The 548,598-nt window shown below is 40.2% G+C and overlaps 16 protein-coding genes, 2 long non-coding RNA genes and 1 pseudogene across 32 annotated transcripts; 7 read left to right on the forward strand and 12 right to left on the reverse strand.

Annotated features, from left to right (window-relative positions):
* Nucleotides 1-37,029: 37,029 nt before the first annotated feature.
* On the reverse strand, nucleotides 37,030-50,368 carry etnk1 (ethanolamine kinase 1). The gene is made up of 8 exons (XM_038738447.1): nucleotides 50,102-50,368; nucleotides 48,417-48,676; nucleotides 47,578-47,718; nucleotides 45,320-45,462; nucleotides 41,158-41,241; nucleotides 40,910-41,070; nucleotides 40,050-40,123; nucleotides 37,030-39,760 (listed from the first exon to the last, which is right to left on the reverse strand). Exons 1-8 carry the CDS (start codon nucleotides 50,246-50,248, stop codon nucleotides 39,688-39,690), a joined length of 1,083 nt encoding a protein of 360 aa, XP_038594375.1. The 5' UTR covers nucleotides 50,249-50,368; the 3' UTR covers nucleotides 37,030-39,687.
* Nucleotides 50,369-52,018: 1,650 nt separating this feature from the next.
* On the reverse strand, nucleotides 52,019-59,167 carry pyroxd1 (pyridine nucleotide-disulphide oxidoreductase domain 1). Of its 2 annotated transcripts, none has more exons than XM_038738449.1 (13): nucleotides 58,844-59,167; nucleotides 58,615-58,695; nucleotides 58,324-58,443; nucleotides 57,724-57,852; nucleotides 57,234-57,307; nucleotides 56,027-56,223; nucleotides 55,799-55,896; nucleotides 55,530-55,632; nucleotides 55,308-55,420; nucleotides 54,619-54,741; nucleotides 53,820-53,957; nucleotides 53,532-53,621; nucleotides 52,019-53,049 (listed from the first exon to the last, which is right to left on the reverse strand). In XM_038738449.1, exons 1-13 carry the CDS (start codon nucleotides 58,919-58,921, stop codon nucleotides 52,891-52,893), a joined length of 1,503 nt encoding a protein of 500 aa, XP_038594377.1. In that variant the 5' UTR covers nucleotides 58,922-59,167; the 3' UTR covers nucleotides 52,019-52,890. The 2 variants fall into 2 exon arrangements, with proteins under 2 accessions (XP_038594377.1, XP_038594376.1); XM_038738448.1 differs by having other exon boundaries at nucleotides 55,308-55,423.
* Nucleotides 59,168-63,521: 4,354 nt separating this feature from the next.
* On the reverse strand, nucleotides 63,522-66,019 carry LOC119917976 (calcitonin gene-related peptide 2). Its single transcript, XM_038738450.1, has 4 exons — nucleotides 65,934-66,019; nucleotides 64,790-64,885; nucleotides 64,150-64,290; nucleotides 63,522-64,033 (listed from the first exon to the last, which is right to left on the reverse strand). Exons 2-4 carry the CDS (start codon nucleotides 64,867-64,869, stop codon nucleotides 63,859-63,861), a joined length of 396 nt encoding a protein of 131 aa, XP_038594378.1. The 5' UTR covers nucleotides 64,870-64,885; nucleotides 65,934-66,019; the 3' UTR covers nucleotides 63,522-63,858.
* Nucleotides 66,020-69,399: 3,380 nt separating this feature from the next.
* Nucleotides 69,400-85,645, reverse strand: LOC119917977 (solute carrier organic anion transporter family member 1C1-like). 5 transcript variants are annotated; one of them, XM_038738452.1, is made up of 16 exons: nucleotides 85,627-85,645; nucleotides 85,316-85,383; nucleotides 83,693-83,842; nucleotides 82,188-82,329; nucleotides 81,915-82,047; nucleotides 81,664-81,791; nucleotides 79,859-80,005; nucleotides 79,653-79,751; nucleotides 78,385-78,618; nucleotides 78,050-78,214; nucleotides 75,905-76,100; nucleotides 74,272-74,437; nucleotides 73,286-73,470; nucleotides 71,891-71,955; nucleotides 71,500-71,617; nucleotides 69,400-71,310 (listed from the first exon to the last, which is right to left on the reverse strand). In XM_038738452.1, the coding sequence occupies exons 3-16, from the start codon at nucleotides 83,792-83,794 to the stop codon at nucleotides 70,809-70,811; spliced, it is 2,382 nt and encodes a 793-aa protein (XP_038594380.1). In that variant the 5' UTR covers nucleotides 83,795-83,842; nucleotides 85,316-85,383; nucleotides 85,627-85,645; the 3' UTR covers nucleotides 69,400-70,808. The 5 variants fall into 5 exon arrangements, with proteins under 5 accessions (XP_038594380.1, XP_038594379.1, XP_038594382.1 ...); XM_038738451.1 differs by lacking the exon at nucleotides 85,627-85,645 and having other exon boundaries at nucleotides 85,316-85,471; XM_038738454.1 differs by lacking the exons at nucleotides 85,316-85,383; nucleotides 85,627-85,645 and having other exon boundaries at nucleotides 81,915-82,051; nucleotides 83,693-83,831.
* Nucleotides 85,646-95,762: 10,117 nt separating this feature from the next.
* On the reverse strand, nucleotides 95,763-106,571 carry LOC119917996 (solute carrier organic anion transporter family member 1C1-like). Its single transcript, XM_038738482.1, has 15 exons — nucleotides 106,409-106,571; nucleotides 106,004-106,076; nucleotides 104,304-104,445; nucleotides 103,505-103,637; nucleotides 102,267-102,388; nucleotides 101,949-102,095; nucleotides 101,574-101,672; nucleotides 100,847-101,101; nucleotides 99,832-99,996; nucleotides 98,286-98,481; nucleotides 97,809-97,974; nucleotides 96,799-96,983; nucleotides 96,531-96,595; nucleotides 96,274-96,391; nucleotides 95,763-96,010 (listed from the first exon to the last, which is right to left on the reverse strand). Exons 2-15 carry the CDS (start codon nucleotides 106,052-106,054, stop codon nucleotides 95,800-95,802), a joined length of 2,055 nt encoding a protein of 684 aa, XP_038594410.1. The 5' UTR covers nucleotides 106,055-106,076; nucleotides 106,409-106,571; the 3' UTR covers nucleotides 95,763-95,799.
* Nucleotides 106,572-107,596: 1,025 nt separating this feature from the next.
* Nucleotides 107,597-125,276, reverse strand: LOC119918528 (annotated as a pseudogene).
* Nucleotides 125,277-125,921: 645 nt separating this feature from the next.
* Nucleotides 125,922-127,770, reverse strand: LOC119918417. Its single transcript, XR_005447444.1, has 3 exons — nucleotides 127,289-127,770; nucleotides 126,299-126,488; nucleotides 125,922-126,112 (listed from the first exon to the last, which is right to left on the reverse strand). It is a non-coding gene; the product is annotated as an uncharacterized LOC119918417 (long non-coding RNA).
* Nucleotides 127,771-132,181: 4,411 nt separating this feature from the next.
* LOC119918416 (mucin-19-like) lies at nucleotides 132,182-158,409 on the reverse strand. The gene is given in 45 exon segments (XM_038739153.1): nucleotides 132,182-132,489; nucleotides 132,673-132,781; nucleotides 133,002-133,041; nucleotides 133,280-133,387; nucleotides 133,534-133,571; nucleotides 134,460-134,613; nucleotides 134,709-134,740; nucleotides 134,918-135,027; nucleotides 135,141-135,210; nucleotides 135,324-135,490; nucleotides 135,678-135,786; nucleotides 135,789-135,905; nucleotides 136,517-136,703; nucleotides 136,889-137,130; nucleotides 139,858-140,061; nucleotides 140,187-141,785; nucleotides 141,966-141,994; nucleotides 142,125-142,266; nucleotides 142,377-142,487; nucleotides 143,004-143,160; nucleotides 143,435-143,604; nucleotides 143,687-143,759; nucleotides 144,814-145,008; nucleotides 145,324-145,428; nucleotides 145,557-145,695; nucleotides 145,783-145,937; nucleotides 146,256-146,344; nucleotides 146,505-146,545; nucleotides 146,720-146,963; nucleotides 147,288-147,420; nucleotides 147,517-147,611; nucleotides 147,762-147,908; nucleotides 148,064-148,201; nucleotides 148,347-148,425; nucleotides 148,527-148,601; nucleotides 148,688-148,823; nucleotides 148,932-149,052; nucleotides 149,150-149,275; nucleotides 149,392-149,587; nucleotides 150,893-150,975; nucleotides 151,356-151,413; nucleotides 151,582-151,711; nucleotides 152,325-152,550; nucleotides 154,666-154,710; nucleotides 158,328-158,409. Coding segments are annotated over 45 exon segments (6,942 nt in total). The 5' UTR covers nucleotides 158,377-158,409; the 3' UTR covers nucleotides 132,182-132,320.
* A 6,806-nt stretch (nucleotides 158,410-165,215) lies between these two features.
* LOC119918008 (proton myo-inositol cotransporter-like) lies at nucleotides 165,216-239,518 on the forward strand. Its single transcript, XM_038738495.1, has 10 exons — nucleotides 165,216-166,046; nucleotides 179,154-179,313; nucleotides 180,515-180,717; nucleotides 211,888-211,996; nucleotides 230,532-230,695; nucleotides 231,106-231,226; nucleotides 234,292-234,417; nucleotides 234,612-234,730; nucleotides 235,563-235,715; nucleotides 236,597-239,518. The coding sequence occupies exons 1-10, from the start codon at nucleotides 165,479-165,481 to the stop codon at nucleotides 236,821-236,823; spliced, it is 1,950 nt and encodes a 649-aa protein (XP_038594423.1). The 5' UTR covers nucleotides 165,216-165,478; the 3' UTR covers nucleotides 236,824-239,518.
* A 2-nt stretch (nucleotides 239,519-239,520) lies between these two features.
* On the reverse strand, nucleotides 239,521-244,422 carry LOC119918009. Its single transcript, XM_038738496.1, has 15 exons — nucleotides 244,113-244,422; nucleotides 243,967-244,006; nucleotides 243,723-243,870; nucleotides 243,205-243,337; nucleotides 242,959-243,016; nucleotides 242,714-242,828; nucleotides 242,482-242,573; nucleotides 242,180-242,307; nucleotides 241,928-242,094; nucleotides 241,787-241,859; nucleotides 241,654-241,687; nucleotides 241,296-241,323; nucleotides 241,096-241,190; nucleotides 240,116-240,683; nucleotides 239,521-239,900 (listed from the first exon to the last, which is right to left on the reverse strand). The coding sequence occupies exons 1-15, from the start codon at nucleotides 244,133-244,135 to the stop codon at nucleotides 239,704-239,706; spliced, it is 1,899 nt and encodes a 632-aa protein (XP_038594424.1). The 5' UTR covers nucleotides 244,136-244,422; the 3' UTR covers nucleotides 239,521-239,703.
* Nucleotides 244,423-244,703: 281 nt separating this feature from the next.
* LOC119918007 (ATP-binding cassette sub-family D member 2-like) lies at nucleotides 244,704-263,398 on the forward strand. The gene is made up of 10 exons (XM_038738494.1): nucleotides 244,704-245,802; nucleotides 246,176-246,356; nucleotides 246,814-246,935; nucleotides 252,744-252,906; nucleotides 253,677-253,771; nucleotides 255,054-255,199; nucleotides 256,559-256,704; nucleotides 257,695-257,779; nucleotides 257,943-258,068; nucleotides 258,334-263,398. The coding sequence occupies exons 1-10, from the start codon at nucleotides 244,858-244,860 to the stop codon at nucleotides 258,536-258,538; spliced, it is 2,214 nt and encodes a 737-aa protein (XP_038594422.1). The 5' UTR covers nucleotides 244,704-244,857; the 3' UTR covers nucleotides 258,539-263,398.
* Nucleotides 263,399-264,555: 1,157 nt separating this feature from the next.
* On the forward strand, nucleotides 264,556-304,444 carry LOC119918015 (kinesin-like protein KIF21A). 3 transcript variants are annotated; one of them, XM_038738510.1, is made up of 36 exons: nucleotides 264,556-265,221; nucleotides 281,314-281,536; nucleotides 283,071-283,253; nucleotides 283,689-283,838; nucleotides 284,240-284,374; nucleotides 284,535-284,699; nucleotides 285,028-285,143; nucleotides 285,405-285,600; nucleotides 285,730-285,919; nucleotides 286,060-286,123; nucleotides 286,877-287,080; nucleotides 287,759-287,806; nucleotides 288,493-288,553; nucleotides 288,650-288,761; nucleotides 288,880-289,068; nucleotides 289,155-289,354; nucleotides 289,445-289,552; nucleotides 289,928-289,996; nucleotides 290,110-290,255; nucleotides 290,342-290,486; nucleotides 290,638-290,832; nucleotides 293,285-293,386; nucleotides 294,591-294,756; nucleotides 295,996-296,053; nucleotides 298,197-298,251; nucleotides 298,470-298,684; nucleotides 298,835-299,008; nucleotides 299,306-299,338; nucleotides 299,522-299,658; nucleotides 299,780-299,864; nucleotides 299,980-300,069; nucleotides 300,166-300,324; nucleotides 300,409-300,526; nucleotides 300,638-300,808; nucleotides 300,970-301,166; nucleotides 301,322-304,444. In XM_038738510.1, the coding sequence occupies exons 1-36, from the start codon at nucleotides 265,178-265,180 to the stop codon at nucleotides 301,377-301,379; spliced, it is 4,761 nt and encodes a 1,586-aa protein (XP_038594438.1). In that variant the 5' UTR covers nucleotides 264,556-265,177; the 3' UTR covers nucleotides 301,380-304,444. The 3 variants fall into 3 exon arrangements, with proteins under 3 accessions (XP_038594438.1, XP_038594437.1, XP_038594439.1); XM_038738509.1 differs by having other exon boundaries at nucleotides 264,558-265,221; nucleotides 300,967-301,166; XM_038738511.1 differs by lacking the exon at nucleotides 287,759-287,806 and having other exon boundaries at nucleotides 264,559-265,221; nucleotides 300,967-301,166.
* Nucleotides 293,562-294,672, reverse strand: LOC119918016. Its single transcript, XR_005447380.1, has 2 exons — nucleotides 294,570-294,672; nucleotides 293,562-293,964 (listed from the first exon to the last, which is right to left on the reverse strand). It is a non-coding gene; the product is annotated as an uncharacterized LOC119918016 (long non-coding RNA).
* Nucleotides 304,445-310,724: 6,280 nt separating the features above from the next.
* On the forward strand, nucleotides 310,725-406,735 carry LOC119918285 (copine-8-like). Its single transcript, XM_038738931.1, is given in 22 exon segments — nucleotides 310,725-310,980; nucleotides 310,983-311,027; nucleotides 311,030-311,207; nucleotides 336,439-336,479; nucleotides 338,478-338,524; nucleotides 340,536-340,639; nucleotides 345,510-345,549; nucleotides 354,700-354,776; nucleotides 366,642-366,705; nucleotides 369,445-369,548; nucleotides 370,229-370,333; nucleotides 375,270-375,311; nucleotides 376,762-376,837; nucleotides 380,075-380,128; nucleotides 380,333-380,394; nucleotides 390,175-390,221; nucleotides 391,377-391,558; nucleotides 392,389-392,516; nucleotides 397,680-397,782; nucleotides 398,959-399,016; nucleotides 399,199-399,272; nucleotides 404,189-406,735. Coding segments are annotated over 22 exon segments (1,923 nt in total). The 5' UTR covers nucleotides 310,725-310,877; the 3' UTR covers nucleotides 404,378-406,735.
* A 20,763-nt stretch (nucleotides 406,736-427,498) lies between these two features.
* Nucleotides 427,499-431,321, reverse strand: alg10 (ALG10 alpha-1,2-mannosyltransferase). The gene is made up of 3 exons (XM_038738631.1): nucleotides 430,950-431,321; nucleotides 430,008-430,205; nucleotides 427,499-429,930 (listed from the first exon to the last, which is right to left on the reverse strand). Exons 1-3 carry the CDS (start codon nucleotides 431,112-431,114, stop codon nucleotides 428,869-428,871), a joined length of 1,425 nt encoding a protein of 474 aa, XP_038594559.1. The 5' UTR covers nucleotides 431,115-431,321; the 3' UTR covers nucleotides 427,499-428,868.
* A 185-nt stretch (nucleotides 431,322-431,506) lies between these two features.
* Nucleotides 431,507-432,923, forward strand: tprkb (Tp53rk binding protein). The gene is made up of 4 exons (XM_038738635.1): nucleotides 431,507-431,726; nucleotides 431,893-432,015; nucleotides 432,247-432,423; nucleotides 432,602-432,923. Exons 1-4 carry the CDS (start codon nucleotides 431,577-431,579, stop codon nucleotides 432,686-432,688), a joined length of 537 nt encoding a protein of 178 aa, XP_038594563.1. The 5' UTR covers nucleotides 431,507-431,576; the 3' UTR covers nucleotides 432,689-432,923.
* An 88-nt stretch (nucleotides 432,924-433,011) lies between these two features.
* srr (serine racemase) lies at nucleotides 433,012-435,371 on the reverse strand. 2 transcript variants are annotated; one of them, XM_038738633.1, is made up of 7 exons: nucleotides 435,289-435,371; nucleotides 434,887-435,064; nucleotides 434,606-434,787; nucleotides 434,276-434,406; nucleotides 434,014-434,162; nucleotides 433,835-433,924; nucleotides 433,012-433,667 (listed from the first exon to the last, which is right to left on the reverse strand). In XM_038738633.1, the coding sequence occupies exons 2-7, from the start codon at nucleotides 435,062-435,064 to the stop codon at nucleotides 433,426-433,428; spliced, it is 972 nt and encodes a 323-aa protein (XP_038594561.1). In that variant the 5' UTR covers nucleotides 435,289-435,371; the 3' UTR covers nucleotides 433,012-433,425. The 2 variants fall into 2 exon arrangements, with proteins under 2 accessions (XP_038594561.1, XP_038594562.1); XM_038738634.1 differs by lacking the exon at nucleotides 435,289-435,371 and adding an exon at nucleotides 435,157-435,245.
* Nucleotides 435,372-435,430: 59 nt separating this feature from the next.
* trmu (tRNA 5-methylaminomethyl-2-thiouridylate methyltransferase) lies at nucleotides 435,431-440,198 on the forward strand. Its single transcript, XM_038738632.1, has 11 exons — nucleotides 435,431-435,630; nucleotides 435,849-436,014; nucleotides 436,106-436,212; nucleotides 436,826-436,948; nucleotides 437,095-437,267; nucleotides 437,384-437,437; nucleotides 437,556-437,622; nucleotides 437,790-437,890; nucleotides 438,032-438,176; nucleotides 438,255-438,337; nucleotides 438,509-440,198. Exons 1-11 carry the CDS (start codon nucleotides 435,549-435,551, stop codon nucleotides 438,656-438,658), a joined length of 1,251 nt encoding a protein of 416 aa, XP_038594560.1. The 5' UTR covers nucleotides 435,431-435,548; the 3' UTR covers nucleotides 438,659-440,198.
* Nucleotides 440,199-441,282: 1,084 nt separating this feature from the next.
* On the forward strand, nucleotides 441,283-541,755 carry celsr1a (cadherin EGF LAG seven-pass G-type receptor 1a). 7 transcript variants are annotated; one of them, XM_038738502.1, is made up of 37 exons: nucleotides 441,283-445,037; nucleotides 478,654-479,009; nucleotides 479,159-479,447; nucleotides 483,408-483,630; nucleotides 486,191-486,306; nucleotides 487,836-487,924; nucleotides 493,751-493,831; nucleotides 503,117-503,274; nucleotides 505,241-505,404; nucleotides 505,710-505,835; nucleotides 510,191-510,357; nucleotides 510,578-510,763; nucleotides 510,859-510,975; nucleotides 511,101-511,275; nucleotides 511,378-511,519; nucleotides 512,979-513,099; nucleotides 513,626-513,809; nucleotides 515,352-515,453; nucleotides 522,674-522,768; nucleotides 523,033-523,242; nucleotides 523,591-523,774; nucleotides 523,893-524,036; nucleotides 524,151-524,334; nucleotides 524,971-525,138; nucleotides 525,243-525,369; nucleotides 525,485-525,685; nucleotides 530,321-530,495; nucleotides 531,310-531,422; nucleotides 531,624-531,703; nucleotides 531,821-531,947; nucleotides 532,057-532,182; nucleotides 532,379-532,515; nucleotides 537,818-537,918; nucleotides 538,058-538,201; nucleotides 538,649-538,918; nucleotides 539,006-539,381; nucleotides 540,089-541,755. In XM_038738502.1, exons 1-37 carry the CDS (start codon nucleotides 441,503-441,505, stop codon nucleotides 540,111-540,113), a joined length of 9,318 nt encoding a protein of 3,105 aa, XP_038594430.1. In that variant the 5' UTR covers nucleotides 441,283-441,502; the 3' UTR covers nucleotides 540,114-541,755. The 7 variants fall into 7 exon arrangements, with proteins under 7 accessions (XP_038594430.1, XP_038594429.1, XP_038594434.1 ...); XM_038738501.1 differs by having other exon boundaries at nucleotides 540,122-541,755; XM_038738506.1 differs by having other exon boundaries at nucleotides 532,379-532,473; nucleotides 540,122-541,755.
* The last annotated feature ends 6,843 nt before the right edge of the window (nucleotides 541,756-548,598 follow it).

A 548,598-nucleotide genomic window follows, 5' to 3' on the forward strand; every position in this document is an offset into this window, starting at 1 on the left:
CCTTTTGATGCAATAAAGAGGCACAATGGGGGCAGATCCAACTCCTACGTTAAGTAAAGGACTTAGTTGTTCTCTGGGCGTTGTGAATTTTTCAGTACCAGCCCAGAGGTAAAAACTTGAGAAAAGGTTTATGTGTGAATAGTTGAGGAGCAAGAAAGGGGGTTTCAGATTTTTCTTTTTCCTTTATTGTCAGCAGCACACGAGATGCTGGAGGAAGCAAACTGTGGCTAGACTCACAGATTAAATCACACACACACATACCCTAAGGTGCACTACAGGAGTTAGCTCAGCTTAAACCACACTTATCCACTGGCAATTTCTCTCACAAATGTTGAGACAAAAGAGTGAAAACTATTACAGTGGGCACATATTTACATTTGAATGCCTGTTAATTTTTTGCTGAATATTCTCCGCATGATTTAATTAGCTCTAACTTTTTTTGCTTGTGCGAATCACATATAGCTCAGAGAAAAACGTGCACTTATATGTTTGTCTAAACGCTCCCCTCCTGTGCGCATGTGTCACTGTGTGACTTTGAGCACGGCCCTCTCTCTCTCTCGGCACCGGCTCAGTGAAGTATGCCTTTTTCAACCGTGGGTGTTTGGAAATTGAGTGAAAACGATGTCACATTAATGATTTAAAGTCGGTAATAGGATGTGCTGTGACGCTGAGCCGCCAGCTAAGCTGAGTTTAAGGCTCCAGCGTTAATGTATTCATGAGGAGGGGGGATTATACAGAGACAAGAGCAGTTAGAGAGCTGAGTGCAGCAGAGCAGCCAAGGCCAACAGGCCTGCTAGATATTATATATAACTGCATTTATACAGCGTGAGCACACATTTCACAATGCAGGAGGCAGGACTAAACACACAGAATATTGTAGAGTTGCAGAGTGGAGTTAAAAATATGAGCTATGATGTTATAATTAAATTAGACTGTATTGCAACATGTTATTTTTATATATAGTTTTTATTGATGAAGAGAATGTTTTGTGAATTAATTTAAAAATCACTTAAAGCTGCTTCTACTGACATAATACATGAGAAGATACAGTTTAGACAGGACAGGCAGCACACTGGTAAACTGCCATTAAGCAATACTCACATTGTGATGTGCAAAAATCCAAATAAAACTATGGTTTTATATTAAAACATAAAAGTCTGAGAATCTAGATCAGGTTTTTTGATTTTGAAAATACATTATTATTGTCTAGTTGATTCTAGTAGCAAATAGAATTGCAAAATATTACAATTACTTATTCAAGACCAAAGACCACATATTATTACAAATATGTGTTTGTCTGGTACTGTAGCGTTTGCCTCTGATTCTTTCATCTTCGATTCTGGCAGTCCAGTTAATCCCCTGTCTAACATCCTAATGTATACGCAAACTGCAGCATCATTAAAGAAAAGGGCGATCATAAAAGTCTCGTAAAAATGATTTCAGCAGAGTACTTAAGCAGCAAAATTTTTCAAATATTTCATCAGTCGCCCCTCATTCTCCATGATGCGGGGGGTATTGAGAAGGGGCTCTGTGTCTGGTCATTAATATTAGCTGGCCGATGCATTAAGAGTCCATAAAATAATCCCTTATCAGAAAGTGCCTGCACTCAAACCATAAAAATAAAGTAACACAATGCTGAGATGCAAAATAAAATAGAGATATGCAAGCATATGGTATATTAAATATATATATTTGTATGATTTTGGCAGATGGCCACCCAGTTACTTTATTTTACATGATTTAAGTGTGAGGAATTTACACATTGGATTAATGTGTGACACTTCACATGTAGCACATATCACATTATCATGTGATATGACCGCACTGCTCAGTCCTTGTGTCTTAAACACAAACATGACAAATCAGTTGTATCTGGCATCTGCTGTTTCTGGAGAGGAGATGGGCCTCGAGATGATTGGGTGGGTTTATGAAAACGTGACCAATGACCAAGCGGATATTAGCCCCATGTGACTTCCTCGCCACAACTTCCATCCACTTCCTTCAGTCAGGTTTCAGTGAGCAAAGTAATCAGCATGACACGAGACAAACAATCACAAAGCGCCGTCAGTGTTTGAGCGACGGCCCTAATGTGACAGATCTGAGAGCGGCGGTGTGTGAGGGACAGGCGTGGCACGCAGCAGAACAGCGGGGCCCGCGGGGCTGATCCCCAATCAAGACTGGGAAACAGGCTCGACGCCCCTGACACGTCGCCCCTCTGCTCAGCCGCCACTCTCACATGAAAAACTCACCAGCTCCATTGGCGGCGGCAGCAGCAGCAGCTGGCCTACTTTCACCCTCTCTCCCTGCCTGTGTACATCAAAATGTATTAATTTGTCCATTTCCCTTCATGTATCAGCGTCTTTGGACCATGGTTGTTTGTTTTCTGCCTCCTTGTGTGCCAACTTTCTTTCATTCATGAGCTTTCCTGTCTGTTGGTCGGATTCTTACTCTTCTCTCTTGTCCCTTTTCTTCACCTTTGACCTCAGTGATCTGACTTTACTTCACTGGTAACATCACACTTCCCCCTTAAAAAACACATTTACAAAACCTGATTTTGATAAATGATCCAAGCACTATTTTTCTATTGATATTTATATAATAGTTTGATCAAAATATAATTGTGATATAATAAATTAGAATAGTTAAACTGATAATCATCAGATGATAACGTGTAGGTGCGCCAATCACACGAGAGCCACATAACTTTTCACAGCAAACTTGAAAATATGATGTTGTTGACTGAGCAGCAGTATCAAAGCGAGATAAAGAAGCCCGTGGGTGCTTTAACGTCATTCCATAAAATATATTTTTTTGAGACAAGAAAAAAAAACTGTAAAACTGTTATTTTCTCTCCCCATCAACACCCTAATGCACACATGCAAATATTATGCTAATGGTATGTTAATTGGTGGAGTAGCTGCAAAGCAGCCCTGCTGTTCAAATGACTGGTGAGAAAATAGGTGGGGTCAGTCGCAAGCTGTAAAAGCAGCTCCAACACAAATAAACAAAACCCTCGGGGATTAACAGAACAAGGGCCAGTGATAAACGGATGAGAAGAGGGACAGGGAATACAACAGGCTGTAAGCAAGGGGACAAGGGAATCAGCTCAGGGATATGAAAATACGAAGAAGCAGAGGGACATTGGTAAAAGGAATAAGATGGTGAAGAGGGGTAAGAAGGGTTTATGAGGAAGACACGGGGATTAAAAGGGGACATGGTAAAGGGAATAAGACACAAGACAGAGGTAAAACAAATACGTAAGAGTAAAGAGGGCTGAACAGGGGACATTAAAAGGCACAGGGTAAAAGGAGGTTGTAAATAAAAGGATAAAGCAATAAGCAATGTGAAAGGAATTATGTATAAGAATGTAGAAAAGACTTAGAGGACAGAGGTGAAGACAGATTAAGCATGTGAGCATGGTAAGGGAAACAGGCTCAAGTAAAGTGGCTCAAGAGAGTAAAAGGACAATAACAAACCCAATGTCTAAATGAATGTGGGATACTGTAAGTAAGGGCACGCTCCAAAAATGAATAACAGAGCAGTCTAAAGCCAAGAGACCATGACAATGACAGGCATGTATGTAAAAGTCAGATGGAGAATGAAAAAAAGGGATGTTTGGCCAGACATCATCAGTATCATGTTGGGAAGAAATGACTCCATCGAAAGACACATTTCAATGCTACAGTGCAACAAGGAGACTCACGAAGTGATCAGACATCACAGTATTTTTGTCCTAACTTGTCCTAACCTTTGCCATGACTTGGCCGAGAGACATGGGAGGTTACACTTTGGACTACAACCACAGGTGATCAGGAAGGTGGTGCCAGGGACCACCTTCACTGATCCACCTGACCAAACCAACTGCAAATGTTTCTGTTTTTATGAATGAAAGTAAACCTGGAACTATTCTTCGTCACTCTGCAGTGAATGTGGGCTCTGCCTCTTGCCATCCCAGTAGGTAGAAAGAGTGTGTGTGTGGGTGCACAACATGAATCTAGGCCCCATTTACACCTGGTATGAACAGGTGATCTGTATATGGAAAATGACTACCGACCCACGCTCTTTTCATTCACACCTGGTATTAATAAGCATTCTCCTTATCTCAGTTCTGCCTGCAATGTCATCGAATCCCAACATGCAAAGAAGGCAGGCGGACCCAGGTCAAAGGAAGCAATTGACCACCTCCAGATGTGGTCTGGCCCCTCCAATCGCATCTTGGTCACGGTGTGTTCTGCATGTATTTACAACTGCATTAACATGCATTTTTCCTTAAGTAGACAGGATATCCAAATACAGATTTAATGTTAAATGGGGTCATAGCGTGCAGAAAGTGACGCCACAGGTGTGAAACATTTGGTATAATGCTCTTGGCCAATAGCTACACGTTTACTAAAATGAAATAAAACTCCTGCTTCTACCGTCACCGAACATGACGTAGAAGTAGTCAAACTTGGGGAAAGAAGGCAAAATAATTCTGACATGCTTGTCTTTTTGTTGGGACATCGTGAGGAATCCCAGATGCTGCTACAATTGTCTTCCACTACATAGGATAAAAAGGAGCATCTGTCAAGCCTGATGCTCATTTCCCCCCCTGGATTCCTTCTGGAGTCTTTTGGGTCGTCCCATTAGCATCATCAAACATCAAAGCAAAGGCAATAAAAGCCCTTTTGGCCCTATGCATCCTAATCAATGATCACAAGAGAAAGGATTTTAAATCACTGGACTGGACGCGCAGACAACATTCTGCTTTCCTCAGTGAACAAAATGTAATTATAAGTTGAAGAGGTTAAACACAAGCATGTGAAATGTTTCTAAGGTGCAGGAACACCTATAGTAGAGTTAACGTAATGTATACCACATAATGAATATTAGGGATTGCAAAAGTTATAGAGTACAAAGATATAAATGAGTTCTGGGAAATTATCAAGAGATTCATAGAGTCTGTTTCCAACCAGGAATTATACATCCCCATACCCCATGTTATAATTGTTTGGAGTATTGAGAGTTGTGAAACATTACAGTATGAACATCCTAAATAAATAAGGCACCCTATCGTTTTCTTATGAATCTGTCAGGGGCTTTATAGTGCCAGGCCTCGAGTGCCTCTGGTCTGTTCCTGTGTGTAGCGTAATGTGTAAGAGCTCAGCGGGGCCTGGCAGGAACAACGCTATTTGGAAACTGTCAGTGTTCACTCCATGCCAACCAGCCACAAGATACCCCCCCCCAACCCCGGCCCCCCGAAAAACATCCCCTCTGGAACCCCAACGGCTGCCAGATTCTCAGACAGCCCACCGCTGACCCCTTCAGGCCAGGAAACTGTTGTCCAGCCAAAGAGCCAGAGAGCCCAGGGGCCTCGATTTCACCCCCCAGACTCTGAGATGGCTTTGTTGGCTGCTTATTTGGGCCTGGGAAAGAAAAGCAGAGAGACATAGGAAAAGAGTGAGGAAGGGAGAAAGAGAGAGAGCGCTCAAGTTTGCATTTTTAATTCGATCGCCTTGTCACTTCATTTCACTCCAAGATTAAAAAGCCCACTTACTCCTGTTATTGCTTTGGACTTTTTTTTTATTATGACAAGGATTTCCCCAGCATGCGTGCTCTCCAGACGGCAATGCAGACGCCACAAGCCATGCAGCAGACAGCCATGTGTCCTGACAGTTGACTTTGAATCAGAGTTGAGATTAACTTGCTTTTGCCAGCTTTGTTTTGTTTCTATTTATTTATTTTTCCTTTTGAGAAGAGGTTGCAAAAGGTTGCGTGAAAGACACACTGCCCTCTCAGTTGTCGTCACGGATTTGCCGTCCCCTGCTATTGTGTCCCCTCTCATTGCGACCAAATGTGACCAGTTGGCTCCGTCTCCTTGCCTCTGGGCCCTGTGTGGAATTGTTAAGGCTTTTTCGATTGGGACAAATCCCGGACAATCCAGCCAGAGTATGGTAGCGAGAGGGAAGAAAAACACAGGGAATATAGACAGGAAGAGTGACAGCAGAGGGATTGTCGGTTTAAAGTATAAACTTCGGACAGCTGTTGTGTCATAAGTGTAAGAGGGATTTCCTGGATGGAGGTGTCCTAATGGCTTGGTGTTAATATGAATTCATAGACGACCCATTAGCGCCCTCCACTAACCGGCCTCCTCCTCTTCCTCAGTCCCACCATAATGGCCCTGGCTCTGTCCGCTGGTCTGCATGTAGCGGATATAGCCTGGATTTATTCTGATGTTCCCAGGGATTACACCCTCAGTGAGCTGTGTATTATGAGTAGATTTAGGCCCATAACTCCTGAAGATAAGGGGGGATTGGGGCGATTGTTTAAACGGCATGTGTTAGCCATCATCGCCGGGACACGGGCCGGCAGTATGTGTATGTGTGAGCATGTGAGTATGTGTGCGAGACAGAGAGAGATTCAGGGAAATAAAGATGTTTAGAGCATTGATGTTCATTGAAATTCCAATCCTCAATCACAATACGAAACACTGTTGTGAAATGCTTTAAATGAATTCAAATGAATGCTTTATGTAACTGAAATGCTTTTTGCATAATGAAAAGCTTTTGCTTGCATTAATAAAAAGGGAAATTCCACCGATTATGCACAATTGCTGGAATTTATTTTCATATCATCACTTTGGTAGAGTTACGTCCCAACCATTTTAAAAGCAAAAAGTGATTATAAAATAATAGATAGTACAATAAAAGCAAATGGTGGTCATTGAAGTAGTTCGGTTAATTATGCTTTTTCAGTTTTACTGAGTAACAGAATTTTAATAAAGGTACGTAAAAATTCAGTCTGATCCAATCTTACCAAGTCACTTTCACCTTCAAGAGGCTTAGCCTTAAACAAAAGCTTTTTTACGATGATAAATTGGAACACAAAACCAACTGTTGCCTGTGAATGTAGTAAAGCAAAAAGCGTGGCATCAGCGTCTTCCTGGTGTCCCGTTGGGTCCCGGACATAAATTTGGAGGACTGACAAGCTGCTGCTGGACAGATGTGTGAGTTCTGGTATTGCGGTCGGAGCACAGTGTGGCTGAGCAGCCCTGTGGTGAGACTCTTTACAAGGCCTCAGGGACAAGTGAGAGACCACTCTGACCACAAAACACAGCTTCATAAACAGCGTCGGAGACTTTGACTTCAGCAGAGGACGGCCAGTACACAGAGGCAAAGTCCGGAGGTCTGTGGGATAACTCCACTGACAATGATGATGTCCCAGACTGACATTGGCATTGATGTTCAAAATTGCATTAGAAAGATTTTATGGGAAAATCCACCGATACCCCACTGAAAAACTGCCAAATCCAATTAGGCTACTGTCATTGGTGGGAAATTCTCACCGAGAATCAATTCAAAACTGTTCTCCAAAAGAACAGCGATTGAGGTGTCTATTCTGAGAAAGCTACGAGAAAGAGTGCTGTGTTTAAGATACCTCAGAGCTTGTTCAAAACAAGCTGATGTCAGATTTATGCATTTCATTACAGAGCTAATGCAGTTAGCTCTAACTTAATACTGTGAACAGTATATGCTGGACAGTATGGGTATAATGTACAGAACGTCCCAGGTAATCTGTAAATCCACTTAATGCAGCTCCAATGTGTCTGCAAAAACTACATACTACTGCATACACTTTAAAGCTGCACTTTGGTGGCCCCAAAAGGAAACAGAGGATTTTGACAATGTGAGGGATTAATTACCCAGAAACAACCACATGCTGTGATGTCAATAAACTGCACGTTTAAAAAAAAAAAAAAAAAAACCTTTCTACTGTTGTCAAAACAACACGAAACTCAGGAATTCCAGTTGGGAATTTTCAAACTGCAACACAGTTTCATTCACTGTGTAAACCACAGAAAATAGCCCATGCCCGCAAGAAAGTGTGTATTGTTTTCCTCAGGGTGAATACCAAAATATTGATTTGTGATTGGTTGAAAAAGCTGTGGTGTACATGTTGATCTATGCTGGAAAAGCACAGGCTGTCCTCACACTGAAGTTTGAAAGCTCCCAAAAGATTTTACTGATGCAACATTTTGACCTGCAGCTTCTTCGTCAAGAGCAAAAACAACAAATAAAACATGTACTTTATGCAGACCAAAATGTCTATATCTTAATCCTACAGCTTTAAATGTTTAATCACTTATCAATATATATTTAGAATAAGTCATACTTTATAAAATGTGGTAATTAATGGCTCATTTATAGTTAATTTAAAATGTATTAATTAGTAATAAGTCATAAACAACAACAACTGTTGTGATGCCAATTTGCATTGGAAGGTTAGGGAATGCAGAGCAACTTTATTTCTATAGCACGCTCCGACACAGAGGCAATTCAGAATGCTTTACATTTAAAAACACACATAAAAAAGGGAAAATAAAGTAGATTAAAATGTCAAAAAATGAGATTCAATAAAATAAAAAGACCAGAAATACTATTATAGCACAGTTACATTGCAGTAATAAATTAAGATTCCCCAAACTCAACAAAGGAACAAACATGCAGGTTAGACAATAATCAATCAAAGGCAGCAGAGTTTTTCATTCAGATTTGAAAGTGGTTAAAGTTGGGGTTCATTGTATTCTTAAGTAGTTCTTTAATTGATATGTTATAACTTTGAGTGCTAACCCAATACAAGTTTCTAATGAGACATACTTTATAAATCAGTAATAACCCATAAATACAAATTAATATAATAATAACCCACTAATAACAACATGCTCTGGAGTTATAAATAAATAATAGTTTCTTTGGTAGGTGTGCACCCTGCAGCATAATCCACTTATTCTTTTTAGACAGCTTTCAAATTAAAAGTCTTCTCCAAGGGACCATTTGACCTCTTACCTTCTGGAAGAGCTGCAGAGCATCCACACCAAACTCCATTTAAACACTACACTATCACAACAGCAAAATACATGCTAACGACTTACTCATTTTATAGCTTTATAACATTTACATTACATTTATTCATTTAGCTGATGCTTTTATCCAAAGCGACTTACAATTGTTATACATGTCAGGGGTCGCACGCCTCTGGAGCAACTAGGGGTTAAGCGTCTTGCTCAGGGACACAATGGTGGATAGGTCACAGTGGGGAATTGGTCTCTCACACCAAAGGCATGTGTCTTATCCATTGCGCCATCACCACCGCATAACGTCAGATTTGATGGATTACTAGCGATTCAGTTTGTTGTAATAAATATACTTCTACTTGAGTGTAATGTCATCCATGTACAGTAACAGTCCTAATCACTGGGATATTTTTATTTCTCCATTCCTGCCAATCAATCAGTCTTGAAATGAAGCGGCGGTCCAGCGAGCTTTTGCCTTCAGTATTGAGCCAAGCTGTCAATTTACAGACAGAAGTATGCCGGCTCTAAAATGTTCCAATAAATAAACATTACTGTGCAAGAGGACAGCTCTTTCTACGTGTGTGTGTGTGTGTGTGCTCGTAAAGTGCGTTGCCAGATCTGCAGCCTACATTCAGACAGCGACAGACAGACATTATGTAGCTGCGTCACACACACACACACACACACACACAGAGGGAGAGAGGAGCGGGGACAGAACGAACATCTCTGCTTGTTATTCAGCTTATGGATTATGTTCTGTTTAAATGACATCTCTTTAGCTCCTGCAAAAACAACTTTAAAGCCCCTTTTTTGTCATGTAACATATTTCATCAAAGTTCTTCCAAAAATAAATGCGGTCGCACAATAAACGCGCTCAGAGGCCTTGCAGAAAATGAGCTGGACGTGGACCAACGAGCAGGATGTGGGCTAATCCTCTCCAGCCGGAGGTCAGAGGTTAAACTCCTGCTTTTGAAGGCGAGGAGAAGCTGACAGATCAAAAATATCATTGTCTCATCAGATTTTATTTCAGTGTTTTCAATTGTTTGCTTTCAACTTTGCTCCCCCACCCCGAGATAGGAACACTCAGAAATGCCCCAGACAGATGTAATTGGTGTGTAGGGACGGCTGCCGCAAATAACTGTAATTACCAGAAATGACTTGTTTCATGAAAACAGTCACGGGTGTCATTTTATGTTTGAGTGCGGGGGTCAGATGCCAGTGGAACTTTGGGTAACAGCACTTTGCAACTCATTTTTAACACATTAAAGCTCATTGTTTTCAGTCACGCCGCGGTTCCTGCTGAACTCTTCACACGCTGGTGTGAAATGAACTTCTGAGTGTTTTTACTGCCGCAAAGTCGGTAGAAAGAGGGGTCAGCTGCCCCCTTAGATAATGATAATGCATAACACACGCAAGCTACGGATACACATAACAAGCAGAGTACAACAAGCGTGCGTGCAGACGCGCTTGTCAATAGAAAGGCGTAAACACGCACACACAAAACTCGTCGTTTCAGTTGTGCCCTTTGAAGTCCTCAAATATCATGAAGCATTTACAATCTAATTATGTGCGTTTCTCGTTTTTTCCCCTTCTCTTTTACTCTCTCTCTCTGTTCTCCCCCATCCAAACCCAGCTGTGAATTAAGGGAAACCAGGAAAGAGCGAAAGCATGACGATGAGACCGCACAGAGAGAAACAAACACGGAGGATGGAGGAGGAGGAGGAGGAGGCGGATGTGTGTTGACAGTTGGTATGTCCGCCACTCTTTGGGTCATTAAGAAAGAGATACCCCTGCTACCCATACCCCCTCTCTGGGAAGTTGATCTAGAAGCTGCAGGGGAGTCTGAACCAGCACCAGGACTCATCACCCAGGCCCAACCTGTCCACCAAACCCCTGCCAGGGGTGAAGGAAAGCTGGAACAACGAGCCTCTGAACAGCCCTTGAAGCTCCGTGAGGATGCCTGGAGTCGTTTTGTCAGTGTTTAAATTCCACTGTGGTGATTTTATGTGCAAAATAAAAAAGCAGCTCCCGGCTACAGGGCCTCTCCGGCCACGTCTGACTTCTTGCTAAATAAATCTAAAACTGCCTTTTCACCAAGAGCCATAAAGAAACATTAAATCAAAGACAAACTCGCACTCGGAGGGAACAAATTAGTAAAAGGCAATCTGGGGAACAAGCTGTAAGTGTTGTGTGTGTGTGTGTGTGTGTGTGTGTGTGTGTGTGTGTGTATGTGTGTGTGTCAGGACAACTGCTCCTGTGTGTGAATGCGTGTCTGCTGTCGCTGCTCAAACAGTTCGAAGTGAGACAGTTTTATTTGCGACGGTATGTGTGTGTCAGTATAACAAGAACATAATCTATAGGAGGGTGCAAGGTGTGTGTCTGTGTATGTGGGCGGGCGATGGCTTGTGCCTCGAGTTTATGTGTGTGTTTTTTTTCTGTGAATGCTAAGAAGGGAAAGAAAATACATTTAAGGAGTGTGTGTGTGTGTGTGTGTGTGTGTGTGTGTGTGTGTGTGTATAGGGGAGGATCATGTGCGTCGGATGTGTCCCCATTTCTGCACGGTGCTCGTTTCTTCCCTGCTTCCACCCTCCTGCAAATCTCGGCGGTGGCAGCGGCGGCAGTGACATTTGGGAGCAATTTTTAAGTGCGCCTGCAAAGGTTGTCAAGGGATTAATCTCATCTCACGCTGGGGCGCAGAAAAAAACGGCTTCCTCCAAGAATTAAACACAATTTACCCATCAAGACAAGTCTTTCAGGATGGGAGACAAGCATAAATAATATCTCCTCGGTCCAGATTCGCTAATTTACAAGCTTAGCATCTCCAAATGTTATTAGCGGGAATGACGAGGTTACCAGAAGGCGCTGTAGGGAATGATTTGTTATCCGGGCAAGCAGCAGCTGCAGCAAAAAGCGCATGTTGGAGTGCTGGGATAGAAAGACAGACATACCTGACACCCACTGCCTCACCCCTCCTTCCCCTCTCCTCCCCCTCCACTGCCACTACAACTGCACACACCTCAGGCTGGCAGATAGTGAACTTGGCATCTCTCAAGCTAATGTTCTTTTCCACTCCTCTCATTCTCATTTGCTTTCAGTCTCCCCTTTCTCCCTCTCTCTTTTTGCCGTTTATTTTCTCTGTTTTCCCTCGGTTTCTCTCCCTCTGTATCACTCTTTCTCTCCCACTTGCTCTTGAGGCTCGAAACATCAAATAGAACATTTGGGCAACCGTTGTCATCTTGGCAAGTGTTGAAGTAGCTCTCGTTTGCAATGAAAAAAAACATTTTTTTAAAAGAGAGAAGTTTTTTTTTTTGTTTTTTTTTTAGATATTCAGTCGCTCTCAACATATCAGTCAAAGCGAATACAGATGTCTCTATGCCTCGTCCAAAAATATGTTCATCTCTTCTAAAGATCTATATCGCCATCTTCGCTCGGTCACCGTCAATCACCAGCCGCCTGAGTTCTCTGGCCAAGTTTAGCAGAATTTTCCGTGATTAACTTTGTAAATAACCAGGTGCCTCCTGGATTTGGGCGCTGCACCTTTTCTAAGCTGACAAGGAGCTAACACCCTCAATCTGACGTCGCCGTTGTTGTGAGATGGATCACTCGTTCTGTGTGAGCCTTTGTGCACGCATGTAGGTGTGCATGTGTGTTTGGGTGTGTGTTTAAGGGAGAGTATTTTGATCTGTGCTGGCTGTTTATCTTGCTGAAACAGGAGTCTCCCGTCACTCCAGCCCCTTTCTGATCCTGACAGATGAGTTCAACCCCAGCCTGCAGCCTCCGAGGGGAAGAGAGGAGAGAGAGAAAGAGAGGGAGAGAAAGGGAAAGGAGGGGAGGGGAGGTAGGAGAAAGAAACAGATGGATATAGGAAACAGAAATAGGAAGAAAGTGAGCGAAAGAAAGAAACACACAGAGAGATGGAGAAAGAGAAGAAGACAGACAAGAAAAGGGAGAGGACTGGAGGAGAAAAGAGAGGGCGCTTAGCTTCACCTGCCAGTCTGTGTTAGCAGGGATGAGCCAGAGTTTCCTTGCTTCTGGAAGCTTAGTGTCAAAGGTGGGACTGCAGGGCTCTGTCTGATGTTTGTGTGTGTGTGTGTGTGTGTGGGCACGTGTCTTCATACCCAGTAGGGGTTCCCCCGCACATCCCCACTTCTCGCCTCTCCATGTTGGGGGGGGGGCGAGGGATGTGTGTGCGTACAGTGGTGTGGATGGGTAACGTGGCAGGCGTCTCCTCAGACAACCCTAACCGAGGACCCTGATCTCTGTCAGACTAATTAGATGATACATCTTGTTGTTTTTGACAATATTTAATTTTTCCCTTCTGGAACATGTTGTTTGGAGAAAGACACATTTCTGGAGTTGAAATTATTCTTGAATAAAAATAGATTGACCACTGTTTAAAGAAAAACCCAGCAAGAGGGAGTTCAAATCAGCTGTACTTCCGCTGTACAGACCAGCTAAACCAACAGTCTCTATATTATGAAATATTATATTCACATGACTACTATTATTTCAGAGCACCAGGGACTACTAGTCACTTTTACGTGTGTGAGGATGAATGTAAAAATATTACTGGAATGTCTTTTAGATACTCATTTACCTCATTCACATTATCATTCACATACTGGGTCAACTTTGATGTTCTTACATCAAATCAACCAAGGGAATAACAAATAATGGTGGATAATGGAGGTCTGCAAAACACTCACTGCACCATTCCTCCTGCTTGTCCACTCATTGCTTTGAGCGCATGGTAATAATAACAGAAGGCTACTCAGATGAGCATATCAACATTTTTATCCACTCAGATCTTCTTTCATCTGGACTGTGGTGGCTGCACATCAAGAGGATATAGTAAGAAAATCAACCTGAATACATATTTATTTAAAAAATATGTAAAACTGTGTTGCCATTGTTAATATAGAAATAATGATAATAGCTGCTTTAAAGATTTGCTTGTGAAATAAAGCTGTATTCCTAGATCATTGTTTTAACCTGTTTGTGGGTTGTCAACAAGTATTTTTTTGTTCAAACATTACGGCAGGAAGATAAATGATAAAACATTGTCAATCCATTGTTACAGTGACGTCTGTGTCCTTCACTTTCCTCCTCCCTGCTTTCGACTGCTCTCAGTGTCCTCCTAAGTATGTGGCAAATGGCACTGCAGGTGGGTTGTAACCAGAAAGTGGATCACCTGGCACAATGACAATGACCCTGAAAAAATCCAGCTGTACTTTTATTTCAGTAAGCAGGCTCCCTATTTTCACTTTTCAAGATCCTGGAGCCTTATCGTTGTTTCCTTATTATTTTCCCTACTATGCACCACTCTCACCTCAAATGCATGCATTCAGTTAGCCCAGAAAAACCAAATGAATGAACATTCGTACTCTGGTGTGTCCATTCCTGCCTACAGTGCCTCCAATCCAAATTAAATAGCCCCTTCAACATTTACCTCCTTTTTTCCCCTCTTTTATCAGCTGCCATTTGTGCCTCTATCTGGTCATTGCTCCTGGCTGTAGTCAGATAACTGTTGTAAGTTTTAGTACCATGTGTGCTATTCATAGATGATCTTGATGTCACTCTTGGGCTAGCCGCTGTTCCTTTAGCTTCTGATTTTGCCAAAAGTTTAACAATGAATATTTTACAAGGTTTAAAAAAAGTCATCATCACTGTTTCTCCATCACCTGGCTAAAGGCTTTTATCCCCCTTCATCAACTCTTTGTGAAATTAAATGTTGTAGGCTACAATCCTAAGAGCAAAATACCAAGAGTAGAGTTCTTGTGACTACCTAGTGCTCCCATGGTCCTGGCTGGCTGGCAAGATAGCAGCTAGCTCACTGCTATAGCAGCCCTGCTAGTAATCACCATGTCACAAAGCTTCTAGAGGCACGTAGTTTGTGAAGACGCAAGGATGAATTTTATTGTGCCACTTTCTGGGATTGGTCAAAATTGTGATAACAGCCTTGAACTTGTGGACAATCGTGTTCATAAGGCTGCAAAACAGAGAAATATTAAATGTATAATATGTTACATTTTGGCATCAATTATATCATTATATATATTGTATTTTGTTGAGTTGCATACTTACATTATCCCAAATTTTTCCAAATTGTTGTTTTCTATTATTCAAGGTAATGGTGTGTTTCACATCGTCTGTCAATGGCATCGTGTCTCATTTACCCCTTCTAGTTAAACACGGGATACGTCAGTGTGAGGAAGGAAGTCTGAGAACTTGACTAACGTACTTATATTTGCCTTGTCTGTGAACATAATTTCTCCCTTATGTCAGAATTTCATAGGAAATGGACGTTGTTAAACAACTCCCATGATCCCACCCTACTTTACGACACCATCAAATGTCCATACTGTGTGTTTAAATTGACAACAAATGCAATCCCTGTCGAGACAAATGACATGAAGCACAAATCATATCTTCCAGTGCTGATTATTTAGTCATTTGAATTATAAAATTTCAATGTAATTTTGAATGAATGACGTATTCCCTTCCGTGACACAAATTGGAAGTTCCAATTTTGCTGTGGCTTTCTGTTATTTGCATACCGCATCATACCGACTGCTGATTCAAAAGTCACCCCAAACGCACACAAACTGTTGAAATTTAGCTTCTCATGTACACAAGAACTTCTCTTTCCTTTTTGGAAGAAAACAGTTCTTTGAAACAAATTGAAAAGAAAATGTTTGTACCCAGACTTAAAAGCCAGTATGTTACATTATGTATGTACAGGTGGGTGTTTACTTAAGTGCTACCTGTACTAATGCTGTCACCAACATTAATACCTGTACGCTTGAACTTTTTTGCTAAAAAAGTGGCTCTACTTTTGCATCTCACTTCATTACACTACACCCTTATCTATCTCATAACTCCCAGACCACCAATTGACCCCCATCACCCCACCACGACCTCCTCAACCCCCACCTGTCCCTCTGACGACACCCCACCGCCCCTCCAAATCGTTTCATACCTCTGCTGCTTCCCGCCCACGCAGGCCTCTTCCTCGCTCGCTTCCTTATGCCAAGTGACAGGGGGCCCCCACAAGATGCCCGAGGCTCCACAACGCTCTATCTCCCTGCACACACACAAACACACCCCAGCCGCCACCACCTCGGCAGCACCGGGCCATCTGTAGAGTCTCGGAATGCTTGTGTGGCGAGCCAAGTCACCTTGCTGTTACACAACTACTTTTACAACCTCTCACATGCACACCTTCAATTAGCTACACACTCAGCAACAATGTGTGCCTTTGTGTGTGTATTTGTGTGGAGGTGGGAGGCTTTTGCTACATGTGTGGAGGTGTGGAAGTGTGTTTGTGCTTCTGAAGGGGATACTGTAGAAGAAGAGCACAAACACAGGGAGCCAATGTGATTTCAGCCCGTCTATTGAACTGGTGTAATTGGGAGCATGACCGATAGCGTAGCGACTGGAAGGCTATATGTCAAACCAACTACTGTTAGTGCCATCTCTTCTTACCTGTCTCTCATTCACACACAGCACTCTTTCATCTCTTACCGTCGCTTTACATTGTCGGTTCTCACCTCCCACCCCTCCATCCATGTGTCTCTCCTGAATGGGATGGCAGCTCATTCTTTTCAAAGCCAAACACCCTCGCTGAGAGGCCTTAAAGAATGTACCGTATGTGCAAGGGTCGGACTTCTCACCGCGACCTGACCTGGCCCAAAACGAGGAAAAACAGCAGGTCTTTTTAATAGCTTGTAAGCGGGATCGAAAGTTTCTCCCACTCAGCGTCACAGAGAGACCTTGACATCGACCCCTTGTTGTATCTGGCATTGCAAAATGGGAGCCGTAAATGCAGAATAGTTTCATTGAAAAGAATGCCATGCTGAAAGCTGTCGATCGCCAAATAGGCCAAATTGTCTGAAAACTCCCCTCCTACAAGGTGTTTGTTTGCATTCTCACATTCTGTTATTTTATTAGAGAGCTTGCTTTTTGAAAAGTGGCAATAATGCTACAGGCCTGCAAGAATTAGACCTTTCAGAGAGGTAGCTCAGCGATTCTTACCACCTAATCCACTTAGATACCCTGCCCCCAAGTCTTTCTCCCTTTTTCTTTTCTTCTTCACTTAAATGCCTCTCTCCCTAACGCAAATCTGCTTTACTTTTTATGTTTTGTTCCCCCTGTCTCCTCTCTCTTTCTCTCAGATTTGTGACATAGAAAGAGGACTACAGGGCCACGGAGTGGAGGCTGTGAAAATCTCACCACACTTTTAATGACTTTTAATGAGATTCATAAAACATGCAGAAACTTGCAGAAAAAGGGAGACAGGGAGAGAGAAAGAAGGAGGGAATGAGAGCGAGAGACAGAGAGAAAGCACCACCGCCCGCCACCAAGCTGACAGCGAGCAGGCTTGACATTTGGCCTCTCGTAATTAGGGAAGTGCCAGATTCCGTCCCACTAAATCTCAGCTCAAAATCATTATTCTCGACGGTGTTGACTCCGCAATGTCCGACCCGCTTAAGCCCTCCTCTGTGCTTTTTTGTCCCCCCCTCCTGCTTTCTCCCCGTAAATATCGCAGCCAAAATTACATTACAGTTTTGCGCTTGCCTCCCCCTTAATTGCTTGCCCTCCAAACACAATCTGCTTTGGCAATACATAAGATGGTATGTGAGTTAACAGCGACAGTGAGTTGGCAGCAAGGCAGCTGAGCGGCGGTCTGTGAAAAAAGGGAGCACTAAGACGAGGAGATAAAGTGTGGAGGAGAGCTGGAGAGGAGCTGATCACACACAGACAAGCTGGGGAGCAGCAGACAGATGCCATGAGAGCACGGCTGTCATCCGCACAGCCAGGATGGAGGGAGGAGAGGCGGAGCAGTGGGAGGAAGGAGAGGCCGGGATGAAGAGAGAGATGGAGGAAAAGAGAGGCACGGGACGAAAGGAGGAGTGAGAGCAGGGAAGGAAAGGGGAAAGGGTTGAAAGCAGCAGAAGATGCTACTTTAATGGAGGGAAATGTAATGAAGAAAGTGAAAAGGTGTGAGTTGAAAGAATTGGGATAAAGGGAAGGAGAGAAGGGAATGAACAAAAAGTTTTAAAAAAACTTTAGAGGGAAAATACAAGGTAGCTGTTCAAATTTTGCTGAAGAGATGTGTGCATGAAATGTGTCATTTTCTCTTTCAAAGTTTCCTCTCGTTTTCTAAAAACAATTGCAGTCTTTAAAGAATGCTAATTAAATAACATTATACATCTAATGGCCAGGCAGAAAATACGTTGTGACATTGTGTAAACTTTGTGTGTTTACCAATACTATACTGACATTAAATGAAGAAATTACAATCCAACATAAAAAGAAGAGAATAAAATATGCTGGTGCCTAAATGTGCAAAAATGGGAGAAGAAGAATGGCATCTCTGCCTGTTAAGAGTGCTGATGGTGGGAGGAATCATGTTGTTCTGTTTGAGCACTGCCCCATTTCAACGTTTGTGCACATTTTACTGTGAGCCTTCTATGTACTGGTGCTGTATGTAGATCTGCACAGTGTAGACACACACAAGAAAAAAGATCATCCCAGTGTGGTGTAATTTATGTTGGCTTAAGTGAATATGTTTAATTCCACATACCTAATAACATGATGAACTGGTAAATGTAAACACCCTAACTCTAACGTTAGCATAAAACTCACTTTTGTTCACGTGGCACACATAGCAACCCATGGCAGAAAATGGTTAGTGTGATCAAGGATGTTTGATATTGTAGAAAGAGTACAGGGTTAGAGCAAGAGAGTATACCTATAACACAATCATATTTTGTTAATCTGAACTGTAATCTATAATATTTTCCAGCCAGTATGTAAGTACACGTAAGGTTCATTCACTACTCTTTATCCATCTTAGTTCATCATTCAGCATCTGTTAAATCCAGAGGATCCAGTCATCTTATCTTTAAGTGTCGTGATTTGTTTTAAGCCTTTGCAGTCAATCATTTTGTACCAAAATTAAAGAAAACCACTTTCCCAAATGTGCTATAACCACAAGCTAATATCCCCCAGCATGTACCATCATCTCATCGTACACACAAAAACAGCTCCTTTCCACCAGCTTTGTGAAAAGTTTAGACAAAGTTCCCTCCTTTTTCCTTGGAGGCTTGTGTCTTGCAGAGAGAGCCCATCACAAAGCGTCAGCTAATCTTAGAGATGGCAAAGAGGGGACATGGGTTTGACAGGGGCTCGCTTACTCCATAAGCCTGCCATTAATGCTAATCCTGATGGGTGACGAGCAGAGGAGGGGCAGTGGCGAGTGGGGAGGGACAAGACAGCCTGTAAATATCAATAATAAATAGGAGATGTGGTGGTATTAGCCCCCTCCCCTCAGTTCCACCACTGCCACCAAACCCTCATCCCAGCCCAGTTTGGCCCCCATGTCTTTATGCTGTATCTTGCAGGGATTGAGCTGAAGTTAATCTCTCCAGCCGTTATGACAGTCAATTAGCAGAGAAGAATGTAACTGGACTCAAGATACTTGAAAGTGAACGCATGAGGGTTCATAGGGTGCATTTGTGTGTGTGTGTGTGTGTGTGTGTGTGTGTGTGTGTGTGCGTGTTTGTGCGTGTCTGTGGAGAGATGTTCCACAATGACAACTATCTCTCTGTCCGCCCCCCTGGATAGCAGATGGGATATGAGCCTGCCAATGAGACAAGAAGAAAGAGTGTTGTGTGTGTGCAAGCGTGTGTCATTCATGCATATGCACGTACACATACATAAGGATGGTTGTGTGTGTGTGTGTGTGTGTGTGTGTGTGTGTGTGTGCGTGGTTTTGCTATGCATTCAATGCAACAGTGTCTTTCCATAGTTCCACAGTTCTACAGAGTACAGAGTTGATGAGAGTACATTCACTGAAATGGCCGAAACTTCAATAATTATTTTTCGCAATACTAAATAAAAAAGTGTTTTTTGTGTGTTCCCCCCTACCCCGCTAGATTTGCTTTTACAGAAATCCATAAAGGCTTTAAAAGTCTAGGTCATGTGTCATCTCAGAGGAAAGAAAATCACATTGTTAAATCATTGTTTTTAATAAATAATCCAATAAATGCATCATTTGTTTAAAATGCAGTTTCACTAATCAGAGAGTAATCAAGTTGCTTTTTGGTCAAACTTCATGCCAGGAATCATGTATTCATCCACTGGCAGCTAATTTAGCTGAATGTAGGTGTCCAAACCCTCATCAAGAAACAGTATTCTGAGAAACTGTCATATGACATTTTGAATAACTTTAAACAAACTACTTCTCAACCCTCCTAGACTTGGCTTTGAATTTAAGATAGGTTGCAGTTTAGCTTTAGGGCTGCTGCAATTTCCCACACTTTTGAGGTAATGTTATGATCAATAGCAGTACAGTGAATGATCTAACAGCAACACATGGGCGATTTTGGTGTCTGTGTTCTCATTATTTAGAAGAAAAGTTTGCCAACAGGGCAAACACTTTAAAACTGGGTGCAAACTGTACATTAAACCTTTTCTTTTTATACAGCTGTTTTTTTAATACAATTTGTATCATTCCTGTTTTGAAAATGTTCAGTAAAGTGGAGATGTTGGAGCAAAAGACAATTAGATTAGGGATATTTTTTAGTATCTATTGATCTACTGATTATTTTTATGATTCATTAATGAATCATTGTTCTATATGTCAGAAAACAGTGACATAATTTACCAGAACCCAAAGTGAGATTTTCAAATGTGTTGTTGACAAACTGTCCAAAAGTAAAAGATATTCAGTTCAATATCATAAATGAATCAAATTCTCACTTTTGAGAGGCAGAATTCAAGTATTGAAGAATTCCTTTATTAATCCCTTTGGCGGGAGATTTAATTTGAAACAGTTACATTTAGATTAAAACTGAAAAACAGCAATTTCATCCTGCTGCATGTTACCTTGCTAGTCTACATATGAATAACTTCTTTTGAAAATGTCAATGGCAAAATTTAAAAGATGGAAGAGAGTAACACTGACATCTATCAAATTAAATATCTCATCAGATAAATCTAATTCTTAGGAATAAAACTAGGAAAAGAGCTAAAAGCGTAGCTGTGAGCTTGTTTACCTTTCAGGATGCTGGAGAAACAGTTGGCGGTGGAGCCCCGCTCTGTCCTGGCCTCCAGGGAGAGGTTAGGGCAGCCACCCAGGTGCCCTGAACCAGAATCAGAGGCTAAACTGGGCCGCAGAATGCCCCCGGTTCCTTGAATGCCTCTCCCAGGGCAGAGAGGATCCGGAGGCCGGCCCAGCATGGTCCAAAACTGGGCCTGAGTCAGCCCAGGGGACCAGGACAATAGCCAAAAATGTCTTCATATGGTAATGCAATCAACATCAAATCTAACTAGAGCAGATTTGGGTTTGTTTTTTTAATTTTATTTATGGTGCTTTTTTTAAGTTATGAAGGCGCACATACTCTCATGCCCACAAACCCTTCTGAACTGTGTGTAAACATAACCATATACATACAGGCTCACACACACACAAGAAAACACACAGGAGCAGCAGAAGTAGCAGCTGCATAAGTCTTTGGGAGAGTGCACATCTGTTAGACTGGCTTAGTACAGTGAAACTGGCTGTTGACAGCAAATGTTTTCACTGAAGCCCACACTGTGAGTTATTGTATATGGAGGCTGCTGTGCAGAAAAAAAAGGACAAATTAATTTATGTTCCTTCTTTCTTTCTCAGTCATTCTTTGTCTCTCATGCAAAATCTTTCAGTCTCCCTCTGGTTTTCCTTTCATCTGCTTTCCGTTTTAGGCACACTGGTCAGCGACTTAAATCAATTATACTTCTAGTATTTTAAACGCTTTCGGCCATTTGAAATAAATGGTCCACCCAGGTATCTCCTTAAACCCCCCCCATTCCCAGAGGGCAGACAGCAGGTCGAGGCCACATAACTCTGTCAATCTGTCATCTCCCGCCCCGGCACCGGCTGTAATAGCCGCTCTTCCTTCTAATATCAGAGTGAATGGTTGCAATGATAAAAAAGGCATGTTTTTATGTGCCTAAACTGTGGATAGATGTGATTGTATGGTTGATTTGAAACCCAGTGTTCTTTCCTGTGAGTCAGAGTATTTGTGTGTAGGCAGCAAATGAAAAATACCAGCATGTAGTAATTGGAACAAAATGATCTGACCCTCAACCTTCCAATCTTTTCAAGCGTGTTTCCATTCAGAGGTAGCTTTCAATGCGTTGACATTCAATGGTGTGATTACTCATGATGGTGCGTATGTCTCTGTTTGTGTGTGTGTGTGTGTGGGCGAGGGGGGTTGAGGGATATGTGGGTGTGGTTGTCGATGAGTAGGTATGGAAGTTTTATGTGTGTTAATCACCTGTAGGCTGCTGGTTGGGGGGTGTTTGCGTTGAGGGCACCAAACAGGCCTTTAGAGTGAGGTTGAGTGAGCAGCAGAGTCACCCACACAAACACACACACACACACACACACACACACACACACACACACCCACGTAGCAGCCAAGACCAAGCCGGAGTGGAGCCAAGACTCTGTGTTTAGAACAAGAAAAACACTTTGTTTACGCTTTAGGGCCCTTCACTGCTCAACCAGCGAAAGAGGGAAATCAACTCATCCCTGGTTCCCTAGCCACCGCCGCGTCGTCAACAGATGAAGTCAGCATCTCACACCCAACAGATGGGGCGCAGGGAACAGCAGCCTACTTTACCAAATGGACGCTTCTTTTCCCTGTTTCCCAAACTACTAATCAATGTTCGTCGTCTGCGAGATGGCACTAGAAGCTGCAGACAGGAAGTTGCTGGTTGAAGCAAAAGCATGATTATTTGAGGTGTGTGCACATCTGAACTCATTGTGGAATCAAGCTGCGTTAAAGGGAAGAAATATAAATCAGTTATTGTTCAAAAGGAAAATGTCTTTTCTTGGAAATAATCCTGCAGGGCTTGGTGGAAGTGCATCTGTGGCAGGGGATGTTTAATATCAGATGCTGCTTATTGGAAATTGTCTTGCTTTAGTGAGATCAGAGCATCCAGATGATAAGGACACGCCCACCTAAACGCCCTCAATCAGATGAACAAACAACTCTGGCTCCAGAGGAAAAACACACACACAATCTATTTATTTATTTTTTATCATTTATCCTCCTAAGTCGTCTGGTTTTTTGTCCGTATAATTCCTTTATTCTTCACACCCAAATCAAGTGCCTCTGTGCGCAGTAGATAAATAGGAATTCCAAACTCCAATGGTTCATTTGTCATGGTGTGAATTCCAAGAGTGGAATCTAGAAATAGCTCGAGTGTTCAAGCGCGGTTGTTGCCTGGGGCTCGGTGGCATGTAGGAGGCTTTGGTGATATTTGCTTTTTGCATATTTTCTACTAGGGGGCTTTTTTGGAAGGGAGATATGCACTTTTCCCATTGCAAACATTGCAAAAAAAAAAAAAACACAGAGAAAAGATTTTTTGTGTGTGTTCTCAGCTGCACGTTGTAGGAGGCTTTGCCCATTATTTTGGTATGACATTACAGTTTTAATTGAATTGAATGCAATTTATTCTTAAGAAAACTTTTAATTAAGTGCCATATGGACAGATTGTGGAGTAGTGGCCTCCATGATATTCCCTTGGGGACGTTTGCTGCATAATTAAGAATATGAACTGTAATGACACAGTGAGATTTAATGGAAACTTGCAGTCTAAATAGGCGACGTTGGAAAGCCATTATTACACAGCCAGAGAGGGCTCAGTAGGGTTCTCAAGGGACTGCGGACTCCCCAGAGTGGAACCCTGGGAATAGAAAACCCTAGAGAACAAGAAAGGAATGAGGAAAGAAAGGAAGGAAAAACAGAGGGAAGGAAGTACAGTTCTTTCTCTACATGATCTTGAAATTGAAGGAATAGTTCAGATTTTTTGACTTTAGATATCACAGGCAGTGACCTCTATACATGGTCATTAGCTCAGGCTACAGTGAGGAATTAGGAGACTTCAACTCATACATCCTTAAAGGTGCATTGAGATTGTTTGCAAAGCAAATTTACTGACTCTACCGATGTTGATAGTAGCTAGCTAGCATTGTACACACCACTTGTTCTGTGCCTGATCCCAAAACTTGGTTGTTTTCTTGAAGACCCATTTTTTCCCTTTTGTCTGTATGTTTGCAAAGTCATACAATCCCACGTCTGTCCAAATGTTTAGCTCAAGTTTAAAAATGTACAACTCGCACAGACTCGTTTGTGCTCTCTCAAGCTAATTTGTGTCTGTTAGTGTCCCTTTGTGACTTATCTTCGACTTAGTATGCAATTGCGCTACATCTAAAATTAGCCTCCCGTTCAGTCGGAAGTGGTTGCTAAAAACAGTTGACATAATGTTTTTCACAATGATCAAAGAAATGTGTAGATTTAGAGTGGTTATATGCATGTATGTCGACTTTCAACGTGCCCTGATTTGTCAATCTCATTTGCACTTGTCTCAATTTTTTCTGTCACTTTTTTTCATGAATGTTCCTAGCTAGCGAGCATAGTCCTGCATATTTCTCAAACAGCTGCAACACAGACTGTTTGAATTGGGTTGAGATGATGATTCAGAGGTCTGGAGCCTAGCTAATACTTTTTGTCCATCCATCCATCCATCCATCATCAACCACTTATTCTGCGTACAGGGTCGCAGGGGGCTGGAGCCAATCCCAGCTGACATCGGGCAAAAGGCGGGGTACACCCTGGACAGGTCGCCAGTCCATCGCAAGGCCACACATAGACGAACAACCTCATGCTTTGGACGGTGGGAGGAAGACCCGGAGAGAACCCACGCAGACACCAGAACATACAAACTCCATACAGAAAGGCCGGGGCCCACGACCTTCTTGCTGTGAGGCGACAGTGCTACCACTGCACCACCGTGCCGCCCTAATACTTTTTGTATAGTACATAATTATACAGTTCAGGCAGCCATTTTATATTTTTAAGGGCTTATATTATTGCCCATATGTAGCTCCTTGGTCCCATGGGACAAATAACTGCAACAGCTATTTCAGCCTGAAGGAAACTTGAACATCTACAGGTGTTTTGTGGGAATGTTCGGTTGTTGTGAGCACTAATAACAGCTGTATGTAACAAGTGTATTCACACCAATCAGGTGTTGCAGCGATGTGAGATGTGTGCGCTGATTGTGTGGAAATACTAACCAGAAATCCCAACTTGAAGAGTTATACCAAAGTCCTTATAGGCAGGTCCTGCCACTCGGAAGCCATCTTCAGACTAACAAGACCAGGTCCCTATCTGAATGAATGGGAAAGGAGCCATAACTGCACTTTCACTGATCACAAGGACATTAAAAACTGCATGTATAGAATCAGCAATGAAAATCTGATAAAAATCGCTGAAAAATTTTCATGACTTTGCCCCAGCGGAATGCTATAATGTTACATGGTATATAAAGTTCTTCTTCTCGTGGCAGTCTTCCGATCTGAGCGCCAGCTTACATGATTGGCCACCGCAGCATGACGTCAGGTTGCGTTTTGTCCAGAAGTTGAACCAGCTTTAACTTTTCGTTGCAGGACCGTAGCATTTTTTTAGGCATGCCATGCTGTCCCCACCGCTGCAGTCTAAATGAACCACCCACATTCAAATGAATGGGAGGACTGCCGTTTCCGCCGCAACGCCTTACTTGGTGTGAATACAGCCTTAGAGGAGAATACAGCAGGATGAGGCTGCTGAAGTCAAGGTAAACTATTTGCTGTGAACAACACACAGCAAAATAGAGAATTCCTCTGTTGTTAGCGTTCAGTCACTCTCAGCACTAAGTCACAAAACAAAGAAAGGGAACATGAGTAAAGCAAAGATGTAAAAAGCCCACCGCACCAAAGAATGTGGAACTGAGAGAAAAGAGGGGGATAAAAGAAAGATTGAGAAGAGAGAAAGTGAAAGAGAGGGCGTTGAGAGAGCCAAGGAGAGGGTAAATATGGAGGCCAGATAACAAGAAAACAAAGGCAAAGAGAAGAAAATCAAAAAGTGTGTGTGTGTGTGTGTGAAAAGGAGAGAAATGAAAAGAAGGAAAGACACAGTTAGCCGCCCGCAGAACAGAACAAACTCATTTACAGAGCAGTGCCAGACTTGAAAACAATTATCTGCCATCTCCGTTGCCTCTGTAGAAGAGTAGCCTGTTTTGTGAGGCTCTTTGTTTTTCTCAAGGACATATTCATTATTTCAGATGAGACCCATTTGAGTCTAAATAAAGACTTTCTCTCCTCTCTGTCAGATTCACTGGTGCTGTGATGTTGCATCTGAGGGGATGTGAAAACACGTTTGAAAAGGAGTCTGATGAAAGCACTTCTATGCCACTAATGCATGTTCATTAAGTTCAAATTCGCTTTATTTCCACCTCCCTTTTTACATTTGAGTCCGGGTGCTAATATTTGTGTTTTTGTGTTTTACTGTGTTTGCACGTTGCACAAGTTCTCTTGAAAAACTGAACGTTCGAGTAATCGGTGACATCTTTTTTCTTTTTGCTTGCCGCCCACGACAATAGTCTTCTGTCCAAACGGGCTCTTTGAAAGCAGGTCGCATCTTCTCCTGTGCATGCATGGAAGAGGAAAAGGCTGGAACTAATCATATCCAGACAAAAGACACCTCTGACAAACAGCAAACAAGGAGCCAGAAGTCTTTTATGACTCACAGGGAACACACACACACATTTGCAGAAAGTGTTATTCCTCTCCGGATGAGAAGACTTTGATATTGCAAGAAATAATTTGCTGTTGTGTTTGTAGCCTCCTCGCTTCCTCTTAAGGTCACAACGGCAAACGCAGATGGAATCAAACTGACATGGGGGACAGCGTGGAAAAATAACCGAGCGGGTTTCAGGTCCCATCTTACCTGCTCGCGAGGTTGTCTCGTCTCCACTGAAAGACCTCTGTGTGGAAATGAAAGAGGAGGGTACGGAGACAAACAAACACTGACACACATGCAAGCACAACACACTTTAAATGGCCTTCGCGAGAGCTGCATTCCACATTTAATTGGAAGCGAAAAAATCCAGCATACAGCACCCTCCAAAGTAAACTTCTCACAGTGGCGAGCCAGCCAATCACGCACGGAGGCCAGGTCTCCGGGGCCCCGCCCTCCAGAAATAGGCACAGATAACCTATTGTTGGAGCTCAAACAGTGGTCACACACACGGATGACCTCACACACAAAAACACATATTCAGAGTAAGTATTACTTCTGAAACCAGCTGCAAACGTGTTTTGTGATTGAAAATTGGATCTGAGTGAGCAGCAGGTACTGCAACTGTTTTCACAGCTATTTAATCCCAAAGATTTAACACGCATTGAGAAATTAATGCATTAGCGTAACAGGAGAGCACAGAAAGACACTGAGAAAGGGCTGAAACGCTTTTGGGCTGTAAGAGGGTAAAAGATAAAGGTATCCTTCTTAACTAGTTTATCAAATATAATTTTACATTTACATTTTCAAAGATGTATTTTTCCCCCTCACACACACTTTTAGGATGCAAGGGCAACAATATTGAGGGATTAATTTGTAGTCTATAATTTACATGTATTAATGCAATGTGACATTTGCACTTTAACATCAAATGACAGCAGGCCTGCAAGCCCATGTGGCAAAGTTGACGACTTTGATCTGTGCTTGTGTGACTGCAGCCCGTGCCTAGATGAGGACAAAGGGCAGGAAAATAAGAACGGAAGAAACGTATTTTATTTTCAACTAGAATTGTATTAAATTGATGTACAGAATTATCTAAATGTTAGTCATCAGTCTGACATTTCTTCAGTGCCTAAAAGACTAAATCAACTAGATGTTGTTGTTCTGTTATTCCTCCATATTTCACATAATTTAGGGCTTCCTTTTTTTGATTCATGATTTAAACTCTCACGCTCTGAAATAAATAAATGTGTCTGAGTCCAATCTGGATTAAAACATTATAATTGTAAGCATTTATCCCTGAAAATCCACAGCTGAATTTTTAAGAGGATGTGAGCACTAGTTTTTATTTAACGCAAACACACACAGGGGGGACATCTGTGCTGAATGCTGACCAAATCCGCGGCGACTTTACTCACAATACAATTTTGTTGGAAGTGTTAGAATTTGTTTCAAGTTGATGGCACAGCCTCCATTTTGAGTTGACTTTGATATCATTCTGCGAACAGTGAAATGTCTGGATAAGTGTTGCGTTTAGGCCAGCCATCTGTACCATCTCCAACTCCAGAGCAGTTACATGCAGAGTACCCTCGATTAAGAGGGGGAGAGACGTGGCGGCGTTTTAAATGGTTCACTGCTGGCATCTACTGGACAAACAGGGAAATCCAGGTGCTGAGACAACTCAGCGGACCCTGACTCTTCAATCTCTTTCCCCTGCTCTTCTCTTCCAAGTAGATGATTAACTCCACAGATGAGGCATCACCTCCAATTCCAGCGTCATACGTACCATGAATAACAGGCATTATGTGGTTTGGCAAAAAGAAACACACATAAAAAATGAAAGCAAGATATAGTAGTTATTCATCAAACATTATTGCCAAAACTGACAGATTTCCTGACTAGGACCAGTTTCAGCTAGAAAGTGAAGTGTTAGATGAATCATGTCAATATACATCCCAACGACACATCTTGTCTCCTGGTAAGTGTGATGTACATAACATTAAGGACATCTCTCTCATATTGAGCTGCGGTCCATTTGCACAACCCATATTTTAACACTTAAAAAATGTCTTTATATTTGAATTCACACCTAATGTAAACATGTTAACTCATAGCTTGAATTTCAAGTTAGGATTCAATATCTGTATAGAAGGTTCCTACTATTTGGTCAAAAGTGCAACGATTTCTTGTCGTGGTCACTCGTATTCATTGTATACTTCAACATTTTTTAACATATATTAGTCATAAATTTACCATATTCACTCATTTCGTGCATCTCACTACCTCAATGTTCATTATCATGTGCCAGGATGCAGACTAGCTGGAATTCTGGGACGATGAATAAATAGATATTCAACAGAGTGAAAAGTGGAAATTGAAAAATAAAAGAAACTTCAAATTGCAAGCCAAAAAAAAAACAGCATCCGTGTAGCTCCTCAAGCATTTTAAACAGCATTTCAAACATGATTGTTTTCCGTGGTACAGAATAGTTTCTCAAAATCCAAATAAATGTATGTAATCATCCAAAAGATTTAAATACCTGCCCATACCATACATGTGTTTACTGTACTGTATTTGTTTGCATTCCGTATGGGCGACTTGTTTATTTATCACATCATCCGTGACAAATCCGGCTGCTATAAATGCTTCTCTCTTTCAAGTCCGAGGATTATAATGTGTGTATAGGCAGGCAGTTAACATGTATGGGACATGTTTTAAATAAAGATAAACTGTCATATCAGACAAATTATTATTTTCTGTCCCTCAGCTGACCAAGTGAAGTCATGCACTGTGCAGCTACTGAAAGTTTGCTGAGGAATTTGCTCATTTGAGTCAACCAGTTAGGTGAAAATGAAAGATGATTGGAGTATAATAAAAATGTCTACTGTTTCTCTTTCTTCATTTTTATGTATGTCTATTTGCTTATGTCCGTGCGTGACTTGGGAAATCACTCTTGACAGAGTAAAGGCAAAAATAATCAGAAAGCTTGTGGGGAGAGCAGCAACGGAAATGATCTCCTGTGTGAAGGAATGTGATTACTGTGATATTTTGCAGAGCACAATTCTCATCTAATTCTTGTAATTGTTGCCTCATAATATGACACATTCATATCAGCAAATGCATTCAGCTCCAGCCTGTTTAGGACACTGCGGATTGAGTTAGAGAGTTCGTCCATTACAATAAAGAACAAAGCGCTCCCCTATCTTTTTCAGACATTTCTCTCTTCACGATGCTGAGTATGGCTCTGAGGTTGTCAGAGAATTCAGGCAAACAATGTATCGCTTTGAGATGTATCAAGAGCTCCACAATAAGATCCTGTGTTGTTGATCACTTTGAAAGGGAGGGAGAGGGGGATAGACTGAGACAGAGACAAACTCCAGACAAAAGGGATTGTCTTGATTATTTGTCCGTCAGCGATGTCAGGAGCGTGTTATGAGCGACGATGGCTTCGAGGATAACAGTGATTGAGATTAGGCCCCGCTGTGAAAGAGAAAGGAAAGAGAGAAAGAGGGGGCGAAAAAGAGAGGGGAAAAAAGAGCGAGGGAAGAAGAGTGAAGAGTGGAGAATGGGGATGTGACTAGACTAGAAGAGAGCTCTATGATAACTGCCAGCCAACAGCCTGTTTGATCCTGAGGGATGGCAGAGGGATGTAAGGCGTTTGAAGCTGACAATCCCTTTGTGATGATAACACATGTTTTTCAGTGTGCGCGCTGATCCTCCCTCTCCTATTGTATTATGGGCAGCAGACGGCAGCTACCTTTAGGCCCAGCGTGGTTATGAGCAGCTGTCGGCATTGTGGGAAGTGCTGCTAATCTGCTTCAGTATCTTTAGCCCCTCGTTTAGCTCTTTGATCCTCTCCCATTATGCCTCTCTTCCCATCACAATGAGTTACTGAGCTTGGCGAAGCTGTGCTGGAATGTCGAATAGATAGCAGGAAAGACAGAGAAAAGGAGGAAGAAATGAAAATACAATGCTTTACAGATGTTTCTTACTGTTTTTCTCTCTCTCTGAGCTTTTGCAGCTGTGACAGCTAGTCAGACAGAGAGACAGGACCTCTCAAACAACACAGAAATCTGCCAAACCCTTCATTTCATTCTCTAGCATTCTATTCAGGCCATCAGTGTGGAGCCCGAGGTTGCGGTTAGGAGCAAGCTTTTGAGTTCCACAAGGCACAGTTAACATCACCTCAGCTCATGGTTTAAATCCCAGTCTCAGCCTTTTCTGCTTCTTCCCACAGTTCAAAGACATGTAAGGCCGGTGGGTGACACTGAGGAGCTTATTTTAGTGCAAAGCACAGTCAAAGTAGGATGCCACGACTGTACAAGGCAAGCAATATGGATTCTGGTAATTTTATAGTCAGAAGAGAACCACACACCTACTGCACTGTTAAGAAATGGGGGATGATTCACAGTAGAGAAATACATTTTCTGTAGCTGGTCTGTCTGTCATGACTTTACACATCACCTCTTTTCTTTTTCTTTGTAAGTGGTCTGCGTAATAACACTCCAATAATGGTTGGATCAGGAGTCATGGTCATGAGTCAGATGTGATCACAAAAGGAAACTGTCTGTGAATAAATACAGAATCCCCATAAACACATCAAAAAAGTGACAAGTAATCCTAAATTTTATGTTTATCTATTTTCCCAGGGTCCTTGCTCTTTCCGATAGTCCAGGGATTTTCAGGGTGGGGCTTACACTGCTGAAACATTGTTGATTGGTTGTGGTGCGTTCCAAGTACACTGTCGTGTTGTGCCAGCATTTTTACAACTATCTTTTTTAAAAACGTGCAACTTGCAGACAAGCTTTGTACCTAATTGTACTGAAAACGGAGCCCAGCTTTCCAGACTAAGTGTTTTCAGATCAGTGGAACTTTTTCTTATTTTTAACAACAGATGGAGGAGTAAATTGGCAAATTAGAGACAAAAGGGGGCGGTTTTGCCAATTTTTAATATACGTAACTAAGCTAAACAGTTACATACAGATGCAAATTGTTTGAGCCTGTTTGTAACTATTCGCTATTTGCCAAACTAGCACATCAGAGCTTATAAATCCTACGGTCTTCTAATAATTTAGTCCCGGGGCCTGTTTAATACCAGGTTTTGGTATTCCCTATGTACTTCAGTTTTACTGAAACTGGATCAGAGTTGATGGAGAAAATATTGTCCGGTTTTCACTCTGATGCCCTCCTGCTCCTCATGCCTCCACTTTAACCAATTTACAGAGATTATATGTTATGGTTACCTTAGCAGCTAATTACTCCTAACAGCAGCCTCTACTAAGTTAGCTACTGAGTTAGCTGTGCAGCTAGCCAGCCTATTGCTGATTCTGCCTGGATTGGAAGCTTGGAGCTCAGGGGTTGTGTTGGTGATAACACCTAACATTACTACAGAAGCATTGGAAGCTGGTTCAGAGCCAGCTGTTAGCAGGAGCTACTGTTAGCAACAGCTAGCAGTTAGCGATCCGTAGCTTTAGCAACAAGTGAAGATATCTGTCCATCAGTAAACTTCATAAATCACAGAGTTGAGGCAGAGCTTTCCTTCATAACTTTAAAAGCACTTTCTGTGAGATACACTTCACTGCACAACCTACAGCTCTATGAACTTGTATGACTGCTAGCCCTGCTGCTAGCTCGTGGTCCAAACGTGGGCTGGTCTATGTAACTTTAGGGGAGTAAACATCCCAGATGTTACATAACATGTAGGCTTGTTGGCATTGGCCTGTTTTCAAGGTTTTTTGGGTGCCAAGATTTACATATGAAGGAGGAAACAAGGAGGAACCTTTTAGTTTCTGGGATAGTTTCAGTTCCAGGGAATAAAAGGTCCTGGGACTTATCCACTGTTTTGTCAAATAAATTCATCAATGATCAAGGTAATTTATTTATCATTATACAACACAAGGCTGTACAACAAAATTATTTTTTTGTTGTTGTTTTTTTGTAAACTTCTTTGTTTAGATGGCAGGCAAATCAGATTCGTTTCTTAAATCAGATCTTTCAAAACAGACTATCCACACTGTCATTTCCAAGTGATTACCTACCTCTCTGCATGTGTTGCTGTGGTAACGACATTCGAGTCAGAAACTACGTATGCAGGTAAGGCTGCTTTCCAAAGCAGAAGCATGAGAAATAGAGAGCCATCATCAAATCCGAAACACCTCCAAATGTGGCTTGGATCACAATGCATATCATGTGTTTTTCTGCTGTCCAGACTTTCTAAAACCAATCTGGATATGGCAAAAAACAGATTTGGGCTGGCAGTCTGAGCAAGGCCAAAGACTCCTCTTTCTTGCCAGAACCATAAATATTCAGTCCAGTGCAGATTATGGTATCAACTTTCCCCATGCAACTTCATTTCTTCAAACAAATACGGCAACCAGAGACTCTTATCAGGCTAATTTATCTCCATTTCTCTTATTTTCTGTTGGTGAATAATAAGGGATTTATATTTTGGGCGACAAAAACAGTGATGAGTAGATACAGTAAGGCATACATTCTGATCAAAGGGGCAATGTCAGCACAAATACAGCAATACTTCTTAAACCACTCCTGCCCTGCTTCATTATATAAATATTCACATTCTACTGTGCCTCTCCTTCCACTTAAGTGCAGTTACGTTTTTGGAGAGTCATCAAAATATCCTAAACAAGAACAGAAAAATAAGCTTTCACCTCCTGCAGTGATGAAATGGTAGGCTAAGGGATCCAGGCTAATAGGCTAATTATGACTAAGAAACAAATCAGGTATAAGACAAATGGCAGTCTTTTAACAGCCTTGACTGTTTGAGCCAACAGTAAGTAGTAGCCTATAATGAGACGAGGTGGGTGTAGCAGAGGTGTGTCGGTGTGTGTATCATTGTGTGTGTCAGTTGGGGGTTGTAAGAAAGCCGCAGCGAGCGGATACAAGCTGCACACAATTAACAGAAACATAAATATCTTGCCGTGCTTAAGCAAGCCATTAATCTGATATAAATAGAGCGAAGGAGCCCTTTGTGATTAACGAGGTGAGACTCGCTGCTAATTACTGTTTCCCTCTCCTCTGGTAATTAGGTTGGCGGTTTGAATAGGGATGAACGAGACTGCCCTGACCCCATTCATCCCCCCAACACACACACACACACAAACACATACACACACACACACACACACACACCCCGCAATTGTTGTTTTGCTCTATGCTCTTCTGTCTGATTGTAGTAGGATATACCTGTGTGAGTGTCTGTTCCTGTCTTTCTTTTTTGGTGAGTGGCGTTATAGGCACTTTCTAATGGGAAGGCCAAGGTGAGACACAGACCTTGTTCTTCTTCTTCTGATCTGCATGTTAGGGGAAATACAGAAACATAGCAGCAGAGAAATTTCTACTAAGAATACTCATCAGGACCTTACTGGCCATGTGTACATTAGGGTTGACCGATATGTAAAAATCTTCCCTCCGGCGATTGCCAATATTTTTGCACAGGTGTATGTGGGTGCGTTCTGGGAGGCTGATCATTAAATTAGCAAAATTAAAGGACACAAATTGCACCAACAAAGCCAATAGAGGGTATGCGCATAATGTCGCAGAACGCAGTTACGCTCACTGAGTGGCAGAAAGACAAGCAGCAGTGTTAGCTTGAATCAGCTAAAACACAAACAACACATCTAAAATGGGAAAGAGCTGGACTGCTGGTTCTTTGGTAAGCAGTAAGGATCACTGTTGAGTCCAGCTGCCTTTAATTTGAACAAATAATCACTTGTTTTACTTCCGGCTTGCTAAACGCAACCATGGTAACAGATGTTTTGCCACTCAGTCCAGTGTGTTCCAGAAGGGGAAGTGACATCAACGCATACCCTCTATATTTGTCCAATCGCCCAACCCTAGTGTACAGATTTGGTTATACATGTGCAGCTAATTAACAACTGAACTGTATCTTGTCGGGGACTGCAGCATTGTATTTTGTTCTGGGGATTTACCTAAAATAAGCATAAGCTGTTGCTATTTTTGAATAAGAGCCCACCGGTATAGCTTACCACTTCAGATTTATTCAAATATTGTAGGAAACTTGCTTACCTACAACAAATGTATGGCTACATTGGCCTCACAGGTAAAAACAGGCTAGATTTTAAGCTATTAGGCATGTGGCTAGATACTGTAGCACTGTAAGGTACCAAGAGCATAGTTGCCTTCACAATGTCTTCCATGTCACTTAGTGCCTTGCCACTTTTTACTGGGCTTCATCATAATATTTACCACCCAACGAGAAGTTGGGGTAAAGAAATCAGGCTCTTTCCATTGAGGTTTAACTCAGCCAAAGAGATTGTTCTGCCAGCAGAGAAATGAGATTGTTGCCTGCCTGAAATGTTTGTTGCTAAAATTCCACTCCACGGGGACTTTGCCTTATGAGTTTGGTGAAATGACAACTCTGATAGATTTGTGTCACAGCCATGTTAGCACTTCTCCCCTTCTCCCAGGCCTCAGCCTCTGACGACCGACAGGCTTACTTCCCCGCTACCTGTCACACCCACTCTAAAGCTCCGGTGATATACAAGTGTAATCCATTACTACACACTTACACCAATTGTGTTCAGTTGGAAGTGGCTGCTTTGACCTTTTTATGGGAAATGAAAATAAGTGGAGGCGCAGAACAGACGATATTGGATTCTGTTGTTAATTAATGTGTGTATTATCCGGGTGGATGAAGCCGAGGGGAGGAAGATAATTGAATTACAGTCAGCGAGTTGGATAATGCACTGTTGTAATTGTTCGACTGTATAAGACAGTGCTCACATTAAGGAGACGAAAGGCAGGCATGATTTGCTTCTAGAGAATGGTAAGAAATTACTTGTTTGGTTTTGGGGTGTGAGGCATGAATGGCTTTCTAATTTAACCCATGGGATAGCAAACTGTAAACATGTGCACTGCTAAAGCCTGTCTATGCACTCATTATTTACTTATAGCAATTTTGCAGCACATAGACAAACTAACTAATCTTATAGTAGTTTTCATTGACTAATAGGCCTCACAAATAATGTTTTGTATGACATCAATCTTGGGCACCCTGGAGCTTACCTACACACTTTTCAAATTCTTTATTTAGACTTAAAAAATTTTTTTACATCCAGCCCCTATAACCAAATTTGGTCCTCCACATGGGCCCAGGGCTCAATATTGCAAAGCAATCTAAGCCCATTTCAATGTGATGTTTTCTTAAGTAAATTCAGTATTTTCTTATTTGCTTTGAATAGAGAGGTTCAATACAAGGCATATTAATGAGCTGTCTTTATTTTAAATATAGAAATCTATGTTAATAAGCATTAATATCACAAATAATAAATGTCGAATAGGATTATTTTAGTACCATGTGTCGTGAGCTTTCTGCCAGGTTTGGAGACTGGTCGACAATTTCTTTCTTTGGAAGGTGCTGCCATCTTGTGGTCATCGCTGGTAAAATACACAGGCCAGCTGATTCTGATGGAAGATTGTAGATCAGTAGGTCAGGATCTCTCAAGACACAAAGCAACTTCATAGAAACATTCTGGTGCCATTACATATTTGTCATTTTGTTGCTTGCACTGCACCCCAATAGTTGTTTGGTGTATTGCCATGCAGTGTCACTTTTAAACTATACAGCTCATTTTAGCAGTAGTGAGTGGTTCAGAATGAAGCCAATTTAGACAGGTCACATGAGAAATAAGGTGATGTAGGAATATGTGTCATTTTACCAACAAAGTTATAAATTTGAATTTTTAAACATTTTATTGTGGTGTCCTACAACAAACAACACAACATTCAATTGGTCAGTTTGTTTTAGGCAGTGTTCACATTACAAAGAAACAATGCACATAAACAAAAAAAAAAATTATCCAAAGCCCTGCATGGTCTTTCCCTGTGACTGTGGACAGAAGCAACTCAACAACTAACTAATAACTAAAGAAACCAGTAAACAAAGAGACAGACATGATTAGAGTGTATTTGACTCATGTGTTTTCTTTCACTTAAGCCCATTCTTCTTCCTTACAACAGAAAATATCCATGTCATGAAATATCCTACTGATGGTAATTTTGTTTGTTGCTAAAACTCAACAATCTCAACTCCTTTTTCAATTGATGCTAGCTAACTAGCCTAACATTGCTATTTGCAATTCTGGAAAACAACATAAGTCTACAGGTTGTTTCATTAATTCATCTTATGAACTTTCTATTGTTTGTTGTGAGACACAGGATTTGTGTTACAATTCAAAGTTTCTTTCCTTTTAAAGACAATAACGTCGTCAGTAAGTGTGCAATACCTTCTTTGACCATACCGATTATATGATGTTTACCAACCGTTAACACAGAGGGGCGCTGTTTCACTCAATTAAAACGTTGGGAAGACATGGCCACTGCACTAGGATGAGAAGTGTGACAAAAATAAAAGTAATGTATATTTTGCTCAGTAATCACACATTTGTTTGACCAATTATGTCTAGTGTTTGATAAAATTCTTACTCAGCAAAAAACTGCCACCCAGATTTTAACTAAATAGATTTGAACTAGTAAACGTAACAGGAGATAAAAAATCCCCTGTTTTAAAGACAAGATGAAAAGAAGACAGATATGGGTAAATAGACTGGGTAAATAGACTTTATTTTTCAAATCATGTTTACAGTATTGAAAAAGTCTTCTTTTTAATTTCACCCCTTACCTCAGGCAACTATTCACTTTAATGCAACTTTTAGAAAACAAAAAATAAAAGAACTCCTACTATGTACATTCATTTACCTTTGAGAAGAAAAGATGTCACATTAGTTCACTGTACATATAAACATATGCTAAAGTGGCCAGAGAGATTTATCAACAGACTTTTTACAGTGTTAAATACAAACACACACCTGTGAAATGTAGAGGTTCATGTTTCACATAAATTGGGTAATAAAGCCTATAGCAAATATTTCAGCAGTATAATTTTGAAAATTCAGATTATGTTGCAGTAGATCGACAAACTGCAGTCGGTCTGTGTAGTAAAAGGGAAAAACAGAAAACAATCTTTCACCCTTAACATGTTCCCCTAACACAACTCAAACCTTTGATTTAATCAAAACCATTTACTATGAAATACACTTATGGACAATTTTCACACTTGTGAATAGCCAACGTACATACATTTCAAACATTAGACCGGATTCTCCTAATTCTTCCATCTTAATTGACCGGCATGAAAGACATGCAACACTGAATTAAAGACAGAAGTGAAGTAACAGGCCTAACATTCAAACTACAGTACAAAATAAGCTCTCACAGGCAAAAGGGTAGACTTAACACTTCAATGTCTACGCCTTAGCTACTACTGTGCGGGAGTGTTAACATGGAGTGGACAATTCAGTGTTGTCAATAATGGTCTCTTCACAAAGCTTTGCAAACTTATTACAGTAGAGACCATCTTGGCAAACACACTGTTTTGGAGTAAACAAAAAAACTTGTTTCACCACATTTTACATGTGATGTTTATGGTGAAATTACTTAAGAGGGTGAAAATCAGGAGCACTTCAATCACCCCCCCCAATAGGCTCAAAAGTAATCTGTTGCTGCATCAGCAGACATCCACACACTGACTCAACTTCAACATTTCCACTTAGTATAAAAAGTCTGTAATTGTTATTCTAATTATCTTTGTGCTACATGAAAAAAAATGATACAGTGTGCATTATGTACAAGCAAAGAAATGTCAGCACTTTGGTGTAGGCTTGTTTAAGTAACCGAGATGAACTTGTTTTAGTTTTTAAACATTTACATTTAACATGAAGGTTAAAGAATGAATATCAAGAAGTTACTGACAGATGTGTACTCCACACAAATGATTCTTACTTAGACAAGTTGAGTCAACCAAATTCCATTTTTCTACAGACCTTCATTTTAACATTGGACGTGTAAAATGATAAATGCTAACAGTGGTTCACCAATCCGATAGTCAGCAAGGCCATATCACACTTATCTTAATAACACACGTGAATAAAAACTGGTCTATAAGTATATAAAATGGCCCGTTTTTAGTCCATTAGAAGTGAACAGCAGTGTTTTGTAATATTAAAGATGATTCCAAAACTTTCCCTGACATGGAGCAGACAACATATAATGGTTTGGTCTCGTTTTGTACAGCATTTCTTACAGTCAGTGTCACAGTGAATCGAGCCCCCCCCCGGACTGCTGACTTACCATGTAAACTCCAACCAAATTTCCTGTCTACCATTGTGAACACGGAATGTTCAAAATACAGTAAGATGCAAGCTTGTCCCCAGTTAAAATGTAGACAAAAACCAATTGTCATCAAACATGAACTGTACATTACAGTGAAAATCTCCCTCAAGCCAAAAGACTGATCAGTACAATTATTTAACTCAAGGGAGAGGTTAGATGTAAACACAACATGCGCTCCTACAACTCGATGTTTCTACCTTCAGTCTAGAAAGCTAAAAACACACAAGCTCTCACCAAACAACACAGCAACAATGACTTCATAGTTATTTCAGAGCACTACCCATGCTGGAGAAAATAAGGGGGAGTCACAAGGCGGGCCACAAGTTTGTTGGAGTTTTTTTTGCACTGTGTGGCTCATATCACATGTGATTAAGAGACAGCACTGGCCTTTCCTTGTTGGCATTTTTTTTTGTTTCACTTTTTTTCCCATGTTTGTTCCTCAGCAAACAAAGCAGGCTTTGTATTGCTTTAATGTTGTGTCATAAATTTGGTCATTAGCTGGGCTGGCTCTCAAGGTGTTTCCCCCATGACTGTGAATATGAGGAAAGTGTCTCCAGGCAATCACATTATTGTTTGGGCCTAAAGTCATGTAGGTGGTTACTATATATTGGTTGATAAGGAGGTGACATTCCACCTACGCTGTCTTTATAGTCATCTGAGCAAAAAGAAAAGCTGCTTACAAAGACAATATGCTGAAAATCTTAATATCCCAATTGATATTATAAACCACTGAAATGACCACAATAAATTTAGCTATGTGGGCTTCACATTATAGCAGGTCTTATGTCTCTACTTCACATACCCACAGTACAAATGCTTTGGGCTACCTCCTGTCACGAAGGTGTAACAGCAGATGATGGATAAGATTGTGCTCCATTCAATCTATAGAGGCGTTTAACAGGACATACTCTCTGTCTGGCTCTTCCCTACATAAACCCCAAGAGGGCGCTCTGTAGTCATTGTGTGAGGCGCAGCGCAGGTTGGAAGGGAGAAGAGCAGGAGGATGAGAAGATGAGGGGGTGGGGGCTTTTATTTGGGTAAGTTCAGCGAAGCCACCTCCAATTTCATTTTGAAGTACTGGTTGAAGCGCAGGACTGCGTATCTGAGAGTAGAGAGAGAGAGAGAGAGAGAGAGAGAGAGAGAGAGAGAGAGAGAGAGAGAGAGAGAGAGAGAGAGAGAGAGAGAGAGAGAGAGAGTCCGTGAGAAGATAAAAAATGTAGGGGACATATTAGCCAGACTTTAAAAACACTGTGCACTGAGATTACAAAAATAATATCTATGTGGATGCTTCACATTTTGTTCTTAAACATATGATTACATAACTGAAATCTGCTGGGTAGAACAAAATAAAATAGCTCATGATAAAATCAGTTATTTCAAGATGGACCTACCCCAAGAAGTCAAAGTCGATGGTGGAGAACTTAGCCTGAATGAGAGCCCAGAGACCCCAGAAGAAATGAGATGCCTAGACACAGAAGAGAAAGAACACAGAGACACAAAGGATCAGTATGTACTCAAACAATAAATATATAAAAAATAAATGTAATTTCTAATTATTGAACAAAACTGATACAAAGCCGGCAACAATAACAAATAGCCGACACAGAAACACAACAGCTTCACTTGCCCATCCTACACACGGCCCTCTTCCTCTTGACAGTAATAAACAAGGCAGAATGTGGCTCAGGGGACAGCACTGAACATCACAAGGGTCACAAGTTGTCATTAACAGGACCTCCCATATGGTGGCAAGCACATGACAAACACCTTTCTATCATATTCAGAGCAGGTAGTGCAGGTTTATAGCCCACATCACTCTGAATTCTGTATAACCCACATCATACTATAATCCATATTGCTGACCTAACACCTGGCAGCAGGCTAGGAAAATCTCCAGAACATGCCCCAGGCTGCTTACTGTGCTCCACAAGTGCTCAATTTCAGTTCTTTAGCTTTGAATGTTTTTGGGAAAGGGCATGGTTCAGCAGTAATACAGAAGAAATGACTAAGACAGGCATGCGCAATATGTCAACGTCGAGGCTAACCTTTAACTTAATTACTAAGAAACTGTTCCTTCCTCAAAATCATATGTGGCACCTACCAGCAAGATCATAAAATAACCTAGACAAACCTTTAACCTATTATCATGTAACCAAGTCACCAACTTGGTCTTTAAAACTTGAGACTTGACCATAAAAGACCACGTGCTTCACAGTTAATGTGCAATAAACATAATAACAAAAGTGCTTACCAGGGCAAATCGGTTGACTTGGACATAAAGAATCTCCACCTCGCTGTCAGTCACTTCACTGCTCTGGCCTTTGTGCTCCTTATAGACCTCCAGGTAGGAGCGGATCCACTGCAGCTGAAAGGCCCGATCTGGATAGTGACTATAATCCACCTCATTCAGGCCTGCAACACACAAAAACACGACAAGTTAAACCCTCATTTTGTACACACATCTTTTCATACATACCAAGCAGTACAAGTTATGCTTACCAGCAAACTCATTGAAATGGTTCCCAATGTCGTAGGCTTGGTAATTGTACCCAGCGTACTCGTAGTCAATGAACTTTACATTGCCTGGAAAGAGAAGCAGCATTGTTTAGACAGAGACATGGGCAGCAGACATACAATGATTATGTTGTGTTTTCCCTTGGATTACTCAGACTGTCAAGGCTTTTTATTTCATACTGTAACTTTCTTTCTTTCTTGCTGTCTACTTAGCCGATAGTGGGGCAGGGAGTAAGAGCTTGCATTTTGAGGAAAGTAGACTATAGAGGGAGACTTCAGCACACAAAATGACAAAGAGAATTAAGACACACATGTAGACTAAAGAAATATGCATCTGAAGATAACTGCTGACACACACTCCTTACACATGCACTTTAGGACAAATGCAATCATGCTGTTAGGATTTCAAAAGCTCTTGTTAAGTAGATGTGGGAAATTTTAGGGCTTTTATGGACAGAGATGAAAAATGTGCAAATCCTGATGCAACACATGGAACACACACACACACAAAAAAGTAAAGGGCGAGATTAAAGTGGCTTTTCGGGGTATGTTTGTTTTGGATACATGCACAGAATAACAGGTAAAATGGCCAAGTCAAAGTTATGTTTTGATAAGATGGGAGTCGGTGGGGTGGGAGAGAAGTAAAGGGAAAAGAAAGCAGAGGGACATAGGGAGGAAGACACTAAAGGTGGTCTGTAGAAAAATGCAGTGAGCTGACAAAGCAAATGTACAGCAACACACTGTTTAATACATGCTCTCTCAGACCTTTGTCGTTGTTGCTGAGAGCCAACGGGAGTTATAGCTTTTTATAGTTTTGTGATGTTTATGAGGATCTCATATCTTGAAGTCAACCTACAGTCAGTTCTCGATTCACTGCGTGAATGCTTAAGTTTGTAAAATACATTCTCTGCCTCTACATCTTCGCTTGAAGATGTGTCTCTTTTACTGTGAAAACGGCTGAAGGTTACAGCTGCTTGTCTGCTTAGAGGTTAAAATTTGACGTCAGAGCATGGAGAGGAAGGGCTAAAGAATGTGTTGCTGTCTGACTGCATTTGTAGGCCACAGAAAATTGTGGTGTTAAAATGAAAAAGGTGAGAGGTGGCGTTAAAATGAAAAAAAAAAAGAGGGAAGCATTCAGTCATGAAGAGGTTGATCTCAAAATACAAACCCTTACTTACAAGCCTGGTTGTTATATTGAGACATCAAAAAAATATTACATTTTGAAGTACAGAATACATTCAATTAAATGTCTCTACTCTTAAAACTTTTGTTGGTGTTGGCCTTGGCTAATTTCTTTGCCTTAACATGGAACATTAGTTTTTGAGGTGGTGCTGGACTACAGAGAAAGACACTTTGAGGTGGGTTACCAGCCGGCGTGTAGGTCCTAGCGGGACACAACTGAACACCTCCAGGCAGTGGCTATAGCCCCCCTGTGCAGCAGATGAAAAGGTTGGGGCAAACACATCTTTCACACATTCTCACTCTCACACTGACATATTTTGTCTCTTATCCATTCTTGCTCCCAAGCAGTGTCGAAACATCAGGCCCTTCTGCCAAACTCTCATTCCTTTTCTCCCCCCTCCCCTCACACATGCAACCTCACTTCCCCTTCTCACGACACTCCCCTCCAATGCTCCCTTCCCATTGGTACACTGTGAACCCAATAGCATGACACCTCTGCCGCGTCTGCAAAGGACAGAATCTATGAGAGGCTTCCTGTTGGCTGCTGAACTGCAGGTTTTGAGGCCTCTTGGGACCGAGAAAAATGTGTGCAGATAAGTTTCTTTTTCTTTGCAAATGAGTAGAGTGTGAGGGGCAGGGAAACAGCCTGTGTCGGAGGCTGAGAGACAAAGTAAAGAGAGACAAAAAGAAAGAAAAGTGATGCAGCACTTGTTGAGACTACATTTTAAAGTTTTTAACGATCTCTTTGGAAAAAAAAAAAAATGAGTGAGCTTCCACCACTTCTGTTTATGGTTTTATCAGTACAGGAAGTGGTGGTGTTGCTGTCGTGTTTGGCAGACAAGTGGTTTCAACTCAGCAACTACAGTGACAGGAAGCAGCAAGGTAGTCGTCAGTTCTCATGCCTACTCTGTTTTTCAATTCAACAAAAAGGGTGTAAGCAAAAGGATGAAATAGGGCCTCCATCGACAGCTTTAGTGGGTGTGGTCGAAAGTGTAATAATTATGGCTTGGAACTCAAGTCCCTGGACTCCATTGTGGATTTGTAGGTGTGGTCTGTAACTATTCTATTATTTGAATTGTTAATACATATGTGATTACACCAGGTGTACTGGGTTTAGAGAAAATTCCTTTCTATTCTGGCTTTTAATCAGTGATACTTCCAATCAGATGTTCCGATAACAGCCTTACTTTTTGAAGCCTGAAACATGATTCTTGCAAGTCTGCAAATAAGTGTGGATGTTGTGCAATACTTTTTAAGAAGAGTTAAAAAGCTACACATTAACCCAATACTAGCATGTGCACTCCAGCAAATGTTGCATTTGGCACAACTGAATGTACAAGAATTTAAGGGAGTTTCACGCTGGGTGTTGGCCTAATACCCGTGACACTGGATAACTTTCCTTGCTGAACTTGTTTGATATGCAGAATCACAAATTAAAGTGAGGTAAGCCTTCTCCTCTGCAAGTTACCCAGACCCTCTTTCCATGTGCTTTGGCCAGTAGGTAGTATTTCTCCGCATTATTGCAGAAGCATGTTTCAGCCTTCAACCACGGAGCTCTGTGAACTAAGCTATAATGGGTTTTAGCTAAACAGGCAATTCTTGTTAGATGGGGCAATTCTTTGGTGGTTTTGGTCTTTTCATGGGGTTTGCTGACAATAAGAAAAACTAAGCCTATCACCAGCCATATCCTTTCACATATAGGCTTTGACCAGGGATCTATACTGATGCTATGAAATGTAAATTGCAAGTTTATGGGGCAGACACAGAAAGTAGCTTTACATTTTAGGCATTGTGCAGGCGCTCAGAGTGACTAAGAGCAAGTGCAAACCATAAAAACATTTGTGGAATAACCAGTATAGTAAGTAGCCTAGCTGCTGTCAAAAGGACAACTGGTGGGCGGGTAGCATTGGAGGGTAATAGGTAGGTACGTGGCTCCTACTGCTGCCATGAACTCATCCCGATTAGCCTGAGCAGTGGGCAGACTATGCGAGGGCCCTCAGAGCAGACTGTGCGTGAGGTATGTCTCTCTCCATTGCCTCCCCAGGGCAGGGCGGCGCAGGGCAGCCACAGCCTCGGCTGTCATTCCTAGGGGAGAAAGGCTAGACACAAGGAGCTGTGAGAAGGGCCCCGGCCCCTCGTCGCAAACCGACGAGGGGGCTGACAGCTCTTAAACACCCCCACCCCACCTCCCACATACATAAAAAACCCTGTAACCCCCCCCCCCCCCCATCCTTATTCGTTCTCACCAGTTTACCCCGCCATTCCTCTGCTACAAAGACAATGACTAGAACAGTTTCACTGACTGGTACACTCTCATTGACCAAGTCGCTCAGTCCAAAAGTAAAGCTAATAACTTTGCCTGAGGTTGCAGGTTGCTTCACATTTATACCAAAACCCCAGCAACTAAAGCACCAAAGACATGTGCTGTCAACAAAACTGAGACTTGGTATGTGGTATGATGTAATGGCATTATTTGTTCAGGCTCATAACAGTAGTTTATGTTCTACCAGTTCAAGTTTTCATCACAGAATTAGAACGACAGATCAGAATAAATTTTGTAACATGGAATGAAATCCAAATTAGAAAACGGCTTCACTTTGCACTTCTGGGCCAATGGTCCAAATTACAGGGGGCCCACCAGGATTTAAAATTGAAATCTGGTAGACTGAATCTCCATTAATCAACACAACACTTTCAATTTGTGTTGTGTGTGCCCTATTTCAAATGAGGATTCCATGTAGAGTGAAACAAAGCAACCAAATAACAGGATTGTCTTTTCTGACCGTTCTAATTCTACGCCTACAGCCCAATGCAAACACTGACAATGAGTGAAGCATGTGACTAGCATCGAGGAAGTGCAGTTAATGCAATCCTACCTGAGAGCAGGGACCAATGCAGTTCACACTACAACACAATTCAGTCACACAGTAATGTCTATGACTACACTTGTGCAGTTTATACTCACCTGACTCCTGGTTATAAATGATGTTTTTGCAGAGCAGGTCGTTGTGGCAGAGAACTACGGGGGAGCCCAGCACCGACAAGCTCTGCTGGAGCCACACTAGCTCTTCCCGGAGGCACTGTGGGCTGGGCACCTCCATACTCAACCTGGAGGGGGCAAAGAGTTGAACAGGGTGAATAGTGAAGACTGAAAGGGGTAGGAGCATTAACAGGACAGAAATACAGGGAACCTGAAAGTAGACACAGAAATAGAGCTGAAATAGGAACAAAAAGTAATAATGACAAAGGGAAGAGAATGAAACAAATACTGTACTCTAATTTTACTGGCAGGCTTAGTGTAAAACAATTTGTGTAAAAGTGATTCATAATTATGCAATCTCAACGTAAATGAATCCACAACAAAAAACAACAACACTACATGATCTGGGTACAGAGCCTCTTCATTATGTAAAATCTAGTCAATACAGGCACCACACACTTCTCAACGATGCCCAACATGACACAAAACTCCTAATTTTAAAAAATGGGAACATAATGATGAATTCAATAAAAAGAATGTGAAAACGTCAACTGAAAGCTCCCAATTTTACTAATACAATAACAGATTGTGACTTTAAGTCCTCACTACAGCATAATTACCACCACATTTCCTGTCCGTTAGATTAGGTTCTAGTGTTACAGTGTTTTTTTATGTTGCGCTATACTAGGCTTGGGCGGTATCCATTTGTTCATACATTCCCAACATTTCATGGGGGTATGTCCGGTATGATGGTATTTGTGTAAAAAAAAAAAAAATTAAAAAAAACAAACAAACCCATAGCTGAGCTGCTGGTGACAGACATCATTGTTGCATGTATGCCATTGTCTAGCATAGAATGCTATATGTCTATTATGTAGTTGTCCTACTTAGACAAGTCATTCTGGGTTTAAATGCGTATGGCCAATAAAACAATAAATAGTTCAGGATCAGGGAATCTCCCGTGTGTGTTGTTTACCAACTGCTGGAAAAGTGCAGGGGGTTATCGTGTTGCCACGTTGGAAGATGAGGTCAGGCAGCTTCACGTCGCCACAATACATCAGCTCAATAGAGCTACTCCGTATCAGTTTAACAGATCAAGGAGCGTCTGTACTTTTGATTGTATTGTAAGTCATACCATAGAGATTTCAAAATACCCTGGTATACTGTAATACCTTGATGCCTCCCATGTAGGTCACAATCAAGAGACAATGAACAAACATTGTGCAACACAATGTTTAACAATTTAAACACTACCTGAACCCCTCCCTACTGCGGGTGTTGCAGTCTTTATCGGCGCTGCTCGTACAATGTTAATATTTGGGTGACCTCCCTGGAAATTAACAGCCTGCAAAAGTCAATGTTTGTTTTGGATTCGTTCTGGGTGCCAACATACATGAAGGTAGTTATTAATTTTCAAGCAATCAAAGATTAATGGTGCCAAAGTGCATCATAAACCCGAAGATTCTCAACTCAATTTGCCTTAGTGTAGCGCACCTGTAAACTTTCGTGTTGACACTGACACAAACTGAATGGACCTTATGTAACCTTCATATTTAGGTGACAATACGATAGTCAAGTAATACAATTTTCAAAATATAAGATTGTTACAAGGCTTTAAGAGTCACTGTACTAGTGTAATATTAACACAAAAAGCAGCAGTAAGTATAAACTATCAATCTGTGTCAGACCTTGTTAATGTAACCTTGTTTGAAGATAAAATTCAAAAATTTCGAGGGTGCTTCACTTTTATCTTTTATGGTGTTTAGAGAGAAACTGTCAATCACTCTTCTGTGTCATTTGTTGCGAATGCCAAAGCCATAAAATGAACGTAGTCACACTTGCTTGGATTATGAAAGGAATTCCACGTACTTCCTCAGACATATGGGAATAAACAACTGTGACTCACTGATAAGAGAGGAAAGTCATAAGTCCACGTGGAGATAACTAACAATGTAATTAGAGCCTGTTTTTTTATTTTCAATCAATATACTGGTTTTGAAAGGTTTGTAATTGCTTTTTTTTCCTTTAGCACTTTATGTAGGCTTTTAAATCAGTGGTGGCGAATTCAGTCTTAACTACTATTATGCAATCTTTATTGGTCTAAATATAGGTTATTTAAAATCTGTAAATAACCTGGAGGTCAGTCATCAACTTTTTCTCTCAGCCAGAACTGTGAAAAGGAATGTCAATTAGGCGTTCAGTCTGGCAGATTTCAATAACCATACTCTTCTGTATGGCCTTACCTAGCATTCTGCTCAGGGTCCTTTAAGTACTTGGGGATGAGAGCAAAGTATTTGCCCATCTTCAGCCATAGGTCAGACTGGGGCACCCAACCATTGTGGGCATGGATGGCATGGTACTTGGCCAGCTGCCTGGCAATAAGCCTGCAAGGCAGAAGAAACAGAAAGTGTGAGGATTTGAATTAGATCAGCAAGCAGTAACAAGGAAGAAAGGCATAAATAAAAAAATTGTTATTAGGATATACTGAGAAATAATAACAATGTTTAAATGTAATCTATTTTGCTTAATGCATTGTCTATTGTAAAATAAGAACACATTTCTACACTTTAAGATAATGCCCTCAGTCTATCAAATACATTTGAGCATTTAAAGTCTTTACTGACTTTTTACATGCCAAGCTCAACTTCAGCTTTTTCAAACCAGATATAAGAATTATTTGACCGATTAAATGACTATTTTGGTGAAACTATAAGAAAGTTGTATTAGTTAGTTTTATACTTCTGAATAAATTCATTGTGCGTCTACTATCATTTTCACTAACTTGCAGTTTATGAAAGAGTCTGCTTAATTTGGCCACATTTTGGTGAGGCAATGGGTATGACTGAAATTTACTAATTTTCAACCATTGACATAACCGTTTCATACTGTGTATACGGAGGTTGGATGGAGGGGAAAACAGAACTGGCCCAGAACTGTATGTAAATATAGGCAGTATAAAGCATTTGAATGGCTGATATGTTAAATTTGAATGTGTGTTTGCCTTTGGGAAGTAGGCACTGACAGGTGACAAACCCAACTCTTAAGTCAGCTGACTTTGTGAACACACGGCATTTCTCTTTACCTGTAAACAGGCTGGCTGCGAATGTGCTCAGGCTCCAGCGCCGTTCCTTGCAGAAATTCATAACACAGGCCATTGTTGAAGGTACAGTATAGGCGTGGAGCACAGCGGTGTGCATGTAGTACCCTGAAACTTTTCACCTCATTTTCACGGTCAACCAACAGCTCCGTTTTGTTGCCGTAAATACGGACCAGGACCACATCCTGCATGACTGCACCCACATAGCAGCCCAGCAGCTTATTGGTTATTCCGTCTGTGAAAAACTGCAGAGACAAATAAAAGGACAGAGTTGAGAACAGGTGAATCTGAGAAAAGTCATAACTTGTTGTTCGCCCCAACAATCTATCTTGATGCCTACAAGTTGGACGACAGTGGGGCATCCATACACTTACTATTTAATATATGATCCTGTAAAACTACATGATATAAAATATGTTCTGAGAGGAGTCAGGATCTGGTGAACGGAAAGTAAAAGAGAGAAGAGGAATGAATGTAGCCATGACAGATTAGGGCTTGTCTGAGTGGATTTAAACTGAACTGTGTCTGCTGTGAAGCTGGGAACATTTTTGGCTAGAGGCTGGGCAGGGACATACCAGCCATAATTGTTCACTCTATTGATTGACTGAGAAAAACAGAACAGGACTGTCAGGAATTTTATTTTGCATCGAGGAAGCAATGACAGGCATTTGCTGAGCTCCCACTTTACGCTCATTGATGAATATAGGCAAGGATGGCAGGGCACGTGATCAGCTCCCATCATCACTGTGTTTACCAAGTGGAGCCACACCCCCAGTATATTTCCGCAGAGGAAAATAATTCCCAGACTTTAATGTTGAGCGCATGTTTGATCGTGCTTCTCTGGGATAATGTAAAGTAATGTTAGAGGATAATGTTCCCTTTTAAAACTAGTTCAGTTTGTCGCAGATTAAATCACTTATGCAAAAAGTCTTTAAGCTTGTTCTATAAGTCGTCTAAAGTTTACAAGAATAGATTACAGATTCTTACTAATCTGCAGCCTATACGTTAGTAGTGTCTCATCCTTCCCACCAATCTGATAAATTCCAGACACTCCGTCAATGGGGGCGCAGCCTGACGGCATAAGCTGACAGAAACACCTCTCCTCGATCTGTGCAACCACTTCCGAGTAATAACGCCGCCTTTGTCTTTATTTACCTCTTAAACAGCTCATGCTCTAACGTTACATAACATTGACGTTATTATGTACCTCTAGTATAACGTCGACAAAGTAAAGCAGATTTTGCAGGCTGCGCCAAAACCGGTGAGAAACTCCCACCGTTGGATTATGACTTGGTCTGACGCAGATTCCATTTGCAAAGGGGCATCAAATGCCGCAGTATATCCGTAGCTGTAACGTTAATATAGCGAGGAAATTATCTTCTATGTGGGTGTCCGCAGCTCTTTTCTAGTGACATTGACATGGTGTCATCGTAATATCTGGTTTCGTGTGCCATCTGCCTCTTGAACAAATTAGCTAACGTTAGTATTAGCCAGAGTTTTTCATATGGGAACTCATTGCTAGCTAACATCAGTTGTCGCGATTTTTTTTAACAATTTACGTTCTAAAAAAGAAATGATTATACACGCTATGGGGGATGTGGGTACATGTCATACCAAGCGGACTAGCAGTAAAATATATAAAATTTAAAAAGAAACAAACAAAACGGCACCTTCACTTTGACCTCCGATGGCTTCCAGCTCGGTCTCAGCACCTTGATAAGGCTCAGTGCACCGGATCTGTAGTCGCTCTCGTCAACTGTCACATCTATTTTGGGCACAGCTGGAGCCTCGTCGGGTACGTGAATGTAGTTGGCCATGGCTAAATGTTGATTTCCTGGAATAGCTTCAATATAACTCTGGCGATTAGTATTCTGTACTCAGCGGCAAACTGCGCAATCTATGAAGATTCGTGACGAGCTGCGGGGATATTATACTGGAGTAGTCGGTGTTCGGCAACGCCTCTCCAAAAATCCCACCCACCCGAAAAAAAAATCTCCCGAAGCGGTTGTTCGAAGTATCCGCGTGCACCGTCGGCGGAGCTTAATCATTTAAACATTTTTATGCGTAAGAAATTTCTGAAATAATGTTGATGTAATACTTGACACCAACGACAAACAAAATGCGTGGCATTATAAGATACACTGGAGTCATCTCATAGTCAAATCATACAAACGGCCGAAATGTCTCAATGGTAATTTAAATCGGCGGTCCTTGGTGACTACATACAAGCGCCGCGCTCTGGTACGTCACATCCGTAATCTGCTTGAATGAAGTTTCTCCAATGAAATGAGCTTTGTGTCGAGCATGAGCGCCTTAAATATCAGAGCTGTGAAAGCAAGTAGCCCGACACCAACAGGGCAAAGTTACCTAGTTAATCTTTTTATATACATTCTATGTAGTAAACCCTGTTTTCCAATCTCATATAAACCTACACTCACCTGGGCTGTTAGCTATATGTATAAAATAATGCGTTTGTGAACACAGTCTGTTGTGTTTCTATGGAGGTGTTTGTTGGGCTAATAATCACCACCAGCTGAGTTAAGATCTAACATTACCCATTTTCGTCCTAAATGGCAGACAGTTTGTTTAGATTGCAGTCCAGATAGTGTAATTTGTAAGCCCCCCCCCCCCAAAGCAACAAGGCCTATTGCGCCTTGCAAAACCTACAAGCGCATCTAAAAAAATAGAATATCATATAAAAGTAAATTACCTTCATATATAACTACATTTATTCATTTAGCTGACACTTTTATCCAAAGCGACTTATAATTGCTAAATGCAACTAGGAGTTAAATGTCTTGCTCAGGGACACATTGGTGGGTGGGTCACAGTGGGGGATTGAACCTGGGTCTCTCTAAAAGCATATGTCTTATCCACTGCCCCATCACCACCCCAGAATGAGACATTAAAGGCTCAGGAAACCTTTGCAGTGGTTTTCTAATTAATCAATTAGTTGATTAGAGCTCTTCTCAAGTCAACATTTCTGTATTATAAATTCTTTACTCTAAAAGTCTAATAGATTTGAGATACTGGTGTTTTGATTTCCATTTGGCTTAATGGTAATCTGGATTTTTTAAAAAGTCTTTATGTGCAATGATTCTAGAATACGTGAAAGTTTCACTTTTTGAAATTATGGAGGAAAATTTACTCTTATTTATTGAGATGCACCTTCATTTGCAACAACCATTTTATGGTGGTTTAAAAAAGGCAGCCTAAGGAAACACTCCCCTAGACATCCCATAGCAGATGCTAAGTCCTTCTGAATACATAAATCTTAATATACTTTATAGCAATGGTGTATACACCCCTGGTGTATTTCCATCTTGACGATGTCTGTTCTACACTGGCAACCAATTCATGCCAGACTTGACTTGTTGCTTGGTAACATCCTGTAAAACATAACATGGGATCTCATTGCAACAATTGTCCTACCCTCCATTCTAGCAGCCAAAAGTGACTTGTATCTTGATACAGGTGCCACACTGCAGGCAGTAAACAATGCCTTGCTCTCCACCCACACAGGTACACACTTCATCCTGCCCCGGGAGACCTTATCAGCAGCTCTTTGGGAAAAGGAGAGCTTTTTATTCATGTTCATTGCCCTTTATTTCTTCAGTGTCTTTTGGAGACTCATGATTTATTTCCACAGTTGTAAATTTGGGGAAAGTACTGGAACAATTTGCTCCTCATTACTAGTAGGCATTTTGGCTTATTACACAATTATTGTTGCGTACACAAGTTAATCTTTACTGGTTTTACATAATGCAGTGAGTAAAAACACAAGGTTGCCATCTAAACCCTATACACAAATGGGAACAGATACATTGATGTGGGCAGGTTCCTGTTGGTGGAACACTGACCTAAAAACATGTACAATACATGACGCAAACCAACAAGTGGTACAGCAAGTATCTTTCCACTTTACTTCTAATGTTTCTTGTCCTTTCAAATGTGGATTTTCAAATAGCAACATCTCCAAGAGCCATATATCCAAGGAACAATAGACAGCATTGTGCAAGCTTGAAAATGTCTATTGTTACAGGAGTAGCACAGGAGGAGCTGTAGTTGCTGTTTAGGTAGAAATTTGAGAGAGTGTCTCTAAGACAACATAGAAACAGAGTTTCTTTTTTTTTTTTTTTTACCACCAAGTATTGCTGAACATACCTCATTCTTCTGAGTTAAAAATCTCATACCTGCAAGTGTTTCTCACTGAAGTTTATAAAGTGATGGATTTGCATTCAAAAGCATTTTCTAAACATATCACTCGCACTTACAAGTACTAATTTAGTGAACTTGGTTTCGAAAATAATTTATTTAAAACAAAAATATATCCTTATAATATATTCTTAAATGTGCAAGTGCATTAGAACCAAGATAGTGGCAAAAGACATGCCCATTAGCTTGGACACTACAGAATGCACGATTCCTTCTCATGCCTTTAGAAATTCTTCAGGCACGCTCAATCGAAGTAGTCCTCTATATCAATGTCTGGGTTGAGCAGGTCTTCTCCATACCGGGTCAGATCCATCTGGTTGAGGATCAGGTTCTCAAAGGTCTCCTCCAGGTCTGTTTCCCCAATCAGCACTGCTCCCACCATCCTACCTCCACTGAGGACGACCTGGAACAGGAATACAGGGATAATCTGAAAATGAAGCTAGTCTTGATGATTTCTCCAGTGATGGATGACACTAATATGTCATGTGAGTGAAGACATTTTCACATGCTCTCCCTTTATAGCTACAATTTTAACAAATAAACCAGCTGATCTGGTTTTGCTTCTGGCTCATGACAAGCCTACACACACACACACACACACACACACACACACACACACACACACACAAACAGTGGTTCCTTTCACACAGCTACAAAAATTCAAGTAACATATTTACTAGATGCCACTGGCACTACAAGAATGTCTACTAGCATCCAAACAACTTGAGAAAGGCACAATGCACAAAATTTGTGTGTAAAATAAGAAATCCTTTTTTTAAATAGGTGTACTGATGTTGTTATACAAGTAACATAAATAATACTGGTGAAAACACTGGACATTAACACACATGAGTATTAACACGTTATTATTCTCTTCACTATCACCTTGACATACTCCTGGCCTTTAGTACAGCGCAATAGCAGCTCATGATCGGGCCCCAGCCCCTGCCCGTTAAACTTCCCCAGTAGGACAACCTGTGGAATGACCAGAAGAGAGGAAGTTGTTTAAATGTACAGTGTGCCTAGAGGTAGAGAGAGTAGGACACGAAGTAGCACTGTGATGACCTTGAAGGGTCCTGAAAGTAATGGAAAATGGTTATAATTTGCATAGTAGATGATTAACATATTGGTTATTATTTAAAAATAACTCCCCTGCAGTAAAATGTCACGCACCTTGTAGCTGAAGAATTTGGTAATGTGTGAGAAGAGTTCAAAGCAGAAGTCCAGTTCTATCGGTTCTGACAGGTCGTGTGCCGCCATGCAGCGGCCGGCGTACCAGCCCATCTGACGGGCCTGCGTCCACAAACGCATCTGCACAAAGCGTACACACACACACACACACACACACAGGGGGAAATATCACACTGTTTTTCATCTTCTATATATATATATATATATATATATATGGAATCTTCTAACACACTGAACAATGTGTCACAACAGTCACAATAGCAGGGGAATATGTGAAATGTATGTTTTAGCGCTCCTGCTAGCACCAGCGGAACTGAAACAAGCTTGTTTTCTTGATGACCTAAATTGACTCATTTCAGGACAAACTGACATTGACTGGCACACAAAATACATCCGGCACATTTGGTTTACAGGACAAAATTAGTAGTATTATTATATAATTTTTACACGTTTCCATTCCATACATTTTCAATATTATCCTGCGGCAAATTCAGAAACGGATATCAAATTTGTCTTTAGTAAAAGGTGTACAATGCATGTGTTTAATGATTGATGACTGATCATTCTGGCTGATGAATGATTGATAATTCAGTAGAAGCAAGTAACTAATGCTTTTAATAATTTACATTTGTCGAGCTGTTTATAATAATTTAAACAAATCAAATTGGTTTTACACTGAACATAGGGCAGTATACAAGAAGTGACAACGCATTTAATCTTGGCTTTGTAGAAAGAAATTAATGAAAACCATTTTTAGATGGCAAATTTAATTTCCGTTTACCTGCTGCCACAGTGGGCTGTGTTCCCAGCATGCAGTGCACACATCCCCTGCAGCATAAACATCTGGCTCCGAAGTCATCATGTGGTCGTCTACCTGCAGGCCGCCGTCATCTGCCAGTGCAAACTTAAAAAACATAAAACTGAAGTGAACATCATCAGGAATCCATATATGATTAATAGTTTATGTTCACATAGGGGAGATAAAAATAATAACCTAAGTAATATGCAAACTCTTTGCTGTACAATTTACACTCATTTTAATGTGGTGGTTCTGTGTGCTAAAAACACAGAGTGATGAAAGCTCATATGTTCTTTAGCGACATCTGGAGGCCTTAATACCCAGCTGTTGAGAGCTTTGCATGATATCTGTTTTACTGTTCACCAATAAAGCACTGATTGACTTTAACCTTTAACAGCACAGTTGGGCAGGGGTTATCTTTGCAACACAAATCAATAAATGTATCTGTCTGGCACGAGGATATTTCAAAAGGTTACCAAAAGTTTTGCACGTTTGGTCCTAAATGGTTGTGGCACCTTACAAAAAGCTAAGATAGTAGCAAAACCTCATATTAACGGCATTACATAACATCCGACTTTGTGAACAGACACAAGAAGATGCAGACTCACAGTGTTGCCCCACTTAGACAAAGACTTAAGGGCACAAGAGAGCTTATTTTTTCCTTTATTTACCTTGTTGCCATGGAGAAATGGCTCAGTGTTTGGCACGACGCCGGTGGCACTGACAACGAGGTCACAGCCAAACGTCTTGCCATTGGTCAGCTGGACGTACACTGGCCAGGATCCTACTGAGGGGAGAGAAAGGCTTGTGGAATGAAAAGTGGGAGGGAAACAAAGGGAGCAAGGAAAGGATCAGTCAAGAGTTCAAATCCGGGCAGAAAATCTATTTCTCACCATTCTCAGGTCTGAGTGTTTGCTGTGGGGAATTGAGCAGATCCTCAGAGGTGGAGATCTTTTCCACCTCACACTGGTATTCCACTGAAACCCTGCGGGGAACCTGAGCGCACACCAGCAGGGAGAGGAGAACCAGGAGAAGAGGAGGAAGGTATAACATAACAGAAGATCAAGACAGACACAGACTTATTTGAGAAGGTGATGTCTACACAAACAGACTTTCCGAAAGCTGACCATTAGGATTGGCATTCAGTAACACACGACCTCACCTGCTCTGCTCCTTGTAAAACTATCCCTTCATGCCAGTCTGGACCAAGGGCGCTGCCAGACTCTGTGGCAGTAGAACCATGCCCTCGTGCGTTTCTGTCTGGAAATACACACACTCAAATCTAAGCAAAAAAACAAGAATATGACAATCTTGGGACAGATTGTACACCAGCATAAGAGAAAGATAGAAATGAACTTGTCAGGCATTTGAATACATGTAAGAGGAGGACCTGCTTTGAAGGTCTGGGATGCTCCAGGTGCTGGTTGCTCAGTGGTGTAGCGGGTTCTCTTACAGGGAGCAGCTCTTTCTGGTTTGTCAGCCTCCAGGAATGGGATAAGGAACTGTGCTGCCCCGGCGTCAAAGAAGGTGTTTCCTATAGCTTTGTCCTTCACAGCCCAGACCACCTCACAGCCCTCCACCTCATAGCTATACAAAGCATGTTCAGTGTGAATTATCTCTGAACATGGAGGCCCCTCAGAGCTGTGTGCTCAGTCCCTTCCTTTACATCCTCTACACCAACGACTGTACCAGCCCCTCACCCATCACCACATACTTTAATGCTCTGATGACATTGCCATTCTCGGGATCTACCCAATGACAATAACCGTTACAGCCTATCAAATCTCCATTCCTCACTTCACACAATGGTGCACTGATAACTACCTGCAGCTGAACATGGACAAAACAAAACAACTGATTGTTGACATCAAACACACCCCACACTGTACTGAGACCCACTCCATCCACGGCTGGACAGTAGAACAGCAACTCACTAGTCTATTGAAGAAACAGCTTGAGTGTGTGGCCAGTGAGTTTGGTCCTAACAGCTGAGGAGGTTTGCAGAACCTTTAAAAAAGATTAATCCAAGAAAAGCAGCTGGTCCTGACAGGATCAGAAGTAGGGTTCTGAAGGAGCGCCCATAGGGAAAAACTTAACCTGTGTTTAGACAACTTTCTCAAATGTCACCCATAACCCCAGGGCATGGAAAATGTCACTCATAGTGCAAGTACAAAAATGTTGAAACTGTCTGTCTGTTCATCAATTATAAGGAAGGGCTTCGAGAGGATCATTTTAAACCACATCCTTAGGGAAGTACAACAATTTGCATATAGGAATAATAGGAGTACGGAGGATGCTCTTTTGTATATGCTGCATTATATTTATTGTCACCTCAACTAGCCCAAACGGTATGCTAGTGTTGATGGAGTGATGGAGAGATTACTGCAGTTAAGAGTAAATAGTAACAAACTGCCTCACTGACTATGTTGTGTACACCATGTATTTTCTTTATCAGTATGTGGCTGTGTGTTTCTATGTTGAAAGTCTAAATCTAATCTCATTGTTCTTCAGTCAGAAAAACATACACATTCTAATTTCGATAAGATATAAGAACAGTATTTTGCGTTATTTGTGTTTCAGTATTTGTGTTTACTTACACTAATTCCAGGGCAATCCCTCCATTGCCAACAACAACAATTCTCTTTGCTTTGGATAGCTGCCTCTGAAACTCCTGGAACACAAGTACATGGAAAATTGTATTAACATTTTTCCCAGACTAAGGAGGTTATAGTTTCAGTCCAGTTGTTTTCACTCTAAATTACCAGACATGTCTAGACAATTTCTATTTTAAAGTTTGGATTTGGGAACTGTATGCAATATGTTATTGGCTTTATTTTTTTAAACAAATATGCAACAACAGCTGCAATTACTGGATGCACTTTTGCACACAAAGAATTTACTTTTACCTTAGCAGGAATGTGACATTGACAGGAATAACGGTAAGGAAGCACATAGCAAAAAACATACTCTTCTTTGGACAAACTGCATCTTGCCACTGTAAAAAGGTTTTATTAGTTCAGTTCCTTAAGGAATTTCAGACCTGCCTGTCAATAACAACACAAACATCCAGACTGATGGGGTTTGTACCTGGGCGCTGTCTGTGTCCCGTATCCCCACCACATAAGGGTTATCCTGGGTTAGGAGTTTAGGTCTGGCCCCACTGCAGATACACAGCTTCTCATAACCAAAAACCCGTCCATCTACAGTTTCCACCGACTGACAATAAAAAGAAGAATGGGAAATACTGATTCATTTTCACAACAAGGTTTGAGTTTTGTTTCTCTCTTCTCACTTTGGGAAAGTAATATTCCTCTTTACAAACTGGATTTGGTTTTTAGACACAAGATTGTTCACCGTTTGCCACGTATTTAGACCAGTCACAGTCCAGTATATTCTACTTAAACTACATGCTGTAACCACATGTCCACAAGGTGGCGATAGTAGACAGATAATAGTCACCAAAAAGCCTTTGTTGAGATAAGTTGCAGGAAATCACTGTCTGGAAGTTATTGTGATTTTGACATTATAATCAGTAAACAGTTAATGGGGAATTACAGCATGTGTGGCTGTTACTTACAGCTGTTAGTTACATGCACATTTTACCAGCAGTCTCTAGAATACCATTATCGCATTTATACCCACCGTTATAATCTATCCATTTCAGTTATAAGCTAAACAGCTACCTACATGTGATTGAATGTAAAGTGATTTGACAGCAGAGTGGATGACAGTCAGGTTGGGAAATTTATCTTCCAAAACGCTGGATGGTTTCTCCTCCACATCAAACTCTTCCAATGTTTTGGACACCTTGCAAAGGAGAACGGAAAAAGGATGCAGATTATTTAGTGCAAGGTGAGTGTGCTCATTAAGAACAACATTTTTATAATATTTGATCTGGCATCATTTGGTGGCTGAGTCAAAGTACATGCGCCCATTGTGTATAATGTTCCCCCTGTACACCACCATCATCATCCTCACCTGTTTATAGTTGGTCACTGCCTTGATATGGGGACCTGCTGTGATCAGAGCGACGTCAGCTGACGGAATCTGGGATGACAGCTGTCAATGAAGAAAAAGATCTATGTTGAATAGCCACATGACATGCATTAAAATGAGTTCGTAGAGCCTCTGTACTTGGTTTAATAGATTTAAACTACGTATCTTAGACCTAAATTTAATTATTTTATACTTATTAATTCATGTTTACCAGCTCAACACATGTCACACCCGCGATTCCACCTCCCACAATTACAAACCTAAATGTTTTCTCTTTTTTATCTGCCATTCCTTAAAGAAAATGCTAAGCTAACGGTCTCTAGCTAACACTAGCTTCCTTGCATTCGTGGTTTAACAGCCAAATTTGTTGTCATATTCTTTTTCTCTCTCGGCATGGATACAAATTTAAGACCCAACTGGTAATTGGTAATCGTGTTAAAACACTCTTGGGAAACTTTTGTTATAGCTAGCTGCCCAAAATTGTCGTCAGCACATGACAACAGAGCACTGAAGCAACGTAACTTCCGTGTTTACAACTAACTACGGCAAGCAGCAGCAGGAACAGTTATTCAAATGCTCCCGTTGAGGGACGCGCTTACTACAGGATACAGGATACCCTAAATATTCTGCCTTTTGTTTAACAACATACTTCACAGTCTATACAACAAAAGCAAGTATCCTCCCCAATTTTGAAGTACAAAACAATATTTAAAAAAATAGTCAACACAATACAATAGGCTCTTTTCAGAAGATATTTTTGTGTCACAGTAGGAAAAGCACAGGTGTAAATAATGAAATGCATTCCATTTAGCTGATTCAGTTTTGCGATCTTGCTTTTGTGCATGCTGGATCTCTGTCATAGCTATTGGATACTTAAATACAGCAGAGCCCTCAATGTAACTAGTAACCCCTGTGCTTTTTCTACTATGACATGTCAAAATGTCTTCTGTGAAAAGACCTATCAAATAAACATAAATCTATATGAAGACACATGAAAGACAATTGCCAAAGGGCCTGTATGTTGTTTAACATTCACCTATAGATCTAATTATTAGCAGACCCTGTGCAAGGCCATGGGGTCCCACTAATTATGCAGACCTATCAGAAGTTAAAATCCTAATTCTTATTTTTTTACTAATTATTTAGCTAAATTTATCATGTCATAATCATCATAGTAATATAAACAGCATTTTGTGTGTTTTAGTAATAACATGTAATGGCCAAGTATGAATAAATATAAAAGGAATTTAATGGTTCTCGTTGCCTCTCACATGCGCAGTGGCAACCATTGTGTTGTGGTCTGTTTGGTAGTGTGCTAGGTCTCCAAGTCAAACAACAGTGTACAGTTACAAAGAATGTTATAATATATAAAAAATACTGAATGCATAATTTAAGAAGTCTTTATGTTCATCTATTGTTGGGCAGTACGTACCGTACATTTACTCTGTTATAGTAACATTTGACTATAAGAGGATATTATATTTTTGCTAGCATCAGAAAATGTTAAGATCTTACATTGATTTATTTGTTGTCTAGTTCTAGGCTACCTGAATTAAAATACCTGTAAATCAATTTCGCAGTGAGAGCAAGTCCTTTGTTATAAATTTTGGTGGTAGGGCAACCCTCTGGTTTATATTTGGATCACAATTGTATCTTTAATGTCAGAGATTAATGTGGTCACCGGGTTGTTGAATCAGATCTACAATTCCATGAAAACATTCATCAGCCATCATTACTGCAGTGATAAACAACTCACCACCAGATAACAGCTGAAGTACAGTGCTATTTGTGATTTTACATGAAGTAATTGATCTTGACACGATCCCTGTTCTCTGTCAGGGTGTTTGGCGGATAATGGCTTCATTTTTTTTTGGATTCATCAGCAAAAGCCAGCACTTGTTCTATTTTTGAAAAACCTTTTACGCTGGTGGTTAACCATGCATGGGAGTATTGATGTCAGCGTCTGAGATGATCGGGTCACTGGTAATCAAACACAGGTTAATGCTGTGCGTCATACTTCCCCTCTTGATTTTCATTACATTACCCTGTATAAACCCTGCAGGAGGACAACACATGACAATATTGAATACAGTTCTGGGATCACGGTTCTGTCGTACAAGGAATTTGGACAAATGATGTTTGGTATTCAATGTATGCAACATAATGTAAATTTTACATTTATAAAAAAATGGTCTTAGATGTTTTTTGTGGATCCATTTTAAATAGGCTGTAGGGACCGTATTATTGAAACCATGCTGCTTCTCAAATGAAACAGGCTTTACTTTAAAGCCAACAAAATGCCACAAAATGCAAATTGTATTGTTAACATGATGTAGAGATTAGATACTCGCGGTACAATACATGTAACAAAAAGTTAACCTGAGATTTAAGTGGCAGACCCACTATCACTGATGTCTCCTGCTTACACTTCATCAATAGAGGTGTAATAACTCATAGCACGATGTGAACAACATCTGATCTCTTTTATCTCAATCACAGTATGACTAATAAATTAGTACTACATGATAAATATCAATGGAACAGTGATCAGAAGCCAATTGTATTACTGCATAACAGTCTGCAGTATGGTCTGGCAGTGTCCAAAAATTAACAAAAGCAGAAAAATAAATAAATAAATAAGCTTCTATTTAAGTAATTTAGGACATGTGTTGTTTTCACAAAGTTAACAATATAGACTAAAATTGTGCTTATTTGCCTTTTTCCCTCTGATTCAGTTAAATTCAATTAAATTCAAAGGGGCTTTAGTGAGGCATTACTACACCTGGTCGATCAGATGACTGACGTGGAGAAAAAACATCCAGACTCCCATCTCGTTGTTCTTGGGGACTTCAACAGAGCAAACCATTGTCACTGATCACTGTCTGGTTCATCTTATCCTGACTTACAGGCAGTAACTGAAATCTGCTAAACCTGTTTTAAAGAGGGTGAAAAGATGGACCAACGAGTCAAAGCTGGAGTTACAGGCCTGCTTTGACTGCACTGACTGGAGTGTTTTTGAAGCTGCAGCCTGGATGAACTAAGTGACACTGTGACATCCTACATCAGTTTTTGTAAGAACATGTGTGCTGACTAAAACTTTCTGCATATACAACAACCAAAAACACTGGTTCACAGCGAAACTCCAGGAATAACACTGACTAAAGAGGTCAAAACAGCAAAGAGGAGCTACGCTGAAAAGCTAGAAAACAGCTTCACTGCCAGCAACGCTGAATCAGTGTGGAAAGACCTGCAGACACGCTGAATTTTTTTTATGCTGTGTTCCATTTACCTCAGAAGTCGGAGGTCGGAGGTGGGAATGACGTCACACCCGTGTTGACGGCGTTCCAGTTAACAAGTCGGAAAACTTTGCTCGGCTAGCTTTTTGTTTACAACTAGCCAGGTTAGCTATTGATACGCCGGTTTATTAAAAAAACAATCTGGAGCTTAACACGCTTAAAACTGTGCAGATGATTGTGGACTTCAGGAGAATCTCTCCCCACCCCCCCTTCTGTGCAATAGCCCAGTTACTCTGTCTCTATTCAGCCACCTGTTTACTGGCTAACGCTTATTATTTATTCATCATTCTCTATTTCAGAGCTGTTCATACTGTTCATATTGTAGATACTGTATACTAAATCCACCTACCTCAAGTACATAACACCTGCACATAACACTTATTTATTCCAGCATTCTTTGCACTGTGCTCCATCACACTGTGTACATGAGTACATGTAGACATGTATGTTATGTGTACCTGTATATCTAATCCACCTCCAACATGTACATAATAATAATAATTTTACTCCTGCATCCTTTGCACTCTGCTCATTGCACTATTGTCTCAATCTGTCTCTATTGTTTTTGTTTATAGTGTGTATAAATGTGTTCTCTATACTGTAGCCTGTGTGTGATTTTATTATTGTATTATTATTGTTAGTGTTGTAGTATTCGAGACCAGTCTTGGTCTTAAGACCACTTTTTGATGGTCTTGGTCTTGTCTCAGACTCGACCGCATTTGCACTTGGTCTTGTCTTGGTCTCTGACATTGAGGACCAGTCAAGACCATAACTTTGGGAATATCAAGTTGCTTTTGCATTGTCTGATTTATTTGTTAACATCCTAACTTTGATTGGAAGTAAAACATATTGCTTCAAATTCAACCAATAACCCTAATTAACAACCCCTCCCTGCGATGCTTACGTTGATTTCAGCTCTTAGTGTTTGTATGTGAGTGTTTTAATGGGAATGTGGATCTTTCAGATCAATTTGTGAAGTACCTATGATCTCCTTCCACATTTTATTGCGTGCCATGCAGTGCAGGGAACTGGTCTTGGTCTTGACTCGGTCTCGCCCTCTCTCGGTCTTGGTCTTGACTGCTCCCAGCCTCTAAAAGTCTTGGACTTGTCTCGGTCTCGATAAACTCTGGTCTTGGTCTTGACTTGGTCTCGGTTTGGGCGGTCTTGACTACAACACGAGCAATGGACAATCTTGAGTCAAATTCCTTGTATGTGTACACATACCTGGCAAATAAAGCTGATTCTGATATCTGTGTGTCTTTTAGGCCTTCATGTTCCCAGGCAATGACTGAGACAAGCAGTGGTCTATAGGTCAACGCTAAACACAGGTCCCTTGTAGGGAGTTAGGTTACCTGTGGCAACATGATAAAACCCCTTTTGTTCGCAAATTCATTCTGGAGTTTGTGTGGCACATGGGGAAGCAAGTTGGGAGCTGGGTAGTTTAATATTTTTTTTTGTTTTAATAAACATCTCATGTAGGAGTATTAGCTGATGATTTGCTAAAAGCTCATAACTCCTGCATGTAGTTGTAAAGATATGCAATAATGTGGCTAAAAACACATGAATATTTAAAAATATGTATATTTCCACAATTTTTATTATCAAAACCGACAGATAACATTTATTTCACATGGCTTTACATCTGTTTTCTTTTATTTATTGTTTTATAATTTTATGTATTTTTATAGTCACATCATGCCATTGTGGAACAGCATTAACAGAGCCACAACACATACAAAGCGAAGGGGGGATAAAAACATATCTTAACTTTGATGGTTTAAATTAAAGGCACTGTTCCTTAAAGTTTATAAAATAAACAAGAAAACTCTGTTCATCGTTCTCTACACCCTTCTCACAATCATTGTTACGTAAGATGTCTGGTTATATCATCAGAGCACTAGGAGTGCTGGTGGAGCTTCCTCAATCAGTACTAGAGAGGCAGGTAGCTGGGAGGCTGCAGTATGTCCCTCTTGCCGTAGGTGGCAGATCCCACGTTGGTTGGTGCGTAGACGGTACCGATAGTGTTACTGGAGCGGACCAGGAAGTCTGCTAGCCTTTGGGTGACGCAGGTGGCTGTGTTGCACTTCCTCTTCTCTATGTGGTGACTGGGGGGATAACAGAAAGTGCAGAAACTGAGAAATGCACACTCAAAGATTGAATGTTTGTCATACGAACATAATGAGGATTTAATACAGCTGCTGGTTTCTGTAAATGCCGTCACCTGTTCATAGCTGTGAGCCCCCTCTGCGGCCGTGTACCCATGAGGCCGAGGAATGGGTTGGAGATTAGCCCAGGAGCTAACCAGCCGTCACTGTCTGGGAGAGCACTCTCCTGCTCGCTGGATGGGCTCGGACTGAAGTACCTGAATCACACAGGGAAAAGGGGCAAACCATGTCACACTAGTAGCCAATGATACCTTCTTCAACACATCCACTAGTCGTGAGAGCAAGAAGTAAAAGTGGCCACTTAGCTCCCCCAAGTTGCACAATGAAGCACTTTCCCACAGATGAGCACAATTGGCTTCCTCCTCCAAAGTAATCAGTGCCCTGCTGCTCCTCACACAGAACATTACAGCCCTCCTTATCAAACAATTTCCGTGATATTCAGCTGCTTGTCTGCTGACCTCAGGTTAAACTTGTATGTTGGTTTCCTGCGTGTTATAACAATAGTCATTTTTATCTGGTGTGTGATCTGATATGATGAAACCTGCTTAACTACATTGCTTGCTACTTTTTAAACTCAGCACCTAATCTTAGACCACTAAAAATATGCAGTATACATACAGATATATACCCCCCCACACACACAACTCACAGACACACCAAAGAGGTCATTGCTCTGCTTGCACTATGTACACTTACCTGTAACTTGGGACAGCTGTGACACAGCGCAGCAATACAAGCAGCATGAGGAGAAGCACAGGCACCCTCAGGTGATACATAGTGTAGTGTGATTACCTGGACCAACACAGTAGACAGAGCAAAGTGTGATTTATTGTTAAGGAGGGCTAAGGCTGTGAATGCATTTGTTGTAATTAACCTGACCAAAAGACAGCAACACAGAAACATACCAATTTATGTAGGCTAGATTTTCAGTACATAATGTCAGAATGAAACAAATACAACCAAGCATAAAATACTGTAGTTAAAAAGAAGTGACCAGATTAGAGAGAGTTTGCTTTCTAAAAAAATATTTTGAATTTAAAGGGTCATCATTATGAGAAATAAAAATCTGATTTAAAACTGTGCTCAGTGATTCGGTAACAATAATCTACCAGCACCTACCAAGCATTAACAAGTCTAATATTTTTTGTTCCTGTTGGGTAGCTTAAGAGAGACAAATAAGGTTGCAAGTTGCAACTAAAAAATATTTTCAATATAGATAATTTTATAATTATTTTCTTAATTAATCAATTAATATTTTCTATACAATGTCAGAAAATGTAAATAAAATTTAAATAAAGATAAGAGAAAAAAAAAGAAGCCAAAGTGACATCTTCAAAATGCTTGCCTAACCAAAACACAAACATATTCAATTCATCAATAGTAATAGAAAAATAGTAAATCCTCACAACTGAGAAGCTGGAAACAGAGAATATTTGGCATGTGAAAAATGACATAGATGATTAATTGATCAAAATAGTAGATTGACTGCGTCGCTCTAGAGATACATTTCACCCACTCCATTTGACACAATTTATACAGTATATAGATATAGTCGGATGCTTTATTACATTCCCAAATTTCTTCAACATCATTTTATGCAACAAGACATATTTGGTGTCTTTGCCAACCCTTTGGATCTTGAATCTGAAACATACAATACATCTGTTCTTGTGAACAAGACAAAATGTGAGTATTGAAGATTCAAAAGGAAATTGGAAAGAGGTAAAGATTTAGCAAGATATTCTTTTAAACCTACAAGGACACTATTGTTATACAAACTACAAACATTTCCTGTAGCACCCCAGACTAACTAAGCCCTTAAAAGAGACAGAGTACTTACTTTCTGTTGTGTTAGCTCGTTGCCAGCAGATCCCAGTCTGTCACTGGAGCAGTCCAGGGTTTGTCAGACTGTCACACAAACCGACGGCAACAGTTATAGGCTCATCGCGCAAACCACTTGTGACATCAGCTCTCTCCAAATATAGTCTTGCATTTTCATTTACACAGAATGGGGATGACGGGGGTGGGAGGGTGGGGAGGGGTGAATGGATGGGTTGGGGTCCAAGAGGGTCTCATATATATCATACGCTCACTCAGCTGTACCTTAATGTACATTCTGAAAACTGTGCACGCGCAGAAAAATTTAATTTTCACAGTACACACACACAAATAAATGCACACACATCTTTGCACGTCACCACCTCAGCATCACCTTCGTCATCATTGTCATCAGCGTCCGTGACGGGGCTGACCCGCCAAAAACCCACACCAGGGAGTGGAACCCTGTCAAAGTGGAAAGCTGTCTTCCTATTTACCTTGAGACACGGAATGAAGTTTTAGGTCACCAAACTCTGGCCCTGCTGCCTCCCTGTGAGCTTCATTGACAATGAATAATACATGTGACGATGAATTATCATTAATAATGGATGGTGTCTCATTATTTTGATGGGACACGTCACAAGCAAGAAAGTACTAATTAATGAAGTGATGGTAAAACATGAGTAACACTTTACAAGCACGTGACCTGAGACTCTGACTAGTTTAAGAGTGGGTTAGCACTCATTTTTCTCTCTGCAATAGTTTCCTGTAAACTTTAAAGATGCTATAATCAATATTTTTATATTAACAATGGATCAAATGACGAAGTGTAATGTGAAAGGTGTTGCTCGTAATGACAAACCAACAAAGAATTATCACCCAAAGCTGCAGTTTCCCTCAGCTCTTAAGGGCGTTTGAGGGTCTTTCTGCAAATTTTACTGTTTTGGTTCACTCTCACAGCCCTCATCGTTGTTTTAGGCCACAGCAAGCAACAGTTTTCAGTGAAAAAGCTATAACAAATGTCCAGCATAAGATTAGCAACTATCTGGTGAACTTTGTGGAGCATTTGGCAGCAAGACCCAGGTTTTTCTCTCAATATTTACTGCTTATCAGAGCTAAAAGGAAAGATTATATTTGACTTACAATTGTCGCCAGAAACTCAAGCATTTAGCAGTTAGCGGTTATCAGAGCTAAAAGTGAATATTGGCTTACAATCTTCCGGTGTGCTGGATGTTTAAATAGGCAAGTGTTTGCTCCCAAGTTCTCTATATCAACTTAAAAGGTGATGCCAGTGTTTGTGTTCAAAGCTTGTGGAAGCTTCACATGCCCACTTATATATAACTGCTAAAAAAAAAGAAAGGAAAGAAACACAAATGCAGAAATTTCTCATATGAAATAACCAAGTGTGTTCTCATTTTAGAACAAACTGGACCCCTCTGCTGAGAAAATTGGTTTATGCTTTACATGGCCTTTAGTGCTCACATTGTGGTACATATTTAGCTTTCAGAATCTTCTGCTGCACAGGATCCGATGTGTTTTCAGGTGAAACAGAGCTTTGTTTGGATTCAAATGAAATGTGTACTTGAGACACACTGTAGGAGCAGTGATAGCCACTGTGGCTTAAAGAGAGGCGTAATTATCGGAGAATGCAAGAAAAGAACACATACAGTTTAAAATGGTTACTATGACCATGTTTGTTTGTGTCCATAGAGATCATCCCACAGTCTCAGTGGGAAAATGCCACCACAGGCTTCAGGCTGCTGGTAAGTGCTGGTGGTTTTCACCGCAGCTTTGAGCTAACACAGAGATATAGTGCAATCCTAATGGACATGTAACACCCCCAAACCCACCAAGGTCCAACAAACACCTTCTTGTGTTTTTCCTGTAAGCTTCCCAACAAAACTTGAAGGAACTGCAGACAAAGAAAGAGTGACAGGATGTTTTTCAGATTTCTCTACTTTTATGTGGATTTTATAGTTTGCATGTACAGTATAGGCTATTTATGGAGTCAACATTATGATGCTCCAGCCATTCCCTAACACTCCTATTTGTTATTTCCAAGCTGATTTCTGCAGATGAAAACATATAAACAGTTAAATTATTTCAAGGTGATAGTAATAGACTAGTAGTGGACTAAAAACAATTGATTCCTTTGGCTATGTACAACAGATTAAAAAAAAATTATAATTATATCCAGTTTCACTGGCAAACTCTTTAATTTCTCTTTAATATATAATTAACTTATTAAATATCTAAGTACTCTAGTGGGTATGAGGGAGGTGTTTAGAAAGGTTAATATGCACAATACTGAAAGAAAGGACAGCGTGGAAGGAAAGACAGAGGAAAGAAAAAGGAGAGTGAGGGAGAGAAAAAGAAAGAAGAAAGTGGGTGGTGTGTGTAGGATTTTAAGTCTATTTTTATAAACTATTGTCTGGGGACGCATGTCTCCTGAATGCTTGTGCTGTCTTGTCCCTTAGACTACTTTGGTAAATGTGAGGGGCCAGATGTTCAACGGTAGCAACACAATTTCACTGCCCACGTCACAGAAACAAAGCCACTGATACCACAGCTAACCCTCAGTTTACAGAAAGCTGTGTGAACCTTCACAATCTTTAAGGTATCTGGAATTCTTCTTATTCCGTACTTACACTTCAAAGGTGCTACTCCATATAGAAACTTTGTTTCCATTTTCACATTCAGTGCAGAGATTTGGGCTTGACAGCTCCAGCACACAAGCTTAATAACGCTTTATTAGTATTCCTCTGTCAGTGTACATAAGAGGAAATAATAGTCGCTGGGGAATGATTAGTAGATAAGTAGCTAGTGCCAAAAGTAATGGTGTTTATTGTTAACTGGGGCTGTGTCCAGTATTGCACAATGTGCTACTTAAATGAGAGATACTCAGGTGCAATACAGTGGTGGAAGAAGTACTCGGATTTTTTACATAAGTAAAAATAGTATTGCTTAGCATAAAATGGAAATACACAAGTAAAGTACAACTACCTCAAAATTGTACTTAAGTACAGTACTTGAGTAAATGCACTTAGTTACATCCACACGCATGTAACCAGTGTGTATGGTCTCCTTCTAGCCCACGATGCATCAATAGTCATGAATAAACAGTTGACGTCACTAACACCTACCTGTACAGGGAAAACAAATGGCATTTGTTTGTTGATTAATTGCAAGGAAATGAAGGACTCCTTGATCAGTAATGATGGTGTTGTTTTTCTGTCTGACAAATAATGCTCAAATATGCAGTTGTTCTTTCAGCCTAGTTATATCACTGAAATCTCTTCTACATGTAAGTTTAACACTAGGCAGCTCATACATGCAATCAGGCCTCTGGTGAGTTTCCCATTCATGAAGCAATACTTGTTGCTTCATAGCTTGTTGAACCGTAGTATTGTAATTCCAGTAGTGTCAGTGTACACAACAGTAGTAATTTAAAAAAAAAAAATCATTCATCCAGACGGAAAGCAGAGATCTTCAATTTTGTTCAGTTTTACTGCTCTCTGCAACTAATGCAAGACATGAGATGTGCATGCGTCCACACAAACATATCTAACTTTTACTCAAATTTAAAGCTGCTATTATCAATATTTTAGTAGTATTTTGTAGTATTAATAGATTTTAAAAAGCATGTAATGTGATAGATGTTGCTTGTAGTGACAAACCCACAGAGAATTATCACCTGACTGCAGTTCTTTTCAGCTGTATAGCATCGTTTAACTGTTTTGGTTGACTCTGACAGCTCCCATCAGCGTAATTGCCATACAGAGCAGACAGGTGTTCTAATAATAGCAGACAGACAGTTAGCGACTAGCTGGTGAACATAATGGAGGATTTAGCAGCTAAAGAACCAGATCATTTCCATATATTTTGGGAGCAAACCAAAGCTTAAAGGAGAGTGAATATTGGGCTTATCTTCCGGTGTGCTGGATATTTAAATAGGCAAGTGTTTGTTACCAAGTTTCTATATAAACTTAAAAGGTGATGCCAGTATTTGTGTTTAAAACTTGTGGAAACTTTACATGCCCACTATGAATAAGTGCTAAAAAGGAAAGGATAAAAAAAACCTTCAAATGCAACACCATTGAACTGCTCAAGGTGCAAATAAGCCTATGATAAGCACAAGATGAGTCAGTATTGTATTTACAGCTTGTTGTGCTGACCCCAAGGGGCCAAAAAAATCAATTTCCTTCAGGTTTAATTAACAATTACATACATTTGAAAACTGTATTCTCAATTTGCCATTTTAGCACATAATTAGCCACTTGTGAGGATGGAACCGAACAGGAACATCATTTTTACATAACTTGTGTCTACAGCGTGAAATTGTGTAACAATGGTTCCATGTATGTTTGAGACTGTACATAGATCCATCCATCCATCCATCCATCCATCCATCGTCAACCGCTTATCCTGCGTACAGGGTCGCACGTGTACATAGATCAGATCTGCAAAATGTAACGTGACAGTTATATAACACATTCTATGATTCATTTATTGACATAAAAAGAAAAACATTTATGTTGACCAAGACGTTTAAGCTATAATGTTTTTTAGGCTGGGCCTTGCAAGGCTACTGTGTAATCATGTTGTCACTCTGCACATCAGTGCTTTTTCAAGTTTCATCGAATGCTTCTACAGCTGTGAAAATGAGACCACTGGAAGCCCTTTTCTTCTTCAGGACTGAGTGTAATATAACAGCTATTTCCTGTAACAAAATGGTGGAAAATACTGTTATGATAGAGCATGCTATAGCCCAGATGAAAAAGCAATCCCTCCTGACATTCCAAGTAAATGTGACTTTTGGTCAAACTCAGTAAAATTTCTACAATGGTCCCGCTTGGCCTTGTTTGACTGTGTTTTAGATAACACATTGGTGAGCACTTTAGTTTTGTGGTCCATTAGTTTCTCTGCTCTGTGTTGTTTCTTTCGCTAACTCATTCTTGTCATCCGCGTGATGGATCAACATTTCTTTTTCCACCTGTGCACTTGTCTCTTTGCAAAACTCATCTTTTCCCTCTTTTACTTCCTCCTCTGACTGCAGCAAGTTCGTCTCTATCTTTGCTTCCTCTCTTGGAAGAGGACTAAACTCAACAGTGGTCTCTGTCACGGATCTGAGCTGTTGCCTCTCCTGGGTGTTCTCCAGCTGTGTTGTGATCCTTCCACAAACTTTGGGAGCATGAGACAGTTTGGGAGTTTTAGGAACGTTAGGCTCCTCACTGGGACTTGATGTGGATTGAAGTTCAATTTCCTTTGAAGCTTTTGTATGCTGCATCTCTGTTTCTCGTTCCGGTTTACGAAACTGTCGTCTAAGGAGGATGATGACAGCAATGATGAAGAAATATGAGGAACCACTGAGACAAGTGATTAGACCCAGGAAGATGACCCTGGAAATAGAGAGAAAATGTTGGAGACTGCAATAAAGAACATCTTTATTGCTATGTTGTTTAAAAGGTGGAGAATAAAATAATTACATGTAATAAAAAGTCAGCTATATGTAGTTGTACCACTCAACACTTAAGCAAATTCATATTAGCAGTCACATTCTGTTTTCACATTTGTAGTCCATAGCATACCTGTACATAGCAGAGTCATAAATTCGACATGCCCCCCTGCCCCCACACATCTTGACTGACCACTTGAGGCAAGTTGAATCAATCAGGGCTCCGAAATACACAGGTGCAGGAATTCCACCTACAGTCAAAGTATCACACAAATATATACTGCTAGAACATTGCAATGGAGAGAAATATTGTGTCATATATCTCATGTTGTCTTATTTTGACTCCCACATACCAAACTAATACAAATATTTGCACTTAAACTGGACTAAAAATTTGATATTTTTACCAGAGGAGGGAGCTTTAGTTGTGGGACCTATGGGAAACTGCACTAACATTAAAAAGCAAAACAATTCCAAATCAAAAAGTTTACACTTCACATTCAACTAAAAGAAATGAAGCTTACCAAGAGTCCTAGTTAACATGGTCTGGATACCCAGCGCAAGGGATTTGAGCTCTGGTGAGATGCATCTGTAATTACAAAACAATAGAATCAGAAAGAGCTTTATTGCCAAATAGTATTTTACACGTACGAGGAATTTGTTTTGGTGATAAGGTGCTACACATAGACAAACATACAGCTGACATAAATAAATGTAGAAATATATAAATATGGAATAAACAAATGCAAGTTATATAAGAGAAAAATAATACTACTAATACTACTAATAGCAACAGAAGAGGATGTTGTGTACATATATATTTTTGAGAAAATATTAAAAAATATATAAAAATATAAAAATACTAAGTCACTTATATATAGTTTTGTAAAAATTTGCTGCACCAATCAGTTTCTTTGAAGGAATATCTTTACATTTTGGGCTATAAGATTTTTTACTTTGTTGCTGAGAGTTAAGATTGATATCTCTTGTGTCTGTACGCTTAATATGAAGCTTAGCACAAAGGTCAAAAAGAGGGTGAAACAGCTAACCTGGCTCTGTCCAAAGATAACAACATTCACCTATCAACACCTTTAAAGTTCACTACTTAACATATTATATCTTTGACCCCTCGTCTAACATGTACAATATAATGTATATAACATGTTATTTTGTGAACATTAGATGTACTGGTAGATATTATTACCTTTTCCCGAGTCCTTGTAGCGTCATATTTACCATACAGACATTAAAGAGGTCATATTATGCTTTCCCTCTCCTTTAATGAGTTATATATCTTTTTTTATGCATGCTCTAGGTTTGCAAAGTGAATCAAACCCCAAAAAGTCCACCCCAAAGGGAGTTCCCATCTCCCACAGAAAACAATGCTCTGAACTGCCTGAAAACAGCTCGTTTGTATTGTAGTCCAACCTTTTCTTCCGCTTTCTTGTGATGTCACAAGAAAACACGCTTCATAATGCTCACCTAGTGGCTAGTCACACACATCCTCAAAAACACCAGTGAAAAAAAAACTGAGCTGCAGCACACAGTGACAAGACGTCCACCTGCTGCCTCTCCTCTCCCTTCCAAACATTAACTACCTTCCAGGCAGTCAATAGACATAAAGTTGTTACTGTGATATAGAGATAGAGCTCAGTTAAAACTTTGTGGAAGGAAGACACATTTGTTACAAATGATTAACTCTGAAACTCTTGCTCCAGTCTATGTTGCTAAGCTGGTCGGCAACATGTACCGGCTTCTCAGGACAGTTGGTCCTTGAGTTGAGTGCAGTTGGTTAACCGCACTCAATGGATGATGTTTGTGTTGTCCCTCACGACTCACTTAGGCTCACATCTTAAGAATGAGATACAGTAACACTAATATTCCCAGTTATTATTTCCTTCTTGCCAGGATCCACAAACCGTATGATGACCATGTAGCCAGGTGTGGCTCCCAGAGAGTTGATAAAGGAGCTAAGAACAGACACAGCCATGTAGGAGGTGAAACTGCGGCTGCAGTCCTTAGCATGAGGACACTGGCCCAACCTTACTGACGTACTGCTGCCTGCTGGGTAGGAAGCAGACACACAGCTGCAGTTGTGAAAGACCTGGTAGAGAGAGAGAAGACTTACTGGAAATGAAGAGAAGCACAACCCAATTATAAATTGGAAAACAAGCCTCTACTTAGAGTCAGTCAATTCACTATGAATAAATTATTTTCCCACTGTGATTTCTTGACAGTAAAATAGCAGATTAATGATTTTGGATAAATGGTTTGCAGAAACAAATGGGAAAGAGTTAAGGAAAGTACAATGAACTTCATTCACTGAATGAAGACTGTCAGATGCAGCTGAAAGCTCCAAAGGCTAATAAGTGAACCTTCGTGCTCAGATGATTTGGTAACATACAATGTAGTGATCATAAAGGCGTTGCAAGAAATTTTACAAATGTTAATAAAATTGTAAATACATTAAGTAACAAATGTGATGACGTACACCATTCTGATATGTGGGACCTTAAAACTAATGAAATATTGACTAATTCAGGTAAACTGAAAGGACTTGAGATATGAGATATTGTTAGTAACTCCAAAGAAAAGAACATGAGTATTTGCTTGGACTTGAGAGTGTAGAGAACAGGGAAGGAAAGTGATTCATATTCTGGTTTATCAAAACACATTCTCTTTCTTTGGAATGCAGCCGCATGGTACCGTTAATAAAAATGTCTAGTCAGTTTATGGTGAAGCTGCTCAAATGCTTTCAATGGTGATAATTTGGACAACAGTGGCAGACACTGTTGATTTGTGAGTAGTCAAGCAACCATGTACTCATTATAGACCTGAATATCATCCTTTAACTGGCTATTAAGCTGCTTTACAATAAACACTGTATTCACGAATGCAGCCCTACTGTGTTCTTGCCGTATCCACTGGAGCTGAGGCAGCCAGCCATACATGGAGAGATGTAGGTGATGCCGCTGTCTGAACACACAGGGTCCCACTCCTCTGCTGAGCAGGAGCAGTCTCTGTTACACTCTGAGAAGAGCATATCTCTGTTGGATGACACAGTCTGCGTCCTGCAGGGCAAAGAGGGTTTATATTTTATATTAGATGCAGGTTGTGTATTTTGAGGCTATAATAAGAGTTCCTATGGTACATTATATTAGTTTGTTAAATCTGCGGTCATCTTCATAAACCTTTCATGTCTCTGTTATGTTTAGCCAAGGGCAGAAAGGAAATCAAGGGATTTGGACCCAAAAGCAGAACACCAGGCAGAGCAGGGTCAGATTATGGTGTAAAAAGATGAACATATGTATGGTTGGTGGAGGCAGGCAAGGCTCAGAAAACAGGTGAGCAGCCCAACACAAAAGGCAAACAAATCCAATCAAGGAGGCAGGCAAAAATCTAAATTCAAAATAAACAGAAGTCATGAAGAAAACCCAACACACAGAGAAACAATGGAGAAATGCAAGGCAAGGACACTTGACAAGAGGACAAAGACAAAAAGACCAGAGGCCTGTACTACGAAGCAGGATTTGAGCTTAGTTAGGTTACTTCAGGTTTAACCTTGGGTTATTTTTATGCTGTGGGTGATGAGGGAGAGGCTTTTGTTTAGCTGTATCATCCTACAGAGACTTATTGCAGCACAAAAGCTGTGTACTTGTTGTACTTATAAAGATATGACTTTAAGCCTACTCACCAATTTGAAATGTGTTTTATATTTTTTATTTGCTGAATGAGAGGCTGAATGTTATTCATATCGTTTGGTTGGTCTTTTCAAATTAAGTTTAATATGAATTTGTTTATTATAACTTTAGGTTGCATTTGTTTCTTTAGCTATAGAGACTGGTCATGTTTCGCCCCACCTTTTGCTTTTTGGGCACAAGTAATGTAGGTGAGTTTTCAGTAAATGTTGAGATTTAGCCTTTCAAACAGAATACTTTTATGACATGAATGGAATGACATGAATTTTTCATTTTGTTGCTTAGAACAATTTTAATTTAGAACAATGTTTGGAACATTTTTGAGTGTGGTAAATTAATGAATCAGATTTGAAGAAGTGATTTGAAAGTGAACTGAACGACCGCTTTTAGCTAAGCTGCAAGAATAAGGCTGAAATTTCATACACGCCATAAGAACACATCAAAGCATCATATTGATGTTATATGACTGTTTCTTTAGGCAATCGTGTTAATGTTAACGAGCTCATGGCTGGATTGGGAGACCCAAGGCTGACTTCCCGAGTTGATAACCAGCTTTGTTTCAACTCTTATCCTGATTGCGTTGTTTGGGTTAGTAAAACCAGATAATGAAAAGATATCCTGGGTATGCAGAACTTGGTTCGTTGTACAAGCCCCAGGTCAGCACACAGAGAGGGGTGGAATAATAACACACAAGTGGCACTCATTAGGGCAGGGCAGACAGTCATACAGGCGGGAAAACACACAAAGACAGTAAGCAAAGTTACACAAGACACAGGAAGGATCCTTTCAAAATAAAAGCGAAATAACAAATCCCTAGACCATGACAGTCTCAGCACTGACCCGTTGTATGAGACGGTGAGCCCAGCAACGGGAATGTTATCACACTTTGTGCCAAACTGCAGCAGCAGAAGGAGGTATGCCATGAAGGATGTGGCAAAGGAGAGCTGAGCTCCTGATACCAAACTCAGTTTATACCGCTTCATGAGGAGCCCTCCCAGGAAGATCCCAACTGCCACTGCTGGCAGGTTCAACACACCTACAAGAAAAACATGAGGGGGTATGGACGCTGGGAGGTTCGTAGAATGTCTTCATAAGATATCTTGTTCTCTCTTAATCTTGAGCTTTGAGCAGAAGTGCTGGAGAATTGTACCATGAATCACCAGGCACTGCCAAACTTTGATCTTTTGAACTTTACGGGAATAGTACTGCTTAATCATAATCATTCAGACCCTGATAATTCTTACTCAATCTGTGCACATTTCTTTATCTATTTTAAGATAAATCAAACATTTAGCCTTGAGTGAATTAATGAGTTTTGGCTCCAAGCGAGAGGCATTCGTATGATCGTATGATCTACTATACATATAACCAGAAGTATTCCTGGAAATCATTGTGATATCATACTGTTTTAGGGTTCCCAAGCTGCAGTTTGAATCAATTGTCAGACTGTATTTCTCTCATGAATGTTCTTAAAGGGGGAAATTTGTTAGCAAGCCAACTTTGGGACTTTAATGATGGAACATGGCCAAGGGCCGGATTGTGCAGTTTGGAGCAAAGGAGAAATCTCTTGGGGTTTCTTCCTTTGTCTCTCTGTCCTTACTGGTGTATTGTTCTTTTTTTGTCAACTACAGCTATGCCTTCATTGAGTTATAGCTCTACCATTAGTTATCTGAGTATAATTCTATCTTGAAGTATATCATAAAGTGAGGTAATGTAACTTTTGCCACAAAAAAGAACACATTTTTTCCTGGCTCAAAATGGAGGTAGCACAATCCTGATTAAGTGCACACGTTACAAGCAGCATATTATATAGTTCTAATAATTATATGATTGAAGAAAATTATTATTTTCACATAAAGGCATATTTTATTTAGAAAAAGGGTGCCCTTTATTAAATATAATAAAAGCTAATGTGTTAATTTAAACAGTTAACAAACAGCAAGATGTCAAATCAAATAAAACACCAGCTCTTGTTTTCATTTATAGTTCAGGTTCCCCTTGCACTGTAGCTGATTCCTGGAAAATTAAATGTTCATCTGCATTATCCTGTAGTGTCCCAGTAATATTTGTTCTTAGGGAACATTTTTGACATTTCTGTTTGTATCTCGGAGCTCTTTAAGCCAGTGTGTTCAAAATGTGATGCAGACTAGTTATATGTTTCTGCTATTAGGAAAAAATGCATGAATTAGTCTAAAACACAAGGAGTAAAATGTTACAATTCACTCCATAGTCTGGGTTAATTATAACATGCCCTGGGTTGTGATGCAACATATGAATATACTGTCAATCAGGCTAGAGTTACTCGTATCCACTGCACTGTGTAAAGTTAACCAGTGCCTTTGAACAAGCTTATTAGCAGTCGACTGTAAATTTTTTCCCTCAAGGACATTTTGTTTTAAGCAAGTTGTTCGCTAGCCAACATTAGTATCCTGGTTAAAATCACAGTTATCATGAATTAGAGATGCACCTAACCAAGATAGCCACCGTCTCATCCAAAGATGGTCACGGTGATATTACACTATATTTAACACTTTATTTTAAACATCAGCCAGCAGTGAAAAGCAGTTCCGTATATATATTATATTATTTTTGCTGTGTGGTGAAGACATTACTGGCAGAAACATTGCCACGCGGGGGTGCTGCAGTCCAGCCAAACAGATGGCTCTTTCCTTCCTCTCTGGAAGTTTTGGCAGCGTCTTTAAAACTAAAGGACTCTTGCTCAAATTAGTACTGCTGCTTTAGCCTAACTTGGTCTGTATGACCAGTAGCTTATGGTGGCTAATGTTAGCTGACTTAAGATAGATATTGCTGTGTACTGAGTCAGTTTGGTGACCTTATGACTTCTCTACTTTTGCTTCTGTTACACTACATTTTACCATTTACCATGATCCCAGAAATTTCACTTTTACTGTTATTCAGACATAACCTCGCTATGGGAAGAGGAGGATTTCTACATAGCAACAATATTAATGCATTTTTTTTTACCTATGAGGAAGTTGGCCCTAGATGCAGACTGTCCAAACTGCTGCTCCATGTATTTGGCTTTGAAGGTAAACAGGCCAATGAAAGAGTTGAATTTCAGGATGCTCCCACAAAGGAGCAGGAAGTAAGCAGGAGTTCCTAACAGGCGCTTCAATGAGGGAAGAAACCCTGTGGAAGGACATCCAGACAAAATACAAGTAATGATGCATAAATTTGCACACACACACACACACACTCACACGCAGCATAATTTAGTAAAATACTAAATCTGTATTAAATATGTACATTTGAAGTGTTGCAGTGTTCTGTTTTGGGAAGAAGAATATGGTTGTCTCAACCTTTAGCGATCTCAGTCAACTTGAGGTTGTGATTGGTGTTGAGGGTATCCTCTGTTTTATCAAGGATCTCAGGGGTGGGAGTTGGCTTGCCCTCATCTCCCTCCTGCTTTGGCAGCGAGCGGGGCAGGAACCAGAAGGGAATGCTGGAGATGAGCAGGAAGGCGGAGGACACCAGGAAGCCCATCCACCAGGCGCCCACCCAGCGGGCATCTTTAGGAGTGATGGTCACACTTTCTGTATGACAGAAAAGTTTTGAGTGGGTGCAGTTTCAATCTGCAGATTTCAGTCTGTCAGTTCCTTTGTGTGAAGTGACCATATTGGAAAAAACAGGGTAATTGCATCCCAATTATCAGTGATGGAACACTCAACTCTCTAGTAGCGACACTGCACACTTTAGGTGGACTGATTGAGTTTGTTTAACAAATAAATGATTGATTTTACCTTATCTATATGCAAGAGTTGAGACAATTCCTCACAGAGACACTCAGAAAAGTCTTCTGTTGTTAACCAGTTGTGACAGGTGTGCAGCCTATTTTTAGGGTAGAGTGTCAGACCTTTGCACCAATTGGCAGGTAGCTGAACCAAAATTAGTCTGAACTAATGCTCCAGCAAGAGTCACCATGTCTCTTCTGTCAAAACATGACATTCTAGCCAAAAAGCCTTCTTTGGTTTAACTCTATCAGCCTGTCAACACAGGATGAGTTATTTTTTTCATGCCAGATTTTCAACAACTCTCTAGTGGGTAAAACAATAACTTGAGTGGCTCCAGCCTTCGCCATCTTGGCAGTGCCTAAGTCGCTTAACTCCTGGTTAATCCAAAAATGGGCAAAAGTGGAGCTTCAGTGGGCCCGAATGAAGCTTGATTGCTGCAGCTAGCCACCTGTGACAGCGCCCATCTGTCACTCAAGGCGGCCATGCCCTTAATTATGCATAACTTTAAGGCTTAGTATAATTTAAACAGTTGAGTAATGTAAAAATTCACATTAAAAAGAACCACATTTATTTCTGTCTGAAATGGTTGGCTGAAAAGAGAAGGCTTCTATCTGCAATCTCACACACTAGACAACACGCTAATTTCCTGCACTATAACTTCTTGGATTAATGTACTTCTTTTAGCCCAAACCTAATAAAAAAAAAATGAGGACTGAAATGAGGACTATGACTGCAGAATTTATCAGTTGTAACAAGCTAAATGATTAAGCCAATGTAAGCTTTTAGAATGAAGACTATAATACATCCTTCTTGCAAAACAAATGTATTATACTTACCCATATCAACATAACCAATATCGACATATAGTTTGGCACAATAGGAGCCTAAGAGGAAACCAAACATGGGCCCCAGGAGAGTAATGGTCTGGAGACAAGCTGCAAATCCCAAATTAATAAAAAGATTAACATTTTTCATGAGGTACTTGGGAAGAGATGGGTTTCAAAATTCCACTAGAAACCCAAAATGAGCAATCACATCTTACCTATATAGAAAGGGGAGTTTTCTGCTTTAGCAAAGTCATCAATATAGGAGATGCCCAGAGGTGTTACCGGGGTTTCTCCAATCCCCCGCAGAGCATTCCCGAGGAACACATAGATCCACATGTTGGAACCAGACTCTCTCACACAGACTCCATAAAGACAGACACACACATAGGAATGCATGATATTGATTTTGTTACAAAGATTATTTTCATGGACACTGCTATATGCTTATGTTATCTCACTATGTATTTTTGTCGCACACATTTGCACACGGAGTTCAGACAGATTCTTATGATCATTTTGGATTTAAAAGGAGACTTTAGCGTATGTGTATAAAAGCTGAATTTTAAAATAACACGTCAAACTTTGTATGGAATCCCGTCCCATTCACATTATTGAGAAAGAGAAAATAAAGTCTACCTCAATTATGCTGACTACCTCAGACAAGATGCATGAATACAATGTCGTGTTCATTCAATTTCAATTTAATAGGATGTGGCTTTAAGCTTGCATACCACTGTATTGTATGTGACTTCCAAATTATGTTTCTTTCTAAATACAGCTCATCAGGATAGCTGACCAGGATCAGTACATTGCATTTTCTGCGTGTATGATACTTTTTTGTGAGAAGAAGAATTAATTATGGCTCAACAATAGAATGACTGATGTGATATTTCAACCGAAGCCCATCGCATGGAACTAGAACAGATTGGAACAAGAGCTGCTCCTCAAAACATTGAGGAATACATAAACAGATATGTGTTCAAGCTGAAGTCATTACTATAAATATTACAGATGTGTGCTTTCTCAGTGACGCTATAAGATCTGATGATCCCACATATTATTCTGTCTCTTTTCTCTTCCTTTTTCCGGCTTTCAGCTCTTGCTGGCTTGCAGTTCTATCTGCATTCAGACTGATCAATGGCGCTGTTGACGTGAGGTTGTGAAAACTGAGTCTCTTTTTAGTTCTGGTCACAGGGAAAGGGAAATTTGTTATTGACGTTTTTGACTTATCAGCCACCCAAGAGGTGTAGCTTCCAGCAGGGGAGGTGAGTGGTACTGAAGGTCAGACTGAGATTAGTGCATTCCAAGGATGGTTGAAAGACAGTGAGTTATTAAGGGTCATAACCAGGTTTCATGTTAATACACTTTGTATATGCTACTGTATGCTGCTCTTGTAATTTCTTGTTCACTGACCATAGCAAAAACATCTAATATAGTTTGTCCTAAATGCAGATTTTTGATTTCAACTCCTTAGGCAGAGGTTTGTTAACTGGCTGTTTTACCCACCCAACCAGTGTTGTTTTTTTGTTTAGTTTTAGGTTTGTAATTCTTGTGCTACTCGTCTTTGTAAGCTTCAAGACACAAGCATAGATATGTAACAAGACTAGGACTACACAGCCATGCTAGTGGCATTTCACTCAAAACAACAAATGTCAACCTTGTGGCACTATAGGGAAAGTCAGGGGAGGGCAGGATTCATTCTCTAGGCACCATCAATCTCTGTACAAAATGTCATGGCAATCTATCCAATTGTTTTTGAGATATTTCAGTCTACACCAAAGTGGTGGACCGACTGAGACAATGTTCCTTCACACCTAAAGGTACCTATATACTGATTGTTAGCTAAGGCTGCACAAGGTAACTTTGCACTAAAATTGTACAGAAAACCTTTAACTAATGTCTAGTTCTTGAATAAAATTTACTTTCTTGCTTATTGCAGATTTAGTTGAACATAAATCCAAATGACTTTTTGTCCTTTAAAGGCACCCATTTGATCCCAGCATTTAGCCCGCAGTCATACCTTTGTTGTCTTCCACAGAAGGCTGTAGCTGAATTTCAGGTACTTCTTCTGTTTTCAGAGGATCCACACAGGCAGCAATGTTCACACTGTCGTTCTGGAAAACCTGAATGACTGTGTCATACTTGTAGCTGTGAAAACCAGCAGTGTGACAATGACAAATTTAACAAGATTACTTGGAGATCTGTTTTCATCATTACGTTTTCTTTTTTTAGAATTGTCATTTCTAAAATACGTTTTTTGTTGTTGTTTACCGTCCCATGAAGAAATGTGTCAGGCCAGTGAGAAAGGCCCCTACAGCCATGATGAAACAGCCTGCAGCAATGATTCTGGGCCGGTGCAGCTTGGCCCCAAAATGACTGACCACAGCAAGAAACAACAAGTTGCCTACCTCCAAAAAAAAAGAAAACAAGAGAGCAGAAGAACAAATCAGCTACAGAGTCAGAATTTAGAAAGTAACCAGGAACAAAAGTAAGACCTGATCAGATGCACAAAAGATTAGTGTGAAATCAATAGATAGATGGTACCCATCTCAAAACTGCCATCTATGAGTCCAATGTGTGTGGTGGAAAGGTCAAAACGTCTCTCAATCTGAGTGATGGAGCTTTTCATGTAGGTTCCTGTCAGAGCCTTGGAGAAACAGGCAAAGGACTGCGCCACAATAAACAACTAGAAAACACAAAGGGAAATGTAAATCATTAAAACAGGCTAGCAACCCAGATGTTTTACAGCCAACGCTTTATTGTAATAAAAAGTTCTATCATTTTCTAATAAATGTCCTTCAAGTATATGCTATAACAGGAAATCAGTCATCTAAAATCTTTACACCTGGCCACTTGGGGCAGCAGAAACAACACAACAATGACATCCTTTTGCGGCAGTTGCTGCAGTTTCAGGTGATCATTCTCTGTAGGTTCATCACTAATAGCAACCCCTTTCTCAAATTCTTTTCACATTGTCATTTGATACATTATTAATAGTCATTATAAAATATACATTTTATCCACACGCACTTTGTATGCTGCTCATGTATGCTTTGAAATGGTTTCTGCCTCCTCCATTGCAGCCTCCACAGTCTTACGTTTTGCTCTGTGTGTGGGAACCCTGGAGTCTCTTTATTACTAGGTTAACTCCCATTGTGGATTACTGCAATTCCCCTGCATGTTTTGCTATGTACAGTATTACCTCTATCATGCATTATTGCTTTGATTTGCAGTTTAAATTTCATTGTACTGGCTTAAGTCTGATGGATATCGACAACTTTGGGCTCAAAATTCTCTTGTTCTTAATTAGAGCACATACAGCTGATGATGGCATACAGTGTAGTATGATTTAATGTACTTACTCGTCTGAATTGGAATGAGGGTTTGAAGAGTAACAGGCCAATATTTTTGAGATATTGTTTAACTCAAGAATGTGAAGCAGAAAACTGCACAGTGCCCAGATAAAGCTGCCTATACATTTTTGTATTTTTTATTTTATTGTCAAGCTATATTTGGTGATGATTTTGACCCAACATCTACAGACGGAGCTAAGGCCCATTAGGAAAATAAGTCTTGGATGAAACTGCTGTATAGATTAGTTTGGGGAGAAATGCTCCATTATCTTTGCACATGCTGATGTAGTGCTGCAATCAGGCGAGGCTGAGCTCAGGACAGAAATTGAAGTGTTTGACAAAAGTTGATGTGCTGATCTAGAGTAGGTTTTTGATTTTTGAACACAAGAAAAGATCTGCTCTTGGCTTGATTCTACCTACTTTGAGGGAAGGCATATCCCTAAAATGTGTTCAACTGACCAAAAACTAATCTAACATTTTAAGCTTTTAGCCATCCATCCATTATCTACATACTCTTGTCAAAGTTTGAACCCTTGTTGTCAGGGACCAGTGCTAACAACTGCACCACCGCACGACCTTTTAGGCATGTTTTTATCTACAGTCTACACTGAATGCATCAACAGAATGAACTTCAAGAAGGAAAAGAGAATTACAAGTAACCAGCCGTGACGTGTTGATTATGGATAGCTTTAGTACTTTGAGAGTGGAGATGCCAAGGCGTTTTCTGTTCTTCTGGTCAGGCTCAGACAGAGCCTGTTGGCTGGTCATCTTGTCTCTGTCCTCTGATGCTTCCTCCATCCTACACTAAATGTTTACGTGCCGGTCTATCTACCTGCTCTCAGTGCACTGCAAGAGAAGAAGACAGACAATATATACAATAAAAGAATGAAGGTCAAGCTAAAGATATGCAAATGCATTCTGACTGAATTCACTCTTCATCTATCAATTCAATTCAATTCAATTCAAATTAACTTTATTGGCATGAATGTGTAACAACAATATTGCCATAAGCATCATACAAACTACATAAGAACAATCAACCCCATACATTTCATTAAAGTGTAAAGTAATCAAAGCGTATGTGTGTTTGTGTTAAAAAATAAATATATATTAAAAATTAAAAAATAAATAAATAAATAAAACAGTAAGTTCGTATGTGTTTAAAAAAATTTAATTATATTAAAAATAAAATAAATAAATAAAACAGTAAGCGTGTGTGTCTGAGTGTGTGTGTGTGTGTGTGTGTGTGTGTGTGTGTGTGTGTGTGTAATTTTTTTTTAAATATATTAAAAATAAAATAAATAAATAAAACTATAAGCGTGTGTGTGTGTGTGTGTGTGTTAAAAAAATAAAAATATACATATTTATCTATCTCTGTCTGTCAATTCATAATTTATCCCCAAGGAACAACAACTTATTTCACCTAGTAGTGAAGTGAAGTGTAGACCTACACAATACAAACAGTTCAACATATTGGGAATTAAATGAATTCCCTTTCTTGCTGAGAGTTAGATGAGAATATCAACATCACTGTACTGTTTGTATGGTACATATGTAGTTGGAGGCTAACAGCTAGTTAGTCTATCTAGACAGCTCTCTCTCAGAGGATTACAAAATCTGCCTACCAGCACCTCTAAAGCTCACTTATCAACATCCCACTTTTTTCTCCTCTTTATTCTAAGCTAAGCTAACCAGTCGCTGATTGTAGCTACATATTTGTCTAGAGCTGTGATAGTGGTATCACTCCCGTAACTCACTGCAAGAGAAGTATATTTCTCATAATGTTGAACTATTCTTTCAAACTTGGTTTACCCATTACTCATATCATATAACTGATATATACATTTTGTATATTTAGATATATTTATAGTACACATCCTTTTAAATGGTATCAAACAAATGTTAACACTGATTTTAAGAACATAGAATAGTTTTTTTTTTTTTTCAAAATTGGCAGTTGTTTACATAATGATCATTTTCATACAGACATCATAGTTTACCAAGCTTTTCGTTCATCACAACATCAATAATCTAGTAATAAATCAAGGACAATTATAATTAAAGTTTCAAAGCTTACAATAATGGAAAGTTGCAAGGATTCTCAGTTATTAAATATGAGCATAAAAATGGTCTGATTTAAATTTAAATTACAGAAACATTGTAATGTTTGAAAAAGATACATTTTAACAATCAGTATCAAGTTATTTGGAGTTCTGTGATATTGAAACATATCCTCAAGTGCAAAATCCTAGTGTTAAGCCAGTTCTGTCAGTTCAGCATGACCTCTGAATTAGTAAAGTGAGTGAAAACAGCTGTTACCTGTGTAAACTCCACCAGCGTCTTCTACTCACAGTCCTCTCAGCTCAGTAAATGTCAGGAGCTGCAGGCTGAATCCATATCAGAAAGGAAAATGGTTTCCGATGAGTATGTTTTTCACCCCCCCACCCCCCACCCTCAGGTTTAGCCTGGTTAATACTCCCACCCAAAGCAGGGCTTGCCTTTATAGTCTGATCCATTCTTGGAAGCCCTGGTCTTATCAAATATAAATGTTTCAGATGTAATTATATTTAGAGCAATAGATAGCAACGTCACTACTGCAAAGCAACAACTGAGGAAGTTTAATAAAATACCTAGTGCATCTCCAGGCCAAGGGCACCTGGGTCTCCCCTCTCTTTTTATTCTGCTCCTCTTTAAGCAGCCATGTGTCTCTCCCCCTGAGAGGAGGAAAGCCTGCTCTCCCAAAGCTCCTATTTTCCTGTCTGAGGGCAGAGCAGTTACTTGGAACCAGGGGGGACAAAAGGCCTCGCACATTTTTATTCTACACACTTGCCAGTCAGTCCAGGAGGGGGACAGCAACAAGAGAACAGGGGGGAAGGCGGAGGGAAGACAGATTAGTAACTCCAAACCAGCTCCATATCAGATGCTTGTTGCTTCAAACAGGAATTTAAAAAGAGTCGTATGAAAGTTACGTTTTTGAAAGTTTCAAAAGAAGGTCCGAATTGCCTACATATATCTATATCTATCTAACACTTCATTCAGCCACACTCAATCATTATGTTTGCTGGATTGTTTTGATGAAAACATGCAACAGTGTGCTCAGTATTAACAGTGTGTATCAATGTAAACATGTTTCAGGGGACGCTTTATTACTCCAGTGACCGGTGGGAGGTCTGGGCAGCCAGGCAGCAGGTCATACAATCAGCTTTGGTCCCTCACAAATTCCAGGGATTAAGATTAAGATCCTTCACATTCCTGCACAGCAACAGTCAAGGTAGTGTTTACCACCCTTTCTAAAAAATTATACTCGGCTCCAGAATTTTGCATTGTCTTTTGTCACTGTATCTAGTTTCAGGTACATTCAGACAGGAATGCAGTTTATTTCTACATCAGAGCACCTCAGTCCATCAGTTACAGTACCTGCTGCAAATTGGTAAATATTTGAGTTTTCGAATTAGATTTTAACATTATTTTCTATATTATTACTTTACACTTTACACTCAGAGGCTCTTGGTTTGCACTAATAGAAAAAGTGAGTCACCCTCAGTAGCATTGCAGTTCCTTACACTGGATGTGTTGTTGTTGGTATAGAATGCAGCCTGCTGGTGAAACCTGACATTACACAGATTCATGAGCAACAAGGAAAAAATAAAAAAATAAAAATAAAAAAACATATATGAATAAAGGGCATAAATACAGAGGAGGATATATCATTTGCATTTAGAAATGATGAAAGCTGCGTTTCTACAACTTCAAAGTCAAGCGTTATCTGTGTATTAGTGTAGTAATAAAAGGGTTTAACCATCATACAATTTTGTAATCACTGGTTATGATGGTTACAAAATATTATATAACATGGTAAAAAGGTTAAAAAAAACAAGGTCATTTTTGTCCAAAACAAGAAAACATATAAACTGGTGAGGCACAAAGTAAATACAGAGGAGTCAAAGTTTGATAGACCAGGTTGTGTAATGTAACAACCTTCAACTTTAAGCAAGCCAGACTGATAAATATCATGTGCAAAGGGAAAGATTCGGTAGTGTTGTAGTTTATAGAATTACTCAGAAAAATAGAGAAGTAATAATAAGTTTATCTGATCTGGTCTTATGGGATGTTGAGGCAAGCAAGGGTCAAAACCAGTGATGTCAGGTACACAGCCCTGACTCTAGGACCTGCCATAGCTGTAATGAGATATGAGGTCACCGACGTCCGGTAATTATATTTTGGCTACATCCTATCAATTAAAAAAATCGAATAGAAACCACCGATAGCACGATCAGTTTGAATGAAGGCTTTGAGACCATGCAGACGCAGCCGATTTCACTGTCGCAACCCTCATTTCAGCTTCCCCGTTGTTGTGTAGAATAAAAACGTTGTGCAATAATTGAAAACGCCAGTGTTTGCAGGCAGAGTTTTGGGTGGCCTACTATTTACCTTGGAAAGGGGTAAGAGATAAATATTTTGTTTTTGAATTTTCGGGGAAATATGGAGCGCCTCTCCAGTTACAGAGACGCTGTGCGCATTTACGCACGAGGCACAAGCACAACTTCTTATTAAAATCTCCCAACGCCCTGACATGAACGTTGAGAATCTAATGTTAATTAATGTTATGTGTTGTTCTGCACATAACGGTCTTACACACACAGCCCAGGTTCATATAAACTGTTAGGAATAAAGCAGTCGTCCTTTTTGCTGCTGCTGTTTATTGCTGCTTAACTGCCCCTGATATTTGCTATGACATTACTGCACGAATGGAAACGTTTAAAATGACTGACATAATGAGTTTTGTGCTGTTCTTTTTTTGACGTTAAGGCTCCGCGGTCAAGTTAGCATTGCTTAGCAAAAACAAATATGCAACGTCCGGTTTAAATTTCAAAATAAAACGCTAGCTTTTTGAAACATCGCCATTTTGAAACGGCACTTATTAAAGTCATGAAACATTGCTATGTAGTTAGGTTTAGGCAACAAAACTACTTTGTTAAGGTTAGGAAAAGATCATGGTTTGGGTTAAAATAACTACGTACATCAGTTAACACCAGAGGTGGAACAGAAGTATTCTACAAAAATAAAAGTAAGCTTACTTTGATGAACCTTTACTCAAGTAAAATTACCGTAAAAGTTACTTTTTTAACCTCCTTAAATATCTTGTTGCTATTGATTTAATATCTTATTTATATGTATTATACTTGTTTAATTAAATTGCAGTCTTTTGCGATTTGATAAGGGAACAAATCTGCTTTCGATTTAGTTTGACAGATACAGTTGATGTTATAACCTAATGAGAAGTTTGAGAATGTTTTCGCTTCATTAGGAAACTGTCGCGGAACAGATTAAACTGTGGCGGAACAGATTAAACTCTGGCGGGCGCACTAGACTGGGAAAACAGGAAACACTGGACTGTATATGAAGTCACATCCCTATTTACAGTCAAACAGGTGGTAATTTTAACGGGAAATATCATAAGCATTAGTATAAGAAATAACAAGTTAACAGCAGGTTGCTAATTCCAACCAACATGCACCGATGTCTTTTTGGATATTTGGAGAAAAGCATCTTACCAAACTACTGACCTCTACATCAGGGGTCCTCAACTACATTTGTTCTAAACATACACTGTGGGGGCCGGACTTTCATTTGCCACATTACTGTTTAATAATTTAACTTTCGCAAAAGAATGAACCTTTTTATTAGGGGTGGTGATGGATATAAATATCCATATAATGGATAAGACACATGCCTTTGGTGTGAGAGACCAATTCCCCACTGTGACCTATCCACCATTGTGTCCCTGAGCAAGACGCTTAACCCCTAGTTGCTCCAGAGGCGTGCGACCCTGACATGTATAGCAATTGTAAGTCGCTTTGGATAAAAGCGTCAGCTAAATGAATAAATATATACAAATATATATCAATGTGAACAGAGTCCTTAAACACATGGTCTACAAAGGCTATAATACACAGGCCTACTTAAAATGCTCTCAGACCGCAGCCAAGGAGTTCACTGAGGAGTGATGGTTAAATTCTGTAATTGTAAATTCTGTAATGCTCTTTATCTAACAGCTCACTGTGTCTGCTCCTGACCGTCAGTCTGTCAGTCACGAGGTTTGATTTCCCCACATGGGTCCTGATGATGCAGGATGACAATCGTCAAAGCTGACCAATCAACAAGTTACCTGTGTAACGTCATGGTTATGCCTACTTGGTTTGTTTGTAAAACTGCAGTGTGAACATGAACCGGACCAGAATTTAAATGCAACAGTGTATAATTTTTTTCACTTGGTCCAGACCAAATGAACCAAACTACAGGTGTGAAGGCACCCTAAGAAACTGTTGAAAAACGACTACGCTAATCTCACTTACAAACAGATTGCATTTCCTGTGACTAGTGCTGTGTCTCAATTTGCGCACTTCTATACTTAAACTTACTATTTTGAGTGCGTAAGTGCGTTCACACTGAGAAGTAGGGCAAAATGCAGTGCACTGTGAGTACCCGGATGGTGCACTCATAACAGCCAAAAAGTTGAGCGTGGAACGGTGGACACTTCTCACCCTCAACAACCGCTATTTTTAGCTACGTAGCGGAAGGGGCAGGACCAACAACATGGGAGAAGTGGGAAGCAGCAGAGAGAGAGGCCAACAACAGAACGTCTTTTACAAGTTTCGTACTCTATTTTATCACTAAATTCACTTCTGAGAAGTAGGGTATGGCTGCAGCCACCAATCAATCTTGAGCGCAGCAGCAGCAGCAGAGCAAAACACAGCTCTAAGATAGTTTTAATGTTCATACTGCTGTTATTCTTAAATTCTTATTATTAAATAAAGAGACATCTGGCTCGTGATGTACGGAAAATTCTTTGCTTGTGAAACTTAAAAAATTAATTAATTAACAAGAGAAATAGTATGAAAAGGGGACTGTCGTTATTTTATTAATCATTATTATTATTATTCAGACATTACATTGTTAGTGTACAATTATGGTTACAATACTTGCTTTCTATTGCTTTTATTTTATATAATTCTTATTTATGCACCAATATACCAAAGAACATTACTTATAAGTTTGAACTTGGCAAAAAACCCTATTCTGAGCATTTTATTTTGGGTGAAAAAGCCTGGCTCTTATTTTGGAGCTCTGCAGGCGGCCTCTGTGCTGGGGGTTTTGCGCAATCCTACGATAGTCATTTCCAGTTATTGCAGAACAGCAATGTTTGATTTGAGACAACACTACCTGTCAAAATTAACGCACTAAGCAGCTTGAGTGTACACAGTTAGTATACTCAAGGAAGTACCCGAACTGAGACACAACATAGGCCTACTTCAAAATAAAAGTCAACTTGTGTTTCGCCAGTTTTGTTTCGCACAGGACACAGACCCCGGTCTCCTGGTTCAAAGTCAGGGTTCTGGCCCTCCATCCACCTCCTTACTCAGTCTTTTCTGTTAAATATCATATACCTACCTTTACCATCAAAAACCGACTACTACAAGGCTACAAGGCTTCCTCCAGTGCGTTGAACTATGACGCTGTAGGGATCCCCAGTCTGTTACAAACTGACGCCGATGGGTGTTGCCCATGTGTCCATATGTGACGAATCAGGGAGTGAGAACGGGTTGAAACTACAGAGGATCTCTGCCATAACCTAGTTAGCCAGAGTACCCTCGTTGGTCAATATGACCAGGTTCTACAGGAGGTTCTGCTCCAGCAGTTATCTGGGATCATGCAACTCCTTTTTGCAACAGTATTCTATGGTTTTTGAGCAGCAGCCAATGATAAATTGTTCAGATATGTCTAAGATAGCATTTGTTGTGGGGTTGCACTTGGAGGAGGCTAAAGCTAAGGGAGCTGTAGTTTAGAAGAGTTCATCCTTGGACAGTTCCTCTTACGCTAATTTTGTTGTATAAATGATAAGTGTTTGATTATTCTGTTAAAGGTAAAGACACTGGTGCTCGTCTTCTGTCCCTTCACCAGGGTTCCGTCGGTTTTGCAGAGTATACCATTGAGCAGCTGAATCGGGCTTAGCAATGTAGTGAAGTATGAGTTAGCAGCTAGAGATGCTTAACCATCAGGCTAAATAACTGGCTGAAGTGACAGCTTTGGGAAAGAGCCAGCTGTTCTCCTTTCTTGCTTTCCATCTCCCCAGTACTTCCAGTTTAAGGGCAAGTGGCCTGGAAGCTGAAGAATGGAGTTGGGGTCTCAGGTGGAAGGCCTGGGGACTGGACAGGAGCAGTGAAGGAGACCTCAGGTCGATGGCCTGGGGGCTGGCCAGGGTGATGAGGCAATAGGTCAGAAAAGGCACATATCACCAGACAATTCAATTCAATGACTATATTTCTTGAGGAAGCTTAAGAAGGCCAAATTCCTATTATTGTCAGTCCTTGTCAGCTTTTACAGAGGAGCAGTAGAAAGCATCCTGACTGGAAACATCACAAACTGGTATGGGATGTGCACGGCCCTGGACCATAGGGCTCTGCAGCGGGTGATAAAAACTGAGATTATTGATACCCATCTCCCAATCATCAGTGATATTGATGAGGTGAAGTGAGGTGCCTACGCAGAGCCCAAAGGATACTAAAGGGCAGTTCCAACCCAGCCACAGCCTATTCACTCTGCTGCCTTCTGTGCAGAGCAGCTTTTTCCTCCAAGCTGTCAGACTCTTAAACTCTTATTCTGTATTAATGTATATTGTCTGCTAAGTAGCAGAATGGAGTTACAAAACTCAATTTCACTCTATAACTTGTTATATTGTGACAATAAAACCTACCAAACTACCTGCCTACAATTCAGCTGCAGGTCATGGTTAGTCCTTATCCTCTGGATAAGCATCCAGCATCAGGTATTTAGAATTGGAGGCTGGCAGCTGGAGAGCAAGACCAGAGGCTGGAGTGCAGGACCAGAGGCCAGTGGCTGGGTGAGAGGCAGGTGAGCCAGCGGAGCCAGGGAAACAAGAGGCTACTGAAGCACAGTCACAGCAGATTGCTGCAGCACGGAACAAGACACAGCTGCATTTTATCAACAGCAAATGCTGCCGACTGGAGACCAGGAGCAGGTGTGGGCACCATGCCTCCTTTTGGAGACTCCACCATAGACAGTATATTACTGGACGAAGCCACCCTGCTAATTTGAATGGAGAGCAGTGAAGCCAGTTTTGGACCAATAAAATACTACTACAGGGTTACTTCCTGTTGGCACCAGTGTCTACTGCGCATGATGACGCAGCATTACCGTGGTTTAATGACGTAAAGCAACAGCTGAAACACCATAATTCTGGTAGCTGCATAGCTGCACCAACAAAAAGTTTCATGGCTCAGTGTGTTTGACTGACTCGGATCGTCCCATCCTGTGTCACTCCACAGTAATGTCGTGAAAAAGGTAGGCAGGGTTGGTGACTGTCTGCTCCATATTAGGCCAGATTGTGTTGTCATGACTGGTGCAAGCAGGATAACAAGAAACACAGGGAATAGGCCCCTTCATTAAGGAGCAGGCAGGGGGGTTATGGGAGCTGCAACCTAGTACAGTGAAAAAATAAATCAATTAAATTATTAAAGCCAAACTTCAGACACTTTAAAAGTGAATCCCTGATTCAAAAGACTTAGATAAAACATGTTGAGTGAAATCAAATTAAATAAACCACCGACTAAGGCAATAAGGGATCACAGTAAAGCTGTGCTGCGGCTGTCCATATCCTGTATAATAGTATACACAGTGAACTACATGTAAGTGTACTAATGAAAATATCTGAACTGATACTTAGTGTTATCAATTGCTAGGGCAAAAGTAGGTCCACTAAACATTTGGAAAAGGTATAACTAGTCATGTGTAAATTGAGGGACAAAAAATACATTATAAAGTTAAACAAGATGAACTTTTATTGAATCCATAACAGGCTTATTGCAGCCTTTGCAGAATATGTTAAAAAAATGAAATCAGTGAGGACACAGGTTGAAAACATTGTGAAAATGTGTCTTTAATGCTTACAGATATGCTTTGAGGACAATCAAAAAAACCTGAAATTAAAAAGAAATGATAAAACTAAATATATGGACAATACTAACATATCAAACTTGATATATATTCTCATTAACAGTAATTATACATAATGAATTGATGATACATTTTAATCAACAACTACAGTGTAAAGCAGTAAAACACAGTACAATCATATCCACTGTCCAAACTATGGTGAACTTTTGCACACCAACACTGGTAAGTCAGACGATTATATGAATGTTCATGGCCTTTGTAAAGGGTTTGCGTTGATGTGATGTAACAAAAAGTGTGTGCAATGTCAGACAGGCGAGCTATCCAGACCGTCATAATAAAGGTCATCAGGCTGACATGTTACCTGTTAAATGAAATGTTTGTGTGTGTGTGTGTGTGTGTGTGGGGGGGGGGTGCTACATGTATGCAATCCAAACATGCATCAGAAAAATAAAATAGTTTGCAAGGAAACATGACTGATTTCCTAGAACTGCAAAACACACTGACAGGCATGTAATTCTTACCATCCAATTTGAGTGACACTGATGTAGTGTGTCAAAGCACACAAATTGAAACTCATATATATAAAGTTATCCCTAATAGAGTTGAACTCAAACATTTTGAAAAGACACTGATCCCTTTCACTGTGTTTAATTTTGGAAAATTTCTTAAAAGGAAGAGTTCCACATTTTAGGAAATACATATATAGTTACACGAGGAGATTGGTGAAGCTCCTGCCAGCAGCTGTTAGCTTAGCACAAAGAGTAGGAACAGGAGGAAGCAGCTAGCCTGGCTCTGTCTAAAGCCTATCACCAGAATATCTCAAGTTTATTAACTACCATGTTAGATCTCATTTAATCCATAGTCTTTGCTGGTTGCCAGGCAACCTCACTGTGAAAGAAATACTCTAATCCTTGTAAAACCTCAATGTGTCATTTTTAAATTTTTTTGCCCATTAAATAAAAGCTATAATTAGTGATCTTTAGAGGTGCCAGTAGGATTCCATTACCTTATTGAGCTTATTGATCTTATTGAAGGAAGCATATAAGTGCATTTTGCCAATATGCCAAACTATACCTTTAAACTACTCATATTTGGCATCGGCCTCAGAGCAAGCAGGTTTGTTTGGAGCTGCCAGCTACTTGCACAAAAAATGGCATTGTGTGCCTGCCCTCCCCATCAAAAAAAAATTGCGCCGCTTTCACTGACTGAATCAGCTGTGCAGCAATCACAAACTCTACCAACACTAAATCTGTCAATTCACAGCAGGTTTAAACATTAAGAAACAAAACACTTCCTTGTTCTAGTCTGAAGCCTTCCCATTGATACCATCTTATAATTTGGTAAGGGGGCCTTCTCTTGCAACAAATTTAGTCATGTATTTAGGAAGTCAAATCTATGACAGTCCTAATTATGCCAGCTATAGTCAAAACAGGAATCCTAATCCAATTTCCTCGTGTATTTAAGTTGGTTCATATACTGAGCAAGTTTAAACTCATCACTTATGTTGTTAACTTTCATACTAAGCCAACATCCTAAACTTAAACCTTAGCCATCCTCACTCACTGTCCTCATTACAATACTGCTGAATGAAGACAATGAGGTAGGCTGTATAATCTCACAACTCTCAATGTCATTGAAAAATATGAAGGAAAACAATGTCAATAACTAAAACAAACATGAAATTCTTCATGTTCATTAGTGATGCTACCACATCTTAGGCCACAAACACTTAGGTTGTCTTGTACTAGCATTTAAAACTATACACTGTACTAGGGCTGTCCCCAACTAAGGATTTATATAGTCGAATCAGAATAGTTAAGATATTCAAATCATGTCTGTTTTTGTGCATGGCGATTACGAGCCGAAGCTAAACTGAGGCATTGTTGACCATTTTCTCTCTCTCACCTGCCATTCACCGGTCTTGTGCAGAGTTTTGGCCGTGCTGCCGACAAGTGCATGCACGTCGCGGTTCATCGCGGGTCTATTTCAAGTAGCTGGCTATTTAAAAACGATATAATATTCTTTGTGTGGTTCATCAATCGTGATAAATTACCCGAAAGTCATGCGAGGTGCAGACAACTCGGCACAACACTGAAGCGCCGTTTCTTCAGCAAGTTTTCCTCCTGCCACTACATACACGCTTCGCCTACACATGCACACTGATGACCCAGGGTTAGGGTTACAATTTTGGATTTAGGGTTACAATTTTGGATTTATTCACGCACTTTTAATTTATTCGAAGTTTTTTTTTTCTTTTTACATGTTTATTTACAGCATTAAACGTTGATATGTTTATTGTATTAAGCTGTATATTAACTTTTTGGGAGAAAACTGGTAATTCTACGTAAAATCAGACGTTGAGCACCCTCATATCGCCAAAATGGCATGATCCTTGTTTCTCTGCGAAGCTTCGACTGTGAGATTGACAGTCGAATCAGGCTCCGCCCACCGAAGCATCGAATCTTCGACTATTGGGGGTCAGCCCTACACTACATGCATTATATGGTATATTTGCCAAACTGTCACTGCACGAACATCACTTTAAATGTAAAGCTGTAGGATGAGACATTACTATCGTTACCTGACCTAATGTTATTCAAGTATAAACTGGTGATGGTTGTTCATATTATAACAAAGCTATAGTCAGGATCATTGACCTTTCACATGAACAAACAGCAGCTGAAGTTTTTGGAACAATATCTATGTAAAAAAGAAGTGTACTGCTCTAACGCAATTTGGTCCTGTACAGATGCAACACAGGACATAGACAATGGAAAATCTGTGTCATTCATTTGCACTATACAATGGTATTGCCTTCCTCAAACACTTTAAATAGTGCTCTCCTTGTCTGTGTCTTTGTTTTTGGCAATGTTGATGGAGGCGTGTCCATTGCCCACGCTGTTACCCTCCAGTCCATTTTCTTTGGCCTGATTCCTCAGTGCTAACTTCTTCTGTCTCTTTACAATTTTGTAGTAGAGGCCTACCCACAGCATGTTGGCTAGGAAGTAGAGTCCAGTAATCAATCCCATGAACGTCATTCTGTAAGTAAAGTACAGTGGAATAGGTTAAGTTTTGTGCATAAGTGCATTTATTTGAAATGCTTAATCTGAGGTCTGTGAAAACTGAAATGTGTAATAAATGTAACAATCCAGTAGAAACTTTAGAAATCCAATGGATATACTGTATGTATGTTTTAAAACACCTCTGAAGCTCATTAATTTTTTTATAATGTGTTACACAGTACAAAGTATTCCTCGTTCATATATTTGTTAGTTAATATTATGTGTCTGGTTTTACTGTACCTAAATGCGTTAGCATCATAGAGTCTACATGCTCCACGGCCTCCACATTGCTTGGTACCCCACTTCAAACAGGTTTGGTCAATCAGTGCTCCAAAATATATTGGAGGTGGTATGCCACCTGAAAACACAGTCACACGTGCTTACACATTAAAAGAGCCAAACAGTAATTGCATTAATCATTGCTGTCGGTATAAGAATCGCTCTGTGAGTTAAATACAATTTACAGTAAATAAAACCATAAAATATTTGGTACTCACCCAGAGTTCTTACTATCAGCGTTTGCATACCCAAAGCCAGTGACTTCAGGTCTGGCTGTATGGATCTGGAAGATTAAATATCATATCAGCTTTTTAGCTTTAAGAATACACAAGCTGCATTACTAACTATAATAGTGTTACAGGAGCAGCTCACACAAAGTCCCCATTTTGATGCTTGCTGCCATAAAATCACTTCATGTGTCAAAAATCAATAAGACACTGCAAGGCGTCCTTAACACCCAGCCGTAAAAGCTTGTGTGTGTCTGACCTGAGCAGTACGATGTATCCTGGCGTGCCCCCACAGGCAGAAATGAAGGACCCCACTACAGACAAAGCCATGAAGATTTTAAATATATGATCACAGTCACTCTTCCTGGGGCACTGGCCCAGCACCGTGGACATGTTCATGATTGGAGTCATCATCTCCCCAACACAGGTACAGTTATGAAACACCTAAAAAAACACAAACAAAAAAAAATGTACCTTTGACTGGGCTGTAGGTGGGTTGTGCGCATTTGTTCTCTTTTCTTTTCACATTTGCCTCTTTGAGAAGAGTTTGGTTTCCAAAATTCAAGTACTAATTATCAATTTATATTTGTCTGATATGGATTCCTGAGCACATTCCTGTTCCCAGAGCAACATCTCCTTTTGATATGAGTGACCCAATGGTGGTTTCTCTCATGCCACCCTTTGGAATAAGTACTCCTGAGGCTCCAAGAATAGCAAAATTCTCAGTATTTGGTATAGTATGTCTTCCATCCAGTGCTATGATGAGGTGTAATGAACATGGTAGTCTCTAGGAGCTATATCAACACTGATAGTATGAGATTTATTTTAGATCACTTTGTGATGTACAGTCTACAAGTAATTGTTTGATAATGTAATGCATCATTTTGGGGACATTTTTAGGAATCTTCAGACTTCCCACAGAGAATTTGCCCAAATCAAAGCTTGGATTATGGGCTTATACTTTAAATAAATAAAGTCTAAACATGTCCATCTGGTTAAAATTAATTCTGGTCTTTTAAGGCCACTTGTCAGAGCAGAAAATGGTATCATTGCTGTGTCCCTCCCTTTTTTCACCTCTTTTTCTGTACGATTACTCAGAGAAAAATAAACACAATATATGACTTTGCGAGACTTAAAACACAACCATTTAGCAAGAAGTTTCATGAAATGACATGTACAAAGAGCTGTTGTTTGCCTGTGTTATGCTGAGTGTGTCGCAATCTACCAGTTGTATCTGTTTTTATGAAGGAATGTAAGTTGCCGTCTTACAATTTCCTTGCCAGTGCCGGTGGATGTCCGACAGCCAGCCAGGCAGGGCGAGGCATATGTCATTCCGTTGTAGGAGCATACTGGATCCCAATGCTTGATTGAGCAGGAGCAGCCCATGTTGCACTGGGACAGCAAAGTCTGTTGGTTGTAGGACACTTGAGGAGCCCTGGTGCACACAGACATGAAGAGACACATGAGTAGGGGACATTGGTCCAGTGAGGCATTAACTTTCCAGGGAGATCATTCTAAACTAATGATGAAGTAAAAAAACGTGTCAGTTGCAAACTTTGCCAGTAATTAAGCCAATTTTCTTTCTTCATATTTTGAAGTAGTTTGAACCAATAATTTGGGAGAAAATAACGTCAGTCTGCAGAAATATTAAAAGCAAAAAACAACCAACATCAAAAAACCCCAAAACCTAATGTTAGGAAACTTTGCAATGCACCTTTAACTACTATTTTCATGCATGCCACTTACCCCTGATATGAGACTGTAAGACCTCCCACCTCTGCATTGTCACAGTGGATGAAGACCTTAACGCAAAACAGGCAAAAGGACCCGAGGGAGGCAGCGATTGACACCCTGGCTGCTCCGATGACACCCAGCTTGAAACGTTTCAGTATAAAACCTCCAGTGATGATGCCCAAAGCTACTGCTGGCAGGTTTAGTATACCTGGATGGATGAATAAATGGACTAATGAACGGACAGATGAAATGGAACCACACACTGGAGATTCTATAAAATGAAAATGGCACACCGATCACAAGGCCACACGTGCCATAAACATTTGGTAACACAAGCACGGGAGCTTTTGAAGGGTAAGAATATAAAGGCACTTAGTTATTGTCTGCTAAATGCCGTAAATGTAAATGAATTGGGGAATTGGGAGACAATGTCATAGATGCCTTTGAAGATATGTTAGACTGTTATATTAGTTTAGCCCTCAACTTTTTTCATCTAATGTACTCCACAGCCCCATCCTTGAAATCAAATACCTCTTTCATCCACACAACCTGTTATGTTCCAAATTCATTAGAAATAATTTGAACTATGTTTTTATTACATAAGTGGATTGCATTGCAATATTTTTAACAATATCCATCAACTGCTAAGTTTGCATCAATACCACTTGGAGTGGCAGAAACTGGACATTTCTGCCATTTATCTATAACCATCAACATGTTACTTTCAACAAACTGTGTCAAGTGGCCATTACTTTGAGTTAATTATTCTATCCAATTTTACTATTGACCCAATACCTTTAGCTATGTAGTCCAAAACCTATTGCTTTTAGCTAACTATTTTAATCATTAACCAATACCTTTAACTATTTTAACTATTTATCAATTACTTTTAGTTATGTTTCAACCATTTGTTCATTCATTTGCTAACTCAAGCACTCTCATTTGCAACATTCCTCAGGTGTTGCAGCTGCTCTAATGTGTGGATTTTTTAAATATCTCATTCTTTCAAAAAAAAACAACAAATATTTGAGCTCCTCCACAACCTTTCTTCATATCAAATGGATTACAAGTACCCCGGGCTGGATCAATTAATGACTACATTTATGGTGGCTTCATGTGCTGATAAGAGACTGTTCCTGACATAACCAACCAAACAGTGCATTCGAGAGCTATGTTGTGAGAAAGTAAAATCCATAAGACATAATAAACTTTGTCCATTAAAAATGGTTATTTTTAGAAGATAATTGTTGCTGTTCCAATGTTACATGTCACAATAGTAGGTGATTGTAGACAAATTACTTTAAAATATGAATATTCCAACTATACCACTGTCAGCTAGCCAAGCTAGTAAACAGTCATAAAAAGCTAAATATAGCTCAGGGTGCTATGTTACAGAAATACACAAAAGAGCCCACAGTGGGCTACTAACTGCATACATTTTAAGTCGACTTAATCTCTCGCAGTCACACTTCCCTTTAATAATATCATTGTTTCAGCTGCTTTGGGCTACAAAGTGCAGTGAATGCAGAATGAGTGGGGGTCAGTTAATGCTCTGTACCTATGAGGAAGATGGCCTTGGAAGCTGATTGGCCATAGACTTGCTCCAAGAACTTTGGCTTGAAAGTGATCATGCCTATGAAGCCGTTGACAGCCACCAGGTAGGTGAGGATCATCATCGAGTAGATGCTGTTCTTGAAGAGTCTCCTCAGAGATGGAATGAAATCTGGTGAAGAACAAAGCGCAAAGAGAGATCACAGCAAAGTACTTTTATTGAGTTAATGGTAATGTTGAAAATGTTCTATTTTATACATATAATTTATGTACATATACTACATCTATAAAAATTCACAATGCAAATTATCCACATATATTTAGTAATGCATAGTTATATATTTTTATATTTACCAATATTACCTTATCCAACACATTTTTTAATTTAACTGGCACACTAATTTTCTTGGCATTTTAAGCATGTTGTCTCCATGAGCTTCCGCATCATATATTCATGAAACAGCATATTACATAACCTCAATTTAATTCATATTTTTTGTTTTAGATTAAATTTTTATTGTCTTATTTGAACCATTTTGTTATTTTTATAGTTCTCTTTTGCAGCTTTTTGGAAATAATACCACTTTTATATTATAATTTACAAAAGTGATTATTTCGTTGGAAAGACTGCTAAATTGGTCTGATAATGTTTTGCAATGTATTATGGCTTGACTGGGTCTTAGCTTAAGTAACATTTTTCTGGGCCAGACATGGTTAATGATTAAACACAGAGTGACCCACTGGTTAGTGTATAACATTTTTAGATGTTTAGGGCGTTTTTTTGTTTTTTTCATTATTTATGCTGCTACCCATCTTGGCCAGGTCACCCTTGAAAAATAGATTCTTAATCTCAATGGGTTGAATAAAGGTTATAATAAAATAATTTTAAAAATTAGTGCTAGTTAAAAGCATTATTATTATTATTAAGTAATTTTTTGGTCAAGGATTATATGATGACAGGTCCTTAAATGCATCATATTGCTTGATGGCGTTTTTTGCTGATGCAAGCACTCGGCTGGTACCTTTAGCCAACTCCTGGAATGAAACAGGCTTCTCCTTCTCCTCATGATCCTGGTTATCCTCTTGCAGGAAATTCTCATGCTCTGCCACTGTAGCGAGCTCTGTGCTTTTACTCTGCTTCTGCCCCTGCTTGGGCAAAGACTTGGGCAGGAACCAGAATGGGATACTGGACAACAGGATCACAGCGCCAGTCACTATGAAGCCCAGCCACCAAGCTCCCACCCAACGAGAGTCCTTGTAGTTGATGGAGATGCTGTCTGGGAGAGGGAAGACGAGCAAAGACAGCACATTATGAAGGAGGTTGTGTTTATAGGACTGTCTTTGCTTACCCCTTATTCTTTTCGTCATAACATCTTAGACACAGCTTAGCAGGAGGATAGAAACTGTCTCTCTTGCTGAGGGACTGTCAATGGCTCTAATCCATACAATAGTGAACTAGTCCTACAGTGTCAACAGGATGAATGTTGGGAAATCCTCTCTGGAAGATTTGTAACAACAACCTTGTTATGTAGGTTCAAAGGGAGGAAAACCTGTTTTGCTGAAGAGAACTTTGATGCCACATTTCAACAGAGGGGTTATGCGTAATAGGACCGCACGCAGCCTATTACTCGATATTTGTCTATCAATCAAGGGTAATAGTGACTTAAGGGTAATAATACAGGAAACATTTTCTAAAAAACAGTACAGTCTGCACGTTGTGCCACATTATCACATCTATAAGTTCAATACCTAAATCCACAAATCCAACGTCCACGTAGATCTTGGCAAGGAATGACCCGAGCATAAACCCAAACATAGGTCCTAAAATTCCCACAGTGTGGATGCAGGCTGTCAAATGGAAAAACAGAGATGTATTCTTATTATGTGGCATTTATCAATAGGATAGGCACGCAATAAAGCAACAAAACACCAATACTGGGACAGTGAGTAAGTTAGCAGAGTAAAATATCAGTGACTGAAGATGGAAAATAATGTAGGCAAGCTCTGAAGCAGCATACAGTAACTAGCCCAAACAGGAAACTATGTAATATAGTATAAACTATCACAGGTGTAAAGTGTGTAAAATGAAATAAAACGGACGGTAGAAAGTAAAAACGAACAAACCCAAATAGAAAGGAGTGTTCTCTTCTCTGGAGAAGTCATCCAGGTAGGACACACCCAGAGGCATGATGGGAGTCTCTCCAATCCCACGCAGAATGTTTCCCAGGAATACATAGATCCACAGGGACGAGCCGGCTGCCTTTTCACAAGCTGAGGGAGGCAAACTTGACTGAAACTGGAACGCAATATTGCAAATTCTTTCGAGAGCATTGCTCATCTCCTGCTTCTTTGAAGTGATTTAAGTGTCATATCCAACATGTGACTGAAAACGTAAATCTGAAAGATCTAGTGTGAAATGCAGCGAACGTGTTAGTCACATACCTTTTCTGGCCTCTAAATCAGGCGTCTCGTCTGCAACAAGAGTGTGGTTGGACAGACAGGGCAGGGTGCTCTCAGTGCTGTTGACATCTGTACGATGAGACATACTGGTCTCATATTTATACCTGGGAAAAATTGAGAATTATTACACAATGGTACATTTTAAGATTTTTTTCTGAAATTTACAGATACAGCATATTAAAAGACCACAAAAAAGTTCAATAGTGAATGCATTAGTGTCTGTAACATGGCATGTGGAGTTTTAGACTATACGTTTGAATATTTTTTGGAGGCAGAGGTACATAGTAGATTGATCATTTTACAACAAGATTAAGATGTAGTTCCCTTTATGCTATTCATAAAAACATCACATACAAAAATATATATATCTATATATGCACACAATAGATGGGTGAATGAATAAGTCAAAGAAATAAAATAATTTTACATGGTGGAGTGCTGAGGATGAATTTAGGAGTCTCAGACTGGGGGAAGAAGCTGCTCTGGTGTCTGGTGGCACGACAGTGAATACTTCTGTATCTCTTGCTGGACTGCAGCAGCGTGAACAGGGTGTGGCCATGGTGGGTACTGTTTTTTTAGCATCCTATCTTTAGGCCTACAGCATGTCACTCAAGGAAAACATGCCACATGTTGAAACGTACTGTATGTGTCCTTAAATACAAATATCTCCTTAACAACAGCAGGGCTGAATTAACATATGGACAAAGCAGGTAAAAGCCTCAAGGCCCCAAACACCCAAGGGCCAAAAAAGGCCCAGAGTTTAGAGTTTTAACTTTTATTTGAACTCATATTAAACAACATCGTATGTGTTGCTAAAGTTAATAAAATTACTGTAAACGCATTTACACAGAGGAAACCTGTGTGTGCATGTAGTTTGTATAGGTGACTCAATAGCAGATTTTTTGCCCTTAGGCCCCAAACAGATTATTCCCACCATGTGCATACTGGATTAAGTGAAATTGCTGCAATTTCATCATATTATATACCTCATGTCTGACCTTCAGTCTAATATATTGTACCTAGAGTTACACTAGTCATTTGACTCTTCCCGCTGTAGTTCAATTAAATGTCAAGAGCTTCTGCCTCCAAGAACTGATTTTAATTAAGAATCTGTGTCATTACTGCTATATATACCATTACACACAGTATTATATAGTACATATTACAGTATTATATACAAAATCTGAATATCAAGAAGATAAAGGAAACGGTGTACTAACAGTCCCTGTAAGAAGTGAGGCAGGGCTATGAGGAAAGATCCAACAGCCATGATCAAACAGCCAATCGCGATCAGCCTTGGACGATGGAGTTTAGCACCAAAGTAGCTCACAAAGGTTATTACCAACACGTTGCCTGGGAAGGAGAAGAATTAACAAATAAGTTAATGAATCATTGGCTTAAAGGAATTGGTTGACATTTTGGAAAATGTACATATTTACTTTCTTGCAGAGGGTTGTGTGATTAGATAGATGCTACTCTAATGTCTTTATGCTAAATATGAGGCTAGAGTCAGTAGACTGTTAGCATGACTTAGCATAGCCTTGAAATGGGGAAACAGCCAGCCTGGCTCTGTCCAAAAGCAACAAAATCTGCAAACCAGCACCTCCAAAGCTCATGAGTTATCATTCATTCGATAAGTCATTTGATAAGTTTACATCTAATTTATTAAATCCACAGATTTTATTTAGTTGTCTATGGACAGCGCCAATCTAGTTAGACTGTTTCCAGTATTTGTGCAGTTCACTGGCACTATAGCTTCATATATAGTGTACAGACATGGGTGGGATCAATCTTCTCATCTTTCTCGGCAAGAAAGGGAAAAGGTGTATTTCCTAAAATATGAAACTTTTGGAAAACAAACAAGTGGGAGGATTAGTGCATTCATCCACTACATCAATCCAATATTAATTTGGCATTTTCAAAATAATTATTTAGAATACCGATATGTGATGTAGCAAAAAAAAAAAAAAAAAAGACAGACATGTAACTGTCCAGAATCTTTCCTAAAACTGCACGTACCAATTTCAAAGCTGCCATCTATAACCCCCATGAGGGAGCTGGGGATATCGAAGCGCCTCTCGATCTGGGTGATGGAGCTCTTCATATAGGCTCCACCGAAGGCTTTAGCAAAGTATACACATGCCATAGAGAACAGGAAGAGCTGGAGACACAAACAAGCTGTAGGGTTAAACTGTTCTCTAAAACAAGAACAGTAATTGTTTTTAATTTGATTTGATTATGATACTGATTTTCTCAATCTTTAAATTGTGAACATGAGTTGTAGCCTATTACCTTGGTAATAATCTCTTCTCAAAGGCTTCAGAGTGAGAGGATTAATCTACTTTTTTTTGCAGTTCAGTGGTGCAATGAAAGGTTTTGGAAGGAGTTTTTTTCCCCAATACAAAAAGGACAAAAGGCTATAATTGCATCTTACACAAGTGTTAAGGGAAATGGTGAAGGACTAGTGTCACAACTCTCATAATAGATTAGGCTCACACACAACACCACATTTAAAGACCTACAGTACTTCAGACCAGCTTTCAACATTGATTGGATTTACATTAATTTACATTAGAAGTAAACTAATGTAAATGAAGGTAAATCAAATCAACTAAAACAATCTAGTATAGTAAGTCTTACTCTTGTCATTTCCCATCATGTTTGTGATGGACAAAGAACATGGATTTTGGAATCACAGGAAACAAGATGTCAAATCTCTCAACCAAGCAAGTTAAACACTATATTCCTGCAAAGACATCTTCTGGAAATTAAAGGAAACAATACTTAGTGAAACCTTCTATTTCACTAATTGATTTGGAGTTATTTTGCTTTACATACTGTACAACTGTTTAATTTTACACAAGACAAGTTAATTTAATATTTTTAATATTAGTTCTTGCATGCAGCCACATCCTTGCCACAAAGTTAAAGATTAAAAAGGGATGTAAGCCTGGATGTAGATCATAGAACATTCTGTGAATTTGGTTAAACGACTAACTACTTGCCTAATAGTTAAAACTCCACAGGTAAACAAAAGGTTCCTCCAGAGTTCAATACTTTTTTTTAAACAAGCAAAGAGGTTTCGTGGTTCACTGAGGGAGACTAGTTACTTTTTACAAGAAATCAACCAAATACGAATTGCAACTGAGAGCTGATTGCTTTTTAAAATCAGAATTAAAATCGTTTCAAGATAAAGTCGACAAAGTGAACCAATAAAACACAACTGTCACATGGTATAAATATAGGTCACTGCAACCATACCACTGTTTTTCTTCCTGAAAAGCCCTTCAAGTGCCACTTTAAGGACTATCAACCTTCTATCTATACACGCGTCTGATTAACACTCATTAAAAGCTCTGTTCCTCTTCCACGAGCAAGAGAAAAAACACTTCATTCATATGGCATCAAAGTCTCAAAGTTTTAACTGGTCGAGAAAAATATGTTTGTTAATATTTTGCATTTTACTGTCTCATAAGGTGTAGCATTTGTCAGGCACAGATGATACTGACATTAGAATGTCATACCAATACACATATAGAGCTAAGGTTAAAGAAAAACAGTTTTACAGCTTTTACAACTTGGCACTATCCCAGGTTTTTAGATGTTTGAATCCATTAGTGTTCACAACCATGGATTTGTGTGATAAAGACCATACATGAAGCAGATGGCAATGTTCCCCAACACCTTGTAATGCAGGTAAAGTGTAACATTTCACTGACCTTGAGCTTGGAGCAACAAGCCTCACGTGTTTTTTTGGACTCTACACTCATGATGCTCCTGCAATAAACGGATCTGCAGAAAGAAAGACACCAATGTTACGAACACATCAAAATTTTGGGCAAATAATGTTCATTTCACCTGATTTTTCAAATAGTTTTACTCCAAAATATGCCAAATTAAAAAAATTACTTTCTTTCTTCTTACCAATTTCTTCTAGACAGATTAATATAAAGAGTTTGTCAATGTATGTAGCAGTGTAATTTTAAATTGACTGAAATAAGAAATTACCATCATGTCATACATATACCGGTTATATACACTAACACACCAGTAAAAGGTATACTTTTCCATCTTAGAGGGGAACTGTGCAAATTAATAGTGAAAAACAAGAAAAAGTAGTTTACCTGAAAAGCAGCAGTGGTCCTGTGATGGACTGGAAGGTTATGGTGATGTAGCTGTAGGCGTGTTGTACCTGGCAGGACTTTGTGCTTAAAGCAAGAGTCTTATCACAAATAAACTATAACATCACCTCTAATCAGTAACCCAGCCACTCATGTGAACTCGTTGATCATGTCAATAGAAAGCCCTCCAACCCCTCACTCATGCAGACACACACCCAAATGTGACTGCCCTGGTTGGGTAAGGTCCAATGGGATGGATGTCCTGACCAGCACCGGAAGGGTTCAGGTTCACTGAATGCAAACACACTCACAGTCTGCGCACACTCGCACATCCTCCTCTGTGATCATCATAAGCCTCCCGAGTATCCATCCTTTTGAACGCACAACAAAAAGCAGCAGCATGAAGCTGGCCAAAGCTTATTTTACAAGCCTGCTGTTTCTGTTAGTTTGCCGTTTTCAAAGTATGAAATTCTTTCCTCTCCTGGAAAAAGTCAGTTTTTGTAAGGCTGGGTGTTTCCTAGGCCTGATCAAAGTCTTCCTGTCCCATTGATAGCCACTAACAATGGCTTTTCACTGTCGCACATCACCTGATTACACTTGTTCTGAGATACTCCATACTCCCGATTAGTTCCTGACAGATTTCAAATTAAGCACACCATAGAGGTTTGAGAACATTTTGACATCAGAAATGTCAACTGCACCTCGGCTGCTCCTGATCAACATGGGACAACTTGTCAGCTGTGTTTCATATGTGTTGCAGTAATGACAGCTTATTTTAGTAAAGAAGAACAGTATTCATGTTACTGTAGGTAATACACAGAACACATTGTCAATAGTTTTCAGAGGGAATTTCTTTCGTAAAAAGTTGTTTCAACCAGTAAGTTGCAGAAAGATAGTGATTCTGGAAAGAGATCATTTTTCAATGTCATTTCTCAACGCTATAGTATATATTGCCTTTACTGTGGTACTAAGGCAGAAATCTCATACAGTACAGCATCCCAAAACCTGGGCAAATAAAACCCAAGACTACCTCCATGGCTTGACATCACTATTGAGAAGCATTTGTTATTTGCATGAAACAACCCTTTAACTTCTGGAAGACTTGGGAATAGGAGTGATCACAGCCGGAGCAGTGTGGCTACCAATATATACTTAAGGTGTGAACTGCACAGAAAGACACATACTACAAACTGGAGATTAGCAAATGATTAATTTTATTTTCTTATTAGAAATCTATAAAATCTGAATACATTAGAATTTGATTTGGAAATCTAATGGACACATTACAGCATTGTTTATTCTTGGCTCTGGCCTGTGCCGTCAGTACTTTTCAGCACTGGTCACCACAGCCTCTGCACTCACAGCTGGTGACATGCCTGTAAGAGAAGAATCTGGTCGTGAGGTCGAAGCATTGCAGGGTCACAGATCTCCTCTCGGAGCTCCGCTCCTCACAGCATCAGTGCTTCTGCTCCACCTGCAGGTCACCCTGTAACACGACCCTGTTGCAGTGACAGTACCGGAGGGGAGGAGAGTGGGAGCGGGTGGGGAAAGTAAAAATTTAGGAAAGTCTTGTCAAAGAGACAATGAAACACCTATTGTTGAGTTCTCACTGAACACTAATCTTCAAAATGTGTTAATGTTACTGCTGATCAGTGATCAGGTATAATTCTTCTCACCTGGGTTCAGACATGCATTGGCCCTGACACGCAGGCATCTGCATGATGGTGGTACAGTTGTCTACGGTGACGTTAATACTGGTCACCTTCGGAGCACAGCTTTGGTTACCTGCAGTTAGAAATTAATTAAAAATTAATACGTGAGGAAGAATCATTGTCTGTTGGACAGACTCTAGTCTCAGTCTTAATACCCTCTTTGCTGCAACTGAATGAAATGCAGGAATGTCAGCAGTTGTTGACTTCAGTATTTTGACCTAAACACAGTTCGTCATCGACAAGACACTTTACAGTACAGTGATTCATTTAAATCCAAAATGCACTTTTCCTCTAAAAGGAGGACACTTTGTTATGTAAAGATTATAATGAGATTGGACACAACATACCTTGTATGTTTTTTCATGATATCTGCATGTCTTCTCAACTGAAAAATAACACATGTAGTAATAAGTGTCTAGGTACATAGTATTTGTACATGAAAAGGCGAGTCCAGTTCTTACCACAAGTCTGATCACCACAGCAAGAGATGTTTACCAATACTGCATCAGGGCTACATATGGGAGCTGGCTCAGGAGGTTTTGGAAGACACTCCTCTGTCCGAGTCTGGTTGTTACATGTACACAGGTTACAGCCGGACTGCCACACCTCACCAGGCTGGAAGACATGCATGGAAATACTTTCTTAAAATCTAGAATCCAGTCTTACTATCTTCGCACTGATGAGAAAGATATTTACCAGTCTGGGCTCACCAAGTGGTCCTTTACAATCTGGTGGAAGAAAACAAACACTACATTAACCCCATTTATAACTAAATATTGAGATGTATAACTCCTGCACATGATCTGTAAATAAGAAGCTTTGCCAGTGCATCAAAAAGTATTGCACTGCATAAGATATCAAGCAAAGTGTGTCTAGGTGGGTCTACTGTAGGACATGTTACTCACACGGACAGTCAGACACACAGATGTTTGAGTACGGTCCTGCCCTGAACTGGCCGCTGGGACAGAAACAGCCTATGGCGTTCTTCTCAAGGACGGCTCCTGGATAAAGTGCTCTGTACAGCCAAACCAGAAGAGAAAGAAATGGGGAAAATCTTGACAGGACAGAAAATCTTGAAACAAATGTGCAATGATGGAAAAAGCAGACTTTACAAACCTTCCATCGCAGACGTCATCCAGCTTGTTTTGACATTCTCTGAAAACCAATCCTTCTGGACACGGCACATCTGAAACAGTGCATTTTAAGGAGGAATTTATTGTCTTGTTGTGCAAACACAAACTGACTGGCTTTGCTTTACAGAGTATAAAAAATACTTACCACACCTTCCATTAGTTAGATTTCTCCAGTCAACACAGAAACCAGCATTTTTGCACTCGTCAGCAGCTTGCTCTAGTGAAGAACAAGGGCCACTCCTGCATGAATCAAACTCACAGTTGCTCTTCTTAAGGATCAGATTCACATAAGTCCTGCATTCTGAAAAGACTCTGAGGAAACAGAAGAGATAAGACAGATACATTTTTTTATTCAGTAGTTCAGGAATAGACAACTCAAAACATACAGAGAGATTTGCTTTTATGACCTACAGTACAACTGTAGTACATATGTACAAAACACTTATTCCCAATTCTATCACCTATTCCCTCACAAGGTCTGTGTGTGTTCGTGCAGCTTACGGATGGTTTAGCAGCTCACATAGTCGGCTCCCAGGACAGGACGTGGTGGCAGTGGGGGTGTTAGTGGGTGGAGGAGTGGTTACTGGGTGACAAGGTACGTTCCTTGGTGCAGAAACACAGGCTGGCTTCAGCGGGTCAGGATAAACCCAGTCATAGGCCGTCTTATCACAGCAGCTGTCGTCCTCAATCTGGCCTCCTTTACGGACACATGATCCAACGCCACATACACCTGGAGGGTAGATTGAGAGGTAAGCTTCAGCAAAAGAAGATGTCTGATTTAAAGTCTATTATACACAGATTTTAATTGAAAAACACTCATTCCAAGCTATGCATTAGTTTTAACAGTGAGGATGGCAGCATCTCATATATCTTAACTATAGCTGGCACCCTCATGGTCCACAAAAGAATTGGCTCAGCACAAATTCCTAAATATACAGTAAGTAAGAAAAACATTCCCATAACATTATATATTTAAATCATCTGATGAAGAAGATCTATTTTAAAATCTAAGTTATTGCCACACAACCAGCTGGTCTTAGTTTTTTCAGAAATTTGATATCAAAAGGTGCAGATTTGAATTGCTGTTTCATTCTGCCCTGTATTGGTCAGAAATTTTTAATGCAGCTTCAAGATTAACACACTTTTTGCGTATGTTAGCCTACAAGCTAATTCAGCAAAGCAGCCGACAGAAGAGTGACAGATGAGATAAAGATAATAGGTTTACAAAAAATGTTTTGCATTACCTGGAAATCCACTCTACACAGACAACACATACTGTGAAATTGGATATACAGCATGCACTTAACACAGGTGGACCCTCCCTTTCAATCCATTACCCACCACATTGTCCTTGGGTGTTGTTGAGGAAGTGCTCCATGGCTAGACTGGCCACCAGGGTATAATACGGACTGAGGGAGACATAAGAGCGGATCTCTGGGAGGTAGATAGACACCATGTACCCCGTGGTCTCAAACCTCCACCCAGGTGTCTCATATGGCGGCTTTATGGCGGCATTGTTCAGAGTGGCCTAGGGCACAAGTATCAAAGCAACTGTCTTATCCTTTCTATAGTGTATGGCAGCCTTAAATAGCTTTATGTAAAGATATCCTACATCACAGAAAATGATTCTCAGCATCTATGTTGCAAAATATGTACACAGTGACATGACATACTATAAATAAATTGAAAGCTGCATTATATCCTACCTGTACTGCAAACAAATCTGAATTGATAGTGAGTGTAGCAGTACTGTTCTGATATTTCAGGATGATGCCTTTAGCACAGGAGCCTTCGATGCCTGGCACAGTCGAAGTTGTCAACAGCAATGGTCAGATTATGGAGTGGTGACCGCTCCATCAGGATGTAGGTGCAGTTGTCCATGAAATTGAAGTTTACTCCTTGGAAAGAGATGTAGTGGGGATCCCCATATAGCTCACAGCGACCTTGGGACAGAATGGGGAAGTAGGAGATGATTGTAGTAGATATGGACCAAAAACGATAACGGCAAATATTAAACACAAGAGGCATGATAAATGAGGTTCTAACAAGACCAGTGGCAGAGAGACATGAATGCACTTACAGTCACACTTCCATGCTTCACAGCATCCATCCTGCACTTTTGTTGTCAGTTGTCTGGGGCAGATGGGAATAGTAGGCTCAGGACAAACCACTGGAGTCGACTCAATTGTTCCATTTCTACAGGACTTATCGTAGCAGTCCTCTGTCCACTTCTCACCATCACACCAGGTTTTGTTCCGCTTCAAGTCTTTACACCCACTACACACTGCTTTGAGAAACACAGCAGAAGACAGTAAACAGAAAAGACAAAAACGTTTAAGTAGTTTATTGAACCGACAACTAGATTAAGTGATGGCGGCCACTGTTGATGTTTCAGCCGTAGTTAAACCAGTTGTAGTTGATGTAGGGGTTGGAGAAACCACAGTTTTAGTGGTAGTTGAGCAGGTGTTGTGGAAATATTTGATTTAGGAGTCAATGTTGGAGGTGGGGGAGCTGTTGAAAGAAAACTAGTTATGTGAAAAGCTCATTGTAATCTAAACTGTTTAAATTGCCACAGTCCATCATATTTTGTATAACTGGTAATAGTGACACAAAGCGGTTCATGAATATAATTCATACTTACACTTTATTGTTCCATTTTCACAGTGGATGACAAGGTTAATAGGAGAAAAAAAAATCCCAATTGTCAATGTAACGATCACAAGTGCAGAATTTTCCACATTATTGTTACCTTGAAAACTTGCATATAAAGACACCATATATTAGACAGCCCAACTTACCACTTAGTAAATTGATTCTGCCACACTACTCCAGCTTGGATAACGGTGTCATTAAAATAACAGGTGCAGTTTGTCAATGTGGTGCATTCACCAGTATTTTCATCATAGTATGGCGCCTCCTTCAAACATCTGGGGTAGCAGCCTTTTCCAAGAACAAACAATTTTATGGGCACAAGGCTTTAATAAAGCCAAGGCTAAAAAAAAAGTTCAGCTGTTAAATTTGAATAACACTGAGAAAATGTGGTTACCTTCCAGCTTGTGAGGGATGTATTTGCCTTCTCTGCAGGTTAGCATCTCACCACATGCTTCATAGTGCCAGCTACACTCACCCTGCTCGTTGTAGTCACAGTAGACAGCTAAGATTAAAATGATCACAGCTTAAATTACTTTACGTTTACGCTGTGCAGTAATAAAAACACTTCATCATTCCATTGTTGGCTATAGTGATGTCTCTTGCATAGTGTCCGTCATCTGCGTAGTGACAAAAACATACTTAAATATTTATACACTTTGCACACTTTGTAAATTGTATAAAGAATGTTAAATTCTAAACAGTGAAATGACACTGGCTATTTACTTTTAAATTGTGCGTAATGTTCTGTATGCGCCAAGAAAGCTAATACATCTTTAGCAATCTTAGCATAGCCCGCTGAAAAAGTATTGTTAAAATGCCATGACATAACGGTCCCCTTTCATGAAAACTGGTATCAAAAATCAACTGAGTAGAACTTATCTAATCAAGACATTCTCTTTATGGGTTTAAGTTAGAAGTTACCATCTGAAAAGAAACGGCTTTAAGAGTTAAGTTCAAACTAATGCTTGAAATGTTGGGGAGGCTGCAACTTACGACACAGATCAGTAGTTCTCCAGTTTACACACACATCCTGGTCACTGCAGGCTTCTGCGTAGGCTGCCACGGCTGTGCAGAAGCCCAGGAACTTCCCTTCAAACTCACAGGAGCAGGCTTCCTGCACACAGGCATGGTAGTAGGGCTCTGGATCCACCTGGGGGTTGTAGAACATCCAGAATACAGCTTAACACTTTAAAGGGTTCTCTGTAAACAGTTGTTGTATCATATGCTTGTAGATTTAGATAAAATGTTTAGTGGTGACTCTTAGCTCAAAGGTATTTGTTCATTTATGATCTTAGTCCCTTCAAGATGTCTGCTTACTTTCTATGCCAACCTGCTTCCAAGATGTAATGCAATAAAAGACCTACACGGGAATTGAAACGCTGGCCCTGGTGTTAGGGGCATGCTAAATAAGTCAAATGCATACTTTTAAATGGCAGTCTCTGAATTTGTCTCCTGTAAGGATCATACAGCGCCGCTGGGCCCAGGCTGAGCAGTAGGAGTTGCGTTCGCATGGAAATATCTCAGAGGTCACATCAGAACAAGGAGGTGTGGCGGCTTTCCAGCTGTTGCCAAACACCAGAGGACTGGACGCCACTAAAAACAGATTGTTGGTGTTATTTTGACCACCAAGACAGAAATTTGACTGCTTCATAGAATAAAGAGAAAACCACTATACCTGATGAGCCACTCATCGCTAGGTCATTCCTCTCATTGGAGTCAAAATTGCCACAAAGGCCACACACTTGGTTCTGCAGGAGAGATGTTTAAAAAGTCAATGAAAATGTATTGAAGAGTTCCGAAATTACATTTGAAATTAAAGGAATGGCCGACTATTGAGGAAGACTTTCAGTAATGATCGATGCTTAAATATAATAGTGTATTTTCTGATGCTGACTTTAGCTCAAACAAAGTACAAAGAGAATTTAAGTCTAGTTATATATTACTAGATTTAAAAAAAAAAAAAAATCCTCACTTACCCTCCATTTTGCTTGCAGCTCTATGGTGATGCGGGTGTGTTTGTCCCAGATCAGAGTTATACCTCTACTTGGCACTGAGATTATGTTGTAGAGTCCGACAGTGTGTGTGGAGAAAAATGACTCTTTCTGTGGCGTCCAGCCATCATGGTAGTGTCTGGTCACCCTCATGTCGCTCAGTGTCAGGGTGACCATTCCCTTTTAAGACAGAACAAATTATTGTATGGAAATATTTTTTTTTTGTTGATGAACAAGTTACCAGACTTTTTTTTTCCATTGACCTTTTACAGTATAGTCAGTACTACTCTGAATTATCAGAGTGTGTAAAAACTTACTGAGTGAAACATGTAGTTGAGGAAGTGTGTGAAGCAATGGGACGGAATTAAAGTGAATAAAGAAATGGATATTACAGAATAATGAAGACAGATAATAAACATGGGGATAATAGGGTCTTAGTGAAGAAAAATGGTTAAAAAAATCTACCTGCAGGTCGAGGATGATGGAGCGAGAACAGGTGAGCGCCTCATCACAGCAGGGTACACACTCAACTCTGACAGAAAAGGTACCGTTTCTAATTCCACAATAATCCTGAAGTAAAAAGATCAGTCTTTATAAAAATACTTTGTATTTAATATTTTGGTGGGGTCCTTTGAAAGAGATTTGCAAAGAGACATGTAAGCAGTGGATTTCATTCCAACTTTCATGTTTGCTCTCACCTCTACAAGTGTGTACTGACAGTGTCCATCAAAGCGGTACCATTTGGAGTCAAAAGTCTGGTAGTGTCCGTTTCCGTAAACTTGACACTTCCCAGGACAAGGCTCATCTTTGCAGTTCCACTGACCCCGACCACAGACGCTGTAAGATAGAATGATGTAAACCTCTGCATCATGGCTTCATTAGGATTTGAAGGAAGCAGCAAAGCAGCACAAATGCAGGCGTTACCATGTTTTGCACTTGGTTTTGACAGTCTGTCCTGCACGGTACACATTGCCACTGTACACACAGGTGCAGTTGTCCAGAAAAACGCAGTTGCCATGGTGATCCTCATACTGGTCATGTGGGCAGTAACAGCCACTCTCGCAGGTCCTGCTGGTGTCCTGGAAACCAAAAGAAAATCTTTTAGCTCAAGGATACATTTGACCCATCATAATAAAAGAAACCTGATTTGGAGAAATGGTAAATGTTAGGGATGCCTTTTACTGACAGAAAGTTAATGTAAAACTAAAATGACAGATTTCAATATCAGCTGCACCAGAAAAAGCTAATAAAATAACCTATATTATTAATCTTACCAGGCAGTTAATCAGCTGCTGCTACTCAAAAATATATATGAATGAATAATGCAAGTAATGTACATAAAAATATCTGTTGACCTACCACTGGTTTGCTGAGACTGTCACAGGTTTTCTGAGTCGTCTGAACTGGATCACTGGAGCAATGAACACAAACCTTCCCGTTTCTGCACCCTGATGCAAAAGATCATTAATATAAAACAGTGTGTTGATTAAAATTCAGAAAGTCTGACACAATGTCAAGCTTTCTCTTTTTTGTGGTGAATTTCCACTATTAACAAATGAACAAAGTTCAAACAATTGCGTAAAGACTATGATGAGTATGAGTATATATTTACCACAATCTTCAGAACAGCTCAGTTTTCCATTCTCACAGCAGCTGCAATAGACAAAGTTTGAGATACAAGACTGAACTACAACAGCATTGGGAAGACTTGGTTAGAGCACACAGTGGGTAACAGCTTACAGGGAAAAAACTACAGAAGTGAAAATGTCAAGTTAAATGATAATTAAGCATTTTAAATGGTTGTCAATACTCAGATAAACAGCTCACCACTTTCGTCCGTCGATAACCCCACACCCTGGAAGCATTGTACCCCCCTGGTGGTGACAAACACACTCCGTCTTTGGGGTACAGACGTTCTTTGTTCAGGTGAGTTCCCTCCGGACAGCCACAGCCCTCCACAGGCACTTCGTCCAGCCCACAGCGAGGGTCAGGGCCAGACAGGGAGCGGCATGTATGATTGCAAGCTTGCATGTTGTAGGAGAATTCTTGGTTCTTCTGACATGTCAGAGCTACGACACAACATGGTGATCAACATTAAATTATCCAGATTTTTAACCCCTTCATTTAATATTACTAATACTGTGATATATTCATTGACATATTTCCACTCTCGGTGGTTGATGTAACATGGTAGCTGTCGTTGTAGTCGTAATCTCTTCATAGAAGCCTTTACATTTACTGTTCTGGAGGGTCTGGAAAGTTTCTCATAATTCTTTTATCATTATTGCCAAAAACAACAATCTCATAAAGTTGTCTTTTACAATTGAGTGGGGGGATGCAGACAGTATAAATTGTGTATTTATCAAAGCTGAACTCACTGCAGTTGGTAGCTTTCCTCCAGTCACCAACTACAACACCCAGATTGGCGCAGGCTTTGGCGTAGCTGCCCAGAGCGACACACAAGCACTGCTGTAGACTGCTGTCACAGTTACATGTTCTTTGGATGCAAGCCTGGAAATAGAAATCAGTTTCATGTGAACAGGAGTTGTCACTGATGTGGTAATTGCTGAAACCGCCAAGAACTAATTAAGGATTTATACTTGTTACCATGTGGTAATGATCAATTGGGATATGACCATGGCACTCAGCAAATATCCCAGTTGGGTTGCTCAACATCGAGCACTTTTCACCAGCAAATATTTCTGTAAAGATACATATTACAAAAAAGATTTGCCTCCAAATCTCAATAACTTCTCATCAGTAATATACAGAATTTAAGAAGACAAATAAAATATTCAGTAAACATCTTTAACATTTTACAAGCACATTTACAGTGACGCATTCACTGGTACCATTGTCTGTGTTGACACAGGGGTTGATGTTCGGTGGACAATCACCCATACTCCAGGACAGAGCAAATAGCTGAGCAGAGTTCTCAATGATGTTGTTGCTGGTGGTGAAGTCATCTGTGGAGTCATTGTTGTTGTTGCCACAAAGACCTGAAAGACAGACGGACTAAAATTACCAATCAAACTGAATCATGCAACAGAGGATATAGAAGGCAGTTTTGTATTTAAAGAGATGAAGTCCTAATGAAAGTGAATCCCAAATGCCTCTGTCACACGTACTGTGGAGAGAAATCAGGATGAAATTGAAATCATTTTATTCATAGCAAATTGAAATTCGCATTTCATGGATATTCCATAAGTATCAACACTTACCATGTCTGACACTTGGTGCCACGTACATCTCCAGTTGAGTAGCTCTTTCCAGCAAACACACAGGGGCAGCTGGACACACTCACACAGTGGAAGCCAACTGCACGTCATGGAGGAGCAGGAGCTGGTGAGATCCTGGCTGGATAATCTGGGGTTCAGATTGGAGCAGCTGGGAACAAAGGCCGGACCCTGTTCTACATAAACCAGGTCTCCAGGACAAATCTGTTCCGCTGCAAACATCCACAGAAACAGACAGTCACATCAAGTGCTCTTCAAATTGTCAAAACAGATTTGAGCCAAACAACTTGAAGAGCTTTAAGATCATGATTCAAAGAGCACCTACCACATGCTGTCTCAGATCTCCATCTAGTCCAGACATAGCTGCTCTTTCCACGCTGTTGGACAACTTCTTTGAAGAAAGCACAGCTGATGTATTTGCTTTTTTCATAGCCGTAAGTGTTCTTGTCACAGAGTTGGACATATTCAAGCATACTTCCTTCCAGACAATCTATGATGTAGGACATGAACCGACTGCAGACCTATAAAACAAACCATCTGAACATCTGGGACTGGTACATACTGCTGCTTAAATTGGTGTGTTTAACTTCATTTTAAGTTTTAAAATGGCCTGACTTCCAAAAATGTGAATAAAAAAGTTGAAGTATCACATTTATGGCTCAATATTTAATGATATATAAGTAATTTCTTCATAGCTATAGTGACTGTAGCTTCAATTAATTAATACCCTGTGTTTCTTTTTCAATAAGATCAATAAATGGAAAAAAAAAAATTCATACAGAGCAGCAGCAGGCTGGAATCTAGTACCACTGCAACCGTTTCCTTACTTGATTTGTAACGGAGACAGGATCTCTGGTTTGACATGTGTCATCAGCAAGCTCACTCTCTTTGATCAACTGCTGCTTGTTGCCTAAATAAAAAATAAAAAAATTGGACATTCTTTAAGGAAACTGAACAAAAGTTGTGCATTCCTAAAATCAGCTACATTATACTGATAACTAGAAAAGATGCAATTCTTGCATAAACCTTTAGAAACATTTAGGCCCACTCTGCATTCATTTTATACTTTGTTTTATTTGACTTGAAGATTTCTCCATTTAAAATCACATACAGCTTACCAGTTACATATAAAACTCATTTGTTGCCTATAATAACACATTTTACTTCTTTACCACCAACACTATAACTGCTACTGCTTTCTTTATGTACTGCTGCTAATGTTACTTCTGCTATACCACAGCAATTCTGCTGTTAATTCAGTCATTTAACTATCCTACCTTGGTTGTTCCCACATAATCCGGTCATGTCAGCACTCAGCTCCACCTCCACCTTAACAAAAAGTTAGGTGGGTGTGATTAGTGATCTACAGCACCAAACTAGCTGTGAATGTTCAAATGAACTGCACTTGCATTATTTGTGTATGAATTTGTGTGCCTGTGTTTATGCTCCCTTTTGTAGGTTGTCAACATATACATAGCACCAGTGTCCTCTTACCCACGCTGTGTCTATTCCTCCAGGTACATTGTGCCAAGTGATAGACAGAGGAAGCAGCGAGCTCCTCAGTTTAGTGTAGATGCCGTACTGAAAGATGTGCTGGTAGGTGTGGTCGTACGGAAGGGAAACGCTGTCAACAAATAAGCATACAGAGTGGGTTTTAAAGTACAAAATCCTTAAATAAACTTTTGAACTTTTATCAGAACGATATTCAGGTCCCACTGTCACAATACAATATTCAAATTTTCCACAAATTCTCTTACTCAATGTGCATCCAAAGTTTTTTGTATACATTTCTTCAGACTATCACCTGACGTTCTTTTTTTATTTCTGACTGATCAGAAGTCTTCTCACTTCATCAACTTTGATTTTGAAAGAACATGCCTTAACTCTGTTTACATTTAACTTAACCAGAAAGACAAATTATCAGCAACTGTGTCCAAGAGTAGGAGCTAATAAACATTGAAGATCTTAAGAATGGATAACAATGTCAGCGCCTGAGAACGAACGCCATTTCAGTAAATGATTGAAAGGGCCTAAGAGCACAGCACTCACCTGCTGCTCTCATTCTTACTGTTGTTGGTGTAGCAGAGCAATGTGATTTATTTGAGAATATACGTTTGATCTGAACAAATACAGACTCCAGGATGTGTGATTAGATCAAACATTGCATGAGTCATTTGGTTTTCTGAGTAGTCCCTGTAAAGAAATCGGGGTGGGTTAGGGCCAAACCATTTCTTCTCCACCAGGATGCTTCCATTCATCAAAACAGTCCTGACTTTGTTGATAATGATCTCGACTTGGACCAGCAGCCCGCTGTCGTCCCGCCGTGTGGTGATGTCACACTCCACCCGGTTGTGGGTGAAGCGGGTGAGAGTGAACGGGCAGTTGGAGCGCACGTAGAAACTTGAACCATTGAAAGGTTGGACAACCCCGCTGCCAAATGTCCTGCAAGTGTCTGAAAGAACGATCAGTTGAAATGCAATCTGTTTCTTTTTCTTGCCAAATGTGTAAACAATGCTACCCTTTTAATGATCAATTCAGAACTCAATAATGAAATCCAATTACTTTGCATGAACTAGGCTCCGCATGGACACCCACCTGAACAAACTGATTTAGAGACCTGTACCCACATGGACACATTTCACTTCTACTGGTCCCTGTAGGCCATTTTGCCTTTTAAATTTTGTTATATTGATGAATAGCCCAAATAAATACAATGGTATGAACACAATGACACATGTGAAACTACTTCAGTCACACACTGGAGACAGACAACTACAAAGTAAGACAGGAAACCAGAAACCGAAGAAAACCAGAACCGTGACAGTTTTTTTTAAAATGAATTCCTGTGTTTCCCCCCATCTTCCAAATTGCCTCATCACCTGCAATAAATGAAAACCCCATCTCATTCTCAATTTCCAAAAATACATAAATCATTGGAGAATCATAAAGTTACTAACCTAACCTTTCATTTAAATAACTATTTGAACTGTTATTTTTAACATGTTTTTGCCATCATCTCTGCTTTCTCCTCATCTGTCGCTGCTCTTGTTTCTCCATCATTTAAGATTGGAACCCACACTTTTTTCTTCCACATTCACTCACTCCCTCCCCCCCATTACTAATTAGTGTATTAGTAATAACAATGTTAAATAAAACATTTAATGTTAATTTAATATATTTGTATGTTACCATTTATTTGGACAGTCTTCCTACAGATTTGTGACATTCCAACATCTTAGTTGTGATTCAACAATTCAGTTTCACAAAGAAAACCGTTGTTGAATGTGAAGGTACGTCACGCAGTGTTGCATTATGACATGCGCGCCATGTTTACAGGCATGATCTGTTTACTTTTTCGCCAGCCATTGCTATGGTAGTTCTTTATCAAGCAGCACTAACCAGACGTTTATTAAAAATAGACAAAATCCAAACACCGCCTCCAACACACAAATTCAAATAGTGCAGGGTAGAGCGGGATTGGGCGCAAACCTGTAAATATGGTGGACCCATAATGCAACACAGCGTGACCTTACCTTCACATTCCCTGTTATACCAGTGTGGTTAAGGTGTGATTACGGCTAATGCTAGTGTATTCATTACAATTTCAGATAACTATACCATATAGCTGACCACTATTTTTTTTGTGGGTCGTTTTCCTTCATTAAATCCTTGTGTAAGAAAAATGGTCTACAATGGTGTTAGTCTGATTTGTTAATGCTAAGTATTAACTCTCCAATAATCATTACCATTCGTGCATAACGAGTTCAACATTTGGAAAATTTGCTGTAGCACGTTTTTTTTATGCTCGGCCTGTCTAAGCTGTGATTGGGTGGTTCATGAAAAGTGACATTGATTACTTACATCAGTTGTGTTCAGTTGGAAGTGATAGATACTATGACCTTTTTATGGGAAATGAAAATAAAGTGGAGGTGCAGGACAGACGATATTGGATTCTGTTAATTAATGTGTGCATTATCCAGGTAGATGAAGTCCAGGGGAGGAAGATAATTGAATTACAGTCTGAGTTTGATAATGCACTGTTGTAATTGATTGTATAAGACAGTGCTCACATCGAGACGAAAGGCAGGCATGATTTGCTTCTAGAGAATGGTAAGAAATTACTTGTTTGGTTTTGGGGTGTGTAGCAGTGTGCAATCTTATGCACACTGCCACACAAAAAGGCACCCATCTTCTCCCTACTCCATCTCCGCGGACAGATTAACAGGCTTGCGAAAACACGAACAGGCGAGCAACACATTGGATAATGTGGATTTAGGGCCATATGAATCGCCAAGAGAACCTGATAAGGAGAGGGCAGTAAATGGGCTACTGGCAGCTTGTGAGAATTAAGTACCGGTTTATTAGAGATTCCTCCATCACAACCTTCCTGCCACAACTCCACTAACTTCATTTGAACTGTTCTCTTGTAAGTTTAGTTTACTTCTTTGACTCGCTAAACAACCTACTTCGTCTTGCCTGTTTTCTCCCTTACCACTTCCTCTCCTACCAGTACTGGAATCCAGTCGCCAAAATCTGTATCATCATCTTTATCTACTTCCTGAGTCCTCCTCAATTCTCAACCAGTTTATGCCCAAGCATTTCCAAGTCCCCAAAAAAAAGGCGGTTATGCTGCATTCCAGGCAACTCTGAACTAGGGAATTTCTGACCTCCAGCTAAAAAAAAAAAATAAAAAAGTACTATGGAACGCCACTTGAAGTTGGATTTCCTACTTCTGAAAAAAATATGTATGCTGCACTACGTCATAGCACATTGCAAATGGTAAGCCATAAACTAAGAGGCAAAGTAAACCATTACATTAGTACATAGCCTAGTATCATAGTAAAACTGTTTCTGCATGTAAGTTGATGTAGAAATATTTTGTCAATGTCATTAGGTAGCTGGTTACAGTATTCAGGAAAATGTTAAAATGCCCAGAAATGTGAACATTTGGAAATATAGCCTACATCTTTTGCTCACTTTACCAACTGATGTAGCTAGAAGGATACACAGTTAATGACCAACTTATATTTATCACTTGTTTTTAATAAAATGGCCAACCTTTTAATTACCACGTGCACTGCTGAGGGTTTAACTGCATAAACTTGCCAAAGAAACATACGTTTGTCACGGTCAGCCATGTTTATCGTTTACATTTAGCATCATGCACTACCATGCAACTGAAACGCTTTGAGGTCAGAAGTCTGTATCCTGGTCAAACAACCACATGAGTGATAAAATCACTGATCGAGATCCAACATTGATTGACTTATACTCATGTTTCTGAGTTTCTGTTGTGACCGATTCAGCTGTCCCTAAAACTAAAGAAACAGTATCAAGGTAGATGCGAACACTAATGCACAGATAATGCAAATCAGTGGTGGAAGAATTATTCATGTCTTTAGGTAAAAGTAGTAATATTGGAATATATAACACTTAAAGTAAAAGTCCTGCATTGAAAATGTAACTATGTAAAAGTATGCAACTATCAGCTAACACTACTCTAGAGTATGAAAAGTATTTAATTAAAAAAATTCCCTAACAATAAAATTAATATTGCTTGAATGTTTAAGTGGCATTTGTTTTATGCTGTAGGTGGTTGCAGTGTATGGAGGATGAGTCTGCCACAGTTGAAAATACAGAAATTAAAAAGTGCTGAAGAATAAATAAAAATATTAAATTCCAAAAATATCAATGAAATTATACAATGCAACATAAAATATCTCTTAATGTCCTTTATTCACCTTTGTATTACATTCCTTTATAAATTTCTGATGAATTACTAAGACTTGATAGACCGTCTTCAGGTAAAATGCAACATTGTTACAATCAGGAACATCCTGTCTCAAAACACTGAAGAAAAACTGGTCCATGCTTTCATTCCTTCCAGGCTTGACTATTGTAATTCTATACTAGTTGGCAGCACAATTAAGTCTCTAAAGCCACTCCAGCTGATCCATAACGCAGCAGCACGTGTTCTGTCTAGAGTCAAGATTAGAGAGCATATTTCCTCCAGTTCTAGCCTCTTTACTGGCTCCCTGTGAAATACAGAATAGATTTTAAAATTGTTCTACTTACCTACAAAACCTTAAATGGCAAGACACCATTGTACCTCAAAGAACTCCTGATACCTTACTGCCCCAATAGAGCACTGCGCTCTCGGCTGCTTGTGGTGCCTAATTTAACTAAGGTTAGAGTGGGACGAAGAACATTTATTTATGAAGCACCTCTACTATGGAACCAGGTTCCTATTTAGGTGCAGGAACTGGATAACATCACCACTTTTAAGGCTAGACTTAAAACTTTCCTGTTTAATAAAATTTAGTAGTAGAAGCTTTAGTTATTCTGATTGTACTTTATTACGTGTTTTATGGTTAATTTTATTTAATTTCAATGCATTTTGTAAAGTGTATTGGGACCATGTTTTTGGTGATTTTGCACTTTAAATTAAACTTGACTTTCATATGTCAACATTTGTCTTTGTAAAGTGAGAAAATTAAATAAAGTCGTTAACCCTGCCTGTCAACTTGCTGTGGTCCGTTTCGGTGTATTTACCATAAAGGCTCGAATACGTATGCACTCCAAATTTAGGTGCAGCTAGCTTGACTGCATTCTCACAGACAGCTCACCTGATTGCAGTTTTGTGTCCGTGTATTCCGCTAACTGAAACACTGTCAGTCAGAATGTCCATACAAAAAAGAAGGAAGACATGACTGGCAGTGTTGTTTTCAAACAGTTGCTAAACGCCTCGGTTCACTGATCACCTCACGGAAGGAAGCCATCTCTGCCGCGACTGTGGGGAGCAAGGCTTGTTGCAGTTTGATCAACAAATATGGAAGAAGTTGACCTCTTGAGACACAGCTCCTTCATTTGCATAATGAGGCAGAAATGCATACAGAAATGTAAAAGGAGACAGAAATAACTTTTGGGAAATAAATAGGGTAGAAAATGCAAAGGAAAAAATACAGAAAAATATTTTAACACGAATGTATTAATACATACATTTAAAAAATTAAGAAAATACATTCTTAATTTGTAAAGTAACTAGCAACTACAGCTGTCAAATTGTAGGGGAGTAGAAAGAATATTTTTATAAGAAAATTATTATTTCTAGTCTACTGAAATACTCAAAGTACCTCAACTTTGTACTTAAAGTACAGTAATTGAGTAAAGGTTCTTAGTTTCATTCCACCACTTTTCTTTCTCCAGTCTGCTGAATGTGATAACTTCTAATTCAACTTGTGTGGTTGAAGCCTTATTGATCAATAAATGGTTGAAGTAAAAACTAGGTGGAAAAAAACATGAACAACAACAAATAATTTTACAGATTTTACAGAGTATGTTACATTAGTGGCAATATTGAAATTGTCACCTTTTTTGTGTCATGTTGATTTTGCAGTATCCTTGTGCCTGAATGAATTAATGTTCAATTGATGAAATGAAAGATTACATGGTACCTGAGGCCAGTGAAAGGAAGACTGCCAGGATCCATCGCTGTGACGTCATGCTGCCTGATGCTCCCTCGCTATAGGAGAGCAAGAACTGGCCAAACGACCTGCCACATGGCTTAAAGAGGCACACACAAAAACACTGATCTGAACCCATTCATAGATGTGCACATTCACTTTCAATGAAAATACCAGGAAACTAAGAGATTAAAACAATTATACAATCAACTAACTGGCAATTAAGCTTAAGTAAATGATATTGCAATGCTAGAAAATTGTTTCCATCATCTTTTGTTTATTATTTAAGAAATTCCGGTATAACAATAATCCCTCCGGTACATACTATTGTGGGAATTTGAGTGCATGCGTGAAAGAGATCTTGAGAATGTGTTCAGGGGGCTTAAAGTTTAATATACTGTGAAGTCCCAAGCCACACAGGGTAACAGCCAGCAATAGTAATATAGTACATAAGTCTACAATGTTTTGTTAAGTACACAGGTTAGCAGTTAGCCACACACCAAACAATTCATGACTGCCAATTACAGATTACACAGTTTGAGTTGTAATATATATTTATTTGCTTTTAGCCATTCACTGCTTAAATGGAGTGCACACATTTTCACATTGTAGGATTAAGTAAATATTTTCCGTTACATTAATCATTCTTGTGTTACCATGCTGGAGAGATCTCTGTCCTGGTGGAAGAAAGGTGGGGCCAACAGTGGAGGTCTGTTATATACTGTGTGCTCCCAATCAAGCCGCACCATGTGCTGCCATGTTAGAGGGGGTTGTTGGGTTTTTTTTTTTTTTTTACTTTGTAGTAATTGTAGTTGTCGTCCATTTTGTTTTCCCCTTGTGCGTAAATTGGTTTGGCCAAGCCAATATATGTTCCCTTGTGTCTAGTTCAGTTCGTCTTCTGTTTGTTGTATGCAGTTTTTAGTGTACTTATATTTTGTTAACCTCTTTATAGGCCTTGATATTAAATGCGGGGACATGACTGAAAACATTTGAGAACCACTGGGCTAATTGGTCACACAACACTAGGTTTCCCAGTCCAGCCATAAACGCGTTCACTGCAATCGCAAACACTGACATATTTTACAAACAAAGAGCAAACTTTAATATAAGATAAATACGAAGAAATTAAACACACAATCCAGGTTTAAAGCAACACAGCTGCACTTCCACATGCAGATTGAACCCAATGGCTGGGGGGGGGGGGGGGGGGGGGGGGTGCTTCTGGACCTAGCCTCAGGCATTTAATAAACTAAACCTGCTTTGAGGTACAGACCCAGGATGGGTCAACCTCAAAACAGCTACTGTTCACTAACAAAGACCACACCAATGTGAGGTATGAAAAGGTAGTTTATTCGAATAATAAGGAGTATTTATGATGGCTGCATCGAGGATAGAGAGATGGAGGGATGAAGGAGGTTGTTAAGGGTTTGGTGGCCGAAGCAGATAGGAACCCGGGGATCGAGACTCAGGGTGGGGGCTTGTCTCAATAAGCGCCTTGTTTATCAACCCATCCTTGGTTCCTGTTGAAGAAAAAAGACAACAATAATTACTTAACATTGTGAAATGGTCACAGTTTGGCTAGGTTTACGCACCAAAACTACTTGGTTAGGCTATGCTTATAATACACTAGTGAGATACCTTAGTAGGCTACAAATCTGCTTGATTTCTGGTATAGCACTGCTGTCAGGTAACATTAAATTACTTACCCACAGACATTCAAGCTGTGAGTATTGCTGTCTGGAGCTGGTGTGCTGGCTCTGGTAAACCGCCTGCTCCTCAGAGGAGCTAGGAAGCAAATAGGCAGTGGTGACTAAGCAGTATCAAAGAGGAATTCGTATGGGTATCTTCCCTTCCCTTCCATCAAAGACCCAGGTATCGGGAGACACAGGTCCACCTCTGCATAAAAATGTCCATAGACAATTTTAGGCTTGCAGTCATTTACTCCATCATAGAAACATTTATCAGTCTTTGCACCCATTGGGTTATGGTTAGTTTTGCCTCTTTCCAGTTTTGCTGTTATCATTTTATTTGCTTTCAATAGAATAACCCCCAATATAGGCTATATCTTTGATCTGTATTACATAGATTTTTGGGTATGGCCCCCAGCAAAAACGATATCGGTTCTGGGGGGGCATCCACCCCTTAAATATTATCAATTTCTATTTTTAACATTCTCCTAAATACATTGGATTATCAGGGGTTTTCCTGGATCTGAATGGGCCTTTGGGGGGGTGACTTCGCGGGACAGTAAGCATGATCGGTATGCATAGACCTACAGTAAAGGCAGTGAGTTACCTCACACATAAATGTCAGAAAGTATCTAAGTCCCAAGAGAACAGCATATATGTCAGGGAGAAACAAAAAAAAGTAAGAAACAAAAACAAACAATGCAAGTAACACAGAACCAAACTTCCACTTCACCAATCTGATGCAGCAGCAGCTGAACTCTAACTGCGCCAAATTGGGGCAGAGAGGTGTGACCAATATTACACTAACATGCAAAAGAGGTCTGAACGAGTGTATTCCATAAATATAACTTAAGCAAAGCCTCCATCTGGAATATAGCCTATAGAACATAACCTTATTTTGTAAAGAGTTGTGACAGCATGGAACATTCAAATATTCGTCTCAATAATATAACAACGCTTAATGTTATTCCTGTACGTCCATTAGCAATATGGGGTTAATATCCTTACCACTGTTTTGATTGCAGCTAACTTTAGTCCACCTTTGTGGTGAAGTCACTTTAGTCTTCTCCTTGCCGAAAAGCCTTAAGATCGTTTCCCTCCCTCTCCTCTCTTGGTTCATCCATCCAGCTTTCAGGTCCTCCTCGATGCGCTCCCTCTCCCCGCATCTCACATCGATCCCAGCTCCTTGAGCTGTGTGCCGCTCTCGTTAGTGTTGGAAAAGTTTTCTCGCCAGTGTTCAGCTTAATCCTCAATTGTGCTGGGTACAGACATCTCGCCAGAATGTCCTTGCTTTATAACTTTGTGAACCCTCATCCGTTTCTGCTGCAAGCCGGGGGAGTAGTCCTGGTCAAAGTAGATCCGTTTGCCTTGGAAGAGAACTGGCCCCTGGCTCCGTGATTGCCGTATGATCGCGTCTTTAACCGCTGCGGTCTGTCTCTGAATAATCTGTAATTCGTTTGTATTTCAGCGTCGAAATATTGAAGCCTACGTGTCACTCTATTCTTCAGTTTCTTCCAGTGGAGCTCAGTTACTACACCGTTAGTCTGTCCATGACGTCACCGAAGCCCCACTAAAGTCTATTATAGGTAAATTTATTCCCCTACATGCTGCTCAAAGTAATCTCAGTCAGCGACTCCACCTCTCCTCTGGCACTGCAGGAAGGAGTGAGAGGGATGCTGTGGGTCTCTGTCGCTCTGAAACTTTACAAAAACACAGAAGGAGAACTTTGTAGTAATTTGAGATAATTTCATTCATCTGTCCTGAGAGATGTTTTTATTATCCCCACCAAGAGTGACATGAAAGATCTGCCCTCAAATTCAAAAAGACTTAATGATAACATCTGATTGATATGTGTCACCAACCTCAAACATAATGGGTGAAATATTAAGTTCTGTATTGTGAACAAACAGAGGTGTTTACTTTCAGGAAACACTGGTGAACCAGACAATGCATGGCATATTAAGGACAAGTGGACAAATGAGAGAAGAGGCCAGGGTGTATGAACCAGGATGTAATAATTTTTTAATTTGAATGTTTCACGTGCAGCTATCGTTGATATTTGTCATGGTATTGCATTTGATTGCATACCCCACCTTGAAACCTCATAATTCCTGCCAGAAATTATAACAAATGGTCAAATTAGTAAAAGATTAACACTGGTTAGCCACACAGTATATTGCCGCTTAAGGACATGTGGACAAATGAAGAAATGAGAAATAAGGCCAAGGTGAATGAACCAGGATGTAGTTATTTTTCAAACTGAATGCTAAGAAAAGTATCACATGATGTTTAAATATGTGTTCTGCAGCTACTCAGATTTCTTTTAATGCAAAGATTATACTTAGAGCTGCAAACTGAGAACGCTCATTAACTTAAATCAGAGAGGTGATAAAAGGATTAAGTGGCTTACATTAGCAGGCTACATTAAACCGGAGATATTTCAACCTAACCCACCGCTTTCACTTCAATTGGGATTCTTAGTGTGTGCAGATACTGAGGAGTACTCACTGCATATAATTAACCTGTAACTAGATACCTATAGCTGCAGTAACTTGGTATTGGTTGAAGATAAAACTAAATTCAAATTTAAATAGTATTGTAAGTAGTTAAATATGTTTATAAATCACTACAAAAACTGCATATAGTAAATGGTGGTTCTACCTGTTAATCCTTTTTCACAGAAACACAAAGATTTAACAGTTCGCACACAGCTTTGATTTTAAGGTAGAAAGTGAAGTTTGTGTAACAGTAAGAAAAAATTGTTATGGACATTGTGAAACCTTTTAGATTGTGATGATGTAAAGCTACATTTATAGATTTTTTGGTCACTAGGGACCAGAAGAACTCCAAAACAAACAAAGAGACCATGGCTAACACGTTAGCTACTTACCTACTGACACATTCAGCAGACACAGAACAACATTATCATGCCTTTGGAGTCAAGTTTCTGGCCACTGTTATTCACTGGCCTTAAACAGGTTTATCGTTTGGTTTATAGCCATTTGGCAGGACAGCCCACAAGACACAGTGAGAGACACGTCACAACAGAGGTACAAAAATGAATAACTCAATACATTTCATAATAGCCTACATTAACAAAATTGACCTGGGGGGAAAAAATATGAATGAGGCCTTAATCAACACTGTCATTACATAACAACCTGCATTCTCCCTACAAGGCATGTGTGTGGATAAAACATGTGATACTTAATATCTTCAGGTGGCCAGTCAAGTGTTTTTCCTCCATTTCCTTGGGTATTGAAGGCTGTGTTACAGCTAAATATAAAAAGAAATGATCAATGAGAAAGCCACGGCACATGTGTAAGTGAATTTAAATGCCTCACTTGCACACATTTTTGTTGGTGTGCAGCAGCCTGCACTGCAGAGAACATGGCACAGATGAAAACCAACCTGACCAATGTAATTGCATTTGACACAAGACATGCACCTAATTTAAATTGTTTAGAAGTCTTTAGATCAGACCAATGCCCTACGTGGTTAAAGGAGCAGAGGCGGCAAGTTCAACTTGATTCAGGAAACAGATGTTAAAGTTAAAGTGTTCCGGTAATTTAAGTCTAAAAGTGAAACTTTCAAATGTTTTATTCATTGCACATGAAGTGAAATATTTCAGGGCTGGAAATCAAAACCCATCCATCCATCATCAACCGCTTATCCTGTGTACAGAGCTGGAGCCAATCCCAGCTTACATCAGGCAAAAGGCAGGGTACACCATGGACAAGTTGCCAGTCCATCATAGGGCCACATATAGACAAACAACCACTCACAATTTAGGAGACACCAATTAACCTAGCCTGCATGTCATTGGATGGCAGGAGGAAGCCAGAGCACCCAGAGAACATGCAAAGAAAGGCTGGGGTACCGGGCTTTGAACCCATGACCTTCTTGCTGTGAGGTGCTAACCATTCTACCACCGCGCCGCCCAGAAATCAAAGCCCATATCTCAAAATATTAGAATATAAGAATGAAAAATGTACAATACAGAAATTCCAACCTACTGAAAGGTTGAAAAGTTCTGAAAAAAAGTTGAATTTATGCACTCAGTACTTGGTCTGGTCTCCTTTTGCATGAATTACTGCATCACGGTGGCGTGGCATGGAGGCAATACATCTGAGCACTGATGAGGTGTTACGGAAGCCCTTGTTGCTTTGATAGGGCCCTTCAGCTCATCTGTATTTTTGGGTCTGGTGTCTCTCACTGTCCTCTTGACAAACCCCACAGATTCTCTAGAGTTTCAGGTCAGGCGAGTTGGCTAGTCAGTAAAGCACAGTAACACCATGGTCAGCAAACCAGTTCCTAATGTTTTTGGCACTGTGGGCAGGTGCCAAGTCCTGCTGGAAAGCATCTCCACAAAGCTTGTCAGCAGATGGAAGCATGACGTGCTCTAAAATCTCCTGGTAGACAGTGCAGTGACTCTGGATTTGATAAAACACAGTGGCCCAACACCAGCAGACGACATGGTACCCCAAATCATCACTGACTGTGGAAACTTCACTCAAGCAACTTGGATTCTGTGCTTCTCCACTCATCCTCCAGACTCTGGGACCTTGATTTCCCAAATGAAATGCAAAATTTACTTTCATCTGAAAAGAGGACTTTGGACCACTGAGCAACAGTCCAGTTCTTTTTCTCCTTAGCACAGGTAAGACATTGTCTCTGGTTCAGGAGTGGCTTGACACCAGGAATACGACACTTGTAGCTCATTTCCTGGACACGTCTGTGAGTGGTGGCTCACGATGCACTGACTCCAGCCTCAGTCCACTCCTTTTAAAAATCCCTTGACTTCTTGAAAAGGCTTTGCTTGACAATTCTCTTAAGGCTCATCCCTGTTGCTTGTGCACCTTTTCCTACCACACTTTAACTTTCTAGTCACCTTTCCATGATTATGCTTTGATACAGCACTCTGCAAACAGCCAGCCCTTTCAGCAATGACCTTCTGCGGCCTCCAGGTGGAGGGTGTCAACGAGTGTCTTCTGGACAACTGTCAAGTCAGATGTCTTCCCCATGATTGTGGTTGAGTGTACTGAACCAGACTGAGAGATCGAAGGCTCTTCTCAGGTTGACATTTCTGTATTTATTCTAATATTCGGAGGTATAGAATTTTGATTTCCATGAACTATTTCAGTTTATATGTTATGAATCTAGAATATATAAAAAGGTTTCACTTTTTGACTTAAATTATAGGAAAAAACAAACTTTTCCACGATATTCAAATTTTCTGATGCACTTTTATATTAATCAGAGACAGCCAGTGGAGGGAGCCCTCTCATCTGTCTATAACAGACATGCTTCATTGGCATGTTTATGAGTCAATTGGAGAGCAGCACCCACGTGTGCTTTCCACTGTCCACCGTTTTAGATTTGTAATACAATATTTATTTTTTCCTTTTATAAATAAAAGCACAGCAAATAATAAATTTTTTGGGCAATTGTATGCCAAGGTCATGAGATCCATTCATCCATCCATCCATCAATCATTATACAGAGTACAGGGTCGCGGGGTCCCAGCTGGCAAGGTCATGAGATATGAAGTGAAAATATTTAGCTTCATTCTCTGAGAATGTGAGCAAACATTCTTCAGTATTCAAGTATGTGGAAACTATAGGCTGATGTTGGTGCTAGTGGAAAGGTTAGGGGTCATCAGCATTTTCAGCAGCGATCCTTATCCAAATTTTAGATCTTAGTCTGTCAAGTGTTAGAGAGCTCGACAGAACTACCTCCATGGCTAGACATCATCATTTTTTTGTTATTTCCATGAAACAACCCTTTAACTTCTGGAAGACTTGGGAATAGGAGTGATCACAGCCGGAGCAGTGTGGCTACCAATATATACTTAGGGTGAAAAGGTGTGAACTGCACAGAAAGAAGATACATACTACAAACTGGAGATTAGTAAATGATTAATTTTATTTTCTTATTAGAAATCTATAAAATCTGAATACATTAGAATTTGATTTGGAAATCTAATGGACACATTACAGCATTGTTTATTCTTGGCTCTGGCCTGTGCCGTCAGTACTTTTCAGCACTGGTCACCACAGCCTCTGCACTCACAGCTGGTGACATGCCTGTAAGAGAAGAATCTGGTCGTGAGGTCGAAGCATTGCAGGGTCACAGATCTCCTCTCGGAGCTCCGCTCCCGACAGCATCTGTGCTTCTGCTCCACCTGCAGGTCACCCTGTAACACGACCCTGTTGCAGTGACAGTACCGGAGGGGAGGAGAGTGGGAGCGGTGGGGAAAGTAAAAATTCAGGAAAGTTTCTTCTTGTCAAAGAGACAATGAAACACATCTATTGTTGAGTTCTCACTGAACACTAATCTTCAAAATGTGTTAATGTTACTGCTGATCAGTGATCAGGTATAATTCTTCTCACCTGGGTTCAGACATGCATTGGCCCTGACACGCAGGCATCTGCATGATGGTGGTACAGTTGTCTACGGTGACGTTAATACTGGTCACCTTCGGAGCACAGCTTTGGATACCTGGAGTTAGGGGAAATTAATATGTGAGCGTCATGCGAGTGTGAGCGACAAATTTGAAGATATTTTCCCCCTTTATAGAGTCAAATATTAAACATCCAACATTTGAATATTGAAAATTGTTAAAACTAAAATGTCAAAACTCTACAGACTGAAAGAAAGTCAATGTGACAAAGTCAGCAGTTATAAATGACTTCAGTATTTTGATTTTGACTTAACTTACATGTAAAGCAGCAGTGCTCGTCATCCCAAATTCTGTCCTCCTGTGAATAAATAAACAGCACAAGATCAAATGGTTATTGTTCTACTTTTTCTTTCTACACCCAATGAGAAATTTTTGTTCCAATTTGTAATTTCAATAAAAGCTATAGCCCCCTGGAGCAGCTCTACGTAATACTTCCAATCTATCTATTGTAAACCATTCTTTAGCTGGTGGGAAATGCAGTAACAAGTTATTTCTGCATAATGAGACTGGTAAGATGTTACTAGGGTGTGTAGTACCTCCTGACAGTTTTCTGTTGGACAGACTCTAGTCTCAGTCTTAATACCCTCTTTGCTGCAACTGAATGAAATGCAGGAATGGGCAGCATCCTTCCATCTGTCTCCCACCTACACACACAAAGATAGATATCACGACAAGACACTTTACAGTACAGTGATTCATTTAAATCCAAAATGCACTTTTTCTCTAAAGGAGAAGAAACACTTTTCTTCCTTTTGTAATGATTATAATAATGAGATTGGACACAACATACCTTGTATGTTTTTTCATGATATCTGCATGTCTTCTCAACTGAAAAATAACACATGTAGTAATAAGTGCCTAGGTACATAGGCCCAGATTTACTAAAGGTTTGCGTGAGTAACAATGTGTGCAAACTTGATCACCAGCAGATTAACACGTGGGGTTATTCTACTAACGTGTGCACGCACAATGACGTCTTTCAAAAGTGCAAGATAGCGCCTGTTGTTCTACTTTTGCCTTAATGAAAATGCAATTTGGGACGTTTAATTTTATTGTGCAAAGTAATGGGAGGGTAACATGCAATTGCCTTTATTTACCACACTCAATGTGATCTAACAAGCCTAAACATAAATTTCAAGTGAGTGCTATTTATTTAATACATTTGAAAGGGAGGTGCAAACCACCAAGTGTTGCGCAGAGAGGGCTGCTATTGCCACAATCCATTGTAGATATCAGAGAGGGAATGGGGCGTTGGGGCGTACTTGGCCAGGGACAAGAGGTAACGGAGCGACCGGGCATAGTGCGGACGGTCAGTGATTGTTTCATCTGGCTGGATGAAGCACAATCTGCTGGCATTTCCTCACATCTGGGTCATTCCAGCATACTGTAGCTGTTTCTGCTGGGGTTTCGCAAAGCAGTTTTTCAGGTGTGCTGTCCCAAGTACTCAGTGGTTTTTACGCAGTGGCTGCTTTCCCTCCTGACTCTCCACGACGGAAACCATTAAAACACGCAAAACCCTCATTTAAATACTCCCACCTCCATTGTGTTTGCTCCTGTTGTCATCTACGCAATAATTCTTAGCAAATCACCCATAACAGATACTACAATTGCATGTGCAATATTTTAGAATGCAACGCAATTCAGTACTCTTTATTCAGGATGTTAGTAAATCGGGCCCATAGTATTTGTACATGAAAAGGCGAGTCCAGTTCTTACCACAAGTCTGATCACCACAGCAAGAGGTGTTTACCAATACAGCATCAGGGCTACATATGGGAGCTGGCTCAGGAGGTTTTGGAAGACACTCCTCTGTCCGAGTCTGGTTGTTACATGTACACAGGTTACAGCCGGACTGCCACACCTCACCAGGCTGGAAGACATGCATGGAAATACTTTCTTAAAATCTAGAATCCAGTCTAGAGCCAGATTTATTACTATCTTCGCACTGATGAGAAAGATATTTACCAGTCTGGGCTCACCAAGTGGTCCTTTACAATCTGGTGGAAGAAAACAAACACTACATTAACCCCATTTATAACTAAATATTGAGATGTATAACTCCTGCACATGATCTGTAAATAAGAAGTTTTGCCAGTGCATCAAAAAGTATTGCACTGCATAAGATATCAAGCAAAGTGTGTCTAGGTGGGTCTACTGTAGGACATGTTACTCACACGGACAGTCAGACACACAGATATTTGAGTACGGTCCTGCCCTGAACTGGCCGCTGGGACAGAAACAGCCTATGGCGTTCTTCTCAAGGACGGCTCCTGGATAAAGTGCTCTGTACAGCCAAACCAGAAAAGAAAGAGAAATGGGGAAAATCTTGACAGGACAGAAAATCTTGAAACAAATGTGCTTGGATGATGTTCTTTGGTAAAAGGAAACTTTACAAACCTTCCATCGCAGACGTCATCCAGCTTGTTTTGACATTCTCTGAAAACCAATCCTTCTGGACACGGCACATCTGAAACAGTGCATTTTAAGGAGGAATTTATTGTCTTGTTGTGCAAACAAACAAGACAATAATCTGTCCACGGTCTGACTGGCTTTGCTTTACAGAGTATAAAAAATACTTACCACACCTTCCATTAGTTAGATTTCTCCAGTCAACACAGAAACCAGCATTTTTGCACTCGTCAGCAGCTTGCTCTAGTGAAGAACAAGGGCCACTCCTGCATGAATCAAACTCACAGTTGCTCTTCTTAAGGATCAGATTCACATACGTCCTGCATTCTGAAAAGACTCTGAGGAAACAGAAGAGATAAGATAGATACATTTTTTTATTCAGTAGTTCAGGAATAGACAACTCAAAACATAGAGAGATTTGCTTTTATGACCTACAGTACAACTGTAGTACATATGTACAAAACACTTATTCCCAATTCTATCACCTATTCCCTCACAAGGTCTGTGTGTGTTCGTGCAGCTTACGGATGGTTTAGCAGCTCACATAGTCGGCTCCCAGGACAGGAGGTGGTGACAGTGGGGGTGTTAGTGGGTGGTGGAGTGGTCACTGGGTGACAAGGTACGTTCCTTGGTGCAGAACACAGGCTGGCTTCAGCGGGTCAGGATAAACCCAGTCATAGGCCGTCTTATCACAGCAGCTGTCGTCCTCAATCTGGCCTCCTTTACGGACACATGATCCAACGCCACATACACCTGGAGGGTAGATTGAGAGGTAAGCTTCAGCAAAAGAAGATGTCTGATTTAAAGTCTATTATACACAGATTTTAATTGAAAAACACTCATTCCAAGCTATACATTAGTTTTAACAGTGAGGATGGCAGCATCTCATATATCTTAACTATAGCTGGCACCCTCATGGTCCACAAAAGAATTGGCTCAGCACAAATTCCTAAATATACAGTAAGTAAGAAAAACATTCCCATAACATTATATATTTAAATCATCTGATGAAGAAGATCTATTTTAAAATCTAAGTTATTGCCACACAACCAGCTGGTCTAAGTGTTTTCAGAAATTTGATATCAAAAGGTGCAGATTTGAATTGCTGTTTCATTCTGCCCTGTATTGGTCAGAATTTTTTATGCAGCTTCAAGATTAACACACTTTTTGCGTATGTTAGCCTACAAGCTAATTCAGCAAAGCAGCCGACAGAAGAGTGACAGATGAGATAAAGATAATAGGTTTACAAAAAAATGTTTTGCATTACCTGGAAATCCACTCTACACAGACAACACATACTGTGAAATTGGATATACAGCATGCACTTAACACAGGTGGACCCTCCCTTTCAATCCATTACCCACCACATTGTCCTTGGGTGTTGTTGAGGAAGTGCTCCATGGCTAGACTGGCCACCAGGGTATAATACGGACTGAGGGAGACATAAGAGCGGATCTCTGGGAGGTAGATAGACACCATGTACCCCGTGGTCTCAAACCTCCACCCAGGTGTCTCATATGGCGGCTTTATGGCGGCATTGTTCAGAGTGGCCTAGGGCAGATTAGATAAGTATCAAAGCAACTGTCTTATCCTTTCTATAGTGTATGGCAGCCTTAAATAGCTTTATTTAAAGATATCCTACATCACAGAAAATGATTCTCAGCATCTATGTTGCCAAATATGTACACAGTGACATGACATACTATAAATAAATTGAAAGCTGCATTATATCCTACCTGTACTGCAAACAAATCTGGATTGATAGTGAGTGTAGCAGTACTGTTCTGATATTTCAGGATGATGCCTTTAGCACAGGAGCCTTCAATGCCTGGCACACAGTCGAAGTTGTCAACAGCAATGGTCAGATTATGGAGTGGTGACCTTTCCTCCATCAGGATGTAGGTGCAGTCGTCTAAGAAATTAAAGTTTACTCCTTGGAAAGAGATGTAGTGGGGATCCCCATATAGCTCACAGCGACCTTGGGACAGAATGGGGAAGTAGGAGAGATTAAAAATAATATAAAAAATAATTAGCTAGCCACATGGCTCAGTCTGTCAATTCACCACTTTGGTCCAGACTGAAATATATCAACAGCTATTGGATGGATGGCTATTCAAGTTCAAGTTTATTTATCTAGCACATTTAAAAACAACACTAGTTGACCAAAGTGCTTTCCACAATACACAACAAATATACATGACAACAACAGTAGAAAAAAAGTCACTCTGTTTGAAGGCCAATGAAAATGTCAGGAGTCCGGGCAACTCTTATTTCAACAGGTAAAGAGTTCCAATTAAGGTGTTTTCAGACCAAAAGCGAAGCGAGCATTTGGGGCGGTGGGTTTACATAGAAAGTCAATGCAAAGACACGTAGAGCAGCGACTTCCTGTCGGGCGGCGCGAAGCGACGCAAAGGGGGCGGGGCCGGCTTCTGCTCTGAAAACTACACCGTTTACTCGCAGGAGGAGCTCAGAGTTAACTGCTTTTATTAAATTAGCTTTTTACTTTAGTTTTTGGGATTACAACGTTGATTTATCTTCACTGGAGCTTCTCAGCAGCTAGCTTCCGTGCACATCCGGTTCCACTGTTGTTGAGTGTCATTAGCTCTGTCGGACTACAACTTCATATTTATATAAAAACCGGAATAGAATAGCCCTGACCGATCCATACTCCATTCAGAAAACAAACATTTTAGAAGTTGTTGTCCTGCTGTCTTGCTGACAGACATGACAAAGCATGAATTCATATGTTTAACAAATCTGCTTGTTGTAGTTATTTTGGCATCATTTTGATCTATTTATTTCTATTTAATCACAGCAAAATGTTTACTTTGGGTTCATACAGCTGTAGTAATGGCAAGTTGTGTTTAAAATTGCCTTCTCGTCTTGTATGTGAACACTTGCAGCAAATGTACTCACGCGAGGAAAGCATCGCAAGGAGAAAATTCACATTTGGTCTGAATGCGGCATAACTAAACGATGGAGAGATGACTGGTCTACTCCAAGATACAAAGACTTTCAGTAGTCTAGTCGAAACGTTATAAATGTATGAATTACACTTTCAAAGTCTTTGCTAGGCAAGTAGGGCTTGATTTTGGCCAACATTCTCAACTTTAAAAGCACTGTCGAAGATCACACCTAGATTCTTGGTAAATGGACGACTATATGTTACTAAAGTACCAAGAACGTCTACACAAGCACTTAAATCCCCAGGTCGGCCGAACACAACAATCTCAGTCTTACTTTAATTCAGACGAGAAAGTTCTGATTCAACCATATTTTAAGATCTCTCAGGCAGTTAAGCAAGGACAAATAGATTTTTATATAATCTGAAAAGCAATGAAAGGAGATATTGTGTTTTTTGAAAATGGACGCCAATGGCAACATGTACAGTGAAAAAAGCATGGGGCCCAATATGGATCCTTCGGGGATCCCACAAGAAAGAGGGGCAGCAGATGAAGAAAATTCACCGAGGTGAATAGAGAAACTTTTATCCGCCAGATATGATTTGAACCATTTGAGGGCTATGCCCCTAATGCCGACACACTGTTCGAGTCGGGATAGGAGAATGGAGTGATTAACCATATCAAAGGCTGCAGTCAAATCTAAAAACACTAAAACAGCAGAGTTTCCAGAGTCAACAGCTAAAAGAAGATCATTAAAAAGTAAGTAAGAGTTGATAAAAACCACTCTCTCCAAGACTTTTGACAAAAAGGGAAGCTTAGTGTCTAAAATTAGAGAGAATTGAAGTATCCAGATTCTTCTTTTTAAATGCAGTTGCACAACAGTGTGTTTGAAAGCAGCTGGAACACACCCTGAGCTGAGAGATGTATTAACCAAAGTGACAATGCTTGATTCAACAGTGTTAAAAACATCTTTAAAAAAGCGTGCAGGAATACTGTCAAGGGGGCAGTTTGCAGGATGTAGTTTTTTAACTGTGTCAGAAAGAAGGTGGAAGACAGCTGGGCAGACAGGGGGACAGAGGGGTCACTGGTAAATGAAGTTCGGAGTTCTGAGAATGAATTGAACTCACCAGCACGAAGCCAGGTTTCTGTCGGAAACATAAAATCGAACTCCCGTGAAGTGAAGAAGTCATTCAGCAGAAACGTCTTGTTAGCTAGCGATCTTACATTAATCAGAGCCAAAAGAAGAGTACGATCCTCACTGGCCAAAGGCGCCGCACGATCCAGCGGGCAAAGGTTCAATGAATCCACACCACCTCTGCAGGACCGAATCCGCATAGGATAAGAGGTAACAGAGGTAACTGTCAAGATGGGCGGAACGGGATGGAGCCATCGGCCTCGCACCTCCAGCAATCACCATGCGGCAGGAGCGTAGCATTCATTGTAAGGACACGTCATATCTGTAGATGCAATGTAAGCCTTCTATCTGACCAGCACACCTCCACGCTTTCCCCGTCGCCTGATGGAAGGCGCAGATACACTGGTATACCCGCCAGAAAGGGAGGAGGACTCGTAATCCAATAATCTCTTAAATCATGCCTTCTAAGTATAAAACTTACAACAGACATTTATGTTCTCCACAGGATTGATTGTAATAACCTTGGTGACCCCTTAATGTTTCCTCTAGTACCATCATATGGTCAAACCTTCCAATCTGAGAGTTTCTTAAACACAAAAGTGAAAAAAGGAGGGATAAATGAGGTTCTAACAAGACCAGTGGCAGAGACAGACATGAATGCACTTACAGTCACACTTCCATGTTTCACAGCATCCATCCTGCACTTTTATGGTCAGTTGTCTGGGGCAGATGGGAATTGTAGACTCTGGACAAACCACTGGAGTCGACTCAATTGTTCCATTTCTACAGGACTTATCGTAGCAGTCCTCTGTCCACTTCTCACCGTCACACCAGGTTTTGTTCCGCTTCAGGTCTTTACACACACTACACACTGCTTTGAGAAACACAACAGCAGAAGATAGTAAACACAGAAAAGACAAAAACATTTAGGTAATTTATGGAACTGACATCTTGGATAATTGAACAAAAGAGTAATATGCAGAATAGAGGACGCACATTGAGGTGTGGTGCGGAATGTTGATGTGACTGCTGTTTCCGTTTCAACATTTATTGTAGTCTCCGTTGGGTTGGTGGCTACTGAAGTGTGGTTTGTTATTTCTAACGTTGTCATTGTTGTGCCTGGTTCATCATCAGTTCTTGTCGTCAGTTCAGTGGTAGTTGCATTGGTTGTAGCCACCTTGGTGGTAAATGTTGTTGGTGGCATCAGCGTAGATTTAGTTGTTGTTGTTGTTGCTTCGGAGGAGGTGGTAGGTTGAGTGGTTGAATGTGTAGAAGAGGTAAATGTTTCAGTGGAAACTTCTGTGCTCGTTAGTTCAGTCGGACCTGAGGTTTCAGTAGGTGTAGCATTAGTTGCAAAGGTGGTTGTTGATTGAAGTGTTGTTGCTGTTGTCTCTGTATGTTTTGTTGTTGGCTTAGTTGTGTCTGTTGTGTATGACGTGGTAAGCAGAGTGCTAGGAGATTCAGTCTGTAGCTCAGTTGCAGTAGATTCTGTGCCATTTGTTATCATTGTAAGCTGTGTTGAGGCAGCAGTTGTCACTGAAGTGGTACTCATTCTAGTTGTAGATGTGGTGGTAGAGTTATTTGTTGACAGTGTTTCAGTCGTAGTTAAACCAGTTGTAGTTGTTGGTGTAGTGGTGGAAGAAAGCACAGTTGACAGATTGGTAATATTCGTCACTGGTGTAGAGATGAGGGGGGCTGTTGTTGATGATGTTTCAGCCGTTGTTAAATCAGTTGTAGTGTTTGTTGTAGTGGTGCTGGAAAGAACAGTTGTTTCAGTGGTAGGTGAAGTACTTGTAGATGTTGGTGTAGAGGTGGAAGAAAGCACAGTTGACAGATTGGTAATATTCGTCACTGGTGTAGAGATGAGGGGGGCTGTTGTTGATGATGTTTCAGCCGTTGTTAAATCAGTTGTAGTGTTTGTTGTAGTGGTGCTGGAAAGAACAGTTGTTTCAGTGGTAGGTGAAGTACTTGTAGATGTTGGTGTAGAGGTGGAAGAAAGCACAGTTGACAGATTGGTAATATTCGTCACTGGTGTAGATATGAAGGGGGCTGTTGTTGATGATGTTTCAGCCGTTGTTAAATCAGTTGTAGTGTTTGTTGTAGTGGTGCTGGAAAGAACAGTTGTTTCAGTGGTAGGTGAAGTACTTGTAGTTGTTGGTGTAGAGGTGGAAGAAAGCACAGTTGACAGATTGGTAATATTCGTCACTGGTGTAGATATGAAGGGGCCTGTTGTTGATAATGTTTCAGTCGTAGTTAAACCAGTTGTAGTTGTTGGTATAGAGGTGGAAGAAAGCACAGTTGACAGATTGGTAATATTCGTCACTGGAGTAGAGGTGATTGTAGGTGATGTAGTGGTGGTTGAAGGCACAGTTGGTTTAGTGGTGGTAGATGGCACAGTTAGTTTAGTGGTGGTGGAAGGCACAGTTGGTTTAGTGGTGGTGGAAGGCACAGTTGGTTTAGTGGTGGTGGAAGGCACAGTTGGTTTAGTGGTGGTAGATGGCACAGTTGGTTTAGTGGTGGTAGATGGCACAGTTAGTTTAGTGGTAGTTGAGGCAGGTGTGGTGGAAGTTTTTGGTTCAGGAGTTGATGATTGAGCTGTTGAAGAATAGGTGGAATTATGGTCTGGTGTTTTTGAGAAACAGGTTCTGTGAAAAGCTCATATTATAATCTAAAATATTTAAATTGTCACAAAGTCGATATCATATTTTTGTATAACTGGTAATAGGAATGTAGTAATAGTAAATGTAGCAGTACATGAATATAAATCATACTTACAACACTTAATTGTTCCATTTTCACAGCGGCTGACGAGGTTAATATAAGAGAGAAAAAAATATCCAGTTGTCCAATAATGATGTAACGAATAATGAAATGTTCACCTTAAAAACACACACACACATATATATATACAATATTATATATAGCCCAACTTACCACTTAGTAAATTGATTCTGCCACACTACTCCAGCTTGGATAATGGTGTCATTAAAATAACAGGTGCAGTTTGTCAATGTGGTGCATTCACCAGTATTTTCATCATAGTATGGCGCCTCCTTCGAACATCTGGGGTAGCAGCCTTTTCCAAGAACAAACAATTTTATTTTATGGGCACAAGGCTTTAATAAAGCCAAGGCTAAAAAAAAGTTCAGCTGTTAAATTTGAATAACACTGAGAAAATGTGGTTACCTTCCAGCTTGTGAGGGATGTATTTGCCTTCTCTGCAGGTTAGCATCTCACCACATGCTTCATAGTGCCAGCTACACTCACCCTGCTCGTTGTAGTAGTCACAGTAGACAGCTAAGATTAAAATGATCACAGCTTAAATTACTTTACGTTTTGCAGTAATAAAAACACTTCATCATTCCATTGTTGGCTATAGAGATGTCTCTTGCATAGTGTCCGTCATCTGCGTAGTGACAAAAACATACTTAAATATTTATACACTTTGCACACTTTGTAAATTTTATAAAGAATGTTAAATTCAGTGAAATGACACTGGCTATTTACTTTTAAAATGTGCGTAATGTTCCGTATGTGCCAAGAAAGCTAATACATCTTTAGCAATCTTAGCATAGCCCGCTGAAAAAGTATTGTTAAAATGCCATGACATAACGGTCCCCTTTCATGAAAACCGGTATCAAAAATCAACTGAGTAGAACTTATCTAATCAAGACGTTCTCTTTATGGGTTTAAGTTAGAAGTTATTCTAAAATGTAACATTAATGTTACCTCCCTGCTCACCATCTGAAAAGAAACGGCTTTAAGAGTTAAGTTCAAACTAATGCTTGAAATGTTGGGGAGGCTGCAACTTACGACACAGATCAGGTGTTCTCCAGTTTACACACACATCCTGGTCACTGCAGGCTTCCGCGTAGGCTGCCACGGCTGTGCAGAAGCCCAGGAACTTCCCTTCAAACTCACAGGAGCAGGCTTCCTGCACACAGGCATGGTAGTAGGGCTCTGGATCCACCTGGGGGTTGTAGAACATCCAGAATACAGCTTAACACTTTAAAGGGTTCTCTGTAAACAGTTGTTGTATCATATGCTTGTAGATTTAGATAAAATTGTTGAGTGGTGACTCTTAGCTCAAAGGTATTTGTTCATTTATGATCTTAGTCCCTTCAAGATGTCTGCTTACTTTCTATGCCAACCTGCTTCCAAGATGTAATGCAATAAAAGACCTACACGGGAATTGAAACGCTGGCCCTGGTGTTAGGGGCATGCTAAATAAGTCAAATGCATACTTTTAAATGGCAGTCTCTGAATTTGTCTCCTGTAAGGATCATACAGCGCCGCTGGGCCCAGGCTGAGCAGTAGGAGTTGCGTTCGCATGGAAATATCTCAGAGGTCACATCAGAACAAGGAGGTGTGGCGGCTTTCCAGCTGTTGCCAAACACCAGAGGACTGGACGCCACTAAAAACAGATTGTTGGTGTTATTTTGACCACCAAGACAGAAATTTGACTGCTTCATAGAATAAAGAGAAAACCACTATACCTGATGAGCCACTCATCGCTAGGTCATTCCTCTCATTGGAGTCAAAATTGCCACAGAGGCCACACACTTGGTTCTGCAGGAGAGATGTTTAAAAAGTCAAAATGTCTTGAAAAGTTCTGAAATTACATTTACATTTACATTTACTCATTTGGCAGACACTTTTATCCAAAGCGACTTACATTTGAGGAACAACATACAAACATCTGAACCATTTGTAGGGGTTTCACTGCACAAGCTGGAAGACCTACTAGGAGGGCATCGCAATGGTCGAGGCGAGAGATAATCATGGCCTGAACCAGAAGCTGGGTGGCGTACTGAGTGAGGTAGGGCCTGATTTTCCTGATGTTGTATAGAGCAAAGCGGCACGACCGAGAGACAGCAGCAAAATGGTCTGAAAAGGACAGCTGGTCATCAATCACAACACCCAAGTTTCTCACCATCCTGGTTGGAGTGATGGTTGAGGAGTCAATTTGTAGTTTGATGTTTTGGTAGATAGATTGCTTGGCTGGAATGACCAAGATTTTAGAGAGGTTTAAGTTGAAGGTTGAAGGTAGCGAGCCTTCATCCATGCAGATATGTCCGAGAGACAGTCTGTGATCTGCGCCGAGACGGTGGGGTCGTCTGGCAGGAAGGATAGGTAGAGTTGCGTATCGTCTATGTAGCAGTGGTAAGAGAAGCCGTGCTAGCAAATGATGGCCCCAGTGAGGTGGTGTAAAGTGAGAAGAGAAGGGGCCCTAGCACTGAGCCTTGGGGCACCCCTGTGGAGAGGCAGTGGGAGGAGGATAATTGTCCTTGCCACAAAACATTGTAGGAACGCCCCGAGAGGATTCAAACCACAGGAATGCTTACACTGCATACATTACATTTGAAATTAAAAAAAGGAGGGAGGATGACTATCAGTAATGATCAATGCTTAAATATAGTGTATTTTCTGATGCTGACTTTAGCAGAAAGTACAAGGAAAATTAGAAGACATTAACCAATTGAACAAAATGTGGATTTTAAATTAATTTTTAACCTTGTTATTAGCAGTGTCTGATATTTTCTGATTTACACTTAAGATCAAAGCGTTTAATGTGACAAATTATATATAAATTACTAGATTTAAAAACAATCCAATCACTCACCCTCCATTTTGCTTGCAGCTCTATGGTGATGCGGGTGTGTTTGTCCCAGATCAGAGTTATACCTCTACTTGGCACTGAGATTATGTTGTAGAGTCCGACAGTGTGTGTGGAGAAAAATGACTCTTTCTGCGGAGTCCAGCCATCATGGTAGTGTCTGGTCACCCTCATGTCGCTCAGTGTCAGGGTGACCATTCCCTTTTAGGACAGAACAAATCATTGTATGGAAATATTTTTTATTGTTGATGAACAAGTTACTTGACATTTTTTTTTCATTGACCTTTTACAGTATTGGCCATCAATTCAGTCAGTACTAGTACTACTCTGAATTATCTGAGTGTGTGAAAACTTACTGAGTGAAACATGTAGTTGAGGAAGTGTGTGAAGCAATGGGATAGAAATAAAGTGAATAAAGAAATGGATATTACAGTATTATTTAAGATAATGAAGACTGAATAAACATGGGGATAATAGCTCGGGGTCTTAGTGAAGAAAAATGGTTAAAAAATCTACCTGCAGGTCGAGGATGATGGAGCGAGAGCAGGTGAGCGCCTCATCACAGCAGGGTACACTCTCAACTCTGACAGAAAAGGTACCGTTTCTAATTCCACAGTAATCCTGAAGTAAAAAGATCAGTCTTTATAAAAATACTTTGTATTTAATATTTTGGTGGGGTCCTTTGAAAGAGATTTGCAAAGAAACATGTAAGCAGTGGATTTCATTCCAACTTTCATGTTTGCTCTCACCTCTACAAGTGTGTACTGACAGTGTCCATCAAAGCGGTACCATTTGGAGTCAAAAGTCTGGTAGTGTCCGTTTCCGTAAACTTGACACTTCCCAGGACAAGGCTCATCTTTGCAGTTCCACTGACCCCGACCACAGACGCTGTAAGATAGAATGATGTAAACCTCTGCATCATGGCTTCATTAGGATTTGAAGGAAGCAGCAAAGCAGCACAAATGCAGGCGTTACCATGTTTTGCACTTGGTTTTGACAGTCTGTCCTGCACGGTACACATTGCCACTGTACACACAGGTGCAGTTGTCCAGAAAAACGCAGTTGCCATGGTGATCCTCATACTGGTCATGTGGGCAGTAACAGCCACTCTCGCAGGTCCTGCTGGTGTCCTGGAAACCAAAAGAAAATCTTTTAGCTCAAGGATACATTTGACCCATCACAATAAAAGAAACCTGATTTGGAGAAATGGTAAATGTTAGGGATGCCTTTTACTGACAGAAAGTTAATGTAAAACTAAAATGACAGATTTCAATATCAGCTGCTCTCAATCGTGTCATCAACACATCACCAGAAAAAGCTAATAAAGCTAATAAAATAATAAATAACCTATTATTAATCTTACCAGGCAGTTAATCAGCTGCTGCTACTAACAAATATATATGAATGAATAATGCAAGTAATGTACATAAAAATATCTGTTGACCTACCACTGGTTTGCTGAGACTGTCACAGGTTTTCTGAGTCGTCTTAACTGGATCACTGGAGCAATGAACACAAACCTTCCCGTTTCTGCACCCTGATGCAAACAATCATTAAAAATATAAAAACAGTGTGTTGATTAAAATTCAGAAGGTTTGACGCAATCAAGTTTTCTATTTTTTTGCGGTGAAGTTCCACTATTAACAAACTAATTAAGTTCAAACAATTGCGTAAAGACTATGATAGTATATATTTACCACAATCTTCAGAACAGCTCAGTTTTCCATTCTCACAGCAGCTGCAATAGACAAAGTTTGAGATACAAGACTGAACTACAACAGCATTGGGAAGACTTGGTTAGAGCACACAGTGGGTAACAGCTTACAGGGAAAAAACTACAGAAGTGAAAATGTCAAGTTAAATGATAATTAAGCATTTTAAATGGCTGTCAATACTCAGATAAACAGCTCACCACTTTCGTCCGTCGATAACCCCACACCCTGGAAGCATTGTACCCCCCTGGTGGTGACAAACACACTCCGTCTTTGGGGTACAGACGTTCTCTTTGTTCAGGTGAGTTCCCTCCGGACAGCCACAGCCCTCCACAGGCACTTCGTCCAGCCCACAGCGAGGGTCAGGGCCAGACAGGGAGCGGCATGTATGATTGCAAGCTTGCATGTTGTAGGAGAATTCTTGGTTCTTCTGACATGTCAGAGCTGCGACACAACGTGGTGATCAACATTAAATTATCCACAGATTTTTAACCCCTTCATTTAATTCTATAATTTAATACTACTAATACTGATTTGTGATATATTCATTGACATATATTTCCAGTGGTTGATGTAACATGGTAGCTGTCTCAAGTTGTAATCTCTTCATAGAAGCCTTTATTATTTACTGTTCTGGAGGGTCTGGAAAGTTTCTCATAATTCTTTTATCATTATTGCCAAAAACAACAATCTCATAAAGTTGTCTTTTACAATTGAGTGGGGGGATGCAGACAGAATAAATTGTGTATTTATCAAAGCTGAACTCACTGCAGTTGGTAGCTTTCCTCCAGTCACCAACTACAACACCCAGATTGGCGCAGGCTTTGGCGTAGCTGCCCAGAGCAACACACAAGCACTGCTGTAGACTGCTGTCACAGTTACATGTTCTTTGGATGCAAGCCTGGAAATAGAAATCAGTTTCATGTGAACAGGAGTTGTCACTGATGTGGTAATTGCTGAAACCGCCAAGAACTAATTAAATATTTATACTTGTTACCATGTGGTAATGATCAATTGGGATATGACCATGGCACTCAGCAAATATCCCAGTTGGGTTGCTCAACACCGAGCACTTTTCACCAGCAAATATTTCTGTAAAGATACATATTACAAAAAAGATTTGCCTCCAAATCTCAATAACTTCTCATCAGTAATATACAGAATTTAAGAAGACAAGTAAAATATTCAGTAAACATCTTTAACATTTTACAAGCACATTTACAGTGTCGCATTCACTGGTACCATTGTCTGTGTTGACACAGGGGTTGATGTTCGGTGGACAATCACCCATACTCCAGGACAGAGCAAATAATTGAGCAGAGTTCTCAATGATGTTGTTGCTGGTGGTGAAGTCATCTGTGGAGTCATTGTTGTTGTTGCCACAAAGACCTGAAAGACAGACGGACTAAAATTACCAATCAAACTGAATCATGCAACAGAGGATATAGAAGGCAGTTTTGTATTTAAAGAGATGAAGTCCTAATGAAAGTGAATCCCAAATGCATTAAATATAGTTTGGCTTGTATATGGACTGAGATTCTAACCTGAGATAATTCCAGTGTGGTTTCTGGGTGGAGTGATATACAGCTGGATTTCAGGAGACATCTGGACTTGGATCTTCAAACCAAAGGGTGTGTGGACATGGACGTACATGGACGACTGCCAGAAAACCAGAGCTTGATCTGGCGGGTGAATGAAGTTGGTGAGTGATTGGGTGAGTGAGTCACCAAGCCTTTATGGATGGATATTTACTAGGCTACCAGACACATTGCATATTCACATTAAGGGCTCCTAAATAGATGCAACAATTCTTCACATTTCTTTTACCAGACTGATGAAGTTCAGTAATCTCCTCCTCTCCAAATGTAACAATGTTGTTTGAGAATGTATACAACGCATGTGTTTTCTGCAAATCCAAAAAACAAAGTTCAGTGAATCTGCACCACTTTGGCTTGACTTTAGTTTGATAGATCATTTTGTTTTAAATTCAACCCGTACTGCTCGTACCTTAAGCTCAAGAATGACTGTTTTCAGAGAGGGTGCCTTTTCGGAAAATGCAATTTTTATTTGCCAGTCTTGACCCTACAGTGATTTTAAAAGAGCATTTAGTATCAAAAAACCACAACATATTTCAATGTTAAATGTCGGGTTTGCGGGAAAAAATTCACCTGTGAGGCCAAGTATGAACATTTACCAGGGATGGCATATTGTTTGCCATCATATGTTGTCACAAACGGCCCTTCAATAAGACATCTGTTGGGGCAGAAGTTTTTAGAGCATTGCCATGTGCCTCTGTCACACGTACTGTGGAGAGAAATCAGGATAAAATTTAAATTGAAAATCTTCAATCGTTTTATTCATAGCAAATTGAAATTCGCATTACATGGATATTTCATAAGTATCAACACTTACCATGTCTGACACTTGGTGCCACGTACATCTCCAGTTGAGTAGCTCTTTCCAGCAAACACACAGGGGCAGCTGGACACACTCACACAGTGGAAGCCAACTGCACGATCATTAAGCACCTTACCTGGGACACAAATTAGAAAACCTCTCATTATTAAACTCCTGTAGGCTAAAGAAGTGTGAAGTGTAAGTGGAGAGTTTTATACTTAGATAATGCTCACCGTTTGGGCAGACGCAGGAGCTGGTGAGATCCTGGCTGGATAATCTGGGGTTCGGATTGGAGCAGCTGGGAACAAAGGCCAGACCCTGTTCTACATAAACCAGGTCTCCAGGACAAATCTGTTCCGCTGCAAACATCCACAGAAACAGACAGTCACATCAAGTGCTCTTCAAATAAGTGTTGAAACAGATTTGAGCCAAACAACTTGAAGAGCTTTAAGATCATGATTCAAAGAGCACCTACCACATGCTGTCTCAGATCTCCATCTAGTCCAGACATAGCTGCTGTTTCCACACTGTTGGACAACTTCTTTGAAGAAAGCACAGCCGATGTATTTACTTTTTTCATAGCCGTAAGTGTTCTTGTCACAGAGTTGTCTATAATGAGGATTCTTATCTTTCAAACAATCCATGACGTAGGACATGAACCGACTGCAGACCTATAAATATTAACAGAGAAACCATCTGAACATCTGGAACTAGGACATACTGCTGCTCAAATTGAGATGCGTTTAGCTTCATTTTATGTTTAAAATAGTTAAATGGTCTGACTCCCAAATAGTGTTACTTTGGTCAGACGAAACTAAACGAAATATATTCCTCAGCGACCTTTTTTTCCCTGACGAAAAAGGGGACGAGGACGAGACGGCGATAATGTCCTTAAATGCTGACTGTGACTATATTAACATGCAATATTGTTGACGAAAAATATTATACAATATACAAAATATTACAGGCCATATTTTCTTTCATTCAGTGGTATGTTTTTCTTCCTGTGCTTTGAATCCTGGCTGACCGGGGCGATGCCTGGTGCGCGAGGAAAACGTTACTGTGGAGGATGTGAACTCTGGTGATGAACACAACATGCTAGGGAGAAAGAGGTGCTTAGACATCAGCTCCCCTAAAAGCGTGATTTGTGATATTTCGGGGGATCTCTGAAATATTGACAGCTTGCTTTATTGACATTAATCTCCATATTTCTCAATCATCATGGGGAGCGTCAGACTTCATCCAGCCAGAGGGAACCATCACCGACCGTACGCATCGGGCATGGATATTAGGCATGATCCATGTAGGCCTACTACTGCAGCTGGGCGCTCCCCACAGCGCCACGCAACTTTCTAAATTCTTCCCTGTCATGGAGAAAAGAAAAGTCAGGTCGCAAACACAGCCGCAGCTGTTGTGTGAAGCGTGACTGTATCAAAATGGCCACTTATGAAATTATCATTATTATTAGGCTATAAAAAGACAAACATGCCTGATATTTTCACAATCAACCCAGGCCTACATACTTACAGCTATAAATGCTAATCAAAATCATACTAATGAGTTAGACAAAAATGATGGTTAAGGACTAAAACTAGACTAAAATACTTTTCTTTTGACTAAAATCAGACTAAAATATCCAGACTTTTAGTCAACTAAAACTTAGTAAAAATAATAGGATAAAGACTAAATTTTAAAATGGCTGACAAAAGTAAGACTAGTCCCAAAAATGTTAATTAACAAGTACAGAAGTTGAAGTATCATCTACGGTTCAATATTTAATGATATATACAAATTATTATAAAGTCATTACTTTATAACTAAAGTTCCAGTAGCTTTAATTAATTAATACCCTGGGTTTTTTCAATAAGATTAATAAATGGAAAAAACTAAAGACCATACAGAGCAGCAGCAGTCTAGAATCTAGTACCATCACAACATCCACTCAGTTGTGTTTTCAGTAATCAAGTAATCCTTACTTGATTTGTAACGGAGACAGGATCTCGGGTTTGACATGTGTCATCAGCAAGCACACTCTCTGTGATCAACTGCTGCTTGTTGCCTAATTTCATAAAAAATTGGACATTCTTTGAGCATACTGTGTGAACAAAAGTTGTGCATTCCTAAAATCAGCTACATTATACTGATAACTAGAAAAGATGCAATTCTTGCATAAACCTTTAGAAACATTTAGGCCCACTATGCATTCATTTTATACTTTGTTTTATTTGACTTTTGAGTTTTTCTCTTTTTTTAAATTTAACATCACATACAGCTTACCAGTTACATATAAAAGTCATTTGTTGCCTATAATAACAACACATTTTACTTCTTTACCACCAACACTATAACTGCTACTGCTTTCTTTATGTACTGCTGCTAATGTTACTTCTGCTATACCACAGCAATTCTGCTGTTAATTCAGTCATTTAACCAACCTACCCTGGTTGTTCCCACATAGTCCGGTCATGTCAGCACTCAGCTCCTGCTCCACCTCCACCTTAACAAAAAGTTAGTAGGTGGGTGTGATTAGTGATCTACAGCACCAAACTAGCTGTGAATGTTCAAATGAACTACACTTGCATTATTTGTGTATGAATTTGTGTGCCTGTGTTTATGCTCCCTTTTGTAGGTTGTCAACATATACATAGCACCAGTGTCCTCTTACCCACGCTGTGTCTATTCCTCCAGGTACATTGTGCCAAGTGATAGACAGAGGAAGCAGCGAGCTCCTCAGTTTAGTGTAGATGCCGTACTGAAAGATGTGCTGGTAGGTGTGGTCGTATGGAAGGGAAACGCTGTCAACAAATAAGCATACAGAGTGGGTTTTAAAGTACAAAATCCTTAAATAAACTTTTGAACTTTTATCAGAACAATATTCAGGTTCCACTGTCACAAAACAATGCAAAATACATAACATAGATTTTCTTACTCAATGTGCATCCAAAGTTTTTTGCATATAAGTTTCTTCAGACTATCACCTGAAGTTCAGGTCTTTCTTTTTATTTCTGACTGATCAGAAGTCTTCTCACTTCATCAACTCTGATTTTGAAAGAACATGCCTTAACTCTCTGTTTACATTTTACTCAACCAGAAAGACAAATCATTATCAGTAACTGTGTCCAAGAGTAAAAGCTAATAATCAACTAACATTGAAGATCTTAAGAATGGATAACAATGTCAGCACCTGACTTTCAGTAAATGATTGAAAGGGCCTAAGAGCACAGCACTCACCTGCTGCTCTCATTCTTACTGTTGTTGGTGTAGCAGAGCAATGTGATTTATTTGAGAATATACGTTTGATCTGAACAAATACAGACTCCAGGATGTGTGATTAGATCAAACATTGCATGAGTCATTTGGTTTTCTGAGTGGTCCCTGTAAAGAAATCGGGGTGGGTTAGGGCCAAACCTTTTCTTCTCCACCAGGATGCTTCCATTCGTCAAAACAGTCCTGACTTTGTTGATAATGATCTCGACTTGGACCAGCAGCCCGCTGTCGTCCCGCCGTGTGGTGATGTCACACTCCACCCGGTTGTGGGTGAAGCGGGTGAGAGTGAACGGGCAGTTGGAGCGCACGTAGAAACTTGAACCATTGAAAGGCTGGACAACCCCGCTGCCAAATGTCCTGCAAGTGTCTGAAAGAACGATCAGTTGAAATGCAATCTGTTTTTCTTTTTCTTGCCAAATGTTTAAACAATGCTACTCTTTTAATGATCAATTCAGAACTCAATAATGAAGTCTAATAACTTTGCATTAATTTAGCATCAACTACAACAGATCTCCACCATTTGTGCTCCACATGTGATGGTGGATCAGCTCTGACATCATCCGAGTCTGCATGGACGCATACACCATCCACCCGCCACCCACCTGAACAAATTATTCTCTCAGATTTAGAGACCCGTACCCACAGGGACACATTTCACTTCACTTCTACCGGTCCCTGTGGCTATGTTGCGTTTTAAATTTTGTTGTATTGATGAATAGCCCAAATAATTACACAGGAACAAGGAAACCAGCAACATAGAATATAACCAAGCCAGAACCGTGACAGTTTCTTTAAAATGAATTCCAGTGTTTCCCCCTCTTTCAAATTGCCTCATCACCTGTAATAAATGAAAACCCCGTTCCATTTTCTGTTTCCAAAAATACATAATTAATCATGATGGAGAATAATAAAGTTACTATGCTTCCTTGAGGTGCTCCATTTTCTATATAATTATTTTATACAACATGCTAACCTTTCATTTATCATTTTCTCCGTTATTTTGCAGATGTTATTGGTCTATAATTATAAAGTTGGTGCAATCGTTTCCTGGTTTGCATATTGGAACTACGACAGCCTCCTTCCAGCTTTAGGGCAGTTTCTATTCCTCCCAAACTTTATTAGTTCCAGTGATATATCCTTGGATGGCAAACTGAGATGGTTTATCATTTTATAACAAATTTGATACTGGCCTGATGCTGATATCTTGGTTTTCTTTAGAGAGCGGTTCAGTTCTGCTTTTGTAAATTGCTTGTTTAGTAGGTCTTAGTGTCTTCTTGGTGTTGTAATCACTCTTCATTCTCCACTACCGTTTCCCTTCCTCTTTCCCCTCTTCACTACTGTATGAACTGTTATTTTTAACATTTGTTTTTGCCATCATCTCTTCTTTCTCCTCATCTCGCGCTGCTTTTGTTTAACCATCATCTAAGATTGGATACCCACACTCTCTTTTCTTCCACTTTCCACGTTGAACCAAACCCTAGAGTATTTACCCCCTAGGTGTGGTTTGTTTGGGTCGGTGTGAAGGCCGAATTCGAACTTTGGTGCTGACCAAACAACCACACTCTGGTCCGCCTCGAAATTATATAAGACAGTGGGTGCACGATCACATACTTGACCCTCTAAGGTCTGCTGAAATGCGGTCGAGACCAACACCAGAGCCTGACGGTGCTCCTTGATGTAGGGATATCTGGGTAGAAATTTGGAGGGGTTTGTTGTCTTTTTACCCGCCTCCTGTATGACCAACAATAGATTTCATGCCATTTCCACCACATGGCTTTTGTTTACAATTTCTGGACTGTCTCTCGAAATCTCATGTCCACCTCTCCTAGAATTTTTTTAAATTCCCCATACAATGCTACTGGACTTAAACTAACATATCTTCCTTTCTGAATTTAAGGATTATTAGAAATTCCTCTATCACAACCTTTTTGCCACAACTTCATTGAACTATTCTCTTCCAAGCTTCGTTCACTTCTTTGACTCGCAAACCAACCTACTTCATCTTAGGTTGTTTTGTCGTTTTCTCCCTTATCACTTCCTCTCCTACTAGAAACTGGAATCCAGTCGCCAAAATCCATATCATCTTTATCTACTTCCTGAGTCCTCCTCAATCCTCAACTAGTTTATGATAGCCGCCTGATGTTTAGTCAATGCTCCCGAGCAGTCAATGGCGGTATAAAACAGAGCAGCCCATAGAATATGGGTTTCAACATTTTTCAAAAGTTGTGAATCACTGTATCCACGAGAGGTCCTTGAACATACTTTCCTAAATGTGCCCAAAAAATATTAGGCCGATGATGATGTCCATGCGAGATTAGCTGCAGACAAATACATGCATTCACAGACGTGCATACACACACACAAACAAACAAATGCACAGTCCCCTCCAAACTTAGCCTATACGCCTGGGCAAACAACCATATGATAAATGATATGATAAAAATCACTGATCAAGATCCAACATTGATTGACTTATACTCACGTTTCTGAGTTTCTGTTGTTGTGACCGATTCAGCTGTCCCTAAAACTGAAGAAATACAGTATCAAGGTGGATGTAAACACACAATAATTAAAAATCAATACTAATACAAATACAGTGAAATACATGATATAGCAGAGATGTTATTGTTATACCAGATACAGAAGTGATTAAAACATGTGGATATGCGATGCACAGATAATCGATCAATCAATCATCAATCAGTCTCTTTATTTGTCCCTGTAGGGAAATTAGTTTGCAGAACAATCAAGTAGGCATTACATCATACGCCAACAGAGATAACCTTCAAACATACTGGTAAACACACAACTAATACACATAACACATTATTTCCCATACCTCCCATGCACATCAGTGTTGGAAGAATTATTCATTTCCTTTATTTAGGTAAAAGTAGCAATACTGGAATAGAGAATACTAAGCACAAGTCCTGCATTGAAAATATAACTTGTGAAAAGTATGCAAGTATTATAAGCTAAAACTACTTTGGAGTATAAAAAGTAAAAGTACTATGAGTAAAATGCTCCTGTCAGCAATTATTATTGTTTAAATGTTTAAGTAGCATTTGCATTGTGTTGTAGGTGGTTGCAGTTTATGAACAACAGAGTCTGCCACAATTGAAAATGAAAAAATGTTCAATAAATAAATAAACATTAAATTCATCAAAAATACATTAAAAAACTAAATGTAAGCATGAATTAAATTATACAATGCAACATGAATTAATATTTCTCTTTTAATATTCTTCTTTATTTATTCACCTTTGTATTAAGTAACCTTATTTATTTTCATTTATAATTTTCTGATGTATTTATTAATTATTAAGACTTGATAGCCTCTCTTCAGGTTAGACTTTCGTACTTCACCACTTGTCTTTAAAAGTAAAGTGAGAAAATGACAGAATAAAGCTGTTAACCCTGCCTGTCATCTTGCTCTGGGCCGGTATTTATCAAGCTTCTCAAACTGCCATTTTAGTCTTAAGTGCAGAGAATTCATGAAATTTACTCCTGCTTTTAAAATTAAGAATAAAAGCAAGTAATCAAATTTCTTAAAGGTAAGAATCACTCTTACTCTCCCAGTTATTTAAGAGAGCTCCAGAGGTCTCTCAAGTGGTTAGGAGCTGCCTGTAGGGCTTGTGATGGCACTGTGGAGACAGAGACATGCTTTGTCAGCAAGTTGGGGAGGGACGTCATCTCACCACTGACTTTAAGCAATAATGCGTTTTCAGCTAAGCTATAAACTATAAATACGGGCCCTGGTCTGTTTCAGTGCATTTATCATAAAGGCTCAAATACATATGCACTCCAAATTTAGGTGCGGCTAGCTTGACTGCTTTCTCACAAACGACATCTCACCTGACTGCAGCTCTGTGTCTGTGTATGCTGCTAACTGAAACACACTGTCAGTCAGAATGTCCACACAAAAAAGAAGGAAAACATTGACTGGTTGTGTTGTTTTCAAACAGAGTTGCTAAACGCCTTGGTTCACTGAAGGAAGCCATCTCTGCTGTGCCTGTGGGGAGCAAGGCTTTTTGCAGTTTGACTGATCAACCAATATGCAAGAAGTTGACCCCTTGACACAGCGCCCTCATTTTCATAATGAGGCAGAAATACATGCAGAAATGTAAAAGAGGAGATAGAAATAAATACCTTTGGAGAAATAAATAGGGAATGTAAATGAAAAATAATACATACAAAAACATTAAAACAAATGCATAAATAAATACATTTAAAAAATAACTAATAAATAAATAAATTTGAAATTTATAAAGAAAAATAAATAAATGAGGTAATATTACAAAGGTGAATAAATAAAGAAGCAAATTAAAGAAATATATCAATTTATGTCTCCTTGCATAATTTAATTAATGCCTACATTTATTTTTATATGTGTTTTTGGTGCTTTAAATGGAAAAAAAGGATGTTTATTTATTGAATTGAGCATTTTTCAATTTCTGTATTAATTTTTAATTGTGACAGACTCCATCCTCCATACACTGCCACAAATGCGACTTACACATTCAAGCATCAGCAACATTAATTCAATAATATAATTAGTTATTCACTGACAGGAGGTACTTTTTCTGAATTATGAGTAATTTTACTTTTCATACGCTATAGAAGTGGAACTGACTCAAGCTGTTCCTTACAGTGTTGACTGCATTTTATAAGCTCATCATATGTTTTGTGTGTAAATTCTTAATTTGTAAAGCAACTGGCAACTAAAGTTGTCAAATAATTGTAGGGGAATAAAAAGAACCATATATTTTTAAGAAAATTACAATTATTTTTAGTGGTAGAAATTAAAAGTAGGGGATACCGGGTGTGGTTGTAACATGGAGAGAGTTGTAACAACACCAATTCCACCAATTAGAGATAAAATAAGAGTTAAGTGATCATATTAGTATTTACCTGCTTCCTCCCCGATCAGGCGTGGTGGTTATCAAGTCTGGCAACAGGTACATTCAGAATATATAGAGAAAAAACTGATTTTGAGGTCAGAAGTAAATTTCTTGACCAAGACCATATTTTGATAAGTATCTATACTATTGCAGATAAAATTGTTTGACTTATATTAGATTAAAATGTAGTTTCTTAGGCAACATGTGATGCATTTTTTTCCATTTCTAATTTCAAAACACTATGCTAAAACAGCTAGCTAAACTTTGGCTGACAGTGGCCTTTGCAGTCTGGGCCCACCAAGCCTGCACTCTAATGTTACCAGCGCTCATTTGTCAGCTCTGTGACCAGTACTCCCCATTCACATGTTGTTCACATGTTGGCATGTGTATCGGCACACGATCTTTTCCATACTCCGTCTCCACCTGCGGAGACGGCAGAGAAGTGTACAGGCAGCTTGCAAGAAGTCCCGGTGCGCAAGAAAAAGTCCCAGTACCCCAAAGAGTAAAATATAGAAGTGCTGGTTCTGAAGTGGACCAGTAAGTTTATTCTATAGATAAATTTAAATACACATACTGTACACGCGTGCGACTCATCAGACATTGTCTGTTACAGTGAGAGAGAAACATTGTTCTTTCATATCACTAACTGTTTTTGAGGCAACCTACCCCGGTATTGGGGTAGGTTGTAACAAGGGAACAGAATGCATTTGACATCAACTCACGAGGTTTGTGATATTCGTGTAGAGGATTGAATTGGTGCCATTTGTAGTGAAAAAATGTGGGTACTTTGTTTAAAGGTTTGACAACTCTAGCTACCAAATTCAGTGAGTTATAGTTTCTGAAACAAAAAGACAATGGTACAACCATACCTGGTCTCCCCTACTATTAAACTGAAATACTCAAAGTACCTCAACTTTGTACTTAAAGTACAGTAATTGAGTAAAGGTTCTTAGTTTCATTCCACCACTTTTCTTACTCCAGTCTGCAGAATGTGATAACTTTTCTCTAATTCAACTTGTGTGGTTGAAGCCTTATTGATCAATAAGTAGTTAAAGTAAAAACTAGTCGGGAAAAAAACGTGAAAAACAACAAACAATTTTACAGAATATTTTACATTTTACAGAGCATATGTAAGAATACTGACAAGAATATTGAAATATAATATATTCAAATTTGATTTTGCAGTATCCTTGTCCCTGAATGAATTCATATTCATATAATGAAATTAAAGATTGCATGGTACCTGAGGCCAGTGAAAAGCAGACTGCCAGCATCCATCGCTGTGAAGTCATGCTGCCTGATGCTCCCTTGCTGCAGGAGAGCAAGAAGAACTGGCCAAACAACCTGCCACATGGCTTAAATAGGCACACACTAAAACACTGATCTGAACAACCCATTCATAGATGTGCACGCTCACATGTGCACACTTCTTTCAATGAAAATACCAGGAAACTAAAAAGAGAAAAAAGCAATTATACATTCAACAAACTGTAATAAAGCTTAAACAAGCTTAAACAAGGAAATGATTTTGCAATGCTAGAAAATGGTTAATTTCCAGTATATCCTGCCTATCATTTTGAAGAAGCCCGGCATAACAATAAGTCCTCTGTTATATATTATTGTGGGAACTTGTGAGTGCATTTGTGAAAGAGAGATCTTGAGAATGTGGTCAGGGGGACTAAAGTTAAACATAATCAGAATATCTTTGCGTTATCTGGCTTCATTAACCCCAACATTCGCCATCAGGCTAAGTCTGGTTCTCAAACTGTGGGGGCATAAAGCCATTTCAGCAGGGTAGTAGATGTTGAGTGGACCTTAAGTTACATGAATAATATTCATGTGGTGACATAAACAAAACTGTTCTAATACTAGCAAGGCTATTTTGCTAACTGAAAGCCTGTAGCCTCTATTGTGAATGATTGATAAAATTAAATTCAGTTTTACTGGCAGGGGCATGACCGAAAACATTTGAGAACTATTGGCCTAAGTGGTCTCACAACGCTAGGTTTCCCAGTCCAGCTATGAACACGTTCACGTAAAAGGGTTTGCAGCAGATGACCAATCGCAAACATTCACAGATAAATAAGAAAAAATTAAACACGCAATCCAGGCTCAAAGCAACACAGCTGCACTTCCACATACAGGAAGATTGAACCCATTTGAAAGCCTCAGTTTACAGGCATATAATATCACTGCCCATCATTAGGGCATGCAAGTAGATCTGAATATAATTACGTTTGTTTGTTCCGTTAAATTAATATGTTGCTTTTATGTATTCATCTGGCCATTTTAGCCTTATTCTTTCAACTGCAGTGGCTGTGTGTGGGCTTTTGGACAATAAAAGCCTAAGGCATTGAATAAGTGGTCTTTCCAACTCACTTTCAAGAACTTCACGTCACAAAAATCAGATTCATTTATTTAATGCACTGAAAAATGTTCAAAATATTGTTCTAAATGAACTGCAACAAAACAAAAAATCCATTGATGCCCTAAAATGTGCTCAAATTACGGGAAGACTGTATTGTCAACCATGCCTTCACTTCCCAACAGTTACTGAAAACCACATTACCTGCAACCAAATTGCAAAAGGTAGGGCACATGACCAGCATCCCAGTAATAAGTTAACCACTGTGGTAGGACTGAAAACCCAAAGTTAAACCTGAAGTTACCTTGCTAACCGCTTTGTGGTACAGACCCAGGATGGAGTCTCAATGAAACAACACTGGAAGACTCAACCTCAAAACAACTACTGAAGGAGAGTTTGAAACCTGTTCATGTTCTTTTTTTTTTCTTTAAAGGTAATGCAATACACGTCTTTTGTCAAATTCAGCAAATGTCTCCTCACGGTCTGCTAGCTGTCTGATCTATGTGTGAGTGCACTGAGAAAAAATCAGGTGTTTGTACACAGCCCTGGAAATGGGAAACAAAGTGGCTCAGACGGAGCTACACAACATTTCTGCAATGATTTGTGTGTTAGGCAGGGGCGGCTGTCCAATAGAGGGCGATAGAAGAAATTAATTTATTATTATCGTCATTAGTATTTTTTGTAATTTTTTGAATTATACAAATGTTCAAGATCTCCTGCCTCTGAATATCATAGTCCAATTAGTCAGCATCAAGTTGGATTCTGGAGAATCAACCCTTTTGGGCAAATTAAATCTGGTTGAAAATTGGCCAGATCGTTCTGACAGAGTTTCATGTCTGCAGTTTTTTTAAACCGCAGTCGAACCGCAGAGTGTAATCTCTATGGCTAACCTGGTGCATTCACATGTTCCATGGGATGGTCCCATTTCCCGAGTTGGGAAGTCATTCTTCCAACTTCGGTGTGTTCATGAGCTTGTAATGTAGAAACAACATGGAAGCTGCAAAGAAGATGTTGGATATTTTACTGCTCAGAGCGTTTAAAAAACACGCTGATAGCAGCAAAATATTGCTTTATGTTTAGATTATTCCGACACCACATGAGGCAGCGCCACTTGCACCAGTGGTCACATTCAAGATTAACATTGCTAACATTACCTCAAACACGAATTAAGACGTTGTAGCAATCAGAATAAATTCACTGGCAACTATAAAGCAAGGCCTACTTTAGGAAGTCAAGTGACATAGTATAAAGAGTTAATAAAGGGACCTACTTTGGTAGATGAACTGGCCAACCACAGGACATTCACCTGGGAGATCAGGTTTTGGTTCCTGTGTGACCCAGAAAGGTAATGTTGATTTATTGTTTTAACCCAAACCATGATCTTTTCCTAAATATAACCAAAGGCTTTCTAACATGTGCAGTCTAAATGGTCGCAGTTTGGCTAGGCTTATGCACCAAAACCACTTGGTTAGGCTATGCTTAAATATACTGGTGAAACACCTTAGCATGTTTGCTTGAATTCTGGTAAAGCACTGCTGTCAGATAAGATCAAAATACTTAAACACAGACATTCAGCTCACTTTCTAGTTTACTATCAAGATATGCTGTTTTGTGATGTTATCTATAGTAGCAGGAAAGCTGGTAGTATTACTTTCTGGAGTGAGAACTAAACTAAAGTCTATTACATTGTAGGCAAATTTATTCCCCTACATGCTGCTCAAAGCGACTCCACCTCTCCTCTGGCACTGCAGGCAGGAGTGAGAGGGATGCTGTGGGTCTCTGTCGCTCTGAAACTTCACAAAAACACAGAAGGAGAACTTCGTAGTGATGAAATAATTTATTCATCTGTCCTGAGAGATGTTTTTACTATCCCCACCAAGAGTTACATGAAAGATCTGCCCTCAAATTCACAAAGACTTCATAGTCCGCCTTTCAACCTCATATCTCCTCCCAGAAATGATATGAATGATGAAAACATTAAGTTCTTTATTGTGAACAAAGAGGTATTTACTTTCAGGAAACACTGGTGAACCAGACAATGCATGGCATATTAAGGACAAGTGGACAAATGAGAGAAGAGGCCAGGGTGTATGAACCAGGATGTAATAATTTTTTAATTTGAAAGCAGAGGGAAAGTTTCACATGCAGCTATCATTGATATTTGTCATGGTATTGCATTTGATTGCATACCCCACCTTGAAACCTCATAATTCCTGCCAGAAATTATAACAAATGGTCAAATTAGTAAAAGATTAACACTGGTTAGCCACACAGTATATTGCCGCTTAAGGACATGTGGACAAATGAAGAAATGAGAAATAAGGCCAAGGTGAATGAACCAGGATGTAGTTATTTTTCAAACTGAATGCTAAGAAAAGTATCACATGATGTTTAAATATGTGTTCTGCAGCTACTCAGATTTCTTTTAATGCAAAGATTATACTTAGAGCTGCAAACTGAGAACGCTCATTAACTTAAATCAGAGAGGTGATAAAAGGATTAAGTGGCTTACATTAGCAGGCTACATTAAACCGGAGATATTTCAACCTAACCCACCGCTTTCACTTCAGTTGGGATTCTTAGTGTGTGCAGATACTGAGGAGTACTCACTGCATATAATTAACCTGTAACTAGATACCTATAGCTGCAGTAACTTGGTATTGGTTGAAGATAAAACTAAATTCAAATGTAAATAGTATTGTATATAAGTAGTTAAATATGTTTATAAATCACTACAAAAACTGCATATAGTAAATGGTGGTTCTACCTGTTAATCTTTTTTCACAGAAACACAAAGATTTATCAGTTCGTACACAGCTTTGATTTTAAGGTAGAAAGTGAAGTTTGTGTAACAGTAAGAAATCTAAGTTTTGGACATTGCGAAACCTTTTAGATTGTGATGATGTAAAGCTACATTTATAGATTTTTTTTTGGTCACTAGGACCAGAAGAGCTCCAAAACAAACAAAGAGACCATGGCTAACACGTTAGCTACTTACCTACTGACACATTCAGCAGACACAGAACAACATTATCATGCCTTTGGAGTCAAGTTTCTGGCCACTGTTATTCACTGGCCTTAAACAGGTTTATCGTTTGGTTTATAGCCATTTGGCAGGACAGCCCACAAGACACAGTGAGAGACACGTCACAACAGAGGTACAAAAATGAATAACTCAATACATTTCATAATAGCCTACATTAACAAAATTGACCTGGGGGGAAAAAATATGAATGAGGCCTTAATCAACACTGTCATTACATAACAACCTGCATTCTCCCTACAAGGCTGTGTGTGAAATAATACCTGCAGGTGGTCAGTCAAGTGTTTTTTTTCCCCATATTAATATTTCCTATTCATTGCGTACGAAGTGAAATATTTCAGGCCTTTTTTTGTTTTGTTCTTTATGATTATGGCTTACAGCTCATGGAAATCTATATATAAAAAAGTTTAACTTTTTGACTTGAATTACGGGGAAAAAAAAACTTTTCAATGCTATTCTAATTTTCTGATGCACCCGTATATTAATCAGAGACAGCCAGTGGGGGGGAGCCCTCTCATATTTAAATGAGTCTTATAACAGACACTCTTCATGAGTATGTTTAGGAGGCAAATGGAGAGCAGCAACCACGTGTGCTTTCCTCTGTTCATTATTTAAGATAATTTATGGATTTATTTTTCTTATAAATAAAATACGCTCAGCAAATAATAAAAGAATATGGTAATGTAAGGCAAGGGCAAGAGATATGAAGTGAAAATAGTTAGCTTCATCTGAGAATGTGTTCAGCACATTAAGAGTAGTAAGAGTAAGAGTAATAAAAGAATGTGAGCAAACATTCTTCAATTCAGTATGTTGAAACTATTGTCTGATGCTGGTGCTAGTGGAAAGTTTAGGGGTCGCCAGCATTTTAGCAGCGATCCTTATCCAAATTTTAGACAGGCTATCTGGCCAGTAGTCTGTCAAGTGTTAGACAGATCGACAGACTCGCCACCCTTAAGCCCTGCTACTGAATCAGCCAGAGTCATAAAGTTAATTTCCCTAGAAGAGACATTATAGGTTTTCACCATGAAACCATGTACACCACTATGTGTACAGGAAACGTGTCCCATTATTGCCTTCCTCCTCTAATGGCCTCAATCATGAACCATTTTGTGTGACACCACGGTTCCACATATTGATCCCCTCCACACATGAATGCATTTCCAACCATGTCATTTCTCCAGGCTGCAGCCGTGCAGCAGGTTCAAAGAGATGACTTTTCTGTGTTAATTGATTCATCTTTTTGAGGATTTACTTTCCTTTGTCTCATGTGATAGTAAATGAAATATATTGAAGTTGTGGGACCATTTGTTTGACAATGCAAGCAATTTGAAGACATCACCTTAGGTTTGGATAAGCGTGGTGGACATTTTTCATAATTTTCTGACTTTTTATAGACCAAACAATTAAGCAGTTAGTAGTAAAAAATAATTTGCCTAATTTACTAATAGTCTGATAAAATACAATACAATTTTCGGGCCAAAAGATGAATAAAAAAAAAAAAAAACTAAATTGATTGATATTAAAAGTATAAGTAAAGTAATTGTATCACATGTCTTCCCTTGGCTATGTGCATTAATGACTAAACAACTGGCTCAGAAATAGAGGGGGTAGTTTACCTCAGCAATACCATTTCAGAAGATGTGAATTGTGACAATAATTGTCATCATCACTCTGAAAAACTATGATAGTTTGAAAGGTGTCAGCGCTCTCACCACACTTGTTTGTTTTACATTGTTTTTAGAAAAACAAAATGACTGTCAGTGTTAAAATGTAAAGTAGTTCAGCCACTGCTGGCAGTAAGGGTTGCTTCTAATGTTGTCAATATCAGTGGACAAATGAGGTGCACATTTTGGGGACACCTCCCTTTTTGCACAGTCCAAATCCTGTTGTCTCAAAGGTTAGAAATCCATGTACAGCTCATCTGTTTTTGTTGATGTATAAGTCCAAATGAATGATGCAAATATGTCTTTTATCTGGATAATAAATCAAGTAAACATTTATTATTCAAGAAGACAGTAGGCGTATATTTGGATAATCTGAAGACAAACCCAGGGGCAAGGCTGTGATTGCCTTGTTAAAATACTCTGAAATATGTCTATTTAGTTATTTTGAGATCATCAACGTGTACACTTAAGTTAATCAACTGCAGAAAGTTGTTGTGTGTGGGTGTGTTATCTTCTACAGAAACTTGTAATACTACAGTCAGACCTGCAGAGGGCAACCGTGTTCCTAGTATACCAGTGTTGTACAGTAGGTGAAACACTGTGATATAAAGCCTATTTTAAACATGTTTCATGATTAATCTGTAGGCTATTCATATGTATTTGTGGTGATTGTAGCCTATGGAAGCTAGAACATGTAGAAGATGCGATTCTTTATGTTTTAACAAGACTGTGTTAGAGCTTAGATTTAGCTTGTAAAATTAGACTACTGTGCTACTACTATGCTTTCATAAAGCATCATGATCAGCAGTAACAGTAATCAGCAGACATGCACATCCTCATATGTATGTAGTTAATGTAGTCTAATGTTTTTTTTTTAATATAGCTTATTATACAGTATAGCCTACATTGTCCATGGTTTAACTGAATTGTAGCAGTCTAAATCCTCACCATAGGCCTAAATGATCCACTCTCTCCACTCCAGCATCAGGCTTTCAAAACAATATTTCTTTGCGTCATGCCGACGCTGGTAGTGACGAACTGCTCCACTACACTCCTCCTATCTTACCTTTCCTCCCCTCACTTCTTCAACTCTCCCATCAGGACCACGGGGATGTGACACGCTGATACACACAAGGCTGGAGAACAACTTTATTTAGCAGCCAGCTTTATATATGGGAGTGGTTTTGGATAAACAAGGCGGCAGATAGTCCAAAGTGAGGGAGGGGGGGTTCAGTTAAGTGGGTGAGTGTGTGTTTTGTTTTGTTTTTTTAGTTTTTTGGTGCATCAAATACAACAGCCCTGTCCTGTGTTGTATTTCCCATATGTCGCGAAAGCAGGCCGACCATGACTACAATCTCCGTAGTATGAGCAACCTGATGGGCGAGCGGTGGAAGAAGGTGAACGACGGAGGAGAGCGGAGTCTGATCAAGGCTCCGTCCAGCGCCAGCATCAGCAGCCAGGGCGCCTCCGCCGCCGCTTCCACCGCCGGTGCCCCAGCAGCACCCGCCTCTTCCACCGGGGACCTGGAGAGGGCTGCCCGCAAGCAGTTCCAGCAGGATGTCACGCCCGGCTTCGTCTACGTCTTGGCCGCCTTCTCCGCCCTGGGGGGCTTCCTGTTCGGCTACGACACCGGGGTGATCTCCGGGGCGATGCTCCTGCTGAAGAGGGAGCTGGACCTGAGCGCCCTGTGGCAGGAGGTGCTCATATCAAGTACTGTGGCCGCGGCCGCCCTGTCTGCCCTGCTGGGCGGCTTCCTCAACGGGCTCTTCGGGCGCAGAGTGTGCATACTGCTGGCCAGCTTCTTCTTCACCGTCGGGGGGATCGTACTGAGCACCGCCCCTGGCAAAGAAGTTCTGCTGGCAGGGAGGCTCATCGTCGGAATGGGGCTTGGTAAGACGTCAACATGCTCTCTGACCCTTCAGTCTTTCATTCAACTAGATGCTTGTCTGAGCATTACTCCCAGATTCAGTTTTAGTTAAGTTGCGTTTTTAACCCTACAGATTAAGGTTACATCTCATTTTTGTGAGAGCGGATAAAACAAATCACTGTGCCATTAGTTTTACTGTATTATATTAAATACACTACTGTCACTTAAGTAAAGAGCTTGTAATTAGAAATCAGTGATCGCCCCACTGGCAGCACTATTGATAAAGTGTTACTTTATTGATTTCTGCCTTAACATTTCCTCTGGACTTGCCTTCTGTAACACAGGTCAGAGGTCAGAATCAATACATTAAGGGTTTGGTTTGTGGCAGTCTCTCCCCTCTCTGCCTCTCCTCGCCTCAAGCATGAGATTTGCAATTATTCACAGCTTCTAATTACACAGCACAGCTCTCTGCATGCCACTGGCTTTTACACAACTTGCTGTCTTTATTATCATCATTAAGATTATTATTAGATTTGGTTGGGCACCATGAAGTGATAACAGAAAAGTCATTCTGAGCAAGAGGCGGATGTCGTCACAACACACCCACAAGGGAGCGGAGATGAACCTGCAAAGCACACTGACTTTTAGTGTCATTATGGTCGCATTCATTAGACACTGATGTCAGAATTACATTGATCGTGATTGGCTGGCTCTATTCCCCCCTCACTAAACACACACACACTTGCACATCCCCTTTCTACTTCTTCCTTCCCTACATGAACATTTTTCACTCTCTGCTCTCTCCTCTCTGCATGCTTTCCCTTTTTATCAGAATTCAATGTACCCCAAATTATTTATAGTGGCTGCTGTTACTCATGAGTCACATCCTCTGTGTAAAGGGCTGTTAAAAGTGGCTTCCCAAGCTAAGCGCCACGTTGATGGCACTCGTCCACCGCCTCCTTTTAAAAGTAGTTAGCACTCTCCTCAGTGATACGTGGAGGAATTGTAGACCATTTTCTCTCCTCGGTCACTTAGTCACTGGGATAGGAAGGGAAGCTTTTCTTTAATAAACATCCCTGAGCAAAGTGAAGAGCTCTGTGTTTACTTCCCCTACAAACTAAATCCCTTTATTACTGATGTACGAATTGAGATTTTCCTTCCACAATAAGTAGCATTTTGAATGCATCTTGTGATAATCTGTTATACTTTGTATTCTTGTTGTGTGATATATAAATCAACCGTACTATAATTAGCATATTTATTTATCTGGCATCATTAATGTGCAGATTATTAATGTTGCTTGGTTAATTTTCCACCAGGGATGATGTAAGGGCATCACTAGCTGGATAAACAGCTGGGGAAATACCACACTCTAAAAAATAAAACATTGGGTCAACAAACAACAATATGTTAACGTTTTCCACTAGAATTTTTAAGTTAAGACTGCTGGCAGAATTACATTAATTCAAAGCAATGTGTTGAGTATGGCGAATTACCTTTTAGGCCACAATAAAATGCATTTCTAAGTAACATGAACTTAATAATTGTCAACATCAATGCAAGTATATAAATTGATCCAACATAATGTTTTAAGTTAGGTCAAGAAGCTTTTTTTGGCCACAATAAAACACATTTCTAAGTAACATGAACTTAATAATTAAGTTGATCTCTGCAAGAGTTAAGTTGTGTGTTAGCAAGTTATCTTTAGTATTTCATCTCATCTGAATCGTAGTCAAATCATGTCTAGCTACTTGTAGTTTATAAACGTAGCTAGCCTATATGCTAACCGCAGCGGTGGCTAATGGGTAATCCCATATTAAGTTAGCCTACCAAGACGTTTTCCCTGGCTGCCTGGCCACCTATTACTCCCGCATTTAAGCCTACTGAATCAGTGACAGGCTACTACTAGCTAACTTTACCTAGGCACACAGACTGTACTATCAACACCGCTCAAATTAGTAAGGACTTCCAGATTTGGGTATTTGGTTACAGTAGGCTATTACCAACAGAATCCTAAGCAAATGCAAATATGTGTAATTAAGCATAAAATGACCATTGGTGAATTACCAGGTGAATTACCATTCACCACATTATGCTTCAGTGAGTTTCAGCTGTGGCCCTGTGGTCAGTCGTCTGTCTTGAACATGCCCGCACATGCAAGAGAGGGAAACTGTGGGCCGTTTAAACGTCAACAAGTTGTATTTTACATTAACAGAACTTAAAATTCAATTATTTTTTGATTAACTGAAAATGTTAAACTCTGACAAGTCGTGATAGTATATTGAATCAATATGTATAATTTGTGTGTCATCCAAGCTCAATAAAATAACGATTACAAGTAAAAAGTCTAACAGTATCTCAGAACTTGATTTTTTATTTCACAACAATATATATATTTAAGTAATGACTAAAGGTCCCCTGAATTAGTTTTTAGAGTGCAGGAATGAATACTTTTGTCTGCATCTAATTCACATTTCCCATAATTATTTTTTAATGCATGTTGGATGCAGTGTGCTTTTTTTTCTAAAGTAAGAAAGCCTGGACGTGACAGTAATGCTTGTTTTGATGGGAAATTGGCAGGAAGTGCTGATTTATAAACACCCAACTCTGCGTGCAGTGACATAATAATTGAAACTTTGACGAAACCAAATTAAAGCTTCATGTTTGCTGTGATGGATTATATAGATTGGGCAACTTAAAAGTCTGTGGAAAAAGCTTTTCTTACCAGACATGAATGAAGCAAATCAGAAACTGACCAGGCTTGTGAAGGGTCTGGTGCAAACACCAGTGACTAAAACTCATAAAACTTATCAGCCTTTCTTACTAAAGCAGTTCTTAAGCAAAAGCTAGTTGTATAAAAACTGCTTCCCTTTTCTCTGATGTTTCTTATTTAACTGTAATTCTCCAAACATATTTACTCTGTGCAATCAATTAGAGCAAATTACAGGGAATTTACAAAAACATGCTCAACTCCTGGTAGAGAAATGGTTCAGTTAATGACAGCAAACTGCTGCCACTTTTTCTGATGAAAATAAAAAGAATGTGTAATTTTGAGAAATTACCATAGTCAATTTCACAGGAGGTTCTGTCTAATCATACCAATTTTCCAAAACTGGAATACAGAAATGCAAACATATTTCTGAAGTATCTGTCCCATATTTAAATCTGCCCTCCTCTTGAACGCCATTCATCATGTCCTCCTGCACTTTCCATCCACTTGTTTTTAAGCACATTTGGTATTGTGCACACAAGGCACCTGGATGAACTTCTATCAAGATCTGTCATGGGGAGTACTAGTCAGCCTGTGAAAACTGGTGAATGTCGCAATGGTGTCTGGAGGAGCTTTCTAAAGTCTTAAGCTGATGAAACACGGAGCAACTTTTAGAGCAATGGTGCTGGGCAATGTTGCCGTCAGTGGTAACAAGTAAACAATACTACCGTAATCCCCTTCCCCCACCACTCAGCCACCCGCCGCTATTCGTTCAAAACATAGTTTGACATGCCACCAGCAAGATTGCCCAGCAACATTGCTCAAAAAGTTGCTCCATGTATCATCAGCTTAAAGATTTACCTTGATGACATCGGTCCTGTTTCAGAAAGATGGCTTAAAAAAATCTGTGCTTATCTCTGAGCTGATTGTGCCTGAGATGGGAAACTCAAGAGCTTTCGGTTCCAGAACAGCTACCTTTGTTTCAGCTGCACCACCATAATCCTCACTCAGAGACATTCCATCATCTCCAACATAATAACTATGATAGGATTGTTCTATCAGTGCAATTAATCATAGCATGACAAATGTTTGCTCATTAATCAGTTACAGCTTTGAATCGATTAGTTTGATTGAAAAAGTGAATTGCAGTAATGTAGCACACGGTAAATGTTTCAGTGCAGCTGTTGACAACCTGACAACGACCTTAATGTCCACAGAGTCACAGTGTTAGAAAGAAGGACAGTGTAGTGTAGTGACAGCGTATAATACAATATCTAACTGGGATTTCTGTGTTTTCTAAGAACGTCTGCAAATGAATGCGTTCCTTATGTGTTTTGATATCGACTGCATGAGTGAGGAAATGAAACAGTGTGTGAGACAGCTGCTTCAGGCTCCGCAGGAGGGGACGTGTAAGAGACAATCTCTGAGTCCCTCCTCCCGAGGAAGTTAAGTTCTCAGCATAAGTTGCTGGAGTTACTGATCTAGGGTTTATCTGATCTCAGTCTCTGAAACAGAAAGTCCACGTTCCCTCATTTTAGGCTCAGAGTTTTCACTAATCCCGCTTTCTGAAACGGGGCCCTCATCATTGTTATCTTTTGGGCTCAGAGAGGAACAATTTATAACAGAAAGCCTTTGTTACAAACGGGTGTTAGGTCCCCGGTCTAGAGGCAACCTAGATATAACATGATGTGTGCATCCCCATTCTTCCTACTCCCAAGTAAGGCCAGTTCCACAAAAGGGAAATTACAAGGTAGCTGTGCCTAAAGCAACAAACAAAAGATTTCATAACAACCAAAAACATCCCTAACCAAATACACAAAAAATGTAAAGTAAATGACAGAACTCTAACCTAGGTCTTCAAAAACAAAAGGGATTCTCAGTCCTACCTAATCTGCTGCTGAGTGTATATGAAAATCAGTCTATTTACAACAAACAATTGCTAAGGTCACTGAATCAAGGTCTTCACGTTTCAGAGTTTGACAAAATCACTAAGATGCACTATCGCTACTTAGAAAGGTTCTCAGACAACAACATATGTCTCTGCAAGACTGGCACATGGTAAGGAACAGCAGAGTGAAGAGAAAGATTGCTGTCACCTGGTGGCTGGTATCATCCAGTGGACCAATCACGAGGTAGCATTCAACTCTGATGGTCCAATCACGGGTGCCCACCTGTTTTCCATTACATGCAAGCACACAGGAAGAAGAACAGAACTGTCATTGCATGGTAAAATGACAAGTATGACTCCGGGGTCGTAACACTGGGGAGTACGAGTTTGAAAGACATGGCCAATTTTTAAGGCAGAGAGTGTCTAATAAAGAGACACTATTAAGATGCATTATGGGAACTGATGGACTCATATATTGCATGACTAGATAAAATAAAAACAAAAATGGTGCGTCAACTTGGGCTCTGGGACCTTTTGATGAGCATTTTTACTACTTTCCAACATTTTATAGACTAAACAATTAATCAATTAATCGTAAAAACAGTTAGCTTAAGCTGAATTACAGTTCATGTGATTCATGTTGCTGCTTTAACCCACTTAAGAATGTCTGGTGCTCTTTTGATTATGTAGTCTTGTTGTGCTCTCTTTAAAATATTTGCATGTTCTGTGACTGATGGAAATAAATAATATTATTTTCTACTTCACTGACTTTTTTGGAATTTGGCATAGTCATTTTGAAGTGCATGTACTGGACAATCAACAACCCCTGTTTTCTTATGGACATGGGTGCCCATCAACAGCCAGTTTTAATTTGAAACACCCGCCCATAAATTTTACTGTGAAATCAACACGAACAACCATGGCAGTAATGCCAGTCTAGCATTTGTTTCGATTCACTAATAATGAAAGTTGAGGGGAAGAAATTAATATTTTCAGAGATTTATATATAAAAAGAAAAAGGCGAGGAATGATATTACCGTTTTCCAAATGAACATGTGAAATGAGGATTGAAAATGTAGCTTCACACTATCATTTACACTCACAAGCTCTGATTGCTAATATGGGGAAGAAACTAATCACCCGGGTCATTTTGGCTGTTTATTCTAAGTGGCTGTTGCATTATAAGTATCCTGTTCCCTTCTGCCATCACAATCTTTTCCCACACGGCCCTGATAGATAATGAAAAACACTCTGGCACCACAATTAGCCGCTGCAGAAACTAATGAGGCAACATCTTTCATTGCGTGCAACAATTCCGGCAATGCCTGTCACCTGCACATTAACCTGACCTCCGGTACTCAGGAAAGCCGGTCACTTTGCATTTCTGAACTGAACTCACCGAAAAGGTCATCAGAGCTGTTTGTCAAACCAGGAAAGGCCATACGCCGCCAAGCCCTGCCTCCCTGTGTTTCTACGCAGAAGACTCTGGTTTGTCTGCTCCCGGCTGGTTGTTGTTGATCTGACCTTTGCCTGAGCTCGCAGACTGTTGTTGTTATACGAGCTGTTGCTAGTCTGAGCAAACAGACAGTATCGAACCAGACTGTCAGGCTTGACAAGGATTTATTAAATAAATTGGCAATTTTGCATGTAAAATTAAGAGTTTTTTTTTGCTCCACATGATTTTTGTAGAAAGACGTTTCAATCTTGCAGAAACACACTCCTGTTAGCTATCAGTTTCAATAGGAATTAACTATTCAAAAGGATAATGAAAACGTTTTCTTTGAACATGCAGGAATTGATTTCTTTAGCTACTTTGGTTTAGCAAAAAACAAACTGTGAACACAAGACTGTTAGATCATCATCTTATGCAGAGCATGTGAGTATAGCCAGACCAATACAAGATTTTTTAGGCCCATACTGACAGTAGATAGAGAGTTAAATGAAATTATACATTGGCTGATATTCATTTTCTTTGCACAGCATAAAATAAATAAACATTAAATTTGTTTTGTGTTTTTAACAATTGCAACTAAGAAATGTACTGGGCAGGAAATTTTTAAGCTGAAAAATAAACTTCAACCCAATAGAGGTAAAAGAAAAAAGCTAATTGGTTGCTTAACAAACTTTATCTGTCATGTGAGCCTTGCCCTGTAGGTACTCAAGAGTAATTAATGGATTCTTTGTGTGCCGATGGTAAGACTTAAAGGGTTGCAAAGAGCCATAAAAATGTTTTTCTTCTGCTCTGATGCCTTCAGCTTTAGTTAGTCATAATCCATTCACCACACATAGACACACAAATGTGCAAACAAAAGCACACACAGTCACAGTGTGTGCATAATGATGTTTTCTGGCTAAATTATCTAGCTGTACTTGCTTCAGCTTTCTACTATGTTTATTGTTGTGCACCAAAGCAAATCACTTGTATGTGTAAACCTACTTGGCAATAGAACTGATTCTGATTCAGTTGTAAATGTTTATTATTTTCTCCTTGGAAATTAGTAGATGAAGGGTCTGCATGAAAATAGTGCCTAATTACATTGTGAAAACATTTAATTATTACCCGGAGGCTTCATAATTAATTGGTTGGTTTATATAATTAAGTCACAACTCTCATCCAAACTAGGTGGAAGCTACGTTCAGACTTAATGAAGAGTTTGTTTATGCGCATAATATTGTTGTAATGTGTACTGGAAATCACATCACCAAAATGTCAAGTGTTGAGGAAATTAGTTGTGTTTCGCTTGACAATTGGATAAAAATCTTCCCACAAATAGTTTTATGAGAACATGAAGTCATAGAATTTTGTGTGACTAATCTTCAAAGAGAAGTGAAATTAGGCACACTACTCTGAATTTAATTAAGAAAGGGCACAACTTTTACTGCTTTTATCAGTGAATTTAATCACCACTCGCACTACTTACTCATTTGAGAGTAAACAACAGCTTAATCCTTGGGAGTTTCCTCTTTTCCTCACTCCTCATTTTCAAGGATCCTCTATTAGCCTGTAATTAACTTCCTCCATCACAACCAACTACTTAATACCAGAAAATGCTGCCTGCTTCTTCGCTACATCACAGTGATGGAGGGTCTAGTGAAGTATCGCCCCCGTGCTCTGATCAAGTGAGTCAGTCGCGAGCTTTGTACTACGTGCCTGGAGGCTGCCTTCACAAGACCAGACAGATCCTTTGTTTAAGTGTGCTGTGCTGCTTTGAGGTTGAGCCTGACCAGACGGAGACTTTAGAGAGTGTTTATTTGTGTGTGTGAAGAAGAGAGTGCTGGGAGCTGTCCCTGGTGCTGAAAGGAGAGCTCATTAACGAGAGAGGGAACACACTGCGTCTGTGTATGTAAGGGATTCACATTCAAGCGAGTGAAGAAATCTGGCCTTTGGTTGAGGTAATTTTGCTTGTTTTCAGCGCAGTTTCAATTCTAGTGGAGGACTTCAGAGGACGCTGAATACTTCTCTTGGATCAAAACAATGTCACTTGACTCAAGATATGTCCTCTATGCAATATTACTGATATAAAAGCAATCTCAAATTAAAGTTTAGTCTAGTTTGGGTTTCTAAGTTCTCGCTATCAAGTATGTCTTTCTCATGAAAATTCACAGAAAGTGATAAATTTTACCTTTTAAATTTGTTGCAATCATCAACATTAGGCACCATGACACAAAACAAACACAAAGATGCCTCTGAAAGCTGTCCAAATAAACTTTGTGAGAATCAATTCTACATAAATCTTTTCAAACACTCACGAGTCTCACCGAAAGTAAACACAGAAAGTAGCATCGTAATTAGCTATAGTAGTTAATTGATCACGCTAACTTTCCACTCCAAATTAACAATGTATGTTGTGGCAAGGAGCGCAAGCTTTCCAATTTTACATAAATAATTTAAACGCTTGTCTCTGAGTACAACCAAACATTAACCCCAGGCTAAGCTATTTTTGCTAACTGCATATGGAAAACCTGCCCAGTTAACCAAACTAGCTGTTTGGTTTGCGAACTAGCAAACTACCTACCCATTTAATGTAATAAACTTTTTGTTACTCATTCTTTCATGATACTATTTCAACAGGAAGTGAGAAATAGTGGATTTGTCTTTATGTAAGATCCAAATTTAGTCAAACAACATATAAGTGAAATTAAACCACATTAAAATTTAATGAATTCTGAACTTTAAAAGTCAGTGAAGATAAAATGACTGTGAAACTGGACTCAAGAGACTCCCAGGCACTTCAGAGACTAGCCAAAAACTGAAGCAAAACCACACAGTATTTGATTGTTTTACCGGCCTGCAATCATATTAGCTTTAATGGGCTCTAACATATTTTCCCTCTCACCACCTGCAGCAGGATGTGAAATGGAAATGATCCATTACTCAGTAAATACATCAACATCAGCTGTAGTATCTCACTCGTAGGCATATGGCCTGTCTGTGGCACCAGGCGTGGCTTGGATGGACAAGCTGGTGATACATATGGCTAAGCTAGATAAAAGAGGGCAACATGGAGGGAAACTAGCAAGAAGAGAGAAGAGGGAGGAGGAAGATGGCTGGCTGTATGAGGTGAATACAGATAGAGGCATTACAGCAGATAAGGATCTTTAGGACTTGTGTTAAGTGTTAGAAAACATGCAACATGCATACAGTATGTCGGTCTGTGTGTGTGCGTGTGCACCTGCATAATTTCATGTATGTACATACAAACACAATGAAAACACACACAGAAAGGTAATGAGTGGATTTCATTTTTAGGTGTTTGCCATCTCCTCTGAAGAACTGCTCTGTAGATTGACATGAAATCAGACTACTGCATTGTCTACTTGTTGAATCATAACTTTGAAACTTAATTGAGGCCACTGAAGATGTGGCTGCAAGCATTACAAACATTTCAGTATGTGGACCTTGGGCAAATATTTGTTTTCCCTATACAAGGTCAATAATAAAACTTCAAGCTCAAACTATAGTATATTGTTTACTGCACATCATTTATTGGCACAAATATTTGCATTAAAGCACTTGTTTAGCACATTTTCTCTGTGTATTTAATTTGACTTACAAAAAAATGAATGCAGATTATAGAGATGGAAGAGAAATATATGTAATTAAACTGTTTTTAAACCCGAGCAGTAGTCTTCAACTGTATTTAAGTCTGGTGAGATTCTAGATTTTTCCATATTTCTATAATGAATTGATCTTACTGAAGGAGTATTGTGTATGTAGCCAGTCTGATCTTGTTCCTCTGTGGCATAGAGTGTCATAGTTTTCCAAAAACTATTAAAAACACATGTTCTTTCATGGGCACTGTGGTTTATTTAGAGTCAATACAACATACATTCTCCTGTGAACGTGTATTAATCGAAACCACTGAAAATAGTACCCAACAAATGCACTATTTAGTCTTGTTTGAGTTCTATTTGCTAGCAACTACAGTGATTTTAGCAAATGCCTTTCTTTTGTTTTTGTTTGTGAAAAAAAGAGGCTTGTGTTTGAGAGTCTGAGAAACTGGGGATGTGGATGGTAAGTTGTCTTCACTATCCCAGCCATCTGAAGGGTGGAAAAGAAAATACAAAGATGCAGGCCTTTGTTAAGCAGCAGCAGAGTTTGCTGCCAATGTTTCTGAAGTACAGAGCAGGGAGCAATGACTGCAGCTGGATGCTAAAGCCAATGTGAACTGTATCTCTTAAGAAGCAGCCCTTTTACACACCAGCCACAAGATGTTCAAAACAAAAGCAACTTATCAGTGCCGTCACAGACGCTGCATGTCATGAGGCCACTGCTCTGTGTATGTGACAAAAGTAGTACACTGCATTTACTATTTAAATTTGTTATTTTCCTAACTCCACTGTAACCTGTGTCATAGAGGTTTGATTCTCGTGTCTTTCAGCAGCATTTCTCAAAAGCGTATGAGTGGTTTTCCATTAAATTGGCCTGAGCAGACAGCCAAAGAGCAGTTGATTAGATTTTGTCGGTGATCTGGATCTCGGATTTCCGCCATCAGATGATAATCCTTTTTTAAGCCATAACTAAGATAAAGACTTGACTCCAAATCCTGGGGGTATGTTTGCACAGTCAAGAAATCAATTTGAATCAAAACCGAACAAGACTGATATCTTTGGGTGTAACAGCAGCCTGGAGAACTGTACAGTCATTGCAGAGTCTGTTAACTTTTCCCATAGTGCAGTGTGTGAAAAAAGTGTTGTTTTTTTTAACATTCTGATGTTGAGTACTCCTTCAAGATATGAAACTGTACTTTCAAATGCTTATCATGGTGATTTCCCAAAGCTCTCCACTCTCTTCTGTGGAGGCCTTGTGAAAAAAGCCAAAAGGGAAGAAATCCTCCTCGCTCTCTGTTATCGATTTGTCTTCCCAGAGCTGCCACAGTGTGGTGCCCGCTCGGAGACGGCAAGTGGTTGCCATAGCAACAGGTAGCCATGTAGTCATGGCGGCCGTCGAGGGCAGGGTGGTGGCAGTAGGGAAGAGAGAGGGAAAGAGGGGGGGTGTATAGAAAGCAGTGGCAGACTATTAATAGAGCTTCTCAGGAGCCAGCTGCAGAAAGCTGCGGTGTCATGGCACTGCGTCAGATACATCCTGGGCAAACACACACTGTTTGTTCTGTGTGTGTGTGTGTGTGTGTGTGTGTGTATTGTGTTGTGTGTGTGTGTGTGTGTGTGTGTATTGTGTTGTGTGTGTGTGTGTTGTGTGAGTACAGAAGTGTGCATGTGACTGTTGTTGTGTGTTGTTGTGAATGTGCATGCTTTGTTTGTGTGTGGATGGATGTTTTCCAGATCACAGTAGTGAGATAGTATTTGTATGACTTGGGTTCACCTTTCATCCACATGACGTAATTTTTGCTGTTGTTGATGTCAGGGTCAAAGGTCAAAGTCACCTTGTACCGTTTTGGTTGATATTTTGATAAGTTATGTTATTAACAAGCCAACATGCAGCGCACCTGATGCTGTGAAAACAGATTGCGGGTGAAAAAATCCAGAATGAAGGCGATTCTGTTTTCTTTCGGCAATAATTTTTCGTTCAGTCATGATGTCGGCCCCACATTATGGTGTCTGTCAGCTATTGCTGATGGATGATAGTGTCATCTATCAGCCCAACCCTAAATAGTAAAAATGATTCAAAACTCACTCACTGATTTTCAAATCATTGTCTGACAAAAACAATATAACTTTCACTAAGGTAATAATGTATTTTCACAGTGGTTTCTACGACATCAAAGAAAATCATCATAAAAAGTCTTTATTAAAACTTTATATAAATATATAAAACTTTATTTTTACATTAAAATTATTTCACGTCTATATATTTGTCAAACAACTATGAAATTGCATGCTGACTAGGGACAATTGTAACCATTTTTGGGACAAGTGGTGATGTAGCAAATATCTGTATTTTTTTTAGGGTTAAAGCAGCAAAAATAGGCCATGTGGGATAAACATGTGGAAAGTATGCTAACAAATTGTTCCTAGCAGACACAGAGCATTAGCATTCATTTGAAGTTGAAGTGTTTCGGGCCACCTGATTCAGTAAATGTAAGTCCAATATTTACTCTCCTTATAGCTCCGTTTTGGTTTCTACAAACTCCTGAGGGGAATATCTGGCTTTTTAGTAGCTAAATGTTCCACTATGTTCACCAGCTTGTTGCTAACTTTGTCTGCACGCCATTTGGTGCTGAGAAAGAAGCTTACAGTGAGTTTATCAGAGCTTTTTTTGCTGAAAATTGGTGCCTGCTATGGCTGGAAACAAGGTTAATGAGAGTGGTGAGACTGAACTAAAACAGTAAACTTGTTGGCAGTAAAATTAAACAATAAGCTAAAAAATGCTAAAATGCTCCATAGAGCTGAGGGGAACTGCAGAGTCGGGTGATAATCTTGTGACTACAAGTGACTCCTGCCACATTATCGTTGATCAAATGTAAATTGTGTAGCTTTAAGAATTTTTTTTATGTCAGTAAAAGGTTTTGTTTTTGTCTTGTGGGTCGGTCCAGACCGATATAAGTCAATAATTATTGGATGAATTGCCTTGCAAATTTTGATCAGACACTCGTGTTTGCCTTAGGATAAATTTTAATAACTTTGGGGATCTCCTGTCCTTTTCATCTAGCATCATCTTCAGGTAAAAATGTTCTGACTCCAGCTAAACTTATGACATTCCCACCATCCTCTGCTGTATTTTGTGTTTAGTTAGCAAATGTTAGTATGCTTACACACTAAACTAAGATGATTAACATGGTAAACATTATACTTGCTAAATCAACATGATAGCATGCTGATGTTAGCTTTAGCTCCAACACAATCTGACAGAGCTGCCAGTATATTTGTCGAGCATTCCCACTTAGTAAAATTTGTGACAATTTTGAGGATACAATTAGGTAATATAATTAATTATATTATATTTATTATATATCAGTTGATTGGTTAATGTTAACATAAGGTTTTGGTTTAGTTTCTTACCAGTCACCTTGCTTAGCAGAACCCCCGGTAACTGTTGCTCTCCCTCTCTCTCTCTCTCCCCCTGGTGTTTAGGTATTGCCTCTATGACAGTGCCAGTGTACATCGCCGAGGCCTCTCCGCCCCACCTCAGGGGTCAGCTGGTGACGGTGAACACCCTCTTCATCACCGGTGGACAGTTCACTGCCAGCCTCATTGACGGTGCCTTCAGCTACCTGCAGCACGATGGCTGGAGGTCAGACACAGAGACACGCACCTCACACAATCAGAAAATGTGTTAAGTTACATTTTAGATGAATAAAGCAATAAGTTACATAAATTACCTTAAAAAGGTATAAGTTTGCATAAATACACTTTTCAAAGGCTGCAAGGACTCTCATTTCTCTTTATGATCATTGGTTATATACTGTAGTCAGAGACGATGTTAGCATCTCTTCGTTTTTTATTCTTTCTTATCATATCAAATGCCAGAAAAAGTTGGGCTGGCTCAGACCCTCTTTCAAAATGTCAGCACATGCCCAGGTCAGCCCTTAACATTTGCTGTGAGTACTGTACGTTTGAAACATACAGTAGGCCTCTTTCTCTGTCCTTCTTTTCTCTTTTATCTATTATCATCATTCTGCTGTCACACTTACTGAAGGTTTACAGCCCCCAGAGTGTTTGGATGTTGAGCTTTGAGACAATGAGATAAGAATCATCCGTTTTGCAAGGATTAGCTTCAGAAAGCTGCAGTACAGTTCTGATGGAGATCATTTAGAAGCTTCTAGATCGGTGTGATTTATACATGATAATGGCATTTTGGAAACACTTGTTGAGTTTGGAGTAGGAATGTTGTCTGATTGATTTTTTTGCCTGCAAAGCTATTATCAGTCTTTTCCTCCTTCATTCCCCTGTCTTTACACTCTTTATCTTCTTCTTATTTGCCTTCCTACCACATCATCTGTTTTTTTGGAGTTGTAGAATGACCCTTTTACAGAATGTGTTGAACCCTGATTGTGTGCATGAGTGGATACAGAGAGCTAATTTTCCTCTCAACAGAAAAGTCCAGCATATCAGTGTTTCTGTTTGGGTTACGGTACTCTGTCATCAAATGAGCTTTATAGTTTTAGTTTTCTGTAACAGTATACATATATATGTGCACTGATTCATTTTTTTTTTAAAGATTAAGAGAATGATGATGATGATTGGAGTCATTTATGAGAATTTTCTTTCTTTTTGTGATGTGATCAAGTTCACCAGATGTACTCAAAAAGCTGATTTAATTTTGTTCTCTCAAAGAAATCCAAGTTAAATGCCGTATTATTATGTCAACCGTATACAGTATGATAAATGTTGCACTATATACTTCTAGTAAATGTAACTGTAGTTTCATAATCATAAGCAATCAGATCATAATTAGATTCCTAACACCATAAATACCCTCCCTAACTCTCCAGGTACATGTTGGGTCTGTCGGTGCTTCCCGCTGTGCTCCAGTTCATCGGATTCCTGTTCCTGCCAGAGAGCCCCCGCTGGTTAATCCAGCGCGGGCTAACCCAGAAGGCCCGCCGCGTGCTCAGTCAGATCCGAGGCAACCAAAACATCGACGAGGAGTACGACAGCATCAAGAACAGCATCGACGAGGAGGACAGCGGAGGAGGTAACGGGAGGAAAAGGAGGGAGGAGTGGGGCAAAAGAGCAACACAGGCTTGTTTTTGCTTTTTTAGTGTTTCTTTTTTTGGTGACAGTTTTATTTAATTGGATATCAGTTTAGCAAAGGTTACCTAGAGATGTTTGAGGAAAGCCTATTAGTTTACTAGCATAGCACACAGCGTGCATTAATTAATGCTGCTCTTGCTTGTGCATGGATCTGAAGGTACAGTAGATACATATAAGAGCAAGAAGTAAATATTAATCAATCTGGTACCCTGTGAAGTTTTTATAGAGGTTAAGTGCTACAGGTCAAAGGTCTTGCGCTTTGTTAGGGAGTGGTACAACAGATGACCACCACATGGAGGATTGGAACATGTTTGAAAAGGACTGGCTAATTGCTAGGTTCATATTTTTTTTCCGTGTATCATTTGTTCTTTTCATATTCAATGGAGAATCCAAAAACGGAAAATAAAACTCATTTGAATTTTTTAAATTTATTTATGAATCCAGCACAAAAAACAAATAACGGCTTGTTTTTCATACAAATTGAAGCATTCATTACATTAAATCACGTACCGCCATTGCCCAAGTGTATTTGGTGCACAAGTGCTCAAGTGCAAGACACAAAGAAATAAGCAGCTTCCTGGTTACACACAGCGGACACCTTAATTATCAAAATCAAAGTTGGTTTTTCATTTCCTATTTTGGACCATATAATTAGTCGTGTTGGCTTGAATTACAATTTAAAAATAGTTTTTTTATTTTCCCATTTTGGATTCCCTATTGAATATGAAAAGACTAAATGATTCACAGAGTCAGCAGCCTCCTTTTCAGTCACTTTAATGTCCTCCTCATTGAGGCTGATTATACAGTTCATGCTCCCCTCCTGCTGTGCAATGAAGTCCTTCCTATTGAAACAACAATAAGTCATTCCCTTAATCTGTTGCCTTTCACTTATGAGCAGTAATGTAGTATCTTTCCCCCTTGATTGTCTGTTGATGTGGTTTGAGTGTCTGTAGGTGGAGCTCTTTTGTCTGTCCGCTCATCAATGGTGGCTCTATGTGTTCCAGATGACTTTGTAGTTCTTCTGTTTATTCATGAAAACACCTACTGCTGCCAGGAATATAATTTTGTCTTGCAGCAACAGAGCAGCATATTGTTGAAGCATTCGTGAACTGGGCGTAGGTTGAATCCTTTTGGCGTAAGCCACCCCCTAAAAATGTCACAGATTACTCTTCTGAGTTGAAATGTTTTCAGTTTTGACACCCACTGCTTTACACACTGAAGTTGCTGAGATCCCCATTACTTAATTTCAGCCTACAACAAGGTGAATCTGCACTGTAAATAGAGATCTCCTGTAGAAAGGCAACCAAACAGAAAATTTGAGAAGGTTAATATGGCAGTAGATAGAAACAGAAAATATTTTCCTCTTCATGGTCAGTTATTGTATGAGGTGACCTTTGCTTGACCACACAGAGAGTGCTGTTTGATATGAGGCTTTGCCAGCGTGAGCAAACATCATTAAAAAAGGTTGTCAGAATGACGGCTGACTGAGCTATTAGCTAGTAGCCTGTTGCTGTTTCATAACACGATCATGAAATTTTCTTTTTTCCCCCAAAGGGTTTGTGTGTGGTACGCTGCGGTCTGATCCTGCAAATCTTTTCAATCCTTGCTCAAACCAGTCCAGGAAAGCACCATCAAAGACAAATTCTCACACACACACACACACACACACACATAGGCTACACACACTTGTATTTACCCACATTTCATCATTCGCTTTATCTGCCATCTGTTTATGCTCGTGTGTGCGAAAAAGAGCAAAAGTGAAGTACAATTAAATCCACAAAAGAGAGACATTATGCACATTCACATTCACGGAGCATATGGTGTCATAACTGCTGCAGTGGTTTGAATCTGAATCTCATCCCAAAAACTATCATTGTGTTACTTTGAATCCTTGCAACCTCCCTATTTCTTTCTGGAACTCTTCTATCATATATATGGCATACACAGTAAATTATAGAATATATATAATTCTAGTCAGATTAAATTTTATTTGTTTACAGGGACAATGCACATTGCTAAACTGTAAATGTAAAGACTAATTTTCAACTCTTTTACCATGGCCAGATGTTAAATGAACTATTAAAATAAAAATAAAGCAAATAGCTTATAAACTCATAACAGGAGAAGGCAGGCCAAAACACAAACAGAGGATAAAAAGCTAAAAGGAGTAAAGCAACTGACATGTTTGGCGGGTAATGTCTTATTGCTTAAGCCTTTCCAAACCCAAAAATGAAACAGCACCAGGGGAATGAATGGAAATACATTATTACAATTGATTGTGTATTCTATAAGCTTGAGCGCAAGCTGCAAAGGTTAACAATGTATGGATAACTAGCTCACTACCTTCATGAGCACCCTAAGCCTGTATTAAAAAGCCAGGGAACATTTTGTTAGCTACAAACTACTTTTGTGGGGTTACAGGTTATCTTAATGAAAGCCCTGTTCACGATAGCACAGGCACTGGGTAGCAACCAGATCCTGCAACTAATCAACCTTGACAATAGAGAACACCATGTCTCTGGAAGAAGTGGCATCCATAGATTCCCTGGGTCCATGCGGCCTGCAGTAAAGAGGAGACCATAGAGAGGAACACACACACACACACACACACACACACACACTGGAAGCAGAGCATCCCTCTTGTGGAAGTCAGTGTGTGTCCAGCAGTTTTCATTTCAATGTCTCTCCTCCTGTAACTGTAACTCATCCCTACAGTGATCGTCACTGACACAACTGGAAGGCTCCTCACACTGCCTGCTTGTTACCTCATAGCCGGTGCTTAACATTTGATTCAATGGGTAATGTGAGTAATGGACCCAACATACAGACTTTTAGGAATGTTGTTGTTTTGCTTGAGTTCCTTCAACAATTTAAATTAGCACAGCAGAAAATCATCAACATTGCGGTTATACTATATACATTATACTGTATATGTAGTGAATCATTCATTTGGTTTTGGTTTGGATCATGATGGAGCTGGAATATCAAATTAGAACCATGCTCGTGGCGCATTAATTGAAAACGTATGGCTCACTAACAAGCCTCCTAAATGTTCACTAAATATTGTGTGCACTCTGCAGCCATATTGCCACATGTTTACGTTGCTTGTTTACCTAGAGTAATATCAGAAGGATTTCTGGTTGTGATGTGGCTGTGAAATTCAGAATTCACTGCTCAGTGATCAAGGCAGGATCCAGTATTCATGTTGGCAGTTCTCTATACTAGCTTTTTGTTTTGATTAACTTTAAATATAAAACAATTTGATCATCCTGAGGCTAATTAAAATGAACATGTGCAACATGTGCAAGACGTTTGAACAGAGGATGAACCTCTTGAGATGCATCGTCTCATTTTATTCATTTTTGCATAGTACATTATTTGTTTGTATACAAGTAAAAAGAATGCTTCTGGCATTTAAAGACACTCCTATGCTGCATAGTATGATGGGTATGAAAGAAAATAGATCTACATAAACTATTTTGAACAACACTGAAAGGTAAAATATTTGACTTGGTAGTATTATGACACACCATATCAACATAATCCACGATAGGTAGCAACAATTGGGCAACTTTTTTTGAAAAACAATGTTTGGGCTTAATACGTATGGTCAGGCTTTGATTTACTTTTAATAACAGCATATGTGGAGGTTGGAAGAAAGCTTATAATCAATAGTAATAATGATACCAATGTATTTTGTAGACTCGACTTGGGATATTAAAGATTCATTAGTGCATGTAACTGAGAATCTTTTGATTCACTGTTTGGCCTCAAGAAGCATAGGCCACAACAAAGGTTTCTTTTTATTAATAAGCAGCTTATTGATATGAAACCAGATCTGTATGGCATAAAAATCATCCTGAAAAAAATACTGAATTTCATTCATATGAGACTTGAAGGCAGCAAATCAAAGCAGTTCATCTCTCTTCTTTTATTTTCAGGGCATTAACGAAATCAGAGAGTCTTGTACCATTGGTCAGAATCGTGTGACACATCCGTGCAAGTTGCTTGCAGTGTGAACACATAATAACATGATAGGTTTAACTATGTGAGTTAAACTTTAAATCCTAAATGACGACACACTACGTGATTTTCAGCCAGCTGTTTTTAGACATGCAACAAGACCAACTTATTGCCATCATGGCCAACAAGTTTCAGTGGCACCTAATGGTGAGGGTAGCCAAAGCAACAAAATTGCTCACTCACCCCTCCCTTTGCAAGCGCGTAGGAGAAACTGCTTGGTCTAAATAATACATGTGCTCCTCTATTTGTCCAAATTTCACGTCTTCTTACTTCTAATGAACCAGACGACTACTACAACTATTACTACTTCTTCTTCTTCCACTTCGTATGTATATTGGAGCCTTATTTTCTAAAGCTAGCCTCGGATTTTATTGCACCACCTTTGACATATCTTTTTAATCTCTCCCTGGACACGAATGAAATTCCACCTATATGGAAATCCATGCATTTGTTCTTCCCTTGTTAAAAGGGGTTGACCCAATAGAGTTAAACAATGACAGACCCATCTCAAAATTGTCCGTCTTGGCTAAGGTTATGGAAACTCTGATGAACGAACAACTGAAAGAGTTTGTAAGTACAGGTCAGGTTTTCGGAAAAAAACACAGCACAACTACAGCAGCCCTAAAACTAGCAAATTTTATTGATTCTTTAGACAAAAAACAACATTGTGCAGCTCTCTTCATTGATCTATCTAAGGCTTTTGATACCGTGGATCACGCAGTATTAAAACAAGACTTTTCAGTGTCAGATTGTCAGTCTGCTGGTTTGGAAACTATCTATCAGTGTGTGCAGGTAGACGGTCTCACCTCTAGCCCTCTTTGTGAATCCAAGGGTGTGCCCCAGGGGTTAGTGCTCAGACCACTCCCATTTATATTATATATCAACATTCATGATCAAAATGTCTCCAATGCAAATTTGCACTTCTATGCTGATGATACTGTGATATACTGCTCTGCATCTACACTAAACCAGGCTCTTTGTCAGCTACAACTTGCTTTTGATACTGTACAACATACCTTTTTTTGATTGTTTTGAATGACAAAACAAAACTTATGTTGTTTTCCAATGCAAAATCATTGTCACTAAACCTTCTACCCATCACTACTTCTCAAGATGGAGTCTGTATCTCAATACAAGTATCTTGGTTTCCTAATTGATTATTCTCTCTCTTTTAAACCTCACATTAAGCAATTGGCGAAAACGCAGAAGCTGAAAGTGGGTTTTTATTTTGGAAACAAGTTGTGTTTTTCCTTTGAGGCCAAAAGGAGACTTGTTGCTGACACTTTTATGTAAGTGCTGGACTATAGCGATGTTATATACATGCATGCATCCATTCAAAGCCTGAAACTGTTGGATCCTGTTTACCATGGAGCTCTGAGGTTCATCACAAACTTTAGAGCCCTTACTCATCATTGCTCCTTGTATGATCGGGTTGGTCGATCTGCATTGTCCACCAGTAGACTTAATCATTGGCAAATTCTTATTTACAAGGAGTTTCTTGGTCTGCTTACCCCATAACTACAAATCTACATCCAAAAGAAAGGCACAGGAAGATATTGTCTTTGTTCTGAGGACATTACTATTATCTGTCCCTGAAGTCCAGACTGAATTGGGAAAAGGGACGTTTAAGTATGCGGCCCCCTGCGCTTGGAATCAGCTGCAAAATGTCCTGAATCTTCATGAGCTGTTTGTGACTTGTGGTAAATATTTATAAAAGTTTGATTGTTTTATGACCTTGTAACTTACTATTTATTCCCATTTATAATTGTTATATGTTTATGTTATATGTTATATGTTTTAATGTCTGCAACCTTCTTAATTGGGCTGCTGCCTGACTTGGCCAGGACGATCTTAGAAAAGAGATTTTTAATCTCAATTAGTTTTTTCTGGTTAAATAGAGGTAAGATAAAAATACAATAAATTCAACGTAGTGACGAAACGCGTCGGTAGAGCAGTTTGTCCATTCATGGCGGCACAACATGGCAACTTCCATGTTAGGGGACCCCCAGTTTATTTAGATAGAAATGGTTCATTCTAATAAAAACATAACCGTTCATTATGTGAGGTCTTTATACACCACTGAAAACATTTTTGTCAGTAGATCCTAAAAATTACACACAGGAACTTTAACTGTAAGGGGACATAGAAGACATTTTCAAACCTTTATTTTGTCAACTCACTCAGCAGAAAGTTTCAGATTAATACAATCAGATTTTAAGAGGATATAACTCTCAGAGGAAAAGGGCAGACACTACTGACGCAACATTATTTGACCTTTATAATTTGCTTCCACCTTTCAGCAGAACAGCATTTGTTCATGTCTCCCCTCATTCTCACTTCCAGAATCAGTGAAGTTCTTTTCTTTTTGCTCTCGTAGCAAACACATCCTCAAACACTCCATCTCAAGATCCATTGTGGCAAAATTTAATGACAGAGTTTGGTGTTTGATGTTAAGCAATTTACATGCTCGTTTTAGGGCCGACATACGACCTGGAGACCAGCTGTTGCCTAGCAACCATGCAGCCAGATAGTCTGACGGAGAGGACAGAGAGACTAGTAGACAGACAGACAGATGGAAAGAGAATTAAGAGAGGGATTAAACACTCGTCGGTTCAAATGTATTGATTTATTTGGTTACTGAGTCTCCTGATTGGCCCAGTCATGGTCAGCTGACAACAAACACACACCTGATTGATCCAGGAGCAGGAAGGTTGTGTAGATAGCAGAGTTGAGGTCAGAGCAGATATCCTTTTTCTTTGATTTCCTTGCTGGAAAATGTAATTAGGTCAAAGAAAGATAGTAAAATGCAGAAATATTGAGAAGTTATGAAAAGACAATCACAATACATAAAGTGACGTTGATTGTAACTGACAGTCAAATTTCTTTTATGTGGTGAAATATACTTCAAATGTTCAGGATGAAAATGAAGTTTAATTTTCAGCCAACAGTCAGAACATTTTATGATTACTGTTATTAGGTGGAATAAGACAGTAAACTTGGCTCAGTGTAGCTGCTACTCGAGGCAGCCGTTACTCTTACCAAAATCACGCTGTGATAATTCTAATAAGCTTCTAGTTTACCTAAGGTCACTTTTATTTTTCTAATTTAGAATGATCAATCATCAGAGTCATGACTAAGTATAGACTTTTAAATTAACACAAACAATAAAAACCATGCATGAAATGGGAGTTTATGGTTCCTGCTGCTTCTTATGATGCTCTCAGCCTCCCATGGGTGAGAAGGAAGCACTCGTTAATCTACAATCACTTCTAAAGGCCAGCAGCATTAAAAACGGTAAAAATTTGCAGCAAAATCTGAATTTTCCTTCACCTGCAAATTTGCGCTGCTGAGCAGTAAGCAAGGCATCTTGACAATGCTGACCTTTGAGGGAACAGAGTGCCGCAGAGTCGAAAATGGAGGAAGCTATTGTAGTGCTCCACGAAACAGGCTTGGTTCAAGACATGTATCAGTGGTAAATGGTCTATACTTGTATAACGCCTTTCTAGTCTTCCCGACCACGCAAAGCTTTTTCACATTTACACACATTTATTCAGAAACAGAAACACACATTCATGCACATTCACACCATAGCCATCCGGAGGAATTTGGGTTTAAGTATCTTGCACAAGGATACTTTGACATGCAGAGTGGGGGAGCCGGGGATCGAACCACCAACCTTTCAGTAAGTGGACAATCCCTGAGCTACAGCCGCCCCTCACAAATACACCTTTTGAATAAACTGTGTCAAATTATTGTCCCTTTAGCAACAGAACGATGAAGCTGGCTAACAGCCCACCAGACTTCGTTAAGAAAAAACTGTAAATTTACCTTACAGATTGCAAAATACATTCCAACTGGACAGAACAGTCCTGTACCAAAACAGTCTTTCTACTGTTACAGCAATCACCAGCCTTGGTTTAGTCGAAATAAACCCTAAATTCACCAAAATTTTCTGTCTGTACTCCTCAGTTGGCAGCCACGAAACGGCCTGCACTTTCTGCAGCCTAATCCTTGGGGACAAATGTGCCCGTCAAAGTAGTATATATCCACTAAAAGTGCAATGTCACAACATTATGGAAATTATCCCTATAGATAGACCTGAAACAGCTGTGATGTCGCTCTTGCTCGCCACTGGAGTCCATTGAGAAAAAACAACAATTTTATCCCACAGTCTGCAATTACTACAGTCCAGTATTCACCTGAAACTCAATAGTTAACCTTTTTATCTGACAGTTCTCGTTCTTTGATTTGAAATACTTCACTGTGATTGGTCCTTAACCTTACTAAGTTGTGGTCAGTGGCTCTGTGCATGACTCCTGCAAAGATGTAGCTGTTTTCTTGTAGCCTTGTGGCATGTGTTCTCACCTGGAAAAACAAAGGCGCTCCGTGCCCCTTCGCTGACATGTCGGTTACCATGGAAACAACACTTCTCACTTCCCTTTTCTCCTCACCTCAGATGTAACAGTGATTATAGTGTGTATAACCTTCTTTGTATCCCTCTCTCTCACACACACACAAACACACTTAACACATCAGGAATTTTCTAAGGTGTAAAAGGCCCTGTGGTCAAAAAGCTGATAATCATCTCGTAGCTATCATCACCTCCTGTCATAGTCTAGTCAGGATCCTATTGAAGAAACATTTTATATGCAATACAATTTTCAAAAACACGTGTGCCAACATTTGCTCAGTAGAAACAAAAATCCACTCAACAGGACTATAACAGGTAAATCTAATTTTAAAATTCCTATAATGTTGCTAAATATTGAAGGAGCAAACTCGTCCTATTTTTCTAGAAGTTGTTTAATAATACCAGCTATTAAAGGAGCTATTTGTAGTTTTTTAATTCAATTAATCACTTTTTTACTGTCTATTTGTGAACAGGTTGTAACCTCACATAAAATTGAACCACATGCCTCCTTTCTCAGTAACTTGGAACAGCCGCTGTGTTGCTTCCTATGTGAAGAAGTAAACTAGTTGGATTTTCCAAGAAATCCACTGGTTATAGTAGGCTGTGACGAGCCTCTTGCCTATTGGCATTAATGCCTTCATCATCCAGGAACTGCCAACACACTTTGGCCACATGAGGCCAGGCTTTGTCCTGCACCAGGAGCAATCCACGCCCCAATGAACCAGCGTAAGGTCTGACAATGGCTCAGAGGATCTCATCACGGTACCTAACAGCATTCAGGATATCGTTAGCATGTGGAGGTCTGTGCGACCCTCCAAGGATATGGCTTCCCAGACCATCAGTGACCCACCGCCAAAACGGTCAAGCTGGAAAGTGCAGGCACCATAACATTCACTCCAGTCTCTCTCATGTCTGTTAAAGTTGCTTAATGTGAACTTGCTCTTGTCTGTGAACAGAACAGGGAGGGAATGGCAGACCTGCCAGTTCTGGTGTTTGGTTTTGGCGAATGCTGGAAGGTGTTAGGCTGCGAGCACAGACCCTACTAGAGGATGTCAGGCCCTCATGCCACCCTCATGGAGTCTGTTTCTGACAGTTTGGTCAGAAGCATGCAAACCAGTAGCTCGCTGCAGATACAGGTCCTGCTGCTGGGTTGATGCCCTTCTATGGCCCTGTCCAGCTCTCCACATGTAACGGCCCGTCTCCTGGTATCTCATACATGCACTTGAGACTGTGCTGGGAGACACAGCAAACTTTCTTGCAACGGCACGTATGGATGTGCCATCCTGGAGGAGCTGGACTACCTATGCAACCTGAATGGGCTGTAGGTACAGCCTTGTGTTACCAGTAGTGACAAGCACACTGGCAAAATGCAGAACTAGAAATCAATCAGTCAGGTAGCACAAGGAGAACACTAGTTTGTGGCCACCAGCTGCAAAACCATTCCCTTTTTGGGGGTTGTCTTGCTGTTGCCTCTCTGGTGCACATGTTGTCACTTTCATTTGCACCAAAACAAGTGACAGTGATTCACGATCTCTTATGGTTTGCAAAGCAAATGTGGAACGATTTGTTTCTAAAAAACAATAGTGATGACAGGCAGGGGCAGCCAACTAAATAAAGCATGCATCTGGGGTTGTTTGCTAACATTCAATTTAGATTTATTGTTGTTTTACTGATACTCAGGTACACGGCTTCTTCGCCAGTCTCAGTTGCTGTAACGTACAAGACCCACATAATATACAAAAAAGCAACGTAACAGTGGAGTACATCATCATAGTGGCCCATTCAGTACAGTAATGTTACTTACTGCGGCCTACCTGTTATACTAAAGTGTGGCAACTATTTATAATATTCAGTCTACCTCAGTTTTCGTTATAATCAAAACTTTTTTGCAATGCTGTCATTGCTGAGCCTCTCTGGTGAAAGATAAACAGTTATTGAATAGCTGTCGGCTAAATGAAGTCAATGTAACGTTATCATGCAATGAGCAAGGATTAGTTCAACATAAAGCTGATAAAAATGATACTGTAACGTTGCAGAGAGCTTACCTGAGTTTCCAGCATTTTGTGTGATCTTTGATGCTATCTACGGTGTGTCGGCCTCTGTTTTGGCTCGCTCATCAGTTCGAGCACGTGCGCATGTTTGGAAAGGTAGTGGTTGCAATCTGAAACCTCACCACTAGAGGCCACTGAAATCTACACATGACTCCTTTAAAGCCAAGACAACTCAGTCAGCGGGTACTGTAAATATAACTAACTACAGTATGTAAAGTATATAAAGGCTGCAAGTATTGCAGCCTTTATATACATTCATACAAGACAGTATTTTAATTCTTAGAGTTAAATTCAGTCACGAAAATGTATCTTCAGCGGTATTGCTAATTATATTTTTGGGTGTCATTTTAGTTCAAAGTATTTATCAAAGCTGGTTATTTCCAATAGAAGATATTCTATCAATGATTGACTTGATGTATTTTTGGTAATTAAACACCAGGCTAATGAAGGAAGGATATAGAAACTCTGAGCTACTTTGTCTTTTGAACATGCTCAAAGATGGGGTGACAACACACCATCATCAAAAAGTCAATGCACTCTGATTACCATCTTTTCAGCCTGAGAGGTGAATAGGCGTGAGAGGAGGAGGGGGAGGAGAGGTCAATGACAAAGAGAAAGTGAAGTGGAAAATGGAGGTGTTGGGGCAGCAAATTATGACAGAGAAGCAATACTGTGGCAATATTGCAGGTCATTTCTGTCAGATATTATATTGCCATTCTTCATGAGAAACTTCATAATGCAAAGTATTGAACACATTGATTTCTTTGGCTGGCTTGTTCATAATAATTCTTGTTCCAAGCAACACTGAGCACACTCAGATGTAACCTTGCAAAAACAAAGGTCGTGAACAGACACTGAGTGATGGAGGCAGTATCAAGCAGTAGATCACTTAATCTGCAGCTGCGTGACATTTCTGTTTTCTACGTCAAACAGATGGCTCCTTTTAAAGTGATAGCCCTCCCAACGTCTGTCTTCTGAGTACGAAACACTCACTGTCTTTAGACTCATTATAAAAATTTGGTTGCTAGCTTCCTCGTGGAGAATGGAGACTGTAGTCAGCTTGGATTCATTCATTCATTAGCTTGGATTTTGACTGGGGTCCAAGAGGGACACTGACTTATGCAGGGTTGGCATGAAGTACGAGCACATACACATCGGAATAGCACTAATTTACAATTTGTCTCCACTACCAACGTTAACTTTAATTACTAACATTAGTGTCTTACATTCCAGGGTTTAGAGATTAATTAAAAATCTAAATATACCTAATAATCACAAAGTGGTACCATACAAATGTAATGAGTCTTTATTTAAACAAATTGTACTTCCAATAGTAGGCTACTGTACATACAAAAGAAAACAATGCACATAAAAAAATAAATAAATACAGGAACAGTATAAAATGCTGAACTAAAAATTTAAATAGACGAACCTGTGTCGACAATATTTGACAGAATTGTGCAAAACTTCAAATGTGCTACAGTGTAGTTGTTTTTAGAAGAACAGAACTCAAACTAGCTTATTTGACAACAAAAAAGTCAGACCTCTCCTAACAAATCTTGTTTCAATACTAACATGACTTGTTAGATATGACTTGCTTGGCTATTTTGAATTTCTTTTGTTTGAAGAATTCCCAAATGTATGGGTTAATGTACGTGGCATGAGAGTAATGCTAGCAAGCATCACTACTACAACTAACCGATGGCACAGTATCTATATATCAAGTCTACTCATCTTTCAGGAGCGCAGAGTAGCGGCCAGGTGTAACAAATGTAGTCTGGAATCCCCAGAGACTTCATGACCGGTTGACTGAGCCCTCTTCTATTGATTTCTTGGCAGCGCTGCACTCAAAGTCAAAGTCATAACCTTTTTAACCTTGGCAGGCTATTCTGGCGCATTACTGATGCCCAGGTTTAAGACTGACTTGTACCTATTAACAAAATATTTGTTACTTGTCATACAGTACACTTGTCACAGAACATGGAAAGACAGCAAAATCAGGGCACGAACAGAGACGGGACCAAACAGGAGGCAAGGCTACATTAAAACATGGAGATATAAGACTAAGGACTAAGACACAGACCATAATGATAAAATACAGAAGTACGCAGATCAGAAAAACACTAACTTGAACAAAAGCACTGGACTAAGGAAATAATGGCAAAAACCAGAAACCCATAGGGAAAAAATACAACTAATAACAGCTCTTGGCAGTTTTGTCAGCCAAAATCTTCTTCAAGTACCACCATCACCCTTGTGATAAAGTGTGTGTAGTTAGTGGCTTGTTTTCCTCTCTTCTGTTGGTCAGAACCACCACTCTTTTCTAGCTGTTGTCATTATTCTGTCCACTAGCTAATGTCCAATATTTACTCTGCTTTTACCTCTGTTTTGGAACACCTTCCACTAAGAAATTTGACTCTTTAGCTGCTAAATGCTCCAATATGTTCACTAGCTAGTTGCTAACTTTGTCTGCTCTTTGGTGCTAGGCAGGGAGTATACAGTGCAGTAGCCATTCCCTATGGGGCAGTCACTGTGAGTGACCATTTTCACATTACATCAAGTTGTTAATATAATTCATTGTTAATATAAAAATGTGAATAAATTCAGCTTCAAAATATAGCTAGATTTGGGGTGCAGTCTAGTCTCCTTTTAAAGAAAGTTTGTTTCAATCTGCTTATCCAGTCTGAATCAATCAGTTTTGATGTGAATAGAAGAGGTGAAAGAAATTGCTCAATGTCAAGCATCTTATTAGAAACTACAGTTGCTGCATTACATTAGGCATCTTGGTAGGCAAACCGCCACAGCCAGTAATCAAGATGAATGGCAATATTGTTTAAAATGAATATGGCTTCGTTTGAAAACTATAAAAGCAGAGAATGCTCTGACTGATTTAAAGTAGAGTACCTCTGTATGTACAATTACATACACAATCACAACATCAGTTGAGGTGGAATTAAATTAGTGTTATATAGAGCCTGTTTATATTTATATCTTCATTTCAGGTTGTTTTTCCCTGCATTTATTTGCGGTCCAAAGCAATCTCCTCTTTAACCTGCTGTTCTGTTTGGCTCATGCTTGTTTTTAACCATCTGCTTCCAGGTAATTGAATGGTACGCTGTGTTAGCTATCAACAAAAGTGTGCTGCATTTATGTTTCAGCTGCGCCCTTCTAAATAATTAATTTTATGCAATCATAATCGCTATAATTCATATGGACACACATGCAAAGACACATTGCGCACACACCTGATAGATGTCTGAGGGAGTTTTAGCGTCTACCGCCATCACAGTGCTAATTCTCCCACTGATCATTAATAATTCAGGATATTGAACATTTTATGAAACTCCGCTGATGCTTTGGGTCTGTTTAAATCCACAAAGAAATCATAATGAGACCAGGGCTGCATACTGAGAAGTGATTGCAGTCACTGAACAAAAGCCTCTTCAGTATCTTAAATGTAGGCATGACCTGTCTTGTTTAAATTCAAGGTTGTAGATTTCATTATTGGTCATTGAACATGTCCCATATGGAATAAAAGACTTTTTATTTGGTCATTTCAACTACTTTCAAAGTTGGGAGCAGTCACCTCATATCCAAGCATCACTATTTAAGATGGGTTCACTGCCCTGCTCATTAATAAGACTTAATTGAATCTAAACATGCTAGCGGCATTGTCTTCTCTGCTAATCTAATTTTCAATAAATGTGCTTTCTGCTCTAGTGCTTTTCATTCCCACTTCTTGTTCCACCTCTCAAGCTTGTGCGATGACAAAACCAAACGGGCTGCCTGACAAACATGTTCACAAGGGTAATATGAACAAATATTTTGATATAAGACTATTGGAAATTACACATATCTGCCCTTGTTATCAGTTTGAACAATGAGCTGATGGTGGGGGCTGCGGGGTGGAGTGAGCAGGAAAATGAAACCAAATTCCCAACTGGGAAATTATTGAGTCTGCATTAGCAGAGGATCCAAAGCAAGACAAGCTGCCTCTGATGAAAGCAAATAGACATGGGACTTATATTTCTCTAATAGATTTCAAGCTAGGCCTACTTAGTCCAAGAGTCCAAAAACAAAATATGAATGCAACTCTTGATTCATGATCACCTTTTTTTGCTGTTACAAATTCGTAAGGGACTATTCATCAGCTGCTGGTTTTCATTGATCTACTACTAATTAGCAGGCATTTGTAGGTGTTCCCAGTGTACTCAACTCAACTGAACTCAACTTTATTTATACAGCACTTTCAACACCAGAGTGCTGTACAGAAGGTATTAAACTTTTTGAAAGATCAATACACATGCCACAGGGAGCATGGGGATTGTTTTTTTTTTCAGCAGAAGTAGAGAAATACAAATCAGCACACAAATTTGAAAGTCAATAGTCAGACATAAGTTGCTGATGATACATAGAGAATTAATATCTGTGGTTATAGCACTTTAACTAGTAAAAGAAAACCATTATAGAGAAAGAAAGAAACCACAATGTCAAGAGGAAATGGAGCTTGTTGGCTGATTCACTTTCTTGCAGAGTAAGATGAGAAGATCAATACCACCACTGGCACCATCAATGTGGGTGCTTTGCGTTTCTGACAACCAGTCTAAAAAGCTTAAGAACGCTTCATGTGACGTTCTTGTCAGATTGTCAAACAGTGTCAGAAACACCTTCTCGCCACACCTTTCAGTATCAGAATGGGGAGGGGCTGCATTTGTGTAACATTCACAGGATATTCACCCCACTTTCAAGTGTGGCCATTTGGAACAGCTATGAACACTTGAAGCATACTTCTCATAGGCCCCACAGCCCACACATAGGCTGCGCCACTGACCCAAATCAGCTATAGAAAAACACCTTTATAACCCAAATCCATGGGATTTAATAACATACAAACAACGAATACACTAAATCAAGACCATCAAAAAGTGAAAAACAAAAAACAAAGCCCAGCTTTCTCCACACCAGAAGCCTATCCTTTCTGGTGCTGGCACAGGAACTTTTAAGCACTTAATTCCATCTCATCTCATTGAGCATTCAGATGTAGCACACCTGGGCAGAGGTAGAGAGGGCAGTAGAGGAAGTGACCAACACCACAGGGAAACAGCCACAACAATACAGAAACCTTAAATGAGACAACTCAAACTGGAATTTGGTCATGAAAAGGAATTTGTTGGCTCCCTGTGCGAGACTAATGTAGAGTCTCCATATAAAGTCATAACATGGATTTGTCTACACATAGAACAAAAAAGTGAAGGAGGACTTTGAAGAGGTCTGTTTGCTGTAGTGTTTCAGCCTTGAATAATAGTTGCCCTTGTCAACTCACAATGGAGGATCAACAAACAGATTTGTAATGGCACCTCTGGAGCTTATCACATATTTGACTCACAGGGCACAATGTGAATGAAATGAAGGCCACTTTAACATTCAGCAGTGTTCTTCTAAAGATGCTATTCCAGGGTCCCAGATTCCACATATAATGACAATGAATCTGTGACTCATCCAGAGATGCTATATTCAATTAAATCTGCTTGTTGAATTTGTATCTTTTAGATACAGAAGCTCAAATGTGCCCTGAGTGAAATTAACAAGCACAGTAATGGTTATGAGTATGACTCAAATGTTCCATCCATAAGTGTGGGTTTATTAGGTCAGTAAATTATCTTTGACAAAAATATTATCCAAATAGACTTTAAACAGTGAAATGAGACATTCAGATGATATAGGTAACAGTGCCTATGTTTCCTTTTTGCCCCAAGCCTCTCTGACTCACTCTTACCGTGACATTTTTACAAATAAAGTTTATTATTATTATTACATTTTTGTATGCGTATCTGTATGTGTATATGTGTGTGTGCCCCCAAGGAAGACCCTTGTCTTCTACATGGCAGGTGTGCATCTGGGAGGTCATGAATCTCAATAACTCAGTGGATTGATTACCAACAGACTTTAGAATGGGTGAGATTTTATTACTGGCCGAGGGGAATGGATCGATGGATGATGATGTGTGTGGGCGTGTGTTGTATGTGAATGCAGCTGAGAAAGCTGGAGCCACCCGTGAGAGCACATTTACAGCAAAAATGTTTGACAAGGTTTCTTCATTTCAGCTGCTCGGAGTTGTAGTTAAGCATCAGTAATCAAACCAAGGCATCAGAGAAGATTTCCTCAATATTTTAACTAAGTTGAACATTGAAGCCTAACAAGTGTTTTCCTTTACTTCAAGCATGAATGCACCATGGAAAAACCATATGGACTGATGCAGCTATTGAACTGTTTCTTTCATAGAGTTAGCTGGTAGCCGCAAAAAGCATAACTAGACAATGTAACAGCAGCTTGGATTTTATTTACCCTGATTCAAAAATCTCTTACCTGGCATGATGTAGAAATATGTAAGGAACTTGTAATATACCAAAGCTACTCAATCAGAAAGAGATGGACTGGATTTCAAGACCCAACACAGCAACACCTGCTGGACTGAATGATGATTCCAGTTTCAAATGCTTCCTCCGAACAAGTTTAATAATATGGAAACAAAATTTGTATTACAGAACCTGTAACCTCGGTTAGAACTGTTGAATAGTATGGGATTTACCATTTCACCTGTTTTTAGACATTGTTTTATTGGAACGTTAATTACAATGTGACAATTTAAGCCAATCACTTGCCAACTCGTAAATGGCCATTTTCTTCCATGCTCTGATGAAGGCCACTAGGCCGAAACATTAGCACGTCTGTGAAATTGCGATTTCTCAATTGTGTCCTGAAAATTCGTGTGTGTGCGCTACCTTTTTACCTTCTGTGTGGTTAATGAGTAACTGCACCGAGTCTGATAATGCTGCTTGTGCTACCAACTAGTGATGCATCATCAAGCGTCATCAAGCTGTGCGCCAGAACCAAGGAGGCAGAGTAATAGCAACAATGATGAACACTGCTTATACATTACCTGGAATGTACAGAGCGTCTGTGCTAATAGTTGTTTCTGTTTTCATCACAGCAAAAACGCTTGCTGGTTGCCTTCAAGAGACAAATCTCTTCAACACATTTCTTTCTTTCTTCTGCATTTAAATACCTCTGGCTCTCATTAATCACTGAGCCAGCGCTTTAGAGGTATGGTGATAGATCCAAACTCTCTGCTCCATCTCACTGTTACTAGCTTGTATCTTTCTTCTAAAACTAACTTGTCTGGTGTTTCTTCTTGAATCTTAACACAATTCCCCCCCCTAGATCTGTATCTATTTGTCACCTGGTCTTTTCTACAGACTGTTACATGGATCCATTAGACATCGATCTGTTCTTTTAGAGGCTTTGTTTTGTGCGTGTCAGCACATCGTGAACCACTGCCTCTCTGCTGTGTAGTACCATTGTTTGGTACAAGTGTTACCTAAACCCACTCAGTTTATCTCAAGGCTGCTGAGAGAACAGCTGCGAGTGACTCATGCAGGGGGAAGACAGTGTTTGAAAAGCTTTTGACAAGATCAAATGTGAGAAGTTCTTAAACTTCTCACATTTAACTAAACTAAACTCCTGTTGCCTCCCGGTGACCATTTTGAAGCAGCCCTGAGGTGCTGCTAAATTTGTGATAGCAGCCGTTTCGTTGAGGCAGCATCTTGAATGGGAAAGTTTTTCTCAGTTTTTTACTTGTATATAAGAAGAAAGAGCAACTTTTTCCAAAAGTGAGATTATTTTACCTGTAGTTATCATTGTGCCAGTTCCCTAATGCGGTGCTATTTATGCATCAGTGCAGTAACAAACTGACTAGAAGCGTAGATGCTGTCTGAATTAAAGCAGCATATTAAGATACCACGGCGGTTCAAACACCAGCAGGTTAAATATGGACGACAGCCAGCCGACTGCTGTTTCCAATGACAACAGATCCTTTTCCCCATGCGGCTCTACGCTCACCTCATCTTAACTCCTAGCTCCACGACAGCAGCTTAATTCCTTTCCGTTCCTCATGTTAACTTCCCATTACCTGTCTTTCCTTTAACTTTCTTTTCTTTCTTTTTTTCTCCTCTCTTCTTCTCCTGTTTCTCTTTTCCTTTCCTCCTCTTATTTCCTTTGTTTTCATTTCCTGCCCTTTGTATTCTTTCATTAACTTCATTTCCTCTCCTCTCTACAGCCCTTTATTCTCCTTACCTTTCCTCCTCTCTCCTTTCCTTCATTGCCCTTTCCTTTCTTACCTGTTCCCTTCTTCTCCTTCCCTTTTTCCTCTCATTTCATTTCCATTCCTTCCCTTTCATTTTCTCTTCTCTCATTTCCTTTCCTCCCCTCTCACAGAGAAACATATTAAACTGACCCTGTGGGACAACCAGATCAAATTCAGATCACACGTCAAGCCATCCAGCAGTCATTTCTGCACCTTTTTTGAAATGCAGATCACACTTTGCTCCCCTACTGCTTAACAGACTACTTTACTAATGATTCTCAGAAACGCTGATGTCGCCAATCACTCTGCTTTTGTGAGTGTTTGGAATTCTTCGTCTTCTACACAGATTGGTGTGCAGATTGGGCCCCACTGTCTGCATTCAAAATATGAGCCATCTGTTTAGTGATTGGCTCTTGACTTGAGTGGATTGAGAGTGAGCAATCATACCCCCCCTGTAGAACTGACTGTAAGAAAGCACTGTTAGTGTTATCTTCCACCTATCATTTTAGTGATTTTGAATTCAATTTTATTCAGTCGTATTCTGCTGTTTTTACATTGAAGTTCGGTGCTACAGTCGGTAAATAACTCTAAAATAAATAAATAATAATAAGGTGCTGTACAGGATAGCATGAAATTAGAACAAGCATAAGAATTAGATATCCAGAAAGATGCCAGAGATACAAGGTTGGAATAAGAAAAGCAATAATGTAGGGGAGAGCGGGGTGATTTGAGCCTGTGGGGAAGTTGAGCCACCTCTTGTTTCTCGGCAGCCATAGACAAAATTGGTCATGTACCACACATTTTTTGAAGAGTCATCCATTTTACTCACCCTGTGATGGAGAAAGGCCCATGGAATAAGTCACGAGCACATTTAAGATCAGTTTGTTCAAAGTGATTTTTTTATGTTCAAGGAGTCCTGATTCTGAACAATTACAGACAGGTTTGAGAAAATCTTACGCATGTGTTAGTGCTTTAGGAAGTTACAATATGAGGCTATGCTGTTAGCGTGACTTTACCCTTGAGCTGCTGGATGACACAATTTTGATAAAATGGGATGGGGTATTTGAGCCAAAAGACCTGGGGGAAGTCGTGCAAGCTATTTATCTGTAATTTTACATACTGCCGTTAGTGCCGAGTTAGCACGGTGAAATGCCATTGATGCCCCCGACCTCCATGTGGCTCAACCCCCATGGGGCAACTGGAGCCAAGAGTCAACTTTTTTTTGCAAAGCCATATTTTGAAAACAGTTTATTTTAGATTCAAATTGATTATTCCCTGGGACACACCACATCCTAAAATATAAGTACACATTTTAGTTGGAGACCTTACTGTCATGTCTTCACTTTAAAGACACCTCAAGTAAAAACTAGCTCAACTCACCCTACTTTCTCAAATACATTAATAATACAGCCTAGAGTAGCTGGGGATCGAGCTGCCAACCTTCCAGTTAATGGGGAACCCGCTCTACCTCCTGAGCCACAGCCAGCCCCAGTATCCTTGAGATACTGCAAGATACTGCTCCTCTGATGAGCAATTGGCACCTTAGCCTTTGCCATCACTGTATGAATGTGTGAATGGGTTAAAAAGCATATTGAGTGGGTGGAAGACTAGAAAAGCACATTTACCATTGCCAGCTGCAAGTCATGCAACACGTCCTCACACCTAAACGTCAGAATAGGTTGTTTGCCAATGAAGCCCAAAACTACATAGGCATTTATGACCATTGGAGAGTAGCTACTATCCACGGGCATACTGGACCTTTGTCGGAATAATAATAAACATGTGATTAATGTTTTGAAACACTCGCAGTTTGATTAGATTTAGGCACCAAAACTACTTGGTAAGGTTAAGATAAGAATGTTAGTTATGTAAGTTAAGTTACATCACATGATGACTTACGTAACATAACTTGCATACATAACTTAAAAGAATTCACAGTTGACTTTCGGTTTCACAGGGGGCAACAGTCGCCTGGGTGAAAGCCCTGTGTTTCCATCCACCCCGGCCACCACCCTATACTAGGGCGGTCCCCAACTAAGGATTTACATAATCGAATCAGAATCGTCAAGTCCTGCCTATAGCCGACTGATAGTCGAATCATGTGTGTTTTTTTGCATGGCGATTGCAAACTGAAGATAAACTGAGGCTTATTGTTGACCATTTTCTCTCTGTCTTTCTCAGTTCAATTCAATTCAAATTAGCTTTATTGGCATGAATGTGTAACAACAATATTGCCAAAGCATCATACATACAACATAAGAACAATCAACCCCATACATTTCATTAAACAAGTAATCAAAGCGTGTGTTTGTGTTAAAAAAAAGAAGAAATATTAAAAATTTAAATAAAATAAATAAATGAAACAGTAAGCATGTGTGTGTGTGTGTGTGTGTGTGTGTGTGTGTGAAAAATTTATAAAAAAATTTAAAAATAAATAAATAAATGAAACAGTAACGTGTGTGTGTGTGTTTCTCTCTCTTTCTCTCTCTCTCTCTCTCACCTGCCATTCACCGGAGTTGTGCAGAGTTTTTGCCGTGCTGCTGACAACTGCACGCATGTCGTGGTTCCTCGTGGGTCTATTTCAAGTAGCGGCTGTTTAAAAACGCTACAATATTCTTTGTGTGGTTCATCAACAGTGATAAATTATCCGAAAGTCCCGCGAGGTGCGGACAACTCAGCACAACACTGGTGAAGCTGTGGCTCCGTCTCTTCAGCAAGTTTTCCTCCTGCCACTACACACATACACGCTACGCTTACACATGTGCACTGACGACCTAGGGTTAGGGTTACAATTTTGGATTTATTCACACACTTTAAAAACATTTATTAGAAGTTTTTTTTTAACATTAAACATTGAAATGGGTATTGTATTAGGCTGTATATTAACTTTTTGGGAGGAAACTGGTAGTTCTATGTAAAATCAGATGTTGAGCACCCCCATATCGCCAAAATGGCATGATCCTTGTTTCACTGCGAAGCTACGACTGTGAGATTGACAGTCGAATCAGGCTCCGCCCATCGAAGCATCGAATCTTCGACTATTTGGGGTCAGCCCTACCCTATACACAGACTTTGTTGCTCTTTAAACTACCTCACCTGAATTCCTCCTTTGCTCCCATCATAATAACCATGGTCATTAGAAATCTACAGGTAGAGATAGTGGTGCTAACGAGGATACTGACCACATCGGGCATCGTCCTGAAGGAAGACTCATTGTAAAATGTCACTACATGTGCAGTTTTATTCAAGTCGTATCTGGTTTTATAAAAAAAGCTTTGTTGTAACACACATTTAAATAAAGCACAAAGCAATACATTTATGAATATTTAAGTAGCTTTTATTTTCAGACAGTTCAGATTTGGTTTGTATTTTTCTCTGGGCCCGTCCAGACAGACTTTAAACTGAATTACATGTACACTATTTACTATTACACTACATGGTAGTCATTGAAAACATATGATGGTAAATTATATAATGATCTTCATGCTTAAATCAAAGTAATAATGTGCATTAAAGTAACAAGAGCATAGATATTATTGCTTGATGTTCTTATCCACCATTTCTGGTGATAAGATTGTGTCTAGCAGAGTCCTGGCAGCCGGAGTTCACTCAGTTGCAAGCATACTAAATACTAGGATACTAGAGTGCATGTAAATCAAGTCAATGTAGCTGTAGGCAGACACATTGTAGTGTGTTATCATATTTGGAGTAATAGTGGGGTGATAACTATCAGCAACCCCTGTATGCATACAGAGGCTCCAGAAGATATCCTTGTTCCTGTCCATTTAAAATGCGCAGTTTGATATTTTGAGAATTTCTTTCCCTTCTTAGCGTGAATTGAAAATGTACTGATAAGATTAATGTAGCTCAGTGGCTTCAAACAGCATACTTAGACATAAAAAGACCTCCATGAGCTGTACCTTTGTAAAGAAATTGTGCAGTAGAAAAGATGAAGATGAATGAATAATAGCTTTTCAGCTTGAGTTGCTGCCTCCCCAAACATGTGTCAGCAGTCTTAAAACTCCCTCGGATGAGTTTAAGTTGGTCACTATGTCGCCGAATAAGCAGCGAGGAAAAACAACAGTGACAAATAGAGAACAAAAGAGCGCCTTTCTCCGAGGTCTCCGCTGCTCTGTTCCCCCGTAGGTTTTAAGCAGCTTATTAATAATTGAGTGAGGAGAGTTATGCGATGGCAGATCTATCATGATTCCCTCTCTGCGCCTGTCACAAACCCTGCTTGGATATATGGATAGTGAACCAGCCTTTTTCACGCTCATTAACACAGTATTTTTTGAAGGGGGCACAGGCGCAGTCCCGCTGCATCATTTCACCATTTCTAAATGTGATAATGAACTTCTACAGTCTATGCTTTCAACGCACAAGTTGGCTCAGACTGTAGAAGAATATCCCCGCATGCCAGATAAGACAGAATGTGTGAAAAAAAGTGAAACAGTGTTTGAATGTGTAATTTGTGTGTATATTTAGTTCAAAGGCAGTTTTCTTTTCCCTAATGGTGTTATTAGCTATTATAAAACGCATATCACTGTGTGCCTAGCAAAATAGTCAAACTCTACTGCGAAATAAAAAGATGTACAGTTGGAAAGTGTGTGTCAGGGCCATCAAGAAGATTTTCTCTCTCTTACACACACACACACACACACACACACACACACACACACACACACACACTCTGTGCCCCTGGGGAATCTCATTTACAAAATGCATTCCCTAGCCCCAAACCTAAACCATCACAACTACATGCCTAACCTTAACTCAATTGGAACATGAACACTAAAACCAAGTTTTAACCCTCAAAAGGCAGTCTCTATCCGTAGGGATGTCAATTTTTGCCCCCACGTTGGCACGAGTCCCCATTGGTTAGTGTGCATCTTGGGTAAAGTCCCCAAGGGGATATAAAAGCATGAAACACACACACACTTCTTTCCTATCTACTCATGCCCCTCAGGAATTCTTAGCCACCAGTTTTGGGTCAAACTGGCAAAACAGAAAGGGATTCTTGCATAACAGGTGTTTAAGCATGCAAGGAGTACTGGGCTAGGTGAAGTTTACCCACTGAACTGGCATCTAGAAGGAAATAGCTTCTGTTCGCTACATGAAAAGTAGTTCTCCTTGAACTTTTTGCTGTGTTCCTTTACATTTAATGACAGAGAGAGTTTGTCTGCACAGGAAAACTGTCTAACCACTGAATAATGGAAATCTCAGTTGGATAATGAGTTTAAAAATGAATGCGCCTCTGTGTCATGTCCTCCCCTCAACTCCAGGTAGCACTCTGTGTCTGCTGGTATGATCTGATTCTGGGTTATATAACCATGCGTGATTTTTCAACACAAACCAAGATGGAAAAACTTGCACTGCCCCTCTCTTTCTCTGCCTTTCCTTATATCTTCCTGTAGCCTTTGTCTTCAACCACCAGGCTACAGAAATGGCCAGAGACAACATGACAGACTTTCAGGAAAACGTGAAAGGCATCCACATGCACTCTATTGATTGATGCCTTTTATGTGATTAGTTTCAAACTGGAGAGGTGGTGGTTTTGTTGACACTCGCACTGAGGCTCCGAAGCACTCTTCCTTCTCTCTTTAGTTTTGTGCACGAGATGCTTATTTTAGCCAAAGGCCTTTGAGGTCAAACTGAATCAGCAACTTAAAGGGAATTTCACAAATCAATCAATATCAAAGTTTGTTTACAGGTGTCGGGGAGCACTACTGCTTATGAGAAAAAGTTGAGGGGAGCTGTGTGAATTCTGATAAAGTTATTGGTTGGGTCTGATGACTACAAGTTTGAAAATGATAATTTTTTTTTTTTGGTAGCACTGACTACCAAAAATATAAATACCATATATAAAATAATACATAAAAACATGATATCCCTTCACATTAGTGCCTTAAAGACTTCCCACAAGTGGAAGTAGAATCATTCCTGTTAGTTACTAAAGTTACTAAAACAGGCGGAGATCAGCGATGTTAATAGGGGGATTTACCAGAATCCAGAATGACTGGGTCTGGATCAGGGATAACTTTAGCTGTACGTATCTGACATTGTGGAGGAAAATATTAAATAGCAGGTGCTCTGTATTTGAAATGTTGGTGAATACCTGCCTGGATCTAAGAAACAATTCTATTATACTACCATAATAGTGATAATATAAATGAATGCTTAATTTGTGCCATTGTTGTCTATTTATCCTTGTCAGTCACTGCATTTGTGTGTAAGACTCTGTTCATCCTTTCCTCCATCCATCCATCCATCCGTCAGGTGCTCAGCTCCTGGCAACCGCGCTGGCCCCTCTGTGCCCTTAGATAAACACAGCTGCTCCCCAGCATCTGCAGACAAGACTCGTGGCCACTGACAAGATTTGATCAACTCCACTTAAAATGCTGTTCCTCCCCTGTAGCCACAGGCCCAGAGTGACTCTCAGTTACCCAGGAAAGAACCAGTCTAGATCTTTACTGTCCTAAAAAAACAAGCAGCTTTACTTTGAGATTTTGAATCTCTAGGATATGTTTCCACAGTAGCGTCTGTAATGTAATTGCTATCACACATAGCTTCTTCATAATATGATCAAAACAACAGGCCACACATGTCCATAAGCTTCACATGTAGGCTCCAGGCAACGTTCTTACCTCAAGCTGACGCAAGAATTGCCTTCCTTAAGAATACCTGACATCATCTTCTTTTTCTGAATTGATTCTTCCTTTCAACATACCTGTTGCCTCCAATTGATGTCAGGGTGGTCCATGGATTCTATGGGCTGCCAAAGAATCAAAGAGTACAGAAATGAAGGTTTCCTTAAGTGCTTGAGTACACTCAAAAAAACCACGGATAAAACACCAAGGCTCCTTATCTCTGACAATCTCAGACTACTGATGAGAAGCTCGAGGACAGTAGTATATGGTGCTTTAACCACACTTTTAAAATTATTTAAGTGGCCAGTTTGAGCATGGATATGTTCTGCTAAAAGTTTAATTACCACAGTGTGCCTCTAATGATATTCCTTATGAACTGTCCAAACAGGGCTATAAAGAAGCACATGTTCATTATTTTTATGTAAACAACCTTATAAGCACAAAAACAAAAACGGAGAAGAGGGAATCAGCATGGTTAATACATTTTATAGTGCAGGGAAATACACAACACGTTGGTGTTGAGCTTGCTTTAATCGGCTGTTGCTGGTTTCTGAGTTTTCCCGATTTCAAATGATATTTACATTTACATGATCGTAAATGTTATGATTGAAAGTCCTCTCTGATTAGAGGTTCCTGGATTTAGAAATCAGGGAACCTCCGATCCAGTCGGTGACCTTAAGATTATGTATGTAAACCCCTCACACTGCAGGATCTTTGGGCCAATAATCTGCCCTGACCAGCATTGGATCGGGAACACCCCCATGATAGTCAGAAGGGGCGAATCAGTCTGTCCCCTAGCTGTAGTTTCATATTTAGCATACAGAATTATTTTCTAACTCTCAGCAGGAAAGAGTATAAGTTAAGTATTTCCCAAAATGTCAAACTGTACCTTAAACACAACTTTATTTTGGCATAAAAGCTTTGCGTAGTGTAGCTTTAAGGAGATTGAGCTTGATTACATAGTGGCTATTGAATTGTAACATTAACATTTTGGATACAGACATTTTTAGGGGAATTTAGTGAAACACCAAATAGGCTGCACTGCACAGTGGTTCCATAAACTGCCATTACTGTGATAGACCTCATTTCTAAAGAAGAGTAGACTACGAGGTGTTATGATCCTACTCTGATGAGGGAGCAGAGGGGAGGTGAGAAAGGACAGGGGAAGTATGAGGAAGAAATAATTAGAGGGGAGATGGGATTTGAGGTAGGATGCCTGCAGATTGCTTGTTCAGGCTTTAGTCCATGATTGCAGCCCTCTCGGATATGTAAGTGAAGCCTGCTTTGAGCCACTTACTTCCCAAGGAAACAGTGATTGGATGGATAGAAAGAGCTATTCTTTTATAGACTACCTTCTGTCTTTCTAATTCCTCCTGTGCTTCCATCAACCACCTCATTGTTTCCTTGATTGACTATTGTTCAACACCAGCTTTTCCCCCCTTGATACTGTTGACCGTGTATTGACCCATGGATAGGAATACATTTCACTGATTTGCGGGACTGTGAGGATTTACAAGTCAATATGGGAATCAGAAATCCTAAGTCCTGTGGATGGATGCCTGCCAATGTTCCTGGAAAGCGAGCTTCCATCTGATTCTTTGTCCTTGCTTTCCTCCTTTCTCTCCCTGCTGTATACTTCATTAAGCCGACAGCAGAACGTGTTTGAAGCGCTTAACAGGTACTGTGATTGGCCATTGAGGTTGTTGTGCGGGTTGTGTTTCCTGAAAAACAGGCAGCTGAGGAAAAGCAAAAGGGTCCATCTGCAGCACCCCAGACCTCCCTCCTCAGGCCCCTCTGACTAGCTATAGCATAACTAAATGACCATGGACACACTAACTTGCAAGATATCTAACAAAAATGAGAAAGCTGACTGTATGAGGTTTTAGTTATATAGTTAGTTGCTCACACACAGTTGATCACATGTCGTAAGTTTATTAGAACAGCATTTGTTGGAGAGCTACACGCTGGTGGCTAATGAGCTAACACAGGCGGTAAGCAGTAAACTGCAAGCTAAGGTTAGCTAACTAACATCTATGGACAATTACTGAAGGAAGCTAAAAGGCTAGAAAGGCAGTACTGCACCTGCCTGAAAAGTTGGAACAAATGTACATAACAGAACAAGGGGCCTCTGGAGGGAGTACTGCAGTTGGACCCTTCTGGAGATTCCTTAAGTTAAAAAATCAAAGAGGAGAAGAATAAGAAGAGGGACCTCATTCTCATTAAAAACACATCCCAGGCTTTCCCTGCCCATTGTACAAACAAAGAGTGAGGCTATTACTATTTGCTGGATTGAATGCTGATAAGATGTGAAATCAAAGGGGATCTGTGCAGGTAGTATTGGCGGAAGAATGATCACAGAGCTCATGTGGGTAGAAAAGAGAGTCATGCCTTTGTAGTGAGCTGTGTGTGTGTGTGTGTGTGTGTGTGTGTGTGTGTGTGTGTGTGTGTGTGTGTGTGTGTGTGTGTGTGTTGTCCTGTCTACATCTGGAATGTATGTGTTATAATCCCATTCAGTACTCATCTCATATAAGAATGGACATTTTATGATATTTCTGACTTGAACTTTTTATGCATCCGGCCGTGTTCTACACCTGAACGCATCATGCTTTGCATTCACATGGTCAAAGGACAAAATTGTGGTGATGGTGGTATTGTAGCATAGACTGAATGACTGACAGAAAGTTCAATGTGGAATACTCGCACGAAAGTACTGCAGTGGTGGGAGACTTAATCACTGTGTTTGTGGCTTACTAGTAGCTCGCTGACTTGTTTTGTAGCCTTTTTTTTTCAATATCTCATCCGATTAAATTACAGCTGGGTGGTGTCCATCCAAGGAAATGAAGCTGTGTGTTTTGTGGGCTTGTGTGTGTGTGTGTGTGTGTGTGTTTATGCATGTACATTAGACTATCATTAGAACACACATGAGTGAGTATGAATGGGTCTATTTGCATATTAAATTGTATTTTTGTAGAATAGATGTATTGTTGACCCAGAAGCGAGCAGAGAGGGAAAAAGCTTGTTTGCCCGTATGCCTGTGTGCGATTGGTCAATTAAATTTAGCTCTTCTTCAGGCGGCCATCAGGTCTCCACTCTGTTGATAGTTGGCTTCAGCCCATGAATCCTGATTTCCCTGTTGTCTAATCAGATAACAGTCCTCTGGTCTGGTCACACTCCACCAGGTTAGCGCCATGGAAATGGCTCAACCCATAAACACATCACTTCCTCTTCACTGTCTGAGGTTAAGGCTCAGGCTTCACATTAAATTGAAAACTGAAACATACAGTGGCTTATTTAGGACCCACTTCTGACAAAAAACAAACAATAGAAAAGTATGTTTAATTTTTAAAATATTAACTGTATTTTATATTTTTCAAAAACATTTCAAAGCCAAAGCAGGCTAATGGATACATTCTCCTTAACTGAATGCAAACTTATCAGTATGCAATAGAAAGATTAAAAAAGAATGGTCAAAATCTGTGTAGAAAATATTCAGATGTTTAATCCCCAGTATAGGTCAATCTCCAAAAATTCATGATGCTAAATTTCCCAGAATGCACTTGGATTGTGTCTTTCATATGACTCCCCCTGCCTGATAAATGTCCATACCTTTCAAACTCTTGTTCCAAGTCCTTAACCCAGAATTTTGTTAAAAATTACAATCTGATATTTAAAACAAAAAATCTCCCTTTAGAGCCACAGAAGACATTATGTAAAGGCTATATCCTATCCTATGGACAGTGTTGAACTTTGACAGGCTACTGACAAACAATACTCTTTCCTGTTATTTGGAGAACCTCAGGACAGTAAAACAGTTGGCAAAATAAACTGCAACAGAAGCCAGGAGCTCAATGAGACTTTTAGTTATCTACAGATAAGGAACAATGATCATATAATATGTATAATTAAGTTTTGATAAAGGGTTAAAATGTTAAATCTTATATATGTGTTTGTTTCTAACGAAGCATCAAATCTTCGACTATTTCGGGTCACCCCAACCTATAAACAGAGCCATAATTATTTAATTATTGCTACAACTGCACAAATGTTTGGAGTGGGTGGGTTTGTCAGTAATTTAGACACAATGCTGGATGAGGAAACAGAATATATGGCAATGAAGCTGCGTCCATGTTGCTGGTAAAGCTAAATCTCTATTACAAAAACCCTGATGGCCCTAGATAATGACTTTCTACAACATAAGTTGAGGCTAATTGCAAGATTTTATGAAAATTATATTTCATATCATATATTTCAAGTTGCGTATTCCACTGCTTCAGTCTGTGGTGAACATTGCCTTTCATCATTTTTAAGAGGCCTCTGCAGTGAAAATGTGGACAAATAGGTTAAAAAGTTAAAAAAGCCTCTTTCAGCATTGCAGAACTGAAAGGAATCAAAGATGATCATGTTCCCCTAAGAGGTCTGACAGGCGGCCATCGAAAGGAAGGCTTAACTGTGTTTGTGTGTCAGCGGGGGCCTACTTTACACAGTCTGGTCTGCTTGTCAAACAGCGAAAGGAGATGTTCACTGGTCCAGAGTCCTCCCACACACAGCTGCTCCCAAATAATTTGCCTGTGTGTCATTTTTTATGTGCATCCTTGTTTATGATGTGTTTGTATGTGCTTGTGTTTGCACAGTCACTTGTGTATCCTGGCACACGGTCGAAAGCGTTACCTTACCTTACCGCTACCGTGTGTGTGTGTGTGTGTGTGTTTGTGTGTGAGTGAGTGTGTTCAGGCTTGTTTGTCTAGTCTCTCTTCACCGTGTGTGTCCAGCCACTCTCTCGTCTTATTAGGACTTCTCCTTCCAAAGGGACCACTTGCCTATGTGTGTTGCTGAGCCGAGTGGGACCAGTGAGGCCACAAGCTGGCGTCAAATATTTGTTTCATCCCAAACTGAGATTTCCACCACCTGAAAGGGGAAAAGGTAGCTGCTCTGCTGTGTTGATCCTCAGGGGAGAAATTTCTTTTTACACTTTTGTGGCACTGTAGGGAGGTCAAAGGTCAAAGGTCAACGTAATAGAGTAGCATCACTGGAGCTAACAAAGCCTCTAAATCTTTCAGCAGGGCAGATGGTTACTGTCACAGAGGCTTGGTGATGCATCAATGATTAAATTAAACGGGCCCTGTGGACCAAGGACGGGTTCAACATTTTGGGAAATATGCTTATTTACTTACTCGTCGAGTTATATGAGAAGATTAAAACCACTCTCATGCCTGTACGCTAAATATTAAAGGTTGGATCTGGATACCGGCAAGATGCTGGGCTGCCAATAATTCTGGCCATATCTTACACATTGCCCCTTTAAGGTACCACCAGCATCTGGTTTGCTTAGCTTAGCTTAGCACAAACATTGGAAACAGAAGGGATACAGCTAGCCTGGCTCTCTCCGAAGGTAACAAAATCCAGCTTCCCGCATTTCTTTTTTTTTTTTTTTTAACTACACAAAAACCAACAAGCTGTGATTTTCTAACACATATTTCCTCACACATCTTTCACTCTCTGACTTTTATGAAAATTCCAAAATCTGAAACTAAACCAAAACTAAACCACCAACTGTGACCAGCCAAAGCAATTTAAATCATAAAAGAAATTTTATAGTCATAAATGGCAAATCAAGAGTACCCTTTGGCCTACAGTTGGGCTTCATTTTGGAAACTTTGTTGCAACACCAATTCTTGTTGTCAGCCTTACGTTTGTAGCATCAGGGATCTTGTTCCTCTCATGGTGGGTAGTTTATTTTGGAATGAAACTCTTTTTAACGCCCCGTGTAATTTTTGCTGTGAAGTCATGCTGAGTTTGAAATTAATTTCTGCTGTGCCTTTGCTTGTGTCTCCAGATGGCCCGGTGATCTGGCGGATGCTGACCTACCCCCCAACTCGGCGAGCCCTCCTGGTGGGCTGCGGTCTTCAGATGTTCCAGCAGCTTTCAGGAATCAACACGGTCATGTGAGTGAATCCATCCGCCATAATTTTACCTCAGGAGACCAGGAGCGTTCAGTCTGAAGACCCAGTAATGGGTATACATACTAAAACAGTATTGTAAGGCTGTCACTCAGTTACACACTTTCATCTTGACATGAATACTGGATGGTTTAAGAAACAACAAATTATTTTTCCCACAGATTTTCCATATTTGCACAATGAAATACATCAATAATTGGCATAGTTTAAAAAATGTTGTTTCTGAAGAAAACAAGGAGCTATAACATAAAAAGGGCTTTGTCCATTCTCAGAGCTTTTTATCTTGAAACTTAACTACCAATGTTCACCATCCTTTCTTTGAGAGAAAACCTTTGGGTTTGGTTTCTTTGTTTTTCACTTTATTGCTGTAATTGTTTTAGACCTGCCTCTTGCGTCCGCTGGGGGTACACGAATGATCTGCCATACTCGATGCCCTAGTCACATGAAGTCAATATCTTTGTCCCTCTGGTGTCTGACGTGAGCTCACAAATGAACGACTGAGATTCTGAACACATTTTAGTATAATGTAACTTGTTTAAATGTATATTAATGCATTTGCCTAATAACTTAACATGTGGAATTACAAAATATGTAGTTGTGCCACATTATTGTTCCCTTGGATCAAACTGTAGAGTCTGTCCTGCTACAACATCGCAGCTGAAAAGATCTAGTGTGTTTTTTTATCTCTTTGGCCCTAAGGGTTAATCAGAACAACTACATGACTACTACTACATGACACCGAATCTGTGTGTCACCAGCCATCCCTTTCAACACAAGAGAGATCCAGACAGCTGTATTTGGTTTAGTAGCACAGTATTAAATTTTAAAATAATGTGTTTCATAACACATCATACACCGGGGACCAGTAGCCTCATTGCATAACTGCCCACTTTCCTGTGAAGGGACGGACCACCTTTTCCTCTTTTATTGTTTTTATGTCATAATCTGAGGAGATTGTGTCATCTGTCTCTGTCTCACCTCCCCTTTGAGATGAACTATATCACAGGCTCTGTAAACAATCTGTGGATATGTGCTGTTGCTTAGCAACCGTTGGAGGTGGGAGCAATAGGATAAATGCACACTAGTATGGATTTGTATATGTGTGTGCGTGTGTCTGCGTCCATACGTGATGTTATAAGCAAAATGTGACACTATGGGCTTTGGTATGTCCGCTCTATGTATATCTGCGGGATATGAATGTGTGTGACTGAAGGTATGGCCATTTGCATATTGGTGCCTGTATGTTGAAATTTAAATGGACAGAAAGATGAGGAGAGCGGGCGACAATGAAGAGAAATTCAACTGTGGTTAACAGAGGTGACACACTTGATCTGTCACACATCTCTTTAAATACCTGTTTCTGTCTGTCTCACTGAATGTCTATTGTATTGACTGCCTGCCTCTCTTAGTGTATATTCATCTTCATCTCCTGTTGCTAACAGTCTGAACAGCAGACAGAGGGAACAAACTAAATCTGTCACAGCTCTGTCCCTATCCGCCTTTCTGTCTCTCCAACGAGATCTGCCTGCTAGTTTTTCTGTGCCAGCAGTGACCCATTTACACCGAGCATTAATACATATCTGATAAAGATGGTGTGTAGATTGTGTTATGTTTACACCTGGCATTAAAATGTGTCTCCTGTCTACAAATTGAAATCTGATTGCCCTTTCATTTGCAAAAACACTGCGATGCAAAAATGTCATTTCCACAAACACCTTTTAAACAAAATATCATCACGATCATTGTTGTAATGTGGAATGCAAGAATCTGGATCAGAATGCCGGCAGCCAAGACTGGGCAGGCTTTACTTCTAGCTAAGCTGATAGTCCGTACAGGCTCTAAGTAGACTGGCCATAAAACCCAAGACAAGGAACAGTAAGAGCACCAGCCCAACAGGTCATTCCTATCTTTCCTGGGTGCTATGTTCCCAAGTTGTAGGGTTAGTGTTAAGACCCTGGAAACATAGGTAGGCTCCCAGGACAACGAGGTCCAGCTGTGGAGGCAGGCAGCGGTCAGAGCTGATGAAAGGAGTTTTATACTATCAATACTAATTATAAGCAGGTTTTGAGTCACTGGAAAAATACGAAAAGTATTAACACTAAAAAAAAAAGAAGCTGAAACTACAAAATAATTAAAATACATTTGCAGGTGGTGGTGAAAGAGCATGGAGAATATACTGCACGACAAGTACAATGTCTCTGCATGGCTACTAAGTGCCGCTCTTTCGTCCATGACGTTGTAGTTAGCATTGCTAAAGGCTAATGTGGCTAGCTTACTCGTCGTCGTGTAATTAACTTCATTACTACATAACGTGTGAACATCCTGTGTTAAAAACACTCTCCTCTGCACATATGAACAAACAATAACACATATTTTAAGAGACTCCTGACCTGTAAAGGGGAGTAGTAGAATGAAAGATCCACTGACACAAACTTTCCTCAGATCATGTGTGTAATGAAGAAGAAGAAGAAGAAGATGATATACTTTAACAATCCCACAAGGTCTGAAAAACATACGCATGCACAAACAGGACTTATACCAACAACACATAGAGAGATGTCAGAACGAGGGGGCTGCCTCTTGGTGCGGCACCCCGAGCGGTTGGGGGTTCAGGACCACCTTTGGCGGTGCTCCATATCTGTGGTCCAAGCTGGACTTGAACCGGCAACCCTCCAGTTTCCAATCCTTAAAGACTGAGCTACTGCTGCCCCCAAAATGGAGGGAGAAGTGGAAATTTGTTCTCTGCATTTAACCCATCCTAATTAGGAGCAGTGGGCTGCCTTCGTAAAGCGCCCAGGGAGCAGTTGGGATTCAGGGCCTTGCTCAGCAGCACCTTTGGCAATGGTTCGTGCTGGATTCAGTCTGTCGACCCACAGGTGCCCAAGCCGAGTCCCAACAGACTGAGCTAATGCTGCCCCACTGAATGTCTGAAGGGAGGAAGCGATGTGCACCGTAACATAGCTCAACAGTTTCACATTCCCCCCTGCTGGAGCCCTCTAAAAACTGCAACACTCTGGTTCACACCTACTGCTGCTGGTGTTGGAATGACATTTTGCCCGTAAAAAATACGAAATAAGAAAACACAAAAGTACTGTACTGTAACTGCTGCAACTAACAATAACAACATTAACCAAAAACTGTGATTTACCATTAAAATATGAGAATGAATACTAAATATGAACCCATTCAATGTCACTCAACTGCTGTTACTCAACTGCTTTCTCTGACTTAGTGGTAGGTTAATACACATTACTTTTTGCTGTGACTTTGTTCTCTTCTCAAACTGAGATGCAAAGGGATTGCTTGCTGTCTTCTCCTCCTTTCCTGTTGGCGATGTTGTAGGCTAATGTTCGCAAAATGAGAACGTTTAATTGCGAATTTGAACTAGCCTTCAGTATAGTTGGTGCTGCATGTAGTAATGCCATAATAATAACAATAGAGTGGCAAATGTGCATTAATTTTTTATTCATTCATTCTTGTCAAAGTTATCCCCTGAACTGTTTAATAAACCAATCAATGTCAAGTATAGGGAGACGCAGCCCACATAGATGATGATGACAGGACGCAAGCATGTCACGTAAAGTTCTTTAGTGCAGTCGCAGAATTGCAGTGTGAAACCAAACCGAATGTATCAAAACTTGAACTTTAGTTTGGACCTTGGTGTGGATTTTCAGGTGTGAAAGCCCCCTTAGACACAGCCGTTGAGAGTGCCTGGTCAACAGGTGAGAGATACTTTCTACATTGTGATTTCTTTCACCGATCCCGGGGTGTCTGTACCTGCCTGTTTTTCCCAATCTTTTTTGTCACTCATCATGTGTGCTTCTTACCTCTGTATATTTACCACCTGCGTTTTTGTTCCCATGTGAAGCTGCCAGGCAAGCCCTGTTAGTTGGTGAGATATAAAGGAGGTCAGGGGAGCCAGTAAATCAGCTGGGCTTAGAGACAAGCTCCACTCTCCCTGTCCCCAGCTGCTTTTGCTGATTAAACCACTGGGCTGGCACAGAGAAAGAAGGAAAAGGGCAGTGAGAGATGCTGGTAGACTGGCTAAAAATGCAACTAAACTACAAAAGCATTTATTTATTTCCTCTCACTCTGCTCTAACAGTCCGCTCTCTCAAGTTGGGAGCTCGACAGCAGTGGATTGATGGAGTTCACAGTTTTTTTTTTCTCTCTTCATGAAATATGTTCACAGAAAGGGTACATTTGAGTTCATATTAGCACATTGTCCCACTTGGAGTCCTTCATTCAGTAAGCCTAGAAGTAAAATCTCCTACAAGGAAGTTTATAAGGAGGGAAAATAAGGACAACGGATCAACTGAAGTTTAATCAAACAGACAGCTCAACCAATAAAACAACCCATTTGATAAAGTTAGCTAATGAATTTCCCACATACCTGCTCTTTCAGATCTGCCTCTGAGAAATGCTTGTATATCTAAATCTGTCAAATAGACTCACCGGTAATTGAGAGGACTCCTGATATGTCGCTGTGATCTCACAGGAATTTGTTCAGTCCAACATTATTTAATCAAAACAGCAGTGAACACAGCCAGATTCAGCTCAGTGTGCCTCTTTGTACAGTACTGAGCCATAGATGTATTATGAGAACTGGAGACGGTGTTCCAAGATGATCTAGTCTATTGTTATTGAAGCATAATATAAAATTTAATACAAGTATAGCCTAATTGATTGAAAAGGTTTTTTGCAACAAAATCATCAAAAGAATTTGGCCTGGTTCAAACGTTTCAAATGCACCTGTTTTTTCTTGATTCTTCCCTGTTCGTAGGTCTGACATGTTTTTAATTGGGTGGCTCAGGTGCACAGACAGAGAGAGGGGGTGCAGAGAGGCTGGCGGACAGAAAGAGAAAATTGTGACAGAGAGGCTGTAAAGCAGAGCAGGGGTGCGATGGAGCCAGGCCACTTTCATGGGAGTGATGTCCAGTGGTCACTCATCAAACAGAATCCTACTGAGATCCTTTCATTTGTTTTACTCACACTCAACATGACTAACATCTAGCTCATGAGAACCACAGTGTTCTGCCAAATAACAAATGTCAACAGCTGAAGCTGATCAACTACTAATACCAAGTATTAACAGCAAACTCACTCACTCAAAGATGCAGGTTGGATGATCAGTGCTTGTACAGCTGCATACTTGCTTGCTAATTACACTTGGTGCAGGTCCACATCGCATACTTGGATGCAAATGAGTTTCCTCATCGGTGGCGGAGTGCTGTCAAATCACATGCATTTATGCAGACAAGTTCAGATGAACTTCATCCAAACTCTTGGTTCAGCAGTGATATTCCAGTACCACACACATCACTGAACCCATCAACATTCAGCACTCATGTGGGACTGGGTGGGTATTATTTTACCCTAACTAATATTATGTTTATTTATGACAAATAATTAGCAGACATGTGGGTAAAATTACTTACTTTATATTAGTTACATGTATACTAAGGACATGCAGCCACAGACAAACCCAAATGCATATAAGAAGGTTTTCCATCCAGTCAATAGTGTTATGCACAAGCAACTCCTGCAGCCAATCAAAACATTCTTGATGAAATTGTGTGTCGCTTTTATCAGACTGTAATATTTAAAGGTATTGTTTATACAGAGCAGTAGAATACAAATGACAATACCCAACAATTATTTTTGTAAATTACATTAAGATTACACTACATTAGAGCGGATGTAACGATTGGTACATTTTTATGTAAAGTGGCAGAAAAAAGCAGTGTATATTTAGTAGTACTAGTAAATACTGAGATGGTGCAGTTTGCATGACCAGAGCATCATTATGGTCTCTTGACCAACTCTGTAGCATTCTTTGGTAGAGGACTGATGATTTTCTTCTTGTCAACCAGCAGCGGTTGACCAGTTTGATCTATTTTTTTGACCATCAAGAATGACCAGCAAAGACTAGATAACACTACTGGATTTTGTAGGGAACCAAAGGAAAGAATAGGCTAATTTAACCAGCCATGCACTAGGCTAAACATTTTCCAAGACCACAAACCATGCTCTTTGAAGCGGTGCTTAGGTACTGTGATGGTTGAAAATACTGAAATGCTCACAATGACAATGTTAAACATGGTGATTAACAGGTATAATTTCTACCATGTTCACCATCTTAATTTAACATATTAGCATGCTAACATTTGCTAATTAGTGGTGAACATTTGGATGTGTGGACCAAATTTCATGGCATTCAGTTGAGAATATCTATTGAGGCCATAGCAAGGCTAAAAAAGGTTGCTAGCTGACCACCTACCTAGCCTGTTATGTTAACAGTCAGATTGGCTAAGGGGCTTTTTGTCTGCAGCACATCAAATGATTTTTTGCGACCAAAGGAATGGTCTGTACTGAAAACTGTGGAATAATATGCTGCATGACAGGTATGTGAGGACATGCCCATGGTCACACTTCTAACTCTATTTTTTGCAGCATGTTGATTTGAACTCATATGTCAGAGACACTCTCTCTGGACCATAGCTCTGGACTCCCTGGTTGTTATATCATGCAAACACACACACACACACACACACACACACACACACACACTCACATGCTCACAAACTCATACACACTTGTCAGAGAAGCCTGTGTGATGAGATATGTGTTTGTCAATAACACATCTCTCAAGAACCAAAGAAGTGTCAGGTGATGTATGGTCTACTTGTCTTTCTGCTCCCATGATTTTGTGTCCCTGAATGGCTCCTTGCCGGACTGTCTGCCAACAGATGAAGGAATGGACAAGTATATAGATTAAAAATGTGATAAAGCAGTGGGTAAAATTAGATATTATTACTCACCATTAGTCACTTATTATTGGATTATTTTGATTCAATTAGCCACATAATCTAGCATGAAAAGGTCACCGTGGGCTGGTGGGGACTTCTGTGTGTATGTGTTTGGTGTGGGTCAGTGCACTGCATTGACAAAGCGGTGGGGGAAAGTAGATGGAGATACATTGAGCATGAGACAGAAAAGGAAGGAAGAGAGGGCGGATAGAAAGATGACATTGATGGTGATAAGGTGGCAGAAGGTGTGGAGGGTTATCAAGGTGAATGACAAGTAGAGGGAGGGGAAAATAGATCTTGAAAAAGGGACAAGAAATATTGAGTACAGGAGCGGTGGAAGAAAACCCCTCTTCTTTCTTTTTCTTTTTTTTTTTTTACTGTTCCTTTGGAACATGTTGTAACAAGCAGTTTAAAAAAGATTCGTGCAGAATTAATATATAGACAATACATGTATATATTATGCATACACTCACACTACAAACTATCCAGTAGTACTTCCAAGAAACCAGGAATTAGGTGAAAAGTCCAGGTGTGACAAAAACATCTGTAGATTGTTGACACATTCGCCATGTTTCCCTCGCCAGGCGCTAGAGGAAGTCAGGGTGTGTGCTGGTCAAGATGGAGCAGTTATTGATCCAAAACAAAATGACCAAAAAACATGACATTGCAAAAGAAATCAACAATGAATGACAGAAGACCAAAATTGAAGAAAATTACAATTCCTGCATCGACATTGCATACAAAACCCTAAAAAGTAAAGTAGTCATTTTTTAATGTAGGCTAATTATAGACCAGGGCCAGTCACTGGTGGGTAAATTCTTTGAGTAGTTAGCTTTATACCAAGCTACCGTTGTTTGCAAACGTTATTTTAGGATACTGACTTGCGTCTTGCTTTCCAACCCAGGTACAGTAGCTAATCGTTTTCTTTCCCTGTGTTTAGTTTACTTAGCCCTCTGCATTGTCCTGGGCAAGTTATTCAAATTGTCAATCTGGTCGAAGTAGCTTTTCTGCAAGCCTGTCGTACGCTAATGCCTGGACGCTAGTTGGCTAACCTTGTATGCTACCCTGGAACAGGCTTAATGCCTGGGACCACAGACTCTTTATGCCTGGAACATATGCTATATTATTAATTTGGTTCTATTATTTCACAAAGGACCAACAAGAGAATGAAAAAGAATCTTCAGATGCCCTGAGAAAAGAAACACTGTGATGATTACATTTTTATATGGTATACTATGATATGACTGTGTGTTGTTGTCAGTGGGCAGTTAGATGTTTTGTTCTACTTGGGACCAGTTGGCCCTCACAGATGGTCCCACAGACAAATGTCATGTTGGAAATGTCACTAGACGCCAGTTTTACATGGTCACTGCTGGCAAGCCTTCAAGGAGCCAGCAGGGCTGACTCTGGTGTGTGTGTGTTTTGTGCACATGTTAAATGAAATTCCCAAATCTACAGAGTTGTTTTTTTTCCCTGTGTGTATTTGTATGTTTTCAGATGTTCATAAGCAGCTTAATCACACCAAAGTCCTTCACTCGTCTCCAATGGAGTCGCAGCAAGATCCTCTCTAATGAGAAATATTCTTATTTCCCCTCTAATAAAATGCACACAGAAACACATTCCGCACATAGACCCCTCACTTCAGCACAAAAATCTAATTTGCTTAATGCACAGCAAGACGTCATTTGTGAAACATGTTTCTGCTATAGATGGAATGGCATTTACAATGTTGTTTATAATACACATGTTTAAGGCTGACAACAAATAGTTGAAGATTCGATGCTTCGATGGGCGGAGCCTGATTCGACTGTCAATCTCACAGTCAAAGCTTCGCAGAAACAAGGATCATGCCATTTTGGCGATACAGGGGTGCTCAACATCTGATTTTACATAGAACTAGTTTTCTCCCAATAAGTTAATATACAGTCTATTACAATACACATTTCAACATTTAATGCTGTAAATAAACATGTAAAAAGAACAAAAATTTCAATCAGTGCTTTTTAAGTGTGTGAATAAATCCAAAATTGTAACCCTAACCCTGGGTCATCAGTGCGCATGTGTAGGCGTAGCGTGTATGTGTGAAGTGCCAGAAGAGGAACACTTGCTGAAGAGACGGAGACCCAGCTTTTCTGGTGTTGTGCCTAGTTGCCCGAGCCTCGCGGGACTTTCATATAATTTATAACCGTTGATTGAATATTTTATCGTTTTTAAATAGCTGCTACTTGAAATAGACCTGCGGGAAACTGCGACATGCATGCAGTTGTCGGCAGCACGGAATGCACGCAAAACTCTGCCCAAGACTGGTGAATGATAGGCGAGAGAGAGAGAGAGAGAGAGCGAGCGAGAGGAAAGGGTCTTCAAAAAGCCTCAGTTTAGCTGGAAATTTACAGTGTAAGTTGAATGAATAGAGACTGCCGCTCCGCAGCTTCTCAAGATTAAAGCGGAGCTACCGTGTGTTACCCCCAATGCAATCAGCGTGCACAAAAACACACATGATTCGACTATCAGTTGACTACAGGCAGGACTTGACAATTGTGATTCGAAATCCTTAGTCGTGGACAGCCCCACACATGTTTAATAAATTCAGATATTACATAAAGTCTTGTATAATGCAGAAAATAAGTGAAAGCAAAATTTAGACCAGACTGAAAGACTGATGCTCATTTTGAGTTTGTTTATATTCACCCACACAGGTGTGGACCTCATCTCAGGACAGTGGGTGGGTATCAATTTGCACTTAAATACGTAGATCAGTTATGATTTGGACCACAAAAACAACAACAAATGGTCTCTTGTGATCACCACCATGCTTTAAAGATCAGGTTGTATGTATGTACTTGTATTACAATTAGTCAAAGAATTTCAGGAGACACTAAGTATCCGCAGTAATTAATAAACCAGAATATCTCCAACACCTTTTGCTAATGCACAGCCGCACAGGAGTTTTCAATTGTTTCGGTTGATCTCTGCTCAGGCTGAAGTTATGTAGCGCTATGCTGATCTGAACTCAGGTCATTAAACTGCATGTACTTGATGATATATATATATACATATATATATTAAGGCAGATTATATATATTAAATATACATCAATTAAGTAATATGTACTGTATTTATATACTGTATTGTATACACACATACCAAGCCAGCCAAGAACATGCTAGAGATAGTCAATAGCTACCTGCACTTCTTTGTTTTTGTTTTTGCATTGTGCCATTTATTCCCCACTGATATTTTTTCTCACGATTCTTTGAATTCTGTAAAGAATAACTGAGGTGGGGAAAAAGGTATCAGAGCAGCTTGCTAACTGTCAGTTAGCATTAACGGGATCAGAAGTTCAAATGGCTAATTGAAAAGACATACTGTATTTGACTTAGACTCCTGTCTAAAAACTGTCTGCAAACCACTCCACTTTTTGTGCAGCAGGTTATACTCCAACAGAGGATGGTTAAATTAAAATGGATTGAGCAACACAGCTAAGCTAAGCTCTCCATTTCCCCAGGTCTAGATTTAGTAAGTTTGTTGGTGTTGCTGCTACATCATCGTTGCCTTGTGTTTGTTGGTTATATACATGTGTTCATTTTGGCGTTTCTTGGGGGTCAGCCAGGCAGACTAAAGTGTGTTATCATTCTGTGATGATGTGATTGACATCTGCAGATGTTGCACGATGTGCTGTGTGTGTGTAGTTCTGAATCAGAACATCCAATCTGCAGTTTACCTATTTGGGCTAATCGTTTTTGTTCCAGAGCATAAATGTGACGCAGCTCTGTGTTCGTATGCATTCATTTGAAAAATAGGCCAGTTCCCATGAGAATCCCCCTCTCTCCATCTCTGTGTCTCTGTCTTTCTGTCTCTACAGCTACATCTTTTCCTGTCGGTCCATTTTTTCATGATTTCACACCAACAACTCTCCTTTTCTATTTTCTCCAACCATTCATTCTTCTTCTCGCCTTTTGATACTCTTCTCACTTACTTCCTGCTTTCTCTCTCTCTCTCTGTGTCACTTAGTCTCTTACTCAGTGAGTCGGTCACTCACACACACAAGTGCTCGCTCGTTCATTTGCACCTACTCACTCACTACCTGTCCACTCGTACACACACATTTACACTTGCTGGCTCCCATAATCTCCATCATTCTCACTGTTGCCGTACAGTGGATCCTTCTCTCTGTCTCTGACTCCTTCTTAATCCATACTATTAAGTTACATAATTTGATCAGTGCTCTGTCAGTAAGTTGCACTTAGAGCCATTCTGTCTTACAGACGAAGGAAACCTTCCCTGTAGTACTCTTTCACACACATATACAAGTTTGTCATCACTCCTCACTAACTGCTGCTGCAGCATCGTGACCTTATCTATAGTCAAACAGCTTCCCCTGTTTTCTCTGGAAGAAAAGCAGAGGTAACATACCAGCAATTTTACATTTTAGCCCATGAATTACAAATAATGTAGTATAACTATTTTCTAATAACCTAAACCTAAAAGGACCTTTATGACCATGCCAAAAACAACTCAGATGAGTCACATCAACATTTTTGACAACAATGTTTACATTAATTTAACTTTAGTGAAAGTTTTGACAGAATTTCCTGAAAATCTGCAAAAGAAAATGAACATGCGTTTTCATCCAGTATCGCTGTGAATACGGGGAGGTGGGGGTATCGAGATAAACAGCTGGTGGCGTTAATCCTTCAGTCGGTGCCATTGAACCATTGCAGAAGAAGAAGAAAGAGCAAGATGACGTATTGAAAAGAGCGCCAGTCTCATCTCTCCACAGATCTGTTTTTGTCATTGTTTTTAGTTTCTTCAGTGGAGCGGAGGCTGGAGTGACAAAAAACTCACATGCTTCAAGTGCGTCATGATTTTTTCGCTAACTCTGTTTCCATTGTGCCTTGTTGCATTTTGATTTTCCACTTCAGCCAAGGTGTAAAAACTTTTTTGCAATTGTGTTACGCAAATTGTAAATGTGTAGGGAAACAGCTGGATGGAAGTGCACTTGTAGTAGATCATGAAAGTTCTACATAATGTAAGTGTATCATGGGCAGAACTGTGAGTAAATGGCTATGTGTACAATTTTATATAACAATATTGCAAAATAGGAAGCAACGCAAAGAGAGCTTTCCTCTTTGTTTCCGTTTTGCCACGAACGAAACCACTGCACAACAAGCATCCACCATTTCACCAAGCAACTTATTTCACAAAGACAAGCAAATCAGTTTCTTTGAGCATTTTCTCTGATATGACTTAAAGACTTTGTGGATGTATAACAACCTCACTACCATAACCTTTGCTACTTAAAGAGGATGGTCGTTGTCCACCCAGTCACAAGATACTGAAGTAGTAATCTGAGTAAGTGATTTGTAGCTACTAGGCTAAATAAAACACAAAGCCAAGTGTCATGAATAACTGAGTGCAGTAGCAGGAAGCAGAGGTTTGGAACCAAATGCAGACAATAGGCCAGGTGGATGCAGTTAAAACCAAAGATTTATTTAACCTAACTAAACCAGCTTACGCTGGGAGCGTAGTGGCAAAAGTCAAAACAAAAGAAACTCCAACCGAAACACAATCCACAAGGAAACAAAGTATAATGGGTAGCATCCAAAAACACAGAGCAGAGCACGGCAGAGTAATGCAAAGAACACAGCAGGACAGAACACTCAACATTTTCGAGGACAACAGTAACAGAGACTGAACAGAACAAGCAAACATTTAAACACCAGGTAACGAGCAGGGCTGGAGGACATGAGGTGCTTACAGAACACAGACACAGACAAGCAGGTGACACCAACTGAGGGGAACAGACAGGACCAGACCAAAATGCAGAAACTCAAACTGAACACTCAATAGATGAAAATTAAACAGGACATGAAACAAGCAGACTGAACACTAAAAGACAAACTAAACTTAACAGGAAACAAACACGCAAGACAAAACACTGTCAAATAAACAATCACCAGACAGAGAACACAAACCAACTTTTAGCAGACAAAAAACTAAATTACACAGATAAACTACAACCTAACAAGGAACAGACCAAGGATAAAACAGAATACAAAGCAGACAAGACCAAAATAATAAAAACACAGAAGTACACAGACCAGGAGTAAACACTAAAACATAAGGCACAGGACTAAGAACTAAAGCACAGAACTGAAATGCAGGACTAAGAACTAAGATAAGAGACAAGACAGTAACTAAGTAAACTAAAAATACGAATGAACAAAAGAATAATCTAGGCTACAAAACACAAAACCCCAAACCATGACAAGATGAAATAAAACTTACAGAACCCAAAACTTAACACATGAAAACAGACTAAAACAGGATAAACCATGAACACAAAACCACAGTCCTAACATACAATGTGCAGCCCCTTTTCCATGTTTTCATTGCTGTCTTGTTCCAGCACCTTCCTTAAATGATATCTGGATGTGCACGACTACTATGCATGGTTCTAAAACAATACAAACCCACCAGTGTGGTCTTAACACCACATGTTGTGAGAGTCCTCTCACCACCACCCATGTGAAATGGGCTAAGAACAGCGGGGCAGGATCGAATGCTAGAGGAAGATTAAGTGGAGTGAAAACATATAAATTCTTAAAATAGTATCTAATTAAATCAGCTAAATGACAAACAGCAATCAGGTCTGCATTCATTGTGTTTTACTCATGTGCTGTATCTACAGTGCAAATCACTTTATTTCTGTTTTGAATGGAAATGTAAAGTAGACACTGACAGGAAGAAATTGACACACTTAACAATCACCTCTACAAAAAAAACACCAATATTTGACTGGAATCTGGTTTCAGAGATTTGATTCATTCCACTTTTAGCTGGTGAAAGGTGTAAATGACTACCTGACAAGTTGGTGACATAAAAGTACCTGTGAAACGTGTTAGCGCATGTGCATATTTTCTCTTCACCCATTTGCTCCCTAAAGCTATCACTGTCTCAGTCCCTCCTTTTGCTCCCCTCTTCTTCCCCTGTGTCTCGCTCTTTTCCCCCTTTTGTGCTCCATCTGCCTTTCTCCCTGGGTGATGTTTGTGTTGTTACTCTCCTTTAATGTGCTGAGTGAGAGGTCTGGAATCGAAGCGTGACAGGAGCGTGGATCCATGTTTCCATTTTTAGCCTGAGGTCAGGGCCAGATCACGTCTTCTCATGTCTGCTTTGCACCGCAGGGTCTCTTATGTGAAAAGACATTGGGTGTGTTTGTGCATATGGATGTGTCTGTGTGTGTTTTGGGGACAGAGAAAGACGAGATCTCTGTTGCTCATTGTGTGTGTGTGTTGTGTGTGTGTGTGTGTGTGTGTGTGTGTGTGTGTGTGTGTGTGTGCTTTTTATTTTTAAGATGATCACTGTGGAGGTCTTACTAATGAAACTAAAATTTCTTATTGACTCATTACCGAGACACTGCATTCTGACCTTTGAACGTGCTATTATTGTGTGATAATGGCGAACTTGCATTGAAAGCTTATTCTCATTGTAAATGCCTCATGATAATAGTAATCTTGGGGGCTATTTCACATATAGAGTATAAAATGAAAAATGTTGTTCACTTGCTGTACACAGGATAAGCGGTTGACGATGGATGGATACACTTAACAATAGGCCTTTTGTGAAAGAAAGTCTTACATCTTTGAGTTCAGCTCATGATGAATGGGGGCAAAAACAAAAATGTTGCGTTTATAATTTTGTTCAGTATGTATCTGTATTTTACTAGGCTTGTAGTCAACAGTTTTATAGTCACAACTTTTCTGTGCTTTTGACTTCCAACCAAACACAGCATCAACTAAAGTCATTAATCCACATGCTCCAACTACAGTAAAGAAATTAATCAGTGAATTCATCATTTGTTTAGAATATAAACAACCTGGATCTTGATTGGTGTAGTATGAGAGCACTTCCTTAAAAAAGAGTTGAGTGCCAACAACACTTCAGTCAATCATCAGAACTGAAAGGCACAGAATGGCTGCATGATTGCAGCATTTTTCCATTTTCATCTTCTCAGCGCAGTTTATGAAATCACTGCAGGACAGCAACATTTCACTGCGGCTCCCAGAGGTCCAGGTAATTGGACCAAATCCAGTCCTGACTCGCCTCTGACCCCCCTCAGACACCCTCTTATTAAAGCCGGTTCCCATTGCGAACAGAATTGTTACTGTTAATGAAAGATCTTACCCTTTTCTCCCACTCACTGCTGTTAGGTACTGCTCTTAGTCTTAGAAGATCAAAATGAAAAGCTAATGAAGGTGAGTGACAACAGGTGCACTGGAGAGGCAACAGCAAGGCAACCTCCAAAAATGTATGCTGCCTGCAACATTATCCTGCGTACCAGCTTGGCGGTGGGTCAGTGATGGTCTGGGAAGGCATGTCCTTGTGGGGTCACGCAGACCTCCACGTGCTAGCCAACAGTACCCTGACTGCTGTTTGGTACCGGGATGACATCCTCAGAGCCATTGGTGCAGTGACAATGCCTGGTCTTGTGTGGCTAGAGTGAGTAGGCAGTTCTTGGATGACGAAAGCATTAATGCCATTAACTGGCTCTCATGTTCCCCAGACCTGAATCTAAATGAGAACGTCTGGGACGGTATGTATCAGTACATCCACCGCCGCCAGACTGTCCAGGAGGTGGTCATTGAATACATTTTGTGTGAAAGCAATGAAAAATGATTCACAGTTTGGTCCACATACATTTCTGTTTTGCTGACTGTGTGAAGAGTTTTGACAATGTGACTTAAGTTTTGACCAATGAATGTTAACAATTGAAAAAAACTGTAAGTGCTCTGTTAATTCTTTGAGCAGTGTATATATTTAAGGACATCAACTACCTCGGAGGTCTGTTTCATTCAGGTCCTGCTTGAGTTGCCTTGGAGTGTTTCATGTCACTTTGCAATGTGTGTTAATGGTTGACAAGTAGTGGGTGTTTTGGACTGAGAGGTGTCACTTTCTGTTATGGGTGACAGCTTAAACCTGTGTCATTCAGGCTTGCAGCACTGCAACATGACGTTAAAGATCACAAATATTATCAATATCATGTCGACAAAATAACAAAAAACTAAATATACAAACAGAATGGACTCCCAGAATAAATAGCACACACCCTCTGTACCACAATGTTCCATGTGTACTAATTACAATGAAGCATTCTCATCTAGGGAAAGATTTCCTATGAGACTACTGAGCAGCACTTCTTCATGCATTGATCTGTTGTGCCAAAATTTCAGTTCATCGCCAACTATTTTTCCCTCAACACTGTGAGATGACTATTGACGCTCAAAAGCAAAGCTGAAATTAAATTCTTTCCCCCACGGTGTTGCCCTCTTTTCTGCTAACGGCAACTCAGTCACCTGTTACTAGAATGATACAGCAGTAGTCACAGTCAAGTTCACCCCTAGGTGTCTGATGGAGGCTTTTGAAGTCTGAGATTCCATTTCTGAGATGCTTTTAACATTTAACACAATATGTACTTATTTTTTTACAATGGTCATAAAAAGGATCACTTTGCTTATGAAGGCTGTTTTCACAGTAGTTTTGAAGTCAGAACATTGTGTGCGTGCGTGTGTGCCATAGGTGTGTGCGTGCGTGCGTGTGTGTGTGTGTGTGTGCACACGCTGCAATGAGTAAAATGCAGGGCTGGAGATGGAACACAGCAGGCTGCACTGCTGAGAACAGAAATAGTGCTTTTACTCCCGCTGCTGCTCCAAAACCAACTCATTTCTTTTGCGACTGTGTGTTTATGAGTGCACTCACGTGCATGTATTTGTATTTCTGCGTGTGTCCGTTCAGCATGCACATTTGCTGTTATATATCTAAGTTTGCCAATGACTAATAAGGCCGTCTGTAACTGTAATCGCCTGCCAGAACTTGTGCAAGGGTAGGTCAAGCTCTTAAAACCAGAATTTCACGCCAGCTCATTTCTTTTCCTGTTCTCGTTCTGTCTGACTGGATACCATGACAGAAAAGTAAAGGGTTATTATGCAAATCCCTCAATTCAATGTCTTTGTTTTGGGAAAGAGAGGGAGCAAGAGAGAGATTGAATTCTTTTGAAGAGATGAAAAGCAGAATGCTAATTCAGAGTTGCCTGTAGAGACAGAGAGAGGCAGACTTTTTATGATTAGTATTATTAATATTACCTTCTTTGTATTTGTTACATTCTCTAAGGGTTTTTGAATCTGCTGTATCTCTCTATATACAGCTTGTGTATATGCCTCTGTGGGTGTGGGCATACAATTTTTTTTCTCTCATTCAAGCACATCATTTCCAAATGACACCTTAAATAGTGTCGTTGCAGGTGTCTGTGTTTGTGCCGCCATCATATGTGTACTTGTCCATGTTTTTCATGTTCATCCCAGTTACGTCTAAAACATGAGTGAAGTGGGAAATGGACCCCATGCAGGTGTCAGTATTGTTGACCGCAGCCTGATTAGAGCCTTGTTGATGATGATTGGAGATAATCTGCCTACGTGGAGCAACATGGTGCCAGAGTTGCAAGTATAATTATACTGGATGGGCCATTGGAAGTGACTGCTGAGAAACTATATTTATAGCCGATCGCTGGTACTCAAGTAGAGAGGCTGTGATTGGTGGATGAGTGATTGGCTCTCAAGAAGAGAGTGTTGTGGTTGGTTTGTTGACATTTTAGAGCCCAAAAGGAGTTTGAATGAATAATTTTTCAGAACATTGTTTTGAGACTTGTATTATTACTGCAAACATATTTTTGTAATAAGGATAATTGTAGTTTATTACAACTTGGGTCTTATTGTTGTAGTTTTGGCTATAGTTTTTATCATTATACCACTACTTGCCAAGGTTGTGTGCGCAGACAGTTCCTGTGTAATGAAGGAATATTGCTGACTTTTCTGGTTTCAAGACACTTTAAAAATTCATTACCTCTAAATAAAGAGGTTTAAAACAATAGTTCAGTGTTTTGGGAAATACGCTTATTTGCTTTTGTTGCAGCAAGTTAGATGGGAAAATTGATAACACTCTCATGTCTGTATGCTTAGCTTAGCACAAAGACTGAAACAGGGAAACAACAACAATACACTGCTTTAAGGGGGATAATTTCCTGTCTTGATTGCCTAGCATCTGCATCTGTTCTTTTATATTTCTTTGTGCTGCTATGTCGACCAAAATTTCCCCTACGGTGGATTAATTAAGTTATATCTTGTCTTAGCTTAGCTTAGCTTAGCTTAGCTTAGCTTTCCGCTCCTGGGTAAGAAATAATTGCTACATAACCCCCTGTAAAATAGCGTATTTTGACACATTTAGACAAACAAGATTTAAGGTGTTAAAAATGCTCTTTAGAGGTGCCTGTGGGGAGATTTTGTGACCTTTGGGACGGGGCCCAGGCTAGCTGTTTCAAGTCTTTGTGCTAAGCTAAGCTTACCGGTTGCTAGTTCCATTATTACTATGTACAGACTGGTATCGCTCTTCTCATCTAACTCTTGGCAAGAAAGTGAATAAGCACAGTTCCCAAAATGTCGAACAACTCCTTTAAATAATCAGTTAAATAACAACTTTGGGGAGTACAGTGTTATTATACCTGACAGAAACACTCACCAAAACTACAAAAATAATGTCCAAGTTGTAATAAACCATAATAATCCTTTAATTTTCTTACAAGGCTGACCACGACTGAACTGGACAAATTGTTGTTTTAATGACAGTTACTCATTCATTTCCTTCTGTCTTTGCATCCCACAGGTATTACAGCGCCACCATCCTGCAGATGTCAGGAGTGCGGGACGACAGGCTGGCGATCTGGCTGGCTGGACTTGCTACCCTCACCAACTTCCTGTTTACCGTGCTAGGAGTGTGGTTAGTGGAGAGAGTGGGGCGCAGGAAGCTCACCTTGGGCAGTATAGCAGGTAAGTTAGTCACAAAAGTACACGTCAGGTAGTGCTGTCTACTAGGGATGTGATGATAAATAATATTGGGTTCACCAGAATGAGGCGAGATGATATGCAAAACATGGCAGGTGCATTTTGAAATGTCACTTACTTACATATTGTTTGTGTCTTGTCTGTCACTGCTGTTTATTGTTTCCACTGGGTACCTAAAATGCTGCCAAACAAATTATTTAAAAGTGGCAGGTGCATGTTCTATGCTAATTTCTCCCTCACACTCCGCAATGCGAAGATCGTGAGAAAACTTTTTCATATTCATCATATTTATCATATTAATATCATGAGATCTCATGGCACAAGAACATGTTACACCCCTAATGTCCATAGATCCTGTCATTTTTGCATGTTATGTGTATACATTTTTTTAACAGGTACATGTCTGAGTTTGAGCCTGTTGGCCATCGGTTTTCTAATGTCTGCCCAGCACAGTCCTCCTGTCACCTTCCACCCACCAGACCCATCTATGGCCAACTCTACCTGCTCCAAATACCAGTGAGTACATGCTTCAGTTTGGTTCCAAGTAGCATTCATTAAGCTAATGGACCCACTGCTGCTGGAAAACTGGCTCATATTTTATGAAACAATGATCACTTATCACCTCCCTTTATTACCAAAAGTAAGCAAAAATAAAACTGTTACAGCACAATTATCCCACATATCCTGATGTTACAAAATGAGCTGTTAAAATCTGTTAAGTGTATATTTAATACGCATCTAAAGGCGTATATTCAAGATACAACATTTATTATGTTTGACTGATTTATTAATAACTGGATAAAACAATGGGTTGTCATGGAAACAATACTGTAAAGATGCTGTATAAATATTTTTCATGTCTATGACTTCTCCCAAACTGTAGGTCTAAATCAGCTGCAATTCACAATTCACACTCTACATTGGCAACAAAGGGGATGCGCACACACACACACACACACACACACACACACACAGAACCTGAGTGTGTTTTCATGTAAGCCAGAGATCAGATGCCTATATGTCCCAATTTACTCTCAGTTACATAGACACAAGATGAAACTCATGGGTAACAACGGTCTTTCATCACAATAACAAACAGTGCAGCCTAATGGACTCGCTGTCCAGCACTCACATGTTATAACACGCGCCACTGGTACACACACAAACACAAACACCGTAATTTGAAGGGATGAGTGCTTTTAACACACTGTAGTGGCTTCACTGAGGTCTCTTTACTTCATATAAGCCCACGCATGCCTTCGCTGACCATTATACAGCATTATAGCGCCACTACAGGCCTCTCACACTTTGTGGATGGGACGTCCCATTTAAGGTTGTGTTCAACAGTCATTACCAAATTGTTCCAGTTTTACACCACAATTAAAATAATAAATCTAATATTATACTTGTTTTCAGCACTCACATCTACATTTGTCATCTTCTGTCCCGCTCATTATTACACTACTACTAAAATAAAAACATAAATGCACCACGCATCTGAATTCGACACTGATTTGTCTGTATGTGTGTCAATCAATCAATGTGATGTTGTCAAGGTTGTTGCTAACCCCTGAGTCATAGGCTATGATGGTTACAACATGGATGCATAAAGAGAACTAGACACAGTGTCGGAGGCGGGGCCCTATGTCATATTGGCTTTAAATCTTGGCGCATTTTAAGGGGGCTTGGCATGAACTCGTGGTACAAGGGTCCCAGTTTGGGGGTTTGAAAATATGGTCACAGCAGTAGGGTTTGACAATAGGTTAAATGCCTGGGAAATGATGTAATCTCTTGGATATTTAAATTAACAATTTACCATTCCCTAAGTCCCAGCCCCCTCACTTCATTTCCTTTCATACTGGTGCATATGCAGTTTATTGATATTGTTAGCGGATTGACTCAAATTGTTAAAATAATGGGTCCTTGATGTCAGACAGAGGTTGGCAAAAGTAGGGTCCTAATTTCTAGCCGGTGACTATCAATTTTGCTAGTTAAAATATCAGCTGCCACTAGCAGATTTTATTTGTTGCAGCCTCTATGGTTGTAGCTAACTAGTTAATTAAGCTCATCATCAACATTAGCTCCATGAGTTGGTTGAAAATTCGTCCTTGGCTGTTTCCAACTGACTCGTGTGCTAAAAGGCCAAGGCTAAAGCCAGGCAAACGTCATCACCAGTTGAAGATCTATGTAGAAGACATGAAAGTGATGAAATATTGTTTTTGTATTGGAGTAGAGCTAGTCCAAGTATTAGTAAAGTATGATGTGGTGTAAACTTTGCCAAATTCCTAGAGCTGCTAATGTTACTCTAAACTCTGATCCAGTAGTATTCCTTCTGCCGACAACTACATGCACGTCGTGGTCCCTCGCGGGTCTATTTCAAGTAGCTGCTATTTTGGTGGTTCCTCTTCCGACACACACGCACAAGCTACGCTAACAAATGCGCACTGACGATCCAGGGTTAGGGTTAAAATTTTGAATATATTTATGCACTTTAATAACATTTATTGAAAGTTTTATTCTTTTTACATGTTTATTTACAGCATTAAACGTTGAAATGTATATTGTATTAGGCTGTATGTTAACGTATTAGGAGAAAATTGGTAGTTCTATGTAAAATCAGACGTTGAGCACCCCCATATCGCCAAAATGGCACGATCCTTGTTTCTCTGCGAAGCTTCGACTGTGAGATTGACAGTCGAATCAGGCTCCGCCCATCGAAGCATCGAATCTTCGACTATTGGGGGTCAGCCCTACAGCTTACATATGTAGCCGGGATCAAGGACAATACTCCATAATTTTGCTAATAATTACATAATTTATGAAAATACCAATTTTATACATGTTTTAAAATTGCATCATTTGAATCTTAGCTGATCATAAGCTATTGCATGTCTGTCCCCACCTTCCCACAATATGTACTTTAGCATCCCTCAGGTACTAGCAATTGGTTTTATTTTGGTCTAGCTGACCTTAGTGTGTAATTAGAGCAAGGTGCCCTGTACAGAAGGAGTCTGCAGACTGCAAAAATAGACCTCTGAAACAAAACACACATTTTATGCACTGGGCACTACACAACAACCCTGATGACACTGCATGGAAAACATAGTGTGCCCTTGTGAAAAGTTTGCCAGTAAGTCAGCTTCTCAAACCCTCTTACTGCTAAACACATAACTGACTATGGTACATGACAAGATGTACTTTTGGACGTGGATGGACATAACAGAGGGATAAGACAGGATAAGATTTAATGATGATGAATCCCTCACCATTTGTGTTTGCTCTTAATTTTGATTAATCACTTCCCTTATGTGGGGAACAGTCCATACATTAATTGAATTTGGCTAATGAGGCAAGTCTCAATTAGAGTCTTAATTAGAGGGGGTGTAGTGTTGCTTTCTGTCATGGTCCCATCTTGTGTCAGGGGTGTGCTCAACTTAATACTATTCCTTTACTGTATTTCTGTCAGTATTCTACAATGAAAAGTAAATGAATGTGACGTCAATACTGTGCAATGTGATTGATTGTGTTCAGTCAAATTATAGCAAATGTTGTTGCTAATGTGTCTGCTGCTTGATTTGCAGGCTGTGTGAGCCATGTATGCTGGACCCTGGATGTGGTTTTTGTTACCGCGAGAATGGCTCGGCGCTCCTCACCTCCTCCTGTGTGCCAGTCAATAAGGCCTCCACCGAGCAAGCAGCATGGGGCAGGTGAGTCACAGGATGCTGCACGAGTATGTGCGTGTGTTTAGGATGCAGTAGAGTTAGGTGTGGTGCAAGAATTATATTTAGAGTTTTGGTTCAGTGCAACCGCTTAATGTGAAATGACACATGTCACCATGGAATTGAGATCCAGTGTCAAGAGTTATTAACAGAAGCCAATGAGTTGTGCCTCCCTCTTCCAGATGCTCCAACTCCAGCCTGATGAGAGATCAAACCTACTGGGCATACAACTACTGTCCTACCACCTACTCCTGGATGGTTTTACTGGGCCTGGTGCTTTACCTGGCTGCTTTCGCTCCAGGTAAGAGATCAAATCTTAGTTTTTCATTTGTCATTTCAGTGTCACTTGTAAACGTAACCATGCCAAGATGCTTTTAATAATGTTTAGTAATCTAAATTCCAGTTTTGGCCGCAAATGCTATCTTAAATTTAACACCAAGTACTGTGTAGTGTTAGTGTAATTGACCTTAAAGATTTGAGTGAAATATCTCAACAAATACTGGATTGCTTGCCATGAAATTAGATTAATTCTTGAGATTAACTGAATAACTGTAGTGATCCCTTGACTACTACGAACAGATACTTGCAAAACTAATGACATTCCCATCAGCTTCAGATGTACTTTGTGTTTTGTGCTAATTAGCAAATGTTAGCATACTAACCATAGACTGTATATAAAAAGATACTAACACAATAAACTAAGATAGCCATTATACTTGCTAAACATCAGCATATTTGCACTGTCATTGTGAGCATGTTAGCATGCTGACGTTAGCATTAGCTGCTAAGTACAGCCTCACAGAGCTGCTAGCATAGGTGTAGGCTCTAACTACATACTACATGTACTGTATACCACATACTGTATGCAGTATGAAGTATACAGTTTTTGTTTGCATACTACATACTACATTTAGGCCAAATCAGTACGTACTACTAGCATTGTAGGCGGCTTCGATTAGTCTTCTTTAAAGTAATTTTAATATTGAGAGCTTTGAATGTCCACTCACACAGAGGACAAACAGAAATGTGTTCTAACTGTGTAAGAGTGACCCAAGACTGAGCCTCCTGTTTAAACTGGTCTCCATGTCCTCTTAATGTAATCCCACAAGGCTCATCTCTCATCTCTCTCTCAGGGATGGGTCCAATGCCATGGACCATCAACTCAGAGATCTACCCTTTGTGGGCAAGGAGCACAGGCAATGCCTGCGCAGCCGGAGTCAACTGGACCTTCAACATCCTGGTGTCTCTCACCTTCCTCCACCTGGCTCAGTACTTCACCTACTATGGTCAGTATCTGAGGCTGCAGAAATTAGAGCACACCAATTACCATTATCTTAATTTTTGAGGAAGAAAGGGAAGGACTCGGCCATGCCTTTCTTTATTATAAACCCAGTCAACCTGAACTCATGTAATTTTAATCAGACTAAACACTCAGGAAACCATTACTACCAGCCATCGATGCTATCACTCCTCATGTCAATCCTTATGCAACCCCCTGAGCAGATCTTGCGTAACTTGCATTCATACTTACCTTACGTCAAGACCAGCAAGGAGGGAACAGCTAACTGATACCCCGAGGTGTTGCCAACCTTTTTAACCTGCCCAACCCTCTTCCCTCTTTAGTCAATGTATCTCAACAGCAGGTTTCGCCTCAGACAGGAAGGAACTGACCTTTTGTGGAGGTGGCATTGATCCATCACGGTTGATTGTGGAGGCATCCTGAGATGGTTAAACGTAATGATGTTGTCGTAGGAATGGTCACGGCATTTAGCATAATGTACACTTTGTTGCAGCTCAAAATGTCATTTTGCTTTGAAAAGTAGAACATAGAGAACACAGTGGCCAGGAAATCTCATTAATCCTCTGTCACTGTGGTTCTGTATGAATGCTTGTTTCTAGGTGACTTCTCCTGTAGTGCCATTTTGACATGGGCGTGTTACCTGAAAGCAATATTTCAATTTGGTATAACATTTTAGGACACACACACATCTACATAGAAGTCCGTGGGGCACCAGTGTTGTCTTCTTTTTTTTTGAAGGATGAAAACAAGCAGACTTATTTACAAAAAGTGACATAGCTATTGAAAGCCACAACACAGCGACAGAGTGTTCCTTGTGTTTGTGGAGGGCTGTGAGTGACAGTGTGTTCTTTTGTTTCATCTTCCCAGGAGCTTTCTTCCTCTACTCCAGCATGGCTTTGCTGGGTTTCTTCTTTATCTACGGCTGCCTGCCGGAGACCAAAGCCCGCCGTCTGGAGGAGATTGAAGCGCTGTTCGAAAACCAGCTTTGCTCCTGCGGCGCCTCTGATTCAGACGAGGGACGGCAGGTCGAATATATCCGAGTCAAAGGTTCAAACTACCATCTATCGGACAACGACGCATCTGATGTGGACTAGGGAGAGTTTGAGTGTTGGTAACCTCCCTCTGGGTGTTTAATTCGCTTTTGTGATAACTGAAACATGCAGAGAGTAACATTTTTCGTTTTTTGTGTGGGAGCCACTGGTTATCCTCACTGTGAGATTGAAGAATCACAGTTTATAAGGCAGTTTTGCTAACGCGAGTGAGTTCACTTTCAATTCAGTCGATTCAGGAATCTGTAGTCAATGATAATGCTTCAGCTGGTAGCAGGAGTGTGAATGTTTTGTTTTCAGCCTGTTCTCTGAATTGAGGGTGAATTGACTCCAGATTTGGTGTCAGTGGTCAACCATGCACCATATCTCAATTATGAAAGGTTAAAACATTGCCTTTTCCACAGATAACAGACAGTGGTTCAGTGTCTTTTTCGTGGACACAGAAAACATGACTGTTGATGTACAAAATAAAAGGGACGCTTCCCCTATCATGAAGTCCACTGATGATGATGATGTAAGATGTCCCTAATATTTGGTACATTCTCTGACTCTAAATATAATTTTTATATGTTGTACATACAGTACAAAAGGTAAAACATGACACAGCCATCCTTCAGCATTATGTCAGAATACATTTCCATTGAGAACATTTGAAAAGGTACAGTAAACTTGGTCTTGAAAAACAGGAAAAACATCAACAAACATTTGTTGACATGATGCAGTTGTAACGTATTGTTGATCTATAGTACCATTATGCCTTTCTATATGAAACACATCTCAGTTAAATGTTGTTTAACCTTGTGTCATAGCACAAAAATGTCAGTTCCACATCTTAGTTTGTCTTGTTCTGATATTTTTATGAAAAGCAAAGACCAGAGATGTACAGCGTGTTGTGCAAGTTTAGAAAACTTGTATTGTCAGTTGGTGCCTAAAGAAACCTACTCACCAATCTAGTAGCACTCAAAGAAATTTCTGTTGCTATGGTTTATTTGTTATAATTAATTAATTAAAATAATATTTTGTCAATCAGCTTTGCAACAAATTACTAAGTGTTTTAGCAGTCTGTTTTCTTCAATTCTGTTGCTTTCCTGCCTCTAAAAATTGTAGTTTTTAACATACTTCTATGGAGTAGTCTCATCTCAAGTTGCCAAAACCTACACAATGATGCCACGTTATTAACCTACATAGCTACATTAGTCATTAACTTTTTGTCATTAACTGATTGCTGGTTGTTATATTAAATGTGTAAGTCCAGCAACTAAAGTGGTAGACTAAAACTATGATTTTTGATTGAGACCTGTATTTCAAGTATTTCATCCTATCTTTAACATGATAATACTAGTGCCTGTGTATTGTGAAGGTGCCTCTTAGCTGTTTTTTTTTTTCTCAGTTCAAAACACTCAAGTGGATGTATTATATCATGTTATGATAATTTGGTCTACATAACTTTTATTTTATGTGTACATATTTTAACTGTGATGGAATATTATTATTTTTTACTATAATTTCATGTATTTTGGTTTTTGTCTTCCTCCATAGCCTTATGTACAAATAGCAGAGCATATCATTTATGTGGTTCTTGTGTCAAACTTTGAGGACTGGGCTTTAGCGTAATTTGCCAATGTTGTTTTGTAAAATTGTAAAACTGTGTGAGGTTACACCTTGTTAGTCAAATACACATAGGTTTCTGTGTAGCAAAAACAGTTTACGGAGTAACTTTGTATAAGAAAACAAAATAGGTAAAAAGGCGTTAACAAGTTGCGCTGTTACCATGTCCAATGAACATGTCTCTCTCATGGCAGACCATGTCAAGTGAAGGACAGTCATTTTGGCACATGGGTCCTAATCCATCATAAATTAATAAGATATAATACCTCTTTTTAATAAACTTTTCAAATGAGAAGCTGTTTATTAAATGCTGCGGCACAACGTAGTGAGTATTCGCATCAAGTATTGTGATATTTTTGGTATTGTCACAGTGTCACGTGTACATATGTATGCCTATGGAAATGGTTAATCATCACAACAGGAATTAGTACAATATTACTCACATAAATGGCAAGACAATAATAAAATGGCATAAAAACACCATTATGTGGAAACCTTATTACTGTCCTTTGAACCTTTAGGTTAAAATGTACTAAATTGGGCTCGTTAACCTTTTCATCCAAGAGACTAGATTAAAGGTGGAGAAACATAGCTTGACTTTGATTTAAAATGTGGTATTGAATGTGGTAAAATAAAGGTATTGTTTTATCAGTTGGATTGTCATTTGGATGACTTGTCTTAAAACCACAGACTACTTTTGTACTGACAGTGTTATTACAGATAAAATACACACAGATGAAGCTCCATAACACAGACTGTGTATCTGAACTTGTGCTGACCAAATATTTAACGTGATTGTTTCAGGCTGCGCCTTGTCAAAGATCAAGTGGTGTTCTGCCGTTAACATCCAGTTGTGTTGACGCTGTCCTCTGTCACAATGGGGACATTTAATGTGTACTTGTGGTGAAATGGTTGCAATTTTTTTCAATGTGAACCAACTACGTGTGTTTCTACAGTTTACGAGGAATTACAAAAACACACACAAAAAAAGAGTGCAGTATAGTATATTTGATTAATGTTCAAGCTGTAAATGTTTTGCTAGAGTTTATATTCTATAAGAAATAAATATGTTCATGAAATCTTAACACTTGATTATGTTTATGGGGAAAGAAATAAACTTGAATGAAATGAATCAGAGTAACGCTTTCTGGCTTTATTTCAGTGTGTCTCGATTATAACACTTTGATCAAACACTATGAATATTTTATTTGCTTTATCTGCTTAGAACAATTAAATAATGCTTTGAATTAAAAAAACATGCACAGAACAGGCATGTTTTCTTATTTCCTGCTGCTTTCATTCATCTGCCTTCCTTCCTTACCATCCCTCCCCCTTCCTCTGCTTGAGCAAGAGCAAAATGTCGGCTATTTCCTGAAGTGTTTCAGCCTCATCTGAGAGCCTGTCAACTCTGGCGGCAGATGTGACCTCCTCCCTCACTTCACTTGAGAGGACTTTCATCAGACGGCCATTTTCCTGTTGCCCCCTCTCATCTCTGCCCTCTTGATTCTCTTTACCTAAATTAGACACAAGAGCGGAAAACATGGGAATTCAACAAAATAACTTTGTTCCTGTCTGGATCTGTCAGTAGAATCTGCAGGATTTAAATATGAATCTTCCCATCCCATCGTTAACCGCTTATCCTGCGTACAGTGTTGTGGGGAATATGAATCTTAGATTTCTCAATTTACACACGAAGTTACACATTCAATCTTTCACTTTCATGTTATACCTCTGCCATCCGTCATGCTCTGAGCCTCTAGACAGGGGTGTATGGGTATCTTTAGGATCACTTTGCTATCACTGCCTGATAGGGGAGCAGCCCAAAATTTCTTCTTGCTCCAGGGCATATGCTTCCCTCCGATACTGGCCTTTCCCGGTAAAGGTGTGTGTGTATTTGGCTCTGCAGCAGTATCAGTCTGCCTCTTTGTGGCTGGATTCGGTACTGACACTTCAACAGGTGGTAGGCACAAGTTGAACCCAGTGGCTTTGGTTGTGCTTTCTACAACAAGGCTGCACTGAGTCGCGGCATCACATGTCTCAGCTGTGGGGCTGTCAGCAGTTTGAGTTCCCACATCTTGAGTTTCATGGGATGTTTTCTTGCATTTGCACAGCTCTGAGACCTGAGTTTGAGCTAGAGCTTGAGGAGACTCAAACTGAGCTGTGTTGCTTCCCGTCTGTGTGCTATTGCTTCCTAAGGCTTTATCTGGCACCAGGTTTGGATTGAGGCTATCTGCACAACAGGCTTGGTCCATATATGAAGAGGCAGCCTGGAGACATGGCAAACAGCATTCTTCATCCTAAAACACAGTTAGAAATGGGAAACATAATGTTTAGGTTAGATATAACTAAAGAGAAAAGTCTACTGATGTGTGGTGTTGTAAAATTCAGAAAAGAACAAAGTGATGTTGTTGGATAATTAACAATTTGTTTAAGGCAATCCAGTGTATGATGGGAAAAGCAATTTATCAGTCAGCACTGGGCACATAATATTTTCCAGTATTGTGTTCATTTTCAGTGATAACTATTGCTGACAGGTGTTGATTAGAGGATTGTTTGTCTGCTAGTATCATACATCATCCGGTAATGATCAATAATAATGATTTGTTCAAAAACTATGGCACAGAGGTGATGTTTTTTTATTCTAAAGTGATTTTGCAGTCACAGTACGGCAGCAAGAAGGACAAAACTCCTCGGTGTAACTTTACTTACATCATTTGAGTCTGAACTGACGTAACCTGTTCCACAAGAGTAGCTTGACGAATAGTCACTGCCATTCATGAGGCCATTGTTGTGTTCAAGACATGCTGTGGGATTGGAAAAAACAAACATCTATTCAATTTGTTGTCTTTTCTCCAGCATATACACAATAAATGGGTAGCTTATTAATTGGAGCTGCTTAAGAAACTTACAAAAGTCCATGTCAGTGCAGTTGGAGAGCTGGGAATCAAACAGAATTAACAAGTAAAACTGCAAAAGCCCACACCAAAAGTGCCTAGTACCCTCATATGAAGCAACATGGGCTGTATGTTTGTATGAAAAGTGCTATATAAATACAGCTGAGTTAATAATAAATTAACAAACAGTGCTAGAAACTCTGTACAACAGCTTGTGAGGATTGAAAAACCAAGTAAAATGTTCTTAATCAACTAATTAGTGCATATTCTTAATGTTTTCTTTCAAACCGCAATTTCAAACTCTACCACTTGGTGGCAATAAAAAGCTAACTTAAACACACTCACATGCACTGGACAGTATGTGGCAGCTTACCTCCACTCCCATGCTCTGTGAGTCAGGGACGGTTCTGACAGCAAAGAAAGAAACCCAAACATAAATACAAATTCAAAGCATATTACACATCAATAATAAAGCGTTTGATTTGATTTTATGTATAAACACATACTGTGGTGTTGAAGATTTGGCCGGTGTTTCATCTTTGAGATATATTTTTGATGATACTCTCCCAAAATGAGAAGCTGTAATCAAATTTAATTGTTAGTGTAAAAAAAAAAGTCATTATGCAAACGTTTCAAGCAGTATTCACCTTCTCTTTCACATTCATCAGTACTGAAGCCCCTGAAGACATCTTCCTCAAACTGCTGCTTTGTTTCTGATTGATTGAGGGTGAAATCCAATATCCCCTCCCTGTCCTCCGGGGGACTTAGAGAGAAGGTGACCTCGTGTCTTGCGTGGCCGCTAGACTCTGTGTTACTGTGATAATGGACATTTGCTATGAATGGTTACAAAATGATCAAGGAGGGAAAACATTCCATCAAATTCTAGAAATGGTCCTCACCCCGGCTCTGGACTTCTGAACAGGACTTGGGCTGCTGACGGTGTCTCCGGTTGGTAGAGGGGTGGGTTTGATCCATAGGACCAGGGGATACAGTCTGTCATAACTCTGGGATGGGAGAAAGGCTGAAACTAGCAAAATAAATTCAGATTGGATATTAGAGTGGCATCATATTTCATATCATATAAGATACTGTCAAAAGGCCTCTGAAGCTACCCTGGAGTCAAACGTTCCGATGCCTGTGTAATAACTGCAACCAATGTGGTTAAATTAATGTGTTCTTTTGAAAAATCTCTTTTTACTACCTTGGTCTGCACCAGCCCTGAGGTGTCCCAGTGAGGAGGGGAGCAGGGCGCCTGGCTTCTCTGTTGGACATTCAGCTGTCGGGGGAATATTCCTGAGGAGACCAGTGTAATTTGGCCTAAATTGACTTACTGTATAAAAAATACTTATGCAGAGTACAAATGCACAGTTACCATTGTGTAGTTTAATTAATATGAGTTTTTTTCCTCCATAAAATACTCCATACAACACCACCTTGGGCTGAGGAAGCTGATGAGGTGTAGGACAAGGGGCTGACGGTGTCAGTTATGGGTGGCAGGTAGTCAGATGCACTGATGTCTGAGAAAGCAGACTCCAGCACTGGCGACAGCTAGGGGACAGAAAGATAACTGACTTTTTATACAGACGGTCCCAACATTTGTTCATATTCAGCAAATTTTCCTAATGTAAGACATGTAAGACAAAAAAAGTACTATATGAATGTTTGGAAAGTGACTAACCTGCCGACACTTGAACCCTTGTGGAATTACATGCGTTCTCTTTCCTGCTCCTTGAACACTAGACACATAATAAACACAATTAATGTGCGACTCTATGAGAAGGGTATTCAGTATTAATTAATAAGGTGATGGATGACGTTTGAGTTGCATGATACTGGCATTGTTAAGGAGTCAGTGGTAAGTAACTACCACGCTTGATAGAAACTGTTAGAAAATGCCTTTTGACAAACCACACTCCAGCTCTACCTGCACTCAGGCTGGCTCTCAACAAGACTGAGCTGTGATGGAGAGCAGGGGCTCATAGGGAGTACAAGGGGCTCATTTCTCCTATGCTTCGATCCTCCTTTATAGCTGCCAAGAACTGCCATTTTAGGAGGATCTAAAAAACACAAACACTGTTTACTCAGATCATTTGCCATGCTGAGGAATTGATTAACATAGGCACTGGTGGATAGACAAGTCTGTGATCATCATATTTGCAAAATAGTGTTATTTGATGTTTTACTATTTGGATCATTATGTACTTTAACTGTCTGATACCTCACACTATAAAACAATGACTATACATTACAATATATAATATATTTTAACTAGCTTTCTGATATCTCATTTATTTGAGTGTAAAGATAGCATAAAGGCTGAGGTTACCCTCCATTATACTCCTTAATGTACTGTTTTCCCTTTCAGCTTCTTTTGTAGATTTTTGGTAAATATAACTGTTGACTGCTGGAATAAATCTGCCTGTACAAGCTGTTATTTCTCACCTTTATTTTCTTTCTTAGCAGCAATCTGGTTGACGATGAACAGAGTCACCAGGTCCATACTACCAGAACTAGTGCCTCGAGGGGAGGCTGGCAAAGCAATTCCCAGGTTTTTCAATTTCTGTTGCATTTTTATCTTTTCAAAAAACTCCTGGGGGGGAAGAACAACAACCGGCACATTTAGCTAGACGTATGCAAAAAAGACTAACTAACGTTATAGCAATTTTATTTTATTTGGCTGTCTCACCCTCTGCCTTTTCGCATCATTCTTCATCACTAACCGGCTCCTGCAGTGACAGTTGTTAAATCGTTATCTAAGCTAACGTTTACTTTTGTAACGATGACATTAGTAACATTAACGTTACGTAACTAAAATATTTTCCCCTCTCTTACCTTGAACCCCCAACCCAATTCATTTTCAACGGCTATAACTGTCAGAGAACCAATGAAAACTTGGCCTATAACGTTAGATAACGCGAGTGTGAAACTTCACAGTAACGTTACACGGGTAAGTGTTTGCTAAGTAGCTGACTTATGTACCTAACGTTTATCTATCCTAACTAACTGACGTTAAAGCTGAGGTGCGCGAGGAACAACCACTATCCTGTAGCGCGGAAATGTTCATAAACGTATATAAATGTTTTTTAACAACTTGTGTAAAAGCTGTCAGTGGCTATTGTACTTTCCTGGATATAAGATTGTTGCGTGACAACCAATCGTCTTTTTTCGGGGGCGCGACCAATGAAAGCCTCTGCAAAGAGCGTATGGCGGAAATAAGTAGCGTCAAGTTAGCGGAAATCACAAGCGGAAACATTCGCAAGAAGTCAGGAAGTAAAGAGAATTGACTTTAAAAAATAAAACCACAAACTTAACGGGACGAGTTGTATATCCTGGTGAGGTACGGGGTGTTGACCATGAGATTTTACTTTGACAATGATAACCGGAAGTACAGTTAATGTAGTTTGTCCTGCTTGACACCGGGGGGGAAAGAGCAGGATGTAGCGGTACATGTATCGGGCTCGCTTTACATCAATCCAACCATCAGAAGTCCTTCTCTCTTTTTATGTCGACGCGGTGAGTCGGGTTTGGGGGATGGGTGTTGTAAGGATTGTCAACAGAGACGACTAACGCTTGCAAAATGTCCAACATCCTCGATGCGGCGTCCAGAGTGAAATGGGACCGCACGGCTGCGGCGAAGCGAGCCGTGTTTCTTGCGGCTGCTGCTTACGGCGTCAAAACACTGTACCCCATCATCTGCAAGCAGCTCGGCAAAAACAAAGACCCCGGGAATAATCGCCGGGTTTCAAAGGCAGAAAACGGCTCCACTTGTTTGGTAAAAACACAGATAGATGCTGCGGATCATATGAAGGCATCCCCCGGGGTAAATGCTGAATTTTTCAAGCAGATCCTCGAACTTGGTAAAATCCTTTTCCCCAAGCTTGTGTCTAAAGAGCTCGGTTTGCTCTCCTTGCACTCAGTGGCGCTGATATCGAGGACGTTTCTGTCTATTTACGTGGCCAGCTTGGACGGCAAGATTGTCAAGACGATCGTGGAGAAGAAACCCAAGAGCTTCATCATCCAGCTTATCAAATGGCTCCTCATTGCCATCCCGGCCACGTTCGTCAACAGCGCCATCCGGTACTTGGAGTGCAAACTGGCTCTGGCCTTCCGCACCCGGCTCGTGAACCATGCCTACCGGACCTACTTCACCGATCAGACCTACTACAAAGTCAGCAACATGGACGGGAGGCTCGCCAACCCGGACCAGTCTCTCACTGAGGACGTAATGATGTTTTCCCAGTCGGTGGCTCACCTCTATTCTAACCTCACCAAGCCTATACTGGACGTGATGCTGACCTCTTACACGCTGATACAGACCGCCAGGTCCAGGGGGGCCAACGCCAGCGGACCGACCCTGCTGGCCGGGCTGGTGGTCTTTGTCACTGCCAAGGTCCTGCGTGCCTGCTCGCCCAAGTTTGGCAAGCTGGTGGCCGAGGAGGCGCACAGGAAAGGCTACCTGCGCTATGTGCACTCCAGGATCATTGCAAATGCGGAGGAAATAGCTTTCTACAGGGGGCACAAGGTATGCAGGGCTGGGTGATGGCATGTGTACAACATAGAGGTTGCATTATTTGTGGCTGACATGCAGGGATATTACAGGAAATACTTTAAATTGGTGGGTTACTATAATCTCCAGTTATGATCAGTGTAGAATACAACCACAAAAGTAAGTAATCCATTAATAGATCATTAATAGACCAGATAGTATGTTTCTCAGTAGGACATATAATCTGAATGCCCATCGTTATATACCACCTCCAATATCAACGTTATACAGTCATATAACAAATCAGTGTTATCAGGCTGATAATTCAAGTTAAAGTTTAGGTGAATTGTCTGTTCCGCCACAAAAATACAGGAAGTGACAATGTGTTGTATTTTTGTGTCCATTGCAGGTGGAGATGTGTCAGTTGCAGAAGTGCTACCGGGCTCTGGCGCACCAGATGAACCTGATCCTGTCCAAGCGTCTCTGGTACATCATGATCGAGCAGTTCCTCATGAAGTATGTGTGGAGCAGCTGCGGGCTCGTCATGGTGGCCGTGCCAATCATCACAGCCACCGGCTTTGCTGACAATGGTAAGGAGGCCTTAAGGTATCTGCATGTTTCATTCTGTGGGGGGAAGCCCATTTCACAGTGCACACACAGGGATCATTCGCATCTCCAAACCAATTGCTTCCACCTCAAGCAGGGCCTCGTTACCATTTGTGAAAACGGTAGCTGCTTCCCACACCTCCCTGACAACTTATCAGTTGCATCAAAAAGCTGTAACAGAGTCCCATTGTTTGCTGGTCAGCACTACTACTAATGCTAATGTTCCAGTGTCGCTGCTGCTGATATTTAAATAGCTTATTTCTGTGGTATTCTAATATTCACAGGTACAAGTGTGAAAATATGCAGTCAACAGGCTCACAGGCGAGAGACACAGAATTTCAATCAGATAACAGAAGCCAAATGGAAAGTTTGCTGCTTAGATAAACATGTCTGTGGTGTTTCTTAAATGAGCCGTCTCTTGTCTCTCTTTCCGCCATCTAGAAACCGCAGACGGGCAAACGCATGTGATGGTGAGCGAGAGGACGGAGGCTTTCACCACCGCCCGTAACCTCTTGGCCTCAGGAGCAGATGCAATCGAGAGGATCATGTCCTCCTACAAAGAGGTGAGGGCGCCTCACGCTGCAGTTAATGCAGCCTTGCTGGAGTGTAGTATGTCTCAGAGGCTATCCCTGCCATCATCATGTCCTCAGTTTTTATTTCAAAGTTCACACTGTGTACATAAGCATTCAACGTAGTGATGAAATGCGCTCTGTAGTGCCGTTTGTCTCTTTGGGCTACTTTAGAAACATGGTGGCGCAACATGGCGACTTCCATGTAATAGGACCTGCAGTGTATGTAGATAGAAATGGCTCATTGTAAGGTAATAAAAACATAACGGTTTATTGTTTAAGGTCTTTATACACTACTGAAATCATAGTTATGTATATTAAATTGCATTTCTGTCAATAGATCCTCATAAATATTACATACTTAACCTTTAAAATTTAAAGTACACTCACTTCAAAGGCCTTTTACTCTTTACACATACAAGCTATTAAACAAAATATGTATTGCCCATAGTAGTATTGAGTGTAATTCACAAAAACCATGAACAGTCTTTTGAATGAACTTGACCCCACAAGAAACAAAGAAACGCTGTGTCACCACCACCCAATGATCTTTCTCGTCATCTTGTCACTTTGACCATTAAGAACCATGGGATCATCTTTGACCAGGAAATGACTTCTGACCGTCATGTTCCTAAGCTCGCTCAGACCTGTTTTCTTCAGACCTCAAACTATTGATTGACACTTTCAGTTTCTCCCATCTAGATTATTGTGATTCACTCTAGACACGCCTCAGTCAAGCTGCTCTAAATGGTTTTAGTTGGCTCAAAACGCAGATGCCAGGCTGCTAACTAGAACTAGCCGCCAGTCCCACACTACCCCAGTTCTTGCATCCCAACTGCAAAATAAAAGGTGTTCTGTGTTTTAGTCCCAACCAGTAAGTCAGATATGCTCAGTCTAATTGATTTTTACTTATTTATCGTTTTAGATTTATAAACCTACCTTTTATTAGACTGTTCAGCTTTTCGACCCTTTAAATGTAGCTGTAAAAAAACACCTAGAAAAGTTGTCAGCACATGGCCTTGAAAACTGCATTGCTCACTTGTTTGATGCTGAAAACAACCAGTCAATGCATCGATTTGTTGACCAACAGGACATAATTGAATATTTTGATAATCAATTAATCATTTATTCAAGTAATATTTCAGGCAGAAATGTCAAACATTCCCTGCTTCCAGCTTCTTAAATGTCAACATCTATTTTATATCATTGTGTATTGAAAATCTTTGATTTGTGGACTGTTGATCAGACAAAAATAGGCATTTGCAGACCTCACCTTGAGCTATGGGGGAACTGCGTAGGGGAATCTTTCTGTATTTTGACGATTAACCAGTCAATCAAAAAAAGATATTTCAGGTTAAACGACGACAAAACTTATCATTAGTTGTCGCTCTTTTATCCAGTCGTTGCACAGCAAACTAACAGATAAGTCTCACCACTGGCAGGTGCAGTTGTTAGGAATTCTGGGTTTCAGGAGCAGTTTCCGCTCAAATGGAGTTTCACAGAAGAAGAGATCTTTTGTTCTTATTTAAACATGTAAATAGCTCGTCTCTTGGTCAGGACTTGTGTTTTGAGCCCCACATAAAGAAAGTTGTTCAGTTATGTTTTTATTATTTAAGAAAAATAGCCAAGGTTAAATCTTTCATTTTAGCCACAGATCTGGAGAAACTCATCCATCCCTTCATCTCCTCCCACCTAGACTATTGCAACTGCCTTTATACTTGTCTCAGTCAGAAATCAACTCATCGCCTATGATTAGTCCAAAATGCTGCAGCTCGATTTCTAACTCACTAAGATGTGACCATGTGACCCCAGTTTTAGCACTTTAGCACCAGCTTGCACTATTTCTGTAAGGATTACTACCTTGGAGGGGCTAGCACCTTCCTATATCTCTGAGCCAGGACACAGACTGAGATCCTCTGGTGGGGCGATGCTAACTATTCCAAGGTCTAAGCTAAAAACCAAAGGATACAGGGCGTTTGTTGTCAAGGCCCCTACACTCTGGAGCAGTCTACCAGATGAGATCAGGCTTGCAGAGTCGGTTCCTAGCTTCACTACTTAAGACTCATTTATTTCTCCATTATTTATATATTGACTTGTTTCCTGTTTTATTTGTGAAAGTGCCTGTGCCTATGTGCTATCACAATATTCATGGTAATATAAAGCAGGATGTTTTTGTTCTTCCAAATATGTGTATTTGAATTTTCATACTATGATTTGGACATGATGGACAGATGTATGGGTGGTTGGGTCATTTCGTTGGCCTAGGTTTGAACCGGTTTGAACAGATGGGTGGATGAATGCACAGATTGGCTGAGTGATTGACGGATGCATTCGCCACAGTATGTCCATCGCTCTCTACTCTCCCCACGTGAGGCTCGCCATGCTTGCACAGTGAGTCCTGAGTGGAAAAGGCGCAGAGAGAAATCACTAAATGAAAGGCCTTGTTCATTGATCTCTAAGTCCCTGCTCTCTCATTGAATTTTAATCAAAAAAAAGAAGCAGGACCCATTCATGCATTTTCTCTCTCTGCTGCTGCATTTGAGGTTCTTAAGAGGATTTGGCTTTGTCACATGTGTGGCGTGAAGCTGTTTTGCAGTACAGCTGGTTTGTCTACTTTTGGCCACATAGCATGGCCTGTGTGAGTGTGACTTGTCTGTGAACAGGATAGCTTTTGCAGCCCGTGCTTGTGGTGAAGAAGAGGAACTGCAACTCTTTTAAAAGTGCGAGAGCGGGCTGTTGTCTGCTTCCTTAAGTGTGAATCACCTCTTCTCGAAAACCTCCCATTGTACCACTCTACTCACACCGCACATACGCACAAGCCCAATGGCACTAATACACAGACAGCTCAATCTGCTGTGAAAGTTTCTGAAACGTAAGCCAGCTGCTAGTGAACTTTTTTATCTCAGTAAAACGCAGTTCTGTGGCAGGGCATTTTGTCCTGAATGTCATTTCATTGCAAATCTCTGGCTCAGAAATACTTCCCTGGAGGGTACGAGTTTTAGCCTGAGCTTGGCTCTGGTCTGTTGTTAGATGTGCAGCAGCAAGCCGCTGCATGCAAGGCCAGGAGGTGTGCGAGTGTGTGTGTGCAATTTAACAGGCACATTCCTCAGGCAGTATGCCCTGCGTACGCCTCCAAACACTCTGCCTGCTTGATATGACAGTGTACAGTGTTTTTAGGTGTTTGGTGTGTGTGTGTGTGTGTGTGTGTGTGTGTGTGTGTGTGTGTGTGTGGTCAGATGGTCCTATGACATGTCCCAGCTCATGTTAGTTTGTTACTCATCTCGTAGACTCAGCTTTGTTTTTTCCTTTTGTTCCATGAAGGCCTTTCCTATGCCCGTCTGAAATTGATTATTATTACTATTAGCTTTCTGATCTTATTGTTTCTTTTTTACAGCTTTAAAAGTTGTCTATGACATTTCTGAAAACCATTTAAGCTGTGTAATCCACATGTTTTCTGCCCAAACAATTGCAAAGTTGGTCTCAAAATGCAATATGTATCTAGGAATTGTGCACATTTTCCTCATCTGTGTTATTGTTTGGCAACAAAAAGCTTCGCACACGCTGCAAAGGCTGCTTGAAGGAAATTTTGAGAACTACTTATGTTTGTCTGAAGTTCTGAAAAGATCCATTTTTACTTGTACCTTTTGTACAAGCGTCACACACAAAACACTGTTTGCAAACTAAAATTTCAAAATGGCACAACGTTTTAGAGCAGCTTCCAGTTATTAAATGTCAGGCTTTCTGATCTAGTATCACAACTGGGTGAAGTTGGTCACCCTCTGATATGTGTTAGATCTAATCAAGGGGGGGAAATTGAACACAGAAACCTTTTTATAGGCATTAATTCCCCAAGATTTAATCTATTGCCTCTCTGTATGTCACTGTAGGTCAACCAGCAGTGAATCCTGGTTTTGTGTGTGCGGGTGTGGGTGTGAGTGTTGACTGCCCAAACCTCCTTCCCGCAGGGCTTAGCCTAGCTGTGAATAATCCTCCATCTGTTGATCTTCCAGCCTGCACTTCCGCATCTCTTTCTCACTTTCACTCTCTCTCTCTCTGTTTCTCTGTTTCTTTCGCAGCACGTGCTCAAACATTTGTCACATGGCTCTACTTATATATGCTCATGAATCACAGCAGAACCCAACTTTAACACCTTTTTGTTTTTTTGGAGCCCGAAGGCCTTGTGAGGCGGTAAATTAAAAGAAAATCTGTCTTGTCTCTTTATGACAAAATTGGCAATGGTTTCAACTGTTATGCTATTAAGTGTTTATTTTAAATTCTCTATCCCCCACTGTGCAGGGATCATGCTTCATAATGATCCTTCTCCTATAGAACGCTGCAATAAGCTGTTGATGCTCGTTTAATAGTAAATATTTACTTCACCAATTTCACACCAGGAACACAATCAGTCCTCTGATCTTCAGATCGGTCCCTCCCTCTTTAGACACTTTTCAATTCATATTTGTTTTGGTTTCTTTCTTCTTTGAGCCAGTCTCATTTCTAAAGCCCCACATGGTGTCCATGAATTCCCAGAATTGGTGTTTGTTGTTTAATATAATCAAGCTGTGTCAACAGCCTGTATTGTCTCGCTGCAGGGTGCAACACTAAAGCCGAAGCAAGAGGGTGATTTTTCTCTTGGTTTTATCCTCATTTGTTCCCGAATTACAAAGTCTATTTCAATGCAACCTCCGGTTGTTTTAAAGTTTTAAAGTTGTCTTTTCCTTTTAAACCTTAATGCATTTTGCATTTGTGCTGTTAAAATCATTACAATTTATTTTGTTCATGTTCTAAATTTAATTACAATGATGGTTTTTGTGAATTACACTCAATACTACATTGTGATATATTCTGTTTTTTTGTTTATTTTAGGATATATCATTTTTACTATACTTTTTCATTCACCCATCTCTCACAGACCATCACACGTTATGTTCTGCAGGATCTGTGTGTTTGTGGGCGGGTGAATGTGTGTGCTCACTTTATACACTGTAAACAAACATATAGGAACATAAAATTCTTAGAGATCATAACTAATCCAAGAGCATACTGTACTGGTTGCGAAAAGCAAAGAAAGACATACAGTCCTAACAACATATTAACATTAGTAGCCACCTTGGTGTTAACTACATATTTTCACTGTCACACAGAGTTGCACACACAGTTACACACTCTAATGCAGTGGTTCAACCTTTTGTATTTATCTGATCAATTGCGTTTAGCTCTTTTAACAATTTATCCACATTTTTTAAAACTTTGTATTAATTCTTATTTATTTATTACTTTAAGCTATTTAAATTCTTTTAGCTATTTCAACAGTTTATCCATTATATTTAGCTGTTTAAATAGTTTACTTTTATCTAATTCTTATTTATTTAATTTTATATATATATATATATATATATACTGTTTAAACTGAACTGTTTACTGTGAGATAATTATTTCAACCATTCATCCATTACTTTAAGCTAACAGTTTAGACTTTTCTGCTTGCTTGCTAACTACAGTAGCTTCATTCGCAACAGGTAAAGTTCAGATGTCAAAGGTGACTCAATATGTGGATAAATTTTTTTGTAACTACAGTTTTTTCAAATGAGTTGTTCTACTCTGTGATTTCTCCATAAACCTCAAGGTAACAGAAATACCCCTGGTTGAGAGTCACTGCTTCAACACACATGCACTCACAGTGTTATCAGCACATGGCCATGACAGTGACCTATCAGACTCTGATCCTCTCTTGGGTCATGCTAACACTCCTCTGACTTTACCCAGTATTGACCTTTGACCTTTATGTGGTTGATGGGACAGGTCACAGAGCTGGCAGGCTACACTGCACGGGTACACAACATGTTTGTGGTGTTTGAGGACGTCCAGAAGGGTGTTTACAAGCGCTCCTCTGTATCAGCCACAGCAGGAGCAGAGAAGAAGAGCAAGCCTGGGATGCACATCGATGGACCATTGGAGATAAAGGGTAAGCCTGTTCTGATGAACACCCACCTACTTCTGTATTAAAACAAACTCAAAGAGAGAAACAGGTAGTCACCAGCCTAATTGGCCAGTCACAATCACACACTTGGTTACTGTTGCTGTGTTGCACAAACGTTTAGCACTTCTCCTGTCTGGCAGTTGGAGCAAGCTTGTGGCTTTGGTTGAACTGTCCCAATCCCTTGTGTGCAAGTCAAACAGTAGTCTTATGCAGTATTACGTTCATTGTTTATTTTCAACCCCTCTGTCCACAATTAACAACTTATAGTCAAATTAGCCGTAACACAAAATAAATATTAAACATCAGACCTAAATTAAGGGATAAAGCAAGTGTAAGTTACTTTAAAATACAGTTACATCTTCAGAGTCATTTCATTGGTCACACAATTGCCTCTCTGTTATCTCTAACCAGAGAGTTTTTATGCCCTTATCTGGGGCAACTTGCACAAGAAGAATAAATTCCTAGATCACCAACATGATATTACAAGCAATCAATGGTGTCGAGGTCAAAGGTTGGAATCATTGCATAAATATCCTTGTGTAAGCATCCATTTGACCCCAGAATGAATCTCCAGCAAGAGAGCACTATTAAGCTAGGAGATAGGCAGCATAGTAAAGAGGGATTTTTTTTATTTTTAACGCCATAATTCCTCATATGCAAGTATTATCTCATCCATATCCATACTTCAAAAGACTGTAATCCTTAATTTCTGCTCTTATACACTCATTCTGTCTTTCTCTGTTTTGTCTCTTCAGGTGAGGTGATAGATGTGGACAACGGCATTGTGTGTGAGAATGTCCCAATTATTACACCAAATGGGGACGTAGTAGTGTCTTGCCTGAACTTTAAGGTGAGACAGCTCTACTCTATTCTCTTCAGATCTTCCGTATTCTGCCATTTTGCTACTATTGCATCTATAGCTCTTCTTTGCTGTACTCTTTTTTTGTAGTTAGGATGGGCTAAAAAAGGTCACCAGATAATTTAATTTGTCTTCCAGCACCAAACTCCACTTAATATTAACCAATATATTTGCAGGCACTTCGTTTCTGGTGTTCTCCGAACCATACTTCACCGTCAGATTCCCTGAGGGTTTTCTTTTGGTCTACGTGGCGTTAATTAGCATTTATGAAGAATGCTCTGTGGTCTCATTAGGAAACAGATGCATCCTTTGGGTGTCAACGTGTTGCACCCCTCAGGCTGTTCGCTACTATAATGAGCTGGAGAGGATATTATGGTGTTTAAAATTTACAGATCAATGCTGACAAAAAAGTAAAATGGCACTTTTCAGATATCATTACGACACTAATGCCACTTCCCATAAACATGTAACGCATGGTGACCCTTCTCTCCTGAGGGGCTGCCCCACGGATAGATATGTATTGTATAAGTTTTTTGCATTTTAATCCAACTTTTATTTCCCTCTTTTAAACTTCAGAGGGGCTCTGTTCTTTGTAAACGAGCTTTAAAGATTATCTAGAACCGTTATCAGAGCTTTGAGCTCAAACTTAAACTCAAATTATCACAAGTTTGCTGATAGAGAAGGATAATTAAGCTCCGGTTGAGACCGCTGATTTGAGGTCAGTGACCCTGCTAACATTGAGCTGGCAGATAGCAAGATAATCTGCTGACATTGGCCTTACAACCACACGTCCAAATTGTTCATAATTGTTATTCAGTTTTTCAAAGCTACACTCAGAACTTAGCTTTTATTTAATTTTTTCTTACAATGTTACTTCTTTTTAATTTCGATTGCTTTGGTACTTTAAGAAACAGAAAGTAGTGTATGCTCTGCTGCTCCTCTGTTATCCTGTTAGGTGCAGGCAAACCAGAGGAATTTAGCGATACCGCCAAACAGTTTGAACTGGTTTCCAGCTGTAGCTCTGAGACAGAACAGACAACTACAATACAGTGTACTGTTAAAAAAGCAATGCTCTATGACCACAATTCCTGTGTTCTTGTGCATTTCAGATCTCCTGTGTGTAATGTTAAATGGTCATATGCTGTCTATCAAAAGCTACACGCCCACTGATGCTTCCTATCTCCCCAGGGCTTTAAATCTTAATGATGTTACGTAATTATACTGAGGACCGGCTCGGCTTAAGGGAGATTAATAAATTCTCTTTCCATTTCAGGTAGAAGAGAGCATGCACCTATTGATCACGGGGCCCAACGGCTGTGGAAAAAGCTCTCTGTTCAGAATCCTCAGCGGCTTGTGGCCTGTCTATGGCGGCCGGCTACACAAACCCTCTCCTCAGCATATGTTCTACATCCCTCAGAGGTATCCACACAAACACACTTTTTCACACAGTACTTATGTTCCACAGCAGTGAGTTGTACTGAAGCAACTGTAGGGTTTGACCATTGTACCCGTGAACCCTACCAGTAATCTAATCCATTATAACAGTGTGTGTGTGTCTGTTTGTGTGTCTGTTTGTGTGTCTGTTTGTGTGTCTGTTTGTGTGTCTGTTTGTGTGTCTGTGTGTGTGTCTGTGTGTGTGTGTGGCTGACAAAGAGAAACCAGAGCTCTGGCCACAGTAAAATAATTACCGCCCAGACAAGGCTTGACAATAATTTCTCCATTACACTTCTCTCTGGATAACTGTCATTTGATAGTAAGATGAGTGTGTGTTAACCACAATCAGCCATGTGTCCTGACAATCCGTATTTTTGCTCAAGTGACCCATGTTAACACTGAATGATTAAAGATAACTAGCGTAATCCAAAGTGTCACTATTAACCTTTTAGGAATAAAAAGCACCTGATGTTTGAGGGCCCCGTAGGCTGTTTCAGTGTTTCCATCTGTCCTACAGTGATTTTTGTTTCAAATATTTAGCCACACCCTACACTTTTTATGGAAATGAGGAAAGTAGCAAATGTTTCATATGAGCTTAAATTTGGTGGAAATTTGTCAGCTGCAAAAGGCTGTCAGGCAATGCCCTATGAGATAGCTCTAGTACAGCTGCAACGATTAGTCGATTAACCAGTCAGTCGACAGAAAATTAAAAGGCACATCTTTTGAGGCTTTTCTCAAGAAAAATCTTTTGCTACTTTTTTGCTTTCCATGTGTGGAGATTTTCTGCTTTTTATTTGTCTAATAAGTATATATATACTCCACATCCCCAGATTGATCAAGGGTGAAAAGAATTGTTAGTTGCAGCTGTAAATGCCAGACACTGGTAAAGAGTTAGAATGTAGCATCTGAGTCAGACATCTCTTGATATATGGGTGATTGTGGTGTCAGTGCCCTTAACAGGTAAAGATGACCAATTGATCTTCCATAAAAGTGGCCAAAGGACCCTTAAACTCAAGTGAACCAGTCTAAGACAAACCATCAAATGTAATCTTAGAGGCTTGGACTCAGCTGACTGCCTCCTGCAGAGCAGTGAATATTTTATACATAGGATGAGATTGCCACCAGAATCCAATACACTATGTACATTAGATACAACCAAAGAGTAATGGGTCTCTTTCAGCATTTGTTCTTCAAGTGTTTAAGAGCTGATTATGTGCTCCTTTGAACACACACACCCTCTTTGTTAGCTTGTTCTTTTCTTTAGCGTCCACTTAATGAAATTAGAAGTTAACAAAGAAACCCTCAGTGGATCCGGTGTAACTGTGTGTGTGTGTGTTTCTCCAGGCCATACATGTCCATGGGTTCACTGCGGGACCAGGTGATCTACCCAGACTCTGTGGAGGACATGGCTGCCAGAGGCATCAGTGACAAGGACCTGGACACCATCTTGGACATAGTCAACCTCAACCACATTGTCACCAGAGAGGGAGGTTGGTGCAGTAATGAAGCCGACTTAGAAAAATTTGTGTGTTGAGTGAAAATAGGAGATTGAAGATTTTAACCATCATCTACACAAAATTGACAAAACAAAATATCAAATAAAATAACCACTAGCCACTACAACAAATCTGAGTCTACTTGACAGTTAAGTCACCACGCGGTCTATAAAGTAATTTAAACATTTGCAAAATCTGCACCGCAACAGTAACTGTAACTGCAGTGCTGGTCTGCCGGTGTGCTGAGAACAAACAAACCAGGTTACGTGTCTGTGTACCAACCAGAAGCTTGATCTTATGCACTCGGGTAATTACTTGTATTGCCTAAACTTGCGTCTGTGGCTAATTGGCTGCCACTTTCCTCTCATCGCCAAACAAACAGGCCCATTGTTGTGAACCAACTACTGTACAATGCTTAGAGCTACAAGAGGGTTAAACAGATGAATGGCTGCACTGTGGAAATGTTGGGAAAGGTCTCCATCAAATGAACTCACACATCAGTCGTGGATGTGGGCACACATGCAGTGTAACTGCAAAGGATTTTCTCTTAAGTCTTTGAAAATGTAACACATAGAAGGCTGTCTCACTGTTACACAGTGCAGCTAGACTGGTTAAACCCTTTAGCGAATATGTCTGTCAGTGCTGTGCCCTTCCGTTGGAATGGCTGTTGGTAGATAAACAGTCTACATAAACGCTCTGTAAAACCTGTCTGTTGACATTTCAATTATTCATAACATTGCTCAAAATGTATTTTTAATTAGCTCTTTATGTAAAGGCCTAATGTAGTACAGAGTTTTCACTACCATAAAATAGGTCTATGCACTTTCTCAGACTGGATTTCAATGAAGCGTTCTTGTGTCCCCCACCCTGATATGGATTAAAGATATTTGCTCTCAGCATCTTTAATCCTTAAATATCTATCTTTAAATAACATCTTGGTAGTATGTGTTTTTAAGGTTGTGCCATGTCTTCTTTTGCATCCAGGCTGGGACGCTGAGCTGGACTGGAAGGACGTGCTGTCAGGAGGCGAGAAGCAGAGGATGGGCATGGCTCGCATGTTCTACCACAAGTAAGGGGTCTAAAAGGTCACGAGCATTTAAGCAGTGTTGTGTATGTAGGGTAACCATTGGTACTTTTTCAGCTTTGCATGTGCAGAGGTTCTCACTACATCACAAATCTCATTAGTTACTCGCTGAACGATTATTAAAACAATTCCCCCTTGTGTACGTCAGGCCTAAATATGCGCTGCTGGACGAGTGCACCAGCGCCGTGAGCATTGATGTGGAGGGAAAGATTTTCCAGGCCGCTAAGGACGCCGGCATCTCTCTGCTCTCCATCACACACAGACCCTCCCTGTGGTAAGACTCATCCCACAGATAATGTCCTAGTCAAGGGGTTTTCAAAGTCTGAGCCTATGGGCCTCCCATCAGCCAAAGCAAGAATAAGAAAGGAGGCCCCACACCCCCTCTTTACTTGTTTAGTCTCACTCAATTCCTATATGCATATGGGATTAAATAGCATAATCATGATCCCTCTAATATGTTGTTTGACATAACTTCATAGCTGAAAATAGTTTTGTTTTTTTCCACTCTCCTGCTTTAAATCCATCTTCTCCACCTCCAGGAAGTACCACACTCACCTGCTGCAGTTCGACGGGGAGGGAGGCTGGCGCTTCGAGCAGCTGGACACGGCAACGCGCCTCTCCCTCACCGAGGAGAAACAGCGGCTGGAGGCCCAGCTGGCCGGCATTCCCGAGATGCAGCATCGCCTCAACGAGCTCTGCAAGATCCTGGGAGACGACTCCGTCCTCAGAACAGTCGAGGAGTGAGAGGGCGAGGGAGGGAGCGGGAAAGGGGCCCAGAGGGGAAAAGAGAGAGGTGCTGCTGGTGGTGGTGAGGGTGGGGGGGGGTGAAGAAGCAATGAAAGAAAAAGATTTGTCAGCGTTTCTTTCAGATTTTTTCCCCCCTCTCCTGTGAAAGCAGGAGAGCTCTTAATGCCAGCTAGTCTTTCAGCTGTCCTTTCTCCTCTCCCTCTTCTTTTAAATCTTTCCTTTGCCCCGCTCCAACCCGAGAAGTGGGAGAGTGAAGTGGAAATCACACATACTCCCCCTCTATACTCGCATGGACTGCATACTTTTAGATTTTAAATGTGGACTTTTACCATGCATCATTTTCAAGATCATTATATGCCACAGTTTAAAGTGGCAAAGCAGATAAATCCAAAATTGAACCAAGATAATTCATTTGTTTGTTGGTTTGTTTTTATAGCACTTTACATTGCTTTTAGAAGGCTGTCCCCATTTTGTTGTGGTAGCTCACAGTGAAATAAGGTGATAGCTGCGTTTTAGCTGGAAAACGTTTTAATATAGAACCACTAAATATTGTCCACAGCAGTATTCCACGCCCAGTATACTGGGTTGTGCAGCATCCACTTTTGTCATAATTTAGCAGTAGATTTACCTGTTACCTCTTGGTTCTGAAAGGTCAAGAGAGACTATATTTCAAAATGTCACAATATGCCTTTGTTTGATTTTGTGTATCTAGCCGCAGTACAATCCCTTTCCTTATACCTCATCTTAGCCCTTTGTAGGTTATTACAGACCCTTGGACCACTGATATAGGCTCAGTGACAGACTTGCACATGGCTAGCAAAGAAAGAGCCAACCTGGGGTCTGTTATTAGAGCGATTAGTGATGCAGGTCTGACTCTACATCTATAGGTTTCTGGTTTATTGAACAAATACAATGAGCTAAAGAGGCCCTCTTCAAAGGAAGCGGAACAAGAGCGAGCCGACCCTGGTAGTCTGGTCTGTCTTTGAACAGTGACACATACATTTATACTATACACAGATGAACAGGTAGTCATTCAGACTATGGTACTGTCAGGTGCATGTGCACACGCTGGCCACCTGTTGAAGCCCCCCCCCCTCCACTGTTGACACAAAAAACACTCGTGTGTCTTCTATGTGTCAAATGCACCGTCGATCATGCTCTGTGGTTCTAATGAGCTAATACGTTATGCTAATTTAGTAAAAGGAACCTTCATGTAAATTGTATGACGACGTAAGAAATACTTTGCAAAAAGTCCCACCTTTCTAAAGAGGAAGCTGATTATCTTTTAATATCATGAAGTGTGTTTACATGCACTTAAATATTTTAGATAAGACTCCACATATTATTATGTTATAATATATGGGGCCTTATTGGGTTGCACCTAATTTGTGTATTACATAATAGGGCTAATATACAGTAGTAGGACGCTTAGAGGTCAGGCTTTTTAAAGATCGCAGACATTGGAGCTGGTACAGATTTCATTTTTGGCTCAAGGACACTTCAGCACGTTGGTTGCCTCTTGACTAATGGCTGGCATGCATCTTGACTATCTACAGGAATTAAATTAGTTTAATGTTTTTCCTCATTTAGCCTCCATGTTTCAACTTCTCTGAAGTTGTGATACTGTGAAATCAGTGTTTTTTTCTGTTAACATCATTTTTCTTATGGACGAGTCATGAATGCTGTGTTCTCATGTGGCGGCTCTAAGCTTTGGTTGTGGCTGCTTTTACAGTATGTTCCCTTTGTGGTTCAGAACTGTGCATGTGTGTGTGTTTACTGTGTCCAGCATAAAGAGTACGGGGAAAAGTAAATAAGGCAGACCTTTGCCTCCCAGATTGTACTTGGTGAAACAGGAGAGAGGATCATGTGTAGAGAAGTTATGGATTCACTTATAGTCTATTTCCCCATAGGCACATATATTATTTTTGCAGTTTTATACATTCAATTGGGCCTAAAGCCTTCCAAGCAATACAAATCGTCAATGCATCTGAAAAGCAAAAAAGCACCCAGAAACATTTACATTTCATTTTTGTGTTCCTTAGTTTAATTCAGTGTTTCCTCTGTAAAATTCATTTCTAGCCCCTTAGTAAATTATAGAACCAATTAAAAGTGTGGAAGCACTTTAGAGTTAAATCGGTTTGTGTTAGTTAATATGTATGATCCAGATACCACCACAAACAAGGTGATCTCTGGGCTTCTGTTTGTTATTCTCACACTGTACTGAGTCACTGGTACAGTGTAATATCAAGTCATCTCACTGGTTAGAATACCACCATTTTGTTCTCATTCCCTCTGTTTGGTTAATACTCCACCATGTCTGTGTTGCAGAGTATGGACAATCAGTCACATCAGCAGCAGAAAACAAACAAGTGCCCTGCTATATTTCATACTACACGTTGGCTTGTTTGTGTCTGCAGAGAAATGAGTCCTGATTTTAGGTATATAGCTGCGCCTGCATCACCTAATTTGTTACGGAACTTATCATGTAAATTGTATGCTTGTCAAAGTTTAGCAATTCCCTCAGGCCTTTTGTTAGACTGAGCTGGGCCTGCGTCCAGGGTGTCTTAAAGTGTAACATCTTTGCTCCATTGAGGCTTTAAACCTTTGCAACCTCCCCCTTTTGGCTTTTAGTGGACAGTTCAAGAAAAGAACAAAGCCCCACTCTGCTCAGGATGATGGCTGCTAGGTTACAGAAGGACAAACTTAGATTTTTTTTTCTCTCCCCCTAAAAAATGTGACTGGAGAACAAAAATAACTAATTAAACATTTAAAATATCAATGCATTCCTTTTAATATCAAAAGGAATAATAACTGGAATGCTCTGTGATGGTCTGCACAAAACTAATTACGCCTTCATTGGGTACGCAACAGAGCATCGTAGGCATTACTATAGGGCTTGAAAATGGCATGGCTAGCCTTTTTCAACAGTAATCTGTACTGGAGTTTCAGACCTGAAATAAGTTATCTGTGCCATCAGTCAGGCTCTGTTGACAGGAGGCCATAAGAGCCGCTGAATGACACAGAGTCTGCCAAGTGACACTGCTACAGGAGGTCTGGGATCCATAGGCATGCCCGTAGCTTGAATAGTTAAAAAGTAAGAAATACTGTTATTTCATCTTGAAAGGATGGGATAAAAAATGATGAGGTGCTATTATCCTGGGATGTCTCATGTTTCAGTGGGTTTTCTTCAGAATTATGGGTTTTTACAAAGTTTCTTCTGGTTTGTGTTGCGTAAAATGGTGCTTTTCGTGCTGTGTATTCTCTCCCAAGAATTACATCCTCTAGCCAGTGATTATAAGGCTAAGAGTGGCCTCTAATCATGCTACAAAACTGTGCCTAATTGAGGCTAAGCTATCATTGGTAACACTTGCTCTCCAGTGAGTCTTGGGCCAGAGCCCTGTGCACAGCATATGAAACATATGAAAAGACCTCTAGTCTGCCTTCATTCTTATTTATTTATATCTTTAAAGTGGCTATAACCAAACCAGACTTCTTACATTAACAATGGATCACATACATGTGACCATGCAGTTCCCCTCAGCGCTTTGTAGTAACATTCAATTCATTGTTTTGGTTTTCCCGCCCGCAAAATTTAGTTGATTCACCAACCAGCTAGTGAACAGGCGCCAAGTGGAACATTTAGCTAGCAGCTAAATAGCCCGATATTTCCCTCAGGAGCTGGTGAGCATCAAAACAGCTCTAAAAATTTAAAGAGTGAAAATTGGACTTCCACAACTGAAAATGAATGGTTACTAGGCCACTGTTTGCTAACATGTTAGCAACATCAACTTACAAGGATTATGTTTAGCTTGTTTCTGCTGGGCCCAAGTGGTCAAACATAGTTATTGCAAGTTTAATATTCCCAGATTTATTTGGCTTCTAAAATTTGCTGCTGTGACTCTGCATTAAACCCAGCATCTTTTTTTTTCTTTTTCATAACTGAACTTGGTCTTAGGGTAAAAACATTGTCCGTCTTTATCTTTGAACATGGCACCTCATCATTTCTTACCCCTTTAGTAAACCAGTTAAGTGTTAGGCCTTTAGTGGCCTACTACACTCTATGACCCTGCTTGATACTGTAATGACATCCTTACTACAAAACTTTGATACTGAAAGTTTTGCATTCTATCACCCCTTTTGTAAGAAAGAGATTGAATGTATCCATAATGTATGATATAGCATCTCTTAAGGTTTACGAAGACAGCGAATACATGTGGTCAATGTCATACAAGTTTCCTTCTTGTTTGAAAATGTATCATTTTATAATGGTGTTAATAGTGCATGCAACATTATTTTATCAGAGCCACATTGTGGTGTTTAAATCAAGATTTACTGTGTTTGGAAACGTAATGGGAAAGGAAAATGTTTTGATGTTACTCAAGTGGTGCAGGCCAGTCAAGTTAATATTAATGATAGTGTCATGACAGAATGACATGGGAAGATAGGTGGATGCCAAGGAGTACAGTAGTTCTCTGGTTTCTAACTTACTGAGATTTTTATTCAAGCTTTTGATGTATTAATTTGACTGTCCTGGACCTCAGAGGCAACATGCGGTGGTTCTCCCTTAAAGCCAGGGATAACTACACTGCTACATAACAACTTTAAAGAGAGCTTTGTTTGCAATCACAACTCCCATTAATATAACCATTTTATATTTTGAAGTCCTGGAACAGTAGTCCAGACTTCCTGTACGAGGATGTCATTGTGCATGTGTAGGAATCTGTATTCTTTAACCTTAGAAGCAAGAGAGGTGCGTTGGCATAAAGGTCATCTGTGCAAAAACCATGTGGTCACTTTAACTTGAAAGATGAAGATGTATTTTCTTGTAAATAAAAACAATACATTGCAACCTCGAAATATGGGCCATCTTGCATTTGTTCTTTACCATTTCAAGTTTAAACTATTTGAAATTTAGCGAGTAGCAAAGATTTGTCACAAGTTCCCTAACAGTGAGAAATTAATGTTATTTATAGCCCAAGTAGGAGGACCGTGTACTCTTACCAACTCCTTTAATGGAGATTGTTGATTACTAACAGAAGCATCCCAGAGTTTATGCAGACATAAAAATAAACCTGTCTCAAGGGCATGCCACCTCTTCACTCTGTGGGATATTTGGGCTCTCAGTGTCAGGCCCTTTGATATTTACAGGGGTCCTAGCTTTTTGCCTGCAGAGAAATTACATTTTCTAACCGGTACTGTTTTTATTGTACAAGCCTGAACAGAAACTATGTTGTAGTCCCATACTACACACACATTTTAAGGATTTATAAAATTTAAAGATTTAAAAAACTGTTAAGTAGTATAGTACACACTGGACACAAGTCTTGTAGTGTGGAATTGGGACACAGCAAGTGAGTTTGTGAAGCCATCTGCAGGCGAAAACAAGAGAGCACGTTGGGTTAATCACTCCAACAGTGCAGTAATATGAGCTGACCACAAGATGGCAGCATGAACAAGTAGCCATGTTCATTTATTGCAATTCCTGATATGTGCATACACGTTCAGTAGCCTATTTCTTTCACTACTGTAGTACTGCAAATATCAGAAGTACATTCAAATAGCACTCAAACTGAATGCAGTCACGTTCAGTGTAATGGATTCATTATTTTTGACATTTTTATTGCTCCAAATTATTGTTTTGTCAACAACTTGCCACATATAGGTACAGACAAATAGAGAAAGTAAAAAATAAATAATAAGAGGTATACAAAACTTGAAACTACACAAAAGCAATTAAACACAAAATTGCAAGACAAAAGTGACAGTAGTGTGATTAGTATAGCAGCAAAGTTAGCAAGTCTAGCATGTGTAAACAGTGTACACCAGATTAATATATATGATCAAGTAATGATATTCTTGTCTGTGTTAATATAGAAATGTAATTTATAAAGTAATGTACATAACATAATAATATAGTATGTGATGAAAAGGTGACACGTATCGTATACGAAAATATATAGTATAGCACAGCAATAGCATGGAATGTCAAATATAATATAGTATAGTATAGTATAGTAGCCCTATCAAATAAAACATTTATCAAATGTTCTGCTAGTTAGTATGAGTACATAAAAATATGTATCCAGAAAGAAATGTATCACTTTGCGTCGAAAATGGTTTAAAGACTTTAAAGTATTATTATATTTATTATAATTATAACACTACAATTATTATTAGACATGTTGTCCTACATGTTTTGTCTTGCGTTGTTGGTTGCCCCCTGCCTGGATTGGTACAGCTCAGGAGGAGGAGTTTGGTTACGTCCTCAGTCTTGGAGAGACTCTCCAGGCCAGTGGATCCCAGCTCGTCGGTCCGCACCGCACACACACACACACACACACACACACTGCACTCTGCCCGAGAAGGAGGCTGAGACGATGCCTCTGGAGAAATAACCGCAATGGAAAACAAACGAATCCTTTCATAATGACCTGCTCCATCTCACCAAACATGGCTCCTTATGCTGTTTCGAGGAGGAGGTGAGAGCGGCAACGGTGGAAGCTCAAGATTGAAGCGCTTTTCTTGGAGGTGGAGGAAGGGGGGTGCCCGCGACGCTGTCTTGTCTTGTAAGAGGATAAAGAGGGGGGAAAGGGAAATCAAGCTATTTTTAAGCTGGACTATCCTCCCGGTGACACCATGACCAGCGGGCCGGATGAGAGCTCGGTACGCGTCGCTCTGAGGTAAGGACGCAGCGGCAGGAACCTCCTCTCCAGAGATGCTCTTGTGTCCCACCTGCTACAACCATGCACGTGCTATTCCCTTTTATTCTTGCTTCACTTCATTCTTACGTCACTGGCCATATATTCAGCTGCATGCATCCACTCATCTCGTTGTATCCCTAAAATCCGTCTAAAACAATACCCCTCCTTCTCTAAATGTGCTTTTATTTTGAAGCCCCCCCCCCCCCCCCCCCGCAAAATCCATGCTTTCTTGTCCACACCCGTGCCAGGAGCTGCAAAGATAGACCAGTGGCCCATGATTACATGAGCTTCTTTTGTTAATACCTGCACTGCATATACATGTTGTGTTGTGGATTTATCAATGAAGCTCACAGCTCTGGATTAGGACAAGGAAAAGCCTGTAACTCTCCCCCTCTCCTGTAGTTAACACACATTGTCTGAAACCTATTATACAGGAGAAAAGGATTTTTGTAGCCATATATAAATATAGCAGAAATGTTAACTGAATTTTGCATGTGTACTCTGTTGTGTGTTGAGTGTGAGTTCTGTTTGCATTTGCTATATCATACTGATCTGACCCTTGTCCTCTTGGCCAATCCATGCTGCCACTTACACGGCAGAAAAACTGAGATAGTCCCAGTCTGGTCCCGGTTTATCAGTGTTTCTATGTGTGTGAGGAACAGTGAGACTGTACAAAACATTCCCTGATGCAGCCCACACAAGAAAACACAGAACAAATCAATAGAAAGATATGACAGGGCAGTAGCTAAAGTCTGGGGCAGGTGTTTTTCTCTCTTTGTGTGTGTGTGTGTTGGAAAGACAACCTGAAACGTCATGTGAACCGGATCAGTGGAAGACAGAGGACAAAAGCTTGTCGCTCTCATGTTTCTCTCTCTGCCTCGCTTGTAAATGCATATTCAGACTTTGACCCAGAACTCTGTTTACTGAGCCAACTCAGGCCCGTTTCTCATCATGTAATCAGTATATTGGCTCTTGGTTCCTCAGTCTGATCAATAACATTTCATTCATAATGCAAGACGACATTTGTCCGGCTTCCTCAATAATGTCAGTATGGGCATATAGAGCTGCCATCTGAGTTCCCTGTAGAGAACACACAAAAGAACACATAACCACACACACTTACCCGCAAGCTGTTGATAATGATGCAAATGAGGTTACAGAAAGGTGTGTGTGTTTTTCTCTCTCTACCCACTGTTGTATCTTCTTAGAAAGCTCAGGCTTCATTAATTATTTGGAGAGCTCTGTCATCTTGTTTGCTAGTCAGGTTTCCACCTTTAGTCCTATTGATGGCCATTCATCTGTTTGTCTTTCTTTCTTTTCTATTAATCTACTCACTCATTCATTTAATGGGAGCCTTTGAAGTCATCCGCAATTATGTACGAACCAACTGACAATGATGTAAAGATTATATTTCTCAATCATGAAAGGATTGCGCTAACAATTAAATAAGGTCCAAAATGACTTTGGTTAAGGAAGGAGACATAGATTTGGTAAATGTGATGCTACAAAACTACAATACTTAAAGAAAACATCTTGAATCTTGAGTCAGCGCCTGATTACAGTAAAGAGTTCAGAGACTCTTCTGAGGTCAGCTGTGGCGCCTGGAAATGCTTCGTCACTAACCCCTTTCTAATAAGATAATAACATTAACAATGGCGCTGTCATTTTCATGTCCGAGTCCTAGGAAGCAACTGCAGTGAGTCAGCATGTACAATACCAGAACCCTGGAACTGGCAAAACTATGTCACGTCAATATATCTGCTCTTAAAAAGGCCTATTAGAGAGAAAAAACATACATAAACAGTTAAACTAATAATACAAAAATCAAAAACAGTAAAATGCCTAATGGAATATTTAACTGCTGCACTAATCAATATTTTTATATAAACAAAGAATCAAACAACTATGTGCAAAATGGAAGGGATCACCCATAGTGACAAACCCACAGAGTTATCACCCGACTCTGCAGATACCCTCAATTTACTGTCTTTAAGCTCATTGTTTTGGTTTTTTGTCACCACAGCTCTACTGCTCAGTCATTTCCAGCAGCAGGCAGCTGAGAAAAGACCCACGCAAAGCAAACAGCCCAGCACCAGACAACAGACAGACAAAATCAGCAACTAGCTGGTGAGCATAGTGCAGCATTTAGCAGCTAAAGAGACAAAGATTTCCCTCAGGAGTTGGTTGATTGCTAGGTCAGTGTGCACGTACTGTACTTCTGTACAGCATGTGCACATTACTGGACTGTTAAATGAGACTCAGCATCAGTAATGTTTCACACCAACTCAATCTGGTGCTTTCTTAACTAGTTATGTCACCCTTATCTGTCAAGGTGTCCTATTCCTTACATTTACAGTCAAAACAACATGAAGATGGGCTGGAAAAGTTACTGGAATAACATATAGTTACATGAAATTGTAACAACAATTGTCAACATAGTGTTCTGATGTTGTCACATGTTGATTTTATAACATGGATGGAGCCTTAATAAAAATCTTTTACTGTAAGTTTAATAGATTTTCATATAATAAGCGCTGGAGGTCACACCTTTTCATCTGCTATTAAATCACTGACTGACATCCCTTTGAACATCAAACCGCAGCTTCATGTTGGTGTTTTCAGCTCGATTAATCGCCGTGGCAACATTCTAGTTGTCTGGGAGCTTTAAAGTTGCAGTGAACCTGAACTTTACAACATCTGAAAGGCTCCGTCTGTCAGCATATCCCCAGCCTTTAATAGTTTAGTTAGCTGTGTGTGTTTGCAGTAATCAGCTAGCAGGTTGCCAACCAGCACCTGCCTCAGCCTGCGAGGCTAATGCTGTCTGTTAGCACGTTCCCTAATCCCCAATCCTAACAGGTCCAGCGTGATGAAATGCTTCTTTATCATCCTAATTCGGTCTCTTTTTTGTATTTTGAGGTAATAGGCAGAACAATAAAGAAAGGGGTCTGGATCCTGAACAGAGGGAAGGGGTTTAGGGACTTTTTTTTGTCATTTTGATTTATCACTGGAAAGATGATGTAACATAAAAGTCTATTTGCTCTTTAGTGTACTTACCTCTTGATGGATCTTCACTAAGAGTATTTAAACATTAGATACTTGTGCTGTGCTGCCACCTCTGGTTTTGAGGCTTCTTTTTTTCACACCTGACAGCATACAGATGGGGCTCTTTAGAAGCACACACACTTAGTGTTTACTGGGTTATCCCCATAGACTGTATATAAAAAGGTTACCCCCTGTGTGAATGTGTTTTGTATGTTTCAAGTCCAGTGTTCCATGACCTCTTTCCTTATGTAACATCCCATCTGTGTGTGTGTGTGTGTGTGTGTGTGTGTGTGTGTTCGTGTCCCATATTCCATGAAAAAAATAATAAAAAACAGTACAAGAAGTTAACGATTTATCCAAGGAGTAAGTCATGGACACAGACTTTGCCTGAAGTGGCCAGTCAAGTGACTTATTAGCATGTAATATCCTTGAGGTGTAGCTTTAATAATTCAGAGTGGGCAGCCAGAATTAGCAAGCAGTGAGGAATCAGGTTTCGAGCTGTTGTATGCAGTACAGGTAGCTCCTTCCTCTTTAATTGATGAGTTAGAGTGAGCGTTCCTGACAATGGAAACCTAGAAGGTCTTTTTTTGTAATGCTGCAGCAGGTTAGAATTAAGTTAGAAATTAGAGGTGGGCAATATGGATAAAATGCTCTCCTGTCATTTTTTATTTAATTTAATAATCAAGGTACTTTGTTGCAAAAAGTGTAAAAATCCAGCACTGATTTGCAACATTGCCCCAAATGGTGCGATGCATACATGATATTTATTTTATTTTATTTTATTTCACCAGTTAAGGTCCACCACCCTTGGTGGTATAAGCGAGAACTTTAAGGAATTATATAAGGTCTTATATTATATTATTACTATATTATTTATATATATATATATATATATATATAATATATATACACACATATTTGTAAGTAAATGTGTAAAAATGTTGAATGAGAAATGCAAACAAGACATTGTCAGACCCCCACCAACTTTACTCCCTCACTAATAGCCAGATTGTCTAACTCCTATTGGCTTCTCTCAGGTCTCTGTCAGACACAAGTCCAGCCCTCTTGACCTCTGTGGATTATGTTTAAGGGCAAGGGCTCAGCTTTGTGTTGTGCTCATATGTTTGTGTGTCTGTGTGCGTAAACCCGTGTCCGTCCAGGCATATTCGTGCTAAATATTCATGAACCAACTCAAGTGAACTGAGACACAAAGCAAAGCATGGTGCAAGCCATCTGCCAGCTGCTGTCATGTGATTTGCAGTTAACTGAGATATTCAATAACTTCTGTCTGACTAGCACAGGCAAAGCTTAATTCAATATAGATTTGTGTTAATACACAAATAGAATAGTAATTATTATTTTTCCCCCAGCAAAACAAAAAGAATGATCTAGCTTATTATAAACGACATTTTTACAGCTTTCACCTTGAATTTCCACCATGATTTGGCCTTACTGTCAAAAAGGAATGTTTCCATTGAGCTGGTATAAGTGCTAGAGGCCACTGGTGTGTGTGTGTGTGTGTGTGTGTGTGTGTGTGTGTGTTATCCTCATACACCCTGGCTCTGGCTGCCAGTCAGGTTGAAAGCCACCTTCCACCTCTCCCTCCTTCCTGCCCTGACGGCTTTGACCCAGGAAGCAGTCAGCGCTGTGACCATTGACCCAGTCAGAATTCCCCCATGGCAGCCTGTTTCAGCCTTTGCCACGGTAACTGTGGGTCCTTTCAAGGCTCTGGGTGTGCGGCGAAGGCCGTGCGAATGGGACACCGGTTGGTCAGCCATCTGAACAACAAGACAGAGAAAAAGAGAAGGGGGGGAAACTGAAACACTGAGTCAGCAGCACACTCTTTCCGGCTTTGTCTCTGCCCCCCTCTCTTGACCTTTGTCCATTTTTCCTGGCATTATTCCAAAATGCCCTTTGTGACATCACTGCCTAGCTGTTTCCATGCTGAACTGAGAGAAAATACAGATTCGAGGTCTTCATCATGCATCTTCATCTGTTCCTGTGAGCTAGTGGACGTTTTCTCACCAACCAGCAAATATCAAGGATGCATCCATTTTAGAAAATCAATGGAAATCCGCTGTAAGACCATCACTTCACATCCATATTGGTTGGGACAAATAATCACTGGATCTGTCTTACTGCAGTACTGATTAATTAATTTTAAACATGATCATAATTTGTAATTTTGCGATATGAAATTATATTAAATAGCAAGATAATCCTCACATGTAAGATGCCAAACGTTACTTAAATAATTAATTGAATACCACAATAGTCCTCGAGCAATTTTGGTTTCTACACAAAAAGTGTGTAATTGTTTTTAAGCAATCACTTTCCAAAAATCTGTCAGTCAGTTGAAGTGCTCCTCTGGATAATGTTGCATATTTATTATTAATCTTTTGGATGCAACCAATCATAGCTTCCTTCATCATGATTCTAAATGAAATGAAATTTCTGTGCCCTTGGCTGTATTCAGCCTCTCACAAGTTGAAGACTTGTTTGAGCATGCTGCTTTCAGATTTACACTGAAAAGAGTGATACAACGGATTGGCTCTTGATGTCAAGAGCAGCTGCCAGACAATAGAAACACAGTCCTGGTGAGCTGTAGTGAATTAAAACAGTAGCTGCTCATTGTGGCTGGGCCACAAGCAGTCAGGTCAACTTTCTCTCCTATTATTTGCATCCTTCATCCTTCCATCATTTCTGAGTCTCCTCATTCATCCTCTTGCTCTGGGCGGCCATTAGAGCATGGCCACACATTATACAAGCTGCTCCACACACAAATACACATATAAGTGCACCTGCTGGCTGATGTATTATAAAAGGGCTGTCTGTCTATTTGTGTGTGTGTTTGTGCATATTGTTATACAGTCCCCTCCAAAAGTATTGGAGCAGTGAGGCAAATTTCTTTTGTTTGTCATTTGGGTTTAAGATCAAAAGATGAGTCTGATACAAGAAATCAGAATTTCAGCTCTCATTTCCTGGTATTCACATCTAGATGTGTTAAACAACTCAGGACATATCATTCTTTGTTTGAACCCACCCATTTTTCAAGTGAGCAAAACTATTGGAACATGTGACTGACAGGTGTTTCTTGTTGCCCAGGTGTTGCCTTTTAGGTTGATTGTCCAAACATTAAATAGCTCTGCATGACTAGTCTTAGAAAATATAAGACATAATAAAGACTGCATTTCCTGTTAAAGAGGATAAACCAGCATGAAGACCAGAGAGCTGTCTATGGGAGAAAAGCAAGCCATTGTTAAGCTGAGAAAAGAAGGAAAATCGACCAGAGCCATTGGACAAACATTGGGCACAGCAAGCACAACAATTTGGAATGTCCTGAAAAAGAAAGAAACTACTGAGCAACAGACTTCGAACAGGCCGGCCAAGGAAAACAACAGTAGTTGATGAGTGAGAGCTGTGAAGAAAACCCCCAAAACATCAGTAAGTGACCTCACCAACGACCTCCGCAGTGCAGGGGTGAAGGTATCACAATCCACTGTTGGAAGAAGACTCAGAGAGCAGAAATATAGAGGCCACGCCACAAGATGCAAACCAACAAAGGAATTTGCCTTACCGTTCCAATACTTTTGGAGGGAACTGTATGAAGAAGTCATGATAGTGTACCTGTGGGTGTTCTTGAAGGACACACGTAAAAAGTAAAAAGGATGTAAATGAATGCAGTGGTTCGATCATGTTTCCTATAGCCCTGAAAAATAGAGTGAAGCTTTGTGTGTGTGTATGTGTGTGTGTGTGTCTGGGTCAGGGGGTGCAGTGGTCCCTCATAACCTCTCATCGCTGTCAGCAGTACACAGTATGGCACTCATAGACATTCTTCAGCTGCTTAGCCTTGGAGGTTATTGAAACTTTTTATTCGGCTTTTCCACTGCATGAACACTAAAGATGCTACCGCTGCTTGTTGTGCTCTCACTTTAGGTAAACAGGTAAACGCAAAGACAAAAAGGCATCTGAAGAAGATGTAGATGAAGGGATGCAGGTGTGTTGGAGATGACAAATAAAGATTGTGTAAATGTGTGTTCAGCCTCTAAGTTAATTTTTTAATTCATAGGTGTGCTGGCAGTGTAGCATCGATGTGTGTTGCCGTTTTTGCCATCAGAATCCAGAAGTCCAGTTTGTTTAATACTGATGCGATAGTGAATTCAAGACAACATTCCACGTCAGCAGCAGAGATGCAATTCAGCACATGAACGTGGGGGCAGTATGTCGATCTGACCGGTGTTCTGACGATCTATGCTGCCTTGTCTAAAAATGCTAACGTAGCGCAAATCGACATCAGAGTCTATCGAGTCGCTCTGCCCCATCGAAAAATGCTACCTTATGTGTTCCCTTTTCCAATCCCATAAAGTTATAACTCTCACAGTATTATATTCTGTTTTTTTAAATTATATTATAACATAATTTCAGGGGTAGCGTATTCAAATAGACTAATATCCCCTATCAAATAATGCTCCCATTACAGAATCATCTTATATTGCACCACTACTCACTCCTTGTGTACTGTACGGAGATGGGGAGCATGTTGAAATACTATATTATATATCTTTATTTAAGATATCAGGGGTAGCATATTCTGATAGACTAATAATTTTTTTTTTTTCATCATCAGCCTCTCTCTCGACGGCATTCCCAACAGCAAGGTTGCACAGATTTATGGGCGTGGAAACAAACCACGCTTGTGGGTCATACGCATGCGCAGAACCCCTAAGTAGCACATCTCGATAGGTAGCATAAATCGACAGAACACCGGCAGTTCAGCAGCAATCGACAATGCATCGCAATGTTCCACACACCATCCCAGGTGGTGGCGGTATGCAGATGGTTTGCCAACTGCCATTATATGCAAAAGACGAAGAAGGTCAGCAGCAGACTTAAAAAAAAGGAGATTAATGGCGGGATGTTTACAATAAAACTCCTGGAGCTAGTCCGCAATTACTGAGATCGTTATGATGCCTCATTAAAATCCTCAAGTGTCGCTATGTTTGGTTTGTTTACAATGTGCAAATTCCGAGGTTGTCAAGGAAGATGATCCGGTGTCAGCAAGGGATGATCCGGCGCTGATCTGCCTCCTAGTGGATTCACGTTTAATCTTCCAGGTACACACAAAGTACGCAGGCATGTATGTGAACAAAGCCGTTTGCGTTGCCGATGCCTGTCTACACCTATGCATTGTTAAAAAGCAAGTATGAACCATCAGCTGCCCTGCTGTCTAAATATCGGTATCGGCCATTGAAAAACCCATATCAGTCGACCACTACTCCAAATACAGAGAGATTTGCCTGGTGGTGATAGGCTTAACTAGCATTATGTGAACTTGTTTGGTAAGGACTTGAAAGTAGCGGATGTGCATTTATATGTTGCAGTGCCGCACTCTAGCTTCAGGAAAGTTAAAATCCAAAAATAAGTGACTATACAAGATGAGGTCAGGCGATGACTCAGTGTGCTGGTGCTGAGTTTGAGATGTGGAGAAAAAAAGTTGTGTTGTCTTGTGGGCTCAGATGTTCCTCTCTATTTCTGCTGAATCACTCAATGCCGCAAGTGCCAGCTGTGCATGCTGTTTGAAGTGAACCTCAACACTAAACCAAAAATTAGATTAGGAGGATTAGATTAGGTAGGTAGGAATGAAACTGGCTTTGTTGTTGTTGTTAGTGATGATGCAAAGTGATGAGCCGCATTTCTAGAGAGTGAGTTTGAGTGATTGTAAAGAGGAGTGATGTCAGCATGTGATTTGATTGGCTATCTTCCAGGAAGGATGAGATGAGCAGCATGGGATTGAAGAACTGACTCATCACCTTTTTTACCGCATCTCCTCATTTCTGGTTTCCCCTCATCCTCTTATCAGGTCAGCCGAGGGCTAATGCTGATGGTAATTATTTTATTTATTTATTTTTAGTTCATTGCCAGCATCAGGATCCAAAATGGTCTTTAAAATATAATTCCAAATGCCATGGAAGATGCAGCCATGTCAGCTTTAACTAACATATACGTTTTCGTGTGCATGGTTGTGTGTTTTAGTGTTTTAGAGCTTGTGCATGTAGCAAGCAGTGCCCCTCTTTTTAACTTTCATCAGTTTAACAGCCTGCTACAGTTTCACAGATTCTTCGTAATCTTCGTATTTTCCAAATTAGTATGAAAAATCAAGGTGAAGGTGTGTGATGTATGGGTTTCCTGCGTGTGTGTGCATGAGGAGTCCCCTGCTTCTCAGGCGGCCACTGTAATCGCAGTAATGAAACTGAAAGCAGGAGCCTAACAGGACTTGTCACATGGGGAGAGGCTGACAAAGGACCTCTGTGTGTGTCTGTAATGTGTGTTAAAGTGTGTGTATCTAAATAGGTATATGTGTATATGGACTATAGTCTGTTTGCGTGTGTGTGTGTGTGTGTGTGTGTACTTCCCCCTTTCATCTCTTAGAAGGCTTTAGTGAACCGTATCTCATCACTCTAAACTCCTCACATCAGTCAGTGCCAGCAAGAGGCTTCTCTTAGTGAACTGTGCATAAGAACTGCTCAGTTTATGTCTGTATCACTAATATTGCTGAATTGCTGGTGAATGTCACAGTTTTCATGCACCTGTTCTGTTAGTGTCTGTTAACTAAATACTGAACCCTAATACTCAGTCATGGTTTGTCTGTTTGGATAAAAATTTCAGCCAAAGCAACTAACTGTAACTAAAGGTACTGTTTCTGGAGAGGTTTACATATCCTGTAATTACAGTTCTACATTTTGAATATTAGTTACCTTCAGTCATTTGGCAGCCACTAAGGCGGACAAGTTTCCAGTACTTTAGCATAAACAGTAAGCTAGCACAGTTAGCATTTTCTATAAGAAACTAATATGCACCTCTGGCCATAAGCAGACAAGCTATTTGAGACCTAAAATGTTCAATTTGTGAATACGACTGTGCTTCCAATTTCTTTCTTCTTCTTACATTTAATAGAAATGTATGGCTGATTTCATCAATGCTTATTCAACATTTTAGAAAATATGCTCTTCCTTTGCGAGAGTTAGACAAGAAGATGTTTCTTCATTAAATATGAAGGCGGAGACAGTTAACTTAGCGTAGCATTGACACTAGAAACAAGGGAGAACAGCTAGCCTGCCTCTGTCCAAAGATAAAAATATCTCCCTAAGAGCAGACATGGGGACTGTGGTAACGGTTGTTACAGTTATTATTGATTGCCTAATAGTGTTAGCAATATTTTCTTGTTACAATGAGTTACGTTAGTCTATATCCATTTTTTTTCAAACATATATTCATGTTATAAGGCAAAATATATTTTTTTATTTTTTATATTGTATTGTAAGAGCCTGTTTAAAGTGATCATATACCGAAAAACTAATCAATGCTGATACTGTATGCTAATAGATGATTGAGTGAGGGTAATAAAGTTACTTACATTATTTGAATTCCTTAGATATACCTATGCAGTGTCAGGGTTTTTCTGGACTCAAAATGAGGTGGAGGTGGTATTATCCTGATCACATGCACACATGTACACATACCGTGCCCTCAAGTGGCTCAAGCAAACTTTTTTTTTTACGTATTAACAGAGTTCTAATATATGATTGAAGAAAATGACAATTATCATGTAGATGCATATGCAAAAGACAAATAAAGGTGCCCTGTTCAAACAAACATAAAGGTTCATGTGTTAATTTAAACAGCTAAAAAAACTGCAGGATTTTAAATCAAATAAAACATGAGCTCTTGTTTTCACTTATAGCTCACAGGGCTCCTCTTGCACAGTAGCTGATATGAATTCCTGAATATTAAATGTTTATCTGTAATTTTCTGTAGTGGTCCCAGTAACATTTGTTCTTACTGAAGCATGTGGCGTGGTTAAGCTGTTTGAGGACAAAAACATGACCACAAATAATGAATATCTTGTAAAACGATTTCATTCAAAATAAATAGTATTTTAAGTATTCCCCTCACAATTTTACAAGACACTTTTATAAGACAGCCTATCACTTTTTATTTATTATTTTGTTATTTTACTTAGTGATTTAAAGTATTCGCTTTTCTCATGTCATGTTCTTAGATGTAGGTAAAGTGATGAACTAATATCATGTTCTTCAGATGTCTGTAAAGTATAGTATATAAATACTGTTGGCCTATGGTCCAGCCAATCAGATGGCTCTTTTCTTACACTCACACATCAAGCTGCTTCACAATGTACATTTGGTAACAACTCCCCAAAACAGTGAAACTGTATGTACAAGAGTATGAAAGTGTTGAGGCATGTTTCTCTATGAGTGTGCGATTGTTCACATTTAGGAAGTGTGGAGTTAAATTTCCTGAAGAAACAGCCTGTGAGGAGCCTGCGTGTGTCACTCTAGAAGGTGGATTAGCGCTGTAAGTCTCCACAGGGCTGAAGGGCAGCCCTTATTCAACCAGGAGAAAAGAGTGTTTTGGGTTGAACCACAGAATGAAGCCTGCCAGATCATAATCACAGCTAAAGTCAGTCGTACTAATAATACACCAGCAGGACATGCTTCACACTAAGCTTATCCCTCACCTGTTTACAGTTAGTTGACATGTGTGATGCCAGAACTTGTATTAGTTGTGATACATACACATCCAAAAAATACTCAAATTATTTGAGATGTTACCCACCATCAGAAATCTAATGATGCACAACATTGATTAAACCAATTGTCTAGAGACAGTAATTTTGTAGATTTTAACCCATTAAATACAAATACCATAAGCCCATTTACCATTTCACAAAGCTATATTAAATGTACTATATGTTTTTAGAATTAATTTATTTTGACTTTCATTGAATTCAGTCAAGTGTTTTAGTTGTCTAAACTAAACAATATTTTTAAGGAACAGTTCAATAGTTCACTTTCCTGCCTAGAGTGAGATTAGAAGATCAATACCACTCTCATGTCTGTAAGTATTTGACAAATAGCCTGCTTAATTTAGCATAAACGCCGGAAACTGGCAGAAACTGCTAGCCTGGCCCCGTCCAAAGGTAAAAAAATCCACCTATCAGCTACCCTAAAACTCACTAAATAACACATTATATCTTGTTTGTTTGATCTGTACAAGTTTTTTGTTTAGTGCTTACTAATTTTAGCATGCTAACACAGTAGATGGTAAAAACATCACTATGTTAACCGTGTCATAATGAGCCATGGATGTATTAGTGTTTAAAGACAGCACCCCAGCCATAACTAATGAAGTTGCTCACTATCTCATACACCACAAAATCCTTGGCATCGAGTTATGCACAGAAATTGCAATACCCTGTGCCTAAATGCCAAAATCGCTTCACAGCCCAGCGCCATTCATGGGTGCTTGTTGTAACCATATTAGCATGCAGAGGTTAGCATTTAGGTGAAAACATCGCTCTGGCATAAGTAGAGCCTCAGTACCTTAACAATACAGTAAAGATATTGGAGGAATAATTACTGGAGAAAAAAATATATTGTCATAAAAAGTAATGTGGGATTTTCAGAATTGTTGCGATTGGGTTGACATGGGGTAGAAGATTTAAATCTTCCCCAAGGTCTAATTTTTTAGAGTGCATTAATGTACCTTGAAGAGCCAAGAAATCAGTGAGGTAAAAAGAGCAGAGTTTCTAAAGGCTGAATCAATTCAGTCTGATGGTCTCGTTATGGGAAAGACCATCATTACTCAGACAGATAATAGGTCTGACTGCATAGACTGTGGTGGCCTCCTATTAGGGAGGTTGTCGTCAGAATTTTGTCTGGGTTGCACCATTGTGTTTTTTTACCCTTTTTCTTTCTCTTCTATCTCTCTAACATTTTCTTCAATCCACCCTTGGTTTCTCTATGTATGGAGGACCCCGGGGATGTCGTAAAACTACACAAAGCAAACATTGCATCACACTGTGGAGATGAGCACAATCAGAAAGACTGGGCATTTATTCAAAATGGGGCTACAGTAATAAGACTACGTAGTTCCCTTATAAAATAAGCAACTACTGACTTATATCATGATACTATACTTAATTTGAAATGATCTACATTTGACTTATCAAGTTGAAGTCCATATGTCGTTACAATTCTTTTAAGTTTGCCGAAGTGAACAATAAGCCAGTGACTTAAAGCCCTTGGTGTAAGCAGCAGTGAGTACCTCTGTTGTTATAGTGAATTACAGTAAAGGCTCTCTGACAAGCCTTGGGAAGGTGGCCAAAAGGATTAATGCAGATTCACTCTTGTAATGCCCTTAACCAACCTACCATTAAATCACAGCCTCCTCAGATGACCTAAACACTCTGACTGTTATGTCAGTTTCACCTAATACAATTGCAATGCAACAGTTATGTACAGTTTAATCGTCACTGGTATAAACTTAAAGCTGCACTACTTCATATTTTCATTTTTACATTGAGTCAAATTACTAATGTGAAAGGGGACTCATAATGACAAACCTTAAGAGAATTATAACCCGACCCATTTTAGCATCGTTTAATCTTTGAACTCACTGTTTGGGTTTAACAGCCCACAACTTTACTGTTTTGGTTCACTCTCACTGCTTTCATCATCATTTCCAGATGCAGCAGTTAGGTGTTGTTAGCAAAAAAGTATCTGATAAGCCCACTGTGCAATGCCTGCCCAGCACCAAACAACAGAGAAAACAAAGTTAGCAACTAGCTAGTAAACATAGTGAACCATTTAGCAACCAATATTTAGCAGATATTTTACACAGGAGTTGGTGGAGACCTAAACAAGGATAAGAGAAGCACAGTGGTGACTCCAAATAAATGCTAACATTGCTCTGTGTTTGCTGGATGTGTAAATACGCAAGTGTTGGCTACCTCAAAATTGTAATTACTCAATTGAGTAGATAAAAAGGTTTTGAAAAGAAAGGTTTTGTTTATATCTTGGCATTTCATATGTTAAAATTCTGCTCAATTATAATATTATACAGCTATTCGTGTGATGTCAAATAATCCACTCATACATACTGAAACACATTGGCCCACAATGGACAGATTTTAAACTTAAGATAAATGCTATCTGTTTTTCCCCAGTAGAAATCTTTCCCACCTCATTCTTAGTTTATCAAACATTTAATACAATTGCAATTTCAGTAATTTACTTACCTACATTAATTTCCAGTTAATATAAGTTTTCAAAAAAAAAAAAATGTGAATCACAGTATATACAAATATATATTGTGACACATGGCGGTCAGATGAAAGATTAAACAGGTATATATTTCTGTTCTATTCTGCCTGTTTTCTCTAAATTATGTTTATCATTTTTCATAGACAGCAATGCAATGGATATGCAATTTAAAAATATGAAATAATGAGCAGCATCACACGCTGCTGCCCCTGGTTTTTTATGTGATTTGCTAGTCAACAGGAGCTTTTCCAGGTGAATGCCAAAATATTTTTTCTAGTATTGGAATAATAATAAATGGAGTGTACCGTAGCATGACAAAGAAGCAGAAAATCCTGATGTCAAAGCTTTAAACGCAATACATAATCACAAACCAAAATTACCTCGCTGAAAGACATTGCTGACATCACATATATCATTCACTGACAGTACGCTGACAGTAATAATGCTTTACTGGTGTAAAGTTACTGCAGCTAGGACACTGTGTCTCTCTTCAAGCCTGGGTCCCTTGGCCCCTCCCTGGCTCTGTCCTCTTTACTCATCAGGGTTCTGATGTCACACACACACACACACACACACACACACAACAATGCCACACCTGAGGATGTTTGCTACTGTCCTACTGTAGCTTAACTTTCCTTTTCATTCTTACCTGCTTTTCCTCTCTACCCCCTCCCCCCCCCCCTCCCCCTCTCTCCTCATACAAACACTGACTGTCCTTTCAGGCTATTCAGAAGTTCTATAGACTCTTGCTGTGATGAATGTGAGAGTCTTTTCTCAGTGTAAGCACACACAAAAACTGAACACTCGAGTGTTGCACACAGAACACAAACTGCATGCAAAGTGCCACATCCTTACACACACATACTGCCAGACACACTCAAGAGTTAATGCCTGCCAGCAACAATAGCAGCCATTTATGACTGTTCTGGGATTCTCAGGTGTCTCATTTATCTGGGTTCATTTGGACTGCAGCAGGAAATTCCTTTTTCTTTTCAAATACATGTCCAATATTATTCAGTCATATCCTTTGCTGTGAATAATCTTATATTTTTCTGTCAAAGCTTCAAGTATTTCTGATATTTTAATGCTCCCAATGTGTCCAAATATTTCCTTGGTATGCCTCCAATATTTCCACTTCCTCTTCAGATGGACAGTGAGTTCAGTGACGAGTGGCAGAGGTGCATCAAGGGAGGAAATGATGTAATAACAGTGTGTTTATTTGCACTAAGGCAAACAGAGCAATTCCTTAATGAAATCCAGGGCGGGACTGTTTACCCAGAGCTCTCTCTCTTCCTCGTGAACAGTGAGGGCACTGTACTATGCCTGCTGGAGAGTGTGCTGGCACTGCGCGTTCCGATGCACGCACACGCGCGCGCACACACGCACACACACACACAGCACTCATCTGCTTGTGAAAATATTACCTGTCTTCAGCTCAGCTACATTTTTACCATCAAACTTGTAATAATCAATTATGGTTTTTGAACATCAGACAAATTCTTGATCAGGCTTTAGATGCATGCACAGACAGCTCCGCTCTGCCTCTGTCTTCTTTACACACACATTAACAAACATCCACAGAGAAGAGTTGCCAAGGCCCTTGAAAATCTGGAAAGTTTGTGAATTTAAAAAGTTTAACTGAGGCTTAAAAAGTTTTTACAATTGGTCTTGGAAATGTTCCTGGCTGTTCATGGCTTGTCGATGAGGATGACAATGTCAGTATATGAAAATAAATTGTTAATACTGATCATGAGCATGTTAGCATGTACCTTTGAAGTTGGAAGTTAGATTTTTAGGTTTAATGTAAAGAAATGCTATCGCTAAGGAGCTGAAAGTAAGGAAGAAATCCAGCATTATGTTTGTCCAGTTAAAAATCTCACTGTGTTTGTCTGTTTCTGTCTACCAGGATCCGTCCTCAGCTGGCCAAAGAGAAGATCGAGGGCTGTCACATCTGCACCTATGTGATGCCCGGGGAGCCACAGGTGTTCTTGGGTAAGGACAAGGCCTTCACCTACGACCATGTCTTTGACATGGACAGCCAGCAAGAAGCCATCTACACCCACTGCACTGAGAAACTCATTGAAGGCTGCTTTGAGGGCTACAACGCCACTATCTTTGCATATGGACAGGTTGGTCAGCTTTTCTCTTGCATGCCACTGCATCAGCACAGCGGTGTGGTGCACATACACTCACACTTTCACATTGGCTGGCGTTTCCACTTTGCATGGCTCAAGGGGAGGGAGCTGCTTTCAGCATCCCAAGATTTATGGCGGCATGTGATATGAAGCTGATTTCATTTCATATCATCAGATGAGCAATAAGGGAGTGAACAGGCCCTCACAGCTGCGCCTGCTCTGTCAATACACTTTATCAGCTGACATGTTCCAACCCGCTATCACCACCACAGCTTCATATTGGCTCTGATAAATTAGCCTGGGAGGGAGTGATAGAAATGGAGTTTATTGCCCAATCAAAGCGGAGTGTGAACAGATGCCTTCTCCTCATACCAGAGCAGGGAACTATAAACTGCAAAGTCAAAACATCAAGGCACATTAAACAGATGAAACATTACTCACTGACAGCTTCAAAGTTTAAAGGAGTTGGACATTTTGGGAAATACCCTTATTTGCTTTCTTGCCATTCTCTTGTCTGTACAATGGCTAGCTGTTTCCCCCATTACCTTGCCATTGTCTTCACCCTTAGCTAAGCTAACCGGCTGCTGTTTTCAATGGCCTGGCATGAGAGTGATATCAATCATCTAATCATCTAACTCTCTGTAAGTAGACAGATAAGCGTATATCCCAAATTATTGAAGTATTTCTTTAATAATCTATTAGTACAGAAGTTGGCAAACAACACTTTTATTTGTCTTTCCCTCCCTCACGCTGTTACCTCACCAAGTGATCCTTTTTGAGAAATATTTCTCTCCTAACCATAAAAACTCTTTTGGCTCTTTAAAACTGTTGTGTTCCCACTGAGGGTTTTTTAGCTTCCCGTTTCTCCCTCACACAGCGTCTCTGGCTGCAGCTTGCGCTCGCTAGCTGAACAACAGCAGTTAAACTTTCCCTCCTCTTGATATTTCCCTCGACTCTTCTTCTGTCTGTTCATTATTCTCTCCTCACATTGTTCCTACAGCACTTATGTTCCTGTCGAAGAGTCTTTCACAGGGCACAGTGGAGGCCTAACACACACACACACACACACACACACACACACACACACACACATACACACACACACAAACACAGTGTATGTGTGTGCCCACATAGAAACCACACAGGTGTGATCTCATAGAATAAAACACACACTACTGTATCTTTCTCATACACGCACATTTGCTCACACGCACTCCCTCATCTTATCACTACGCATACACGCAGACACACACAGGGTCTCTTTTAGGCGTTTCGATGGGGAGGAAAGGGGTGACGTGTGAATTTGAGCGCAATGTTGCATTCCTCTTTTTATCACCGTGGTGACCCCCCCCCTTCATTTTAATGAAACTGGTCAGAGCTGCACCCCTAGAGACTTGACCAGCTCAATGGTTGAATGACACAGCTAAGACACTTATATTGATGAAATGCACAGAGAAACACACTAAACCACATGTGATGAGAGCAGAAATGCCATTTTTTTAAGTAACTCTTTTCCCCCAACCTCCAGACGGGTTCGGGGAAGACCTACACCATGGGAACCGGCTTTGACGTCAACATCGAAGAGGACGAGCTGGGTATCATTCCCCGGGCCGTCAACCACCTGTTCCGAGGGATCGAGAAGCGCAGACAGGCTGCCACCGAGCAGGGCCGGCCTGTTCCTGAGTTCAAGATCAACGCACAGTTCCTGGAGGTGCAGAAACACACAGACGCTGACCAAGAATTTGACAGTTTCACAGGATTTACACCCAGAAATAGTGTTTTTCTTTCTAGTGATCAGCGCTCAGTCTAAACTCTAAACTCAAAATATCCAGTCCACTTGAGGTCCATTAGTTATCACATGCAGACAGGAAGAGGTCAATGGTCAGCAGGGGGTGTAGCGATTTTAAGTTGTTAAAGCAGCCAGATGACCCTACACCCATTAAACTGTCATTTGTCTGCCTCTGTGGTCAGCTCCTGGCTTTATTTTTAACTGCCAACAAGTGGCTGCTAACAGCTGGTGAGGAAGCAGCTGAGGGGAGAAGATGAGGCTGCGAATAATTGATTATTATACACTATTCATGCAATAATCCAAGTGTATTATTTATCTCCTGTCTCCTGTTTGTTCTTTATTTAACGCACTCTCCAGTTGTACAACGAGGATGTGCTGGACTTGTTCGACTCAACGCGAGACATAGAGGCCAGGAAGCAGAGGTCCAATGTCAAAATCCACGAGGACGCCAACGGAGGCATCTACACCGTGGGGGTCACCACTCGCACAGTCACCTCTGCAGCGGAGGTCAGCGGTTAACACCTCAAAACGTCACTGCACCAGTACCATTTGTCCAGCATATCCATTGTATTTACTTAAAAGTGTGACATGACCACAGCAAATCCTGTTACTAGCATAATTACAACTTCTCTTACTGAAGCACCTGATTGGCCTGATCATAACTGTGACCCACACTGTTTCTACTGCAATGTTTTCAACCATCACTACGACAGTACTACTAAATTCCCCTTATTTTACAAGCAACAATTTTACATTTGCATGTTTCCAGACATCTGTCTAGGAGATTTATGCCTCCATATTGTGGAGCAGAATGGAATTTGACAAAACATTTTTTGAAAAAATGTTATCTGTGATGTATTTTTTTCCTTCTCTTCCGCCCTCCCTTCCCTTCACCTCTCCTCCAACAGATGATGCAGTGTCTGAAACTGGGCGCCCTGTGTCGTACCACCGCCAGCACTCAGATGAATGCTCAGAGTTCACGCTCTCACGCCATCTTCACCATCCACCTGTGCCAAGTGCGAGTCTGCTCTCCCGATAACGATGTACGTTAACACACAGCGCCGAGTCTCTGCTTGCCACTGAAAGTGTTTGGTGATGGTTTGCTATATTGAGATGAACATCAGCTGCACAATTAATACTTTAAATTGTACCCCAAAAGGGCACACCCCTCATATATCTTCTGTTCTGTCCTTTCACCTCAAGGATAATACAACAGACAACCGTCTAGCAAACGAGTCCGAGATTAATGAGTTTGAGACGCTGACAGCCAAGTTCCACTTTGTGGACCTGGCTGGTTCTGAGAGACTGAAGAGAACTGGTGCTACAGGGGACAGAGCTAAAGAGGGCATCTCCATCAACTGTGGACTGGTGAGGAAGCTAAGAGCATGGCTGATTCTGCATTGGACATTTTATATTACACAGTGCAATCACAGGTCATAGTCATGTATTGTATTTATAGATGTGATTCATTCTATTTCAGTGTTGTGTTGCCAGAAAATGTTTTTCTTTATTTGTCATTCTGCAATTGCTCATAACAACATTCACCTGTAATTTTGTGGAGCAAGAGAGCCCCCAGGTGGCCAGAACTTGAACCGCACACTTAATTTCTTTCACAAGCACAAGTACCATTATTCATATATTTATGTATATATCTAAAGTAATCGCAAGCTTGTCTTTCTGTCCTGTCTTACCTTAGCTAGCTCTGGGAAACGTCATCAGTGCTCTGGGAGACAGGAGTAAGCGATCCACTCACGTGCCTTACAGAGACTCCAAACTGACCCGGCTGTTACAAGACTCACTAGGCGGTAACAGGTATGTCTGGCTGAATCTTACAAGAATATGTTTATACATACTGTATATTTTTGACAATGGCTCACAAATATACATATTGATGCTGCAAAATCTGACATACCTGCTTTGAAATCAATGATTGAGCTGTGACCAGACCAGAAAGTTTGAACCAGTGGACAGTAGTGCTGCCTCGAAAATTTTATGTACTTCACTGTCTGAATTTTAAAAATGAGTGGGGATCAATGGGGATTTATTAGCGCTCTTCATTTGTCCCTTCTCCAGTCAGACAGTGATGATCGCGTGTATCAGCCCGTCGGACCGGGACTTCATGGAGACCTTGAACACTTTGAAGTACGCCAACAGGGCCCGAAACATTAAGAACAAGGTGGTGGTGAACCAGGACAGAGCCAGCCAGCAGATCAGCGCCCTGAGGACGGAGATAGCACGACTGCAGATGGAGTTGATGGAGTACAAGACGGTAAGAAGGCAGAAGCTAAGGAGAGAGGCTGGTAGATGGAATCAAAGATAAATAGAGAAAGTAAAATCAGTGAGGAAGATATGAGTTTTAAAAGATTTCATTATATTAATTGTCCTGCCTCATCCCCAGGGGAAGCGCATGGTGGGTGAAGATGGAATGGAGGGCATGAACGACTTGGTCCACGAGAACTCCATGCTGCAGACGGAGAACAACAACCTGAGGGTGAGAGTGAAGGCCATGCAGGAGACCGTTGACGCCCAGAGAGCCAGACTCACACAGATCCTCAGTGACCAGGCCAACCAGGCCCTGGCTAAAGCAGGTGGGCACTGGGGCAGGACTGTTGTACTAACATAGTGGGGAACTATATTAGCAGGGGGGAAAAAGCACAAAACATATTTATATGTATTTATTTGATTTTAGATATGGCAGTATCTAACAAAGCGATGCCTCTGCTTATAGGTGAAGGCAGTGAAGAAATCGGGAACATGATTCATAACTACATCAAAGAAATTGAAGAGCTCAGGTATAAAGTGACCAAATGTTTTATTTTAAATTTTTTAGTATTATTAGTTCATCAGCAGCCATTCCAAACCACAGGCACACATAGTGCAACCATTGACTGATAAGTAATTGTGCACAGAATTGTAAAAGTAAAAGTCTACAAGCATTAAGTTTTGTTTTTTTTAAATCAGGAAGTCTCATTGACATCAAGATCTGTTGAACGTTTAAAGGAGCTGTATGCGACATTCACTGCCACTAAATGACGCACTAGAGCAACAGTATCTCAGACCAAAACAAACGGGTGCTGCAGCCCATCAGACTGCAATAAGAAAAACAGTCATTTTAACTCACAGCTCATTGTGAAACAGACTTCATTCAAACTGGACCGAAACACAATGAAACTCACCAAAAGTGTCTTTTCATTATTCCGACAATCACAGACTCTGGTTTGGTTGAAATAAACCCTCAGTTCACTGCGTTAGATGAGAAAAGAAACAGCTGTCTCCTCAAAGCCAACAGCTTCACAGCGAGGGAATCACATGAATGCACAGCCAAACCGGCTTTCAAAACAAAAAACAGAGAAGCTCGTATGACAACCCACTCAGAAGTCATTCTCTGCTCAGGACGCCATTATTCAACTATACCTTTACAAAGCAAATATTTGTTAGCTGCTATATTAATGTTCAGAATATTATATACAGAACTTGTAATAGCATTTGTTATATGCTGAGTGATAGTAATAACACTTGACTGTAATCTTCCCCTCCCCATTTAGAGCTAAACTTCTTGAAAGTGAGGCTGTGAGCGAGAATCTCAGGAAGACTTTGTCTCGGGCCTCCACGCGCTCCTCGCTGTACGGCGGCCCCAGCTCCTTCTCCCCCGCCCTCCTCGCCCCCGATAAAGAGGCCAGTGACGTCATCGAGATGGCCAAGAAAGACCTGGAGAAGCTCAAGAAGAAGGAGAAGAAGAAGAAGAGGAGGTATAGTGTGGGATGTGTTGCTTTAAAATAGAAACATTGTGTGTATTTGTTGCTTTCGGTTTTTGCCTGCTCACTTTGTTTTTGAGAAATCAGGGTTGTATTTCCCTGGAGGCAACCTGACACAACCGTGGTAAAGAAAATAAAAAGGGAGAGTTTTGATGTTTGTCTGTTGCCATGGCAAGGTGCGTGGCCTGGTGTGTTGTGGGTAATTATCTCCCTGCATTAGAAGTTTATATCCTGATGTTTCTTTAATGGAATGAAGGCTGGATTTAGACAAGATGGTAGTGACAGCTATTAATGATGATGGTTGTTCTGGCACGCTGTAACACAGTTATCCTTTTGTTGTGAGGGTTTGTGTATGCGTCTGTGCACTTCCTATACTTGTGAGGGCCAGCTTGAGATCTGCACATTAGAAACGAGGGGTTTCATTTGTGATCTGGTAATTGTTGTTAGGTGAAATCTGTCATCTACATCTCCATTATCAGGATCATTTGAACATGCTGTGTTTGTGAGAGTCTCTGCACTCACCTGGTCTTTCTTGCTGCTCTCTCACGCTCTGTCTTTCCCCTCCCATGTAATATTCCTCACTTTCCCCAAATTCTGCTGCCTGTCTGCCCCCCTCTACCTTCTCGCCTCGACACCTCACCATCCTCAACCCCCCCGTCCTTCTCTCCGAAGACTAAGGCGATATGAAGAGAATCACCATCAGGAGGTTGAACATGCCAGGTTTGCTACATCCCATCCAGGATTGGGTCAAATCTGAAATCGGTTCAATTACATTGTCCAGTTATTTTGTGCTGTGACTGAAATGCACCAAGTAATTGAACAGGTTTCAGTTGATTGTTGACCCGGGTCCGGACCCTTTCTAAGATCCCAAAGTCACTAATCTCTAACATCTTCTAAACCTACAGGTGGTTTACACTCCTGGAGGGAACCAGCTCTTACCTCTTCCTCCTAACCCCTTGTTATTTCTCTTTTTTTCCTCTTCACTGCACACTGCAAGATGTTGATCAGATCTCATCATAAGTAATGTCTCAACTTTAAAAAGAAATGAAAATTGGAGTTGAGAAAATGTGCAAAGTGATAATGTGCAGAAAAACTCTTTAAAATAAATTTTCAAAGAATAGAATTTGGTCAACAAATCTCAGTAGTGTGCCATTCTTAAAATGAAGTCGGCTTGTAATGTGGATGGTAATAACTGTTACTAGTGATCAGTTAATCATTTTGTCTTTCCCAGTACTGTTGCCCCCTCCCATGTAATCACAGTGAAATCAACACTGATCTACTCCTGATCTGATCAAGTGTATAATCATTTGCATGTACCCATCCTTGTTGTTAATTCCAAATCCAACCTACAGTATAAGAACTGTGTCTTATTAGGTAGCTGGCTAACACTCGTTTTCCTCTTTCAGCGTTGTCAAAGAGGAAATGCCAGACAACGAGCAGGAGCGAGGCACAGAGGAGGCAGAGGTGGTAGGTAGAGAATCAATAACTCAAGCTGTCAGATTCCTGTTTGAAGATAGTGTGTTTTTATTATCTTCTTCGTGTGTGTACTTCATATGTTGCCAGGAGGGCAGCGACCACGAAGACGGCGAGGATGCAGATGGTGAGGAGGAGGACTTTGACGTGGCGGGAGATGAGACATCTGATGGGTCTGACTCTGAAGAACTGGAGGAGAAAGGTAAAATTAGCTGTAGTGAGACATGCTAACTTCTTTTCTGATGTCATAGTCAGTAAAAAAATAAAAAATAAAATAAAACAGAAAAGGCGTCAGGATCTAATAATACGTTTGTGCGCAGAAAACGTCCAGGCCGACCTGGCCAACATCACCTGTGAGATCGCCATCAAGCAGAAGCTGATAGACGAGCTGGAGAACAGCCAGCGGCGCTTGCACACTCTCAAACAGCAGTACGAGCAGAAGCTGATGATGCTGCAGAACAAGATCAAAGACACACAGCTGGAGAGGGACAAGGTGCTGCATAATATGGGTAAGAGACATTATGCAAACTTGACTTCCGTAACTTATTATTGATACAGATAAGATATTCTGTCACGTTTTTTTGTTCATCTCCAGGTTCAATGGAGTCGGGTACGGATGAGAAAGCCAAGAAGGTCAAGGCGGAGTATGAGAGGAAGCTGAGCTCCATGAACAAAGAGCTGCAGAAGCTCCAGTCCGCTCAGAAGGAGCACGCCCGCCTGCTGAAGAACCAGTCACAGTACGAGAAGCAGCTCAAGAAACTCCAGCAGGACGTGACCGAGATGAAGAAGACCAAGGTAAAGGAACAGGGTTTTTTTCACTTTCTCGTTCACACTTCTCTTGTTGCAGTGCTGATAAGCTCCTGCTGTGTTGTATTTTTCCACCAGGTGGCGCTGATGCGTCAGATGAAGGAGCAGCAGGAGAGAAACCGAGCCACAGAGTGCAGGAGGAACAGGGAGATCGCCTCTCTGAAGAAAGACCAGCGCAGAGCGGAGGTGAGAGGGATGGAAGCATTCACAGAGAGATATTCATTTCTTCTTTGTTTATTTTTACATATTATTTGTCATAGTACTTTTATTTGGTTTATTTTACAGATAAGAAAATATACGGGGTAATGCAACTAAACTCAGGGTTTTAGGCTGATTAAACACCTCTTTATTGTAGTAAGTGGTGGCCAACTGATATAAGTTCAACGGTGATTGTGTTTCAAAAGTAAATAATGTATGAATTTCTATTTTTCTAAAAGTAGAATATTTGTTTATATATTTGGTTTATTCATGACTACTTAACTCAAGGTCATAGTTTACCAACCTTTCACTTTACTACTCTAGTCTTAATGTTTCTTCCTGAATATTAATCTCTTCTTACAGCATCAACTGAAGCAGATGGAGGCCCAGAAAAGACAACAGGAACTGATTCTTCGCAGGAAGAATGAAGAGGTGAGACACACATAGTGACATAGAGAATGGACAATATCACTGAGTTTGCATCCACTTTTGTTTCACCCTTAATATGCTAAATGACTCTCTCTCTCGTTTGTGAACTGGATCAGGTGACAGCTCTTAGGCGGCAGGTGAGGCCGGTGTCTGGGAAGGCGAGCAGGAAAGTGAGCTTACCTGAGCCTCCCCAGGAGCCGTCACATAGAGCCACCCCAGGGAGGGTGCATGCCTCTGGAGCATCCCCATCCAATGGAGCCAGGTACAGCGTTACAAGTGTTAAAGTGTGTATAACATGTTTGAGTGTGTGTTTTAACAATTCTAAAAGAGCTACGCCTTTCTCCTCAGGAGTTCCCCGGTGCGGATGGGACGCACATACCTCAGCAGGACGGCCAGGGCCAAATGGCAGTCACTGGAGAGACGTGTCACTGACATCATCATGCAGAGGATGACCATCTCTAACATGGAGACAGATATGAACAGACTGCTGAAGGTAAGGCGTCACATCAGTAGATTAAAGATGGTTGCAGAAAAATAAAGCAAGAGGAAAAGAAATGTTGTTTTTTTCTGGTTTGAACAATAAATTATATTTGTTCCCCGTCTCTTCTCAATTTCCCCTCCCTTAATGTCCGCCACCACTTTAGCAACGGGAGGAGCTGACCAAGCGGAGGGAGCGAGTGTCCAGAAAGAGAGAAAAGACGGCGGTGGAGGGCGCAGATGCCGACCGCTCCCTGGCCTCCATGAACGAGGAGCTAGAGTCTTTGAGCGCCAACATCGACTATATCAACGACAGCATTGCCGACTGCCAGGCCAACATCATGCAGATGGAGGAGGCCAAGGTGAGGTGGTGGGGAATATGTCGTTGTAGTGCCTAATAAATGAAGGTGTGGTAAAGGAAACATTCTTACTATGGCAATTGTGCCATAGTTTGAGTTTTCAAAATACTTAGTAGATGTGCATTTATAAACAGAATGATGTGTATCACTACCTCATTAGCTAGTATATGTCTGTACTGGAGTGTAGCCTTCAGCCTCCCGAACATTTTGCACCCCACTCTGTCAAATAAGCATCAGCATCAGAGTAAGAGGCTCCAATAAATAAAAAAACAAAACAACCATTACTACAGCCAAAAACTTTGGGCCAGCAGCCTAATGATGCACACTGAACAGCAGTTTACACACTGGATGTGTTATTTGAAGAGTATTTGTTCTGCATGGCTTCACTGGTTCACGTGCCACGCTCACTCTGTCAAACCCTCATGGCGTGCCATAAATAGTTTTTAATGAGTTAACTTTGAGCTTAAAGATTAAGCAATCAGAAGTTATAACAGTGATAGGAAGAGTGAAACATGGCAGAAATGTACTAAAGCTAGCTGTGTGTATTCAGATGCCTGTTTGTCCAAGTGGCATCCAGAATCCGGTGGCCGATGTCACTGGTGCTAAACTGTGCAATTATTTATCAGCTGTAAGCCTGAGCTACAGTCACTAAAGAGTTAGCATTGGTAGCACTGTTACAATGTTGCATGAGTTGATATGTTGAATACCTGTGTAGGCAGTCCCTGATTCTCATGTTTGTTCACACGCACGAAAACTGTTAAGGTTGAGGAAACTAGGGAAAGCTTAAGAAATAGCTCTAATAACTTTAGTAATGTGTAAAATGGTTGCTAGGAAACACATGTAGCCGTGGCACTGTTGCCCAATCAAAATCAATCACCTATGTAAACAGGAAGTCACCATGCCGTCAATATCTGGAATATAATGTAGTTTTAGGAAGTGAAATGATATATTAAACTTAACTGACAGTCTTTTGTAGATGTAGTTATGTATAATTCTACATACATGGAGAAATATGCGTGTCAAAAAAACTTATATGTTGTGTTGTTTTTGTGAAACGCAATTTAAAAACTTGCGTGTTCTATATATTGTATGTTATTATTAAAGAGCATTTTAATCAAAGGTCATGTCCCATTTTACTCTTTACTCTAAATGGGAGAAATGAAAATGAAAATTAGCAAGCTAAGGTCAGCCTTGTCAGTTGGTTCAGGTAGCTACAGAAAACCTGGCAGTTGCTTGGCATAAATATTTGGTAAAAACTAATCTATATGTAAGAACTAGTTTGTGTAGAGCTTTAGAGGTGCTGGTAGGCAGATTTTATTATTATTTTATTATTATTAAGATTGTTTTATTATTCAACATTGTACTAAAATACAAATCCATTTACACTTTTTCAAAATTATGTTCTATTTTTAAATTATTTAACAGTCCACGTATATGGACACCATGCAACAAAGGAGTAAAATGTCACAACTGACAATATGGAATATTATGTCATATATATGTATCTTATGGTATGTATTTAAGCTCAATAGTTAGTAAATTAACAATAAAATACATATTTTAGGAACAAATAGAGGAAAATCACTCATGGTGGTATTTATGTAGTTACATGTATGCGGAAAGTAACCCAGTATTTATCCTTATCTAACTTCATGTTGAATCATCTCAGTTTTAACATATCAACATCCTATCCTACTCACTATGTGAGTACAATACATATTCTTATTTCTTGCAAAAGTAATAAAGCAGTCAAAAGTTACCATTTAATGCTGTAATATGCACTTTTGCATTGTTATTTATGTTCATATATTTGTTAAATGTCTCTGTTTTGTTATAATATAATAGATTTCATCACATCTTTGTAAAATTAGAATAGATAAACTAGCAGGTTACAGAAATCAAACTTAATGTAATCTCACTCCACTGTTGCATGACGTCCACATAAGAAGACAAGTTGGTTTCTGATGTATAAAAACTGCATTTTACTCTAAATTTGAATTTTTAAAACATAAACCTGTTAATAATATTTTACTGCACATACTACTATTTATTTTATCTTGACTGACCTCTTTGAATAAAAGTTTTTCACAGATATATGTGAGGGGGTGAGGGGTAATATTCTGAGAAAAAACTCCAAATTTCAAGATTAAAGTTGTAAATTTATATAAAAAAAACTTGGATATTCTCTGAGGTTAAAGCTGTACATATATGAGAAAAAAACATGGAAAACTTGTGTATTCCAAGTTTTTTTCCTTCAGTCATTAATAATACAAAACAAAGGTCAGTGCAGGTGCAAACATAAGAGAAGAGGTGGAGTTTTTTCTTGAAAAGCGAGGAATTGTATTTCCCAAAATCCCTTTAAATATTGCACAAGATACACTATGTAATGCATTTTCCTATGACTGAGTTTCTTAGAATGCCACTTTACTGAATGTGTTATTATTCTGGGCTACAGGAGGAAGGAGACACAGTAGATGTTAACGCGGTGATCAGCTCCTGTAATTTATCCGAAGCCCGCTTCCTTCTGGACCATTTCATGACTATGGCCATCAATAAGGTACCTACCGCCCTTGCTGACTTATTTGTTATTTAATTCTTAATGTAATTAGTGTATCTTTGTTTGTGTTCACATACTGACAAGTCAGATTTCTGTATTATTCTGAAAGCAATTTATTTAATCTGATAAACTGTCACAATTCAGATAAGACCCAGGAATAGACTGGACACTTGGACTTGTTCTCAGAGATTTATTAAACAAAGAGCTGGTTGCGGCTGCAGAGGCCGGGGCAGGCAGAGCAAACAGGCGAGGGAAGCTGATTGGGATCAGGGCGGAGAAACAGGCAGGAGAGTGAGGTCCAGGAGGTAGGGGAGGAGAGTTGGTTTCCGACGGGTCCGGTTGAGTTCCTGAACACAGGAGACACAGGTTAGTAACAAGTTTGGCAAATGGGCAGAGTTACAGGTACAAATCTAATTTAAGCGAGCTGGTAGCCAAGACGTACGAAAAAACGACATAACGATCCGGCGAGGACAGGATGTCAGGCCGCCACTTAAAGAGGACAGGAACCCGAGGGAGTGCAAATCATGTGCAGGTGTGTGTAATCAGCTCCCCAGGCAACAGACACGCCTCCCGGCAACCTGCAGATGAGGGAGAGAAAGGGAAAAGGGCCAAAACGAAAATGCTGCAACACCAAGGGGACAACAAAAACAAACTCACACACACACTCATCAGAAGTCACGGTTAGGTCGCAGCAGGGGGGGCGTGACATAAACCCTTTACTTTTATCTCTGTAAGATTTATTCTGAGTTACACAGCCCTAGCATGTTAATCCAACATAGATCAATTTCAAGAAAACATGAAGCACTTATTATTTATTTAATACCCTATCTTTCTAAATAAATGGACTGCATTAATGTGATTGCTGGTGTATACTGTTGGTTGTTTTGGCAACTGTCTGCTCATCTTGATCTTGCTTTCTTAGCCACTGGTGGATGCGATTAAATCCAATGAGACTTTAAATGGATAAAACAACTTGATTAAATTAAGTTTCAATTACATTAGATAAGATTAGATTTGATGAGGCTTAATTGGTCCAGTGATGAAAAAACCCAGCAGCAAAGAAGAAATAAAGAAGTGGAGATAATTACAACAACATAGGCTACTAAAGAAAATGATACTGAGCATCATTAGGTTTGCCTGTTTCTGAGACATACAAACAATTTAAAATATTTTCAGTGATAACCTGCTGTGTGGTCATTGTCAGGGTCTGCAGGCGTCTCAGAAGGATTCCCAGCTGAAGGTGATGGAGGGCAGGTTGAAGCAGACAGAGATCAACAGCGCCACCCAGAACCAGCTGCTGTTCCACATGCTGAAGGAGAAAGCGGAGATCAACCCAGAGCTGGATGCTCTGCTGGGCAGCGCCCTGCAAGGTGGGAAACCCCAACAAATTGATACCGGTCCGAGCATGCCGATCACAATCACCTTTTTTAATAATTTCTTACACCACATGGCTACGTTTTAATTTGCAGGTGTGCAGAGTTGAGACATTGTCATGGTAATATTTATTACGAGAATTATTAAGAGAAACCATGTCAGCGTTTCATTGAAACAGAAAGCAGGCCTGTAAAATAAAGAGTAGCCCTTTTCCTCCTCTTTGGGTTTGATTTTGATTTGTTTGTTTTCTTTGTTTGTCGTGTCGGCGTGAACTCAGAGTTAGGTTACCTGTCGCCAGGTGAGTGTGAGATGCATAGCAATGTGACTGTGTTTGAGAGAGCGTGGCACATGCGCACTACAAGACTTCCAAAAAAAATCAACACACAGACAACTACAGGAAAATATGGAACAAAATGAAAAGAATTTAAAACATAATGTTTTGCCAAACGTTGGTCCCATAAATTTAATCTTTATAAAGCAATGTAACAGTGCATCATACAGCTCTTCGGGCTGTTTTACCAAAAAAAGCTAATTATGCTGGGCACGTTTTGCCCTGTTGACTTTTTTTTCACCTGAAACATAACAAGACAAGTTGATTGTTGATAATTGATATACCCGAGGTGACTCTCTGACCTTTTTTATATTTGATGTATTAAATGTGATTATGACTATTGAATATATTTTTAAACGAGATTAAGAAATCCTGTAGTGTGCATCAAACCTCAGTCCTTTTTTTTAAAAACTAACCAGTCGAAGTAACTCTGCCATGATGTGCATGACGTGTTGTGTTAAGTTACCCCATCTGCTAGCAAGTCCCATTTAACACTGGTTGTTGTCACTAAAAATAAATAGCAGTAAAAATCCGTGCTGCAGCCGGACTCAGAGCTAAAGTCTTGTGTAAACAGCAGTTTGTATCTGTGTTTCTGTCTTTTTGCCTCTCGCATTCTTTCTCCGTTCTTCCTTTACAAACACTGTAGCTTCCAGTGGCATTACACTAATGAGACCCGAATGTCCCCCTTTATCTAAAACTAAACCCAGAGACCCCTGACATTTTTATGAACTGCTGAAACCACAGTCATTGTTGTGCTGTAATGTTTAGCTTTTCTGAATGGATGTCTGCGAGGTTTGTTGAAAATACAGTCTGTTAGCGGATGTACTGTGGTATTAAGGAAAAACACACATATTCTGAGGAGAGAAATCATATGTTTCATGTGTGTTAATGTGTATGCGTACAGAGAACGGAGACGACAGCAGTAGTGACGAGTCCACCCCCAGTCCCGCCACAGAGGGCAGGTAAATACAGACACACAGGCCTTTTTTTTCTTTCCAGTTTAAAACAAGTACAGTAAGTAGGTCTTTGTCATGTCATAGTGAGAAATGCACAGGTGTAATTAATAGCATTACAGCTGTACTCCATTTAGACATGTCTCTTCTTGTCTTGTTATTCTACATGCCGGCCCACTGGCTGTTTTTGGAACCTCCTACTAAATCATGTTGTATTTTGTGTAAATTTGGACAAATACTAGTTCCATTTGGTTTTTTATGTAAGGTTAATTGTTATTAATTATGATTACTATGAAATTGGCTTCTAAGTTGTTTTATTTACATTTTAAAAGCTTTGGTTTAAGAGGTACGATGGGATTTTGCCATGTCCCCAGTGTTGATTATTCAACTTAGATCTAAAAAACACTTACAAAAACATATGTATTTCTAAATATTTAATTATTATCAAATTTTCCTGATCAAAATCTATTTAATTAAATGTTGTTTTTATCAAAAAGAACTGTACTGTACAAAAAGAATAAGGTTTTATGTTTGTCCCCAGCGACTATGTCTACCCTGTTGAGTTGCACTAACCCTTTAAGTGGAAAACTTGATGAGTATGACTGATACTTTACTCTCATTAGGTGACCTGGTGACATCACACCAGTGCAGGGGAATTTAGCTGTGTGATTTTCTAGCTCTCTTACTATCTGCTTTTGACATTTTTATTAATGCAGTTTAATGTGTTTGATCATAACATGTCCACAATGTTAGGCCTATGTTTAGAGGAGATCAATCAAATTAAATAATTTCAAAAACGGTTTGTGAAAAATTATAGATTCCTCATCTAGTACTGAAGGTCATGCTAGCCATAATGCTCACACAGGCAGGTAAAAGGCTAACTTTAGCTCTAAAGTGTATACTGGTGTTTTGTCCACCCTGTTATGCTAATAGACCTCTGTCCACCCTGTTATGTTGGTATTTTTCCTTCATAGTTTATTGAAATTAGCAAATATTAAGTGTATATTTATGTTTACATAAAGATATGGAAGGGATTGACTACACAGGCAAGAGACATTGAGTAATTCTTGTCATAATTCACTTTTCTTGAGGAAAAAAAGTAGAAAAACACATCCCCTTTTCATTATTTGCGCTTGTTTTACTCATTATAGGCTTGCCTATGCTGTATTAAAATTATTTACTGTAAAACAAATATCTAATAAAAGTGAGGGACATATGATTTCTATAAAAATGTAATTTTAGTAGCAATCATACCCTGAAAACACTTTCAAACAGTTATGTCTAAGTCCTTAACAGGGTGGACATTTCCCGCATGTCACATGTTGTTAATATCTATATTTAATACAATAAAGGTGCCTGAGCTCAACCAACATGTTTTTCATAAAGTTAGATATATACTTTATATAATAGAATTTTAAAATATAGATAAATCAACTATTTATTTATCCCAAGTTATGAAGTCCAAATGGCACCCTATGAAAAAAATGATGTCAGATTGTGCGCCACTGCCTGCTTTGTTTACAATTTTATTGGCCAACGTGGCTTTACGGTTAGCGTTTATATGGGATGGGGATTTCTTAGCAGTGTCAGTGGATGTCGGCATAGCAAAACACGTTAGCTACAGACACAGAAGAGAGTATAAAAACATCCGTCTGTACTCTAAACTGCGTGTTCAGTTCAGCATTGTGGTTTAAACAGTTCAGTTTTTAGTATTACTGTATTTGGACAATTAACACATCATGATAAAAGAGACTCGATGATAGAACTAATACATGTACAGAAAGGAATCAAAGGGGTATATAAAAAGACAGACCTAATACAAAAAATGACCAAATAAAAAAAAATAATAATAAATTCCATTCACAGTGGAAAGTTGGAGGCAGCACTACTGTATTACAGCTGATTGCTTGCTAAAATGTTTTTATTTTGCTTTACATTTCACATTTCTTTCAGTTACATTTCACCCATGGAAATGTTTTTAGCCATGCTATGCAATGTCAGTATGTCACTAAGTCAGTCAGTCTTATCAATCAGTCTTAGTTGTGCTTACTTGTGAACTAAAATGATGAACATGGTAAACATTATACCTGCTTAACCTGAGCATGTTAGCGTAATGGGTGTAACTGATTGAACATCCCTGACTTTGTTTCAGCACATTGGCATCAGATCTACTGAAGTTATGCGGTGAATCCAGGCCGAGAGGCAAGGTACTGTAGTGTGCATCTGACATTCAGTGAAAACGTTTCTCAGTAGACCTGATATGCTGTAGTAACAGTAAAAGTCAAAAACAATAAACATTTTTACTTCCTATAAGTACGTTTTCCTTTCCACAGTAGTTATTTATAGGACTTGGCATAATTACGGTAACTGGTCCATTGACTTGTGAGTCAGCTGAATATTGAGCCAAACAATTCTGGTCCCTCAGGCTCGCAGGCGGACCACCACCCAGATGGAGCTGCTGTATGCCAGCAGTGGGGAGCTGTCCTGTGAATCCCCCACCGGAGACTTCTCAGCCCCTCTGCTGCCGCTCTCAGAGTGCCTGGAAGGGCCGGCAGACATGCAGGGTCACGCGCTTGGTCAAACCCCTGACCGCGAGCAAACTGTTTCCCCGTCTGCACTGTCTGCCAGGCCAGCTGGCATGTACGTCTTAAAGGCAGCATTTCAAATATATTTCTCTCTGAAATGTTATATATTTATTTAGGTGTGGGGAGGAGTTCATCATTCCGTACTAAGAAATTGAAGAGTGTTGGTCGCAAGGTACAAAATGACTCCTGTCACTACTGTCTGTAGTTCTGGATCCAGGTCGCCAACAGGGACTGAGAGGAGGCACCTGGAGCGCTCGCCCCTCAGCCGCAGGAAAACGCAAGAGAAAGGAGCCACGGCCACGCACATCCCAGCACCCACACACACACCTCCGCTCTGCACAGCAGAGGTGAAAAGTAAAGGCACTGACTACAAACCACTGTAAGTGAGAAGAACCATCTGTTCTGACTCTGTAAGTGCTATGACTCAAGACCACCATGGAAGGCAGTCAAAGAATATGAAAGGATTTTAAAATGTGCAGGCAGTGATTGTTAATCATCATTCAAAGCAACAGTTTGAAAACCACAAATAGCAAAAATAGTTTATATATATCTTCATGTGAACTGTTAAGGCATGCAACATGTACTGCATGCACAATATCTTTCAGTTTATACTCATGGTGCTATTTTCTTTACAATTCTTTACATTTTAATGGCTTTATTTTGTTTTCTTATCCAGATTGGAGGAGTCACCTGTATTTGAAGGCCATAGGTAATGATCACCTCTTCATTTGTCTCTAAAGTTGTTAAGTTTTGAAACAGGTGTCTACGGGGCCTCTTCTTTTCAAATCGAAACTTAAAAGGCATCTCTGTTTGAAACCCTGTTATTTGTATGTATCACATCAACTGCACTAGTCACAAGGTACAGCTTCTATCATGTCATGTGTTGTTGCAGAGGTGTGATCAACCCAGTGACGGCCCCTAAGAACAGCCGTGGGGCCAAACTCCAGTGTGTCTACGTAGCAGAGGGCCACACCAAACCTGTTCTCTGCGTAGACGCCACAGATGATCTGCTCTTCACAGGATCCAAAGGTTGAAAAAAAAAATTGTTTGCTTTCATAGGAAAAAAATAATACCTTAAGGTGCATCATCAACCCTCACCTTGAGCTTTTTGTCCATTCTCTTAACATGTGCTCTGTGTGCATGTTTTCAGACCGTACATGTAAAGTCTGGAACTTGGTGACGGGTCAGGAGATCATGTCTCTAGCAGATCATCCCAGCAGCGTCGTCTCAGTCAGGTACTAGTATACAGTAATTTTACAAGTCAAATAGCAGTAGTATTTAGCAGTTGTACATGTACTGCTTTTGATCCATTGTCTGTTTTTATGGGGGGTTTTTGTTGTTATATTTCAGGTACACTTCCAGTCTCGTCTTCACTGTTTCCACTGCTTACATCAAAGTCTGGGACATACGAGACTCTGCCAAATGCATCCGCACACTCACGTAAGTTCACAGTTCCTTGTTCCATAACTGAAGCTTAATATTGTCAAAGTGTTGTGCCCCTTATGAGGATGTATTTTTTATTTTTCCGGATGTCAGGTCATCAGGCCAGGTGGGTTCAGGGGACATCTGCTCCTCTGTCAGGAGTTTATCCATCCCACCAGGAGAGAGTCAGATCAACCAGATTGCTCTCAACCCTTCCGGCTCCTTCCTTTATGCTGCTGCTGGCAATGCTGTGCGCATGTGGGACCTCCGCAAGTAAGTTCAAACACAGATTAGAGTTGTACAAACCATTCAGACAGAGCAGAATTCATCTCCTTCTCCTTTCCGTTTTTTCTCCAGGTTTGTGTCCACAGGCAAGCTGACTGGACATTTGGGACCGGTCATGTGTCTGACTGTTGACAAATTAGGTAATGGACAGGATGTTGTCCTCACTGGCTCCAAAGACCACCATGTTAAGGTAAGAGACACATAGACACACACATAACTGTATCAAATTCCCATTTCTGTGTGTGCAATAAGCTACTCAAGAATCTGACATATCTTTGGGAATATGTGTTTGTTTTTGCAGATGTTTGAGGTGGCAGAAGGTGCTCAAGGTAGCATTAGCTCCTGCCATACGTTTGATCCCACTCATCAGGACAGTGTGGAGTCTCTGGCCGTGCAGGGAGATGTTTTCTACAGTGGCTCCAGAGACTACTACATCAAGAAGTGGGACTTGGCCAGTAAACAACTACTACAGGTATGCTGATATCAGAGCATAATAGTGACTGATCAGGAGCCTGAAGCTTTTTCCCCCAGATTCCAATTTATATGTGCTGAAAAAACATGTTCAAAACTACAGTATGATCTGAGACAGAATAAAGTCTGCACTAATTAACTCGCTGCTGTTTCATCTAGCAGTCTGTCAGCGCCCAGGCAGACTGGGTTAGCGCTCTGGGCGTGGTGCCAGGCTCCCCGGTGCTGCTCAGCGGATGCAGAGGAGGGCTGCTGCGCCTCTGGCACGCCGACTCACTTGCGCCTCTCGGCGAGGTCCGGGGACACGACAGTCCCATCAACGGCCTGGCCACCAACAGCAGCCAACTGTTCACTGCCTCAGAGTGAGTCACAAAACATGCTCATTTTCGTTTTTGTGCATTCTCTCATTAAATCTGTAGTGATACGTCAAACATACTGGAAGTGTGATTTTGAAGCCAGTACTGATTATTATAACCCTTTTCCTGTGGATGTGTTTTTGTTGGGGTTTTTAATGCAGTGACCGCACAGTGAAGATTTGGGAAGCCAAAGGATCTCTGGAGGATGGAGTCCACTGACACTTAATTCCTCATAGTCCCAGACTACTGTCTACTGGCTTCTGCCCAATCAAAATTAATCATTTGTGAAGCAACTACACCACCTATTACGTGATGAAGCATTGGATGGGAGCCCAAAGTGGGTCTGGGGCCTGAAAGTGTGTGGTCCCAGCCTGAAAATGATCTTTTAAACAACACTGATCCTTCACTGAAGCTCCACAGGGATCAGTTTCAGGGAAGTCTAATTAGATGCGACGGCTCTCACTCTTTCAAGCTGAGTGTATTTACAGATTTTTATTTTTTAGGTCAAGACTGATCACAACGGAGCCTCTAAAGTCTCCAAGAGTCTCTCAAGAGCTCCAAGGACTATACAACAGCTGCGATGGACGTTGCTTTCATAACTGTGACAGAATAAAGTAAAAATATGGAGTTACGGAGCTTTGTCAGTCAATCCAGGAGTCTCTCCTGTTCTTAACATTCCTCTCCTCAGTCCAGCACTAGACAACATGAATACCTTCTATGCATATTTTAGATTTTGCCAGAGTTGCTGAGAACAAAAAACAAAACAGGTTTTGGTTAAATGCTTTGCTTCTGTGCACCATATTGTTGTCCATCAAAACTAAGATTGCTGTGTACGGAAACATGACATGGAGATCTTCTGCTCACCAGCAGTAACTGTGAGTCTGTCCTGTGTGTTCACATGATGTGTTGTGTGTTCCTGTCATTGCTTTCCAGGTCATTTCGGATATGTGTTCTCTGTAACCAAGGACCAAATAACTACTGAAACTGTGTATGGTCTTATTCTTGAGTTGTTACTGCCAAACCCTCTAGTGGAACATCAGTGGCCTCTAAATAAAGCATACTGCTCTCCTTTGACAGGGTTCTTTAAAGTGTTCCACTTCAAATTTCTGTATTTTTTCAAGTGTTTCAGTCTGTGTCAAGTCAGTATTCATTAAATCAACTGTTAATCTGATATGATGTCTCTATAAAACTGTTATTAAGGCTGAACAACAAAATTCCAACATACAGCCTAACAAAAGCAGAGAGCAGTAACTACAGAAACAGTAAAGTTGGGGTAAATGAGCTTGAAGTTTCAAGGCTACTTAGTTAACCAGAGGAACAGATTGATTTTTAAAAAACAGCACATGAAGAAACATGTTTTCTTTAGCTTTCTTGTCTGATAGCACTGACTGAATTCAAATGAATTCATCTATGATTTAATACATTTAAATATATGATCTAAAGGTAGCTTGACCACATCAAATTATGTAAATTCCTTTAGTTTCTGAGGCTGAGACAGCAGTTACTGCTACTCTGCTAAGCTAGGCTAGTTTGCTTTTAGCAGGACTAGTTTAACTGGTGTTACGTTTATGATCAGATTTAGCTACTGCTACTGAGATGTTGGAAGGTAAAACAAAGGTGATTTTAAATGCTGGAACTGGGTAGGGGAAAATGAATAAATTAGCTTTCACCAGCTGGCCTTAGTCCGCAGTTTGGTGTTACCTGTTGTTGTACCAAATTTAATATATTTTGTACATTCTATGCTATAGTGACTTTATAGATGGTAACAGATCTCACAGATTGTGTTCTTAACTCAGTTATGACCAATATAGTTACTGCCTATTGGCTCTGCAGTGCAGCATAGAGTTAGCCCACCTTTAATCTTTACTTTTATCTGTAATTTATTGTTAAACCCAGGTCGAATACATTACATCCAGATTAAAATTGAAAACAATATAGTAAGTTTTTCTCAAACTTTCACAACAGCTTCCATAGTCCAGTCAGTAATGTGTTGTAAGTGGTCACAAATGGCAGCTGGGTTTCTGGTTTCAGTATTCTCAAGTTGATACCCAGTGGTTTTCTTTAAGGATTTGTAGCCTTAAGTGGTGTTTTCGTTTCCTGCTGAATGGTTTTACTTTCCTGTCAGCATGCTCCTCTCTGGCTTCTCTGACCTGCATCTCTTGTGGTCTCCAGAAAACATTTCCTCACTTCCAGGATTTCATCATTCAGCTGAAAAGTTACCCACTGAGTATTTAACCTTCCGAAGCTGTGCCACACTGAAGTATGGCTTTGGCAGCAAGTGCTTTTCAGAAACTTTTGCCAGTACCATATTGTATGTACTTCAACCATTTGAGGAGAAGATACTTTAATGAGTTATTGTTTCTAATTTGAATAATGCAAATGTTAATCATTCATGTTCATGGAATCGAGCACCTTGTAATTCCTAGGTCATACAATGGATGTGACGTGTATTTTGTGAGAACATCTATTTCCTAAAAGATGTGGGGGTTTATTCAATCCAAATGATGTGATATGTTTTCTTTCCGTTCTCCATTGTTTGCCCGTGCTGTCTTAGTCTCTCAGTCTTTTATATTTGAGTTTAGATGCTACTATTTATTTATTTTGTCATTGATTTTTGACTTTGTTGTTGTGTCTTCCTTATCAAGCAGAGATTTTGAACAAATTTCCATCTAATGCCTCTGACACCTTAGCATCATAGACAATGGACTGAACAGAATATATGGGATGGAATTTTCCATAATCAGATGTATTATCAGTGCCTGTAATTAACTATAAACTAAACTGTGGGTAGTAACTATAAATGCGCACTTTTCCTTATTAACAAGGTCAGATTACCAATTAATCATGATCAACTGTATCATGAGTATACATTTAAGTTACTGGAAAAAGACTTGCTCTGTTTTGGATATTGGAGGTAAACACTGTTGGCAATGCTGGAGTCGATAAAATAATTGCACTGAAATATCAACATTTTTGCAATTTGAACTCACTTTTCCCCTAGTGTCTTACAACATAGTTTAATGCACAGAACTGAATTAAATAAAATTTCTAAATAAATATTCCCAAAATGAGACAATGTCAGCTGTAAGTATTCCTAATAAATTAGATAGGCTGCTTAAAAATCGTAGTTCTATCTTGTTTTTGAAACTTGACTGTAAATCTGATCTTGTGTAAATACGAGTGTTGTTTTTCTTCCTGCTGATTCTCTTGTGCACAATTTCAAGTGATTAAAATATCAGATGCAGTGTGAAAATTAATTTTGAAATAAAAAGTGTTTTTGCAGATGTAATGTCTTTATTTTTTACTTTTTTAACCATGCATTAATGTGTTATAACCACATGGTGGTGATACTGTATAATGATGTGAGATACTGGTTATGCAATTGTATTCGATTTTTGATTTTGGTAACTTTTGTATTTGTGAGCTTTGTGTTAAGCAGTCTGCTCATTTGCAGTCTGCAGGCAGTCAGTTTTACATTTTCTTATTTTGTATTATTTGTGTTTGGGGCTCAGTGTTACTCTAAATGCTTAAAGAGGGGAATATGGGAGTACTGTAAACATTATATAGAACATATCCTCACTAAAGCATACTTACTGTGCAGCTGTCATTCCTCCCCAGGCAGTAATATTGTATCCTATGATTAACTCCAGCACAGTAGAATCAGAGAGTTGAAAAAGGCTAAGAAACTCCCCTGAAGACACAAATGAATGTGACCCGTGTGTCCGACAGTGATGGAAGGATCAATATTTAATGTTCAGCTGTACAGAGAGCAGCGGAGTGTTAATTGGACTTGCAGGAGCAGAGCATTGCTGCCTCACATTTCTTTATGTGTGCTGTGTTTAACTTTTATTATTTTCTATTATTCTTTATATTAAAGTACTTTGGGTAACACACCTCCACAGTGCACCTTTCAACCTGATTAACTCAACATGTTTCCTTTCTCTGCTTTTTTTGACAGAGAACTGTTTATTGAGATTTATTTGCATTGATGTCAAACCATTGTGAGCTTGGAAATCAGCTGTCCATCTTGGCCTTACTGTATACACAAACATGATTTACATAGAAGCCAATGCACATAATAGAAGATCACATTAGTTGCACCATGTTCTAGGTAGCTAACTAACATTGTTAGGTTATTGTATGATAACATTTTACAATAACAGAGATTATTGTGTGACAGATGGATGTTCAGCAATGCTTATTTGGTTTATTTGGATATTTGGTATATCTCCAAAGTTTAAAAGTACATGCGAACCTAACCATGATCTTTGTCTAACGTTAAACTTCAAAGAAATACAGTACTGTGCAAAGGTCTTGGCCTGTGTGGAAAAATGCTTTAAAGTAAGAATGCTTTCAAAAATAGACCTGTTAAAGATTCAATTTTTGAAAGCATTCTAAAGCAACATTTTTCCACATTGACCTAAAACTTTTGCTGAAGTTTGAAATTTTGGAAAATACAGTGATTTGCTTTCTCGTTGAGTATTAGATGAGAAGATAGATACCACTCTCATGCTCAATATGAATCTAGAGCCAGCAGCCAGTTAGCTGATCTTTGCACAATGACAAATAAAATCCACCTACTAGCACATCTAAAGCTTGCTAATTACCATGTTGTATCTCTATCTTTTAATCTGTACAAGCAGAAAAAAAAAACAAATTATGCCAGAATTATTTCTTTCCAGATGCAATAACTTCCACCGTGTCATTGCCAGGCAACCAGCAGAGTTACTGGCCCCGTAAAAAAATAGTTCCAGCATGTAACTACCAGTAAATCTACAAGTTGTCTATCTCTATGTCTTGTGATTTGTAAACTGAGGGTTAGCTTAACTATCATATTCCAGCATCCCTTTCCTCTAGTTTCATATTTAACAGACAAACTTGGCACAGTTATCGATCTTCTTCATCTTAATCTTAGCAAGGAAATGAACAATTGTATTTCGCAAAAATAATTTAACTATAGCTTTAACATGACTATTTCTAACATCAAGCCTAGGATTATTCGTACTCCAGATGCTATAGATTTCAAACGATTACGAAGTTTACCAGAAACTCTATGCACTTTTTGTGACATAGCATCAGGAAGTACAATCAACTTTGGACTCCAGTTTGACCTTGTATAGGTCTATGAGTCTGCCTTTTATCAAACTATCAACATCCACAGTGACTATGCAGACTTATGACAAGACAGGTTGCTGGATCACAGAACTCTTACTAGGGAGACCACTTGCATGTCCTCCTAAAATAGATTTTATATCAAGCACCAAGTCTCTGTCCTACCTGTTCCACAGGATGTTTACTGTATACAGGAACTGAATGATACTCACTTTCTTGGCACTCTAGTGTACAAGCCAGATGATCCAGTTCAGATCAGAATTTAATAATGACTTCCCAGACACAGAGCGTGGGTTGAGAGCTCCACTTTCAATTTAATTGTGGCTTAATCTATGATGAGTTCAGATAATATATCCCCTTCTAACCTGTTAGCGAACACATTTATGTGTGTGCAGTTAACTCCATCTGAATAATGTGATTTGTACAGCTGCAGGTGTTTTGTAATTAATGAGGGATTACAATCAATACTGGTTATTTTCCCATTACTGTTTGGCCATTAGTTGGTGCATTAGAGAATTTTAATGCATTCTACTGTTTTTACCTTTGGATGAAACCATGAAAGAAATATGGAGATTAGCAGCAACATTTATTTGGATTTTTTGACATTCAGTAAGCTATTTTCTTCAAAAAACAAACCTAAATTGCATTTAATGTCTTTGACAGCCATATGGAAACAAACCCAAAGACTGGAAGACTTGACTGAGATAGAAACAGAAACAAGGAAAGCAGGAACAGAAAAAGTGTGAGGAGAACAGGCAAGAGACAGCCATGTGGTAGTTGAAGACGTTTATCTGAGCAGCAATGAGGCTCACGAGGACAGGGTCAATATTCACCACCTCGGCTCCTATCTCTGCGCATCCACAGAGTGAATCCTCCAGCTAAAAATACCATCGCTGCTGCTTTATGACCAGAACTGATGAGGCGTGATACTGCTGCTTGCTCTCTTAATGCGGCTACAGAAATCAACCTTGTCCCCTCTCAGCCTATCCCACTTATCAAGCAAAACAGATTGGGAAGAACATTTTTAATATGCCGGTAAACGCGTTTTAGCATGAAATTAGAGGGCAGAGCTCTGGAAGAGATGACATCTGCGTTTCATTTACTGAATCTGTTTGAGTTTTTAAGCAAAGAGAGAGTGACAGGGATGATAAGAGAGAGAGAGATTTATCTGATAGTGACAGCCATAGTGAGCAGGTCTAGTGTGTGCTCTTGTATACATTTGACAGAAGGAAGCTCTCCATATAAGTGCAGGTCATATCAGTTGTGTGGCAAGTGTCTAAGTGTCAGTAACTATTAAAGCCTGAGAGCTCTCATGTTGAACCCTGTGTGGTGCAGAGTAAATGAGCACATTAGAGATCATAGCTACCTGGGAAATTTGGGCATGGCATGAAATTTTTGTGAAGTTATTAATTCATGCTCTTAATACACACATTCCAAATACCTGCTTCCCTAAACTAAGATCATGAACATGCTAAACATCTGCATGTTACCCATTTCTACATTAGCATACTGACATAAGCATTCACTAGCAAGGACCATGCCACAACAATATGTCATTTTAAAGGCTTAATGAATATTCTGAATGTGCGGATAGATAAATGGATGTAGAGGGGAAGGATGGTGGTGGAAGAAGGATGCCGTCTGATAGGCTGGTCTGGGAGGATGTGTGATGAGCGAGCAGAGGAGACTCAGACTGCGGGTTCCGTCTCAGTAGTGGTTTCACCTGAGTAATTTACTGGCCCCCCAGACCGTACCTAGATGAGACATGAGGAGGTGTGCACCAGGTTGAATAGGAAGGGATGAAGGGATGAAGGGATGAAGGGATGAGGGGACGAGGGATGAGGGGATGAGTAGGTAAAGGGATGAAGGGAAGGAAAAGGGAGGGTGGGTTGAGCAATCAGAGACAAACGAGGCAGGCTGAATAACATGGGTATAGATAGACTTGTCAGGTGATTAGGGGTGTGGTTTAGGTGTGGCCCTGTTCCAGAGCTTAAGTTAACCAATTAACTTCATTTTATATCAAAACACTGCTGTGCATATGTACAGCCACACCAAGCAATACATTCCACACAATGTTTGTCATGTGAACAAATCAAGCATATGCCCAGTATATACCACTTCAATGGTGCAGTTTCCAAATTTGTATAGAAATAAATGCAGTGCTAACCTATGTCTCAATCGAGATGAAATGCCTTCATAACTATTCATCATGCCGTAAATTTCAGATGAGGTCAAATGTATGCATAAAAATGTCCATGAAATGAAAAATATCACTTTTACACTTTTTCAAACACAATTTCTTTCATACATCAAATTAAATAACAGTTGTATGTCAAAGAGTCCATAATAAATTGCTCATAAAACATTTTGAAAACATAATGCATACATATTTAAAGACATCATTTTTTTAACACATAATCTCTTAAAGCTAACCTTGGAGCTAAACCTGCACTTGATTAAGCTTGTTCAGCTTTTCTTCTCCAGGCCGCGACAGCGGACACAGTACTTCAAGCCAAGTAAGACTGCAGCAAGTTATCTGCATGCTTTGTGATTGGCTTCTTTTACACAGCTGCTATTTTGGGGCGGTTTGGGATTTTATTGCTTAAAGATGTATTACTGAACGAGAAAAATAATCACAGAATCCTTTTCTGGAAACATTTGGCTTTCAAATGAGCACATATATTCTGTATTTTAAGGGGGTTTTGGTCAGCAGAAAAATCTCTTTTTTGACATTTTATTAGCATGTATTTAAAGTGAAAACAATGATAGTGTTTTTTAGCGGTGCAAATGTTCAAAGAGTTTTAAATGCCTTTGAATGGACTTATGTTCCACATGGCGCACTCTACAGTAATGCAAAAATACAAGGAAGATACTTTAATTAATTACAAAAAAACAGTAGCATTTATAAATGTCTAATTTCACATATTTGTAGCTTATAAGTTGCCGGTACTTTTAGATCCACATTTGTATGATATAGCCCTCAATTTTGGTTAGTAAGTTACCTGTTTTGCATGTAAACAAATTGTAGACACCAGCATCCACACACTGGGGGGCACTGCAGAGAGGGATAAAGCCAGTGTCGGTATAGTCAGGTAGCGATGATGTGATGTTTGCTCACAAAAATGGCTTCTGTCTTTCTGTCTGTACCACCTCTATCTCTGTGTGTGTATTTGTCTCAGTGTGTGTCCATTAATGGTTGCTCCTGTGTGTGTGTATGAACCCATCCATCCCCACCCAGGTCATGGGGCGGTGGCATTATGTTTGCCTATAGGTGCCAAAATGGTTTTTGCCACCATGCCACACATCCAGCCCAGGGCATGTCGGCACATGTGTGACTGTGTGTGTGCATGTGAACATGTGGAATGCAGGGCTATATTTAGAGACGTGGTTCACCAGTAAACACACTGAGTAATCCTGAGATGCGTCATTTTAAGATCCTATGATTGTATCATCTAAACATAATGTCTACACACACACACACACACACACACATATATGCAGCAAGTATTTCACCTGCAGGGCAGTTTGGGATACTTTGTGAGGAGGAGTGTGTTCTGGTGTACCCTTTCATACTTGCATGCACACACACACACACACACACACACACACACACACACACGAAGGAGTACAATATCAGCTATTTCTCTTGATGGCACATACATGATTCTTCTCTCAGAATCAGAATCAGAAATACACACACCTGGAGCTAAACCTTTATATATATATACTGTAGGTCTCTTTTGGAAACACACACACACACACACACACACACATAATATCCTCATAATGTGAATCCCTTCTTTATCTTTTCACATTCATCATGCTGTCATTTTATTCTCTGCCAGCGGAGGGTCTCCTTTCAGCTAATTAAATCAGATGCTTATCCTCATAGCATGGAGAGGGAGAGCGATAGAGAGAAGAGAGAGTGGAAATAGAGAGGGAGATGTATTACTGTTTCTACACAAACAGTAATGACAATAATAATAATAATAATAATAATAATACAATCTCCTCACAGACTGTTAAGGCCAGAAAAGTGTGGCAGAGGGACTGAAACACATACTCTATACTGCCCAAGCCTGCACGCACGCACTCACGCACACACACACACACTGTTGTTGTGCTGTTGTTTGTTCTGCAAATCAAAATATCCTCTGTTTTTTTGTTGGGTTTTTTTTACCCCTTTTCCCTTATTTATCCCAGTCAAGGGTCTTAAGCGAGAAGGTGCCATATGCTGTTTGAGCTTTATGATAGTAGGCTATATAAATAAAATTGACTTGACTTGATTGGGGAGTGTTTCATGCCAACAACCCACATTGAACTGAAATGAAGTAAACTGAAATGAACTGATGTGAATGTACTGAATGAGTTTTGAGGGCAGGGGAAATGTGTGCAAGCCTACACACACACACACACACACACACACACACACACAGGAAAGAGTTTTCATGACAAATTTATTCCATTTTCCTGATGATTGTATCATTGTCATTACTTCCATGCCAGTAAATCTGCAGCACTGAATTTGAAATGAACTGAGCAGAAATCAACTGAACTGAACTGAATTGAAAGAGCGAGGGGCAGACACAGAAAGAGGGGAAGGAGATGGCAGAAATGCACATGGGGGGAGGGAAGGGAGAAGGAAAAGAGAGAAACTCACTCGCAGAGGAGGAGAAAGAGAGAAGTGACATCACATCTTCCAGCCTCTCTCTGGCACCTTTGCTCCACTTCTCGCTGAGGAGGCGCACACAGTTTCGTCGCTGTCCTCCTTCGTCGCGCATACATTGGTGCCGGAGGACCACACGGAAAAAGGAAAATCAAAACAATTTTTGACAGGATGAACAACAGTTTCCCGAACATGGCGTCGATAGGCGACTTCGACCCGCTCAACCCGTCCATTCCTGCCACCAAAGTTGAAATCACAGTGTCCTGCAGGTAGGGGAATGTGTGTGTGTGTGTGTGTGTGTAACCTGGTTTTAGTCTAACAGGGTTACGGAAAAACACCGTAGCCACTTGTATTTCAACTCCGTACAAGTTTTCAGTATAGTTTAGTCAAGCGTAAGTTATATTATAACGACTACTGCCCATAGCATAGCGTGGAAATTGTTACATTTACACCAGTTTTGGCGAGTAAACGTAATTAATTGCCTCAGTACAACTGTAACGTTACTGGACAGACCATTAAAAGCGGGAACGTTAACGTTAGCTACATTAGAGAAGTGTGATGCCAGGTTGCCACTTTTACTCCACTTAAACGCTGTTAAAACGAACTATAATAACAATTCCATAATGATAACATACACATAACTATTAACAGCAAAGGTGTAGCTATGTAATGTCTGTTATTAATGTAACTGGGAACACCGCAGTAAGGTCAGGTCGAAGTCACTTTTAGTACCAGAGACATAGTTTAACGTTACTGAAAGGTGTTACACGGATTAGCATGCTGACAGTGGGATAGGACCATACAGATAAAACATAGTGATACCATAGGAAATTTATTTCCAGTATTTGATGACAGCTGACAGTCTTGTTGTTGTTAAAATAGCCTTAAAGGAGCTACAAGAATTGTCAAAATCATTCTCCAAACATATTGGGGAGGAGGCAGCATATCACCAGTAAGTTAGGGCATCCACCCCTACTGTAAGAAACAAGGAAATGCACACTCTGTCCATAAGTCTTTCTTTCTTTCAACAAATAGCTAACTTAGCGTACATATTAAAGCTGAGGAACATCCTGTATCTATCACTGTAACCTTATAATTAACAGCTGTTTACTCACCAGTGTAGAAGAAACATTACCAGTTCAGCATCAAACTTCATCCCTTTCCTCGCTAAGAGCTATCTCCAGCGGTGGAAAGCAGCGCCATTGTTAACACTCATTTTGTATTGTGGTGTCCGAACAATAATGCTGCGATGATGTGTTGAGAAGAAATCCGCTTGACACTGTTCTTGATCATAAAAGTTTATTACATCAAGGAATTCAGCATCAATTACAAGCTCTGCAGCAGCTTGGAGAGTGACCCAGCCCGATAACCACTCTGTCTCTCTGTACATCAAACACAGCTTATATAGGACATGTTTAGGTATCTGCTAAATACCATATAAGGGCACAGTGCTGTAGGATAAGTGTAAACATCTGTTAGACACCATAGAAGGGTTCAGTTCCTTCATACACACTACTCTCTACTCCCCCTAACACTGGGTCAGAGGTCAAATTCCATAGGAGGGTTCACTCTTTACACACCCATCAATCATTACTCCCCCTTAAGAGTTCACTGAGCCTCTCTCCAGCTGCTAGAGTATTATTTTAAACTGTAATGGTCAAATGCACATATGTTATACACCACAGTATTTCACTTATAAGTGATAAATTTAAAATAATAAATTTCTTTGCCACCAACATGGTTTCTTGCCCTCAGGGCAGCGGTACTTGTTCATCCTCTCGTGTTGGACTGGGGGCAGACTGTACGCTGCAGTGACTCACTGTTGCCTCTTGAGGTACATAGTGGTATTATGAGACAGGACAGGCCGGGGCTAGCTGGTTAGCATGCTAACTTCAGTTGATATCTCTACAACACAATACACAGACGTCTCTGACATAACGTCAAAACTGAAAGATTTCTCTACATTCTGTTGATAATTATTTTTAATGTTTTTAACAAAAATTAAAACATATAGCCCCTTTAAAATCATCACATTCAGTTCTGGTGTGTGGACATACGAGTGTGTGTGGGTGTGTGTTATCTGAAGTGATGGAAAGAGACAGAGAAAGCAGGGGACAAGGATGGTGTGTATTTAACCGCCTTTGAAAGAGGTCTTTCTCTTTCATTCGGGGAGGATTTTCCTCTCTGCGTATGAGCAGGGCAAAAAATTTAGAAAATGTTCTGCCAGACTGGTGACCCACAGTAGGCTACAGGCTGTGTGCTTCACAGGTCAGCCACATGTTCTCAGTTGCCCCCTGTAAGGGAATCCAATTAAATGTGTCCCGTCTGTCAAATTAAATAGGTCACATCTTACATGTGCTGACAATGATGGCTTTTACCATGAAGACGTTGCTTACATGTTTAGATGCTTAGGATAGAGAGAAGAATGGATACAAACAAAAGGCTGTTGCATTGAACAGTTGACAGCGTACACCCCTGAAGCCGTCATTGCCAAATAGATCTAGAAAAACGTGTTCCTTCTCAGGTCTTGGACAGATATTCAACTACTACAGACTACTGAAATGAATGAAATAGAAAGTGAACATTCCATAAAATGTTTTTGTTATTGCTGTGTTGATTTCTGCAGTGTTGGTATATTGTTGTTTTTTTTATCTCTTAAACTTGTCTCAAACGCTAGCCTACTGGTCAGATTGTGATCACATTTTTGCACCATGTGTAATTGCAGTTAATTTTGGCATTGTCATTAAACTTAACACAATCCTGACAAATCCCATTGAGACAGTATTTGAAGTGTTAAAAATTGTATCTTTGACACATTACACGGAATTGACTTAAAAAAAGACAACATAGATCCATCCTTCCTTTCGATTTCCAGTAGCCGATTTGAATAAGAGTGCTGTACAATTAAGCCCTAAATCAAATCTCAGTGTTTTAATTTAAATTTAACTTAGTTTCAGTGTGTAGGTTTTAGTGGCCTCTAGTAGTGAGGGTTGCGAATTGCAACCAATGGATTAGTCACCCCTCACCCTTACCTTTCCAAACGTGTAGGAGAAGCTATGGTGGTCGACAAGCTCTGTCAGCACTTGTGCTAAATAATATTTATTTTCACTTCTCTTCTTACTTCCAATAAACTAGATGACAACTAGTACTACTAGTACTACTACTTCTTCTTTTTTCTTCTTCGTACGTAATTTAACATAGTGACAGAACAAGCTCATTAGAGTAGTTTGTCCATTTGGGCTACTGTATAACCTTCCATTTTAGGGGACGCACGGTGTATGTAGATAGAAATGTCTCTTTCTAAGGTAATAAAAACATAACGGTTCATTATGTAAGCTCTTTATACACCACTGAAAACATAGTTATGTATAATATATTGCACTTCTGTCAATAGATCCTTCTTAATACTACACAGTGAACCTTTAAGAGTCATAATACAGTATATTTTGGCATTGTTTTTCACAGTAGAAATGGCATTCATTGCACTAATGCTGGTGCTATTCAAAAAACAAACTTTATTACTTTTACTTACTACAGTACTAGTCTAAGAGAAGTGGACAGAAACAGTTTCCTACCCAGCACAACTCTCTCAGATACTGTATTTAATGTATCTCCAGAGGGTTTTAGTACCATCTCTTTAGTAACAGAGAGATCATGTCATCTTCCAGCAGAATATATGAACATGCGTGGCAGAGTTTGCTAATGTCTGACTCACCCAGCTCCTCGGGCCCCGGGGGGGGTTTGGTGGCTGTCCTCCCACCTCCAACCTGAGGTAAAGCTGGAATGCCATGGTTACAGCCAAGTGTGTGTCAATTCAATTTTATTTATATAGCCGAATATCACCCCACCCCACCCCACCCTCAAAAAAACCCTAACCCTTTATGTGTGTGTGTGTGTGTTTGTGTGCGCGCGCTTACATGTTTGTGTGAGCACATATATGTTGTGTGTTTTTGCATATTTCATTGTTTTAGTAAGTGGACACAGTGGGCAGTGTACAGTATCACCATGGTTACAACTTTTTAAAAGTTTCCCTCTGTGCGTGTAGGGGGGTGTTAGAGTGAGAAATTTCACTGAGGAGACAATGACTACGAATGAGTGATTGTTCATCAGACAAGAGATACATGTTTCTTATCAGGTCATTTAATCTTCCAAGAGTCCAAAATCTTGTGTTTGAGTGTATCTTATATAAATTAGTGCAAAAATCTGCAATGGGGATAAGTTAATTTAGCTAATTTCCAATGCAGATCAGCATGCCTCAAACACTTTAAGTGTACGACTAGTTTAAAGATGTTGTTACCTCTTTCGGGAAAAACTGAAACAGGCAATTTGCCAACGAGTGACATTATCATTTTTCGTTTTCACTTTGAGTTTGACATTGCTCATTATTAAGCCTTTTAAAGACACTGAGTGGCTTGTTAAAATTGAGGGTTTTTTTCCAGTGAGGGAAAGAGAGAGGCAAGAAAGTGAGAAAAGAAAAAGACACTTGGAGCAGACGCACTCATTCGAAGCAGCTCTCCTCATGTAATTGTTGTATAGTCACAGTGACATAACCCTTGCAGAAATATCGACAGATCCTCTTAGCCTGCGTCTCCTGCTAATTCAGATAATGCTCTGATGCTATGGGGCAATGAAGTAAGAGCTTGGCTCAGACTCAGCAGTGAGCTGGAGACATTTTGCCGATCGACGGGAGAGCCCGCGGTATCAGCTGGAATCAATACGCTACCAACTCTGCCTACTGCGTCGTACAAAAGCACACATGGATAAAAGTATGTACACACATACTGTATAGGCCTACATATATGAATGACCGTACACACAAAACGTTCTTCACCCACGCTCGCACAGTCACAGAAGAATAAATTACTCACTGATGCACTTTAGGGACTCTGCTGTGAATGGCCTTAAGCCCAAATATTCCATAATAGGCATCGATCAGGCCAGCAGACAGGCTGTTACCTGTTTATTCACACTCAATCTCACACACAAAAGAAATGTCTCATATTTCAAATGAGTGAGATGCTTAGAGCATTTCTTGGCCTTTTAAAAGTTTGTGTTGGTAGAGCAAGAGTCAAGATAATATTGCAGGAAAATTATTTCCATGTGTAATGAGTAAGCACAGATGTGGGCTGATGTACAGGTGTTTGCTTGTATGTGTTTTCCTGTTGTGGCTGTGTTGGGTATGGCTGGGTATCAAACTTCAATACTGTTTTGGCGCTGACCAAAGAGAGTGTGGAGAGGTATCAAATGATCATTAATGGTCTTGTGCACTTATTACTTATTATTACTTAATACTTACTTATTATTGTATATTAATTTATAGATTTTTAAATCATATGCAAATGATAATTTTGACAATGTGTTGGTACAGCTGCTTATGTTTAGATAATATTAAAGGTTTGAAAACTTTAGCAAATTAAAAAAGGGTTGAAACTGAAAATGCTACTGTTACTGGTGTCAGCAGTATAGAAACATTTTAAACCAGGGGGTTAAACCACCTGGATGCCTATGGAATAATAATTGATAATTGAAAACTACTAACTAATGTCAAATTTTTTCAATTCCATCCACTGAGCCTCCCCTGAAACGGTTTGGAGACTGGGAAGGCCCACCTCCCACTTCGAAAACCTCTGTTTTTAACAATACCCAGTGATATGCACAACTTTTCTCAATCTGAAGTCAGTGTGAAAAAGAGCATCCAGGGAAACACTGAAGTGCTCCATGCTGGATCCTGTATTATGGCTTGCCACTGAAACACAGAACCAAGCATGCTATTGTGTCATCAAAAAGGTGTTCCTGTGTTTTGACTGCTTTCAGCCTGTTTTTTTAGTCTTCAGCACAAGTTGTTTTCCTACCAACATGACAGAGAAGTGAGAAATGACACACACAAACCCAGACCCAGAAAAAGGACCCAGACAGAGATTTAAAGGGACTGGCCTTGGAGCAGGATCGAAACTGTTTTATCCTTTCAGACTTTCAGACTGCATGACACATCTTTCTCTGACTCTCTCTGTCTCTCCCTTTTCTCCCTGTGACTTGCCATGCGTCCAAGCACTGTCAGCAAACATCGTAACTGTTGACAGTCATAACTCTCAGTATCTCTCTCTTCCTCTCCTGTCTCATTTCTCTCTGCTGTGGAGCGATGGGAGGGATAATAAACAAAAAGGCATCTCTGTCCTGTGTTTACTGTTGCCACAACATATTAGTTGTGGTGTAAATGAATAATTGAGAAACTTGTGCTTCGTTATGGTCGGGGCTGGCTTTGTCCTGCATGTGTGTGTTCTCACACCTCGCAGGTAAATGAACACATGGTCTTGGGGATGACCGTCGCGTCTGAGTGAATGTCAAGTCATACTATTCCCCCATATTAGGCCGTTTAGTTAAGTTACAAACAATAGATCTTAATAAGTCTGGATGATCATATATCCAAAAGACTTTATGCCAGCAAGTCCATATCTATGCAAATTGTTCCTGAGTGATTTCAGCAAAGGCTGGTTTGGAAATATGAAAAGAGGCCAAACATGAAAACGAGGTCATATTTCTGCAGGCCTGAAGGCTGGGTCACCCGACTGCTGTGATCCTAATGGATTCACTCAAAAAATGTGTCGGCGTATCAGCTTCAAGCCACAAGTCGTCTTGCAGCTTTAGGTATTTATTGTAATGCAAAATACATGAGTTAAAATGCCCATTACATAATATTAGTTTAGGCTATGCTCTTGAGACAACTTACAGTTTTTCCTCATGGATTGTGTACAGTAGTTTAATGTAGATTCACTGTGAGTACATGACAAGGCCCTGAGATCTTAAGAGAGGGTCCACACCGATTTTGAATCATGTATCTATTACTTAAGCACTGCCTCAGGAAACCACAGGTAAAAGTCACCAGTGGAACCAATTTAAGCTCACATGCTGAATGAAGCTGGTTCAGTTGGCAGACGAGGTAATCATATGCTCGTCACGGTGTTCAAGAGGTGCTTATGTCCTTTCGCCTAGTGGAAAACCTGGCCTTTGTCTCATTTTGAATGGGCTAATTTGGCAGCATCACTGCCAGTACGCGTTGGCAGGCACGTACTGCCGCTTTAAAACTGGAGAAAATATCCCATTGAGAAGATACGAGGATCATCTCTTCCCTCTCTTCCTTCATTTTTCTAGTAATAGCACTGTTGTTGCCCGTCAGCTGGTGTTAAATTAATGCTGAGCACAGCTCGACCACGAGCATATGAACAGCCCTTTTAGATTGGTTTAACATTTGCATATGATCTCCTACTACCAGCTGTGGTCGTTCTCCCAAATCCATATTAATATGTCTGATGGATAATTCATTGAGATGAAAAAAAAATGGCTTTGAAAACCCAGCTGGCTTTAACACTGGTCAGTTAATCTGGGAATATTTACACCTGTAATGTCAGGTGAATGCAAATAACTATGTCTAAGGACAGAAAACCAGCAGTACTCTGTGTCCAGAAAGGTAAAATTGAGACATACTGTGGGAAAATATTGCAAGGAAAGGAGGTAAACTGTGTTTTGGCTCCTGCTACCCTTGCAGCCTATTTACCAATCTGTCACTTCTCTGGCCTGACTTACTAATTTCCACCCAGAGAATAGTTGTCTCTCAGGCCGTCAGTCAGTCGGTCATGTTGCTTACACAACAAGCAGCACATTCTTTTTTATCTTTTAAGAACTTTGTATGGGAGCTAGGTGTGTATGTTTGCTCTGTGGCTGTGGGTACGTGTGAGTATTTGTTTGACTAGTGCAGGGCCCATTCACAGGGGCCGATGTGACGCCTTACTAAACTTTTTAGATAGTGCAGCGCAGTGCTTGTTCAAAATGTGCGTGTCACTTTGGTTTCACCTACAGCATTAATAACACACTATTAATAGCATTGAAAGAACATGGCAATGGCGGACATACTGCCAGCGCTTCCTTAGATATGTCTTCATAAAACTCAGTTTCAACACATTTGCTTCTAACTTATATCACACCTGTGTGATTACGATAACTCCTTTCCAATAATTCACTACCACATCATAGCGTAACCCACCCTCACTGTTATGAGTTGAACCATGTTCCACAGCGTGCTTATTGTGGTATTTCTACATGGTAGCCATTATCAACACAAACAAGTCTAAATGTAGGTTGCAAACAACATGGATACTGACCTGTTGTCCTTCCATTGAGGAAAAAGTTCTGAAGCATTATAGAAGTTGTAAGATATTAAAATCGGCCACAGAAAATTAAACGTGTGTGAGCTTTGTAAAGCCTCAATATGATTCACTCCAAAATAACTGAAAAATAAATTAAATTTTAACCGACAAATTATCTATTGTTCGTAATGACTAAACACCACAAAAAATCGTGTGCGACAGGAGCAGAGTGGTGAGTGTATATACAAGATGAAGGACAAAATTATCAGCATACATTGATATAGAAAGTAATACAATACCACCATGAGCACAAGATGTGGCTTCTGGATTCAAAAATATAATCTACAATCCACTCTGAGCTGTAGTATGAAGGAGTGGGCTGTTTAGTTTGGCCAATTTCAGATGCACCGCAAGGAAGCCCAGACCTTGACTGGACTGAACAGCCACAGCCTGTTCACCCTGCTGCCTTCTGGGAAGAGATTTTCAGCTGCTGCACCACCAGACTGCAGAACAGCTTTTTCCCCTAAGCTATCAGGCTCTTAAGCTCAAATTCATTCTCAGCACTGAAGGGAGTTGCAAACTCAATTTCACTGTATAACCTGTTATATTGTGACAAAATATATCTACTTACCTACCTACCTATGCATTTTAGTCTCCATGTTGGCTTTGAAGCAAAAGTTCGCTTATTCATTGTTTAAGATAGTTAGAGAGCACAAATAACCACATCCTAAATATAAGGTGGAAGACTTCCCAATATGATAAAATGTGATTTGGTTGAATCTCACCATGGGGAAGACACTTCAGGTTATTGGACCACACAGTTAGGAAAAGTAGGTTGGGTAAATGTAGGTTGTGTAATGCTGATACAGATTTTGGACAATTGAGCCAAAATTAAAGGGAAGGCTTCAAATTTCAGATATTACTAGGACTCCAAGCCATTGCTGTAATTATAAATGGATTTTAAGTTGAGTGTTTCCATGTAGTGGTGTTTCACCATTTATCATTAACTGTATGAGGCACTGCTAGGGACAAAGTATTTAGTGTCAAGGTATTTTTTGAAGAGATAAAGTAACATTGTTCTTCCCCTGAAGAGGCGACTCTTAGACTCCTCCTGAGGGTTACACGCTCTAGATTGTATCCAGTGCCCCTTCTCCCTGCTCCCGGTGGACCCCACACCATTCATCCTATTGATTACCATTTTAAAACTCGCTGTTGCTGTTTCCCTTGTAAAGCAACAACAGAAAATCTTTCACCCCACAGCCTTTTATTTTGCTCTGAGTGTTAGAGTTGAACCACTTGCGCTGAATCCCCGCCTTTTAACATCACGAGTCGGGCCCTATCTATTTTCAGGTCGCTCACTCCTACTCTGTCTATGGAAAGTGATTGCGTTGACCTTTTTGGCCCCATAGAGCTCACATAATGGTTCCCTTATTGAAGACACCACTGACAGCCGTCATTTTGAAGAGAAGACCGGGTCACCCGCTGCGCGCCGGTTCAATGCCAGCCAAAAGCATAAAAGGATGTGATGCGAGTGTGCGTGATGGTGACGGCCGCTAACTTTTTCTGTCTGTTTACATGTGGTTCTGAGCAGCAGGGAGCGCAAATGATTTTGGATGAGAACACAGTGGTGCTGGCAATCAGTGAGACAAAGGCTATATTGAAGAAGCCCTGTCTGTGCTGCCATAAAGTGTCACCATTGTCTTGTCTGTCTAGCACTAACTCTAACCGAGAGGCAGAGTGAGTTTTTGGCTGCTATCAGATTGTGTTTATGTGCGTCTGTGAGAGTTTTTGTGTGTGTGTGTGTGTGTGTGTTACAGTCCTCTTCTGTTATCAGGTTTGGGCCTTTTCTAGTGAGGTCAGTAAAGATTTATGCACTTGGAAGAAATGACTGCACTCGGAGGGAATTACTATCGACCTCCTTCCTTCTGTTGTTCTCCAACTGCGGGTGGTATTCCACATAAGTCACCAGACGGTATGTGCACAGTGTCACAACATGTGTGTGTCTGTGTGTGTGTGTGTGTTTAATTGCACTGTTCACCACACACATGCGCACACAAGCAAAGCACACACTGATACAATGCATCTGCTCCATACATAAAGCTGTATAGCTGCGGTGAGAAAATGGATTGATAAGGATCTGACGGAGAGGTAGCGGGAGTCATTGGCAAAGGTCAAGGGCTGCACACACACACACACACACCAGTTGTGTACCTCTTTAATACTACATGTAGAAGTAATAAGTGGGTGGGTAATAGGTGTACACATTGACCTTACACTCAAGGTTAGACAGCTGCTGTGTTATTTTAAAATGCAGGTGATAAAGCATGGGCTCAAGGACACCACACACGCACACACGAACACACACACACACATTTGAACCATTTATTTATGTCTACATGAAAAAAATGGCAAAGAGAGAATGCTATTAAAGATGCAGTAGAATACATACACAAAATCATGGACCAGTGGCTTACAGCAGGTCTTCAAAAGCAAAAGGTTCTCATGATTATAAGTAACAGCGTCTCCGCCGAATGTGACGCTCCCAGTACTAGCAGACAGTGCACAGTACTTTGCGAGCCATACTTACATGTTTTATCATTACAATTACTATTGCAATGATAAAACATGGATGGTTATTAGGGTTCAGTATTGTTTAAAAGTTTACGATACAAGTACATAAACCAGTACCCTTACCGATACCAATAGAGCACTTAATTCGATACCTTGCGTAAAACCTTTTAAAGCCATAGTAGCTGATTGGTATTTTTTTTATCGCTGCTGTGGACAGGTAAGGTGATTATTTTCCTTTCCTTTTTGTCAAATAACTGTTATATAAAAATATTGGGAAATTGTATCAGATCCCTCCTCATCCTAATCATGTCATCCACACACTTATCATCAGAGGAAGGACTTTTGTATTTGAATGAGAGAAGAAAAATATAATATAATAATAATAATAAATTGTTCAGTGATTACTGTGAGTTGTGGAAAACAAATTTAAGTTACCTTTTTGATACGTTTGTTGAAAGTAAACAACAGAGAATAATTTTCTTAACTTTCAATCAATAAATCTTGAAGAACTGAATTAAATGATCTTACAGAGTTCTTTTTTCTTTAGTGGTAAGTCACAAACCTCCAAAAAGAAGGCAGTAAGAAGTCAAAAAATGAGAAATGAGTCGGCTAAACAAGTCACTAAACTACACTAAAGACGCTGAAGAAATAAACAAAGGAAAAGAGAGGCTGCACATCCAGCTGGCCACACCGACTACATCTGAAGCAGCCGGAGGCTCCGTTGAATTTGTATGATGGAACGCAGTGATCGATTGGTGACAAGTGGTGTGAATTGCAAATAAAAATGTACAGAGTAGTGATGCTTGAATGAACATGCCTGGGTGTGAAGGCACATAAGAAAAAAGAGGCATGCACTTCTCTTTCTTTCGGTGTGTTGCTTGTGTGTTTGGCTGCAAGCAAAACCATACGAGTAGTAAATTTTCCCCCCAATCTGGTTAGAAAAAGTATTATATGCAGTACTTGTTTGACCGGAGACGTTTCGATACTACTACCTTAAAGGTATCGAGTAGCGATACCCATCCCTAATGGTTATACACAGGAATGTACACACACAGACACCTACACTCCTTTTACATCAACAACTCAAAGGCAAGCTAAGCTGAGCAAAACATGGTGGTTGCAAATAAGAGACTTAGCACAACATACTGTATTACTTTCACCATTACGTCACACTAATATTACTGAAAAGTTATATAAGTATATGTATTTAAGTATATATATACTTGTGCTGGGCAATGATTAAAATTTTTAATCACCATTAATCGCAGAAGATCATGTGATTAATCGCATAGTTATGCGCAAAATTGAAAAGTAGTGTATTGCGCACTTTTAATTTAAATGTACTGCTATATACACAAAAGTGCAATAACATGTGGTTTGCACACACAAATAAGGTGCTTTTTACCAGCAGTATTCCCTTTACACAGTAGCAATAAAATATTTCTTGTAAATCTCAACTTAAACATTAATGTGATCAAATCAAATATAAAACAAAAGCTATTTGTCATTGCCAGGGCATTACCATTTATCTAGCTTGTTAAAACAAGTTAGAATCCAGAGCCACGATCATAACAGGCACATTCTGAGCAACAGGTTAACATATAAATCTGTTTTCTTGGTTTTTTATCAGCAGAAACATTTTTCTTTTTTCAGGGAGTAGCTTAAATATTCAATGTTCAGTAGCAAGTGTCCCTGTTAGAGTGAGGGGAAGAGGTGAAACTGTCGCGGTTGTGCTTGCCTCACGCACACGCCCGCCCTTTGCCGAAGTTTGAATTGTCTTGAACTTTTTGTACGAGACTTGGAGCACAAATCACAGGGAGAGAGACTGATCCTCGCTTTTTGTGAGTTTCCAGAATCTATTACTGTTTACCGAATAGGACATCAACAGGAGGGAATTCGCATGGCAGAGCATCCCCGCAAAACTAGATGAAGGCCTATCAGGTAAAGTTATGTAGCCTATAATTTTAACTTAAGTTAAATAAGCAACGGACTTTCAAAATAATAATAAAAACTTAAAATTAATTAATGCATTAACGCGATAATAATGCAGAAACGTAACGTGGAAATTTTCTGCTGAATTTGCAGCGACATTCCTGGAGGGTAAATGAGCATCGAGACCTCTTGACCTCTGGGTCAAACAGGCGTTAAAAGCTCTGATCAATAGGCCATCAGAAAACCAGCCAAAGTCCTGATAGCAAATTAATTCATCGATAACTACCAAGATTTACAGCAGAAAACCTTAGAGAGCAATTGAAAGAATGCTTAAGGGCTGACAGATACACGCACATACATAAAACAGACAGTGTGTGCGCACATCCATTTAAACGCCCATGCATACCGACACAGTCAAGATATTTGTGCTGCTGTGCCTCACATCAGTCAGTCAGTCAGCCGATGACATTTTCAGCACAGGCGACACACACACCACACAGAAAATATGATCACATCCATCCATCCATCCATTGTCAACCGCTTATCCTACGTACAGGGTCACGGGGGGGCTGGAGCCAATCCCAGCTGACATTGGTCGCAAGGCGGGGTAAACCCTGGACAGGTCGCCAGTCCATCGCAGAATATGATCACATTTGATATTTTATTTTCATCCTGATGTAGATTGCCTCCCACGGGACATATAGCCATAATAAAACAAAACATAAATGAAATACTTATCAATTCTGCCAGTCCAATTAGATTACTTTTTGACATTTTGGGTGTTGCATCATAATAGAAATTGGCTGTATCTGATTAGGATTTGTCCTCTGCCGTTTCAAAAAAGAAAGGTGCACAGAGCTCATATTGTCAGTGCGACAGATTGCAACTATTTGACAAGTAAGATTACTTGACATACAGTAAATCACCCTCACAGCCCTATTTACAGCCACAGAGAGACAGAGACAGAGGGGAGAGAGAGAGGAACTGTCTGGCCTAATGAAGTCATCTCCATCCCGGTCACATAGCACAGAGGCTGTTTGAATTCCTCCAGGGATGCTGCCTCCCGCACTGTCTGTCTCCGTCTCTCTCATGTAGAAGCCCATGCCCTCGGCCTGCACATCCAAGCACGTCTCTCTGTTTCTCTCACATGCACAAACACACGCACTCGGCATCCTGTTGGCAGCGCCGTACGAAGGCCACAGCACACGTGGAATTGGAGATCGGAGGCAAACGCTGTATGGGGGGGGGGGGCTCCATCTTCTTCCTCTCTTCTAATTGCCTCAGTTGTCGACGATGGTGGCTCCACACCTCACCTAAGCACAAATCATTTTTTACACACATGAACGAACAATTTGGCTGCTTGACAAATACCATCTGAGCATGTCCCATTTAGTGCTCGTTGACACATAAGAATATATTGTATGACTGAGCGTACATTGTAATCAGAAAAACACATCATATCAAAGAAATAACATATTTTTGTCATTACCCCATCCCTCAGTTTGTCTCATTCTATATGTAAAGCAGCTGAGACATTTGGCCTTTGTCCTTATTGATCAGTTACAGTACAGGCATATGAAGGCCAGCGACATGTGTTGATGGAGGAAACTACAGGCGAGTTGGACTAAACTGCACTGAAAGCAATGACAAAGGCAATTAAGGTAAAATGCCACTAGCACAGATGTGTGTGGCTTTGTGTAGTCCGTGACTGATGTGTATTTTGTTGGATAGTGGCATGGCAAATTTCAGTGTGTGTGTGTGTGTGTTTGTGTGTGTGCTGAGATGTTCTCTTGGCTCTCCCAGCCCTTGTCAAGAAGAATTAGGGCAGCCCTCTTAGAGAGGCAGAGAGAGAATACAAGCTGCTGATGCTCCCCTTCAGTGTGTGTGTGTGTGTGTGTGTGTGTGTGTGTGTGTGTGTGAGAGAGAGAGAGAGAGAGAGATGGGGTGGGATGGGGGGTTGTGCAAGCATGTGCTTTTCTCCATGCTCTGTAACAAATGGCCATCACTAGCAAATTGGATGGATGAGTACAAAATTCAGAGGGAAGAAGTGGTGGAGAAAACATTTGGAGAGATACCTGTAGCGTTGTGCTCACCGACCTGTTGAGAACATCCGAGCGCGCCCAGTTGTCTCCTCTCGCTCCACGTGTTTCCAAGAATATTCACGGTCTGTTGCTAAGGACGGCCACACACACACACACACACACACACACACACACACACACACATACACACACACTCAATGAAGAGTCCTGCAGTGACGGATGTGATACGGAGAAGTGCATGCAAGGCCAGGAGAGAGAATGGGTGCTCTGTTTGAATGTAAATGCACAACAGTACAGTATGGGCTTTTGATGAAAACTGCATGTTTAACATTCCACCTGGAAAACACAATGTGTCTAGTGTGACATAAAAAGTACTTAAATATTTACTTTCCCGATATCACCAGTGTGTAAAAATTATATTTTAATAGACGTTAAAGTGAAACGAGGAAAACACTCCAGCATTTCTCTTTTTTAAACCACTAGTCCTGTACACGTCGATGATTTGGCCCTTTTAGTCTTTGCATAATGTATGAGGTATGTACGAACTCTGTAACAAGCGCTTAAAGCTCCATTTAACAGTATTTTTTGGCATTAACATTTAATGAGAGGACTCCCAGTGAGGTGAAAGGGTTTCTTGTACTGCCCCCTCAGCATCAACACTCCAGTCTGTAGCTTTCAGCTACTTTCAGCTCATTGTTGTATCGTGGATTGGCAGGTCTGTCCCTTAGACGGGGAAAAAAAGTTTGTCAGCGTTGCCTTTTCTTTGTCTCCTGGGGAAAGGAATCTTATTCTTACTTTTAAATTACTCAGTTCAGGATTTTTTCTTTTGATGTGTATGAGAAACCCCTGTAGGAAAATTAGGGTCACAAGCAAAGATCCTTTACACTAGCAACTGAACAATAAAGAGGAGAGGAGGAAGAGTAGCAGGAGACAAAACAGAAAGTATTTTGCTGCGTACACTATGTACTTACTTGCGTAGTGCGTGAAATTCAACAGGGTAGTTTTGTCTTAAATCAAACGTGGCTGTGGCTGTGCACTTACCCAAAATTACGTTTTGCAACATCTGTGTGGTGAATTGCAACCGGACAGAGCATTACCGCCGCCAAAGTAACCTAATAAACATACTGATGGCTTCTATTTGACAACTGCATAGTGGTACTTTGTGGGGGACACAACAACAGCAGGGTTCACTGTCCCCAAACCACTGCAGCTTCCCTCCTTTTCCACTACGTAGCCAAGATGGTGACTGTTGATAGGGTGAAGCGTCAGTGTCAGTGTTCTACACTCAACTCTTTGACCGTTATGAGTAAACCATGTGGGTACTCAGTGCATTGCATTTTTCCATAATTGTCAGTGTGAATGCACTAAAAACAGCAGGTATAAGTACGAAAGAATGAGAATTGAGACAGCCTTTGACAAATTGGAAGGTAGGGGAATCGAACAGAAGTCTGGTTTAGTAATGAGTGTTTGCTGTGTGTCCCACCTGTGCTGCTAGGCTCCAATATGACATAAGTCTGCATGTACTAAAGATGTGTTGTGAATCAGGACAAGGCCAAGGTCCAGTTCAGTGTGAAAAAAAAGTCGATATCGATAATTATCATGATCATGTCAAATCACTATTTCTGTCAAGTTTAAAGGCAAATGTTTGCTCCTGGGTGAAAGTTGAAGAAACTAGACTGTTAATTGTGGTTTTAAACTTCTTTATGGTCAGAACATGACAAACACTCCACCCAACAGTGGATCATTTTACGAATCAACAAATATGCAGGAGTAAAAGTAAGTAAAATCTTTTTTCAGTCCTTTTCCCATAACAATATAAATATCTTAGTAGAAAAATTAAGCGCTGATTTGTTCGTGATTCAAATTAATGAAATGGAGCATGTATTAAACAATTGTTATATTTCTATTGAGGAAAATTATATTGCAATAATTATTGTTATCGTTTTATTGCCCAGCCCTAAGTGACAGTTATGTTTGTAATGTGAAAAACACAGAGAACAAGTTAACTATGATGGCTTTGTTACACTATTCATTTTTATTAACAGGCCTTCATTAGCATATGACCAAAGCAGTGTAATATTGCATTAGGTGGACTTACATTAGATTACTTACCTGACTCTAGGTTAGGTAAGTAACATAATTTTGAGTAAAATCATATCTTAAAATGTTTTGTACTACTCCTGTGACTTCATCTTGATTACCTTTTATCTGTACTCTATGCATCTGATTTTGACTTAGCTGGCAAGTCCTGCTTCCTAATAGGACCAGGTATCCATACACTGAATAATTCCTGTAACACGTATAAGGAATTGCATCTCTCTCAGGGTGTCTTTCTTTCTTCTTTCCTTTGCTGGTGTTTACAGTCACACATGGACTCTAATTTCAGATTAGTCATCGCAGCAAAAAATAGCCTCTTTGTTTTCCACCCAGTGTTGTCTTTAGCCTTGCTGGTTTGTCTGTGCGTGTTCGTTATCTTGTTCATTGAGTAGACGTGTCCGAGGTTTATTAGATCTGGACCTACACATATATTGAAACAATATTGCTCGGACAGTTCGCATTCATTTGCTTGTGTGTGTATGTGTGACGTGGTGACTCAATTTTCATCAGACCATACACAAGTTGCTCCATGTGGCTCTCTGCATGTATATCTACATGTGTGGAGCTGTATCTAGTTCAGTGAGATGGTGTAGTCTCCACAGAGCCTATTCAGGTCACGGTCACACAGAGAGAGAGACAGAGGGATAGAAAGAGAGAGAGAGAGTGAGGTGAGAAAGAAGAAGTCAGACAGAAGACAGAACAGGAATTAACTCTCTGGGCTCACACTGAGAAAACCCCTTTTCCCCTGAGAAGAGGACAGAACAGGAGACCGGAGAGGAGACGAGAGGACTAGGAAATAAACTATACTGTAGTGATAAAGACGAGTAATGATGTTAGAGGGGTGTAGAATAATTTTAAGCTCAAGTAGGGACAGAAGAGGTTGGAGAATGCCGAGGTGAAGCAGAAGAAATGTAATGAAAAGACAGCACAGCACGTATCAAGCTTGAGTTTCAGGGATGTATGGTTGGGAAACGACCCAACGAGTGGTACATATCTGTGTCCGAAAAATATCTTTATCTATTTATCTTTCGCCAAGCATCCCTATCCCTGACCAAGCAGTTTGGTGTGCTGTCACATCACTTCACTTGTGCAGATTGCAAAATAATAGGGCTTATTCAAAACCAAACACAAATACTGCTGACATGAGTTGCGCTCTATGCAGTGGTGGCCCCTATTTTGGGGTCTAAATGACCAAAAAGGTTTGGTCAGCGAAATGGTCTGCTAAGGCAAACTACTGGACCAATTCCAAAACCATGTGTACCTATTAGTCATTTAGACCCCACAAAATGTAAATAGGGCCCAGGTTTTTTACCCTTTAAGTAAAAGTACAATGCAAAAGCATTCATTCAAAATCCTGAAAGTAAAAGTATTTAAAGCATAATGTATTCTCATTCTGTATACTCAAATATAAAAAAATAAAAGCACTTGTTCAGCAGAAAAATGGCCCCTGTGATGGATATATTGTTATGTGTGATATTAGATCGATAAGAAAAGACCCTTAAAATTGTACTAAAGGACAGTAATTGAGTAAATGTGCTTTTCAGCTAGTTAGAAGTAAGCGAGAATGAATGAAAACCCATTGAGAACAAAAAAAGCATACAGTATAACATTATTTCAAGAACACTTGCAAACCAACCATTACTACAGATAAGTCAAAGGGTTAATGACAAAGAAAATGCAGCACTTTCTGTATCTATGTATGCACAAGGTTATACAGAGAAAAGGTTATTTAAGTGACTGAATTAAGAAGCTCTGAAAAGCTAAATAGAAACGAAATGGATGTTGACAGTGAAGATGCGATGATGACGTCTTCATTCAGTAAATTAGATCTTGGCAGGCGTTCTTTTGCAATAATGATTAATTACATTAGCAGCAGCAGCAGCAGTGGTGGCTACCATAACAATCTTTCCAGTTTTCTTTCACCTAGAAAAGCACCAGCTCTACACTCTGCACATTCTCCATGATCTATCGCTTTTAAACCCCCTCCTCTTTCACACTCTCCCTCTTAACTTTTCTCTCTGCCCGTACTTAAGCCTGGACTCCAAATAGAGTCCATAACAGCAGAAATGGAGCAGCACACACACACACAAACATGCAAAAAAGCTACCTCTTTCTGTGCTCGCACAGTTTGGGTCGGATATGCCTGATTCTCTTCCCCAACAACTCCTTCACGCAACACCTGTACTGTTTCTTTCTCTCAAGTCTGTCCTTTTGCAGTGTGGTTCTCATTTTTCTCTTCTCCCCTTTTCTTTCTTTTCCTCCATCTTTCTCTGTTGCGCTTCAATTTTACTTTCATCACTCTCCTCTCCTCTTCACCTCTCTCCTCATCACTCTCCTCCAGTGGGCTAAAAACCCAATTCATTTCTGTAGCGTAGGAGAGCTATGTGAGGGTCCCGGGGGGTTGCTGTTGTGTTGTCAAGGCAACACGCTGTCAGGGACACGGCCTCTCGAGCCAGTCCAAAAGCCACAGTAGATGTATTCATTAATTTTAAAATAGGAGGAGAGGAACGGGGTGACAAGAGAAAGGAAGGAGGAAATGACGAGAGATGAAGGGAAAATAGGAGACACAAGAATAGACCACAAGAAGGGGAAAAGTGGGATTGGAGAGGAAAAGAAAGGAAGGTAGGGAGGAGAGGAGAGGAGAGGAGAGGAAAAAAGTGAAAGGAGAAAGGGAGAAAGTGGGGGTGACAGAGAAAGAAATGAGGAGATATGACGGGAAAAGAGGAAATAAGATCACGGGAAGGAGAAAAGTGGGATTGGAGAGGAAGGGTAGAGCTAGAGAGGAGAGAAGAGAAGAGGAGAGGAAAACTGGAGAAAGAGATGGAAAGGCGAACGCCACAAATACCACAGACGGCACTGATGGCATCCCTGCTTGTCGAGTTGGGTGGAGAAACAACAAACTGTCAGTCAAGTGCCCCCAATTGGCTGTCAGTAGTTGCCATGGATACTGTCCCCACACGGCTGCTCCCCGTTGAGCAAACGCTAAGAGGTGTGTCCCCAGTTTGTGTGTGCGTGGGAGAGGGGGCGAGATAATCCCCCTCTCTGACCCCACATTGAAGCTCCACCAAGCATTTACATAATTAGAGAGTTGTCATATCAGTTGACGACGCTGCCTCCCCATCTATCGGTCTCTCTTGTCTATGCACTCTTTTAGTCTATCTTCTGTCAAGTGTGTGTGTGTGTTTCCCGCCCATCTGGTGTCAGATTTCACTTCCTGTTGCTGTGATTGACAGCTGTCGGAGGTGATGCGTCAGAGGCATGGCCTGGATGGCGGTGAACTGTACTGGTACTAGGTGGCCCCCGGGGAGGAGAAGGCATGGTTTGACAGCAACGTTGATGCTTTGATCAGATCTGAGATCAGCACTGTCATATCTGGTGATGACTGGCGGTGTATTTTGCTCTGTAAAAACAACATAATGACCAAAACTGTCTCCTAAACTTTTCAAGCTGATTTAGTTGCCAATTGTCCCTGTCCTCGAGAAAAGATAGAGAAATTATAAAAACACATCTGTTTTCAGCCGTAACGCATTGACAATATGTATTTTTTTAGATGATCCAATGGGCTTTTAAATTGTTTATTCATCTTAAGAAGTAGGAGAATTTTCTCAACCCATAACTGAACACTTCAAAATCACCAAATTTGCAGTTTTCATAGGATAGCGATGCAATGCATTAACCCTGATGATCCGGTTTGATGGCTTTGGTGATACCAGAGGTGTCTCGTCGTTGTATATAAATGATAGAGATTACGTTTTTGATTAAATGTGCGGTGTGTACCGGCCCAAGGTACAGCATCTAGCCTGCCAGAAATGAATTAGAAGGAGATGAGAAGCTCATCTCTACAGTTGCAGACCCAAACGAATAAACATGGAAAAACAGGAGTGCAATTCAATGTGTTTTTAGAGGCCTCTACTGCATGGTCATATTTTGTGAGATGGAAAAAATATACTACACTTTGTTAGCTGGTAGCCCTCCATAATGGATATAATTTCTATGCATGTATGCATGCATAATGTCATGGACTGTAAGTGCAACATTTGTGCACACGTCATGGAGATGGACCCCACCAAGATCACCTGGAATGTAGAGGATTTCTTATAAAATCAGAAGACAATGAAATGCTACAGTCACAAAAATGTCAATGAGAAAATGTGAAAGTTTAAATAAAATTATCACTTTAGTTACCTAAAGCCACCTGTAATTGTTTTTTGTCTAAACGGAACTATTGGTTAATAATTTCCCATCACAAACATGTGACACGCCTTCACATGACAAACTCATTTGAAGACCTGCTTCTCGGTAAAAACAACGATCACATTAAGTGATTAAGGAGCAACTGAATTAGACAGAGACGATGCATTGAGGTTTTTTACGTGAAAGAATGTGCACACACAAGACGTGCAGCTGAAACAACAAGAGCTGGCAGAAATGACAAAGGTGAGGTTTTTGTGAGGACGGCTGAGAGAGAGAGAGAAAGACGCTGCGTCTAAACATACCAAAGTTGAAAGCCTCAGGGAAATCTATTAAAGAAATCAATATTTTAGATAGGAATGAGTCGTTAACTCAGCCTTTAAAAGTAGAATGCCATTGCTTGTCTTCACATTCATCTTTTTCTATTAAATGGTGCTTGGGCATACAATCAGAATGACACATTACTAGTTTGTGATTATAGTGTTTTTGGGAAACTCTGCTAAAAATATAATTAACACAATTGTTAGTCTGGTACCTTTGTTCCTGCAGACCTCTCTGTGACTCCGATGGCAGCTTTTAGCTTTCCGCTGCCTGCCTCTGGATGGAAAGAGGGAAGGAACGAGAGAAAAAGAGAGCTAGAGAGAGCCATGACTCATTCACATTATCCTCTGAAGTGGAAATCCTGAAAACGTGTTTTACTCACACACACACACACACACACACACACAGCACGCGCACAGGGGGAGCCCAGGAGCCCATTTGGAGTGCCACCATGTGTGATGTGCTTTGAGCAGCAGCCAGTCATAGAGTGTGAAGCCTCAAATTATCTCTCAAAGGGAGAAAGTATATTTTAACTTGTGTCCCTAACTGTACCCCCGACTCAGAGTGGACACTGCTCACAGCTACCAGCCAAATGGTGCCACATTGTTGCGTTTGTGTTTTAGTATACAGGTGTGCATTCATCTTTATAGGTGTGTGTTGATCTTTTGATGTCTACATTTTATTCCGGTGAAGATAGATTTTATTCATAGATGGTGAAACTGGTATGTTACTTTAATTTACCTCCACCCCCACCGAGGTCTGGACCTCTGTAATTACTAAAAATATTTTTTATATACATTAAAAAATGGGTATTCAAAAAATGTGCCACTATGTAACTGCATAATCAGGAGTTGACAATGGTGTGTCCTTTAAGTGTCTGCTTGTAAACAATGGCTGGCATCTGCTGGTGCAACCCGTTACATCATGTGACATACATGCAACGAGTTGCTTGCATACAGTACGGCCCTGTCATTCTATTCACTCGAGCGAGGGTGGCTGTAATCTACATACATGCAACACACACAACGCTTACTACAAGATCACATAACAATGTTTGAATACAGGTTGCATTTTCAAAGCACACATTACAAATACGGTTTTGGTAATATGGATGACACAAATCTTCTTAGATATAAGACACTTAGATATATAATATAGAATGGCATTCCACTTGACCTATAAACTCACAACAAGTACAGTAAGTAAGTTCTGCGCACAGAATCATTTCGGATTTCTGCTCTGACATTTTTAGTGGCAACAACATTCATAGTGGAAAATATGCTAATACATCATAATAAAGTTAGACTGAAGTTATGTATCTTTTCAAATATTGTATTCAACTTCCTTCAATCTGTGGAACATGTCGTTGTTTTTTGCAAAGACATATGTTTGAATCAAATAGTCATTTTCCAGCACTTCTTTCTTCCCTTTTATTAAAATCATAATCACAAGTCACAACAGTTATTTCTGTCCCTGCCTAGCTACACCACACCCAAGAGAAAAAACTAAAACTGGACAGTAGGCTAACATACATAAGTGTTACTGGCTCCAAAAAGCACTGGTACCTGATTAATTATTGTTTTTTCTTCCATTTTTATGTTGTGGCTGGGTTCAGGGCCCCTAAAAGTCATACATTTTTATTAAGCTAAAATATCCTCCTTTGTTCTACTATATTTTATACACTAGTCTGACATCTCAGTGTTTCTATTAACCTGGCTACAGCCCTTGATGAAGAAGTGTATGTAAAACACCAGAGATCACGGGGATTCTGGCAGTCTGTCCCCAAAGTGAGTAATTTAATATTGTTGGTACAGTGATAATTGACAGTGCTCTATTCTGATTGAGTATATGCCTTATTTTCTCTGATGCTGTCGCATTACTAAAGAAAGTTAATCAACTGCTTTTACAATAGTCAATTTCATTAATCTTTTCAGTTTTTTCCTGTCTACATTTTCTCTGGGTACAAAATTTTCTCTGTTTTAAAATAATTGTGATGTGTGTTTTTGAGATTTCAGGGTAATAAGCAGCCCTTCACTAGTTGGGTACTATTCAGCTGCAGATTTATAAATTTTTGTGAGTATTTATGACAGCAGTACATTGTACAGTATGTAGGACTGACCCATAATACAGTATGGTTTATCATACTATGGAACAGGACCAGTACAATGGTTTGGCTAATTTATTTGTTTGTGGAACTCCATGGCACAGTGCCCATATTCTGGAGCACAATAATCTATTCTGACCAGTGGCATTCTAAAAAATTACACACTCTTTAGATACACGTTTATTTTTGACATTTTTGGTTGTTCATGTCTAACTTAGAATATTGTTTCTAGTCCCTTTGTCCCCACAGATTTGTGTGAATGACTAAACTGGGCAAAAAACAGCTGGAATTCTGCTGATTGCGTTGCTATTTTTCACTCCCAACTGAGTCTATCAAAGTCTATCATACCTGCAAAAGTTTGTTTTTTTCCCCTTAAAAGCAGTTTGATCAGCGTCAATCATTCCAACTACTAATACTTACCAGACCAGACTCAGCTATAGGTGAGAGCAGTCCAAACACTAATCAGTTGAGTACCAAAGAGAAATTGGCATCGTGCTGAAGGGAGCATCTGCATTAGTCAGTCAGTCCTTAGTCACATAGTACATTTTATGAGTGTGAACAAGCAGGATGGACCGAGTGGATACCAGAGATGTTTTTCTTTTGTTTTTTGATGCCAAAGGTGTGTTTTTTTTAGCGCAAACACACGTGAGAGTGAGACAGAGAGAAAATGCCATAGGTGGTGTCGACGAGTTGACAAGATCACACAAGAAAAAGAGCGTGAAGTACAGACAGGAACAGAGACAGAGACGAAAGTGAGCTGAAAACAAAACAGCCACTGTCAGAGAGGCTGTTACTGAAAACCAGCTTGCAGCCTGGATACTCTCCAGCCCGTGATCGTTTCAGGGCTTTGTCTGGAAGCCCTTTTAAAGTCTCTCACAATCCCTAGGATTGAAAAGATGACGGGAAGCATTACCCACATTTTGATGCCACTTCTGCAAACAGAAAACGTCGCGGCGCATTAAACAGATGAAAGGAAGTGGACTGGAAGGTAGATCTTAATTCTTATCAAGGCCTTTGGATGGTAGAGTGATTTAATCTAATTGACAAGTTAGTGATCCCACTCTCTCCTCTCCTCTCATCTCCTCTCGAAATCATTAGGTGCCCTCATCATCACTGTCATTCATCTCATGATCCACAAATCAGAATTAATGATAAGGTCTTGTACCACTTTCAGATCAGGCCGTTTCATTTACCCCAGTCTACCTCCTTCCTCTTTTTGGGGAACATAAATTCTTCAGGATTTTATTAATGTCCATTTTGGCTTAAACTCAGTGGGTTGCTGAGACAAATGACAGCACAGTATATCACTAGTTTCAGAGAATATGATCTTAGACCTAGTGTTTCTCAAGCATGAAATGAGGAGCCATAAAATCTCTCACCCATAGCTAGAGTCGGAAACAACTCTTACACGCTTAGTTGCATGGCCTGAAGATAGTGTGTTCTGTGGTGGAAGCACTTGTGGTGGAGCTGTTTGCAGACGTGCTTGTTAGGGCTCCTACTGTTTATATGTGACAAGGGAGGACTTGTCTGATTTTTTGTGCTCCTTTGTAAACATTGAAATGGTTTTAGGTGTCACTGCTGGGGATGTGGTGCCTGTGTTGGTCTTTTCATGTTTAACTCCTTTCAGCTCATGGTTGGGAAAATAAGATGCTGTGAAATGCTCTGTTCATGTTCTGTCAACACTGGAGAGAAATGAAGTATATCAGGCTTTAGCCACACAGACGACACCTGCTAGTAGGATCAGGTCATCGTTGTTTTTGACCTTTAGATGGGATTTGCTGTTGAAGAAAAATATAGGACATTGCCAGGCATATCCTTTAATAAAGAGAGGTTGGTGGACTTACAACAGATGTTGGTTGTCCACTTATTTAAACATCACATCTAATTTAAGAACACAAGTAGTGCACATGCCTACTTATTGTAGCTAATGCTGTGGTTGATCCAGTATTTTACATATTATTTGTATTTTCACACCTCAGGTAAGAGTTTCACAGGGATAGTGTAAACAGAGCGTGACGGGAGTGTGTCGACTGATGGCCAACAAAGTACATAAATAGTCTGTGTGTGACGTCTGACTACTTTTCCCTTTGTGTCTCCACAGAAACCTGCTGGACCGGGACACCTTCTCCAAATCAGACCCAAGTAAGATCCAGCTCTCGGTTATGTATGTATGTATGTGTTTGTGTGTGTGTGTGTGTGTGTGTGTGTGTGTGTGTGTGTGTGTGTGTGTGTGTGTGTGTGTGTGTGTGTGTGAGTGTGTGTGTGTGTGTGTGTGTGTGTTTGTGTGTGTGTGTATATATATACACAGTATTGTCAGTTAGCAAGCTAGTAAGCTATGCGATAAAAGGAATTTACAGAGAAACAAAACAGAACTAAAGCATGAAAATAATAAAAGTGAAGGAAGCAAATTTGAAAAGAAGGGCATGAAGCATGAAGGAAGGAAATAAAGGTACAAAAAAGTAAAGAAATTAGATGAAAGTAGAAAATATGAGGAACAAATGGAGTGTAAGGGAGTGAGAAATCAATTAGAGACTGAAGGAAGGTCTTATCTTTTGCCATATTTAGTCGTGAGTCACTCCTTATGTGTAAGTGTGGTTTTTTTCGCTCAATGTGTGAGCTTGGCTCGAGGCGTTTGTGACTAATGCATGAGGCCAGCTAAGATGCTTTTTCCTTATAGATTCACCAAAAGGGTGGCAATTCTCCTCTCCTTTCCTCTCCTCTCCTCTCCTCTCCCAACAATTAAATCATTATAATAATGGTTAGTGCCAGGGGGGTAAATTAAAGGAATAGTTTGACATTTGATCCAAGTCTTGGCAAGAAAGTAAATAAGTATATTTCCCAAAATGTCTTAACCATTCGTTTAAGACAGGGTCTCAACCAATATTAACACACCATAGCACCCAGTGGAGACAACATACATGTTGTCTCCACTGGGTGTGTGGGTATGTCATTGTGTGATTGGGTGGGTGTGTGTTAGGGAGTGTCTGCAGGATGATATTTGTCATCTGGAAGTTCGTGTGAATTTGGGATTATTATACCAGGATGACTTTTGGTGCTCTATAATGAGTCACCAATACACACACACACACAGTACTCAGTATGTCAGCACATTTACAGTTGCATGACTGAAGGTAATGATGACGAGGATGACAGTGGTTAACATGATGATGATGATGACGACATTGAGGAGGAGGAAGAAGCTCAGGCTTTACCCATACATTTAGGCTTGCTCTTGTGCTGAGTAGCACTTGTGATTATGCTGAGCACGGCAGCTTTGGCCTCCTGATATGAAACAGCCTGACAGGGTAAAAGAGCAAGGAGGTAAAGGAAAGAGAAAAAAACCCGTTTATGTCTGAGGTACTGGAAATGTAGAGATATCTTAGATCTGTCACTTGCTGGTAAAAAAAAACTTTAAAATGTAAAGAGCAGTGATCCAAAAGAAAACCATGGCTCTCTGGTAGAAGTGGAAAAAAATAAAGCCCTTCAACATAAGCCACAAGACCGTGAAGAATCCAAGGTTTTCATTTCTATTATTGGTTTAAATCTATCTGGTCCTCGAAATATCAACTGTCTGTTTCCATCACAACACAAAGAAATACCTTTTGTGTCCGTATGGGTGTGTGTGCATGCACATTGGTGTATCCTTATCCTATCCACCTATCTGAAAAGAACATCAAAGGCCTCCAGAAATGAAGTCTGTGATGATGAGTGAGCTCAGTAATTTGCCTTTTAGTGAATTCTCTTGTTTCGTGAAATTGCGTAATGGCCTGAAATGATGTCTTTCACCATCTGAAGACTGGAATATAATAATAATATATGTGTTTGGGCTTCACGAATAAAACTAGCAGGCGCTTTGATGTAGTTTTTTGTAATTCATGCATCTATGGCTTGTTATTCATGGATGGCTCAAATAAATACCATGACATTTGAGGGCTTTTTCTTTTTTATTTGCTTGGTGTTTTATGGGAGTGTCCTCTATCCTCTCCTTAGTTAGCATATCCACCAGTTAGGAAATATGGTTATAAATAAGCTATCTTACAAGGGTCAGGTAGTTTCAGTATATGAATAATTGACACAGTTTTGAGGGAAATGGCTGGACAACTATAATGTTATAATGTTACATGTCTCTTTTTTTCACAGTTTGTGTTCTCTACCTACAAGGCATGGGCAACAAGGAGTGGAGAGAGGTGAGAACGAACAAGAGAGAGAGAGAGAGAGAGAGTGTATTTCACAGAATATGGAGTGGCCACTTTGTCGTGTCACCAGTCTTCATCCTACATGTATTCTTTCACTATTAAACAAGAGATACAAACAAACTCCAATGGTGACTGATATACAAAAGTGGAAACAAGTATCACATCTAGAGATCAAACAGCAGGAAAATTTCATATCATGATTAAAGTGACCAAAATTATCACGGTTATCAGTGATATAACGGTATTGTTAAATAGCGCTGAAAATGATTTCTCCAAGTTTTATATTGAAAACTACAAATAAAATTAGGCAATTTTCTTCGATGCAAGTTTCCCTCAACACTCTTACAACCAAAATACAACCAGACTTCAGATGGGCTGAAAAATCTCCACAGCGCTCTTCCACCATGTTGTCATTGAGCCCAACAAACCCATGCTGCATGCGCATCTGCTTCTGGAAGGCTGTTAATAACTTTGGTTGATGCTGGACAGAAGCCTATTTACTGTGAGCTTTTCAAAGCATGGTAATTGAACACAGTTATCATGATAATTAAAATTTGTTTGGTAATACTAACCATAATTAGATGTATTTAATACTAAACGGCCTGTACCCAGTATGTGATACATTTCCCTGCCTTTTGAAATAGATATTTTTATATTGTGGTGATTCTTATAAATAACCAACCAACATGGATGTCTTCATACACATGTTAAATATTTGTGATTAGCCTAAAAGAAACTTAAAAGCAGTAACAAGATCTTACAAATACAGACAAACCCATTGACTCTGGCTCATAGCTAGTTTGAATGGACTTCCCAGTAGAAATTCACCTTGCTGCTGAACAGGAAAAGGTAAACTAGCGCTGCTAAAAATATGTTTTTTAAAAGGAAAAATATATACATTTATCACTGGTGGCAGGGACCAGAAGGGGTGTGTAACGTGAGAAAAATGAAATAAAATAAAACTAAGCATGAAAATATTGTATACTTCAGGAACTGAACCCAACCCCTACTTCCCGCGGCTATGAGTCTACAGCTATGCTAGCAGCTCTGTGAGGCTGTACTTATGCACAGTGATGCGTGGAACTAAATGCTCATATCACGACGCTATTATGCTAACAAGGGAAATGCTAACATGCTGATATTTAGCAAGCATAATGTTAACAAAATAAGTCCACCATTTTAGTTTAGCGTGTTAGCTTGCTAACACTTGCCAGTTAGCATTGAAGTACTGCTGAAGCTGATTAGTTTTTCAGGTATATAGTCATAAACCAAAGTATTGTACAAAAAATTTTTGACCTGATGATAGCGCTACATGAAAACTCAGGGTGTCACCAAAGGTATTACAATTCACCCATGGGGTCACATGAATTAATAATTATTAAGGAATTATTTTTAACTAATTATGAATTAATAATGATAAGAAACCTCACTTTGTAAACTTGTCTATGAGCATGTGTACACTCACATATGACGTACTGCAATCATGAGTGTGTTTCACAATAATGAATATTCATGAATGTAAATGAGGGGGCAAATCGTGCAGCCCCAATCATTCGCAGTTATTCATAGTTCTGAGTAGCCCATCATCTGCATGCATTATTAATAGGCTAAGTTAAATGCCAAACCGGGACCTACTTGACCCCCATTGACTTGATACTTCAGCTGCTCCCCATTCATTACTCTAAAGCTGTACATAATCTTCTGTAACCAGCTTCTTCCCTGATGTGTCACCTGAGGAAATAAAGAACCTGCTTTTGATTAGTTATTCACATGAGTCACTGCAACTTCACAAAGTGCTTATAAAAACAAGTGTCAGATCAAAGTTTTAAGGTTTGGTGAGCTGCAGAAATTCTCACACGGACTTGAACATCATCATAGATTATGTAGATTTGGCTCTTTTTTCATTTACAAAAGCAGAAATGTATTGAAGAGAAAATTATTTGCTCTACAATTTATCCAAAAGGTATTCTTATCTGTCTTTTATCTACCTTTCTCTGTCTAGTTTGGGAGAACAGAGGTGATTGACAACACGCTAAATCCAGACTTTGTGCGGAAATTCATTTTGGACTACTTCTTTGAAGAGCGACAGAACCTCCGATTTGACTTGTAAGTAATGCTGACACCTGTGTGTATCCGTGTCATTACGGTATTAAGATTTGCTGAGATAGATAGTTCTGGATCCAGAAATTGTAAAGGTCAAATGGCATTTAAAGTTCAGGAGTTTATCTTTGGTTTACTCAAATTGGAAGCTTTTTCTAGAAAGCATCTCTTTCAAATTATTTGTTCCTAAAATACAAACTAGGCTTCCATTAGATCTTGAGGAGGGTTTAAATGTCACTGGCATGATTTCAAAATGATTTTATTCTAGAGCTACAAATATGGCTGTTTTTACTTTAGTGCCTGTATTTTACTATACAAATGGCATACAACACAGTTTCCTGCACTACTCTAATTAACTCTCAAACTACTTAAAAACATTGAGGGAAGGTTAAGTAGATTGCACAATGCAAGTGCCACTTGATTAATATTCATGCATGCCACCTAATATTGGCTTATTATAAAGTAATTACAGGAACATGATACAAAAAACCCTCAAAAAAATATGAGAAAAAAATGGTTCAAAAATGACATTATTTAGTATTTTAATGTAGATTTGAAAGTTTTCAGACACTCTACATATTTACACCAGGTTAAGCAATGACAAATCTTCCCTTTTTACTTTGACACTACCAAACACTGATTTATTGAACAGAAGTTATTTACAGTATTTAATTGGGACAGCTTCATTTGTCTAGACACAGTGATGTGCTCTCTGTATTGGCAACTTTAAACGTAGGATTGGTCCAGGATTGTATTACTACTGCTTATTACTATTACTGCTGGTGTTTGGCTGATTGAGGATTTGGCAAGTCTACACATAAAACATCCTCTAAATTAGCCACAAAATAAAAGTAATAAAACACTTGTTACTTACATAAAGTGTCAACAGTGAGCTGGAAGGAAATGTTGGTCTTTGTGGGCACTGTGTGACACTATATCAGAGAGGGTGTATCATTTTAAAAGGCTTAACCTGTTCTACTTAGGCTTTAAAATACACATCGGTATCGGTATGGGCATGTATGTGTTAAAGTTTTGCCTAGTGATATCAGCTTAAAAAAACCATACATCCCTGTTGCTTACCTACCGGTGAAAGGACTCGTGACTGATTCTCTTATTAGAGATACCATCAATACACCTCTCTGTATCGTTCATGATTCAAGGTAACTCACACTTAATAAAGTATAATCTCTGCATTAGTCTCTTGCACTGATGTACTAATTATATGGCACTGTATATGCATATGTTATAAGCTCAGTGACTGCATCTCACACTTGATTTGCATTCCTTTGCATAGAGATATAAAATGGTATCTTTAGGAGACAGTTGGTCATTAGATTTATTATGCCACCAGACTGCCAGTAGGTGAGGGGATTTTCTTTCTCAATTTGCTCTCAGTTCACATTTCTCATTGAATTACAGGGGGGATTTTTCGTGGCTTTATTTTATTAGATGGAGGCTAATTATATTATAATCTATGAACTAGGGAGCCACGGCGACAGCCCAACTGGGATCGGAAAGTTAGACTCTGTTAGTGTTTCCGCTTTTATTGTGTGTTTGCCTGTGAGAGGTGGAGAAGCAGAGAGAAAGTGAAAGAGAAAGGCAGAGACAACATAGGTTGAGCGTGTATGTGTGTTATAGGGCTACAACTAATGATTATTTTCTTTATAGATTAATCTCTTAGGTCCAGAAAATTACGATAAATGTCAATCAGTGTTTACCCATAGACTGTAGATAGTGTTTACCAAAGCCCGATGTGACTCAAATGTCTTCTTTTGTCCACAACCCAAATACATTTAGTTTACTGTCATAGAGGAGTGAATATAGAGAAGCCAAAATCAGAGAATTTCAGACTTTTTTTCTCTATAAAAAGACTTGGAATTAATCTAAAATAGGAGACAATTCATTTTATTGTTGATAACTATTGCAGTTGTAGTGTGTGGGTGGAGGTATGTCTATATGTGTGGATATGAGTTTCTGTATCCGTAATTTTCCATAGGTGTATTAGCATTGGTCCTGGTCTTATTGCAAGAACGTCTTCCGTTCTCACTATCATTTGGCTGGATTTCTTAGTTGAGGGCATGTATCAGTGAATCACTGCACGCTGTCTCTGTTGGTGCAGGTACTGTATTATCCCTGTTTATCCATACTAGTGATTCAGAATCTCTTCTTGTTGCACTGTCACTATATATACTCATATTGTCATCTCGCAAGAGAAGTGTCACAGGGCCACGCGGACAGACTCACTCCGAGACAAAAGCAGAACTTATGTGTGCATCTCCCGTGTGCATTCCCACAGACTGCGTGTGGCCATGGTGACAGCGTTGCGCGCTTGTGTGTGCATGTGTTTGTGGCTGTGTGCAGCTTAGCGAAGGTAACCATAACAACCAATGTGTTCCAGGGGTTGGTGGTTGTGATATAAGAGTGGACAGATTTGCTTCAGGAAAAGAGAAGCATTTAACCTCTCATATCTACTCCTGTCTGCTCCAATTGTGAACCACCCAATGTTACGACCCAGTTTACATTATCACACAGAAATGGACTGATATAAACCCGTTACTTTTTTTCCCCTGAAGTTTTGAGTTGTGCCTTTTGTTGTTGCCTTCTCATTTGTTCAGGTTGCTGTATAAATATATGAGTGCATGCCTGTGTGTCTCTTGAGTGGTTTTCTGAATGGAATTGAGGATCTGAGGAACAAAACCGCGCACTGGCTTTTTGTTGGTCTGTGTGTGCGTGCATGTGTGTTTGTGTGTGTATATACAGTATGTGTCTTGTTGCTAGCACCATTCAGAGTGTGCATCACTGTTAGAGAAACATGCATGTGCCTTTGTCTGTGGCATGTGTTTTGTACACGTGTGTGTGTGCGTAAACCTAGTGTGCTGCTCCTCTCATGTCTACCAGCTGTGTAGTGCTGGTGCTGCCGGCCTGCTGAGGCTAACACAGTCTGAGATGATAGCAAATGAAAGAATGTTTCCTCCCTCAGGCACATGAAAATGGGATCTGCGTGAAAGAAAACAGTAACAGAACAGAGGTTATGAAATACTACAGTATGGCCTCTGAATATGAAATATGAGACTGCACTGTGTGTTACCTCTCTGCGAGTCTCTATCTCCGTTAATAGTGTGTACTATTACTGCTAGTACTACTACCACTAATAATTCTGAAAAGGAGAAAAAAAGGTCAAAGTTAACACTAAGTATTTAGTGATATAGGTCAGTCAGTTGGTCGGTCTATCTGTCGGTCTGTGGTCCACCACCTTGGGCCACAACTGTTTGATGGATTGTAAAGAACTTCAAAGTCCCGAGAGAATTCATTCTACTTTAGTGATCCTAAAGGACCTCCAAGTGCCACCAAGATGTTAACATTTGTTGTTCATGGTGAAATATCTTTACAACTATTGGATAGATTGCCATGAAAGTTTGTACATACATTCATGTTCCCCAGAGGATGAGTTGTAGATAATGTGACAGATGACCTTTCATCAGGTCAAAATTTCACTTTGTCCAATACTTTTATGACGAAATACCTGCAAAACCAATGGCGTTCCCATCAGCCTCATATTTGTGTTTTGTGCTAATTAGCAAATTATTAGCATGCTAATACGCTAAAACAAGATGCTAAACATCAGCATGCTAACATTATCACTGTGAGTAAGTCATCATGCCAATCTGAACTTTCGACTCTCAAAGGTCAAAGGTCATAGTGAGAGGAAGAGCCTTATTTGATTTTAAAATGGGGTTAAAATGTCATCTATTTATTTTGTTTATTAGTTCAATTAATTTTCACGGACTCTTCTTTATACAATGAAAGTGATTATATAGAAAGGGGAAGCGGATTTATGTAATTTAGATGTCTGTCAACTGGCGACCTGTCCAGGTTGTACCCCGCCTTTCACTCGATGTAAGCTGGAATTGGCCCCTGCCCCTCGTGACCCTGTATGCAGGATAAGTGGTTGATGATGGATGGATGGATGTCAGTTTCACGCTTCATCAAGGGAAGAGAGAAAAATAAATGATTCAGATTAAAATTGTGAAAAATAGAGCAGGTCACTTTATGAACAACATGTACAGTATGTCTCTCTGAGTCAGTATGGACACATTTGTTGAGAGTGAAGAGTTTCCACTCTGGAGGATGGATGGTTTGTCTGGTGGAGACACTCTGGAGGTTGAGAAAGTCATAGACACTGATAATAAGATATCGTGATTTGTATTTAATCATTTTGAATGCTCACTCAAGTTTTGGATTCAGATTAATTTACACACACACACACACACACACGTAGACGGGCACACGCAGGATGCACATATTCCTGAACAGTCTAGTAACTAAATAGCTCCTCATTTCTCCCCCAAAATATTACCCGGCAAAGGGCAATCCATTTTTAGTGGTGGGTGAAATGACCTGAGCTGTGAAATGACCTCAAATTGCTCAGTGAATGGCTTGTCTGATTGCTTCCCATTCTTTTGAGTGGCCACTGGACTGGAGGGGCCATTTCTGGACACATTTTTCTCTCCGCAAGTATTAAATGTATGAGAGACCCACAGGTGGAATGGAAGGAATATAAAGTGTGAGTAATATTCAAACATATAACATAAAAATAAGTTGATAGGAGAGCTGACTTTCACTCTCAAGTGCACAAACATGTATATTCTCGCAATCATATGTGTGACCGCCAATTACTCACAGGATGCCTGTGAGCCTGTGATGCTACAAAGTGAAATACCTGGAGCCCTCTGGTGAGATTTTTGGTGATAAGCTGCTTGGGCCCATTACTGATTTACTCTGCCTGTAATCCCTGTCGTATTTCCAGCTGAGCTCCTGTCACCCTCCATCGCTTCCTATTGCACTGACTCTTGCTCTTTTTTCCTTTTTTCTATAGGTATGATGTTGACTCGAAGAGTGCCAACCTGTCAAAACATGTGAGTGAGAACTTGTCTTGATAAGGAGTGTTTTTTGTGCGCACATTAAGGTCTTGCATTCATTTTTTTTGTCTCTGCACACTTTTGCTGATTTCTTTTTGTGGGTGCAAGTGAGTGTTTGTGTGAGCATGAAGGCTGTCCTTGTTATTACCTCCCATTAGCCTCATTTCAGCCACAAAACAGTAATCTGGCCATTACAATGAGTGTGTTTATCATCTACTGTAATAGCACATTCCCTGCACAGAGTTTGTGGTTCATTTAGAAATTAAATAAACACTGATTTCCTGTCCACCCTGCTTTTTTCCCCATTGATAGCAGTGATTAGCATAACAGTAATTAGCAACAACAATGTGGAGGCAAACAATTATAACTGTGTCCTGCCTACTGCATCATGGGGATTATAGTTCAAACACTCCAGTGCAGCTCGTACCTTGTAATGTTTTTTCTTGATAATGTCTCTAGAGCCGTTGACGAGTCTTTAATTTTTTATCGCTGGAACAAGAGATCACAGAGTTAGTCAGTCATTTCCAACCATGCATCTCTTGTTGTTTGATGAATTGAGCAGAGTAGCAGCTAGTTACTAAACGTTACCACAGGTGATAATACCTCTGCATGTATTAAAAACCATCATCTAGTGTTTACAACCTATTTAACATAACCTTTTAGCAAATGTGGCATCAACATATGTTTCTGTAACGAACCCCAGCAAGGCTCATTACAAAGAGGTCTAACATAATCACAGAATCAAGGAGTTGCAACACAAAAACACAGTTCGGAAACAAACTGCTGCTGCTATGGCTGGAAGGTGGACAAGTTAGAGAACTTGGCTCTTCCCTCAATCAGACCAGACATAATACAGCTGAGGAAAGAACAGAAGACATCATGAGTCACTGTCATATGCACATTATAACCAGCAGGAGGGTGTAACAACTTCTTTATTGAGAGTTAGTTGAGAAGACTGATACCACTCTTTTATCTGCACATTAAAAATTAAGCTGCTGCCAGCAGCCGGTTAGCCTCGCTTATTAGCATCTTATCAAGACTGGAAACCAGGGGAACAGCGAGCCTGGCTCTGTCTAAACATCACAAAATCAGCCTACCAGCACCTTGAAAGCTCATTAATTAAAGTTGCAGTAAGTGATTCTGGAGAGCACAAGCTAAGTTGTGGGTTAGCATGCTGTTGTGACAGTTGCTGCTGTGAAGCTAACATGAAGCTAACATACAGAGAGGACGAGACAGCTCCAAACAGCGGTATTCACAGCTCTCCTACTACTATAGCAAACATCAGAACAACAGCATGTCTGTGCAAAGTAGAAAGTAAGCTGAATGTCAGTGGGCAAGTAATTTATTGTTACCTGACACACAAATCGAATAAACATATTTCCCAAAATGTCAAATTTTTCTTTTAAGGGGTGGCACTGTTATCGTGCAAGAATAGGGGAAAGGATTGTTTGGCAACTGTCAACCATTTACTGAGCTGCACAGTGTACGTGCATTCTGAAGGTCTCTGTCTGACTGTAATTTTGTGTGCACATGCCTGTTATCATGAAATCGGCTTTTCAGCATTATCTGAGGCTTGCTTTGGGCAGGTGTGTGCTGTGGTAACCATACTGACCCATACTGACCTGGACTGTAATCAGTCTCACATAAACTCTGGACATTATCAGTAAATTTACATTTAGAGCGCAATTGTGTGTAATAGCCAGTGTGCACTCATGTATTGCTTCCTCCTTTTATTCAGCAGTTTTTGAGGCACCACCATTTCAAGTTATACTCACGTGACGTTTGTGTCCCACTCTGAGCAGAGCTGCAGAGCACCTCTTTTGCTTTGCCCCAAGGCAACACACTCTAGCTCTTAGCTCTTATGAGTGTTTGCTCTTCAGTGTCCAGAAAACAAGTAAGGATTAAGAAACAGTAGAAGATCGGAAACTTGTGATGTGAGGCTTTAAGGAGGAGTGTGTTATAAATGAGCATGTTTCAGTCCAAATGTAAGAAACCTGCAGTGCTATTACAGACTTAAATGGAAGACTTTATTTTTTGCAAGTGCTTTCTTTGAAGTTTACAAAATTTAACATAATTCACAATGAGACAAATCAGTCAAACATGTTTTTTTTTGTCCCGGAACGATAATAATGCAAATATGGTAACATTTGTCTGCTGTCTAGGGGGGAATAACGACTGCTACTTTAGACTTACAAAGCAATATATATTACGGGTAAGTTAATGATATTGTGAAACATAAAACCTACTACATAAAGGCAAAAAATTTAAACAAAAATGAATGCTTACCCTACCAATCCGGTCAGGACAAGTAAAGGCCTGTTTCCCCTGTTTTTTTTAATTTGTGACTTGGGACTACATTTCTAACCACAATATGACAACGGTTACGCTGAAATTTGGGAAAAAGAGTTTTTTGGTATTTTTCAATAGAGTCATTTCATGAGCTGATGAATAGGTGTGATTAAGGGCTTCTGTAGAGGCACAGGACACAAGGCCTGCATTTTCAAAATTTACAACAAAGTCCCATGTGATATGAGACCTAGGCGCATGCGCACGCAGCGACTGGCAGTGTATGAGTGTTCGGCGTCCACGTGTATGTTTGACAACGTTCTTTCCTTTGTTTAAATGTCTTAAAGTTTTGTTTTGTTTTTTATTGAAGTAATGCTCTTAAAGTTTTAAACTTAGTCGAAAATGGATGCTTTTTATCTTTTTGCTCTATGGCTTGTGATGTACTGGATGGCCGCCGGTAAAATGTACGGGGCTTTATGCCAAATTAGGACAACATATACGAGAGAGGCATTGCTGCAGCTCAAGAACATGAACAGTAACCCAGCTCGGGAAAACTTTATGCTGGATGTCCCAAATATTATCCGAAGGGATTACCAGGAAGCATGGGGCACAGTTAAGAAAAGGAAAAGGGGTAAACGAGGCGGCGTAAAAACTCGCCTGAAGAAACAGCGCTTCAACCGGGCTCCTTTGCCTTCGATGATTATGGGAAATGTACAATCACTAAGGAACAAAGTGGATGAGCTTCAAGGAAATGTCCGCTACCAAAAGAATTTCATGAACTGCTGTATTATGGCATTTACTGAAACATGGTTCACAGAGCGTGACCGGGACGTTGATTTGTGTATGGATGGATTCGGAGCTCCCTTTCGTTTGGATCGACTATCAGAGGTGACGGGGAAAACCCAAGGAGGAGGGGTATGTTTGTACATCAATAAGCGGTATTGCTCATGTGTTACTGTCAGAGAGCGTATTTGTACACCTGATGTAGAACTTTTATCGGTGTCCTTGAGACCGTTCTATCTACCTCGAGAGTTCCCTCAGATTTTTATTACAGTTGTTTACATTCAACCGAAGGCGAACCCCGCATCGGCTACTTGTACAGTATTTGATGTTGTACAGAAGTTACAGTCAATCTCACCGGAGGCACCAAATTTCATTCTTGGGGATTTTAATCATGTATCCTTAAAACAGACTCTTAAAACTTTCCATCAGTATGTCTCCTGTTCGACCAGACGGGGCAAGACTTTAGATCTGTGTTATGGATCGGTGAGAGGTGCATACAAATCTGTACCCTTGGCACCTTTGGGCTCGTCAGATCACAATTGTGTACATTTGCTGCCTACATATAAGACTGTTTTAAAAAGGGAGAAAACTGTGATCAAGGAAATTAGAATGTGGTCAGAAGATGCTGTGTCCTGTCTAAAAGACTGTTATAGCTGCACAGACTGGAACATTTTTAAACAAGACTGTGGTGACGATTTGGACTCAATGGTTGATGTTACATGTTCATATATGGCTTTTTGCAGGGACATGATAATTCCATGTAAAAAGGTAAAAATCTATTCGAACAATAAGCCCATGGTTACTAAATCAGTTAAGTCCTGTTTACAAAGGAAAAAAATAGCATTTAAACACGGAACAATTATGGACTTACATGTGGCTACTAAGGATTTAAAGGTTGAAATTCTTAAAGCTAAACAAAGCTATAAGGAAAAACTAGAAAATAAGATGGCATCCAAAAATCCTGGCTCAGCATGGGCAAATATGAAAACCATTGTAGGCCTTCATAACTCAGATTGCAGTAATCAGATTATTTTAAATGGTTTTAGTTTCTGATCTTGAACTAGCAAATGCACTAAACGATTTTTATTGTCGTTTTGACAATTTGAATTTTAATAAAGAAATCCAGGAATTGAGCGTTAAGTTAATGGATGATCAGCATTTTAACATCGACCTTCAGGATGTGGAAAAAGCTTTCAGACAAGTTAAGGCAAATAAAAGCCCAGGTCCTGATAGCATTTGTGGCAGACTATTAAAGTCATGTGCAAAAGAATTGAGCCCTGTATTTCATGAAATTTATAATAAGTCTCTGGAGACACAACATGTACCGATCCTGTGGAAGGATGCGGTGGTCATTCCTGTCCCTAAATGTAGAGACCCTAAGATGATAAATGATTTTAGGCCGGTCGCTTTGACTTCCATTTTAATGAAAATCCTTGAGAAATTAGTACGGTCTGAGATTTTGAGGTGGACAGAACATCGATTGGATCCTATGCAGTTTGCATATAGACCTCATAGAGGAGTACAGGATGCTACACTCACAATGTTAAATCTGCTATTAGGACACTTGGATGAACAGAGGACACATGCTAGACTTTTATTTGTTGACTTTTCTTCGGCGTTCAATACAATTCAACCACACATTTTAATTGAGAGGCTTTTAGATCAGTTTGTGCTAAGTAATAATTTGATTGGTTGGATTTTGAATTTCTTAACTAATAGAACACAAAGAGTAAAAGTGAATGGTGTCTTATCTACACAGATGAGTTCCTCTACAGGGTCTCCTCAGGGATGTGTGCTGTCCCCGCTTTTATTTATTTTATATACTAACATGTGTCAAAGCATGTATGAGAATAGATTTATTATAAAATATGCGGATGACTCAGTAATTTTGAGTTTACTTAAAGAGAATGAGACCTCACATGGTCCAATTATTGAGCATTTTGTCAAGTGGTGTGATGAATCTTACTTACAGTTAAATATATTGAAGACCAAAGATATGCTCATTGATTTTAGGAAAAGTACTCATCCAAGTGATCCTACCTTAATTAAAGGCCAAAAAATAGAGTATGTACAATCATACAAATATCTTGGGACCATAATTGATGAGAAACTAAATTTTGAAGAGAATTGTGAGGCTCTGAAAAAAAAGGGGCACCAGCGTTTGTACTGCCTAAGGAGATTATCTGTATTCAATCTTGATAAAACAATAATGAAGTTGTTCTATCATGCTTTTATAGAATCTGTTTTGTCTTTTTCCATCTTAGTATGGTACGGTCATATATCCTTAAAGGGAAAAAATCATCTAGATCAGATAATAAAATGGTCTGGCCGTTTGATAGGCGAGTCAAAACCAGGAGTGGCATCACTATATGCCAAACAATTACAAAGGATGGCCCTTTCAATTTTAAATGATGACTCTCACCCTCTGCGAAATGAGTTTCAGTTATTACCGTCTGCGAGGAGGTATAAAGTCCCTAGGTGTAGAACGAAAAGACATAAAAGCAGCTTCGTAATAAATGCGATTGATATGCTTAACAAATTGTAGAGGTGTTTTCTCAGATATATACTAGGGGTCTCATGAATTTTTCATAATGAATTTTTTATTTTATTTATTTATTTTATCTGTCCTTATGTGTAGTGTGATGTTCTGTGTTGTGTGTTGTTTTTTGTACTGGATGCCATAGAATGTCATTGCACTGTAAAACAAATTTACCTACGGGTATAAATAAAGTAAACAAACAAAAACAAACAAACAAACATGTACCTGTCAAAAAGTAAATCATAATGCTTAATTATCATTATTAAGTGGCATCAGGAACGGATGGTGCATTGCAATGCAAAAAGGCAATCTTACAGTATGTACATTCACCACCCACATCCACATGATTTCAGTGCAGGTGTAAGTGATGGTGTTTCATTTTTAGACCATTAACTTCAAACCTCATACACTTTATTACTGTTAATAATACTGATTATTATTTTGCAAAGCATATAATAATGTAAAAAAAACCTCAAGGCATTTGCAAAGACCTGAATCTTGCCAGAGATGTTTTGAGTGAATGAGTTCTAAAATATTTTGTTGGAAGCTTTCAGAGTAATTTGACAAGTCCCCTTTGTCTGAAAATTAATCTGAAGGGCATTAAAGCCATTGCTGTTCAGAAATCAACTCTCAAGTCTTGGAGCTCCTAATTAGCAATACGGTGGAAATCATGGGTTATATAGATATAATTCCCCTAGGTATTTACCCCATCTTACTAACAACTGTTATATGTAGATCTCTTACTTTATTGATGCTTGTATGTTGTTCCTCAAATGTAAGTTGCTTTGGATAAAAGCGTCAGCCAAATGAGTAAATGTCAATGTAGTTAAATGCCGAAAAGTTAAGAAAGACAGCTTGCTTTGACTTTGCTTCACGTTTATGTGACAGGTGATGTCAGTAAATCGATGACTTCCCCTAATGTATCAGTGTCATTATCTGCTATTTACTTCCAACAAAAATTCATAGTGAGCTTTACTTTTATGGCAGTTTTTAGAGTTGTCTCTTTTAAGATAGCAGAATGAAAGCCATCAAATGCGCTGCTGGCATTTATTTGTCAGCAATTGTATGAAATTAAGTGTAGTTAAATTCAGTACCATGGGGAGAAACACTCAAAGGACAATTTATTCTGTCTCAGTTTCCCTTCAGGATTTTTCCTTTTGCTTTGTTGTCTCTCCGGATGTAATCCATTCCTCTTGTGCTTTTCTTATCTCTCGTTGTTGTCTTTCCCTCTCACTATGGCATGCTGTCACATTTTGTTTTTATTTCACTGCCATACCCTTGTTCTCTCACGGCCTCTCTGTCTTGATCTCTTGATTTGCCTCTCTCACTCTGTCTTTCCTCCCCCTTGCCTCACTTTCCTTGTAATCAATAATCTCATACTAAAGGGGACACAGGCATGTTGGCTCGGGTGCAGCATACCAGCCTCGATGCAGGTCTCAGGGGGTTGGCAAGCCAGAGAGCCAATCCATTAGACTTATCATGGGAGCTGTAGGCTACAGGCACACCTGGGAACCAGGTGAGAATGAGTGTGGAATTTAAAGGGATAGGCCGAGAGAGTGGTGGAGCGAACACACACACACTGTCCTCTATATGAGATCACACTCATTTCTATAGCTATATGCAGATAGGTTAGGAAGCCAGGATGATCTATTTTGAACACGTTTCAGAGATGCATTGCAAATTGAAGGCATTTATTTGAAATGGGCTGAAAAGCTCATTTGAAGGTATTTTTCTGAAACTCATTTAAATGACTTGAAGCTTTTCTGCCCTGAGCAATCCATCTGACGTTTAAAAACATCTGTAAAAACTCTGGGTACCACCTCCTAATAAGTCATCTTTTTTGAACAGTCTGTAAGTTGCAGCTAATGCCATTGTTAACAGTTGATCAATATTTTACTGATGCTTTATAAAATCAGTTATAAGCCAAAAATAAGAGTGACTTTCGTGTTTCCAAGTTGGGAAAAATTCCCCTGGCAGTGGACTGTTTCCTTTTTATCTCTTTATTTCATTAGCAAGGCCCATACTTTCTGGGAAAAGAAAAGAATCTGCAATAATTTGTCTTGTTAAAGAAAGAGTTGGGAAATGCACTTACTTGCTTTCTTGCCGAAGGTTATGTGAGAAATAAAATATTTATGAAAGATATTAATTAAATTTGTTTATGACACACATGACAAACTGTAGGAAATCACTTGACTGTGTATGTATGTTGTTAGAGATGTTGGTGGTTTGGTCGGGCTGGACACTGAAGCTCAAGCAATGATGTACATATTTCAAAGAGAGTGGTATCGGTCTTCTCATCTCACTCCAACCTGGTGCTCCTAAATGAATCACCACAAATAAAAAAAACCCTCTTAAATAGACACCTGGGTATCATTTCAGAAAGATTTTTCCAGTTGATCTGAAAACTAAAACTGGTGATATGCTACAGACTCACAGATGAGAAGCTCCTTAAATTCTCCTTAAAACTGCTTTCCATAATGTTTTTGAACCGATCTATATCCATCTGCTCACACTCCCCCTGAACTCCTCCTCCGCTATGGATCTCAGTCTTACCGATAAAACTGTTGATTTTTCTGGACCATTACTAAATGGAGCTACACCCACAGAAGTATCTTTTTTTCCTCATTAAATCTTATTTTAGCCCATGCTGTTATATATTTAGCCATTAGTTGCACAAAACCCATTCTCCGATAGAACTCATGCTGGCAACAGCCGCAGTTGCTAGGAGATTTGTGACTTTATAGCACAGCCTCTACATCACAGACAGTGGAAAATATCATAAAAATCATTTTAAAATGTTATTGTTGCTCAAACAAATTAGTTTATGGCAGATCAGAGTCATGTGACTCTGTGTGTCCAATGCTGACGTGAAATGAGTTAGAAAGGTTGACATAAAGCTGGGTGGAGAGCTAGAGCTAGAGAGATAGAGACAGAATAACAGATGAGGCTGATCAATGGAGCAAAGAGAATCCATTATGTTAGTGCCGCTTGGAGCTGCTCCAGTCAAATATTAGAGACAGTGTCTAAAAATGATGTCGGTCTCACCAGTGTTGACCCCCCCCCCCCCCCTACACTGAGTAAGCCGACTGCCTTGGTTTTATATTCACAGACAACATTTAGAAATTCATGTTGTTATAAACTGTTTCCAGCACTGATACACTCAGAAGTTTTGTGTATGTACTCTTCTCTCCATCACTCGCCCTTTCTGTCTGTATCAGCTGCTAAATAATAGTATGTGATGGCGATTTCATTTACCAGGAAACTGGCAAGGGAGCAGAGTGGGGCAGGTGTGAGGGCTGGTGGGAGTAAGGCTCAATCTACTTGGCAATATTATCTGTCATCGGGGAATAGGGAGATGTTTAAAATGGTTTGGCCTGTAGAGGTTTGTTCTGTAGAGATCCGGGATGAGGGTCGTTTTTGTTTCTAGCTGTAGCTTTAGTAATTTTATGTCAGTTTTGTTTTTATCAGTTGAATTGTATGTGTGTTATGCCTTGTCTGACTGAAAAAAAAAACTCTCTGTCTTTCTTTTTACTCTACAGGATTTTCTGGGCCAGGCTTACTGTACTCTCGGAGAGGTGGTTGGATCATTGGGCAGTCGCTCGGAAAAAGCTCTCACGTAAGTAGGTGTGCCCGTAGCTGGGAGTGTGCTGATATTTCAGTAATTATCTGACCAACATTGATTGATAATCAAATGACTGTCATAGCTTTCAGGGATGTTTCTCCCTACAGAGTATATGGAAGGACCCAGGCATTGTCTTTGGGAGTTGCTGTATTTAAGCACTGACTCTGCACAAGCATGTTTACACCTGCAGTTGTTTCACAAAAAATATTCTCACATCATATAAGCTTACAGCACACCTGACATGAGTTGCTGTAGTCTACAGCTGTACTTTTGTGATAATGGTGAAAAATGGGCTAAGTGACTAGCCATTTTTCTGCGCAGGCAGAGTATATATATACAGTAAATATTACATCAGTACAGTAATTTATTTCGGATTATAATGCATATGCATTTATTCTCCAAGATGTTTGCTGAATGAGTCTGTCTCTCGGCACCTGTGAGGCTGGTAGTGTAAATCCAGCTTGATATCTGTACAGTAAATCAATAAAAAGTTGACTTGAAAGCCAGTATACCCGCCAGCAAACCACTGAAATCCTGTAAGCCAAATAAGCTACAGTTCCAGGTCAGTGGATTGAAAATGTTCTTAAATGTAACAGGTGTCAGGTATATAGCTTTAAAGCTGTGAGATATGTGATGATTTAACTCTGTAGAGAAGAATACCGGCTGCTTAGTAATTGGAGAGACTCAAGGAGTGTGGGGAAATTAAGCTGAGGAACAGTGCACACCAGTTTTTTAATGAACATACACACACACACACTCCCAAACACTCAAGGGTATTCATGCACATACAAACACCTAGGCTTGTTAGTGGCCTGTTGTTTTTTAATATTTAGCATGTAATCATTGAAAAAGGCTAAAATGGGGCAATGCTTTAGGCCCAAAAGTGTATTATCCATCCATTCTTCATCCACAGGGAATAAATACATTTACAGAAACCAGATAACCATGAGTAAGGCTCTTCATCTTTCATTCGTCATTGCGGATGTGCATGAGAGCCTGCTCTTTGAGAATCATTGCTTAGATTAATTACAGATGCATTAGATCGTTTGTCACCACACTAACATCAACACGAAAATCACATTCTTGCTCATGTGCAAACAAGAGTGTAACATTCAGGATTTGAAATGTTCCATTTGGAAACAATACTAAGGATATAAGGTTTTAAACGCTAATGTATTTATAGCAGCATTTAAAACACTGTTTTAAAATGAGGTAGGCCTAAGCTGATTGACAAATTAGTGTCAGGGCTGCATTTATAATTGATTTGTATCTAAATCTGATCCAGTACCAATTTACAGTATTTTAACCACTGTGCTCCAGCTACCCCAACTGTCACAAAATGCCCCTCCGTGTTTCTTTAAAACACTGTTAGTGTTTAAGTGATCCACAGAGCAACAACAGCCAGACGTCTCGATAAATATATCCACTCTGACAGGGAGCTGTTTTCAGCTTAAAAAAACCCTTCGCCTCGCCTCTATTTTAGTGACATTTTGCAGGTGTACCACCTCTCTGAAGTTGGCCCAAATCTTCCTGCCACAGTTCCACTCTGACACTCTCCCCACAGATATTTTACAAAACACTGCATTAGAGGAAAGCTGTGTTGCAGAGCGCGTAGCTATTCTGTGTCAACTAATTTAGGCCTACTTTAGTAGTAGCTTGCACTGTGTAGCTTTATTAATACAGTATATCATTACCGCTAACAGATATTAAAACACTTGCCAAATCAGCGATCTTAGTAGCCCTAAATATGATATATCATTATCTACATTAATCCATGATGACCATTTTGGCCTCCTCTGTTTCAGATATTTTCTCTCTCTCATGGTTGAAGCCCACTTGGCTTCCTTTAAATGGTGTATTTTGAATCTACTTTGCGTGTTTGACGCCTTGATGAGCCTTGGGGAAAAAGGGAAGTGTTGACGGAAAAAAACAGCTAAGATGGCATCCCTTCACTGAACATTGTCAACAACCTGGCAACCTGGGTGTGTGTTTGTGTTTTTTTTCCTGTGTCCTCTTCGTTTGAAAGCAACCTTGTCATCTACTTGAGTAGCAATCGCCATGGTGATTGCAGTGGCAGGTTTCCCACTCAGAGAGAGAGAGAGAGAGCAAAGCGCCTGTCAGTCGACGTACAGTATGTGTGTGTGCACATATGGACCCCTCTAAAGTGCAAAACGATGTTTTCCACCCTGAAGCGCTGCTCAAGAATGCCCTTCCTCCACTCCACTCTTTATCACACACACACACACACACACACACACACACACACACACACACACACACACACACACACACACACACACACACACACACACACACACACACTAATGGGTGCCATTCTTGTAGTAATTTGGTAATGGTGTCACTAATGGTATAACCACCACTGCTCCTCCATGGCACTGTGATCCTATTCTGAGTAAGTTTTATTAAGAATGTACATCAAAGCATAAATACATTTATATTTATATTTTTACCAACAGCAGGGTGTCTGCAGATTGTTAAAATTTAAGGCTTTAAAATTGTCTAAAAAAGCCTTTTTAATCACGAAAAGGTCTTAAATTTGAGAAGAGAAATCACATCATCTCACAGGATTTAATACTAATTCAAATATAAAATACGTTGTTCAGTCTACACACATGCTCTCCATCAACTAAACATCCCGCCCTGTCTACTCACCTGCCTCTCATCACCCCATCAACCTGCAGTATATCTAGCCTACTATGGCTACTATGTTTCTATGGCTTTCTTTTTGGTTTCATCTACCTAAAAAAAAAAAACACATTTTGGGCTTTGGAGATGTTAGCTCCCTTGACTTCACTAGAGTTGGTCGCCAATGGCATAGAATTATGTAGGTTGTCCACCACTGAAATTTCCCTTACAATACTTTTTATTAAAACATTTAAATATAACCACTTTTGTCCATCAGTGTCTAGTCACTGTATTTGGCACACAAACTGTTAACAGGCAGCCAAAAATTAGTGAAAGAATAACATAAACCAAAACTATGACAGAGTAATAATAATCTGAGATTTCAAGAATGAAGTCATAATGCTATGAGAATAGTTGTAATATTTCAGGAATAAAGTCATTGTAGTAACAGGTTGCTTTGAGTCATACAGGTGCATCTCAAAAACTTTGAATATTGTGGAAAAGTTTATTGTTTTCTGTACTTTAATTACACAAAGTGAAATATTTTTTTGTTGTGTTTGTATCTTGATGATTACTGCTTACAGCTCATGGAAATCAAAAATGCAGTATCTCAGAATATTAGAATTTTAGAATAGATAATGTGCCTTCTTTTAATTTATATATAATACTTTTGCCCGAGTTACTGCATCAATGTGGCGTGGCATGGAGAAAATCAGCCTGTGGCCTTACTGAGATGTGGAAGCCCAGGTTGCTTGGATAGCAGCTCGTCTTTATTTTTGGGTCTGGTGTCTTTCACTTTTCTCTTGACGAACCCCACAGATTCTCTATGAGGTTTAGGTCATGCGAGTTGGCTGACCAGTAAAGCACAGTAATACCATGGTCAGCAAACCCATTACTAGTGTTTTTGGCACTGTGGGCAGGTGCCAAACCCTGCTGGAAAAGGAAATCAGCATCTCCATAAAGCTTCCAGTTATTTACTGTATACTACAGCTGCTTACTCCACCTCTCTTTTTTATTTTGTCTTGAAACTGTGTGTTGAAAAAAACTATTTAAATAAAGTTATTATTAATATTAAATGTAGAGGACAAACCTCCTGAAGATAATCAATAAAGTGTAACTTTTACTATAATTATCGGGATTAAATGTGTCAGTAGTTGCAGAAAATAGAGACACTGTACTTTCATTGTTAAGGAAAGTGCCGACAATCACTCTTCATACATTGTGCCATGTTAATAGAAATACATGCAGCTAAAAAATTATGACAATCATATGTTTTTCAAGTGTCATATTGACCATTTATAAACCCCGCTGTTCATGAGTGATTTGGTTCAGAAATAGAAACACTTGTCAACATTTATTAAAAACAAAGGTATAGAGGCCACAGCTGTTGCAGTCGTCTTGCTGAGGTCTGATGTGTCTTTATGTATGAGTGTGTGTGTGTGTGTGTGTGTGTGTGTGTGTTAGACTTCGTCATACACACACCTGCAGCCTGACACGACAGGGGGATCTTTAACAATTGTAATGAGTGCTAATTACAGCTAATTACATTGTTCAATCAAACTCCAGTGGGCATTCAGGGGTGTGTGTCTGTGTTTGTGTGTGTGTGTGTGTGAGAGAGAGAGAGAGAGCGAGAAAAAGAGACAGGAAGCAAAACAATGACAAGCTCTGTATCCTGCAATGCATGGCTCCTGGCCGACCAGCACTACATGTATCACATAGTAAGTATCTTTGTACATTCCTGCAGTAATTTCAGTGCAATCATTAATAATCCATAAAATAAAGTTTCAGTATTGGAAAAAGCCAGTACAGAATCTTTGTTTTATGTTATATCTGTAATTGGACTCTTTAGTTGGATAACTGCGTTCATCAAAAAGAGTGAATGCCATTAAATCACTAAACATAATGATATCCAAAGCTTTAACTAAGCTCTAAATAAATTGTTATATCACAACAGTCTAAATAAACACCCAGTAAGACACAGATGCTTGTTCATGATCATAATATTTTGTAATTGTAAAAAAGAGAAAAATGACACCTGAGATCTAAAAGTTACTTTACCTGGCTTAAAAATTGTCTGGCACATACTATAAACCCCCCTAAAACCACAACATGCCGTTTTTACATTTCTCTTTTTGTACAGGTTAAACTAACAAAATATAGAGAGAGCTATAGAGGTGCTGGTAGGCAGGCTTTGTTGTCATTGCACAGAGCCAGGACAGCGTTTTCCTTATTTCCAGTCTAAGCTAACCGAGTGCTGGCATCATATTTAGTGTACAGATATGAGAATTCTTTCAGTCTTCACATGTAATGTGAAATGTGTGTTTCCCAAAATCCACTTGCTTTTACAATATGGATCCTCTCCATTTTAAACGGTGATTGTTTTTTTTTTTCACAACTTGCAGTGAAGCTCATTTGGACTTGAAACCTTAATTCATTCAAACTCATCTTTAGTTTCTCTACAGGTTCGGCTCCTCTGAAGTAACTTTACCAAAAGTTAAATATGTGTTCAGCGTGCTGCATGTTGAAGCTAATAAATCCCTGTGTGGGAGTCTTTTGACTTTTCAACTCCACAAATGCGTGAATGTGGAGCCCCGACTTATTGTTTGGTTAGATTTGCATTAGAGCCCTCAGGTTTAGCGAACGCCACTGGAGACATTTTACAGCAAATTTGCATTTCATCACTGATAACATTTTCACTTTAAATGCTGATGCTGGTGCTCAGTTTGAGAGGCTCTTGATTATTCTTTTCCTTTCTCAGTTCTCTCTACCTTTTCTCTTTACCTTTCCAATGCTCCCATCTATAGGTCTGCTACACTTGCCACCCTCTTTTGTATCTATTTTTTTTTGTTCACGCAAACAAGATCTTTCAGCGTTTTATTTGAAGTGTGGGGTCAGAGAAGCCCTGGTGAACTATGGAAGAGCCAAGTGGACTACAATTTTAGAAATAAGTGAGCCAAGAAGGCAGACAAAGGCTGATAGCTGTGAATAAAAGTCTGATTGTAAGGATTTGTAAAGGGAGGACAAAGAAACTTTCTCTGTCTCTGGTGTTACATGGATTTGATGTCAGTGTTTCTTTTGTGAGAGAGAATTATGGTTATCAGTTTCCTTTTAGGGGAAAAAAATGCGTGTGTGGTTGTGTCTGCGTGCCTGTCAGGGCATGACCAAGAATAGATGGATTGTCATGGTTTTTTAATTATAATTGATATCTCATTCAGGTATTCTCCCTTCATCTGGAATTTAATGAAAATGATGTGTGTAAGGCGTGTTTGTGCATGCGTGTGTGTTACAGTGTAGCCCAGAAGTGGCCCAGACTTAATTACCCGTCTCTCGCCAGACACTGATTGCAAATCCATGTGTCTTGATTAGAGGATTCACAGTGTTTCCTCACAATCATGCAGGCAGAGAGCCAGAGAAATCGCTGAAGCACTTCTCAACTGTGAAGTGCTTTTCTGTGTCATGAATAAACTATAAAGGGGAAAGCAATTCACCTGAGAGTGAGGATGAACTCGTATAAAAATTTCAGATCTCAAGCACTTTCAAAAGCTCTGTTTTTAATCAAGACACACATGAAATTCAGTCACTGTAAATGCCAAACATAGAAATATAATATGACTAATTTACAGTGATGTTTTCTCTCTCTATTGTAGAGTAATAACTCATGTTACCATATACTGGTGCTTGAATTCAGAAAAAACTAAAACACTCAGTAATTGCAGCACAACAATATGTTACCATTACGTGCATTGTCATAATTTTTCTTTTCCGAGAAAGAAAAACATATTTTCCCAGAGGCAGTTTACACACACACACACACACACACACACACAATCACACACACACAGAAGAAGTGTGGCATGGATTATTTGTTAGTATGTGAGCTTTCAGCTGGCCCTTCTTGTCTTTATCACTTATTGTGTCTGTATGTTTATATGCAAGGCAAAACTGTGAGATACATTATTCATCCCGTAATTATGCAGCCCTGTCAGTTACAACCCACCTATCATTTTAAGGCCAATGTCTCAGCCAGAATAATGACCACGGCTCTCTGAAAAGTAGAGGCGCGAGAGCAAGTAGTTGTAGGAAATAATGAGCAGAGGAATCCCAATCGATATCCTACCATGGGGGACCCAGCATGGCAGAGTTGTCGTGGTGACACTGACTTTTGCCTTTTGACTTTTTCCTTGCATATAGTGAGATGACTGAGATGGTGAGGGTGAGAAACAATAGGAAGGAGACACTGAGGAGTTCAACGTTCAGTAGTAAATTCAGAGACTGTCTGGATATGACACAAAGCTTGGACAGCAGAAGTTTATTTGCTTAGTGTAGCCCATTTTATTTTAATGTAAGCAAAGTAGATAGGTTGTTTGTCTTAAAATAACACTGAGGTGCCAAGTAAGTAAGTATGTAAAGTTTATTTGTATAGCACCTAAGTGTTTCACAATAAAATGCGATACAATACAACAAAGTAAAATACAATGCATGAAAGACTTTAAATACATATGGAAAACGTAGAACAAACAACCATAAAAACCCCTCGTCTAACTAAAAGCCTGCTTCAATAGCAGAATCTTCAGCTGTTTTTTTTAAAGAATCAACAGAATTCACACAACGTAGAAAGGCATTCCACAGCCAAGGTGCCACACCTAGGAATGATCAATCCCCTCTGGTTTTAAAATGAGTGTGGGGAACCACTAACAGCCTCTGACCTGATGACCTCAGACTACGGGTGGGAGTATGAAGCTGTATCAACTCAGAGATGTAGGGAGGAGCTTGACTGTGCAGGGCTCTAAAAGTAAGGACCAGGAATTTTAATTGAATTCTATACCGGACTGGTAAAGTGCTGCTAAAACAGGTGTGATGTGCGCTCTTTTGTTAATGTGAGTTAAAAGCCTTGCAGCAGAGTTCTGAACAGCCTGGAGACAGTAAAGCTCCCTCTTGCTCAAACAAGTAAAAAGACTTACAGTAATCTAAATGACAGGAAATAAAAGCATGAATGATCATCTCCAACTCACCCTTTGACACCAGTGTTCTTAATTTGGAAATATTTTTTAGTTGGAAGAAACAGTTAAGTATATGTATCGCACATTGAAACAGTTTTTTTCAAACTGTTGTCATTCCTCCTATTCATACTGGCTATTAAAAGATCCCTTCTTGTGCTTTTAATGTAAGCAATCGAGGATGAAATCCACAGCCTTAGTGCTAAAAAATATTCTAAAGATAATTTGAGTGGATATCTTCCAAAGTTACTGTCTTCTCAGAACAAAACACCCTTGTTCTCTTTCTCTTTGTGTTACATTCCCTCCCCAGCAGCTAGTCACACAGGGACTCAAAGAGGGAATATGCTTTATTACTATTATATATTTTCAAGCATGTGTGCATTTTTCATTTTGAGGCTGTAGGGACCACCAAGTAACAACACCATCTTCCATTTAAAATATCACTTAAGCACATTAAGAGAGTTCAGAAGTATTGCTCTACAATGTGGGTGGAAGTAGTAGACTTGTAGTATGTAATTACTGTACATATTTATGTTGAGTACATCACTGATCACACGTTTTGTATGTAAAATCCTAAACTGTGAAGTAAATGATCTGAAATAACATTCTGTTTAGCTCTATCTTAAATGGCCGCCATGCTGACACCGTACGGAGCTCATTATTTTTAATTAGCTCTACTTCTTTGTATCGATTTTGTTTCTTTGACACACACCGCTTCGTGTTCCAACAACTATTTACGATGCTCATAATGTTAAATGCTGCCACCATAGACCAAAGAGTAAAAGCCAGGAGAGCTTGTGAAAGAGGTCCTTACTGAAAGGTGAACAGCAGGAATCTGTGAAGGAGAGCTGTTGAATGACATTGGGAAATCGTTGGAAATTAAATGAAGTGGGTTGCAGGGATGGAAAGAGCACTAGAATATTATACTCAAGTAAAAGTTATAACTGTTTACCCGGCAGTTGTTTTTTTTCTTCAGTCAAATTTTGGTTGGGTGTTTTCGTGGCATTACATTTGCTCAATTCAGAGTTTGTCCTGAAAATGTTCTCGGTAATGTTCTCCCTCTCTGGGTGTCATTAGTGTTCCAGTACTAGAAGAGGTCAGTTGTTTCATTTTGCTCATGCACTCCAGTACTTTCCAGTCAATCATCTGGATAGTAAAATCATTTACAAGAGGATGTTAATAATCCAAGGGCACGCCTGTGTAAATATTTCACATGACAGTATAGCAGAACAGGCAAAACTTTCCTTCAAGTGATGCGTTCATGCAATTTATCAGACTGGTTTCAGATACACCAAGAGCCTCCGTTGGCATACAAAAGCTGAAAGAGACAATTTTCTGCCTTCTGCCAGAATAAAGTGCTTACATCGGATCTCTGTATTAGGTTGCTGTTTTAGGCAGGTGAATATGCTCTTGTTTTCTATGATTCTTGTTTTCTTTTTCTGACCGTCTCAGACTTCCTCTGGAAATATTTGACTCATTTTACACAGCTAATGCATACAAATCCTCTGACTCCACCTCCCTGTGATGTCTGTAAATAAAAGGGAATGTAAAACAGAGAAAAGAGAAAAAGTCTCCTCTCTCTATAATGTGCTGTTTTTTTTTAAAAAAGCTCTCAGCCCTTCAATGCTAAGCATCAGTTCCAGGATCTATTTCATTTTCTGCCATTTCAAAAGCATGTCCTCCCCAGTTCGTTGTGCTGGAGTAAAGGGAGACTCGAATTACATTCACACAGAGGTCCTCGACCCCAATTCTGGACTGTCTAAATGACTGCCTGAGTCGATTTCTGCCGGGTGGGTCTCGCAGAGTGGAGCTCATCAGATGACAGGCCCCTTTGTCAGCAAGACCTCTCAGAAGTTATGTCAAATCATGTAGTCCTGCTCTTCCTCCCACGCATGGATAGCGTCCTTTATCTGCTTATTCTGGTCTGAGGATTGTAATGGGAGTTATATTATAGATATATTGCTATCACTGTATGCATGTGATGACTTATTGAAATATATAAACATTTTAACCATAGTATAACTGCATGGGAAAAACAGCATTTCAGTATACTTTATGATGCAGAACAATATCAACAAGTTGGAATTTCTACTGAACCTTTCGCATGTACAGAGCATGTTAGTGTCTTTCAGCTCATTGTTTTGGTTTTACGTCCCGCAGCTTTACTGTTGGTTCACTGTCACCGCTCTCATTAACCCCATCTCCAGCAGCAGTAGCTGTTTTCAGTGAAAAGGCTTTGATAAAGCCACTGTACCCAGCACCAAACACCAGATAGTGTGAGTTTGCGAAAAGCTGGCGAACATACTGGATTTTTTAGCAGCAAAAGAGCCAGATATTTCCCTGAGGAGCTGGTGGAGACCAAAACAGAGATATAATTAATGCTAATGTTGCTAATGTGTCTGCTAAGTGTGTATATTAAAGTGTTTTTGCGACAACATAACACATAACTGTCAAAATTAAATGAATGTAGGTTTAAAGAAAATGTCTCATATTTTGCAGGAACATTTTTCTTCCAAATATATAAACAACACAAATAATCACAATCAACAGGATAAATCTTATTCACCCCAAAAAAGGAACTAACTGAAATTTTTTATTCAGCAAAAATGTGTAAGTTGGACTGATTAAAGAGGAGAGAAGAGAGGATGAATATCAGAAGGTAAACAGTCCTTGTTGTCTTCCTAACGGACTAAAAGGAACATTTGTAGTTTTAGAAATGAGCAGGGTTTTTGTGTGTGTGTGTGTGTGTGTGTGTGTGTGTGTGTGTGTGTGTGTGTGTGTGTGTGTGTGTGTGTGTGTGTTTGTATGGGAGGAGGAGGTGTTGTGATGTCACTGGGTTCACCTTCAAACCATGGTGTTTACTCAGAGAAAGGTCTTACACATCACCAATCCCCACCCTAACCACAGCTGCAATGGTGCACTTGTATAGTGAAACACACCAGTTCGGTGCAACTCGTGCACACCTCACCTTACCAAGAACAGAAAGGTCCACTCATACACAATCCCACACACATACAAACATGAACACCTCATGCTCAACAGTGTTGCTTTTGTATCTTGGAAATATTTTGAGGCTGTGTGAAGTAATAAAACCTGAGTGTAAACAGTGTGCCTAAAAATAGGACATTTCCAGTCAGCCTGACGAGATAATGTGCTTTCACATTTAAGAGTGAGTTGGCTTTTCCCAAAATGATGCCAAGCTGAGGTCCTTAAAACTAATCAGACTTCCCTGTTTTAGCCCTAATTGTAAAAACAACTCATCAGCAGTTAGAACCATATATGGATAAGAAAGTTTGATGTCCATGTGACACGGCAGAGAAGTGCCATCTGAGGCCACAGAAAAGGAAATTAAATGAAAATGCCACATTGGAACGTGGGCAGCTACAATGTGCCTGGTTTTTTAATCTTTACTGATGAGCCGAATACGGTGGCAATAATGTTATCCAATCGCACCTTATCTCACCGCTCACAGCTCCATCTGTTTAACACCTTAAATTATTACACTTTTGTTAAAAGAAAATACATATGTGAATGACTAATAATCCTGATTTGGATCCATCCTTTAAGCAGTGCCATTTATTTAGTCTTTTTTTGTACTTTCACTCATACGGTAGTAATGATATTCAACACATTATCATAAAACAAAGGACATGTTTTGTGGCCACCTGTAGAAACCTTCTCCTGCGTCACCCCTCAGTGTGTAATCAACAGCAATTATTGAAAAATGTCACAAGACTGATTGTGTTGGTTTTTTGACTTTTTTCTTGCTAATTTCTGACTTCCTGTGGTCAACACACCACAGCACCAGCATGGATCATCAACTGAGTAAACAGACTAAGCAATGCCACGATACATAGACACATATGCACATGTACGGTGAGTGTGGGACTGGACTGGTTTCAGGTGAATTTTCAGAATCCAGCCTGCTGTGAGGAGGTCACCACCCATATCTGTGTAGTCCCACTGTTATCAAACACACATTCCTTGACTTTCTTCTAGTGTTCTGATGTGAACAAGATGGGAATTCCAGTTAGGAAAAATAAGATGTCTTCTGATTATTTCACTGTCAATGTCAACTTGACATTTGGCCTTCAGTGCAAAGAACAGAAGAGATAGGAGGATGGGTGGATGAAGAATAAACAACATGGTCATGCCAGAGACCCTATCCATGTGACCGTGATCTCTAACCCTTTGCTATGTTGTGTTGTGTGTACAGAGGCATTCCAGGGAAGAAATGCGGAACCATTATTGTGAAAGCCGAGGAGCTGAACAACTGCAGGGTGAGGATTGATGTACACTTCCTGAAAAGTCTGTTTTGTAGTTATGGGGATGACTATTCCAATGTGCACATTATGACATTAGTCTTAATTAAAATGGCCTCTATAATGGGGTAGTATAGAGCCCTAACACAGTAAAATAATACCAGATGAATCACAAATATAACTGAATGCATTAAGAAGAAGAAGAAGAAGAAGATTATTTATTTTACTAACAATAAATGATATTGTTAGTAAAATAATTAAAATAGAGTGTAAAAAGCAATATAAACCTTTTTTATAGCTTCTTAGCTTTTATAGATTATTCCTTTTACCCACAGTCAGTTGTTACAAAAGCTTTTACCTGCAATCAGTACAATCAACTACAATTAAAACTTAAATAGATTTTGTACTCTATTTGTGTTTTTCTAGCTCTATTTGTTTTTCATCCGTGTCCTTTTTTTTTTCAGCCTCAACACAAATTTAGTCATTTTTGGGGCTCCATAGAAGAAAAAACATTCTTTTAAGTCAGCAATAATAAAAGACAGCTTTTTAAATTCGGTCCATTATTATAAAAGAAAAAGCAAGTCACTCGCAGAGAAACCCATTGGAGAAGAGACAGAGAAACCAACTTTTCCACCACACATCAGCCCAGAAATCCTTATTGTCTACAATAAAAAATGTTGCGTTTAAAGGGAAATAATGTATGTAATGTAATATTAATGTCGCAATACCAGAAATTTAGTAGTTGATACCAATACCAGTGGATTTCCACGATTCTCGATACCGAATCTGAGACCATGTTAAAAAACAAAGACAAAAAAATAAATAAATCCCAGCTCAGTACCTGTATAAAAAACAACAGAGGCTACACACCCACCTCTACTCAGAGTGCTAGCAATAGTAGGTAGCCTTTAGCATTTAGTCATTGCAAATGTTGTATGTTACATATACCGTACTTCCATTTCCAGTACCAGCTCAACTCGACTCGGTTTTGGCCCGCCGTCCTCCATTTTCCATTGCAGATAGTACCCAGAGATAGTACTGCTCAATGTAGCTGGTCGTCATAGCAACACCACACACAACTGCCGCGACGTAATGTGCAATGCGACACAAACACCAGAGACCCACATACACCTGTCTCAGTTAAAAAAGGTTTCTACATTACTGAGAATGTAAAGACAGATAAGAAAACCTTATAGCTGTGTTTTCCTGTGCCGTTGCTGCTGCAGCAGTCTGTGACAGTGGGACCAGTGGGCTCTGTGAGCGGACGGCTGGACGTCCTAGCGAGCTCCTTTGAAAATATATAATTTTCTATTGCTGGCCCCTGTCTGGGGCGCGCAATGATGATGCAATGAATAGTGACGATTCTCTCTGACCAATCAGCAGTCTGCTGTGTTTTCAGGTGACATTTTAGTATCGCCTCATCTCACTTGGAACCTCGACGGAGGGGATACAAAAACAAGTACTTGGTAGCAGGTACAGGTACAACTTTTCCACAGTGGAAAACCAAAAAAAGGCGAGTAGAGTCAAGGCGAGTCAAGCTGGTACCATACAGTGGAAAAGGGGCTATAGTTGGCCAGCTGTCTCAAATAAAAATAATGGTAACGCAAAGTACTTCTATACACCACTCTTGATGCTTTTCTTTTCAACGAGTCAAGGCATGTTAACTCCCCGTTACCTGCAGTATTTTGGTGAATAAGGAGTACTGACAATTTTATTAGAATTTTGGTATTGACTATCTGAGTATCGGTTCTCGTCACATCCCTAATATGTATTATGTATGATGTCAATGTCCAGGGTTAGGGTTAGACTGCCACTAACTGGAAATGTGCAATGTGTAAGCCACACCTGCGTGAAGCAGATCCATTCCTTTGGTTTTACCCAAGCGGGATGCTTCCGGTCTGAGACACGAAGCCAATGCCGAAGTCCATTATACCTACATTCTATCAAACAGCCAGCAGGGGGCGACTCTTTTGGTTGCAAAAAGAAGTCTAGTTCTATTAGAAATAATGACAAAATGACCCTTCTTCTAAGCTGATTTATATGGTCTCAATCACTAGTTTCATGTCTTCTTCAATACAACATGATGTTCATTTAGTAAATTACCCCATTTAGAGGAAAATACACCATAAAGCAGAGTATGCTTCAGGGTGGGATTATCTATGATTGACAAGTTGTTACCATGGCGACCTGTCAATCAGGCAAGAGTGACTCGTACCCACAGCACTGTGTAAATTTAACCAGCGCGGTTGAAAAAGCTTATTAGCAGTTGGCTGTTCACTTTCTCTGGTGAGTACATTTAGTTTTAAGTCTTTTGTTTGCTAGACAAAATTGTCAGACCTGTTAAAATGACAGTTAACTTGAATTACAGATGCACCTAGCTAAGCAAGCTAGCCACGGCCGTAGACGGCCGTTAGCTCCACCGTCTCGTCCAAATATGGTCACGTCCGGTAACATTACAGCTGGTTGCAAAAACTCAACATGGCGGCGCCCTATCGGCCACACTCGAGGCTTCAAAACGGCAGTCTACAAACCAACCGGTGACGCCACGTGGACCACGTCCACTTCTTATATACAGTCTATGGTTTTACCAGAAGATAATCATTAGCAGAGGTAAACGTGCCAAAATAAAATTTGATTAAAAAAAAATAAAAAATCAAGTATGCAAAAGAGGATTTTCCTCCTGAATTGCCATTTGAAGTATTGAGAAGGTATCCATATGCATTTTTAATCAGTTTCTCTCTTTCTTTTTGTCATTAGGAATCAGTGATGATGCAGTTCTGTGGGAACAAGTTGGACAAAAAGGATTTCTTCGGCAAGTCCGACCCCTTCCTGGTCTTCTACAGGAGCAACGAGGACGGCACGTGAGTTCCCCTCCTCTTCCCTCTCCCTCCACGTTTCCTTCTACTCATTTGTTATTTGGTTTAATCCTCCCCTGCAGCCAAAGGAAATTGGTTTCATTGATTTGCCTCAGATCAGAAGCCATGCTGCCTGTTTAAGCAGTGTGTGAATTACATCTGGAAATGTTGGCGCATGACATGTGTGCACCAGTGCGTGAGTGTGCGTGTGTGGAAGCAGGAAGCATTGAACAAGTGCACTGTTGTGGTATATATCACATAGATTTTTTGTGTGTGTGTGTGTGTGTGTGTGTGCACGCACGCGAGAGAGAGAGAGTGTTCGATCCAACTCTGTGGGCTCTTTTTTCCATCCTACAGTGTGTGACAAGTCAGATAAGACCTTGTGCTCTGAGGGCAGAAGATACCAAGTCCACCTGCTAAGCAAGGGACTAATGAAATTAGCCCTTTGCAGTTTGTGTTTATGTGTGTATTTTTGTGCATGCGTGTGTCAGGCAGTATCTTAGCTTCCACAGCCCTAAACGTTTACTTTCAGAAACTCTCTCTATTGTATTTTCCTTCTTATCCCCTCTAATATATGTATTTATGTGCAACTTCGTACTCCTTAAATCTCACTATTTTTCTCTCCTCTTTAATTCCATTCCCTTTTTCTGTACTCGCTCTCTCTGTCTCCTCATTTCTCTCTGCAGGTTTACCATCTGCCACAAGACCGAGGTGGTGAAGAATACATTAAACCCAGTGTGGCAGGCCTTTAAGATCCCTGTGCGGGCTCTTTGCAATGGTGATTATGACAGGTGAGTCTGATTCCTTTTGTAGTTCCAGATATTATGGTAAACTAAATAGAATACAAGTGCAACAACCTAGACAACCCTCTGAATCGTCAGGGAGTTATTTTCTTTATCAAACATACTGAAAATGTCATGCAAGGTAATACGGGTAACTCTGATAGAGAGTCTCACTGTGTCTCATCAAAGGCTATTCTATTTGAAAAAACACACACACAACAATAATATATATAAGAGTTTATTAGGCACAGAAACCTGTGTTCCATAAAACTTCAATACTACTTTTCAAGTCATGAAAGACATATTTTTCTGAGTAAAGCTTGCAACAAATGACATTTTCAGAATGAGAAACCCAAATATCCATAATATTAAAGGAGGGATTCCTTTATACTCATTCATTTTTTTTTACCTTTGTCTGCATAGTGCCTGTTCAGGTTGACTGGAATATGAACAATAAGCTTAGACACTGTCCACATACACACTCACGTATGCAGTCTTTTGTTGGTTACCATGCACTGGGGAGATTAATTAAATAAAAAAGTAAATAAATGTGTGCTGCGTCACTGCGAGTGTCACTCAAATATTATTCTGTCATTTATCCTGGACAACGAAGTGTGGATGTATAATATTGCTATTTGGTTTTCTTTTGCAAAACTGTTCGACAGCCTTGTTTTCTTCAGGGATGCATTCAGGGGATTACTTGAAAGATAAGTAACATTATTTTCTGGTGGTATAGTTTATATTTAGTTCACTAGTTTACAGAGAGAGGGAGCAGACTGCTCCAATCCTCTTGTCATATGACACTAACATGAACAAAGAGCCAAAAAGCAATCTATTTTAAGGCAAGTCAACGCTCACACACATTTCTCTGCATTTATTTTGGCACCACAGCAACCAGTGTCATCAAGCCCCCAAACACATTTGCTTTAATAGGTCTATCAGTGTAATTGCTCTTTTGCCACCAGTATGAATGTGGTACATGATTGTGTGGCTGATTTGCAGGTCTGTAAAAAGCAGGGAAAAAATAATCAAGAGATGAAACTGTTAAGATGAACTAATTTGAGAAATTGGCAGCAGTGTGTATTTGACCGGAGGCAGGAATTCATAATTCTGCTCTATGAAACATCTGGTGTCTACAATAATACATTTTACTGCATTGAACATGAACATAACATAAAAATGTTCAGTAGATCAGCGTCCTCCTGCTTCCTTCTAGCTTAGGGTGGATCATCTGCATGAAAGAGAGCCACGACCGCTGTCCATTGTGCTGATCCTGGGACGGCCAGGGATGTAGGATTTGCCTGTAGAACTGGCTGTTATTGATTCAGTGATGGACAGGAGTCTCACTGCTAATTCTAAGGGATGCAAATTTTACAGCGTTTTGCCATTTGCCATTCTTAACACGTATCAGAAGGAACTCTGCTGTCTTTGTTTATTTAGTTTGTTTGTTGACACTACTTTGTGACTGTTCTTTTTTGTTAACGCTTCATTTTACAGGTCAGTCATTTCCCCACCAAAATCCCAGCATGTTTGAAATAGCTACATATTTTGGTACAAATTATTTATTTATTTTGTTTCTCCGTCCCCATTAATTATTACCAAATAATATGGTTCTTTCCTTGAAAATCTTGGACATTATTAGATGATTCTGCAAAAAATATGGACCTTAAAAATAAAGAGTTTTCACTTTTATATTGCCTCTTAAAATACATATACATGTGCTGGTCATATAATTAGAATATCATCAAAAAGTTTATTTATTTCAGTAATTCCATTCAAAAAGTGAAACTTGAACATAATATATACATTCAGTCCACACAGACTGATATTTGAAGTGTTCATTCCTTTTAATTTTGATGATTATAACTGACAAATGAAAATCCCAAAATCGGTATCTCAGAAAATTTGAATATTGTGAAAAGGTTCAATATTGAAGACACCTGGTGCCACACTCTAACCAGCTAATCAATTAAAAAAACCTGCAAAGGCCTTTAAATGGTCTCTCAGTCTAGTTCTGTAGGCTACACAATCATGGGGAAGACTGCTGACTTGACAGCTGTCCAAAAGACGACCATTGACACCTTGCACAAGGAGGGCAAGACACAAAAGGTCATTGCTAAAGAGGCTGGCTGTTCACAGAGCAAGCCAACTGTCCAAGCACATGAATAGAGAGGCGAAGGGAAGGAAAAGATGTGGTAGAAAAAAGTGTGCAAGCAATAGGGATAACCGCACTCTGGAGAGGATTGTGAAACAAAACCCATTCAAAAATGTGGGGGAGATTCACAAAGAGTGGACTTCAGCTGGAGTCAGTGCTTCAAGAACCACCACGCACAGACATATGCAAGACATGGGTTTCAACTGTCACATTCCTTGTGTCAAGCCACTCTTGAACAAGACACAGCGTCAGAAGCGTCTCGTCTGGGCTAAAGACAAAAAGGACTGGACTGCTGCTGAGTGGTCCAAAGTTATGTTCTCTGATGAAAGTAAATTTTGCATTTCCTTTGGAAACCAAGGTCCCAGAGTCTGGAGGAAGAGAGGAGAGGCACAGAATCCACATTGCTTGAAGTCCAGTGTAAAGTTTCCACAGTCAGTGATGGTTTGGGGTGCCATGTCATCTGCTGGTGTTGGTCCACTGTGTTTTCTGAGATCCAAGGTGAACGCAGCCGTCTACCAGGAAGTTTTAGAGCACTTCATGCTTCCTGCTGCTGACCAACTTTATGGAGATGCAGATTTCATTTTCCAACAAGACTTGGCCCCTGCACACAGTGCCAAAGCTACCAGTACCTGGTTTAAGGACCATGGTATCCCTGTTCTTAATTGGCCAGCAAACTGGCCTGACCTTAACCCTATAGAAAATCTATGGGGTATTGTGAAGAGGAAGATGTGATACGCCAGACCCAACAATGCAGAAGAGCTGAAGGCCACTATCAGAGCAACCTGGGCTCTCATAACACCTGAGCAGTGCCACAGACTGATCGACTCCATGCCACGCCACATTGCTGCAGTAATTCAGGCAAAAGGAGCCCCAACTAAGTATTGGGTGCTGTACATGCTCATACTTTTCATGCTCATACTTTTCAGATGGCCAACATTTCTAAAAATCGCTGAAAGCCCCCCCCCTTCTTGTGGTTGGAACAGGGTTTACAAAGTGAGAAAACAAATAAATGCGTAAAAGTGTGTCTCTCTCATGTCAGCCTTGTGTTTGTGTCCATCCCCTGCACAGTTAAAAAGGCACAAACTTAGCATAGTTAGTAGACGACAGCATTGATCTGAAGTTGGGTCCAATAAGCTTATTAGGGGAGTTGACTCACTCTATGCCTTATCAGTGGGGGACTTGAAAAACTCACAGTGGACTGCACATACAGTGCACACACGCACACTCACACATTGTGTGTGTGTGTGTGTGTGTGTGTGTGTGTGTGTGTGTGTGTGATACATACAAATACACACTCCCACATTGACTCTGTCTCTCTGCAACCTGGGAGAAGAGATAAGGGGGAGCTCAAGCTAGCAAACAATACAGAACTGTGTCTTTCTGCTCATAGGTGCTTTGATGGCCCTGTGTTCTCTCTCTCTCTCACTCACACACACACACACACACACACACACACACTCTCACATGCATTCACACATGTGCAGTGAGACCATAAGATTAACAAGTGAAATCATTGTCAATTTCCTGTCACATCATCGAAGCTCAGAGTGATGGGACGTCTCCCACTGAGATGTGGCATAACACTGACTTAATAAGACACATGCCAATAAACACATGCATACACACACACATACCTTTACGCAGACAGCTATGCACATGCTGGTTTCTCTTAAGGAGAAAGTGTGACGCCAACCATGGGACACGTTTATCCCCAGAGTGCACATCACTATCAGCCAGCCTGTTCCCACTCCTTGCCTTTATTGCCTCCTTTCCTCTAATGTGCATCTGGCTCTCTAAGCAGCCCTAAGGCATAAGCAGCTCATAATAATGGTTTGTGTTTCCACTCCTTCTCATATTGAAAGATGAGTAGGATGGGTAAGTGCAGTTTTGGCTCAGGTTGTGTTAGAATGTTGTCTAACCTCTGAAACAATTACAAAGTGTAGAAGACATACAAAATCATACAAAATTCATGAAATACTATTGTCTGGTCTCAAACTTTTACAATCATAGTATGTGAGTCTTCCTACTGTCACCTAAACTTAATCGACCAAGACATTTTTCACACCATCTTCTCTTCCCCTTGCTCGCTCCCTCCTCGGTTCTCTCCAGCAGAGTGTCTTTTGCTCTGTCTGTTTTAATTCGGTCTCTGTTCTATTATCCTTCTGCCTCACCCCTCTCCTTCTCTATGTATCACTCTCCTGCTTTTGTCAGAAAGAAATGACCCCTCTGTCGAAGACATTGGTAGATAGCGTGATAGCGCAGCATATCTACCTCTTGCAGACTATTCTGTTTTTTTCCCCATTTCCTTGTGAGCTATAATGGGATGCAGAAATAGATGTATTTGGAGATGAGGGGAGAGCACAATACCGGAGGCAAATGCAGACAGGCAGGCAGTGTGTTGGAATAAAGATAAGCTGCAGAATGGATGTGTATAGATGGCTCTATGACAACAATGACAAAAGAAGCGTTAGACACATCATCGATGTATATTTTATAATTTCACTATAGAAGATAGCCTTTTAGCACTTTGAATATGATTACTGTAAGTCAGTTTAGTTGTACTCTGGAGAAAAACTTCAAATGAGCTTTTTATTTTATTGTAAAGGTCTGGCAACATCATCTGGTACCTTTAAAATATGTTATATTTTGCAACTAAGCATTGCGATTCCTTTAAGAAAAATCAAAATCAAATGCGTTATCACGAGAAACATCAACAGACTCATAATTCAGGAAAAGAAAACCAATCTGTTTTTTTTCTATCTGATCCTTATTTTGTGGCTCTCCCAACAGAACAATCAAGGTGGAGGTGTACGACTGGGACAGAGATGGCAGGTAATTCCTCTCTTTTATTTGCCCGCTTATATTGTTACTTTTGTAATTTTACGATCACATAATACTTTTTAGATAGAATTAATTCAACTGATCGGGCAAAGTCTGGCTATCCAGTACCAACAACATTGATCTAGATGCATGTTTGGACTAATTCTGTTTTAATACGGTCAGTCATTTAAAAAACGCAGCCCCCTCGTTAATTTGAATGAGGCGGCTGCTTTTTAGGTGTCCTCGATGCCACACAATTTGGTTGTGATGTGGTAAGTTATATTACAGACATCTACACAGATTGCCATGGGATTTATTATTAAAAGCAGCTAAAGTGCTGGTTTGTAGGGAAGAGCCATTTGTCATGATTTATAATGGCTTCTTCTGAATATAATTTTTTGTTATTGTTATATGTTTATTACTTAATCACATGGATGTTAAAGCACAAGATCGTTTTTAATGATAAATATATTTATTGTGTGCACTCTCGGAAATTGCAAAACTCAAATAACAGCAGCAGAGAAACTCAGAAACTCTTCATTGTCTCTGTACATGAAGCAACTTACAGTTGAAAACAAAACAACACAAGTCAGATGAATAATTGATTTCTAGACAGACACTTTACACCTGTTCTGTTTGTCAAGGCAATGTAGTGTGCAATAGCGTTATTGAGTTAGGTTTTAAGATTGTGAGGATAGCAGCTTGTTGTACAGATATAAATTATATGAACCGCAATTCTTGTAAATGCTGATAAATGCACAGCAACACGTTTCCTTATTACGTCTTATCTTGATTACACTAACATTCAACACATGTTAGCTTCCCGTGTACGGCTAATCTAATCCAAGTCACATGTTATTAAAACTAGTTTATGTTTTCAGTAACAATGGAAGCTGGGAGCAGGATCGTCACAGACTGACTGCTTAATGATGAGTCTGGATTCTGGCTGCTGACAGTCAGACAGAAAGAAAGAGGAGTGACATTTGTCAAACTTTAGTTGAACAGGGATTTATTTTTCTATTCTTTATACTCATTCTATTCAGTGTCACTCTTAAACTGATAGAAGGAACATAGCAACGTTTTGATGTGATGTTTTTTTAATGGGACTGAGAAATGTTAACAATATTTTAACAAGCTGTTTGGCTGAACTGAGCTGTAGTGTTAGTCATCACCTTCGTCCGTGTACATGAAAGTGTTTGTTGTCTTCTGTTCTCATGTTTGACTTGCTTTCGTACTCACTAACTACTAACTTCATCGCCGTTGCCCTCACTTTAGGTTACATAAGTTGTCTTCTCTGCGACATGAAGGAAACACTCACACATGACAAAAGTGTTTTACAAGACAAAATGCCAATATTGTCTTGACAATATTTGACAATATTGTCACTACATTGTCGTCTGTATGTGCCATCTTAAATAATTAAGTGGAATGTAATGTTGCTGTTGCTCGCTTCTCTCTGTAGTCATGACTTTATCGGAGAGTTCAGCACCAGCTACAGAGAACTATCCAGAGGGCAGAGCCAGTTCAATGTCTATGAGGTGAGTTTACGTGGATGTGTATATCTGTGTGTGAGCCTGCATCTACATGTGTGTTACTGTGTTTTTTAATTTAACAGTGTTTTCTCCTCTCCAAACCAGTGCGCAGGTCAGCAGGTTGCTCACTCACTTGCAAATCTGCCTGTCACAGCTGGGGAAAGAAAACGCATATTGAAAATTCCAATACTCAGCTGAAGACAGCTTAAGAGGATGTCAACTCGGGGGGAGCTTAATTAATAGCAGAAATATGCTGCTTTAGCTTGAGGCAGTAGGCACCAAAAGCAGATAAAAACAGTATGAATCATGTTCTGTAATGCCACTTCACATAAAAACAGACACAAATCAGATGCTTGAACGTGAGACTTCAGAGCAGCAGTGGTAATGTTGTTGTTTGGGATGGAAATTTGTTGATTGCTACTGACATTTATAAACATGATTTTGTCAACCACATGACCAGTAGAAAATGAGAGAGTAAAAGAGCAGGAGACGAGACAGCCAATGCATGGGCAAGAAACTTGAGCACTCCCACTAATTTGGCATTACGCAAAAGTACAACATTGTTTGACTCATAATCCATGCAGCAGAACCAGAGATATCATCGTATTTATTCCGCACATTCTTCCACTGTGAAAACCTGATACCTACATATACCCACAATGCAACTTGACCAGTTGGGTCAGAGATTCGGGTGTTTTATGCTAGCAGCAGCTAATGTAGCCTCCAGGAAGCTCCCTTCTTTATAACTTTACACCCCAAGATTGTTTTAATTTTTAAACTTGATAGTCTTTAGCGCCAACCGACACAACTCAAGTGACATCACTTGAGGACATTAATCATCTCCCCCTGAAGCCACAAAAGGCTTTATACAACTTTTTTGCAGTAGTAAACAGACTTTTTATGTATAAAATCGGTCAAGTTCCCCTTCAACTTAACTTGAAGTATACTGGAAGGAATAAATTACATATTACATGTTTGGCTAAGTCTAGTAACACTCTTATTACCAGCCTCTGATATTTTCAGATATAGAATTTTATCCTGCTATTAGGATACTGTCCTGTCCAACTGACATGAGAGTAGATATACTGCATCCTGTGCCTGCAACATTGGTGTATGATGGTCTCATAAGACTTAGTTAATGCCAACCACATTTTTTAAATCCACTGAAGAAACCAATGTGGCACCAGGACTGTGTTTATCCTCTTGTATATCTTTTCTCTCTCTCTCTCTCACTTTCTCTTCCATGCGCACACTGACAGTTATGATGGATCACTGGCTTATCTTCTCACAGGACGAGTCAACACTTCTTGATTAACAGAGTCACACAGGGGACTGTCATTTTAAATAGCTGCTGTTTGCCTAATAGCGCTCAGGTGTGCACACAGAGGCACAGTGACGAGTATGAGTATGAGGAACAGCAAGCCTATAGAAACACAGTCACACACAAAGTAATGTGTGATTTCTGGCCTGTTTCTTGACCCTGATTTTTCCTCAAGTTAAAGCTAGCAGTGAGAGAGAGGATGGCTTCGCATTGCTAAAGACCCTCAGTGTGCGCGTGAAAGTGTGTGTATTTGTGTTACAACCACATTTCAATCACTGCACCTCCCCTCCAGAGGCAAATATGTCCTTGTGTGTACCTATTGCAATGTGGACCAAGGAGAAATGCATAAATCCACACATTTGTATGTTGTTTCCCTCTCTTTCTTTTTAACCTTGGAACAATTTAATTAGACCATAAAGCTCTGATTTAAAAGTTCTGATGCAGTGTTTGGGTTTCAAAATAAGTTTCAGGACTGTTTCTGGCTGGTCCCTACATCACAGGAGCAATTGTATGTTTTAATGAGCTTGGGTCGTAACACGAGGGATGAAATAAATGGACAGCCACGGCTGAAAGTGCATCCTTTCTGATCTGTTTACAAAAACAACAGGGTCTCAAAGCAATAAGTAAAGGTATTTTAAATGCATGGGAAGGTTGCTGTGCACTCACTTTGAGTACTGTTACATATTCATTAAGACACACCACCTAGGTTAGAGCCATAATCCACCTCTGGATCTAGCGTTCCTCTGGAAATGTTGGGCCTTAAGTGATTTTATTGAATCTAAGTCAGAATCCACTTTTGTTTAACAATTATGGTTCTCATCCAGTCGCAGTTCACTGTAAATGTTTGGTATGTAACTTGAGTGAGAAACTCTCATTTATGGCAGATTTAGGCCTACCCTTGAATTCTAGCATTTTGACCAGTGATGTTCGATACAACTTAATTCCTATACGATCCAGTACCAAGTAATACCCAGGCTGGTATTGCAGAATCAGTGACCTCCCCCTGTTTCTGTATTTATGAGGAAAATAAAGAGTAGGATGTAGGCTTAACAATTTCAAATGATAGCTGCATAGTGACAAAACATCAAACTATTGTCATATTCTTTAATTATAATAAAAATATCCCGCTCAGAACTGCCACTTCATAACATCATCATATTATTTTGACTTAATCTCAGATGGTTAGCGAAGATGTTGCCAAAGTATTTCACTGTCTTTGCCCACACATCACACACAGCGTGATTATTACCTTCACAGCTAAAATACAGCCAGACATGACTGCTTTTACAGTCAGCCATAGTCAGTATTCAATTGCAGGAAATGTTGGTAAGCTGGTGAACACAGCAGAGCATTTAGCAGCTAAAAGAGACATATTTCCCTCAAGAGATGGTGGAGACAAAAAAAATACTCAAAGGAGAACGTATATTGGACTTTCATTCATCAGACACCAGGAACAAGAGTCCAGATGAATTCTAATGTTGCTCCATATGTGCTGGAAGGTAAAAACGTAACTGTTTGCTAAGAAGTTCACTTCTTTAAAGGTGATAATATATCAATAAAACAAGCAATTCCCCATGCACAGCAACAACAGTCAGGTGCAGCACACCTGGGAGCACTTTCGCAGTTTCACCGAGTGAACCTGAAGAAGCCATAGGCGAAACACGTTCAAAATCAATATAGTAACGTCATTTCAGTGTGTAGTGGCTTGTTTTTGATTTTTCAGCGATAACATAATTTTTGTGTTTTCAACTTTCCACTGCTCCCAAGTGGCCAAAAAAACTGTTAATTGAAAAATAAAATTGGTGCCTATTCTGAGCCCGTTCTTTAAACCCAACCTTGTATAACACAAATATAAGACTAATTTGAAGAATGAATGAATGAATAGATTCTGAAATCACAAGAGAGAATCCTGTCTTCTTTAGGTGGTAAATCCAAAGAAGAAAGGAAAGAAGAAAAAATACCTCAACTCTGGAACGGTGAGGAAATATCTATCATATCTAATGCATTATTCTTTTCCAGATGGGTACCTGTTTCATACTGCTTATTGTTTAATTTTGTAATTGAACCGGTCATTATATTTATCATGTTAGGAAGAAAAAATAACTGTATTTATCCCATCAGAGGCAACACTTCAATCATTAACATTGACACAAAGTTGACTGTGGCCGTATCACTTACAGGTAACACTGCTGTCATTCCTGGTGGACATTGAAGTCACCTTCCTAGACTACATCAAAGGAGGGTAGGTCAATGACCACACAGTCATTGAACTCATACTAAAAGATGGGGCTTGTAGTCCTTTAATGAGAAGTGACATGCTGAGTGTGCCTGTCCCTGTCTTGATAATAACCCTGTCATGACTCAGTGTCTGCAGAATGCCAAAGATAATGATCCCTCAGTGTGACAGAATCAGATGGAAAAGTGTACATTTGCATGTGAGAGAAGGACAGTGAGAGGTGGAGAAGGAGAGAGACTGACAGATGGGCTGACCTGAAGTCAAGTACACAGGGCGCAGACTATGAAGTGTATGTGTGTGTCTGTGCCCTTGTGTGTAAACTATTGTGTTTCAGCACTTGCCCGTGCCATGTGCCGTGGTGTGGGCTCAGATTTGTGTCTATGTGCCTGTGTATGTATGTTGCTCAGGAGGGTTGGCTGCGTGCAACCAGGCATGGCGCGAATGCTCGCCTACACACTCTGCCTTCATTAGACTCACAGAGGGGTAGACTGTCAAGGGAGAGAGAGTGTGTGTGTGTGTGTGTGTGTGTGTGTGTGTGTGTGTGTGTGTGTGCGCGTGCATGCATGCAAGCAACTTTGGAGGTGGGGGTCTACATTTTAGGCCTTGTATTTATCCATTCCTGCTGCCCTTGGAACTGTGTTTTTTAGGTGTTTAAGTTTGAAAGTCCAAAGTCCACTGAAAGTATAAGTTTGTTCCCTCTGTGAGAAACTCATAAGAAAACAACACAATTTATTTTCCCCCGTTGCTGTTGCTCATTTCAGAAGGATTTCAAAAGAGTTAACTTTTGCCTTTGCTTACCTTAAAGCAGCTATACTGCTGTAACTTACACTAACAATAGATCATACAGTATGGCTACTGCTTTATCCGATGAACTCACAGAGGATTATCAGCAGGTTTTGCATTTCCCCTTAGCTCTGCAGAGCTTTATAGCGTTTTTCTGCTCATTGTTTTGATTTTCTAACCTGCAGCTTTACTGTTTTGGTTCACTCTCTCTACTTTCATAGCATCAGCCACTGCAGGCATCTTTTTTCAAAGAAAAAGCTCTAATATTCCACTGTCAGCTGCCTGCCCATTACCAAACAGCAGGCAAAGTGAGCGACTAGCTGGTGAACACAGTGGAGCATTTAACAGCTAAAAAGCCAGAGCCAAAAAGGCTTACTGTAACTGGACACCTTTCCTTTCATATTAAACAATGGTTTAATACGAAAGGAAAGGTGTGATATCTTCTGAATTATTTATCAGACTCAGTTATTACTAGAATAAGAGCTGGGCGATAGGGCCCAAAATGTTTTCGCAAGAAATATCGATATCAATATCTCGCTAATTATCACGATAGATGTCAAATCATTATTTCTTTCAAGTTTGATTTTTGCTCCTGAGTGAAAGTTGAAGAAACCAGACGTTAATTGGGGTTTTAAACTTTTAATTATGGTCAGAAAATGACAAACACATGCCAAATAGTGGATCCTTTCACAAAAAATTCAGAACAATTATAATGATGAAATCTTTTATCATAAAATTAAGTAAAATCTTTTTTCAGTCTTTTTCCCCCAACAAAATCAATATCTATAGAAAAACTAAGTGCTGATTCTTTTGTGATGCAAATTAATTAAATCAAACATTTATTGAACATTTGTTATATTTAGATCGAGGAAAATTATATCACAATAATTATTGTTAGCTTTTTATCGTCCATCCCTAACTAGAATGCAATGCAGTTATTGTCTGGAGTCACAGCCAGAGCTGTGACAGCAGATGTTTGCTGTACATGTCAGCATGTATTCCTTTATTTCTAAAGGCATGAAATCCATCAAAACACTAATTCGCTTACAGAAACACAGCTACAATTCAAGACCCTTTCGTACAAGACCTTTTAACACTGAACTCTTGAGATGATTATGTACTTTTCTAGTGAACACATTTGAAAAGAATGACAGTATGATGTAAGTAGGATATGTGGCTTTAAAGTATGGTTACATTAAAGCTATTATTATTTTGTTTAAAATTTGGTAAACTGTGTGAAAATGAAGTTACAAAACCACATCCTGATTGACAGAAAACTGTTTTAAGCCTGAACAAGCTGAGAAGCAGGAGACAAAAAGGTAATATACAGTTAATGTGCACATAGTTTGAAACCTCACTACAATAAAGCCTTTGCTAAACTCGTATCCACATGCAAAATTGCATTAAGACATTGTTTTGTAAAGACAATGTTTGTGCCTCGCAAGTTGTTGTTTTTGATTCACAGCTTTTGTCATACTCATTTATAAGCCAGTGAAAAAGAACACAGATCAATAAGCTATTGATTCGCAGGGCATTAGGAATGCACTTTGCGTATTCCAGATTCAAGTATTGGATGAAGTTACTGTATATGTTTAAGAAGACTGGAAAACAGAGGAAAAAGTATTAATCTACAGCATGACAGGGAAGCTTTCGTGTTTGTATACTGACGCATGTTATAATCGTGTGCTAAGCGTGAATTTGAATGACAGTCAAGCTTGTAAGAATGACGGCATGTGCAAGAGCTGGCTTTGAAATGTGTGTTTGTACTAACGCCACGCGTCCTGGCATATGTCTACTCGCTCTGTCGCTAGCTGCTAATAGAGAATTCCCGTCTTTGAGTCTCCCCACACAAGGACCACATTCTCAGCAGCGCTGTCAGTCAGAGCGCTTCTCAGGAAGAGGGTGTGGGGTTTTTTTTTTTTTGGCAGTGCTTTGGGTGTGTGAGCTTGGTGCTGTTACACGTTTGTGTGGCTAAATTAAGTGCCAAGTGCTGTCTCACTGTTTGAAACCTAAATGGACTGTAATGGACCAGTGGCACTTACCCCAGTTGCATAATGGGCAGACTGTGTATTTGTGCGCAGACACACAAATGCATGCACTCCCACATAACAACGTAAACACATTCTTGATACTTGCACATGCAAACACTCACCCTCTTAGTTACTTTCTCACTTGTGCACTTGGACTGCCTACACAGGTATTTTGTCACCTCATCTCGTTTCCTTATATCTCTTTTCAGCTGCCCTCCCTTCTTCTCTTTTCCCCACTGCTCTCTTATCTTCTGATTGACAGCTCTTTTTGCAGCTTCAACCCAATCAGCTAATTGTTAATTTGGACCTAATTAGGAACATGATCTGCTGGCAGCATTAACATAAATGACTGATTTGAGAAGACTCTGTCTCAATCCAAGGCATCGCTGCTCTTATTCTTTTCACTCCCTGTGATAAAGCATTAGTGCCACCCATGGATTTCAACAAAGAGGCCTCTATTCATGAGCACAAGGATAAAAATGAAGAATTGTTGGCTATATCTTCCATCCTGAGTTGTGCCTTTGAAGGCAGCCCTGTCAGTCATAGTGACAGATATTGTTTCCCGTTGTTTTGGTTTGTGAATTGAGTATTGAAAGCAGAATAGAAGCAGGAGGGAACTCTGCCGGTATTGAAATCATTCTGAGAGGTTATCATTAGATAGAGGAACACACATTCAGAGTCAAGACACAGATTTGTAAAAAAAATCAAATCTTTGAAAGGAACCCAGATGTTTTACTTTGTGGGTTATACTTAGCAAATGAACAAGCACAATATCAATGTTTGGCTAATTTGATTTAATGCAGGTGTGAGCTCTCCTCTTCTCCCCTCCTCTCCTCTTCCTCTCCTCTAGCCACATGGATGCTGTCCAACCAGCAACATCTGTTTGCATATCATCAGGAGAGGTCACTTCGCACAACCTCTGATGCTGTTTTTAGGCCACTCAGTGCACTCATGCATACGTTTCCCTCTGGCACTGGAGACTTCTTGTGAACATTTTGAAACGCTTTTTGTCTTAAATAGAACATTTTCACTTTAATGATGAACACTTCCTATAAAGGATATTCAGCCTGTTGAGACTATAATGTAGGTTTTCAGGATTTTTCCTTGACTTTCTAAAATGTGGCTTGGTGCCTTTTGGATTTGCCAAATTACTGAGAATTTTAACTGCCAATTATAAACTGTTACTATTAAAACCCCAATGGGAAATCTTTTTTTTCTTTGACGACTCCTACTGGTCACATCAAAAAATATTTTGCTGCAGTACTCAGATAAGAAATACGTTTGCTTGGTGTTACCTGGATCAGCTGTGTAACTCACATCACTGTACAACCCAAACTCAGAAAAAAGTCGGATAATAACAACTAACGCAAGTTAAGACATTTACAACTAAGAATTATGCCTTACCTTTGCTAGCTATCATCTCAAATAGCAATCATGATTTACGTTAAATGGTAATGTTACCGTTACCTTGTTTCGGGTCGGCTCCATGGACTGGATGACTAGACTAGAGACTGCCGTTGTGCAATTCAAAGTGCTTTAGGTAAAATTAGGCTAAATGGTATCATGTTTCCTCTCCCAGTTGTGAAACTTGCCTTGCTGCAGTAGCAAGCCACTAGAGATTATGTACGAGATCATCTTTTTACAGTTTGGAAATGAGATGCTTTGAACATTGAGGAGAGACATTAGCATCCAGTCTGTTCAGTCAGCAGGAAAGTTTATTTAAATGTAGTACGCAAACCTCTCATCAGTCCTCCCCCTGCAGTGCAGTATGTTGTCACATTGGTTCCTAGTTGATTCACGGTGGGCTTTAACAGCGGGGGAAGCTCAGTGACTGATAGAAAAGCAGCTGATAAACTGGCATTCCACCTTCACCCCAAACACATTTTAATATGCTGTACATACGACACACAGAGGCTTACACTCATCCTTGAAAATGGGAGGCCATGTACTTTTCGCACATTCCATACTGTATGTACAATATACTGTATGCAGTGTTTTGTCTCCAAGTCTCAGGGGCTCTTCTTTGTATAAAAGAAGCATTGTGGGAAATGTTGTTGTCATGGTCCCATACAGTACTGTATGGACACACACAGAAACACGTGTGTATGCTGTATAAGACACAGAAAGAAACACCAGGAAGTGGAATAGATCAGAAAGCCAGATTTAGGAAGTAAGAAGGTATATAAATCTGTTAAAAATGACTATCTTTTCTCTAATAAAGTCGACTGAAGTGTAGCTACGTACTAGGCAGCATTAACGTATGTTTTGACTGAATATCCACCAAATAAACCCTTTTTTCCGTGGTTTCATGTCATCACATATAAATTCCCCACTGAAGATAAACAGGTGAATCTTTATTTTGAGTATGTATATGTGTGTGTGTAAATAAACTTCTGCTGAAGGTTTAGGTAAACTTGCCCAGATTTAGGCATTTAAGACTGGCCAATAAAAAACTTTGTTACACGATGACTGCCCTTAAAAGCGCCCAAGAAGTACCTTCAGGACACAGAATGATAAGGTTTGGTTTTTAAGGCAGGCTAAGCTCACATCTCACCTCTCTCTTCTCAAGGCCTTCCATGTGAGGTTGTGGTTAAGACCACTGCCTCTGAAAAATTCCTTATCATACCCGCCAGAACATTTTGCTGCCTTTCTGGATTGAACCTGTTCTGCGGCGGTGCTTTGTTGCAGAGCACCTGTTGCTGCTTGGGTGATTTTGTGTTTATTTGTGTGTTCAGTACAGAAATGTACTGTACTTAGGCAAACTCAAGTATGATGTTATGTAATTATTTAGTCAGTGCATGTGGCCTACATTCCACTTCCTGGTGTTATCAGGGCTTGTTCTAAAATCTATTGATCGACTCCAGACTGTCCAGAACTCAGCTGCCAGGCTTTTAACCAGAACAAAGAAATATGACCACATTACTCCTATTTTAGCTTCATTACACTGGCTCCCAGTATGTTTTAGAATTGACTTAAAAATTCTATTGATCACTTTTAAAGCTCTTCATGGCCTCTCGCCTTGTTATATTTCTGACCTTTTAGTCCCATACGCACCAGCACGTACCTTGAGATCCTCGGGCAGAGGTCTGTTGTCTGTTCCAGAGTCTCGACTGAAAACTAAAGGGGACAGAGCGTTTGCTGTCAGGGCCCCGAGGCTCTGGAACAGCCTGCCCGAGGAAATCAGGTCGGCTGAGTCAGTGAACTCTTTTAAGTCCCTTCTTAAAACATACTTTTATAGGAGAGCTTTTCCCGATCTTATTTGACTTTATTTTATCCCTTTTATTTTATTGTATTTTACTAATTTTATATTAAATTTTCATGCTCTTATCTTTTTTTTTTTGTATTATTCTTTACACTTGTTAAAGCACTTTGTAACTTGTTTTTGAAAAGTGCTCTACAAATAAGGATTATTATTATTATTGTTGCCTTCTTTTTATTGTCTTGCTGTGTTTTTGCATTCCATCTGTGTGCCCTAAGTTGTTGGGCAAGAGAGTTTTATTCAAAGTCAGAGTGTCATCTCCCTCAATGTTAGTGTCTGTTATGAGCTCCTATAGTCATTGTTTTTATTCCTTTCCACGCCACTCTGGAGTTCCCCGTAGCAAAAATATGCTCCACCTTGTCGTTGAACTGTTTTTTATCCACTTTGATCTGGCTTTCCATGTCAGTCTGCATACAATTTAGTTTCTTTTTCTAAATAAATCATATTGCTTAATGAATAATACATACTATTTTTTATATTTAGGGTAATAGAAGGGACAGCAGTTGACTTCATGGTAGGTTTGACACTGTATTGCAACAATTAATACAAGCAATTCTATTATACACATTCTCTCTCTCTCTCTCACTCACTCACTCACTCACTCACTCACTCTCACACACACACACACACACACACACATCATCTAGGAAAATCCCAAGAGCTAATAAACTGATGTCTCACTCAAATTCTTGTGTGATTAATGCAGAGGATCGAGTTGACCTTTGGCAGTATGTCCTGTGTTCTGGATATTAATATTCTCTCCATTTGGAGTCAAAATGATGGTGTCAAACATTAGGGGTGATATTCACTTTGTAAAACAATAAACTGACATTGACTTCCAAGTCGTCCTCCTAATCATTTTACAGTCTCATCACAGAAAGTAATCACAGTCACACTGCAGAGGTTTGATGGTGATCAATACCGTTTTGCGACAGTGTTGCGACTCGCTTTTGAAAATTATTCAGCCAATATCCTCTGACGGGTTTAAGCACTGCTTTCCTCTTCTTTCCATCTTTTCTCTTGTTTTTTGGCTTTATTTTTATATCCGTCCCCCAATTCACCTTGTTTCTCTCTGGCAGTCCCTTCACACAATTGGAGTTCCTCTCTCAAACTTTGAGTGTGTGCGTGACAGAGTGAGGTTGGTTGGGATAGAAAGAGGGCATGCATAATTTAGGCTGCAAGGCTGCAAGCTTGTCTGTGCCAGCATGAGGAACTGGACGAGAATTCATTCTGATCTCCTCTCTCTACCCCCTTGTCCTTGCAGCTGTCCCATAGAAAAGCAAATGTGCTGGAATTTTCTTGATGTCTTTATTATGTTTGAGGAAATGAACCACCTTATTAAGAGATGTTATAATTCAGCTTTTGTCACTGTTGGGTGAGGACATTTTTATCAACTAAGAGCTGCCTCGTGTTTTTGCTAATGACAATGATTCTGGAAGTTGTCTGATGGTCTGATGATGAGTTTCCCTTAAGAGGTTACAGGGAAAATAACTTTTTTCAGTCATGGAAACTCCAGTGGGTTGAGAATAGGGCTGAACTTTGCTTTGGGCCGCTTCTATTGTGTTGCAGCTGAGTCAAACAAAGCCAAAGTAGCTACGTTAAACTCAACATTTCAAGTTACAGCAACTGAAAACAGTTTCATTTCAAACAGGAAGTCAAGCAGGGTTTTGCCTCAAAGAGGAACTCCACAAAAACACATTATCTCAAAATCACAGACATTCCTCATTTAAATCTTAGGGTAACAAACAAACTCAGGAAGCAAAGACTTGCCTATTCAGCACTGTTGAAGCTCAACTCTAACATTGACAGCATCTGAATTACCTTTTTTTGGGAGTATAAAATATGTGCCAGGGCTTTTCTCTCTTTCCTCCTTATTTTTCAAGCTGCAACATGTTGACGGATTATTAAATGTCTCTTGAACTTTTTCCTGCCTGTGTCCCTCCCTCTCTCCCTCTCATTCTGTCCCCTCTGGACAGCATGGCCTGCTGAGGTGACAAAGATGATGAGCAACTGGCTGTTTGACTCTCTCTGATTACAGGAGATGTGTGTAAGGTAGACAGGGAGGCTTAAACCCATGTCTGTGTTTATGTGTGTGGCAGCGGGTCAGGATTGGTGTGAAAAAGCTGACAGGGCGACCAAACTCTTAACCACATCCTGTTCCTGCAGGTTAACAAGTTAGGAAATGTTTTGATGAAGAGAGACGTGCCAGTCTCCCATGCTGGGGGCTGTGGTGTGTGTTGTTTGTCTCTGTCTTTTTTCATCAGAGACAATATATATATATATATATATATATAAAATATTGCTTATTTTGCATCATCTCTATCTCTTTTAGAGATATCGTCTTTTCTCTCAGTCCAAAGGCAGAGCATGAGCCAAATCACATCCAATGAGGAAGTTAGCTCATAGACTTTTTTTAGAGATTTATTAGGGGCATGGACAGTGTGTTTTTAGGGCTTATCATCATACAGAACAGCTGGATTTTTACTTACAGGCTGTTATCTAATCGTCAAATTGCGGAATATGTAAAACTACAAAATGCATCTAATCTGATATCCATATTCTTGGTTAGTGACTTCTGAGCTTTTAGCCAGGCTAGTGGCGTGGCTCTAGGGATGGCAAAGTCAGTCATTCCGCCACTTTGGTCCAGACGAAAATATCTAACAACTTTTGGAATTCTATTTTGTACAGACATTCATGAAACCCAGAGGATTAAGTAAAATGACTTCGGTGATCCCATGACTTTTCCTCTAGTGTCATCAGGTCAATATATTGTATTTCTCCAGTAATTTAGTTTATGACCAAATAGTGCTAAATAGCAAATGTTAGCATGCTAACATTATGAACTAAGATCGTGACAATAGTTAAACATTGAGAGAACACTGAGAACGTCAGCATGTTAGTTAACGCTGTCATTGTGAGCATGTTAGCAGGCTGTAGTAAACTCTTATTATTATACTGAACAAAATTATAAGAGCAACACTTCTTTTTTTGCCCCCATTCATCATGAGATGAAGAGTTTCTCTCTGTACACAGAAGGCCTATTTCTCTCAAATATTGTTCACAAATCTGTCAAAATCCATGTTAGTGAGCACTTCTCCTTTGCCGAGATAATCCATCCACCTCACAGGTGTAAGAATATTTGAGAGAAATAGGCCTTTTGTGTACATAGAGAAAGTCTTTGACTTCAGCTCATGATCAATGGGGGCAAAAACAAAAGTGTTGTGTTTATAATTTTTTTCAGTGTATATGCCTATTACAGTAATGTAAGTCCCATTATGATTGTGGTTTACAGTTATGTAACTCTGGGTCTCTACGAGAATGCCATAGGATACACCTGGTAAAGGTTCACGGTTGAGTGTACTTTTATTTTGGGAGCAAAGTCAGGGTGGCCTATGCTACTTTCACATGTGCAGCTGTTAAGGACAATGTAGTTTTAAAAACAACAAACAGAGCAATGCCATGCTTGCGTGTTTGGTGTGAAAGGCTAGTAACTCACTCTCTTGTCATCACTGTCACAGCTAAGAGGCAGGAGGAACATTGATCACTTTAACCTGATTATGTCTGTAATTCATTTCTTCTGATTGTTTCTTGCTGGATCACAGGTGTGTGTGTATGTGTGTGTGTGTGTGTGTGTGTGTGTATGTATATTAGAGAGAGAGAGAGAAAGGGGAAATGATTGTTGATTAAAGAATCCTCTCTGGTTTTTCTTCTCAGGACACAGATTAACTTCACCGTGGCCATTGATTTCACAGCTTCCAATGGTGAGCCTCCCAGTAAACACACACACACTTTAAATGTGCACACACATTCAGAGTTCCACATAAAGACACACAAAGTGCGCTGAATGCCTGTGGAGCGTTTATTCAAATATATGCAGATGGGGAATCAAGTGTTTCCTAATAGCCCTCTCCATCACACCTGGCAGCTAAAGCCAAGCGCAGTTACATGCTATGATGGCCCTGATTAAGCACTGTGTTATCCATCTACCCTCGAGCTCGGTCCTAGCAGGACAGGCGGCGCCAGCAATAGAGACAAACCCGATGTGTTGATGTCTGAGGTTGAGGTGTACTTGAATAAGGGCTAGTAGAGATCTGCAGTTTGTTAAAACGCAGCTTTAATAGCAATATTAAAAGCCCTGTACAGGAAGATTAAAAAACATTTCACTTAATTAGCAGCCAAGTTAGTTCCATCAGTGACGTAACGCATGGTTTTGTTGTCCGACAAAATCACTAGCAGAACCACTAGAGAACTGTTGTTGTTCAGTGGTTCAATATAGCAGCCAGCGATTCGACAAAACAAGTAGTATTAAACAAATATCATTTAGAGGTTCAAGTGTGAAAATGATGCCCATAAAGGACCATTAAGCCCACACAGCCTCTGACAATTCATGTTATTGACAACACAGATGGGTATTTAATTACATGGCTGGGTTTTTGTTTTGTGGGTTAAAAGGAAATCTACAAAAACCTCATTCTTAATTGAGCCTAATTGGACATGTCATGCAAATTTTGACTCAGCAGTTTCCTAAAGATAGCAATGTTTTACCAAAAAAACTCACTACCATTTCCAATACCATTAAAGAAAAGGCATACGTTTGTGTCACATTTTGATCCAAGGAGAAACAAAACTGTGAAATGAAATCAGAACCTGTGCGTGTGTCCTAGGGCTGTGCAATTAATTCCATTTTAACCTCAATTATGAATTTGAATTCCAACGATTATAAAAACAATGAAATTGAAATAAAACGATTATTGTGTTTCACAGTGGCTCGTTTTGTCTTGTGTTATAAATCCAGTGCACCTCTTTCCTTAAGACCAAACTCACTCTCAGCAGGCCATGGCAAGTTTTGTTCCACTCAAGATAATATACTAGATAGACAATAGACAATACTTTTCAATTCCCTTTGTCACAAACAGGTAACCCAGCCCAGCCCACCTCACTCCACTACATGAGTCCCTACCAGCTGAATGCCTACGCAATGGCCCTGAAGGCAGTAGGAGAAATCATCCAGGACTACGACAGCGATAAGATGTTTCCCGCATTGGGATTTGGGGCGAAGCTGCCACCTGACGGACGGGTCTCCCACGAATTTGCCTTGGTATGAGCAGGAGGGCGACCAAGATAGAAGCAGTGGTAGTAAAACGTGGAGTTGTTCCATGCATTGGGTTTATATAATCTCCCATCTGATCTTCAAGGGATGATGGGTGGCACAAGCTCAAACTGAAATCAAAACCAGCTGAATTGTTTTAATTAAACCTCATATAATTCATGAAAAGTCGTCGCAGATAGCTCTTTTATTTCACATATTCTTCACAGTTTTGTACCCAAATTCACTAGCAAGGACCACACCATCAACAGATGTTTTTAAGCGATTTATTGATGAAACAAGATTGTGTGCAAGGCTTGGACGGGCTGTACAGCTTTTGTTACTACGCTGTGGGTAAGCGCTGATGGGAAATCCACTGTCGCACCTGAGCACAACGGACCCCCTCAAAACCAATCCCACCCCTCTGGTGGTATATTTGTCTTATTCCACTCGCTAACTGACAAAATAAAAAATGTGACTTTACATCCATAAAGAGCCTCGATTACGTCAGATTAAAATCCCATAGCTGAATAAAACAAGTTAAGGTTCATTCTTTAGGGATTGGTAACCTAATACATGCACTGAGGAAGATGGCTAAGATTTTTTGCAAGGCTGAGCATACACATTAGATTTACAGTTTGGCTTTGACTTTTTGATACTGTTAATTAAAGTGTATGCCCAGCTGAATTTTCTATGCTTGGGGGACTAAATATGTGACATTTTAATTTGTATTTGTTTCTTTTATTTTAACTTTTGGCTCTGTTTTCAAGAGAAAACACTAGAGAAAGGCAAAGAGAAATGATGGTTCTCAATCCTCTTTTACTCTCTTTTCCTTAATGTAGAATGGGAACCCTCAGAACCCATACTGTACAGGTATTGATGGTGTGATGGAAGCCTACTACCAGAGTCTGAAGTCAGTTGAGCTCTACGGACCCACCAACTTCTCCCCTGTCATCAACCATGTGGCCAGGTAACACATATATGAAAATTGTTTCATTTTATCATTTTTTCCTACTTCCCTCATTTACAGTGGGTACGGAAAGTATTCAGACCCCTTTAAATTTTTCACTCTTTGTTTCATTGCAGCCATTTTCCAAAAATCAAAAAAGTTCATTTTATTTCTCAGTAATGTACACTCAGCACCCCATCTTGACAGAAAAAAAAACAGAAATGTAGAAATTTTTGCAAATTTATTAAAAAAGAAAAACTGAAATATCACATGGTCATAAGTATTCAGACCCTTTGCTCAGTATTTAGTAGAAGCACCCTTTTGATCTAATACAGCCATGAGTCGTTTTGGGAAAGATGCAACAAGTTTTTCACATCTGGATTTGGGTATCCTCTGCCATTCCTCCTTGCAGATCCTCTCCAGTTCTGTCAGGTTGGATGGTAAACGTTGGTGGACAGCCATTTTCAGGTCTCTCCAGAGATGCTCAGTTGGGTTTAAGTCATGGCTCTGGCTGGGCCATTCAAGAACAGCCACGGAGTTGTTGTGAAGCCACTCCTTCGTTATTTTAGCGGTGTGCTTAGGGTCATTGTCTTGTTGGAAGGTAAACCTTCGGCCCAGTCTGAGGTCCAGAGCACTCTGGAAAAGGTTTTCGTCCAGGATATCCCTGTACTTGGCCGCATTCATCTTTCCCTCGATTGCAACCAGTCGTCCTGTCCCTGCAGCTGAAAAACACCCCCACAGCATGATGCTGCCACCACCATGCTTCACTGTTGAGACTGTATTGGACAGGTGATGAGCAGTGCCTGGTTTTCTCCACACATACCGCTTAGAATTAAGGCCAAAAAGTTCTATCTTGGTCTCATCAGACCAGAGGATCTTATTTATCACCATCTTGGAGTCCTTCAGGTGTTTTTTAGCAAACTCCATGCGAGCTTTCATGTGTCTTGCACTGAGGAGAGGCTTCCGTCGGGCCACTCTGCCATAAAGCCCCGACTGGTGGATTGCTGCAGTGATGGTTGACTTACTACAACTTTCTCCCATCTCCCGACTGCATCTCTGGAGCTCAGCCACAGTGACCTTTGGGTTCTTCTTTACCTCTCTCACCAAGGCTCTTCTCCCCCGATAGCTCAGTTTGGCCGGACGGCCAGCTCTAGGAAGGGTTCTGGTCGTCCCAAACGTCTTCCATTTGAGGATTATGGAGGCCACTGCGCTCTTAGGAACCTTAAGTGCAGCAGAAATTTTTTTGTAACCTTGGCCAGATCTGTGCCTTGCCACAATTCTGTCTCTGAGCTCTTCAGGCAGTTCCTTTGACCTCATGATTCTCATTTGCTCTGACATGCACTGTGAGCTGTAAGGTCTTATATAGACAGGTGTGTGGCTTTCCTAATCAAGTCCAATCAGTATAATCAAACACAGCTGGACTCAAATGAAGGTGTAGAACCATCTCAAGGATGATCAGAAGAAATAGACAGCACCTGAGTTAAATATGAGTGTCACGGCAAAGGGTCTGAATACTTATGACCATGTGATATTTCAGTTTTTCTTTTTTAATAAATTTGCAAAACTTTCTACATTTCTGTTTTTTTCTGTCAAGATGGGGTGCTGAGTGTACATTACTGAGAAATAAAATGAACTTTTTTGATTTTTGGAAAATGGCTGCAATGAAACAAAGAGTGAAAAATTTAAAGGGGTCTGAATACTTTCCGTACCCACTGTACATCCTCTGGTTTCCTGTGTTTACTTTTCCACCGTCTTGTTTTTTTATTTCTCATTAATTATTATACCACACGCACAGTGTTTTACACTCGTATTTGCCATCACTGCTTGTATAATGAACTTCAAATCATTTGAGTACATGTGAAAGAACATAGAGTACATTTCTCTCCGCGATTGACACTCAGTATGGAGTTCTCAGCTTTTATGTAATAAGCTCTGTGCAGCAGGCATTGCCAGGTAGCTAACAAGAGTTCAAGGGAGAGAAAATAACTAGGGACACAAACTGAGAAAATATCCGACAGCTGATTGCATGTTTGTATGTGTGTCTGTGTAGACAAGAACATAATTTATGCTGCTGCAGGAAAGCCACACAGACACGTGATCTAGAGAAACATCTGAAATTAAAAAAGACATTAAGAAACCATTCATGCAAATATGTGATTAAAAAGATGTACTCAAATGAAGCCTCTCATCTGGTTACATCACATATTTAGAAGATAGTTTACTGAAATCTTAATTGTGTAGTTACACATAAAGAGGCAAAGGCAATCTGAAGGGAAATGGTGGTACAAGCAGTGAAACAGACTAGGGCTGAGCGATACGGCCAAAAATGTTATCACAATAAAAACATTTCATATCATTCGATATCGATAATTATCACGATATATGTCAAATCGTTATTTCTTTCAAGTTTAAAGGCTGATTTTTCTCCTGAGTGAAAAGTGAAGAAACCAGATGGTTAATTATTTGGTTAAACTTTTCTTTATGTTCAGAAGTTGACAACCACCTACGCCAAACAGTGGATCACTTAACAAATCTGGGGTAGAACATTCAAAACTATTATGATAAAATCTTTTTCAAAAAATATGATAAGTAAATTTTCCTCAACAAAATTAAAGGCTAATTTATCCAAGATTCAAATGAATTAAATCAAATATTTATTGACGATATATTGAACATTTATTATATTGATACTGAGGAACATTATATTGCGATAATTATCATTATTGTTTTATTGCCCAGCCCTAATACAGACGCAGCGGCTTGCTTTTTATTTTACCTGTAATGTCACCTGAATACCTTTTACTCCCTCTTCCCATCAGACTCCCTTTATGAACTTCCCTCTTTGCTTTTGTCCGCTCCTCTCTAACATGTTGTTTTTTATTACACAAACGTATCACTAATATATTTTACTGTAATTACATCGAAATCTTGATATTCTCTCTTTTTAAAGAGCAGTAAAACACTTCGGGAAATACTTGCTTTCTTGCAGAGAGTTAGATGATACCACTGTCACTGTCATGTCTTTACACGAGTACGGCGCTGAAGATGGGGAGGCAGTTAGCTTAGCTTTGTTTTGCAGAGGAGGCACTTGCCAAAGTTCGAAAATACACCTACTATCACACTGACTGCTAAGGGGTAGCAGGAAATCTAGGGTTTGGGCCAAAATGATGACAACACAGGCAGATCTGGTTCAGTGCAGTGTGTCAACTCCAGACAAAATAGACTGACAATCCCTATCCCTCATGTTAGTTTCCTCATGTTTCCTGGATTGTAGATTTCCTTGTGTTGTTGGACTGCTGGTTTTCGGACTTCGCTTCACTTTTAGGACTTTTTTCTTTCCTGGTTTTGATCTCTGCTTGCCATATCACCAGCCAGTAAGTTTTGCCCCTGTTGTGTTTGGTGTTCTCATTAAAACTACTGCACTGAACCTGCTCTGCCTCTGTTGTCTGCATTTGGGCCCAAACCCTAGATTTCCTGCTACCCCCTTAGCAGTCAGTGTACAGCAAGACTAAACATAATAGTGAGGACAAAATAATGAGACACAGGACACTCAATCAGGGAGGAGCTTCACGCAAGGGGGAAGTGAAGTGAACCTTAATGAGATGAGAGAAAAATACTGAAGTAAAACAGGAAACACACAAAAAGGGAAAGTAAAAGTTTGCAAAGACACAAGAGGAAGCATTTAACAAAATAAAACAGGAAATAATAAAGCCACAACCATGATGCCTACTAGCACCTCTAAAGCTCACTAATTTACATGTTGTATCTTGTTTGTTTAATCTAAACGCAAACAGAACTTTAGAGTTGCTAGTGGCATAAAGACTGGAAACGGGGATACAGCTGGCCTGATTCCAAATTAACAATGTCTGCCTTCCAGCACCTCCGAAACTAATTAACTAACATGTATCTTGTTTGTTTAAACCATACAAAAAACTGATGTGTAAAGTGTTTCACAGGGGGTAATTTGTTATGTGTTGCACTTGAGGGGTTGGAAGGATTAACCAAACAAGATAAAATAATTATTGATTTTGGGGTATTTTATTACTGGGTGGATCTTCTCATCTAACTCTTGGCAAGAACTACTATTCCTAGTCTTCCATTTTCTCCCACAGTTCTATTCCCACTGTTCTCTCTTCTTTTTTTGTTTTGTTTGTGTCACCCTTTCCTACTGAATTCTCTAAGTCTGCCCTGCAGTTTTGTTCGTGCCGCCCTGTACCATCTGTTACTGAAGCACTCTTCCTGGTCAAGGCAAATGACAGAACGCAAAACACAAACATTCTAATATAAAGTAGCAAACAAAATCTTTTAATCCAAACACGCAATCCCTACAAGTATAAAATATATGAGATATATTTACAGTAAACCCCTACCCTCTCTCAACCAGAATACATCTCATTAACTTTGTTTTTGCTGTTTGCTTTTAACTTCAAGAATTGGTTCAGCCCAGCAGCAGACTAGTCAGCACATATTCTACAAACTCATCCTCCTACACCTCGTTAAAAACTTTTAAAACTAGTTGGAGATAAATGTATCTTTCTGCCGCTGTATTGCCTATTTGCCAACTTCAAGCCTGTTTACAGGATTTTACCAAGTACGGGCTGTTGTCCTCACCCTGTTTTTTTCCCTCATCCCTCATTTGAAATCCCAGCATCTTCACCTCCTCTCCGCTGTTTGTCGACCGCCCTCGTACTTCCATAACAACCCCGCTTTTTCTCCAATATGTCTTGCTTCACTCCCACATACAGCTTAGTAGTTATTCACTTCTCCTCCCCTGCTCTTCAACGCTCCATCGTTCTCATTCTGCTATGTTGTGATCATCTACAGTGAGAGACATTTAAATATCAGTTATTTCCGGTGGGGCGGAGGCAGACGTACACATAGATCCAACCTCCTGGTGCAGTAAGGTGAAGCTTAGCAGAAGCCGAAGCGACTGAAATAATCTTAGTGTGTAAATAAAAGTGACAGTCGGTTCACGACTCACATGGGAGTGAAAAATCACACTGAACTTTGCAGGAGAAATTGAAAGCCATATTGAGCTAAGGATGTCATTTTCAAAGGATGTGTAATGCCTTATTTGCACTCAACTATTGTCTCGTGCTATATTTTTTATCTGGGAACAAGCTGGGTACTTTAATTAAAACGGTACCGTATGATGAAGATGATTTTGTGTGTTTTTGTGTGTAGGTATGCAGCTTCAGTGAAGGATGGCTCCCAGTACTTTGTGCTCCTCATCATCACAGATGGCGTCATCTCAGACATGGCCCAGACCAAGGAGTCTATTGTCAACGTAAGGATATCTACTGTAGCTGTTAGCCTGACCCCTAAAAAACGATGAAACTAGACAGCTCACGAAAACCTGAGTCATTCTGTTCATTCAAAGCCTCTACAGTACTTATGCGGTGGTGTGTGTAGTATTTCATAATGCATAGTGGCTTGAACTTAGAGCAAAAATCTGTCTTTGCATGATAACTGGAAAACAGCTGTGCCAATATTTCCTAATTAGGCCTTGTTAGGCTGGTCAATGCCTGTATTGACAATGGAATTACTGCATGGTAAGGCACATATTGATTGCCTTACAAACACGCAATGTAAACCTACCAAGTCCACGCAGTGTAAAAGTCTCAGAGTGTGCATAAACATAAGGGTTGTTTTTTTTTGTATTGACACATATTTTGCTCATCGCTGCATATCCATCCTTGCTTGCAATGCCAACAGAAATATAATGTGACTGGAGGGCATTTACTACTGTAATTCATCCTCCATCCTTCCTCTCCATCACTGTCAAGCCGTAGCATGCTCCAGAGGGAAGCCAGAGTGCGATGCAGAATGCAAACAAAATGAATGGCAGCCATTTTTGTGAAGGCAGTGATCCATCTCAGGCCTTTGAAAGCAGAGACAGAGAGGAGAGGATGGGTTAAGGAGAAAAGGTTGCTGAAACAGGAAAAGGCTGCAACAGGGTAGGGGGAGGTGGCAGAGATGAGAGAGTGGGGGAAAAAAAGAGAGCAAAGGGCGGCAGAGATGTAAAAAAAAAAAAAGACCTTTATCGAGGGGAGCAAAAATGAAAATTTTTTGTTTTGAAAATATCATCTATTGCTCTGTTGCCTGAGTTTTTTTTTTACATTAGACAAATACACTGAACACACACACGTCATTTGAAATCTGTCTCCGAGCTCGGGCCGCGTTGCTGATTCTCTCGTCTCTAATATTATTCACGCAGGGCTTCAGGAGGTGCTGTGGAAAACACACACATCAAACATTCACACACATACTTACACATAATGTATGCACTTATAAATGTTGGCAATCCACCATGACCATTGATGCTTTGTTTACCAATGATGAAGATCACGGCTGTGTATGTTCACCTGTAGCTTATCCTTATCCTGCTAACAACCAACATCGGTGGACACGTGGTTTCAAATGTATCCAGTATTCATTGTTCCTCTCGTCTCGTCTCCTACAGGCCTCCTGTCTGCCAATGTCAATCATCATCGTGGGGGTGGGGCCAGCAGAATTTGATGGTAAGTCAACAAGAACTTTTGTTAGTAATATTTATGTAGAAGAAACTTCTGCTTATGCATAGAATGTATAGTAGTTGTATGTCTTTTGCAGGCTTTTACTGGCCACTCTGTAGGTGTTTTGATAGAATTTAACAACAGTAAGAAAAAAAATGTGTGTTTTTTCTTTTTTAAATTCTCCTCAGCCATGGTTGAGTTGGACGGTGATGAAGTCAGAATCTCATCCAGAGGAAGATATGCTGAGAGGGACATTGTTCAGGTAGACACTCTTTCTTTCTCTCGCACCATTCCCCACTGCTATATTACATATGAGCTCTGCAACTTGACCACCTAGATCCTTTCATCCTAATGACGGAGGTGACTAGGTATTTTAAATGTGATATTGATTTTGAGAACCACCAGCAGTTGAAATCATGGCCAAATTAACCAACTAGAAGGCACCGGGGCAAATATTAGTTGAGGGGACCCTATTAACCCTGTGATCCTCCCTTTCTCTGTTTAATGTTCACAATTTTGGTAATTTAACTAAACACATTAATTTAGACATATGCAACTTAGAAGCACGAAACTGAGGTAACAAATGTCTTAAAAACTAGATCAATAAAAGGTCTCTTATAATGTCAAGTAGCACTTACTGGTGCATATTCCCAAACACAATAACAATCAAATCAGTTGACACACAATAAGCCTGGAGCTTTTGGGGCCCCTGGAGTTCTAGAGCCCCAGGGCAGTTGCCCCACTACACCAGGTCATAAGACTGCTGCCAGTCATCATTCGTTCACTTAATTATGCAAAAGTATCAAAACTCATTCAGTGACACAAAATCAAACCTTTGCAGAAGGATTTCAATGTTGATGTATTTTAAAAACGCATGTCCTATCCAGGTCGCACATGCACACAGCTCCCCAGAATCTGAGTCTCTCTCATAAAAGTGGATGAACAGAGACCCTCAGCTCTAACTTTGCCCTAATGTACGGCTTTAAAAGCCCACAGGGCAGCTCGGGGCCCGCAGTCAGTCAAACAGAAGGGAACTTGGAAACGCACTATGGACAGAAGTAAAAACATGTGAGTTTTTCACCAAGCTGCTACAACTTAGCCATATCAGAGGGCACCTTTTTACTTTGCCTCTTTGGCAGTTCTTCCTTTCCTTCCATTTTCCCATGTGGAGTTATGATATGAAGAAGTTCCCTACTGAGTGGAAAACAGCCACAGAGACAACAATTGTGTTGAAAATGCACAAAACAATGCTATTGAAAGTAGATTGGCAGCCCAAAATCCAAAAAGTTAATTGGCATTACTTCAGCCTGTATTCATATTTAATTGTAGTTTGTTTTGCTGTAATGATCAGCCCACAACGACAAGTTTTCATACTTATGTCACTGCCTGGCATCAAGACAAAAAACAGAAATGCAAACATTCAGAGTGAGACGTTTGTTTGTTTTTTTCCTCCTCCATGACCTTTTATACTCCCGCAGTCATGTCTTTTTCCCTCACACCCTGCCTCAGCCCACGTGGGCGAAGGAAGCACGCTCGTTAGTTGGCTTTTTAACAAGCTGAAGTACACACACACATACACACACGGAGGCATTCTAAAGGAGAAAAGACCTTGAGATGGTGTAAAACTAAGTTTCAGCACTGGAACATTACACCAGTTCTGCCTACAGGCTCTCATTATCAGCTAGCTAATAACCCTGACTGACATGGTGAGGTTTACTTTTCGCAGCGAGGGTTTCCAATACAGATTGGCCTCTTGTATGATCTTGTGATTGTAGGTGACAGCAGTTCGTTAAGCAAATGGTATGGGGACAGCATCATATCTGTCCTCATTTAGTTCAGCAGTATCATCCATGTAAGGGGCATTCAACCTGTGAAGATCCGTGACAAGTAACTGTCATCGACATACAGTGTGCCAGCATTTATCTCATCACAACGAGCAAATTCGGATTGTGAAGGCGGCAGCAGTCTTGAGATGTAGGTAATGAGTCACAGCAGGGGGGTCGGCGATGGTTAAAGAAGTCAACAACAAAAACAACAACAACATGTGTTTGTAAGTCTGGATTTGAATGTGACTTCTGTTTCGAGGTGAAGGGGCACAATGTGTGGTAGCTGCTTCTTTAATGAAACTTTGTTGAGACCCAAGACATTATAGTGCATTCATTCAAGTCCCAAAAAGGAAAGCTTATTGTAAATATACACAAACTTTACAAATAAAGTAGTGATTTAAAGAATAATTCCCTCTATTCAAGGTACATTGTTGTTTATTGGTCATTATACAGCACAAGGCTGCATAACGAAATGAAATTTGTAATTCCTTCGTGCTACAACATATAATTAGGTGGAGGCCTATGTTAAAATATGGTAACATATAAAATAAAATAATACAATACAGTTATTTATATAAATATACACACCCTGAACATTTCACTGTGCATTGTTTGAATTTGCATCTGAGGTGAATGTAAACAGCAGCAACCAGATGACAATATGATCATCTTCCCAATAAAGAGTCTGACATTTGGCAAACAGAGTCCATCTTGACTGCATTTGTGCACCAAGCATCATCGATGTGAAACACGGAGTCCACCTCCTCTTGTCGGGGTCTTGGAACATGGACCACCTCCCGAGTACTTGATCCAGGATGTTGATGGGTCTGGTCTCTGTAACGATGTGGGCAGAACAGACTCTGAATTCCGTTGCTTAGTCAACATGAGTCCCATTTTGTCAAGACCGGATCTTTAGGAGCTGAATTTAGTCCAAGCTGGGCCAGCATGGCTCCTCTCCTGGCTCTCTTTCCTCTCCTCTGGTCAATCACCGCACCCTGGTCCTTTTGTTTGGGATGGGTGGATCGTGGTCTGCTGCTCTTTAATCCAAAAACCCCGTCTTCATCTTCCAGTGACTGTATTTATGTCAGAGGTAACGCATGTTTTGGCTGGAAAAAAACAGATAAGAAACAAAAGTGTAGCGAAGTTTGAAGGAGATTCCAGCTGCTGCTTCTAAAAGTGCTGCCATAGCAAGCTTTTCATTTCTTAATTGAACCTTCGCTAAGCCACGCCCCGAATACGCAATTGGCAAATCACACCGCAGTATAGGACTCGCTAACTGAGGTCCATCAGTTTCATGGCCATGCTCAAACGCTGTTCCTGGGGGACTTATAATAATGACAATACCCAGAGAGGTTGAAAGGAGAAGTATGATTTATTCCCTTTCCAAAATGTAAAACAAATCCAGAAAAATGAAGGCTGTAGATTGTTATATAGTAGTAATGTTAGTTAGCTAACGCTAGCTAAATTACTACTGAATGTAACGTTATAAAACCCTACTGTTTTAATGATTGTAATAGTAACTATAGACCTACCCAGCCGTACAGGCACAGTTTTGATTCTTAATATTGATGTACTCTTTCTCAGTAGTGAGGTAATGTGGTAGTTCACTTATACTCTGTGATCGGTAAGGCTTTAGCTTCTGTCTTTATTTTTTTTCACATCAGTTTGACAGCCTGAATAAACCTTCAAATGCACAGTGTAATTGCAAAACTGTCTGCTTCTTTCTGAGATTGCGTGGCTTAGCGTAGGGTCAATTCTCTTCTTTTTCTTTCTTATTAAAACTTATTTTCATAGTTTTGATAACAGGAATAAATAATAATAGATAATCCTTTCAATTATGATAACATTTCAAACTCATCTAGTTAATTTCTGAGACCTGGGAACATGATGTCCAGTAGCTACTGACAGGGCAATAAACACAAGCCGGCAGGCAAACAGGTTGAAAAGAAGTAAACAGTTTAGCCAGATTATCTAAAACACTTAACTGGCGGTAAAAGCTAAAGTAAACATACCCAAAATTACCTCCCTATGCACAGGATCACTGTGTGTGCACACTTATAGGAAGTCATAGTTGAACTAGGAAGTCAGCCTGTAAACTGTGATGATTAACAAGTTTGGATAATCTTTTTTTTCTCAATTGGATATTGGCCAGAAGTGACCAAAACACGTTAAATAAATCCATTATGAATCAGTTATGTTAGAGCTAGAGCTAACGAGTTCTTGGTATGTAGCTGCTGGCCCTGTGTCTGTCTCCTCTCTCTGTCTTAAAAAACCTCAAGCTGCACAATTTCACACCGGCAGCTCCAACCGGCATCAGCAAACTTTAATTTCCTAATAGTCTCAGTAAAAACGTGACATTGCCAATTTACACTTTCTTTTTGTCCACATTTGCTGCTTATCTCATTGACTTTGGGGATCAGGTTCTTCACCAAGTGTTGTTTAAGAGAAAGTTTTGACATTCAATCCTTTCCTGTCCACCAGACAACCAGATGCCAGAGTTTCATTTCAGAAAATAGGGCGAATCTGCAGGGCTTTAATTAGAGTAGACCTTCTTCTCTGTAGCAGTGCCAATTTGTGATCTATGCTGGAAAGATGATTGGATTTTTATAAAGATTCATAAGAGCTCCCTCCTCTTAAAATAGTGAACAAAGCAATTGAAAAACAAAGAGGATGAAATGTGTTATATGATTTGAAATCATCATTACCCCTGATATTTTTTGCTTCCACACATTTCACCCTCTGCTCTTAACCTTCTTTCTCACCTCTGTTCTTCCACCTGCTTTTTTTTCTTCATCTCTGTGACTTTTTTCCTCATCTTTTAATTGCGAAGCCGTGCCCCCTTTAGTTACAGTTGGAGCTTTCCATTCTCGTACAGTATAAATGCAGTTTACAGTGACCATGGCATAACCATGGCAGGTTTATCCCTCAAAATCAAAATCAAAATCTTAGTATTTTTCAAACAATGGGTCCTGGTTGTCAGACAGAGGTAGACAAAAGGCTGGTTATCATTTCTGTCCAGCAACTGACAAATTTGCGGCTAAAATAACAACTGTCTCTAGTCGACTGTATCTGCTGTGTAGCTAGCTAGTTAATTAAGGACTATATACATGATGAGTTGATAATCTAATAACAATCGATTCTAGTTAGCCAGGCATGCTAATGTTTGCAGCGTATGTTAGAGCAGATAAACACACTGTTAATCCATTCCTTACACTTATATCACCTCTCTCACTACAGCCCTGTGCACAAGGCTTCAATATGTGAAAAAGCTTGAAAGGACAGCCATGCCTATTTACTTCTTCTTTTGAAAAAAGTGCCTTTAATCAATTTCTTCCCCTCTCTTTCCTCTCAGTTTGTCCCATTCAGGGACTATATAGACCGGACGGGGAACCACATCCTTAGCATGGCCCGGCTCGCCAAAGACGTCTTGGCCGAGATCCCCGACCAGTTCCTCTCCTACATGAGAACCCGCGGGATCAAGCCGTCGCCAGCCCCGCCTCCCTACACGCCGCCAGGGCAGCCCATCCAAACCCAGATATGAGGAGCCAGGAGGAGGAAGGTTTCTGAGTCAGGGGTTAGCTGAACTTCACGTGCAAAATACTTCCATTTCCCTAAAGCTGCTCTCCATGCCTTGTTCTTGTGTTCAGGGAGCTGCATGTCAGACCAGGAGAGTGTTACTTTTGCGGACAGGAAAAGCCAATGAGAGTCTGTTTACTTCCACTGTCAAGCATTCCTGTTACTGTCTGGAACCTGGACAGGCTTTAGAGAGAATTTGGAGAGTCTGAATTCAAGCTGGGAAATAAAGAAGAAAGGAAAGAAAGAGGAAATGAAGGACACCTCTTTGGAAATATTGTAAAGAGAATGTCTCCAGACAAACTTAAGGAATCACTTGATCTTAAATGAACTTTTTCTGTAAATAACTGGACATATGGAATTTCTTCTTTCTCTGTCTCTTTCTCTCTATCTCTTTCCAACTCACTCATTGTTTACAGTAAACGGTAACAAGGATTTTTACTGTTCATACTTTTTATATACACAAAGTTTCAATATGAAGCTTGTAATATTCTCTCTCTCTCTCTTTCTCTCTCTCTCTTTCTCTCTCTCCCTCACTCTCACGTGTGTGTCAGGTAGCAGCAGTGCAGGTCCTGGTAGCCCTTCTGTACCGTACCGTGCTGTACCGTACTGTATTCTAGTGTCCGTATTAACCTTTTGCATGAGTGTAGCCTCAGTCAAGTGCATGCATATAGTGGCCCTGCACTACCTCTTCTACCCATCCGTTTGTCTGCCTGTCTGTCGGGAGTGAGTGTCTGTCTGCCTGTATCTCCATTTGTCCCTTCACCCTGTCTGTCTGTCTGTCTGCCTGCACTGCTGTCAGGCCTGAGAAATCTGTCTCCCTGTTACAGCTTTTCTTTCAGTCTCTCTCTCTCACTTTCTTTTCTTTAATGCCTCTGTCACTTTACTAGCTGTGTTTCCATCCAACTTTTCTTTTGCAGGTTAAAATAGACGAGCTGAACAGAAAATGCATAATTTGGCTTTGTTCATCAGAAGACGAATGTGATGAATAGCGAAGGAATTTCCTTTGGTTCACTTGACACATTCGGCTTTAAATGGTTCATATTCACTGCATACCGCTTCCAAATTAATATTTGAAATTTTAAAGATCTGTTCCACCATTTTTCTACTTTTCATCTGCGCCATCATCAGGTCAAAATGTAAAACATTTCCAATACTTTGTTTTTTGACCAAATATCTTCATAACATTCCCATCAGCCTCAGCTGTACTTTGTGTTTAGTGCTAATTAGCAAATGTTAGCATGCTAATGCACTAAACTAAGAGGTTGAACATTATACCTGGCAAACATCATAATGTTAGCATTTTTATTATGCATGCTAGCATGTCAGCATGCTGACAATAGATGCAGCTGTTCAACCTGACAGAGCATCATGGCTGTAGACTCTCAAAGAAATATGGCCAACTTTAGCAAACATTTAAGAACAAATGTATTCCTTTTTGACATTTCAAATGCTTGTTTGCTTAACCCAAGAAGATGAAAACTCAAATTGTGCAATTTCTGTTCTCCAGCCTTTTATATTTTTACGTAGCATTTCATTGACTTCTGAATGAAAGCATAGCTACTCTCTCTCTCTCTCTCTCTCTCTCTCTCTCTCTCTCTCTCGCTTACTCTGTTCTCTTCCAAACTGCCTTGGCAATAGGAATGCCCACGTGCCCAGGGGTTTCGTCTCATTGTGTCGTCTAACACCACGTCCCTATCCCATGTTCAAAACGACAGCAGCTGCTCTCAAACTAAATACTGTTTGAGCATAAAGAGCCCAGTGGTCAAAAATGCAGAGAAAAACACACTTTCCCTATGTTGGCTTTTTGTTCCATTTTAATTTTTTGGTGTGTAATTTTTATTGCACCTTTAGCTTTGAAATAGCTTTTTATATGTTTGTTTAACGGTGTATATTTATCTGTGCCAATCATATGTAAAAGGATGATTTGTACAATTCCTGTCAGTCACTGACGACATCCAACAAGTCTCTGATTTATTACCGAATGATCGTCTCTAGGTGACGTCTAATGAAGAATGAGAGTTGTGTTTTTGTCATGAATGTGGAAGGATTGTTCAGTGTTGTAATGAAAGTTTGTTTCAATGATGAGTGAAAATGTGAATGAGATTATATTAAATTACATGTTTAAAAAGTCTTACAAAGAGTTAGAATGCAGGGACATTTTAACATTTATTGGATAGTGAGTGAGTCACATTGCAGAAATGTAAAAGGATATTTAAGCATTGCAGTGATCTTAAAACTTACAAATGTGATTATTTGTAACTGACTTTTTTTGTACACAATTTGTTTTGAATATTCGACATTGCTGCCTTTTCTAGTTGCTTGAGATTCCCAAGTTCATCTTTCTTTCTCATAATCCTCTCCTGTATTGCCACTGTAGCAGAGTGCAGATATGGTACAAGTGTGTGTGTGTGTGTGTGTGTGTGTGTGTGTGTGTGTGTGTGTGTGTGTGTGTGTGTGTGTGTGCGTGTGTGTGTGTGTGTGTGTGTGTGTGTGTGTAAGCCAGTGCAGTCACATTACCGCAGCCACCCAGTGCGTTTAAAGCATAGCTGGACACATCACCAGAACTGCAGGTCAAAATAACGAGCTCATTGCTGCCTCAGCAGAGCTACTATAAACTCACATCAGAGATGAGTTTATTAGTTTAGTTTTAGTTTTTGTTGATTGGAAAGGCAGGAAAGGGAGTTTTGGGGGATGTGAGAATACCTGCTACAAGTCAGCTAAGTGTCTGATGTTAGTCTTTAGTGACAATTTAGCACGAGTCCCTTCTAGTAGAGAGATATTTCTGTATTCAAAGATAAAAGCAAGCTTTTTTCAGCAGCCACTGTCAACACAGATGACAAATACGAGAAGACGTTTAAAGAGGTGGTATTATGCTTTTTGGCTTTTTCCCACTCCTTTATTGTTATATTTGTGCATGTACTAGGTTTGCAAAGTGAAAAAGCCCAAAGTCCACCCCAAAGGGAGTTCTTATCTCCCACAGAAAACAATGCTTGTCCCTTCTTCCCTTTCATAGTCCGACACGCCCTCAAAAACACCGGTGGAATAACATGCAGCACACGCCTCTCCTCTCCCTTCCAAACACTAGCTACCCTCCAGGCACTCAATAGAAAAGTTGTAACTGTGATGTAGAGACAGAGCTCGGTTAAAACTTTATGGATGAAAGATACTTTTGTTACAGATTAATAACTCACCACTCTGAAACTCTTGCTCCAGTCTATGTTGCCAAGCTGGTCGGCAACATGTACTGCTGAACCGAAGCTGTGTTTACCGGCTTCTCACTGAGCATAAATGAGCATAATACCACCTCTTAAAGGAAAACTATTGTTTATTATTTTTGTCGCCCTGGCTATTGGTTTTATCAGTTATGATAACACTGCACCCATCAAAGTAATTGTGAAATTACTATAAATTCTAGTTGAACACACGTACTAGACTAAACTAGAAAAGCGTCAAATAGACTCAGTATTAGTTAGACAGCAATATAAGTTTGTGAAGCTGTTGTCGCAGAACCTGGAGAGTATTAAATAGAGAAAGGATGCATTTTTATTGCTTATGAATTCACTTTTTTTATTTGTAAGAGGTGTCATTTCTTCTTTCAAAACTTACATCATCTCGCTTTAAATATTTAAACATGACCCAACAGAAATAATGTGACTTAGGGAGCGAGGTAAAAATAAATGTACTCACCTTTTTGACGACTTCCACATTGCTCCGAGCCATTTTTTAACTTGATAATTGGCTGGCCAGATTCAAACCCAGGACGCTGTGGTTATGTGGTGTATATACTATACAAACAGCCTACAGGATGCCCCTGTCATGCCGCTAACTACCTCCTGCTTCAAGTCATGTGTTCCTCAGAGAATCCTTTCAGGGAAGGAAAATGCATCTCTTACTTCACGCTCATTTCATCTAAATGACCAGGCTTGTCGACACAGGATGGAAGGAAAGAAAGGCCGTAACAACTGTTATTACGGCAACTTAAAACTGTGAAATCTAAGCAAAATGCTTAATGTAATGTAATTGTAATTACATCACCGCTGAATCTATAGCTTTTAAATATGTTATTGTGAAAACAATATATCTGAATTAATTTGGTTTGAAATACCTTCTTTGAAATATTTCCTAGGTAAGTTGTGCAATATTTCTTTTTTTTAGGGTTAGCAAATTCAGTCATTTGGTGTCCATATAACAATTCAATCAGGACAGACTTCATTCTGACTGATAAGATACTTTATTGCCTTGTGTACAATAACATATGTGAATGTCAATAGGCAATTAGACCCCAGTGTGACATCATCATATTTTAAAGAGGATGTTGAAGCAGTGAGTAGTATCGAATACCCCCCTGATGGAGTCTAGACACTGGATGGGATGAGGAGTGGACTTGACCTAGGCCTGGTTATGATAAACTTGAGGTGAATGGGTCAGAGGAGGGTTGTAGCGATTTTGCATTGAAATGACAGCTGACAGCAAGCAGAACAGATTTAAGGTTTGACAATGTGGTTGGCAACATGTGGTTGCTTTAACTGAAAGCTTAAATGCCGACAGTCGGAGAGAGCAGAGAGGATAAATGAGTGTGGTATAAAGATAGTCTTCCTGATTACATTTATGCTGAGCTTCCTTGTTCAAGTTACTCAAAACTAATTGGTCATTGCTGATCTAAATGTTGCTGAAATTGGATTAGTGAAATTTAGACACTGGATTTCAAGCCAAAATTTTTAACGCTTGGGTTACCAAGGATAAGCAGTCGAGCCTGAATTGAGTCAATCAAACCTCCATCCTATCAGTCACATGATCCAAAGAAGAGAGGTTCAGTTGAGTGACTTCAAACCTTGAAACTTGAATTTTTTTAATCTGGATTTGTGCACCTGGAAAAAAAGTTTTTGAAATTGCATAAAAAATCTTCTGGAAATTTCAAAGAGGTGAATTTAAACTACAATAATTCAGAGAGATGGGTTTCAGATTAATATATTTCAATGATACGAATTCAGTGGTATTAAATGTTCAACATTTCTGCAGTTTCATTTGCTAATAAAATGTTTTATTATCTTGGCCTTGCATTGCTTCCATAGTCACACCCATTATGGCATCAGTGCCAGTTATTTTGTGTTTGTCTGCTTTGGGTGCATAGATATTATTATAACTTTTCAACCTTTTAATATGTTCCACCCTTTTTCCATCATGCAACTTACAGCTCACTAACATTGCCAAGCCCTACAAAAGTATGTATAGTGTGTTTGTGTGTGTGTGTGTGTGTGTGTGTGTGTGTGTGCATGCATGTGTTTGATATAAATATACTTTGTGTGTGTGTGTGTGTGTGTGTGTGTGTGTGTGTGTGTGTGTGTGTGTGTGTGTGTGTGTGTGTGCATGTGCGTGCCCGTGTGGCACCTTTATAAGAGTGTTTTAATAGACCATGTGAGGTGTTAAGACACATAAGATCTTTGTTTACTAAAGCTATCCAAATAATATATTGTATGCTTGTCATATCTTCTTTACAACGTGCACTATGTTTGCATGTACAGTTTTACAAAGGATGCACCAGTTCCTTTTGTTAAAAACTGAGTGTTTTGAGATATAAAAATCTATATTAAAATTAACTGTACAAAATGGCCTTAAATCTTTCACAGATTTTCTTGGAATTGTGCGATGCCTTCTTCAGAAACATGAATTGTTTAAAGGAATTAATTGTTATCTATTTTGTGTCAGTGTTTATATTGCTTTCTGGTGAGTTTTCTTTGCACAAGTTCAATTATGAGAAAAAAATATCTTGTACTTTTTTGAAATTGTGATTAATCAGAGAAAGCATGGCTGAAGTACTGATTGTCTGATAATACATATAATAGATGACTATTTCTGTATCGAACTATGGATTTTTAAATAAATATTCATATTAAACATAAAAGTTGCTGGAGCTCAGTTGGAGTTTTTTCCCTTAAATTTTCTCTTCTCTACACATTTTTTCCCTTTCCTTAGTGTTTGTGTTTTCTCTTTCTGTCATTCCTCTCCTCTTCCTCTGAATCTATCATCTGCCTGCTGAGATGCCAACTACTTCCTAAAATCTCAAATTAAAAAATATTTATTCCTCAGTATTTATTTCTGAGAGTAATTGGCACGTTTAAAGAGCCAATTACTGACTTAAAGGCTGTCAATGCCCTGTCAGATGAAAATACCCAAATTTGTACTGCTTATCTGCCGGGGGTTGATAGGGTTCTTCATCAACACTCAATAGCTCAGCAAGTACTTTGACAGGTGCTGAGATCCATGATTTTCAAAAGTCACGATCCAGCTTGTTTTTGTCAGCATTTTAAGATAATCTCAGTCTCACTGCTGCCATTCAGAGTGAATGGAAGTGACAGGAGGGCTTCAGAGTTTTGCTGCAGTATAGTGAATGTCTTCCTACTGCTACTATGAGAGAGGTTAACAAAGTTCATTAAAACTTTGAAGGAATTGGTTAACATTTTGGGAAATACACATTTATTTTCTTCAAATGACAAATGAGAGGATCGATTTCACTCATGTCTGTGCATTAGAAGCTGGAGCTTGGCAGTGATTAGCTTAGCTTTGATTGCATTAAAAGCAGGGAGAAAGCTAGATTTGCTAAACAAAATATACATACACCTACCAGGACCTCTAAAGCTCACAAACTGTTAAATCAACCTTTTTGCAAGCTGTTCTCCCTGCTAATCACCTCCCACCGCTAGCTTAATGCTAAACGCGCAGACTTTAGAGTGGTATCGTTCTTCTCATATAACTCTCTGCAAGATAACTAAAGTAAGAGTAATTCCCACAATGTTAAACAAATTTCTTTAAATGCTGTGCATGCAAATCTGTAATACACCTTTATTCAGTGTTTTCAGCCAAGTACATTACAAACATAAGTAGGTTCATGAGACCGTGTTACAATCAACCAATTTTTTCAATGCAAAAAGCCTCCACATATTTCCTTGATTGTCCTCCAAAGAAAGCCAACTGCACCATTATATTCAAATAAAAGAATATGGGAAGGAATAATGACCCTTTGGTTGAATGGTCACAACCTGTGGGCATTGACATTGGGAACCAATAATCTTGTGGGTTGGTTGGTGCATGAGTAGAATTAATTAGGGACTTGTTCTTATGTTTATGTTGCTGCTTTGATGCATTTTGCTAAAAACGTTCGAACCATCAGCTCACATAAAATTACTTATAAATGCCCTGTCTATTGCTGTAACTTTATTGGCTTGTTGCTACTCACTGTCATAGCAAGACACCACAGGCAACCTGCATTCACCAACCTGTAACTCTCTGGTAACAACCCTTCCTGTGAAGCTTCTTGTCTGCTTCAGGCTCACTTTATAATGACTACAATCACTTTCACTCTCTAATCACCATTATATATGTCAACGTGAGCTGCTGTAACATCATTAGTATGCAAATCGCAATTAGCGATATTCCTTCAAACTCCATCTCACTGTGCATCTGTTTCTGGCTTGATGATCAGTCACACGCTCTGTTGACACGTAGTCACCACCAGGCCTGTCACTTTAGTCAACAGTATGTCCTATAGAGGAAGATGTGGAGTCGACGACATAAGGATTAATTGCCAATTGTCTCCATGATGAGCAACACGGAGGCTGCGTGTCATGGTTTTGGGTTCTGTTATTTACTGTTCTATTTTGAAGACATTCTCCTCATGTATCTTGTGTTACTTAACTTCCTGTCTTTGTGTGTATCCAATGGGACTTAAGTCTCTGCTTGTTTCCCTTGTTAAGTGCAATTTATACTTCTGCGTCAAATCGACGGCGTAGCCTCTGCATAGCCCCTACCCTATGCCGTCACCTACGGCATAGCCTGATGTGCACCTCCTCAAAAATGTAACTACACGTCGACATGGACTGTAAGCTCTGTGATTGGTCGGCTGGGTAGCCTCGCAATGCCTCCGAGCCGACAGGAAGTGCCCGTGCTTTGAAGTAACTTTTACTAGCGGCCAAAATACGGTGGATCGATATATTTGACCCTCACAACCGGAGCGAAATGACAATTCAATTTATTCAAGCCTGTTCCTAATGTTTCTTGGTGTTATTTGGATATTCTGCCTGTGTTATGCTTATGCTTACCTGTTTTTTTACCAATTCCTGCCTGTTTACCTCTTTTATTTTATTATTTAAAACTTGTCCACCAATGTGTGCCTGAGCAAGACACTTAACCCCTAGTTGCTCCAAAGGCATGCAGCCTCTGACATACACTCACCTAAAGGGTTATTAGGAACACCATACTAATACTGTGTTTGACCCCCTTTCGCCTTCAGAACTGCCTTAATTTTATGTGGCATTGATTCAACAAGGTGCTGAAAGCATTCTTTAGAAATGTTGGCCCATATTGATGGACAGCATCTTGCAGTTGATGGAGATTTGTGGGATGCACATCCAGGGCACGAAGCTCCCGTTCCACCACATCCCAAAGATGCTCTATTGGGTTGAGATCTGGTGACTGTGGGGGGCCATTTTAGTACAGTGAACTCATTGTCATGTTCAAGAAACCAATTTGAAATGATTGGAGCTTTGTGACATGGTGCATTATCCTGCTGGAAGTAGCCATCAGAGGATGGGTACATGGTGGCCATAAAGGGATGGACATGGTCAGAAACAATGCTCAGGTAGGCCGCGGCATTTAAACGATGCCCAACTGGCACTAAGGGGCCTAAAGTGTTCCAAGAAAACATCCCCCACACCATTACAACACCACCACCAGCCTGCACAGTGGTAACAAGGCATGATGGATCCATGTTCTCATTCTGTTTACGCCAAATTCTGACTCTACCATCTGAATGTCTCAACAGAAATCGAGACTCATCAGACCAGGCAACATTTTTACAGTCTTCAACTCCCCAATTTTGGTGAGCTCTTGCAAATTGTAGCCTCTTTTTCCTATTTGTAGTGGAGATGAGTGGTACCCAGTGGGGTCTTCTGCTGTTGTAGCCCATCCGCCTCAAGGTTGTGCGTGTTGTGGCTTCACAAATGCTTTGCTGCATACCTCGGTTGTAACGAGTGGTTATTTCAGTCAAAGTTGCTCTTCTATCAGCTTGAATCAGTCGGCCTCTCAAAATTGCTTAAATCACCTTTCTTTCCCATTCTGACATTCAGTTTGGAGTTCAGGAGATTGTCTTGACCAGGACCACACCCCTAAATGCATTGAAGCAACTGCCATGTGATTGGTTGATTAGATAATTGCATTAATGAGAAATTGAACAGGTGTTCCTAATAATCCTTTAGGTGAGTGTATGTAGCACTTGTAAGTTGCTTTGGATAAAAGCATCAGATAAATGAATAAAAATATAACAGTTCAATTTACCAACAGACAACACAAAGTTACTGTGAATTAACACATTAAAGTTTTAGTCTTTTAATTTCTTATTAAATATACTACACATTTGTGTTGGCCAAAAACAATGAAAAAAAGTGGAGTGGAATTTTCCAGATTGTCATAGTGCAGACTTTAACAAGACACTGACATTTCAGAATGGATGGCTTTTGTCTTGCATAGAAAAAAAAGTAAGAAACCCAGAGTAAATACATCAACATTTTGTTGATAATAAAGATGGCTGACAGTGACATGGAAGTATGCACACAGTGTCCTGCTGTCCACAGAGGGCCCAATCAATCACCATCAGCCCTCTTCTGTGTATTAGATTCATGTCAGGTGTTGGCCCATCCATTTCTCCCTTCATAAATGCACTCATACATTTGTAGAGCGGACAAAATTGGCTGATGAATTTGCCTTATTACAGATGAACATTTGCATATATTTGCAAAACAAATTCACTCAGTTGGTGTCACATTTGGCCTGCTAAAAATCAAGCCTGAAATTGTGGATTGGCAGCGTGAAGTGAAGTGAAATTGAAGTATAATGACATTTGTACACCTCCATATGAAATGAGGGACCATATCTGCAAAAATGAAATCACTGTTTTTTATTTATTTACTAACAGGGATCAATTATGTGAGGCTTCTCATGTCAGGCAGAGAGGGCCGTGTAGAGCCCTAGGTGGCAATACTGTGTGCTTTCTTTCTGTTTTGATGTAAATCTATGTAGCTATCAATGTTAAAAATATTTCAGAAAGACCAGGAAACACAATATTCATTAATTCCATCGTTGTCCATCGTTGACCAATTTCATTATTAACTCATTTTATTCTTATGTATTCATCCTTTTAGTTGTTATATTATTCAATTTGAATGTGTTTTCATGCTCATAAAATGTTCTAAATACAAGAAATTAACAACCAGGCACAATATTCAGCACTAAAAAGAAACAAAAACTAATTCCTTTGCTCCTTAATTGTTTAAATAGTGATTCACCAAATTATTATGTGGTAATTAGTTGATATAAAAGGTCATGTGAGGTTTTGTGTCCCTTCAAAAGACTTGATGTCTTAATGCTTGAGTAAGTCTAATGAACACTGTGGTTGGTGTCTGTCAACCAGGGTTGTAATTATGTTCGCTTGTCACTTCCTGACACAGTCTGTAGCGTAGCAACCTGCCACAGAGACAGAACTAAAGTTGGATCTCATTTGAATATTCTCCAGAAAGAAAGAAAGAAACTCAGGTGGTTGGTGCAATACTAAGGGCAGAGTTGCATTTTCATTGCATGAAGGTGGCATCAGGGCACTGTTCAAAAATCACAGAATTCTCTCATACGCATCCCCCACAACGCCATCAAACTTTTGCAGACAGCATGCTAGAAACAGCGATCTGAATGTTGGCAGGTTGCATAATTACTGTGTGCCGTTAATAAAACTAAACACATGTTTTGATCACTCCGCCCACTAAACTCCCACTATTCTTTTATAAATAGAACATTTTCTTCATGTGATGTAATTGTTGCTTTTTTTTAAAATGTGCTAAGATATGGTGTGTTCATGTATTCCTTTATGTAACTTTTAAAGAGGTGGTATTATGTTAATTTTCTGGTTCAAAATCCTATTTAGGGGTTGTACAAGAACAGGTTTACATGGTTTCCTTTTCAAAAAAACATATTTTTTTTGTCATACAGCACATTGCTGCAGCTCCTCTTTTCACCCTGTGTTGAAGGCTTCATTTTAGCTATAGAGTGATACATCTTGTCTCTAAATGATCTTTGTTGGGAGCTGCACATAAGAAGTCCCTAGTTAAGAACTACTGGCCAACGAGAAGCAGAGAAGGGCAGGTCAGGTCAGTGAGAAGCCGGTAAACACAGCTTTGGTTCAGCAGTACATGTTGCCGACCAGCTGGGCAACATAGACTGGAGCAAGAGTTTCAGAGTGGTAAGTTATTAATCTGTAACAAATGTATCTTTCATCCATAAAGTTGATGTAGGAGACTCGAGTCGTAAATCTGAAGACTTGAGACTTGCTTGACTAAGACAGACAAAAGACTTGACTTGATTTTGACTTGGTGTTCATGACTTGTGACTGGATTTAGACTTGAGACAGATGACTTGAAAATGCCTTGATTTTTTGAGCATTCGCTCATTCCAACATTTGCGCATAATCCTGCAACCATGTGTGCTTCATATAACGTTAGTGGTCCGGATCTCCGGAACCAGCGGCGTAGAAAAAGACTGTTATATGCAGTACAACACAGACATTCAAGGATTATGTTGTCGATGATGGTAGGAAGAAAAGAACAAGGTCTGCAGCTCAGAAATCAGTGACACAGTGAAAGAACAACACAGCAAGAACCAGCTCTCTTAAACTGAGGAATCCTTAGAGTCCAACCAGTTCTGGGAGAAATGGAACAACCTAAACAAAACCCAGCAGGATGAATTGGCAATCCAAGATGGAAATACTTGGATTAATCACTTTAGTGAATTATACAGTAATATTACAAAAAATGAAGATCAGTACAAGTTATTCACGAAATGGAAAACTCTGGAGGCGGTGATAAAAAACAACCAAAACCCTCTAGATTACCCTGTAACAGAACAAGAATTAACAGAAGTCATCCAGTCCGGAGATAAATATGACCCAAATAACTACAGAGGAATATGTGTATCCAGTAACCTGGGAAAAATATTCTGCAACATCTTTAATAAACGACTTGTCAACTTTGTTGATAACCACAATATTCTGCATTAATGCCAAATAGTTTTTTTGCCAAATTGTTGCTCAACAGACCATATATTTACCCTCCAGACTCTAATTGATCAAGAATTAAACATTAAGAAAAGAAAGGTATATGCCTGTTTTGTTGACTTCCAAAAAGCCTTTGATTCCATCTGGCACGAGAGCCTCTTCTATAGGCTACTTGAAAGTGGCATTGGAGGAAAAACATATGATTTGATTAAGAACATGTATACAAAAAGTGAATGTGCCATAAAGATTGGAAACAAACAAACAGCGTTCTTCTCCCAGGGCCGGGGAGTGAGGCAGGGATGCAATCTCAGTCCAATTCTCTTCAACCTATATATCAGTGAATTAGAGTTCCACGGCACCTGGCCTCCTCCTGAACGACACAGAGATCAGAGGTCTGCTGTATGCAGATGACTTAGTGTTGCTCTCACCTACTAAAGAAGGATTGCAGCAGCACCTTAATCTCCTGCAGAGATTCTATCAGACCTGGGCCCTGACAGTAAACACAGCAAAGACTAAGATAATGATCTTTCAGAAACAATACAGAAATCAGGTTACACACAATTTATATTTAGACATCACTAAATTACAACACACAAAAAACTACACTTACCTTGGCCTCAACATTACATAGACAGGGAACTTCAACATGGCTGTGAAAGATCTGAGGGAGCAAGGAGAGCTTTCTATGCAATAAAAAGAAACATTAAAATAGATATTCCAATTGAAATCTGGCTGAAAATGTTCCAATTTGTACTAGAACCAATAATTATATATATATATGGTAGCAAAATCTGGGGGCCAAAACTTAATAATGAATTTGACAAATGGGACAAAACAATCATCTTCCAATCTTTCCATACTGAGTTCTGTAAGAGCATCCTGCATGTGCAGGGAAAGACACCAAATAACCTGTGCAGAGCAGAGCTCGGCCAATACCCCCTCTTACTAAAAATACAGAAAAGATCACTTAAATTTTACAATCACTTAAAATCAGTTAACCCCCAGACATATCATCATAAAGCCCTAACATACCAGGAGCTGAACCAGAGAAGAGTCCCCTCAGCCAGCTGGTCCTGAGGCTCTCTGCAGTAACAAGTCCCCAACAGCCTCAGGACAGCAATTAGCAAACCAAATTATCAGCAAGCAGAAAGAAAAATATATTGAAAACTGGAAAGAAATGACCAAAACACAAAGTAAATGACAATGTTATCTGACCCTAAAAAGAGAATTCACACTGACAAATTACCTGAGTATAATAAAATGTCCTAAACTAAGAAAAATGTTGACAACATACGGATTGAGTGAGCCTGCCTGGCCATAGAAAAGGGTCGTCACAGACAGAGCTGGCTACCACAAGAGGAGAGACTCTGCTCCCAGTGGGACAGAGAACAGGTAGAGAGAGAGCTGCACTTTCTAACCTCATGCCCTAAATATAAAACACAAAGACAAAAACACTTTGCAAACATTTCCCAAATATACCCCGAATTCGAATTCATATCAGATACACAAAAACTCCCCTATTTACTGGGAGAAATGCCCAAATGCGAAATAATTGCTGCAAAATATGTCTCCTCATGCCATGAAGTGAGGACAACCAGTGGAACCTCAGACTAACAAATAATTGTACAGATTTTCAAATTATTATTATTTTGATCATTTGATATTTTAGTAATTGTTTTGTTTTTACATTTGATACACGTGACTGTTTCATTTATTTATTTATTTATTTTATATATTTTTTTAACACGCACACACACACTTACCATTTTATTTATTTATTTTATTTTTAATATATTTTTATTTTTTAACACACACACACAACAAACACATACACGCTTACTGTTTGTTTATTTTAATTTTTAATATTTCTTTTTTTTCTCGTTTTTTTTTTTTTAAACACAAACACACATACACTTTGATTACTTTATGCTTTAATTGTTTAATGAAATGTATGGGGCTGATTGTTCTTGTTGTGTATATATGATGCTTTGGCAATGTTGTTATTACATTCATGCCAATAAAGCTAATTTGAATTTGAATTTGAATTTGATTCGACCAATGCAACCATTTCAAGAATCAATCACAACAGCGGGTACAATCAGCGCCTCTGTCAGACCACCCAGTACTTCAAAATTGATGCGACTCACCTTTGAAGCCTCATAGTAACTTAATCCACCGATTGATTATTTTCCAACAAAAATTGTCAATGGTCCAGATGATCCAATCTAGTAAAAACATTTAGTCCAAAACACATTATTCCATCAATAAATCCCCAGGGACTGCTGCTGCATCATTTCATATTTGCCGGCAAACGTGGCTAATATGTCATAATAACTGTAATAACTCCGATTTGGATGTACAACTACGATATCTTGTATTCAAATTAGCCGCTGAACTCTGCCCTTACAAGTGACAGCTAATTCGACCCAATAGGAGTTCACATATCCCTTTCACAGCCTACAACAGCCAACGAGAGCCCGCGCTGTAAGGAAGGGACAGATTTTGGGCTTTTTCACTTTGCAAACCTATTACATGCACAAAAAAGTATATAATGCAATAAAGGAGAGGGAAAAAGCCAAAAAGCATAATACCACCTCTTCAAAGATGATTTGTGTTATAAAAAGATTTTTCTTACAGCATATGTAATATCCAAAATGATATTTTTATTTGTATTAAAAGCAGAGCTGTTTGCAATGTGGCACTTTGCTCAACTTTATTTGATTTTCCTCTTCATTGTGTGACTTTTTGAATTGACACATCAGGGTTATCTTTTTGGACTTTAGAAAGCTCCCTCCAAAGCCACAGCAAATATTATACAACAACAATAACATATGAGTAGCACTCCATATAGCAAGTAAACGTATCATCATGTGTAAAATTGGTGGACTGGCCATTTAAATGTCATTAATGCATTTCTGTGCCTTCTGTAAAGCACTATGAATTGTTTGAAAGCAGCTCAACAAATACATTTGCCTAACCTTCTTTATTGTAGTTACACACAAAGCTCGGCCTGAAGTTGAAAAATTACTACAGCACACTTTGTTCAGTCGTCTTTGAACCCCTTAGTACTCATAAAAGCACTGCAGGTTGACGAAGTATCAATGCTTCAGATACTAAATCCTATTGTCAATAATATAAAAACAAACTATAGTGTCCGTCTGATGTTATGACGTTGTGGATATGTATCATATCTGTGGGATTGGATCAGTGTTCAGTATTGGTTATTGCAGTATTGTATCCTCTGCCTGTGTGTCATCTTTCTCTACAAAATGCTAGCATAGTTAGCAAGGTGCTAAATTAAGATGATGAACATGGTAAATATTATACCTGCTAAACATCAACATGCTCAAGCCTATTTAAGCACGTTAGCATGCTGGTTGTTGATGATGTAGCATGCAAAAATTTATGACTCTGTAACTGTTATCCTAACAGACAAAAATATGTTGTAGTCTGAGTTTGGTTTAGTTTAGTTTGTCCTACCCCTTGATTGATTCATGTAGTTCACACAGACAACTTGCAAAATACATTTCATTCCAAAATATCCCACTACTGTTGCTACTGTGACACATAATGCAGTGCCTTCTGCTTCTCCATCTGCTTCTTTGCTTCCCCGCTCCGTGTCTGCTTTGTTGAAGGTGTGATCCAGGCCTAACAAGCAGCCTAATTAAGTCACGATCTCAAGAAAACAATTTGCATGTCAAAATAAATCAGTGATTTGCTTTTGAGTCATAATCACAGAATGCGATAATTAGTAGAAGTGGTGATCATGAGAAAACAAAGTTTGATATCTGAAGATTATGAGATAATTAAATTGTGATCTCAAGATAATGGGGGCGAAACAGAAATTAGGTAACGCAAGAGCTCTCTCTGAGAGAGTGAGTTCTGTAATGTAAAAAAAAAAATGCTTTAGCTCTCTTTCATTGTTGCTTATTTGAAAGGAATCAAATTAAACACACAGAGAAAAGAGCTACAACACCGGCCGTGCTTCTTCATTACAGTCCGCAAACACCAACAGGGCTAAGTGAGACAAAACGGCAACTTGGCCACTCAGTTGGCTAATGTTTTTTATTGCGCTTGCATGGTGTTTAATCAGTAATTTCCACACACACACTTGCACACACACAGAAACCCTGCCTTTGTCTCAATTAGCAGTACATATGAGGCCACTTGTTCTCCCTAACCTGAGTTGATATATTATGCATCACAGCTGAGCCTTTCCGTGTGGCTCTAACTGTGTGTAAGTGTGCATGTGCAACAGTGTGTTTCCACCTCGGCTGGCAATGCATTATGCAGTGAGACAGGAGGCAGATGCATGGGGTGCTAGGAGCCTCATTGCCTTGTAAGTTTTGTGTGTGTGTTTCAGTGTGTGTGTGTGTGTGTGTTTCAGTGTGTATGAGAGAGAGGAAAAGAGGAGGTAATAGGTCACTGGGGAATTTCTATTGCCTTGTGTTTCTCGTCTCTCCAGCCAAACGTTAAGAGGCCTGAGAGCGTGGGTTTCTCCCCATACATGTGAATGCGAATACACGTTTGTGTGTTGACATGTGGATGGGTGTGTGTGTAGGAAGCTGACTGATGTACAGCGACAGGGTCGAGAGTGTCAGAGGAGTCGGAGAATCATCTGACAGCGATGACCTCACTGCTGCTCTGCTGACTCCACACACTCACATACACTCGTTCTTTGCTGGGTATATGTTCACTCCCAGAGGGGGCAGGGAAGTAAATAATATTTAAGTAAATAAATTTGAGAGAATGTGCAGTCTACTCAAAGTTATAATTGGTATATATATAAAAATGTAACAAGTACTTATTGAGAGATTTTAGTTAGTCACCGCCACTGACGTCACCTGCCAAGGAACATGAAGATCAACAGAATGACTTGTTTGAAACTGCTGAAACTTTTTCCAGGAAAAGGGCCTAAAATAACATATCTAAAATGAATCAGAACTAACTCCTCAACCATTTGGCCTAGATGCATAATTCTCGTCTCCTTTGAAAGGTCAGGAATATAAGGGATATATACGTATATCCCTAGGCTCAGCTTGCCCCCACTGAGGGTAAGTTGAGACCACTTTTTTTTGGAAAGTCATATTTTGAAAACATCGCCTAATGTCAGGTGGGATTGGCTCAAAGAAACAAATCTGAAAAGTGGATTGCATGGCCAAAAAAAGCTAATGTTTTATATCTCTTAACTTAAAGATATGTTTCACCGCACAAGATATATCTGAGGATATGTTTTGGATATGAACTGTTGTTGAACTTTAGGCAGTGAACTGGATTCTTATTCTGTGTCTTGATTTTATTTTCTTTATTGTATTTGCCTCCTTGAAATGTATTTTAACTGTTTTAATCTGTAAGGTGTCAGTGCTATGAAAGGCGCCCACAAATAAAATGTATTATTATGATTATTATTATTATTATTAGAGACAGTAAGACTTAAAGCTGCACTTCTCAATAATTGTATTCTAATTAACAAAGGAAAAAATGTGTGTATCTAATCATTGTGACAAACCTACAGAGTGTAATCACTGAACTTTGCAGTTCCCCTCAGCTCTATTCAGCATTTTATTGTGTTTCAGCTTATTGTTTTTATTGTTATTATTATTATATTTGTTAGGAGCAAATTACTCTACATTACACAATATTTAGCGTGTTTGTACAGGATAATTTTTTGTAGTGGAACAATCAAATGACACTGAATTTAAAGAGCTTTCTTTTCTTAAATGACTATGCTCACCAGAGAAATAACACCGTAAAGAAACCCTGCGATGATCATGAATTCTTATAAAAAGAAAGACATTTATTCTGAGCTCTAGCTCACAGGACCCCCGTGCTCCCAGAACGGGAGGCAGAGTGGAAAATGAAAAGGTCTCTGTTGTATCCACCCACTGTAGGGGTGATAATAATTATAAGGAATGGCATGTGCTTTGCCTTTGAAGTAATGTCACTGACAGTCAGAGGCGGTGTATTGCTTCTCAAGCCAGCAACTCAGATAAACTGAGAGAAATTGAAGGAGATGTCAATAATAGACAGATTTGTTCTACAGAACAAACAAATCTGGGGTATCGGATGAGTTGCTAATGCTAATGCCCAGTCCTTTGGTGCAATCGTGTCACATATTTCCTAAAAGTCTCCGTCATCCAACATACACATCATTTGCATTTTAACAGGAGAGGAGACTTCAGTCACGTCACTCAAGATGAAAACACATCATCAGTAACATCATACATCAGCAAATTTGTTGATGATGTGGTGATCACAAAGACAGAGAGGTGGGGGCTCTACCCCAAAAAAAGCTGCATTTGGGTCAGGTAATGAGGACACATTTGGCACCAACAGAATGAGACTGAAAGCTGGCATCAAGGAGGCAAAGATGAGAAATCAGCAGAGACTGGAGAGAGATCTCAACACCAACAACACCTACAAAAGAAAAGCAGGAGCGACCCCATCATGTGTGAGGCCACATTACCAGGTGAGCTAAACAACTTTCATGCTTGCTTTGATCCCCCTTAATAAAGAGTCAGCTGTAAAGTCAATGCCACCTCCAGAGGACCAGCCACTGTCAGTATCCACAGCAGATGGGAGAAGAGTCCTGCTGAGAGTGAATATGAGTAAAGCTGCTGGGCCTGATAACATTCCTGCTTCAAGACAGCCACCATCATTCTTGTACCTAAAAAGTCTGCAGTGTCTAGTCTGAACGACTACTGTACTGTGGCACTCATCCCCATTCAAACTCCCACAAGTGCTTTGAGAAACTTTTTTTCTGCTCAACCTTGGGAAAAGCAGCACCTACATCAGAATGCTGTTTGTGGATTTCAGCTCAGCATTCAACACAATCTCCCACATGAAACTGATTGGCAACCATAGCACTCTGGGCTTTAATACCATACTCTGTAACTGGATATTGGAGTTCTTCACAAACAGACCCCAGATGGTTCGGATTGGACGCCACACCTCCTCCACTCTGGTTATCATCGCCTGAGCCCCGAAGGGCTGTGTGCTCATCCCCTTATTGTTCATGCTGTTGACCCACAACTGCATCGCATGACATGAAGAGAACATGTAAAGTTTGCAGACGACACCACCATCATCGGCCGGATTTCAAACAACAACGAGACTTCATATCGGGAGGAATTCAAAATCTTGTAGAGTGGTGGCCAGAGAACAACCTACTGCTCAACGTCAGCAAAACCAAGGAGCTGATCTTTGATTTCAGGAAAAAGGAGATAAAGACACACACTCCTGTCTACATCGGTGGAACTGAGGTGGAGCAGGTGAACAGTTTCAGGTTCCCGGGAATCAGCATCACAGAGAACCTGACATGGTCATGTCACATCTTCATGCTGGTGAGGAAAGTCCAGAAACACCTGTATCTCTGAAGGAAACTTAAGAAGGCTTAACGAAGAAAGTTACCAAATTAACATTTCAGATCAGAAGTGAACAAATCAGTGCTACTGTAATCACGAATCAGCACTAAAATCTGTTCACACCTTCACCCGATAAATTCTGTTTTAGACTTTCACAATATCTGCTCTGTGCATCAGGTATCAATTTTATTTTGGTGTTCAATGTTTCTGATCATATTTTGTACACTGTATCTGCTACACTTGCTAGTGGCTAAGACTAGAAGTAGGAAATTATTTAGAGACTAACGCATTATTATTTATTTTTATTACATATATAGACTAACACCTGCCCTGTTTAGCTGTTGCAGAGTAAACAGCTTGGGGTCTTTCAGCGTCAAGCTGTCTATATTCACATTTAACCAGTTATCATCTTTTGGTTGACAGGCCAACACCTGCCATTTGTGGGTAGTGTACATGTGGGCATACATTGTACATGAAAAAGCAGTAACAGTATGTTACACAACTAACATGGACACACAAGCAGTTCCACAGTGACATAGAGAAGTCATAAGACTAAAATATTGTTCATTCTCTCAGATGATTTTGAAGCTCAAGTCTGTTTTTTGTATTTAAACCTAATGTGCAACTACAGTAATGAGATTTTTACTGTGCAGTCATAAACCTGTAAATCTACATTTTTCTATCCCTTTTTAATCCTAGTAATGTTTTGCTCTTGCAACTTTTATGTAACCTCAGTGAATGATAAAGTAACAAATTCTAATTCTATTTTAAAATCAAATTTTCAAAAAAGTCTCATTGTTTTCCTGTGTTGTCTGTTGTCCTCCTTTGGCTCCAGAAAACAAATGGCCCCTTCTTGAAACTCTGCATCAAATTAATTGCTTGCCTCGGAGCCTTTGATACTTGCACAAGTTAAAGTCTGGGGGAAAAGACATTGAAAAATACACGGATGTTGACCGGTTTTTGGACTTTTCCACCCATTTAGGTTTCCTACAAATGTGTCTTTCTTATCTAACATAAATGACACGTGTTGTCCTGCACAATCTACCAAACACCCACTGGAGAAAAGTGCACCGCTAACATTATCTTGCATGCTAATTCGCCTGTCATGTTTGGTCCGTTTAATTGCTTGTGTCCTTTTTCTTCAGTACCACCGCTAACAAATAGCATGGCTTGTAAGCTACAACACAATTTTGTTTACTTTGTCTCTGTGTTTCCCTGATGGGGTTATTCTCCATTCACGCTATATGGGATGGATGGAAGAGGTAGGAAGGATTCCCACGTGCAAGTTTACATCAGTGGATAACTCAGTCGTATGATTACAGAGTTGATCATGTGAGAGATTAAATAATGGGCATAACACTATATTAATTAAATTGAAGTTTAATAACATTGAACAGACAGCAAAAGGAACATTTCTGATATTTGTTTCCTCATTTAATTGATAAAACATGATTAACAATACATTTAAAAAAAATACTTGCTTACTTTTTGACTGTAAAAGCTAATTGTGTTTCCAGTTTGACTTGAGTCTTGAGTATGAGAGGGTTATTTACTCCTCAAATATGTTTTCTGATTCCTCCACATTTTTGTCATTAAAGAACATTCTTACCCCAATCAGTGTAATTTTGCAACTTTGTTACCAGTGGGGGGACCCATCAATTTACCAGTTTTCCTCAAAATGCAATCAGTGATTAATCAGATATTCTGCATTATACCAGGACAAAGTACAACTGCATCATGAAATAAGTAGCGCCTCCCTCATGAGCTGTTATTTTCAAAATGCCATAAAAAATTTTAAAAATCAATGAGGGAAAGAGAGAGTCAGGGAGGTTTAGAAAAAGCCAGAATACTAAAAAATGACATACTGTATATTCCAAGCAGTTCTCACCCTGAGCACTCTCTTGCAAAGCTAACGGCACATACTGCATCGTCTTCACACCAGCTCAGAGTGTCTGAATAGCGTAATCAACATTTATATAATCATCCCAGTATGATTTTATTAAAGTCTCTCCTGTTAGCTGGCCCCACATTGTTTGATGTAATTAGAAACTAGTAGTGATATGGTTTAGATGGAGAGTAATCACTGTTACACTTGTTTTCTTGTTCCTCCCAATTGAGCTTCCACTCACAAAGTAACGGATACTACTCGAAACAGAGAAGCGATTTAATTTTCTCTGTTTTAATATCATCGTTATGCAATGTAGAATGTAGAATGTCAGATCATGCTAATCAAATGTGGCTGCCTGCGTTTCTTCTTAGTTTGTCTTTATCGAGCTGTAATTTCATTTCATTTAAAAGCACTGGCGTTTCTTAAGATTTTGAAGTGGCTGATGATTTGAACAGCGTGAAAACAGAACTGTCTTCAAGGCTGGCTCCACACTAACCATTAAGATTTTTATGTTTGGCATTATTTAGCTGTTAAAGCTTCAATTAACCCAGTGTTGAATTTATAACCAGTTTGATTGATTTACTTCATTTTAAAGTCCTTGCGCTGCTCATAGGAATCCAGCTTTGTCCTATAGAGCCTCCTAGTGACTGATTGGCATAACTGTTGAGTTATACTGAAGATTTACAGGTTAGACACCAGAACATATTGAGTCAAATCCATATTTCTGTGGAGATATAGTTTCTCTGTCGTTCAAACAGTGATGGAAAGTAATTAAATACATTTAAGTACTTTCAAGTACTTTACTACAATTTTATGCTACTTTATACTTCTACTTCCACCACCTGTAACATCAAAATGTTGCTTAGGTGTTAGTAATATCAGTAATATTACAATAATATGATATATATATATATATATATATATATATATATATATATATAGATAACTCTTTGAAAGGCTCCATACATTTTGCTATTATTACTTTTGTGCTTTTACTCAAGTGAAATCTTGAATGTAGTTTTACATGTACATACTTATTTTTACAGACTTGTATTTATCATTTTGCTTAAATAAAATATATTAGTACTCTCTAATTACAGTTTTCTTTTCTTTTTTATCGTTTTGGTACTATTATCGCAAGTATGTGGTAAAATTTCACAACTCTTAGTACAAAACTCCAAACTCATCACACTTGTAACACAGATGGATGGTAATCATGTATTGTATTTTACAGTTTTGAATCTGCCTATATCAGGCAAATGAAACAACAATACATGTACAGTAAGCAAATGTTTCAGCAATTAGGAACAATGAGCATAGTGATAGTAAAAAGGCTTTGACAGTAGAGAAGAAAATCTTAAACATTCTCCATCTACTTTGTATGAACATAATGTATTTCAATGCAAAACATCTTTCTAGTTGTTTTTGTTGTACAGAGTCAATGTCAGATGTACTTAGAGTTGTGAAAAAAGGTCCTTTTTGATGATCTGTTGTGTTTTCTGTACTAAGAGTGGTGAAATATTACCACGTATTTGTGTGAATAGTACCAGAACCACAGAAAAAAAATGTAAGACTCTGTTGTGATGTTGTCATTCAGTGGATATGGGATCTGTGTAAATAACGCCTGCATCAGTTAAATGTGCCAAGGCAAAGCTCATGCATGACTTTGTGATACACCAAAAAAAAAGTTGATTTGCTTCTTCTATCTATTTTGTTGATGAATAAACTTCACTTGAGACTTGATTGTTTGCATGTCGTTTTATTCAAAAGGTATACACATGATTGTATAAACAAGGGAGCAGCAAACACCTGGATTGACATTAAGTGTGGAACTTAAGCATTAGACATCCATCTTCTATGTATTTACATAGAAAAATAAATGTGAAATAAACACACACACACACACACACACACACACACACACACACACACACACACACACACACACACACACACACACACACACACACACACAGAAAATTGCCAACAGAAAGGAAGAAGGCAAGATGACCTCTATTACATTACATTACATTACATCATTTATTAAAATCACAAAGTGCAAAAAAAACAAAAACAAAAAGACTTGATGACAAACTAAGAACATCAAAGTTAACAACGATCGACACATTTCTGAATTACCTCCAGTGGATTTTTATGGCTTGGTCATATATAGATATAAAAAAAAAATATCAAGGTAACAATAGAAAACATATGTATCTTATTTTGAATTTAGTCCCACAATTATAAAGATGACTGTGGGTCAAAATGTGGCCATCAAAAAGCAAAAATCTCAGTCATTACAAAAACATCCCATATTATACAAATTCTGAAGTTTACAATATGGCTGTCATTTTTGGTCTTTTAAAATCATTTTTACAGCTCAAGTCAACAGTTATTTCACCGAGGATTGATTCGCAGGAAGTGCATACAGTACTTTTAGTACATAACAGTTTGCCATGAGAAACGCCTCGCCACTTCCCAGAAACCTGCAGGAAAGGTCAAACTTACATGACCGTTGTTTCCGCCCCAGAGAAAAATTGTTTATGTACAGTAGAAACAAGTTTTATATACAGTGAATATAATCTCATCAGAACAGACCATCATAATTCAGTACCAATGGTTTTACAACACTGACACCACCACTGTATTGTCTAAGCCAAGAACTGTAATGATTTTTACAAAATGAAATTCTCTTTGAATACTCTTGGTCATTTTCAATAAGTAATTGAGTAATTGAGAACGGATTTGCAGTAAATCTACAGGCCTACTGCAGGGCTTGTAGCCTTTGTCAGTGAAAGCAGAATAACTCGACCTTAAAAGCCTTCAACATTAAACAATAAGACTGAAAAGGTTTTTAAATTTTCTCTGCCACCTTCCATGTTCAAATTAGCAATATTGATTCTTAGTGTAAGCTATGGCAATCCCTATACACTATCCCAAACATCATGTGGTTACACTGTACAAAAATAGTGAAAATGAGTCATTTTTGTACAGTGCAACAGAGGACTTTTCTTTGATTTCTGACATGTCACATGAACTGTGGTTCTCTGAGACTGACATCCTGCTGGAGTTCAGGAACTCCCGTTACCGGATGCTTCCCTTCTCTTTTTTGTTCACCACATGAACCTCTGTGTGGCTGTGCTGTCCGGCCACTGGAAGGTCTTACTGATGAAGATGTAAAGTGTGGCAGCGTTGACCACCGCGTACAGAAGAAACTCCACAATGAGTCTGGGAAGAGAGGGGAGAGGCATGTGCAGGCGGTACATCAGGTAGGGCACGATGAAGTACCTGAACTCCAGCAGCTTCTGGGGTACTGTAGCAGCCAGGAGGCATGCCAGGAACGCCAGACTCCAGAACAGTGAGCGCGACTTGAAAGAGTCCAAAAAATTCCAGCCTGCAAACACGTATGCAGGGACGAGGAGGAAGCGCACCAACTCGTGCCTCTGGAAAAGCCTCTTCCACACGTAGAAGGGGAAATGGCGGTTATCTGCCAGGAGGTACTTGTGGACAAAGGTGAACTTCCAAACCAGGAGCAAGGACACGCCCGTGACGAAGAGGAAGAACAAAGGCTGTTTTTTCAGAGCCTGGAGGAAGCGAAGGACACGGTGGTAGCAAAGTGAGACGGGGAGGGAGAAGAAGAGGGCAAAGGAGAAGAAATAGAAGAGTTGGGGGATGTTAAGGCAGGCCTCGTGGCTCGTCCTGTCACCCACCACTATCCCATCATTGAGCACCACAAACACCAGGAAACCCACGGCGACCACTGCATAAGGCCAGGCCACCAGCAGCACCGCCTTCACATGACTGGGAGAGGTGAGAAACTCCAGCGTGAAATGCACCACTTTCTTAGCTCCACTGAATGACAGAGGGACCTGGGAGGGAGGAGACTTCTCATCCCTCTTTTTCGTATGCTCCACCCTCCAGGCCTCGTCCATTTTGGCGGCCACCAATGTGCCTGCGCAGAAGGCCACCCAGATGATGTTGGTCTGGCGGAAGAGCACGGAGCAGACGCCGAGGAACGCGGAGGCCTTGTGGCAGCCGTAGAGAGTCATGAGGTAGGTGAAGAGGACGAAGAAAGTAGATCCGGCGTCGGTGTAGTAGAGGAAGTTGAAGAAGTAGAGCACGGGGAAGGTGGACAGAGACAGCGCAGAGAGGACTCGGCGTGAGGTTGTTCGTGTCTGGAAGAGAGGAAACGCCACATCAGAATACAAGACGATGACAAACAAGCATGATTATCTTCGTCATGTAGAAATACCTTCTCCCTGAAGTGCAGTTTGCAGATGAGCAGATAGAGCAGGTAAAGGTTTCCGCAATTGAACAGCAGGTTGATGAAGCGCAGCATGGCTGTGGAACACACCACCGCGCCTGTCAGGCCAGCGAGCCACACCACGGGCTTGATGACTCCCACAGAGACAAGGTAAAGGCCTGGGAGAGTGGTGATCATTGGGTCCCACTGCACAAGGATCAAAACCATGTTAAACAGAGGCACTCCAGCAATTTTACATGAAGATAAGTTCAAAGAATATCTTGGACTCTGCTGCTTCAATTTTGATCTTTTTTAAAAATGTATCTCGTTAGCGGGCTAACTTAATGCAAAATACTTAGTCAAATACTAAAACGGATACCTTTTAGATTTTGTAATGAAAAACTAACACCTGTTAAAGGAACATATTTCTTAATGTTTTAACCTTTTACTGCAAATTTCATATGTTTTACATAACACATTTCCAAATAGTACCTTGCTTTTTGTAGATTTTAAACATTTACATTTATATGAAGGTTGTATATTTTGTACGTGTGTTTTTAAAAACCTTATGCAAAAGTGAGAATGTGCCTTTTATTTGGCCAGTCTAGCTAAATAAAGACTAGAAAAAAACTATTGCCTTGAAATAACGTGATCAGTAATAAAAGGTTTATATGGTTTGGGGTAAATTTATTAAAATTTTGAGGGAAAAAAGATAAAATCTGCACTTTCCTACAGTCTAAATTGTGCTTGATAAGGCTATCCTACATGCGACAGCAATACTTTTAGGCACATAAACCCCCATTCTATATGTCCCACATAGAGATTAAAAGCTCCACAAGCTGCCACATCATTTCTGATGACAACAGCTCCGCTGTTAGCTAACCTTAATCCGCTAAACAACAATGACAGACTCGCTTCATGGCGACCGCGACTTTCAGAAAGCCACTTTACCTCGTTGAATTTCCCATGGCAGTATTTCTGAGCTTGTGGGATATGAAAAATCTCGTCCATGTAGGGCTCCCTTTGCTCTCGAGTGACTCTGGAGAACAGCAGGCAGGATATCAAAAAGTTGGTGCTGCAGAGAGCAGTGAAGATGTAGCCTTCAAATTTCTCCATGTTTGATGACGAAATCCGATGTAAAAGTGAATGCAGTGCAAAGTTAGCTGTAGGAATGTTGTATAAACCACATACTGACTATATTACCGAATTAAAACCACTGTTTACAAACGCAATTCCGAGGAAACTGGTTGAACTCCACGCAGTTTTGATAAACGGAAGAGTTTTGATTGTTGACAGCTGGCGGTCCGCTACGGAAACATGCTCGGTACGAAAAATCTTGAATAACTATTGGTTCCTGGGTTGTGCTAAATAGTTCAGCACCATACGTCTATAAATAGTAATCACTACCATTATACATATGATGAATTTTAAACATTTCTGATTTAAGATGTCGCTTTCTTTCTTTTGTGGCGCCCTTTTCCTAAAGAGGAACGTTCCTTCCAAGCGGTGTCACCGTGTTATGGTTCCCCTGGTGTACAGACGTTCACGTGAACCGCTTCTTCGTAATTCGTTAAACTAATGTCCAGCATGCATTCAACACAGGAACTAGAGCTTTTCTCTGACCACAGAGTCACTCAGATGCTTTTCAAGGAGGTGAAAAATGCCGCAGAGTTGAGACAGTGCGCAGTGGAGGGTAAAATAAATGGTGCCTTGATCAACCCAACGATGGTGAGCCATTCTTTTTTTATATATAAGTTAGCAAAAGTATCAACTTCCACACACAACAAATGGCTCGTAGGCCTGTCTCTACAACTACTCGTGTATTTCATATCAAATGGGACGAAGGAAGTATGACAGAAACTGTGGAACTTCATTCAGCATTTGTCATTTACAGCTGGTGAACCCTTTCCAAGTACTGGTTGCTGCCAACAAGGCTGTTCACTTACAGAAAATTGGGAAAATGAAGACAAGAAGTTTAAACTCAGAAATAATCTTCAACCTGTCACCTACTAATAATGTAAGTAACCATAACGTTCTTGTCTTTATCATTTTAGGGGTGCAGGAATATTTGTTACTTTCAACCTTTGCTGTCTTAACTAATGGTGACTGCACAATTAGCTAGAAATGGAAATGTATTCTTTGGGTGCACTCATTCTAAGTATCTAACTTGCTTTAGATAGTAGCATCAGCCAAACAGCCATGCATGAACATACTAATAAATCATATCTGTATACCTTCCGTAATACAGATCTCAGAGGCATTTAAAAGGTTTGGGATCTGTGATGGCGACGACTCTGTCATGGTGGTCCTGGTTCATAGCAAAGATGAGTCCCAGATTCTGTCAGACGTCACAGCCAGGGTGAACGGGCGGCAGGTTCCAGTGGAAGATGTTTCCTCGCTGTCAGATCATGCAAAAATCAAAAAGGTTCTCCGTCTCTGCTTTAAATTTATGACTCATTCCATACAGGTTGAAAGTTGTGGGTTGTCAGCTTCATTCCAAAATGTGACTTGTGCTTGTTTAAAAGAACCCCTATAGCCATAGTTATTAAATGGATTTCAGTAGCTTTTCTTCTAATCTTACCCCTCTTCTACCTTCTTTTCAGCTTTACAAAGTCACTCCCCAGGAGGAGAAATGTGGAAGTCTGCTGGATGCAGTTGTATGCAGGATGGCCACCAAGGATGTCATGTAGCTACAACAGGAAAATGGACCAGAATAGGACTTTAAGAAAAAAGAAAATTGTTGCCTTTTTCATATGAGATGTGGATTTTCCGCTGTAGACATTATTCCACCTCATGAAAGGTTCCAAAACATTGTCTTTTGTGCACTCCATGCAAACTCAAATCAACGTTAGCTAAAGTGAAAGTCACATTTCATGTACGCCAAGCTCATGCTCCCAGCTGAAATATAAAATCTATCACATTTTCCACATGGTCCTTACCTGTCCTTTCTCCTGCTTACATTTTCTATATAATTGTTAGACTCTGACAGATGTGGAAAACGTTTGAGGGGCAGTTAGAGAAGTCATAACACTTTATTTAGCATCATCCCGAGTTCCTACAGTAACTTCTCATGCCTCTCAGTATTTCTTTGAACCTTTTTGATGACAATTATTTTTGTATGAAAGTTGAAGATTGGCTCTAGGCTTTTTGACAGCGGGTGGACAGTGATGTAAAGTAAGTTGGTGAATAATGAATCCAAAATGCTCTGGGCCAAGTATTAGCTTGATCTCAAGAGGATCTGTTTTTAAAATGCATCTGGTATCCACAACACTGACATGAAAGATTCAGAGTCGGGCCAAATTTAAGTCAAACCCTGTTAGAAGACAAGAATATTAAATGTACCGGTTATCTAAAACAGTTAGGCCTTGTCCTGAAAAGTTGTTCATCTTCTTGTAAGACCTAGTCACATTATAGTTGTGTGCATTTGTCAGTCTAGAAAGTTAGCGAGCTCGTCTTTCCCAATGTTCCCTCCGCTGAGGATGCACACCACATTCTTCCCCTCCAGCTCGGGTATCTTGTCGTTAATGATGGCAGCGAACGCAGCGGTTCCTGACGGCTCCACCACGAGTCCAGACTTGTAGAGGGTGGACACCGCTGCCTTGATCTCTGCATCATTTATAAGGACGATCCCCTCCACGTAACGCTGACACAACTCGAAGGGCAGTGTGCCTGGGATGCAAAAAAAAAAGAGAGAGAGATGCAAATTATAAGAGTAAAACATTTCAGTGACTTTCAGTAATTCTATAAAATCTATAACTTCCTTAGTACAGTAGGTTAAGAACAAACTAACAAGAATTTAATTTAAAGCAGTGGAAAGAAAGATTGACGTGTGGTACCTGCAAATGGTGGTGCAAGTCCTGAGGCGATGCTCTTGGTGTCCATGCTCACCGGCTTCTTCTCAATGAAACTTTTGTACATGGTGCAGGCTGAGTTTAAGCAAACACAATCACAAAGTTCTTCATGTTACACTAACACTGGATGTGACGCTTTTTACCCTTCTGTGTATTAGCTTTACCTCCTTCTGGTTCCACACCGTAGATTCTGGTTTTATCACAGCCTGACAGTTTGATGGCAGAAGCTACACCGGCCAGCAACCCCCCTCCACCACAGCACACCACCACCACATCAGGCTCGGGCACCAATGCTAGCACCTCCATACCTAGACTGGACACACGCAGGTTTAGACTGTCAGATTAAACAACTGGTTTAAGCATCACCCTTTTTCTAAAAGGTGGAATTTTAAATAATCCCAAATCCACCGTCAGCCCTGAGTGTACCTGCCGTGTCCTGCTATCAGATCCAGGTCATCATAGGGGTGCAGGAGGGTCATGTTGTCCTCCTGAACGCAGCGGTTCACCACATTCATCAGACTAGAGTTGGGAACTCGCTCTACCTCTACCCCCAAACTCTGAAGACCAGAAACACTTTTCATCACTGAATGCAACCACTACAGAGTTTGTCTTTTTGAGACTGATACAGAGAAACAAATTACAACAATAACAGGAATTCACAGCACAAGCTAACATAATGTCACATCCTTTTTTGGATGTGTTTTATGAGTTCACTGTATGGCCTGCTTTTCAGTCAATCAGCAGATCACCTCTAACCTGTATGAGGATGGATCTGGACACTGGGGCAGTGTCTGGCATCACCACCTTGCTCTTTAACCCATAGTGTTTTGAGGCATACGCCAAAGACTTCCCATAGTTCCCAGCAGACAGGGTCACAAAATGACCATCCTTCTTCCTCCTGGCAAACTGATTGGCCACTCCTCTGATCTTAAACGACCCTGTCAATAAAATGTGTAATTAGTAGTAAAATTATGAGCCATGGCTACAAAATTGCATGATGTGGTTGTGTGAGATGAATCAAGGTGGTTTCCTCTAACCAGTTCTCTGCATGTTCTCCAGCTTGATGTGGATGTTGCAGTGGATGTTGAGAGGCAGGGTTGTCTGGCACCAGGGGATCATGGGAGTGTTGATGACACCCAGCGGGCTGCTCCTCACTGTCTCGCTGGCTTCTCTCAGCAGATCCAGGGTGAGGGCTTCTGCAGACACCTCTCCCATCTGTGTCAGAGACACACAATTTAATTATCAGGAATACCATGCATTCCTTGATTAATAAAAAATAATAATTTAAAGGTTTTAGTTGACCATACCAGGCAGTCAACGCACCCTTACAGATGTATTAAAACCAGCCAATGTACCGGTACGTTAAATTGCAAAACCAAAAGCGTCATTAAGTTAACCAAAAAGCTATGTTTAGCGTATTCGGCTTATTTCCCACTGACCTTACTATTTGTTTGGATTTTTCAGTTACTTTAAACAGTGACAGCTCCGTGGTGTGGTCCGTGATTCAGTGTTACAATTTTGGCGCCTCCCCCCCCCCAGCTTACTAGTTCCAGTTTGAAACTAGTTTCTAGTCGGAAGTTATTATTAAATGGACCTCAAATATGGCTTCCCATGTAACTGGCAACGGAGAGCGGTTAGCTCTCTTTTCTTAATTACTCTACAAAAATAGTATTAATAGAAAGGACTGTCATTTTAAAACATGGGTGTCATTAGACAGGTGGTGTGCGCCATGTCTGGCGGCGTTGACAGCTCTGTCGCGGCGTTGTTACTGAAGAGAAGAGGTGAGAAAATCCTGTCCTGTGTCTGACAAACAGAAACACACCTGGACTGACTTGATAATATTAAATAGTTAGCAAAGTTGTTACTATCGGCTCTACCTGAATAAGAAAAAGATCAGAAACACAGCTATTGGTTTATTTGTTTCTGAATTTTTACATCCAACACGTGCTTCTGTTGCCAAATGTGCAAACATAATCACACATTCTTATTTCATTTAAAGGCTATAGTGTCACAGGGATTTTTATGAAGAACTGGGACTCACTGGATGAAAAAGGGGTGTGCACTACGGAGAAAGACTGTGAGGACGCCTACAGAGTGTGTCAGACCCTGGACATCCCCTTCCGGCAGGTGTCTTATGTCAAAGAGTACTGGCATGAAGTATTCAGGTATGTGTGGCTGCTGTGCATACAGTTAAAACACTTTTTAATTTTATAACTCTTTACTGTGAATGTCACGACTGTCTTTTGTCACTTTCAGTAACCTGTTGAAGGAATATGAGAAGGGCAGGACACCAAACCCAGATATACTATGCAACAAGCACATCAAATTCAACCATTTCCACAAGTATGCTGTCAACTCTCTGGGTATGCAACCATAATGTGGTCATAATCTGACATGTACACTCATTCTAAGCTGCTAAACATTTGTTTAACTTTTTTATTTTCTGAACTGGAAAGCAGTGGGGTTGTAGTTTGAGATATGAGGACTGAATTAAATAGATTTCTTAGTAGTGCTGGGTGATATATTGATATATTTTAAAGTGAGATATAGAACGAGACGATAACGTTTATACTGATAGAGTTTGATGTTGCTTTAAATAATCAGTTTCTTCTGTAAAGCTGGGCGAAATGTTGAATATATTTGATATAGGTACAAGTACAAGTTCTGCATTCTAAAACACACAATTTACTCAGTCATTGTGCAGTAAAATGGTCCTTTTTAATATAATATAGGATGTTTTTGGATTAATATTACTGCTGAATTAATGTGTATGTTGCATTTTACTGCTGTAGATGTTTAAGAATGTGCGGTATGTTATTTAAAATGTGTAAATCGCAACGTATATCGTGTATCGCGATATAGCCACAAAATATTGCAATATTATCTATCGCCCAGTCCTATTTCTCGGTGTTGAGCAAAATACAAAAGTCTAGTTAAATTAGACTTTTCATTAGTGTTGTGCTGTTGTTGGCTAAGGTGCTGATGCCGTGGCAACAGGCCACTATGCCAGGACGTCACAGGAAGATGAAGAGGTTTTCCAACAGACGCACATTGCCCCGCCTACCACTCTCTTCAGAGACCGATTTGAGATAAGAAATCGTAAGAGTTCTCTCTTCTCTGTTTGAGTCTGCTCTTTCTTTGTTTTAACTGGCAGGGAGACTGTACCACAGCACTGGCTCTAAGGTCACACACTCTAACTGTGTTAATAGTCGTAATTTTTTTTTCTCCATCTTCCACCTGCTCAGCTGTGAGGTTGTACAAAGGAGCAGATCTCCTCAAAGACCAAACCTTCTTCCTCAGTCAGATCTCCCAGGACGCCTTGCGACAAACCATGTTCCCGCTGGCCGGACTCACCAAAGAGTTTGTAAAAAAGATTGCTGCTGAGGCAGGGTTTCACCATGTGCTGAAGAGGAAAGAGGTAGCCACACATACATAAATACATTTAATTCATGTTTATATTACATCAGCAGAGCATAAATAGTTTGTTTTTTTGTTCACATTTGTATGCTAAGTAAACTGTTAATGTCTTTCCAGAGCATGGGCATCTGCTTTATTGGAGAGAGAAACTTTGAACACTTTATTTTGGAGGTAAGAATTAAAGCTTCAGGTATTTGTTCCACATAACAATTTGGCCACTTTGGCTTTATTTTTCCTTTTCCCTTTTTCAATCTAAACCTCTACTGTTTTTTTTTTTTTCTGCTTCCAGTATCTGGAACCCAAACCAGGGAACTTTGTCTCCATTGAGGACGGGACTGTCATGGGAACACACAGAGGTATGTTTGTGGTTGTGGTTGCTTCTCTGGTGTGTCACTATTACATTATCATACAGACAGACTGCAGTGCTTTACTATCCACTCTTAATTTGTGTTCCAAACTCACAACACATAAAACAGCTGAGTGTACATTCTGTCTCTTTTCTTGTTTGTCTCTGTTTATCCAGGCTGGTTCACACTGACGCTGGGCCAGAGGGCGAGGATAGGCGGGCAGAGAGACGCCTGGTTTGTAGTGGACAAAGACATCGCTACTGGAGATGTGTTTGTGGTGAGAAAGTCGGTCTCTGTTGTGAAAGTGGAATCATCTTTCTTGTCTTCTGTCTCCTCTTGTTTCTCACTTTTTAAGGTGGAGTCAAGATTGAAACTTGACCAATTTGTTCCTTTATTCCTTAAATTTCTCGTGACTTAGGCTCCAACTACCAATCACCCAGCTCTTTTCCGTGACATGATGCGGACCGACCGTTTCCACTGGGTAACAATGGACCCGCCCCCTGAGCTCGCCAGGACCCAGATGATGGAATGTCATTTCCGCTTCATCCATCAGATGCCGCTCAGTGAGTGTCGGATTATCAGTGTCTGTACATTAATGAATGAGAAGAAGTGATTACTGATTATTGTTTTGTGCTTTCCAGCTCCCTGTACAGTGACACTGAACATGGACGGCTCTGTGTGGATCTCACTTTCCCAGCCAGTCAGAGCTCTGACACCTGGACAGGTAACAGTCCTGTGTTACAGACTACAGTATAATTGCATAGGCAAATGCTGTAATACCAGTTACAATGCCAAAAGACGTATAGTCCCACACAGAGTTCCTCTTTGTTACTGAAGTGGATGTGCCTGTTTTTCCTAATTTTTTCTCCTTGCTTTCGTCCCTTCCTCCCCCCAGTTTGCTGTGCTCTACAAAGGAGACGAGTGTCTGGGTAGTGGGAAGATCATCCAACTGGGGCCCAGTGAATACACATTGCAGCAGGGCAGAGAACGGTTGGTAACAGCCGCCCAGCAGAAGGAGCAGCAGACCCCTAAACCAGCCAGCTGAGACGACCTCACAGCCCGGGCATGGTGGTACATTAGGTAGAGCACCCTGTTCTTGAATATAAACTGTCTCTTCTAGAGAGGGCTTTGTGACTTGGATGCATCAACAGTATTGATAACACAAGAAAAAATTTCTGATGGATTTCTGTACTGCTTTTAGTATTTCTTGTGTTTAAATACGACAAGGTTATCTGCTAGCTGCTCAGATTAACCATCTGCATCCAAGCCAAAGTGTGTTCTGGAGCGGAGACTAGATGATAATAAGATGGTTCACTCAGTAACAATTACATCATTTTTATAAGAAAAAGCTTTTGCCGACTATTCACTTTTACAGCTAACATTACTGACTAGAGCTACCTGGACGTAAATAATAGAATTATTAAATTATTAAATTATAGTCAGTACAGTATGTCTGTTTCTGCTTGTAACATACATGGGTTGCCATTTAATGTTCATGATGTCATTAGATCTGCTGTTATTGTTTGCGTTGCGTTGCTAGTTTGACATAAATTTATTTAAGGCAAAACAAAAGACTGTACTAGACCTGGTATATGTATTTAAGTAAACTTCCATATAAGAGGTGCTAGAGGATAATTGCCATAATTGTGGTTACCCTTGGGAGTTGGAGTTCAGAAAACAAAATTAAACCCACCTTTTAAAAATGTATTCAGCTCTAAATGTTTCTGTAGATAGAGAGTTTCTGTTTCCATACAGTACTCAATTTTGTGACCTGTTGCCTGAAAGAAAGGCTTCTTTTTTCAAAGGACACTGGTAGTCTGACCCTTTTAGTGTTGTTTTATTTATTTTTATAATAGGAACCCTGTGAGTGTCCCAGGGAAATGAAGGCATTGGAGGTTCTGGTGGGATTTGAGTTTAAGCTCACAGGGTCACATGTTGTGGACTTATCTGTGAATGAAATGACTTCTCTTGTTTATTTAGTATGATGCAATTCAAACTTTTCCTATCATCTCTAAGGCTGCTCATGAATTTCCTTCCTGTCCTTTACCTTGTTTTCACTTGTGTTCATGTTCACTCCTGCCTCTGTGCCAACTGCAAACAAGATGGTTTTTCTTTTTGTTTGTTCTTTGATAAATTAAATTAATACTTTGTTGCTACTGTAGTTCTACTAAAGTACAATGTGGTCACTGAACAGAACACAAACAAGAGTGCAGTTTTTTGTGATGTTCTCCTCTAAGAAGAAATTATTGTCTAAAAACATGCCAAGTTATGAACAAATGAAACACAATATGATACAAAAACCAGATATTTATTTGTTATTTAAGCTATTTTTGTGGGGATATTTTTATCTGTCACATTTTTTGACCGTTTCTAACCAAATGTGTCAATTTTTGTTTTATAGCGTAATGCATATTGATTTTTTTAATATACATATTTTAATAATTAGTTGTTTATAAATGCCAAACCTAAATTAGAAGTGCCTTTTCTCTTCAGATGGCATTGTTGTAGGTTGTGTTCCTCCTAAACTACAGACTGTAAATACTTGAACATTTACGAATAAGTGAATAAACCTAATAAGTGATGTGTGACTTATTTTTCATTTCCCTGTATACCTAAATATTCTGTCCAGTCATTTCATGCTTGAGGAAAAACAGTATGTAATTGTGTATTGGTTGTTCTACATTTATTGATCCACCGGGGGGCGCTATTATATTAGATTAACATCCAGGGTGAACCTGTTATTCTCAGTCAGCATTGTTTTACACTAGGATTTCTAGTTATGTGGTTTAAGAGTCCTAAGGACAGTCAGGGCATACGCTTATTATAAAAATTCTTCATCATCTTTTTGGTAATTTTGAAATGTTTCCCTGTGAGTCACCTGTGATAAGACTACAGAGAACAGGACGCCTCAAACAACACTAATAACAGCAAGAAGTAAAAGCAGTGTTTGTTGATATAGGCTACCACTATGCAATAACAGAAAAAAAGAAAAAAGAAAGTTCCAAAAACAAAATGACAAAAAAAGATTTTAGATGCATAATAAAGTGTTATCTAATGTTTGTATTTATTTAATTTTTAAGCTTATCTACAAGATGCCATGCTTATCTTTTGAGATAATGTTCTATGCTAAAAATATTACAATGCAATGACCATTAAACAATCTCACCGTGAACACAATCACACACTGATTAACAAAAGTAATAATTATCTGATAGTTTGTTTTAGACAGTTGTGCAATTCACATGGTTTTCTGGGAAAAGTTATTTGAATAATGATGTAACTAGTTTAACTTCATGAGCAGCTTATTGAAGTACGTGTGACCTGGCGACTGAAATAAACGTCATGTTTATAAAAAAAAAAAAAAAAAGACATTGTGGACTTGGGGTCTTAGTTCAACTACTTTTATGTTTTTCATCACTGCTTACAACTAGCTACTTTAACAAACAGCTGCTGAAGAGAAAGAGCAACACTCAAACAGACATTAGGAATTTTACCCAACTTACCTAATTTTAATAACAATGCACTTGTGCGCATTGGTCACCCGGTCAGGGCTACTTCCTAAATCTCCATGAGAAAAAAAAGGCCCCCCCTGTGAAAGCGTCCCAGAGGGGGACACAGCAGGTTTATGGTAATAAGCCTCTGAGGAGGAGAGGAGGAGGAGGCGGAGGAGAGCCACGGAGCCATTTTGTACTCATTTTAAACTCCGTGTGGGTTAACGCAGCCGCTGCGCACCGTGGATACACAGAGACTATGGATACCAAGCGTCTTTTTCCACGTTAAAACTTCACAATGAGGGATAGAAGTAAAACGCGGTGCTGGGAGAGGGAGAGTTAATGCGTTTGCGGAGGAGTTTCGGTGAAGTTGAATGGGATTTGACAGGTTTTAAAGCATGGAGCTATCGATGTATTGGATGTTGTTTTGTGTCATGTTCAGCGTGCCGTTTGCGGGATGTTTGGAGATGCACCTTTCCGAGACTTTACAGCCCGGGACACTTTTGACAAACCTGTCGCTCGGCCCCGGATGGACTTATAAAACTGACAGGACTTTATCCTCTAAATTCATCCAGAGCTTTCTCCAAGTTGAGCGGCACGACGGGGTTATCCGTCTGTCCCACAAAGTTCAGTGTGCGCACACAATGAGGAACCCAGCGCCTGTTTATTTCAGAACAGGTTCCTCAACATCTGGAGACGTTATTCTGACACGGTTTAATGTGTTTGTCCACGGCCAAGACTGTTTTATTAAATACAAGAGAAAGAAAGCTTCAGGTAAGCCAGACATTCACATTAAACACCTTTCAGAACTGGAGGCAACTTCCTGCTTACCCGCAGGTAAATTGCTTTTGAATGTAACAGAACTTTTGCCCACCTTTACGCGGAACACTGCCTTTTTTGACACTGTGTGTGTTGGAAAAGAGTTGAGCGCACTGTTCAGGCAGGGGGATTTGTTCCTGACCAGTGACTTGTGTCTTGAGCACGGGGGACAGCCAGAGGTGAATTTGCACTGCGCGTTGCACAGCTCTCCGGGCGGCAGGCTCTCTGTGCAGCTGAGTTTGACGCTTGTAAAAGTGCATGAACAACACGGATCCTTCTCAGAAACCGTCCAGAGAAAGTCTGGCAAATTGATCCACAGGAGGAAGCGCCAGGTAAACGCGTCTCCCCAGTTCCAGCTCCCCAACTATCAGGTGTCCGTGCCCGAGAATGAGCCTGCCGGCACGCGGGTTATCACCCTGAAAGCCACTGACCCGGATGATGGGGAGGCGGGGAGGCTGGAGTACAGCATGGAAGCCTTGTTTGACAGCAGATCCAATGACTTTTTTACCATTGACTCTCAGACAGGGAGCATAACAACCGTCCAGTCACTAGACAGAGAAGTCAAAGACACCCATGTTTTTAAAGTCACTGTAACTGACAATGGCTCCCCAAAAAGATCTGCCACTTCTTACCTCACTGTCACTGTGAGTGACACTAATGACCATAGCCCGATGTTTGAGCAAACTGAATACCGTGTTAGCATCCGGGAGAATGTAGAAGTGGGGTTTGAAGTGATGACAGTCCGGGCCACTGATGGGGACGCGCCCTCCAACGCCAACATGATTTATAAAATTGTAAACGGCAATGGAGTTAACTCTGTGTTTGAAATCGACCCCCGGAACGGCCTGGTGAGGATCAGAGAGCGGCCTGACAGGGAGACCCGGGCCCAGTACCAGCTGATTGTTGAGGCCAATGACCAGGGCAAAGACCCTGGTCCCCGCAGTGCCACCACCACTGTCCACATCTCTGTGGAGGATGAGAATGACAACTACCCACAGTTCAGTGAAAAGAGATATGTTGTACAGGTCCCAGAGAATGTGGCAGTCAACACCAAAGTCATCCAGGTGGAAGCTACAGACAAAGACGAGGGGAACAACGCCAAAGTTCATTACAGCATCATCAGTGGCAATGTTAAAGGACAGTTCTACATTCACTCCCCCACCGGTGTGATTGATGTCATCAATCCTCTGGACTATGAAATGATTCGGGAGTATAATTTGAGGATTAAAGCTCAGGATGGTGGCAGACCTCCTCTGATTAATGGCACAGGGATGGTGGTGGTGCAAGTGGTGGATGTGAACGACAATGCCCCCATGTTTGTCAGCACACCTTTCCAGGCAACCGTGTTGGAAAATGTGGCCATTGGTTACTCTGTTATCCACATTCAAGCTATTGATGGTGATTCAGGAGAAAACGCCCGTTTGGAATACCGGTTAACTGACACCACGCCTGGTTTTCCGTTCAGCATTAACAATAGTACAGGCTGGATTACAGTGAGTGAGGAGCTTGACAGGGAGGCCAATGAGTTCTACAGCTTCGGCGTGGAGGCAAGAGATCATGGGATTCCTGCGATGTCCTCCTCAGCCAGCGTCAGCATCACGGTGCTTGATGTGAATGACAACGTACCCACATTTACAGAGAAGACCTACTCACTGAAGATCAATGAAGATGCTGTCGTGGGGACCAGCGTACTGATAGTGACGGCCGTGGATAGGGACGTCAACAGTGTGGTGACCTATCAGATCTCCAGTGGCAACACCAGGAACCGCTTTGCCATCACTAGCCAGAGCGGCGGCGGTCTCATCACCTTAGCCCTCCCCTTGGACTACAAGCAGGAACGCCAATACGTCCTGACAGTCACAGCCAGTGATGGAACACGCTACGACACTGCTCAGGTGTTCATCAATGTGACGGACGCCAATACACACCGGCCTGTCTTCCAAAGTGCCAACTACCAGGTGATGCTCAGTGAAGAAAAACCGGTGGGCTCCACTGTGGTGGTGATCAGTGCGACGGACGAGGACACGGGGGAAAATGCTCGCATCACGTATGTGATGGAGGACAATGTTCCTCAGTTTAAAATTGACCCAGACACAGGTGCCATCACAACACAAATGGAGATTGATTACGAAGATCAGGCCTCATACACGTTAGCCATCATTGCCAGAGACAATGGCATCCCTCAGAAATCTGATACCACCTATGTGGAGATAATCATTGTTGATGCTAATGATAATGCTCCTCAGTTTCTTAGGGATCGGTACCAGGGAACTGTATTTGAAGATGCACCTGTCCACACCAGCGTTCTCCAGATCTCTGCTTCAGATAGAGATTCTGGCTTGAATGGCAGGGTGACCTATACGTTTCAGGGTGGCGATGACGGAGAGGGGGATTTCATCATAGAGCGTTCGTCTGGTATCATCAGAACATATCGCAAACTGGACCGGGAGAATGTTCCTGTTTACAACCTGAAGGCCTTTGCTGTGGATAGCGGGGTTCCGCCCCTGAAAGCAGCTGTTCCCATTCATGTGGTCGTCCAAGACATAAATGACAATGCCCCGGTGTTTGAGAAGGACGAGCTATTCATTGATGTGGAGGAGAACAGTCCAGTGGGGTCCGTCGTGGCCCGGATCACTGCCACCGACCCTGACGAGGGCACCAACGCTCAGATCATGTACCAGATTGTTGAAGGGAATATTCCAGAAGTTTTCCAGCTAGACATTTTTAACGGTGACCTCACTGCACTCACAGACCTGGATTATGAGACTAAAACGGAGTATGTCATCGTGGTACAGGCCACCTCCGCTCCACTTGTGAGTCGGGCCACCGTGCACATCCGCCTTGTAGACATGAATGACAATGAGCCGGTGCTGCAGAACTTTGAGATTATTTTCAACAACTACATCACCAACAAGTCCAACAGTTTTCCATCAGGAATAATAGGAAAGGTGCCAGCTCATGACCCGGATGTGTCGGATAAGCTACGGTACAAGTTTGAATCTGGAAATGAGCTCAATCTGCTGCTGTTGAACGAGCACACTGGGGATCTGAGGTTGAGTAGGGACCTGGACAATGACAGGACCCTGGAAGCACCCATGACCATTTCCGTCTCAGGTAAGCCAAATTTCAAAATCTATTCTTTTTTTCAGGCCGTGTTTTTTTTCATGTTGAGGCATCACTTGTGAAGTATCACACTGCAGAGCTAATATAGAATTGTCTGTTGAAAAGAGACAGAGGGCAGGTTTCGCCTGTAGTGTTGACTGTATGCTCAGTAAGTGTTTGCTGCAGGCTCTATGCGGGATCCGGTTGTGCTGCTTATGTGCCATTTGGGTGATAAATGTATTGTGTGCAAGTGGTTGGTTGAGGTAATAAAAAGGTGCAATTAGCAGGCAAAACCCTGCTGCTTTGTTGTTCCAGATATGTGGGACGGAACACACACATGCATAAAATGCAGGCATGCGCACACACATGTTTCCCTTCCTTAGAGCTCTCATATAGACTGCACTCTTTGAAGTGCAGAGGCTGAAGGATTTTGGCCTTCTGTAGGTGTGCTGCAGGGAGCTTTATGAACATCTTGTGGCAAGATGTCTCCCATGATTTTGGGCAAGAGTTGCTTTCCTTGCTTTGCATATTTTTTTATCCAGAGTTTTGATTTTGTGGATAAACTGAGCTTTCTGTAAGACAGGTGTGCATCTCAAGGCTTGTGTGTTCATATTACAAAGTCATGCAGAAAGAATTTGCGTTAAGTTGCGGGTTTTTTTCCACTACAGAAGCAGACTTTGTTCTTTTAAGTTAAAGATTAGACAAATGCAAACACTTGGACATTCACATCTAAACAGGCAGGGTAACTGCTACAGTACAGGCAAGCACACATGCACGCGCACACACGCAGGCACACACACTTTGCAAGAAAGCACTGAGATTAATCAGGCAGTTGGGCAGGAAAGATAAATCTAATGCCTTGACAGAATAACTACCCTGTCACCTATTGACAGCTGGTTGCTCAACCATCTCATTCTTTCTTTTTCTGATTCCTCTCTCTCTCTCTCTCTGATGGTTGATCTCACACAGCACATTAAACCCTGAAATGGGCAAACAGCCCAATACGGCTAGATATTTGCAGCTTGCCCTCTCTCTGTGTCACTCCTATCATCTCTCCAACCTAAGGAATGCCAGTGTATTTAGACACACTGAAGAAATATAAATGAGGTGCTATGGACCAGGCTGCACCAGGGCGAGCCCACATTACCGGACCAATAGGCCAGTCATGTTTGCGGTTACTGTAGCTCTTTATCATAATCTTAACTATAATTTTCATAAATTCTTTTTAGGGACAACTTGAATATCTTTGATCATTTTATTTCAGTGGCATTTCAGCCGGTGGAAGGCTTCCCCCAGATGTCTTTTTTTCTCCGACAGTGTTTTTGCCATGTCTTTGTCTTGGACAAAACACCAACTACCCTTTTTAAGTGCTTTATTGCTGATACAGCAGGCAGCGACTGACCGCAGTAGTTACAGGCCTTACAGCCCTCATTCACTGCTACTGCATTCTTGTTTGTCAATAACAGCTGACAGCTCTTGCGGTATCCCTGACAACAATGACCTCATGATGGTCTCAAAGGGACACTGGACCTCTTCACAAATATAAGTAAGCACGTGCACAATTAAACAGATGCACACACTCCAAACCCCCCTTTTTGTTTTAGTGGCTCACTCTAATGTCAAGTGTTAGGTAACCAGTCCAGCTGATGTCTTGACCTTTCAACCCCAGGCTCTTGAGAGAAGAAGGCCTGAGGGAATCGGTGCGCTAAAAGCACCGTAACAAGCGCTGAGAGACCAGACTCTGATTGTGTCTGTCTTGAATTCAGCTGCTTGACAGAACCGCACTGCTTGATTGTTGACAAGACATCGTGCTGCTACCTCTCTATTAGAGTCTATTCAACTGCAATTATCCTCAGATCTATACGGGTTAGTTCTGTCTATGCTCAAGACCCCTTTCCGGATCCGGTCACTGTCTGAATGTATGCACATCAGGTGCGGTTCGGTTTTACAAGTACCCGTTTTGGATCAGTTCCAGTGTTTTGGATCAATCGAGACCTCAGCCATTGACCTCTTCTGTCCATGCGTGATGAGATTGATTGCATTAGCTCTGTTTTGCCTGCTTAACACTCAGTATTAAGCTTGATCAGTTGAAGACTGATGATGTGTTCCAGTGAGCACTGATTTGTATTGGCTGTAGAGGACCACAGTGAAATAAGAGATGAAGGGGTTGCCATCCATCACAAAGAGTGACACATTTTTCTCCTTATATCTTTGCACCTGTACAAGAAGTGCGCAGGTGCTTCTATTGTGGCGAATAGAAGGCCTGAGAATGTTTCTCTTGCCCTCTGCTGAAACACAAGAATGTCCTGATAACTCTCCCGAGATACTCGTTTAACACACTGTGCTAGCCACAACACTGTTCTCTCTGTCCTTGTTCTCTTTCCCCATGTACTTGTGTGTGTGTGTGTGTGTGTGTCAGTGTCATTGTAAAAGCTCTTATTAGCTTGTCAAATTTGACTTAAAACCACTTAAAACCTTTTGGGGGAATCACTGAGAAGTATCGGTCGCCGTATGACTGTGTAACTTCAACATGTAAACTTTGCTACATCACTGAACCCTAGCCAGTCAGTGACAGTCTGTGATACACAGGAAACACTTCTTTCACCAATTTGTTGCTGAAGTTACTACATAAAAAGACTCTCAAACCAGCTGATTGATTGCCAGAGCTGATAGTCAGACCCACCATCTAAAGCCAAGATTTACCAGTGTTTGGCTGGCTTTTGGTGTTACTGTGCCTCGGCTGTCAGCAATCTAGATAATTAGTGATCTCCGAAAGTGGTGATGAAAAGGAAGGCTTGATTTTAATCATACATGTTTGGACTTTTGACCTTTTGGGAAGATGTGCCTTGCCAGAAATCTAAATTGATTCTAAGTAACCAATCTCAGCTGATGCAGTTCATGGCTACTGCACAAGCATTTGGGGTGAAGGAACATTCAAGAAGTGCATTCATCACTAGTGTGACGTCGCTGCTGCTAGCTTATTCGACCAGGTAGCCGCTGCATTGTTCTGTTTGCTCCAACCAAATTGCTGCATCCGAATATGCAAAAGACATCATCTAATGTGCACTTGAGTTTTTTTTTATCTACCTGATAGGTGGGGTTTACAACAGCAAAGGTTAAAGCTTGCACAAACTGGCTATAGGTGGAGTTGTGTTATATCAGTCAGTGATCCAGCATAGCAGATTGTTACCTAAACGATTACAAATGATTGATGCTAAATCGTCTTTTTCCACCCTTGCTCTGATCTTTTCCCCCTATCCTCAATGAGCGCGACGGCATGCTGCTACATGCACCCATACACACACACAGACACACCTCCCCCCTCATCCCTGTCCTCCCCTTCTTTTCCCCCATGGGGCTTTTGCTGAGCTTCCATGCCTTTGGTTTGGCTCTTAATCCCGTTCAAGGAGTTGCATAGCTCAGCTTTTTAACATTTCTGTTCTCGTCCGCCCACCCCCTCTAACACACACTTTCCCTGCTTTCTCTCATTTATCCCTTCTCTCAGTACACAATTAGATTTCTACTGTGACACAAGAGCTTTGTGCTTATTTTGAAATCCAGGCAGAGATCAAATACAAACTTCCACAGACTGGCAACTTACAAACATTCCTGTGAAAACCACCGCTATATCATTTATAAGGAAAGAAAAGTGTAATTGTCCCATCATCATGAGGCATAATTAGACTTGTGCAATATACTGCAGCCTATTGGGCGTTGGGCTCTCTGTATGAATTTTGTGGCTTTTCATTCATTATCTTGAGCCAAGATGAAGAGATTTCCGTCTCCATCCCTTGTCCTTGGCATTCTTTTGGTTTCAAATCATTATTTGGGCTTGAAATTTTGAGTCACACATGTCATTGAGGACTCAAGAACGAATATTGGGAAAGACAAATTACTCTCTCTGTGAGTCACGAGACAAACATCTTCCTGTCAGGCTCCTGTTCCCGTTGTCCCGTGTTTTTCCAGGTAACTGCCGTGCATCTGACGCTTCTGAAAAGGGAAATATGACTCCTCACTTGAGCACAGGTGTGCCAGTGATGCACAGACAGCATGACGCGTGACCTCTCACCTCTGAGATCAAAGCAGGACATGGGGTTTTACACACACACACTCAGCTGTAAAAAATGAACCCTGTACTCTTCTACACATGACTTATGACCTCCCAGTCCCTACTTGATGTAAGAGGGAGGGTGTAAAAGAGATGTTGTCTATGTGACTGTGAGTGGATGTCAGGCTATAATCCACTATCTGAGACTTACAACCAATAATTAATGCAGTGCTATTACATGCTTCCCATTTGTTTGTCTGTTTCTAAACTAGTGTTGCATAGCCTAGAGAAGTCCGCACTAGCATTATCAAAAAGGCTGTTGGCATCAGGAGACTAAATCTTACTACCAAGGAACGTTAAGTCGATATCAATAGAAGAAAAGAGGAAAAACTACAATTGTGTGTATATGGGGCTTAGTCATTTCAAGGGGCTGACGTCTGCATGGATGGAGCCTGTGTGCTTCAGTCCTGTCTGTAGCAGCTCATATGTTCTCCTGCAGTGTGTGTGTGTGTGTGTGTGTGTGTGTGTGTGTGTGTGTGTGTGTGTGATATGCTGCCATTCCTAGGCTTGGCACTCACAGTAACTGATATTAGGAGATCCCATTCATTCCAAAGATATCACACACTCCTGGCTTTAAACTTTTCCCCCTCACCACATTCCCTCCTGTGTCCTCCCTCCTCCTTCTGTCTCACTGCTCTTTCCTCTCACCTTCAGTCCCGTATTGTCTTCCCCCATGTCTCCTCAGTCTTTCTTTGTCTCTTTGTACTTTTTTCCAAAGAAGGCACCCATTGCTTGACCATGTGCCTGGAGAGCGTTGCCTCTCTTGGCTCGTGGTTGTCGGAGCTAAATCTGTTCGGAGTGGTTACAGAAACTTATTAGATTACTGTCCTTATCGCTTTCTCTGTCTGCATGCCTGTCTGCCTCTGTGTGCCTCTCATCTTTTTACCTGTGTGCATATGTGTGTGTATACCTGCCTGGACGCCCTCCTACCAGTGTTCAGTATGTTTTGGTATTGTTGGTCAGTTTATAAATAAACAGTTGCAAAACAAAGGCATTTCCATCAGCCTCAGATATTTGTTGTTATTAGTGCTAATTAGCAAACATTACAATGCTAACTAAACTAAAGATGGTCAACGTGGTAAATGCTAAACCTGGAAAAAATCATCATGTAATCATGTTTTTGTGAGCCTGTTAGCACGCCGGTGTTAGAATTTAGCTCAGCGCTCCACCCTGCATGTGTGCAGCCTACAGAGCCAGTAGCATGGCTGTAGACTTTTAGTATTGTTCTCCTGTAATCAATTATGTTATGCATCAATTTGGTCTCAAGTCAAACCTAATGATCCTGAGGCGCCTATCCTGCATTAACGTCCATAAAATGTGACCACTTTTTGTAATTTAGACTGCTAAAAAATTATTTATAGCGTAATGTCGGCTGTTGAATTAATTTAAACTGAAACATAAAGGTGGCCCTTTTCCAAGAGAGGAAATTGTGAAGTGGCATGTCTGTTAAATTGATCTTATCACATTTTTCACACTCCAAGCAAAACATTTGTGGGAACTTATATATCAATACTGAAAACTTAATTGAATTACATGATACTCCTTTGTCCTAAGGCAGGGTAGGGAAGAAGACAGAGAAGTGGAACATGTACCAGTATAACAAGAGTGTTCGCGTCTCCATGTCTCTGTTTGTGTTTTCAATGAACGAGAAAAGAATCACATTCATGCTTAATCTTGTACATCCACGGTGGGCTTTAATGCTTGGGTTTGTGTGTGTGTGTGTGTGTGTGTGTGTGTGTGCGCCTCCAGGCTGTAGTCTACAGTTTGAAGTGTAAATACCAGGGGATCAGGACTGGTCACTGTTCGACTCCACTCATGTCTGAACACTCAATTACAGGCTAGAGAGAGGAGGGATGTTTTAAGGATCCAAAGCTGTCTGCTGATGCCCTCACTGCCTGTGAGACGGAGGTAAACTGTTCCCTTTACCCCGTGGGAAAAAAAGATTTTCTTTGACTTAAAAGATGCCAGAGAAGTCTCTTTTCTGATTCTTTATACCCAGGAGAGGTGGTCATTTTGACACACTCATTAGCATGATCTGCATATTTTATTTTTTTTGGTGGCATTGTGTGCGTCTCCCAAATCTGTCCACCTTTTGTTACTTGAGCCATCTTTCCTCCCACGCTGTTAATCCATGTGCTGCTTGCTTTCTCAAGATCGGTGTTTTGATTCCAGCAGGAAATCTCTCTAAGCATTGTGCTAGTTTCTGGCGCTGGCCGGAAAGTGAGCTAGAAAGTGAGGTGTCTTCCCGTGATGCAGGTGTGTTTGCTGTGGGGATTTCAGAGAGGGGTTGTTTGTTTGCAAACACCTATGTTTTGGGCCCGGGTTACAGGTTTCATTTATTTGTCATTTTACAACACAGGGTTTTATAACAAAGTAGTTCCCTTTTGTGCTACTCATAAAAACAATGAAAAGGTTAAATAAGATAATGGGGTATTCGGAGTAGTGTTGTACTTTTTGTTTTTGCACACACACACACACACACAGGCAGGGTTATCTCTCCTTTACATGCTGCAGGACAGGGATTTCACCACTCCAACTCCAACAGGTTTTGGGTGGTGGTGGAGGGGTCGTATTTGATTGTAACCCGACACACCTCACTCAGTCTCTTTCTTTTTCATTCCCTCTTGCTCAGACGACACAATACTCTCCTTTGTCTCCCTCACCGAGGAGGCAGGGAAAGCATCACGGCTCGCCGACGGCTCACGAGTGTGACATTACATGCGTCATGATGTGCGATGACCAGCTGTAGGAATGTTAAGTGGTGGTGGGGTGGGGGGCTGTGGGAGTATGTATACAACATCTAGCCAGAGTGAGTGACGTGTGTGACAGTGAAGGAGGCAAAAGAGGAGGAGAACAGTTGGAACCTCCCTCAACTCGTTGTCTGTTGGGCAGTGTTCACACCTCAGGGCTTCATGCTCAGCTACTAACTATGACTCTTATCTGGTTTTGTTGGATGTATTTTAGGGCACCTGTAGGAACCTGCATGATGTCTAAAGATGCGTTTGCAGAGTAAAAATACCAAAAGACGTCATGTTTGCTTACCTGATATTATTTATATTTCTAAGCTTTTGGTTTTGTCTCCATTGTTGTGTCTTCTTGTCCTCCATATTAACCTCTGCTCTGCCAGGCTTTTTTGGTGCCAAGTTATGGCAACAGTCCCATGTGAACGACATGGCATATACTTGTTTATCACAGCAACACTGACACATTTAGATGTGAGCATTCAATTACCAGTCATGTTGGTTACATTTTTACTGATTTAACTACTTGTAACATTACAAACAGATCACACAGCTCTTAGAGTTTAAACATTTGTAGCCTTAGTTTTAGAATCACTTTTATGGTTTCAACTGGTGAAACCACAGTTTGGCCTTTAGCTGCACTATTGACCTTTTAACTCTTTGAAACCGGACTTTACCCTGAGGTGACCACATTTTCTACATACATCTTCAGGGACCCTACAATGATGAACAACCTGCCTGAGGAGCTGAGGCCAGTAAACTCAGTGCTGTCTTTTAGAACTGTTCTTAAAAAACACAGATTCAGAACATCAAAGGCTTAAGATTACCATTTGGAGTGTACTGAAAAATTTAAGGTGCCTTTGCTTTGATAGTAAAATTTCTATCTTAAATTGTGCACTGATGTGAAAAGAAAGAGACACTTTTTGTATGGATTAAACAAACAAGAAACTATAACGCATTCATTAGTGAGTTCTGGAAGTGCCGGTAGGCTGATTATGTTACCTTAGGACAGAGCTAGGCTAGCTGTTTCCCTCCTGTATGCTAAGCTAAGCTAACCATCTGTTAACCGTCTCCTTCATATGTACCGTATAAATATGACAGCGGAATCAATCTTCGCATCTAACTCTCGGCAAGACATCAGATGTTCCAAAATGTGTTAATGTCTAAAAACGCTGTTTGGTGTATACTTTGTCAGCTCTCTTCTAATCTGGCCCTATGTCATTACTTCTGCCACTCACTGTAACTTCATATCTTAGCCAAACCTTACTCCCTGTGTAATAGTCCTTTTGAAGCATTGGGCTTACGATCCCCACAGCTATTAAGACTTGGCGTTGGCACTGACAATGCAGGTATTAGGATGAAATGTCAAACGGCTTAAATGGATTTAGTTCATTGGCACAAACAGGCCAATATCTGTTGAACGTTAAAGTGCTGTTGCTTAATCTAGAGCTAAACTGAAAAAGGTGCCCTTCTGCAGAAATCCTATCCATGAAGATAGCCTAAAATAGACATCAGATTTGATCGTGATAATAAGCATTAACATATTCTAAGATGTGGGTAATAAACACAAGGTTAAAATAGACTAGAAAAGCTTTTTGAATTAGAATACCTTTCCTGAAAACTGACACCCATAATTGCCTTAAAACTCCTTGATTGGGGCTTTAATGCTGGCCCTCTGTGTGTTGCCAGATTGTGTTCACAGAGGTGTCAGTTTTAGTCATTTCCCCCTCAGCCAGAGAAGGAGCCGGTGACAGGTGTAATCTTGACAGTTAATAGCTTGCGTATGGGAACTTGTTCATGCACGCTTAGCTCTCAAATTGTTGTCTCTTTGTGTCTTACCGTCTGTCAGGCAGCACTTGACTTAGCCGAAATGTCTTTTTTGATGAACCTGCCATCGTGCATAGATTACAGGTGGTGTTGGTGCATCTTTATTTTCCTTCCCTTTTTTTCCTCCTCAGATGTATCGTTGAAGTGGCTGGCAGCATGATAGACAGCCATGCCAGCAGTCTAATTTCAAAGCCTTTAATTATACACAGGGTAGTATTCCTACTTGAGGATTAGGTAGAACCAAACACTCCTCAACAGGGAAATCGCTGTGTATTCTTCAGATTTTTTTTTATTGGATGGATTACCATGAAATTCTGTACACACACATCCCTTCAGGATTAACTGGAATAACGTTGGTGATCCCCTGACATTCCATTATCAGGTCAAATTATTTCTTGTTCCATTCTTTATACCTGTAAAACAAATTACATTTTTGCCTTAGGTGTTACTTTGTCGTTAGTGCTAACTAGCCGACACTTGAAAGACAGAAGGTGAACATACCACACACCTGCTAAAACATCAGCATGTTAACATTGTCATTGTAGGCATGTTAGCATGCTGACATTAGCATTTAGCTCAAAGTATCGCTGTGTCTAAGTAGAATGGATGCTACTTGTCTGCTGTTAAATCAGTGTGTGAACCTGCTGGAGGTTAACCTTCTCTTAAGAGTAAGATCATGACACCTCTATCAAACGAATATCAGGGTATTTTCTGTGAATGTACTTGACTCTGTTGACCCCTAGAAGGATAAAAAAATTTCAGATGGTAACCCGGATATTTACTTTCATAAGGGGATTTGAACCTTGACTGAGGAAAAAATGGGGTTGGGGTATTCCCAAAATCTGTTTTTCCTCTCAATGTGCCAGTCACAGACAAACGCTTTTATCATGTGTATCACCTTACAACCTCCTGACAGCTTCTGTTCTGCTCTGACAGTAGCTTCCTCTTGTCAGGCTTTAGGGAAAATACACGCACTTGCATACATTAACACACATATAACGACACACTGAGCATCACAGTGTTAGCAGGCAAAGCGTACACCACACCCTGGGTCACACTTGGCTCCTACAGGCGGAGCGGCTTAGTCCTCTGTAAGCATTTCAAAGGAACAGACTAAGGCATGCGGATTGAAGCTTTGTATGTTTTCTCCAACCCTCCAGGCCTAGTCTTTTAACAGAGAGGGAAAGACAGAGGCATAGATGGAGACAGAGGGAGCTCCGAGGTGTATTGGATTTGCTCTACCTCTGATAGGGTGTCAAGACGCGTCTTCCTGTTACACTTTTGATGGGATGACTCATACTATACACACACAAACACATCCATGTCCTGCATATAAGCATGCATTTGCACTTGCGAATGCACACACAGGCACAATCGCCCTTCTGTCTGTCACACACGATCCAGATCACAAACAGGCGGTGGACTTCGCAGCAGCCGACCTCTTCCCCTGGAGTGTTAAGGCCAAGTTTCACACAAAGATCCTTTCCACCTTTTATACGGCACACAAAAACGGCCTCACCCTCCCAAAATCTTCAGTTACATGTGTATCAAAGTAGAGCCGACTTTATCCTTCAGGAACAGCTTTTTCAGTGCAACTTAAACATGCACTCTAATGCATGGTACATCCAACATTTTTCTTTGACTGATCATGTTATAATTGTGTTTAGATGTGTGTGTGTGTGTGTGTGTGTGTGTGTGTGTGTGTGTGTGTATGCTGGTCCAGCATATCAAACTGATGTCAGGCTTAAATGGAGATTCTGCTGACACTTCACTGTAACCTCCTCATTTACCATCTATCAGCAGTGTGCGCATTAGTGTGTGTAGATGAGTTAATGTGTGTAGTACCAACTGTAGGGTTTTCAAAAAAGGCCCTCATATTAAGTAACCATATAATAAATTGTTTATAACACATTATAATGTAGTTATAAGCAGATATAAGTGCTTGCTTGTCGTGGGAATTGTTGGGTCTCTGTAAATAATATCACAAAGAGTACAGTCTAGACCTTCATATGAAAAGCATAAAAACTTGTTGTAAATCGGCGCTAAATAAATAAAATTTAATTTAATATAAACACAATTATTGATATACAGTATTTTTAACAATTATACCTTCTCAGACATGTTTTATAGAGTTACAACTTTGTTAGCTGGATGGATGCTTCACATAAGGAGGTAAAGTTGTTGACAGTTACAATGAAAATCAATAAACACTTCAAATGTTCTTATATCTGCTTACAACTTTATTATAGTATGTTATAAACCATTTATTAAATATTTATAAACTGCTTCTAAATGCTAATGGGGGGTTTCAAAAATGATTAATTCCGATAACTTGAAGTGATACTACTAATTTAAGCAAGGCAGAATGATTTCTTGCCCTTTTCACATAAATAAGGCTTTAGAGTCTCTAGAGGATTAAGATATTTTTGGTCCAGATAAAATCCAAATAATCCTTCCAATCTCCCTTTTAGGAATAGTAATTAACTAGTATAGTAATTAACTTAGCAAGTGGCTCTTCCAAAAGTGGAAGCGAGGTCTTCCTTATCTTCATCAATATAAGATGTTTAGCAGTACTCCTGACACCTCTGTTATGATACTGAGCCAGGACCCACAATGCCTCTGTCTGTCTCTGCGCATCCCACGTGATGTTTGTAAATGACATACGTGTGGCTGTCTACCTTCCGCGGCGCCTTATCAAATTACACCCTGGGTTTCATTGAGGAGCTGATTGTGACAAGTGTGCGCGCATGAGTTAGTGTATGTAGTAGCAACTGTAGGTTGTTCAAAAAAGGCCCACAGATTAAGTGAATGCCACGAATCAGCTCCTACTCTCGTTCCTGAGAGTGATGTGACTGGGAGTAGAAACCTAAAAATGGACTAAAGGTGCTACTTCTGCAACCTCAGAGACCTCCACTTTACTTCACCTCCCTCCCCTCCTGTTTGGCTCCCTCCTATTTAAAGTGTCACTACTGATGCACTGCAACAAAGTAGGTTTAATGGCTAATGCTACTTCTGCTTGTACTTGTGCATTAGGCCTTTTGCCCTCTCTGAATGCTGTTAAAGACTGATGGCTACTCTCGCTGTCTGACCACAGACACTCCTGACAGCACACTGACAGGCTGTTGAGCACTCGCACTACACTCTGCTCGGGATCCAGTTGATATCGATTAGTCGATTATGTAGCCATCAGTTCTTAATAAACTCATTACAGCTGCTTTAATGCTTGTAGATGAACTGCGGTTCCCACTTAATGCAACATTGCAAGACAGGCCAAAGTCATTTTAAGAAAGAGATTATTATATATTATATTATATATAGAAAGAACGTTATTCCTTGTCATTTTGTAGCTGTCAGGATGTAGACAAAATTACATTTTAGCCTCATAACGGCAAAGTAATAGAATTCCATATTTCCTTATTGAGAGCAGATCACATTGAGCTCTTTTAAAAACTTTTTTTTTTTTTTAAATAAAACAAAAGTCAGGAGGTGCAGGTATCAGGCAAGCTGAGCCTCTGATTAATGTCTGCTTTCTGTGAAGCTGAAAAATTACCTGGTGAGGCAGTGCAGGTTCAGGGGTCATGACCTCTGATGATGGTCACTTCCCCTTTGGCCCCCAGGAGGTCACACAGACAAAGTAGAGAGCTTAGACAGATGAGGGCTCAATGGCTCTAAACACAGGTCTTATTTATGTGAGTTAGCCTCCACTTACTGCAGGGTCATCTAGACTGTCACTCTGTCTTAGTTTCTGAATGACAAAATGTTACGTTATAAATAGGGGGTAAAATGACACTTTGACCTGACGTTGATCCAACTAATGTTTAAACATGCAAATTTGTGGCTTGTAGTCAGTCTGCAGATATTAATCTTTGAGATGTAAAGTTGCCCTCACATTTGCTGAAGAGGCCCATGTCTACAATGGGCCTAAAACAGTTGAAAAAACTGAGAAACAAACAAAGAGACATGTAGGAGTTGCTGCCTCCTTTTGCTTTTTAGCAGGTGATTTCAAATTTTCGTTTCTGCTTGTATGTCTGTCAGTATGTGCTATCTTCCGCTCACAAGGCTAGTTTTATAATTGTTTACTGTACTGTTTCATATAGTCAGATACATAGTTATTATCATTAGCTGTACGCGATGTCCTTTGTGTGCACATGAATTACACATTAAATTTTAATCTCACAGAAACCGTTAATGGCTTGACTAAAATAATGATTTACACGTCAGAATAATAATTTACAGGCTTTTCTCTGTGTCAGTGAGGAAATTCCTCTTCATGGATTTCCACACCTTAATAACAGATACAGGTAGAGAAACCAAAGCAGGTATAGAATTCACGTTTCTGTCTGAGGTGACCACGCACAGGTTTCAGACAAACAAAATTTCACAGTCAGCTGACAGTCAACAGCCAGGCCTTTGTTTGCATTTTACCACAATCTCGTCCTCTGTGTCTCTCTATATTAGAATACAATACCCAATACCCTTACTAAGCGAACATGGGCTGCTTTAACATGAGAAGCACAGGTGATTAAAAAAGGCTAAGTTTTAACATGTCAAAAGTGTGGATGTGTGTGTGTGTTTTCAAATGCTGATGGCCTTTCTACAGGCTGGCCTGACCCCCAGCCAGTACCTTTGTGTTGCATGTGTGAAGTGATTGTCTCAACGTGTCGAGAGTCACACAGGTTATAATGGGCTCACAGGACAAGGCATTTCAATGTGGATGTAAGACTTTCAGTGGAAACCTCTTATTACAGTGATCAGTGGTTTGTGAAAATCTTATTTGCAACCTCTGTTTTGAGCGATAGTTTTTAGATTTCCATTCACAGAGTTCTTGGTGTATTCAGTGGGATAGCATGATCATATTGTGTTGTTTTCGGTATCCACAAATAAATATATCTAATATTTCCAGGATTGCCACATGGCCCATTTTCACCACAGGCTACAGTAAAGTCTGTGACCTTGTGAGCTTGGCGCTGATTTTTGTAGACACAAGCTCTCCCCAGTCATGTATGCGACATGGACCCTGAGTGCTTCATGTTTGTACGAGGCTGGTTTCTCAGGTAGTTGGTGTTTGGAGTCCTCTGCCAGACATCTGATACCGCATGAGGATTATGGAGTAGTAGTGGTTAAGGCTCTGATACCATGGGGCCCAAGAGAAGCCCCTCCAAGTTCAAGCATGTGTATGATGTGAGGAATGAGTTGGTTCAGCTCCAGAGTCTGGTGCTTACAGTTTCCTTACTGAAGGTCTGAGCTGACAGCTGGCTCTCCATGCCGGGCATACTGCTGCTCACTGCTGCTCTCGAACATACTCATCTCTACATACACACACCTATACATGTATACATTCCTCCGATGCTGGAGAAAAGCAGGCCACTGGACCTTTGGATGGGTTAAATGCAAAGGACAAATGTGTAAAATGTTCTGTACTTCCTTTATTATAGTGGTGTGATCATGTGTGTGACCATGTGTTTACACTGCAGTTGACTAGATTGTAGCTGGAATGAGAGGCTCTTGTTGATAGTGCCATCAATTGTGTATTAATTTGGTAATGTAGCATGGCTAGATTGTCAGAGCTTACAATTGTCCCCAGATTTACCTGCAGCTGCGTTTAAACAAATAGTTTGACATTTGCCAAGTTAGGTGAGAAGACTGATACCACTCATGCCTGTACACTAACTATGTAGCACTACAGTCAGGAGACAGTTTACTGAGCTTAAATACTAGAAACAGATGGAAACAACCAGCGTAGCTCTGTCTGAAGGTAACAAAATCAACCTAACAGCACCCCCAAAACTCACAAAATAACATATATATATATATATATATATATATGCTGTTTTTATACAGTGTATATCTTGTTTATTCAATCTGTACATAAACCAAAGTGTAAAAACCACAAGTTGTGGTTTAATGAGGGGTTAGCTGTCTCCCACTGCTTCCAGTCTGTATGCTACTGAAAGTTAAGCTAACAGCCCTGTAGCTCCGTATTTAACTTGCAGATATGAGAGTGGTATCGATGTTCTCATCTAACTCTCAGCTAGAATGCAAATGTCAAACCTTTAGGCATGATTTTCATGCATTCCCGTTGCATTTCAGTAGACTACATTATAGAGCACTTGGTAACTAAAGTACCTGTCTTTCACCAAAAACGTTACTGTAGGGACTTTTGGTTTTCTACATTGGCTAGCTTTCTAAGCCATGTTTTCCTGATTGTTCAGCTTTATGAGGAATTAATAGGTTTCCTGTGACTTGTATTGTGTGTTGCTTGAGACTAGTATTTAGTCTGGTGTGTTTCAAGGTCAGGAAAGGAATTTTGAAACAAACTTGGACTTTAGCACTTCCTCCTCTGTTTCCCTTTGCACCCTGTTCCATACTAATTTTACACACAAACAAACACACACCAGCACCATCTCTGTGATTATGATGTGTCTCTCCCCAAAATGCTGGATACTTTATGTGCTGAGGACACACTGATATGAGTCGAGGCCTGTCAGTCTTGTAAGACAGTATCCATAAAATGAGAGAGGAGAGATGTGGTTAGTTATTGTGGTTTGGCTTCAGGGGAACTTAGTTTACAGCTGGGATGATGATCATCCTTTGCCATACACACATTCACATGTACAAGTATTAACAGTCAGCCTTGTATTCCCATCCATACCTGCTCTCTGTAGTCACTCAGTCAGTGGGGTCCAAATGGCTGCAGGGCTGATATAGAGGAAATGGCCTATTATTACTAAAGTGATGACAGCAGCCGTGGGCAGGCATCACACACTGGCATACCTCTGGCATAGTGTAAGTGGAGCTATCCCGTATTGCATGCAAATACTCCGTCTGTTTACACTTCTTATGCTCCATCAATATCTTTCTTTGTCTCTACCTCTATGTTGGTTTTACACAGTTTGTGAAGTCTATAATCCAAACATTTCCTGGACATGCAAATTGTGAGTTATGGTGCCACCTATTCACATCAGCTCTAGATTCTTGTTTTCACCCTGTGTTCTCTTGGTGCCTCAATTGTTCACTGTCCACTCAGGGTGTCACAAACATTTAACTAATTATTGCACTCCTGTTCTCTTCTCATGTCCTACTTGCTCACAGACAGTGATCTGAGAAGAGACTGAGAAACATTTATCTAAACAGAGGAAGACTCGTTTACTTATTATGACCACAAACTATGATTTCCATTTATAAAAAACAAGCTAAACTTGCAGGAAGTAAAACAGTGCTGATTAAATCTTATGTTGATAAATATCTTGAGATAATGTTGATCGGTGGTTAGTTATGATTGTTAGTCTGTAAGCCTTGTTAAATGACCCATAAAACTTTAATAATATTCCATGCTCAATACTAAAATACTAATTATAGCAGAAAAGAAATAGTTATAGTCACCATAGTTACATTGCACATACACTAAAACCATCTCACATACATACACACACACACAGGTTGCGTATACAAACACAACTACACACACTGTGTTCCTCAAGTGTTCAAAGGTAGTATCACTCCCTTTTTTTCTCTGTAAAACTATCGACCACCCACCTGGATTAAACCACACTTGGTTAACTGGCACAGATGCAGGATCAATAGAAAACACACACACTTGCTCTGACACGCACACACACGCACGCACACATGCTTGTTCGTCTCTCACTAAAAGTCAGTTTTCTTCCTGCTTAAGAGTCTCTGCATTCCAGCATCCACCACAGGAATGACTTCACCTGCAAGCGAAACCAAGAAACATCCTTATAATTGGACTGAGAGCTGCCTATAAGTGTGTGTGCATGTGCAATCATGCCTGTGTACATACATGCAGTGTGTGCTGAGGTTTTGGTGAAAGATCTTAAAATACACACTCAAAACAAATAACAGCAAATTGCTCTGTAGAAATAACTGAGGCGCCTAATACAATATTCACATCCTCCACCTCCTCCTGTCAGCAGTAATCACACACATACATAGTGACACTGCTACTCCTCACTTTCCTGCTCTTCTTGAAAGAATCAAAACATCATATCGCAACCCCAGTACCATTTTTTTTTTGAAGAAATATTTTGTATTTAGGACTGACTGACGTGAAGTGCTGAGACAGTAATTCACTGGACTATTAAAATTTGTCTCTTTTGGGGTTGATTGAATAGCTGTGTGATGTCGGGGCGTGTACCTGCAGGTTCAGCTGAAGTCATAATTTACTGTTTCCTTGCCCTAATAAAGCCCCCTTTATGATGTAACTTTATGGAGTTACAGAGCAAGAGAGTAGCAGGATGAAGAGGGAGAAAGCGTAATTTACGGTCACAAGAAGCAACTCTTGTAATTTGTAATTTTGATGATGCTGGAGCACATTTTCAACATGTGGTCATCTGTTGTCTTTGTGCCATGTTAGGCTGAATGAAAGACCAATGCTGTATGCTATAGTAAAGAGAATGATAACTAGTTAATGATGTATTAACAATGTAAAAGTGATTTCTAATGTAGAATCTGAAGATGGCCTTAGGTCCTCAATTCCTCCCTTATAATAAGAAGCTAGAGATGCTATTATTAGCCATACTGTGTGTTGACAGTAATTGCTACCTTAATTTCGAGAGGAATTCTGTCAATTTGTCAAAGTTGTTGAGAGCTAGTGGGACCACCCACATCAGAAGCTATGGAAGTGTGAGGAGTGACACATTTCTGTTCAGTTTTCCTAAATCTGAATCGGGGTTGGTCTTCACTATAGTGTGTCTGCAGAGTAGCTCCTAGGAATTACTTAGTAATGGGTTCGCACACAATCCTTGTGTTTTATGTAAGTTAATGGCCTTGTTTGAATGACAGTAACTCATTCAAACCAATATGGACAATAATAACTTTTGGATTTAAGCTGGATCGTGAGTAAGAGGGTTAAGATTGGGACAACTGAGAAACTGAGAAAACTCAGGGATATGTTTGGGAGAAGGAAAGAATGAAGAAGAACTTTACTTCCATGTAGCCTCCACCTTGACTTGTCTTTGTTCAACCATCTTAGTATCACATGCTCTCATCAATGTGCCACTTTTACAACTTTTAATGTCAGAGCTTGCAAGTTTAACACAAGTGTGTTATTCATTGGTGATAGTAGCACCCCTAAAGCAAGGAATTAATTATGGAAAAACTTCATTGCCTAATGTTGAAGTGCAGAGAGGTAGGGGGATTCTCTAGAAAGAAATAATCTGGTAAGCTGACAGAAACTGATATGTCTCACTGCCCTCCTCCTTTACTTTTCCTTAAGCTGACTCATTATCACACACCATTCTTGTCAGCCGTGTCACCAAGCACAATGCATTGACATTTAACTGACCCTCTGGAGGAGAAGAGGAGGGGAGGCGGAGAGAGGGGAAAGAAGTAAACAGAAGAGAAGGAGGAGGGGGAAGATGGAAGGGATGGAAGTTCTGGCCAAGATAAGAGCTGGATTGAAGGAGATACATGAATCCTGAGAGGACAGGAAAAAATGAGGTAAAGTGAGAATTACAGAGGAGGGAAGAAAGGAAGGAATGGGAGAGGATAGAGTAAAGAAGGGGGGGGCATGTCCCTTTTTTTTTATCCTCACATTCCCTCTTTTTCTGACTTCAAAGAATCTCCCGGTGAGAAGGAATTATTCCCCTCCGCTCAACCGTACTGCTTTGTTACACCACTGCTTTCTTCCCACTAGTCCTCTACCTCTGCAACCCCCATCATGGCCACATTTACTTATTGCTTCCAAACGGTATAGACTTGTAAATGGGGTGTTAAGGGCTCTATTCAAATAGCGGGGCTATTACAGCCGACGCACAGAGGATATGAATTGTACTTTGCGTTGCTCTCTCTTCCTTTTGATTCAGGTTTCTGTTTTAATTTTCCTCTCTCAAAAGCACACAAGCCTTAGGGAATTACTGGGTTCCCTGGAGATTGACATGATGAAGGCCCCGACCAGTAAAACCCAGTAAGTGCCCATAAAACCCAGACACACAAAAAAAAACACATGTGGAGCACAAACGGTCTTTGTGAAATGCACCTGAGTGCTACCCTCCTTAAACTTTTTTTGTTGTAATCTCAATAGAGAAAGAGAGTATGGGTAAGGTATTTCAGTTGTGGCTCGTACAAGCTGATTCAGTGACGGCAAAGAGCCAGGGGAGGATAGAAACATCAAGAGGTCAGCTGGCAGCCAGCAGCTCCAGGTGGGCTGTGAGCCTGGCCAAGCCCACCGAGCACTGAGACATCTGCGTCCGCATTAACACTGTTTCAATGTGCTGGCTGGCTTGTTTGCTGACTAACCAATGGACTGAATGCATGAATGAATCAGTGCATCTGACTGCTTGCCTTGCTGCCTGGCTGACTGAATTAATCAGTGAATAGATTCATGAATGATGATCATTGATTGTGCAAATGTTTTGGCTGGGTGACCAACTGGCCCGCAGCGTCTGAACAGCTGATATACTACACGTGTGTGTGTGTGTGTGTGTGTGTGTGTGTGTGTGTGTGTGTGTGTGTGTGTGTGTGTGTGTGTGTGTTAGTCAGAGCAATTGGCCAAACATATGAAATGCTATCTCAGCCTCCCAGAAAACCTTATGCTAATGATGCATACTGTATGTTTGTATTTGTGAGCTTCATGAGAATATTTCTTTCAGTTGTATCCAGTGGATTTAGTTAAAAGGTCCAAAAGGGAGAATTTACTGTAATGCTGGATTAGGTACATTCATTATTAACTGTGTATCACCTGTGCATTTAAAAGCAATCTGAATCAAGGCAATGGTAGACTTTAACAATGAATGAACTGCTACATAATGAGGTAATTGCAGAATGGAACTACATTTATTGACTATTTGTGAAATATGGCAACCATAGATAGTATCAAAAAACATGATTTTATTTAAAATCTTTAAGGGTTGTAAATTCAAGGGCCACCATACTGTTCAATAAAGCTTGATTTCAGTTAGGGACACCTCATTTATTAAAGAAAACATCTTTGAAGGCAAGTTTACAAGCCGTGATTTGTAAATCTGTCTGCTCAGCATTTGCAGTGCCGATAATTGTTAGCTTTCACTTGTCCTCTGACAGCCTGAAAGTTCCGGCTAGTACATTAACAATTTATAGTGTTTCTCTAGACTTCCAGAAGTTGACAGCAGGTCTGAAAGCAAGCCCCCAGGCCTCAAATACTCGGCTGGAGAATAGAGGGTGAGGTAGTTGTGGAGTTTTACCGTGGCTAATTAGGAATGAAAACTAACAATTATAGCAGCCTGCTTTTGTAAAAGTGAATGTATTCCTTGGTGTTTGAATTGCTTCTTCCGGTCTTGGGGGTTTGACAGCAGATATAAAGTGGCTAACCTTGCAACTAGTAGACCTGCCACTTGCCATTAGAAAGGTAACATCAGTACAGTGTGAATTATGAAACAGTGGATACCCCAAGAGTGTACGTAAGCATGCAGGAATAAAGTAGAAGATGTAAGAAAACATCAATTCGGTCTCTTTTCTTTGCCCACAACATTTAAATAATCGCTGCTGGGTCAAAGGTGTATTACCAATGCAGTGTCAGTGCATTTACTGGCATATAAATACCTTGATTACCCTAATGCTTCAATTAAGGGACAATTTTGGGCTACCAGATAGAAGAGTAATGCTTAGTAAAGACTTATGAGTTATAACTTGTTTAGGTGAAGTGAAAACCCCAGACTATTACAATATTACATCTGGTTTAGAACCAATCAATATATTCATATAAATTGGGACATAGGCCTTCATTACAGTAACTTTATATGCTTTTTTTAAATTTATAAGGAAGTTTTATCTGAGTGAATTGAAAAATTGAAGTATTTGACTGTTGGTCTTTTGAAAACACCAATATTCATTCCCAAAATGTTGTAGAGCTGAAACAATCAGTTGATTAAGCAGTTAGTTGAATGACGAGAAATGAATGTGGAGATTTAATTTCCTTTGAATGTTGGTTGCAAAAAAACAAACATTCATTTTGAAGATTATTTAGAGCTTTACAGCCAAAATATAAAATGTAATTGCATGTGTGCTGTTTTCAGTTGAAGGAAGACAATATAGAGTCAGATTCTTCAGGATGAGATCATTTCTGTCCCTTCAATCAGGCAGCCTGTGTCTTTGTAAGGAGGTGGAGCTTGACAGAGTGCCAACTTAATGCCAGCATGGGTTGAGGGGTTGAGGCAGGATGGGGGTAGTCAGCGGGCATTCAGCAGGTGTCGGTGAGGTACTCAGGGGTGTCGGAAGGGTCAGTGTCTCCCGAACTTTGTCCTCGCAGCAACTGCGAAAACAACCTTGCAGGCGCACATCCACACACTTGAACACACACACACAAACGTCTTGAAGATTTGCCAGACTCTCTATTTAAACTGACACAAGTCTCATGGTTTCCCAGGGTGACACCCCCCCATACACCACACCACACCACCCTGCCCCTCCTCTTCCCTTTTTTTTTTTACCCTGCTTTGTTGAAAAGAGCCAATTGTGCGTTGGCTGGTAACTAGGCACCCTATTTATCAGTAACCAGCACCAACAATAACTGTAACCCGACACCTCATCACAGAGAAAGAGACAGAGGAAAGTAGAGAGTTGGAATGTGATGGAAAAAGAAAAACTGGAAGTCAGGAACTACCAGAAAAAGTTGAGGTTTATTCTTTTCATTATTAACTACATTATTTTTTGTATTTACCTGGATTTCAAGTAGATTTGTTGCCTTTGTAAACTGCTTTGGCGATTAAAATCTTAATATTTTACTACACCAATAAAGCGTCCGTCATAGAACTGAAGGAAAGAAATACAAGTGTGATCGGGAACCAGGTTGAGTGAGGAGAGAGAGCCGTTAACGACGGAGGCAGAGAGAGGATCTAGTGTCAGTGTAATGGATACTTGGATCCTATTAGGCCATTCATGGCTGGGTAGCTCTTAAGAGAGCGATGCAGGCCAACCTGTGAGGAGGCTTTTGATCAGTGTGCGCCCCCCACCAAACCAACTATTTGTCCACTGCTAGCTTATCAAATGGGATCAATGCTAGAGAGTGCAGGAGTGGAGGAGCACTGTGTGCATACGTGCATGTATATATGGGTTGTGTACTTAAATACATTTGTAAGTGTCTGATTAGTGTTTCTATATTTGCACATGTGTGTGTACACATGTGAACATGTGCTTGTGTCTGAGGATATTGTGTGTGCAGAGCAGCATAGCATGACCAACTGTTGACAAGGCTGCACTGCATTTAGATTGTTATAGTTGAGTGATTCTTTCCTACGAATCAGAGAATGGCCCATTTGACTCTTCACCTTACTGCGATCTCTTGAATAAGGACTTTAAAAAGATCTAATAGAACTACTGATCAGCCTACTACACATGCTAAAAGCACTCCCCCACTCACCATGGTGATACATTAGTAGATAGACGCCAGCTATCCTACCGGTGTTAATGTGTGTGTAGGTGCATTGTGATCATGTGAATCCTACATATTCTATGTGACATACACCTACTCTGTCTAAATGAGTCCCACAGGACCTCATATGTCATTAGTAATGACAAACAGGAGGAAGCAGGACAAAAAAGAGGCGTCCTACCAGTGTATAGGGTGGTGTGACTGTTGGACTTAGGGTTAGATCATGTTTTAAAGAGGAGCTGCCAAATTACACAAACTCAGGGGACTCATTTTCACTTTCTAATTGATCCTGGAAAATCCCAGAATTCAGGTGCAGATGTGTTACATGACTTTTCCTTTTTACATTGATACATTTGGATTTAAAAAATGTTTTAAGCCTTTCTCAATTGTTTCCCTTTAATGCATTGTGATTTTTTGTGTTATGTTATTTGTGCAAAGAAAAAGAAACAAACATAAGTTGTTTAATAGATTGCTTATCGCTTCCTTGAAAGTTTCCATGAACAGTTGAAGGATTTATTAGCAGTAAAGCTTCTTTTGAATTCATGTTATCATCATTTATGTACTATCATGATATCCTCTGGTTGGTCTGCTTTGCTTTCACACTACCAACTGCACCACTTAGAAGTGGACTGAGATCCTACTTTTCAGGCATTCTCATTCAGCAAGATTGATTGACAGCTTTCACATCAACAAACCAATAAATGAACCCAACAAAACTGACAAATGCACCAGAGCTCATTTGAAACAAACCAAACAGATTTGATGTGTAAGCACCCATAGTTTGCTTCTTTTTATCTCCCAGTTCTGACAGGCCATAATGATGCTAATTCTAGTTTTAACATGATGTCGAGGGCTAATGGCTACCTACTGGAGATAATGAGCAGTACAGGTTTGGACTTGTACTGGAGTAGAAATGTGGTGATGTGGTCTTTACCTCACTTGATCCCTGCTGTTTCACCGTACTCAGCACTTTGGTTAGTCACACCCTCCTCAGCCCTGTTTGTACCTGGCATTAACGATCAAAGTGGACAGCTCCAAGTACGTCAGTGACCACTTGTGATCAGGTCACACTTCCCTGCCTAATGTGCAGATAAAAACGCACATAGTTTCTGTTTGCCAGGACCAAATGTGTTGTTATTTTTAACCTGAATTTGACAAATTTACTGTTTTTAAGACCACACATGAGACAAGAAAGTGTTTCTGGGCTCCGGGCCTCACCAATTACTGTACAAAAACACAACACGTTTTATAATTTTATTCATTGATTTTGTTGAAACTGGATCATATTTTGTGGAGAAAATATTTTAAGGTTTTATGTCCTCTGGCTGCTCTGCCTCAGCTCGTTCACACCACACCAAAAAAACACTGTCTGAAGTCCTCAGGCTGCTCTGCCTCAGTTTTCTTGGTGGACAGATAGCTTTAAATACTTGTTGCTAAAGTAACTGCTTACTGCTAGCTAGTTATTTCAGTTAGCCAAAGCTTTATTAAACCTCCCCTACCCGGTGGTCCAAAGCCCCAGAGCTAGCTGTGTAAACACCAACACTACCTGGTTCTCCAGGCAGAGTCAGCTAGTATTAATAGGACTGCAACTGCACGGCTAACTGATTTAACTAGCTAACAACAGCAACAGTTAACAGCAGTTAGGAGTTCTCCAGTTTCTCAATTAGCGTGGGAGGTGCACAGCCCATATTCGGAGGACTGTGCAGCAGGTGATTAACACTACTCAGAAGATCATTGGTACCCATCTACTGAGATTTTTCAGTGTCTCTAAGTGTCTGGTAAACTCCTACCTCACTCATTCCATTTATCTTCTTCATCTTGACCTGTGCCCTCCACTTTACCTGTCTTTCATTCCAATATAAAAGACACAATACAAAATATAATATCCACCTTTGAAAAGAAGGATACCTACGGTTATTCAATTACAGATAGCACTTGAAACAAATAGTGTTAACTGTTGAAGGTCTTTAAAGGAAAACAGACGCTTTGATGACTAGATCACTGAGGAATACTGACAGAATAATTAAAAGTGACAGTTAAATTAAATTAGCAATAGGGGTCTTTAAAACTTTAATTTGACTGTCTCTCAGTTGTCAGATCAAGACAGGGAAGCAGTTTCTGGATAATTTTTCTTTCATTAATCATTGTCATTAATTTACCTCCCGACTGTGTGGGGTAAAACTCTGACCCACATGTTTGCCTGCAGGGGTGATGTTTTCTTTCTTTTTCGCCATATCATCTGGTGAAAACCGAGCCAGACGACACTTGAAAGCTGTGACATTTGAGTGGAGGGCTTTGACTGGCACAGCTAAAAGACTGAGTGCTCACGGGGAACAGCTAAGTGGATTTAACAGTGTTTTAAAATCAATTATGAAAGCAGCGCTGCGTTGAGAGATTTGATGGTGCCCTCAATTGCCTGCACATTTAGAGAGCTAATGGTGCTTGATAGTGCACTGTTAGGCCTATGCTTTCTCTAGATCTGATGTTGTGCAACATAACTGGTGTTGTGCTCTGAAATGTTCTAATTGAGTTTGTGTGAGCCAAGCAAAGAAGTCCTAATTTAGTGAACAAAGAATGTAGCTCTCATTGATTTACACAGGCCGGGTGGCTTAATCCAGTTTTCCACAATGTTCCCCTCTTTCTTTCACTTCCTGTCTTCCTACTTCTCTACGCTCTGTCCCGAGGGTGTCTTTTCAAACTTGTTAACAACAGAATGTGATGTTCCCTACCAGCTGCTGATTCTATCATCAGAAACCTTGTCACAAAAACAAGCCTGATACCTTTTCTCCCTCCATCTCTGCTTTCAGTCTCATGTCCACATCTGCACTTCACTGATCAAGGTCTCTCCAGTATCTCCATGATTAATTACCTTTTCTTTGGCAATAGTCTAGCAGGCGACGAGCTAACAAGTGCACTAATACCAGTCAACTCTCAGGCACTAAAACAAGCCAGGCGTTCATTTGGGCTCGTTTTGCATTGTCTGGCCTCCTCATCCGGGCTCGTTTAGTATTGTCTGGGCAGGAACAGTGCTTCTATTCTTTTCACTCGTCTCTCCCAGGGATCCTAAATGGGACATAGATATTCTAGCTGGGTCAGTTCTTGGCCTGGCACTCGATGCCCCTGAGTGCTCTGCTTAAGTACAGCCACTAAGGGCACTTGTGGAAGTCTGTTCTGCTTAAAGGTGAAGGTGGAGGAGAGTTGATACAGCGGCACAGGCCTCTGAACTCCTCGTGTGCCAAGCCAAAGGTTTCAGATTATCAGGGTGTGTGGATGGTTTTTAACCCTTTGTGTTTCAGTTGTGTTTCAACCATGTATTTTCTGTTGGAACAGATATACCTCAGTTGTAATCATGACAGCTGGGTATATTGCGGCCCAAAGCATCTTTTTAGACTTGCAGTCTATTTTTGTCAAACTTACACACATAAATGGTTGCTGGTGTAATGTGCTGATAAATGAAATATGGTCCAGGAAGGCTGGTTTGAGCAACTCCTCCACCAGTTTGAAGGCTTTTCTGATGCCAAAACACTACACAGTTGCTTACAACAATACGAAGAAGGATTTTATAACTAAATGCCAGGTAAATGTTTGAAATATAGTGTTCACATTACTGATTAACGTGCCAGGAATTTGCGCTTGCATGGATTCTATTGGCCAACGCAGCACCTTGCGGGATAATGTGGCAATGAGTTGAGCCAGGTTCAACTTTGTAGCAGAGTTTGCCTGAGTCCTCTGTGTGGCCCCACTAAGCCATCGCAGCTGTCCCACTCAAATAAATGAAGGGGGTGGGGGTTGTTCATGTAATGCTGTTGTCTATCTGAACATAGTCTAAGGTGGAGCCCACTCTTGCAATGGACTTGTGATAACAAGACAATTAATCAAAAAAGGCACACTTGACATGGTTGAGCTTATTTAAACAAAATGCCGTCCATATTATAATAAGCCTTTCAAAACGTTGTGTGTTCCAAAGGATCCATCAGTGAGTTGCCTTCCCACCTGTCCTCAGGGCTGTTATTTGGTTCAATAACTGATCCTGGTTTAGTCCGTGCGTCTGTGTGCAATCCCACCTGTTCTCTGGGATGTTATCCTTGTGACATCCTCACACAGCCCCCACCCAACCAACGCCCATACCTCACCCACGCTCACCAGCTTTTGTGCGCCTGCTGACACTTTTTCCACCATGATGGCTCATAGAGAGATTGTGAGCGCTAATCCCACTAGTGTGGTCACTACGGTGAGAGGAGAGTGAAGAGTAGAAGAGGAAAAGAAGAGGAATAGTGGAAAAGACGGGAGGTCTTTAGCTTGTTTGGCCCTCCTAAAGAGCTGCAGGTGTTGCAGGGAAATTGTGTGTAGGCTTGAGGATATATAGTCACACATGCACACACAATTTTGCAACTCGGACACTACAGTTAATCAGCCTCCTGCATTACGAGATGGAAGTGGAATACACCGTCTCTCTCTCACACACACACACACACACACACACACACACACACACACACACACACACACACAAGCACACTGCTTATCCCTCTCTCCGTCTACCCCCCATTATTTATTGCTGTTTTCATTCCCCCCCTTTATCTTACTCACACTGCATATTAAATAACATACAGTATATTATTCCCCTCCTCTCCCTTCCCTTCGCTGTCTCTGTCCATGGTTTCACTCCCTTTTCCAAGATTTCACCTCTATCTGACTGCCCAGCGGTCTCCATGTCCGTCAAGTTTATCTCCATGTGTCTGTGCGAGTGTTCAAAGCTTAGCCCCCTCTGTCTGCAACACTTTAATCAAACGGCCAAGCGGGCATACCTGAGAAAAAATACGGCCAACAGCTTGTGGAAAGAGATGAGAGGGCCTTTCGCCGAATGCTTCCAGATATGAGCCAGCGTACTCATACACACACACACACACACACACACACACACACACATGCATCAGCAGATGAGTGCCAGCAGATAGAAGCTCTCCAGTGCTGAGTGTAAGCTGACAGAGGTTGTACAGTAGACTCGTGCCTCTGTCAATTCTTGTGTAAAGCTGCAATTAAGGTGACAGCAAAGTGTTCTTGGCCGTGATCGTGTTTGTGCCCTGTGCCTAATGTTTTGGCTTTGTTGTTCCTCCATAAATCATATTGTAAGGTGGGTAGAACTGCACCCCCTTTGATGTGAAAAAGATTTGTTTGTTATGGACAAAAACACAGCAAGTCTGTTCCTATAGATTTATTCCAGATAATCCACACATCTCTCTCTGTCTCTAGTCTTTATCTATTAACCTGCTGCCTCTGACATTCCTGTGGTTAATCATCTACCCTTGGTTAGCCTTGGTCTGCATTTGAAATCACCACTGTCTGTGTCAGTGTTAAAGCTTAACAATAAAATCACATACTTTATGTGTAAACTTTCACAATTAAATTTTTTTAACTCCTCTATGGCAGTTTTCCTCCAGAATAGAAGATGAGGTTAATTTAAGTAATGGGTCCAACTTTTGCTCCACTGGATTCAGTCATAGCTTTGATTTGGGACTGCGGTTGTGTAAATGAAAAGTTTGACAATTTGGGAGATATGCTTACTAGTTTTCTCGCCAAGAGTTAAATAAGACGATTGAGACCTGTTATCTGTCCACTAGATATGACGCCAGCAACCAGTTAGCTTAGCTTTAGGACTGGAAGCAGGTGGAGACTGCAGCCTGGCTCTGTTTTTATGACATTTGATTGATTTAAAACACAAGCAGGTGTGACCAGCGTGACGTCATGTAATTTACTCACTTTAGGCTGTCATGACTGGTGTTTTTCTTTGCTTTCTTTCTTGCTTTTTTCATGAAGGGATGAAACAGCAATGTCTAGTGGTAGGATTCTGTTTCTTTAAACATTTTGTTAGCTGCGACTAGCAGCTCTATAGTTTACCGGTATTGGTCACATGGGTAAACATGTAATTAGTAGTTGCTAATGGATGCCTGTTGCTCCTATAAAAATGTAGATTCTACATTAAGCAAGTGAGTTAAGATTCATCAGTTAGTAGCTTTTGGATAGTTGTAGTTTATGGATATGAAAGTTTGTTTCACCAGCATAAAGCTGTAGTCCCCCAGGAGATTAATGCACTATTGTAATCTGCTGTCCAGTCCCTGAGACATTCTTCCCTCATTTCCTGCTCTCACCAATCTCTTTTTTTCTGCCCATCCTTTCCTTTATTTCTGCAGATCCTTCTTTTGATTGATGGTGCTTTGAATAAGTTAACTTCTGTGTGATTCTTCCTCTGCTTTTAGCATACAGGATGTCTGTCAGTGTGTCTGCAGGCTGCTGATATGCGATCTGATGTTGGCGCTGGTTGCCATGAGAGAGTAAAAGAAAGAGAGATGAGACTTGACATCGTGTTGGACTTCCTTTGAGGAAAACTCAAATGTTTTAATTGGCGCATGGGCACACAAAGAGAGATTAGAGAGATGAGAGGACAAGCAAAAGATGAGAAAGAAAGATTTTCATTGAACTCCGCTCAGAGCAGTTGAAAGTTATTGTTTTGGGCAGTCATTCCTATTGCAGAGATGTTTTATTGGGTATTGGAAACAGAAAAGAAAAGAATGGCAAGAGAAGCAGAAATGTTGCCAGATTGTAAAAGAGCGCATGTGTTTCATCACCTCTAAAGTTGTAAAGCGTTGTGTGTGCCCTTCATGAGTTTACCCTTCCTGATAGGCTGGGGGCGTTCAGGTGTGTGACCAGTAAGGTGGAGCTGACAGTTGAGTTTCTGCCCATGATTGGCTGGGAGCCACTGAGGTTACAGGCTTTGTACTGATTCAAAAATTTGAAAATTTTTCTTCAAAAGAGGGAGCAAAAGGCAGAGAGAGAAGGAGAAAAGGGGTGGGTGTGTGTGTGTGTGGGGGGGTGATTAAAAACAACTGACAGCAGTTTTCTTAGGCTGCTCTGCTGTAAGAATTCAGCTGTGCAGTAAAATGCATTGTGGGGTGAAAAACTGGCAGAGAAAATGTTTTACAATGCCCTGTCGTAAAGTCTTCCTGCTTTTATAATGGCAGGCCTCCTGTGAGGTTGTAACATTTTAAGCTCTCAATTACTATTCTCTTTAGTCATGATAAATGCCAGCAGGATGGAAATAACTTCTTCAGCTGAGCAAGGGCAAATGAAGGAAGGAATAGTTCCAAGTTGGGTGTTTTCCATGGTGTTCTCTGTGGTAAAAAAAACAAAAAGAAAAGAATGAAAGTCTAAGATGGGTCGGTAAAACGTAAAGATGAATTAAATGATTATCAGATAAAAATGTGTAGCCTGGATTTTGCCGTTCTAGGAGGGCAGAAACAGTGTGTGAAATGGCTAAAGTGTGTCTCTCTGGTGGGCTTGTCACCTCTCTGAAACCTGTCGCGGCTACAAATGTCTTGTTTGTTTTCTTTTGTTTTACTGACCATCCCTCTCACTAACTGACTAAACACCACTGTTGACATTACACAGTGGAGTTGGGCAGGGGGGTGGTGGCCACCAGAGTTGTCTGTGTATCACATTGTTTTGAAAGGAAGGACGAAGAAAAATCTATTTGAAATAAGTCAACTTTCAACGGATGGAAAAAAGAAATCTTAAATAAATTTGTGACTTTAAAGTGTAGTAATGACCAAACCTCCTGTGCTCTTGTGTGTTTGGATGCATATGTAAATATTGTACATGCATGTGTGTGCGTCCTTGTGAGCTGTGTGTGGTTGTCACTCACAGTGACAGCTGGACAGAATGTGTGTCAACAATTTAGGTTGGTCATGTCGAGCACAAACCACAGAGACCTGGGGGGGGAGATAGAACCATGTGGTCAGGCAATCACACTGACACTTAATAGACAATTTATTAAGTGTCTACATGAGTGTGTGGTCGTTTGTCCTCATACACAAACACAAGTGTGCCATTGGTGTGGCTTCCTTCACAGGTCACTAACAGCTATTATCACCTCTGCAGCCCTCAACACTAGCCCTCTATCGATACATCTCTTTTGGCTTTTGTCAATTATTAATCCACTTCCACCTCACTAAATGCAAACTACCAAGCTAACTGAATCTAAGTAAGGTGTGTGACACCTCTTAATCATTAGATCCATGTTTATCAGTGACGTAAGGCTATAAAAGTACAATAACCAGATCATTATGTGCTATAAAATGATTGCTGATCTTTTTTGTATGGAGGCTTGTAAATGTGTTGAATCAACAGCGCAGCTGATACAGATAAGGGAATGTGTATACCTATTAAAGTATCTACCCATGATACTTCAAAAGTGTTGCGATTACACCGCAGCTTTGATATTCCCTCTATTTGTTTTTACTTGGAGGGTCATTTATTAAAACGCTGAGTGGTTCTAAGTCCTTTAAAACCTGTTTGTGCATGTCTGCTGGTGGGTGCCTATAGATATGTGTGTGTGTGTGTGTGTGTGTGTGTGTGTGTGTGTGGGCATACTTACACACGTAGAATGTTTTTTTCCATTGCGTCTGTGCCTGTGACACACCCTTCCCAGGGTTCAGCCCATCCTCTGCGTTTGTGTGTGATCCCATGCTAGCAGCTGGTGGGCTCTATAAATAGTGTGAGTTGGGATGCCACTAGAAAGAGAAAGGAAACAAACAACTATCTTGTAGTTCTTTTATTTAATTCTTAGCGTAGGTCAGAGTCATGTTTGAGGAGGAAAGGTATGAGATATTGCCGGCCTCTAGCAGTATTTAAAAACTGATGCACTACTAAAGTTATACTTGGTGCCACATTATTGCATAGCCGGTGCAATTGAAATCGGATTTTCTGAGCACCTTTTCAGCCTCATAAATCCTTCTTCCCATCTTTACACGACCCTGTGATCTTTTCTGTCACTGTCCATCATTTTCGGCATCCAGCACTGGTTGGGCTCCGTGGTGTCCCCCCCGCCTCCCCCCACCATCCACTGGAAGCTAATAATTCTTAGAGCGCTGACTTGTATCGGAGTGCAAATCTGCTGTAGTTTACTTAGTCACGAAATAGCTCCACTTGTGTGTACAATAGGTGATGAAGTCCCTTGTCAGTCATCATGTGAAAGCCTTACACTGAGGATTGCTTTCACTATGCAATTTGTGTGTTTGGGTGTGAAATGAGAATGAATAAATGTGAATGAAACAGTGAGCTTGTGTGCTGCACAGGGCTATACTGTTATGTTTATTTAGGCCCAATGGTAACAGATTGTGTCAGGACCTACTTGGTTTACAGACTTGCACGACTGTTGGCTTGAAGTGTGTGTGTGGCTGTATGCAAGAAAAACCACAGACTTAACAAAAGAACAGAGCGAGCCACCAAAGTAGGATTTTATATCCTAAATTTCGATTACATACATAGAGTCATATCATTGCGAAATGTCTCTGCATCCTCACATGAGTCCATGCTGGATGTGTGTAATCGAGTGTGTGTAAACTATCAGCTAATGGATCTCTGGCAGCAAGTGGGATAATAGTGTTTCCCTCGACCTACAGGGAGAGACAGGTGTGGAGCGCTGCAGAGAAATGAACACAGAAGCCAACAGACACTGTACGTCTGTTAGCACTGTGTTGAATGAGCACCTCCATTCCAGCACATTACAACAGCCCGTCACACCACAGCTGCTGCTTAATGTCACTGTCCTGCGGAGTGACTCATTGATGAGTGTCTGCATTCATATGCGTGCTTTTTGTCACTCTGTTGTCACCCGTGCAGCCCGATTTATGCCTTCTACAGCCACAAACCAGTAGTAGCTTGGCTGCACTGAACAAATTGACTCTTATGTTGCTTCCCGTTGTGAGTTATTTGTCCTAGTGCAGGTGGGGTTGACCTCCAGTCTTGTTAGCAGTTAGCTTGAGGTTAGCCTGATGAGCCAGCCTGTCCACACCCTGCTCTGATCGACTGTGTGTCTGTATGTGTGCGTGTGAGGAGAGTTTAAGGTCCTGAGAAATTACCTCATCTACATCCGAGTGACAGGGCACCTGTGGCCGAACCTCACCATGACTCTTTCACCCCTAACCCCACACACACACCCCTAACCCCCCCCACAAACACACACTCAGTAATACACCTATGACACATCCATGTGCTCAGTATGGTGCAGCAAAGCTGTGCAATCCGACCCATCTCTCTGCTCCTCTTCAACAGTATTATCCCCCTGCGTTTTTCATCTGGCCTCACCACCTGTTGTCAGCTGTATTTCACCGAGCCTGTGCCCTCTGCTGCCTATAGCCTTCTGTTTCCTTCCATAGGCACCAGAGCTTACAGTTGTGCCAGAAGTAGGTATGAGACCAGACCCAACCCTCCCCAGGGGCAGAAATCCTAGACTGATCCAATTACTCCCAGCCGGGGTTTGAATCAAACCGAATCTGCTGCGAGTGGCAACCACTTAATTCAATCTAGAGGCAAAAGTGTAACAAAGTAAACAAGTCAAGCTGTTAAGCTGCATTGTAGAGAGGGCAGGGTAGATTGGATTGGGCCCAACCAATATGTGTTGAAGCTGTACATAGCAGATATTTACAGCATACGTTCAGCGTTACCCCCATTAAGAATTGCATCATAACGGTGGACCCAGATGCTGCAAAGTGCTATATCAGAGTTTAGGGTGAGGTTAGCGCCTCTTTCCTGCTCTATGGGAAGAGATTACTTTGCCATGTTATGTTAGAAAGAAAAAGTCACATTTTCTTCTTCTGATTCTGTCCCACAGTGCTACAGCTATCCTCTATCTTAGCAATACAAAAACAATGCTGTTTCTATGTGTTCCGTGTCGTTTACACAGCTCATCAACTGGTGAGAATGCTAACGTTTTGCTTGGGACATGCATATTAAGCCTCAGGCGTTTTTTCTATCATTACACAGCACTGAATTAGCACGATATCATGATTGTAGCCATCAGTTGAATAATTAAGACCCTATTTAAGACCTGTATTTCTGAAACAATATTTAGGCCAATGTGAGACACTTCGACTGACCGCTAAAGAATAGATAAGCTAATAACAGTTGTTTCATTTAAACCAAGTGCTTTCTCTACATTTAATAGATTAGGAGAGATCATGGCAGTGAAGACAAACATGAGTGGAGGAGAAAGGCAGTTGTCCAGAGACATAAAGAGGGGGCATTTTGGCTATAAATCAGTGGGCAGTCACATCTCTCCAAGTCTGAGTGTAAGATGATATTAGTCAGGAAATAGGTGAGAGAAATACATACACACGATTACAGTAAATAAATCAGTACTTCTTTTTTAAATGTAGTGCAGGTCTACAATTAGTTTCCTAAAGGAGGCGGTGACATATTTGACACGTTCTTGCGCCATTGTAAACTTTGGAAACACCTCTGGCTTGCAAGTGTGTGTTGCTGTTGACTTAATGTGACCTTCCACTGCTTTGTTGATATGTACTGTTTCACATAAAGCACTCACCTTGCTGAAACCTGGCCTCGTGTCTAAGGACACACGGCCTGATTTAGGACCTTTTGTCTTTTCACTCTTGCATTACTTTATTAGACTAGTTAGACTTGAGTGTGCCGTTTTCTGTTGTCAGATCGTTACACTTTACTCCCATTTGGAGCTGCAAACAAGTAAAAGCGTATAACAGTCAAATGTCCGCTCTCTTTTTTCTCCAGATGGTATCCATCGTGTTGTGGCACTCTGCACGCTGCGTGTCACCATCATCACTGATGACATGTTGACCAACAGCATCACGGTGCGTCTTGAGAACATGTCCCAGGAGCGCTTCCTCTCTCCCCTGCTAAGCCTCTTCCTCGAGGGCGTGGCGGCAGTGCTGTCCACCACACGGGAAGCAGTATTCGTGTTCAACATCCAGAATGACACCGACGTGCAGGGCTCCATCCTCAACGTAACCTTTTCGGCAATGCAGCCCGGAGGCGCCCCGGGTAAAGGGACATTCTTCCCTTCTGAGGAGCTGCAGGAGCAGATCTACCTCAACAGGACTCTGCTGAGGCTGATATCCTCTCAGGAGGTAACATACATACTTAATCAGACACACAGATACATATTCACACAAGTGCAAAATAAGGATAATTCTCCAAAAACTGACCAGGCATTTTAAGGCTCTGAAATGAAAGAAGAACAAATCTATTAATGTGACTGATTTCTCCTTCTCTTTAGGTACTGCCTTTTGACGACAACATCTGCCTGCGCGAGCCCTGTGAGAACTACATGAAGTGTGTGTCGGTGCTGAAGTTCGACAGCTCCCCTCCCTTCATCGCCTCCGACACGGTCCTGTTTCGACCCATCCACCCCATCAACGGGCTGCGCTGTCGCTGTCCGCTCGGTTTCACCGGGGACTACTGCGAGACCGAGATCGACCTCTGCTACTCAGGACCCTGCAAGAACAACGGGAGATGCCGCAGCCGAGAGGGAGGGTACACCTGCGAGTGCCTGGAAGACTTCACGGGTGAGTTTGAATTGGAGGGATGTGGGCAGACTATCAGTGTTAGACTACTAATACTAGAAATTATTACTTTTGATACCTATTATTATTATTATTATTATTGATGATTAGAAAAAAATCTTAGTGTCTTCTTATTCCTAAGCTAAACTACAGTATATTGTGCTTAATACAAATTACACAAATAATGATAGTGATAATTGTCTGTGTGCAATAAAGCAACCACAGAAGAACTTTTTCCAAAGAACACTATGAAAGTCTTCTAAGTATGTGCAAGGGCTCATATTCTTCCTGACAAAGGCTTTTATGGCTTGTACAAAACCGCCAAACCGCACTGACAAGTTGTAAAAGCTCTCGTCACCTATTGTTGTAGCTTGAGGTCGACCCCAGTTCAGCAAAGTAAAAACATGTTTTGTAATACTGTAGGTATAGCCACCTGCACATGCACGCACACACACACACACATACATACAGTAGATTTATTTCTGTATGGAGGTGTACGGAATGCTGACGAGACTGGTCAAACCAGATCCGTTACAAATATCCCTTCACCCATTCACCAAAACCACATTAGCTTTAATATCTTTAGTGTTTAATGTAAATTTAGAATATTCGTATTTTGTGAAATACTGTGAAAGCAATGAATTCAGAAAGGTAGCTCTTACTCTCTTTTGGCCACCTATAATCCACATTGTTTTTGTGCTACTTGAAAGTAAAGGACCCATTCACATTGCTTTAGAGTGTTGTCCTCCTATGTGTTTTTGAGATCAGTAAAGATTATTAGCAAATTCTCTTTTAATCCTCATAAATCAGTAAGCCAAAATGGAGACAAGTTTTCAGTACTCAACGGATCAGTGGCTACTATAACTTAAAGCTGCTCTAATTAATATTTTTATACTAACAATAGACAAAGTGTATAATGTGAAAGGGGTCACTTAGTAGTGACAAATTCAGATAATTATCCCGACTGTGGTCCTCCTCAGCTCCATGGGGCATGTTAGCATCTTCCAGCTCATCTTTATTTTAGAGGCCTGCAGCTTTACTGTTTTGGTTCAGTCTCACCACTATAGTCAGCGTTGTTTCAGGAGTTAGTGGAGACCAAAACAGACCTAAAAGAAGAGTGAATATATGTATAAGTTTGGTGGCCAGAACCAAAAGTCAGAATACATGCTAATATCAATTACCCAGTGTGACACATCCAGCAATGTGTCCCTGAGCAAGATACTTAACCCTTGCTCCAGAGGCGTGCGACCTCTGACATATATAGCAATTTTACGTCGCTTTGGATAAAAGCATCAGCTAAATGAATACATGGAATGGAATGTTGCAACGTGTATATTTGATGTCTAAATAAGCTACTATTTGCTTAATGACTCGTCATACCAACTTTATAGGGTCACGATATGTCAGGGTTGTGTTAACAGCTTGTTGCACTACCCCTTAATAACCAAAACATCAATTAATGCAGGTACAAAGTTAGACCATGGAGCTTTAGGCCACTAGTGCTATTTTGAGGAGTAGTATCCGATTTTGGGGGGGTTTATATCTCATCGCCTTCTAGCATGTACACAAGTACACATGTATACGGGATAGGGGTTATGAGATGTACATTGTTGCCGATGTTTTTCACGATCTTCTTCTGACGTGGTAATGTGCCAATAAAATTTAGCAATGCGCTAGCCAAAAGGCAGGGAAGATGAAACCTGCTTGCTAGCAAACATGGATGTAAAAATAAAATGTAGGTTTCCAGAGATATACAAAAAATTGGCATTGCAAATGCTTTATGAGGAATGAAATGCTTTGGTTTGCCCTTAAGGGTACACACAGTATTATTTGGTGAGAACCGCTAAATGTGAACATCAAAACTCCACAGGGTACCTTTAATTTAAAACCTGGCTTTTACACCGATGCAGAGAAAAGGACTAAGAACCCTAAACTCTGCCTGGAAGCTGGCAGTTAGTCATTCTGCACAGCATTCACATGGTAGAGGAGCTATGGGAAGCCTCGGAAGCTTTCATCATTCTCATTGAAATTACTTTCCGAAATATTTCCCGTGTCCGTGATCTTCCTCCCATACTTCCCCCTTGTACATCTGATACCTGACTGACTGTCTCTGATTCTCTGTCTCTCCCTAATAGAGTCTGGAGGTCCTCTGACAGGCTTCATAACTCCTCTCCCCCTCTCTCCCAACACTCTGCCTCTCTTCCCCTTCTCTTCCTCTATCTTATCTGATGTAATTACCTGATTATACCTGCCTTTGTCACTCACTGGTCCTGTCTCGCCTACGTCTCCTACTCCCCATGTCCGTCCTCTCCACTCACCCATCATATTTCCCTTACCTACATCTCCGTGTCCCCCACTTTGAAGGTCACAGTTCAACTTCAGATAGTCAAGGCCCATCAGGGGCCATTATGGGGCTGATGACAAGGGGGCCGCTGTCCTCCTTGGGTTTCCTACATTACAGGGAAATGGATCCTTATAATTCGTCCTCGAAAAAAGGATTATGCTGAGGAGAGAAGGGCCATTAGCTGGTTCCAGGCTGTGGTGTTGGGGGTCTGTGTGTGTCCTGGGTGGAGAGATCTTGTCTGGACAGCAGGTTGACACACAATACTGCATGGGACACAGAAGCACCTATCACAAATAAAATTACAGTCAGACAGAGGTCTGCTGGTGTATTAGTAGAGGAATTTATATGAGCCGAGCCAGAAAACCGGGCCCAACTCTCTGATTTAGGACAAAGCTACATGGTCATTTAGGAAGAATTTCCCTAAATTAGATAATATAATATAATAAATCTGATAAACATTCAGCCTTCAAGTTATTCACTGAAGGACAGACTCATGGTGACTCACAGAGCTGCATGCATTACTCACCTCACCTTGAGGCTACTGGTCAGTCACTAGATGGACTTGTCAGGTATACTTTTTATATTCCTGTTAATACTTGTCCTGCCACAGCTGACATGATGTTTTCTTCCATCCCCTCACCATCTCCATTCAAATATCACTTCAAATTAGACATTGCACATCAGTAAAATGTCATAAAGACCCAGGTAGTAGATGCCTATATCCAATTTTAACTGTGAACAGAAAGTTCCTTTCATTCATTATGGTAAATGTTTAAAGAGATGTAGAACTGGTTGAGGGAATGTGGGTACAGAGAAAGGCAATTCCTATATGCAATCTCAAATAATAGGAATATAGTGAATTCATTCAAGAGTAAATGTTTTCTATTACTTCACAACTTCTTTAAAACTCATGCTAGAGTGAAGCTAAGATGGATTTAGCTGGTCAGCTATTATCTGATCTGAAAAGTATCAGCAGGAGTTTCTTTCTTTCACACACTCTTTTATAAGTTTTTTCCCCTTGTCACTCCCCTTCCATGCTCCTTACTCCTTTGTCTCTCCCACCCTCTCTCTTCTCTCCAAATATGGCCAAATTGTTGCCTAAGATTGTGGCTAAGCCCTGCAGTTCCCAGAAAAGGCCTATAAACAGGACTTTGTTGTTGTTTCTTATGTTCAGATGGAGGTAGGCATTTTTTAAGTGGTGTTTTATAAGGGGCAACATAATGTTACCACTGTTTTATAAGTGTGCTTGACTTATAATGAAAGGCATCTTGTTAAAACAACTGGATTCCAAACAGATGACACATCTGATAAGTCTGTATTTTAATCAAGGGTAGACAACATGCTTCACAGAAAAGATAAAATGATGATAATACATTGATGAGATGATGTGATGACAGGTAATTTATCATTCACATTGCATTACACTGTAATTGTAATACACACCTCATATGTACAGACAACAGTGTCTTACAGTATACACAAGGTTTGAAGATGTCACCTGTTGAAACCTGTGCTAAAGGTGTCAACCCCAGTAAAATAAATTTAATTAAAGAATGAACTAACAAACAAACTTGGGAAACTCAGAATTTGTGCAAAGCTGAACCCTCTTTTTTCCTCAGGCGAGCACTGTGAGCTGAATGCATCATCAGGACGGTGTGTACCCGGTGTGTGTAAGAACGGTGGCAAGTGTGTCAACCGGCTTGCTGGTGGTTTCATGTGCCAGTGTCCACCAGGGGAGTACGAGAAGCCCTACTGTGAGATGACGACCCGCAGCTTCCCCGGACAGTCCTTTATCACCTTTAGAGGCCTGCGGCAAAGGTTCCACTTCACCGTCTCCTTCACGTGAGTTCCTTCCTTCCTTCCTCCTTTAGTTGCTTCTTTCCAGGTTGTTTTCTTTACCAATTAACACAAAGTGCCATCCATTCATTCCCAATGATGATTGATCCTCTATTTCAGTCAGATATAAGACTAATTTCTTGCTGCTGACCATTTGCTTTTTGGCTGTAACTGTCACTGCCAGATTTTATTAGCTAAGTAAGCAAACCGGCTAACTTTTAAATGTTTCCAGGTGACTTGTTTTAAAAGGGGAATCTTGTAAAAGAGCTCTGAAATACGCACTTGATGGCTACATACATGGTTGAGATGAAAATACTGAGGCTAAAGCTAACAGGTCCCAGACAACAAGTTGATTAACCACTTAGAAGACATGGAAATTAAGTTGTATTGCCTTTCACAGCTTGTTATGAAAATGAAGGGAGCGAAGTTCATGTGTGACTGATCAGTTTCGGAGACAGATGAGAACTTATACAGCATTTATTTATTGAGCCCTGCCGAGTAGAAACAGTGCCAGCAACCAACGTGTGAACACATGGAATGCCAACACCAAATCTGATGGAAACTTCTTGTCTGGGGATATTTTTCCTTCCTAGACCTACAGAGATTCAGTGTCGAAATACGGCTATTGTTCACTCCTCTATACGCATGTGAAGAATCTATTGGATATTGGTTCAAATCGAAACACTATGCGTACTTACGTTAATGTAAGTCACGCTGTGTGTCATTCAGGCCGCATGCAACACTTTCTGCATGGACCCAGTCAGTCCGTCTGTAATGAAACAAATAAAGATAATCTCTACCTTGGGTTACCTAACAAATGGATAACAGTGCATCATTATCAAGACAGCTGCATCAGTCAGTCGACCAAGCAGACAGAGGAGGGGCAGAGTCTGACCTACTGTTTTGGAGGGTTACTGGCTGTCACCTTAGGCTTACTTTAGCTCAGCAATTGATCCTAACATGATCTGGAGAAACCTGTGTCATAATACTCCTAAAATTCCTTAACAGAGCTAGTTAGTTTGATAGGGAAAAATGTAAGATCAGGCTGTTGTGCTTACTGGGTTCTACACAGTGGATGTGCGAATTGAGTTCAAACAGTGCTTTAAAAAATCATGTGTAACCCCACAAACTAATGTAACCTAGCCACTGTAGTTAATAATGTGCTCATTGGCATTGGAGTTAACGCTAGGTTAATACTGTAGGCAGTATGCTTGTTAGACGGACATGCTAATGATTGCAGCATATGTTAGAACAGATAAACACATTGTTTAATCCATTACTTACACATATGCATTTGTGTTTTTGAAAAGATTTACTCTTAAAATGCTGAGTATTGCTCTTAAAAGTTAGAATAATTGGAATAGCCTGCGTGTGTATTACTTATACAAAGTATGTGGTATTTGCCAGCACATTCAAGTAACTTGTTTCCTTTTAAAGAATATTGATGTAGAATAAGATGTATGAAAACATGGGTTTACAAAATCTTAGTTTATTTTTATATTTATATATATATAAACATTTTCTCCCACCTTGCTGCATCAACTTTTCACAGCAAGTACATGTCTATGATACTCGTAGCAGTGTGTGTACTAAACGGCAATTTAAAGAGTAGTGAGGACCTGCACAAATAAAACCAGATGAATTCAGTGAGCAACTGGGGCGTGTTGAGACATGAATAAACTTTTTTCCATTGTGTCTCCCACCGTTCCTTCCTTTTTGATACATGCATAAGAGTAAAGACGACATACACACACACACACTCTCCATCTGAATTTGCAACTTTATGAAACTGCTGGAGGAAAATAGCCCTCGTTCAGCAAGTTTGCGACACACAGTAAATATTACGTAGAGGAAAGCTTTGAGCGTGTGTTTCGTTACCAGTAACAGGTAAGATGAGTTTGATAATGCAAGGCCGTAGACACTATGACGGTGAGAAAGGTTCACAGTACGGTGAAAACAGGAAAGGCTGTGTGATGAGTTCCCTTATCAGTGTTTGGCTACAGCCATCCTGACTTCCTGCCCCGCTGGCCTCACTGGCATCTGCCGGCTGACTCCTCTGCCCTCACCTTACACTCCTAACACACAAACAGCTACTCTGGTAGGTACTGGTTCATTTAGCAGGTCTTTCTCCCTCTCTCACACGTGGATACACTCATGCATCACCTAAGGCAGGGGAACTGTTTCCTCTCTGCGGCCCACCGGCTTTACACATCCTGCCTTTCCTTTCTAACTGACTTTTCCTCAAGAGCTCCACGTCCTTTCATCGTTAAGCTATCTGCAAGGTCTTCAACTGTTCAGACAGTCCCGGCCTGTTGAAGTTGGATCGGTGCTTAGAAATGTGACAGGAAACATGAGGTAGAGCTGGAAAAAACTGTTGGAATCCACTCAAAACTTTCTGTGTGAAACATCTATCATTTTATTTTTTTGGACTTTTAAATCTGATGAATACATTTTTATACAACAAAAAGCTAAGCTATTTTATAGGTAAGACAGCATAAACATTTTGGGATTGATTTCATCGCTGTAGAATCTAAAAGAAGGCCTAAAATCATATCTGTCTCTGCAGGTTTGCTACCAGAGAGAGAAACGCTCTGCTTCTCTATAACGGCAGATTCAATGAAAAACATGACTTCGTCGCTCTGGAGATCATTGACGAGCAGATTCAGCTCACCTTCTCTGGAGGTTAGGCCCCATAATGTGTGCATGTGTGTATGCCAGTGTATGTGCTGTGACCACTTAAAGTAATAGCTGTTAATATCAGCTACATGGTAAGTAGATTAAGGTGTAAGTGCACTTTATCTAAAGTGACTTTCACTTAGAGCCTGCTAAATAACTCATATCAATATCTTTTGACCAGGTTGCGTGTTTTTGTGTATGTGTGTGTTAGTGCATGCGTGTATCCAAATGTACCTGAGTTTGGACATGTTCATTTGTGTGTGTGTGTGTCTGTGCATGTAGGTAAGAGAGATGTGTGTTTTACTGCTTGCCACAGACATTTAACTGGCCAGTAAACTTACTTAATACACACAAGCACACACACACATACACACACACAGGCAAAAACCCATGAGCAGAGGATCACACCCATAATCATTGTTAAAACTGGTAACTGTTGGATTGCAGATCAAACACACATTCTTCGTGTTGGTTTTCAGAGTGGGTCTACTTTCCCATGCTACTATACAGTAAGGAATCCAGTTCAATATGATTATGTTGGGTAAAACCCTGTTTGGGAGCCAGGCCAAGTCCTTGCGCCCAACTTCAAATCTGAAATATGACTAAATGCTGAATGCATGACTCATCAAATTAAATACTCAAAATTATGACTCATTGTTAATGAGAGGAGTGGGAGGAAAGTCTTTGAATTGTAATTCTCTTTCAATGCTTTGCTATCTTTATGTAGCATAGTAAATACATGGGCAAAATAGGACATACAATCACTTACTTAACCACACTATCTGTTTCTCATGTGCACAGCCAGAAAACGGACACATCACTCATTAACTCTCTCAAACACTCGCACACAAAGACACACACATTACTTGTCAGTGTTGCCATACTGTTTACTGATTTCCAGAGTAGTGGATTACTGCCCAGGCTGCTCCTGCCTTTGACAAACAAGAGTAAACCCCCAGTAAATCTGGTGCCATTGTGCTCTACAATCTTCTCACTGAGAGCCATTGATACCACAGACTAATAGTGGCTTTCTCAACAGTTGATTTATGATCGTGTATGTGTGTGTGTTTATATCATGCAAGGCCACAGAGTTTGCCTTCAATGCTAACTTAGCAGTGACTTGTGGAATATGTTGAATTTCTGTGAGCATTCCTCCCCTCATTCAATTACATTAAAGACTGTTGAATCATCTTTTTCTAAATGAAAAGTTGAATTCATAACAAATAAAATGCACCCTTCCTCAGTTCAGCACACTCAGGGGTTCTGCCTTTCTTGGTCTGGTATGACCAGGAGCTAATGTTAACAAGCTTTAGATATAAATGTAAATTGTACATATTACTCCACAGGACGTAACATGTTTGTTGTTTCCTGCTTATGGTCCCATTCCACCTGCAAAAAAGGTGTCTTATTCTTGGTTGAAATTAATAATGTAATGGTGTTAAACTGACCTCATCTCTGTAGCTGCTGTTTGTACTCACCCATGTCCAACCTCCCTCTAATCACTTTCTTTCTCCCCTTATTCCCTCGTCTTCCAGGGGAGACGAAGACGACAGTGTCCCCCTACATCCCAGGTGGGGTCAGTGACGGCCAGTGGCACTCTGTCCAGCTCCATTACTACAACAAGGTAAGGAGTTAATCAACCAGCCTGCCGGTGGTGCTGCTCCTCCTGCAGGATACAGATTCAGCCAGAAGACTTTATAAAAACTAGAGGTGGAGATTCCATTATTGCCCATAAATGATGTAGCCCGGATTAAAGGTTGAGATTGCAATTAGCTAGTGTTCAGGGTGAGCAAGCTCAGCAGTGATAATGTGGGAGTAAAGCTTATGAAATGTGGATCTCTTTGAGGCTACCAAGGCAGTGACCTTGACTGCTGGTTCAGGAGATGATCTAAAGAGTACAAGTTTGTTTAGTGACGTTAACTCTGTCTTGGTGCTCACCAATCTGCTTTAGCCTTTGACACTGGATTAGGGTGTAGCTTTTTTGCAAGAAGTGCAGGGGCCTAGCTTCAGCTTCAAGGGTCAAAAGTTCAAAAACTGTATTTTCCCACTAGACAGCTTAAGTATATATGTTAAGGGTGAATTCTCTTTATATGTAGCCTATGGATACTTTCATAATGGTTCGATCTCAATCGAATTTTACTGTAAGACAATCCTAGTTTGTTCACAGTGTCTAACATCCCTTTTCAAGACGTTCCCACGATGGTCTAATGTCTTCTTTACTATGTCCAATCTCAGAAAAGAGACAGCGATTATTTTACAACTTAGCTCATGTATCCACTTCAGCTGTAATGTTATAGTAGAAGAGTGTACATTGCATTGCATCTCTGGTGTTAATTTCCAACAAACTTCCAGAGCCTGCAATTGTTATAACATTAAGCCAGACAAAAATAAGATAACACTGGCCCTCTTAATATGTAGGTCCTATAGTTTGTGTCTGGTTGTTGAGTGTACAATTAATCAGGACTTAAATCACAGGGATTTTCTCTCAAACTGACTTCTACATCAATCTGGTCAGTGGTCTACCATGAAAGAAATGGCAATGTTATGGTTGAAAACGGAGTTAACGCATGGCACTGATAATGGGACGGATATCTTTATTCTTACCTGCCCAAAGATTAATTTTACATTTTCATTTAAAGGTGAAACAATTAATTAAATAGTTTGCCATCTTCCCCAACTGAAGCCAATCAATTTAAGCCCTGTGGACATTTGACACAGTGTGCTAGCTTATTCTATAACTTTTCAAAGCTAATATTCTAACTGGTAGGCATGTGCTATGTGATGTTCTGACAAAAGACATCGACCCTTCTTTTCATGCTCTTTTTTTTCCCCACTGATCACTTTCCTTTTCTTCCTGGCTCTTCCTTCATGTATCCAATGCTGAAAGCTGTAGCATCACCGGCTTAAGCCAAGACTTCCAGCATCGTATTTCAGGAGCGCATGTGTTTTGCACCTTGTTTAGGAGTGTAACCTGCTTCTTGGCCTTAATTCTAGCCTACAATGGACACCATCTCACATTTCACAGGTTGTTCGCCTCTTTCTTGTGTCTCTGAGCTATAGAGCCCATAGCATCCTTGGTAGCGTTGACAGGGAAGTATTCATCAAAGGTGATGAATCGGGCTAGCATACAGTATCGTGTTAGCTGAAGGGTCACATCTGTATCTATTGTTTGAGGTGTATTTAGGCTGTATGGCTGCCTCTCGGCCTTTATGATGCTGGAGACAATAACTTAAGCCTTTTAGTGCTTTGGCAATGTTGCTGCAAGGCTCCTAACTACTACAGGTATTACTTGCAGGGCACAGTCTTTTGGCACTGAAGACCTCTTTGTTTTGTTTGTCTGTTGGGCTGTCTAGTGATGTCTCCATGGAATCTAGAGATTAATTTCCACGTCCTAACAGATTTCCTGCTTTGTTCCTTTTCTTTTTTATTTAGGTTTGCTGATCCTATAGGCTTCCTCTTTGGAGACTGTGACATGCAGATACAAGTAGTATGCACACAAACTAGTGTTATTAGCATGTCAAAGCAGGGGACGTGTGTGTTCCAACAACATCAGTCTTAATGCCGCACGGTGATCTGCAAAGCAGGTGACACATTCCGTTGAATTAGCCCGAGGTTGACTGTGTTGAATGATCAGAAGTTGGATTGACTGATGGTAATATAATCCAGTATCAGTTGCTGGAGGGATTAGTGGAAATGTATATGGCAGAAAGCAGTAATGTTCTCACAATAGATTAGACGTGTTGACATGTGAATGTATGGACGTGAATTACGGCACACATATGTCCGCGGCACTCACTTTTAGATTCACACACACACACACACATTTGTCTGTGGGTAGCATTGCTTGCATAGCCCAGAAAGACTAGAGAGAAGATCAGTGCTCAAACTGCGATGTAATCCAGATTCATGTCATGCAAACCTGCACACACTCACACACATACATAATGTTCTCTCTGTGTCCGTATGTTAAAATTCTGGGGGCTTTTGAGGGATTTTCATAAACGATGAGATTTGGACAAGATGGCTTCTGGTGATTTTGTTGTTTATGAGATCAATAGCCAGTTGCACCAGCTAATTTCAAACATAGCCTAGCTGTAAAATAAGTGTCTACTAAGTGGACATTTATGTATGTCTAAATTAAATCAAATTTGCATATCACAAAAATACCACTTACAAAATATTATTCCAGTAATCCCTAAATAACCAAATAGTGTCACTTAGGTTAGCATAATCTAAAATTTATCATTTTAAACTTCATGAATGCTACTAGCTCTGAAACATATATTGCTATGAATGCTTATCTAAGTATAACAAAATAATAATATATTGTTGAGCCCTCTAAAACTGTTGTTTTTGGCAGTTATGTTTCAACTTGTGATGCTTCTGACTTTCTGTTCAGTTATTTTTTGTGAACAGCACTACAGGTTTTTACAGGCCAACTGATTTAGACATTAGTTAAGTTTAAGACATTTTTTAATGGTGTAACCCGTAAATCACTAGTTTGAAACTTGCTAGAAGTTAGTAAGAACTTAGGAAGGACTCTGCACATAAACCTAGTAATACTATAGATTCATGAATAGCTGGCGCAACCCAATCCAGTGTTGTTCTTCCCGCATGAGCCCCAGTTGGTTTTTAACGGTCCTAGCAGCACAATACACACATGCACGCACAGACTGTGATTTATTGGGTCAGATGATGAGGCGGTTGAAGCTGTCCAGGACTGTACAGGAGCCCCCTTTTTAAAGCCGCTGCTGCTCTCTTCAAAAGATCCAGGGTGCCTCTGCTCAAAAACAGAGGTCAGAGGTCGGGGGGAGGGTTGGCATGACAACAGACACGGACTTGCCATTGTTGCAACGATCTGGGTCGATTGGAAAGCATGTGTTTGCATCTATGGGGGGCAAAGACAAATAAAAAGCTACCGTGTGTGTGTGTTTGAATGTGTGCGTGTTTGAATGTGTGCATATGTCCGTACTGCTATTAGAGATGTTACACAATAGAAGTGGAAGGATAAAGGCATTTTTGAAATTCCATGGTGCAGCGTCTCAAGGACAGTTGCCTGTGTCAGCCAGACAGATCTAAACAGGAAACACATTCACACATACACATGCAGAGATAAAGCGCGTGGATGGTTCTTGGAGCAGGAGGAGGTTTTGTCTTGGGAAATGATGTCTCTTGTTGCAGGAAATGATGTCATTTAGCTGGATACTGGGCAGGATGTCAGTTGTTTCATCACTATATCCTGCCAGGCCACCTGTATGGATTGCATCAAGATTGAATAGATGCCCAACAGACAAGGAATACTTGATTATTATTTAAATTTCTGTAATCTGTAATCACACCATAACTGTTACAATTCAAAAAAGTATTATTTAACAATACAGGTTTTGCCTTGAAAGAAACCTTACAAATTAAGTTGAAAGTTTAATCTTGACCTTGTAAATATTAGATTGACAGAAAAATCTTAACTCAAGGTATACATACAAGCTTTTAAAGTAGCTTTCTACTATAAACTCCCTCAGAGGATAAAGATCTTCAGGTGCATTTGAAAGCTGTGGAAAAAGCTAAAATAAATTATCCCTGAGTCAGTTTGATTTCACTTTAGAACCATGAAAGCAATAAACAAGAAGGAATTTGCAGGAATCTTAATTATATCTGTATTCATGTTTCATCAGCCAAGTATGGAAAAATGCTTATGAGTGAAACACCAATTAACTGTAAACCACAGCTAGGAATAAACTATAATTAAGTTCCATGTGATCCATCGACATGGTGCCAAATTCAGTGAAGCAGAGCATGACTGCAGATGTGACATGCCTGTGCGTTTGCAGTATTTTTTTACTGGCTGCTTTACGCTGCTCGCAGGCTTGATGTTAGACATGTTAATAGTGTTTCACTGGCTAATATGGGCTAGGATATTTACAGCAAGGGTGTGCAGACGACATTCCCAGACAGGCTTATCTGGCTCTTATCACCAGCGAGTACCAAAAGTTCACTCTTTCTGCTTCTGCTGTTCCTCCCTCGCTCTCACTCTGGTGCTGCTTACATGGCAGAACTTTAATCTTCAGAACATAAGTGCAAATTACTTCACAGCATAGCTTGAAGTACTTTTTAAATATGCCGTGTGTATTTTTGCATTCCACCTCTGCAGAGCTTCAAAATTATCCAAGATCCAATTACTCTGAACAGTTATCTCAATCTGTGCTATAAAATAAATAGCTGCTACCCTCTTTGTATTTTGTCTCTGTCTCTTTGTTGATGCTTCAGGGTTTATTGGGCTTCTAGGACAAACTGATATGCAATCAAACACACACTCCAAGGCTTCTATAAATGCATGCAGTGAATATTTGCTCTTAAAATAAATACTCTGCTTGTAATATTTAGTTTTGGATTTATCATCCATCTACATCACACACTTCATCAGCTTTGCATAGGGATGAACAGTGTGCCTACATGTCTGTTATAATGAGTTTTGACACAGACACGATCGTAGGTTTGTGTATTTTCTCTGCTAAGTGCTTCTCGGCTAAGGTTAAGTAGTTATTTTTTGAGGTGAAGCCCCAAACTCTGCATTCCCCGGCAGGGTGTGTTTTTAAAGGAAGAGGCCATGTTATTCTTTGTTCTTCTTGACGCAGGTTTCCCCAAACCTCAAACCGTTAAGGTTATCATCACACATAAACACACACACTGCATTTTAAACACCAGGAACTGCCATTTTACTAACTGTAATCCATCATCCAGTATCTGTGACTTAAAAAAAAATAGATACAGTGCCTACTTTTGATCTCTGATTGTCATAATTATAACAAAGTAATCTAGTACTGCAGCATGTGAACATGCGTTTTGTGTCAGTGTGGTGTGACAACGTGTTGACATGAGGAAGCAGGTTTTGGGCTTTCACATGCTTGGACCACAAGGAATATTCCCTGTCCTTTTCCTGCTGTAAATTTCACCTGCCCTTGGCATAACAAAGTATTTTCACAGTGTGGTATAAATCTGCCAGAGACATCTTCGTCAGAAGTGCATGAGTTGTAGCCTATTGTGTGAGGTGGTGGGAGAGATGTTTTTGAAGTGGGCTGTGTGGGAGGAAGTGCGTTTTACTTTGGATGTCGTTAATTGTTTGCAGATTTGCTGGTAGCAAACCCAAAACCACAAACACTTCAGCGTGCATGCCTCTGTACGCACACATACGCTACATTGTAAATGTATACATTTCACATGCTTTTTTAAGGGAAATGAATAAAAAATTTTCTGCACACGCAAATAAAGTAAAACTCAACCCCCCCCCCCCCCCCCCCCCCCCCCCCCCCCCTCCCCAACTGGTGCGATGAGACTTTCACATGACAGTAGAAATAAACACAAACATCCAACACACACTTGGTTGTGGGCTGCAGGTCTAACGCGGTGTGTGTGTGTGTGTGTGTGTCTCTCTCTCACGGTGTCTCTCTCCCAGGAAGGGGGGAGTCTGATGGACTCCAGTGGGGCTCTGCGGCTCCCGCTCTATACTGCCTGGCTGGAGCTCAATCAGAAGGAGGTAACCTCTGACCTCTAGCCTAGTCCCCACTGGTGCTTCCCCCACCGGGGTCTCATTCTCTGCTTCTAGTACAGACTGGACTAACTCTACTGAGCATGCTTACCTCACATATACAGAGGTAACATTGCCTCTCACGCTAGGGTGTGAGCTCTAGTTTAGCCTGGCCCTGGTCTGGTCTGGACTATAAAAGAGGCTCTTATACATTTTGGTGTGGTACTTCTGCTTTTGGTTTGGCTGTAGAATGTTTGTGGACCTCGTAGTTGGTAGTTCCAATGTGACTTGGCTTTCTTCTGTTTCTCCTACTTTTTTGATCGGCTTCTCACCACAAACGGAACAGGGACCCATTAACCAGAACATTGCTCCTACTGATTGAGAACTCGACTCCTTTTATTCAATGTACAAAACAATCTTTTTCTGCCTGCATGTTCAGGTGCTTTTACAATCTTCTTTTAAAACAACATTAAGCACAGATGGAATGAAATGAATTAAATTAACAGAACAAGTTATTTTAAGTTCAAGGAGCTTGAGTATTTCTTTAAGCAGATCTGTGTATATGGAGTGCAGATAAAGAGTATCAAATTCAGGTGCTTTTTATTTTGGGATGACTTTTCCGCAGTCCACATGTTAATAATGTTAGTGTAATTAGTGCTTTTTACTTACATCAACATATCCCAGTGTGAGTTGTGCAAAATTGTCTTGATGTTACTCTAGAGGAGTCAGAGGTCAGGGCCTGTATTTGTGAAGCAGGTAGCGACAGTTACGGGACATATATCCAGCCTTGTTCTGTCCAGTTGCAGAACATCTCTCTCTCTTATTGAGGACTTGCTTCCTTGCATTTCTGCTGCATCTTTCTGACTCCTATTCAACAGTTTTGCATGTGCACATACATTTTCTTCATCTGACTCAGTGGCCTTCTCTACAGCTCTCATAACTACAAGTGAACCAGTGGTATATAAACAGGAATGACACAGTAACAGCTGTCTGTCAATTCTCACTTCCTCCATTGAGGTTCGCTCAGGTGAAATAAACATGTCTGAGCATTGGCAGGCAGGCAGACAGGTAGGTAGGTAGACTCCCAGGGAGATTGTGTTTTCCTTGGCATCAGAGCGGCGGGCTGAAACAGCAATTCTGTCAGGGAGGATTAACAACACTCAGAAATCAAAGATGGCTCTCCTAATGAGCAAGATAGCAAATGTCTCTGGGCTCATACGCTTCTGTTAAGACTAACATAGTTTAAAGGATTAAATTTTAGATTGTATCCTTAATCTACTCTTGTTTTACACTAAGATCCTGAGTGGTCATTATTAGCTGGTATTAATTGGAGAATTAAACTAAATAATAGTTAAATATCTTTTCAGTGGAACAGATTTCAGGTCCCAATTTCAGGCTTCAGCACATGTTGTAGCAACCTTCTACAAATTGTGTGTGTGGCAGGGTTAAAATGATCCTTAAAACGCTTTAGTCTGATAAAGTAAAGTAACGTTAATGAATCATCACATAATTTGGGCTTCCATAATTGATTATTGAATACAGAAATTGTTTGTAATTTTTTTTCTGAGAATTGTCAAATTATGATATGAAAAAAATTATGTTTCTTACTGTGGGATGCACCCCCTTGCTTATTCACGGAAACACTAATGCAAGCATCAGATATGTTCAGCCTGGAAGATCAGCTCGGGGTCCTACATTTGCAGATAATGTAACACATTACATTGTCTAGTAGATGGACAGAACTGCCAGGCCGAGCATATCTGGTACCTACACCAGGACCCTCTGCCTTTATAAATGGCTTACACAAAGTTTTTTTCGTCATTCAGCTACCGCTTCTCGGTTTAGAAGCCAAGATACTCAAGGACACTCTTGAGCGATTCTCTTCCTACGGCATACCTCAACACTAACTAGCTAAACTGTCCTCAAATTGTGGGGCAAATTGTTGGTTTCCTAAAAATATTGTATCTTCTCTACTTGCTAGCATGTTGGTTTAGCTACACCTAGCAAGCTAAGAGCACCTAGCGCCCAGCAATGAAGGTGGCAGTTCCAGTCTAATGACAGTTTAGCTAGTTAGCCTCCAGAGGCAGGAAGATAATAACTTGGCTTCTAAAGCAAGAAGGGGTGATTGATGCCATATATAAAGATGGAGGGTCCAGATGCAGATGTTATGACTGCTAGCACATCAGTTGAACCTTTATGCAGACGTTTATGAGTGTTTGCCTAGCAAGTTACTAGTCAGTAGGAACAGCAGATGTGTACAGTATTGTGTTATTAAGGAACAAAGATAAAGCTGATAAATCTGTCACTCTGCCCTCATACATGACTGCTTAACTGACTTCATCTCTCTCTCTTCTGTTCACTTTAACTCATTTTTACATTCCTTCCTCGCACTCCTGTGATGTAAGGGAGTGTGTGTGTCACTGAAAGGAGGGAATTTCACACACCTCACCTAGCATGACCTAAACCTCTTATTAACATTGAGAGAGGCAGACCGACAGTGGAATTTGGAGGAGGGGGTTCTGAGAAAGTGTAGATGTGAAGTTGAGAGAGAGGAACATGCGTATAGTTTATAACCACTCTAAACTCCTGGAACTAATGTGTCTTCCTCCAACTCTTCTTCCATCTCTCTGTCTCCTCATCTTTCTCTCTTATCTTTTTCCACTTATGTATACCTCTTATCTCTTATATGATCCTATCAAGGTCATTTTATTTGTGCCACTGCTTTTACTGCTAAACATTAGCATCACTCCAGGTGATCCTTAATTGCTTTATGCTGTTCTCTCTACAAGGCTGTTTAGATAATGGTTAAATAGTTAGTGTATCGTACAACAGCTGTCAGATTTAGATTAGATTTTTATAGATTTTGTAGGAATTATTAGGAATTTCTTCCAGGAATATTTTACAGTAACAGAAAGGAATTTGATTATTTGACTGTCAGAGCCATAATTCATATTAACTTTTAAAAGCTGCCTATTATTTGCTTGCTACATTTAAGGTAGTTCAGTATTTTGGGAAAGACGCTCATTCTTGTTCTTATTATTAGATAAGAAAATTGAAGCCACTCTGATATTTGTGCGCTAAATATGAAGCTAGAGCCATGCGGGAGTTGGCTTAGCTTGGCATAAGAACTGGAAGTAACACCACAACATTTTTACACTTCAACTTTTGTATGAATTAAACAAAATATAACATTGATTAGTGATCTTTAGGGGTGATGGTTGGCAGATTTTATTACCTTAGGAGAGAGCCACACTAGAGTTTTTCCCCTGCTTATCTAAGGTAACTGTCCACTGCAGCTGCATATTTAACTGACAGACATTTATTTTTGACAAGTAAGTGTATTTTCAAAGTTTTACTTTAAGGATAGACTTTCATTACTCTAGAATTTTGTTTGGAAACGAGAACGATTTTTTTCCATCATCTTTGCATATTCTTTGATAATGACACGTCTGTACAATTGTATTGCATGATAGCAGTGTTAAATATACAAACTTTTAAGTTAGTGAGTCATGATAAATCATGCAGAATAAGTAAGAGACAAAACCTGTCTGTAAAGTATGCTTTTTAACAAGTGGTTGAAAAAACATAAATTAGAAGGTAATCCCCATTGATGTCACTATAAAGGCAGGTGGCTATGTTTGTCAAGTTGTAAAAGGAATTTTCTCAAGCCTTCCAAATAGGATACAGTTACATTTACCTCAGTTTTTATGTCATACACACATTTATTTTGCTGCTTGAAAGCTAATAGCCAACAATGGCCGCTGTCCCTCTGTTACACTGATGGATAGAGGTGTGATGAGACGATGAAGACAGCAGTAACATATAGGCTTGAACACGGGACATCGCAGCCTTTTGTAAAGCCTTGGGGAACTGTGTGTGTGTGTGTGTTGTGTGTGTGTGTGTGTGTGTGTGTTTGAATAATTCATACTTCTTGGTTTACATAGCCAGAGGCCAGGTGAGGTAATGTGGACATGACAGAGTCTGTTGCTGCCAGAGGGAAGGTGGGACACACTAGCCTGTGCATGACACGACCGTAAACAGGGCCAACTTTACATACACACACAAACACTGATATTGATTTTGGTCCAATTCCTAACTTTATCTTGGCTCCAATTTAGGTTGCAGCACTAAAACAGTTCCTTGATGGCTATTTTATGATCTCTTTTCTTGTGGTTACCTCAGTTTAACTCAGCAAAGAAACACAGCGTGCACAAACACCTTAAAGCATCAGGTGATCACATTTAAAATACCCAGCCAGTGCAACCAGGAGTCGGCGAAACAATTGCATTTCCTCTGGCGAGTCCAAATAAAACACAACTGTGTGTGTGCCCTTTTTCCTTTATTATCGAAGTGAACTGTTTGGCCATCTGCAACTCCGCCAGCCGCTTCCTGCCTCTCACACACGCACACGAAAGCTTGCCATTTGCTCACTCAGCGCACACGCTTAAACACATTCTGCAGACATCCTTCCCATAGTCCTCAAACACACGAACAAACACATAATCACCGCCGAGGATTCCCTCTATCCCACCCACGACACACACACACACACACACACACACACATTTGATGTTGATCATTTTGACAGCGTTTAAGGTCTTTTCTGGCTAAGCTGTCGAACTGCATGTAACTCAATCTGTGCAGCAAGGCTCTTTATCCTGGCCGCAGGGCTGGTTGAGTTGTCATGTCAGCTTTGACAGACGGCCCGATGGTAGTAGAGTTGTCAATGTGTGTGTTAGTGAGAGGAAGGGGGTGTTTGTGCGCCTGGGTGGGTCTTTGTCCTGTGTCTGCGTGTAGACGGGGTGTCGCTGTGGAGCGAAAGTTGTGTTTTGGTGTATGTTGAAGTTTTGGTGTGTGTGTGGGCACGCTCCTCAGTCCACTCGTGTACACTGCCCTCCTCGTCTTTGTCGCTAGCTGTGGGGATCAAGTGCGTTCCCATGGCTGCAGCAAGCCTATCGCCCCTGGAGACGACACTGAAGAGAGAGGGAATCTTCAGCAGCCCCGAGTCAGGGGGAGGGTAAATAAGAGACTCTCATGGGACCCCCTCAAAGTGAGGGCCAAGTGCCCTTTAAAACCTGTGGGGGGGGGTCACAAAGAAGCCTGAAACCATATATAGTTATATTGGCCATGGTTACACAGCTTATAAACACATTCAGCTAACTGAACACCAATGTTCAATTTAGGACAAGATGTAAGAGATAAAGTAGGTTAAAGTAAAGCTTGAGTGTAGCTTGAAGCAACAGAGGCTTAGATATCCTGACTTTTAGTTCTTAGTATGGATTAAATTCCAAAAACTCTGCATCTTATGCTTCCTATAAATCAGCCAATTGCACAATTTAGTTCTGTCGGCATGTTAAATGCCAACGTCTTTAAAACAAATGTGTCCTTCTAGTACTCTTAGTCACTTCAAGTGTAAAAACTGTTGAGTACCCCTTTAAGAGAGGCTTAGTAAATGTTTTGTCTAACATTGGTTCCATTATCACGCTTCAGGTTTTGATATTGAATCAAAGGGTGTGTAATTGACAGTATGCACTGATGATCAAAGCGCGTGTGATTGACAGGTTGTATTGCCGTGATTCATCCATGCACTAAGTGTTTGTGAATGTGTGTATAAAAGTGGCGTGGGAAGTGTGAGTATGAGCCCGAAGGAGTTACTTACTAACAGCTGCAGTAATGCCCCTATACCCCCTACTACACACAGTACACAGATACCCTAAATACATCATTTAGCACTTACATAGCGTGTACATGTGTATATGAATTATCAACACGTATAACAGCTGCACCGCTTGAGATTTTTTGGGCTGTAGGTCCATTATGTACGCCATCTGGGTGTCTCTCTGCCGTGTTTTGCTTCCTGTCTTTATCTCAGCCCGTCCTCGCTTGACTGAACTCAAAAGAGATGATAAGATTGTAATCCACCTAACTACAGATTCCTCTGTTAGAAGAGTCACCGACTGAGTGATTTTCTCTGTCAGACAAATTACCTTTTGTTGCCCTTGAAAAGCTTACATTCAGTTATCACACTTTCCCTCTCGTTTTCATTTCCCCACTGGTTTTGAAATGTAATTTGAGTCATTGTTTGACTCAACCCACATTTGTGAAAAAAATACATTTATTAATACCAATCTGGTGTCTCAGGCACAGACGTGAGATTTGTATCCATCTTTCCATCTGTGGAGACATTCCCATTCATTTATAGATTTTTAAGGGAATGTGTTTATTTTAAGAAGCTGTTTTAACAAACTACAAAACATACTGTCAAAGCATAATGACCAATCACTAGGATTTCTTTTTACTTCTGTTCTCTACTGTGATTTTGGGCATACAAAAGAGGACCGTGGCTATTATTTCCTACTCTTTTGCCCAATCTATTCTTCTTTTTCCACTGATGAGCGTCTTTGAACATTTTTGATTATTTGCATTAGGGTCTTCATTGTAGCTGCATGCTGCCAACCTTGTTTTTTTTCTCATACAGGTTCAGTCTGCAGGCTTTGCTGCTTTATGAACAGACCCAGATCTTTTTTTATTTCTCCTCTTGCGCACACCGGAGCAAGTCCCTCAATCCCTCACCTGTGTGAAGCTGACATAACAGATTCCCCCAAGCGCAGTGTTTCACCACAGGCTGCTGTCTTGTCAGTTCAAGAAGTTCAATCCAAGTTACATAACACACTAAATCACGGCGCTCAAAGAAGGCCTGTCATACTTTTCTAATTTAAATTATGCTACTTCACCCTACAGAGGGAGGCCCCGGGAGTTTACTGGTACGCGTTGGCTGCCTGGAAAGACATTAGATGTTAGGAGCTGAGGGTAACTAACACAAGTAAGCACCTGTAGATACTGTGCAGAGGAGGCGATTGACTGGTTGCCAATGACAGGGGTGTGGTTTCCTACTAGCATGATTGCTATACATATTCCACATACAAGCTGATTATAGACAGACACAAGCAAAACAGATATGGCTCCTGCGGCTCGCACTATCTGTTGTCACACTTCCACAGGAAAGGGATCAAATCCTCCCACAACTTGCCCACACACTCTCTTTCTCTCGCATGAATATCTGTGTGGCATGAGTTTGCTCGTGACACTGCATGCGCGTGAGTGAAAAATAAAACTCAAAATGAGATTAGAAGCAACAGAGAAAGAAAACAGCAGTGGAGTCAGAGGTGCACTGCTGTTCAGTTCAGCCTTCCTGTTCTTCTTTATGGAAGGTGTTTTTGGTGGAATCACTGGAAACAGGGCACGTTGAAGGGAGTGGCAGCGACAAACTCCCTGTGGGTTGTAAAATATGCCCGGACCGGAGCCCACCTGAGCCAAAATAGAAGACACTGCACCCCTCTGTTGCTCATTTTCTACCCGTCTGCCAGTTTCTCTTTTGTCTGTCTGTTTCAGTCTCTTATTTCTGGTCTGTTCACCTCCCTATTTTTGTCTTTCTCTCTTTCTTTTCTTTTTGTCGCCCTCTTTTTTTCCCCCTCTTCCTTTGTTTGCGGTCTCTGTGCCCCACCAGTATCTCATTACTCTAATCCTATTTATGAAGGAGACACACACATGCACACACGGTATTTCTATCCATGCATCTCTTTTTCTTTCAGCATCTCTTCCGTTTCTTTTATCAGTGTTTGTCTCTCATATTAAAAAAGACAAAATGACTGAAATGAACTAATGTGTTGAATTTATTCAAGAACAAAATTATTTTTGTCCTTCATTTTCATTGAGCTATATAGATGCGCCACCGTAGTGGTTTGAAAGACTCTCATGCTATCGCTCAAACTGTCAACCTCTAAACAGCCTCGTGTTAACACTGCGCTGTGATCAGATCTGGGATCTGTAGTCCCATGGTTGTGTGTTGATATAGTCACAATTTACGATTCTCTGAGGAGAGACAGCAGACAGACTCATCATTTTGATCTATTGTATGCCACTCATCGCAAGAAAATGTAATGTAAACACTACTAACACTCATTTTACTGTATATATGTTGGACAAACCATCTTTATTTGTCTAAAGAGAGTTTATTTTATGATGCCTTTACAACCTCCTGTGCTGTAATTCACTTTTATGGCACCAATGAAAAGAGGTGTTATTCAATTGGTGGAAGCATTTCTTTTTATTGAACTCCTCAAATTCCTTCTGCTTCCTGTTCCAAGTCCTCTATTGTTTAAGAAACACACCGTCGAACTTCGGTCTCAGGTTAGATATTACAAAAACTAAAGCGATTTGGTGGCCTGATTTTCTAAGCTGATCCACATTTTCTCAGATCAACATTTGTCGGCCACAGGCCTTGATTGAGGAATTAGCCTACTTTGTAATCATTAGGTGTGAGATAATGCACAATGGCCATTTGTCATCTTAAGCCAAGAGAGGCCTGTGTACTTCTACTCCAAGTCGGGTGAAGTCAGCTTGACGTTGTTTGTGTAGCGCTGATCTGCACTAAAGCTGCCGTCCCAGCCAAGTTTCTCACATTGAAAGAAATAAAATAAAAAATCGAGCATTAAATATTTTACTGCATCTAGTCAGTTGAGGCATATTACACTAAAAATACACTGTAAAAAATAATTTTGGCACTCAGGTAGGCAAAAGCAGACCGTAAATGTGATTCCTTGTTGTGTAGACCTGTGTTCTTTTATGTCAGATATACGCCCACAACCCTGTCAGATGAACTTAAGTCACTAAACTCATCATGTTACACATAAAACTAAATCTATTTCAACTTATAATGACATAAAAGTGGATGTAATAGTTGATGCTACAATATTGTTTTCATACAATTTAACTGTCAATATTGAAGTCGGTTTGTTTAACTTTGCATTTGTACTAATGCCATTTGTAGAAGCTGGACTTTTTAACCATCTAACCATTACTTTTAGTTAACTGTTTTAACCATCACCTATTCCTTTGTTTTATTCCAACCCTTTATCCATTAGCTAACTACTAATTACTGTTAGCTGTGCATTTTAACCATTTATCCATTACCTTTAGCCTTCTGATATCTATTTAATAAACTATTCATCCATTACATTAAGCTAACTTTTTCTCTTTGCTTTTCTGCTTCCCTGCTTATTGTTTGTCACTTAATCCCAAATTGTGGTGTTTCCATTTACAATTGATTGACATTGTTGTTTCAAAATATACACTTTAACTACTCTACAGTCACCACAAGTACCCCCTGGGGTGAATGTGGAATTGCTGGTGTAGAGAATCTTATATAAAGATTGTTGGATTCTTAGAGATTTACCTGTTACACTATAATTTGTAAAAGTTGATGAATAACTGAATCTTTATTTTATTTTTCAGCCGAATATTGGGCGCCTAGGCATCCCTCATGGACCCTCTGGAGAAAAGGTGGCCGTGGTCGCCGTAGATGACTGTGACATCTCCATGGCGATTCGCTTCGGGAAGCAGATCGGCAACTACTCCTGCGCTGCCCAAGGCACCCAGACCGGACAGAAGAAGTAAGCTGGAGTCTGTCTTTCTCTTTCACTCACCTTTTTCTTTCTCTTATTAGGTCTTTACACTCATTATCTCCAATTCATCCCACGCACACCTTGCACACAGACTAGTCAGACTAATAGGTAAATATGTTGTACCTTGGGGGCTACGTCAGATTGCCTTCATTATAACAGATTACCCAAGTCTCATTCTACCGTGCTCTTTTTGTCTCTTAATCTCTTTGCTCATCCTCGTGGCCTTTCTGCTGTGACAACCAAAAGCTCATCTCATCACAAGCTTTATCCGACTTACTGTGTGTTCTTACCACATGCTAATTAATTTTTATTTTTATAGCGTGAGAGTTTTTTGGGGGAGAGCTAGCATGCTGAGACACATTTAGTATGCAGAGGGTGGAGACAGAGAGAGAGAGAGGGAAAGCTTCAAAGAGGAGTTAATGAGGTTACATTCCTCCAGGAACTTGTTTCACAGGTCACAGACGCTGAGAGGCGTTTGGAGGATACTTTAACTGTGTCAAGATGGAATATACAAATATACATTACACTGGTGTGTGCAAACAAGCGAACCCCTGAAATTTTGCTGTGGAGAATGTCTTGACATGATCCAGAGTATGACTGTGCCACAAAGCAGGAACCAGTTTACTTTCAGTTTCACTTTATTGTAAGCTTCCTTTAACCATAACTAACAAGACTTCAATGCTGTTCATCGAATCGAACTATACCAAAAGTTACAATATTGGATGGTGGAAGAACTGTAGGTTTAGTTCAGTTATACCAGTGCAGTTTAGAGGGAGGGTTAACCTAAAATATATATATATATATATATATACAAACAGTCCCCTCCAAAAGTATTGGAACAGTAAGGCAAATTCCTTTGTTTTTGTTGTTCACTGAAGACATTTGGGTTTAAGATCAAAAGATGAATCTGAGACAACAGTTCAGAATTTCAGCTTTTATTTCCTGGTATTTACCTCTAGATGTGTTAAACAACTCAGGAGATTTCACCATTTGTATTAGACCACAGCATTCTTAGGTGAGCAAAAGTAAAGGAACAAATAATCTTAAAGTAAATAACATTAAATATTTGGTGGCATTATTGGGTTAAGGTCAGGTGACTGACTTGGCCAGTCTAAAACCTTCCACTTTCCCCCCTTGATGAAGTCCTTTGTTTTGTTGGCAGTGTGCTTTGGGTCATTGTCCTGCTGCATGATAAACTTCCTCCCGATTAGTTTCAATGCATTTCTCCGTAAATTGGCAGACAAAATGTTTCTGTACACTTCTGAATTCATTCTGCTGCTACCATCATCATTATTTTGAGGCAACACAGAAGAGTTTTTGTACAGCTACTGTTGTAGTGCGTTGCTCTAAAAGTGGTTCCAAGATGCATTTGATTTAAGCAGGGATTTCGCTCAAGGCTCTTTGATTAAGCTCCCGACCAAGCAACAAATGCACACAACTTATACATCCAGTGGTTTTGTGGGGGGTTTGTTGTGCAGCATTGCATTACATTAAATCTCTTAAAGCCATTTGCTGTTTGATGTTTGAGTGTTTTAGAGGCTCGGGATGTAAGCAGCTTCCTACATGACCTAGTATGTGGAACCTGATTTCGTCGTGATGATTGTAGCAGTTAGCCTTGTGACAGCTTAAAACCTTGGACACAGTAGCCATATTTCAGAAATGTCAGTCATGCGAAGGACTGATACCTCAGTCGTCCTTTCTGGTGTAAACTCGGGGCATCGACGGAGTGTCACTGATTTGTTTGTGACAGATTTAGATACAGTAGTAGTCCAGAAGTTCTTAATTATTATTTGCATTATTTATTTGAAAAATATGGATTTACTCATTGTGGAGCTGAATCAGTTTGTTTGTGTCTACACCTGATTTTATATTGTGGTTTAGGTTTACACACATTCAGTTACAAGGAAGTCAAAGTTTTTTGCTCTGATCTAGTCCCTGTCTGTGTCGTCTACAGGTCACTGGACTTGACAGGACCACTGTTGCTGGGCGGAGTTCCCAACCTACCTGAAGACTTCCCGGTCAGGAACAGAGACTTTGTGGGCTGCATGAGAAACCTCAGCATTGACAGCAAACCCATCGACATGGCCAGCTACATCGCTAACAACGGCACCGCAGCAGGTTAGACATGCTAAACCAAAGCCGTGCTCATTCGATAGAGACATTTCTTATTTCTAGGACTAACACTCTTGCTGATTGAAACTCTAAGGTAAAACAGTTATTGACTAACTTTGCAGGGGTTTTAAGGGCCTAATGGTCATGATGATATCAGTTTAAAGCTTAAAGAGAAAAGTATCGAAGAGGAAAAGTGTGATGATTCAGTTTTAGTAGTTAAATAGTCAAATAAAATTGTTTATTTTCTCTGTTTCTGCACCCCATAAACAGATAAATACATATATTAATCTTTTTATGTTTTTGATGTCAAGGTTGTCCAGCAAAGAAAAACTTTTGCACGAATGATGTGTGTCAGAACGGAGGAGTGTGCATCAGCAGGTGGAACACCTACAGCTGCGACTGCCCAACTGGTTACGGCGGCAAGAATTGTGAACAAGGTTAGAAATGTGTGCGTGAGAAACAGAGTGAGTTTATTTATATCCAGAGGAAGAGGACATTCATTTTCTAGGAATTAAAAAAGGAATTATCTCTCAAGATAGAGTCAAAACTTGTCTGTATTTAGGCGTGTGTGTTTGCATTACCATGTGCATTCATATGCAGGTGTGTCTCGGGCCGAATGTGCCTGTATCTACATGCGCCTCTGTGAGCTTCTCAGCGTGCACATACGTGTGTTTACCCACAGTAACACACAGTGACGTGTGTGTGTGTGTGTGTGTGTGTGTGTGTGTGTCTTGAGGACATCCAGGAAGTTGTGTGTGCTTCAGAGATCAAATGGGATAAGGAGCACCTCCCCTGACTCATTCTGACTCACGCAGCAGTCACAATGTAAAGTCACAGTGAAGCCTCTGCTCACTACTGTGCAGACACTAAACATGGCCTAAGGTCTGCCATTTTAGGGCAAACTGTGACTCACTTATCAAAACCCTGTATCAAAGAACAAAACAAAAACACACACACGCACACACACTGTATAGCTGTCCCTTTTGCGCTACCTCAGCAGACATGTGAGGCACAGATCAGGTTGCTCTAGTGCAAACCTGGGTGTAGTACTTATAGATAGATAGATAGGTAGGTAGATAGACAGGTGAGCTTATACATTTGTCAACACAAAAGCATCACAGTTTGCCAACACTGTTGTGATTTACACTCCATAACCCATCTCATGTTCTTCTACGGTAAGGAGAGAACTTTGAATTCCTCCTCCAAGGCGAGCTTCCAAACAATGTGTGAAGGTGTGAATACCTCTCCTTGCCCTCTCGTCAATGAGGTAGCCGCCCAGCCAGTGCCAGGCCCCGGTATCCAGTATCTGAACTGGGCCGGGATCAGAGCAAGCTGGGAAGAGGTTTTGGCTGCTCTGTTGCTTGTTGACACATTTGGTTTGAGGCTTCACACACGTAGCTGCCGCATGAGAAACAAGAGATTTGTTATTGTGTATTTTACGCTGCCAAAATCATCCAGATTGGACAGACATGAAAAGACTTGAATTCCACTGGAAGTCACCCACCTGGTCAGACTGTTTATTTTTCTTCTTATTCCAAAAGATCAGATTTCAATTGTATAGACCATTTTTTAAAGATGAGGATTGAGTTCTGTCACGCTGATTACAGTCAGGCTAAATATAAACATGCAGTATTCTGGAAAACATTACATGCTCATGGGTCGCACTAGCTTGTTATTATGACAAGTAGATCTCAAGTTTTAATCTCTGGTCAAACAAGCAAGTAAGGATGTCAACATACCTGGTTAATAAGTTAATATATTTGAGGAGTGAGGGAAAAAAGGGAGAAAGTTGTTCAGATGAAACAAAGTGAGACTCAGTTTGGATTCTAGTTGGACTTGGCTGCAGACTTGTTAACGTCTGGTTAGGCTTAAGTCCTCAGACCGGGTCAAAACTCTACTGTACCTGCTCTCCCATCCGCAAATTGTAGCTTTTACAGAGCTGTGAGAACTCACTCTGATCCAGCAGAATTTAAGGAAAGAGATTACCACTGTTTAGATTTTTGCTCAGCCTCTTGAATTAAACTAAAGGCCTACTGGGATGTAGTGACCGTCTCATCACCCACGTTTGGTGTGTTTGTTGTTTTAGCTTTGCTAGCAGCAAAAGACTTAATAAATAAATAATTACTTAATAAATAAATAAGCCATATCATCATCAAACTGGTGCTTTGGACTCTGTAGGCTTTGACTCTGTTTTACTATTGCTCTCATCAATTCCCTGTTGCTGCCTGTCACATGTTCACCATATCAGAGCTAGTACTGGTGCCGCTGCCCAGTGGAAGGTAGAGTAAAAATCTTTACTCAAGAAAAAGTACAATTACTCTGTCTACTATATTTAAATATATATTTCATCTGCTGTGCCACAGGTTATTTCTAGGGAATGCAATTTGCTTTGATTGTTTATTATCTGTAATTTAGCTATTTCTGTTTAAAACAATTATTTTCCTTTTTAAATCTCCATGAATGTGTTTATAAGATCACTTTAAAATATCAGTTTGCTGCCTAGCCACTATTTTTGTCTCTTTTATTATGGACATGTAGCCCACCAAACCACTTACTTTGAATTAACACAGGCAGCCCATAAAATCTGATTACTCCTAAAGCATCTAAATAATCTTTACAATGCGAAGAATCATTGTGACAGTAACACGGAGCAGCTCGTTGATGAAGCAGGTAAACCTACATTGAGAGGAAGCTGTGCGTCATGCGTAAATCCCAACAGGACTGTTCTAACCACCCATATTTTCACTCTCTCTCTCTGTGCGTCTTAAAAACAAAAAAAAAAAAACTTAAAAAAACGGCGACATTCCGTTTATGGACTCACCGTCGGACATCACTATAAAACAAATAGTAACAAATGTGAAAGGACAAAAGAAAGTGATGCTCTTGTCAACAACCGGATACTGTTAATATATCAGAATTAATCATCAGACTTAGATGATACAGTATGTAGACTTCATTTGCTCTGCAAGGACAAAATATACTTTTAATGCGGCGTTAATGGAAAGTGAAAGTATTTCACTTGTCTGTGTTAAAGAGCGACGCAGGCTGCTTTCCAACAGGCCAACAGTGCCATGGTGTGCTCTCACTGGATTTCAGTTGTATTATTAGAACAATAAATCCTTAAACTGAAAAGGTATTTGCCTGATTTTCTAAATGTTTGCATCTGCCCAGCTCTGTGACAGAGACCAGGGCTGATTTGCGTAACTGCGCACAGCCTGGATGACAGCTCATTTCGGTTAATAAAGCAAAATGCAGATTACAGACGAAGTTATGAAGGTATGAATGAAAACTGTTGGGGAATTAAAAGTAGATTACTGGCCCAAAGAAAATAGGCTAATAAGTAAAGAGTAAAAGTAGGTTACAGTTTTAAAAAGGAATGTGAAAAGGTGCCAATGACTTGATTTTATTTATTTATTTTGCAAATTTGTGTTCGGCTACTTGTAACAAGTTACGACCCACCCTGCTGCAGGCGTCTTCACTGCTGTCTTCAAGTAGGCTATAGCAGCACAAAAGAAAAGTCTGTAGCCTAATATTGAGGCACTTTGCTGCACCTGCCTCCAGCGAACAATTTTTTTTTCTTCCTTAACTTTTTAGCACCAGCTTTGCCTTCTGTCTCATGTTTTCCATCGGTTCACATGATTTTTGTCCGCGTCTCAACCGTTTATTTAGCTTTGTCTGATGCGGAGTGTGTGACTGATAAACCTAGTAAACCAAACTAGTAAACCGCCTCGGCTATGAGCCAACTCCGAAATCACCGGAGAAAAGTGGGGGGGACAAAACTTAGATTTTGACATGTCCCCCCCATGTATAATGGCTCTTACGCGAATGAAGTAAATGAGAACTGAGGAGTGCCATTTTTTGTTTTGTTTTTTATGCTTTATGGAGGACTAAGCCATGACAGAGAAGTCAGACTAAAACCACTGTAGCTACCTGTTACCAGGAACAAATATGTGCTTTGTCTCATAATTATAGCTTGTGTATGTGTGTTTTTGACTCAGTTGAAATATGTGTCCTGGGGACCAGAGAACATACAGAGTTTATGCTTTGGATTATACAGGAGGAAACACTTCTATGTTGTGCTGAAATGAGGACTCTTGCTGTGTGTGTGCGTTAGTGGGTGTGTATGTCTGAGTGGTGTTTCTTGATCTCTGTCTCTCAACATGTACAGGAGCTTACACGGTGTGTGTCATTTCTATAGGATTTTCTGAATGTCTCTAGACATTGGATGTTTGTCTGAGAATTAGTGTTTTAATCCTCAGACATAAAGTAGTAATTATATCACAAGAAATGAAATGGGGGGGAAAAATGATGGTAATCATAAATCCCACTAGGAACCTGGGACTGCAGAATATCACATTTCAGCACAGTAACCAAACTATTAATTCTGAAGGCACTTAATACTTGGAAGATATTTTGCTTTTATTTAGCTATTTATAGTCAAATGTAATGCTTTAGTATAATTCCAGTTTTAAAAAATGGGAGAGACAACTCATAGCCTATATCTCATAAAAGTGGTATTCTAACTGCTTGTGTTCCTAGTCACAAAGACATGGATGCTACTTGTTGTCTCTCCTCATTATTTTACTTTCTGTTTCACTTCACTGAAAAGGATAATTATGTTTTGGAAACAACTGCTCAATTCCTGTTGCAATGTTATTATTATAACATAATATAAAGTTGTACCCTTAAAATGCTACACATATCACCTCTAAACACATTTAATGCCAAATACAAATCATGTTTTGATCAACACTTGATTCTTAATCTTCTCTCTTGTCTTGTGCCTGCCCAGTGATGCCGTCTCCTCAGTACTTTGACGGCCAGGCTCTGGTCTCCTGGAGCGAGCCGGACATTACCATTGCTGTACCCTGGTACGTGGGCCTCATGTTCCGCACCAGGCAGCCTGCTGGCACCTTGATGCAGGCCAATGCCGGTCCCTTCTCCACCATCAACCTCATGGTGAGAAATTATTGTTGACAAACATATCATCATCATCATCAATCAGCAGTGCAAACTTTTTTTACTGAGTACAATTGTCAGCAGATTAAGATCAATACCAGACATTTTGAATTTTAGACTTTTTTTAGCAGCGGAGAGAAAAGAAAGTGAAAGAAATCTAGGTTGTAGAATTGAGGCTGTAGTCTTGTCATCCGATTTCTCCATCTTTCCCACCATCCAGGTCAGTGAGCAACAGGTACGTATGGAGGTGTTGCTGAGACAGCAGCTGGTGGCGTCGCTGGGCTTCCACCAAGTTCGGGTCAATGACGGGGAGTGGCACCACCTGCTTGTGGAGCTGAGGAGCGTTAAAGATGACAAAGACATCAAATACATGGCTGCTGTGTCCCTGGACTATGGCATGTACCAGGTACAGGCAAATTACATAAGGATTAGACAAGAATGTACATACCGATCAAGTTTTCAAAAAAAAAAAATTCTCATTTTCAAGTCTGTGTTTTTAAGCAGAAGTCAGTGGAGATCGGTACGGACCTCCCAGGACTGAAGCTGCAAACTCTTCATGTAGGAGGTTTGCCTGGAGTTGGCAACCGTGTCAGCAAAGGATTTGTTGGCTGCATACAGGTAAGTGAACGTGTGCGAGTTTAAAAAAATCTTCTCCTTCTTTCTTTTTTTTTCATTCTCTTGGTTCTTACCTTTCTTCTCATCCTGCCTCTGCTTCTTCATCATCAATGTGTGCTCTCCATCAGGGTGTGCGCATGGGTGAGACGTCCACCAATGTGGCCAACGTGAACATGGCTCAGGGCCTGAAGATCCGCGTGGAAGACGGCTGCGACCTGGCCGACCCCTGCGACTCCAACATCTGCCCTGAGAACAGCCACTGCAGCGATGACTGGAGCACCCACACCTGTGTCTGTGACCCAGGTAAGATATGTTTACACAAACACATACACTCGAATGACCCTTCTAACCTGTATATAAATCGCTCAGTAAGGTCTGAGTCTCACTTTTCTCTTTATCCTGCAGGTTATTTTGGTAAGGAGTGTGTGGATGCTTGCATGCTCAACCCTTGTGAGCACGTTTCCACCTGCGTTCGCAAACCAAGTTCCTCCCACGGCTACACCTGTGAATGTGGACAAAACAACTATGGCCAGTACTGTGAAAACAAGTAAGGTCCCTTCCTCTGTATGTGTGTGTGTGTGTGTGTGTGTGTACTGTACTTATTGCTCACACCAAGACATGCAGACAGTCCTTTGTATCCAGATGTTAAAAATTAAGCAGATTAAAATTGGACTTTACCTCCCACAAAGACAAACACTAATCTGCTATAGTTATGTTAGGCTCTTGCTCTTTTTGTAATGTTTCCAACGTCCTGAGTCTTTCAGAGCAGCTTTATTAGTCAGCAATCTTAGCTGGATTAGTGTTTGTGTGCCTGTGTGAGGAGAGAGGGGGGGGGGGGGGGGGGGGGGAGGATCAGACATCAAAAACAAATAATCAAACTAGACCAAAAATACGCGCAGAAAGTGGTGTGTTGGTTTGCATTGTCAGCATTGTCTGAGAGCTCACGTGAAACAGCCTGCGCTGATTGAGAACCAGCCTTTTCTCCATGAACCCTGACCCCTATGACACGCATCACGTCCTGTCTTAAGCAGGATGTGGGATTCCCCCTCCACGCCCGACTTATCCTCCATAGGTGTTTAGTCCCTGCTGCCCTCATACTGCTGCTCGAATCCTATCAGATCACATCGCTCAGTGGGAGATTGCATCTCTTGAGAGAGAAAGAGAGTCTGTGTGCGAAGGAGTCACACCTGAGTCACTGACTTCCAAGTGTAGAGGAAGTTTATTTTAGATTCGGGGCGACAAGGAGCATTTAGTTGGAGATAAACTTAACAGGTAGTCGACTAACAGAGATGGGGTATTTTGTTCAAGCTGATGCCAAGTCAGTAACATGTCAAAACTTGATCAGCCATCACTTTGCTTGTGTGACTTGTGACACTTTATGTTTATTTTATTCCAAAAGAATTGGCACTACAGTAGGTGCGCTGGTACTCATAGAAAGGAGACACCACTGTCTTATTGATTATAATATCATTTACTTTTTGTGCATTTAAATTGTTGGTTGCTGTCGGGATGTAAAGAGAATTTCAATTAATACAAACAACAAAAAATGCTTTTGAAATAAATTACCTACACTTGCATTAAACCTACAATAACTGATTCTTTTGGGTCACAAGAGGGGAGTCGAAACAAGTTATGAACACAACACTGATATATTGTCACCTTTTTAAGTTAATACGGCAAATCTGTTATCAAGCAGTTGCGTGAGCAGTGTCTGTCTGCCATTTGGTGCTGAGCAGGTAGTGTACAGTGGGGTTTAAAATTTTTTTCACTTCTAAATAGCTGCTTGCTGTGGCTGTAAATGATGCTATGAGATAGGAGAAAGTGAACCAAAACAGTAAAATTGCAGGGTAGACAGCTACACTATGAGCTGAAATTCACTATGAAGCTACTTAAAGCTCAGCAGAGCTTTCTGTGATAATTCTCTGTAGGTTCATCACAAAGATCATTGCCAAATTGTTTTTATAGTTATAGCTGCTTTATTTATTGTTTCATATCTTTGATGACAGAGTGGAGAAGCCATGCCCTCAAGGTTGGTGGGGCAGCCCGATGTGTGGACCCTGTAACTGTGATACTAACAGGGGATTTCATAAAGACTGCAACAAGACCACCGGAGAGTGTCGCTGCAAGGTAAAAACACTACCTGACATTTCCCAGATCGAAGGTAATACAAGAGTGTTTCCTTTTATGATTAAACCAGATTATTTTTGTTTACAGCAAACGTTGCTCAGGACACTACTTCTAAAAAAAAAAAAAAAATAGGCAAAAATTAAAGCACTACTGTTTTCTGTGAAATATTTAAAGTGAGAGAGTGTAACCTTTGAAAGAAGAAATAACCCCTAATTTACCCCTAATAAATGACCAGGAGCTTATAGTGGCTACTGTTAGCAAACTTTAGATACATACTGCTCTCTAGCTATTCAGTCAGTTCTCTGGATTTATGACATTTTTCAGCTTCTGTTACATTATGTTTTAGCATTTAGTATCATCTTATTTGCTTGTTACAGGTGGCAGTAGAAACTACATAGACTTGCTTTAAAGATGGCCTTAAAGATGCACTAATAGCACCCTAAATATCTAACTTTCCTACTTGCTCACTTTTAAGGATCTAAATATCTGATCTTATCTAAATCCATGTCTTCTCCTCTTCCTGCAGGAAAACCACTATCAGCCAGAAGGTGAGGACACTTGCTACCCCTGCGAGTGTTTCTCTATTGGCTCTGAGTCTCGAACCTGCGACCCGATCACTGGGCAGTGCCCCTGTAAAGGAGGAGTAATTGGCCGTCAGTGTAACCGCTGTGATAACCCCTTCGCTGAGGTCACTCCCACTGGATGCGAGGGTATGTGAATTCCTTTATTTTGTAAATACATGTAAAATTCAGATTTCCTTTTTTTCTTCTAGTGACAGACTGTAAGGTAAAATATATTAAGATTATTTATCCTAAACAGAAAATTAAGTGACTACAATCTTAAACAGTAGGGTAAAAGAATCCATAGTACAATATCATATTACCCAAGTCCATAGCTATTCCAAAATACTGTCAAAGCACATAAACACTATGGTGTTTATGTAACCATGCATTCAGATAAATGTGTCTGAATGAAAGAGTGAGGTGTTCATGACAAGAACAGTAATGAGGAAATAATTTCAGAAGCTGGGTGTATCATTCCTTTAAATGTTCACAATCACAAAGTGAGCCCGGACGAATCAATGAAGTGTCAAAAGGAGACAAATAGTGTCGCTCACATCTGCTGGTGCTGCAGTTGAGCTAACTTCACGTCTTTGTCGCCACCCAGTCAAGCAGAAGAGGCAAGTCTGGCTGTTGGGCTAACTTGGCAGTTGGACTGCACACACACAATACAGTAGAGATGAATAGAAGACAAAGCCCCACAAAGTCCCCCAACAGAAAATGAATGTAAATGTGCTTACTGTTTGACCCAATATGAAGCTCTTCAAAGTGTCAGAACGTGTTTCGACTTTTAATGGACCTAAATCCCTGAGTTCTTTGTGACATTGTGGTTCTTTTTAAAAAGAAGATGTCTCAAATCTTTAATTTTGATCAACTGGATTTAAGGCATTTTTCAGATCTAAAGGGTTGAATAAACTCTGATGCAGGGAAGGACTGAGTGAAGATAGGTGGATGAAACAAGCGAGAGGTTTCTTTGGTTATGTCCCGTGGGTCACTGAGATGTGACCATCCATGGTAGGCCTAATACCGATCTGTCAGCTCTGTGCCGACAGCGAGACATTTAACAAAGCTGCGGTTAATGTCACCATGATAGAATGTCTTGTGTTTTAGTAGAAATGATCCTTATAGGAAGTTTTAAGTATGATCTAAAAGATGGCAAAGTGAAGACAAGAAAGTGTAGATGAAGAGCTTATTTCCTCAAAAGTAAAACTTTTATTCAGGTTATGAAGTTATGTGTGAAGTAGCACTGAAGCGTTAATAAACAAGTGAAGGATTACAGGCCGTATGCGACTAACAAGAGCCACAAACAAGCCAACAAGCCTGCAGGTCCCAGTTTGGTTTGTCCGGCAGATTTATTAACCCAGATATGCTGAAATGAATTATGTATGACATCTTGTGTAATAATGGCTCTGTGGGCTTAATTTGGTTGAGTATGTGCTGGTCTGTCTGGCTGTTTCATAAGGTGGAGTCTTGAGGTGTTTACCTTTAAAGGGGACATTTTTGTGGTAAAAGTTCAGGTGGTCCAGCTTCAGTTTATAATACACTTCATTTTGGGCCAGTATAAGTCTCACATGATGATTTCAGATCAATCAGTGTGCTGGAAGCTGTATGTGTATGGGAATGGCGTGTGTTTACTATTGGCCCAGGATTCACATCTAAACCCTCTATTTTTATTTGTTCTTTTCTTTTCAGTGGTGTATGAGGGCTGTCCCAAGGCGTTTGATGCAGGCATCTGGTGGCCCAAGACCAAATTTGGACGCCCAGCCGCCATGAACTGTCCCAAAGGATCCATAGGTGAGTGCTTTATAATCCCTCTGATGACAAGAGCAACATGTGGAGGGATTATTTACCTCTGGATGTAGTCACAACAGTGTGTGGTCCGCTTCAAGTGAAAGGAGATCAGAAGAGTTGATAAAGTTTTTTATCAAGGTAAAGTTTACATTCCATTGCAGGGAAATGTATGTGTTACAGGAACAGTTTGGCATTTTGTTAGTTTCAGACTGAGACCTTTTATGCTAAAACATAGTGTAACCACAGCAAAAAGTGGAGAAGAGTCATAAAGTCAGAAAACTGCCTCCGTAATGTCAACTATAGAACAACATCTAGCTGAAGTTTGCTAACGTTTGCTAACTCTAACAAGTAATGCTGTAGCGGCAAAACTCTTCAGTGTATTTCATTAAAAAGAGTTTGTTTGGGGGCGCTAGCGAGCAGGCAATGGAGTAGGTTGCAAGTTTAGAGAGCTCTGCATAAAATTGTATTTTTTACCCTTTTAAATGGTGCTTTGGTAAATTGTGTGATACAAAAAGACTACCCAAGACTGTTCTGCATCTTAGAAGACGATTTACTTCCTGATAAATGTAAATGGCGAGCAACCTGCGCAAATACAAATATACGGGCAAGGCCTCTGCTAACAAGACGAGCACCGACACACCTAGTGTTAGCAACGTAACTAACACGACACCTGAGATTGCTGAACAAGCTCAACAAGCTCAACAAACTCGAGAACGAACTGATATGACGACGGAGATGAAGGAAGAGTTATTGTCCTCTATAAAATCGGAGATGACCACACTTTTCCAAACCGAGTTAAGATCAATCATGGCTAAAGAGTTTGATGGGGTCAGATCAGAGCTGCAAGCAGTTAGGCAGGAGATAGCCAACAACACATCAGCTTTTCGGTCAGAACTGGAAGTGATCAAAACAACTGTGTCGGACATGGAAAGAGGACTCTCAGGATGTTCGGATGATGTCACGGAGCTACAAAACTCTGTGCGCAAGCTGGAGGGAAATGTTCAAAATCTACAGGAGAAATGTTTGGACATGGAAGGCCGTATGCGGAGGTCAAACATCCGCATTATGAATGTAGCTGAGGAAGATGGCTCCAGCAACCCTGCTTCTGTTTCAAGGCTGATTAAAAAAGTTCTTAAAATGGATAAAGACGTGCTGATTGACAGATCCCACCGCACTTTACAGGCGAAACGGATGGATGGCAAACCAAGAGCGATTATAGCAAAATTGCACTATTATCAAGATTGTGTCGAAATCCTCCGCCTCGCACGGGAATCTGGCCCGCTACAACATAACGGCTCAACCATACTCATCTTTCCTGATTATCCACCGAGTGTAGCCCGCGCCAGGTCGGCGTTTAACGAGGTCCGTAAACTTCTTCGAGGTCGAGAGGGGGTCCGATATGGTCTCCTACATCCAGCCCGATTTCGGATCACGTACAATGGGACGGATAAGCAGTTTCAAGATGCAACGGAGGCCATGACGTATGTAAAGGACAACATTCTGCGTGAGGTGGCTTAGCTTCGCTTTTTCTTTTCTTTTTTTTTGTCTCTATTGTCAGCAGACTGTCTTTTTGATGGGTGCACGAACTTAAGTTTGATAAACAACAATGCAAAATATAACAGGCTTGTTGATATGGGACTACAGTTAAGTTAATTATTATTATTATGTTTTACCAGTCTTAAGGTCTGTTAGGAGATAAAAAGCACCACTATTTCTTTGTTTTTTCTATTTTAATTTGAAATATTGGGGTTATATTAAAATATTTTATTAACATATTTGTGCAGAGCAAGCTGCAGAGCTAGAGTTCTCTAAAAAAAGCACTTTATGTGTGGATTTGTTATTTGCGAGGGGTTATTATTTCACCATGTTCTAGTTGGTGACTGGGGAAATTACTGTTGCACTAAATTGATTGATCCTATTTTTTGTTATGCTAACTCTGGGTTAGGGAAGGAGCTCTCTTCTGTTTACATTGCACATATGTTACTTAGGCTGGATCCGTACTACCATAATTTATAAATACTTAACACTAATATAAATGAACACTCACACTGATGTATCGGGTACTTGCCAGATAAATCTTGTTAGTTGGAATGTTAAATCTCTAAATCACCCAGTAAAACGCCGAAAAGTACTCTCACACCTTAAGGAGCTGAATGCAGATATCGCCTTCCTGCAAGAAACCCATTTGAACACATCTGACCATTTTAGACTTAGAGGAGGATGGGTGGGACAAATTTTCCACTCTATTTTTCATTCTAAATCTAGGGGAACAGCTATTTTGATCAAAAAGACTATCCCATTTGTAATGTCAAAAGTTGATGCTGACTCTGCTGGCCGTTATATAATAGTAGTGGGCAGACTGAACAATACCCCAGTAGCTCTGGCGAATGTGTACGCACCTAACTGGGATGACAGTGCATTTTTTACCGGTTTCTTCTCTCGAATACCTGATATAGATACACATCATGTCATATTAGGAGGAGATATTAATTGTGTACTGTCGCCCTCACTGGATCGCAGTTCACCCAAGACCATGCAACTAACTCGTTCAGCAGTAGTACTTAATCAGATTCTTAAAACTTATGGAATGACTGATGTTTGGCGCTTTCAGAATCCTGGGCGCAGATGCTACTCCTTCTATTCACCGGTTCACAAAACATATTCTCGAATCGATTATTTCTTTGTTGATAATAGCTTACTTTCTAGAGTCAGTAAATGTGAATACCAAGCAATAGTGATATCAGACCACGCACCACTGTTAATTACTTTAAACTTGCCTACCACAAGCAGTGGGTATCGGCCATGGCGATTTAAGACATTACTTCTCTCAGATACTGAGTTTGTTAAATTTATTTTTAAGGAAATACATGAGTTTTTAGAACATAACCGGACCCCAGGGGTGTCCTACTGCCTAATTTGGGAAACGTTAAAAGCCTATCTTAGAGGCCAAATCATAGCATATAGTGCCCGTGTAAAGAAAAAACAACAGGAAAGGCTTAAAAAGATAGAAATTGATATCTTGCAAATCGATGGGGTTCTCTCACACTCGCCATCAGTCGATTTATTTAAGGAACGATTGGCTCTTCAGACAGAATTCAATCTGTTATCTACGAAACTTATTGAGACCCTTTTGAATAAATCCAGACACAAGTCTTATGAACATGGCGAAAATATAGGGAAAATCTTAGCTCATCAACTACGACAACAAAGTGTTGACCAGTCAATTCTCGAAATTATTGATGAACACGACAAAAAACTTACTGATCCATTAGAGATTAATAATAGGTTTATGGAGTATTATTCGCAATTATATACATCTGAATCCAGTAGAAATGAAGTACTGTTTGACTCATTCTTTAGCAAATTTACTCTGCCCACTATTGATGAACAATATGCCTCAGATTTGGAAAGACCATTTTCAAAGGCCGAAATATCGAAAGCAATTGCCACCATGCAAAGTGGAAAATCGCCGGGGCCAGATGGCTTTCCAAGCGAATTTTTCAAAAAATTCTCCTCAGAACTCTCCCCTATCTTACTCGCTGTCTATGAGGAGTCCTTCATCTCAGGGTCGTTACCAGAAACCATGAGACAAGCAGTTATTTCTTTAATTCATAAAAAGGGTAAGAGTAAATTAGATTGTAGCTCATATCGTCCTATCTCATTGTTAAATGTTGATAGTAAAATATTTGCCAAAATTTTAGCATGTCGATTAGAGATTGTTATACCTTCAATAGTGTCTAATGATCAGACTGGCTTTATTAAAAATCGATATTCATTCTACAATATACGCAGGCTTTTGAATATCCTCCATTATCCCACTCCACCTGATATACCTGAGGTGCTTCTGTCACTTGATGCTGAAAAAGCATTTGATCGGGTGGAGTGGGACTACCTCTTCTATACCTTGAAGAAATTTGGCTTTGGTGCCAAATTCATTTCATGGATTAATGTTTTATATTCCTCTCCTGTAGCAGCAATTCGGACAAACAATAACATCTCATCCTTTTTCCAATTGGGCCGCGGGACTAGGCAGGGCTGCCCATTATCCCCCTCATTATTTGCACTGATGATTGAGCCCCTGGCAGTGGCGATACGGTCCGATAATACTATTAAAGGCATACTGAGAGATGAATCCGAACATAAAGTGTCTCTTTATGCGGATGATACCCTCTTGTATGTGTCTGAGCCGCTTAAGACCTTGCCTCATCTATTGTCATTACTTGGTAGTTTTGGTAAAATATCAGGATATAAAATAAACATGCAAAAAAGTGAACTTATGCCGATTAACACTGCAGCCAGACTTATCTCATTTAACTCCTTACCGTTTAAATTGAGTAAAGATAAATTTAAGTATTTAGGTATATGGATTACTAATAATTACAAGAACCTCTATAAGACTAATTTTATTCCATTGATAGATTCCATAAAACAAGATTTTGAGCGTTGGGGTACATTACCGCTATCACTAGGAGGCAGGATAAGCACCGTCAAGATGAATATCCTACCTAGATTTCTATATCTGTTCCAGTGTATCCCGATATTTTTAACTAAATCGTTTTTCCTACTGATAGACAGGCTGATATCAACTTTTATATGGAATGGGAAAAATGCACGCATCCGTAAAAGTGTTTTGCAGCGACACCGAGAGCATGGAGGACTATCATTACCCAATTTTCAGTACTATTATTGGGCAGCCAATGCTCATTCTATGTTATATTGGTTTAACTCGCATGCTAGTGGTCCTAAATGGCTGTCCCTTGAGAATTTGTCATGCCATCCTGCTTCTTTACATGCATTGCTCTGCTCAACATTGCCATCACCTCATCCTATATATAAATACTCTCTGAATCCAGTGGTTAAGCACTCCTTCAAAATATGGGGACAGTTTAGAAGACATTTTTCACTTAATGATGTATCAGTTTTCGCTCCCATAGCAAGAAATCACATGTTTACTCCTTCTATTATAGATGATTCTTTTGGCGCCTGGTCTGTAAATGGCCTTAGGGTACTAAAGGATATGTATATTGATGGCACTTTTGCAACCTTTCAGCAATTGAAAACTAAATTCCAAATTCCCAACACTCACTTCTTCAAATATCTTCAACTTCGTAGTTTTGCTGCATCATCTGTTAGTCACTTCCCCTCATTACCACCTGAGTCACTTCTTGAGACTGTTCTAGAAGTGAATCCAAACTCCAAGGGGGCCATTGGTAAAATATATAGAGTAATGAATACTCATAATATGGGGCCTCTGGCTCACGTGAAAAGATTGTGGGAAGAGGAACTGTCTATAGGAATTTCTGAGGATGTATGGGAATCTATATTGAAAAACATTCATTCATCTTCAATATGTCAAAGACATCGAGTGATTCAATTTAAAGTTGTTCATAGACTGCATTGGTCTAAAGTAAAACTGGCAAAATTTAAATCAGACATAGATCCTTACTGTGATAGATGTGAAGCCGAACCAGGTACTCTGTCTCACATGTTTTGGCTCTGTCCAAAACTTAAAGTTTTTTGGAAGTCTATATTTAAATTTATTTCCGACACTTTGGGGACAGTCATAGAGCCTGATGCCATGATCTCTGTATTCGGCATTGTACCGCAACATTTTCACTTAAATCAAAACAACAAAAGCCTCATAGCATTTACTACTTTTTTAGCTCGACGGCAGATACTGCTTAAATGGAAAGACAAGTACCCTCCAACTTTTAAAATGTGGCTCATTGATCTCTTATACAATCTGACCATGGAAAAAATAAGGTATGCTACCGCAGGCTGTGCCAATAAATTTTTTGATATCTGGCAACCGGTTCTGGACCAAGTTAGGAAGGTGGATCCCTCTCTACTTACAATTTCAGAGGAGTAATATACTGTACATACTTGTGCTTTCTTCTCTAAAACATGTTAATGAATGTTTTTGTTTTTCAAATTAATATGTGTATTGGTGCAACAGGTGGGGATTGTTCTTGGGTGGGTGGGTTAACATAAAAAGGAAATGTATTGTAAAAGTGTATCTTATGTTTGATAAGATGTTCAATAAAAACACTTTGAGCAAAAAAAAAAAAGAGTTTGTTTTATTGCTTATGAATTCAACTTTACATTTCTAATCCTAAAATTGTGTTATTTCTTTCTAATATTATATAAAATGTAGTTATTGAGTACCAGCAGTTGGATTAAGCTGCATTGGTGGCTGCGTTTTTGTGAGTTAATGTATTTTAAGGCATATAAGCTAACATCTCTCTCTCTCTCTCTCTTTGAAGCATAACAACACAGTAAAAAGGCTCTCTGATTGGTCCGTTAATCCAACTAAGCTTTCTCATCGGCCAATCGTGTACAAGACTGTCTATAGAGACTCTTGGAAAAACACTGGGTACATTAAAAGCTGACAGTAATACCCCTCCTTATGCGTGTGTGTGTGTGTGTGTGTGTGTGTGTGTGTGTGTGTGTGTGTGTGTGTGTGTGTGTGTGTGTGTGAGTGAGAGTTAGAGAGAGAGAGAGGGAGAGAGACAGTCGAGGTGAACTCAAGATTCAAGTTCAATGACCTGTTCCCAGTAAGGCTCTGTCACTTTCCTGGTTACCCCTTAGTTACTGCCATCACCATGGTGAGCCCTTTGTTGTCTCCGCAGACTCATTGGGGAATGTATTTGCTTACATTGCCCGTCGCCTTCTCTTAGCTCCAACTGGCAAGTCCTTCAGCCATTTCTTCTTCTGCAACAATAGCATTTGAAGAGACTTTGCATTTGGATGGAAGTCTTTTCAAACTAAATTAGACTGAGCCAGTCAGTATGGTTTTAGATATTTAAACCACTGAGACAGGAAGTCTCTCGGGTATTTATTTAACAGACCATTTTTTTTGACTGGCATATTTTAAGAGCAATATCACCTGTAAATAAAAATATAGATTGAATATTATTTTTAAACCCCCAAAATTTAGTTTGCAGTACCTATTTTAGCCCGGTATAGTGTCTGTAGGTATTCCTTTCTGGCTAGCAAATGGCCCAACAACCTGCCTCAATAAGGGAGGGCAGCTTTTATGTAGCCTGAGAGGAAAAAATCTTCTGCTGTGAGTTCTTAACTGTTTACAAAGTTGGATTCTTATGTGCCTTAATATTGTTTTGTGGACATATTGTACTCACATGGCTACATGTTTAACTTGGCGGTATCCTTTATGTCTGTGGAACTTAATTAACATGTCCTTTCTGTTTTTGTATTTTTCACAGGTACTGCCATCCGCCACTGTAACGATGAGAAGGGCTGGTTGTCGCCAGAGCTCTTCAACTGCACCACTGTCACCTTCTCCCATCTAAAGAAACTGGTGAGTACTACACAAAATAAAACATTTTTACTTTCAGCCAGAAAACTCAGGTTTCACAATTTTCAAACTTAAACTTTGAAGGTGTACATGTGTGTAAAAATACTCCGACAACACTTTGGTCTATGAAACCATTTCAAAACCACTTGGATAAACTGAATAAGGAATTTTAAATTAAAGCTTCTATTACGTTTCATCGCACCCACTCAACTTTCCTCCGCCTTGACCTGCTCATTCTTTCCGTCCCTCAACCCTCCATTCCTCCAGAACGAGGACCTGCGTCGCAACAGTTCAAGGATGGACAGTGAACGCTCCAAGACCATTGTGCGTTTGCTTCACAGCGCCACCAATAACACCCAGCATTACTACGGCAATGACGTGAAGATGGCCGCCCAGCTGCTGAATCATGTGCTGCAATATGAGAGCCAGCAGGCAGGATTCGACCTCACCGCCATGAGGGATGCAGAGTTCAATGAGGTAGAAAAGAAAACAGGATGTATGGATCAACTTCTAAAAATGTTTCAGTTTAGCTAGGCTCTCCTAGGTTGATTTAAACTTAAATAAGTTATTGAAAAAGATCTTAAAACTGTAATTTTGTGAAACCCAATCTGCAGCACTGGGAGCACTGATAGCACACTGCCCACTATTGGTGGATTCACACTGGGAAAGCAACTTGATCCATCACTGTAGTAATCTAATACCTCCACAGTTGCTTTATTACTAGTCTTTGATATTTAGGTGGTGAATTTAATTTTAATTATCTACAATTATGTGCCATACAAGCTTCATTCATGGTATTTAAAATCCCATTTTGGATTTTTCCAGAACTTGGTGCGAGCAGGTAGTGCCATACTGGATCCTGACACCAAGGAGCACTGGGAGCAGATCCAGAAAACTGAAGGCGGCACTGCCCATCTGCTCCGCAACTTTGAGGACTACGCCAACACCCTGGCAAAGAACGTCAGGAAAACCTACCTGAAACCCTTCACCATTGTCACTGACAACATGAGTGAGTGGAGGAGCTGTAATCGCACTGTGTGTAACTGCACATAATCACACCTGACATGACCTCATCCTTTGCCTCTGTCTCCTCTTCTTCCCGCCACTTCTGTCTGGCTGTTATCTAGTTCTAACTGTGGACTACCTGGATATGTCGGACCCGGAGAGGGCGACGTTGCCTCGCTTCCAGGACATCCAGGAGACCTACCCCAAAGAGCTTGGTTCCTCCGTCCACTTCCCCCAGTTCAACCTCCGCACTCAGGGTCACAGAGGTAGGAACGCTGGAAGAATCAGACCCCACTGGCTCTGTTTCTTTTATGCTTACTTGTCAAATACACAATTCCAGTGTCAGTCTGTCACTTTTATTTATCACTATCCCCTCACAGCAGAGTCCACTCCTGCCCCTCCAACTCAGACCGATCCCCCACAGGAGGAGGAGCACACAGTGTCCGATAGAAGACGGCGCCATCTTGAGCCAGCTGCTCCTCTGCCTGTTGCTGTGGTGATAGTGTACAAATCACTGGGGAAGCTCCTCCCGGAAAGATATGACCCTGACCGCAGGAGTCTGAGGTAGTTTAGGCATACCAATGACTTCATTTTCATTATCTTCAAATACCTTTCCCACTTTAAATTATGAGGTGTTACCCCAGCTGCAAACAAGGCCTAAAAGAACAGAGAATTATATTTAACAGAGGAGAAAAAGAGAGCCCACACCCTATCTGAACTCTAAAAACTCTCTACTATACTTACCGGAGTGTATACAATTTATCATATTCTGTAAACATTTTAAGAAACCCCACATGAATATGTTTAATCTTTAATGCGAAGACATGCCATAATATTTACTGTAGGTGTATTTGAAGGAACCACATTATCAGTGCCTGCACAAGCCTATAAGATTCTGTTCAATTTGGTATGAACAAGGAAAAACTGAACATGGAGTCAGGCAGTGTTCTGTATTCTTAATGTGAGAACCAAGAAAGTTAATAAAATATGTTTCCAGGAAAAGAATAAGTAAAAAAAGATTTAAGAGAGAATATCACCAAAAGTGAACAAGCGTTAGTTCTGTTGTGGTATGGTCTACTGGACATGATGATAAAAACAGGTGTGTCTGTGTGTATATCTGTGTAGTTCATTTGATTCATGAAAAGCAAATGATTGCTTGCTGTAGGTCAGTGGTTAAACACTTGAAATTAATATTACCAGGCTCCCCAACCGTCCAGTGATCAACACAGCCATAGTGAGCGCATCAGTGCACAGCGAGGGTCCGCCTCTTCCTCCCATCCTGGAGCCCCCCATCACCGTGGAGTACACCTTGCTGGAGACGGAGGAGAGAACCAAACCTGTTTGTGTATTCTGGAACCACTCCATCGCGTGAGTTGACTTTACACACACACATACATGCATGTCTGAGGACCTGCATTTTGTTGTAAATTTGTAATTTTCATCTGTTGTTGTTTGTTTGTTGGTGTGTTTAGGATTGGAGGTACAGGCGGTTGGTCCTCTAAAGGCTGTGAGGTGCTCAACAGGAACAACAGCCACATTAGCTGTCAATGTAACCACATGACCAGCTTCGCTGTGCTCATGGACATTTCCAAGAGAGAGGTATTGCACAGAAGACTTGTCATTCCAGCTTCATATGAAACATCCAGCTAAGCTTGCTGTTTTTTGCCTTTTGCCTTTATGCTGACTTCTGATTTGATGTCGCTGCTCTCCACAGCACGGAGATGTTCTTCCCCTGAAGATTGTCACCTACACCACGGTGTCCGTCTCCCTGTTCCTCCTCCTCCTCACCTTCATCTTGTTGTGCCTCTTACGCCGGCTCCGCTCGAACCTCCACGTCATCCACAGGAACCTGGTAGCAACGCTCTTCTTCTCTGAGCTCGTCTTTCTGCTTGGCATCAATCAGACTGACAACCCGGTGAGTGTACTTTTAGCCCACAGCAAATAGAGTGCATGTACACTGGAGACACTTTGCAGTATATGTATCTGCAACACATCCTCCTCATTGTTTATGGCAGTGGTTCAACGTGTTTTGTCAGACGTACTCCCACAGCTTTGCTACATGAACTCAAGTACCCCATCATTGACACCACTCATCATGTAACAAATGTGTTTGAATGTTAAACTAGATATTATTCAACACTACTAATTATATCAAAGTGGATATTATTGTTTCTTACAATTGAACTGATCTGCTTAGGTCATTTTGTCGCGTTTCTATTTGTACTTGTAACACTTGGAGCTATTTCACCATTTGGCAATTACTATTTCTATTTTAACCATTAATCCATTGAGCTACTTTTAGCAATCAATTTCAACCACTTACCCATTACTTTTAGCTAACTATTTAAAATGTCATTACTTTAAGCTATTAAAACAATTTACTTTGAGCTAACTATTTCAAGAAGTTTCCCATTACTTATAGCTATATATTTTTAATGTTTTTCATTACTTTTGCCAAACTATTTGAAATATCACTCATTACTTCTAGCTATTTAAACTATTTACTTTTAGCTAAATATTTCAACCAGTTATCTATTACTTATAGCTATATACTTTAAATGTTTTTCATTACATAACTGTTCGAAATGTTATTCATTGCTTTTAGTTAACTATTTCAATTCAGCTATAACTTTAAGCTAACTGTTTCTACCTTTCTGCTAGCTTTCACATGCTCTTAATTGCAACATGTATCGTTCAGGTGTTACGTCTGACTCAATTAATATATATCTTTAAACAAATCAAAAATTTACAAATTAGTTGAGCTATTCCACCTCTGGTATCACTGGTTTAAGGAATTTTACAGCATTTATGAGGTTGTTTCGTGATGTTATTTCATTTAAAAATAAATAAAAAATTAACCTTTATTTACCTAGTAAGAAGTAATCTCTTTTTCAAGGGAGACAAAGTCAAAAAAGGCAGAAAAATAGTATTTAAAAATTACATTGACACACACATGACAATACAATACATTAAAACATCTTCCAAGACACTTACTACACTCCTCCTTAAGGGCATCTGCAACTTGAGGGACTTGAACTCCTTTAGTGGTACCAGCACCTCTAACTGGAGAATCTTTTGTAAGGAGTTCCAAGTTGAGGGTGCACACCTATTTAACAGCCTTTGCAAGCTTTCTCTGCATGTGACATTTGGACAGAAAGTCACCCGAGCCAAGTAGTCCTCTACACTACAGAAATCTTGTCCAGTCTCTGTTCCAGCTGGTCTGTGTTGTATTATCAATATAAGAGGGTAATATATAGTTAGAAACAATGTAAAAAGAATGATATCCTGGGCATGAAGATGGAAAACAACACAGACTGGAAATGCATATAACACAGGAACATACCAGTTAGTCCTTTATGGTTTTGGCATGGTGGAACTTGAGGCAGGATAAAGAAGTCTTGCTCTGCTATTTACTACATTAAACACTGCCCGGCATCCTACAATATTTGTTTGGCCTGCAGGCAGCCATCTAAGGCGGTGTTGACAGGAGCTTTACCAGGCTTAATGGGCCTTAAAAGGCCTACCTGAGAGTCTGTCTTTATTTGTGAGATTATATGTTTTGATGCTTGGCTAATGACTGTAATAGGTAGGAATGTGCATGTTGCCGAAGCCCTCTTCAAAAATAACCTCCTTTAAGTTGATTTTATTACGCTAACAGTTCCAACTGAATGTAACTTTTTACTGTAAACCTCTCTAATTAAATGCGTAGGATATAGGCTGAGATAGTATAGAATCTGATGTCAGAAATCTAATGAGCTAATAATGTTAAGTTTATAATCTAGTTTGGAATTCGTAAGTCACAGTGACGGCCATCGACATGCATGTGCACACACATATAGACATACTGGATAGAATCAAAAGGTGTGGGAATTCTTTGAAGTCTGCTGACACAGACATTCAGAATCACACACTCACATGCACACACACACCTTCCTGTGACAGTAGCGGAGACATGCTGTGGCTGGTACATGTCTTCAGAAGCAGGCCTTTGGGCAGTAGGCCCTGGCAAAGGTTTCCCAAAACACCTTCTTAGTTTTCACTTGATAAATCTCTTGCATGTCTGTGGTACAGAAGACATCATTAATCTGTTAATTGATGGGTAATCATAAGAATGAGGTCTGGAAAGGTTAGTCTTTGGGAGACAAAAGGACAGATTTAAACAGTGGACAAAAAAACAAGATGAGTTTAGTGGTAAACTTTAACATGCTACAAACAGTAAATCTGACATGATTGCCACATTAGCTAGTGGGACATCATTGTTGTCATATATCATTGCAGGGCTCAACAGTAAGGATTTTTTTTAAATAGTATATTTTTTTAAAGGCTTAGTAATAAAAAAAAGAACAATAAGAGTATCGATAAAGAACCGAACCAATAAGGGTGGATCAATAAAATCCAAAAAATAGCAATCTCAACTCCTGAGAAAATTGCAGCAGGTAAAGACAAAGTTTATGATTATTTATCACTCACAGGTAGGTTGCAAGCCCCTTGCTTGATGCATACTGAAGCTGCTAACCTTCCTTAGTCATCTGTCCAGGTTTAAGTTTTCAGAATAAAACATGTTTAAAGCTAAAACAATATCAAAAGTGGACAAGAGTCGTAAAGTCAGCAAACTGCCTCAGCAATAGTACAATATGTAGCTAAAGTCACATTAGCTAAACATTTAGGTGGTCATACCAGACCAAGTAAGGCTGGAGCAGCAGTGTGTGTATTGCATTGAGCTGCAGCGTATTTTACTGCTTATGATTTCAACTTTTCATTTGTAAAAGGAATAATGCGTTATTTCATCTTTCAAACTGTATAAAGTGTTGCTTTAAAATGAATGTGTTACCTCTGACTAGTCTGGTTAAACCACATGTCTACAGTCTTACACAAGATCGTTAGGTCCAACTGTCACTCCTGCACGTTTTGGCTCTGACTGTGGAAAATAATCAGACTAAAGTCAAGTCTATTCAGATCGCTTAGCTCCATAATCACATACAATCTATCAGTGAGCTTTATATGCTACTATAGCAATGTACCCATTCCTGCCCGTCACACCTCATCCCATCCCAAAATTGTGGAAAAAATCAACAGAATTGAGAAGTGAGAGAACCTGAACCAACTCACGTATCTAGAACTAAATCTGCCTAACAATTCAGCAACCCCTGGTTTGGATAAATCAAAAGTTCTCCTCACTGAAAATGTTCCAAATATGAAAGCAAAGGTGTCCTCCCGCTGATCTAACAATCAGATTTCACTGACAGAGCTGTCTCGAGTTTTGGAATTCATCACTAACTGTGACCACTGGATGAAGTTTTCTGAAGTTGTTTCACTCGCATCAACCAAAGCCATTAGTCAACAACAAACCAGATGAAAGAAAAGGAGCATGTATGTTTACAGGCTCCAGATAAGCTGTGGGAGTATTGTCTTTTTCCTTATAGAAATGTTCTGACAGTGTTTTGACTGGAATGAGAGGGATTCAAGCAGTGACTAACAACATGCTTTATGACTAACAACTGCTTTATCTGCACCTGTGATTTTTTTGTAGTAGTAGTAGAGAGATCTTAAAAATGAGAAAGAAATTAATCTGTTTCTCTTTTCCATCTCTCTGAAGTGCATGTCCTCCATCTAATGTTTAGGTAGGGGTGTGTGTGTGTGTGCGTGTGTGTGTGCGTGTGTGTGTGTGTGTGCGTGCGTGTGTGTGTGTGTGTGTGTCAGACCTGTGGAATGCTGTCAGTGTGTGCCCAGGGCCATCTGCAGGATGATTTATAACCCTGTCAAAGTAGTCTTTCTCTCTCTCTGATCTCCACAGCAATTCACAGCATTTGCTAAAATACAGTATCTGAACTGCTGGGACATTCCCTGACACACTGCATTCCTCCAACAGACATGGAAATTGGGAGGGAAAGAGATAAAAGAATGTGGGGATACGTTGGAACATTACTGTCTTACATAAATTGGTGAAGCTTGTCATTAAAAAATGTTGAGGTATACTTCTGTTAAGGCTGCATTATTATTAGATGGTTTTCATTGTCAATTCATCTGTTACTTGTTTTTACAGCTTTGAGTAATTGTTTAGTCTATAAAATGCCCACTGAGACATTTTCAAATAGCTTGTTTTGTCCAAAGAATACATTATCAAAATATATTTAATTTAAAATTATCTAAAACATAGAAAAACAGCAAATACTTGCATTAAAGAAGCTGGAGCCTTTTGGGAATTTCTTTTTAAATAAATGACCTAAACGATTAAACGGTTATGGAAATATTGACCGTTAATTTTTTGTTGATCGTCTAATCAATGCAGTGTCTAATGAAGATTCCTAGTGCATCAACAGCACTTTTCTATAAATTGTTGTTAAATGAGGGATGGAGGGATGGAAAGTGGATGGATGTACTGGATGTTTTCATTTGATTGACTGATAGAAAAGGACAAGCACAAACTCAGACCAGAGCTGCTTTTTGTGGATTGCTTATCTGGATTCCCTGAAAATGTAGACTCATACTTGCGGATTTTTTGTCCCTTGTCTCTTTCTCCTCCCTTTCTCTCTTTCTTGTCTCCCTCCAGTTTGTGTGTACGGTGATAGCCATCCTCCTCCATTACTTCTACATGTGCACCTTTGCCTGGATGTTCGTGGAGGGGCTCCACATCTACCGCATGCTGACAGAGCTGCGTAACATCAACCACGGACACATGAGGTTCTACTATGCCATGGGCTGGGGCATACCAGCTATTATCACCGGTGAGACACACACACACACAATCAAACATACACACATGGAAGTGATGGAAGATGGCAGATTGTCAGGGTGCATTCGTGCTGTGACTCGTCTCTTCTGAGGAGGCAGTGATCCTCGTGGGAAAATGATAAATGAACAAGAGGAAGAGGACATAATGAGAGACAGCCCTTATTTGGATGTCCATAACATGTCAAATTAAACTGTAGTGGAAATCTCATGTATGAAATAACATCCAGAAGATGAGTGTGTGTGTGTGGTGCTGGGATTTTTACCTTGACATGCCGCAGAGTTGATTTATTTGTTTTTTTATAACCCTGCAACTTAAAATTTCAATCATTTGGAATCTCAATTAGTCCCACTTTTTCAAGCATGCCATTTACTGCATATTTTACTTTATGACCCTTCAATGCACAATAAGTCTGTCTGAAATATATTACATGCTTTGCGATGCACTGACATGCTTTGGCAGTATTGGATGCCAAGCGCCCTTACTTGATAGGAATTTGAGACATGGTGTCAGAGGAATATAGATTGGCAGAGCAAAACATACAGCGATCCAAAAAGGACAAACGGATACGGAACGGAAATGACAGTGATGAACGACTAAGGTGATAGTGTGACAACTGAAATACAGGAGGAAGTAGGGAGGATGGAAACAAGGCTTAGAAACTGGCTGTGCCAATAGTCATGGCAATCAGAAATTCTTTACTTTTACAATTAAAACAATTGTTAACGCTCTTTACTAATATGTCATTATGTTCCTTCTCACTCTGTGTGTGTGTGTGTGTGTGTGCGTGTGTGCGTGTGTGTGTGTAGGTTTGGCAGTAGGTCTTGACCCTCAGGGTTATGGGAACCCTGATTTCTGCTGGCTTTCTGTCCACGACACACTCATCTGGAGTTTTGCAGGACCTATCTTTGTAGTCGTCCTGGTATGTATATGAATTAAAATAGTCCAAGGACACCTGCTTCTTGTTGTCTATCTAGACCCTGAATTTATTCAGACTATTAATGTGTTAACGTGCTGTCACATCATTATAAATACACCCAAAATAGTCCTGTTAAATGTCAAATACACATGAGTGAATTAAGTATTCTGTTCACAAACTTCCTCCCACTCCCTCTCTCTAAAGGTGAACATAGTGATCTTTATTCTGGCCGCGAAGGCTTCATGTGGGCGCAGGCAGAAGACTATGGAGAAGTCAGGAGCGATGTAAGTTTTATGTGTCACATTAATAATTCAATATATAGTTCAACATCCAAAATTTGATGTACAGGATAACTTTTTGGCACTGGGGGAAGCTGATCTGTGTGCATTTCCCCTCCTCAGTCCTGCACTGCGGATGGCCTTCCTTCTGCTGCTTCTCATCAGTGCTACCTGGCTGCTTGGGCTAATGGCAGTCAACAGCGACGTAATGACCTTCCACTACCTGTTCGCCATCTTCAGTTGTCTGCAGGTTGGTGAAATGATGGAGGAACAATGCAGTTACAAACACACATGCATGCTTTAATCTCTGTCTTTCTTGCTCGGCTGTTTATAATACATCTCTTTTGCTTTCTTCATAGGGAGTCTTCATCTTCTTCTTCCATGTGATCTTCAACAAAGAGGTGAGGAAGAATCTCAAGAACGTCCTCACAGGAAAGAAGAGCGTACCAGACGAATCCAGTACCACAAGGGCCTCTTTGCTCACTGTGAGTGAACAGACATACACTAAAATGGCATGCAGTTTCTCCAATATTTGATCTCATTTCTCCAAAGTCTGTTATTTGTTTTTTTATGACCTTGCACTGGATTTCTTTTGAATATTTCATGAGTAATATTTCATGCTTTTTTATTATTACTGTTTCCTCCTCCTCTTCCTCCATCCTTCCATCCCTCCATCCTCAGCGCTCTCTCAACTGCAACAACACGTACACAGAAGACGGACAGCTGTACCGCTCGGGCATTGGCGAGTCCACCGTCTCCCTGGACAGTACGCTCAGGTCAGCCAAGAGCCGCAGCAGCTACCTGGCTTACACACTCAGGTACAACATGCTCACTGACTGCATGGCTGCTTCTACTATACTGCTGTGTGATGAGTGTATGTATGTGCATGCGTGTGTGTGTGTCTGTTTGTCCACTGCAGGTTCTTTGTACTGTTCCTTATGTTGTCTTTTTTGTTCTCCTCCCCGCATGTCTGCTGATGCATCAAATGTCTCACATACTAACATACCCCATACCCCTAATTTTTATATATATACACACACACACACACACACACACACACACCCTGTCACCCTATCCTTATTTTTCCCTTATCCAAAGTGGGGATAAGTTAAGTTGGTGAGTTTCTCTCTCATTTGTAGACTATTTCTTGCTTTTCTTTCACACATGCAATGGCACCTGCATTGTACAGTAATTCTGATCATGCTGAGATTTGCCAGTGCATGGTGCATGGCTTTGTTGCAAGATCCAATACGCACATTCAGGAAAAGACATATCAGCTCCCATTGATACCCACCTAGGCAAAAGAACACTGTGCCTACTGTATATCAATCCACACCATCCATTCAAACTGTTATGTTGTTCTTTGTTGTATATACTGACAGATTCAATTGTTAGGTTTGTTAATGTGATATTGGATACATTAGATCAAACTTTTAGAGTACAGTATAACATTGTGAAGATTTAGAAACATTTAATGTTAATGTGATATAAAGTCAAAGCACTGGAACAGATTGATCCCAGTAACATTATAACCTTCATGAAGGTACTGTTCACGATACGGTTCTCCTAATTTATGACACATTCTCATATTTAATTTGTAACGGTTGGCAATAATGCTTTAGCAAGTGTCTTTTTTTTAGAATTATTTTTTTTACTTACAGGGAGATGTTATGTAATCTGGCATTGTGTCCACTGCGCCATGCTAGCTCATTAGCATACACCATGTGGGATACTGGCAATATCTAGGATGTAAGAAAATGTTTAGTTTTAGAAGTTGTACAGTATAGTAGGCTCTTAATTGTATTCAGTTGTGTTTGGCAGTAGGCTTTTGCAAAAGAAATGTATTATTAAAAAAAATGGTATTACATCATGTGTTTCTATTAGAATTTGGCTTTGGCTTTGGCTTTAGCATGTATAAATCTACATGCTTTACTTATGATGCACTCCAGCCAGGTTCAACAAAAACTCAACATTCTAACCACCCATATAGCAAGGCTTTGGTATTAATCTGCAGAGGTTTTAGCTAGGTACACCTGCTAGTTAAACGTTTTAGCTGTTTAAGCTAGGTGTACCTAATAAACTGGCAAATTAGTGAATAGCCTAAGCCATGCAGTGTGGAATAAATTTACTACAGACACCACAACCGTTCATGTGTGCCTGGTATATATTGCACTGTGTCCACTGCTACAGGCTAGCTCTTCACTACTAGCAATATCATCTAGCAATATCTAGTTGTTGACTATTAGCTATATCTCTGATGTCAGAGAATGTTAATTTATAGCAGTTGTACTATACAGCAAAACTGTATGTTATATAATAGGTTAGTGGCAGTGATAGATAGGAAATTAGTATAATATATTATGAACTATGGTACAGAATAGGATGGGTATTTTAAATGTAAATAATAAAAAAAATCTGAATCTTGCGGGGTGGTATGTGTCATCCTCAAGCTCAGGTCCTCTACCAGAGGCCTGGGAGTTTGAGGGTTCTGCGCAGTATCTTAGCTGTTACTAGGACTGCACTCTTCTGGACAGAGACCTCTGATGTTTTACCTGGAATCTGCTGTAGCCACTCTCCCAGTCTGGGGGTCACAGCCCCCAGTGCTCCGATCACCACTGGCACCACTGTTGCTCTTCCTTTCCACATCTTTTCTAGCTCCTCTTTCAGCCCCTTGGTATTTCTTAAGCTTCTCGTGTTCCTTCTTCTTGATGTTGCTGTCGCTTGGGATTGCCACATCTATCACTGCAGCCTTCTTCTGCTGTTTGTCGATCAACACGATGTCTGGTTGGTTAGCCATCACCAGTTTGTCAGTCTGGATCTTGAAGTACCACAGGATCTTAGCTCGGTCATTCTCAACTACCTTAGGAGGTGTCTTCCATTTTGACCTTGGGATTTCCAGCACATACTCATGGCAGATGTTCCTGTACACTATGCCAGCTACCTGGTTATGGCGTTCCATGTACGCACTTCCTGCCTGCATCTTACACCCTGCTGTTATGTGCTGTACTGTCTCAGGGGCATCCTTGCACAGTCTGCACCTGGGGTCCTGCCTGGTGTGGTAGACCCCAGCCTCTATTGATCTTGTAATGAGTGTCTGTTCTTGTGCCGCCATGATTAGTGCTTCTGTGCTGTCCTTTTGTCCAGCCTTTTCCAGCCACTGGTAGGATTTCTTGATATCAGCCACTTCTTCTATTTGACTGTGGTACATGCCGTGCACGGCTTGTCCCTCCATGGAGGTTCTTCGTCTTCCTTGTCCTCACCCTTGGGTTTCTGCTGCCTGAGGTATTCACTAAGCCCTTCATCTTTGGGGGCCATCTCCTGATGTACTCTTGGATCTTGGATGGAGGGTTTCACCCCATTCACACATTATATATATATATACAGTACAGGCCAAAAGTTTGGACACACCTTCTCATTCAATCCATTTCCTTTATTTTCATGACTATTTACATTGTAGATTCTCACTGAAGGCATCAAAACTATGAACACATATGGAATTATGTACTTAACAAAAAAGTGTGAAATAACTGAAAACATGTCTTATATTCTAGTTTCTTCAAAGTAGCCACCCTTTTCTCTGATTACTGCTTTGCACACTCTTGGCATTCTCTTGATGAGCTTCAAGAAGTAGTCACCTGAAATGGTTTTCCAACAGTCTTGAAGGAGTTCCCAGAGATGCTTAGCACTTGTTGGCCCTTTTGCCTTCACTCTGCGGTCCAGCTCACCCCAAACCAACTCAATTGGGTTCAGGTCCGGTGACTGTGGAGGCCAGGTCATCACTCTCCTTCTTGGTCAAATAGCCCTTACACAGCCTGGAGGTGTGTTTGGGGTCATTTTCTTGTTGAAAAATAAATGATGGTCCAACTAAACGCAAACCGGATGGGATGGCGTGTCACTGTGTCACAATGTGTCACAATGCTGGTTCAGTATGCCTTCAATTTTGAATAAATCCTCAACAGTGTCACCAGCAAAGCACCCCCACACCATCACACCTCCTCCTCCATGCTTCACTGTGGGAACCATCCATGTAGAATCCATCCGTTCACCTTTTCTGTGTTGCACAAAGACACGGCGGTTGGAACCAAAGATTTCAAATTTGGACTCGTCAGACCAAAGCACAGATTTCCACTGGTCTAATGTCCATTCCTTGTGTTTCTTGGCCCAAACAAATCTCTTCTGCTTGTTGCCTCTCCTTAGCAGTGGTTTCCTAGCAGCTACTTGACCATGAAATCCTGATTCGTGCAGTCTCCTCTTAACAATTGTTCTAGAGATGTGTCTGCTGCTAGAACTCTGTGTGGCATTCAGCTGGTCTCTAATCTGAGCTGCTGTTAACCTGCGATTTCTGAGGCTGGTGACTCGGATGAACTTATCCTCAGCAGCAGAGGTGACTCTTGGTCTTCCTTTCCTGGGGCGGTCCTCATGTGAGCCAGTTTCATTGTAGCGCTTGATGGTTTTTGCAACTGCACTTGGGGACACGTTCAAAGTTTTCACAATTTTCCAGACTGACTGACCTTCATTTGTTAAAGTAATGATGGCCACTCATTTCCCTTTACTTAGCTGATTGGTTCTTGCCATAATATGATTTCTAACTGTTGTCCAATAGGGCTGTTGGCTGTGTATCAACCTTACTTCTGCACAACACAACTGATGGTCCCAACCCCATTAATAAGGGAAAAGATTCCACTAATTAACCCTGACAAGGCACACCTGTGAAGTGAAAACCATTTCAAGTGATTACCACATGAAGCTCATTGAGAGAACACCAAGGGTTTGCAGAGCTATAAAAAAAGCAAAGGGTGGCTACTTTGAGGAATCTAAAATACAAGACATGTTTTCAGTTATTTCACACTTTTTTGTTAAGTACATAATTCCATATGTGTTCATAGTTTTGATGCCTTCAATGAGAATCTACAATGTAAATAGTCATGAAAATAAAGAAAACGCATTGAATGAGAAGGTGTGTCCAAACTTTTGGCCTGTACTGTACATCTATATATATATATGTAGCATCAGGACAAGTGTATTCCTGATTATCAAATTTAAAAAAGTTCACATTTTTAGATATATCTCTTCCAGGACACAGACCCTTCTTTTATCTCAGGCTAATCTCACCCACAAGTCTTGTACAGCTGCGTGTTTGCGTGTATCACAGACATGTTTTCATCGCAATGGAGTAGAGTTACATATAACTGCTATTTAAAAAGTGTTTTACAGAATCAAGGTTAGGTGTGACTGTACGCCTCGCCTCGTAAAGCTGTCATCTGGGTAACGTGAGCTGAAACTGGGGGTCAATGACAGCAAAAAACGCCAACGGGGGGAAGCAGTGTGGCGTGCTGCCTGTACGAGAAGCAAAGGGAAAAGGTAGAGAAAAGAGAGGAGAGGGGGAAGACAGAGATACGAGATGGGTACAGAGAAAGGCAGGGGACTTTGTGAAAAAAGGCAGATGGGACTCTACCTGTTTAAGTGGGAATGTAATACAGACACACATACCTCTTCCCTGCGGCTGTTGGCATGTCTTCAGACAGGTCAGAGTCTGCAGTAGCGTTTTCGCCCTCCAGCCAATGTCTCAATCCAACCTGGAATAAACAGCTGGTGGAGAGGAGAAGAGATAGAAGATTAAGCAACTACTTTTTTATTTACTTACTATTTTGTAATTATTGATTCATCCTTGGGGAACTAAAAATAAATTGCAAAAGCTGCTTAAATATTCTTACTTTCAGTATGTCAGACTGAAGTTTGAAAAATGGTGCTTGCCTAAAATATTTATACATAAATAAAAAAGATGATGCAGGGTTAACAATAAGTCTTGAATTACCGATCCATCAGTGGTTTAACCTGATGAAAGCACATAAAATAAGCTACATTTTCATATTTGATTGAGTCTTTATTGGAGCATCAACCGAGTCAAATGTTTTGTAATGAGAGATGTCTGATGTTTCAGCTGTCGAACATTAGTTGTCTCAAACCACGAGTTTGGGCTTGAATTAACTCCCAGCGACGCTGTACTTCCCCTCTCTGTCTCGTCCTAATCTCCACCTCTACCTTTCCACTCCCATTTCTCTCTCACTTCCCCATCATTCTCTACCTTCCTCCTGTCTGTATCTGTCTTTATCTACCTAGGGAGGAGTCTGGTCAGAAACCCAGTGTGTCTTCAGGAACAGCTAAAGGGCACACAGATCTGGATGGACCTCTGTTCCACAGGAACGGCACCAAAGGAGATGGTGGGTTTTTCATTTATCATTGTTTAGTGACAGGATTAAGTAAAACCTCTCACCATTTGAATGTGCGTGAAGATGCATACCTCTGTGTATTTTCTATAATTGATGTTCATCTTTCCACCTCCCTCCTTGTCCCCGTCAGACTCTGACTCAGACAGCGAGCTGTCAGTGGATGAACACAGCTCCTCCTACGCCTCCTCCCACTCCTCCGACAGCGAGGACGAAGATGTCGATGTCAAGCCGAAGTGGAACAACGAGAGGCAGCCCGTTCACAGCACACCTAAAGGTATATAGGTGGTCCTGTTGAGTCTAAACTTCAGGCATAATCAGTGGTAGAATTTAACTGTAAAGTAAATTTACTCAAGTACTTTATTTGGGTTAAAAGTAAGTTTTTCAAAGTAACATTGTATGTACAATATACATTTATGATTACCTTGTTAAATGTGATGTATTGTTATAGATCAAATTACCCAACAGCATATAAAGTAGTTAACTTGGCTCCACTTAGAACAACTACTACTATATAATATATAATAAGATAACACTGACAGAGGCAATTTTTGTACATTACAAGGACTTTTGCTTTTGCTAATTATATACATGTACATACATTTGAAATAAAGAAGTTTTAACATATCAAACAAATGAGGAAATTTGCAGCTAAAATGTTATGGCTGACTGGAATTTTGTTGTAACATTGCTGCTTCTAATATCTCTTCTCTTCCTCTACTAGTGGATTCAGTATCCAATCACGTGAAGCCTTACTGGCCAACAGAGGCCACCACAGCCAGTGACAGCGAGGATCCCAGTGGGGCAGAGAGGCTGAGGGTGGAGACCAAGGTGAATGTGGAGTTGCACCCGGAAAATAGGCTCAACCACATTGGCGAGAGAGAGAGGGAGACTCCCCAGGAGAGAGACAAACAAACCCCTGGTAATGCTAAAGACACAGCGCCCCCTAGTCAGTCTAACAGCAACAGCAACCACCAACCAGAGCAGAGGAAAGGTAAGAGAAGATTCTTTTGAATAAAAGTGGATGAATTGAGTGTTTTTTATCTGATTTAAATTGGAGTGAACTCTTTGTCCGTCTCAGGTATCTTAAAGAACAAGATCAGCTACCCTCCTCCGCTGACCGACAAGAACATGAAGAACCGTCTGAGGGAGAAGTTGAGCGACTACAACCCTCCCACCATCACCTCACCTCCCCCCAACAACAATAACACCTCCACCCCGCCTCCCTCCTCCGTCAACATCATGACCCCTTCGTCCCAGCCACCCTCGCTGGCTTCCAACGACAGCGGTCGCCCCAGCAACCACGACAACAGCTCCCTCGTCAAACCCCCCATTGCCCCGCGGCCGCAGATTCCTGTTGGGGCCCCACCAGTGGGCATCTACCGGGAGACCAATGGGGGAGTGGCAATGCACTTGAAGTCGGGGACAGTCAACGGAGGCAACGAGTCTGACTCAGAGTAAGTAGTTTTCTAGAGAGAGTTGGCATGTAAGGATGCTGCTTCACAAGTGAGTCCTTGTCATTTAATCTTGTCAGTTGAATCACTTTAAAAAGGATTCAAAATCAAAAAAACTTTCAAGCAACCATGTGGCTCGATAACATTTATTGGTTGACTGACTATTATGTCAACTGATGGAATAATGCATGTATCATAATAAGATCCATAGTTAAAGGAATAGTTCAACATTTTGGGAAATATGCTTATTCGATTTCTTGCCAGGAGTAAGTTAGATGAGAAGATTGATACCACTGTCACATCTGTAATTTCACTAAACAAAAGAGATATGACGTGTTAATTAGTGAGCTTTAGTGGTGCTGGTAGGCGGATGTTGTTATCTTTGGACAGAGCCAGGTTAGCTGTTTCCAGTCTTTATGCTTAGCTAAGCTAACAGGCTGCTGGTGGTAGCTTCATATTTAGTGTAAAGACATGAAAGTGGTATCTATCTTCTCGTCTAATTGTATTTCCCAAAAATGTCGAACTATTCCACCAAAACTATAGCATGAACAATATCACCATCCTGCTTAAATGCTGCATGATGACTTCCTGCATCCCCGCAATCATTTTTACATTGCATGTTCTCGTCTTCCTTTCTTTCTCTTTGCACCCTTCCTCCCTGCATCCCCCCCCCCCTCTTATTTCCCTCCCTCCAATTCCACCATTGACAGTGGCAGTAACGAGACTTCGATCTGACCTGTTAGGAAAACCCAGACCAGCCTGCCCTTGTGAGAGGAGGGGCAAAGAACCTGCTGGGGGAGGACAGGAAAGGAGGAGAGCCAAGAGGAATAGAATAAAAGAAACCTCAAGACAGACGGTTGCTGACAATTGGGTGAAGAAGGGTGTGGTTCTCCGCGCCTGATCTGCCCGTCCATCCCTCCTCTCAATGTTCCCTCTCCCGGGAGAGCAGTATTAATTGCAGACTTTAAGACTGCCTGTGACTAGAAAAAAAAAGCAGAGATAATGAAAAGATGTGAGAAATCATAAAGGGAATGCTGTGTTGGACTATACCAAGAGGATGCAATGGAGCCATGTGTTCTAAAACCACTATAGGAATTGGGGACTGAGTGTCAGAAGATGAAGAATTCCCCCAAGATGCATTGCAAGCCCCAAAATGATGTTCCTCTGAGGTGGTTATGAGGAATCTAGTGTGTAAGTTAGAAAAGCTGGACAATACGTTTGGACAGCAAGGCAGATGTATAACCACTGTGCATGAACCCAGACTGGTACATTTGTAGTCCAAAAAACAAGTCCCGTAAAATGTCAGCCTATTCTCACAGACTTTTGGACACATCCGATGGCACTATCACACACCAAGTGCTCTTTTAAATGTAATTAATGTGTAGATATTGTTAAAGGTGAAGAAGATATTATCTATTTTGCATTTCAGCTGTAGCAAGGACAAAGAGAAGTTTCTTTACTATAAATCCTTTGCCTGTGTTAAGTTGGGAAAGCTTAAAATCACTTGATATGCTGGTTTAATCGACTGAGAACAATAGTCTTTGTGCCTTCTTCCTGAATAGATGCCTTACACATACACACACACACACACACTAACAACACATTCTGTGTTAGCCTGTAGTGGGCTTTCAGGTGATGTACCAAACTCTCTGGCAGCATATTCTCCCCTACAGACACATACACACACGTAATGGATGCAAGACTGTTATGTTTGTGTGTGTGTGAGTGACCTAGAATGTCCGGAGTTCATGCACACACACACACCAGTAGGGCCTAAATGAACATTAATTATGTGGAATGGAGAGGAATTCCCCCTCTGTAGAAAACTCAGTTTTTTAGTTCGAGCACTATGAACCTGAAGCCTTCTTTTCCAGTGTCTATCCTGCCCCAATGCAACACACTCCTGGTTACCAAAGTCGTGAAATGAAATACACTAAATGTGCACATTAGGGTTGGATTCATTTCACTTTTAACTCTGTTTTATTGCAAAATAGTAAAAAATATGTGACTCTTTTTAATCCAAAATTGACATAGATGAATCCTTCAGTATAAATAAAAAGGTCTGTCTTCATTGCTGAATTTCTTAATCTGAGTTCTTCAAAGTGAAAGTGATGCCAACTCCAATGCATATGCAGCTAATATAAGGCAACTTAAAGTCTTGTTTACCACTCACTGAATGCCTTTGTACCATATGTACAACCCCAGTGTTTTGCCCTCCTGTAATCAATGCTGTTGATAAATGTCCTTGTTTTTTATTGATCAGAGACACTGGAAATGTTTTGTAACATAATGTATATTTATTTTTTATGGTTTTAAGACACTGGAAAGAAAAGATGATTGTGACTGTAAAATTAAAGATGACATGATGAATTTTTTACCGTCTTGTGCAGCCTATTACATGTCTGCTGTCCCGAAAGGAAGCATGGCTAGTCAAAACATGTACATTATTCGAGGAAAACTGAAACTGTTTGGGATCCAAATGATGAAATTGTGAGTCACCAGCTTCACTGTTTTATACTGGAGTAAGTGATCACTTGTGGTTAGGTGTGAAAGAGAGGTGGGTCAGTACCTTAATGGAAAATGGTGGCAACCTGGCTTCTATAGGGATGTTGATCATGATGTTTAGTATATTTTTGTCTTTTAAAATGCTTAGTATCCCATTTTGTCTATTTTACATTAACAAAGATCACTCATTCTTTTTCTTGAATCAGTCAAAACACTGTTCCTTGATTGGCTATTGACATCAGCTGCTCTAATTTAGAAAGCTTGATAATTGAAGACTTTCCCATTCAAATGCTCCAAATTGGCAGCCAATCAAGACCCATTCCTGGTCTGATGCAGGATCCCCAAATGTGCCTCTAGAAAACTATGGATTTTTAAAAATCACAAAAATGAGACTGAGATCCAACTGAATACAGAAAAAAAGCCACTAATTACAATATGTAGAAAAACATTTTTTTAATCAGTTTCTTACTATATATACTATACTATAATGCTGTGGTTAAGAAAGAGGGCTTCAGGGAAGGGTAGATAGATTGAAGTTTGGAACTAATCCAACAAAGACGAAAATTTCAAACAGAGGTGTAACCTGATGGGTTATGTATGCTATGGAGATGTCCATACAAGGTAATGTATGGGGAGAGCAGTCTTAATGTCTCAATCTGTCCTGTGCCCAGTGATCAGAGCGCCACTGACTATCATTGTGAGGCAGCTGAGACAGCAAACTTTCTGTACAGTGTAAGTCAGTTTATTGTTTGGGTGTGTGAGAAAGTATGTTAATCCTCATAGAACAATGGATGCAGCCGGTATTAATAAATCACCTGCTTTGATCCAAAACCTTAGCAAAGCACACATATGCACACATTTACACACAGTCTGTGGAAGCAAATAATTGCATTACACAGACCCATACACCATCATTCCAGATAAACTGTAAAAAATAAACTATTCTACACATTTTTCAGTTGAGGGATGGACGCAACTAATTTTTTTTCTGGCATTTGTTTATTTTTTGCTTTTTTTTTTATTATTGACATGACAAGTATCTAATTTACATCAATTGTCTTACATTTTGGGAAGCTAGCTTAGGTTGGCATAAAACTGTGAATAGGAAACAGCTAGCTTGTTGAATGTCGTTTTTACAGTTTAGTTATTGTACATACTTAAGAAACTATTTAATGTTTTAATTAGTTAGCTTTAGAGGTGCTAGTATGTGACTTTTGTTACCTTTGGACAGGGCCAGGCTACTGTAGCTGTTTCCCTCTGTTTCCAGTTTTTGTGCTAAGCTAAGCTAACCAGCATTCCCAAAATGTCCAACTACTTTTTTAATGTTGCTTGAAAAATCTCAAATTATTACAGGAGGTACCTAAATTCGCTTAAACAAATGTATTACTTTCTGAAAGAAATGTCTACATTGTGCTACACAGCTTTTTACTGGAGATGCTTTGTTCTTAATAATTGACTGCTCACTGCAAAGCCAAGAACTGAACTTTTCACCCACATTATTTACATTTTTTCCAGAGCTCAGCCAACTTTTAAGACCCGGCACTTTGCTCTAGCATTCCAAGGTAAGCTGGCTATACGCAGCCCCTCACTTTAGTGTTTGTCTTTAGAAATTTGTCTCAAACCATATGTACCAGATTAGGGAAGATGTACATATGTGGCGGTGGATCAAAGAGCTGGGGCTACAGAGGTTGATAGAACCATGAATGCTCCTTGTACTTAAACCTGGGGGATTTGAGTGAATATAATATATCAATGCAAAGAGTGGAATCTTGTGAAAGTCTTATTTCTCTGTCTTAGCATAGATAAGATACGTGTACTCCTGTGATGTAATGTTTTTTTTTTGGGAGGGTCTAGATGCCATGTCAGAACCTGGAAATGGAAACTGTGCCAAGTCCATCTCACAAACCAATACACAACCTGCTGCCACTGGGTAATGCCAAGTAAATTGTTGTGAGCAGGCAGAGGGAAAGGTTAGACGGCAGGGTCAGGTTTCACAAGCCTATTGGCCAGTTAGTTGTCATGGCAACTGAAGCCAGTCCCTTCCCTCAGGTGACATAGGGTACAAATATATAAGAAGAGTAAGAGTTGGAATAGAGGTGACTGACAAAATGTGACTAGTCTTCACAATCATGACACATGTACTTAGTACGTTTACAGTAGCTACACTGTCTGCTTTCCATATCTTCTCCTATAAATTACAACAACTTCCATACAAATAATAAGTCTGGTTATCGTTTGGAATAAACTATAATGGAGGAATGATGAACTTTGGAATGAAACCTTTGATTTGAAACCACAGAAGTTGAGTAGGCTCACGTAACTTGTCTCACAGCTCTATCAGAGTGACCCTCTGCCCTCCTCTTTATCTCTGTTCCATCACAGCCAGGGAAACTAAATAATTCAGGCTCTTGAGAGCCACAGTTGGCATCCTAAAGAAACTACTGTGCTGAACAAGATCAGGCAGGAGGGAAGAGGATGACTGATCCAATTGTGCCATCTACTGGTCAGAAGAATGCAAAGCCTCATGTAGACCTTGAGTGTGTGGTGAGAGAGTGTGTGTTCTTCTACCTGTTATTGAAAGGATCAAGAAAAAATTTAAAGATATTTTTTTTCAGGCTTTTTTAGCCTTTAATCAGATAGGAAAGTCAAGAGACATGTGGAAATGAGGAAATGTGGGAGACAGAGAGGGTTGACATGGAGCAAAGGGCCACAGGTGAGATTCTGTTGTGTTTTGGGTTACTGTCCTGTCTGTGGTCTTGTATCCAGTCTTCTTGGTGTGTGTGTTTGCGTTTAGATTTGGTCCTGTCTGTTTATGTCTTGTGCAGTTTGTCTATGTGGTTCTTGTGGTCTTCTGCTTGTTCTGTGTAGTGGTTCTGGTCTGATCGGTCCTGTTACCTCGGTGTCTGCCTTAGTACTTGTTCAGTTCTGTTCCTGTCTCTCTTGTGTTTAGTTCTGTACTATCATGCTTGAGTTCTGTCTGTTTGCTAGATGTTCCAGTTTCATTAATTAATCTCATTTTGATCATTCTGCTTTAGTCTCTGTGTAGCCTTTATTATTTTATTCATCCACATCTTTAGGTTACTTAGTATCTATCTTAGTTCCTAGTTCGTTGTCTTAGTTCTTAGTCCTGTACCTTTTAGTTCATGTCTTAAGTGTTTACTCTTGGTCTGTGTACTTCTGTGTTGTTTTGCCCATGTCTGCTCTGAGTTCTGTTTAATCTTAGCTTCAGTCTGTGTTCCTTGCTGGTGTTAGTTTATTCGTGATCTGTCTGCTTGTGTCTGTATTAGTTTATTTATATTACTCTGATATGTTTAGTATTTTGTAACATGTGTTCTGTCTGGCCCTGCGATGGACTGGCGACCTGTCCAGGGTGTACCCCGCCTTTTGCCCAATGTAAACTGGGATTGGCTCCAGCCCCCCCGTAACCTTGTACACAGGATAAGCGGTTGACGATGGATGGATGGATGGATGGATGGATGGTGGTCTGTCTGTTCCCCCAGTAATCTGCCTGCCTGCCAGTCTCTCTGTTTTTGCCCTGCTGTCTCTCTGCCTGACCGCCTGCCTCGTTAACCTTGATCCTTGTCTCCTATGTTGCCCCCGCCCTGCTCGTTAGTCCCTGTGTATATATGTTTGGTTTTTCTGTTCCCCATCCGGTCATTGTCGTATGATGTGTGTTCTACCAGTGCTATGACATTGGATGTTGCCAGTTTCCAGTACCCGTGAGTTCTGTTTTGCTTGATGTGTTGGTTAAATAAACCCTGGAACTGAATCTCTGCTCGCAGTGTTGTGCATCTGGGCTCTCAACTGCTTTGCACACCCTCGACCTTGACAGAATTCTACCTTTTACAAAAAATAAGTTGAATTCATAAGCAATAAAATGCTCCCTTGCTTAAAGTTTTTTTTTCAATTGCTAACAAGCACGGGTCAAAATTGAAGCCACTCTTTCAAAACTCTTCATACGGTCTGCATTACCAACATGCGTCTTGGCCAAACAGTTAGTCTCATCTCCAAAACTCACTCAAACCACCAGAACTCTTGATACATGTCTCAAAATAAACTCATTCAACCATACACTAGCAAAAAACCTCACTCAGAAAGCATACATTGTCACAAATAACACACAGACCTACAAAACACTAACAACAGGGAACATTATACATAAATGATGAACTTTTTTCACATCATTATTTCATTTTAGAATAAGAATAATTTCACATTATTGACTATAGTGTAACAAAAATTAATAATAAATGCAACAATTTGCTTCAATATCCTTTAATTTCCATATAGCGTTGCATATAGTAATTTACTTAAAAGTTGACACAAAAAACATATTCCTGAAATTTCTCAGTTGTTTACACACTAACACTGGTACTCTTGACACAGTGACCACAACCTGTAATTCATATACCAACTCACTGAACTGATTTTGCTAAAATACAAGCACATTTCCTGCTTTACACTCAGATTGCAATTCTAAACAACACTTTGTCAAAACACTACACACCGTTCTCTACGCACATAGATGTAAACATAAAATTTATTGTAAATATTCTGCTAAGATTTTCTATATATTTCAGTCTGGTTACAGCAGAAATGCAGGACATTTACCTTAATTTTGTTTTGAATGCGTTTTTAACAGACACAGTGTGTGCATTTAAAAAATGTGCTGCAAATATGCAGGTGGTCGAGTAGTAATGAGAAAAGAGTTCATGGATTTTGGAGAAAGTGGTAATTGAATGCATTTTGTGTGAAAGCAATGAAAAATGATTCACAGTTTGGTCCACATACATGTCAGTTTGGTGACTGTGTGAAGAGTTTTGACAGTGTGAGTTCAGTTTTGACCAATGCATGTTAGCAACTGAAAAAAGCATAATTTAGTGCAGCCAGGGGTTTTGCAGCTACAGCCTTGCTTGGTCTGGTATGACCAGTAGCTTTTGGTGGCTAACGTTAACTAACATTAATTAGTTATGCTACTGCTATGTGATTGACTCTAGTCAGTTTGCTGACTTTTGCTACTGTTTAAACATTTAGGCCTACTTGTCATTGTCACTTGTGGCTGAAGTGCCCACTTTACATAGTTGTCTCACGTCAAACACGTCTCCCATGTCAAATAACCAAAATAACTCACTTTTTCTTTTTTACTATTAAATTTGGCAAAACATTTTTGTGTTCAAGTTGAAAGCCCATCATTCATATAAAGAAGCTTACTAGAAAAATCTGCACAATATCCTGCTTTTTGTAGCTGTAAAAATGGTTCTACAGCCCTAAAACATTTCAAAAACTCCTGTTAAAACTACTGTTGCCTGAACTATGGTTCACTATTGCTCTCTATAAGGATTGACAAGTCAAACTTTGACTTTGGGCAGGGGTTTTGCCTTGCAAAGTGTCAGATGCATCAGATAATTATTACCAGCTCAAACTTGATATGGGTGATACTTTTTCATAGAGACACACATTTAAAAAATGATGCACTATAGTTGGCTAAAACTATGTTTTCTTTGAGTACAATTAGACACGGGCTTTGGTTAGGCAAAGGGATCAATTTTCGGCTAGTGCTAGGGGATAGATGTGGGGTTTATGTTGTAAAGCAACACTGAAATGATGCTGCACACACAATGGCCGTGGTAGTGTAACTTTAATAGGACTTGAGTGTCATCAGTGGAGGGTCCTCAGAAGTATAGCAATTCAAACAGAATCTAAATTGATAGCAACACAAATTCGCACAATTTAAACAGCTCTCAAATAACTCAATGTACTGCTTGACGCAGACATTGAAAAATACTTTTTTCTGAAATCATGCATAATTGTTTGCTTAAATGAACCCAAAATGACAACGTGCTAGTATTTAATCAACAATCTTTTCCTTGTGTTTTGCATCAGCAGCCTCGCCGTCCATCCTCCCCTTCCTCCCAACTATTCTATAATTGACTCTGAATGCTCTGCCAGTTGCATAAGACACGCGTGGTTGTGCAACCCTCTAGAAAATACTGGTTTGGGATTAAGAGGTTTATCACAGGGTTTCTAAATGAGTGCAGAGGGAGGATTTGGGAAATCTCAGCAGTGGTACTTTAGTGGTGCTAAAAGAAATCTGAAGAGGATCATGGGCCAGAAACCCATTGTGTGTATGCTGTATGTGCACATGTTTGTGTTAAACATGACAAAGGGGAATCCCCTCTAGAAGTATTAGTCCCCTTGTTTTGTGCACCATCTCTGATGTCTACACAAATCCTGAGCTTACAGTATTTTGATGATCAAATTTGGATGGTAATTTCCAATGATACAGCATCTGCTGCTAAAAGAAACTGCAAGAACTAAGCAGCCTAAAACAGTGAGAAAGACAAGACAACAGACAGATTTCACTTATGTTTGAGCTAAAAATCATGTTTAAAGATAGAGTTAGGCGATAGGTTGGTTTTTGCCTTCCATATTGGATCAAATAGTTCCGTGATAAATTGGTCTCCTGTGGAAAAATCTCCTCCAAAATCTTTAATTGAACTTAGGAAAAGTATTAGATTTGTCTCGGTGCATTACCAGGAGGAACATAATACTAGTATTATATATATAATATAGTTGCAAGATTTCTAATATTCTGTCCCCCTCATGTATGCAAATAGGGGTGGATAAACATTAGAAACACCACTCAAGATAATGCAGTTCACAACAACATCACCATCAAGCATGGCCAGAAATATTACAATACTGTGGAAACACC

This window comes from Micropterus salmoides, unplaced genomic scaffold (assembly GCF_014851395.1).
Source record: "Micropterus salmoides isolate LMB-PRFRI ecotype aquatic unplaced genomic scaffold, ASM1485139v1 Ms_hic_scaffold_23, whole genome shotgun sequence".
Classification (NCBI taxonomy): Eukaryota; Metazoa; Chordata; class Actinopteri; order Centrarchiformes; family Centrarchidae; genus Micropterus; species Micropterus salmoides.

Coding starts and splice junctions, on each gene's coding strand:
- etnk1 (XM_038738447.1), bottom strand. CDS start 50,248: ATGGCCAACTACATTCACGTACCCGACGAGGCTCCAGCTGTGCCCAAA. Junction 45,463..47,577: donor GACCCTGAGCAGAATGCTAG/GTAAGGCCATAC, acceptor TGCCCCCTCCAG/GTTGAGTATGGAGGTGCCCA. Junction 41,242..45,319: donor CATTTATAACCAGGAGTCAG/GTGAGTATAAAC, acceptor TTCTCTTTCCAG/GCAATGTAAAGTTCATTGAC.
- pyroxd1 (XM_038738448.1), bottom strand. CDS start 58,921: ATGGCAGATAAAAAAGAGAAAACATTTAGGTTTGTAATTGTGGGAGGT. Junction 58,444..58,614: donor CAGTGACCAACTATAAACAG/GTGAGGATGATG, acceptor CTCCTTTGCAAG/GTGTCCAAAACATTGGAAGA. Junction 55,633..55,798: donor TTTTACAAGGAGCAGAGCAG/GTGAGGTCGTGT, acceptor GTGTGCGCTCAG/GTTCCCCGCAGGGTTTCAGT.
- LOC119917976 (XM_038738450.1), bottom strand. CDS start 64,869: ATGTATCACCTGAGGGTGCCTGTGCTTCTCCTCATGCTGCTTGTATTG. Junction 64,291..64,789: donor ACAGCTGTCCCAAGTTACAG/GTAAGTGTACAT, acceptor TGTGTGATTCAG/GTACTTCAGTCCGAGCCCAT. Junction 64,034..64,149: donor GGGCTCACAGCTATGAACAG/GTGACGGCATTT, acceptor TTATCCCCCCAG/TCACCACATAGAGAAGAGGA.
- LOC119917977 (XM_038738452.1), bottom strand. CDS start 83,794: ATGGAGGAAGCATCAGAGGACAGAGACAAGATGACCAGCCAACAGGCT. Junction 80,006..81,663: donor TTCTGTGGAAGACAACAAAG/GTATGACTGCGG, acceptor GTCTTTATGGAG/TCTGTGTGAGAGAGTCTGGT. Junction 73,471..74,271: donor GTGGATACGGCAAGAACACA/GTAGGGCTGCAT, acceptor TCTCTCTACCAG/GTCTTTCACAACTGCAGCTG.
- LOC119917996 (XM_038738482.1), bottom strand. CDS start 106,054: ATGAGTGTAGAGTCCAAAAAAACACGTGAGGCTTGTTGCTCCAAGCTC. Junction 104,446..106,003: donor CTTGTTGCTCCAAGCTCAAG/GTCAGTGAAATG, acceptor TTGTGTCTCCAG/CTCTTCCTGTTCTCTATGGC. Junction 97,975..98,285: donor CTTACAGTCTCATATCAGGG/GTAAGTGGCATG, acceptor TGTGTGCACCAG/GGCTCCTCAAGTGTCCTACA.
- LOC119918008 (XM_038738495.1), top strand. CDS start 165,479: ATGTCGCGAAAGCAGGCCGACCATGACTACAATCTCCGTAGTATGAGC. Junction 180,718..211,887: donor CGAGGAGGACAGCGGAGGAG/GTAACGGGAGGA, acceptor TTGTGTCTCCAG/ATGGCCCGGTGATCTGGCGG. Junction 234,418..234,611: donor GAGCAAGCAGCATGGGGCAG/GTGAGTCACAGG, acceptor TCCCTCTTCCAG/ATGCTCCAACTCCAGCCTGA.
- LOC119918009 (XM_038738496.1), bottom strand. CDS start 244,135: ATGAATTGGGTTGGGGGTTCAAG. Junction 241,191..241,295: donor CTGCACTGACATGGACTTTT/GTAAGTTTCTTA, acceptor CCAATCCCACAG/CATGTCTTGAACACAACAAT. Junction 240,684..241,095: donor TCAGTTCAGACTCAAATGAT/GTAAGTAAAGTT, acceptor ACTGTGTTTTAG/GATGAAGAATGCTGTTTGCC.
- LOC119918007 (XM_038738494.1), top strand. CDS start 244,858: ATGTCCAACATCCTCGATGCGGCGTCCAGAGTGAAATGGGACCGCACG. Junction 253,772..255,053: donor TGTCTTGCCTGAACTTTAAG/GTGAGACAGCTC, acceptor TTTCCATTTCAG/GTAGAAGAGAGCATGCACCT. Junction 256,705..257,694: donor CATTGTCACCAGAGAGGGAG/GTTGGTGCAGTA, acceptor TTTTGCATCCAG/GCTGGGACGCTGAGCTGGAC.
- LOC119918015 (XM_038738509.1), top strand. CDS start 265,178: ATGACCAGCGGGCCGGATGAGAGCTCGGTACGCGTCGCTCTGAG. Junction 285,144..285,404: donor GACTCACTAGGCGGTAACAG/GTATGTCTGGCT, acceptor TCCCTTCTCCAG/TCAGACAGTGATGATCGCGT. Junction 286,124..286,876: donor AAAGAAATTGAAGAGCTCAG/GTATAAAGTGAC, acceptor CTCCCCATTTAG/AGCTAAACTTCTTGAAAGTG.
- alg10 (XM_038738631.1), bottom strand. CDS start 431,114: ATGGAGAAATTTGAAGGCTACATCTTCACTGCTCTCTGCAGCACCAAC. Junction 430,206..430,949: donor GCCATGGGAAATTCAACGAG/GTAAAGTGGCTT, acceptor ATCCTTGTGCAG/TGGGACCCAATGATCACCAC. Junction 429,931..430,007: donor AACTGCACTTCAGGGAGAAG/GTATTTCTACAT, acceptor CCTCTCTTCCAG/ACACGAACAACCTCACGCCG.
- tprkb (XM_038738635.1), top strand. CDS start 431,577: ATGTCCAGCATGCATTCAACACAGGAACTAGAGCTTTTCTCTGACCAC. Junction 431,727..431,892: donor CCTTGATCAACCCAACGATG/GTGAGCCATTCT, acceptor TGTCATTTACAG/CTGGTGAACCCTTTCCAAGT. Junction 432,016..432,246: donor ACCTGTCACCTACTAATAAT/GTAAGTAACCAT, acceptor TCCGTAATACAG/ATCTCAGAGGCATTTAAAAG.
- srr (XM_038738633.1), bottom strand. CDS start 435,064: ATGGGAGAGGTGTCTGCAGAAGCCCTCACCCTGGATCTGCTGAGAGAA. Junction 434,407..434,605: donor CCAGATCCATCCTCATACAG/GTTAGAGGTGAT, acceptor TCTGGTCTTCAG/AGTTTGGGGGTAGAGGTAGA. Junction 434,163..434,275: donor CTGATAGCAGGACACGGCAG/GTACACTCAGGG, acceptor GCGTGTGTCCAG/TCTAGGTATGGAGGTGCTAG.
- trmu (XM_038738632.1), top strand. CDS start 435,549: ATGGGTGTCATTAGACAGGTGGTGTGCGCCATGTCTGGCGGCGTTGAC. Junction 437,268..437,383: donor ATGTGCTGAAGAGGAAAGAG/GTAGCCACACAT, acceptor ATGTCTTTCCAG/AGCATGGGCATCTGCTTTAT. Junction 438,177..438,254: donor CATCCATCAGATGCCGCTCA/GTGAGTGTCGGA, acceptor TGTGCTTTCCAG/CTCCCTGTACAGTGACACTG.
- celsr1a (XM_038738501.1), top strand. CDS start 441,503: ATGGAGCTATCGATGTATTGGATGTTGTTTTGTGTCATGTTCAGCGTG. Junction 493,832..503,116: donor TGGAGCTCAATCAGAAGGAG/GTAACCTCTGAC, acceptor TTTATTTTTCAG/CCGAATATTGGGCGCCTAGG. Junction 523,243..523,590: donor GGGATGCAGAGTTCAATGAG/GTAGAAAAGAAA, acceptor GGATTTTTCCAG/AACTTGGTGCGAGCAGGTAG.